The sequence below is a fragment of the Artemia sp. Qi Xiang Cuo genome, chromosome 18, assembly GCF_049724085.1.
Source record: "Artemia sp. Qi Xiang Cuo chromosome 18, ASM4972408v1, whole genome shotgun sequence".
Taxonomy (NCBI): Eukaryota; Metazoa; Arthropoda; class Branchiopoda; order Anostraca; family Artemiidae; genus Artemia; species Artemia sp. Qi Xiang Cuo.
Window position 1 is genome coordinate 11,883,499 of NC_142811.1, and position 412,380 is coordinate 12,295,878.

The 412,380-nt window shown below is 35.2% G+C and overlaps 1 protein-coding gene and 1 long non-coding RNA gene across 2 annotated transcripts; one reads left to right on the forward strand and one right to left on the reverse strand.

The window, feature by feature from the left end:
* Window positions 1-77,623: 77,623 nt before the first annotated feature.
* On the reverse strand, window positions 77,624-401,652 carry LOC148941207 (uncharacterized). The gene is made up of 9 exons (XM_089104013.1): window positions 401,460-401,652; window positions 348,027-348,313; window positions 324,151-324,343; window positions 283,353-283,526; window positions 262,574-262,732; window positions 201,066-201,132; window positions 138,260-138,481; window positions 89,375-89,474; window positions 77,624-78,698 (listed from the first exon to the last, which is right to left on the reverse strand). The coding sequence occupies exons 1-9, from the start codon at window positions 401,557-401,559 to the stop codon at window positions 78,606-78,608; spliced, it is 1,395 nt and encodes a 464-aa protein (XP_088960139.1). The 5' UTR covers window positions 401,560-401,652; the 3' UTR covers window positions 77,624-78,605.
* On the forward strand, window positions 138,393-159,846 carry LOC148941208 (uncharacterized). The gene is made up of 3 exons (XR_016143253.1): window positions 138,393-138,502; window positions 155,215-155,344; window positions 159,618-159,846. It is a non-coding gene; the product is annotated as an uncharacterized LOC148941208 (long non-coding RNA).
* Window positions 401,653-412,380: the final 10,728 nt, after the last annotated feature.

Here is a 412,380-nt window from a genome sequence, read left to right on the forward strand (position 1 = left end):
CAGTAATATAAATTGTTTATTGTTTGATATATATATATGCAGCCAAGCTACTAATAACCCACATGTAAAACAGTATTTGGTTCCCAAAATAAGGGTCACGACCCAGCAGTGGGTCGAGAGCAAATATTGAGTGGCTGGTGGTCATGAACATTAACATTAGTAATGCTTAAATTCCGTAGCGGCGAGTAATGGAACTTATTTGTTCTAATTTTAAAAAATAACAAGGGTTAGCAATATGAATGATAAAATAAGAAACATGACTTAAATTTATTTTTTAACTAAATAAATTTAATAAATCAAATAATATCAACATTTTTATTACTAAATAACAGTATATGTATATTAAACTGACAATGCACATTCATTTGTATTTTTTTTCAGTGAAGTGCAAATTATGTTCTGGCCTTGGAAAGGCATAGGGGTTTTGAGCCCAACTTATGTTACATATGGGCTCAACATAGGGATTTTGAGCCCAACTTATGTTTCTGTTCGTTTTATATTGTCATAGTCTTTTCAGGGAAGAAGAAAATAATACTTTAAATCTTTTCGTTTTTTAAAGACTTTATAGTTTGGTCTGCTATTTGTATGCTGCAGAAAAATTTTCAGCAATTTTTAACAGCATAAACCCTTTTAAAAATCTAGACACAAATAGAAGTGTTTAATTTCGTTCATACCTCCTCTAGTTGACCTGAAATGGAAAACTTGATACCATTCGCAAAAAATCTGCTTACTTTCTTTGATAGGTTGGATACACTTACGCTATTTTGACTCGGTTAAATTTTAAGAGCAGAAGTAGCCCCGAAAGTTTAAAAATAATACCCTCAGTCGTTCTTGGGATACTGCTGAGATGCCTTATTGGGAATTGGCATTAACACAGTGCATTTTGATTTAATATTAAGGCAAAATTTAGTTTTTAAACATAAAGGAAATTGGATGGGTGGGGGAGAGAGGGGGATTAGTTGCCCTCCAATCACTTTAGACTATAAAAAAGGGCATTATCCTTTTCTATTTTCAATCAAATGAGCCCTTTTCGAAGTTTTTACGACAACTCCTTCGATACGAAGTGCCCTGGTCTAAACAACAACAACAACACCAAAAAATACATTGTACCCACATCGATCTTTACTATAAAAATGTCAAGCCTTCCAATCACTTTCGACTATTAAAAAGAGCACTAGGCCCTTTTTATTTCCAATCGAATGAGCCCTTTTTGAGTTTCTACGACAATGCTTTCTATAAGCACCTTATATGCCCCCAGGGCATAAATTACAACCCTTACCCTAAGGGCTATGAGGGTGGTTGTCACCCTCCAATACATCATTTCCATAACTTTTAACTACGTTAAACAAAATGGCTAGTAGTATGTTCATATTGAATTTGCCAAGGCCCCTGTACGAGACAGGTTTCTGGTGGGTATAGTCTGGTTTGGTGGGTATAATCTGGTTTGGTGGGTACAATCTGGTTTGGTGGGTATAATCTGGTTTGGTAGGTACAATCTGGTTTGGTGGGTATAGTCTGGTTTGGTGGGTATAGTCTGGTTTGATGGGTATAGTCTGGATTGATGGGTATACTCTGGTTTGGTTTTTCAAACAGAGTGACTATCCCCATGCATATAGGTAATACTTCTACAGGGCATTACACCTTTTCAAAGAGAGTGAGAGCTATGCGTGTCAGAAAACCGGTGCGTCTTGTTTAGCAGCCAATATATTCAATTATTTTTTGTATATATTCAGGTTTCAGATTAGAATTTTTTACAGTTTGAATAGTTCATTCATTCTAGCAGTATCAAATATTTTTGCAAAAATTTACATTGATAGAGATATGGAATATTCTAAGCGCTTTCTGGTGAGTAAAATTTTCTCATTATTATAATAAAAAGAAATCTATTTTTTGTCTTGCTGTTAAGTTAAGGAAGAATTTCCTTACTTACGCTTTTTTTTCATTGTGTTGTTAGCTCTTTTAAAAAGCATTTCGCTAAATATTCAAAAAACAGGATCAGTCAGTTTCGCTATAATAAAAAGAAATCTTTTTTTTTTTTGTGTCGTCATTAAGTTAGGGAAGAATTTCCTTCCTTTGTTATGCTTTTTTTTCACCGTGTTGTTACCTCTTTTAAAAAAAGCATTTCGCTAAATATTCAAAACAGGGGTCAGTCAGTTTCGCTATAATAAAAAAGAAATCTATTTTTTTTGTCTCATCATTAAGTTAGGGAAGAATTTCCTTCCTTTCTTACGCTTTTTTTTTCACTGTGTTGTTAGCTCTTTTAAAAAGCATTTCGCTATATATTCAAAAAAACAGGGTCAGTCAGTTTCGCTATAATAAAAAGAAATCAATTTTTTTTTGTCTCGTTATTAAGTTAGTGAAGAATTTCCTTCCTTACTTACGCTTTTTTTTTCACCGTTTTGTTATCTCTTTTAAAAAGCATTTAGCTAAATATTCAAAACAGGGGTCAGTCAGTTTCGCTATAATAAAAAAGAAATCTATTTTTTTGTCTCATCATTCAGTTAGGGAAGAATTTCCTTCCTTTCTTACGCTTTTTTTCACTGTGTTGTTATCTCTTTTAAAAAGCATTTCGCTAAATATTCAAAAAACAGGGTCAGTCAGTTTCACTATAATAAAAAAAAAGAAAATCTATTTTTTGTCTCGTCATTAAGTGGTTTTTTTTTCAAAATTAAGTTATGAATTAACTTACGAACTATGCATGAACTGGGCACTTTAATTGTTACGAACTGGGCACTTTAATTGTTGATATGGAAGGAGAAAAAAATTGAATATGATTTATTTAGTCCAGGTTAACTGCTTGTGTCATTTTTTTTTTTTCAACTTTTGGGGGTTTAGTACTGTGATATTCATAATTTAGATATATAAGTTTTAAAAAGCTTTGCATAAAAAAAAAATATATATAATTGTCAACTTTTCGTGTTTGATACTATGGAATTGAAGGCCTAACTCCCTCCGTTAATATTCTGAATAAGTAAGAATTGAGCTAGCTAATTAAATTGCGTCATTTTGTGTGTGTGTGTGTGTGTGTGTGTGTGTGTGTATGTATGTGTGTGTGTGTGGTGCTCGGGGGTTGTGTGGGGGTGTGGGGTGGGGTCGGGGTGTGTGCGTGTGTGTGTGTGCATGCATGTGCACGTGTGTTATTAACAAAATTTGTAATTTATTATGCAGTGTTTTGTAAATAATGCTATAAGCAAAAATTTGTAACTTATTATGCATTTGTTTGATAAATTCAAATCCAATTAATAAAAACAAAATGTTTGATGAAAAAAAAAGTGTGCTATAATTGTGATAAAACTTTCGTCAAAGAAAAAAACCTTAATCCATTCATTTTCTAGTTTCAGGGGGGAGCTGTGAATACTTCTCCCTTCCCTGGTCCGGGATTTCAAAGTATCATGTGCAATTACCCCCTCTCACCGGATGATGATAATGAAGGTACGTTATTTGATATCCCCCTGGATTTTCAATTTACAGCTGAAGAAATGGACAGTCTTATGCAAATTGTTGGGCCTAATTTTTCCGGGGACATTTTCGATGACAGCTTTACTATTAGTGAATTGGGTCCTGTAAAAATAGGTGCAGGACATGAAAATAGTGCTATGTCCTCGGAATTACGTGCATTTTATTTGTTAGAGTCTGCTCTAAGTCACACACAAACATATAGGGTAGATTTTAACCCTCCCGAGGAAAACGCGATTGACGGGAGCATTATTTTAACTGACCCTGTGAATGTTCTCCATAGCTACATCGACAGAATTCTAGCAAAAATTGATATTCAGATTCAGAAATGGGGGGGGGGGGGAGTTAAAGCATCAGTGAATCAAAAATTGTATTTACAAATGGGAACATCCGGGGATATCTTTTATTTTCATTCTTCAACTGGCAACCAGACTTTTTACGCAGGTCTAAATAAATTTGAAGACAACTTTTTCAGCTGGGTAAATAAATTGATATCAACTTTGGACACGTTTAATGAGAGGGGAAGTGGGTCCACCATTTTATACATTGAACACATGGATCTGAATCTCAGTAGATTTAAAAAAAAACTTTATTTTAAGGGGAGGGCGGGGCAGAAGAATAAAATGCAACCAAGATTTGTCGGTTACGGGAGGGGTTCAGAGTTTTTATTTTGAGACGGGGCTGCAATGCTTTAAATATGCATTTTTAGGAGCAGGCCATACAACATTATATAATAAGTCAACAATAAAAAATCTCGACAGCCTTGCTCGTAACGGTGGAAAAAATTTCCCTCAAGCAATTTTTTAGTGTTTTGAGGGTAATTAGCGAGGTTCATTTAAGTAAATACCCATATACTAGAAAGAAAATGAAAATCTCGGGGGGACGGGGTTCTGTCTCCAGTATGACACGGACTTTTTGGATTGGGGAAAAAAAACAAATAGAAAACGAGTTTTGTATTCAGTTAGGACATCGATAATAGATAATGTATAAGATTTGATTTGAATTATTTACGAGCCTCCCAAAGATGTAAATTCCTATGGTCATTTTTTCCCCATTACAGCAATAAGTCGACTCCTATCCCAAAGCAAGAACAAAGGAGAATGTCTCTATTGCTCATGTGCCTTTCCTCATTTAGATCTGAGCGAACATTCTCAGATCACATGAGCAATTGCAAAATTCATGGCAATCAAAGAATTGAAATGCCGGCCGAAGGCAAAGATATTTTACAATTTAAAAATTTCCAAAATTCCCTGCTAGAAGTTGATAAAATATCTTTAGATTGTGAAACAAGACTGGTTGAGGTATCAGACCCATCAATGCCAAATATAGTCAAGGAACACAAACTAGTTGCATGTTCCTACGCACACGCCCGTCGCTATTACAACAATAAAATGCAATCGGAAGAGTTTTTTTGGCTATGGATGAGGAGGGCAGCATGTAAAAGTTATTGGTATCTTTAATAAAAACAGCAAACGGCGCAATTTCACGATTACGTCCCATCAATTACCCAATGAAATTGTCAGATAAAAAGCAACTGGCACTAAAAAAGGGGACGATTTGCTGGGTTTTTAGGGGTGCTCTTGCCCAAAAAGATGCGGTTTAGGATCATGATCGCCTTATTGACCCCAATTCAACGGGGAAAAGTAACTTTCGGGGGTGGGCTCACAATTCATGTAATTTAAAAATTAAACAGCAACTTTTTCTTCCGTTTTTTATGCATAACTCTAACTACGATCTGAAGTATGTCCTACCAGCATTGGCGCATCTTCAATGAAATAGAACAATGGATAATGCGTGGATGATGGACAGCGTTACCTAAAAAATCATAGCTAAATCATCGGAAATGCTGCTTGGTTTCGAATTTTCGTGGAAGTTTGTTGAAGCCAAAGTTGAGCGAATGAATAACATTAACTCCTTAGACTCCTAAAGTTTTTCCCCAAATCATTGATTAAATTAATTCAAGTGGAGAAAAATGATGACGATTGCAATGCTTTCCCCCTTCTCAATCAACAATTTCCAAATGATTTATATGATTTGTTGACGGTCAAGGGCATATATCCTTATGATTATTATTGTTCCATGTCGAGATTCGCCGAGGAAACTATTCCTCAAATTGAATCATTTTACGACAGTCTACACAATCGTAGTTGCACCCCTGATGAATACAGTTTTGCTAAAAAAGTTTATGGCAGAGGGAGGGTGTAAAAATGGGTTTGACTACTGCAAGCTGTATTTGTCGAGTGACGTGTTAACTCTGTTAGACATTATGTGTAAAAATACGTAAAAAATCTATGAGGAATTTAATCTTGATTTGGGCTATTATTTTTCATCTCTTCATCTAGTGATGGACCTCATCCTAAAAATTAGTGGGGAAAAAATTGGGCTAATCACAGACATTAATCAGCATCTGTTCTTCGAAAGATCAATGAGGGGGAGTTTTGTTTTTCACGGGGATTGTATCTTGGAAACTGATCCAACAGGAGAGAGGACGGGGACAAAATCGGATGCAATTTTCCATGATATGAATTCTCGCTACCCCTCGGCCATGTCCCATTATATACTACCTTGTGGTGACTATAAATGGTTCAATGACCCTAAAGCTCCTCCTTTCCCCAACATTGGCAACAGTGTTGAGAAGGCTGAATCGGTTGGATGTTTTTTTGATATTAATCGAGAGATACTAGTTCAGCTTGACGATTCAGTAAAGGATCTTGTTTTCCCTTGCATCAATAGACCTGTGACTGGGGGCTCTTTGAGTCCCCGCAATAGGCGTTTAGTCGAGGTGGACGGATTGCATTGATCACCTCCAAAACAAAAACTTATCGCTGACCTTCTGCCAAAAAAAAATATAGTCGTACATCACGCAATCTTAAAATGGATATGCAACAACAGTTTCAATGATATAAAGGTTCACAGACCACTTCTGATAAGTCAAAACCCATATCTGAAAACGTTTGTTGACATTTTTGTCAACAAACGTTCTGCAGCGCAGACGAAGGCCGAAAAAGAAATTTATAAACTCATTTTGAATTCGGCTTTCGGCAAAATGTGTGAGAGTGTTCGCAATAGGAATCGTTGTAACGTCGTGACCGATCCCTAACAATTTTCCTCGAATTATTGCCGATCCAAGTTACACTTCCTTCACAATCATTGGCCCGGACATGGTACTATTGAATAGGAAAAAAAGACACATTGTCTTGAATAAAAAATATTGCTGCAGGCAGTGCGATCTTGGAGATCTCTAAAAAGCTCTTGTTGGAATTCTACTACAATGTGGCTAGGGTGCAGTAGCCGGAAAAGGGTCAAGTAGAGGTCTGCTACTGGGATACGGATTCTCTACTGTTAAAAGTAAAAACCCCAAATCTAATTGATGATTTGGCGCATGGTGAAATTATCAGCTCACGGATGGACTACACCAATTGGAGTAGTCTTTACCCAGAGCTAGTGAAACGTTGGGCACCAAATCAGCTTTTATTTTTTAAATCTGAAACGGGAAGCGACATGATTTCCCGCGGTATGTTTGTAAGTCCGAAGGTGTACTTTATACAAACACGTGACGAGGAAATCAAGAAACGTTGAAAAGGAGTACCCACGCGCTATGTGGATAAGAATTTCGACATGGACATTTATAGGAATTGTTTTGTTGAAAATACAATTCCACGAGCAAAATTTCTGGCAATTCGTTCTCTAAACTACAGAAACTTTACTCTAAATGTAGAGAAAATTACCATGAGTACTATTTCCGAAAAGGTCTATGTTTGTCAAGATGGTGTGACCACTCTCCCCCTTGGACACTATTTAACTTCAGACAGGGCCGAATGTGTTCATAGGGAAAGTCTCGGCTTAAATAAAGTCCTGTAAATTATTTCCTAAAACCTTTGGGGGGGACCTCGCGGACTTTGGGGGGGGGGGGGGGGGCTCGTGGCCCGGGGGGGGGGGGCGCCAGCGGGGGCGCACCGCCACTATCAAAGTTATCTTTTTTTTTACTTAGAGCAGATTTTTTTTTGTAAATGTTTCATTCAAAAAACAAAGTGATATTTTTTTTCAAGTGCTTTAATCTAATGTTGTATTTTTTTTCTATAAAAAAAAGTGAATTTGTTTAAGTGTTTTTTCTCTGTGTGCCTACGTAAATGTTGTTTTTTTTTTATAAATAAATTTAAAAAAAAGTGTATTTTTTTCGTGTTTAATGTGCTTTTTTTCAATGTATTGTTACTTTTTTTTTATGCATATAATAAAAGAAAATATGATTCTTTATAAGTCTTCTTATTATTGAACAGAGTAGTAGTAGTAGGGAAATTATTTCGTCATTAGACAATTATGGTCTACAGTTAGTTGTCCAGGTGAACTTTTGAAGGGAACATGTATCAATTTAAAACACCATTCAGATCGTTTCTTTGTGGACCGTCAATGTCGGGCAAAACAACACTCTTAACTAAAATAATTAAAAATTGCGATAAAATGTTTGTGGAAAAGCCGAAAAAAATCTACTATTGTTACAGTATTTGGCAGGAGTCATACTATAAAATAAAAGCAATTGCTGCCACCACCATGGGATTGGTGCAGATACAATCCATACAGGGACTTGATATTTTCAGCATTATTGAACCAAACTCTTGGCTGATCATTGACGATCTGGCTGAATCTATTGAACAATGGTCCCAGCAAATGCTGCAATTGTTCACTGTTCGCTCTCATCATGAACACATTTCCATAACCCTAGTTCTACACAATCTCTTTCATCAAAGCAAATGTATGCGAACACTTGCTTTGAACTGCACCTACTATCTAATCTAAAGAGTTGTTCGTGATTCTCGCTCGCTAATAACCCTCAATAAACAAATCTATCCAGGTGCCCCTAAATTTCTGCTCTCAGCATACAATCAGGCAACTAATAAACCCTACAGTTATATCCTATTAGATCTGAATCAAAATACACCAGAGGATCTGCGTGTAGTCACAGCTATTTTCGACAATGAAATTACAGTACATCTCCATGTGAACACAAAAAGACTAATTAGTCACTATCCTGACACTGGAAAGAAAACATGAAAAATCATATCTGTTTTTAGTTCTAAGTACTTCAAAACTTTCGCTTAGGAAAGCAATACTCAAACATGGTATTGAAAATTATTTCATTAATCTAATATATGAACTTTGTTTAAATTTGACCGAGAGTAATGTTCAAGTGCCAGAAGTAGTTAATCAACAGGCAAAGCAACATCGTTCCATTGTACGTACATGTGCCTCTAAAAAGCAAGTACAGAATTCTAAAAGGAAACGACTTCTTCAGGCGGGCGGTAGCTTTTTCACACTTTTACTGCCAATAATTGCAGGACTTGTAAACAGTTTTCTTTAGAGAATGGCAAAACCCTATAAATTAATTCCAATAGAACTCGCTCTCTCACCCGTCGAACACTTTGAGAACAATCTGAGTAAATTCCTTGACAATGAAAATATTGAGGATGATAAAAAACTGCTTTTACTTCAACATGCACTTCGCCGAGTGGACAAACACAGGTCCTATCGATCGAAGCCCACTGCTGCTGGTATTGATCCCAAAAAAGAATCAGCTTCTCAAGAGTCTGCTGCCGGAACACAATTAAAGAAGGAGGAATTGGATTCAATTTTATTGAAATTTGTAAATAAAAGGCCCCACTAATATGTTTATAAAAGTACACGACTCCTAACCTATATCTTGGAAAGTGGTCATATTCAAGTTGAGAGCAATGGGAAAGGGATTAAAATTCAGGGCAAGAGCTATAATCTACTTGATTTAATCTATGACATGGTTACAAATCTTAAAGGACTATTATCATTTGACACTCATCTATACAACTTTCTAAATATATTAAACTTTCCCAAAAGTATTTTTAGCAATATACAAATTCTAAAAAAATTAAATGAACATGCATCATCATCATCATCAACAACAACATTGACACAATTAAAATATGGACTTGAAAAGAAGAAGAAGATTTCAAATCAATTTTGGAAATTACTAGCATACCACTGATAGCTAGACAAAAGAGAAGACGTATCAAGTCAACGTCACCACCACCACCACCAACAGCCAGTATACAAAAGGGTAGTGGACGTTACACAACGTGTTTACGTTCAAAATGGTTGAAGTTCTGAAAGGTGCTTATGAAATTATTGGTGATGCGGGGAGTTTATGTTCCCCACCACTATTTCCGAGGTCACTGCTGTTCCAAATAAAAGTGTAAGAGACTATCTACAAAATGAATCAAGTTACACTCTGCATAGAAATCATAGACTTCGTGTCAATCAATATCGAAAAACTAAAGCGTTTCACCCATTGCATATAATGTAAGCTGATGTTTTAACTCTATATGAGAATCAATGACGTCAAAAGACGCCGTACAAGTACATTATACTTGCAATCAGTGTTTATAGTCGCTTTACTGATACCATTCCATTACGAACAAAGAAAGGCCTTGAAGTTCCTCAAGCCCTTGAAAGTATTCTCAAAAAGGATTCGTATAAAAAATTCAAACGGATCGCGGTAGTGAATTTGTTAATCCTCATGTTGCAAAAGTACTAGAGAAATATAGTATACTGCTCTATCATAGTCACAGTCCTATAAAGGCTACTTGCAGGGCAAGTAGTACTTCCAAGCCGCAAGTTGAAGTACCTAGGTATCACATATGGAAGTGACCTCAGAAGCTCGCGTGCTCTTTTTGTTGACCAGGTTCTGTCGGGTTTTCGGTCTGGGTATGCTAAACTTGCAGCTCTGAAGTTTAAATTTAATAAGCATATCCTTGCTAGGTTGTATCGTGCCGTCGCTCTTCCCTTTGCTCACTACATCTCACCCGTTTGGCATTGGCTATCGAATTCGGATATGTTGCGAATCCGTTCAGGCCTTTGCAAATATTTAAAGTTTCTGCTTGGTCTGCCACTTTACCTCCGTAACACTGGTCTGCTAGAAAAGTATCATATACCTGATCCTGTTGAGTTCATGCCGAATTTTGAGAAACAAGCTCTTGTGAAACACAGGGCACTATTATTTGATTTCCCAGCGACTTTCTTGCTTGATAGTTGAAGTGTGATTTGTTTGTATTTAGTAGATTATTATGTTCAGTTGATTTGTTTTCGTCTTTATTTTCTCTTTTCTTTTGTTTTGCTCCGCTTCTTCATGCTTCTTTTTTATAAGCGGGTTTGTAATAAATTATTATTATTATTATTATTGATAAGAACTATTCGACTTTTAATTTCAAGATATTGTACATTGAAAAATACATCGGCTTTTATTCATGATCTAGATAAAATCATGTTGATTTATAATCAACGACCTCATCGATCATTGTCCAACTCTACGCCAACGGAAATTCATCATTCTGATCATGATACAATTGACACCTTTCTTAAACAGTATTCCGATGAAACGATTGTCAAGAAGAAAAATAAATTCAATGTTGGTGATACTGTTCGAATTAATAGAACAACTAATTTTTTTGAAAAGGGGAATTACTTGTGGTCCACTGAACTTTTAAAGTGGCAAAAATCCTAGACACTAAACCCATAACTTATCGCCTGCGTGATACTAAAGATGAATAGATTCTCTCCTGCCTATTATACTCTGAGTTACAAAAAGTTAAAATTGCACGGAAAATAAGCCATATTGTAATGGTATTAAAGGCATAAATTTACGACGATAAGGAAATGCAGATTTGATGCTGGATAGAATAAGACTCTAATGGTGAATTTTTGATTGGTGTTGAAGATCTTGACAATGCGTCATGATTTCTATGTAACTTTCATGTCCAACGTTTTTGATCCTCTCTACAATGACTTGAATACGACAAGTGATTTTTGGACAAAACTCTCCCCCGCCATCAAATTTGACGGTGCGTATGAAGTGGCTCTTGTCAACTGTATTCTAAAAAATACCAATGAAATCATGAAAAAGGGTCGAGTGTATGATATAAAAATTAGACCATTTAATTGTACTATCATCCGGTTGGTCTGTGTAGACTATGAATCGGTTGAAGCACTTAAACCTAGCGATTATCCACATGCCAAATTGAAATATATTGAATATGATAATATGACAGATTTGTGTCGTACAATCAATAGAAAAATCTTATATCGCAGAAATGATACATTCCATTTTAATTATTAATTGGAACGTGATAGTATTTGCATTAGCTCACCTGTTGACACTGAAACAATTATTCTCAATGATAATCTGAGAGATGTTCTTGGCTTTAAGCAGAATACGATCCATGGAGAAAATGCTGGCTCCGTTTACGGAATGGACAAAGATATTTTTGCTGATTTTCGAACCGATTTCACCTCGGACTCTTGAACATTTCTCTTTGCAACTTTTCTTTAAACATCAAGAGTCTGGAGATCGATTGTCCATCTCCTTCGTGTCTTTGAACTAAAAACATCTTATAAACTTGTTTGTCAGTTTAATATAAAGCACCTTCAGTATGTTTCTGTAAACACTTCGTATTTGGAACTCTGCCAGTTAACACTAAGAAGTGAATTGGGTGATCCTCTAGCAATAACAAAAGGCTTACCAGTGATTACATCTCATTTTCGACCCATTGTCAACGACGGTACAATCACCTAAAATAAACAATAGAAGAATTCCATTTATCTGTCCCAATATTGATTGCTATGTTGATGCTTTGAGTCCACGTCAAATAGGAAATGGATTGGGCTACTACAAGGGGCGTACTACAATGTCTGGCTATGGTCTTGGTAGCTGGTTTGCTAGGCTATTTCGTTCAGAACTACCCCTTGCCAGAAAATATCTTGTACCTGCTGCATCAAATTTTGCTGCCTCCATACTACAGGACTGGGGGTCGGGCAAGAATTTCAAGGAGAGTGTTAAGGAAAATGTTAGATCTTCAGCAAAAGCTACTGGAGAGGAATTAAAATCTCGTCAAAATGGAAAGGGATTGAAAAGGATGCGTTCGTGTCATTCACTCATCAGTCTCCACCCAGGCAGGAAGCAAAGGACATCAACAAGGACTTTGAGGAATAAAACAACGAAGGCCAATAAGAAGAAAAAGAAAAAGATCGTTTGATCAAAGAAGGATTTCTTCTCTTAAGATGACTTATCTCCCCCACAGGGAATCATATCCATCAATCAGTTCCTCATTGAATCTATTCAATGCTGACAATGTTGATGTTAGTATCAAGTATGGCTACTATGAATAATTTCACCCCCAACAACCCTTCTCGGAAAATACACACTTTCAAAAATTTTACAATGAAGACTATTTAATTGACTTGTCGTCAACATTTATTGATTTAAATAGTGTGGAGAAGAAAAAGTCAGATAATACAATTCCAAATGCTGGCGATGTTCTCTCCTATGAAAACTGTATTCTACCCAGCCTATTTAAACCAATTAATGTATTTATTAATGAAAAATTGGTGAGCACTAGCAATAATTTATCAAACTATGCAAGCTGCATACAATTTATGATGATGACGCCAAAAGCGGAAAAGGAGACAAGAGGACAATCACTCGGCTATGAATATCGATCAGCTGTTGATACTAATGGTGAGTTGACTACTGCAGTGACCCAGGAGCATCATCTAGTTGGAAAATTAAATCATGAGATATTCAATATATCCCAATAGCTACCCCCAATGTCAAGATTGACATAAAGCTACAGATGGCCCCATCGAATTTTATTTTGAGAAAAACACTTCCTGCAGCACCCGATGCAAATGTCATTATCACATCGGCAATTCTCCACGTACGAAAACAACAGGTTATGAGCTCTGTTGCAGTGGCAGTGGAAAAGCTAAGAGCCAACGGCAACAACAAGTCGATTCTTGTTCTTGAGAAGATTCTTAAAGAATGACAGATTGCCGCTGGCTTTCTTAGCTTAAGTAACTCGTCCTTTATCAATGAAAAAATCCCTTCAAAATATGCTTTTGCCTGTGTTAGGGCGGGTAGTGCTGCTGAATCCGGGACTAAATACCCCCGTGATTTTAATTTTTTCAGTCTATCTAGTCTTGTGTGCAAGGTGAATGGTATTCCACTGTACACTCTATGATTTGACAAAAAATACTATATAACTTTGTACGAGTTTACCATGCAATCCCTAGATCATGACTCTCAACTATTTGAAAATGGTATAACCGATTCAATGTTTTCAAAAAATCATGGGGTTATTGTTTTGGACTTGTCAGGCACACAGGATATGAGTATAGTACGAACTGGGAATGTACGTTTAGAGTGTACATTTGCCAATGCTCTGGCTGAGAGTATCGCGCTAATATCACTGAGCCAATTTGAAACCTATTGGGAAATCACACCCGACGGCAGTGTTCTACTAGACCTTGCACCATAAACACAAACCAAATAATCAATGTATTTAGTATGGATCCATACATGTCCCAGTACAAGTCCTATTGCATACCTTCGGACTTCATTGAAAAAATTCCAAGTGTTAACAATATCCTAATCATTGTTAACAGCAATCCATTGACTTTGAAGACAGGCTATTAGCTATGCATCTTTCAAACAGCGAATAATATTTAATTTTTTTATCTTCTTGGCCTATCATATAAATTTTCCCCTCCAGACATTAGCAACGTTATTGAGAACAGCGGGAAAACCATTATTCAATATCAACTAAGAGTACAGGATATAACGACTAAGACACGTGGCTTTCATGCACTACTCTTTTTCATGTTCAGATGCCATGGCTATACCTTCAAGCAGTTTCTCAACATCTACGTTGACTTACCTCGATTGAGTGACTTTCCAGTGGAGAATATACTTACAAGTTTATTTAATACTTATTTTAGTGCCCCACGAATAAAGAGTTCTAAAAATGTACGTTAAATTTTTTATTAATAAAAAAAAAATTTATATACATGATAAAACGACTTTTCTACTCTTTAGATTTCATCCACTACTAGGTATTTGTCGACAAAAACTATTGCAGGTATATTATCTGAATTCACAGTGTACTGATCCTGATGTACTGCAATGTCAGGGTCACATTTTCTACAGTAGAGTGTGACTTCATTCTTGTCATATCTCTTTGTATAGTCAATGATACTATTTTCATTCATTCTATAGAATTCACATGTTTCAATTTGCTTATTTAAAGCAATTTCACAAACAGTGTCCTCAAGTGTCGAATCACATTCCGTCACAGCCAAATAAAAATAAGTGGGCTTATAATCATAACACCCATTGTCTTCACAACGATGACGTAGAAACCATATTCTTTTGTTGTTCCAACAGTTAAATCGCTGACCCGGTTCCTCCTCCCATAATAATCTAAAATCAAGATGATACCAATCTCGTAGTAATAAACTAAAATCAAGGTTATGATTATTTCCAATCACACCGGGTTAGGAATTCCCCTACTGCTTACATCTATCATAGTGACAATTAGAACATAGGTGGCCTCTAGGATGAGAGTCACACACCTCTTCAATACAGGAATTACAATCTTTAATTTGTACAGCATATCCTCTATGCAATTTATACGGGTTGCATAATCTACACTTTTCATCATACTCATCAATCATTGTACAATTCTCACATGATGACCAACTGCCTAGTGTGTACATACATAACGGACATGTATGGAACATTTTGTCATGTGTTGACACTCTCACTGCCACAATGAAACTGAGCTAGCAACAACAAAAAATGTCTGAGATAGAGAGAGAGAGAGAGGAGTAAATCATCCTTGAGCACCATCTTTCTCATGAAAAAAAAGTCCAAAATTTCTAAACTAATGTTTAAAAGCATATCCACAGTATCATTTTGCTGTGTCGTGATCAATATATCAATAAATTGTGTAAATGAATTTGGACCACGACGTAGAAGCTTCATACAGTAGTCTAATGATGGAGAATCAGTTTTCATTATATCGACAAGCATTCCCCGAGAAAATATCTTCCTTTGAATAGACAACTCTAGAAAATTGTCATCTAGAATCAAATGTTTTTCCATAAGAACTAGATTCCCCATGATTCATACTTTCTCGAATCTATCCATTTTTTTAGAGTCCTAACTCTCTCACAACCAACTTCAGACTAAACAGAATTTTTTCTACTCTAAAAAAAATATACGCTAGTCTACTATAGAAAGAAAAAAAAAATACCATTGATTTAGAAACAATTTTATTGAACATAATTACAATAATAATCACTGATGCATTTTGTTCTCATCAATATATTTCGATAGGACATCTAATGTTGATTAAAATTTACTTATATGGAGAATATTTACTTTTCCAGCTAAACATAGCTGTTCCTCCTGCTTTAGTTTACTTATTGATTTCACGCATCTACCGTACATAGTGCGCCATTCACGACATCGTCTAAAACCTGCGGTTATTTCCACGGCCACATTGGGTACTCGTATATCGTTGCCACTGTTGTCGGCTCCGTCATTAATCTCCAATAATGTAAATGCACCACTCATTTTTCTCAACTAATATCTTCTCAAATAAACTATTCTTTTTGAATTCAAGTCTCATACCAATATGAGTTGTAAAGAAAAGTATTCCTTTTATTCAAATCTCAACCATCTATCAAGTTATATTCGTTCTCTTTGAATAGGTGTAATGCCCTGTAGAAGTAATACCTATATACATGGGGATAGTCACTCTCTTTGAAAAACTAAGCCAGATTATACCCATCAAACCAGACTATACCCATCAAACCAGACTGTACCCACCAAACCAGATTGTACCCACCAAACCAGATTATACCCACCAAACCAGATTATACCCACCAAACCAGATTGTACCCACCAAACCAGACTATACCCACCAGAAACCTGTCTGGTACAGGGGCGTTGGCAAATTCAATATGAACATACTACTATGGCTCTCTCAAAATTTTGATTGGATGTCCTTGGGAAAATGGTTAGTCGCTCTCCCATCACTTTCAACGATTAAAAAAGGCAGTAGCCCTTTCAATTTTCAATCAAATGAGACCTTTTGAAGACTCTATGACAACGCTTTCAATAAAAACCTTATATGCCGCCAGGGTATGAATTACAACCCTTGCCCTGAGGGCTGGAGGGGGGGTTGGTTGTCAACCTGAAAGACCTAATTTCCAGAACTTTCTACTAAGTTGAACACAATGGCTATCTGGAAATTTTCATTGGTTGTTTTTAGGGGAATGGTGCGCGGGAGAGGGTGGTTAGCTACGCTCCAATCACTTTCGACTATTAAAAAGGGTACTAGCCCTCTCAATTCCCAATTGAATGAGCCCCTTTTGAAGTTTTTACGACAACTCTAAATATAATTACCTTATATGAAACCACGGCATAACTTACAACCTTTGCCCTGGGGGCTCTGGGGGGTTTGTCATCCTTAAATACATAATTTCCAGAACTTTCAACTACGTTGAACAAAATGGCTATTTCTAAACTTTGATTCAATGTGTTTTGGAAAATGGTGGGCGTGAGAGGGGGGTCAATTACTCTCCACTCACTTTCGACTATTAAAAAGGGCAGTTTCAATTTCCAAACAAATGAGCCCTTTTTGAAATTTTTAAAACAACTTTCTATATAAACCTTATATTCCCCCAGGGCATAACTTACAACCCTTGCACTGAGGGCTCTGAGGGGGTTATCATCCTAAAAGACCTAATTTCCAGAATTTTCGACTACGTTGAACAAAATGGATATCTCAAAATTTTGATTGGATGTGTTTGGAGAACTGTTGGGCGTGAGAGGGGGTTGGTTGCCCATCAGTCACTTTCGATTATTAAAAGGGCACTAGTCCCTCCAATTTCCAATTAAATGAGCCCTTTTTAATGTTTTTACAACATCGCTTTCTATAAAACCTTACATGCCCCCAGGGCATAACTTACAACCCTTGCCCTGAGGGTTTTGGGGGGAGGGGTCATCCTTAAAGACCTTATTTCCAAAACTTTCAACTACGTTGAATAAAATGGTTATCTAAAAATGTTGATTGGATGTGTTTGGGGAAACAGTGGGTGTGAGAGTGGGGTTAGTTGCCCTCAAATCACTTTCGACTATTAAAAAGGAAATTTCCCTTTGATTCCCTTTGATTCCCAAACTCCCTTTGAGGGACTTTGAATATTCAATGTACTGAGCCCTTTTTCAAGTTTCTTCTACAAAGATTTCAATAAAAACCTTATATGTACCAAGGACATAACTTGTAACCCTTGCCCTGAAGACTGTGGGGGGAGTGTCCTGCTCAACGGTATAATTCTCTGAATTTTAAACTACGACAAGGTGGACGAGAAAGGGGGGGTTAGTTGCCCTCAAATTACTTTCGACTATTAAAAAGGGCACTATCCCTTTGACTTTCCAATCAAAAGATCTCTTTTTCAAGTTTCTATGACAAAGATTTCAATAAAAACTTATATGACCCCAGGGCGTAAGTTATAACCCTTGCCCTGAAGACTGTGGGGGGAGTGTCTTGCTCAAAGGTATAATTTCCTGAGCTTTAAACTGTGTTAAACAAAATGGCTATCTAGAAATTTTGATTGGATGTGTTTGGGGAAAGGGTGGGCGTGAGAGGGGGGTTAGTTGCCCTCAAACCACTTTCGACTATTAAAAATGGCACTAGCCATTTCAATTTCTTATCGAATGAGCCCTTTTTAAGTTTCTATGACAACGCGTGCTATAAAAACCTTATATGGCCCCAGGGCACAACTTACAACCCTTGCCCTGAGGGCTGTGGGGGAGCTTCCTCCGCAAAAAAATTATTTTTTTCTGGAAATCAACTACGTTGAATAAAATGGATATCTAAAAATTTTGATTGGATTTGTATGGAGAAAATGTGGGCGTGAGAGGGGGGTTAGTTGTCCTCAAATCACTTTCGACTATTAGAAAGGGGACTAAACTTTTGAATTTCCAATCTAGTGAGCCCTTTTTGAAGTTTCTACGACAAAGATTTCAATAAAAACTTATAAGCCCCCAGGGCATTACTTATAACCCTTGCCCGGAAGACTATGGGGTGTCCTGCTCAAATGTATAATTTCCTGAAGTTTAAACTGCGTGGAACAAAATGGCTATCTCAAAATTTTGATTGGATATGTTTGGGGAAATGGTGGATGTGGAAGGGGTGTTAGTTGCCTTCCAATCACTTTCGACTATTAAAAAGGGCACTAGCCATTTTAATTTCCAATCGAATGAGCCCTTATTGAAGTTTCTACGATATTGCGTTCTATAAAAACCTTATATGCCCCCAGGGCAGAACTTACAACCCTTGCCCTGAGGGTAGTGGGGGAGTGTCCTTGTCAAAGACCTAATTTCCAGAACTAAAAACTACGTTGAATAAAATGGCCATCTCAAAATTTTGATTGGATGTGTTTGGGGTTTGATGGACATGAGGGGGGGGGAAGTTGCACTCCAATCACTTTCGACTATTAAAAAGGGCCCTAGCCATTTGAATTTCCAATCGAATGAGCCCTTTTTGAAGTTTTTACGACAACGCCTTCTATAAATACCTTATGTGCCCCAAGGGCATTACTTACAACCCTTGCCCTGAAGGCTGTGGGGGAGTGTCCTCCTCAAAAACATAATTTCTATTTGAAAATCAACTACACTGAACAAAATGGCTATCTCAAAATTTTGATTTGATGTGTTTCGGGAAATGGTGGGCGAGGAAGGGGTGTTAGTTACCTTCCAATCACTTTTGACTATTAAAAAGGGCACAAGTCACTCCAATTTCCAATTGAATCAGCCCTTTTCGAAGTTTCTACGACAACTTCTTCGATACGAAGCACACTGCTCTAAAGGAAAAAAATAATAAATAATACATAGTGCCAACATCGCTCTGATATACCCTTAGGGCATAACTTAAAACCCTTGCCCTGAGAGTTGTGGGGGAGTGTCCTCCTCAAAAACATTTTTTCTATCTGGAAATGAACTATGCTGAACAAAATGGCTATCTCAAAATTTTGATTGGATGTGTTTGGGGTAATAATGGGCTTGGGGGGAGGGGTAGTTGCCCTCCAATCACTTTGGACTATTAAAAAGGGCACTAGCCACTCCAATTTTCAATCGAATGAGTCGTTTTCGAAGTTTCTACGACAACACCTTCGATACGAAGTGCCCGGGTATGGAGAAAATAATTAAATAAATAAATAATACATTGTGCCCACATCGTTCTTTACTTAGGCAGCGCTTTCGCGCTGCCTTTGAAAAACTTTTTTCAGTGATGTATCTTCTATAAATCAATGAGTTCTTCACTTGCTTTTGTTGACATTCTAGCTGATCGTCTTCATATGGGTTACGAATCAAACTTTTTCATCTCTTTTTCCCCAAAAATAATCGTCCAAATTATTTTTTAACAGAGATAAAGAATTGGAAATTTCAAACAGTACGTTCATCTTAGACTACACTTGGTTTTCAACAATAAAAAATTCAAGTGTTTCAAAACAATCATACTTGCCATAATAAATGCCACTTTTCTACAGCATAAGCTTTCTCATGAAAGGTCGAATTTTATCGTAAATTGCAAAAATGTCTGATCCGTTTGAGCCTCGCAAATACAAATTGGGTTTGTTTAAATTGAAAAAAAAATATCCACCAAAAAATGAGCTTGAGGATGAATTCGTCGTCCAGTAGATGTTTAATAAATTTAGTTTTTCCTTGCAAGTGAATTATAGCTTCATTATGCAATTTCACTAATCGTGTCAATACTTTACCCCTCGATAACCAGCGAATATTCTGTATGAAGAAGAAGAGATGCACTGTGACAGTCCACTTCTTCACAGTTTTTGGAATAGACAGGCTTATAAGGGTTTTAATTTAATATATATTACAATTTAATAGCTGTATCAAGTAGTGTTTTGAAAATTTTGAAATCATCAGGAAATGCTTTGAAAACATGTGCTTCTCTCTGAAGGCTACAGTTTGCAGGGTTGCCAACACGGTCGGTTCCTAGAATACTAAAATTACCCAAATTTGCGTGCTACACAGCAATTTTCGGTGCTATAGTAAAAAAAAATTGGAAATATTTTTCGCAGCTAGGGCCGCGACACGCGCATGGTCCGTTTAAGTGTCCGTGGATTAGTTTTAGGTGAGTGTTTTAGTCTTCTCATGATTGGCTATTTCAAATTTAGCGCCAATCTTTCTAAATGGAGACGGCAAAAAGGCGGTCCTGGTTGTACCAAACTTTGCGCCGATATTCCGAAACAAATATAGCAAAAATGTGTTATGCGCCTTTGTTAATTCCTCTGCCTTTTTCCCATATCCTCATTATTTCATTCAAGCAAAAAAGAAAAAACTGTAGCACAAGTTGTAGCTCGAAAGTGCTACAACTTGATCATTTAATGTAGCACGTGCTTTAGTGCTACACATGATGAAACAATGCTAAAATAGCACCTTCTTGCTGCAGGTGGCAACACTGACAGTGTGTCAACATATCACACTGACTTTGTTTAGGAAATTTTATAGCCACACTACTATTTGTCCCGCACATAGCCAGCGCACCGCCAGTGCGTATACCGACACAGTTCTTTCGCTGTTGTGCTTTTTCTTTTATATGGGAATCAATTGTATTGCAAACTATATCATTTAAAGCTTTGATGAGGAAACAAAACCCAAACTTTGGATTTTTTTTTTTATAGTCTACAGATTGTAAAGTCATTTTCCTACTATAAAAAAAAAATCAAAAAATTGGATTTTCTTTCTAAGATGGGTCCCAAGATTGGAAATTTCTGTTAGATGGGTCGGAGCCCAGTCAACTTCGGAAACCACTGCACTATAACATTATCAAGTCACACGTTTTGATGTCTAATTAGGCTAAACTGGGGAAAGGTGTAAGGATTCATAATCTTTACTTTAAAGGCATGAAATATAAATTAGATGACTGCTTCATAAATACATGCAATTATGCTATCAATTTGCCTCAGACAAGCTACTAACAATATCAGTATAACTATTTAATTTGTAATTAGACGGCACTGGAGAAAGTTCCAGGAAATTTCACGAAAGGATTCGTGAAAATAACTTTTGGCACATGAAATAAGCGATAGTGAATTCCCATAAATATTAAGTAATAGCTATAGTATTTAGCAATCATAATTTGATAAACACTCAATGCCCAAATACCCCTATGCTGCAAATAAGCCACAAACGAACCATTAATTATGTTAACTTATACATTTTGACGGTTAACTCGACTGCATGAGAGAAAGTTTTAAGGATTCAGGAAAAATATCTTGCTTTTTAGTCATAAAATAATAAATGGAGACGTCCTTGAATAGCTAGCAACAATCAAAATGCCTAGCGATACAATTTTGATAACTTTTTGATTGCCCCATACCAACAAGCTACAATACGGCTCTGTGTCAATGTCAAATTAAACAATTTTACGTCTAATTGGATTATTTAGAGAAAGATTCTAAGCATTCATGAAAAATGACGCGCTTTTGGGATATGAAATAACAAATACAAAAGTTTATTCAATTATTAGTAATAACTACAGTAATTACCAAAGCCATAACCAGGATTTTTTGGGGGGTGGATATAATAAAAAAAAATTTAAGCAACGTAACAAATATTTGTTTATATGCATTTTCGTTAAGTTTTTACGAGTCGGACAAAAAATTTGAGGTGGGGTTCAAACCCGCCATCCACTCCATCTAGATCCAGCCTTGGTAATTAGGAATATAATTTAAATAGCTGCCTGGTATTTACATTTCGCCAAGCCACGTAGAACCAAAGAAAATGCATAATATTTTCTGATTGGGGAGGGGGTGTTAAAATACTAATAAAACTGCATTTCCCTCTCATTATGTTTAGATTTTTGAGATTAGATTCATCAAACCTTTTCTTGAAGGCACCATCAGGCGAAAAAATTAACTTCACTTGTTATTTACTACAATCAAAAGTTTCAAAAACAATTTTTAATTACTTTATGCCTCGTGTTTTCACCTGATAATTCTTATCTTGAAAGTAATTTATTTCCTTGTAATTTAAAAAACACCTGGAGACCAGAGGAAGGCTTTTCATTCTGGCTTCCTTTGATTAAACTAATTTATGTTCCTTAAAAGAATCTGATTAGGTCTTGACAAGATTTGATTAGGATGGAAAAACAATATGCTGGCGTTTCAAGATTATCCCTGCATAATATAGGAACTGCACATGATTCTTGTCAAAATGACATCTTTTACATACTTCATTTTAAGTTGTAAACATATTAAAGTTTTCGAAATATTGATTTGATTTGGGTTGTTACATTCTTCAGGTCAAAAAGACCAATTTCAGATTCGAACTAGTTATTTCCGGAGGAATTGTTTAAGAACAGCTTAACAACCCTTTCGTCTGACATCAAATAATATGCTGTCAAATAATATGCAATAATAATATGCATTATTACGCCCTTTTTTCTCGAAAAAGGGCGTGCGCCAAGGAAATACACTTTCACCAAAATTATTTGCTATGTTTATTAATGATATTGTTCCTTATTTCCGACAAAGACGGGCTACCTACTCCGACTGGGAAATTTGAATATGTCAATGCTACTATTTGCAGACGACATAAGATTACTGGCAAAGACAAATAATGATTTACAAACTCTCTTGAATCTCCTTGGAAAATATTTGCAAGAGAAGAAACTAGAGGTGAATGTCACGAAATCCAAAGTTATGATTGTTAGCAAAAAACCCTTGGAATTAGCACCACAATTTTTGTTGGCTGAAAAAAGGCTGGAAGTGGTGGAAAAGACCAAATACTTAAGTTTCAACCTTTGTCAAAATGTAAAATGAATCGATCGTATTACAACAATGGAACAAAAAGGACGAAATGTATTATTTGGTATATACAGAAGCACACTAACAGCAAGAATAAGTTAACTAACCCTCGACAAACATATATTTAATACTAAAATTATGCCTATCTTTCATTACGGATCAGAAATATGGGGGTATCAGCCGGCAAAGCAACTAGAAACCCTTCAACTTCAATATCATAAACGAGTTTTTGGCCTACACAATACAACACATACGTTAGTTTTAAAAAGTGATCTGGGTATAGTTAACCTGAAATTGAAAAGATGTACCCAAATCATCAAATTTTGGTTAAGACTTCTAGAACTTCCCCAGACTAGACTTGCCCGAGCAGCATATGAAGATCTTCTCCTTCAGTGTAACAAAACATCACGGACAGCACATATCAAGAGGATATTAGATGAGAATGGATTTTCAAGTTCGTGGGAGAAGGGAAAAGGGCCAGAAGATCATGAAAAGTTCTTCAAGAAATTTAGTGCAAGACTTGAAGAGCAAGAAGTGCAACTATGGCAAGCAGCTGTGGACAAATCTCCGAGTCTTACTTTGTATAGAGAAGTAAAAGCGAATTTTGGTGAGGAGTTTTATTTCAAGCTGGGATTGCCCATTAAATATTTGAGAATTTTGATTCATATTCGAGCAAATTGTCTTCCAATTTATGCTATGGTTGTAAGGAAAATGAGGGAAGGTCCGGAGGGCTGGTGCAGTTGCTTGAGATGTGGGGAAAATGATTATGGGTTGGGCCATTTCCTCCTCCGGTGTAAGCAACTCTCTCATTTAAGGGAATTAATTATCCAGGAGAGGGAAGATAGGCTGCTTTGTGAGTTAATGAGGTCTAGGACTCCCCGTTATATTGTGGCAGTAGGAAATTTTGTATTGATGGGAAGGATGTCAAATGAAGTGTAATTTTTCTTTAGTATTTGTCTTTTTGTATATGGCTTTAATTGGATTTTAAATACAGATTATTATTATTATTATTATTATTATTATGTCAAGTAATAATATGATGTCATATGCTGTCAAATAAAATGACATCAAATAAAATGCTGTACGAAAATGTGTTCTGATTCTGAAACAACAAAAACAAGAAGAACAATAGGGAATTATTTTCGTAAAACAGTGAAGATAATATGAATGAAAATTTCTGCCCTGTGTCCAAGGGCCGTCCTCAGCAAAACAAAAATATATAAAAGAAGAAAGACTCAAAACACAATGCGACCAATAAAAGTAGAAAGTAGAATTTTTCAAAACAGTCCCAGCATCCTTATCTCATCGAAGTTCAACCAGGACTGACAAAAAGTAAGGTAAAACAAGGCGATTCCTTGAGATGAAAAAAAAAAAAATTAAAAACACGTTCTTATTGCTAATCCAGCCTTTTTGGCAGCTAACCTCAAAGGTCTTTTTGTGACCGGTTCTGGGTTAATGTCTATTGGTTTTTAAAAATATTTTGTAACATCTTTTTAAATTAAATTTTCGTCTTCGTCACTATTTTCACTATTTTTTGGTTTGATTCTACCCTCTAGGGTTAAAGGGAAATAAAGGTTAGGATTTTCATATTGTGTTTTACAAATAAAGGATGATTGGCTACCAAAAATCATGCTTTTTGTCAACCTAAAAAAAAATAAAGATGCATTGCAAAAGGATTAGGAAACTCACTGGATCTTCATATCATAACTTAGTTTTATGTTAATTGTGTTTTGCAAAATGTGTTATCTAGATAGGGGCTTGATACCTCTGCAATGGGGTTCAGTAGAGGGCTGAGTTTGATGTTATAATTTTCACCAAATCTCTCACCTTTTTCAGGTATTTTCCCCATTAAAAAAAAAAACTAAAGATTTGCTCAGGCTCGTAAATTTTTGATGGGAATCCTTTTAAATAATTTTTGACACCACACTGGCTAATCATGACAAAACGAAAAAAAACCGCAAAATAAAAAAAGAGATAAAAGTCTATAGGATACTATAAACTCACCGAAATGTTTTCACACTTCTCTTCAATTTTTCAATAGCTATTATTATCCTCGTTTCTCTCTCTTCTCTACAGGTTTTTCGTTTTGTGATGGGCAGCCTTAAATTTAATGACCCTACATATTTAGGGTCACCGCAAAAAGCCGTTTCTTTTGATGCGCATATTGTTAACAAAACCCCTTCTTTTAGAGTTTCAATTACTATTAGCACGAATGGCTCCTTACTTACAGGTAGTTAAAACGGAATGCTTGACTAAAAAAAGGAAAATGCTTTAACATTTCATTTTCCAAATCCTTCTTTTATTGGAGGGGGGGATCCAAATGGAGCAATATATTATCCAAATTAATAATAAGTAACTACCACGCATATTAGAATACATTTATAGGGGAAGGGGAGATTGAATTCAGGCAAATTATGTGAACTATATACCGGTAAGTAATGTCAAATATATTGAGGTATTACGGGGAGTAGGTCAAAGTAGGAGCAATCTCGGCTCCATTTCTGTAATTTTTGTAAAAGTTTTATTTTATAGGTATCACTTTTTTATTGGTTATCTTGGCTAATTGTATTAGAATCTCGGCTCAATCTTGTTCATTCTCGACAACATTGTTTTAGATCCACGTTGACAATATCAATAATGTTGGCTCCAATTTACGCAGTGTTTGGTGCTTGATTTTTGATCCCAGCAAGATTTTGCATTTTTGGGCGACCTTTTTATTTACGCTCCGGCCCCAAGTTGTCATTCTCGGCTCCGAACAGTGGAAGCAGTTGTGCATTGTCGATTCCCTTTTGTCCAAATTTGACCCAAAAGGATTGTTATATGACGCTTCTCCTTTTCTTTGCTTAAGAGCAGGGGTGTAGCTCCAGCACATTCATTAGGGGGCGAGAGGGGTCCATATCCGGATAGTTAAGAGGCATGGGCTATATAATATGTTGTTCTCTAAATTATTTTGGGGCAACTGTCCCCTTGCCCCCCAAAATGACGCCCCACTTAAAAGATAGACTACATCCTCAATGACTGATGTGCAATTTCAATTTAGGAGAAGTTAATTATCCAGATAGTTGAGTTTTTTTCTGGTATGAATTTTATATCCACTTAATTTAACAAGTGTGAGTTTTGATAGGATAAGTTTTGCATGGATCGAAGTTTCTATAAGTTGGATTTTTTCTAGGTTTGAGTAAATAACGTTTCTCTATTTGCCAGTTGCTAAGAAAAGCATTAAGTGTTTTAAAAACATTTATCATAATACTTATCGTATAAATTCTAAAAAGGAGGAACATATTTGAGTGTATTTTTGAAATTGTATTTTGCATATTTGAGGGTATTTTTCAAGCAATGTTCAATATTTTATTTGGTTGTCTTTTATTTACTTTCTGGCGTGCTGACGTTTTATGCTGAAATTTCGATGGCATGAAATTTTTTTTCTTCTTTTCTCAGTAACATTGTTTTGGTTTTTACTGGTTAAAAGTGCATTATTTTTATTTTAATTTGATTTTACCTGGTTGAGTTTTGCATGGCTGAATTGCTGGATTGAATCGTTCCTTGGGTTGAGTTTTGGTTAATTTGAGTTTCGTTTGAAGCTTTGTGCATCAAGCTTTTCTTGCTTCAGATTTACTGGTTTGAGTACTGCTGGGCTGATTTTTTTTGAATTGAGTTCTAAATGGCTATAATATTGCCATGTTTAATTCTGTGTACGTTAAATTTTCTTATAGATTCAATTTTATTTTTCGCAAGTGGATTTTACAAGTTTTATTATTATTAAATAAAAAAAAATTCAACTGAAAGTAAGGAGCAATATTAAAACTCAGAATTAAAAGAAACTATTCCGTATATGAAGGGGTTTCTAAAAACACCTTTCTATGGTTAGAAATACCTCCTAACCATAAAAAAAGTCGTGACTTTATTGATGCAGAGACGTTCAGCTTTTTTATTCGTTAGACTTAATTAGGTAAAGCTAAGCAGAATAAACTTTTTGAACCCTTGTTTCCGGCAAACTTTTGAATTCTTCTTATAAACTTTTCAAGAATAAAAGTTAAAGCTTAGCTTAAAACTAGAGCGGAAGCATTTTAGTTTAGGAGTTTTCTTTTTAAATCGTTCTTTGATGCAAATGTTTCTCTTGCTTCTTCCATCATGTAGACAGCTACTATCAAAAATTATATACTTTCTTCCAAGGGCGGATCCAGGATTTTTTTTTTCGGGGGGGGGGCTTACTAATTTTTGACTTAGTTTTCGACTAATTTTACTGATTTTTACCTAGGTTTTACTAATTTTCGACTTATTTTCGACTCGGTCAAAAATTCCGGGGGGGGGGTCAAACCGGGTAACCCCCCCCCCCTGGATACGGCCTTGCTTTCTTCACAATTCTACCACGATGAACATGCAGCTGTCTGTATTTCCATGGCTTTAAACAAAAAAAACTATTATTTTTCCTGCTGCTCAGAAGTAACTGCTGCACAGAAGTAACTGCTGCTCAGAAGTAACTGCTGCACAGAAGTAACTGCTGCTCAGAAGCAGATCAGAAGTAACTCCTGTCTTTTTACTCGTTATAAGGTCAATCTTTTCTTATCAAAGGTCAATCTTTTTATTTTCTTATATAAGGTCAAATCTTTTCTTATCGTTATAAGGTCAATCTTTTCTTATCAAAACAATTTCTTCAGGAAGCTCTATTTTGTTAGGATTTTGTATCCACTATCTAACTCTTTTGAATACTGAACGATTCGTAGCGTCGTTATACCCGAGTCGAACACAACTGATTACGCCTAAAATCCAACTGGGGTCGGAACTCCTTAATTGAAACCTTAATTAAGTTTTTATGAATTGAAACCTTAATTGATTAAAAGCATGAAAACATTAATTCCCTGTAAAAATTATAGGATCTCTTCACCCTCCATTCGGGGATATTCTACTGTTCGTTTGGCTTAAAAAAAAGTTACGATTTTTGCACCTTTTTCCATTGTACGTTGCCTAACGATCTTAACCCTTTTTTTATTATAGCCCTAGAAAGTAGATTGTAACCACGTAAACTTATTTTAAAGATCACTCAAAATATTTACGAAATATTTTTCGTACGAAATATATAATATATATTATATCGAAATATTACGAAATAAATATGCAAAGAAACTTCACAATTTATGGAATAGCATATGACTACTAAAGCAGAAGCATGATTTGAAGAATTTGAATTTTTGGAAAATATGTCACAGTAAAAATCGGATCGATCTTTTTGTGAAAAACTAAAAAAAAAACTAAATTCTCTAAGAAAAATGAGGGGGCAAATTCATTATATATAGGGATTTCCACGGTTCCAAAAGTGCTGCCATCAAACTTTACTAGTCTTTTACGTTTGTAATTTTAGTTGAGTTTTTTTATTTATTCAAGTTTTTAGGGTCAAGATAGACAAAACGTATCACATGGGCTCTTAAAATTAAGTAGTTATCTCATTAATAGGCAATTTCAGTTTTACCAAAACTGTGCCATTCTTACCAAGATTCAATCTATGCTCAGAAGAGACATTAAAAGCTGGCCCAATATTTCATCAGCGACTTCAAAATTTATTTTCCTAAAATTATTCTATTCATCTTCTACATTGTCAAATTGTAAACCCTCCATTTCAGTATTCAACTGTTCCTGAAATGTTTCACTCGGATTCTCATTCTGGAGTTTGTTAAAGTCACAGCTTCTTGGAAGATAGTTACACCTCGTGAATTGCAGCTTTAGATTAACCCTAGACACTATTAAATGGTAATCTTTACTTTGAACATCAATAACAGCACTCTTATATACTCTAGTATCTTGTATCGATAAATGAAAAATAAATGAAAAAAAAGAAGAAAATAAAAAAAAGAAACTTTGAGGAAATACAAGCAAAATAGCACTTACAGCTTTTGACACCAGCAGTTTCAAGACTAATAGAAAGGGTAAGTCTGGAATACAGGGTCATATTTTATACCAGGACACGAGGAAAACTTCCCCATGTTCGAATTCTACACCCACCTCAAGAAAACTTGTCTTTAGGCCCAAATACCGGGTTTTGTGGACTTTATTTTTTTTTATTTCCTTTGATTTTTTTTTTTTTTATTTCTTGATATGCTTTTTGTCTGAAATTGCTTTAATCATAGGCTATGTGCTGATACGAGTAGAATAGGAAACCAGATGGAAACACGACTTTAGATGGTTAGTTTGTTGGTTTTTTAAAGCGCATAGACTTCACTAAGCACATCTTTAATTTCCCTTGTTACTTTTACAATTCCTGTGTCCATCAATAAATGTATGGTCACCCAAATTATCGTGCATCTAAAGAGGGCTTAGAAATTGTCCTAACAAATGAAACTGAAAAAAAGATCGAGTTTCTTGGAATAAAAATTCTGAGCTTTTAGACCTTCTAGACATTTTTTGGCTTACTTTTTGGAAAGTTTCAATGACAGACTTGGTGGTAACCCTGGTCTTTAGTTAACGAACTGTAAGTAAGGAGCGACCCGGCTCAATGGTAACCGAAACTCTAGAAAACGGGTTTTTGATACCAATAGATACATCAAAAGAATCAGATTTCAATGCTGATTTCAAATATATAACTTTCATCAAGTTTAGTCCTACCCATCAAAATTTTTGCGCCTGAGGAAATTTGGCTGATTTTCGAAAAAAGGGGGAAAGACCTCCTAAAATTTATAAAGCCTTAATAAAAATCACGCCATCAGATTCAGCGTGTCAGAGAACCCCACTGTAGAGGTTTCAACCTTATATCTACAAAAATTTGGAATTTTCTATATTTTGTCAGAAGACAGATAACGGATACGTGTTTGTTTGTTTTTTTTTTGTTTTGTTTTTTTCCCAGGGGTGATCGTATCGACCCAGTAGCCCTAGAATATCGTGGATGGGCTCATTGAATCGGAAATGAAAAGTTCTAGTGCCCTTTTTAAGTGACCAAAAAAATGAGGGCAACTAGGCCCCCTCCCACGCTCATTTTTTTCCCAAAGTCACCTGATCAAAATTTTGAGATAGCCATTTTGTTCAGCATGATTCAAAATATGATAAATATGTCCTTTAGGATGACTTAATCCCCCAAAGTCCCCGGGGGGGGGGCTGAAAGTTATGAACTTTGCCCAATGTTAACATATAGTATTGGTTATTTGGAAGTATACAGACGTTTTCAAGGGGGATTTTTTCTGGTAGTAGGGGGGTGGTTGGGTTCGGGAATATGTGGGAGACTCTTTCCATCGAGGAAATTTTCATGGGGGAAGGGACATTGCTATGAAGGGGGCGCCGGATTTCCCAGCATTATTGAAAAAAAACGATCAGAAATGAAATAAAAAAAAACAAGTTTTCCAACTGAAAATAAGGTGTAACATCAAAACTTAAGACGGAAAGGAAATTATTACGTGTATAATTGGGTTCACCCCCTAGTTAGTAACTCGCTCTTTAAGCCAAAGATTTTTTAGTACTTTCACAAGAGCTATTTATTCTAAATGACGGTATTTGTGATTAAGGGGTCATTTTTAAAGAATTGGAACAAAATTCGAACATTAGCTTAAAGAGCGAGGTATTGACTAGTAGGCGAGCCCCTAATATACATATTAAGAAATATATGAATATAGAAGTTCGTTACGTAAGTTAATTCGTAAGTTACGTATATTTATTACTAATAAAAACGTTCGTAAATAAAATTAAACAAGTTTCGAGAAAGCTATTTAACCAAATAAAAGTAAAATTAATATGCAAATTTTGTTGTAATTATTCATGTACGGTGAGCCAAAATCAAAACCTGCATCAGTTCAAAAAAATTCAAAAATTAAATAAAAAAACAAGTTTTTTTAACTGAAAGTAAGGAACGACGTTAAAACTTAAAACGAACAGAAATTATTCCGTATATGAAAGGGGCTGCCCCTCCTCAACGCTTCGCTCTTTCCGCTAAAGTGTGACGTTCTCACAACTCTTATTTTTTTAAACAATAAAAAACTTTAGCGTAAAGAGCGAGGCGTTGAGGAGGGGACAGCCCCTTTCATATACGGAATTATTCTGTTCGTTTTAAGTTTTAACGTCGTTCCTTACTTTCAGTTAAAATAAAAATTGTTTTTTTTTATTTAATACAGACTCGGACCGTAGGGAAGACATTCACCCAGCTTTTTCAATGTTTTAATGAAGACATGGAAAAACAATAGACTTATTTCAGGGAAAGAGAAAATACTTGTAGCTATGTTATTGATTTTGTGCTGTATATTTGCGAATACTATTTGTGTTAAAAAGGATGGATCAAACTTAGCTTATTCACAACAAACGATTTGAGACACATTTCGACGTTTGATGTGACCTAACAGGAGTTGTCCTGTAAGGCCTATTTAGGAGTTATTGGAGATTAAGGTAAGCTATGAGATCACTGACTTTATTCTGCTGATCATAAAAGTGATTTCGTTTGGTGGAGCTTGCCTAGAGGCGAAGAGTAGAATTTCAAACTTTTAAATTCAAGTCACACTTCGCATACTGGATTGTAGTCATGAAAGGCTTTTCAGAGTGCTGGATACTACAACTAAAGCGGAGAATGTCGTAAAAAACACACATTATGATAGCAATTAACACATAAGAAATTGACTTTTTATGATAATCCCAACTACATAAAATTCATTAAGTTTAATATTACCATCAAAAGCTACTTGCCTGAATTTTTTATTTTGCGATTTTCGAAGAACTGGAGGAACACCCCCAAAATGTCAAGAGATCTTAATGAGAGTTACACCGTCAAATTTAGCATATCTGAAAACCCATTGTAGAGGTTTCAAGCTCATATCCACAATAACATGGGATTTTGTATATTTTGCCAGAAGAAAATTCACGTATCCGGATTGGGAGAGGGCTCTTTTAGACGGAAATTAAAAGTTGTAGTGCTCTTTTAAGTAACCGAAAATATTGTAGTGGGAAACTAGCACGTTGTTGAAAGATCCAATAATTATGCTTCTGTTGATGACATAAACCCTCACAGCTCCCGGAGAAAGAGCTTTTAAGTTACGCAATTTGCCCATGCACAAAGGTACACGGAGGGAATTGGCCAGAATTCATGCATGAACTTTTGTTTATTTGTCTTACTTTCTCTATGGCTACCCAATCTTACATGTGGAGAGTTTTAGTACCATCCCCCTAATGTGCAAATATATAGCCCAAATTTGTTTCTAAACTATTATGTATTCATCCTATTTTATTGTAATTTTAAAATTCATATTAGTTCAATCACTTACCATTCCACTCTAACACCTGTTTTAGTACCGGTTATCTGTCTCTCTCGTTTGATAACATCTCTCCCGTTCTGTCTCTCCTTGATAGAGTGTATAGCGGTGTGTACCATTAAGTAAAACAGTACCAAAATTATTAGCTGAAACAAAATTATTTGCAAAAGCGGTGCCCAATCTTGCATGTGGAGAGAATATATCTGTAGAATTTTCAGGGGGAAATTTTTCGCAGGAAGGAGATCGTGTAGATTGATTATCCGGTAGGTGGTAATTTCTGCGGGGGAAATTTTCTATGGGGGGTGGTCCATGGGGGGGTTTCCACAGGGGAACTTTCTATTGGAGGAGGAGATTTTCGTTGGAAAACTCTTCACAGAAGGGGGGGGATCCGGCATACTTTGAAAAATTATCAGAAGTTAAATGAAGAGCAAGTCTTTCTATCAAATGAAAATAGGCTAAGGAGAATTTTCCAGACGAGATTGTCCGCAAGAAATTTTCTGCAGGGAAGTTTCAGCGAAGGGGACCTTGCCCGGGGGGGGGAGGGTTCCAGGCGGGGATTTTGTGCGGGAGGAATTTTTCATGGGGGAATCTTCTGCTGGATGAATTTTTCGTGGAAGTCGAAGGGGAATTTTCCATGGATTTCCCGGCAATATTTGAAAAAAAAACCAGAAATTAAATAAAAAAAAACAAGTTTTTTCAACTGAAAGTATGAAGCATCAATAAAACTTAAAATGAACAAAAATTATTTCGCGTATGAGGAGCCTTCCTCCTCCTTAGTTCATCGCACTTTACTCTAAAATCTGACCATTTTGTCCTAATTACTTAAGAATGACTCCTGAAACACAAGGGCCTTTTTGATTGGAATAAGAATGTGTTTTTTTTTATACTAAAATGTTTTAGCGTAAGGAACGAGGTATTGACGTGTATGAAATCATGTATGAAATAATTTCTATTGTTTAAATTTTAAATTTGCTCCTTGCTTTCAGTTGAAAAATCTTGTTTTTTATTTAATAACGAAAAAGCCTCACTTGCCTTTAAGCTTCAAGTAACCGCTGCATGATATCCCTTGATAATTTTTAGAGATCAAGATTAGTAATTGTCTGGGGGCTGTGGACCCCACAGCCCCCAGATTTCGATTGTATTAAATCGGACATATTCACATCTGAAGATGGCTTACCAGTAGCCTATTTGGCTGCAACGTGACATCCGTTCTTGTATTAGATTTATACAATAATTGATTTTTATTGTTTTTTTATTGGTTATCCCAGACCTCTTTGTCGTTTATCCACGATTAAAAACAAGAAACTAGTACGAGTATATATTGAAATATATAGAGTATATGCACCCTATAAAATAGAGTATAGGCTATACTTGAAATATATTATGTTACTTGTGTAGAATCCGATAAATACGCAAGAAGTGAAATTTCAGTAAAGCAAATTAAATAAAACAAAATAGGATGAAAATTCAATAGTTTAGAAACAAATTTGGGCTATATATTTGCACATTAGGGGGGCGTGGGGGTAAAGCATAGCATAGCCTATATTAAATACGTAACCTAACATAAAAACTAACCTTTTTTGCCCCTAAAACGCCAAAAAACTAAAGTTTCAACATAGTTCCTGGAATGAGCAATACCTCACAAGCCAGCGGAAACCCAGCGGAAACCTGTTTTTTTCATTGGACCTTTTAAATTCTTTAGGAGTTTCTTCTTGCTTGTTTATCGGATTGCACACAAGTACCTATATTATTAAGTACAGACAAATTCCTAAATTATTTTACTTTTTAATAGCCTTTTGCCTTTTAAATTTGCCGTTTAAACTTTAATAAAGTTAAAATTAAATTTAGACAAAACTTATATTTTAAAAACCTAACAAGTTGGTATATATTCACTAGTCTAGTCTCCGAGCATGAAAGTTTACTTCTCATAGTTTACCTTATCGATTTTTCGCTGAAGGTCTATCAGCCATATTATTAAATTCTCTGATGACAACTTTCTGTTTGGCACGCCTTTCGCGGATCATTAAGCATTTAAGTCTACGGAAAGAGTGAGTAATTAATCTCTTCCAGTTCTCACATCTTCTGTAAGAACTTTGAACTTTTTCCGGGATTCCTCGAACCATCTGTATAATAGTTGTCATTCTCGGCCATTATTCTTATTGACAAGTCTGGTAAATGTAATTCTTAAATAAAAATAGATATACTGGAAGGCGTGGCTTATACGAGACCAGATAATAGCATACTGTTAAATGCTTACGGTATATACAATGAAATTTGAGTAAATCCGCATATCATAAACAAAAAATGAATAGCTCTCTACATTAAATATAAAGAAAATGAAAAAAAAAACAGGATGAAAAATTATTTCGACCGAAAAAAAATGGAAGCGTTTTTGTGTCTACACGTCCAGTAAGTGAAAACCAGTCCAAAAAAAACTGTTCCCGAACATCGATAAAACCAATCTTCAAATATTTTGTTTACAATGAAATGTACCTGGCCTTGCCTGAAGACCCAGGAAGCTATAAACCTTCAAAGCCGAACAAAAATTGACCCATTTTGGGTGTCAGGATTCGTTACAGCAAATGCTATATAATTTTTAAGCCGATCTGTGAGACCAAGTTTAAAACACCGTTTTTGAGCATGAAGACTCTTTTAGTCTTTTGGTCTGATATGATAAAAAAAAATTCGAAATGGGCCTAAAAGGATTATCAGGAACCCTGGTACTTTCGCTCCTTATTGGAAAGAAAATTTTGGATCCAGCTTTGGGTAAAACCAAGGCCGTACCCAGCGGGGGGTTAGGGGGTTTGAACCCCTCCCGAAATGTTTTTTTACTAGTAAAAACGTAACAAATATGGATATAAACAAATTTTTTATGCGCTTGTTTAGGTTTTTTTTGACCCCCCCCCCCCCCCAAAAAAAAATCTTTTAGTAAAACTCCCTCCCAAAAAGAATCTTGGGTAGGGCCTTGGGTAAAATATACTTGTTTCAAGTTACTTTGTGAGTATAAAGGTCCCCTTTACCTAAATTAATCTACGGACGCAAGGTTTGATCTTTTAAGAAAAACTGTCAGTCCTTTTTGGGTGGAGGAGGGATATTTAGGACACAAGAAAACTTTCGCACTTTTATATTGGAAGTCCCATGGCCCTCCCAAACTACTCCTCTGAAAGTTTTAATTTACCACCCAAGTTGTGCTTGAGACGTTACAGATACGTCATTTTCCCAGCAAGAAATGAATGTACTGTCTCTTCATTCACCTCACTACTTCACTGTAAATAGATTCAAACTTCAACTGGGGTTAAGGGTGCGAAAACTTTTTGTCAGACCGGAAATATATATTTTTTGGCCCCCATCCCCTCCCTCTAAGAAGAAAACATGAAGCAGCCTTCCCTTCTTAAACCCCCAGACTCAAAAAGTTTCGGCACGATCCCCACGCGTCGTTAATATTTTTTTTTTATTTACCTATGGCTCCCCCCCCCCTCCAAGTCCAAATTTGAGATCCAGTTGCCTACCAGTACCACCTGAAAGTTTAGATAATGTATTTTGATAACCTAAATGCAAATAATATCTTTTGGTCTACATTCCTTCTTCACTGGAAATAGATTCAAAACTAACAGGGGGTTATTATGCCATAAATTTTAAACCGATTAGATACCAAAAAATTTAGACCCTTCTCTCAGGTCGCTTTCCCCAAGTCAAGCTTCAAAACTGATTTTCCCTTCCACGACGTCCTAAGAGTTTCAATTCTCGCCGCTTCCAAGCCAAAGTTTCCAAAGTTTCAAAGCCGCTTCCAAGACGCTGCAGATATGCCATTTTGATCATCTGGCAAAACTTAGTTTTAATGTATTTAAAACTAGTTTAATATAATAGGTTTAATATAATATATATTTAGAATGCATGTTCCATGGTTTGTAGTTCAAAAACTTTTAAGTGGAATGAAAATAAAATAATCCCCCCCAATTCTGCCCCCTTATTTCAAATAACAATCTGAGGGTCTTATTCGTGAGTTCGCTTTACCCCTAAAAAGAGTTTGTTGTCGGTCAGAGACTAGGAAACCTGACCGCCCTTACAGACCTTGACTTCACTGATGATGTAGGTCTAATGCGTAGCTCGTTGGAGGAACTTCTAGGGATGGCTAATGATGGGTCCTGTACCTAAAAAAAAAGATGACTTCATTATCAGTAATTCAAAGACGAAGTCACGAAAGCAAACGCCCTAAACCACCCAGATATCCAAGAAGAGGGTTAAACCATCAAAACTATCGAAGAGTTCTATTACATCAGTTCTATCTTAACGCCGAATGGGGGTGCAAATGCTGACGTGAGAGTCCTAATAGAAAAGACATGGTCTGTATTCCTAAGCATGAAGAATTTTCTACGGAGCAGACATGAAATTAGCATAAAAACAAGGTGAACCTCTACGACGCTACTATTCGGTCGATCTTGTTGTACGCTTGGGAAACCTAGCCCTAAAAATCAGAAGAAACGCAATCTTGGAAAACATTTGGCCGTCCTGCATGGGGTATGTAAAGCGAGAATATAGTCTCATATCTCATATGTAAAAACTAAAGTTCGAAGAGGTTCTTGTCAAAAAGATCTCTTTCGACAGTAATAAGACAGCGACGATTGAAATTTTTGAGACACACATTACGATGGCCACTTGGAACTATGTCCCAATATGACCTCACCTGCGATCCCCTTGTAATAATGAAACAAAGACCGGGCGCTCAAAAAAGAATCTCTATTAGACATTAAAGTAAAACCTGGATTCTTGGGGTGACTTCCGCTTAAACGGTCGTCGTCGGGATAAGAATTGACTGAAGTTGCAGAAGAGTCTGCTTCTCATCGACTGGGTTGGACTACGCTAGTCATCCAGTCGTCCGTTGGTGCCGGGTGGAATAAATTATCGTTTAGCTCCTGCAAAAAATAATTAAAAGTAATTAATTCTATTTCCCCCTTTCACTCCCTGAATGTGTTTTCACTCCTGAATGTGTGTTTTCACTCCTGAATGGCTCACCGTACGTGAATAATTAAAAAAAAATTTACATATTAATTTTACTTTTATTTGGTTAAATGGCTTTCTCGAAAGTTGTTTAATTTTATTTACGAACGTTTTTATTAGTAATAAATATACGTAACTTACGAATTAACTTACGTAACGAACTTCTATATCCATACATTTTTAATACGTATATTAGGGGGTTCGCCCCCTAGTCAATACCTCGCTCTTTACGCTAAAGCTAGAATTTTGTTCCAATTCTTTCAAGATGACCCCTTAATCACAAAGGCCGTTAATTAGAATAAATAGCTCTTATGAAACTACTAAACAATCTTTGGCTTAAAGAGCGAGGTAATGAAAAGGGGGCGAACCCAATCATATACGTAATAATTTTTGTTCGTTTTAATGTTTGATGTTGCTCCTTACTTTCAGTTGAAAAACTTGTTTTTTTTTTTGTTTTTTTTTATTTAATTTTTTACCGTTTTTATTAATAATGCTGGTAAATCTGGCACCCCCTTCATAGTAATGTCCTTTCCCCCTTAAAAACTTCCGCTATGGAAATATCGTCCCACATAACCCCCGAACTACCCCCCCCCCCCTCTACCAGAAAAAAATCCCCCCCTGAAAACGTCTGTATACTTCCCAATAACCAATACTAGATGTAAACATTGGGTAAAGTTCATAACTTTCAGCCCTCCCCTCGGGGACTTTGGGTGATTAAGCCATCTTAAAAGACATAGTTATTATATTTTTGACCCTGCTGACTAAAGTGGCTATCTCAAAATTTCAATCGGGTGACTTTGGGAAAAAAATGAGCGGGGAAGGGGGCCTATTTAACCTCCATTTTTTTGGTCAGTTAAAAAGGGCACTAAAACTTTTAATTTCAGTTTGAATGAGCTCTCCCATGATATTCTAGGACCACTGGGTCGATACGATCACCCCTGGAAAAAAAAAACAAATAAACACGCGTCCGTGATCTTAGTTCTGGCAAAAAATGCAAAATTCCACATTTTTGCAGATAGGAGCTTGAAGCCTCTACAGTAGGGTTCTCTGACACGCTGAATCTGATGGTGTGACTTTCATTAAGGTTCTATTGCTCCTCCTTTTTCCTCCTTTTTTCGAAAATCAAGCAAATTTTCTCAGGGGTGTTACTTTTGATGGGTAGGAATAAACTTGATGAAATTTGAATATTTGAAATCAGTATTAAAATTTGATTCTTTTGATGTATCTATTGGTATCAAAATTCCGTTTTTTAGAGTTTAGGTTACTATTAAGCCGGGTCGCTCCTTACTTACAGTTCGTTACCACGAACTGTTTGATAGATTACAAGTTGCAAAGGAGCCTATACTGCAAAAATTTTTTGGTTGATCAGAGACAAAAATGTTTGTCCCTTTCCCTCTTCCAATACACAATTTGAAGTTCCCTTGCCCAACACTCCCTCCTTCTCTTTTTCCACAATACTTTAAAGTTTCAGCTCTATTCCCCATGCTGTTCTCTATATATTGTAGATACTCTATCTTCATGGCCTGGTAACACGTCGTGTATTTTGATTTACCTTGTTAACCATGAACATAATCTATGTTTCGTAACGACCTAAAGTTCAACAACGTTTACACTGAACAGAGAAAAACACATGTAGCTCCCCCTCAAGCATGAAATTTGAAGATTTCCTCACTTTTCTTTTCTTTCGTTAACACTGTTTGAAAGTTTCAATTCCTTCCTCCTGACCGTTCCAGAAATATTGTATATTGTATTTTGGAAATCTGGATTTACATTGTGTGATTTGATTTAACTCTACACATCCCCCAAGTTGTGATTCCCTACAAAATCTGAAGTTTCCCTGCCTTTACCCTGCCTTCGTTAACAATATCTGGAACTTTTAATTCCATCCTCAGAGCCATCTAGAAAAATTGCAGGTATGATATTTAGATAATATGGAGGCACATACTATCGTCTGATTTGGCCAACCCTCTTATCAAAGCGTTAATTCAACGATTACTTTCCGCTCCCTGTTTCAGCACTTCCTGAAGCTTTAAACTTAATACCTAAGTCAGATTCTGAGATATAGCTGATATATCATTTTGATAACATTGCAGCACATAGTGTCTTCTAATTTACCCTGCTATTTAACCGAGGATAGATTATGAATCCCATAGGAGCCCGTACTTCAAAAATGTTTTGATGGATCAAAGACAAAAAATTGTTGCCCCATCCCCTTTCCCTAGTATATAATTTGAATTTATGTTGTCCAATACTCCCCAGTTCCCTTGTCCAGCAGAATCATAACGCTTCAACTGGAACCCCAAAGCCGTTCCTGATATCTAGCAGATAAGTTGAAAATTCAGGCACAGATAGAATCTTTTAATTTTCTCCGGTACACACATGTATTTTGCCGCTAATTTGGCTTTTATGTCCAGCCCCGTATTGGGGGAAATCAATATTTTTTTATTTTTCTTCTATACGGGAGTTCCCGTAACCAAAAGGACTTACAGATGCAAGTCTTGAGCTGACCGAGAACATTTTTTTAACCCTTTGTGGGCCAGATTTGTTGGGGGAAAGGTGTGGGGTGGATTGTGTTCCAAAACATTTTTTTGGTGTATTAGTCCTTCCTGCCCGAAGACTTCATGCCGGGCTATGAGTTCCAAACTGATCAGTGACAAACAGTTTTTTGGCCTTGCTCAAGGCATCCTTAGCCCCCCCCCCCCACCAAAAAAGATATGCAATTTTTTGTATCCACTGAATAATTAGTGAAAGTGTCAAGCCACTGGACACCCATGGGGATATTTATAAAGCATATGTGAAAATAATTGGCAATGTGTATAATTTGCAACCCTTGCCCTAGTGGCTTTGGAGAACATGTCTTCCTTGGAGTCATATTTCACTATTTTGAACAAAATGATTATCTCAGAATTTGGTACCGATATTACGGAGAAATCTCCATCCCCAAGGAAATATCCTATAGACAATTCAATCCCGATGAAAAATTACGACGGACAATTACCCTTAACAACTCCACACGTAAAATTGAGGCTGAAAAGAGAAAGCAAGACATAAAAAGAATTTTGTATGACAATTCTGGCAAATTCCCCCAGTGTATAATTTCCCCTGACACGTTCAAACCCTGGAAACTTCCCTCCACATGGAAAATACCCCCAATGAATTAACCCTCAGCATAAAACTCATCCCCCCACCCAAAAATGTCAACATACTTCCCAATAACAAATACTATGCGTAAGCAATGAGGGAATTTTACAACTTAAAGACTTTTCCCCTGGGGCTATGGGGTGATTTTGTATCTAAAGGCGTAGTTATAGGGCTTTTTAACTATGATGAACAAAATGGCTATATGAAAATTATGATCTGACGATTTAGGAAAAAAGGTTTGGGGGAGGGGGCCTAGTTGCCGTCAAATCTTTTTGGTCACTTACAAAGGGCACTAGTACTTTTAAGTTCCGTTTGAATGAGCCCTCTCACGATATTCTAGGGCCGCTGGGTCGATACGATCACCCCTGCAGAAAAAAAACAAGCATCCGTGTTCTTTCTTCTGGCAAAAAAATAAAATTCCACATTTTTGCATATAGGAGCTTGAAACCTCTTCAAAAGGGTTTTCTGACACGCTGAATCAGATGGTGTGATTTTCATTGACATTTAGGGCGTGTTTTCCCCTTTTTTAGAATAAATCAAACATTCTCAGGCACGTAGTTTTCAATGGGTAAAACTAAAATTAATGAAACTTATATATTTGAAATCAGCATGATAAGCAAATTCTTTTGATGTATCTATTGGTATAAAAATTTAGTTTTTTAGAGTTTCGGTTACTATTGAGCCGGGTCACTTCTTACAGTTCGTTACCACGAACTGTTTGATTACCTTATCTTATGAAGTTATTACTATCGTAACATACCTTTGACTTCCTATATGTTTTATTCAGTGTCTAGAGTAAATAGATATATTGATGAAATGCTATCAAATTCTGTTTTATCCTAAAATTCTTTGGTATTCGACGTAAAATTATTTTAAAGCTCTCAGCTTTAATTGAGACTTCTGTTAGTCCATAGTCTTTGCTGTATATATTAGTATTAATTGTTTTATTTTATATTATTAATTATTCCTAGCTTGATTTTCTTTCCAGTCCTGACTGGAAAGAGATGAACATTTCTATGAAGGCATGACTTGAAAAGAGGTTGGACACACTTCCTACATAGACCTCAATTCCTCCTATACTTCCTTGTTATTATGTCAGAGCCCAGTAGACAAGAGTTAGCCTGATTTTTTAATATGCTATACAAACTTCAAACAGCGTAAAGAGAAATGTTTCTGCATGTCGACTAACATAAAATTACACTACGATTAAAAAAAAAAATTAAACTGACAAGAATAGCTACTTCAAACGGCAGTGTGAGATCAGGGGTGTAATTTACTATGGGACAGGGGGGTCAACTGACCCCCAGATCCGATTTTCACCCCCTGCTCATATTATCTTCAAAAATCTTCTTAAAACAAAGGTGGCCTAAATAACTCAAGCATCCACAGAGATAGATCAGTTTTCTTTAGTATACCTTTGCCTTTATGGTACTATAATACTCATTTTCTCGACTTAACTTGAAAAAATCAGCTTCAACTATGCCCCCCTCCTCCTTCCCCAGGATTTTGACAAAATTGCGCCAGTGTGTGAGATAAGTTAAGTTGGGTGATATCTATGGGGAATATTCGAGTGATTAGAGAAGTACTGTATGTAGTGTCATCTATTAAAAGTATAATCATAGAGAGCACTTGGCAAAAACAATTCCGCATCTTTTTAGGAGTCGAGCCAGAACAATCTTCGATGGTGAATTATTTTCTTTCTGGGAAAGGCCGTACCCAAGATTTTTTTTTTTCAGAGGGAGTTTTACTCAAAGATTTTTTTTCGAGGAGGTTTACGCAAAAAAACCTCAAAAAACACATACAGAATTTGTTTATATCCCTTTTGTTACATTTTTACGAGTCAAAAAACATTTCGGGAATGGTTCAACCCCCCCCCCCTAGCCCCCTTCTGGGTACGACCTTATATCTGGGTGTAATAAGGGTATATAAATATACAGTTTACAATGAGGAATACTCTGACGCTTAATAAATTTTAGCCTTAGGCTCAGATACTTTTTTTCTACTCAGAATTATAAAAGCTCTTAATGGCTTGAGGATCAACCTGGACTCGTCAGAAGAGGTAAAGGCACTCTTTGCGCTTAGCATCAATATTTGCAGCAATATTTTTGGATTATAGGGAAATATTAAAACATTTTATAATCAGGAGTAGTCATAATCATAATCACTGTGGGAATGTAGGATAGGGGTGCTATATTAGAATGGCTATTTGTAAGCCAAAACCTGCATATTGAGACTGTTATTTGTTGATCAAAAGTTACTTCCTGTAATCTTCTATATGGGTATTTTCGAGGATTGTCTTTGTTGAATTTTAATGCTAATGTACCTCAAAGTGAGATGAATGACAATTTTAATCGGAATATTTTCTTAAAAACTATTTCTGGACCCAATCAATTTCTTATAGATAGAGGGGGCAGTTGTCACCCAATAATTCGGAAAAAGCTATAATTTATTAAGTAGCTTTAAAACTGTTGCTCGTTTTAAGTGTCAAATTTGCTCTTTACTTTGAGCAGATATTTTTTTTTTAATTAAGCTATGCTCGTTTTAACACAAGGAACACAAGAAAAATAAGGGTACATTATACTTCATATGTTCCCTATTAATATCCAACCCTTTTTACGACAATTCTCATTATATTTTCCAAAATATACATTTTGTTGGGGAGGAGATAATTTAGAAGTTACCTCCCACCTCCTCTAAAGGTGGTTGCATATTCTTCAAACATTTACCTGATTGTTGTCTTTCTCCCTGCAGACAATAGGAGTTGCTTTTACAAAGATCCTAATAAATTGCTTATTAATGTGTATTTAATATTGCCAAGGAGCAAAATAAAGATCCTATTTCGCAATTACTTGGACTTTAATTCTTTTAATTTTTTGAATGCTATCTAGTGTTTTTTGCCGAATGGATGGAAGGAACAAAACATATGATATGATAACTAAAATACATGGAATTTTACGTGACTTTGAGACAACTTCTAGAAGACCAAAATAAAGGTTTATCCGAGTTAAGTACGTTTCAGTATCTTTGGGACATCTTTTAACACCTTATAATCCCTATCAATCACATAATTAAAGAATGCTAGCTTAACTCCGATTGTAGCATGGTGTACGCTACTATCTAATGAGCTCTGAATAAGACCCTGAAGCACCGGACGAACTAGCACAGAAGGTAAACACAAACCTGTCATGACAGACTTGGAGCTGTTTTGGTGCTTTTGATACCATGAGCCAACTAGAGATCCTCGCACAATACATTGTTGACCAAGCATTATGGCCCTCAGTATTCTTCCAAATCAGAGCACAAGAGAATGGTGAAGACCTCGTGTCCTGAGACAAGCACAAGTCAGGCTATGAGTTATTTACGTAATTTGGGGCCCTTACCTCTGGGATCACGCTTATCTTGTCAGTCCTGAAGGTATGTATTTTATCATTTTGACAATCAAGCATGAGTTAAAGCTATTCAGAATACGAAGAATCGGCAAAGAAGTAAATTGGAATGCAGTGAAGCATTGAACAATCTAGAAAATACAGGCCACTGACGTACTCTGATGTGGGTCTTAGGACATTCTGGAATGGACAGAGATGAGATGATAGATGAAACAGACAAATTTATGACATTACCGAGGAAGCATTGACCTGAACCTTTCGATCTTATTTCTCAGGGTTGCTGGGAAGCAGCAGTGAAGAGATGGAGCAATAGAATAAAAGTGGTATTGGAAGGTGGGATACAATAAGATAATGAAGTTCAATCCGATGCTGACCTAAAATATGCTACGATTAAAAAGGTCCGAGATAAGAACTGTAACTGAAGCCAGAACAAGAACTGGAAATGTTGGATAATACCTATCTCGGATTCGGAGGACTAATTCCCTTATATTCAAAAAGTGCAACATGAAAGTCGAAACAAGGAGACATCTTGTTGAAGATTGTCCAGCTAGGAGCTGACACCAGCTTGATTTTTGCTATCTTTTAATTATCAAGCTGGAGGATATTGTGGAGGAAGGAGGAGTTTGACAGCTGGAAAAGTATATGGCAATGATGGGCAAATCAAATTGATTTTTAGTTTCCCTTTCCAATAGTTAATCGTTTTTGTGTGTGTTTTTTTTTTTAGGAATGTGCGCGCAATGGGCAGTTGAGGCTTGAGCCTCAACCCTAAGTTTTTAATGAGTTTCGCCCAGCAAAAATACTACAAATTACGATCAGTTCTAATTAAAATAACCGTCATAAAATTTTGAGCCAATATCATGCAGGGTTTGAAGGGCACCCTAAGGTGCATGGGTCGCTGCTTGCGTGTTAGGTTTCCCTTTGAGCAACTTTCCTCGTAAAAAGAGCCCCAGAATATTTGATCAAATAAAAAGTTCTCTTGTTCCGAGGCTGACCTCATCCCTTGTTTATTTGATCGGGTTGAAAAAGAAAAAGGAATACTGAGATGAGAATTGCTTAAAAAAATCTCTGTTTGTTTCTATATGCATATTCTTGGATCTTGATCTACAGGTAATAGAATAAATTTGTTTTAAGTATTTTATTCCGCTCTTATTTCGGTCACTTGATAGCTATAGCTCACCAATATGGTGAGCTCTCCAATCAGGTGTCTCACCTGACACCTGACTGGTGAACTCACCAATCAGGTGTCTGTATGCAACCTATTTATCCCTGACCTTGGGCGGGGTGTTTCATTTAGTGTAGAATTTAACCCTTGAATCTGCTTCTGCTCAAGTTTAGAGCTAATTTGTAAAGATGTCCTTTGGCTTAGCCTTTGAACTTGTTATAGTCCAACAGTTTCAGATTCACGAAAAATTTTCTTGTTCATGAACAATTGAAAAAAACTTTGCAACCCTTATACTTTCATAAATTGGTATCACTATATGCCATTCACACTATTGACTATTGACCAATGGCAAAATATGAATATACCCCCATTTTATTGTAAGGGCGATTGCTATAATTTTGCTTATTCTATTCTTCTTCTCTCTACAAAGGTCACTTTATACAGGCTGTATTTACTATTAACTCCATACAATGGACAAAGGTAAAGCGTAAGATGAATGAGTGAATAAGATGTAACCTAAAATTGAAATTAGCAAAATCAACGTGAAACGTAAATGAACTTTGTGACAAACATATTATTTAAAGAGTGAAAATCCATGAGAAGCTACAATTCCAAAGACAACTCAATTCTTACGGGCTTCAAATGCCTTCAAGCATTAATTTCCAAGGTAGTTATTTGTTTTCAGGTATGGTTAATAGATGGTGGTGGTAAGAATGTTTCTAAGCATCAAGCTGCATTGATATTAGTATACGTATTCAAAAGACTGCCAAACACTGAGCATGATTTGGATATAATAATTGAAACTGAATGTGTTTTAAAATGTTCCTTTTTTAATGTAAATGACAATGAAAATTTTTAGTTTTAATTACGCACTGATTTTCATTCATATGAGAGATGGTGCTTTGACTTAAATATTTGTGCCTTAAATCACGCAAATAAGCTTTAATAATAAGAATATTTATTTGTAACCCACAAAATACAATGATACAACCGTGGAGTAAACAAAAAAAACAAAAACAGCATAAACGTATACAATATAAATAAATTAACGCAATTCAAAAAAAGGCCAAAGAGGGTAAAAAAAAATATAATTTGCTGAGTTTTAAAACATAGATCTGCAGATATTTGTTTCAGTCGCGAGGGCGCAACAATAATGTCAAATTTAGAAACAATTCTATGGTTCCGGTACCACCGAGGCAAACGCAGCAGATATTTACAGTACTTAAAATATTCTGAGCGTATATATTTTGTCTGAAAAGATTTAATTTGTACGATTTAATTAATAAGTGAATATTTAATTAATTAGTGAAAATGTATAAGACGCCATAAGGGCTTCCATCTTCAAGGGCAAAAAATGCCTACGAATGTGAACTTGCAAGCTGGTTATGTTTATTTTCTGATCAATTTAATAGATGGCGTCAGTAAGAATCCTTGAAAGTACCAAGCTGCCCATCATATCAGCCGAATACGAGGACTTGGGAGCTGTAAAGGGCTGGGCACACGTAGCTAATTTCGGGAACTGATTTCCAAATCAGCGCCGATTTGAAAAGAAATCGGCGTCGATTTTAGCTTGAAAAAATTTCTAGTTTTCGGCGCCGATTTACAAAATCAGGGCTGATTTTCATCATGATCATCACAAAAGAAATAGGGATACAAATAAATAGTCAGCCAGAGATGTCTGTGTTGAAAGACTCCGCTACTGAGTTGAGAAATAAACTGAGAACTAAGTTGAGATCAATCATGCAACTATTAATAAACTCCAGTTGAATATTTGTGTCCATGATTTTTTGTTTTGAAAATCTCGCTCAACAAATTTTTCTTTCGAAAATTTTTCTTACCGCTGTCGTTTGTCCACAGATGCTGAAATCGGTTCCCCAAATCAGCTACGTGTGCCTAGCCCTTAATGCCGGATTAATTAAGGAAGCAAATGAAAAGTGGCTATTAAAAGACTGTCTCTGTTTTTTTTTTTTCATATATACAAGCCGAGTTGCAAAATAAGCAATTCGTTGTCGAAAAATGGAGGTCATAACCATTTCACAAGTAAAAAAGACTGGAGCTAGAAGACATGCCTGATTTATTGGGAAAATTATAAGCTCAAACTTTTATACTTTGATCATTATTGTAGTCTTAGGTCTTAGTTCTATAAAACCTATGTAGCTAATGTAGAATAAGCTTTATCAATGTAAAATAAGCTTTGTCAAAATGAATGATACATTTCCTGAAAGTTTAGCTTTAATTGGCATTGAATTTATGATTTAAAGCCCCAATCTATAAAATACAGCATTCATAAATTTATCGCGATGGATGGGCATATATGCTTGTTTTTTCCCAGAGGTGAAACTACTAAACAATAGACGTCGAATAAAAGAACTTTCAATCGTTTGAATGGGAATTTCTAGCGCTCTACATAAGCACCAAAATATATTTTGCCACAAAAAATTACTTAGTTACTTAGACTTATGTCCCCCATTCCAAATAATGCATATGGCGATATATACCTCTCCATAATGATTTTCCCAGTGCTGCACACCAAATTCAGTCCATTGGCGATCTGAATAGCATAGCAGGGCATCGGCTTAGCGTTGCCCTTTGTCGTCTGCACTTTCTGATATCGGAAGGGATCCTCAACCAAACATTGTGATGGATTCGATCATGAGCCAGGGAGTCAAAATATCTGATTTCTTTTATTTTGTGTCACACAGAAGCAGTTTTGGCCCAAATATTGCTGACAGTCTATTGAGTGAAGATTTTGATGCAACCACTTGGCTTATAACTGTAGAAACGCTGTTTATGTAACCTGTTGGAGCCATAAGCCATGCTGCCCTGCAGATGTTTATTTTCTATTATATATGCATTCAGTCCATTCAAGATGAACGGTTATTATTCAAACTGTAATGCAAACAGTTATGAAGAATTGCAAGGCCGCCCAAATACAATCAGAGGCAACGCTGTAGCGTTGCCTATAGTAAAGGCTATACGGCTCCAATATTTTATTATTATTAATTAAAAAAAAACTGTCCGAAAAATAAGTTTTTCAAAGAAAAGTAAAGACCATTTCAAACCTAAGCTCAGGAGATACAAATACCTGTTAAAATTCAAACTCAAAACGACCAGAAATTACTATTAAAGAGTAAATGAAACCCAAAACTAACAGAAATTAAGTTAACAATCATAACAAAAAACATACAACAATTAATAATATAAATGAACAAATAGATCTTAAAGCGATTAATGCTTAGATTGAACATGAAAATCAAGCTTAAAACGAAAAAAAATATTTTGCTATTAAAGTATAAATGAAACTTAAAACGAACAGAAATTAAATAAACAATCAATACGAACAAACATACAATATATATTAATGTAAATGAATAAATAAATCTTAAAACGAGTGAAACTTAACCCTTTCAGTCACGAATTTTAGCCTGGAAGGTCAAAATTATGAGAGTAGCGAAAGTCAACCATGTGATGGATAAGTACTTACCAGGAATTTTTTCAGATTTTTTTCTGAACGTCTTCTTTCTTTTCCACCATGTACTTGAGCAAGGACAGTGTGACCAAATTTATTCAAATACAGTATAAAACCAATGAAAAACTGAGACTTCAAATATAGTACAAAAAACGAGAAACTGAATTGACAATGATCCTTTTACGTTTCTTTAGGTTTGTGAAACTGTGCGAAACAGTTTCGCGATTCTTCCAGGCAAAGTGGGACGTTGCACTTGGTACACATGAACCTAGTCTTCATGATACAGGGGGCATTTTTACACCTGTTTTGGGCGGCAAATTTTTCTGGCCAATGAGCAAAGGAATCTTTCTTCACGGCGGAGCAGGGCCTACGAAATTTGAGTTTTCGTTTCCTACGATTTTCGGCAACCGAGTCTTCTTCATCACTCTCCTCCTCTTCGCTTGAAGGAAGAGATCTGGGTCGGCCTCTTCTTCTAGGAGTGTCTTCAGACATAATGAGAGTCTCTGCTATGTCGAGTCGGAAGGTGAACGAATCGACAATGTTCTTTTGTCTCATATTCTGTGCCTTGCAAATCTCGACATATTCAAGCCAACTGTTGACTACAGCAAGATCGATCAAATGGAATACGAGTCTCAAAGTCCATTTTTTTGATCGAATGAGGGTCCTATAGTAGGATACCATCTGGTCAAGCTTATCAACCCCACCCATACTCAGGTTATAAGCCGCAATAGCTTCCGGCTGCGTCACTTGTACCTCTGTCTTCGTTTTCTTACACCCCTTCCTCACGTTTTTTACGTTGCCGCTTCCAATCATGTTAGAAGCGACTATCACCGATCTACAGTCCATCCACTTGATCAGACATACTTCTCCACTCACTAGCTCGTGGAACGCCCCCCGTCCTTTCTTTTTCAGAGACGTATCAGATTCCAACTTTGCGCCAAGAACTCTCTTCGCTCTGATCGTGCCGGTGCCATACATACTTTTCCGTTCAAGCTCTTCAAGGAGCGGACTACTCGTAAAAAAGTTGTCAAAGAATATTTTCGTATGCGGGCGAAGCTGGACGCGACCAGCAAGAGCTAGTACCATTCCAGGTCCCAGTCCGAACTGCTTCTGCTCTTCCGTCAGGATAGTTTTCTTACCCTGGTAAACATCAAAAGTGAGTATGATGCCGTTACTGTTACAAAGCATAAAGATTTTTATGCCCCACGGTGTTGGCTTCCCCCTGATATACTGTTTTATGTCCAATGCACCGGTGTACGGCACCATTTGCTCGTCGACTGATACATACTCAGAAGGTACGATGCTTTCTGTCTTTTTCAGGACCCGGTCTATAACCGGACGAACCTTCCATACGCGATCGGTGTTCTCCGGGTCTTTAGAGAGGATATCTACCAGATGAAACAAATTTCGGAGACGCGAAAACCTATTGAAGTTCATGGCGTCTGCTATTAGAGGTATCCGAGTCCGACTACCCCAGTACATGCGATACCTTGGGAATTTAAAAGCACTCATCGCTATATTAATACCTATGAACCTTCTTATTTCAGAGGCTGTTGTACCCAAACTTGAGCCGGTTTTCTGTACATAATAAAGATTGGTCATCTCGGCGGCTAACTCATAAAATTCACTATCAAAATATTCTTTGAAGTAGTCTATAGGCTCCTCGGGACCAAGTGGCGGCGGCGCCGGGTCGGCATTGTTGATAACTTTCGAGAAGATCGCATTCTTCCATACGAGTCTGCGTTTTCGATTTTTCGGAGGCGGGGGGAGGAGCGGCTCATCATCCTCAACTTCCGATAATGAATCTTCATCCGTATCGTGTGGCTGCGATAGATTTACTGACGCCCAATCTTCACCTTCGTCATCTGAGTTTGGTAGGTCCGATAACTCTGAAAGGTCTGAGTCGATCGCGTCCAAGACATTCAGTATGTCAGCGTGACGAACTCGACGTGGTCGATCATTGGATGGACCTGGAAAAGAAGATAGTGAGTCGCTTTTCCAGAATAGCGACTTGACAGGAAAAAGTTATCACTGATGTTTTCAAATAATACTACCAAAAGTATGTTACTCTGACTGTAACATATATGCTGCTATTGAACTAGAAAAGTTAGTATCAAGTCACACTGTCCTTACCCAAGAACACGCTACTTCGAAAAAATCTGCGGCATCTATCCAACGCACTAGCGAGGTAAACTTTTTTATAGATGGGGTAACTAACTGAAAAGGACAAATGAACCCCTTTTTTCGCGTATTTTCATGGTAAATCTGGTAAAAAAAATGCATGAAAACATACCTGGTAGATCCATTCTTTCGAGTACGGATGTGCAACAACTTCAAAATACTGCTAAAAATCAGAATTTAGCATCATCGGTTTGAAACTTCGCCAGTGTCTTTTCGCATTACTTATTATAATGGAGCGCATACTCGAGTATCGCTGCCACCTACAGGGTCCAAGAAGACCAAGCGAAGCTGTGATGTTCTCATGTGAGAACATGGTGACTGAAAGGGTTAAAATGAATATGCAAATCAAGTTTGAATCGAATAAAAATAACTACAAACAAGAGTTTGGGTGTCGCCTCACTGCAGAAGCCTAAAACCTACTGCGTCATTGGCACTTTACTGAAAAAAATTCTTTCATTAATTAAGATTTTAGGGAATAAATATCAGCATATGTATATTAAATTGACAATGCATATTTTTTTTCAGTAAACTCATTTGAATTTTTTTCAAGTAAAATGCATATTATATTCTGGCTTTTTAAAAACATAGGGGTTTTGAATCCTATTAATATTAATTTATGCTCGTTTTGAGTTTTAATCTAACATTTATTTTAGATTTGTTTCGGTCTGGGTTTAATTCATTTATTGATTCCGATTTAGGATAGCTGTATGATTAGGAGATTATATGATAGTCCGGACGCCAGGTGTTGAAAGTGTGAATCATACCACGACAGAATGGGGCTGCTACGAGAATTAGCCTACCCTCCACCCCCTAAATTGACCATGCAGATTCAAAAATACCAATGGCACAACCTAGTGAGAAGTGGAACACTTCGAAACTTGACATTTTTTTATATTTTGATGTTTCATGCAAGAAAATGCATGTTCTACAAAGTTTAAGGTGCAGTTTTCCACTCAAATAGAAATGCCTGGAAGCCCTAGAATGTTTTCATAACAAACCAACACGATTAGTTAGAAAATATGGCATAGCTAAAAAAAGGGCAAAACTATATGAGTCTTGAACAGTCTTGGAAAGTATAAACAAAATCAAATTGAATATTAGATATATAATGATATAAATTGTTGAAAGATCAATCAGTTCAATTTTTTTTTTCACTGTAATTTTATTTTCATTTTCAATGCTGTAAGAACTGGAAAATAATAAATTTGAAATATACGAGTAATTCATTTTCAGTGAAGCACCGATGACGCAGAAGGCTTTATGTTTTTACAGTTAAAGAAGGGGGGCAGTATCTAAATTTTGTTTGTAGTGAAACTATATTTGTCTTGACCAATCTTGAAAAGAACTAATAAGTTAAACTGAATATTAGATGCACAATTATATAAATTGCTAGAAGCTCATCAGTTCAAAATTTAGCTGTAATTTCAATATTTATTTTCAATATTAATCACAAAAGAAAACATTTGTAATATAATTTGTTTTCAGTAAAGCGACAATGACGCAGTAGGTTTTAGGCGTCTGCAGTGAGGCAGTTTGGGGAAATTATGGGCGTGGGGGGGGAGGGAGGGGGGCTAGTTACATTCCAATCACTTTCGACTATTAAAAAGGTCACTAGTTCTTTGACTTCCAGTCGAATGAGCATTATTTGAAGTTTTTAAAACAACTTATTGTATAAATACCTTATATAACCCCTTGTCATAAATTGAAATCCTTTGCCTTGAAAGTTGTGGGGTAGTAACTACCTCATAAATATAATTTCTATTAGAACATCAACTACGCAGAATAAAATGGCTATCTAAAAATTTTGATTGGAGGTATTTGGGAGAATGATGGGCGTGGGGGGGGGGCTAGTTGCCCTCCAGTCATTTTCGACTATTAAAAGGGCACTAGCCCTTTAATTTCCAATCGAATGAGCCTGTTTTGAATTTTCTACGACAACGCCTTCTATAAAAACCTTATATGCCCCCAGGGCACAACTTAAAACCCTTGCCCTGAGGGTTGTGGGGGAATGTCCTCCTCAAAAATATATTTTCTATTTGGGAATCAACTACGCTGAACAAAATGGCTATCTAAAATTTTGATTGGATGTGTATGGGAAAATAATGGGCGTGGAGGAGGGCTAGTTACACTCCAATCACTTTCGACTAATAAAAAGGACATTAGCTCTTTAATTTCCAATCGAATGAGCCTGTTTTGAAGCTTCTACGACAACGCCTTTATAAAAACCTTATATGCCCCCAGGGCATAACTTAAAACCCTTGCCCTGAGGGTTGTGGGGGAGTATCCTCCTCAAAAATATATTTTCTATCTGGAAATCAACTACGCTGAACAAAATGGCTATCTCAAAATTTTGATTGGATGTGTTTGGGGGAATGAGGGGCGTGGGGGGGGGGCTAGTTGCCATCCAATCAATTTCGACTATAAAAAAGGGCACTAGTCCTTTAATTTCCAATCAAATGAGCCTGTTTTGAAGTTTCTACACCAACTCCTTCTATAAAAACCTTATATGCCCCCAGGGCAAAACTTAATACCCTTGCCGTAGGGGTTGTGGGAGAGTGTCCTCTTCAAAATTATATTTTCTATCTTGAAATCACCTACGCTGAACAAAATGGCTATCTCAAAAATTTTAGTGGAGTTGTGTTTGGGGGAATGATGGGCGTGGGGGGGGGGCTAGTTACACTCAATCACTTTCGACTTTTAAAAAGGGCACTAGCTCTTTAATATCCAATCGAAAGAGCCTGTTTTGAAGTTTCTATGACAACAACTTCAATAAAAACCTTATAGCCCCCAGGGCATAACTTAAAACCCTTGCCCTGAGGGTTCTGGGGGAGGATCCCCCTCAAAAACATAATTTGTATATGGAAATCAACTACGCTAAACAAAATGGCAATCTCACAATTTTGATTGGATGTGTTCGTGGGAATGATGGGCATGGGGGGAGGGGCTAGTTGCCGTCCAATCATTTTTGACTATTAAAAAGGGCACTAAAACTCTTGATTTTAAATCGAACCAGCACCCTTTGAAGTTTCTACGACGACCCCTTCCATATAAAGTGCCTATGGGAAAAAAAATAATAATAAATCAGAGGCAATGCTGTAGCGTTGCCTATAGTAAAGGCCATACAGCTCCAATGTTTCATTATTTATTAATCTTTATTATTTTTCTTTTCTTTAGATGCGCTTCACGTGAAGGGAATCACAGTAGAAACTTAGAAGGGGGCTCTTTCAATGAGAAATCGGGAGTTCTACCGCTATTGTTCATACTTAAATTCTATCGGAGGGAAACTCGCCCCCCCCACGCCCATTATTTCCACAAGAACATCCAATCAAAATTTTGAGATAGCCATTTTGTTCAGGGTAACTAGCCCCTCTCCCCCCCCCCGACCCATCATTTCCCCAACACATCCACTCAAAATTTTCAGATAGCCATTTTGTTCTGCGTAGTTGATTTCCAGATAGAAAATTTATTTTTGAGGAGGACACTCCCCCACAACCCTCAGGGCAAGGGGTTTTAGGTTATGCCCTGGGGGCATATAAGGTTTTTATAGAAGGTGTTGTTGTAGAAACTTCAAAACAGGCTCATTCGATTGGAAATTCAAAGGGCTAGTGCCCTTTTTTAATAGTCGAAAGTTGATTGGAGGGCAACTAGCCCCCTCACACATCATTTCCCCAGGCTCATTCAATTAGGATATTAGATAGGGCATATTGCTCAGCGTAGTTAATTTCCAGATCCAAAATATATTTTTGAGGAGGATACACTAGCCCCCACCCACGCCCATCATTCCCCCGAACACATCCAATCAAAATTTTGAGATAGCCATTTTGTTCAGCGTAGTTGATTCCCAGATATAAAATATATTTTTGAGGAGGACACTCCCCCAGAACCATCAGGGCAAGCGTTTTAAGTTATGCCCTGGGGGCATATAAGGTTTTTATAGAAGGCGTTGTCGTAAAAAATTCCAAACATGCTCATTCGACTGGAAATTAAAGGGCTAGCGCCGTTTTTAATAGTCGAAAGTGATTGGAGTGTAACTAGCAACCCCCCCCCCACGCCCAACATTTCCCCAAACACATCCAATCAAAATTTTAGATAGCCATTTTATTCATCGTAGTTGATTCCCAGATAGAAAATATATTTTGAGGAGGACACTCCCCCACAACCCTCAGGTCAAGGGTTTTAAGTTTTGCCCTGGGGGCAAATATTGTTTTTATAGAAGGTATTGTCATAGAAAATTCAATACATGATCATTCGATTGGAAACTATAGGGCTCGTGGCCTGTTTAATGATAAAGAATGATTGGAGGGCCCCTCGCCCCCCCCCCCCCCCGCCAATCATTTCCCCAAACACATCCAATCAAAATTCTGAGATAGCCATTTTGTTCAGCGTAGTTGATTTCCAGATAGAAACTGTGTTTTGGAGGAGGACACTCCCTCGCAGCCCTCAGGGTAAGTGTTGTAAGTTATGCCAAGTGATCATATAAGCATTTCATAGAAGGCGTTGTAGTATAAACTTCTAAAAAGGCACACTCAATTGGAAATTCGAAGGGCTAGTGCCCTTTTTAATAGTCGAAAGTTGTTTGAGCGCAGCTAGCCCCCCCTTCCCCATCATTTCCCCAAACTTCTCCAGCCAACATTTTAAGAGAGCCATTTTGTTCAGCGTAGTTGATTTCCAGATGGAAAATATGTTTTTGAGGAGGACAATCCCCACAACCCTCAGGGCAAGGGTTTTAAGTTATGCCCTGGGGGTATATAAGGTTTTTATAGAAGGCGGTGGCGGTATTGGAAGTTCCTAGAGCTAGTGCCCTTTGTGATACTCGAAAGTGATTTGAGGGCAACTAACCCCCCTCTCACGCCCACCTTTTCCCCAAACACTTCCAATCAAAATTTTAAGACAGCCATTTTATTAAACGGAGTTTTAAGTTCTGGAAATTAGGTCTTTGAGGATTACAACTCCTCCAAAGCCCTCAGGCCAAGGGTTGTACTTTAAGAATTCTCCGAATCCTTCATATTATTTGTTATGGAAGGATGCTCGTATAAACTTTAGAGAGGGCTCGTTTGATTCTAAATTGAAAGTTCTTGTTCACCTCTTAAGAGTCAAAAAAAATTGAAGGGCAACTAACCTCTCTCCTTTCTCCGCACCCTCAATGCATCAGATAAAAATTGTTAGAGGGAAATTTTGTTAAATTAGTTCAAAGTTCTGATAACAAAAACTCCGGTGTCGACACAGCCCACCAGGGCCCAGGGGTAGGCGTTGTAAGTTACGCCCTGGGGCATAACTTATTAAGGGGGGTTTATAACTTATGGGAAGGGGTTTTGTATGGGAAGAACATATAGGAAATATATTATAATTTTCCAATTATAAGGTTAAAATATATACTCTTTGATAGATACGAAATTCCTTTGGCACACAAATTTCTATTAAGGTCAATTCCAAACAGCCGTGATCCATTTGTGTCAGCAAGTGAAATGGTCTAAACCCCCTTATTGAAGCTATTTTTTCAATCCATTCATTGTTGTCAATCGCTGTCCACAAGTTATGCAAGCTGTCTATTGTTCATATATAAGGTTTTTATCAAAAAGGTAATCGTATAGACTTTGATAAAAGCCTCATTCGATTTAAATTGAAAGTTCTAGATCCGTTTTTTAAAGTCAAGAATAATCGGACAGTAAGCACCCCCTCCATGCCAAAAAAACTTGAAACTTTTTGCAATCAAAAATGAACAAAAATTAATTAAAAAAAAACTTTCCGAAAAATAAGTTTTTCAAAGAAAAGTAAAGGCCATTTTAAACTTAAGCTCACGAGTTACAAATACCTTTTAAAATTCTAACTCAACATCAAAAACAGCTACTATTAATGAATAAATGAAACTCAGAGCGAACGGAAATTTAATAAGCAGTTACTACAAAAACATAAAAAAAGTAATAATTTAAACGAATGTATAGATCTAAGCCAACTAACGCTTACACTAATAATGAATATCAAGCTTAAAACGAAAAAAAATATTTTGTTATTAAAGAATAGCCGAAGCTTAAACCGAACAGAAATTAAATAAACAATCAATGCGAACAAAACATACAATATATATTATTATAAATGAATAAATAAATCTTAAAACGAGTGAAACTTAAATAGAATATGCAAATCAAGTTTGAATCGAACAAAAATAACTACCTTTAATAGTAATTTCTGGTCGTTTTGAGTTTGTATTTTAAAAGGTATTTGTATCTCCTGAGGTTAAGTTTACAATGGCCTTTACTTTTCTTTGAAAAACTTATTTTTTGTAAAGTTTTTTTTTAATTCATAATAATAAACATTGGAGCCGTATGGCCATTACTATAGGCAACGCTAAAGCGTTGCCTCTGATTTATTATTATTTTTTTTCCCCCAGAGGCACTTCATATGGAAGAGGTCGTCGTAGAAACTTCAAAGGGGGCTCATTAAATTGGAAATCGAGAGTTCTAGTGCCCTTTTTAATGGTCAAAAATGATTGGAGGGCAACTCGCCCCCCCCCCACGCCCATCATCCCTCTACAACCCATCCAATCAAAATTTTGAGATAACCATCTTGTTCAGCGTAGTTGATTTCGAGATAGTAAATATATTTTTGAGGAGGATACTCCCCCACAACCCTCAGGGCAAGAGTTTTAAGTTATGCCCAGGGGGCATATAAGGTTTTTATAGAAGGCGTTGTCGTAGAAACTTCAAAAAAGGCTCATTCGATTGGAAAATAAAGAGCTAGTGCCCTTTTTAATCGTCGAAAGTGATTGTACTGTAAGTAGCCCCCCCGCCCTTCATTCCCCCAAACACCTCAACTATAAATTTTGAGAGAGCCATTTTGTTCAGTGTAGTTGATTTCCAGATAGAAACAATATTTTTGAGGATGATAGTCCCCTAAAACCCTCAAAACGAGGGTTTTAAGGTATGCCCCGGGGGCATATAAGGTTTTTATAGAAGGTGTTGTCGTAGAAACTTCAAAACAGGCTCATTCGATTGGAAATTAAAGGGGTAGTGCCCCTTTTAATAGTCGAAAATGATTGGAGGGCAACTAGCCCCCCCCCTCCAAGCCCATCATTCCCTCAAACACATCCCATCAAAATTTCGAGATCGCTATTTTGTTCAGCTTAGTTGATTTCCAAATAGAAAATATATTTTTCAGGAGGATACTCCTCCACAACCCTCAGGGCAAGGGTTTTAAGTTATGTCCTGGGGGTATATAAGGTTTTTATAGAGGGAGTTGTCGTAGAAACTTCAAAACAGGCTCATTCGATTGGAAATTAAAGAGTCTAGAGCCGTTTTTAATAGTAGAAGGTGATTGGAGTGTAACTAGCCCCCTCCCCCCCCCACGCCCATCATTTCCCAAAACACATCCAATCAAAATTTTGAGATAGCCATTTTGTTCAGCGTAGTTGATTTCCAGATAGAAAATATATTTTTGAGGAGGATGCTCCGCCACAACCCTCAGGGCAAGGGTTTTAAGTTATGCCCTGGGGGCATATAAGGTTTTTATAGAAGGTGTTGTCGTAGAAACTTCAAAGCAGACACTATTCGATTGGAAATTAAAGGGTTAGTGTCCTTTTTAATAGTCGAAAGTGATTGGTGTAACTAGCCCCCCTCCCCCCACGCCGATCATTTCCCCAAACGCATCCAATCAAAATTTTGAGATAGCCATTTTGTTCAGCGTAGTTGATTTCCAGATAGAAAATATATTTTTGAGGAGAACACTCCCCCACAACCCTCAGGGCAAGGGTTTTAAGATATGTCCTGGGGACATATAAGGTTTTTATAGAAGGCGTTGTCGTAGAAACTTCAAAACAGGCTCATTCGATTGGAAATTAAAGGGCTAGTGCCCTTTTTAATAGTCGAAAATGATTGGAGTGCAACTAGTCCCCCCCCGACGCCCATCATTTCCCCAAACACATCCAATCAAAATTTTGAGATAGCCATTTTGTTCAGCGTAGTTGATTTCCAGATAAAAAATATATTTTTGAGGAGGAGAATCCCCAACAACCTTCAGGGCAAGGGTTTTAAGATATGACCTGGGGGGATATAAGGTTTTTATAGAAGGCGTTGTCGTAGAAACTTCAAAACAGGCTCATTCGATTGGAAATTAAAGGGCTAGTGCCCTTTTTAATAGTCGAAAACGATTGGAGGCCCCCTCCCTCGGGCATTTGGCCCCCCCACGCCCATCATTCCCTCAAACACATCCAATCAAAATTTTTAGAAAGCCATTTTGTTCAGCGTAGTTGATTTCCAGATAGAAAATATATTTTTGAGGAGGACACTCCTCCACAACCCTCAGGGCAGGGGATTTAAGTTAGGCCCTGTGGTCATATAAGGTTCTTATAGAAGGAGTTGTCGTACAAACCTCAAAACAGCCTCATTTGATTGAAAATTAAAGAACCAGTGCCATTTTCAAGGAGCGACAGTGATTGGATTGTAACTAGCCCCCCTCCCCCCACGCCCATAATACCCAAAAACACCTTCCAACAACATTTTGATAAGGTAATTTTGTACATCAGCGTTGATTTCCAGATAGAAACAGTGTTTTTGATGTTCTCAATCCCCCACAACCCTCCGAGCAAGGGTTTTAAGTTATGCCCTGGGGGCATATGAGGTTTTTATAGAAGGTGTTGTCGTAGAAACTTCAAAACAGGCTCATTCAATTGGAAATTAAAGGGGTAGTGCCCCTTTTAATAGTCAAAAATGACTGGAGGGCAACTAGCCACCCCCACGCCCATCATTCCCCCAAACACATCCAATCAAAATTTTGAGATATCCAGTTTGTTCAGCGTAGTTGATTTCCCTATAGAAAATATATTTTTGAGGAGGATACTCCCCCACAACCCTCAGGGCAAGGGTTTTAAGTTATGCCCCGGGGGCATATAAGGTGTTTATACAAGGCGTTGTCGTAGAAACTTCAAAACAGGCTCATTTGATTGGAAATTAAAGGGCTAGTGCCCTTTTTAATAGTCGAAAGTGATTGGAGTGTAACTAGCCCCCCCCCCACGCCGGTCATTTCTCCAAACACATCTAATCAAAATTTGGAGATATTCAGTTTGTTCAGCGTAGTTGATTTCCAGATAGAAAAAATATTTTTGAGGAGGATACTCCCCCACAACCCTCAGGGCAAGGGTTTTAAGTTATGCCCTGGGGGCATATAAGGTTTTTATAGAAGGTATTGCTGTGGAAACTTCAAAAAAGGCACATTCTATTTGAAATTAAACGGGCTATGGTCACTTTGATTAGTCTTAAGTTATTGGAGGGCATCTAGCCCCCCCCCCCCACGCCCATACTTTCCTCCATCCAATAAACTAAAAATTTTTAGATAGCCATTTTGTTCCGCGTAGTTGATTTCCAGATAGAAAATATATTTTTGAAGAGGAAAATCCGCCACACCCCTCAGGGCAAGGGTTTTAAGTTATGCCCTGGGGGCATATAAGGTTTTTATAGAAGGCGGTGTCGTAGAAACTTCAAAAAAGACTCATTCGATTGGAAATTCAAAGGGCTAGTACCTTTTTTAATAGTCAAAAGTGATTTGTGGGCAAACAAACCCCCTCTCACACCCACCTTTACCCCAAACACATCAAATCAAAATTTTGAGACAGCCATTTTATTAAACGTAGTTTTAAGCTCTCGAAATTAGGTCTTTGAGGATGACAACTCCCCCACAGCCCTCAGGGCAAGAGTTGTAATTTAAGGATTCTTCGAATCCTTCCCATTATTTCTTATGGAAGGGATGCTTGTATAAACTTTGGAGAGGCCTCATTTGACTGAAAATTGAAAGTTCTTGTTCACATTTTAAGAGTCAAAAGAGATTGAAGGGTGACTAGAACCCCCCCCCCCCCCGCCCTCCTACATGCTCTAAATGCATCAGATAAAAACTTTGAGATAGACATTTTGTAAAAATAGTTCAAAGTTCTAATAACAAAAAAAAGCCCACAAGCCCATCGACAAAGCCCACCAGGGCCCGGGGGTAGGCGTTGTAAGTTATGCCCTGGGGCATAACTTATTAAAGGGGCTTTTTAACTTATGGGAAGGGGTTTTATATGGGAAGAAAACATAGGAAATCTATTATAATTTTCCAATTATAAGGTTAAAAGATATACTCTGAGATAGATGTAAAATTGCTTTGGCACACAAAACAGTCAATTCAAAACAGTTGTGATCCCTTTGTGTCAGCAAGTGAAATGGTCTAAACCCCCTTATTGGAGCTATTTTTTCAATCCATTCATTGTTGTCAATCGCTGTCCACAAGTTATGCAAGCTGTCTATTGTTCATATATAAGGTTTTTATCAAAGAGGTTATCGTATAGACTTTGATAAGAGCCTCATTCGATATAAATTGAAAGTTCTAGATCCGTTTTTTAAAGTCAAGAATAATCGGACAGTAAGCACCCCCCCCACCCATGGCATAAAAACTTGAAACTTTTTGCATAAAAAAACGAACACAAATTAATTAAAAAACAACTCTCCGAAAAATAAGTTTTTCAAAGAAAAGTAAAGGCCATTTTAAACTTAAGCCCAGGATATACAAATACCTTTTAAAATTCAAACTCAAAACGACCAGAAATTACTATTAAAGCGTAAATGAAACCCAAAACAACCAGAAATTAAATAAACAATCATGGCAAAACACATAAAACAAGTAATAATATAAATGAATAAATAGATCTTAAAGCGAGTAATGCTTAGATTGAATATGAAAATCAAGCTTAAAACGAAAACAAATATTTTGCTATTAAAGTATAAATGAAACTCAAAACGAACAGAAATTAAATAACAATCAATGCGAATAAACATACAATATTTATTAATGTAAATGAATAAATAAATCTTTAAACGAGTGAAACTTAAATTGAATTTGCAAATCAAGTTTGAATCGAATAAAAATAACTACAAACAAGAGTTTGGGTATTGCCTCACTGCAGAAACCTAAAACCTACTGCGTCATTGGTGCTTTACTGAAAACGAATTATATTACAAATATTTTCTTTTGTACTTAATATTGAAAATAAATATTAAAATTACAGTAAAATTTTGAACTGATGAGCTATTAGCTCATCATAATATCAATTATAATTACATAATAATTAATATCATTATGCATCAAATATTCAGTTTAATTTATTAGTTCTTTCCAAGATTGGTCAAGACAACTATAGTTTCACTACAAACAAAATTTGGATACTGCCCCCTTCTTTAACTGTAAAAACCTAAAGCCTTCTGCGTCATTGGTGCTTCACTGAAAACGAATTACTCGTATATTACAAATTTATTATTTTCAGTTCTTACAGCATTTATTTTTTCCAGTTCTTACATGAAAACAAAATTACAGTGAAAAAAAGAATCTTGAACTGATGGATATTTCAAAAATTAATATCATTATATATCTAATATTCAATTTGATTTTGTTTATACTTTCCAAGACTGTTCAAGACTCATATAGTTTTGCCATTTCTTCTAACTAATCGTGTTGGTTTGTTATGAAAACATTCTATGGCTTCTAGGCATTTCTATTTGAGCGGAAAACTGCACCTCAAACTTTGTGGAACATGCATTTTCATGCATGAAACACCAAAATATAATAAAATGTTAAGTTTCAGAGTGTTCCATTACTCGCAAGCAAGTGCCATTGGTATTTTTGAATCCGCATGGTCAATTTATGGGGTGGAGGGTAGGCTAATTCTCGTAGCAGCCCCATTCCATCGTGGTATGACTCACACTTTCAACATCTGGCGTCCGGACTATCATATAATCTACGAAGCATACAACTACCCCAAATCAGTATCAATAAATAAATGAAACCCAAAACGAACAAATATTAAAATAAATATTAAAGTCAAACTCAAAACGAGCATAAATTAATATGAGTAGAGTTCAAAACCCCTATGCTTTCTAAAAGCCAGAATATAATTTGTACTTTACTGAAAAAAAATTCAAATGAGTTTACTGAAAAAAAAATGAGCATTGTCAATTTAATATACATATGCTAACATTTATTCCCTAAAATCTTAATTAATGAAAGAATTGTTTTCAGTAAAGCGTCAATGACGCAGTAGGTTTAGGCTTCTGCAGTGAAGCGATACCCAAACTCTTGTTTGTAGTTATTTTTATTCGATTCAAACTTGATTTGCATATTCAATTTAAGTTTCACTCGTTTTAAGATTTATTTATTCATTTACATTAATATATATTGTATGTTTGTTCGCATTGATTGTTATTTCATTTCTGTTCGTTTTGAGTTTAATTTATACTTTAATAGCAAAATATTTGTTTTCGTTTTAAGCTTGATTTTCATATTCAATCTAAGCATTACTCGCTTTAAGATCTATTTATTTATTTATATTATTACTTGTTGTATGTTTTTTGCAATGATTGTTTATTTAATTTCTGTACGTTTGATTTCATTTATTATTATTATTACTATTTATTGGAAAACCCGTCATACAAAAAAGGAAAAGACGGAGCAATAAGCAAAACAACAAAAAAAAAGCAATACACATAAACTTAGGAGTTATACATGTGGTTTGTAGTGACGAACGCTGGAGCTAAGATCTAAATCAGCACTTAGAACAAATTACACAAAACGAGAAAGAAAAACACAATTATACACTGCTCTGTAGGTACGCCACATGTTTCTTTTCTTTTTTTTTAGGGTCCTAAATACTGAACAAACATAAATAATATGGATATCATTGCATCAAGCCGTAATTGGTTAAAAAAAAAAAAAAAAAAAAAAAAAAAAAAAAAAAACCAACCAAACACTAATTACACTAAGCGCGAAAACAAACACTTAAAAAAATAAAAAAATAAAATAAAAAAAACACAACTAATACATCTTGACTAATGGGTTAATACTGACGACCAGGGATGATTCAACCTCATTAAACGGGAATTATAAGCAGGAATTTGCTTTTCCACGGCTATAATGGGGTCAGCAATGCTAAATTTTCTAATCAGATAAGAATTACGCGTCCAAGAGGGAAAACTTAAAAGATATTTTGCGAACCGGAAGAAAACTGAACGAATTTTTGACTTGTCAGAATTTGTGAGCATTTTCCAAAACGGCGATATGTACAAATAATGTGGTAGAGCGACAGAGTTAAAAAGTTTCGAGAGAAGATGGCGGTTGAACCGTAACTTATTAGTTACAAAAGAAGCATATGATAACCCAACTCTACGCTCAATGGGAGCAATTAATAGTTTTCGCGTGTGCATTACTGACGAACCAATGGGAAGACCGAGGGTGGTGATATGATCTACTGTCTTAATCCTACTATTTCCGAGAGGAATATCCCTAGGTGACGCTTGCTTCCAATTGAAGAATACAACTTCGGACTTTTCAGCATTGAACTGAAGACCTAGTTTTGCATACTCAGATTGTAGCGTTGCAAAAATCTCGCTTATGCGCTGGATAGTGCGGCTCACATTCAGAATGTCGTCTGCATGACATACGAGAGATGAATCAAGACCGGCAAAGATGAATGATGTGGGAACAGCTGATGTGGGAACAGCATCAAGAACTACATTATTGAAGAGTGAAGGGGAAGAAACAGCACCTTGACGGGTACCTTTTTCAACATTGACAAAAATAGTAGCGGTTGGTGCATAGACTTGAGAGCCGTCAACTTTAGCTAATGGGTGAAGTATTAGGCGAACTTTAAGACGATAATACAAGTCTCGAAGGGCTCTGATATATGAGGGACTCACTCCACATTTTGCTGCATGAAGTAGCATAGCGGCTTGAATGAGGGAGTCGAACACTTTACGAACGCCATGCCCAGCCAACACGAGAGTTTCACCTGATGCATCAGCATCGATAAATGCGATCGCAACAACCGACAAAGCGTGGGCACAACCGAGACGTGGCTGGAATCCAAATTGGTTAGGTGGAAAATAGCATTTTGTGTTCATTTGGTCAATGAACAGAAGTTCAAAAAGCTCACAGAAGGTAGTAGCAACTGTTATAGGGTGGAAGGACGAGCACTGGATTGCGAGTTTACCTTTTTTTGAAATCGGAGTAAGATCTCCGATTGAGAAAGACGACGGTACAACTCCTTGGGTAACAATCATCTGCATCAAAAGAGCAATATGCTTTACCAGCAGCTGGCTTCCATGTAGAATGTGAAGAGCGCTTATTTTATCGATGCCAGAAGATTTCTTACGCTTTAGGCGTTGGATTGCTCGCAGTACAGAATCAACTGAAATAACAAAATTGTCGGTTGGACAACTAGACAGAAATTTATCAAGCTTATCTTCATATTCTGACTGTAGGGCGGCATCTGGTGGGGAGAATTCAGCAGAGAAGTATGAATTCCGTTTGGAATCAGGAATAACTTGAGCAGATAGGTGGACGCTAGGAGGATCTTTTGATACATTTCTCCAGAAGGAAGGTTGGGACAGAGAAGCTTGCTGGGATGTCTCTTCAACTATCTGGTTCATGTGGATACATAGTTCTCTTGTAAACTTTCTTTTGGTAGAAAGACGAATGTTAGAAACTCAGCCAGAGCGAGGACGGTCGCACTGGAGCCACAAATGGTACCAAAATTTGGATTTTCTCCAAGCTTCAACTAGGCTCGGATTACTGGACCAGTGCTTTGTGACACCCCGACGTATACGTTTAAGAGGTATACTGGCTTTGTCTGCGCATTACAGAGCATGGCAAATTTGTGCAAAATATATATCTAGCAACATCCGTATTTCATTTGCATCAACTTGCGGATTTTCCATGAGCAGCTGGAACGGAACATGAATTTTATGAAGGACAGAATTAGTTACTGCAGCAAAAAGGTCATCATGGATGTTTTCCCAACCCCTGTAAAATTGGGCGTAGGGCTGATGTGGTTGTGTAGTGGGAGTAGACTGAGCAGAGGAACAATAAATAGATGCAGATATTGGAAGGTGGTCTGATAGTTGGAAATCAGTAACGACGTGAATAGGTGACACTTGGAGATTTATAGAAGAAACTCCATGGTCAAGGTTCGATACGTGACTTGAATGATGTGTGTAAGTGTAATCAAGATCTTTCGGCAATATCCTAAGCCAATCGTCAAAAATACCAGACAAAATAGAAGTACGCAATAACGAGGCGTCAGTTAAATTACAGTTAAAATCTCCTATAATAATACAACACTTACTTAACAGGCGAATCTTTGAAAGGCAAGACCCTAGTTTCTCACACGCAGACGTAAATAAAAATTCCGATCGGTCATTGCGATAATCTGTTGGGAGATAGACGTTTACAATAACATACTCTTTTACACGGACAGCAAGAAAAAAATCACATGAATCAAAAATACTCGACCGGCACGAGGTCCTAACAAGCATCGCAATACCACCCGTAGGGCGGCCACTAGAAGCGGATCGTTTACCAGGAACCAAATAGCTAGTAAAATTATTGTTAATCTTGAGAAGGCCTAGACTATGTCTTGTCAAGAAATGTTCTTGCAAGCACAATACGTCACAATTTGAAAACACACCTTTTAACACAGGGATTTTTACTAATAATCCACCATCAATATTCCACGAAAGTACAGCTTGCGTAGTAGTAGACACATCCATGTCATACCATGGGCTTTGCTAGTTGACTGTTGTTAATAGGACACTTTACACTTTAACAAGTCTGGCCGGTAACTTTACATTCTAGACATAAAATTTTTTCCGAACGCGGAGAGGCACTGTTTGAGGCGTGATTGCATGATCCACAGTGAGAGCAGAGGACCCATTTAGAGCACTGCGAGGCCAGATGCCCAGTTTTATGACATGAGAAACAATGTTTTGGGAGATGTACAAATGCTTGTGCAGAAAGCTTTTCGTAGCCAACTTTTACTGAAACTTTCAAGAACTGATCCAGGATTTGTTTTGACTCAAAGTAGACCTTGAACACTCGGGACTTTCCACACTGTGAAACTTTCATGCAATTTGGTACAAGAGATTTTACTTGATTCTCATCGTATTCAATCGGTACACCTTTCAGGATCCCTATAAACAGTGGGGATTTCACACTCACCGAGATGCCTGAGGTACTGTTTTTAGCACTCTCGGCAATTCTAGTGGCTGTACGCTTTGAATTAACAACAAGTTTCAATTCAGAATTTTTAAGTTCACTTATTTCACCTGCGGCCTCAGGGCAAAGTTTATCGACGAAGTCCTTACAAGCATTAGGTGAGGTCAGGTTTGCAGGACAGTTTTTTAGTATAACGGCAAACTTAGAAGCTGGGGCAGGGCTAATCGTTACGTTGGTATCAATTCTAGCTGGCCAAACAGGGCCTGAATGCGTCGCATTCTCTAAAAAGCCGTCAATTTTCCGAGAGAGTTCATTAACTTTAGAGCCTAAAGTAGCCGAGACTGCCTCCCCTAATGTTGGTGTTTCAGAAGGTGAAAATATAACAAAAGTCGGAACAGGCAAATTATTCTTTGCTGCCCGATTTAACTGTTTACAAATGTCAAATACATTATCTTCATCCTTTGTATTTTTCTCACACAGTCTCTGAATATTCAGCTCTTTATAAAGAAACTCTTTAGCACTGATAATAGTACCATGATGAAAAAAACTTACAGCTTTTCTGATAATCAGATCAATTTTCGCACCATCAAGCATAGATCTCGTGACAAAGTTCAGTAATGGGTTTAAAATAATTTTCCTATTTTGATCGGTCATTGCGCAATTTAATTATCATAGCAAGGGACAGTCGAGTAAATTTAAACAATAGAGAACAGTGTCCTGAAGACGTTTCTTTACTCTAGCATCAGATCTTCACTTTAATTGTAGGTAAATTTCACTATTCAAGGACTTTGTATATATGTATCATAATATGAATGCATATGAATCCGCTATTGAGAATTATTATAGATGACGCTATTTTGCTTCCAAAAAAAGAGCATAAATTAGTAACAATGTTATAAGGCAACACAAGCTAAATAAATCTATTCTTCAACACAAATTATGTGAGAAGAATTGAAAAACAACTATGTTATCTTACTATTCCTGGGATCACATAATCCAAATTGAGTACAATCTTGGTTAAAGAATCAAACTATTTCCATATAAATTTGACTTACTTCAAACTTAGTATTTCATTTGCTTCCACTGACTACAAATTTACTATACATCTGTAGTAAGTACTATGCATCTTATTCTTTAGTAGTAATTTCTGGTCGTTCTGAGTTTGAATTTTAACAGGTATTTGTATCTCCTGAGCTTAAGTTTTAAATGGCCTTTACTTTTCTTTGAAAAACTTATTTTTCGGAGAGTTCTTTTATAATTAATTACAGAAGAGGCTAGGGCATCGTTTTGTAGGGGCCGAAGTCTCAAAAGTGTATTTAAAGGTCTGAAGCTTTGAAATTCTTATGAAAACACTTTTAAATAAATTTGAAGAGTGGGAGAGTTCACTCTATTACTTTTCATCGTTTGAAAGAATATTTAGAAACTTCTGCGTATAGAGCGTTTCATGGTAGCGGCAGCCTCCCTCAAACTTTTTTATTAAACTCCTTCAAACTTTGCAAATGATTTTCTTTGATGGACTTGCTCAAGATTTGAAACGAGTCACATCAACTGATCACAGTAATTTTTTCATCGCCGGTAATTATCTTTACTCGTCTACCTCCAAAACCAAGAAATTGTTCGACATAGTTAAAATCACCGGATATTATCTTTACTCCTCTACCTCCAAAACCAAAAAATTGTTCGACATAGTTAAAATATAATAACAACGCTATGACAATAAACGATCAAGAAAGTAAAATAGTGGATTTTAAACGACATGTCCGAGCTTGTCCCTGCTTTCAGTACGGAAGTGAAGCCTTATCTTGGCTAACAGATATTAATCTTCTGTGTTAGCCTCTTGTTTACTTCTTCGCACGCTCCTCCTCCATCCCAATCTATTCAAAGCCTCCCTTTTTACACCCGCCCACGAAGTTCGCTTTAAATCTTTCTTTATGACGTCCTCCCATCCCAGAAGAGGACGACCTGCTTTCTGTTTAGCCCTAGACGATTGGCCGAAAAGAACGATCTTCGGCAATCTTTCATCCTTCATCCGCACAACGTGCCTTAGCCACCTCAACCTTTCTTTTATTATAGACCTAGAGAGATTCTTGCTAGTAAGCATTCATACAACTCAAATCCACTCTTTTGTCCTTGAGCAGTTAGCCTCATATCCTTGAGTTGTCCTCCTGCGTCAGTTCTTACGTTTAAGTTGATATACTATTTCCCTTGTACTGCACTGTCGTGCATCCGTATATCTCGTATTGTTGCTTGGTTTGGGTACCACCGACAGGTCACTATTACCCTCTCTCAGTCTCCCCAAAACAAAGAAGTCAAAGCAACATTTTGTCTTCTTGGACCTTACACTTTGGCTGATCCCAGCACAAATATAGGTATATCACCATACACTTTCAAAGCAAAGTTTTAGTTTTGTCTGCTTATAATACCTGCAAATCATTTCGCTTTATGTCCCATCTCTGTTTGACCTATCTTCATCACACATGTGCTTCTCTTGGTTACGTTATTCTTCTTAAAGGTTTATCTTACTCCAATTTTAATCAATGGCCGAACAAATCCCTGTCCAGCCAATTTCACATTGAAAGTCTATTCCAGTTGATTTTATTCTCTCCCATTCTTGTCAAAGTGCATTAAGGCATCTTATTAACTCTTATAAGCATTGCCCTTGATTAAAACTCTTTTTTGTGTGTTTTTTTTTCTTCAAACTTCATGTTTATTTTTCACATCTTTCTCCATTTTTGATTTCTTTGCTTCTGTTTTTGTGTTGTTGTTTTTTTTTGTATTTCTTTCCAGGGTATTTTTCCGTTAGTAGGGTATTTTAATTTTGTTTTTCCTTGTGTAGGCTATATCCTCTGCTTTCTTGTGTATTGTGTAATTTAGTGTACTATTTACTGTATTTGCAGTGTTTCATCATTGTATTGTTAGGGCTCCCTACAAGCCTATCTTTTGGGGCCAAACTACCGTTAGCGGTCCTTTTAAAATAATATTCTAGTTTGAAAAATTGAACAGACAGCTTAAAACAATCACAAATTAATGTAGGCATGAGTTAGGATTTCCGACACTATTTATGCTATTTTTTTTTTATTTCAAAGGTTCAAGACTGAATTCTCTGACCAAGAAACAACGCGACTGTTCTTTGCCCCAATATTTCTGGGATATAGGATTTCATATAGTTTTACTGGAATTAAACAATACGATTCGTTCAGGAAGACTCTAACAGTACAGAGCAGAAGATGGGGATAGACGCTCCTTAAAAATAGGATAACTCCTCTTCGTTTTAAGTTCTAACATGGGTGTTTAATTTCATTTGAAAAAAATAGTTTTTGCACTTTTTAATTTCATATTATGACAATAGTTTAGACCTAAAAGTATACTCATGACTATTCTTTAAATCTAGCCTATTTTCTGCACAGTAGACCAGCCTTCTATAATCCATTAAAGTAGCTGAAAGAATATATTTTTCTGAATCTTTCAAATTTTTTAGTTTTGTAGACTCTGCTATAATAATCTGGTAATAATTCAGCGTAATGTTCACTAAGAAAAATTCTTGGGGTCTATGAGCCCGCTTGGAAATGTTTTTTTCCAACTTGCTCAAATCGATAATTTTATTGCAGGGTAGGCTCCAAGCCTTAGAAAAAAATTTATTGCAGGGTAGGCTCCAAGCCTTAGAAATTTTTTTACTGCAGGGTAAGCTCCAAGCCTTAGAAAAAAATTTATTGCAGGGTAGGCTCCAAGCCTTAGAAAAAAATTTACTGCAGGGTAAGCTCCAAGCCTTAGACAAAAAATTAAAGTTCTTCAATCTAGTGTATTGCTTTATTTCTTCTGTAAGAAACATTTTTTCTTATACTTATAGTAATCATATCAATTTCAAAAGAAAATAGTGGCAAAAACTGCAAATATTTTTGAAACTATCTAAACCGATATTACTATTACTTTTAAAGCAATGAAAAAGGCACTCTTAAACTAAAGCATTTGCTACATCTTTCAGATCCTTGACTTTATTTACAAAAACAAGATTCTTTCTTTTTTAATAAGTTTCTTATTAAATACTTATTTTAAAACTTAACCATTGACTTTAAACAGTGGCATTAAAACTCAAAACAACAGAAATTCTCTAGGGCTGGTAATCCCTTGACTTCCATGTGAGTTTTACAAATGACTTGCAAAGGCTTTTTAAGATAGGCTTTTTTAAGAAAGGCTTTTAAGGCTTTTAAGGCTTTTTTTAGGCTTTTAAGAAAGGCCTTTTAAAGCTTTTAAATAGCTCGTCTTTTTAAGATCATAACAAGCAGCTGCGTTAGCAGCAGTTTTTCTCCAAGCTGTTTCTTCCTTGTTGTTGTTACTCAGCAGATATATTTTTTTATCCTCAATTTCATTTGCCACGTATTTTTTTTAGCTTGAATTTTTTGTTCTCTCTTTGCATTTTTTTTTGTATTTTTCTTATTCTTTTTGGCCCATTAAGTATCAGTCTCTCTCTGTGTATATTAGTAACTTAAAAAAATTCAAAAATTACCAGAATTAGAAACTTGTATATCGAAATTTTATTTTATTAAGGTTCATGTATATCGTGGTTTCTTATCAACGCAGATGTTCTTCTTTTGTTTTTAATTTTAGTATATTTGTATATTTGTTATACTTAAATATTTATTTTTTATTTTCTCTGTGTGTTTTTTTTATTTATATTATCATTTTTGGATAAATAGACAGATACATAAGTCTATCTTTTTAAAGATAGACCAAAACATACCCTTAAAAAAATATCAAAACTAATCTATATCCATATCTAGGTTTTATATCTCTATGTATATCTTTATCATTTATGTCTAAGTTTTATAGTATTGAGGTGCCTGTACACCGAGGTTCTTACATAATACAGATATTTCTCTTTTTCCCTCTATTTTATGTTTTCCACACATTTTAGTTAAGCATGAACACTTTTCTTGGATTTTCTCTTTGTCGATTTTGTTTCCCTTATTCTGTTAGGCTAAAAACATAAATATACCAGACTTTCTATTTACATATTAATGCCCTAAAAAAACTTCTATGTGTTTACGACCAAAAAAATTGTAAGAACTAACACCGCATATATCCGGGTATTGTTGTATCAAGGTCCCTTTGCGTTGGAAGTTTTTAATCAATACAGATATTTCTCTTTTTTCCTCTATTTTATGTTTTCCACGCATTTTAGTTAATCGTGAACACTTTTCTTGGATTTTCTCTTTGTCTTTTTTGTTTTCCTTATCCTTTTAGGCTAAAAACATAAATATACCAATCTTTTTATCTATAAATTAATGCCTTAAAAAAAAATTCTATATGTTAACGCCCAAAAAACATTATAAGAACTAACACCCCATATATCCAGGTATTGTTGTATCAAGGTCCCTTTGCGTTGAAAGTTTTTACTCAATACAGATATTTCTTTTTTTTCCTCTATTTTATGTTTTCCCCGCATTTTAGTTAATCGTGAACACTTTTCTTGGATTTTCTCTTTGTCTTTTTTGTTTTCCTTATTCTTTTAGGCTAAAAACATAAATATACCAATCTTTTTATCTATACATTAAGGCCCTATACAAACTTCTATATGATAACACCCAAAAAAAAATTATAAGAACTGACACCCGATATATCCAGGTATTGTTGTATCAAGGTCCCTTTGCGTTGAAAGTTTTTACTCAATACAGATATTTCTCTTTTTTCCTCTATTTTATGTTTTCCACGCATTTTAGTTAATCGTGAACACTTTTCTTGGATTTTCTCTTTGTATTTTTTGTTTTCCTTATCCTTTTAGGCTAAAAACATAAATATACCACTCTTTTTATCTATACATTAATGCCTTAAAAAAACTTCTATATGTTAACGCCCAAAAAAAATTATAAGAACTAACACCCGATATATCCAGGTATTGTTGTATCAAGGTCCCTTTGCGTTGAAAGTTTTTACTCAATACAGATATTTCTCTTTTTTCCTCTATTTTATGTTTTCCACGCATTTTAGCTAATCGTGAACACTTTTCTTGGATTTTCTCTTTGTCTTTTTTGTTTTCCTTATTCTTTTAGGCTAAAAACATAAATATACCAATCTTTTTATCTATACATTAATGCCCTAAAAAAACTTCTTTATGTTAACGCCCCAAAAAAATTGTAAGATCTAACGCCGCATATATCCAGGTATTGTTGTATCAAGGTCCCTTTGGGTTGAAAGTTTTTACTCAATACAGATATTTCTCTTTTCTCCTCTATTTTATGTTTTCCACGCATTTTAGTTAATCGTGAACACTTTTCTTGGATTTTCTCTTTGTCTTTTTTGTTTTCCTTATTCTTTTACGCTAAAAACATAAACATACCGATCTTTTTATCTATACATTAATGCCCTAAAAAAACTTCTATATGTTAACGCCCCAAAAAATTGTAAGATCTAACGCCGCATATATCCAGGTATTGTTGTATCAAGGTCTCTTTGCGTTGAAAGTTTTTGCTCAATACAGATATTTCTCTTTTTTCCTCTATTTTATGTTTTCCACTCATTTTAGCTAATCGTGAACAATTTTCTTGGATTTTCTCTTTGTCTTTTTTGTTTTCCTTATCATTTTAGGCTAAAAACATAAATATACCAATCTTTTTATCTATACATTAATGCCTTAAAAAAACTTCTATATGTTAACGCCCAAAAAAAATTATAAGAACTAACACCCCATATATCCAGGTATTGTTGTATCCATGTCCCTTTGCGTTGAAAGTTTTTACTCAATACAGATATTTCTCTTTTTTCCTCTATTTTATGTTTTCCACGCATTTTAGTTAATCGTGAACACTTTTTTGGATTTTCTCTTTGTCTTTTTTTCCTTATTCTGTTAGCTAAAAACATAAATATACCAATCTTTTTATCTCTACATTAATGCCCTAAAAAAACTTCTATATGTTAACGCCCCAAAAAAATTGTAAGAACTAACACCGCACATATCCAGGTATTGTTGTATCAAGGTCCCTTTGCGTTGAAAGTTTTTACTCAATACAGATATTTCTTTTTTTTTCCTCTATTTTATGTTTTCCACGCATTTTAGTTAATCGTGAACACTTTTCTTGGATTTTCTCTTTGTATTTTTTGTCTTCCTTATTCTTTTAGGCTAAAAACATAAATATACCAATCTTTTTATCTATACATTAATGCCCTGAAAAAACTTCTATATATTAACGCCCAAAAAAAATTATAAGAACTAACACCCCATATATCCGGGTATTGTTGTATCAAGGTCCCTTTGCGTTGAAAGTTTTTACTCAATACAGATATTTCTTTTTTTTCCTCTATTTTATGTTTTCCACGCATTTTAGTTAATCGTGAACACTTTTCTTGGATTTTCTCTTTGTCTTTTTTGTTTTCCTTATTCTTTTAGGCTAAAAACATAAATATACCACTCTTTTTATCTATACATTAATGCCCTAAAAAAACTTCTATATATTAACGCCCAAAAAAAATTATAAGAACTAACACCGGATATATCCAGGTATTGTTGTATCAAGGTCCCTTTGCGTTGAAAGTTTTTACTCAATACAGATATTTCTTTTTTTTTCCCTCTATTTTATGTTTTCCACGCATTTTAGTTAATCGTGAACACTTTTCTTGGATTTTCTCTTTGTCTTTTTTGTCTTCCTTATTCTTTTAGGCTAAAAACATAAATATACCAATCTTTTTATCTATACATTAATGCCCTAAAAAAACTTCTATATGTTAACGCCCCAAAAAAATTGTAAGAACTAACACCCCATATATCCAGGTATTGTTGTATCAAGGTCCCTTTGCGTTGAAAGTTTTTACTCAATACAGATATTTCTTTTTTTTTCCTCTATTTTATGTTTTCCACGCATTTTAGTTAATCGTGAACACTTTTTTGGATTTTCTCTTTGTCTTTTTTTCCTTATTCTGTTAGCTAAAAACATAAATATACCAATCTTTTTATCTCTACATTAATGCCCTAAAAAAACTTCTATATGTTAACGCCCAAAAAAAATTATAAGAACTAACACCGCATATATCCGGGTATTGTTGTATCAAGGTCCCTTTGCGTTGAAAGTTTTTACTCAATACAGATATTTCTCTTTTTTCCTCTATTTTATGTTTTCCATGCATTTTAGTTAATCGTGAACACTTTTCTTGGATTTTCTCTTTGTCTTTTTTGTCTTCCTTATTCTTTTAGGCTAAAAACATAAATATACCAATCTTTTTATCTATACATTAATGCCCATAAAAAAAACTTCTATATGTTAACGCCAAAAAAAAAAAAATATAAGAACTAACACCCGATATATCCAGGTATTGTTGTATCAAGGTCCCTTTGCGTTGATTAAATAAAAAAATAAGTCTTTTTTTAACTGAAAGTAAGGAACGACGTTAAAACTTAAAACGACCAGAAATTATTTCGTGTATGAAAGGGACTGTCCCCTCCTCAACGCCTCGCCCTTTACGCTAAAGTTTTCTATTGTTTAAAAAAAAATAGAGTTGTGAGAAAGTCAAACTTTAGCGTAAAGAGCGAGGCGTTGAGGAGGGGACAGCCCCCTTCATATACGGAATAATTTCTGGTCGTTTTAAGTTTTAACGTCGTTCCTTACTTTCAGTTAAAAAACAAACTTGTTTTTTTTTATTTAATTTTTGAACGTTTTTGAATTAATGCAGGTTTTGATTTTGAATCACCGTACATGAATAATTAAAACAAAATTTGCATATTAATTTTACTTTTACTTGGTTAAATGGCCTCCTCGAAAGTTGTTTAATTTTGTTTACGAACGTTTTTATTAGTAATAGAAATATACGTTACTTACGAATTAACTTGCGTAACGAACTTCTATATTCAAATATTTTTAATACGTATATTAGGGGGTTCGCCCCCTAGTCAATACCTTGCTCTTTAAGCTAAAGTTCGAATTTTGTTCCAATTCTTTAAAAATGACCCCTTAATCACAAAGGCCGTTAATTAGAATAAATAGCTCGAGTGGAAGTGCTAAAAATCTTTGGCTTAAAGAGCGAGGTATTGAATAAGGGATGAACCCAATCACATGCGTAATATTTCCTGTTTGTTTTAAGTTTCGATGTTGCTCATTACTTTCAGCTAAAAAACTTGTTTTTTTTTAATTTAATTTTTGATTTTTTTCTAAAATAATGCTGGGAAATCCGGCGACCCCTTCATAGCAAGGGGACGTCCCTTCCCCCATGAAAACTTACTTCATGTAAAGATCCTCCCACATAACCCCCGAACCACCCCCCACTACCAGAAAAAATCCCCCCTGAAAATGTCTGTATACTTCACCAATACTAATGTTAACATTGGGTAAAGCTCATAACTTTCAGCCCTCTCCCCGGGGGCTTCGGGGGATTAAGTCATCCTAAAAGACATAGTTATCACATTTTTGACCATACTGAACAAAATGGCTATCTCAAAGTTTTGATCGGGTGACTTTGGGAAAAAATGAGCGTGGGAGGGGGCCTAGTTGCCATCCATTTTTTTCAGTCACCTAAAAAGGGCACTGGAACTTTTAATTTCCGTTCCAATGAGCCCTCCTACGGTATTTTAGGACCACTGGGTCGTTTCGGTCACCCCTGGGGAAAAAAAACAAAAAAACAAATACACACGCATCCGTGATCTTTCTTCTGATAAAAAATACAAAATTCCACATTTTTGTAGATAGGAGATTGAAACCTCTACAATAGAGTTTTCTGTTATGCCGAATCTGATGGTGTAATTTCAATTAAGGTACTATAACTTTTAGGGGGTCTTTCGCCCTTTTTTCGAAAACCAGCCAAATTTTCTCAGGCGCGTAACTTTTGATGGGTAGGACTAAACTTCATAAAACTTATATATTTGAAATCAGCATTAAATCTGATTCTTTTGCTGTATATATTGGTATCAAAATCCCGTTTTCTAGAGTTTCGGTTACCATTGAGCCGGGTCGCTCCTTACTTACAGTTCGTTACCACGAACTGAATGTTTTTAAGCAATATAGATATTTCTCTTTTGTCCTCAATTTTATATTTGCCATGTATTTTCGTATAGCTTGAGTACTTTTTTCGGTCACTCCATTTGTATTTATTTAAATTATTTTATCTCTTCATAAATTAACAACGTAATTATCGGAATTATTCTCATGTATATCAATGTCGAGGATCCAGTATATCGACTTTTTAAATGAACACATATATTTTTCTTTTATCCTAAACTTTATGTTTTCCACCTTTTTGCATTATGCTTGTATGCTTATTAGTTTCCTTTCATTGTTTTTTATTTGTCTCATCCTTTTTTACTTTATATTTGCCACCTATTTGCATTATGCTTGAATGCTTATTAGTTTCCTCTCATTGTGTTTTTATTTGTCTGATCCTTTAATTCTATCAGAATTTCTCTTTATATATTAACGTCTAAAACGAAACTTAACAAACTTATCGATACTTCTATTCTGTATATGTTATCGAGGTATTCACTCAATACAAATGTTTCTGCTTTGTCAATTTATTTTTGTCCCTTATTTTCGTCATGCTCGATTACTTTGTTTGTATTTTTTGTTATATTTAAATGTTTTTATTGTTCTCTCTTTACCTTTTTTTATGTCTTATAGTTTTTGACTAGAAATATATTAGTCTATCTCTTTCTTTATAAGCGCCTTAAAAAGACCAACTTTGACAACTTAGTAAAACTGCTGTCATTTGCTATGCATCGAGATTTTATTGTATCGAGGCTCCCTTTATATCGGGGTTTTAGTTAATATAGAGGTTCTTTTTTTGTCTTCAATTTTATGTATGCCACGTATTTTCGTTATACTTGAATGCTTTTTTATTGTCTCTTTTTTTTAATCTTTTATTATTTTTTCACAAAATAGACAGTTATATAAAATATATTAACGCCCTAAAAAACTTTATAAACTTATCAAAACTACTATCCTGTATATCGAGGTTTTATTCATAAAGACAAATAGACTCTATAAGAATTGCAACATCTATTCTTTAATTATATTCTAGCAAATTACACTAACTCCAGATTAATATACCCTCAAACTCTTTGGTAAATACGATATGACGAACGAAACATGGTTAAAAGTGTCACAAAGAAAGTACCTAATCAAACGTTTTACCCCAGAAACCCCGGGAATTTTAAGTACTAAAGAACAATTTTTAAACATATACTATGAAAAATTAAAAGTGAAAACCGAATCATTCTTGATAAAGCTCATAGCGATAATATTACGATCACTTACTGAGCACAGTGTGATCTGTATAGTTTTTCACAACTGAATATAGTTGTCGAACTGACTGTGGAGTTACCATGGAGCAAATTGACAGTGGAGTCACCAGCCTCTGTTTGGTGCTATCTTAGTGAATGTTTGGCAAAAGTTGGGAATTAACTATAACATTTCAAAAAACACAGTAAACATATTATGGGAGAAGCTAAGCTTTAAATCTCTTGTTCAGCAACAAAATTAAGAATATTCAGTTATAACAAAATAAAAATATTTCCTTATTCAATTATTTTATTTGTCATTATCAATTTTAGAACTTCTGTGATCAATTATTATAATAATAAATTAGACATTTTTTGGGTAGAAAAACTTTTCAACAACTATTTGGTATTTTTATTTCGGCGTGTGTTTATGAAAAAATAGGAAACTATACAAAATATTTTAAAACACTAAAAAAAAATTATGAAAGAAACTTCGCATTCACGGGAAAATTTAAAATTTCCAGTTTTAACAGGACAATAAGAACCGAAGCTTAAAAAAACAGCTAATCATTATCTCAAAGCCAAAAAAAGAAGGCGATTTCGTACTGATTTTGTGACCGCATAAGGGACAAAACCTTATAAAAAGGCGCTTATAAGTCCCAACCTTACAAGTTTCTACGATTGATATTTTTATAATAATTTTTCAATTTGTATTTAAAAACTCTTCTTTGGATGTCGGCGTGGAGGGTACAGAATCATCCAAAAACATTGGGTTCTTCACTTCCATCTCTCCAGTCTGCAAAACAAAATATAGTTAAATAAAATTTTAATAATGTTTAAGTATGATTATTTATATAAATAAAAAGAAAATACATGGGTAAAGTTAAACCCCAATTTTTCAGTAACTCTCGGGATTATGACTTTCAAAGTAAAACCCTCTACGTAGGTCTCCATGGTTATGTTTATACGCATTGCGTATGCTTGTTCGCCCTACTATATCCAAAAACTACATTAACTATTCCTTATGTAGCCCTCCTCCCCCCCAAAAAAAAAAAAAAAATGCTTGTTCGCCCTATATCCAAAACTACATTAACTATTCCATGTAGCCCTCCCCCCCCCCCAAAAAAAAAATTGCGGAAAATTCTAAGGTAAGCGCATTTAGAGACAGTGGGGAAGTTCAGAGCATAAATTTAGACAAATAGGGAAAGAATTCTTAAGTTGTAGATTGGTGTCAAGTGGTAAATGTATGAAGCATATAAATTAAAAGTAAAAAGGGAAATGGGTAATAGGAATGTATCCAAAAACTGGCATAATAAAAAAGAGAACACAAATTATGTTATGGAAAATTTATTAGTTTCAAAAACACCACCTCCTGATTACATAAATTTCATCTGTCAACAGGTTTGTAGGCTGGACCTTCTTTATGCGACAGGTTTTTATAAATTTGAGTGAAAACTGTGTAAAATTAATCTCTATCCAAGCCCAGGAGAGTTTTTTTTTCGTTAGGGGGGATACTCCCCTTCGTATGTTTTTACTATCCTTTGCAAATATCCCTATCTCATGCAATATGAGACAGCCTTTACTGATATTAATAAAAGAAAACTTGTTGCACAGAATAAGTTTTTCAAAAAAGGCTAAGAACTCCATTAAACCAGAAATGAACAAAAATAGAATCAAATAATCTACCCAGCATAAAACTACCACAAGTCAGTATTAATAAATAAATAAACCCAAAACGAGCAGATATTAAAATAAGTCAAACTCAAAATGAGCAGAAATTAATCTGAGTAGGATTCTAAACCCTATGATTTCTAAGAGCCAGAATATAATTTAAACTTTACTGAAAAATATTCAATTAAAATTACTGAAAAAAATGTGCATTCTCAGTTTAATATACACATGCTGATATTTATTCCTTAAAATCTTAAGTAATTTTTGATTTCTTAAAGATAAAAGAGTGAAAACATTTAAAGGAATTTTTTTCAGTAAAGAACAAATTATATTCTGGCTCTTAGAAATCATAGGGTTTAGAACCCTACTCAGATTAATTTCTGCTCTTTTTGAGTTTGACTTATTTTAATATCTGTTGGTTTTGGGTTTCATTTATTTATTAATACTGAATTGTGGTAGTTGTATGCTTGGTGGACTATTTGATTCTAGTTTTGTTCATTTTTGGTTTAATGGAGTTCTTAACTTTTTTTGAAAAACTTATTCTGTGCAAAAAGTTTTTTTGAATAATTTCTATTCGTCTTATATTGACATAGTCTTTTTCAGGGAAAAGAGTGAGCCTCTTCTGAAGTCAAACAACCATCCCTCCCATAAAAACATTAATACACCCTGAGTCATAACTTACAACCCTTGCCCCTAGTCTCTGGGGTTTGTTTCAACCCCAAAAGACTTGTTATATCATATTTAGACTATTTTAAATAGAATGGCTATCTAAAAATTTCTATTAGACACATTTCGGGACAATATGACGTGTGTGTAGGGGGAGAGGGTAGCTGCCCTCTGATCACTTTGACTCGTAATAAGAGCACTAGATCGTCTGATTACCAATCCAATGAACCCCGTTTGAAGTTTATATGACCACAATTTTTATAAAAACCCTATGTGTCCCCAGGGCAAAATTTACATCCCTTGCCCTGAGGGCTGGGGGGATTTGTAATCCTCAAAGACATAATTTCCAGACTTTTGTGATAGGCTTAGCAAAATGGCTATATCGAAATTTTGATTGGGAGTGTGTGAGGAAATGATGGGTGTGGAGGGAGACATTTGCCCTTTGATCACTTTCTACTAATAAAAAGGGCACTAGTCCTGTCAATTTCCAATCAAATGAGCCCTTTTTGAAGCTTCTACGACAAAAACTTCTATAAAAACGTTAAATGCCCCAAAGGCATAACTTATGACCCTTGTCCTGAGGGCTATGGGGAGAGAGTTGTCATCCTCTAGGACCTAATTTCCAGAACCTTCAACTACGTTGAACAAAATGGCTATCTGAAAATTTTGATTGGATGTGTTTGGGGAAATGGTGAGAGTGAGACGGGGGTTAGTTACCCTCCAACCACTTTCGACTATTAAAAAGGCCACCAAGCCTCTCAATTTCAAACTGAATTATCCCCTTTTGAGGTTTCTACGACAACGCTATCTATAAAACCTTATATGCCCCCAGGGCACAACCTACAAATTTTGTCCTGGGGGCTTTCCGAGGTTTGTCATCCTCAAATACATAATTTCCAGAACTTTCAACTACGTTTAAAAGAAAATAACTATATCAAAATTTTGATCGTATATGTTAGAGGAAATGATGGGCATGAGAGGGGGGTTAGCTGCTTTCTATTCAGTTTCAACTATTATAAAGGGTACCATCTTTTACAAGTTCTAATGAACCGAGCCCTCTTTGAAGATTTTACAACGACAATTCTCGTAAAAACTATACATGTCTACAGGGTATAACGTAAAACTCTTGCCCTGAGGGTTGTGTGTGTGTGGGGGGGGTCCTAATTTCCAGAATTTTCAACTACGTTGAACAAAATGAATATCTCAAAATTTTCATTGGATGTGTTTGGGGAAATGGTGGGCGTGAGACGAGGGTTAGTTGCTTTCTATTCACTTTCGACTATTAAAAAGGGCACTAGCCCTTTCAATTTCCAATCAAATGAGCCATTTTTTGAAGTTTCTATGACAAAAGTTACAGTAAAAACCATATACGCCCCCAGGGCATAACTTACAGCCCTTGCCCTGAGGGTTGTGTGTGTGTGTGTGGGGGGGTCATCCTCAAAGACCTAATTTCCAAAACTTTCAACTACGTTGAAATAAATGAATATCTCAAAATTTTAATTGGATGTGTTTGGGGAAATGGTGGGTGTGAGAGGAGGGTTAATTGTTCTTCAATCACCTTCAACTATTAAAAAGGGCTCTAGGCTTTTCAATTTCCAATCGAATGAGCCCTTTTTGAAGTTTCTATGACAACTTCTTCTATAAAAAACTTTATATTCCCCAGGGAATAACTAACAACCCTAGCCCTGAGGGCTGTGGGAGGGTTGTCATCATCAAAGACCTAATTTCCAGAACTTTCAACTACGTTGAAAAAAATTGCTATCTCAAAATTTTTATTGTATGTGTTTGGGGAAATGGTGGGCCTGAGGGGGGTTAGTTGCCCTCCAATTACATTTGACTATTAAAAAGGACACTAGCCATTTCAATTTTGAATTGAATTAGCCCTTTTTGAAGTTTCTACGATAAGGCTTTCTATAAAAACCTTGTATGCCCCTAGGACATAACTTACAACCCTTGTCCTGGGAGATGTGGGGAGGGGGGTGTCATCCTTAAAGACCTAATATCTAAAACATTCAACTACATTGAATAAAATGGCTGTCTCAAAATTTTATTAGATGTGTTTGGGGAAAAGGTGGGCGTTAGAGGGGGGCTAGTTGCCCTCCAATCACTTTCAACTATTGAAATGAGCATTAGCCCTTTGAATTTCCAATCGAATGAGCCGTTTTTGAACTTTCAACAACAAAGCTTCCAATAAAAACCTTATATGCCTCCCGGGCATAACTTATAACCCTTGCCCTGAACACTGTGGGGAGATTTTCCTGCTCAAAGATATAATTTCCAGATTTCAACTGCATTGAACAAACTGGCTATCTCAAAATATTGATTGGATGTGTTTGGGGAGATGGTGGGCCTGAAAGGGGTGATAATTGCCTTCCAATAATTTTCGAATGTTAAAAAAGACATTAGACATTTCAATTTCTAATTAAATGAACCGTTTTTGAAATTTCTCCGACAACGCTTTCTATGAAAACCTTATATTCCCCCAGGGCATAACTTATAACCCTTGCTCTGAGGGCTGTCGGGGGGGGGGGGGGTTCATCCACATAGACCTAATTTTAACAAATTTAAACTACGCTGAACAAAATGGCTATCTCGAAATTTTGATTGGATATGTTTGGGGGAAAGGTGGGCGTGAGAGGGGGGTGAATTGCTCTCCAATCGCTTTCGACTATTAAAATGAGCATTAGCCCTTTGAATTTCCAATCAAATAAGCTCTTTTTGAACTTTATAGGACAACATTTTCTATAAAATCCTCAATGTCCCCAAAGCATAAATTACAACCCTTGCCCTGAGGGTTGTGGGGGAGTGTCTACTAAAAAACATAATTTCTATCTGGAAATCAACTACGCTGAACAAAATGAATGTCTCAAAATTTTGATTGGACATGTTTGGGGAAATGCTGAGCGTAGAAGGGGTGTTAGTTGCCCTCCAATCACTTTCGACTGTTAAAAAGAGCACAAGCCACTCCAGTTTCAATCGAATGAGCCGTTTTCGAAGTTTCTACGACAACTCATTTGATGCGAAGTGCCCTGGTCTAAAAAAAATTAACAAAATAATTAATACATTGTGCCAAAATCGTTCTTTACTTAAGCAGTGCTGATATAATAGGCAGCGCAATAGCTAAGTTTTAGAGGTTTTGCGAGTTCAGGGTGCTAGAATTGGTTTGAAAATTAATGTTAGGAAGACTAAGTCACTAAAGCCAGGAATAAGTGAAAATAAAAAGGTGACGTCGGGTAATAAAAATATTGATCAGGTGGGCAGCTTCACTTACCTTGGTGGTATTATTAGTAAAGATGGTGGGAGCAGCGATGATGTTAAAAACAGAATAGCAAAGGCTCAGGGTGTTTTCTCACAGTAAAAAAAAGTCTAGAAGAATAGAAAGATAAGTCTGCAAACTAGGATTTGACTATTAGTAGCTACAGTGAAGACAATGGTCAACAATTGCTCTGAAGCATCGGCACTCCGAAAAGCGGATGAGGATTTGCTAGATATTTTCCAGAGAAATTGCTTATGGATCGTTCTGGGTACACGGCTAACTGATCGTATTTCAAACAATAGACTATACGAAAAATGTGGTTCAATACCGCTCTCTAGGGCTATAATGAAAGAAAGGTTGAGGTGGCTAGGACACGTTGTGTTGATGAAGGATGACAGATCGCCGAATATTGTTCTTTTCGGCCAACCATCTAGGGCTAAACGGAAAGCCGGTCGTCCCCGTCTGGGGTAGGAGGACGTCATAAAGAAAGATTTAAAGGAAATAGGAACTTCGTGGGCGGGTGTAAAAAGGGAGGCTTTGAATAGATTGGGGTGGAGGAGGATCGTGCGTAGCTGTGTTGGCCACAGGTGGCTTGGTGCTGCTTTGAGTTGTTAGTAGTAGTAGTAGTAGTAGTATTTCCCCAAACACATCCAATCAAAATTTTGAGATAGCTATTTTGTTCAGCGCAGTTTATTTCCAGGTAGAAATTATGTTTTTGAGGATGACACTCCCCCACAGCCCTCGGGGCAAGGGCTGTAAGTTATGCCCCGGGGGCATATAACGTTCTTATAGCTTTATAGTTGAAACTTCAAAAAGGGCTCATTCGATTGGAAATTCAAAGGACTAGTGCCCTTTTTAATAGTCGAAAGTGATTGGAGGGCAACTAACCCCATTCTCACGCCCACCTTTTCCCGAACACATATAATCAAAATTTTGAGATAGCCATTTTGTTCCACGTAGTTGAAAGTTCTGAAAAATTAGGTCTTTGAGGACGACATGCCCCCTAGAGCCCTCAGGGCAAGGGTTTTAAGTTATGCCCTGGGAGCATATAAGGTTTTTTATAGAAAGCGTTGTCGTAGAAACTTCAAAAATAGCTCATTTGATTGGAAATTGAAATGGCTAGTGCCCTTTTTAATAGTCGAAAGCGAGTGGAGAGCAATTCACCCCCCTCTCACGCCCACCTTTCCCCCAAACATATCCAATCAAAATTTCGAGATAGCTGTTTTGTTCGAAGTAGTTGAAAGGTCCGGAAATTATATCTAAGAGGATGACACTCCCCCCACAGCCCTCAGAGTAAGGGTTGTAAGTTATGCCCTAGAGGTATATAAGGTCTTTATTGAAAGCTTTGTCTTAGAAACTTGAAAAAGGGCTCATTCGATTGGAGATTCAAAGGCCTAGTGCCCTTTTCAATAGTCGAAAGTCATTTGAGGGCAACAAACCCCCCTCTCACGCCCACCATTTCTCCAAACACATCCAATAGAAATTTTTTTTAGATAGTCAGTTTGTTCAACGTAGTTAAAAGGTCTGGAAATTATGTCTTTGAGGATGACAACCTTCTCACAGCCCTCAGGTCAAGGGTTGTAAGTTATGCTCTGGGGCATATAAAGGGTTTATAGAAAGCGTTGTCGTAGAAACTTCAAAAAGAGCTCATTCGGTTGGAAATTGAAAGGCCTAGTGCCCTTTTTAATAGTTGGAAGTGATTGGAGGTCAACTAACCCCCCTCTCACGCCCACCATTTCCCCAAACACACCCAATGACAATTTTGAGATAGAAATTTTCTTCAACGTAGTGGAAAGTTCTGGAAATCAGGTCTTTGAGGTTGACACCCCCCTCCCAGCCCTCAGGCCGAAGGTTGAAAGTTATGCCCTGCGGGTATATAAGGTTTTTATTGAACTTGCTGTCGTAGAAACTTCAAAAGGGCTCAATCGATTGGAAATTAAAAGGGCTAGTGCCTGTTTAAATAGTTGAAAGTGATAGAAGAGCAACTAACGCCCCTCTCACGCCCACCATTTCCCCAAATACATCCAATCAAAGTTTATGAGATAGCCATTTTGTTTAACGTAGTTGAAAGTTGTGGAAATTAGGTCTTTGAGGATGACAACCCCCTCCCAGCCCTTAGGGCAAGGGTTGTAATTTATGCCCTGGGGGCGAATGAGGTTTTTATAGAGAGTGTTTTCGTAGAAACTCAAAAAGGGCTCATTCGATTAGAAATTGAAAGGACTAGTGCCCTTTTTGATAGTCGAAAGTAATTGAAAGGCTTGACATTTTTATAGTAAAGATCGATGTGCGTACAATATATTATTATTTTTTCTTATTTTGGTTTTGACCAGGGCACTTCGTATCGAAGGAGTTGTCTTAGGAACTTCGAAAAGGGCTCATTCGATTGAAAATAGAAAGGGTTAATGCCCTTTTTAAAATTCAAAAGTGATTGGAGGGCAACTAGTCTCCCTCCCACACCCGCCCTCCCATTTGCCCATTATGTCTAAAAAACTAAATGTTGCCTTAAGGTTAGATCAAAATACACTGTGTTAATGCTAATTCACAATAAGGCATCTCAGCAGTATCCCAAGAACGACTGAGGATATTATGTTCAAGCTTTCGGGGCTACTTCTGCTCTTAAAATTTAACCAAATCAGAATCGCGTAAGTGTATCCAAGCTATCAAAGAAAGAAAAAAAAAATTTTTTGCGAATGGTATTAAGTTTTCTATTTCAGGTCAAGTAGAGGAGGTATGAAACTAAATTAAACACTACTATTCGTGTCCAAATTTTTAAAAGGGTGAATGTTGTTAAAAATTTCTGAAAAATTATGTCCAGCATACAAATAGCAGGCCAAACTATAAAGTCTTAAAAAAACGAAAAGATTTAAAGAATTATTTTCTTGTTCCCCGAAAAGACTATGTCAATACAAAACAAAAAGGAATTAATTAAAAAAAAACTTTAGCCACAAAATAAGTTTTTCAAAGAAAAGTAAAGAACTCCAATAAAGCAAAATGACAAAAATAAAATCAAATAATCTACCAAGCGTGAAACTACCACAAATCAGCATCGATAAATAAATGAAACCCAAAACGAACAGAAATTACAATAAATAACCGAGTCAAACTCAAAACGAGCAAAAATTAACATGAGTAGGGCTCTGAATCCCTATGCCTTCCCAAGGCCAGAAAATAGTTTGCACTTTACTGAAAAAAATACAAATGAATGTGTATTATCAGTTTAATATACATATACTGATATTTAGTAATCAAAATGTTAATATTATTTGATTTATTAAAGTTAAAAAAAATAAAAATTTTTATATTTTTTCATTAAGTGCAAGTTATGTTCTGGCCTTTGGAAGGCAAAGGGGTTTTGAGCCCTACTTGTGTTAATTTCTGCTCGTTTTGAGTTTGGCACGGCTATTTATTGTAATTTATGTTCGCTTTGGGTTTCATTTATTTATCGATGCTGATTTTTTTTAGTTTCACGCTTGGCAGATTATTTTATTTTGTTTTTGCTCATTTTTGGTTTAATGGAGTTCTTTACTTTTCTTTGAAAAACTTATATTTTGGGAAAAGTATTTTTAATTAATTATATTACAACAACTAGAATGCTTTTTCATCATCACTATGACTATGATATGTTTACTATGAGTTTACAACACAAAACTATGATATACGAATGCAACATTGAAAATGTAAAACCTGAAATAGGGCAACTTAGAGGTATTGAAGAAGCTAATGGGGGAATTTCGACAAGAGAGAAAGCCGTTTTACCTTCCATTATTTCTCGCCAGTAACAGTGAAAATTTTTCCATAACAGCAATATTTAATAAACCATGGAGAGGATATTAATAAATATAATTCTTATTACCGAGAAGACCGATATTCATTATTTTAAAGATAAATTTTGCATATAGTTTTCTAAAAAACAACACCAATAAACAGAGCTAAAAGTATAAATTTGATATTATCAATATGTCGGTCAGAAAACTTTTTTAAATTCGGTAAACTTCAAATTTTCTATTTTTTTCTTAACTGAGTGCATGGTTTCTTTTGTTTGAACTTTCAATGCAATTTCTGAGCTGCTTGCTTAAAGAGTTTAAACTAGCAACAAATTTCTCAATCAAATCCTCAAAAAGAGCAATAGTCGAATATATTTTTGATTTTTGCTCATAAATTTTCTCACAAAAATGTGAACGGGAAACAGTTCGAGCAAAAGGATTGTTACCAATCCATTTCATTACTTATTCTCTGTTGTATGTTTTATTGATGATCTTCCTCCCATCATAAGTACTTTAAATATAAGAAAATTTATTTATTGGACTTATTTGATAAATAAATTAAATCAATAAAATGAATTTATTCCGAAGAAAAAAAACTTTTTAAAACACTACAAGAATTTTGTGAAAAAAAATTTTTGTGAAAGTTTCTCATTCAGTTAAAAATTAAATATATTTTATTTTAACAGAAACACAGTAAAAATTATTTTTAAAAAATATACGACTAATCATTATTCCAAAACCAAAAAAAAGAATATGATTTTGTACTGATTTTGTGACCGAATACGGAACAAAACCCTTTGAAAAGTCGCTCATTTGTCTCAACCTTGCAAACTTTAACAAGAGATGTTTTCTTATTTCTTTTTCAATTTGCACTTAAAAACGTTGTTATATGGTGATATATTGAAAACAAATTACTACAGAAACCTCACAAAAGTGATTATAGAGCATAGATTTGCTTTTGCACTGAAATTGTGCTCAGAAAAATAGATTTTGTCTCAGGATTTTCACCCATCTAATTAAGGGCTTATCCTCTTTTATATCGTTTATTAACGCTATTTCTCACACCTTAAAACCTCTTCGAACATCTGAAAATTCATATGGACCACATGTTTATCAGCCAAAACCTCAAAAGGGAAATAATAAAACTATTTTTTTGTTTTTGCTCAGAAATTTTTTTTAAACATTGTAAATGGTATACTGCTCTAGTTTAAAGGTTTTTAAATTATTTTCATTTTTTTTCAGATTTATTTATGATATCCCATAGACCATAGACCATAGACCATTTATAAAATTATAAATCGTAATCGACTACAGATTTATCGGCTTCAACATAAAAAAGGCCATAATGGACTTTTTTTTCGCTCAGAAATTTTCTCAAAAATTGTGAATGGAAAACGGCTTTATTTGAAGGATTTAGGCAATCGAAATTATTGTTAAAAAAATAGAATTATTTAGAAGAGACAGTCTAAAAAATTCCTATCACAAAAAAGTGGCTTTTAAATCTGTTATATTATCTGCCGCTTAATTGTTTAGCTAATTGGAGTAAACTGGAAAGTAAAATAATTTAATCAGCTTTAAAAAAATAAGAAGCGTCTTGGTTACTTTTGAAAGGGTAGGAAACAGCTTTACGAGAAATTGTTGGAAGAAGAAAAGAAGGTTTTATTAAAAGAAATGAACACATTAACAAAAAAAACCGAAGTTTACAAACTTGTATAGGTAAACATCACCCTTTACAAAATCCTTCATAGTCATTACTACCATCCGTCCTTACACCCCCCCCCCCAACAAAAAAAAATGAAAGAAGACACAAAATAGAAAAATCCTTCATCTACTCTATTTCCTCGTCCCCCTCCTAAAAAAAATCACTATCACTCAAAGTTTATATCTAGAGAAACTGTGTCCTTTCAGTTCTTTGCGAAATTCATTAGCTCATGAAAATTGCTAGTTTTGATAGATTATAATACAGGCATTCAGATTTTTACTTTTTGTACAAGTTATCCGACAGTATCACATAGCGACGAATGGCTAATTATTTGGCCAAGAATAGTCAGTGTTAAGCCGTGATATATAAATAATTCCAGAAAGAGTAAAGTTCAATAAAAGAGATTTACTTACTGGTGCCAAGCCGGGGCATTCATAAACGGTGTAATCACCTTCTTCGTTATCATCATCACTTTCAACACCCGAAGCAGAGCCATGACGAGAATCTCCGTTCCTTCAAAAATTTAATATTAAATTTGTACTTTTCTCCTGAAGGAGCTACAATTCATTTCAGGAGATAATCCCCGTCTTTGTTTAATTTAGTAGGAAATAAATTAAATATGTTTATTTGCTTCAAAAGCTTTCAACTAATACAAGTATTACCATACACACAAAGCGGAATAGTTCTTATCCAGGATATCAATCGGGCGCGGTGCTTGGAGAGGGGGCAATTGTCAACTTAGACTATGGTAAATACCTTTTGTTGGTATTTCTATTGAAAAATTGGGAAAATATACCCCAGAATGCTTTTAAACATATCTTTTTAGTTTGTTTTTTTTACTGAAAAAATATTTTCTCCCTCTTCCTTTCGCAAATCGGAACCACTGTTCTCACTCTAATTTAATCTGGAACCTCCCCCCCTTTTTCGAACTGTTTTGTTAAATAATCTAGGGTTGCAAACCTTATTTTTCTCAAGGCTGAAAATCACTAATGAGGCACTATGATTCACAATACGAGAAGCAAAATTCTAGGCATATGTTTTTCGTTCATTTGAAGAATGATCTTCAATATTGAAGCACTATGCTTTTCAAACATTTCGGGGTAACGAACTGTAAGTAAGGAGCGACCCGGCTCAATAGTAATCGAAACTCTAAAAAAAGAATTTTAATACCAGTGGATACATCAAAAGAATCAGATTTTTATGCTGATTTTAACTGTATGAGTTTCATCAAGTTTAGTCTTACTGATCAAAAGTTAAGTGCCTGAGAAAATTTGCGTTATTTTCGAAAAATGGGGGAAGCACTCCCTAAAAGTCAAAGAACTTTAATGAAAATCACACCATCAGATTCAGCGCATCAGAGAACCCCACTTTAGAGGTTTAAAACTCCTATCTGCGAAAATGTGGAATTTTGTATTTTTTGCCAGAAGAAAGATCACGGATGCGTGTTTGTTTGTTTTTTGTCCCTAGGGGTGATCGTATCGATCCAGTGGTCCTAAAATGTCACGAGAGGGCTCATTCGAACGGGGGTTAAAAGTTATAGTGCCTTTTTTAAGTGACAAAAAAATGGAGATAAACTAGGCCCCCTCCCACGCTCATTTTTTCCAAAGTCATCCGATCAAAACTTTGAGATAGCCATTTTTTTCAGCATGGTTGAAAAATACAATAACCATGTCTTTGAGGATGACTTAATTGCCCACAGTCCCCGGGGTAAGATCTGCAAGTTATGAACTTTTCCCAATGTTTGCATATAGTATTGGTTATTGGGAAGTATACAGAAGTTTTCAGGGGGGGTTTTTTTGGTAGTAGGGGGGTGGTGGTAGGTCGCGGGTCACGTGGGAGGATCTTTCCATGGAGGAAGTTTTCATGAGGGAAGGGACATTGCTATGAAGGTCATTCTTGAAGAATTGGAACTTAGCGTAAAGAGCGAGGTATTGACTAGGGGCTGAACCTCCTAATATACGTAATAAAAATATACGAATATAGAAGTTCGTTACGTAACTTAATCTGTAAGTTACGTCAGAACAAAATTTCGAGAAAGCAATTTAGCCAAAAAAAAGTAAAATTAATATGGAAATTTCGTTTTAATTATTCATGTACGGTGAGCCAAAATAAAAGCTGCATTAACTCAAAAACGTTCTGAAATTAAATTTAAAAAAAAACAAGTTTTTTAACTAAAAGTCTGTCTCACAGCTTTGTTTTTTAAAACAATAAAAAACTTTTGCGTAAAGAGCGAGGGGTTAAGGAGGGGGCAGCCCCTTTCATATACGGAATAATTTCTGTTCGTTTTAAGTTTTAACGTCGCTCCTTACTTTCAGTTAAATAAACTTGTTTTTTTTTTATTTATCTTATACAACCACCACCTACATATACAGATAACCTTGAAGGAGGCTGAAGAACGAGGCGAAAAAAGGAAGCAGTGCTAGCCTTTCTCACATATAAGAGACCCTTGGAGTAAACAGTTTATGATAAAACTCTAAGTAAACAGTGACTCCTGTCAATACAAACCGAAACTCTAAAGAATGTAGTTTTAATTATAAAATGTAAAACAACAAAATCTATTATTTATGAAGATTCTATATATGCAACATGTGTCAATTTTAATGACGCTTTTCGTTACTAATAGCAATCAAATTTTGCGTAGTTTTAGAAATAAGAATTAACTCCCCCCCCCCAAAAAAGGTAGAGATCTTGATGGACATTATTAAAAATAATTTCAACATGCATAGATCCCCTAAAGTGACTATGTAAAGAAGACGAAATTACCAATTTTTCTTATGAACTAATGAATATTCAGATTTTGATGTATTTGAATAATCAGAAATCTGCACTATGCTTCAGTACATATTTTAGCACTTTTGTAGGCATATAGTCCTAATCTTTCTGGATGATGGTGCATGTCATTCACCAATGAGGCTCTATAACTTCATTAGATGAGTAGCATACTCATCTATGAGTAAGATGAGTAGGATATTCATAAGATGAGTAGCATTTTCTAGGCATACAGTTTTTGCAGATCTGGGGTGGCAAGTTCGCTATTGAAATCACTATGCCCCTCTATATTAGTAGAGCTAGTCTAGGCATACGGCCTGTGTTTATCTCGAGGATCAAATTAACTATTGAAGCAATGTGCTTCACTAGGTGAGTAGCACAATTGTAAGTGAATTAGTCGCAGTGATTCTAAGTGAGTCTTTTCAAGGTGAGAATGTTTACCAAATCTGTAGCACTATTGATATCTGTTCATGTGGAAATAAGTGTGTCACCTGCCATCCCTTATGATCTACACCTTTCCTAAAAATTAATTTTTTTGTAAATATTTTGCATATTTACCAATTGAATTTACCAAAATGTTGGTAACGATGTTGCATATTTACCAATTTTAAGTTTTGGATAAAATTTTGGAATGACTGTATTAGGATTTTCAGACCTTTCTTTGCAATTCTGTCTAGGAACTTTTCTCCCTTGTAAATTGTCTCCGATTGAATTTACATAAACTAATTTTATGATTTATGTTTGGTATATTACGAAACTGTAGATTTATTTAAATTAAAAAGCACACTTTAATTGTCAATGTTTGCTTTACAAAGTTACAATCACAAGCCCGAAGGGCCGAATTTGAATTTCGGGGACAAAAGACAACAAATAAGAAAAAACAAACATTAAATGAAATAGGAAACAAAATCAAGTAAAACTACTTAAATCAAAATAAAAAACATTTCCTTTAAATTTAAATAGTTCAATTAGAAACAAAAGAAAAAAATGAAGACAAACGATTATATAAAACAGTTCGTGATAATGAAGTGTAAGCAAGAAGCAACTCGGCTCAATAGGACCCGAAACTCTAAAAAACGGAATTTTGATATTAATGGATAGATCAAAATAATCAGCTTATTATGGAGATTGCAAATATATAATATTCATCGTGTTTAGTGTTACCTATGAAAAATATCAAGCCTGAGAATATTTACCTGATTTTTGAAATAGAAGGAGACACCCCTTAATATTCAAGGAATCTCAATGAAAATCACACTGTAATATCTGGAGTATCAAAGAAATCTACTCTAGAAGTTTCAAGCTCTTATATACAAAATGTGGAATCTCACTATTTTTGCCAGAAGGAAGATCACGGATGCGTTTTTATTTCTTTTATTTTTTTCCCCAGGGGTGATTGTATCGAAATAATTGTCCTAGATCAGGAGAGGGTGCATTCTAACGGAAACTAAAAGTTTTAGCGCCTTTTTTAAGTGACCAAAGAGATTGGAGGGTATTTCACTCCCCTCCGATGCCCCTTCTTTCCCCAATGTTTTCTGAACAAAATTTTGAGATAACCATTTTGTTCAGTATAGTTGAAATATTAAATAATTAGGTCTTTAGGTGTAAAATAACCCTCACAGTCTGTGGGGAGAAGCCTATAAGCTATGAAATTTGCCCATTGTTTATCTACGTATAGTATTTGTTATTGGAAAGTATACAGACATTTTTCGGAGGGAGGGGGAAATTTTGTGCGTAGGGTGTATTTCAACAGGGAGAATCTTCTTTGGAAGGAAAATTTCCAGGGGTGAATTTCCTAGGGGAAATTTCACACTATGGGGATTAGACAGAATTCCAATAATAAATTTTTTTAATTGTCTTACATTCTCTTTGCCAACTCAATTTGTCATGTGGAGATGTTCCGGGGGAATTATCAGGGGGCTATTTTCGGCGTGTTTTGATTCCCAGGAAAAATTGCCACAAAAGGGGGCACTTTCAGAGTGATTGAGAAACCGATTAGAAATTAAAGTTTTTTACAAATTAAAGTATGCTAAAAAGAATTTTTCAGGCTAAATCCTCCTCAAGAAATTTTGCGGGGGAGGGGGACTTTCAGTGAAGATGGAAATGGACGCGGAGGGAATTTGACGGAAGGGTGAGGTGCACTTTCCGTTTAATGAAATTTCCGCAGAGGAGTTTCCCGTGGAGGGGAGGGGGGGTATATTTCATGGAAGGTGAGCTAGATTTACCCACGTGTTTTGAAAAACGATCAGAAATTAAATAAAAAAAAATCGTCTTAACTGAAAGTTAGGTGGAACATAAAAACTCAATCGAACAGAAATTATTCTTTATATGAAGGGTTACCCCCTCCTCAGCACCCTGCTCTTTACGCTAAAGTTTGAATATGTGTCCTATTTTTTAAAGATCGGCTACTGAAACACAGGGGCTGTTTAATTAGAATAGGAATCTTTTTCAAAAGCGCTAATAGCTTTTGCGTAAAAAGCAAGGTATTGAGGGGCAACCCTTCATATACGGAATAATTTCTGTTCGTTTTGAGTTTTAATGTTACTCCTTTCAACGTTCTTTTATTTCCTATTACAATTATATCCTATTATTATTAATATATTTTGTTAAATATAAAATACAGATTGTCTTTCAATGGCACCCGCTTTTGGTGCCATTTCCAGAGTGGACAAGGTTGGAAAAAGCAACAATTAAACCATTGAAAACCCTTAAATGGAGGTTTATAGCAATAGCTCAAACCTAGTTATTTCCGAAACAAGGCCCACATTAAGTTATAAAAAATAGTTAAAAAAAACCTATCTAGAAAAAAAAATTCCACGGACGATAACGGTGAAGTTGTATCTATTCTGCGCGGATTCAACAATTAATCAATCAATCAATCAATTTCTTAATACTAAAAAAAAGCTATTACAAACATAAAGCGGTTATTAAGTCCGAGAAGCTTTTCTTGTAATGGGCCAGAACAATACTTTTCAATTATGTAAACAATTTTTTCCAAGTTTTGAAAAAAAAATCGTGATCCACTGTCCGTGATACTCCTCAAACATGACATGACCTCAAATCGAAATAACAGTGGACCATTGAAATTTCTATCTTTCTAAATCCGTTGACTAGATGTTTACTGTTGTTTAGTTTGAAAAGCTAAGATAATAGGATTTTTGCTTGGAAAGCATTGACATTTTCCTTTTTCCCCCTAGCCTTTAAATTCCTCAACTTTTTCAATTTTATACAAGGTTTGATGGTGACAGGTTAGATTAGGTTAGGTTGGGCAAGGTTAGGTTAGTTTATATTTTTTAACCCATTTCTGAGATTTATAACCTAATTTAACCCAACCTAACTTAACTTTAACTTTTACCATCAAAGCTTGCATAAGACTGAAAAAGCTGATTCGCAAAGCTAATTGAATCTAAGCAGATAAAAATGAATTTCGGACATTCACCGGTGAATGTCGACATTAACCAGATTTCGGACATTCAGAGTAACAAATATACGTCTTCAATTTCCAAAAAAAATTTATGTAAGTTCATATTTTAGTTGTTGGATTTGATTTCTTGTTTTGTCTTATTTCAATAAATTCAATTCAAAAAAGTCAGTTGTGTTTTCTACACCCACTGGTTAGATTTGGGAAGATACTTTGGGCAAGTTCTTGTTTTGAGGTGCCTTCATCTCCAAGACCCCAATACTAATTTTAAACCAAGATCATTTGACCACTAATAAAAATCAGTTTATTAGGAGCGAATACTTGCCCAATTTAATTTGTGAATAGTCTCACTTGTTTTTGCTCCGTTTTTGTTTGACTGAGTCATTGTTTCTTATGCTTTGTTAGAGTTCAGTACAAAATTTTAGTTTTGTAATTTTTCGAGTACTGAGAACCGCTTGGTGAAGATCCTTGCCGAAATTTCTGCTTTTGTCTTTTTCCTTTGTTGCGTCCACTGACTGTAAATTACCCTCGTTTACTTGGTTATTTCTAAATTATATTTTTTTTTTGTTTCGTGTCACTTATTTATCCTGTATCTAAGACACAAAATACTCTAAAATCCAATTATTTTACCAATTTGTTGCCAAATCTAATTTGACCTGTTTGTATGCCGGGAAAGTTTACTTTCTCATAAAGTACAAAGTAGCCCAGCTATCGGTTTTAGCTTTAATTTGACCTTTCTTATAAGCAAAATTAAACCTTTGCTCTTCTAACAAATATGAGGGAATGTTTTTCACCTGCAGCAATTTGTAACATTTTCCCAATTTTAGTTCTTATTATTTATGATATTAATTTCCGTAAAAGAAACTAGCTAGCACGAAAATCCATATATAGGCGTTTAAAATCAAAGCATGGAGAATAATCACGATAACCAAAATAAGTTTTTCATATTGAATTGTAAGAAAAATAGCTTACTCTTGTACAATATTTGTTCCTTCCTAACAAATATTTTATTCTCTTATTTTGTTTATGGTGTTTACCCTGGATTAACGGTCTTAAGGTGTTTACCGTGCATAGGTTGTTTATCTCCGTGTTAACGGAGATATCCACGGTGAAAAATTAAAGCAGAACGTTTGGAGGTGAATTTTTATGATGGAAGATTAGATTTCCCTATCACTCCTCACCCTAACTAATTTCTGGAGAGTCCAGCGGTTATTTTGAATTCTTGTGGGCCACTTGGGTAAATTATTATATGGATACAGTTTTGTTTAAATTTAAGATACACTTCACTACTGAGATACTATGCTTTAGCATATTAGATACACAACTTCAATCACAGGGTGTTTGTCCACCTTTAGAAAAGGTTTCAATATTGAAGAGCTTTATTTCTTCTATGTGAACAGCCTTTATATAGACGTATGGTTTTTACTTATGTCGAGGATAGACTTGACTGTTAAACCACAATACTTCTCTATAAGAATAGAAGTTTTCTAGGTATACAGTCTTTGCCGTTCTGGAGGAAAGACGATACGTTTCGTAGACGTAGATTATTATAGACATTCAACGTTTAACGTTTAACGGACGATATGTTTTATAGACGTAGATTATTATAGACGTTTAACCTTTGACGTTTAACGGAGAATAAGTTTTATAGACGTAGATTATTATAGACGTTTAGCATTTAACGTTTAAAAAACGATACGTTTCAAAGACGTTTCGTAGACGTAGAGTAGATTATCATTTGACCTATTGAATTTAAGCTGTAAATGTAATGAACTATGCAATTTAGCAGGATTTAAAAAGTTTGAGAATCGATGAAGATAAATTATTGCCTCAATAAAATTGTACCTCTGAATTAGTAGAAAGCTATCTTATACCCCCATGTGGCACCCCTGCTGCCACCTATAACTTTTTTGCACCCCAAATAAGGGCATAGCCTCCCTAGGGAGAATGATTACGTAATCGGTCAATGACCTCTTTATTTCAAGGTCGATTTATTTGATGTTTCTATGTGTAATAGCTCCGGGACGAAGGTTGCACATGCGCATTGAATTCTAACGGGAACAAAGTTATTGATCTAGGACTCGAGGGGGACGTGAATTTCCGAGAACTTGATTGCGTAATCGATGGCGAATGTCATGGTTTCCAGAAATAGTATTTGTTGTTGTTGCTCTCGAGCCAGATGTTATGAGTTCCCCGAAAACAGTTAGATCAAATGTTTCCTTCCCAGCCAATCGGTGAGTCGGATACATCCTCCTTCTCAGCCAATCAGAGGGCTTGTTACATATTAGTTACGGTGGGAATATAAGGAACGGGTTTTTTGCTTTAGTTTTATTAGTCTGTGAATAGAATTCAAAGGAGTGAGAAGAAGAACAGTTTTGACTTTACTCATTTGGATATATATTTGTGTTGATGGTGATGAGTGGAATGCTTACCCTATTAGAAGTTGATAGTGGAATTGATGATAATAATACAAGAGCGCCAAACATTGCGGTGGAAATTACGAGAGGATCGCGGCTTTGTCTGGAATGGAAAGCAGTATATGCAAGATATGTGATATCCTTGAGCAGATTTCAAATGGAAGATCAATTACGTTTCGCCGCTAAAGGTGATATAGCATATGTGAATAGACTTCAATGTGCTTTAAGTGCATTGGTGAAACATATTAAAGACAATAAACAGTCTCGTTAATTGTACATGCTCTGTATTATTGATGTTGTTGATGTAATTATTCAATAAAATTGCTTTGAAATCGAAAATGTACCCTTTCTTTTCTGGCTAGGGCTAACGAATCAGGGTCAGTCTAGAGTCAGCAGTCAGAGTGAAAGGATTGAAAAATGAATAAATTTGAGAAAGAGAGAATTAGATCGAATCTAGTGTTTATGGAAAAACATTTGATTTTGGATGATGATTTTCTCGAGTTATCTCTTAAACGCAGGATATTCTCTTGTCAGAGAACACTTGACAATATAATGAGGAGTGATTCTCCCCCATTGGACTATTGTATGAAACTTTTAAAATGTGATTCAAATGCTTATACTCAATTTATTGATATATTAAATGGAACCAGGCAGAATCATATTGTGGATATACTTTTGAAAACACTGCCAATGGATTCAATGTAGATGGCTCCCCCATCATTCGAAAGAGGTAGGGTCACAGAGTTACTCCTCTCTCCACCATTTCCCTCTCATTGAATTTATCGAACGAAGAGGATCAGTTTCGTTTTAGCTGTGAGTGAGTTGACATCGGAAACCGAAAAATGTTCTATATATGTCCATTGTGCGTGTACACTCTTTGCAGTTGGAATAAATGTGAGAATTGTAAAATTATTTATGAATATAGTGAAAAGTGTAAATTATGTAATCCTTGTAAATTACATAGAGGCTAGGCAATACAAATTAAAGGGTGTAATTCATGTCTTGAGGAGGTGTGTGACTGTCACCCTAGAGGGCACCTGTGCTCCAATTGTCACTATGATAAATGGGATCAGTGGGAGAATACTTACCCCGCTATGATTGGAAAGAATCCCAAACGTGATTTCAGTTTATTTCTACGAGATTGGTATCGTCGCGGATTTAAATTATTCTGGGAAGAGCAATCTGGTCTACGATTCAACTGTTGGGGTAACAAGACAATCTGGTTTCTACGTCATCGCTGTGATGACAATGCCTACTATGAATATAAACCAAGTGATTTTTATTTGGCAGTGAACGAATGTGATTCACCATTTGAAAACACTGTATGTGAAATTGCTTCAAATAGACAGATTGAAACTCTTGAATTTCATAATATGAATGCAAATAGTATCATTGACTATACAAAGAGATATGACAAGAGTGAAGTTACATTGTACTGTAGAAAATGTGACCCTGACTTTGCAGTCAATCAAGATCAATATACAGTGAATCCAAATGATTTACCAGCATTAGTGGTTCACGATAGTTGCCTATACATCGAAGATGAAGAAATCTAAAGTGAAGATTTAAAGACATTGTTGTATATATATACATTTTATTAATAAACAAATTCACATACATTTTTTAAGCACTTTACTCTTAGGGACACTGAAATCAATACTATATAGGTCTGAGAGGATATTTTCCACTAGAAAGTCGTTCAGACGGGGATTGTCACTATAAATGTGGAGAAACTGCTTGTAAGTATAGCCGCGACATCGGAACACAAAATATAGTAGTGCATGGAAGCCACAGCTATTAGTCGTTAGATCCTGCACCCTCTTCCGATTTTGAATAATAGTTTTCCCACTGCTCTCAATATAGTTGCTGATGTGAGGCGTGTAGAATGTATAGGGTAGCCCAAGAGGATCAAAAAATTCAATCGTCTTCATTGTTTGAAATATGCACAGCCAATGACCCGTCAGCACAGTCGTTGGACTGCTATTAACAATAATCAAGGTATTGTTGACACTTTGAATTTTTCCAAGAAAGTCCGATGGCAGACAATAGGATTTGTATTGGGACATGTAGGGGTCCATATTAAATACATTGATTATTTGACTGGTGTTCATGGTGCCAAGTCTAGTAGAACACTGCCTTCGGGAGTGATTTCCCAATAGGTTTCATATTGGTTTAGTGAGATTAGGGCAATACTCTCTGCCTCTGGGTCGGTAAATGTACACTCTAAACGTAGACTCCCTGTACGTACTATACTCATATCCTGTGTACACGACAAATCCAGTACAATGATACCATGTGTTTTAGAAAACATATCTTCGGTTATTCCCTTTTCAAATAGTTGCTAATCATGATATAGGGTTTGCATGGTCAGCTCGTTCAATGTTCTATAGGATTTATCAAAAGATAGATTGTAGAGTGGGATGCCATTTACTTTGCACACAAGAGATGAAAGTCCAAACATCTTGAATTTATGTGGACATTCAGTCCATGTTCCTATTGCACTGGCACTTTTTACAAAGGCCAACGCCAATGTCGAAGGGATTTCGCCATTGATAAAGGATGAATCGGTGAAGGTGCTTGAGCCCATGGCAATATGAAGTTGATTGGTGATTGTATGATGAACAAGCACTTTAACATTGTTGTCATTGGCTCTCAGTTTTTCCACGGCCAAAGCAACAGAACCCTTAACATGCTGTTTACGTACATGTAGTATTGCCGAGGTGATGGAGAGACTTACATCAGGATTGGCAGCAAGTTCGTTTCTCAATATGAAATTGGAGGGTGCAAGCGTCAATTTTATATCCACTTTAACATTGGGTGGCAGCCATTGGGGTATATTAAATATTTCATGATATATTTTTCCAACTAGATGTAACTCAGTAGTTGTAGCATTTTTAAGTGCATCTGTACTATCAGTATTAGTAATATATTCATATCCATTGGAGGCGCCTCTCAATTCCTTGTATGACTTGGGTGTCATCAGCATGAATTGCATAAAGCTTGCATAGTTGGAGAGATTGTTGCTTGTGCTCACCAGCGTGCCATTGATGTAGACACTAATTTGATGAAATAAATTATGTAGTATACAATTTTCATAGGATATTCCACCGGCCCGAAGTGGCATTGAATTATTGGATTTCCGAACTTTCACTTGCAAATCTATAAATTTGGACGTTAAACCTATGATCTAGTCTTCATTGGAATAAATTTGAAAGTGGATATTGTCGGAGAGGGGGTGTTGAGGATAAAATTGTTAATAGTAGCCATGCTTGACGTTTACATCAAAATTGCCAGCATTGAGTAGATTCAATGAAGCGATTATGGAAGGTTGAAAATCCTTATGTGGTAGGTAGGACATTTTAGGAGAAGAAATCCAGTTTTGTTCGAGCACTACTCTTCCTGGGCCTTCTGGTTACACTACATGTCGGCTTTTTCCTTCTTTTCTTTGAAAAAAGGGAAGTCTTACGTTTCAGTCCTGAGTAGAGACTGATGAGTGATGCGCTGTTTCTTGACCTTTTTAAACCTTTACCATTCTGTTTTAGTTTCTCACCAAGGCTTCGTGCACTGGACCGAAGATTATCCGAAGCACTTTTTTTTAAATCCTTACCAGAGCCCCAATCGTACAGTGTAGAGGATGCAAAATCTGTCGCAGCAGGTACAAGATATTTTCTAGCCAGTGGTAGTGAAGAGCGAAACAGCTTAGCAAACCAACTGCCAAGACCGTAGCCAGACATTGACGAGCGACCCTTGTAGTAGTCCATTCCATTGCCCTGTTGTCTTGGGCCAAGAGTATTAACATAGCAGTCAATATCAGGACAAGTGAATACCAATTTTTTATTAGACATCTTGCTGTTGAACGATGGGTCGAAAATAGGATGTAATCACAGCCAAACCTTTTGAAATTGCTATTGGATCACCCAATTCGGTTCTTAGTGTTAACTGACAGAGTTCCAAATAGGAAGTGTTTACGGGAATATACTGAAGATGCTTTATATTGTAGTGATGAATATGTTCTTGATTGGTTTTTCGTTCAAGAACTCGTAGGAGGGGAACATTTGAATTACAAACACGATATGTTTCCACAAATGAATCATAGAGAAATATACAAGTGTCCGTGGAGAAGACAGGCGGGTAGTAATCGAAAATGAAATTATCTTTTCCCGCACTTCTACCAGTGATTATATTGAGCTTAAAACCAAGAACATCCTGTAGATTATCATTGAGAATAACCTTTTCACTGGCAATAGGTGAACTAATGTAGATCTTGCCCTCCTCCTTTGAATAGTTGAAATGAAAAGCTCCTTTTTTATGAGCGGAAATTCTTTTATTGATAGTACGACATAAATCATTCATACAGGTGAGTTCCTCATAAGGTAATTCAATATAAGGATAATCCAACCAATTGATTTTTTGAATTTGTTCTTGATCACCTGTTGGTGGCGGCGGCCAATCATAGGGTCTAATTTTTATTTCATATTTACGATCCTTTCTCAGGATTTCATAGGTATTTTTGAGAATACAGTCGACAAGAGCCACTTCATACTTTCCGTCGAATTTGATGGTGGGGGAGAGTTTCGTCCAAAAATCACTTGTTCTATTCAAGTCATTGTAGAGAGGATCAGAAACATTGGACATGAAACTCACATAGAAATCATTGGGCATTGTTAATATCTTCAGCACTGACCCAAGAATCAAAATCCGAGTTGTATCCTAGCCATCAAACAAGCAACTGTTTCTTGCAATGACGTGTACGACTCTTTAATATCTTTTCAATTTGATAACTTTCACTAGTGTTTCTAAATTTTTGCAGTTCATATTCATAAAAACCGCCGAGAATCTCATCATCTTTGGTGTCTCGGAGTCGATAAGTTATGGGTATGGTGTTTAGGATTTTGGACACTTTAAAAAGTTCGGTGCTCCATAAATAATTCCCCTTTTCAAAAATATTGGTGGTTCTATTAACTCAAACAGTATCACCAACATTGAATTTCTTCTTCTTTTTCTCTTTTTCACCCTTGGAGTATTGCTTTAGAAAAGTATCAAATGTATTTTCACTATAGTGAACATCCGTTGGTGTAGAGTTGGACAGAGATCGATGGGGTCGATGGTTGTATATCTGTATGATTTTATCAAAATCATGAATAAAAGCCGGTGTATTTTTCAATGTGCAATATCTTGAAATTAATTGACGAATCGTTCTTATTAATCGTTCAGCCAATGCAGCCTTTATCGGACTGTGACTATGATAAAGTATTGTATTATATTTCAAAAGAACCTTTTGCACATGGGGATTAACAAATTCACTGCCACGATCCGATTGAATTTTTCTATATGAATCCTGTTCTAGAATACTTTCAATGGCCCGTGCAACTTCAATACCTCTCTATGATCGCAGTGGAATGGCATAGGCATAGCGACTAAAGATACTGATTGCTACTAGAATATATGTGTAAGGCACATTGTGACGCTATTGAACTGTGTCTAGAGTTAGAAGATCCGTTTGCATTATATGCAGAGGGAAAAAGGCTTTAGTTGGAAAATAGTGATTACTGCGAAGCCTATGATTCCGATGCAGTGTGTAACTTAGCTCACTTTCTAGATACTCTTTTACATTTTTCAATGTGGTGGTGCCGGAGACAGCTTTGGAAAGCGTTTTCGGAGAACTTAAACTCCCCGCCTCGCCAATATTTTCATAGACACCTTTCAAAACTTCATCCATTTTGAGCGTAAACATGTAGTGTAATGACCACTCCCTTTTTGCAAACTGGTGGGTGAATCAATTCGTCCTCGCTTTTGACTAGCACAGGTGTTGTAAAATCAGTGACCCTTCTAGTATCTTCAATTATTGAATCTTCTTCTTTTTTAAATGGTGTTGTTGGAGGACTATATTCTCTTAGTTTCTTTAGAATTTGCTTATTGCTAATAAGACTTTTGGGAAAGTTTGATACACACAGAAAGGTGTATAGATTATCGTCAAAGGATAAGAGTCCTTTACGATTCGTCACCATATCACAAATTAAATCAACTAGATTATAGCTTTTTCCATGAATTATAATTCGTTTCCCTGTGCTTTCGACCTGAACTTGATCGCCAGCTTCCAACATGAGATAAGATAACACTCTTTTACTCTGTTCTCGATAGGACAGAGGCAATAGGTTTCCAATTTTCATTACAATTGAATTCAATTCCTTCTCCTTTGATGCTGCTGCAGAATCTTGAGATGTTTCCTGTTTAGAGGGATCAATGGTGACGGTGACGGGTCTCTCACGATATGGTTTATGTTTGTCCACACGTCGCAATGCATCTTGAACTAAAATCAGTATTTTGTCGTCAGCAATATTCTCATCGTTAATGAATTTGCTTAGATTCAAAAGATTCGATGGGCGAGAGGACAAGTTCAAATGGTGTCAATTTATATGGTTTTGCCATTCTCTCTCTAGAGAAAACTGTTTACAAGTCCTGCAATTATCGGTAGTAAAAGTGTGAAAAAGCTACCACCCGCCTGAAGGAGCCATGTTATGTTAAAATTTTTTACCTTTTTTTTAAAAGCCAAGGCGCGTAAAGTGGTAAGATGTTGCTTTGTCTTTTGTCTAAAACCTTCTGGCAGTTGAACATTTCCCGCAGTTAAATTTAAACAAAGTTCAGATATTAGATTAATGAAATCATTGTCAAACCCATGTTTGAGTATAGTCTTCCTAAGTAGTGGTTTTGAAGTGCTTAAAACGGAAAACAGATGCCGTTGTTCTTATAGTTTCTTCAGTGTCATAATGGCGACTAATAGTCTTTTCTAATGTTCACCAGTAGATATACTGTAATTTCATTGTTGAAAATGTCGGTGACTACACGTAGATCCTCGGGCGTGCTGTGATTAAGATCCAACAAAATGTACCCTTCGGGATTGCTTGGCGCCTGTGTTTCCGCTGAAACAATAATTTTGGGAGCGCGGGGTTATATCTGATTTTTGTTAGTTTTTCGGGAGATATAACCCCGAACAACTCGATAGATAATATAGACGGTGCAATTCAATGCAAGGGTTCGCATGCATTTGCTTTGATGAAACAGATTGTGTAGAACCAGAGTAATAGAAATGTGTTCATGATGGGAGCGAACGGTGAACAGTTGTAGCATTTCCTATGAGAACTGTTCAATGGATTCAGCCAAATCGTCAATAATCAGCCACGAGTTCGGTTCAATACTATTGAAAAAATCAAGTCCTCGTATGAATTGTATTGGTATGGATGTGACAAGAGCTTTTATTTTATCATATGACTCCTGCCAAATACTATAGCAATAGTAGATTTTTTTTGGTTTTTCCAAAAAAATTTTATCGCAATTTTGAATTATTCTAGCTAAAAGCGTTGTTTTCCTCGACATTGAGGGACCAAAAAGAAACGATCTGAAGTGTGTTTTAAATTGATACATGCTGCTGCTGTTGGGGGCAACAGTCGGACTACACCTAACTCTAAATCATATGTGCTCAATGAATAAGTTGTAATTTTCCCCATAGATCTATCAATTCAAGAACCAACAAAAACAATATTTCATGGCAGCATTTATTTCGGCACAGCATTAAAACAAATATTTGCATTCAACATGCACAACAATAAAAATAATAACACTTGTTAAACAAGAACAGTTGGAAAAATTTCATGGTCAAAATTAAAACTCTATTTATTCAACATGAACAGCACAGGGAAATGATAACACTTTATTAATATGCACATTATAATATAACACTTATTGTTCTTAAAAACACTTTTCTGTACAACACTTTATGTACAATAAAAAACACTTTTTGTCCATCATCAACACTTTTCTGTACAACACTTTTTGTCAACTTAAACACTTTTCTATACAATAACACTTTCTATACAACAGAAAATACACACGGGAACTAGCAGCAGCACAGTTGAACTTGATTACGGTGAATTTAAAAATGGGATCCCCCCTCCCCCCGGGGGCCGCGGGGTCGAAGGCTAGCCATCCATGGGTAGGACCCCCCCACCCAACCGGGGCGGCCGCGGGAAGGGTCCCCCCCCCCCCCCGGGAGCAGCGGTGGAAAAACAATAGTTGTCGTCACTGCTACGGGTTAGTGGATGGGTTAAGCTAGTGAGAGTGGGATTAGTTAATTTATGAACAGGTTGGGGGTGGAGGTTAGTCAGATTAGGTTAATTTATCCAGACCAAGTTGATTGCGATAGTCAATGCATTCAACTCGATCCGAAATACGGTAGTGGCCGTGGGGTAGGACACTCACACCATTCTCGAGCACATAGACCTTGTCGGATATACACGACATTGCATTCTTTTCCACTCACAGTATAATTTCTATACTGTACAGAGCGAATTGCATACACTTGTGCTCTTGGCACTATGCTATTTTCTACACAGTTTCTATACACGCTCATGTTAAAATTGCTCTTTATAAAATGTGTAGGCACCCCTTTACACGCCTTCTTTTCTTCCCCACTATGAGTTTCCACGCAATAAACTTTGGGGCCCGGGAACACCCCCCTGGATATCAAATCACTCCCCGTCTCCGATTTTAATTTTAATAGTTGGTTGGGGGCTTGACGTTTCACCAGCTCGGGGTAGAGCGATGGATTCCAGTTGGTGAAATCCATCCGCGAGCTGATGTGCACCCCCTTTTCTAAATCACCCAATAAATCCAAATCAGCCCCATTTGCCTTTAACTGCAGAGAATCTGTATCACCATAGTAAACTTGAATCTCCCCCTCCCTTGGTCATTGCACCTTGCACACATTGTAAAAGAACGACAACATGAGCTTTTTTAAAATTTCTAGTACTGAACTGCCGCCTGCAATATTCTTGTTCAGTACTACATTTCGCTTTCGCCTGTGTAGAAGAACGATGCCGGCCTCTATGCTCGTGAACGATGTAAAATTGGGGTCGGCAATAATTCTTGCACACTCTAGAGGGTCAGTCACGACGTCGCAGCGAGATCTATTACGAACGCTTTCACACATTTTGCCAAGCGCTGAATTTAGGATAAGCTTATACAGTTCCTTCTCCACCTTTGAATTTGCCTTCGAGCGTTTATCGACAAAGGTGTCAATAAACGTTTTCAAGTAGGATCGCTGATTGAACTGTAGGACCTTGTGTATTTTTGTGATTTTGAAACCATTGCTCACCATCCAGTGCAAAAGCACATGGTGACCAACGACATTCTCTTTAGGGTCCAAATCAGCAATCAGTTTCTGTTTAGAGGGAGTCCAGTGCATCCCCATATCCTCAACCAAGGAACGATTGTAGGGGCTCAGCGAGTCCCTGCTCACAGGTCGATTGATACATGGAAAGACAAACTCATTGTCTGAGTCGTGAAGCACCAACGGAATGTGACCGTCAACTTCAAGGAACGATTCTTGTAGACCGGTGTCTTCGACTGTGTTCATATCGGGGACCTCACAGGGATTATCAAGCCATCTATATCTCCCACATGGCAAAGAGTAATATGACATTGCCGAGGGATACAATGAGTTCATGTCCAAGAAGACTGCATTTGACTTTGCACCGGTGCTTTGTTCGCTCGGATCGGTTGATAAGACGCGGTCCCCATGAAAAACATACCCTCCCCTCATTGAACGCTCCACAAAAAGGTGCTGATCTACGTCAGTGATTAGGCCTATTTCCTCCCTGCTAATTTTTTAAATTGAATCAATTACTAAATGGTGTGTGGAAAAATTAAATCCTATATATAAACAGAACTCTGAAGTGATTTGATCTGTAGTCTTACAGACTATATCAAACTGAGATAAAACGTCACTGGCTAAGTACAGTCTACAATAATCCCACCCATTTTTACAATCCCCCTTGGACCACACCTTCTTGGCAAACTCATACTCCTCGGCTGTGCATTCACTGTTGGTCAGTGAATTGTAAAAAGCTTCAATTGGAGGTAGTTTCTCCTCACTTAAGTGTGCGCCAGAACAGTAATAATCATACGCGTATATACCTTTGCAGGTCAACAGGTCATACATTTCACTGTCTGGAAAGTGCTGTTTAAGCAAGGGAAAACTATCAAAATTGTCGCTTTTTTGCACTTGAATCAATTGGATCAATGCCTTGGGAAAAAAACTAAAGGAATCTAAAAGCCTGATTTTATTCCAGTACATACGCCGATTATCCACTGCCTGCCATTTCAGCTCGAGAAGCAATAACTTCTCAGCTGATTTGGGAATAATGTTGTAGGTAAATGAACTATTTACCGATGGACACTCTACTTCCCTTCCCTCCCTATGCATACTTGCCAGTGCCGGTAAAATCAATTTTAAATCATAATTGGAATTATGAATAAAAACAGGGATAAAAAACTGCTGGCTAACATTTAAGTGACACGATTGATGCGCAACCCCTCCAAAATTACTATCCCTCCAGGATATGTCGTGCTACAAATGGTCATTGTCTCTGACTTTCCCCCTCCCCCCTCTTTTCCCTTTAGTCCCCTTATCTGCCTCTGCCAACACTCCCGTAGAACCCCCACTTATGTTGTGATTTTTAATCTCGATACAATCCTCCGCAGACAAACCCATTGGATATTGTGTATTTCTCAAACGAGAAATAGTACCAAGAGCCGTGCCAATTAGTTTAGTCAGTACCTTGATCATGCACTCTCGCTCATTCAATATCTCTACTATTTTTAACAAGTGCCTGGTATTAGAACTGACTCTTTTCGCTTGGGTGAAGGACACTGCAATAGCCAGATATTCTTTGACTCGGTTTTGATATTGTGGGTCATTCATTTCCACCAGCTTAGCTTCACAATCCAAAGATATTTTGTTGCACTGGAGAAGGGTGTTTTGAAAATTTTTGAATCGTAAAATGGCCCTATCCCCTGAAACCGTTTCCACTGTCTGGTAGCCGTGGCGGCTACAATGCCTCATGTGATTTTGTAACTTTAGTTCAGTCCAAATTCTAGAGAGGCATGTTGGACAGTAGAAACATACCCCCTTATGCTTACCGTCCCCCAGAACTCTACTAATATCAGTGATAGGGTTAAAATGACCGATTGTGTTCGGTTGACTAGGTGGCGTGTATAACATCCAAATCCAGTGTTTAACCAAATCAACTGACGGGCCACTTGCGGGAAAAACTACCCCCTTCGTTTTAGAGCGAATCACATCTTCAAATTCTGTGTCATGTTGCACCACAGTAACGCAGATATTTAAATGGGCATTATCCCTTTCAAAAATGTCAATAGAACGAAGTGTCACTGGGTATTTTCCTTCTAAACAAGAAAAATCTACAACTGGGAAATCGGACCCTTCCTTCTCATGTACAGCCCAAATGTCTAAATTCGTCTTGGTGGAGTCTCCAGCTAGAGGCTCGTATGCCGATATGAGGTAAGCATATCGGAAACTTTTGATCTGTTTCAAAACAGATCCACTGGACACCACGACAACCTACTAGATCTGGATTATAATTTAAAACAGTATCCCTTTCAGACCTAGCCCCCCCTCTTAAAATGAAATCTTTCTTAAATTTACATATATAAATACTTAAATTTTCAATAAATAAAACTACTGAACCACTACCGTTTTCATTAAAGTTCTCGAGATGCGTTATAATCTGATCGACCCAGTCTATGACAACACCCTCAAAATTTTCCAAATTTGAATAAACCAACTGCATCTCGGAATGTACAAAATGATAATACACTTCACTTTTTCCCTCATTTAAATAAAAAAACTTTACAACACATTAACCCTTCCTTGAATCCCTACCCCCCCCACAATTGAATTTGAGTCTCCAAACGTGCCAGACTTGTATCTACATCGACCTGCCCACGTTCTCTCGGCGTCAAAAAAATTTACCCCCCGACGGGTATTAATTGTATCCCCCCTCGGTGCCTTGAACACAACTATATTATTTAAAATTATATTCGACCATTGAAAATTGGGGAAAGATATACCCCCTCCCCCCAGTTGTTCAAAAATAACTGGCGAATGCTCCACTTCAGTTGTTCAAAGTGGAGTCGATATGGGATCGGAGGCTGGAGGGTTCCCGGTTAAGTTCCGGGTCAAATCGTCTAAACTGTGCAATGTATTTTGGCTCAAGTCCCCCTGTTCAACTGTGCTATTATCTAAATTAAAAAGAAAATCATCTAAAAACTCGTCAATATTAAAGGGTACTTCAATGTTATCATCCCATGTTAAATTGTTGGGGGACTCCACGTGTGCCTCATCTTCTTCCCCTTCTTCACTGGACGGCAACTATGGGACCAATAATCGTCCAATCTATAAATGAAAAAAATAGCTTATTTTCAAAGTGTTCAAATCACCCTTACTGTTAAAATTTGGATTATTATTGCTCAATAGCATTTGGTTAATTCTACTGAAGATAATCTAAGATATGACATGGAAGGCAACAACTTATTCTTTTATTTTCAGTGTTAAAAAAAAATTTTTTTTTTTAGGAGCGCCCCCCAACACGCCTCTGACTCGTGGCGCATCCCTTTGACCAGCCCATGACCCGGGGTGCTTCCCCCGGCGCTCCCGAAAACATGCCCCACAGCGTTTCCCGGCCCCCTTGGTGCAGTCCGGGCTCCACAGCTCCCAGCCCTTTACACCAAGTTCACTAAAAACCATATTGTTAGGCGGCTTAAGACCAAGTTTCTCTTTACGTCCAGTCGACAGGTTCGGTGAGCTCTTCATGATCTCACAATTATTGTAAGCCACCGCGATAGTGTTCTGATTTCAAGTCCTGAACTTCAGACATGGAAACAGTACAATTAAATGCTATAAACCGTTAACTCAGTACATCGTCAACAATTTTTCAACATCACTAAAGTATTGGAAAGGGTTTTTAAGATTGAAGGCTATTTTGAAATATCCTTGCGCAAATTACATGACCCATATGTGACAAATAGATAAATGTGAATAATCTCTCTCATTTCCTTCTCTTGAAACTTTGTGATATTCAATTTTGAAAAATAGGGAATTTTGAGTTTCAAATGGTGAGCACTAATTAACTATAAATTACACATGAAAAATATTCGATTATGAGATAGCGGCGAAGAGATAGGGGTGAATGCATAGAAAATAGCAAAGATTAGAAATAATAGCATTTTGAGTTTCAATGGCAGTGATTATTAATAGAAATTACCTAAAGATATTCGCTTATGAGATATCGGCGAAGAGATAGCAAAGATTAGAAAAGGGTGGTTTCTTTGCAAAAAATTATATTTAGATATGTAATATGGGGTTAATATCTCACAGAGATAAGTTTATATTGGGATTGAAAAGGACTGAAAATTGTAAGAAATAGAAAAGTAGGAAAAAATGCTTACATTTTTATATCCCAGCTGCACTTGGGTGCCAGATGGTCCGGGTAGTGCGTGTTGGAGGGTGGATGGGGCGGCGTCGCTATGCTCTTGCATGACTGGGCCGGCTATTTCACGATCTTGCATAGCTTCGGCAGGGTTCACCATATTATACGAAGCCGCCCACTCTCTCTTTAACTTTCTGCCAGGCTGCATTGGGGCTGGCACTGATGGGGCTGCCTCACCCTCTCTGGCTTTCTTGGAAGGAGGAGGCACGCATTATTCATAATTTGCCTGAAAAAGAAGAGAGAAAATTAGTATCAAAATAATTTGTCCCTTTTTTACAGAAAGAAAGTTAGTACCCTCAACCATATAATTTTGTTTAGACAAAGCATTAATCACTAAGAAAGCACAACGTAAAAATTTCGCGAGAAATATATTAGGCTTAGAAATCAAACGTTTTTATTAGACAATCAGTAGTCTATAGCCATAGGATAGGAATCATTGTTTCTATTTTTACCATTTAGAAAAATATTAAATTTTCTTGTCTATAGGCTTTAAATTAGATCGTTAACCCATCAACCTGTAGGCATATATTTTGCAAACATAGGTTAAAATGCTATTCTATTTATACATAATATTAGCTTCATGCAACTCACAAAGACTTTTCTAGCCCTGCTTGCTTAATTAGTGTTTTAATTTGACAGAAGAATAGTTCCTTTGACATGACCGCGTTTGTAAACAAAACCGGAAAAAGGGTGACTGCTAATTTTAACCACGCACTGGAGTCTTGTGTCAAAACAGAACGGCATTTTCACTTAAAATTGACAGAAGTCAGCGGTCACTTTAGCTGGAAATATAGAAGGAAGGATAATTATTTCTTTTTGCGAGAATTTGATTGTAAAACAATGGGGGGGGGGGATTGAGCTGGAAATAGAGAAGGAAGGAATTTATCAAAAAAGTATTTCTTTTTGCGAGAATTTGGGGTTGTAAGACAACGGGGGAGGGAAGGAGATATTGTTAGACCCTAATTCGAAAATAACTTGTTTCTCTACTTCCACACATGTCGTGTAGGCCTTAGCTTAATTATTGCATCATCGTGTTTTACTTTGACTAAAGAATAGTTCCGTTGACCGCGTTTGTAAGCCAGAAAGGATGATAGCTAATTATAGACCTCACATTGGAGTCTTGTGTCAAAACCAGAGCAGCATTTTCAATAAAAATTGACAGAAGTCAGTGATCGCTTTAGCTGTAAATATAGAAGGAAGGATAATTATTTCTTTTTGCGAGAATTTGGGATTGTAAAACAATGGGGGGGGGGGGGTTAGGGTAAATAGAATATATTTTTGTTTTCCATTGATTATAATGATGTTTGTATGGTTTGGGGGGGGGGGTTTGGGGTAAAGGAATATATTTACGTTTTAGCTGAATATACTGGAGGATGTGCAAGGAAAATAATTTTATTTGAAAATGTACTAAAACGGAACTTACATGGTAAATTGTAGTTGCCAAGGCTTCTAATTCATCAATATTATCCATTGTTATATCAACTATGTCAAAATACTTTCTGATAATTTAATCACATTGCATGTCCGTTATATACGAAATCTCAAGGGCGAATTGTTATGTAACGGGGAAATCATGTGTAAGCAGGCCTCTGATTGGTTGAGAAGGAGGATGTATCCGACTCGCTGATTGGCTGAGAAGGAAACACGTGATCTGACTGTTTTCGGGGAACTCATAACATTTGGCTCGAGAGCAACAACAACAAATACTATTTCTGGAAACCATGACATTCGCGATCGATTACGCAATCAAGTTCTCGGAAATTCACTTCCCCCTCGAGTCCTAGATCAATAACATTGTTCCCGCTAGAATTCAATGCGCATGTGCAACCTTCGTTCCGGAGTTATTACAAATAGAAACATCAAATAAATCGACCTTGGAAAAAAGAGGTCATTGACCGATTACGTAATCATTCTCCCTAGGGAGGCTATGCCCTTATTTGGGGTACAAAAAAGTTATAGGTGGCAGCAGGGGTGCCACATGGGGGTATAAGATAGCTTTCTACTTGAATTTAGTATGTCCAAGAGAATTATAATTAAAAGTCTTATTTCCCATAGAAAATAATGAAAGTGTCCCTTATACAGACAGCCATTACGTTGATACTAAACGTTTAAATAGTGCTCCCAGAAAATAAATTTTTCTGTCAGTACTGTTATGACTTGTGATCATTTTGCTGGTTGTATTAAAAATAGGATTCTACTCCAAAAGGAGCGCCTTAGCTCTGCCTAGAGTTCAACTGAGATAGACGCGTGCAATCGCCTAGATTGACCAAAAATAACACCAGTTGACGTTAGCTTTCACTTTGATTCAGACCAAATTAAATAATGAGTGATAGTGGGATAGTGATTTGATTATTGGACAATTTAGTTGATGGAGATTATGATTGTGAGAGGCGTGAAAGGCAATATAAAGCTCACTCGTGTCGCAGAATATTCTCAAGTGAGAGTGATAGTGATCAAACAACAAATAATGGCTCTCGGAGCGCTGATGCAAAGTTAGTGTTCTTGGGTGAGTCCCTGGAAGAAATAATACTTTTTCAAGAAATAAATTACATTAGCTTGATCACAATCAGCTGACCTATAATTCAGATTTCTCCTAGAACGTCATGTCAATCACTACGCCTGTCTCAGCCTTATTGTCCTGTGCGGAGAAAATTTGGTTGAACAGATATGCAGACAAATTGTTAAAAATAAATTATGGGTTGGGGTGGGAAAAATACATTGGATGGAAGAAAGGCCCAAGTAGCTCAGTTTGAAGTTTTCCAATATACAGTTTGAAAACCCTTGAATGACTGATTTCAACAAAGAATAATAAGTCCACCTTTCAATAAAAAAAGGGGGTACTTTTTGCTGGTCCTTCATCATTAAGACTATGCCAACATTGGGAATATGTTAAATAGACGATCAAAATCAATTTCTTAAGAGGGCTGAGCAAAAATGGGATGTAACTCGCTTTGGAATTTATATATTCCTCTATATCAGGCTGAGGCATTTGGAAGGGATGTGTTTATGTTAATTTTTTCGTTTTAGTAGTTGATATTAGATTGAAAAAATATCAACAATCTAGAGTTAATTAGCGTAAATCAATAAACTGTAACGTAGAGGCAAAGCTCGTTTTCCAATAAATATAATAAATTGGGATAAACTGGTATCTTAAATTTCTTAATACTTGAAAGTGCTGGAAAGAGGCAAATCAGGTTGCAGAGGGCAAAACAAGGTGTGGATGAGGTAGCCATGGGTGCCGGCAGGGGGGCAAGGGGGCACGACCCCCGGAAATTTGGGACTACAAATTAATTATAAAGAAACCAAAGGAAAGAGAGCAGAATAGGGGAAGACGATGGAAAAAGTGTGTGTTGCCCCATTGTTGGCAGCCTGTCGAAAGATTTTGACCATTAATAAGGAAAATAAAAGTTCTTGTTTATGTCTGAGTGACCCCTTTTGAGTTTTCCAAAAACATTTTTTCCATATTTTTTGGTTGAAGCAACAAAAAAAAAATCAAATTCTTCATCGTAATGAATGGTAAGTAAATAACGATCCTTGTCAACAACGAAATTATAAGAGCCTAACTATTGACAAGATTCAATCAAAGAACCAGGTTTTTATGCTAATCCTAAATATGTATTTGTTTATTAGTAATTAGTGCAGTTATTAGTACACAAAAAATTTCGTATAATTACAGAAAGCGCAAGGAAAACAACTTAATAAGGGGTAATTTCGGTAAAAATATGCTGCCAGCCTTTGCAAAAATTGCAAGAGTACCCATGGGCTGATATATGAAGCCACTGTATTCAGAAATGTTTCCCCTGAACGGAATGCTGGAAATTTCTATGTTTTCCCCCTGAACGGACACTTTTTTTTGTGTTTTATTATCATTTATTTCTTTTCCAGGAGTGATTGTATTTATCTATTTGTCACTTCGAAAAAGATTTAATTCTTTACAGTTATAAAGAATAAAGTTGTCAAATATATTAGTTTTTGGTATTCAAAATTAAATTAAAAATAATAACTTAAAAATTTTTATCTGATTTTTTAAATCTTAGTTTTAATGTTTTACGTTGAACAAACTATTTTGGAAATGCGTTGCTTTTTTAAACACTTAGTCTAAAACCCTTAAATATTTTGGTGTTTTATAACCAAGTTCAAAACTGTCAAAATTGTTAAAAAAGATATGCGTCCAACGCTTCGGCATTGCTCAACAGAACTGAATGCTGGGAGTTTATATCTTAGTTTTTGTAAGTAGGCTGTTGTTTTGTGTATTTTTTGTAATTACGTACTTTTTTCATTTGTATATACTTTTACTTTAATTTACATACTTTTTCCATTGCCTTTAGAAAAAAAATGTTAGTCTCTAAGCTTCATGAAATAAAGAAAACAAAACAAGTTTTTCAACTGAAAATAAGAACAACATTAAAACTTAAAAGAAAAGAAATTATTACGTATATGAGGGGGTTGCCCCCGTCTTCAACACTTCACTCTTCACGCTACAGTTTTTAGGTGCTTAAAAAAAAATATTAGCCTACTAATTTTTTTAATTAAACGACCCTGGTGTTTCAAAAGTCGTTTTGAAAAAAATTCGGAATTTAGAATTCAGAATACAAATTTAAACTTTAGCGTAAAGAGTGAAGTGTCGGGGGGGGGGGGGGGAGGGGTCCCCCTCATATGCGTAATAATTTTTGTTTTTTTTAAGTTTTAATGTTGTTCCTTACTTCCAGTTGAAAAACTCATTTTTTTTTAAATTTCTGATCGTTTTTTTAATAACGCCAGGGTACCTGGCTCCACATCCACAGAGAAATTCCCCTCTCCATAGAAATATCCTGTGGACAGTTCAATTCTGGCAAAAATTTACCCCGGATAATTACCCTTAATATCTCCACGCAAAAAATTGAATAGGTAAAGAGAAAGCACAACATATAAAGAAACTTCATATAAGAATTCTGGAAAATTCACCCAGTGTAAGATTTCCCCTGAAAATTTCACCCTTGGAAACTTCTCTCTCCATGGAAAATTCTCCCCTCCCACCCAAAAAATAGATGCATACTTCCCAAAAAAGTAAAATAATGGGCAAATTTTATAACTTAAAAACCTTTCCCCAGGGGCTTTAGGGGGGTCATTTATGTCCAAAGACATAGCTACTTGGCATGTCCACGATGCCCAACAAAAAGGCTATCTCAAGATTTTGATCGGACGTTTTTGGGAAAAAAGTGGCGTGGGAGGGGGTCTAGTTGCCCTCCAATTTTTTTGGTCACAAAAAAAGGACACAATGAACCATCTCCCGACGTTCTAGGCCCACTGTATCGATACGATCACTCCTGGGAAAAAACAAATATACACGGACCCGTAATTTTTCTTCTGGCAAAAATTACAAAATTCCACATTTTTCCAGATATGAGCTTGAAACCTCTACAGTAGGGTTCTTTGATAAGCTGAATCTGATGATGTGTTTTTCATTAAAATTATGTGAATTCTAGAGGGTCTTTCTCCCTTTTTTCAAAAATCAAAAAAATTTACCCAGGCCTCGTCAAGATATAATTTGAGGTACCGGTCCTTTGAAGCCTAAAGAATTGCTTTTAAAATGCGTAAATCAATAATTATATATTGATAAGCTGAATCTGATGATATATATATCATTATAATTATATGAATATATAGGGTCTATCTCCATATATCAAATATCAAATATATCATACCTACTAATATATATATGAGGTACCGGTACTATGAATACTAATTAATTGCTTTTAAAATGCGTAAATCAATAATTGTACATTGATTAGTACCGTCCTAATGGAATCAGCATAATAAGCCAATTCTTTTGATTTATCTATTGGTATCAAAATTCTGTTTTTTCTAGTTTCGGTTACTATCGAGCCGGGTCACTCCTTATTTACAGCTTGTTACCGCGAACTGTTTGATTATCCATCAAAATCCAAATAGAGATCATTGAAATATTGATAGTTTTTTCCGAGCTACCAAAAGTATTGTATTCATAAAACTTTAGAGTTTCATGAATGTAATTAAACAAATAGAAAAGGTTTTTCAACTAAAGTAAGAAGCAAGTTTAAAACTTAAAATAAATATAAATTACTCTGTATATAAAGGGAACAGCCCCCTTCTCAACATTTTGTTCATTAAACAAAAGTTTTTTAGAGCTTTGAATTTTTTTTTTCCAGTTGCATATTTTCTTTAAAATTTGGAAAAGAGCCAAACTTCACAGTAATGAGTAGGGAGATAAGGTGCAGACACTCCCCTTTATTCAAAGAATATTCTGTTCAATTAGGTTCCAAATCTGTTCCTTGCTTAGTTGAGAAGCTTTTTTTTAAAATTTAATATCTGATTATTTTCCAAATCATACCCAGGCCTAACCAAGATATAATTTGAGGTACCGGTCCTTTGAATCCCTAATTAATTTCTTTTAAAATGCGTAAATCAATAATTGTACATTGATTAGTACCGTCCTACGTTTAAATTTTGCATAAAATTTGAATATACTTAAAGAAAATTGGAGATGAATAGTAATTTTGGTGAAACGTCCTTGTTAATATTACTACTAAAGAATTTCGGTTGGATGAAAAGGAGTAGGCTATTACTGGAGTAGGCTATTACTGAATGGAAATTCTGTAGAGACTTTTGATCTTCTACATAACTGAAGCCATCACAACCTCTACAATAGGATTTTCTTATCGACAATACCTTACAAACATTCGTTTAAATACATTGAAGTACTTCACTACTTCATATAAATAGAAAAGAAAATATTACCATTTGAAATTGCTGAAAACTAAGTTCCTAGCAGTATTTTGCGACCCCAAAGAAATTTCCTGGCGGGGCTGAAGATGACCTTGCCTTGCCTTTTCCACCTATGGGCTTTTAGATATGGGAATGAAACATTTCCCTTCTTTATAGCTGATACGCATTTACAGATCACCAAACATAGCCTAATTTCATTACAAATAAAGCGAATCAACTTGGTTGAATCCAGTACTGCCACAGTTTAGCATTACTTCTCTTGCAACTGGGAAGCCTAAAATTTAGTTATTGATACTTTTAAACTAATTAGCTTCTCAGAATTTTAAATTGATTTCAAATTCGTCATCTTCGGGGTAAAGTCGTAGTTTGGTGCCCTAAACCATCTAAACTGTCACCTAACCACAACTGCTATTTTGGCGTTGGGCCCCCTTGGAAAATTTTCAAACGGCACCCTTGGAGGCAGCCGCCTTTTCCCCGTGCAAGTTTAAAGCCCAGCTTGTATTTAATATCTTATTCACTATTTGTTCTCTATGGGTATTACCATTTTTTACTAGTTTGAATTACATGCTATAAATAACAGAAAACAAAAGAATGAATTCGAATTTCTAAAAATGCTGAATCGTCAAGATAGAAGCATCCATCTTTAGAGATAAATACATGAAAGTCATTTTACTGTCAGCACGTTTTCAATTTACTATTAACATTAGCATTTTTATGTAAATAAACCGATGTTTTGTTGAAAAAGTTGCATTTTTATCTTAAATATGTGCCTGACATAACAATTCCCTGAACTTGGATTGTGCCCTGAATAAATGAAATATGGTTAATTTTGTTTTAAGGTGTCTTTTACGATGAGATTTATTCAACATTTCAATTTTTTCTCTAACAAACTCTAAGATTCACCGGTTTATCATAGGCAATTTAATAGCACTGCCTAAGTAAAGGGCGAAGTGGGAACAAAGTTCATTTTTCATTTATTTATTTTCACCAAGGCACTTCGTATATAAGGAGCTCATTTCCAAAGGAGCTCATTCGATTGTGCATTGAAAGTTATAGCGCCATTTTTGAGATTCAAAAGTGATTGGAGGACAGCCAGTCCCCCTCCCACGCTCATCAATTCCCCAAACACATCCAATCAAAATTTTGAGACACTCATTTTGTTCAATATAGTTAAAAAGGTCTAGTAAATATGTCAGTTAAAATGTCCACCCTCCACTACCCTCGGGGCAAGGGCTGTAAGTTATGCAATTTGTCCATTGTTTACATATTCATTATGTCCATTATTTAATAGGCGTAAAACAGGGAAGTACCCTATCACTTAAACTGTTCGGCCTTTTTCAAATATGATCTACTAGTATTTATGGAAAATAAGTGGGCCCCATCAGTGAAACTTGGACCATTATCAGTTTCACTTGTATTGTTTGCTGATGATATTATACTGGCCGCAAAATCAGCAGACTGTTTACAGATATTGTTAAATTTGGCGGAAGAATATCTTAAGACGGAAATATTAAAAGTCAATGCAACAAGAACACAAGTGTTAATATTCTAACGTCATCAAGACGTCATCAATAACGTCAGTCAAGAGGAGAAGAAATTTTACTTTAAAGGAGAAATGCTACCGGTAGGTAGCAAAGGCAAAATACTTGGGCTTTCACTTGCAGTTGAATGGAAGCTGGCAAAGGCACATCTCGGTTGCAATATCCAGAGGACAAGCGGCATTGTTTTCCCTTCACGAAAACTGGATTGGATATTGATGGGAACAAGGAGCCTTAGGATGCATAAACACCTGTTTAATACTAGAATTCTATCAATTCAGGTAAACCTTTCAGAGAAAGTTTAGGGGAGTTTTGAACTAAATCAAAACACGCTAAATGCATACGGGTTGTCAAACGAGCGTAGCTCAAGAATGACTGAGTGTATTTATTTGGAACTTTCAGGAAATAATGAGGAGGGTAATAAATTGACCAAAAAGGCAATATTTGCACGCTACTACTACTACTGCTACTATTACCACCACTAAAACTACAAATACTGCATGTGTAGCGAGTACTGCCAAGGCTGAGAATACTGAAGTGAAAATTTTAGGATACGTTGATGAGAAAATTGAACTGAATCAAAGCATACTATGTTCTTACAGATTACAAAAAAAACATATTTGCAGTTCAAGGTTAGGTTCAAGGTTTAATTTTAAAATATCTGTACAAAATAAACATAAATACAGGGTAAACGCCGGAGACACAAGGTCGAATGACAAAAACCCGGTACATTAATCGGAATAAACCTGTTTAACAACAAAATAATAAATAAGAGTTATTCCATGACTCACCAATAGACGGACACCCACCCCACAAACCCACCGACACCGGGCAAAGATCCACCGAAAATACCAACAACAAAAAATAAAAAATACCAACGGGCGAATAAGGGTAACCGATAACCGGCATCACACAGGGCAAAACACCCAACAAAACAATAATATCAAATGTACCCAGATTTTCAATATATTATTAATTCTTAAAATTATTTATAAGGATAGAATGAAGTTGCTTTTTTATATTTGGAAGAGATTTACTGCAATCAATAAATGGTAGATGAAGACACCATGAACCCGTGATTGAAAATAAGGCGAGAACCGTGATCTCTCTGTGCTTAATTCTAGGTGCTGAATGTTCCATTTATGTCGGGTTTCATAAGAATGGGCATGTTGCACAGGGAAAAAATTATTCGAACGAAAGTACGTAGGTAGTTCCGACCGGTCATATTTTACCTTAAATAAAAAAGAATTGAGGGTGAATATCTGTGAAACAGGCAAAATATTAGTTAAAAGATATAGAGTTTCAGTTTTACTCTTATTAGGATACGAAGACGGTGATGGTAAATAATTCTTTAAAATTAGAAGAGCCCGGTTTTGAAGAATTTGTATCGGTTTCACATGACATTTGAATGTTGCCAAATATATCAGAGGACAATACGTAAGATGGGAATGAACCAACGCAAAATAAATTAGACGTAGGATTTCATATGGAAAAAAATGCTGAAACCTTCGGATTATACCAACCCCCTGAACAACTTTAACCCGTAATCTATTACAATGTTCATTATATGACAGATTTTCATCAATAATAATACCCAGATACCGGAACGAAGTTACCCTTTAAATTTGAATATTTGTAGCATGATCAAATATAGTTAAAATTCCTTGAGCATTCTGCCCAATTCTACTATAAATGATAAATTTGGTTTTTGATGCATTTAGTGACAAACGATTAGCTTTTAGCCATACAAGAAGTTGTGAAAATACTATTTGCAGCTTCTCATTGAGATCCTCTTCCGAATATCCAGTAAGTGATGATCCGGCATCATCAGCAAAAAGAACATTCAGACCAAGGTTTTCTGTCGCTGATGGAAGGTCATTTATATATATTAAAAAAAGCAGTGGTCCCAGGATTTAGCCTTACGGGACACCAATATTTGACAACAGACATGGATCCGAAACTGTGTCGTTGATCATAGTCACTTGGGAGCGACGACTTAGGTAAGATGCGATAAAATCGTGCGCTGGTCCTCGTATTCCACCGTGGTTAAATCTTTAAATCGGCTTACCGCATCAAGCTGAGACTTTTAGAGCATCATGAGGGGGGTGTTCAACTGACCAAAAGGCAGCATGTATGAATACTGCTGCTATTATTGTTACCACTATTGCTAATACAGCACTATTACTGCTCCTTCTTCTCCCACAAGTCCACAACTGCTACGATACTAAGACTATTAGGGTTAAGGGTAAGAAAGCGAAATTTAAGAGACTATGGAGGGGAAATTTGAACTAAAATCCAAACACACTATGTGCAAGAATGAATGGATTAGGGTATTAAGTTTAAATTTCAGGGGATGCTTAAAGGGGAAGATCAATTGACCAAAAGGCAATATGTGCCCTACTACTACTATTACTATACCACTGCAACTATTACTGCTACGGCTACTCCGACTATTACTTTTAATTACAGCTGCTTCTGACGCTAAGAGTATTGAGATGAAAATTTCAGGAAGTGTAGACAGTGAAGTTGAACTAAATTAAAGCAAGCAACCAGGTTATCAAAACGGAATATCAGCAACATCATAGCAAAGTCTAATTGTATTAAATAAAAAAAAACAAGTTTTTTAAACTGATAGTAATCCCCTTTCATATACGGAATAAGTTCTGTTCGTTTTAAGTTTTAATGTCACTCATTACTTTCAGTTAAAAAACATACTTGTTTTTTTATTTAATTTCTGAACATCTTGAATTAATGCAGCTTTGATTTTGGCTAACCATACATGAATAATTAAAACGAGATTTGGATATTAATTTTATTTTTTTGTTTGGCTAAATGACTTTCTTGAAATTTTGATCTGACGTAACTTACGAATTCAATTACGTAACGAACTTCTATATTTGTATGTTTTTATTACGTATATTAGGGAGTTCCTAGTCAATACCTCACTCTTTACGCTAAAGTTTGAATTCTGTTCGAATCGCAAACCCCTGAATCACAAAGGCTGGTGAATTAGAATATATAGCTCTTTTGAAAGTACTAAAAAAAACTTTAGCTTAAAGAGCGAGGTATTGACTTGGGGTGAACCCCCTCATATACGTAATGATTCCTGTTCGTTTTAAGTTTTAATGTTGCTCCTTACTTTAAGTTGAAAAAAAACTTTTTCGTTTTTTTATTTAATTTCTGATCGTTTTTTAAATAATGCTAGAAAATCCGGCGGCCCCTTCATAGAAATCTCCCTTCCCACAAGGAAACATCCTCCATAGAAAGATCCTCCCCCCTTACCCTCTACTCCACCCCCCCCCCCAACAGAAAAAAATCCCTCCTGAAAACGTCTGTATACTTCCCATTAACCAATACTGTATGTAAAACATTGGCAAAGTTCATAACTTGCAGCCCTTCCCCCAGGAACTGTGAGGGATTAAGTTATCCTCAAAGACATATTTATTATATTTTCGACTATGCTTAACAAAATAACTATCTCAAAATTATGATTGGGTGACTTCAGGAAAAAATGAGCGTGGGAGGGGGCCAAGTTTCCCTCCAATTTTTTGGTCACTTAAAAAGGGCAATAGAACTTTTAATTTCCGTTCGAATGAGCCCTCTCACGATATTCAAGGAGTACTGGATCGATACGATCACCCCTGGGAAAAAAAAAAACGACAAATAAACACGCATCTGTGATCTTTCTTCTGGCAAAAATAGAAAATTCCACAGTTTTGCAGATAGGAGCTTGGAACGCTGAAGATAGATTATGCTGAATCTGATGGTGTCATTTTCATTCAAGCTCTATGACTTAGGGCTTGTTTCCCCCTTTTTTCAAAAATAAGGCAAATTTTCTCAGGCGCTTAACTTTTGATGGGTAAGACTAAACTTGATGAAACTTATATATTTGAAATCAACATAAATATCTAATTCTTTTGATGTATCTATTGGTATCAAAATGTCGTTTTTTAGAGTTTCGGTTACTATTGAGCCGGGTCGCTCCTTACTTACAGTTCGTTACCACGAAGATTAAGTGGAAACTTCCAGGACTTGACGAGAGGGATGTTCAACCGACTTGTAAAGCTGTATAGTGTTTAATGTTTGTATAGTGTTTGTTATTGGGAAAGAGAGTATGTTTGACATTTAGTGTTCAAAAAGATCAAGCACATTCAAGTGAATGATGCTTTCATAGAATATTGAGGGGTGTGCTGATCTAAATCAAACCATGTTATGTGCTTGCAGGTTGTCAAAAAGGAAAAACTCAGTAATGAAAGAGAGTATAAAACTGGCACTTTGAGGGAATGACGAGAGACATGATCAACTGACCAAGGGCATGCTGAAAAGGATGTTGAGCTAACCAAATAGCACTATGTGCATGTTACCACTATTGCTACCATTACGACTTCTACGACTGCTAATTCAACTGGGGTTAAGGATATTAAGGTTACACTTTCAGGGAACATTTAAGAGGGGAGTTGAATTAAATCAAAACATATTGCGTACACTCAGGTTGCCAAAAGGATATATGATAAATTTCTCAGGAATAGTTTAGAGCATTAAGTTGGAACTTTCAGGGCGATTTGAGAGGGACGTTGAACTAAACAAAAGGAATGCTGTACATACTGCTACTTCTACTACTATTGCTACGTTTGCTACTATTACTATTTTTGCAACGGCAACTACTAATGAGGCCAAGGGTAGGAACTTGAAACTTTCAGAGAATTTTTTGGGGGATGTTCAACTAAATAAAAAAAGAACTCTTTGTACAAGTAGTCTGTTATAGGGCGTGTCAGCAGTGTCACTGAAACAGTCTAGGGTTTTAAGTTGAAACTTCCAGGACATGTTAAAGAGGATTTTAAGGAGAAATGAAAAATGCATATACTACTACAAATACTAGCACTATTTCTGCTACTCAGGGCCGTTCAAAAGGGAGAGTGACCGAGGCATGGTAGCTGAAAGTCACCTTGGCTAGGGGGAGTAGTCATTGGGGCTTCTGGGCCTAAATTATACATGTTTGATTTGGGAGATAGCACTGTAATTAGTTTAGCTCCGGGCGCCACCAACCCTAGGATCCGCCTTGCTACTACTGCCATTACAACTACTACTAAAACTGCTACCACTACCAAGGCTGCTACTGCTATAACTATAACTACGACTACTGCTACTAATACTACATAGGCTACACTAAGGATATTATAGGTGAAACTTTGAGGGAATGATGAAGAGGATTGTGAACTAAATTGAAACTCACTATGTGGATGCAGGTTATTATAAAACATGCAACATCTATATTCCAGGGACAGCTTAAATTATTAAGTTGAAACTTTCAGTGCATTTTGAGGGAGATTTTGAATTAACCAAAAGGTACTGGATGCATACTACTCATTCTAAACCTACTACTACTAATAATAATACTAGTAAGGCTAAGGATATTAAGAAGACATTTTGAGGACATTGTTGAGGGTTATTGTGATCTAAATTGAGCCACACTGTGTGCATGATGGCTGTCAAAAGACCGTATCAGCAGTAGAGTATAAAGTATGTTCTGATCTTCAGAAGGCATGGTGTTGTCAGCCCTACTCATCTCAGTTTTTGCATGTTTTAAGCTTAACTTGATTGATTACTGTAGATTCTGTTCTTTTTGGGTTTCATTTACTTATTGATGATATTTTGTGGTACTTTTACGCTTGGAAAAACTAGCTAAAAAAGGTTCTGTAACCCAGATTGTATGTATCGCTGATTTTTTTCAAATCTTTAGGTCAATATCTTACTGCTTAAAAACATCCAACTTGGCACTCCAATCTTACGCTTTGCTTTGCTTCTTTTGCTAAATTAATAGTCAACTCCACCTGAATGGAAAATCTTAAACGCAGTTTTTCATCCGGTATTCTTCCAAGGCTTTACTACCAAAATTCATTTTCTTTCATCGATAACCCTTGTGGAAATTCAAAGGCCATGTTACATTCCAAATGCTAAAGAATTGTTCTAAAGAACATGTTTTAAAATTTGTACAGTATTGTCAAACATCTACTCTGATGAAAGCGTTTAGCTTTATAACAATGCCAAGAGTTCGCACTAAAGCTGAACCTCTGTTCAATTGAATGGTGTTTCTTGTGATCTATTAAATAAACAATAACAGGTTTTTTTTTATACTGAAAGTAAGGAGCGACATTAAAACTTAAAACCAACAGAAACTATTCCATATATGAAAGGGGCTTTCCCCTCCTTAACGCCTCACTCTTTACGCTAAATTTTTTAATTCTTTTAAAAAATAGAGTTGTGAGTGTGAGAAGGAGCCAAACTTAAGCGCAAACAGTGAGGCTTTGAGTAGGGGACAGCCCCTTTCATATACGGAATAATTTCTGATCGTTTTAAGTTTAGATGTCGCTCCTTACTTTCAGTTAAAAAAAAACTTGTTTTTTTTATTTAATTTCTGAACGTTTTTGAATTAATGCAGGTTTTGATTTTGGCTCACCGTGTATGAATAGTAGAAAAAGTACATGTTAGTTTTACATCCTGGGTAAAACGACTTTCTCAAAATTTTGATCTGACGATTTTGAGAAAAAAGGGGCGTAGGAGGGACCTAGTTGCCCTCCAATTTTTTGGTTAGTTTAAAAGGCCACTAGAAATTTTAATTTTTTTTACGAACGTTTTTATTAGTAATAAATATACGTAACTTAAAAACTAAATTACGTAACGAACTTCTGTATTTATATATTTTTATTATGTATATGAGGGGGTTCACCCCTTCGTAAATACCTCGCTCTTTACGCTAAATTTCGGATTTTGTTCCAATTCTTTAAGAATGAACCCTGAATCACAAAGGGTATAGTTAGAATAAATAGCTCTAATGAAAGTAGGCTACTAAACAAACTTTAGCGTAAAGAGAGAGGAATGGACGAGGGGGCGAACCACTTCATATACGTAATAATTTATGTTCGTTTTAAGTTTTAATGTTGCTCCTTACCTTCAGTTGAAAAAAACTTCTATACTTATTTAATTTCTGATCGTTTTTTAAATAATGCTGGGGGAAAATTGCCTTCCCCCATGGAAAACTCCTCGTGGAGAGATCCTCCTCGTGGTCCCCTCCCCTTATGCCCCCACCCCCACACGAAAAAATACCCCCTGAAAACGTCTGTATACTTCCCAATAACTAAAACCCCCTGAAAACGTCTGTATACTTCCCAATAACTAATTGTATATGTAACAATGGGCAAAGATCATAGCTTGAAGCCCTTCCCCCGGGGTCACTTAAAAAGGGCCCTAGAACTTTTAATTTCTATTCGAATGAGGTCTCTCGTAATATTCTAGGACCACTGGGTCGATACGATCACCCCTAGGAAAAAATAAATTAAAAAATAAACACTCATCCGTGATATTTCTGGAAAATATACAAAATTCCACATTTTTGCAGATAGGAGCTTGAAATCTCTACAGTAGGGTTCTCTGATATGATGGTGTGATTTTCATTAAGATTCTATGACTTTTAAAGGGTGTTTCACCATTTTTTCGAAAATAAAAAAAAGGAGAACAAGTTTTCGAAAAATGAAATTTTTTTTCGAAAAAGGGAAAAAATTCCATTTTCTAGAGTTTCGGTTACTATTGAGCCGGGTCGCTGCTTACTTACAGTTCATTACGACGAACTGTTTGAAAATCAGAGTAACAGGTTTTTGAGTCAGGAGCCCAAAGTCATCTAAAGTCAGGATAGCATGTCACTTATACTAGCACTGAATTAAAAAAACAACAAAAAAACAAGTTTTTCAACTGAAAGTAATGAGCAACATAAAAAATTAAAATGAACAGATATCTTCATGACTTTGAGGGGGTTTTCCTCCTCCTTAATACTTCGCTCTTTACGCTATACTTTTTGTTCCAATTATTTATGAATCACTCCTGAAACACAAGGGCCTTTTAATTAATTAATTAAAAACACTTTTTCCACAAAATAAGTTTTTCAAAGAAAAGTAAAGAACTCCATTAAACAAAAAATGAGCAAAAATAAAATCAAATAATTTACCTAACATGAAACTAACACAAATCAGAATCGATAAATAAATGAAACCCAAAATGAACAGAAATTACAATAAATAACCGAGTCAAACTCAAAACGAGCAGAAATTAACATAAGTTGAGCGCAAGACCCCGGTGCCTTCCCAAGGCCAGAACAAAATTTGAACTTTCCTGAAAAAAATATAAATGTTTTTACTTTTATAACTCTAAAAAATCAAATAATATTAACATTTGATTACTAAATATCAGTATATGTATATTAAACTGACAATGCACATTCATTTGCATTTTTTCAGCAAAGCACAAATTTTGTTCTGGCCTTGGGAAGGCATACGGGTGTTGCGCCCAACTTATGTTAATTTCTGCTCGTTTTTAGTTTGACTGGGTTATTTATTTTAATTTCTGTTTGTTTTGGATTTCATTTGTTTATCTATGTTGATTTGTGGTAATTCACGCTTGGTAGATTATTTGATTTTATTTTTGCTCATTTTTTGTTTAATGGAGTTCTTTACTTTTCTTTGAAAAACTTATTTTGTGGAAAAAGTTTTTTTAATTAATTTATGTTCGTTTTATATTGACATAGTTTTTTCAGGTAAAAAGAAAATAATACATTAAATCTTTTCGTTTTTTAAGACTTTATAGTTTGGCCAGCTATTTGTATGCTGGAGAAAAATTGTCAGGAATTTTTAAAAAGATACACCCTTTTAAAAATCTGGACACAAATAGTACTGTTTAATTTAGTTTCATACCTCCTCTAGTTGACCGGAAATAGAAAACTTGATACCATTCGCAAAAAAATCTGTTTACTTTCTTTGATAGCTCTGATACACTTACGCTATTTTGATTTGGTTAAATTTCAAGAGCAGAAGTAGCCCCGAAAGTTTGAACATAATGCCCTCAGTCTTTCTTGGGATACTGCTGAGACGCCTTAGATACTGCTGAGATGCTGAGATACTGCTGAAGAAGACCAGCGTCCAGCCAGCGACTCGCAAAGTTCCTACCTCATGAATAGGTAGAATATGTTGTAAATGAAAATTAGATTTGAGGAAAACTAAAGTCTATTCTATAAATCATATTCAACAAATTTTTATATAAGCCTGATATGCCCCCAGGGCAAAAGTAACAGCCCGTGCATTGATGGTTCTGAGGGGGTTATCATCCTAAGAGACATAATTTCCAAAACTTTCATTGTACGTTGAACAAAATGGATATCTCAAAATTTTGATTGGATGTGTTTGGGAAAATGGTGGGCGTGAGAGGGGCGTTAATGGCTATCCAATCACTTTCAATTATTAAAAAAGGCACTAGCCCTTTCAATTTCCAATTGAATGAGCCCTTTTGAAGTTTATATGCCCCCAGGGCATAAGTTACAACCCTGGCACTGAGAGCTTTGAGGGGGTTATCAACCTAAACGACAAAATTTCAGAACTTTCAACTGCGTTGAACAAAATGGATATCTCAAAACTTCAATTCAATGTGTTTGGGAAAATGGAGAGCATGAGAGGGGCGTTAGTCGCTATCCAATCACTTTTAACTATAAAAAAGGCACTAGCCCTTTTAATTTCCAATTGAATGAACCCTTTTGAAGTTTCTACGAAAACGCTTTCAATAAAAAAAATTATATGCCCCAAGGGCATGACTTACAACCCTTGCCCTGAGGGCTGTGGGGAGGGGGGGAGTTGTCATCTTTAAAGACCTAATTTACAAAACTTTCAAATGCGTTGAATAAAATGGCTATCTAAAAATTTTGATTGGATGTGTTTGGAGGAATGATAGGCGTGGGGGGGGGGCTAGTTGCCCTCCAATCAGTTTCGACTATTAAAAAGGGCACTATCCCTTTGAATTTCCAATCGAATGAGCCTGTTTTGACGTTTTTACGACAACGCCTTCTATAAAAACCTTATATGCCCCCAGGGCATAGCTTAAAACCCTTACCCAGAGGGCTGTGGGGGAGTGTCCTCCTCAAAAACATATTTTCTCTCTGGAAATCAACTACGCTCAACAAAATAGCTATCTCAAATTTTGATTGGATGTGTTTGGAGAAATGATGGGCGTTGGGGGGGGGGCTAGTTGCCCTCCAAACACTTTCAAATATTAAAAAGGGCACTAGCCCTTTTAATTTCCAATCCAATGAGTATTTTTTGAAGTTTCTACGACAACGCCTTCTATAAAAACCTTATATGCCCCAGGGCATAACTGAAAACTCTTACCCTGAGGGTTGTGGGAGAGTGTCCTCCTCAAAAACATATTATCTATATGGAAATTAGCTACGCCGAACAAAATGGCTATCTCAAAATTTTGATTGGATGTGTTTGGGAGAATGATGGGCGTGGGGGGGGGATAGTTGCCCTCCAATAAGTTTCGACCACTAAAAAGAGTACTAGCCCTTCGAATTTCCAATTGAATGAGCCTGTTTTGAAGTTTCTATGACAACGCCTTCTATAAAAACCTTATATGCCCCCAGCACATAACTTAAAACCCTTGCCCTGAGGGTTGTGGGGGAGTGCCCTCCTCAAAAACATATTTTCTATCTGAAAATCAACTACGCTGAACAAAATGGCTATCTCAAAATTTTGATTGGATGTGTTTGGGGGAATGATGGGCGAGAGAGGGGGTTAGTTGCCCTCAAATAACTTTCGACCATTAAAAAGGGCACTAGACCTTTGAATTTCCAATCGAATGAGCCCTTTTTTTAAGTTTCTACGACAAATATTTCAATAAAAACGTGTATGCCCCCAGGGCATAACTTATAAACCTTGCTCTGAAGACTGTGGGGGGAGTGTCCTGCTCAAAGGTATAATTTCCTGAACTTTAACTACGTAGAACAAAATGGCTATCTCAAAATTTTGATTGGATGTGTTTGGGGAAATGGTGGGTGTGGGAGGGGTGTTAGTTGCCTTCCAATTATTTTCGACTATTAAAAATGGCACAAGCCATTTCAATTTTTCATCCTATTAGCCCTTTTTGAAGTTTCTACGACAACGCGTTCTATGAAAACTTTATATGCCCCCAAGTCATAACTTACAACCCTTGTCCTGAGGGCTGTGAGGAGGTTGTCATCCTCAAAAACCTTCCAATCGAATGAGCCTTTTTTGAAGTTTCTACAACATTGCCTACTATAAAAACCTTATATTCCCCCAGGGCATATCTTACAACCCTTACCCCGAGGGTTGTGGGGGAGTGTTCTCCTCAAAAACATATTTTCTATCTGGAAATCAACTACGCTGAACAAAATGGCTATCTCAAAATTTTGATTGGATGTTTTTTGGGAAATGATGGGCGGGGGGGGGGGTCTAGTTGCCCACAAATCACTTTCGACTATTAAAAAGGGCACTAGCCCTTTGAATTTCCAATAGAATGAGCCTTTTTTGAAGTTTCTACGACAACGCCTTCTATAAAAACCTTATATGCCCCCAGGGCATAACTTAAAACCCTTGCCCCGAGGGCCGTAGGGGAGTGTCCTCCTCAAAAACATATTTTCTATCTGGAAATCAACTACGCTGAACAAAATGGCTATCTCAAAATTTTGATTGGATGTGTTTGGAGGAATTATGGGAGTGGGGGGGGGGCTAGTTGCCCTCTAATCACTTTCGACTACTAAAAAGGGCACTAGCACTTTGAATTTAGAATCGAATCAGCCTGTTTTGAATTTTTTACGACAACGCCTTCTATAAAAACATATTATGCCCCCAGGGCATAACTTAAAACCCTTGCCCCGAGGTTTGTGGGAGAGTGTCCTCCTCAAATACAAATTTTCTATCTGGAAATCATTTACGCTGAACAAAATGGCTATGTCAAAATTTTGATTGGATGTGTTTGGGGGAATGATGGCGTGGGGGGATAGTTGCCCTCCAATCACTTTCGACTATTAAAAAGGCCACTAGCCATTTGAATTTCCAATCGAATGAGCCTTTTTTGAAGTTTCTATGACAACGCCTTCTATAAAAACCTTATATGCCCCCAGGGCAAAACTTAAAACCCTTGCCCCGAGGGTTGTGGGGGAGTGTTCTCCTCAAAAAGATATTTTCTATTTGGAAATCAACTACGCTGAACAAAATGGCTATCTCAAAATTTTGATTGGATGTGTTTGGGGGAATGACGGGCGTAGGGGGGGGGGGATAGTTGCCCTCCCAATCACTTTCGACTATTAAAAAGGGCACTAGCGACTCCAATTTCCAATCGAATGAGCCCTTTTCGAAGTTTCTACGACAACTCCTTCGATACGAAGTGCCCGGGTATGGAGAAAAAATAACCCCACCAAAAACACATTGTGTCCACATCGTTCTTTACTTAGGAAGCGATAGATAAGGTTTAATAATGTTTTTGAAATATTAAAAAAAACTTTAATGTAAAGAGTAAGGTATTGAGGAGGGGATAGCCCCCCCATTTACCCTTGGGGAAAACTAATAAAAAAAAACAACAATAAACAAATGAAAACGCATCCGTGACCTTTCTTCTGACAAAAAATGAAAAATTCTCCATTTTTTGTATATAGGAGCTTGATACCTAATATGCTGAATCTGATGGTGCAGTTTTCGTCAAGATCACTTGAATTTTGGGGGGTGTTTCTCTCTTTTTTAAAAAATGAATAGATTTTCTCAGGATCGTAACTTTTGATGGGTAACATTAAACTTGATGAATTTTATATTTTTTGAACAAGCGTCAAAATTTGATTCTTTGATATATCTATTGTTTTCTATGCTCTGCTCCTTAGAGTTTCGGTTACTATTGAGTCGCATCGCTCCTTATTTACAGTTCGTTACCACGAACTGTTTGAAAACCAATAAATAAAAAGGTGGGATAATTATATTTTCTTTATACAAGGTAGGCAACCGCAGATTAGTAAAAATGGTATTTGTTAATTAAACGAATCACACCCAAGAAGTGAAGCTAGGTTAATCCTAATGAAATTTAACCTTCACATAACCTTTAATTTATATATTAATATAATTTAAGGCTATATATTCGCACATTAGGGGTTGGGATAAAGTCTTTGGACAATACCCCTAACCTAACCTAGCATAACCTAACCCAACCCACATTCCTCCCAAATGTGCAAACATGTAGCCCAAAGTATACAAGTCTATCACCCATCACTTGTCTTTGTGACTATGAAACCATTTTTCTGAGATAAAACCTAAGCGTAATTCTTGAGTGTTTAATTAATAAGTACCGTAGAAATAAATGTGTAATTCTTATAAATTTACATCTTTTTTCATTTGGGAGGAGGGAGATGAAGGTTGTGCATATCGAACAAGATAGTCCCCCGTTTTCTGATATCTATATTATGGACCTCTATCTTCTTATCGTAACAAATTTAGCAAGTGGTGGTCAAACTTATACCTTTTATACATATAAGGACTGTCGTGACATCTGCATTACTTTAATGGTACTTTCGAATACTGAAATTAGCAATCGACATCCCCGATTTTAAATATATTTAATTTTCTTGGGTACGAAAATTAGCAGGCTGCTACCACGACTTTAAATCCAAGGAGGTCCGACCCCGGTGCCAAAGAACCAATTTCAATTGTACCCTAAAATACATAGATCGAAATAGGTTAAATTCAACAAACTAAAACATAAAATTAAAGTACTTTCAATTTGACTTGCAGGAATAAGCTTAATACACCGCTCCCACCTAAATTTGCACATATATTTCATACAGATTATTTTCATATTTGATTTTTTTTTTATATCAGTACATTTGTCAAATATGCATTTAAATAAAATTGATTAAATTACAACAAAGTTTTATAATCAAAATTAAATTAAAAATATTAAATTAAAAACCAAACTTTTGCTATCAAGTTCTTCGAAATAAAATTTTGCATATTTGCATAATAAGGGCATATATAATTTCCGAAACGTACGCAAAAGAGATCCTCCTATCCAAAAGGTATATAATAGTTAACCATCTCGTACATTTTACCCCCCCCCCCCTCTTCATGAAATTAGACCCGACCCATAACAAATTTCCGTGTGGTAGGTAATTTCGAAGACCACACTGGTTTGCCTTGGCGATAAATAAAAGTTCGAATAGGAATAAATTCTTTTATTAGACAGTGATAATAATATTCACAAAAGATACTGAATATTTCGATCACATGTACAGTGACCGTCATCAGCAAAAATACTCGGTCACTATTCATGTGATCGAAATATCTAGTGTATTTTTTGAATGTTATTATCACTGCCTGATAAAATGGTTTATCCCTATTCGAACTTTTATTTTCTGTGTTGGGGCTTTAGGGGTTGAGTACTTACAATACAACCAAAAAACATTCTGTAATCCAAGATCTTATTCTACCCGTAATTTTCAATTTTAAGGGTTGAAATATTTTTGCTGAACAACATCCAACTTAAGATGCCAATATAATGCTTCACTTCTTTGGCCAAAGGAACAGTCAAAGACCTCAATCAGGACACAAAATCCCCTCCTTAAATGCTATCTCTTTTCTTTCAGTATTCTTCAAAGGATTTTCGAGAAATCATTTTCTTTCATTGATAATCCTCACGGAATTCCTATGGCTAAGATAAAACATATTAGATTCCAAGTTCTAAAGAACACCCGATCAATGTACATTCTGAAGGATAAAGATTTTGTTCCTTGACTGCCGCACCCTGGGATTTCCTTGGGATTTTAGTCCTGAACCTTGGATCTTAGGAACAGTGTACATATTTCACATTAAAACATTTTATAAAACCTCAAAGTGCCAGAGGCCATCCTGCTGCGTGGCAGTGAATCTGTCTCTAAAAATATTAAAGAAAAAAAAAGTTTTTTTCAACTCCTCAACACCTCCTTTTTCACGCTAAAGTTTTTCGGTATTAAAAAAAAAAGTTACTTATTGTTCTAATTAAACGATCCTTGCGTTTCATGAGTCGTTTTTAAAGACTTCGGACAAAATTTAAACTTTAGCGTAAGGAACGAGGTGTTGAGGAGGGGGCAATTCTCTTCGTATAGGTAATAATTTATGTTTGTTTTAAGTTTTAATATTTCTCCTTACTTTCAGTTGAAAAAAAACTTGTTTTTTATATAATTTTTGACTGTTTTTTTAAGAAATGCCAGGAAATGTGGCTCCACCTTCACGGAAAAATCCCCCTCCCCATGGAAATATCCTCTGGATAATTCAATCCTGGTGGAAATTTATTTCAATCAATCATCCTTAACACCACCACGCGCAAAATTCAGTCAGTAAATAGAAAGCAAGGCATATAAAGAAATTTCGTATAAGAATTCTGGCAAATTTCCCTAGTATACTATTTTCCGAAAAGTTCACCGCCTGAAAAATTCCCTCTCCATGGAAAATTCACTCCGTGCAAAGTCTCTCCAGCTAAAAATTCGTCCTTCCCTCGCCACCCGGAAAATGTATGCATACTTCTTAAAATACTAATGCTATACAAATACTATACATAAAAAATGGGCAAATTTTATAGTTTAAAAACCTTTACCCAGGCGCTGTTGGGGATCATGTTATCTCTATAGACATATTTATTAGGCCTTTCAACTATGCTGAACAAAATAGCAATATCAGAATTTGGATCGGACGATTTTGGGAAAAATGGCATGGGAGGGGGCTTAGTTACCCTCCAATTCTACGGTCACTTAAAAAGGGCACTAGAGCTTTTAATTTCCGTTGGAATGAGCCCACCCCCGATGTTTTAGGCTCACTGGGTCGATACGATCACCCCTGGAGAAAAAATTAATAATAATAAACACTCATCCGTGATCTTTCTTCTGACAGAAAGTACAAATTTCCATATTTTTGCAGATCGGAGCTTGAAACATCAACAGTAGGGTTCTCTGATACGCTGAATCTGATGGTGTGATTTTCATTAAGAATCTAATGATTTTGGGGGTTCTTTCCTCCTTTTTAAGATAATCAGGCAAATTTTCTCAGACTTGTAACTTTTGATCGGTATAACTAAAGTTGATGAAACTTACATATTTAAAATGAGCATAAAAATTCAAGTCTTTTGATATATCTATTGGTATCAAAATTCCGTTTTTTACAGTTTCGGTAACTATTGAGCCGGGTCGCTCCTTACTTACGGTTCGTTGCCACGAACTGTTTGATATACATTCCATGCAAAGTGGATGGTCAAAAAGATCGTTTTAAGGTGATAATAAAGTTTATTTTGTACTGTGTAGTTACACGCCAGCCATTAGAGGAGGATCGGTGGATCTTATTGAGGGGGGAGGGGTTTCCAAACCCATTTTCCATTCTAAGGAAATTTTTTTGATTTTTGTGAGACATCCCCCAGGTCAATACCATGGGGTTTTGAAAAAAGGGCCTAAGTTCACTTCTACTAATTTTAAAGGGGAGCAAAATAAAAATAATAATAATAATAATAACAATAATAATAATAATTTATTTGTAACCCACACTGAAAACGCACAATCAAATAATCTTTCTCACAAACCAGAATTTAAGAAGCTTGAAACTTCAAAGACAGATTCCTAGTTAATTTCTCAATCAAAATTCGCAAGAAATGTCCAAATTGCCGAATTGTTCGTTACTTAGAAGATAAGGGACTTAGCCCTTTCTTACGGCCTTTGGGAAAAATTTGTAACTCCCATTATATAAGCCTATTTTGAGTAGACCATTCGATAGATCTCTTCGAGTTCTTTCAAACCATATGCTTAAAACATATGCTTTCATTTTTGAAAAAAAGTGGACTTAAGCCTTTTTGCAAAACAGCACGGAATATTGAGTTGGGATATGCCCTCTAATCTTTTTCATTTGGAGAAATATATTTGGACTAAGCGTGGACTACTTGAATTATTATTGTTTAAAATCTTGGATTTTTTTTTGGAATTTTCGCTTTTTCTGTGAGTAAATCTAGGGATTTCTAGTGTAGCAGCCCTTTTTTTCCATATTCTTACGAAAAGTAAAATGATAAGCAAAAGGAAAAAATAATACGATTTAGAGGAAGTTATGAAAAAACTGACAAACAATTGGGATATAAAAATTCTATATGTTGAGGATTTTCAAAAATACTTTTCGAGAATGTAAATGTTTTTGGGAAAGAAAGATAGGTTTCTGTTTTGCACTAAAGTAGAAAACGAAAAATAAAATCAGATCTTTTTTAAAATTTTGCTTTTCCTTGATGTCTGGTATTTGACTCCGCGGATTGTTGCCATAAAGTCCGTTTTGTGGCTTTTCACAGAGCACGAAATACGAATTAACTGGAAGGTTATAAAATTAGGCAACAATTGGGATATAGAAATTAATGGAAGAAATTAAATCAGAGTGCTTGAAAATAGCCGATGGGATATTTTTTCAACGGCGAGTTATGATCAAAAGAAAACTAAAAAAGAAATAAAAACAAGAAAAAGAAACATTAGAAAACTTAAAGATACATTGGAATCGCGCGAAACCTGGTGAAAAAAAATGCAGATTTTTTGGCATGACCTGAAAACCCAAATATTTCTAGTCAATGTGCCACAATTTGAATTTGCACTAACTGTGTAAATTAAATAAATTCTAAGGCTATACTCTTTTTTCATCAATTATTAAATCGAGTGAAAATATTGAAGACAGGTTAAACTTTTAACAAGACAGTTACCTCTGGAAAATTTTTTTTGCGTAAAATAATATAACAACTTAATATTTCTGCTTCACATCTGGAAGCCTAACGGAATCACAAGAATGAGAGAAAAAAATTTGAAGAAAACTAGATTAGACAAACATAAAAAAAATCAACTGTTTTTATCGTTGCTTTTTTGTCTAGCGATTGTGTTTTTTGCCATATTAGTATGCATTTGCCATTTTGTTTTTTGTCTTGCTTTAGTAGCCTATAGCATACCATATTGTTATTATTTCAGTTTCACATCTGGAAGCCTTTATTAACGGAATCACAAAAAGGAGAAAAAATTAGAAGGAAGCTGGATTAAAGAAATAAAAACAATAAATTTTTTTATCGTTGCTTTTTTCGTCAAGCATTTGTATTTTCTGCCATATTTGCATGCATTTGTTATTTTGTTTTTTGTCTTGCTTCAGTAGCCTACAACGTCTTGTATTGTTATTTTTGCTTTTTCTTGTATTATTTCTGCAACTTCCAGCGTTTTTGACTGCTACAAGTAATCACTAACTGAAAAACGCATACAGAAATAACTCATTTCAGTAAATACTAATTAGTAACAGTGTTTCAAATCTCTGCATAAATTTTAAGTATAGTAAGCTACACAACACTATGAAAAAACATTATATAGTTTATGTAACGCTAGAGTAAAACAATTTATGTCAACACTGCTAGATTTTTGAACTTGGTGGTACTTAAAATAGTGATAAAATACTTCAATGTTAAAAGTGCCAATGGCCAGAGTGTTTTTTCCACAGATGAAATTCATTTGGAAGAATAGGAAGACAAGTCTGTGAACCGACATTAAAATATTGGCAGCTGCAGTGACGAGGTATGGTCTTGAAATGCGGGCGCTTCGGAAGACAGGAGATGATTTGTTAGATGTTTTCCCGAGGAATTGTCTACGGACTGCTTTGGGTACCCGTCTGACTGATCGTATTTCAAACTTTATGCTCTACGAAAAACGTGGTTATATCTTGCTTTCTTGGGCTGTGACGAGAGAAAGGTTGAGATGGCTAGAACATGTTTTGCGGATGAAGATTGTCAAAGATCACAGATTGTCACAGATTGTTTGAAGATTCACAGATTGTCAAAGATCGTCATTTTCAGCCATCCATCTAGTCCACATAAATAGTAGTTCTTCTCCGAATGGGAGTGGGGAGAGGTCGTAAGAAAGGGTTCAAAGAAAATTGGGACTTCTTGGGAGGGTGTAAAGAGGGAAACCTGAAGGTAAATTGGGATGGAGGAGGACTGTGTGCAGCTGTGTAAGTCTGAGGCGGGTTTGTGCTGCAGTGAGTTGTTAGTAGTAGAACTACTAGTAGTAGGCGAATATATAAAGTTATGGTGCCATTTTTAGTATTTCAGGTTATAGGTTTTATTTGCATGATATTGGCATTAAATTGAAATTTTGGGAAAATTTACATTCTTACCAGTCAAATTTTTATTTCGAAAAATTCTGCAATAAATATACAGCCAAAAAAGATACCTTTCCATTGCAAGTACTTGCTGTTTCTGATGTTGGTAGTGGAACATATGAGCACTTTGCGCCAGTTTTCTATCTCCTGATTTTGAAGAGTTAGTGGAAGCTCTAGACTCTGCAAAGGATCTATCGTGACTTCCAGGAGTAGTGACTGAAGAATTAGTGCTGCTCCCTCTATATGCAGCCGGATATTCAACATCTGCCGCAGCTTTGACACCACGTTGCAGCCTAAGAAAATATTATAGAAAGGTAAATTTGCAGCTGTTACTATTTTTGTTAAGAGTCAAAAACCAATTTCATCATATCTTCTTTATCATGTAAGCTTTTGTGAATAACAACTATTGCTCAATCGTAAAACTTCTAGAACAGTATACTAGACAGTGTAACTCTAAGTGGATCAATGACAAGGTGAATACAAGAAGTGGGCAATTAGACTTTTTAAGCATTTGACTCATATAGACTTGACTTCTTATATTTTAAGCTGTTTTGTCTTCATTCGTCTAATTTTTTTCCCTATATGAGCTTTGTCTGCTAGGTAAACCAATAACAATATGGATACAAGATGTTAACAACCAGGCTTTTTAAGTGTTTGAAACATTGGGACAGAACCTAATGTGTTGCGTTTCGGGCAGTTCTACCTTCATTACTATACACAATTTTGGAGTCCAAAATATAGTTGCTTTTGATGCCCATATTTAGTCTATAAATACAGCCAAATTAAGAAAAACTGTTGTTTTCCTTTTTCCTGAGCTGTTTTCCTGAGCATCACTGAAAACACTTAACTCACTGACTGACTTTACAACACTGATCTTAGAAACTGTATTCTTCCAAAAAACACCGAAAAATTATTTTAAATAAAAGCACAGATTGACATTAAAACTTAAAACGAACAAAAATTATTCCATATATGAGAACGATTGCCCCTCCACAATCGCATTCTGTTTATGCTAAGTTTTTATAGTTCTTTATTTCAAGTATTTAATAATGCAACAATACAACTAATGAATAACTGCAGTGTTTTATTTATCTATTGCCTTTTAAAATATTTGGATTGAAAACTTTATTGTTTAAAAAATACACTCCCAATCCAATTGCACATGTGTTTCAGCAATTTTTTAAAGCATATTTTTTATCAAAAAACAAACTTTAGCGTAAAGAGCAAGAAGCTGAGGAGGTGGCAATCCTCACATGATAGGAATTATTTCGGTTCGTTTACATATATAATTCCCCTCTTTGCATTGATTTGATTTTTTTTTACAATTTGATATATATTTGTTTTTGATAATATTCCCAGGATAAGATAAGAGGAGAACTACTATCCCTTAAATTCAACTTTTGGAAACAAGACATGACAAATCTGTACAAATAGGAAAATAAGCAATATTACCATTTAAATCAATCAGTTCGTAGTAACGAGCTACATGTGAGGGAGACCTTGGCTAATAGTAACCAAACACTAGAAAAAGGAGTTTTGATAGCAATATATATTTCAAATGAATTGGTCTTTATGATTATTCCAAATATATAAAATTCATTAAGTTTAGAGATAGCCCTCAAAACTAACGAGCCGGAGAAAATTTGCCTAATTTTCTAGAAGGGAGAAAAACGCATCCAAGAGGATAAGTGGTCTTTATAGAAATTCCACGAACATATTTGGCACATTAAAGAACACTATTACATATGTTTCAAGCTCTAATCCACCAAAACGTGGAATTTCCATATTTTGTTTTCGAGAAGGAAATTTCGCTTGTTTTTTTTTTCAGGGGTGATCGTATCAAACCAATTGTCCTAAACAATTGGGGGGTGATCATTCAAATGGAAACTGAAACTTTTAGTTCTATTTTTAAATAGCCAAACAGATTCTGGCACAGCGAAGTGGCGTTTTCAGCCTATTTTGGATCAAGGACCTAATTGGTATAGATTGAAAAATTATGAGATGGCCAATCGAAAATTCAAAAAAATTGTATTTTGAGCTTTCCTGTTTCAGTGGCAGTGATGCCTTGCTGTGGCACATTCGTTCTTAAGGAGTCAAGTAGTTGTCCTAAAATAGACAGTTAATACAGACGTTTATTTATATAAAGCTTCAATTAACTAAGCTGATTAACTTGATGTGTGATAAAATTATGCACACTAAAGTATATTTGTGCATCGGGTGGAGTATTTTGGAGGAAGGCTGGTTGGTCAGTGTGTATAGTTTTCTTACAGATATGTTAATAATTATGATGATTCCTTAATTTTGGCATACTTGGTTCATACCCTTGTGAGCCTCTTGTGAGCCTCTTGTTCCCCAAAAGCTCTCATACTTACTTCTAGTATATATAATATACTTTATTTGGAAGTCCAGTTTGTGAGAAAATTCGAAAGATAGAGAGAGAAAATATATGAAGAGGAGATATCTATGATAAACAGATAACTTAAAATGAAACTTAAACTACGCGTAAAGGTCTCAATTATATTTGGCAGTCCTATGCAATCATAAATATGCTAAAAACTAATATATCTATCCCTACTAAAAACTGATTCAGGATTACTTTAGGATGGCGAAATTTTTAGTTTTTCTGGAAAGTTTTCGTTAGGCTACGTTACCTTAATCGGTGCATATCTAGTCAATATATCACATACTAACATTCTTATATTAAATATTTACTTATAGACACAAAGTGATAAATTACCATAAGGTAAGAAAAATGGTTTAGGTAAGTTATGGTAAGTTAAGCTATGTTATGGTTATGGTAAGTAAGTTAAGTTAGTAATGGTAAGTTAAGGTAAGTTATGGTAAGTAAAATTACCATAAATTTTTATAGTCACTCTTCCGAAATTATCTGAACTTGGTAAAAGCAGTATTCCTTTGACCTAACTTTTGGTTTGAGGATTTTCAATCGATAATTAACTTTTCGTGTTTATCGAGCCGTTGAAATCCATTCTCAATAATGTTCCTTCTCAGGTCTTCCACACCATTTACCAAGGACTATTTATCTTTGGAAGTCTCTTTCTTGTTCATTGTGCAGAATTCTGGGAAGAAAAGCGAACATACTTGGAAATTATCAAAAAGACCAAGAAGTTATACGCATCCAATAGATTCCATTATATCCATGTTGTATTTTATAATTTCATTTTGAGATTCTTTTTAAAATTTTGTACTGCGCTATAACTGGTTAAACATAAATTATTAGTGATTCGTGTTTTTCTGGACACTTACAGAATATGTGCAGCAGTGTTGGCCTGGAATCCCTTCCTAATCAAACAGTTCGTGGCAATGCACTGTAAGTAAGGAGCGACCCGGCTCAATGGTAACCGAAACTCCAAAAAAGGAAATTTGATACCAATAACTACATCAAAAGAATCAGATTTTAATTCTGATTTCAAATATATAAATTTCATCAAGTTTAATCTTACCCAACAAAAGTTACGTGCCTGAGAAAATTTGGCTGATTTTCAAAAAAAAGGGGGAAAGACCCCCTAAAAGTTATAGAACCTTAGTGAAAATCACACCATCATATTCAGTGTATCAGAGAACCCCACTGTAGAGGTTTGAAGCTCCTATCTACAAAAATGTGGAATTTTCCATTTTTTGCCAGAAGAAAGATCACGGATGCGTGTTTATTTGTTTGTTTTTTTTCTTCTTTTTCCCAGGGGTGATCGTATCGACCCAGTGGTCCTAGAATATCGTGAGAGGGCTGATTGGAACGGAAATTTAAAGTTCTAGTGCCCTTTTTAAGTGACCAAAAAAATTGAGGGCAACTAGGCCCCCTCCCACGCTCATTTTTTTCCCAAAGTCACCCGATAAAAATTTTGAGATAGCCATTTTGTTCAGCATGGTCGAAAATATTATAACTATGTCTTTTAGGATGACTTAATCCCTCAAAGCCCCCAGGGGGAGGGCTGAAATTTATGAACTTTACCCAATGTTAACATATAGGCCTAGTATTGGTTATTGGGAAGTATACAGACGTTTTCAGGGGGAATTTTTTCTGGTAGTAGGGGGTGGGGGTGGGTCGGGGGGTAGATGGGAGGAACTTTTCATGAAGGAAGTATTCATGGGGGAAGGGACATTGCTATGAAGGACATTGCTATGCCGGTTTTCCCATCATTATTTTTAAGAAAAATCAGAAATTAAATATACAAAAACAAGTTTTTCAACTGAAAGTAAGGAGCAACATCAAAAGTTAAAAAGACCAAAAAAATATTAGCTGTATGAAGCGATTTAAATTCTAGTCAATGCCCTGCTTTTTAAGTCAAAGATGTTTTAGTACTTTCGTAAGAGCTATTCATTCTAATTAACGGCGTGCGTGAGTCAGGGGTACTTTTTAAACAATCTTAAAAAAATTCAAACTCAATAGTAATCGGAACTTTTAAAAATAAAATTTTGATTTCAATAAATGTATCAAAAGAATGGGCTTATAATTCTGATTCTAAATATATAGATTTCATTAAGTTTAGTATTACTCATCAAAGGCTACGAGCCTGAGAAAATGTACCTGGTTTTTTAAAGAGGGGGAAACATCCCCTACAAGTGAAAGAATTATAATGAAAATCACACCGTCAGATTCAGCCTATCAGAAAACCCTATTACATAGGTTTCAAGCTCATATCTGCAAAATTCTGAAACTTTGTATTTTTTGCCAGAAGAAAAATATACGAATATAGAAGTTCGTTACGTAAGTTAATTTGTAAATTACGTCAGAACCAAATTTAGAGACAGCCATTTAGCAAAAGAAAAGTACAATTTTTATGCAAATTTTGTCTACTTATTCAATGACGGTAAGCCAAAATAAAAGCTGCATTAACTAAAAAACGATCAGAAATTAAATAAAAAAACAAGTTTTTTAAACTGAAAGTAAGGAACGACATTAAAACTTAAAACGAACAGAAATTATTCCGTATATAAAAGGGGCTGTCTCCTCCTCAACGCCTCGCTCTTTACGCTAAAGTTTGACTCTGTCTCAAAACTTTATTTTTTTAAACAATAAAAAACTTTAGCATGAAGAGCGAGGCGGTGAGGAGGGGACCGCCCCTTTCATATACAGAATAATTTCTGTTCGTTTTAAGTTTTAATGTCGTTCCTTACTTTCAGTTTAAAAAACTTGTTTTTTTTTATTTGATTGCTGTAATAAGAGCCATAAGGATTCTACACCTTTTAAAGCTCGTGGAGAACGAATTTTACCATGTCTTGCAATTAGTTTAAATAAGACCATTTGAAGAAACTCTGTCTTGTTTCAATGCATTATTCTCTTTATTAGTAAGGAAGACTAGAAAAGGTCACACCTTCTGAACTAATAGTGATTCTGACTTTGTAACTGGCTATCAATACTAAGACGAATAAGAAAAATATAACGGTGTTATATTTCGGCGTTTATAGTCTAATTTACGTTACTGCTATAGGATCTTAATTAATGTTATTTGCCAATTAAAACAAGCTATCAGGCATCCTGCTGCTGTAAAGAGCTCTCAGTAGCAGCAGAATGTCGTTGACACACACAAAAAAAAAACAATTTTCAAAAGTTCATGACCAGCTAGGCTGTAAGCGTCTTTGGCCATCATAGGGGCCGAGGCGATCTAAGTTAGCTACAATCATGAATATGATTTTTTGCGTCGCTCCCTCTGTTGTTTGCTTCCAAGAGGTTTATGCCCACTTCCAAAATATGCCTTTAGAGAAGACCTTCTTGAATTACAATTTCCTTGGAATGGAATAAAACATTCTTTTCTTTCTCAAGATAAAAATGAGGTCTAATTTTTAACAGACATTGCTCTTGTCAGGCCATAAGGAACAAGATTTAGAACCAAAAGAGAAAAATAGGGAATTTTCTCCAGGTCTGGATGTTTAAGTCATCCGGCCAAAAGACCACCTTTAAATTATGCAAACCGATTATAGACCCTGAAGGAACAGCCCCAGGTCTCTTCTGTAATTCAACAGGGTTGCTCCCGTTCCCTCGTGATTTTGCGTATGTAAGGGACTGAATTTATTGGATATACGATTTCGATGGAAGTCATCAGTTGAATAAAAGTAAGACTCTTGTAATGATATTTTTCAGCGGTAGTGAGCTTCACTGCCAATCTAAATGAAGAATTTTAGCACAAACAACTGAGCCCTGAAATGGAGTGAAATATGTGGGTATGAGACAGTCAATAAGGATTAAAAATCAAGGCATGTAGGCCTACAACAATTTCAGTGCAATGTCAGCCCGAATAATGAGAGTCAATTATGACGATCTAGAATAAGGGTAGACAACCTATGACCAACGGGTCATTGAGTAACCTATTTACATTCAAGTGACCCACTTTAGCCCTGAAAGTCAGTATAATATATAAAAATATTATAAGACATTAATGTTTGAGAGAAAGTCTGGATACATCAAAGCAGATAACAAATTGATATGTAGTTTATATAGATATGTAATTACCTCAAAGACTTAAAATAATGAGCGACACTTTTCTTTGTAAATTTAAGATGTGAAATAATAGATGAGGATGAATCTGATTCCATTGCTGAACTTTTAAGAAATTTAGGAGAACAAAACAAATTCTCAAAGAATTCTATAATCAGCTATGACCACACTGCGTCTGCCAGCTAGAAAAGTTCACTGCATTGAAGATACGGCCAAAGATACTGACCAACAGTTCAGAAATGATTTGTTACTTAGTGACATAACTAGTATTGCAGTTATTAAAAGTACATTCACTAAAAGACTTTTATCTCACCCAAACGTCCCCTCTGATATCTGTATTATGGCTGATTTTGACCCGCAGTCAAAAAAGGTTGCCGATTCCTGCTCTAAAGGATATTAGAAAGTTAAAGTAATTGGGAAGCCCTAATGACTAGGAACAAAGCCCAGAAATAGAAATCATAAAATTTACCGCTTGTGCTGGTAATGCTTTTGATAAACTTAAAAGGGAAATGGAATAGTACAGTATAATCACGAATCCCTAATCATTGAATCTCAAATAAAATTTTAAGATTAATATCGATGCGTACAAAATGCTATAGAATGAAGACACGTAGACTTCGAGATTCACTCGTGCAGGCGTATTTAGAGAGGCCACTGTCTGATGAAATTGCGAAAACTACTATGCGTAATCAAGCAAAGTAACTGTCTATCTTAGTTAACACAATAGCTTTAACTTCGTAAAGAGTGTTGCGTCTTCTATGGATTGCTTTTTTTCTCAGGCTTCATCATACACAACTGGGGATCGTATAAGTTCAGGAAGGGCTCGTTTAAACGTACATTAAAGGCTTGAGTGGTAATTAAAGGGCCAACACTAATTGTACAGCAGCAAACTACCCTTTATTTTCCAAGATGCCCTGTAGCCACTAGACATTAGGTAAGAATTTCATGATATCCGTATAAATTAAAATGGTCAAATATAATAAAAACTGTGCCTGTAGAAACGAAATGATTTTTGCAGCATTAGAAGCAAGGGCCCCAAATAATACAAAGGGTCCATTTTAAATAAAAGCTACATACACACATATAAAATTCAAAAGCTGACATTTTTTATGATAGAGGGATCCCGGGTGGGACCCTTGGGCCCATGGCAACTCCGATACCAAAATAATTAAACACAATAAGTCTTTGATTCTCTGAAGATTTTGATATTCTTTAGTTCTCATCACTTCACGAGGGTCTTTGATTTCACCAAGTTGTTGTTTTGATAGTTTAGGTTACAAGTTACGTGTGTATTAGGCTCGTTCGTGTGTGTTAGCCTTACGTGTGTGAACGTTCTAAAAGTACGCCAAATTCATAAAATTACGCACAGAATGCATCTCAAGCACTGCAGTCGTGCATAACTGTTTTTTTATATTGGAAATGTGACTATTATCTGGATCGGGCAGTAAAGGCGTATCTTTACTACTGCTTTATCAGTTGAAGTAAACCATGCTTCTTTACTTGTTCTGGCAGCTTTAGTTTCTATTGGTGCTCCTTAAGGCTCAAAGGCAAATCAGGCCCGTCTTAAGTGCCTTTTCCGATAAAAGCCATATTTGGCGAGCCAAAGCTGTATCTAATCACCCGACATCGCCTAAATAAGCCATAGTAAAGATACGGTGTAAGCAAGTCTTCAGCAGGGTTGAATAACAATCAAGTTTTAGCCATTAATAAAACCTCACGTAAGGTAACCATCATCTAAGTAAAGCATCATTGTAAAAAAGGGAGAAAATCTTGGAAAGGATATGAAAGTCAGGGGAGAATATAATCTTGTCCTCATTATTGCTTTTCAGCCAGCTTCCTTTCCGAACTGGCTAATGACTTTTTTCTGCATCGTTAATCGCCCTATTCTCTTGACATCCACAACTTGTATGAAGACAGATGGAATATTCCTTAATAGTTAGGTAGATGAATAGAAAAATAATTGAATTTTAAACTATATTTTTGCAGACAAATATCTAGGGTAACCAGTTATTTTACAGGAATTTTGGAATAAGTTAACCTGAATAAATCTTGGCGGAAAGCCAACTACAAGTAGTGAGCTCATAATGGGTTAGTAACGGTATCAAATACAGGGACAGAAGAAGCGAAATTTATCTTTAAAATATAGGTGCGGGGGCTATTTTGAGTTTTTCTTCAGCTTTTCAATGAAAATACCCAAAAAGGGGCATTTTATTATTAGAATACCCCAAAAAAGGTATTTTTTTAATCTAGGGGAGGAAAAAGTCCAGGGAGAAGAAGTATTTCCTCCTTCCAATTGATGGCCCTGGTGAACTTACTAACTTCGTGTTACTTAAGTGGGAAGCGTCTCTTATGTATTATTTATTCATTCTTTTTTCCCAGCCACTTTGTATGGAATGTGCTTTTATTTAGTGAGTATGTTATTTCTTAGCGATTTTTTTCCCTCAAGTGATCTTTTATTTAATTTTTTTTTCCTTCTTCTTTTGAGGTTTGTAGTGCGAGATAGGTAATCATGAGAAGCCTTTTTTTTCTGTGTGGTGCTTTCAATTATCAAAGTTTAGGGCACAGAATGGGAACAAAAATCTAGGGTTGGGGGAATCCTCCCTCCCCCAATTTTCAGCCCAGATCAATGTGGTGGTTCTGAGTTAGCAAAGTGCGAGGTGTCTCCTCTGTACTGCTTTTTTTCTCTTATATTCCCGGCCACTTCGTATGGAATGTGTTTTAGTGAGTATATTATTTCCTTGCAATGTTTTTTCCTCTCGTGTGATCTATCATTCTTTTATTTATTTTGCTTGTTTATTTTTATATCTTGTAAGTGTTCTTTAGAATTTTTGATTCAAAACTCTATTGTTTTGGAAATAAGGCATTAGGAAGTTTAATGTTCTGGAAACCAAGTTGCTAATATAAACATTACATGTTCCTAACCAAGTTCAAAGACCTCTTCAAAACGGCTACAAACTTACAAGTGATCCAAGGCAAACTAAGAAACAAATTTTAAATGGAGCAGACAAAAATGTTTTTGAACAATATAAATTTTATTATAACAACTGGCTTTCTTCCTAACAAAAGAATCAAATGGTCACAGGATATCATTGGCAGCGCGCTAGCGCTGCCTAAGTAAAGATCGATGTTGGCACAATGTGTTGTTTTTTGGTTCTCCATACTCGGGCACTTCGTATCGTAGGAGTTGTCGTAGAAACTTCAAAAAGGGCTTATTCGATTGGAAATTGGAGTGGCTAGTGCCCTTTTTATTAGTCGAAAGTGATTGGAGGGCAACTAGCCCCCCATGCCCATCATTCTTCACACACATCCAATCAAAATTTTGAGATAGCCATTTTGTTCACCGTAGTTGTTTCCAGATAGAAAATATGTTTTTGAGGAGGACACTCCCCCACAGCCCTCTGGGCAAGGGTTTTAAGTTATGCCCTGGGGGCATATAATGTTTTTAGAGAAGGCGTTGTCTTAGAAAATTCAAAACAAGCTAATTCGATTGTAAATTCAAAGAGATAGTACTCCTTTTAACAGTTAAAAGTGATGGGAGGGCAACTAGCCCCCACCCCAGGCCCATCCTTACCCCAAAACCATCCAAAAAAAATTTTTAGATAGCCATTTTTTTCAGCGTAATTGATTTCCAAATAGAAAATATGTTTTTGAGGAGGACACTCCCCCACAACCCTCGGGCCAAGGGTTGTAAGCTATGCCCTGGGGGCATATAAGGTTTTTATAGAAGGCGGTGTCATAGAAACTTCAAAAAAGGCTCATTTGATTGGAAATTCAAAGGGCTAGTGCCCTTTTTCATAGTCGAAAGTGATTGGATGGTTACTCACCCCTCTCTCGCGCCCACCATTTCCCCTAACACACCCAATCAAAATTTTGAGATAGCCATTTTGTTTAATGTAGTTTAAAGCTCCTGAAATTAGGTCTTTGAGGATAACAACCCCCTCAAAACCTTTAAGGCAAGAGTTGTAAATTACTCCAGGGGGGCATGCGCGGTTTTTATAGACAGCTTTGTTGCGGAAACTTCTAAGAGAACTCGTTCAGTTAAAAGTTGAATGGCTCGTGCTCTTTTTAATAGGTAGAAATGATTGGAAGGCAACTCTTCCACGCCCACCATTTCCCCAAACACATCCAATTAAAATTTTGAAGTAGCCATTTTGTTCCACGCAGTTAAAGTTCAGGAAATTATACTTTTGAGCAGGACACTCCGGTCAAAGTCTTCAGAGCAAGGGTTATAAGTTATGCCCTGGGGGCATATAAGTTTTTATTGAAATCTTGAAGTCGTAGAAACTTGAAAAAGGGCTCGCTCAATTGGAAATTCAAAGGTCTTTACAAAGGTTTTTACTGAACGCGTCGTCGTAGAAACTTCAAAAAGGGCTGATACGATTGGAAATTGAAATGGCTAGTACCCTTTTTAATAGTCGAGTGATTGGAAGGCAACTAAAACCCCTTCAAATCCCTCCATTTCCCCCAACACATTCAATCAAAAGATTTAGATGGTCATTTTGTTCCACGTAGTTTAAAGTTCAGGAAATTATACCTTTGAACAGGACACTCCCCACACAGTCTTCAGGGCAAGGTTTATAAGTTATGCCCCGGGGGAATATAGGTTTTTATTGAAATGTTTGTCGTAGAAACTTGAAAAAGGGCTCATTCGATTGGAAATTGAAAGGTTGTAAGTTATGCCCTGGGGACATATAAGGTTTTTAATGATAGAGTTGTCGTAAAAACTTCAAAAGGGGCTCATTCAATTGGAAAATGAGAGGGCTAGTGCCCTTTTTAATAGTTGAAAGTGATTGGACAGTAACTAACCCCTCTCTCACGCCCACCATTCCCCCTAACACATCCAATCAAAATTTTCAGATAGCCATTTTGTTCAACGTAGTAGAAAGTTCTGTAAATTAGGTCTGTGAGGATGACAACCCTCCCAGCCCTCAGGGCGAGGGTTGTAAATTATCCCCTGGGGGCATATAAGGTTTTGATTGAAAGCGTCGTCGTAGAAACTTCAAAAGTGCTCATTTGATTGGAAACTGAAAGGGCTAGTGCCTTTTTTAATAGTTCAAAGTGATTGGAAAAAGACTAACGCCCACCATTTTCCCAGACACATTCCTCTCACGCCCACCATTTTCCCAGACACATCCAATCAAAATTTTGGGATAGCCATTTTGTTTAATGTAGTTGAAAGTTCTGGAAATCATTTTTCGGAGGACGACAACCGCCCTCACAGTCCTGTGGGTAAGGCTTGTAATTTGTGCCCTGGGGGTATACAAGGTGTTTACAGAACATTCTGTTGTAGAAACTCAAAAAGGGCTCATTTTACTGGAAATCGAAAGACTTTGGGCCCTTTTTAATAGTCAAAAGTGATTGGAAGGCTTGAAATTTTTTGGAAAAGATCGATATGGGTATAATGTATTATTTTTTGTTGTTGTTGTTGTTTAGACCAGGGCCCTTTGTATCGAAGGAGTTGTCGTAGGAACTTAAAAAGGGCTTATCCGATTGAAAATAGAAAGGGCTCATGCTCTTTTTAATAGTCAAAAGTGATTGGAGGGAAACTAATCCCCCTCCCTCGCCCACCCTGCCTTTTCATGTTATGTTTAATAACTAAAAGTTGGTATAAGATTAAATCAAAATACTCTGTGTTAATGCTAATTCCCAATAAGGTATCTCAGCAGTATCCCAAGAACGACTGAGGGTTTTATGTTCAAACTTTTGGGACTGCTTCTGCTCTTAAAATTTAACCAAATAAAAATAGCGAAAGTGTATCCAAGCTATCAAAGAAAGTAAACTGATTTTTTTGCAGATGGTATCAAGTTTTCCATTTCAGGTCAACTAGACGAGGTATGAAACTAAATTGAACACTTCTATTTGTGTACAGATTTTTAAGAGGGTTTATATGGTTAAAAATTACTGAAATTTTTTCTCCGGCATACAAATAGCAGGCCAAAAATTCTTAAAAAAACGAAAATATTTAAAGTATTATTTTCTTTTTCTCTGAAAAGACTATGTCAATATAAAACGAACAGAAATTAATTAAAAAAAAATTTTCCACAAAATAAATTTTTCAAGGAAAAGTAAAGAACTCCATTAAACAAAAAATGAGCCAAAATCAAATCAAATAATCTACCAAGCGTGACACTACCACTAATCAACATCGAATAATAAATGAAACTCAAAACGAATAGAAATTACAATAAATAACCGAGTCAAACTCAAAACGAGCAGAAATTAACATAAGTTGGGCTAAAAAACCCTATACCTTTCCAAAGCCAGAACATAATTTGCAATTTACTGAAAAAAAATATAAATGTTTTTACTTTTATAACTTTAATTAACCAAATAATATTAGCATTTTGATTACAAAATATCATTATATGTATACTAAACTGACAATGCACATTCATTTGTATTTTTTCAGTAAAGTGCAAATTTTGTTGTGGCCTTGGGAAGGCATAGGGGTTTTGAACCCAACTTATGTTAATTTCTGCTCGTTTTGAGTTTGACTCGGTTACTTATTGTAATTTCTGTTCCTTTTTGGGTTTCATTTATTTATCGATGCTGATTTGTGCTAGTTTCACGCTTGGTACATTATTAGATTTTATTTTTGCTCATTACTTGTTTAATGGAGTTCTTTACTTTTCTTCGAAAAACTTATTTTGCGGAAAAAGGTTTTTTTAATTAATAGTAAAAAAACCTAACATGTTAATAAATACGATTTTTTTTAAACAATTGCCAAATTTTTTTTTTCAAGAAGGATTATCAGTTACTATAAACTATACGTTTATTGCAAAGACAAAGACAATAAATAGGCAATGACAAACTTTATTTCTATAGAATGCAGAACATGCATTGAATTAAGAACAATGTTAAATAGGTTTTTATTTTTTCTAGTTTTAGTTCGACCCCCTCCTATACCAAATAACAACTGTGTACGTTAGGGTTAAAATTTTGGCAAGAATGATTTTTATTATATCTTCGTTTAGTTATTTTTTATTATTTTCTTAGATTTTGTTATATTTATAACTATATTTTAGTTAATTATTTTTGCACTATGTAATAAATTCAAAATTTTGTAAGACTGAATACGTGAATATTCAAATAAATAAAAAAAAAACGATCACTTACAAGTAATCAGAATTGACCGATCAAGCTATAGCATCTTTTTTTATCCTTTTATGTAAGAAAATAGACCGTGTCTACTTTCGTTTCGTGTCTATTTTTCGTTTCGGTATGGAACAGTCTTCCGGAAAGCACTAGGATGGCTGAGAGTGTGTCGTCTTTTAAAATAGGTTAAAGAATTTCTTAATGAATAAGGATGGGTGAAGGAGGGGGGGGGCTGTGTTCTGTCTTCTATCTTGTGTAAGTATTGGTTCGCGGTTCCCATGAGGTTTATTTCTTATTTATTTATATGACTGTATTTTTTTCTTTCAATATAGCCTATATGTAGTAAGTGAGTAAAATATTGAGTCTTGCCACAAACAAATCTGTATAGATTTTCACGTGGTAGGTCTGTTTGATATTTTTTTTTTTTTGTGAATATTGGTCTTTAATAAAAATGAATTTCTCTCTCTCTGTCCAAACAGGTAAATTCCTATAGGTTTTTGGTAAATATTCCTATAGGTAAATTCCTATAGGTTTTTACCTGTTTGTTAAATTCCAAACAGGTAAATTAGAATCCACTGGTTAGGAAGCCTTCCCCTTTTTATTTTTTGCTAGTATTTGTTAACCTTCAAAGACGGAACTTGTAGCAAAATGTCTTCCTGTTTAGGAAAGGTGCATGAAAATTTTTTCCTCATTTTCTTACCTAGAGTAATAATTTAAACAAGCACTGAATTCTAATAAGAAAAATTAAAATAAATCAAGTTTAAAGGGACTTTGTAGCCTCGACGTTTGCGAATTTTTAGCTAAGACCAAAAAAAAACACCCGTTGAAACCTCACATAAAATAAAGAAAAAATACAAAAATCATAAAAAAAATCATTTAAGAAAAATAGCTGTTTTAATTGCTAGATTTCCGAATTTCCAACTTTTGAAACTTTAGTTTAAACTCCCCGAGAAATTAATAATAGCAAACGACTTAATCACAATGATTTTTTTGGCAAAATATTTTGCCAAAAAATCATAAATGGCTAGGCAAAATATTTTGTTAAGATTCAAGCTGTCTCATGAAAAGCTAGGCAAAATATTTTTTCATTATTCAAGCCGTCTTATGTCTTATGGTTATGTCTTATAGTTATGTCTTATGTCTTACCGACTTATGAAAGGGTAATCTTTAATTCATGCTTCTTTACAACTATCCATATAACCAAAATCGTGGTTAAATATAATTCTAATTTCTACTTTTGATTCTGGTTCTTTATATCTATTAGGTTCATTTTTCTAAAAGAAATATCTTTATTTTAGAACATTAGTAGAGTCACCCTCCTTGAATATTTCATGGTAATAGTTACAGCCCGTTGGAGGAGGAAAATTACCTCTGGATATGTTTTTTCCTGATATTTGTTTTGTTATTTTCTCCGTTTAGTTTATACAGTGAGAAAACAATCCAAATAAGTAAGGACTTTTTCAAGACATTAATGAACTAAGGAATATACAGAAATATTTAAAATAATAGTAAATAATCGTTCTTTAAAAAATAAAATAAAAATAATTATAAACAATAAATATAATTTACAGTAAACAGTAAAAGTCAAATAAAAACTAAAAGCCAACATTCGCTGGAAAGGCAGTTAGTTGTTTTTAGTTACAGAAGTTGTTCCAAGGAGAAGAGAACGTGACTGGAAATTTCATTATGAAATATTCAGTAGCAAGACATTCACTATTATTCTCTATGACCACACAGCCTTTTCTATGACGAAATCAATAAGAATTCCAAATAAGGATAGGTCCTTTTATTAGACAGTGAAATGAAAATATAAAACATTTCATTTGCTATTAAAAGAATAAAATGATAAGTTTAGCACCTGTAAATTCAGTATTATTTCATTTTTAATTAGAAGAATATTCAACGCAGTATTACAAGATTCAAGAACAGTTAGTGAACTTTCTAAGTCATTGTACCGGTAACCTGCTTTGACCTGTAAACAAAATAATCACTTCCGGGTCAAAGCAAGTTACCGGTCCATTGAGTTAAAAAGTTCACTAACTGCTCTTGAATTTTTTAATACTGCGTTGAGTAAAGGTGGTACAAGTTTCTTCGAAATTGCAGGTCTTTCTTTTATATTTTCGTTTTACTGTCTAATAAAAGGACCTATCCCTATTTGGAATTCTTATTGATTTCGTCATAGAAAAGGCTGTGTGGTCATAGAGAATAATAGTAACGTCGTATATGGGGATGACAGACCAACTTCAGAATCAGCAACATTTCATTTGCTATTAGAAGAATAAAATGATAAATTTAGCACCTGTAAATTCAGCATTATTTCATTTTTAATTAGAAGAATATTCAACGCAGTATTACAAGATTCAAGAACAGTTAGTGAACTTTCTAATTCATTGTACCGGTAACCTGCTTTGACCTGCAATTTCGATGAAACTTGTACCACCTTTACTCAACGCAGTATTAACAAAATTCAAGAACAGTAAGTGAACTTTTTAAGTCAATGGACCTGTAACTTGCTTTGACCCGGAAGCGAATATTTTGTTTAGCATAAAAGTAGTTTGTTTTAATTTTGATACGTTAGTAATTCTACTGATGATAATGACCGACTGTGTCATCGAAATATTTAGAGTCTTTGTTTTATATTTTCATTTCACTGTCTAATAAAAGGACCTATCCCTATTTGGAATTCTTATTGATTTCGCAAGACATTCAAAATTCCAGTCCAAAGAAATAAAGTACACATTTTTAGTTTCTACTAAAAACAGAAAAAACATGAAAATAGAGCCTGACAACATTAAGACATTGAATGAACCTTCAAATTTATTCTATCTTGAAAATTTCTAAATTAAGTACCATTGCACAAATCAGGTGGTTCAGTTCATGTGGCTTTGCAGGGTGAGTTTTTGACAAAGTATTTCTAATACAAAAAACTATTTCTATGCAAATTTCTTCAGTGGATCGGTTGGTGCAGTCACATTTTTTCTTGCCCCAAAAGTAGAGCTGAAATTCGCATTTCAAATTTCCGTCCCAAAAATAAGGAACTCACTTTCATAATTGAATATATTACAAAAACTCAGTTCTATGTTGAACAATTAACTTCCAAACAGTTTCAGGGAGTGAGGGAGTCATGATTGAATTTTTTTTGGCTGTCTTAGCAATCAAATGTCTTAGACAGAAAGTACGCATTTGTATTTATTTTTTACCTTTAATTGGGGAGGTGGTAGGGTGTAAAAATCTCAAAGCCCCCTAAGTGTGGCCGTGAATACGGACTATCAACTACATTCAATTTGAATCATTCGATTGCAAGCAAATTTTGTTTTTCAATCCAGTGATACTATTAGACTGCATAACATTCTAGATTGTTTTTCTGATTGTAGACACTATTTCAGATTTCTATTCCCTCTCAATTAATCTCACTTCTTTTGGCTTATTTTCAAAGGCTTCTTAATTCCTAGCTAAACATTTACCAGAATCCTATTGCAGGCCAGGCAAATTTTATTCGAGATAATAAGATTCTGAGTTTTTCCAGAATTCCAACTTCTTCGATGGTATGCTTGTTTCTCAAGAAAATTGCTTTGGAGAATATTTTATAACATTAGATTGCTGTTCAGAGGTAAAAGTTTGGTTATCTAGTTATTTTCATTCGTAAAAATATGACTTAAACTTAAGTCTAGCTGTAGTACAATTAAAATATTTAGCAGAACAAAATCGAGAAGACTCTACCTAGGGTTTGCAGTGAGGGGTGCCAAATTGGGGTGAAGGAGAAAGAGAAGCAGGGTACGTCTTGAAAATTTAAGCTACGTCTTGAAAAATAAGTTTTGTCTGTATTTTGAAAAAAAAGAAGAAAAAAGCCCAATTGCCACCGCCCCCTAGGGTTGGGGAAATATATTTTTTGTATTTTCATTAAAAAATACTTATTCCCTCCTGCAGAATTTAAGAGCGAAAAAACGGGTGTAATTTAAATAAAACATCCTCTTACAGTTTTGGACTTGATGCCCCTTTCTACGATTATTAATGAATTTTGAGCCGGACATGGGTATTACCCTAAGACGGTTCAACCCGCAAATTTTTGGCCAATTGATCCTCTTAGGCCTTTTTCAGGTCTTTGCGCTTTTTTCATTTGAAAAAATGTCTTTATTTACATCACCATTTTTAAACAGAACAAGCTTTAGTTTGAACATGTAATATTTACAAAATTTGGCGGTAGAACGAGATAATGATGGCAGGGGAAGGTGATGGTAGTGAGGATCGAAGTAGCCGGTTTGGATTCAGATACCATTTGTCTTGCCCTCTTTATTGCCCTCTAAAACGGTGCCATATTCTTCATCTGTTTCGAAATGAAAAGACAGTATTGTTTAAGATTAAGATTCTAGATACACACACTTTTTCAATGGTCATTTCTGGCCAATTTTGCCTGAATATAGATTTTAGAACACAAAAATGTTTTTATCCTTAAAAAGATCAAATTTCTGTTAAAATTCATCCAGATGATGAAAAAATTTTGTTTGATAGACAGTTCTGCATTTTGAGTAGAAAATTAAAGGCAAAATAAAGATGGAGAGGCATTGTCTTTTATTGATTTTTCCTACCTTAATATCGATACTTTTATTTTACTATTCTGCCCAAGCATTTCCCCCTTTTGCTAATGTAAAAAGCAGTTTCTTTAGCCCATTTGGAATAGTTACACAGTTTTATTAGTCTTTTTACTCTATTTTAATTGTTATTTTTCAATTCTTCTCCTAGACCAAGCCACATAGGTGGATTAGCCAAAAAATTTTAACTTTCATTGTTCCCTATTTATCATCAATGTTTTTGACTGTGGAAATACATAATTAAGTATAGCATTTGAAATTATATTTGTAAGTCAATTTTAGCATGTATGGGAAGAAGAGTTAATGAGTAATTAATTTTAATTTAAAAATTTTTGGCTCTGTGATTAATTTAATAATTTTGGCAATGTTTATACGAGCTATTTTTGGAAATATGTCTTTTTGTTAAATCAAATAACACGTTTTACGTTTTATTTGTATTGTAAGTAGCACACAGATATAATTTTTTCCCTGGGTGGTAGAATTAAATCTTTCTTATTGTTTTTGTTTTGAGAATCATTTTTACTTTAGGAAAGGAGTAGTTTCATCCTTATTAGTGACAGTTAAAACAATTCAAAAGATGTCGTATCTGGGGAAAAACCAAATCTTTTTATCTCATTTTGTTTCAAAAATTTTGTAAGTTGTAGTAGTATTTGAAAGAAACTTTGTTCAGTCCTTTTGGCTAATGAGTATTTAAAAGAAATATGTAAGCAATACTGTAATGGTAATATTATGAGTTTGAAATTTCTCATTTAAATAAATCAGGTGTGACCGAGTGTACAATTATTGAGAAAATAATATCATAGCAAGTGGGTAGTAGCCATGACTATAGTTGGGTTTGTCACCTAATAATTACTATATAATTTTTGCCGCAGAACCAAGGGTGTTCGATAATTGTCTTTCCTGAAATCCAGGAGATTTAAAAACTTTGAGACTCAATTATAAAATGTTTTTGGGGAATAGACTAAGTTTGCAAGAAGGAGCTTTGAATTAAGGCTTAAACTATATAGATGGGTGCTCAATTCCTTTTGTTTTAAGACCTTAAGCCCACTTATTTCAGAGGGGGTAACTAATGAATTTTTCTGGGGTGAATGGTGTGACATGCCAATTGGGTGTATGGTTAAAAAAACACGTTTTGAACAAGTGTTTTCAAGAAGAAAGTCCCTTCAGTAAATCTTAGGTGAAGTCCTTTTCTAGGATACTCTTTCTTCTTTTCATTCCTTTTCTTTCTTCCAAATAATTGTTTCAATCTTTATAATATAATTATATAGGAGTGACCGTTTTTAAATTAATTAGGTTAGCCCAATTAAAATATTAATCAAAGTTAATTCTAAAACAAATAAGAAAAAATTAATATTGAAGGTCAAAGTTTCTTGAAGTATTTTGTTTGAGATCCCAAAAGCCCCAGAAACCTTGGTAAGAGCCCTTTTTCTAAATGAATATCACAAGAATCAATATTAGGAAAAAGGAACTCCCAGAGTTGCTAAAAATAGATATAAATCACTTCTTGTAAAGTGCAAACAAGGTCAAATCTCTTCATAGCTTTCCTCTCAATCTCATAATTTAGAAAATCTTAATAAAAGTCCAGTATCCTGACGAATAGGAGTGCCTCAATGTCAAATAAAAGAGCAAGTCTTTTTAATGTTGGATAAAACAGAAAAAGACGTTTTCCACATTTGTGAAGGCGAGAAACTACATTAGAGACTAGTTATATAACATGGGAAAGGTATTGGATCGTGACAACTTGGATGAGATAAATATGTGGTAAAATTTGAGATATGCCTGATTGCATTCATTTGCAGAGGGAATAAGAGAACAGAAAGAAATTTTGAAGATAAAAAGGAGACGGAATCTTTAAAATTTTTAAATATTTAATCTTTAAATATTTTTAAATATTTAAAATCTTTAAATATTTAATCAGGTCTCTTGATTTATATAGTTCTGACAATCTGATTTACAACAAGATAACATTCTGTCATATATGACTTAAAGAAGAAAAGGCTTAAGTGTAGGATTTTCTGTATAGTAAATATTTTATTATATAGTATAAGAGGATAGTGGAATTTATGCGGGATTGGAAACCAGGAGCTAGTTTTATGTTTTTTGATATTAATGAAAACATAAAAAGATAAACGATGTTGCAACACCTACCAACAACTAGTTCATCAATTCACTAGTCTAAGTAAGGGCACCACAGCCACACAAGCTCCTCTTCTGCCCTTTACTTAAGCCCTTTCAACACAAAGAATCACCATTTATTCTATTTAGTGGATCTCCAGATTTAATTCATTTGAACAGATAAATGACACGGGTATTATGTTTCAGATATTAATAAAACAGAGAAAAAAGATAAAAAAATTTGCATCATATACTAACTACTGACAACCCACCACGGCATAAAGCTACTAAAGGACAACACAGCTGCACAACCATCTCTTCTGCCCTTTACTTCAGCAATTCCAGCCCAAAGCTTTACCTTTGCTGTGTTTCGTAAAGCTCTGGATTTAGGATATCATACATGAATTTGAACAGAAAATGATGCTGCTGTTTTCGGATAACAATGAAAAAAGAAACAATAAGCCAAACAATTTCATAAAACCTACTAGCTACTAATAACTCACCACAGCATTCAACAAAGTAAGGACAGCTGCACAGCTGCACAACCTCCTCTTTTCCCCTTTACTTAAGCCCTTTCAACACAAAGCTTCACCATTTATTCTATTTCGTGGAGTTCCAGATTTAAATTGAGTTATATCCATTTGAACAGCTAAGTGACGCTGATGTTATTAGATATCAATGGAAAGAGAAAAAAAGATAAACGATTTTACAATACCTATTAACTACTAACAATTTATCACATTACTTTTTTACCTTAGTCTTTTCAGCACAAGGCTCCATTCTTTACTCCGTCTAGGAGTAAAGGGGTGGTTGTTTCAAACAGCTAACTGACCACCTCTTATGCCTAGACAGTTAGTTCTCTCCTCCTTCCTTTTCCCCCCTCTATCCTTCCTTTTCAATTTATTGAATTAATTTATTTGAATGGGCATGGTAGTTTTTGGTGTTGTTTAGTTTTTTTTCTTTTTTTCTTCTTATCCTTCTGTTTGATTTTAGTGCTATTGTTTAATGTTATGTTTAGTCTCCCACTCTCACAGGCCAAAGAGCCTTTGTGAGGGTCTAAATTTCTGTAATTTTTTCTGTGTTTCTTTTAAATAAATTGCTTGATTGATAGGTGAGCTCCAGATTTAGACTGAGCTATATCCATTTGAACAGACAAATGACGTTGTATTATTTTTTCAGCGATTAATGAAAATAGAGAAAAGTGAAAAATGGTGTTACAGCGTCTTTAAAATACAAACATCTCATCACGGCACCAAGCTGCGTGAGGACAACAGCACAGGCACAGGCTCCTCTTCAACTATGTATCACAGGCTCCTCTTCTGCCGTTTACTCCAATCTTGTATTCTCACTATTTACCCTTTGCTCCATTTAGTGAAGCTTCGAATTTAAATAAATGTGATATTTTCATTTTAACAGCTAAATATTTGGTATTTTGTCTTCAGATACCAATGAAAGCAGAATAAAAAGAAAAACGACGTTACAACGCCTACTAGCTAAAAACTAATCATCGCAAAACTAAGCTGCTTATGGAATACAAAACTGCAAAAGCTCTACTTTTTCCCTTTACTTCGACCATTTGTACCCAAAGCTTCGCCCTTTGTTCTGTGTAGTGAAATTCCAGACATGGAATAGCATATATCCACCGGAAGAGATAAATGAATCTGATATTACGTTTTCACTAATCAATGAAAACTGAAAAACAGTAAACGATGTTGCATCATCTAGTAACAACTAACAGCACATCACAGCCCTAAGCTAAGTAAGGACAACATAGCTGCAGAAGGTCCTATTTGGCCCTTTGCTTTAGCTCTTTTAACTCAAAAACTCGTTCTTAAATCCGTCTAGTGAAGCTCTGTGCTTTGAATTAAATTTTTCGTTTTCGATAAACAGCTGACGCTTATACAATGCTTTCAAGTGTCAGTGAAAACAGAACAAAAAGATAGACAATGTCACAACACTTGCTAACAATTAACAACTCATGACAGCACTATAATATATGAGGAAACTGCATAAGCTCTGCTTCGCTGCTTCCTCTCAACCCAAAGCCACATCTTTTACTCTGTCGAGTGAAGCTCCCATTTCCTTAGGTAATTTCTAATCATATCTCCCCACCAACTTCGACCCTCCCCTGTTTTTCATTTGGCTCCACTTAGATGGTAAAAGCCACCATTTTTAGCAGCATTTAAATCTTTTTCTATAGAGCAAGACCAAAGATTTTAGAACACTTTGAATAAAAAATAATGCTACATTTATGCCTTTTCCTGTTTGAGCTTAAAAAAAGGAAAACAACAAAATAAGGCTAAAACATTCTGACATCGAGCGACTTAAAGTATCTCAATTTTCTCAAAGTAATTTTTAGGATGTTTAGAGTCTAATAATTATACTAAGGGATTAGACTATATTTACCCCTAAACTTTTTTTTACAATGAATTATAATTTTGTTAATATCTTTTACAGTATCTTAATAATATGTTTTCTAATATCCCTTGTAATAATACAAGACAATCTTTATAAGAAATTACATATAATGTAACGCAGCCATGAAAGATAAATAAAAAGTTCAAATAGAGATAAATCAAACAGTTCGTGGTAACGAACTGTAAGTAAGGAGCGACCCGGCTCTATGGTAACCGAAACTCTAGAAAACGGGCTTTTGATACCAATAGATACATCAAAACAATCACATTTCAATGCTGATTTCAAATATATATTTTTTATTAAGTTTAGTGCTACCCATCAAAAGTTACGGGCCTGAGAAAATTTGGCTGATTTTCAAAAAAAGGGGGAAAGACCCCTAAAAGCTATAGAAACTTAATGAAAAACCCACCAACATATTCAGCGTATCCGAGAACCCTGCTGTAGAGGTTTCAAGCTCCTATTTACAAAATTGGGGAATTTTCCATTTTTTGCCAGAAGAAAGATCACGGATGCGTGTTTTTTTTTTTTTTTTTTTTTTTTTTTTTTTTCCAGGCGTGATCGTATTGAACCAGTGGTCTTAGAATATCGTGGGAGGGATCAATGGAACTGAAATTAAAAGTTCTTGTGCCCTGTTATGTTGGAGGATCTGTCCATGAAGGAAGTTTTCATGGGGGAAGGGAAATTGCCATGAAGGGGGCGCCGGACTTGCCAGAATTATTTATTGGTTATGGGAAGTATACAGACATTTTCAGGAAGGATTTTTTTTCTGGAGGGGGGGCCTAGAGGAGAAGGTTACTCTGGAGAATCTTTCCGTGGAGGATGTTTCTTTGGGGTAAGGGACATTTCTATGAAGGGGGCGCCGGATTTCTAAGCATTATTTAAAAAACGATCAGAAATTAAATAAAAAAAAAACAAATTTTTTCAACTGAAAGTAAGAAGCAACATTAGAACTTAAAACAAACAGAAATTATAACATATGTGAGGGGTTCTACCCCAAGTCAATACCTCGCTCTTTACGCTACAGTTTTTTAGTTTCTTTCAAAATAGCTATCTATTCTAATTAAATGGCCTTTGTGATTCAGGGGTTTGTGAATTAAATTTTTTTTTAACTTTTAACGTAAAGAGCGTGGTATTGACTAAGGGGAGAACCCCCTCATATACGTAATACGAAACACATACGTAACACATACGTAATAAAAGAAACCAATAAAAAAAAAACAAGCGATACCGCTCAATAGTAATCGAAACTTTAAAAAACGGAATCTAAAGAATGTGTTTATAATGCTGATTCTAAATAAATAAATTTTATTAAGTTTAGTATTACTCATCAAAGGCTACGAGCCTGAGAAAATTTACCCGATTTTTTAAAAGGGGGGAAACATCCCCTACAAGTGAAAGAATTTTAATGAAAATCACAACGTCAGATTTAGCGTATCAGAAGACACTATTACATAGGTTTCAAGCTCATATCTGCAAAAATCTCCGACTTTGTATTTTTTGCCAGAAGAAAAATATACGAATATAGAAGTTAGTTAGGTAAGTTAATTTGTATATTACGTCATAACCAAATTTAGAGACATCCATTTAGCAAAAGAAAAGTAAATTTTTATGCAAATTTTGTTTACTTATTCAACGGCATTCCAAAAAGTATATCAATAAAGTACGGTCGCCTGCTGGCATTGGCGAAAAGAAAAGATAGATCACTCCCAATCATCCAAAAATGGCAATTATCTTTGTTTTTCAAAAGGGGGGGGGTAACCCCAGCTTAGGGTTCTCGACCACGGCAATCTCAATACCAATGATACATTTTTTTTCTAATCTGCCACCATTGTGGGGGATTTTCAAGTTCTTTCTCAAACTTCTTGAAATGAGTTTTTGCAATTAAATTTTACTGCTAAGACAGCCTATATAATAGTTAAATACTTGTGCATTATAACTAAACCAGCGCTATACACGAAAGAAGTCAAGTTTGGTTAATACTAGTGAAATAAAATAAAATAGGATGAATATATAATAGTTTAGAAACAAATTTGGGCTATATATTTACACATTAAGGGGGGGGGGGTAAGCATAGCATATACTAAATACGTAACCTAACCTAACCTAGTTCCCTTCCCCTCCCCTAAACCCCAAAAAATAACATTTTAATTATTGTAAACTCAATGAGAAACCACGCTTTGCGATCAATTTATCTATTGCAAATACCCATTTGACATGTTTCCATTAGTGTTTCCTTGTACAGTCTATAGCGCTGGTTTAGTTTTAATGTACAAGTACGAATAATTATTATTCATGGGTAACCTGTGAATGAAAGATTTTCTCACTAGACAGTTTTTTTTTCAAAACGCATTTTAAACTCTTGGTTACTATAAACTGTGGCTTGCACTTTACTAAGCTGCAGGCAATGATTTAACCACGATAAATTAACACTAATTAAGAACCATACGCAAATAAATAGTTGAATAGATACTTACTCAAAACCACTAAGCCTTCTATTAAGGCCACCGTAGTACTCTTGTGGCCTTGAAAAGAAATGACGAATAATAAGTGGCTCTTCGAATCCTGAATCTGACGAATTTACACTTGCTGATCGTTGCATATTTTAGTCAAGGCACAGATTGATACGTCTAATTTATGTTATTGCTTGTATCTTCAATCCAATATAACGTTTAGTTCATTAGGTGTACTAAGATTACAGTGTTAATGGCTAGATACATTCAAGCTGAGAGGAAGTATTGAATAACAATAGCTTAATTTATGACCCCAGACCACCTATCACAATCCCAAAACTAATGTTTTTCAAATTTGATCAAAAATCTCAATATTCCATGTAGGTTCTCCCTATCTGCTGTAAAGTCGGAATAGGATAAAAAATATGTGTCATAGAACCATTTAACGATTGAATTTATTCCCAAATACCTAACACTTAAACCCAAAATCAATATTCGCCAAAATTCCTCAAAAGGCTTATTTGTGCCACCTGAAAAACCCTAAGTGGTATGGTTAGGTTAGAATCTCTAATATTATGGATATTTGGCTTATCGTGCTGCATAATTGGACAAAAAAAAGGATCACACAAAATCTGAAGACTTGGGCTTGTCTAACTTTAGAAAATCAGAATTCAACTTTTTTGCGCAAAAAAACCTGGAATAGATAGTTTTCCCCTTAAAAAGGGGGAATAAAACGCAAATATTAAAGGAAAAAGTAGCATAATTCCCACAATCTCTTAGATACCATTCTTCCTATGTTTGAATTTTCAACTTCAACTTCCATTTACACTGGATATCCACCGTGGAGGGTCAGTGCATCTTTCTCTGGATGTGGTAAGGGGGAGGGTTGTTTTGAAGCACCAAAAATTGGATATCTATACCTAAATGTTCTTAGAAGGAGAGGGGGGTACCCCTGAACATTTCTTCGTTCTACGCAATTTTTGGCTTGAGCCTGTAATATGGTGCCGCGAGTTGACAGCTTCTTTAAAAAAGAGGCTGCACATATGGGCTGCATCTCATATAACGGATATTTCTTTGAACGAATTCCCTTGAAAATCATGAAAACACAGACTATACAAAAATTTTGTATATTCCTCCTCCAACCATTGGGTATGGATGGAAAGAGTACACCTTATCTGGGATGAACCGGTCAAGGATGATCAAACCATGTGTTTAGAACATTAAACGTGAATTTAAGAAACACGGGTCGAGATGGAAGGGTAACTAAGACCTAAAAGAAAGTGCTTTTTAGACCCATGTTTTTGAGAATATTCCATGAAAGGTGAAGCAGATGAATTGGATAAACATACAGATGAATATGGGTTTAACCTATCCTCGCTTTATTGGGCATATAGTGTATAGTGGACGGATATAAACTGAAGCGAACAGTTTGTGCGCAAACAAGAGGGCGAAAGAAGAACCTCTGACAAAAAGTTCTGGAAGATCTAGAGCCTTGGCGGGGATACTTTTTTGAAGATGGGATAAAGACTGGGTGAATATTGCAGGTGAAAATGAAGCCAGTAGATCAAAGCGGTCGTTGGAAGTCATTTTAAGATCTTTTGTTGTCGGATGGGACAGTACATCTTCTGATTCCCGTCAAAAATTAGCAAATAAACAAGTATAAGAGATCCCCTCTTATTGCAGAAACAATAACTTATATGGGAAAATTCAATATTATTTAAAAAAGCAAAAACACTATATCTAGTTTGGTTAAACGAAAATAGTTTTCTTCAATCTTCACAAGAGAGTAAGCTCTTCATTTTTTATACCCTTGGTCCCACAGGCTCTGCTGTTAGCTAAAGGATAGTAAATTTGTCGTATTATCTAATCTACTAAGATTGAGGATGATAACTATGTCTGCAAGATATTCGGCTTTTGAGGAACTTTCCTCTTTTTTTAAGAAGTGTGGATTGCTTACATATTATAATTTCTCTTGTAACTAGAATTATCCTTTTTCCTTTAAAGAATGAAAAATAAAGACGCCGATTACTGTTTAGGATTTTCTGTTCTTAAAATGGGTCGATTAACCCAATTTTGAGGTGATATGCCCTTCCTATTTCCCCTCTTTAGTACATTTATGATTAACTGTATATATGGCCATAAGCTTCTAAGGTTCAAAAATACAAAAAATTTGTGTAAAAAAAGGAAAATTTGAATTTTTAATAAAGTAAGACTTTTCAAGTAAAGGAATAAGGCAAGAATAGATGTGGATTTGCTTCAAATCATGAAATTTTCAAATTAAATGTTTTGAAGTATAAATCATGGAATGAAGGAAATCGATAAGAAAAAATCATGCAATTACCAACTAGCCACATTTGTTTCATTCAAAATTCACTAATAAATCTCTATCATAAAGGACGAATTAAATTGATTTTAATTTCATTGATTATATTAAAACAGAAAATTCCATTGCCGTATAACTAGAAAAACATAACTAAACTTTTAAAATTTTATGAGTATATTATCATTTAAAAAAAATGATAATAGCTTCTAAGCCCCATTCACGACATTATGTATCACCTAGGTTTCTCCTTTGTCGATTTTTGCTAGCAAATTATGAATGTGTTTACCTACATAAGCTGATTTGAAGGGATTATAAAAGTTGAAAGTATCTTGCTTATTCAGATAAAGTATTTAGCACAAACAACTGCTTTCAACGTCCTTTTCAACACGACTGAGTAAGTCAACTGTCATCACTTCACTGAAGAAATAGAACACCCTATCCGAAGCTTTACACGAAAGCAACTGAATCGGATTCAGCTATCAACAAGGTTTTTCCTTAAGAGAAAAAGCTATATAAAGCGGACAGGGATTGAAAGAAAGGGGATTTCCTAAAGGAACTTATTTGACCCACCGCTAACGGCATTCTTTGGTACAAAGAGAATGAATTCCTATTTCTAGTCACGAATTACCAACGAAAGTCAATACTAAAGTAAGATCCTTAAACGATTGTCATGTTGAGATAATTCTAATTCATATTTATCAGATAATGATCATAACGAGTAGATAATAAGATATAATATATAAGATGGAAGATAATAAGAGTAATAAGATGGAATGGAAAACAGGAAGCAAATTTAACTCGAAAGGCAATGTGCTTTGTGTCACAGTTGTGTACAGCTTCATCCCTTTGATAGCATCTCCACGATAGCAACAAAACCCTGATTTTACGAATTAAAGGAAATCCTAGAATATTTAAGAAGGCTCCAAATAAATGATGTATTTTATAACTTTAATGAAAGAGTTAATTATATATCTAGAAGTAAAAATCTTAGGGACTCATAGCTCTAATCTACCCTCCAAAATGAGTTCCGCCATATGGAAGTGTTTTTATCCAATTAAACAGACGCTGATTTGAATATTGTGGAACGGCTAGTTTTCAAGTTAAAACTTAATTAAGATTGTCATTTACCTTGTTTGGTCTAATTGGCAAAATTATGTCTGAAAGCACTCTTTTATTCACATTAGCTGAGCTGCCAGCCGATGAAAAAAATCACTAGATTTTAATGATTTTTTGGTTGATGTAGTGATTTTCTTCAATAATCTAGTGATTTATGGAATTTTTTAGGCAATATAAAAAATCACTCGAAATAGTGATAAATCACTAGGCCTGTCCATTAGTCTTCAGTAAATCTGAAATTGGGTTATGTCACTTTCTCGTTAACTTTTATGGTACTTGTCTATTATACAAAACACACTCGAGAAGTGAAGTTTGGTTAATGCTAATGAAAAAAAAAGAAACAGAATACTTTATTAGCAAAATAGTGAAAACTACAACTTGGAAATATGCTCCCAGAACGTAGAAATGTCCTGAATGTAAATGATGGCGGGATGTACCTCGGTGCCGTTTGTTCCTTCACTTTGTGGAACCCCACATGCGGAACCCTAGTGTTACACTTCCAAAAATGTTGCTTCTTGTAAGAGTTCAAAGTCATTGTGTGTCCACTGACTCACTCTTTTGTTTTTGGCAACGACCCCTTATCCTGGAAAAATCTAATTGCCTGTTCTTCGGTCCTTTACAAATCCAAAATCCTAATTTGAACATCCATGCTGAGACACTATATTCTATCACTAGTCAAAGCAAACTAACTCGTGTCCTCAAGAATCGCGTTAATAATGAACTAAAATGAGCTAGGTCAAGAATCGCATTAATAATGAACTTTTCTTTGTCTTTGAGATGGTCAGCCAACACCAAAGCTCCCAATTTAATAATTCACAAATGACCTTCACAATTTAGCTAATAAAGTATTCCATTTTCATCATATTTAATTGTCAGAGAAGGTTACTTTTCGAGTGTGTTTTATATAATAGACAAGTACAACTTTTATTACAAAGCTTTTGAATAACAATTTCAAGGAGAGTGTAGAGCTCTCTCCCCTTTCGTTGATCCCTAAAACAACATTTATGCAAACATCATCAAAATTTCAGGCATTTGATATTACTGCTAAACCTCTTACTTTATTGCAATTAAAAGGGGATTAGACTCATTGACTTGAGGATAGGCTTAAACTCTTTGATTAAAAACATCATCCTATCAACATAAAAGTGTTCATGTGGAGAGATACATAGATGTACCCCCCTGCTTCTTAGAGACCAGAGTGTACAAAAATATAAAAAATATAAAGCATTTGAACTAAATTTGAGCTTCTCTGGAAAACCAAACCCTCCCTCCTTCTCCCCCTGGAAAATTTTTAAAGGCCCATCCTCCCTCGCAAGACTTTTTGTGGGCGTATTTGCGTGAATATTTACATTTTAATATACAATCCTAATTTAAGGCTTTCTCCTTTTTATCATTCTCTACCCCCCCCTCCTCGATCCATTCCACAACAATGCTGCAAAATTCTTTTGCTCGAATACAGCTTGTATATGTAGTTTCAGGACTAGGATTGTTGCTGTACTGAGTCGGAACTTTGCTCGTTTTTTACTGAATTAGGACTTATTAATTGGAGAATATTAATCAGGTCTTGTAAGACACTTTGTTGTATTATTGCACATCCTTTTCATCTTTGGCATTCAAGTAATAGTACTCTTAAGATTATTAATAAATAAATACATCAAACCAATCAATTAGTCAAATCAACCTATAATAGCTGATTACAGAGATGGAGGTATATGTGATCAAATTAAATGGCATATTTTGTATTCTTTCTCTGCTTGGTGTTAAGGCTTTTCGTTCAGACACTGGATTTCTATTTCTAGTACATCTTCAGTTTAGGGGCTTTTCACTATCTCGGAGGTTTGTTGAGCTAGATTAATAGAACTTTCAGAAATGGACCTAGAGTCCAATTAAAAACTCAGTAAGGTGTTTTTGACATCCACTGTCTAGTAGTTTTCCAGTCTAGGGTACCAAATTTTTAGAAATTTGGTAAAACAGAGTTAGGTAAATAAAACCACAGAGAAATACATTGACTGCTTGCAAGGGATTTTGTGACTCCGAAGCTTTTATTCTTTATTGGCTTAAAATTTCCAACGAATAACCAATCAAATGAAATTTAGATTTTAGCTATTTTTGTTGACTTAAAATTTCGGATAAGAGGCATTAAAATCAATCAAGTTGTAAAAAGGCAGGCTTATTCTGTCTTCGCTGAAATAAGGTATAATGTGACAAGTATTACATTACTACAAATAACGGACGTTTTGATACTGCGTATTTAGGAAAAACGCTCTTTTCATCCGGAAGCAAATGCAAAGTTCGCTCAAGGTCCTTGAGAGCCCATTTACCCAGATAACTTCTCATTTAAGAAGTACAAGTGACGATGAACCCCTCAAAGGTATAGCAATGTCATGAAATAAATTCCATAAGGGAACATTTTTCAAAAAATAAATGCTATTTTATAATGTTTTCCATAGGTCTTCCCCCTCCATCTTTGGAAACTACTTTGGTCCTTTCTTTTTCATCTGTGCTAGGAGAATTCTCGGTCCTCTTCCGTAGTGGAGTCTTTGATTTCTTGTCTTTGATTGATTTTCAACAGAAGAAAATTCCTCTTCTTTCCAGTTTATATGTTAATATGACAAAACAATAACGGGACAGGATTAATATTCTTCGACGACTTGACAAAGGATCCTCTTTATTAGCCCTGTATACAAAATCAATTCTTTAGAGAAGAATAACTACAGAGCCGTCAGAAAAAACAAGGATATTGACTTATCAAGATTAATACCAGTATCTTGTGGAATATAAAAAGAAGTTAACTAACTCCGTGTTTCGATTAGAAAATATGAAAAGGTTTCAATATTTGGGTCAGGCTAAAGAAGGACCATGAAATACTTAAATCCCCCGACTCTAAATTAAATGGCTATTTACAGAGCTCAGGGAAGTCCATGCCAGTAATTCATTACACTAAGTAAGAGAGAAAACTATCACTGCATTCTTAGGAGATAAAGCCGAAAGTGGGGGAGAGTGAGACCTTCAAAATTTTTCCAGGGGGAGAGAGAGGGTTTATTTATTTTTCAAGAAAACTTGAAATTTGTTCTACACTATTTTGTTTTGGTCTTCAGGGAGACAGGCAACAACCGTCCGTCCTTCTCGTTCGATCCTCCGCTCGTGATGATGCTTAGATTTGAAGAGTTTCAGCTCGTTCTTGTGGCTCTGTGGGTTAAAATCTTCTTGTGGGTTAAAATTGTTTCAATATAATAATCCTCTCTTAATGGTTAACCTCCTTTTGAGAAACATATTGAGCCTAACGTAATGAGAAATACGCATAAATGAAGTTTTCCCACTTTTCAAAAGAAATTAATAATTGGGCAATAAACCAAATGTACGAATGAAGAAATTCACCAAGTATTTTCATATTTGGATATTAATGATGAAAAGTAACTTCCTAAGTCATAATAAACATCCAAAAGTTCTTTTCATGCGAATACTTTGGCATAAAAACACTTCAAACATACTAATATTTGGACATTAAAGCCCAAAAGTACACTTTTTTAGTAACCCTTAAACAAAAATCTAAAGCAAAACCGACCAGCAATTAAAAGCTTCAAATGTCGTTTTATTTTAGTTTTTTTGCTTTAATTTCTAGACCGGATAGAAATGAATCTTATTATTCACTAGCTTTTACTTTACTTTGGGTAATTTCTTGATTGTAAAAGAGACTTTATTGCTTCTTGGTTGAGGTTTTTTCCCTTCGTTTGTGCTGGGAATGTCTTGTTGATTGTAGAATTATGATATGTTTTCTTCTGTAAATTCCAGTAGCCTTCCTAAAATTTTCTCTTAGGAATGCGTAACAGTCTCTTCCTTGTAGTTTATTTCTAAATTTTTGGTAATTTTATTTTACCTTGATATGCTTTATTCCTTATTAGTCGACATTGTATTAGACTTTCTTTGCCCTCATTTAAGGGCTGGGCACACGTAGCTGATTCGGGAACTGATTTCCAAATCAGCGCCGATTTCAAAAGAAATCGGCGTCGATTTGAGCTTGAAAAATTGTCTAGTTTTCGGCGCCGATTTACAAAATAAGCGCTTATTTTTATCATGATCATCACTAAAAATAGGGATACAAGTAAATAGTCAGCCAGAGGTATCTGTGGTGAAAGCCCCCACTACTGAGCTGAGAACTGAGAACTATGCTGAGATCAATCAAACAATTATTGATAAACTCCAGTTGACTATTTGTGTCCATGATTTTTTGTCTTAAAACTTTTGTGCAATAAATTTTTATTTAAACAAATTTTTCTTACCGCTATCGTTTGTCCACAGATGCTGAAATCGGTTCTCAGCTACATGTGCCTAGCCCTTTATGTTTTGTTTTCCTCGTTTGGGCTGAAGATGCCCTGTTGATTGTTAAATTATGATATGTTTTTCTTCTGTAAATTCCAGTAGCCTTAAGTTTTCTCTTGCTAACGCGTAACAGTCTCTTCCTTATAGTTTATAGATCACACATCACAAGTTCTAATTGGGTGTCTATAATTAACAGTGCAAGTGACTTTTCATACTTCTTATAGAAAAAAAGTAACAGTTCAAATAGGGATGCATTATTTTATTAGACACTGGAAAAAAAAGTTACTGGATACTTCCATCATATATACAATGACCGTTATCAGCAGATATACTCTGTATATATCTGCTAGTATACACTGCATATTTGCTGATGGGGGTCACTGTATATGCATTATCAAAATATCCAGTAATCTTCAATTATTTTTTTTTTCACCGTCTACTCTAAGGAGTTAATCCCTATTGGAACTTTTATTTATCGTCATGGAAAGGAAGTGTGGTCTTCAAAAATACCTAATTCCTATATTAAAAAGATATTCGTATGTTTCAATAGCAACCGAAATTACTTAAACCTTTAATTTCAACTGTTATTGTTAAACTTCTCCTTCTTGACATCGATATTCAGTGTAAACAGAACAGATGCCAAATAAGAATCGAAACACGCATTTGAGAAATTTTTCACTGTCATTGTTGTTAACGATTTTCCTTGTAGGAAAGTGTTTGTCAAAAAGTACATTTTCCAGTTAATTTGCAATAAACTCTTTTGGTAAATCGATTTAATGGCAAAGTAACACTTCAAAGGGATTTTAGATTAAGATACGAGCAGAACCTGACTAAGTGAAATATGGGATAAACGGGATATAGCAACAGGAACAAAATAGAAAACAAAGAAGTTTCTCAGCGACTTAATAACAGGAGAAAGTGCAAACATTTGGGGAAAGACAACAGCCAAAAAAAGATTAAAAACTGCCACAGCTTTTTTCACTACCATATGAAAGTTTGTACTATCTTACCTATGCATTTGTGCGAGGAAGGGGGCATTTTTGCCTATGTCTCTAAATATATTTACATTATCTATACAATACATCGATCTTTGTATTCAGGACAATCCAAAAAACATGGTGGATGACAGGTATAAACAGTAGGGGATGCAATGCATTTTAAAAAATTCTTGTGTGTATTTTTTTTTTTTTTGCTTTGCTTTTTCAATTTAAATGTTCAAAACGGTGTTTTCAGTGAAAATACCAAAACAAAATCTTTTGAAATGCAGAGGGGAATTATGAAGGGTTGAAATTGCCCCGATCCCCGACAATCACCCCCTAGTTGGTGCCACTGGCAGTGCACATTTTTTGCAAGGACCAGAGAAAATGGGTTCCCTCTCTTATGAAACAAAAGTTTACCCCCCCCCCCCCGAAAGAAAATCCTGAAAGATTCAAGTTAATCCCCTAGGCGTGAGTAAAACAGGGTTTACTTAACATGCTATATATTAATTTCGTGATTGCCTTTAGCCAGCAGGCATTAAAAAAAACTCTATAAAGTATATATTTATCCCCCCTTTATATGCCAAACCCCATTCCCCCTAAATTAATTCTAGTATACAGGCCAGATCGAAAAATTTCGTTGGTGTGAAGCAAAAGCCAAGCTTCTTAGACATACATAGTATATGATTATAAGCAATTTAGTAATTTGTTAAGACTACAGAAAGTATAAGAAAAAAAATTCTATCTCTTCAATGAACCTTTTTGGAGAGACTTTTTACTATTTTTATTTATTTTTTATTAGATAATTTTGTATTGTAAGTTATTTTTATAGTTTATTTGGTTATTTCTTTTCAGGTGAGGGTAATTGCCGGTGAAATAGCCAGTACATTTGTAGAAAAAATTGAGAATCTTGATGAAAAAAAGTCGTTATTTGTTAGAGTTATATACAAATGATGAAAATGCAGTGTGCTATTGATTATATAAGGATCCTTAGGTCTGCTTAGCAGTAAAATAATCGTATTTGGATCTCGACCAAGGAAATTATGTGTGCAGGGCCCTCCCCATTAAGGTACACTACTTCAGTCAAATACTGCCTGTCATCGGCAAAGGTATTGAGTATTGGTAGAACATATTTCAAAATTAGTGACCCCTTCATTTCCCAAGAGGATTACAAAAAAAAAGTCCCAAGAGGATTACAGCACTAAAGTAAATAAGTAAACATCTCACAAAAGTTGAAGAGAAAAAAAATAGCTATTTAAATTTATTTGGTTTAACGTGTCTCAAAAATTGGGCTTAAAATTAGTTTTTTGAATAAACGCTTCTTGCAAGGGCGGGTTCATATTTGAATCACGTCAAATATGCAGCGAAAGGGACCAATAAGGTCCCAAAAAAGCGAGTACCAGTTTAAGAGCTTCCAGATGTATCCCTCAATAGATGGACAGAAAGAATTAAGAGCCAACTTTTTCTTCCCAAAAGTAAATTAAAGAAGATGACTTGGCTGAATGCCAAAGAAACGGTCCTACACTTTCCATTATTGTAGTTTTTGGAAAGTAATTAAGGGCACAGCTGAGCTTTTAGTATATTTATCCAGAATGCCTTAGACTAAAATTAATCAACTTAATTGATAGATATGAAATACTTAAAAAAGAAAATCATTACAAAAATGCTTCTTTTGCGAAGGAGATTATGGTGAATGATAATTTATAGCTCTCTGGCTCTATTAGGCTTGTTACATATAGGAATAAAAATATTTTAGAAACAATTCTTTTTGGAAGGAGAATAAAATTAGATATCTTAGGGTACAGTATTTCAGTCACAAACTGCTTCTCATGGAAGAAGGCAATGAGTATTGGAACAACATTTCAAAATTGGAGAAGGGGAACATAATTAATAGTGGCGGTAGGGTCTTCTTGTTTTTTAGTGTTATTTCTGTTCTTACTTTTCTTTATTCATTACTCGATCGTTTATTCATACTCGATCCGAAGTTGCTGTTGTGCGGTGGTGTCAGCTCTATACCACTGAGAATGTTCTTTACAGGCCAGACCTACCTTGTGGCCACTGCTACCGAGTGGGCTCAAATTGCATATCTCCAGCAGACCTCTCCGATGGTGTGTCACTGGGCCCGAACACAGTGACGAATTTTTGCCATCATTGACCTAGAGCACAACAGATCCAGTATGGACCTTAATTTGCTCCGAAGTGCGAATTAAGGCAATTAATTAATTATGGTAATTAGATAAATATATTTTATCAATAAACAGGGAAGAAAAACTTTTGATGAATAAAAAAAACATATTTGAAAGTGCTGATAATACGATGATTAAGATTAAAGTTGAAATGTATCCTACTATTCTGTATCAAACATATAAATAACCTTCCTAAAATAATAGTATATTTTGAGTATTTTCGAATGCTCTATTATGGGTCTGAAATGCGAGCTCTTCGATAAGTTGAGGAAAATGTCCTAAATATTTTCCACTCGAATCGTCGAAGGATAATTTAAGGTACTTTTTTAAATGGCCGTATTTCAAATAATGAAATATGAAAAAATAAAATTTTAAAAGAATAATGTGGTTCGATCCAACTATCTAGGGCTATAATGAATTTAGAATTAAGATAGCTTAACCCTGTTTTACAGATGAAGGATATTATATTGCGAAAAACTGCACTTTTTGACCCGCAATCTGGGACTGAATAAAAAACAAGTTTTGCCAAACGGGATAGGAGGAGATTATAAGGAAGGATTTAAAAGAAATACGAGCTTCATAAGAAGGAGTAAAGAGTGGAGCTTTCTACGAATTACAGTGGAAGAGCAGTGTGACCAGCTCCTGGATCCGCCCCTGCAGTCAACCTTAGTCAATTAAACTTAAGTTCTAACAGGGTGCACTCATAATGTAGATGAAGTTTTAATACAAGAGGAGACAAGAACAGTTTCTGTATGCTTAGTCAGAGAGATATACAGTGTGTCTATTCAGAATCTGTAGGGTGAGAGATGAAGTACATTTAAAATTTAGTGATGGGTCATTTTTTCCAATGAAATTCCATAAAAATGATGATTCAGTAAAATACCAAAATAGGCATTTCCCAAAAAATTATGGAGGAGATAGCAAAACAAATATAAGGGGGGCCTCACTCATTATTCCCCAGATCGACACCCATGGAGAGGTTGATAACCGACCTGCCAGCTTTTGTCCTAATTCTAATGTTGATCAACTATTTTCATCCATTTGAACTCATTTTGATCGCCATTTTGTTCAACTATGTTGAACAAAATGACTATCTCAAAATTTTGATCCGGTGACTTTGGGAAAAAATGAGCGTGGGAGGGGGCCTAGTTGCCCTCCAATTTTTTGGTCACTTATAAAGCCCATAGAAATTTTAATTTCTGTTCGAATAAACCCTCTCCCGAGACTCTAGGTCCACTGGTTCGATACGGTTGCCCCTAAAAAAAAACAAAACAAGAAAACAAAAAACATGCATTCGTGATCATTCTTCTGGGAAAAAAAAACAAAATTCCCCATTTTTGTAGATAGGAGCTTGAAACCTCTACAATAGGGCTCTCTGATACGCTGAATCTGATGGTGACATTTTCATTAGAAAGTCCATAGAACTTTTAATTTCTGTTCAAATGGACCCTCTCCCGAGACTCTAGGTCCACTGGTTCGATACGATTGCCCCTGAAAAAAAAAACAACAAGAAAAACAAAAAACACGCATTTGTGATCATTCTTCGGGCAAAAAAAAAAAACAACACAAAATTCCACATTTTTGTAGATAGGAGCTTGAAACCTCTACTATAGGGTTCTCTGATGCGCTGAATCTGATGGTGAAATTTTCATAAGGATTCTATGACATTTAGAGGGTATTACCCCTTTTTTTCAAAAATAGGGAACATTTTCCCAGGCTTTTAACTTTTGATGGGTAAAACTAAACTTGATGAAGCTTATATATTTAAAATCAGCATAAAGATACAGTTCTTTTGATGTATCTACTGGTATCGAAACTGTGTTTTTAAGAGTTTCAGTTACTATTGAGCCAGGTCGCTCCTTACTTACAGTTTGTTACCACGAACTGTTTGATAATTAAAAATCAAGTGCATTTGTCTAACATATGAATCTAATCAAGTACTTTCCATAAGTATTTGCATAAAAAAATTTGCACTTTACTGAAAAAATATAATTTTTTTACTTTTATATCTTTAATAAATCAAATAATATTAACATTTTGATTACTAAATATCAGTATATGTTTATTAAACTGACAATGCACATTCATTTGTATTTTTTTTAGTAAAGTTAAAATTATGTTCTGGTCTTGGGAAGGCATAGGGGTTTTGAGGCCAACTTATGTTAATTTCTGCTCGTTTTGAGTTTGACTTGATTATTTATTGCAATTTCTGTTCTTTTTGGGTTTTATTTATTAATTGATGCTGATTTGTGGTAGTTTCACGCTTGTTGATTATTTGATTTTATTTTTGCTCATTTTTGGTTTAATGGAGTTCTTTACTTTTCTTTGAAAAACTTATTTCGTGGAAAATTTTTTTTTAAAATTAATTTCTGTTCTTTTTATATTGAAATAGTCTTTTCAGGGAAAAAGTAAATAATACTTTAAATCTTTTCGTTTATTTAAGACTTTATAGTTTGGCCTGCTATTTGTATGCTGGAGAAAATTTTCAGCAATTTTTAACAACATACACCCTTTTAAAAATCTGGACAAAAATAGTAGTGTTTAATTTAATTTCAATACCTCCTCTAGTTGACCTGAAATGGAAAAATTGATACCATTCGCAAAAAAATCTGTTTAATTTCTTTGATAGCTTGGAAACGCTTACGCCATTTTGATTTGGTTATATATTAAGAGCAGAATTTGCCCCGAAAGTTTGAACATAATAGCCTCAGTGGTTCTTGGGATACTGCTGAGACGCCTTATTTGGAATTAGTGTTAACAGAGTGAATTTTGATTTAAGGCAACATTTAGTTTTTAAACATAAAGGGAAAAGGGGGGGGTGGACGTGGGATGGTGATTAGTTGCCCTACAATCACTTTCGACTATTAAAAAGAGCATCAGCCCTTTTTATTTTCTATCGAATGAACCCTTTTCAAAGTTCCTACGAAAACTGCTTTGTTACGAAGTGCCCTAGTCTAAACAAAAAAAAAAAAAAAAAAATAATAATAATAATACATTGTACCCACATCGATCTTTTAAACAGTTCGTGGTAACGAACTGTAAGTAAGGAGCGACCCAGATCAATGGTAACCGAAACTCTAGAAACGGGATACCAATAGATACATCAAAAGAATCATATTTTAATGCTGATTTCAAATATATAACTTTCATCAAGTTTAGTCCTACCCATCAAAAGTTATGCGCCTGAGAAAATTTGGCTGATTTTTGAAAAAAGGGGGAAAGACCCTCTAAAAGTTATAGAACCTTAATGAAAATCACAACATCATATTCAGCGTATCAGAGAACCTTACTGTAGAGGTTTCAAGCTCCTATCTACAAAAATGTGGAATTTTGAATTTTTTGCCACAAGAAAGATCACGGATGCGTGTTTATTTTTTTATTTGTTTTTCCAGGGGTGATCGTATCGACCCAGTGATCCAAGAATATCGTGAGAGGACTCATTGGAATGGAAGTTAAAAGTTCTAGTGCCCTTTGTAAGTGACCAAAAAAAATGGAGGGCAACTAGGCCACCTCCCACGCTCATTTTTTTCCCAAAGTCCCCTGATCAAAATTTTGAGATAACCATTTTGTTTAGCATATTTGAAAATATGATAGCTATGTCCTTTAGGATGACTTAATCCCCCGAAGTCCCCCGGGAGGAGGGCTAAAAGTTATGAACTTTACCCAATGTTAACATATAGTATTGGTTATTGGGAAGTATACAGACGTTTTCAGGGGGGATTTTTTCTGGTAATTGGGGGTGGGTGGTCCGGGGGTTATGTGGGAGGATCTTTCCATGAAAGAAGTTTTCATAGGGAAAGGGACATTGCTATGACAGGGGCGCCGGATTTCCCAGCATTATTTGAAAAAAAAATCCGAAATTAAATATAAAAAAAAAGTTTTCCAACTGAAAATGAGGAGCAACATCAAAACTTAAAAACGAACAAAAAATATTACGTGTATGATTAGGTTCACCCCCTAGTCAATACCTCGCTCTTTAGGCCAAAGATATTCTAAATAACGGCCATTGTGATTAAGAGGTCATTTTTAAAGAATTGGAACAAAATTCGAACTTTAGCTTAAAGTGCGAGGCATTGAATAGGGGGGTCGAGCCCCCTAATATACGTATTAAAAATATATGAATATAGAAGTTTGTTACGTAAGTTAATTCGTAAGTTACGTATATTTATTACTAATAAAAACGTTCGTAAATACAATTGCACGACTTTCGAGGGATCCATTTAACCAAAAAAATGTAACATTACATTGCAAATTTTGTTGTAATTATTCATGTACGGTGAGCCAAAATCAAAACCTGTATTAATTTAAAAACATTCAACAATTAAATAAAAAAAAACAAGTTTTTTTAAAGTGAAAGTATGGAACGACGTTAAAACTTAAAACGAACAGAAATTATTCCGTATATGAAAGGGGCTACCCATCAAAATTTATGCGCCTGAGAAAATTTGGCTGATTTTCGAAAATAGGGGAAAAGACCCTTTAAAAGTTATAGAACCTTAATGAAAATCACACCATCAAATTCAGCGTATCAGAGAACCATACTGTAGAGGTTTCAAACTCCTATCTACAAAAATGTGGAATTTTGCATTTTTTGCCAGAAGAAAGATCACAGATGCGTGTTTATTTATTGTTTTTTTTTCCCCAGGGGTGATCTTAACGACCCAGCGGTCAAAGAATATCGTAGGAGGACTGATTGGAATGGAATTTAAAAGTTCTAGTGCCCGTTTTAAGTGACCAAAAAAATGGAGGGCAGCTAGGCCCCCTCCCACGCTCATTTTTTCCAAAGTCCCCTGATCAAAATTTTGAGATAGCAATTTTGTTCAGCATGGTTGAAAATATGATAGCTATGTCCATTAGGATGACTTAATCCGCTGAAGTCCCCAGGGGAGGGCTGAAAATTATGAACTTTACCCAATGTTAACATATAGTATTGGTTATTGGGAAGTATACAGACGTTTTCAGGGGGGATTTTTTCTGGTAGTTAGGGGGTGGGTGGGTCGGGGGTTATGCGGGAGGATCCTTCCATGAAGTAATATTTAATGGGGGAAGGGACATTGCTATGAAGGGGGCGCCGGATTTCCCAGCATTATTTAAAAAAAAATCAGAAATTAAATATAAAAAAAACAAGTTTTCCAACTGAAAATAAGGAGCAACATCAAAACTTAAAACCAACAGAAAATATTACGTGTATGATTGGGTTCTCCCTCTAGTCAATACCTCGCTCTTTAAGTCAAAGATATTCTAAATAACTGCCTATGTGATTAAGGTGTCATTTTTAATGAATTGGAACAAAATTCAAACTTTAGCTTAAAGAGCGAGGTATTGAATAGGGGTCAAGCCCCCTAATATACGTATTAAAAATATATGAATATAGAAGGTCGTTACGTAAGTTAATTCGTAAGTTACGGATATTTATTACTAATAAAAACGTTCGTAAATAAAATTAAACAAGTTTCGAGAAAGCCATTTAACCATATAAAAGTAAAATTAATATGCAAATTTTGTTTTAATTATCCCTGTTCGGTGAGCCAAAATCAAAACCTGCATTAATTAAAAAACGTTCAAAAATTAAATAAAAAAAAACAAATTTTTTTAACTGAAAGTAAGGAACGACGTTAAAACTTAAAACGAACAGAAATTATTCCGTATATGAAAAGGTCTGTACCCTGCTCAACGCCTCGCTCTTACGCTAAATTTTGACTTCTCACAACTCTATTTTTTCAAACAATAAAAAACTTCAGCGTAAAGAGCGAGGCGTTGAGGAGGGGACAGCCCCTTTAATATACGGAATAATTTCCGTTCGTTTTAATTTTTAACGTCGTTCCTTACTTTCTGTTAAAAAAAAACTTGTTTTTTTTATTTAATACTATAAAAATGTCAAGCCTTCCGATCACTTTCGAATATTAAAAAGGGCACTAGGCCTTTCGATTTCCAATCGAATGATCCCTTTTTGAGTTTCTACGACAACGCTTTCTATAATCACCTTATATGCCCCCAGGGCATAAATTAAACCTTTACCCTAAGGGCTGGAAGGGGGGTTGTCATCCTCAAAGACCTAATTTCAAGAACTTTTAACTACGTTAAACAAAATGGCTATCTGAAAATTTTCATGGGATATGTTTGGGGAAATGGTGGGTTTAAGAGGGGCGTTAGTTGCTCACCAATCTCTTTCGACAATTAAAAAGGCACTAGCCCTTTTAATTTCCAATTAAATGAGCCCCTTGTGAAGTTTCTACAACAACGCTATCTATACAAATCTTATATGCCCCCAGTGCAAAACCTACAACCTTTGCCCTGGGGGCTCTTGGGGTTTGTCATCCTCAAAGACATAATTTTCAGACCTCTCAACTACGTTTAACAAAATGGCTATCTCTAAACGTTGATTGAATGTGTTTGGGGAAATGGTGGGCGTGAGAGGGGGGTTAATTACTCTCCACTCACTTTCGACTATTAAAAAGAGCACTAGCCCATTCAATTTCCAATCAAATACGCCCTTTTCAAAATTTCTACAACAACTTACTATATAAACCTTATATGCCCCCAGGGCATATCTTACATCCCTTGCACTAAGGACTCTGAGGCGGTTATCATCCTAAAACACCTAATTTCCAGAATTTTCAACTACGTTGAACAAATTGGATATCTCAAAATTCTGACTGGATGTGTTTGGGGAAATGGTGGGCGTGAGAGGGGGGTTAGTTGCCCTTCAGTCACTTTCGACTATTAAAAAGGGCACTAGCCCTTTCAATTTCCAATTGAATGAGCCGTTTTTGAAGTTTCTAAAACATCGCTTTCTATAAAACCTTATGTGCCCCCAGGGCATAAATTACAACCCTTGCTCTGAGGGCTTTAAGGGGGAGGGGTTGTCATCGGTAAAAACATAATTCCCAAGACTTTCAACTACGTTGAATAACATGGCTGTCTAAAAATTTTGATTGGATGTGTTTTGGGGAAAGGTGGACGCAAAAGGCGGGTTAGTTGCCCTCAAATCACTTTTGACTATTAAAAAGGGCACTAGCCCTTTGAATTTCCAGTCAAATGAGCCTCTTTTGAAGTTTCTACGGCATCGCTTTTTATAAAAACCGTATATGCCCCCAGGGCATAACCAGGGCATAACTCACTCTACACTTTGCACAACAAAGAAGAATGTTTTTTTCATAGGGAGCACTGATGTATCTATTTTTTTTTCTTTTGATTTTACTTCGCCAATAGTGAGGAACTGAAAAATTATAGAGCTTTTTAAGGGCTCGTTTGAAAGTTGATTTTTGTATCTGCATAATTTTGATGAAATCCAATTGATAAAACCATCATAAAGAGTAACATGGCATCTAAAAAGTGTACTCCAGGTCCCATTGCCAAAAAATGTGACTATAAAAATGTCAAGCCTTCCGATCACTTTCGAATATTAAAAAGGGCACTAGGCCTTTCGATTTCCAATCGAATGATCCCTTTTTGAGTTTCTACGACAACGCTTTCTATAATCACCTTATATGCCCCCAGGGCATAAATTAAACCTTTACCCTAAGGGCTGGAAGGGGGTTGTCATCCTCAAAGACCTAATTTCAAGAACTTTTAACTACGTTAAACAAAATGGCTATCTGAAAATTTTCATTGGATATGTTTGGGGAAATGGTGGGTTTAAGAGGGGCGTTAGTTGCTCACCAATCTCTTTCGACAATTAAAAAGGCACTAGCCCTTTTAATTTCCAATTAAATGAGACCCTTGTGAAGTTTTTACGACTACGCTATCTATAAAAACCTTAGATGCCCCCAGGGCATAACTTACAACCTTTGCCCTGGGGCCTCTGGGGAGTGTGTCATCTTCAAATACTTAATTTTCAGAACTGTCAACTATGTTGAACAAAATGGCTATCTCAAAACTTCGATTGGATGTGTTTGGGGAAATGCTGTGTGTGAGAGGGTGGTTAATTACTCTCCACTCACTTTCGACTATTAAAAAGGGCACTAGCCCTTTCAATTTCCAATCAAATACGCCCTTTTTAAAATTTCTACAACAACTTACTATATAAACCTTATATGCCCCCAGGGCATATCTTACATCCCTTGCACTCAGGACTCTGAGGCGGTTATCATCCTAAAACACCTAATTTCCAGAATTTTCAACTACGTTGAACAAAATGGATATCTAAAAATTCTGACTGGATGTGTTTGGGGAAATGGTGGGCGTGAGAGGGGTGTTAGTTGCCCTTCAGTCACTTTCGACTGTTAAAAAGGGTACTAGCCCTTTCAATTTCCAATCGAATGAGCCGTTTTTGAAGTTTCTAAAACATCGCTTTCTATAAAACCTTATGTGCCCCCAGGGCATAAATTACAACCCTTGCTCTGAGGGCTTTAAGGGGGAGGGGTTGTCATCGGTAAAAACATAATTCCCAAGACTTTCAACTACGTTGAATAACATGGCTGTCTAAAAATTTTGATTGGATGTGTTTTGGGGAAAGGTGGACGCAAAAGGCGGGTTAGTTGCCCTCAAATCACTTTTGACTATTAAAAAGGGCACTAGCCCTTTGAATTTCCAGTCAAATGAGCCTCTTTTGAAGTTTCTACGGCATCGCTTTTTATAAAAACCGTATATGCCCCCAGGGCATAACCAGGGCATAACTCACTCTACACTTTGCACAACAAAGAAGAATGTTTTTTTTCATAGGGAGCACTGATGTATCTATTTTTTTTTCTTTTGATTTTACTTCGCCAATAGTGAGGAACTGAAAAATTATAGAGCTTTTTAAGGGCTCGTTTGAAAGTTGATTTTTGTATCTGCATAATTTTGATGAAATCCAATTGATAAAACCATCATAAAGAGTAACATGGCATCTAAAAAGTGTACTCCAGGTCCCATTGCCAAAGTGGAAAAGAGTAAAATCATAATTTTCATGGTTGCAATCCCCCTCCTTTTTATTCCCCTCCCAGGCCCCTTATTAAGTATTATCAATTGTCTGCTGACTCATAGAACTAGCAGGCTACAATTCAAAGCTCTTGAGCATATCAAAATACTTTTTTGTAAATTTATATTGAAAAAGAGCACATCGAGTTGCGATAAAACTTCGAACTCTATTTTTTGTTATAAATTTCAAGCACCTAAGAAAAAGGACACAAAGGTTTGGTTGTTAGGACCTTGTGTTTCAGCCGTGGTAAACCAGCCTCGAATCCTTGCTATGACATTTTTTTTTATTGTGGTAGTTTGTGGTAAAAATTTGGATTGGATGTGTTTGGGGAAATGGTGGGAAAGAGGGGGGGTAGTTGCCCTTCATTCGCTTTCCACTATTAAAAAAAATAATAGTCCTTTTTTAATGTTCAAATAAATGAGTCCGTTTTCAAGTTTCAACGACAATGACTTAAATAAAAACCTTATATGCCTCCAGGGCATAACTTACAATCCTAGCTCTGAGGGTTGTGGGGAGATTGTCCTCCTCAAAAATATATTTTGTATCTGGAAATTAACTACGCTGAACAAAATGGCTATCTCAAAATTTTTAGTGGATGTGTTTGGGGAAAAGGTGGGCGTGAGAGGCGGGACAGTTGCCTCCCAATCACTTTCGACTATTAAAAAGGGTGCTATGCCTTTGAATTTCAAATCGAATGAGCCCTTGTTCAAGTTTCTACGACAAAGATTTCAATAAAAACCTTATATGCCTCCAGGGCGTAACTTATAATCCTTGCCCAGAGGGTTGTGGGGGAGTGTCCTTCTCTAAAATATATTTTCTATCTGGAAATCAACTACACTAAACAAAATTGCTATCTCAAAATTTTGAGTGGATGTGTTGGGGGGAATGATGGGCATGGGGGGGCTAGTTGCCCTCCAATCACTTTAGACTATTAAAAAGGGCACTAGCCCTTTGAATTTCCAATCGAAAGGGCTTTTTCAGAAGTTTCTACGATAACGCCTTGTTTAAAAACCTTATATGCCCCCAGGGCAAAACTTAAAACCCCTGCCCTGTGGGCTGTGGGGGAGTGTCCTCCTCAAAAACATATTTTCTATCTGGATATCAACTACGCGAAACAAAATGGCTATCTCAAAATCTTGATTGGATGTGTTTGGGGATATGATGGGCACGGGGGGGAATAGTTTCCCTCCAATCACTTTCGACTATTAAAAAGGGCACTAGCCCTTTGAATTCCCCATCAAATGAGCCTTTTTTGAAGTTTTTACGACAACGCCTTCTATGAAAACCTTATATGGCCCGAGGGCATAACTTAAAACCCTTGCCCTGAGGGTAGTTGGGGAGTGTCCTCCTCAAAAACGTATTTTCTATCTGGAAATCAACTACGCTGAACAAAATCGCTATCTTAAAATTTTTATTGAATATGTTTGGGGAAAAGATGGGCTGAGAGAGGGGTTAGTTGCTCTCTAATCACTTTCGACTATTGAAAAGGGTGCTATCCCTTTGAATTTCAAATCGAATGAGCCCTTTTTTAAGTTTCTACGAAAAAGATTTCAATAAAAAACTTATATGCCTCCAGGGCATAACTTATAATCCTTGCCCTGAGGGTTGTGAGGGAGTGTCCTCCTCAAAATAATATTTTCTATATGAAAATTAACTACGCTGAACATCATGGTTATCTCAAAATTTTGCTTGGATGTGTTTTGGGGACTGATGGGCGGGGGGGGGGGGGCTAGTTGCCCTCCAATCACATTAGACTATTAAAAAGGGAATTTACCCTTTGAATTTCCAATTGAATGAGCTTTTTTAGAAGTTTCTACGACAACGCCTTCTTCAAAAACCTTATATGCCCCCAGGGCATAACTTAAAACCCTCGCCCTGAGGACTGTGGGGGAGTGTCCTCGTCAAAAACATATTTTCTATGTGGAAATCAACTACGCTGAAGAAAATGGCTGTCTCAAAATTTTGATTGGATGTGTTCGGGGAAATAATGGGCGTGGCTGGAGGGGTTGGAGGAGGCTAGTCGCCTTCCAATCACTTTCGACTATTAAAAAGGGCACTATCCCTTTCAATTTTCAATTGAAAGAGCCTTTTTTGAAGTTTCTACGTAAGCGCCTTCTGTAAGAAAATTATATGCCCCCAGGGCATGACTTACAACCCTTGCCCTGAGGGTTGCGGGGAGTGTCCTCCTCGAAAACTTGTTTTCTATCTGGAAATCAACTGCGCTGAACAAAATGGCTATCTCAAAATTTTGATTGGATTTGTTTGGGGGAATGATGGGCGTGGGGGGGCTAGTTCCCCTCCAATCACTTTCGACTAATAAAAAGGGTACTCGATGAGCCAATCGAATGAGCCTGTTATGAATTTTCTACGACAACGCCTTCTATAAAACCTTATATGCCCCCAGGACATAGCTTAAAACCCCTGCCCTGAGGGTTTTGGGGGAGTGTCCTTCTGAAAAACATATTGTCTATCTGGAAATCAACTACGCTGAACAAAATGACTATTAAAAAGGGCACTAGAACTCTCAATTTCCAATCGAATGAGCCCCTTTTGAAGTTTCTACGATGACTACTTCCATATGAAGTGCCCTTCTCTAAAGGAAAAAAATAGTACATTGTGCCAACTTTGTTCTTATATGCCCTCAGGGCATGACTTAAAACCCTTTCCCCAAGGATTGCGGGGGAGTATCCTCCTGAAAAATATACTTTCTATCTGGAAATCAACTACGTTGAACAAAATGGCTATCTCGAAATTTTGATTGGATGTGTTTGGGGAAATGATGGGCGTGGCGGGGGGGCTACTTGCCCTCCAATCACTTTTGACTCTTAAAAATGACACTAGCCACACTAGTTTCCAATCAAATGAGCCCTTTTTGAAGTTTCTAAGACAACGTCTTCTATAATAACCTTATATGACCCCAAGGCATTACATAAAACCCTTGCCCTCAGGGTTTTGGGGGAGTTTCCTCCTCAAAAACATATTTTCTATGTGGTAATCAACTCCGCTGAACAAACTGGTTATCTCAAAATTTGATTGCACGTGTTTGGGGGAATGATGGGCGTGGAGGGGGGGTCAGTTGCCCTCCAATCACTTTCGACTATTGAAAAGGGTACTAGCCCTTTGAATTTCCTATCGAATGAGCCTGTTTTGAAGTTTCTATGACAACGCCTTTTATAAAAACCTTATATGCCCCCAGGGAATAACTTAAAATCCTTGCCCTGAGGGTTGGGGGGGAGTTTCCTCCCCAAAAACATAATTTTTTATCTGGAAATCAACTACGCTGAACAAAATGGCTATCTAAAAATTTTGATTGGATGTGTTTGGGGGAATGATGGGCCTGGGGGGGCTAGTTTCCCTCCAATCACTTTTGACTATTAAAAAGGGCACTAGCCACTCCAATTTCCAATCGAATGAGCTCTTTTCGAAGTTTTTACGAACACTCCATCGATACGAAGTGCCCGGCCATGGGAAAAAAACACACACTGTGCCCACATCGTTCTTTACTTAGGCAGCGCTAGCGCGCTGCCTATGATTTAATTGAAAACCTTGCGATTTATCTTGATCAAAATTATTTTTTGGTTTTTGAGAGACGTTTCGTGGAAATGACCATTACTTATGAAAGCAACTAATATTAGAAATTTATTAATTTTTGACTAAAATATAATTATTTTAAAGTTTTTGACTAAAATGTCGAAAAACAACAAAACATGTTTCCAGAGCAAGCACCACTCCTACACCCTACCTGGAACCAGGTTCAAAAGTCATGAAAAATTCTACAGAATCTGTCTTAATATTATTGTAATTTTTTCCGCCGCAATGCTGCGAAGAATTTTAACTTGTCATAAGAAAGTACACATTAATTAGTTTTTGATCTTTGACTTAACATTTTAGGAGACCTGATCACCAGAATTAAAAATTGCACAATTAAAATCGCCATTATCGAAACCCTATACTGAATAATTACAGTCTCCTGTAATTAGAGGTGTTTCTGTGAACAACAAGAAACACCTCTTTTTGTATGGGAGGTACTGATGTGTCTCCCTCTTTTGCTGTTTTTCGTCGTCGCTAGTGGGGTGCTAAAAATTGAATACACTATTGTATTGGGTGGGGGGGGGGCTAGTTGCCCTCCAATCACTTTCGGCTATTGAAAAGGGGACTAGCCCTTTGAATTTCAAATCGAATGAGCTTTTTTGAAGTTTCTACGACGACGCCTTCTTTAGAAACCTTCTATGCCCCCAGGGTATAACTCAAAATTCTTGCCCTGAGGGCTGTAGGGGATTGTTCTCCTCAAAAACATATTTTCTATCTGGAAATCAACTACGCTGAACAAAATAGCTATCTCAAAATTTTGATTGGATGTTTTGGGTTTCATTTATTTATCGATGCTGATTAGTGGTAGTTTCAGGCTTGATAGAAAAGAACGATTTGGGCACAATTTGTTTTTTGTTTTTTCTCCATGCCTGGGCACTTCGTATCGAAGGAGTTGTCGTAGAAACTTCTAAAAGGCCTCATTTGATTGGAAATTGGAGTGGCTAGTGCCCTTTTTAATAGTCAAAAGTGATTTGAGGGCAACTAGCCCCCCACACCCATCATTCCCCCAAACACATCCAATCAAAATTTTGAGATAGCCATTTGGTTCAGCGTAGTTGATTTCTTGATAGAAAATATGTGTTTGGGGAGGATACTCCCCCACAACCCTCAGGGCAAGGGTTTTAATTTATGCCCTGGGGGCATATAAGGTTTTAACGAAGGCGTTGTCGTAGAAACTTCAAAAAAAATATCATTCGATTGGAATTTCAAAGGGCTAGTGCCCTTTTTAATAGTCGAAAGTGATTGGAGGGCAACTAGCCCCCCCCCATGCCCATAATTTCCCCAAACACATCCAATCAAAATTTTGAGATAGCCATTTTGTTCAGCGTAATTGATTTCCAGATAGAAAATATGTTTTTGACGAGGACACTCCCCCACAGCCCTCAGGGCGAGGGTTTTAATTTATGCCCTGGGGGCATATAAGGCTTTTAAAGAAGGCGTTGTCGTAGAAACTTCAAAAAAATCTCATTCGATTGGAATTTCAAAGGGCTAGTGCCCTTTTTAATAGTCGAAAGTGATTTGAGGGCAACAAACCCCCCCCACACACACCTATCATTCCCCCAAACACATCCAATACATATTTTGAGATAGCCATTTGTTCAGCGTTCAGGGTGTAGGAGTGGTGCTTGCTCTGGAAACATATTTTGTTGTTTTTCGACATTTTAGTCAAAAACTTTAAAATAATTATATTTTAGTCAAAAACGAATAAATTTTTAATATTAGTCGATTTCATAAGTCATAGTCATTTCCACGAAACGTCTCTCAAAAACACATAAATAATTTTGATCACGATAAATCGTAAGGTTTTCAGTTAAAAACATAAGAAAGCACACATTTTTTAGAAGATATATTTATTAATCCTCCTTTAATTCAAAATGCAGAATTTTTTATGACTTTTTAACTTGGTACCCAGGAGGGTGTAGGAGTGGTGCTTGCTCTGGAAAAATGTTTTGTTGTTTTTCGACATTTTAGTCAAAAACTTTAAAATATTTATATTTTAATCAAAAACTAATAAATTTTTAATATTAGTTGCTTTCGTAAGTCATGATCGTTTCAACGAAACGTCTTTCAAAAACGCAAAAATAATTTTGATCAAGATAAATCGCAAGGTGTTCAGTTAAAAATCATATGAAAGCACACATTTTTTTGAAGATGTATTTATTAATCCTCCTTTAATTTAAAATGCAGAATTTTTCATGACTTTTGAACCTGGTTCCAGGAAGGGTGTAGGAGTGGTGCTTGCTCTGGAAACATGTTTTGTTGTCTTTCGACATTTTAGTCAAAAACTTTGAAATATTTATATTTTAGTCAAAAAAGTAATAAATTTTTAATATTAGTTGCTTTCATAAATAATGGTCATTTCCACGAAACGTCTCTCAAAAACACAAAAATAATTTTAATCAAGATAAATCGCAAGGTTTTCAGTTAAATATCATATGAAAGCACACATTTTTTTGAAGATATATTTATTAATCCTCCTTCGATTCAAAATGCAGAATTTTTCATGACTTTTGACCTCTTGACTTGCTCTGGAAACATGACTTGCTCTGGAAACATGTTTTGTTGTTTTTCGACATTTTAGTCAAACACTTTAAAATATTTATATTTTAGTCAAAAACTAATAAATTTTGATGTTGGTTGCTTTCATAAGTCATGGTCGTTTCCACGAAACGTCTCTCAAAAACACGAAAAAAATTTGATCACGATAAATAGTAAGGTTTTCAGTTAAAAACCATATGAAAGCACACATTTTTTTAAGATATATTTATTAATCCTTCTTTAATTCAAAATGCAGAATTTTTCATAACTTTTGACCTTGGTTCCAGGGAGGGTGTAGATGTGGTGCTTGCTCTGGAAACATATTTTGTTGTTTCTTGACATTTTAGTCCAAAACTTTAAAATATTTATATTTTAGTCAAACAATAATAAATTTTTAATATTAGTTGTTTTCGTAAGTAATGGTCATTTCCACGAAACGTCTCTGAAAAACAAAAAAATAATTTTGATCAAAATAAATCGCAAGGTTTTCAGTTAAATATCATATGAAAGCACACATTTTTTTGAAGATATTATTATTATTATTATTTATTTCTAATCCACACTGTACAGAGGTACAATACGTGGAGTATCACGAGGAAAAACACATAAAATGCAACACAAATCAATATATAAATCAAAGATTACTAGTTACAGAGAAACACATAATAATTTAAAAGAAACAAAAACAGAAAAGAAATAACATGAAAGGAGGAGGAAAAGAAGAAGAGAAAAAAAAACTCACAACTTGCAGAATCTAATAAGCAGTAATATGCAGAAATATAGACACAAGCTGTCATTATTATTATTATTATTTAATTTTTATTCACTCTTTATAATACTAAAAAATGTAGAATGACCAAACAGAGAAAAACAACTAAACAAATAAAAGAAAAATAAGTTACGACTGAAAAAACCTGATAAGGTGATAGTGCGGAAAAAACGGATACAAGCAGTATTTGAAAGTCTTCTGTGTAGTGCTTCCAGTTTTTCAGCAATATTAGGAACAAGAAATTTATTAATATCTACCCGGTTTTTGGTCCAAGGTGGAAGAAACAACAAAAATTTTAAAAATCTAAAATAATTAATCCAGATTCTTTTTAACTCATTTTTCTTAAGATGGAGAAAAATTCCAGAAGCAAAAAGAATTGAATGGTCACAAAAAGTTGAGTAGAGCTTGGTCAACGCGAGTTTATTATATTTACCTCTATTGGCAACAATCTTAGCATATCCTAATTTAATATTCATATTACTATCTGAGACTGTGCGCTGGCGCAAGCTCGGAAGACTATTAGTAACAGAAATACCGAGCCATTGAAAGAGAATCTACGAGAGGGATAGTAAAGCCACTACAGCGAAGGGAAGTACTAGAAATGTGTTTTAAAAGAAAGAAATTTACATTTATCTACATTAAGAGAAAGGCCTCTGTCTGAAAAAGAAGTGGCAACACAAGAAACCATGTTAGGTAAATCAGTTTTAGTACGGCTTATAAGAAGCAGATCATCAGCGTAAGCCAGGTAGGAAACATCAGAAAAACAGCCGATATTTTTGCCAGAACTCCTGAAATACACAAATTAAGAAGGATCAGAGGTAAAACTCCACCTCACCTTAAATCTCTTCTCAATTTAATAATAGATGCTGGCACAGATTTCAGCCGAAGAAAAGAATTAGAGTACTAGCACCGAAGAATCAAAATAACCGATAGATTGACACCGCAACCACGAAGAGCAGAAAGAAGCTGACTATGACATACACTATCAAAAGCTTTTGATAGATCTAAAGTACAAAAAAATATACTCCTTCCCTTAGAAGAATTTTCAAGGAGCAAAGATGATAATACACAATATGTGTGTTGACAACCTACTCCCGGCTTAAATCCAAACTGGTTATCTCTCTCAAGCATATTATTAGTCACAAAAGGTAGTAATACATGCTCAAGAACTTTACTAAAAGTGCAAGAGACATTAATAGGTCGGTAAGAAGAGCAAATAAAAGGAGAATTTCTCTTCTTTAAAATTGAAGAAACAGTACCACACAAAAAACTCTCCGGTACACTAGAAGTGCAAATGCACATCTGGAGAAGTAGGTGTGTATGGTCAATAAGGGGGGGGGGAGGGGAGCAATCTAATAAAAGGTGAAATCTAAATATACCATCATTATCAACATTATTTGATTTAAATTTCTTAATTGCTTCAACTACGGATGAAAGAGAAATGGGAACACAAAGACACTGAGATAGAGGGGTACTAAAAATAGCAGAAAGAGAATGAGTATACAAAGAATGCACATGGTAATTAACATTAGAAAAAATAGACGAGTAATGGCCATGCCAAGCAGATGCAGAAAGACAATCGCTACTTGGCACATCACTTCTAATCGACTCAGAATTAATAACTTTTCGCCGTTCTCTCTTTGACACTGGAAAATCCATACCACGATAACGCATTGACTTAAGATATTTTTATGTTCACTGCGCGTCTTACGCTTAATGTCAGATACAATTCGACAAGGCGGTTTATCACAATCATTCCAGACTATTAACCAAAACTTAGCTTTATTTTTCTAAGTTTTTAAATTAGGATCTAAAGACCAAATAGGTTTTTGCGTAACACATTCAACACGTTGCAGCGGCACTGCAACTGCCTCGGCATCTTTTAGACATTTAATTATTTGATTATAATAGCAATCCAGGTCCTTTTTGCAATTCACTTGTATAGAGCTCTGAAGCAGATGATAGGGAACTCGTATAGCAGGCAGCAGGCTTGTTAGTGTAAACGCATAGAGAGGAACATCAGCTTTCTTCCAATTACTTTTTTCAAACCATTTTGAATACCGGGGTTCTTTACAAAAACTTGCAGGGTTTAAATTCAGCGTAAGAGTAAGTGAGACAGGGAGATGGTCTAAGTCTTTTTCTTCAGCATGTAAAAACACTATTGATGTAGTAATACTAGGTGAGCAAATAATGTGATCAATATTGCTCTTACTGCCTGAATGGTGAACATAAGAATACGGATGAGTTTTTGGTATAATATGATAAGATGGCAGGCAATCCAACAACAAATCACTTCTCACTGACGAGTTATTTATATCCGTATTGAAATCACCAATGATCATATAATCTAGAGAAATAGACAGAATTTTTTCCACTAAAAACTTCAACGTGTTACATGCTTTAGTATATCTAGTCATCGCTCTGGCAGAACGATAATCATAAGGCAGATAGGAATTTATGAAAACTATAGTGCCCCTACGAACAGCCAAAAAAACCCATCCGAGTAGTAAAAATCACCAGCGAAACCAGACTAGGATTACGCTTAAAAACACAAGCTAGCCCGCCGGAGGGACGGCCTCTTGTGGCTCTGGCAGTAGTAAAAAATACATTATGATGAAGGCTCCGACGCAAAACGTTAATGCTAAAGTCTGTAAGAAGATGCTCCTGTAAACAGACCAAATCAAAATCATTATAGAGCTCATCAATAACGAAGTCCTTATCCTTTGTACCATTAATATTAAACGATATTATTGAAAACTCCAAAGTCATTGCAAAAAGTGGGAGCGCGACATTAGTTCCTTAGATACAGGGCAGGACAGGCTATAAGAAGTATGATTTTTACCACAGTTAGCGCACTTGGGAGCAGCACTACAAGGACTATCCTTAGTAGAAAGATGTGGCCCAGCACATCTGACACATTTCGGGACATTGCTGGTGCATGCACTTTGAAAGTGATCGTATGACCGGCATTTGAAGCAGCATTTAGGTATTTCCTTAAATTCGTGAATTTGAAAAAATTCATATACAACTTTAATTCCCTCTTTGAAAAAAGCGGACTGAGTGAAGGAGTCTTCACATTCAAGCGTGACTGACATAGTCTGACCTAGTCGATTTGCACTTATTATACCTTGCAGTCTATTAATAACTGAAAGGTCAACATCAAGTGGGAAACCTCTGAGAATCCCTAAAAAGCGCTTGGATCGTACTTTAACTGTTGCTCCGGTAATAAAGTTCTGAACCGTTGTACAAAAATCTTCAGTTGCAGATTTATCGATATCGACATACCATCTGTCTTTAACAGGTTTCACACTACAAACTAATTCATGCCCAGCTATTTGATCGAGAACAGATTTGCGTTTAATCGGATCAAACAGATCTGAAGGCATTTTAGAGACAATAACTGTCATATGAGTGTCAATTGCTGGGGTAGGTTTCGGAAGTTGAGGAAAATTCAACTGATAATTGTCAAGTTTCCCTGACATTTCAACAACCACTTGTTGTAGCTCATTAAACTTAGAGAGTAAAGAAGTATAAGCATTTGCAGGGAAACATGGCACCTCTGTAGGTCGCTTTATCACAAACATAGGTGAAAAAGTGTCGTCAAGAGATCTTAACAGAGAAATAATGTCACTAAAATGATTAGAAAGTGCATTGTTCCCCTTACGTACTGGGCAATCCGATTCAGGTGCAATTATTTGCCACAGTAAACTTTTAGCTTCTTTGACTCTATTCACGTCAAAAAACTCTCTACCATGTCTTTTGATAATATCCTCCTCAGGTCTATTTAGAAAATAGCTTTGAATAAAATTCAGAATCGGAGAAGATCTATGTTTAGGTATCTTGTTAGGGCTTTTCCTGGCTATCGCAATCACCACAAAAATAAAAAAGCCTCAATATAAATGCAAGAAGAGATACTAAGTTAATAAATATCGAAATATAGGTCAAACTAAAAGCAAAGTAGATTCCATTTTATAATCCTTTTAAAGTTAACTCGGGTCACCAACTCACTTGGAATAAATTATGACCTCACCAAAATAAATCCAGACAGGAACAATATCCAATTCAATTATTGGTGTTACCTCACTGAACACTGAAACGAAACTGAATATAAACGAAAATGAATAAACAAATATATTTATTAATCCTCCTTTAATTCAAAATGCAGAATTTTTCATTACTTTTGACCCTGGTTCCAGGGAGGGTGTAGGAGTGGTGCTTGCTCTGGAAACATGTTTTGTTGTTTTTCGACATTTTAGCCAAAAACTTTAAAATATTTAAATTTTAGTCAAAAACTAATACATTTTGATATTAGTTGCTTTCATAGGTCATGGTCGTTTCAACGAAACGTCTCTCAAAAACACAAAAATAATTTTGATCAAGATAAATCGCAAGGTTTTCAGTTAAAAATTATATGAAAGCACACATTCTTTTGAAGATATTTATTAATCCTCCTTTAATATAAAATGCACCATTTTTCATGACTTTTTACCCTAATTCCAGGTAGGGTACAGGAGAGGTCCTTGCTCTGGAAACATGTTTTGTTGTTTTTCGACATTTTAGTCAAAAACTATAAAATATTTATATTTTAGTCAAAAATTAACAAGTTTTAATATTAGTCGCTTTCATAAGTAATGGTCATTTCCAGGAAACGTCTCTCAAAAACACAAAAATAATTTTGATCAAGATAAATCGCAAGGTTTTCAGTTAAATATCATATGAAAGCACACATTTTTTTGAAGATATATTTATTAATCATACTTTAATTCAAAATGCAGTATTTTTCATGACTTTTTACCCTAATTCCAGGTAGGGTACAGGAGAGGTCCTTGCTCTGGAAACATGTTTTGTTGTTTTTCGACATTTTAGTCAAAAACTATAAAATATTTATATTTTAGTCAAAAATTAACAAGTTTTAATATTAGTCGCTTTCATAAGTAATGGTCATTTCCAGGAAACGTCTCTCAAAAACACAAAAATAATTTTGATCAAGATAAATCGCAAGGTTTTCAGTTAAATATCATATGAAAGCACACATTTTTTTGAAGATATATTTATTAATCATACTTTAATTCAAAATGCAGTATTTTTCATGACTTTTGACCCTGGTTCCAGGGAGGGTGCAGGAGTGGTTTTCGCTCTGGAGACATGTTTTGTTTCATTTCGACATTTTGACTAAAATACTTTCCTTGGAATTTTGCCAACAAATTTCGTCGTGAAGAGCCCAAGGGTAAAAAGAGCAATGAATTGAGTGTAGCTACCCTCCAATAACTTGATGTTCTTATAGCTCACGGTTTGTTATGTTTGAATAATATCTTTCCAAATTTTTAGCCCCACCAGTCTTATTGGTTTCTGGTGGTAAAAAAAAATCAGACAAACGCGCTACTGTGAAGCCAAAAAAGTAGGATTTTCGTATTTTCCAATTTAAAGGAATTTAAATTAAAAATTCACAGAAATTAAAAGTTCTGTGAAAAGGCTCTTGAACTCCCAGATTTTATTGTGTCATATTCAACGTCACCAGTCTTATTGGTTTCTGGTGGTAAAAAAATTCAGACAAACGCGCTACTGTGAAGCCAAAAAAGTAGGATTTTCGTATTTTCCAATTTAAAGGAATTTAAATTGAAAGTTCACAGAAATTGAAAGTTCTGTGAAAAGGCTTTTGAACTCCCAGATTTTATTGTGTCATATTCAACGTCATATGACAGGTAACTATTGTCATATGACATAGTTGACATATATGTCATATGACATAGTTACCTGATTTCAACGAAATCACGTAACTATTGGAAAGTTTATCTTCCCCGTATCTGAAACTATGCTATTTTACCTATGGAAATAAGATTTAATAGATCTCTTTAGACTTGTTAGCTTTTGCGCATTTTTAATCAGAATAAAATGGAAATTATTTTGATATAGGCTACGTAAACTGAAAATATTCCTTATTATTATTTAAGAAGTTTTTATTTTTAAAAATAGAATAGAAGTAAATTTTAAGTAAATTTTAAAGTAAATAGAAGTAAATTTTGAATTAAACTTATAATATCATAGTCTTCAATACCATCCTTTTATTGAAAAGAATTTAATTCAATTATATTCAAATCAGAATTCAATCAGAAAGAATCAGATTCAAAATCTGACATTTGATTCAACAGGCAGACAGGGTCAGATTTACCATGTTATACCCTGTTTGCCATTAGACTCAGAATCGTTAGTGCTCAGGAACCTGTTGAAGCTAAACTGATATTCTATGTGATATAAATGATGATATAAGAATATTGGGCACTTACGTATTATAGCGACCACACCCAAGAAGTGAAGATAGGTTAATCCTAATGAAATGTACCCAAATATAATGAAAATGTAATACTGTTGTAGCAAAATTATGGGAAATACAACAGAAAATTATGGAAAGCAGGCTGCCCAGAACGCATTATATTAAATACCACCCTAACCAATTTTATGTATTTAATATTTAATTACAATATACCTGCATAGTGCTTTATCTCACTTGTGGCTAAGTTGATTATCTCCGATTAGATACAGAAAACTGGTTTCATTACAGATCAAGATCAAAGTGTGGTTTCTATAACACGTAAATACTTAATATTGAAAGCTGCCGTAATGACAATGGTCAAGTATGGTTATGGAACATTGGTTCGTTGGGTAGAAGAGGAAGACTGGTTAAATTTTTTCTAGAGGAATCGTCCAAGGATAGTATTAGGCACCCGCTTGACTGGCAGCGTTTAAAACAATGAGCTTTACGAAAAATTGGCTTAATCTCACTTCCCAGAGCTATAATGAAAGAAATGTTGAGACGGTTAGGACACGGTTTACGGATGAAGAATGGTAGATTGGGTTTTTCGACCATCTATCAGGCACCGAACAAAAGCAGGTCGTCCCCAAATGGAGAAGAGAGAGGTCATAGATAAGGATCTAAGAGTCGGAGCCTCGTTGGAGTGGTTAAAGAGTGGAGCTTTAAATATAGATTAGGAAAAACAAAGGTACTCATGTATTATAGCGGCCACACTGTTGTTCTTGATTTTTTGTAAAACCGGTTTCTCTGTGTGCGCTCAAAAATACTTAGCTTAACCGGAGTGAGATTAACTATTATGTAGGTATATTTTAATTAAATCTTTAATATGTAGAGTTGGTTAAGTTAGATTAGGGTAGGTATCTAATATAATGCGCTCTGGACGGCCTGCTTTCCATAATTCTTTATTGTAGTTTCCACAATTTTGTCACTAAAGTATTATATTTTCATAATATTTTGATGTGTATCATTAGGATTAAAGTAACTTCACTTTGTGGTCGCTATAAAACGTAAGTACCAAATCAAAGTTTTTCTGATAGATGTAAACAACGAAGTTGAAACTTAAAAAAGCAAACATTACTGTTTGGCATTTTATGCAACATATTTGTAAAAAATGTTTAAAACTTAAATAAAATGGCTGGCAATATTTTCCTATTTTTGAAGAATTTCAAAAAGCTAGCGCTTCCCTGAAACCAAAAAATCAACGCGACAAAACATAATTTGCAACAGATTAATAATGAAGTGGCCTGAAGGAAATAAATGACTTCTTTAAAGCTCTCAAAAGTCTTTTGCCGGCCACAAATTTAATGAATTTTATTATACAGCTTCAATTCTCTATAATAATTTAGAAAGCTTATTTCTCAGTAAAATGCCAGTTTTTCATAGCTTAAAAATATAGGAAAATGTAATAAGTCAGTTTATTTGAATATTTTTCAAAATTATGCTGCATAGATTATGAAGCAGTAATGTTTGCTCGTTTTCAATTGTAACGTCATTTTAAAATCACCAGGAAAACTTTTCTTTTAATTAATTTTTTGTTCATTTTTAGCTCTAAAAAATATTCACAATAAAACTTTCAAAAATATTTTGTCCAGCTTAGGCGAAGAAACTAGAGAATTCAACATTGTTTTTTTTTTTCAAATAAATCATTAAATATAGGGGGGGGGGGGTGCGAGGTTTGAAGCTGTCTCAAAATTTTTGTTCGAATCGTAAAAACGTAACAAAAATGCATACAAAGAAGTTTAATGCATTTTTTAAAGTTTTCTTTGTGAAACCCCCATAGAAAAATTTCCCCCGGACAAAAATCTTGGATACGCCCTTGAGACTTTAGTTAGCATCACTCATAAGCCTTGCCTTTAAAAGATCTGCAAAATAGTCACATAAGGAGTCAATGGGGTGTATAATTTATGGCATCACAGTGCAGATAAAAAATTAAATTACTAATGAAATGCTTTCTTATATGAAATATATGTGGATTTTAGGAAGCTTAAGGACACTAAAAGAATTTAAGATATCTAGTTGATATAATTTACAGAATCTGTGTTTTAACCAAAGAGTTTATTGCTAAATTTTAGCAAAAAGTTTTACATGATTTACCATAAGGTTTTAATTTTTTGTTTTACATGCGTCAAGAACCAAAGGGTTTATTGCTAAGCTTCAGCATAAAGTTATAAATGATTTACCATAAAGTTTTACCATAAAGTTTTAATTTTTTGTTATGCATACGTCTAGAACCAAAGGGTTTATTACTAAACTTTAGCATAAAGTTTTGCATACTTTGCCATAAAGTTTTATTATTCGAATCGTAAAAACGTAAGAAAAATGCATACAAAAAAGTTTAATGCATTTTTTAAAGTTTTCTTTGTGAAAACCCCATAGAAAAATTTCCCCCGGACAAAAATCTTGGATACGCTATTGAGACTTCAGTCAGCATCGCTCATAAGCTTTGCCTTTAAAAGATCTGCAAAATTGTCACATAAGGAGTCATTGGGTGTATTATTTATGGCATCACAGTGCAGATAAAAAATTAAATTACTAATGAAATGTTTTCCTATATGAAATATATGTAGATTTTAGGAAGCCTAAGGACACTAAAAGAATTTATGATATCTATTTGATATAATTTACAGAATCTGTGTTTTAACCAAAGGGGTTATTGCTAAATTTTAGCAAAAAGTTTTACATGCTTTACCATAAAGTTTTAATTTTTGTTTTACATGCGTCTAGAACCAAAGGGTTTATTGCTAAGCTTTAGCATAAAGTTATACATGCTTTACCATAAAGTTTTACCATAAAGTTTTAATTTTTTGTTATGCATACGTCTAGAACCAAAGAGTTTATTGCTAAACTTTAGCATAAAGTTTTACATACTTTACCATAAAGTTTTAATTTTTTGTTTTAAGTGCGTCTAGAACCGAAGGATTTATTACTAAACTTAAACATAAAGTTTTATATGCTTTACCATAAATTTTTACCATAAAGTTTAAATTTTTTGTATTACATGCGTCTAGAACCAAGGGTTTATTGCTAAATTTTAGCATAAAGTTTTACATGCTTTACCTAAAATTTAAAGTTTTTGTTTTACATGCGTCTAGAACCCAAGGGTTTATTTCTAGACTTTAGCATAAAGTTATAAATGCTTTATCATAAAGTTACCATAAAGTTTAAATTTTTTGTTTTACATGCTAAACTTTAGCATAAAGTTTTAAATACTTTGCCATAAATTTTTAATTTTTTGTTTGACATGCATCTAGAACCAACGGGTTTATTGCTAAGCTTTAGTATAAAGTTTTACATGCTTTACCATAAAGTTTCACTATAAAATTTTAATTTTTGGTTTTATATGCGTCTTGAACCAAAGGGTTGCTAAACTTTAGCATAAGGTTTTACATGCTTTACCATAAAGTTTTACCATAAAGTTTATTTTTCGGGTGCTTTTACATACGTCTAGAATCAAAGGGTTTATTGCTAAACTTTAGCATAAATTTTATCATGCTTTACCATAAAGTTTTAATTTTTGTTTTTAATGCGTCTAGAGCCAAAGAGATTGTTGCTAAGCTTTAGCATAAAGGTTTACATGCTTTACCATAAAGTTTAATTTTTTGTTTTATATGCGTATAAAACCAAAGGGTTTATTGCTAAGCTTTAGCATAAGGTTTTACATGCTTTACCATAACGTTTATTTTTTGGGTTGTTTTACATACGTCTAGAACCAAAGGGTTTATTGCTTAACTTTAGCATAAATTTTAACATGCTTTACCATAAAGTTTTAATTTTTTGTTCTAAATGCGTCTAGAACCAAAGAGATTGTTGCTAAGCTTTAGCATAAAGGCTTACATGCTTTACCATAAAGTTTTAATTTTTTGTTTTACATGCGTCTAGAACCAAAGGGTTTATTGCTAAACGCTAGCATAAAGTCTTACAGGCTTTACCGTAAAGTCTTAATTTTTATTTTACGTACGTCTAGAACCAAAGGGCTTATTCCTAAACTTTAGCATAAATTTTTGCATGCTTTACCATAAAGTTTTAATTTTTCGTTTTACATGCGTCTAGAACCCAAAAGGTATATTGCTAAACTTTACCATAAGGTTTTGCATGCTTTACCATGAGGTTTCACTATAAAGTTTTAATTTTCTTTTACACGTGTATAGAACCAAAGGGTTTATTGTTAAACTTTAGCATAAAGTCTCCATCATATATAGGATAAGTTCTGTTCGATTGAAGTTTTAATGCTACTATTTAATTTCGTTTGGGAAACTTTTATTGCTTTCTTTTTATCATTAATATTTTTTTCTGACTTCTAGTCAAATTTGGATTTACAGTCAATACTTCTGAATAAACCCCGTGATACCTAGGAATCTCTTCTGCTAGTAACGGGACATCACCAAGTACATGCACTAAATTGTATATGACTTCAATCCGTCTGATCTAGGTTGGTCCCACCTGATCAGCACACGTCAAGCTGGGTGGAAAAAAAGCCTCAAATATATTTTCAGCTTGGTTAAATTTGCAACATACGAGGCAACTTTATTAGCAGACAATCTATCCATCTGAAGAAACAGATTTACCAACCTGTATGACCTCTACCACCTGGTAGCAGCTGTAAGTCAAGCAATTTTTCCGCTTAATACCGAATTTACTTTTCAAGTAAGCTATCGCCTTGTTCCGTAAAAATTATCTATTTCGGTCGTTATTTACAATAAAACTAAATACAATTGCTATGAACTTACCTAACCCAACACATTCCAGCTGCAATCAATGCTGCAACTAACGCAGCAGTACACCCAGCTACCAGAACTGAAAATATAAACAACATAAGAAATTGATGAAAAATCGTTTTTATATATATAAGATACAATATCACTAACATTATGCCCAGGGTCAGAAATTGGGGGGGGAGCTCTGTAAAATAAGATAATATTTATTTTCAAAATCCTATCACTAGCTCTAATAGAGCCGAATGCGCTTCATATGTCTAAAAGAAAAGAAAAAGCAAAACAAAGAAACAAATAATACAGCAAGGCAAAAGTAAAAGAAACACCAATTAAGCATAAAAATGGTCAATGGAAATCTAACGCAAAAGAAAAATAAAAATAAAAAATTCAAAGTCCAAGAACAAAAATAAACTTTGTGTGAATAATGTCAAAAACAGAAACAGAAAGGGCGGGGAATAAAACAAAATCACAGGCAAGAAGAAAAACATTGCCGAATTCGTATTCAAAGTCAAATACTGTAAAATAAAAAAATAAAAACACTTAAAATCAAGCCAAATTAACTGTCAAAATGAAATATTTACAATTAAAGAAAGGACTGTGCCGAAGACAAGTTCAAAAATGAAATATAGCATAAATAAATATCACAATAGGGCAAAATAAAAGCGGCACATGATTATTGTGAGCATACACCAACAACTAAAATAAGGGACAGAGGATTTAATTTTGGTGCAGGGTATAGTTCAGGAATTATTTAGGCGCTCCAGAGGGGATAAAAACAATCTTGCCAAGGAAGCAAAGCGGGGGAGTTGGGGTCTAACGGGGTCGTGAAAATCGGGAAATATGTCTTCAGTACGAGGATTAGACATTGCGGATATAGCAAAACGCAAACAAATTTGTTCTCTCCTTTCTTTTAACGTGGTAATGCTTGCGGAGTTAAGGAGGAAGGAATATGGAATTGTGCTCTCTTTGGAGATGATCCTGAGCGTACACTGTTGGACCGACCCAATTTTGTCGCTAAGTTGGCTTGAAAGGTGTGAATGCCAGACGGCATGCATATTCCAATAGCGGCCTGATAAATGATAAATAAACACAGAGGCAATGCATCTTAGGGAAATTAAATTTGTTTCAAAGTTTTAACATAGATAATGAAAAATTTGCTTGTTTAATAATATTTGAAACATGCATGTCCCACTTAAGATTATTTGAAATTGTGACACCAAGGAGTTTAACATGTTTCACAAGAATTTCGAGTGAGATAGGGTCAAGGAAAACGGGTAGTGGATTACAAAAAATTTATCGTCATTATATTTGATCTTCTGAAATTTACTTTCGTATTTAGGTTCTTAGCTTCCTCCGAAATATGGGTTAGGATTTCGAGGGGGCCACTTTTGATAGTCCTGTGACATATTTCAAGGATCGACATGTCATCTACGTATTTCCAATTTTGGGGGAATTTCTAACCAATATCGTTAATCATAACTAGAAATAATACTGGTCCTAATAAGGTTCCTTGAGGAATTCCACAAAAACTGTGGGACACTTGCCTCCTTGATCCACAATTGATCTTGAAAAATAACTTTTCCTGGTGGGCATTTCCATTGAAAAGTGACTTTTTTCGTATTTTCATTCAAAAAATTGGGAAAACAGCAGAATTACCCTCCATTAAATTTAATAAATATACTTCGCACCCCCCCCCTGCTTCTCAAACGTTCGTAAATTGCATAGCTACAGTTTTAACCAAATTGATTATGTCAAGGCAGTTTAGGCACATTAATCTTTGCATTAATCGTTTCCTGGGTAAGTAATATTGTAACAGCGTTGATAAAATGCGTCCAATACCATAGTTATATTTGTTTCTTTTGAGCGATTTTTACCCGTGCCCCAGCCATTTAAACATTTGCCTCTCAATTACTTGGACTATCTATCTTGGCTTTTCTCTGTTTACAATTAGCCATGTCTTGATGCAACTTATGTATGCAACCTACTGCAAAATACTTGATAACTTCAATTCAAAATCAACGGATTTGTATAATTAAGTAGAATGGTTATCATATCACCGAGTGGAGAGTAGGTGAGAGTAATTAAAAAGCACCTGGTAAGGGTCTATTTACACAAAAAAAAACACTCAAAAAACGAATAAAAAATTTGTTTATATCCATTTTTTTACGTTTTTACGAGTCGGACATCAGATTTAAATATAATTGACAGTATACGAGACTCATTCAAAACTTTCTGAAATGTTCCACATTTTTGACCCTAATGCCGTTATCATCTGGCAGTTGAAGAGCTTGAATATTTTGAAGAATTTGAAAAATGGCAATTTCTAGACTGATTACAATCTAGAAATGCCTGAAATCTCCTTAAAAAAAATCATTTCAAGATTAAGAATAGCATTTGAAGCTCTTTCCATGTCTCGTATTTATCAGTCCGTCGCAAGCAAATCACCCATCCTCCCCCTTATAGCCCTAGTATATTTGCATAACTATGAAATCACTAGAAATTATGTTATCACTTAATAGTAATGGTCTTTCTATTTTCATCCATGGTTTTGGATCTGTTTTTAAAAATGTATCTATATTTAAATCATCTAATAGTTTTTTTTACAAAACCATTATGAATATTCCATTTGATGCTTTTGATCAGACGCAACACTATAGCGTAGCCTATCGTAAAGATTATACGGCTTCAATGTTGTATTATTTATTATTATTATGAAAAATTAAGAAAAGTAGCTTCTGATTATTATGATAGTAACATGGGCGCCAATATAGGGGGGCAGGGGGGGCTCCTGCCCCCCTCCTGGCTGAATGATGCTGCCTTATTTTTATATTTTTGTTTTGAGATTTCTATTATATAGCATTAAAAGTGCCAATTAGACAAAGTTTGCCCCCCCTGGAATTCAGCTTATGGGCGCCTATGGATTAGTAAGATCAAAGATCTGTATTCTAACAAGCCCAAGCAATGGTACTGAAAAATTAAAGACATATGTGGAAAAATATGCATAGTTACAGTTTTTCATTGGCTGAAACATTCCCTGTGTTGCTTTTCTTCTTTTTTTTCAACGCCGTGGTCTATTATTTATATCTGCTAATATTTTCGTGGTTGACTTCGCACGTCCAGAAGCTCGTCCCTCCCCCCTCCCCCTAAAAAATGCAATAACTGTACTGTTTTTACTGCAGTATCTTACAGTTCGTCCAAATTTTGGGAGTATGGATCTTTTAAGCTAGCAAGTATTGATCGTTATTGCGAAATGTCGGACGTACCTTATTATAAGTTGTATTTTAGATACTTAATGATACATATTTTGCAAGTGGGAGGGGTCTCCGGACCTGTACCTTTTAATTTTAATATTTTATCGAGTTCCCAATACTTTGGAGAATTTGCCCTCCCTGGAACAGTTTCCTGGACACGAGCTTGTTTCAAGTTTATACACGGAACACGCAATGCTAAACATCAACTTTGAGGCTTGCCGCAAAATTTTGAAATATTAACTGGTTAATATTTCCATGCTCGCTAATAAAGCGAGCATGGAAATAACTGGTTATTGACATGATCATGAAAGGGATGATTAGGAACCGAATTAATTAAAAACGTTTTTGTAAAATACGAACGGCTAGCCTTAAAAAATGCAGATGCCACATGCATAGTAAGCTCATAGGCGAAGCTATAAAGTGATTTTGTTTAATCTTTCACCAGATCATAACCAGTTTAAGAAGTAATACTGGGGTATAAAAATCATGATTAGACCCTGAGTATTTATCAACTGGAGCTTCTCATTAATGTGGGAATTTAATTAAAAAATTCTATATTATTGCTAGTCATGGTGAAATTTTAAGTTTTTTTTCATATAAACGTTGATTGTGAAATTAATAATCGGATTATGGAATTCTTATGTTCCTATTTTAGGAATGTACGTTGTTTATTTATTTAAGAAAAACATGCGTCAATGACAATACCCAGCGGCTATAATAATTGAATAATAACTGGAATTTCTATGACACTTATATAACTGGCGTTTTTTGGATATTCAAAATGACCTATCTCAGTACAAAGAAAAAATTATTACATTTAATCACCAAATTACTAGCTACTAAATTTTTTCATTAATGGTAAAAAAGGATTTTTAAGGAATTGTCAATTCTTTACAAGAATTATCATTATGAAAAATGAAAAATTAGCAATTTCTAGAGTTTAAACTATGAATTTGGTGGTCATTATAAGGATGATCATCCATAATCGGCCGAAATTTCGCCCGAAATTTCATTTCGGCCGACTATCGGTTTACTGACATTTGGGTCACAAATTACAACCTATATGGGAAGAATGCAACAATACGAGATTGCATTAAACTAAAATGGAAATCCAGATAAAATAAAAAAAAAGCCTTTAATTCCTCCAATTTATATGATACGCAGAAGATTGGGAGTAGCTAAATATAGTTTGATAACCTACTTATAAGTTTGGTTAAAGTCCAGCCTAAAACCGTGGAAACACGGCTATTCAGGTTTTCTCATTATTCTATTCCATATTCCAAAAATCATTTATCCTGAGTAGCCTATCCGGGCTAATTTTACTGTTTTTTTTATCAAGCTAATTTCGACTAAATATTTCATTTAATCATGCTAATTGCTTCTATTTCATAAAACCATTCATAAATTTATTCCTGCTTCTTAATAAGGTAATTTAGATCAGTTTTTCTTCAAATGGAGTACCTAGAGTATCCACTAGTACCTAGAGTATCCACTAAGTGCCTAATCATCTGAAGTCGTCTTGTAATAACCCTAAACGTTGCTCCCGCTGTGCAGAAGAGCATGAATCGTCGCGCGATTCCCCGTGCCAGGCTACCCCTAAATTTGCTAAGTGTCAGGGCAATCATGTTTCATTTTCTCTAAAATGCCCAATCCTTCTTAATGCTGTAGCTAAACGTTCTAGTCAGTTAAGGAAATGACTATTAAAATTAAATTTTCTATATGCTCATTCAACATTAACGGAACGAAGGATAAGGATGATTCTTTGAACCAGAAACTATCTAATTTCAACATTTTGTTTCTGAAAGAACATCTTTTGCCTTTGGTGATTTTGAACTCCCTTCGCAGGAGTAAAGAACACTTGGTTTTCACTAGAAGTGCCCAAAAAACTTCTGGGAGACCTTCAGGCGGGCTGGCCTGCATATTAAAACATAAACTACTCCCGCTATCCCCTGTGTGTTATCGTGAATGTGATTATTTCCTTGCAATCCGTCTTGCTAACATAGGTCCTATTAATGTATACCTCTCTTGTGACCAAAGATAATGTTCCTCTCTAGCAAAGTATGCTGAAGCATGTGTTTCACTAAATTCACTTCTTGTTAGTGGTGAAAGTAATAGACTGAACTGGATCCTTTTAAGCGATTTGAACTGTTATATAAATTCTACCTCAACACGGCCTGATTTATTTATAGATTTACTACCTAATGGCTCGTGGTTTTTGGATAAAGATTCATCACATTCATACATACATAATAGCGATTCAATGTCTGATATTGATCACTGTGTTGTTTCTTCTTGTATTTCTATTAGTGATATTCACATTGACCAGGATGAACGTGATTATGACCATCTGCCCCTTTCAGCCACTGTCACCATCAATACGACTCGGGCTGAACAGAACTTATGTACTAATTACAAAAAGTGGATAACCAAAAGAGACTGGAAAAAAGCGGACTGGGATCTATATCTATCTACCCTTGCTCTTCTTCTGTCTACAATTAAAGTTCCATTTAATTTACTCTGTACCAGTGTTATATCCCCACAAGCTCGAGTTCAGCTGAATATATATTACAGCCAGATTGTTTCCTGTCTGAAAAAAGCTGAAGAAGCGGCTGTCCCGCTTTGTCGTTTTAAGCTTAAGACTAGAGGCTCAATATAGAAATCTGACTCTCACTTAAAAACTGCGAAAAATCATGCAAAAGTTTGACTTCAAATTTAGGTAGCGTGTAGCCGCATTTTAAGGGGTCAAATTTTTTACATTAAACAGAAAATGACATTAGAGTTTAAATATTATCTTTATACAGTAAGGTACAATGGTGTAGAATTTTTGAAGACCTCTAGTCAGTGGAAACAAGTGATTAATGTAGCGAAATTTGATTCACCTCCTAATGCCGATCGGATCCCTAATGCCTCTTGGATTAATCATTATAATAAGATTTTTAATGTTATGAATTATGCGGTTCACTCTCAATTTGTTAACCTCTGTTCTTATGTATTACCTGCGAAAATTTACCAAGGTCATGTGCCTCCCGTTTCTGCTGACCGTGTGATTCGTTGTGTTAAGAATTTAAAATCTAAATCATGTGATATTGATGGTATTAGTGTTTTTCACCTTCATATTGATTTGAAAAAATTGATTTATCATTTGCAGTTATTATTTCAAATTTGTCTATGTACGTCTTTGGTCCCTGATTCTTTTTTGTGCGGGAGTCTCACTTCGATTCTTAAACGTGGGAAAGATCCGACTAATTGCGCATCATATAGACAGACCTATTACGGTAGCTTGTTCGCTGAGCAAAGTTTTTGAATATGTCCTGCTTCCTGAAATTCTTCCAAATGTTGATTATGTGTCCAATCAATTTGGGTTTAAACCAAATATTGGATGCCAACATGCACATCGAATTCTTACTTCTTTTTTAATTCAAGCACAAAAAGACAGATCTGAAGTTCATTTATGTGCGTTAGATATTTCAAAAGCTTTTGATTCGGTTTGTCACAGCCAACTATGGTATTCTCTTACCCAGCTTGGAGTGAATTCATCTGTTATATGTGTCCTTCGTTTTTGGTATGCAAATTCATATGTTCGACTTCGGTCAGGAGAGATCTTTTTGGTAATATTCCAATTCGGTCTGGACTTAGGCAGGGAGGGGTTCTGTCACCATACCTTTTTAATGCTTGTTTATACCCTGTGCTTTCTCGTATTTTTCCATCGTGTTTTACGGGTCTAACCAATTTATCTTATATTGCTTATGCAGATGATTTATTACTTATTACCGTTCAAAATTCACCCTAGCTAAGTCTACCCAGTTTGTTTCTAAACTTTTGGAAAAAATTGGCCTCGTGCTTAATGCTGAAAAATGTGAATATTTAGTTTTCAATGCTAAAAACCCAAGTAGTGATTTGAGTTGTAGTTCTTTTTCAGTTAAGCTGGCTCCTGCGTTGCGTTGGCTCGGGATTAGTATCTGCTCTTCTATTTCAGCTATCCGTGCTAGTGCACTTGCAGATATTAAGAATAAGCTTAAAGCAGGTTACGCTAAAATTGTTCCAAATCGTGACCGACATTCTCGTAAGGCATTGGCTAAACTATATTCTACGTATTGTGACCATTCCATTCTTTTTCTATCAGGTTTGCGCCCATTTTTTAATACTAGTGATATGCAGAATATTAGATTTTTGTATTTTCTTTATTTTAAATATATTTTATATTTGTCTCGTTGGTATAGAAAACGTAAGATTATTTGAATATTTAATGCAACTGATATATTGACGTCATATAATAAGTTGGACTCCAAGTTAAAAGATGAGGCCTGCAAGCGGTTGGGTCCTTTTCATCCTCTTGTGCGATTGTTTTGATTTGCATTTTTTATATTGATATTATTTTGCATGTGTTTTGTTTTTGTATGTCTTTACCTTTTATTTTCTTTTGTTACTCCACTTTCTTATAATTGTTAGTGGGTCAAAAATAAATTATTAATTATTATTATTATTTAAAAAAGCTTTCCGAGAAAGAAATTTTCAAAGAAAAGTAAATGCCATATTAGACTTAGGATAAGCAGAAACAAATATCTGTTAAAATTCAAACTAGAAACGAAAGAAATTACTATTAAAGAATAAGTGAAACCCAAAACAAACAGAAATTAAATAAACAATCATAGCAAAAAAAACATACAACAAGTGCTAATATAAATGAATAAATTACAAGAAATTACTATTAAAGAATAAATGAAACCCAAAACGAACAGACATTAAATAAACAAATATAGCAAACAAACATACAGTAGGTGCTAATATAAATCAATTAACAAATCTTAAAACTAGTGAAACTTAAATTGAACATGCAAATCAAGCTTGAAACGAACAAATATCACTACACACAAAAGTTTGGGTTTTACCTCCTTTCTCTGGCGAATTCGTGAAAACGAATTATATTACAACATTTTGTTTTGTACTTACCACAACATTAAAAACAAACATAAACATTAGAGCAGAGTTAAATTTTGAAGTGATGAGCTTTCAGCAATTATTATCATTATATATCAAATATTTATTCTAGTTTGTTTATTTATTTCCAAGACTATTCAAGACAAATATAGTTTCACTGCAAACAAGAGTTTGGATACTGCCCCCTTCCTTGGCTGTAAAAGACTAAAGCCTACTCCGTCAATGGCGCTTCACTGAAAACGAATTATATACGTCTTGCTTTATAATTGGAAGAATGACCCTCCTATTAATATCACATTAGGTGATTGCTCAGTCAAACCAGTTGATAAAATAGTATATCTGGGGCTGCCAATAGGTTCCTCATTACAGCATACCCGTTCCCTCCTGATCTCACATCTTGAACGGCGAATATCCAGCTCCTATGCGTTGATCGTTAAATCCACTCTGAGATTTAACCGTTCACTACTGGCAAGTATTTACAACGCTACCGCTCTGCCACATATATTATATGTGACCCCTTTCTGGAAATTATTGACAAACTGTGAAAAGACTAAAATCAGCTCTTTGTTTTTCCGTTTTGCCAAGTACCTACTAAAATTGCCACCATGGAGGACAAAATATAGTTTTCTGATTCGGCGCTACAACCTAGCGGACCCAAATCTAGGTGTTGAGACACTTATTAGCCGGCAAAAAACAAAACCAGCAATTCTAAAGCATGAGTGGGCAAGTTTGCTTGTTTAATTTTCCCTCTTGTTTCCCTTTTTATTTTATTTTTTTTTTCTCTCTCCTTTCAAAAGTCGTTGTCTTTGTTGCTATTTTCGAAGAAGTTGTTGTTTCTGTTGTAATGTTTGAGTATGTTATCTTTCAGTTTCCACTTTTCGTACTATTTTGTATGCTATTTAAGAAGTTGTTGCTTTTGTCGTTATTATTATTATTTTTTTTTCTTTAGTATATTATCGTTTTGTTTCCTCTTTTCGCATTTTTGTATACTCTGTCATTGTACATTTATTGTATACGACGGGTTTTACATATATTATATTATATTATATATTATATTATTACAAATATTTTTTTCCAGTTATTACAGCAATGAAAATAAAAATGAAAATTACAGAGAAATAAAATGTTGAACTGATTATCTCAACAATTGATATAATTGTTATAATTAAATATCAAATGTTCAATTTGATTTTATTTGTATTTTCCAAGACTGTTCCACACACATATGGTTTTTGGTAAAGCGCCAATGACGCAGTAGGTTTTCGACTTTTACAATGAGAGAAGGAGGCAAGACCCAAACTCTTGTTTTATTTATTCATTTATATTAGTACCTATTGTATGTTTGTTCGCTATGATTGTTTATTTAATTCCTGTTCGTTTTGGGTTTCATTTATTCTTTAATAGTAATTTCTTGTAATTTATTCATTTATATTAGTACTTTTCGTATTTTATTTTTCTATGATTGTTTTTGTTGCTATGGTTGTTTTTTTAATTTCTGTTCGTTTTGGGTTTCATTTATTCTTTAATAGTAATTTCTTGTCGTTTCTAGTTTGAATTTTAACAAGCATTTGTATCTGCCGATCTTAAGTTTAATTGAATAAAAAAAAACAAGTTTTTTAAACTGAAAGTAAGGAGCGACATTAAAACTTAAAACGAACAGAAATTAGTCCGTATATGAAAGGGGCTGTCCCCTCCTCAACGCTTCGCTCTTTACGCTAAAGTTTTTTATTGTTTTAAAAAACAAAGTTGTGAGACAGAGTCAAACTTTAGCGTAAAGAGCGAGGCGCTGAGGAGGGGACAGCCCCTTTCATATACGAACTAATTTCTGTTCGTTTTAAGTTTTAATGTCGCTCCTTACTTTCAGTTTAAAAAACTTGTTTTTTTTATTAAATTTCTGATTGTTTTTTAGTTAATGCAGCTTTTATTTTGGCTCACCGTCATTGAATAAGTAAACAAAATTTGCATAAAAATTTCACTTTTCTTTTTCTAAATGGATGTCTCTAAATTTCGTTATGACGTAATTTACAGATTAACTTACGTAACTAACTTCTATATTCGTATATTTTTTTTCTGGCAAAAAATACAAAGTTGCAGATTTTTGCAGATATGAGCTTGAAACCTATGTAATAGGGTTTTCTGATACGCTGAATCCGACGGTGTGATTTTCATTAAAAATCTTTTCCTTGTTGGGGATGTTTCCCCCTCTTTACAAAAGCAGGTAAATTTTCTCAGGCTCGTAGCCTTTGATGAGTAATACTAAACTTAATAAAATTTATATATTTTTTAGAACCAGCATTATAAACACATTCTTTTGATACATTTATTGTTATCAAAATTCCGTTTTTAAAAGTTTCGATTACTATTGAGCCGTATCGCTTGTTTTTTAGTGTTTTTTTATTACGTATATGTTATTAAGTATATGAGGGGGTTCGCCCCCTAGCCAATACCACGCTCTTTACGTTAAAAGTTAAAAAAAAAATTTATTAACAAACCCCTGAATCACAAAGGCCGTTTAATTAGAATAGATAGCTCTTTTGAAAGCACTAAAAAAAACTGTAGCGTAAAGAGCGAGGCATTGACTTTGGGGAGAGCCCCCTCACATACGTTATAATTTCTGTTCGTTTTAAGTTCTTATGTTGCTTCTTACTTTCAGTTGAAAAAACTTGTTTTTTTTATTTAATTTTTGATCGTTTTTTAAATAATGCTTAGAAATCCGGCGCCCTCTTCATAGAAATGTCCCTTACCCCAAAGAAACATCCTCCACGGAAAGATTCTCCAGAGTAACCCCATCCTCTAGCCCCCCCCCTTCCAGAAAAAAATCCTTCCTGAAAATGTCTGTATACTTCCCAATAACCAATAAATAATGCTGGCAAGTCCGACGCCCCCTTCATGGCAATTTCCCTTCCCCCATGAAAACTTCATTCATGGACAGATCCTCCAACATAACAAAATACCCAACCCCCCCCCCACTACCAGAAAAAACCCTCCCGAAAACTTCTGTATAGGCCTACTTCCCAATAACCAATACTATATGTTAACATTGGGTAAAGTTCATAACTTTTAGCCCTCCCCCTGGGAGCTTCGGGGGATTAAGTCATCCTAAAAGACATATTTATCATATTTTCGACCATGCTGAACAAAATGGCTATCTCAAAATTTTGATCGTATGACTTTGGGAAAAAAATAAGCGTGGGAGGGGGCCTAGTTGCCCTCCATTTTTTTGGTCACTTAAAAAGGGCACTAGAACTTTTAATTTCCGTTCCAATGAGAAAAAAACCCCTGGGGAAAAAAAACAAAAAAACAAATAAACACGTATCCGTGATCTTTCTTCTGGCAAAAAATACAAAATTCTACATTCTTGTAGATAGGAACTTGAAACCTCTACAGTAGGGTTTTCTGATACGCTGAATATGATGGTGTGATTTTCATTCAGGTTCTATAACTTTTAGGGGGTCTTTCCCCCTTTTTTTGAAAATCAGCCAAATTTTGTCAGGCGCGTAACTTTTGATGGGTAGCACTAAACTTAATGAAAGTTATATATTTGAAATCAGCATTGACATCTGATTCTTTTGATATATCTATTGGTTTAAAAAACCCGTTTTCGAGAGTTTCGGTTACCATTGAACTGGGTCGCTCCTTACTTACAGTTCGTTACCACGAACTGTTTGATATAGCCTTTTTTTCTTTGGAGAACTTCTCTTTCGGAAAGTTTTTTTTAATTATTTTTTGTTCGTTTTTGATTGCAAAAAGTTTGGGATGCCGATTCAATATTGTATTTTATTCAGTTACCTTTTCACTGTTGCATTGAAAGGGTCGTCATATTTTAGCTCTTTTGCTTGTTTTAAGGTTTGATTTTTTATATTATCCTTGGATGTTTATTAGTAATTTTTATTTAATTATCGGGCACTGAGGAGGGTCAAACGGAGGTCTTGACCAAAATATTTGCATTATAGTCTACGTTTTTCCCTGGCTCGTATTATCCTCGTTTCTCTCTTCTTTACTGTTTTTTTTTCGTTTTTTCATGATTAGCCAGTGTGGTCTCAGAATAAAGTGGGGCGTGGGCTAATTGCCCATTGATCACTTTAGACTCTTAAAATAAGTACTAGAAGTTTCAATTTCTGATCAAATGAGCCCCTTCTGAAGTTAATACGACCATCCCTTCCACAGAAAACTTATGTTCTAATAACGGGCATTTTACATAAGTCACTATCCTTTCCCTGGGGGCTGTGGAAGATTTCTCAACCCCTAAGTTATACCAGTTCAAATTTAGGACTATTTTGAACAAAACGGCTATTTTAAAATTTTATAAGATGAAATATTTGGGGGCGCCCACCCGCCCAGAGTCTCGGGCAAGTGACCCAAAAATTTGAAAAATTTGTGAAAAATTAAAAATTTTTTCAGAATGTAGAGCTGAGCTTAAGCAACCAATAGGTACTATTTGAAAGATAAAGATGGCATTAAACGATTGTTTGCCTGTTATTTCAAGCAAATTTATGGTCCTATGTGAATTATAAATTCTTGGTCAACCTTTTTGAGACCATAGGCAACCGTGTCTTGCTTGCATCTCAGTACAGGCAATCTGATGGTGTTATGTCAATTTTAAATTCTTGGTTAGCCTGACTGAGACTCTAGGCAGACAAAAATAGCAAACCTGTATGTCTCCAATAAGAGAGTCATGCATACTCTTGCCATATATCCGTGCCTCAGCCATTTCAAAATTTGGCTCTCAAACACTTAGACTATCTGTCTTGAGTTTTATCTGTCTACAATTAACCGTTTTTTGAAGCAACCTATTCAACCTACTGCAAAATACTTGATAACTTTAATTCAAAATTTGGGAAAAAGAGGCGCAAGGGGAGGGGGGGGGCGAGCCTAGTTACCTTTTGATAATTTTTGATTCTAAAAAAAGGGCACAATTAATTTTGACTTCCGATCGAATGAACTTCCTACAAAATTTATACGACCACGCCTTCCATAGAAGCTTAATATTTTAACGATGGGTGGCTAGTATAACTTACAGCCGTTTTCCCCAGGGCTGAGGAGGGGGGATTCAAACTCGTAGCCATAGCTATTTGACATTTGGACGATTTTGAACAAAATTGCTAACTCAAAATTTTGATTGAAAGAATTTATAAAAAAAGGCGTGGGGACGGGGGAGGGGTGCCTACAGTCTGGTTGCTCTTGACTTTTAAAAATGGAGCTATAACTTTCAATTTAAATCAAATGAGGCTTTTCCAAAATCTATGCGGTTACCACTTCGATAAAAACCTATATATGAACAATGGAAAGCTTGCATAACTTACAGGTCTTGTCCTGGGGGTAGTGGAAAGTTTTGTCAACCCCCGAGGAATAATTATTTTAATTACTTCACCTCTTGACTATTCCGGACATAATGGCCATACCAAAATTTGGATTGGACGCGTTGGGCAGGGGGGAGGGGCTTGATGCCCTCCAATCACGTTTGACTCTTAAAAAGGGCACTAGAAATCATTATTTCCAATTTAAAAATGAGCCTCTTCCAAAGTATATAACAATACCCATTGCATAAAAAGTGCCCTGGAGAAAAAATGGAGCCTCATGAGCTTGGGGTTGGCGAGGGGAGACTAGTTTCCATTGGATCAGTTTTGACTCTTATAGAGTTTTCAATTTCTAATCATTTGAGTCCCTCCGAAGTTTACACGACCACCTTTTCCATAAAAACTTTATATGCCCCCGGGGCATAAGTAACAACCCTTCCCCCGAGTGACGGAGGTTATGTGGATCCCAAGGTTTTGTCATCAGATCGTTGGAACATTTGAAACAAAAGGGGCATCTCAAAATTTTGATCGGATGCATTTGGAATAAAAAAGCGGGTGGGGGGGGGCAGTATGACCGTCGATCACTTTTGATTACTTTTAAAAAGGTAAATAGAAATTTCAATTTCTAATCAAATGAGCTACCTCTGATTTTTATGTGACTACCCCTTATAAAAAACCTTAAATGTCCCCGGGGCATAGCTTACAACACTTCCCCCGAGTCCTGGGGGGCTGGGTTGACCCTTTACTTTTTGTTAGTTGATCTTTAACCTATTTTGAACAAAATGGCTATCTCAAAATTTTGATTGCCCTAGTTGCCCTAGGATCACTTTTGACTCTTTAAAAGGGCACTAGAAATTCCAATTTATAATCGAATGAGCCACCTCCTAAGTGTATTCTACCATCCCTTCCATAAAAACCTTATATGCCCCCACACTTGTCCCACACTTGGTCTTGGCAGGCTGTGTTATCCCTGGAATCTTTGTTATATGATCTTCTGTCTATTTTAAACAAAAAGGCTATAAAAAAATTTAATCGGATGGCATTTTGGGAAAAGAAGGTTGGCGGGGGGGAGTAGTTGCAATCGGATCGCTTTTGACTCTTTAAAAGGGAATTAGATCGTTCAATTTTTAATCATTTGATTCCCTTCCGAGGTTTATACGATCACTTTTACCGTAAAAACTTTATATGCCCCCAAGGCATAAGTTACAACCCTTCATCCGGGCTCTAGGGGGGTTATGTCGACTTCAAAGTTTGAATCTCAAAATTTTGATCGGATACGTTTACGTAGAAGAGGGTGTGTCTGGGGAGGGGGGTAGATACCCTCCGATCCCTTTTGATTCCTAAAAAGATAACTATAACTTTCAAATTCCAATCAAATGAGCCACATCTGATGTTTATACGACCGCCTTTTACATAAAAACCTTATATGCCCTCGGGGCATAACTTAAAACACTTGCCCCGGGCTCCGGGGGATTTTGTCGACTCCGGAGTTTTTATTATCTGATTTTTGGACTATTTTTAACAGAATGGCTATCAAAAATTTCTATTGGATGGGTTTGGGGGAAAAAGGCGTGGGGAGGAGGGCTATTTTCCCCTCGATCTCTTTTGATTCTTTAATAGTAAACTAGAACTTTTAATTTCCAATCAAATGAGCCCTCTCTAAAGTTTATACGAGGATCCCTTCTACGTATAAGAAATATATTTACCCCCAGGGCACAACTTATAACTCCTGTCCCCGGGCCCTGTTGGGCTGTGTCGACCCTGGCGTTCTTATTATCTGATGTTTGAAATATTTTAAAAAAATGGCTATCTTAAAATTTTATCGGTAATATTTGGAGAAAAAGGAGCGTGGGGGTGCTAGTTATCCTCTGATCTCTCTTGACCTTTAAAAAGAGCACTAGAACTTCCGATTTGCAATCAAATGAGCCCCCTCGGAGGTTTTTACGACGACCCCTTCCATATGAAGTTCCTGTGGGAAAAAAATAATAAATAAATAAATAATAAACCACTGGAGCCGCATGGCCTTTACTATAGGCAACGCTGTAGCGTTGCTTCTGAAAAGTCTAGATTAAAATCCAATATAACCAATTCCGTAAAAAAAAAACACTTAATATATTTTGATTTTAGTTCTCTGGTTATCATAAAAACAAAGGACAGGATCCAAAACAGCATAAAAATATTATAAGCAGGGATAGAAATTAAAGAGACGCGGAGAGGATTACCCCCTCCTAGAACTTACCAATACCTTTTTGGTATTTACGTAAATAAAATTGAGAAAAAAATGTCCCCCTCCTAGATTCTAAAAAATTCTTTTCTTTGTATCTTTAAATGAAATTGGAAAAAATCCTTGTCTTCTCTCCTTATATTTTCTTGAGTTGACACTTCTGACAACAAGGACATTTCTAAACACTATTAATTCTTGTAAAACTTAAAAAAAAAGAGTTGGATTCCTGGTAGCATCACAAATGACAAAGTGACAAAGTGTTGATAATTTTTTTAAAGAAAGTAACAAAAATTTAGTTAAGCTAAATCAATCTGGTTGCAGCTTCTAGAGCCAAACTGAAAAGTCACTAACGGTTTATTTCTGGGCGCCGGCTTGAGTTCTTGGTCTTGTGATTTTCTTATAGATGCTGGATGCAACAGTTTATGGTAAACAACAATAAACAAGGATAGACCAGTGCCAATAAACCTCCCGGGACCGGCCGTCCAACCTGTTGGACGTTCGCTTCATAACTTTTTTCATCCAAGCTAAGCGAAGTTTGGTCTCATCGATAGCTTAGCTCATAAAAAGACATTTCAAGAGCCATCTGTGTTTTTTGTCAGTTCTGAAAGTATTGCCGGAAAACTTGCAAGCAAACTCCCGTGTTAAGTTTGGAAGTCGAAGAAGGGATCCAGGTAAGAAAATTTAGAACAAATATTTTAGTACGTATTTAGGGATTGCAAAAAATCTGGCAAGTACAACAAAGACTAGGATACTGCTCTAGGCTAAGAACATTGATAACGTTCACATGCAACCCCATCTACTGGTCGATGCTTTTGCTTGTCCAACTGACTGAACATTTGGACTGAACGCAGAAGTCTAACCGGTTGGACTGTTTCGTTTTTTTAAGACGTTTGAGGTTCCTGCTGATCAAAATGAAGGGCTGTAAGACCAAGGCAGGGTCCTTAACTCATAGGCACCGCAATAGGATTGCAGTAGTCCTTTTTAGCCTACTAATAACCGCGTCAACGTCCAAAACCTTCACGTGAGTAATTAACAACAGCCAATCAGAGTCGACGTAACCGGATGACGTATTTACTCAAAGTATGGGTGCGCGTGCAAAAGTAGTTAAAACGCCACCTTTAGAGATCTATTTTTGGTGGCTTTTGTATGTTGACAGGGTGGATGTTTTTAATTTAGCTGAACCACGTTTTGCTCATTTTGTTCTTGCTGATAAGTAATCTGAATCTAGTTTTCTATCACCTAAATTTGGCTTTTTTTTGGCAGTTTTTGGTTAAAGAAGCACTGTCATTACTTGATGCAAGTGACCTCAGTGACTTAGAACACAGCGAAACTTCCTTGGCATTTACTCAAAGCATGGGTGGGTGCATGCGCAAATGTAGTTCCAATTAAAACGCTGCCATGAGAGGTCTATTTTTCGTGGCTTTTGTATGTTGACAGGGTGGATGGATGTAACTTCAATGAACCAGGTTTTGTTCTTTCTGTTCTTGCTTATAAGTAATCCAAATCCAGTTTTTACTTGAAGGTTGTCATTTCTTGATGACAATGACCTCAACTACTTAGAAGAAAGTGAAGACGAGAATCTGATCCTACCTTGAGTGTACCGTTCACTGCTACGACGCTGAGTAGCTAATAGATATTGAAGAAGAGCCAGTACTTAAAGGTTAGAGCATCAGGAAGTTCGATGTTTTTTTATGATAAAGAGGAAGATCCTTCAGCTTCCAGCGTTCAAGATGAACCAGGTATTCCGAATAGTGGTGCAGGAGAGATTAGTACGTCTGGCAAAGTACGTCGTCCACTTAGAAAATGGACACAATCGTCCTCACTTAACCACCCCCTCAAGTATTTGCCAATGACTAATGATGGTGTTTCTCCAAGGACTAGACTGAAACCGCACCAATATTTCCTTGAGTACTTTCCGATAAGTGTGTTTGATAAAATTACATTTGTCATGAACTACCATTTCCTGAAAGAAAATCTGGGTAAGTTCCTTTCGGTATTGCCTTCTGAACTGAAGGTTTTTTTGTATCTGTCAATTATTATGAGTAATCCGAAGTTCCAGAGAATACGTATTAACTGGGGCCAGAAGTTCAAAGTACCTGTTGTCTACCAAAACATGTCTCGAGACACATTTTTCAAATATGACGGAATTTAAAGTTCCTCGTTTATGACGATATTGAATCGGAAAAAAAGACAACAGATCGCTTGTGAAAAGTCAGGCCTCTATTAGAAGCAGTTAGCCAACAGTGTTTGAAAGTAAAACGAGAGCAGTTTCTTAGTATAGATGAGCAGATGATCCAGTTTACGGGAAGGTGCAATCTGAAACACTATGCTCCTAACAATCCTAATCCCCTTGGACTGAGGAATTTCGTGTTGGCTGGATCCTCGGGCTTGGTGTACGATTTTACGGTCTACCAGGGAAAACCCAATTTCCCCGCAGACCTGCAAAGTAAGGAAATAGGAACTACAGCTGTTTTTCACCTTTCAAAGGAGGTGAGAGAGGGCTCTTTCCTCTATTTTGACATTTCACCCGCATCCGGCTTAGAAGAGCTCACGGCTGCCAAAGTAAATGCAACCGGGACACTTATGAAGAACCGTCTGGAAGGTGCCCCAGTAAAAAGTGAAAGGGATCTAAGTGCCTAGGGAGAGGCACGTTGTTTAGCTTAGTCAGAGAAGATAACTTCATTGCAATAGCTCAGTCGTTTGATAATAAACCGATCTTTCTTGCCTCGAATTGTTACGCAGTAGAATCTGAAGTACCAGTGTTGAGGTATGACAAAACCCTACGAGAATACATTGAGGTGCCAAGCCCTCAAGTTGTCCGCGAACATAACAAGTACATGGAAGTGCGGATATGGGTGATAGAATGATCAGCTATTACCGCTTTAGTAGCCGTACATGAAAATGGAGAGTCCACGTCCTACATCATTTTATTGATCTTGCACTGTCTAACGCTTTGTTCCTGTATAGGAAAGATGCAATAGCAGCCAAGGACAAGTATGAATAGTTACTGTGCTTCATATTTCATATTGGAGAATACTTGGCTTTCAAAGCAGATCGTGTGGTGTGGAATAGCTTCGTGGAGACGGACTACGAGAATGACTTTGAAGATGAGGAGGATGAAGTAAGATCCAGTAAGAGGAGACGGCGATGTTCACTTCCCCTACGCCATAAAAGAACAATTTGTGCCAATCATTTGCCAAGATTTGACGTTACTCTAAAAATTCGGCAAAGGTCGCTTACCGGGTTGCGAGAAAAAAAAACACGAATTTTCTGTGTGCAGTGCCAGCTATTCTTGTATTTCACATTGGAAAAGACGTACGCGAGTGTTTTACTCTGTTCCAAAAGTAAAAAGAATATAACAGCCGAATAGTCTTACTTTTTTTTCTTGTATCTTGTAACCGACGATTTTGAAGTAAAAACATGCAACTGACATCCATTGTCCAACCAAACTGACAACCCCCCCCCCGGAAACCAATTTTTTTATTGGTCTTACCTTAATGTACGATTTTTTTTTTTTTGGTAAATATTCGGATTTCGTGAAGATTGAACATCGGAAAGTACTTCAGCACTCAGGATAATAATCGAAACTCTCAAGCTAAAATCAGTTTTTATTTCAAAATTCTACTGATTACAATAGGTCGATATTAATTGAGCTAGTTTTTTTTGCTATCAAACAGTTTGTGGTAACGAACTGTAAGTAAGGAACAATGCGGGTCAATAGTAATCGAAACTCTAAGAAACTAAGTCTTGATAATAATACATATGAAGAAGAATCACATTTTGATGATTATTAAAAATTTATAAAATTTACCAAGTTTAATGTTACCCACCAAAAATTATGAGCCTGAGAAAATTTGCCCAATTTACGAAAAAGGGGCAAAACACCCCCAAAACATCAAGTGATCTTACGTATCTAGTGAACCCTACTGTAGAGGTTTCAACTTTCAAGGTCCTATACACAAAATGTGGAATTTAGCATTTTTTGCTACGGGTTTGTGTTTATTTCTGTTTTTTTTTTTTTTTGTCTGTTTTCCCAAGGGGTGATCGTATCAAACCTGTGATCCTAAAGGATCAGAAGAGGTCTGATTTGATCGGAAATCAAAAGTTCTTGGCCCTCTTTTAAGTGGACCAAAATATTATAGGACAGGTAGCCCCTCTCCCACGCCCCTTTTCTCCCCAAAGTCACCCGATCAAAATTTTGAGATAAACATTTAGTTCAGCGTAGTAAAAATATCTAATAAATATTGCTTTAAGGATGCCTTGACCCCTCACAGTCTTGGAGGGAAGGGCTGCAAGCCATGAGCTTTGCCCATTGTTTACATATAGTATTGGTTATTTCGAAGTATCCACATATTTTTTTTGGGGGGGGGGATATTTTCTGGTGGTAGCCATTTACATGGCAGTTACCTATGTCTTTGAGGATGATTTGACCCCCTTCAGTCCCCGGGAAAAGGGATGCAAGCTATGAACTTTGTCCATTTATAGTATTGGTTATAGGTAAACATGCAGACATTTTCAGGAGGATTTCTCTGGTGGAGGGAGGGGGGTACGTGGGAGGATCTTTTCATGAAGGAAATTTTTCGTGGGGGAAGGGAATTTTCTATAGAGGGGCTGCCGGAATTCATGGCACTATTTAAAAAACGATCATAAATTAATTTTTTTTTAAACAAGCTTTTTGACTGAGAGCAAGGAGCAACATTCAAACTTAAAACGAAGAGAAATTATTACGTATGGTAGCAAGTTTTCCCCCTCCTCAGTGCCTTGCTCTTTACGCTAAAGTCTTTCTTAGAACTTTGAAAAATGCTTATTATTCTAATTAAACGGCTTAGCCCTTGGGTTTCAGGAGACAATCTTATATAATTGGAACAAAAAGTCAAACTGTAGCGTAAAGAGCAAGTATTTAGGAGGGGAAGGACCCCCTCATATTCGTAATAATTTCTCATTTTAAGTTTTAATGCTGCTCATTACTTTTAGTTGAAAAGGCTTGTTTTTTCATTTAATTATTATACCAGAATAAGCAGCAGAATGCAACGGAATATAAGTAGCGTATTAAAAATTGAATTGATTCAGAATCTCCAATATCCAAAAAGAGAATTCCATATCCTGACAAATTAATTATCCAGGACTAACCACAAGCTATTCGCTCTTCTAGGTTTAAGAGATAATACGTACTTACAGGCCAAACTAGACGTAGTTTTAAGCGTTCAAACGATAAATCAGCGTCTGTTGGTTTTCTAAGTAAATAAAAATCAGTATCTTGTGCTTTAAACGTTCTAAGTATTTCTTAGGAATTATTAATAAGCAGTTATAAGTATTCTTAATGATCCAAAAAACAAAAAGAAAAATAGCAGATTTTCAAATAAATATAAAAAGAATCCCCAACATTAGAAAAAAATTCCAAACTCTGATAGACTCATTATCCTGCTTAACCGCAATCTAGGTTTAAGTTTTAATTTGCATAGGTATGCGTTTTTCATAAGACAAATCAGCATATTTCACTGCATTCTTAACTTTTTAAGTATGGACACTCAAAAAGTTTCTTGTGATGTATTAGTGACATACAACATTTTCAATATAACTTTCCGTTAAGTGTCTCAGATTGCATTGAACGAGTTTATGCTTTACATAAAGTTTTTAACCTGAGTTAAAAACTTTTCCTGCAAGTACTATTCTAGACTCACTGTTAGAAGCATTCAATTTTAATAAATGAATTTTTCTTAATAGAAAAAAAGTCTGGGAAATCAACATTCAGCACAAGATTTTACCAGAAACAGACTTCCTAGTTCAAAAGCAGGTCCCATATAAACAGGAAAAAATCTTGGAATTGGATTTAGAACAATTGGAAAATATGAGAAACCCCGTGCAAACCAAAATAGAGAGTTGGATGGGATATCTGACAAAGTATCCGAAAGTTCGAAAAATAAAAAAAGCTAGTGAAATCAGTGAACACTGATTGAGATGTCCCAGAAACAGTTCAGATGAGCTGGATGAAAGGGTGGCAGCAAGGATGTACCCAGGATTTTTTTTGGAGGGGGTTATACTGAAAAAAAATCGGGGGGGGGGGTACACAAAGAAAAACAAAAACACATACAAAATTTATTTATATCCATTTTTTTAAGTTTTTACGAGTCAGACAAACATTTCGGGGAGGGTTCAAAACCCCTAACCCCCCACCCCTCCTCTGGGTACGGCCATGAGGGGCGAGCAGAATGAAGCTAATCAAAAATTTCCAAGATGTTCTGCAAGCAGTGGATTTTGTCCTTAGGTATAGTCCGTGAAATTTCAATAATAATAAAAAAGCAGAAAATGTACATAGAATAGATTATATTTCATTAAAAAAAAAAAAAAAAAAAAAAAAAAAAAAAAAAAAAAAAACAGAAAAAAACAACAGGAAAAACAGAGATGATCTACTAAACATTTGATCGTGAAAATAGAAAAAGTGTCAACTAAAGACGAGGAGTATAAATATTTAAAAGATGTCATAAATATAATTTTAAGAAAAAAAATAAGATTGGAGGAGAGCCCTTGTAATAGTTCCTATAAAGAAGCTCCAATTCTCTTTTTTATTCATTGAGTTTATTTACTGAATATTTCCTAAATATTAAGACAAATAAATTAATGCAATACAGTATATTTTTATATGCTGTTTTTTATCTACAGTATTTTTGGGATATTCAAGCAGTGATCTCTATTCCATTTTTCGAAAATTGGGCAAAGGTTTCTTTAAATTGTTAGTTTTGGTAGACATTTTATTTGTCCTTTTTTTTCTTTTTTTTCCCCAGGGGTGATCATATGGAACCTATTATTCTAGAAGATTGGGTGAAGGTTTATTTGATCGGAAATCAAAAGTTCTATTGCCCTTGTTAAGTGGCCAAAAGATTAGGAGACAGCTAGCCCCCTCCCATGTCCCATTTTCTGTAAAGTCGTCCAATTAAAACTTTTAGATAGCCATTTTGTTCAGCATAGTTTAAAAGTTCAATAGCTTTGCCTTTGGGGATAATATGACCCCTCATCGCCCCCGGGGACGGGGCTGTGACTTAAAAAAATCACCCATTGTTTACAAATAATATTTTCAGCGAGGATTGAATAGTCCAGAGGAAATTTTACGGGGAGGGGTATTTTGTGTAGGAGGAACTTTTTACAGAGGAATATCCCGTAAGGAGAGGGAATTTTCATGAAGGAGGGTGATTTACCGGCATTATTTGAAAAACAATCAGAAATTAAATAAAAATAACTTTTTTCAACTGAAAGTGAAGAGACTCAAAACGAACAGAAATTATTCGAACAGAACAGAACACAAGTGAACAGAATTATAGAGATTATTAAAAGTAATGACCCCCTCCTAAATACCCTGCTCTTCACGCTAAAGTTTGACTGTTTATCCCAATTTCTTAAGAATGACTCCTGAAACACAAGGACAGTTCAATTAGAATAAGAATCTTTTAAAAGCACTAAAACAATAGTTTGAAGAGCAAGGTATTTAGGAGAGGGGCTGACCTTTCATATACAGAATAATTTCTGTTCGTTTTAAATTTTAATGTTGCTTCTTACTCGTATGACTGTTATCAAACAGTTCGTGGTAACGAACTGTAAGTAAAGAGCGACCCGGCTCAATAGTAACCGAAACTCTAAAAAACGGAATCGTGATACCAATAGATACATCAAAAGAATCAGATTTTTATGCTTATTTCAAATATATAAGTTTCATCAAGTTTAGTCTTACTAATCAAAGTGACGCGCCTGAGAAAATTTGCCTTATTTTCGTTTTCGTACCGACACTATAAAACAGTACGTGGTAACGAACTGTAAGGAAGGAGCGACCCAGCTCAATAGTAACCGAAACTCTAAAAAACGGAATTGTAATACCAATAGATACATCAAAAGAATCAGATTTTTGTGCTTATTTCAAATATTTTAAATTTCTTCAAGTTTAATCCTACTAATCAAAAGTTAAGCGCCCGAGAAAATTTACCATATTTTCCAAGAAAGCGGGAAACAACCATTAAAAGCCATAGAACCTTAATGAAAAACACACCATCAGAGTCAGCGTATCAGAGAACCCTACTATAGAAGTTTCAAGCTGCTATCTGCAAAAATGTGGAATTTTGTAATTTTTGCCATAAGAAAGATCACGGATGCGTGTTTATTGTTTTTTTTGTTTTTTTTTTTTTTTTTTTTTTTTTGCTTTCCTAGGGGTGATTGTACCGATACAGTAGTCCCAGAATATCGCGAGAGGGCTCATTCGAGCCGAAATTAAAAGTTCTAGTGCCCTTTTTAAGTTTCCTCAAAAATTGGAGGGCAACTGGGCCCACTCCCACGCCCATTTTTCCCGAAGTTTGCCAATCAAAATTCCGAGATAGCCATTTTGTTCAACATAGTCGAAAATCTAATTAATATGTCTTTGAGGAGGACTTAGTCCCCCACAGTTTCCAGGGGAAGGGCTGTCAGTTATAAACTTTGCCCTTTGTTTACATATAGTATTGGTTATTGGGAAGTATACAGGCGTTTTCAGGAGGAATGTTCCTCCTAAAACAGGAGGAGGAAATGGGCTGTCCCCTCTTCAACGCCTCGCTCTTTACGCTAAAGTTTGACTCTGTCTCACAACTTTATTTTTTAAAACAATAAAAAAATTTTAGCGTAACGAGCGAGGCGTTTGAGGAGGGGACAGCCCCTTTCATATACGGAATAATTTCTGTTATTTTTTAGTTTTAATATCGCTCCTTACTTTCAGTTAAAAAAAAACTTGTTTTTTTGTTTAATCTTTTCCCAGAGGCTCTTCATATGGAAGGATTGGTGTTATAAAATTCGGAAGGGGGCTTATTCAAATGGAAATTAAAAGCTCTAGTACCCATTTCAACAGGCAAAATTGGTTGTAGGGCAACAAACCCCTCCCCCCTCCACCCTTTTTCAACAAATGCATCTGATCAAAATTGTGTAATAGCCATTTTGTCCAAAATGGTCCAAAGGTCAAAACCTATACCTATGAAGTTGACAACCCCCCCTCCACAGCCCAAAGGGCAAGAACTGTAAACAATGCAACTTGCCAATAGTTGACGTTTAAGGTTTTTATGGAAGAGGTGATCGACTAAAATTGGGAGGAGGTTCATTTGATTGAAAACTCTTAGTTACCTTTTTAAGAGTCAAAAGTGATCGGAGGGAAACCAGCCTCCCTCGCCACATAAGCCCTTTTTTCCCCAAATACATCCAATCAAAATATTGTGATAGCCATATTGTTCAAATAGTCCAAAGGTCAAGTAACTATCCCTCTGGGGTTGACAACCCCCCAACCCTCGAGGCAAATTATGTAAGTTTTAAAAGTTGTTTATTGTTAACATATTTGGTTTTTTTATTGGAAAAGAGGGCGTGTTTGATCATGGGTTCAAAAAAGTCTTAGGGCATAAAGGTGAAACCTTAAGGAGATGTTGAGAGGGATACCAAGCAAAATCTAAACACAATATGTGCTTACTGGTTCTGAAAAGAAAATATCAACAATGTCTAAGGAACGGCTGAGGTAATTAAGTTAAAACTTCACAGGTGTGTTGAGGAAATGTTAAAAAGATATTGAAGGGCAATTTCACCCTCCTTGCCCTCTTAGGTGTCCCCTCTGCTCAACACTGATCGAAATTTTGAAATTACAATTTTTCATACTAGTCAAAAGGTGTAGACAAAAACTAAGAAAATTAAAAAGTAAATTATAACTTGTACAATTAAATTGATTTAATTTAAATTTTCCATTTAACCTTTTTAATGAAATCACATCTACTGGTAAGTTCCCAATTGACTGGAAATTAGATTTTACCATTCCCGTGAAACAGAAAGGTAGCAAGCAAGATTTTGATGGTATCCATCCCAGCTTACTCTCTTTTCGACTTTTTAGCTGAGTTGTTGAAAGTATAGATAATACCAAATATTGACCACAGGTAATTCAGAAAAGTACACTCTACATCCACCACCTACCGTCTTGTCCACCTTATGAACACAATATTTGACACACTTGAATAAGTAAATACCCAGCTCTATGTTATATCAGTAGACAAGCAAAATGCTTTTAAAGTATTCAGCCACAACATAGGCCTACAGGTAGAAAAACTTGCCAATGGATTTCAAGTTGACATCTATCTAATTAGAATAATTGAATCATTCCCCTCTAATAGAAGACAAGTTGTTAAATACCTATATACACATTTGGATCCCCTCCCAATTTACAATGATGTGCCCTAAGGAGCCCCTTAAGGTTAATTTTATTTCTTGCCATGATGAACGACCTTGGGGTCGAAATCTCGGCTAAATAGAAATTTGTTGATGATATAACTGTTTTATTCACATGCTTCAGGAATTTAAAAGGTAGCCCAATGGATATCCTGGAACAGATATAACTATATTATATCTGTCTTATAGACATGCTTCAGGAATTTAAAAGGTAACCCAATGGATATCCTGGAACAGATATAACTATATTATAACTGTCTTATAGACATGCTTCAGAAATTGAAAAAGTAACTCAATAGGTATTCTGGAACAGATATTAGTTGAAATCGCTACTAATTTTATAACTGTTAACCTATTAAAGTCAACAATTTTAACAGTTAATTTCCTTAAGATTCTCCCTTCATTCCCTTGCCCAATGATATCTTAAATGATATCTTAAAACGGGCAAATTCCACATTTTTATTCCTTAAATTCCTTTAAAAATTTATGTCGTAAAGCCCATTTTTTAAGTACTTTCTCACAGTCGTACGCCCAATTTTCGAGTGCACATATCCTGTCTGGTATCCTGGTAATTCTGATGAATTGTCGGAAAGAATGGAGGTGGTCCATAACAAGTGATTATGAATTATGTTCAATGAGGGTATAGTCTCTTATATCTATCTCCCTTCTTTGGATAGCCAATATGGTTACCCTGGAGGAAAGGGAAATAAAGAATCTCATTAAGTTTCGGCAACAATTCCCTCCATAGCCCCGAATTAATTTTACCCCTCCAACCTTGCCTTCCTTGTTCCACTTAAAAACATAATCCCCATTCTTACACGAATACTGGTCCACTGAAAGATATATAAGAACTTCTTTGATTGATACTTTGTTGATACATTGTTGATACATTGTTGATACTTTAATTCGATACCTTAAAAACCATTTTTCAAGCCTCAGTGTTGGCTGATTGTCTCAAAGACAAAAAAACATTATTGAATTTTTTCAGCACATCACGGAACTCCCAAGGCTGTGAAATCACTCAAATGGTATACACTTTGAGCCGATTTTAACATTTTACTAGTAGGTATGCTAGAGTATTTTCAGAGACTGCTCTTTCCTGAGCTTAAAAAGAAAATTATGCTCCTTTTAATGAAAAAAAAACGAAATTTATACCTTATAATGATGTAAGTTTATTAAATATCTATCTTCGAAATAAAACATAGAGAAGTTAGATGTTGTTTTCCAAGATTTCCGGAAAAGTAGGTTTTGGCTTTCAGTTTTCTGTCATTTAGTCCAATTTTTATCCAGTCTTTACAAGTTATGGCAAGACCGCCAGATCATTTGTAGATTTTGCACTTGCATTTTATTTGGTTTATTTTTTCCAATTTTGCAAGTTTTAATTGTTTTCAAAATTTTTAAACATTTTTTACAACAAAACATTTTTGTCTGTTTAAAAATTGTTTTTTTTTAAATAAAAAAATTTAACTTCTTTTTTTCCTAAATATTCCAATTATATTGGCTTCTATTTTTTTGTGTGTTTGTGTAAGTGTTGAAGCAAATGTGCGAATTCGGCCCATCTGGACTGGTGATGGATTTTTTTTCAGAAATAAATATTATCAATATATATTTATGTGTTTGTCATAATATACAGGAAAACAGTCAATCTTTCACAAAAGATTACAATCTTAACTTAAATTTATCACTTATCAGAAGAAAAGTCTGTGTAAAACGAAGTTTGCATATTAACTTTACTTTTTTTTAAACTAATAATAATCTTATAATAATAACCTAATTTTAATATTTGTTCCAGTTGTTTAATAATGACTCCTGAATCACAAAGGCTGTTTAATTAGAAAAATAACATCTTTTAAAGGTTAAAAAAGAGAGTTTAGCGCAAGAGCGAGCTGTTTAGGAGAGGCAAGTAGAGTCCTAGGTTCAATTTTGCGTAGATATATAGGAATCTCCATGCTATTTGCAGAGACGTATAGGAATCTCCATGTTATTCTATAGAAGCTCTACACCTTTTCAAAGAGAGTGAGTATCCTCTCACATGGCATTATACTTTGGGTAGACTATGTTCCTTCCTGTGCTATTTGGGATTACATAATATGTTATGAAGGACGGGTTTCTGACATAATTTATGTAGGTCAGATTTCTACTGCTTAAAGGTATCTGAGATCTCGCCCCAGTATCGCATACACTATTAGAGATATAAAAATGATATCTCATTTGCATTAAGCTAACTTAATTTGCGAAAAGCTATTCCATTTGCACAACTCTGCTCTAATTGAATTGTCGTCAACAATGGGTCGAAAACGACATGTAACCACTGCTAAGCCTTTTGTTGTTGCTAGTGGATTACCCAACTCACTTCTTAGTGTTAACCGACAGAATTCCAAATACGAACATTTTGAAAAGCAGACCGGTTTTTTTTGTTATTAATAAGAATTTCATAAGAATGTACGTTAGGACACCACAATCAGAATTGTTTGATTGACAGTTAAAAAGGGGTAATGAGATTTGCGAATTGGAGGGTAGGATTTGCGAATTTGACCCTATTAAGGATTGACTTGAAATAAAAAATTTTAACAAGAAATGACTGGAAAGTGTTTTGGAGTAGATGGGGTGATTATGTACTGTATAATACACAAGTGATGTTTTGGACAGTGTTGTAAATTTAAAATAGTTTAGAAATAAAAAAAATTAACAAGGAATGGCTGAAAAGTGTTTTGAGGGAGATGGGTTGACTGTGTACTGTATAATACACAAGTGACGTTTGGACAGTGTTGTTGCTTGCCTGTATAGGAATTCCCATGTTATTTGCTTGCCTGTATAAGACCATGCTATTCTACGACCAAATTACCCTTTCTTCACGATCATTGACCCGGATATTTAATCCTTTTATCCAAGCCTGAATTGGTGATTGGGATTTGAATAAAAACCGGAAGACATTTCTACCGGTCCTAAACATTCCAAACGAGCGGGGATTCCCTACCTGTTCCTAAACATTGCAAAAAAGATATCAATTGCACATGGAACTATACAAAACCTACCAGACAGCTTTCTTGGCCAACCAAACAGGTTTTTTGGCCAACCAAACAGGTTTATGGGGCAATCAGACAGGTTTCTGGACTAATAGGTGCATTTTTTTTTCCATGCCTGTATAGGGATTCTCATGTTATTTGCTTGCAGCTATAAGACCATGCTATTTGCTTGCCTGTATAGGAATTCCCATGTTATTTCCCAGCCTTTATAAGACCATGTTATTCTAGAAGACGGAAATACTTTGATTGAAGCTATAGGAATCCCCGTACTACTCTACAAGACATAACGCATGGTGGGATGAATATTGTAGCTATGGAATCCGGTTAATAGCCCGTAGCATAAAGGTATCTGAGATCTCGTCCAGTATCGCATACACTATTAGAGATATCAAAATGATATCTCATTTGCATTAAGCTAACTCAATTTGCGAAAAGGTATTCCATTTGCACAACTCTGCTCTGAATGTTCTTAATGAGGATTTGAATAATAGAGATAAAACCAAAATGAGATTAACAGGTGATGTCAAGGTTGATTGATTTGTCACGAAAGGGGAATTAATTTGTTGTTTCTAAGGGGAATTATTGATTCACGAAAGGGGAATTAATTTGTTGTTTCCAAGGAGAATTGTTTCCGGGTGAAGTTTGCAAATGTGCATGAACAGTGGTGAAGCGATATTTTGATCTTAGAGGTGAAGAGATTAGTTTGGGAAAGGGATTTTTAAGAATTCAACTGTGACAGCACAGGGATGCCAAAACAAAGGGAACACGCAGAAATTACGTTTGGGGGTTATTTGGGCGAAACCGTTTTTAGACATTTTAGGGAATTATTTCGGCGAAACAGTTAGAGAAATTTTAAAAGATGATTTTAGAAGATGTTTTAGAAGAAGATTTGAGGGTGAAACTCTGTGGTCGTTATAATACACAAGTTGTTTTTGAACAGTGTCGTGAGGTCCCCTACCCCAACCCGAAAGGGTCCTCCTACCCCAACCCCAAAGCCCCCCCTCCCCCGACTTTTTTGTCCCCCTTTTTAAATTGCGCATTTTGAGACAAAAGGACCCCCCCCCAAACTTATGGCTCCCCCTCCCACCATTAGTGTTTTGTCATGGTTTACCTTGTCACAGTTACATTCTCTTAATTTTTCAAAGTTCATTTTGGATTTCTTTCGATGAAACGCAAGAGTTGGAATATTTCAGTAGTGTTTTGATGTGGTTTACCTTGTCACAGTTACATTTTCTTGATTTTTCAAAGTTCATTTTGAATTTCTTTCGTTGAAATGTAAGAGTTGGAATACTTCAGTAGTGTTTTGTCATGGTTTACCTTGTCACACTTACATTCTCTTAATTTTTCAAAGTTCATTTTGGATTTCTTTCATTAAAATGCAAGAATTGGAATATTTCAGTAGTGTTTTGTTGTGGTTTAGCTTGTCACAGTTACATTCTCTTAATTTTTCCAAGTTCATTTTGAATTTCTTTCATTGAAATGCGAGAATTGGAATATTTCAGTAGTGTTTTGTCATGGTTTACTTTGTCACACATATATTCTCTCGATCTTTTAAAGTTCAATTCGAATTTATTTCATTGACATGCAAGAGGTCGAATATTTCAGTAGTGTTCTGTAGTGGTTTACCTTGTCACAGTTACATTTTCTTGATCTTTTAAAGTTCACTTTGATTTTATTTCATTGAAATGCAAGAATTGGAGTATTTCAGTTTTGTTTTGTCGTGGTTTACTTTGTCACAGATACATTCTCTAGATTTTTAAAAAGTTCTTTTGGAATTTATTTCATTGAAATGAAAGAGTTGTAATATTTCAGTAATGTTTTGTTGGGCTTTACCTTGTCACAGTTACATTCTCTTGATCTTTCAAAGTTCACTTTGGTTTTATTTTATTGAAATGCAAGAGTTGGAATATTTCAGTAGTGTTCTGTCGTGGTTTACCTTGTCACAGTTACATTCTCTTAATTTGTCAAAGTTCATTTTGAATTTCTATCATTGAAATGCAAGAGTTGGAATATTTCGGTAGTGTTTTGTCATGGTTTACCTTGTGACAGTTACATTCTCCTGATTTTTTAAAGTTCATTTCGAATTTCTTTCATTGAAATGCAAGAGTTGCAATATTTCAGTAGTGTTTTGTCGTGGTTTAGCTTGTTACAGTTACATTCTCTTGATCTTTCAAAGTTCACTTTGGTTTTATTTCATTGAAATGCAAGAGTTGGAATATTTCAGTAGTGTTCTGTGATTGTTTACCATTTCACAGTTACATTCTTTTGATTTTTCAAAGATCATTTTGGATTTCTTTCTTTGAAATGCAAGAAATGGAATATTTCAGAAGTGTTTTATCGATGTTTACCCTGTCACAGTTACATTCTCTTAATTTTTCAAAGTTCATTTTGAATTTCTATCGTTGAAATGCAAGAGTTGGAATATTTCAGTAGTGTTTTTTCGTGGTTTACCTTGTCATAGATAAATTCTCTCGATTTTTCAAAGTTCATTTCGAATTTCTTTCATTGAAATGTAAGAGTTGGATTATTTCAGTAGTGTTTTGTTGTGCTTTACCTTGTCACAGTTACATTCTGTTGATCTTTCAAAGTTCACTTTGGTTTTATTTCATTGAAATGCATGAGTTGGAATATTTCAATAGTGTTCTGTCGTGGTTTACCTTGTCACAGAATGGTTTACCATGCCACAGTTACATTCTCTTGATTTTTCAAAGTTCATTTTGAATTTCTTTCGTTGAAATGCAAGAGTTGGAATATTTCAGTAGTGTTTTGTTGCGGTTTACCGTGTCACAGTTACATTCTCTTGATTTTTCAAAGTTCATTTCAAATTTCTTTCATTGAAATGCAAGAGTTGGAATATTTCAGTAGTGTTTGTTGTGCTTTACCTTGTACAGTTACAGTCTCTTGATTTCGAATGCAAGAGTTGGAATATTTCAGTAGTGTTCTTTCGTGGTTTACCTTGTCACAGAATGGTTTACCATGTCACAGTTACATTCTCTTGATTATCCAAAGTTCATTTTGAATTTATTTCGTTGAAATTCAAGAGTTGGAATATTTCAGTAATGTTTTGTTGTGGTTTACCTTGTCACAGTTACATTCTCATCATTTTTCAAAGTTTATTTTGTATTTCTATCATTGAAATGCAGGAGTTGGAATGTTTCGGTAGTGTTTTGTCATGGTTTACCTTGTCACAGTTACATTCTCTTAACTTTTCAAAGTTCATTTTGAATTTCTTTCCTGGAAATGCAAGAGTTGGAATATTTCAATAGTGTTTTGTCATGGTTTACCTTGTCACAGTTACATTTTCTTGATTTTTCAAATTTCATTTCGAGTTTCTTTCATTGAAATGCAAGAGTTGGAATATTTCAGTAGTGTTCTGTCGTGGTTTACCTTGTCACAGTTACTTTCTCTTGATCTTTCAAAGTTCACTTTGGTTTTATTTCATTGAAATGCAATAGTTGGACTATTTCAGTAATGTTTTGTCGTGGTTTACCTAGTCAAAGTTAAATTCTCTCAATTTTTCAAAGTTCATTTTGGATTTCTTTTGGTGAAATGCAAGAGTTGGAATATTTCAGTAGTGTTTTGATGTGGTTTACCTTGTCACAGTTACATTTTATTGATTTTTCCAAGTTCAATTTGAATTTCTTTCGTTGAAATGCAAGAGTTAGAATATTTTAGTAGTCTTTTTTCGTGTTATACTTTTTGACAGTTAAATTTTCTTGGTTTTTCAAAGCTCATTTGAATTCCTTTTTTTGAAAAGCAGGATGATGAACGTTACATTGGTGATTTGTCGTAGTTTACCATGCCACTGTTACTGTCTTGATTTTTCTATGTTTATTTTGAATTTCTTGCGTTGAAATGCAAGAGTTGGAATATTTCAGTAGTGTTTTGTTGTGGTTTACCTTGTCATAGTTACATTCTCTTGATTTTTCGAAGTTCATTTTGAATTTCTTGCGTTGAAATGCAAGAGTTGTAATATTTTAGTAGTGTTTTGTTGTGGATTACCTTGTCATAGTTACATTCTCTTGATTTTTCAAAGTTCATTTTGAATTTCTGTCGTTGAAATGCAAGAGTTGGAATATTTCAGTAGTGTTTTATCATAGTTTACCGTGTCAGAGATAAATTCTCTAGATTTTTCAAAGTTCATATGAATTTCTTTCATTGAAATGCAAGAGTTGGAATATTTCAGTAGTGTTTTGTTGCGGTTTACCTTGTCACAGTTACATCCTCTTAATTTTTCAAAGTTCATTTTGAATTTTTATCATTGAAATGCAAGAGTTGGAATATTTCAGTAATGTTTTTTCATGGTTTACTTTGTCACAGTTACATTCTCTTGATTTTTCAAAGTTCATTTCAAATTTCTTTCATTGAAATGCAAGAGTTGGAATATTTCAGTAGTGTTTTGTTGTGCTTTACCTTGTCACAGTTACATTCTCTTGATCTTTCAAAGTCCACTTTGGTTTTATTTCATTGAAATGCAAGAGTTGGAATATTTCAGTAGTGTTCTTTCGAGGTTTACCATGTCACAGAATGGTTTACCATGCCACAGTTACATTCTCTTGATTTTTCAAAGTTCATTTTGAATTTCTTTCGTTGAAATGCAAGAGTTGGAATATTTCAGTAGTGTTTTGTTGCAGTTTACCTTGTCACAGATACATTCTCTCGATTTTTCAAAGTTCATTTCAAATTTCTTTCGTTGAAATGCAAGAGTTGGAATATTTCAGTAGTGTTTTGTTGTGCTTTACCTTGTCACAGTTACATTCTCTTGATCTTTCAAAGTTCACTTTGGTTTTATTTCATTGAAATGCAAGAGTTGGAATATTTCAGTAGTGTTCTTTCGTGGTTTACCTTGTCACAGAATGGTTTACCATGCCACAGTTACATTCTCTTGATTTTTCAAAGTTCATTTTGAATTTCTTTCGTTGAAATGCAAGAGTTGGAATATTTCAGTAATGTTTTGTTGCGGTTTACCTTGTCACAGTTACATTCTCTTAATTTTACAAAGTTCATTTTGAATTTCTATCATTGAAATGCAAGTTGGAATGTTTCAGTAATGTTTTGTCTTGGTTTACCTTGTCACACTTACATTCTCTTAATTTTTCAAAGTTCATTTTGAATTTCTTTCCTGGAAATGCAAGAGTTGGAATATTACAATAGTGTTTTGTCATAGTTTACCTTGTCACAGTTACATTTTCTTGATTTTTCAAAGTTCATTTTGAATTTCTTTCATTGAAATGCAAGAGTTGGAATATTTCAGTAGTGTTTTGTTATGAGTTACCTTGTCAGAGTTACATTTTCTTGATTTTTCAAATTTCATTTCGAGTTTCTTTCATTGAAATGCAAGAGTTGGAATATTTCAGTAGTGTTCTGTCGTGGTTTACCTTGTCACAGTTACTTTCTCTTGATCTTTCAAAGTTCACTTTGGTTTTATTTCATTGAAATGCAATAGTTGGAATATTTCAGTAGTGTTTTGTCGTGGTTTACCTAGTCACAGTTACATTCTCTTAATTTTTCAAAGTTCATTTTGGATTTCTTTTGGTGAAATGCAAGAGTTTGAATATTTCAGTAGTGTTTTATTGTGGTTTACCTTGTCACAGTTACATTCTGTTGATTTTTCCAAGTTCTTTTTGAATTTCTTTCGTTGAAATGCAATAGTAGGAATATTTCAGTAGTGTTTTGTCGTGGTTTACCTTGTCCTGGTTACATTCTCTTAATTTTTCAAAGTTCATTTTGAATTTCTTTCATTGAAATGCAAGAGCTGGAATATTCCAGTAGTGTTTTGTCGTAGTTTACCATGTCACAGTTACATTCTCTTGATTTTTCAAAATTAATTTTGGATTTCTTTCGATGAAATGCAAGAGTTGGAATATTTCAGTAGTGTTTTGTTATGGTTTACCTTGTCACAGTTACATTCTCTTAATTTTTCAAAGTTCATTTTGAATTTCTTTCTTTGAAATGCAAGAGTTGTAATATTTCAGTAGTGTTTTGTTGTGGTTTACATTTTCACAGTTACATTCTCTTGATTTTTCAAAGTTCATTTTGAATTTCTTTCTATGAAATTCAAGAGTTGGAATATTTTAGTAGTGTTTTTTTTTGGTTTACCTTATCATAATTACATTCCCTTGATTTTTCAAAGTTCATTTTTAATTTCTGTCGTTGAAATGCAAGAGTTGGAATTTTTCAGTAGTGTTTTTTCATGGTTTACCGTGTCACAGTTACATTGCCTTTATTTTTTAAAGTATATATGAATTTCTTTCGTTGAAATGCTAGATATGGATTATTTAAATAGTATTTTGTTGTAGATTACCTGGTCAAAACTACATTCTCTTAGTTTATCAAAGTTCATTTTTAATTTCTTTAATTGAAATGCAAGAGTTGGAATATTTCAGTAGTGTTTTGTCGTGGTTTACCTTATCACAGTTACATTCTCTTAATTTTTCAAAGTTAATTTTGAATTTCTTTCCTGGAAATGCAAGAGTTGGAATATTTCAATAGTGTTTTATCGTGGTTTACCTTGTCACAGTTACATTTTTTTAATTTTTCAAAGTTCATTTTGAATTTATTTCATTGAAATGCAAGAATTGGAATATTTCAGTAGTGTTTTGTTGTGGTTTACCTTAACACAACTACATTATATTAATTTTTCAAAGTTCATTTTGAATTTCTATTTTTGAAATGCAAGAGTTGGAATCTTTCAGTAGTGTTTTGTTGTGGTTTACCATTTCACAGTTACATTTTCTTGATTTTTCAAAGTTCATTTTGAATTTAATTCGTTGAAATGCAAGAGTTGGACTATTTCAGTAGTGTTTTGTTGTGGTTTACCTTGTCACAGTTACATTCTCTTGATTTTTCAAAGTTCATTTTGAATTTTTATCATTGAAATGCAAGGGTTGGAATATTTCAGCAGTGTTTTGTCGTGGTTTACCTTGTCACAGTTACATTCTCTTAATTTTTCAAAGTTCATTTTGAATTTCTTTCGATGAAATGCAAGAGTTGGAATATTTCAATAGTGTTTTGTCGTGGTTTACCTTGTCACAGTTACATTTTCTTGATTTTTTTTCAAAGTTCATTTTGAATTTCTTTCATTGAAATGCAAGAGTTGGAATATTTCAGTAGTGTTTTGTTGTGGTTTACCTTGTCAGAGTTACATTCTCTTGATTGTTCAAAGTTCATTTCGAATTTCTTTCATTGAAATGCAAGAGTTGGAATATTTCAGTAGTGTTCTGTCGTGGTTTACCTTGTCACAGTTACATTCTCTTGATTTTTCAAAGTTCACTTCTATTTTATTTCGGTGAAATGCAAGAGTTGGAATATTTCAGTAGTGTTTTGTTGTGGTTTACCTTGTCACACTTACATTCTCTTAATTTTTCAAAGTTCATTTTGAATTTCTTTCATTGAAATGCAAGAGCTGGAATATTCCAGTAGTGTTTTGTCGTAGTTTACCATGTCACAGTTACATTCTCTTGATTTTTCAAAATTAATTTTGGATTTCTTTCGATGAAATGCAAGAGTTGGAATATTTCAGTAGTGTTTTGTTATGGTTTACCTTGTCACAGTTACATTCTCTTAATTTTTCAAAGTTCATTTTGAATTTCTTTCTTTGAAATGCAAGAGTTGAAATATTTCAGTAGTGTTTTGTTGTGGTTTACCTTGTCACAGTTACATTTTCTTGATTTTTAAAAGTTCTTTTTTGATTTCTTTCTTTGAAATGCAAGAGTTGGAATATTTCTGTAGTGTTTTGTTGTGGTTTACCTTGTCATAATTACATTCTTTTGATTTTTTTAAAGTTAATTTTGAATTTCTGTCGTTGAAATGACAGAGTTGGAATATTTCAGAAGTGTTTGATCTTAGTTTACCGTGTCAGAGTTAAATACTCTATATTTTTAAAAGTTCATATGAATGTCTTTCATTGAAATTCAATAATTGGATTATTTAAGTATTGTTTTGTTATGGTTTACCTTATCACAGCTAAATTCTATTAGTTTTTAAAAGTTCATTTTGAATTTATTTATTTGAAATGCAAGAGTTGGAATATTTCAATAGTGTTTTGTCGTGGTTTACCTTATCACAGTTACATTCTCTTAATTTTTCAAAGTTAATTTTGAATTTCTTTCCTGGAAATGCAAGAGTTGGAATATTTCAATAGTGTTTTATCGTGGTTTACCTTGTCACAGTTACATTTTCTTAATTTTTCAAAGTTCATTTTGAATTTCTTTCATTGAAATGCAAGAATTGGAATATTTCAGTAGTGTTTTGTTGTGGTTTAACTTAACACAGTAACATTCTATTAATTTTTCAAAGTTCATTTTGAATTTCTATCGTTGAAATGCAAGAGTTGGAATATTTCAGTAGTGTTTTGTTGTGGGTCACCATTTCACAGTTACATTTTCTTGATTTTTCAAAGTTCATTTTGAATTTAGTTCGTGAAATGCAAGAGTTTGAATATTTGAGTAGTGTTTTGTTGTGGTTTATCTTGTCACAGTTATATTCTCTTTATTTTTCAAAGTTCATTTTGAATTTTTATCATTGAATTGCAAGGGTTGGAATATTTCAGCAGTGTTTTGTCATGATTTACCTTGTCACAGTTACATTTTCTTAATTTTTAAAAGTTAATTTTGAATTTTATTCGATGAAATACAAGATTTGGAATATTTCATTGGTTTTTTATCGTGGTTTACATTGTCATAATTAGATTTTCTTGATTTTTTTTTCAAATCTTATTCTGAATTTATTTCATTTAAATGCAAGATTTTGAATATTTCAGTAGTGTTTTGTTGTGGTTTACCATGTCAGAGTTACATTCTCTTGATTGTTAAAAGTTCATTTCAAATTTCTTTCATTGAAATGCAAGAGTTGGAATATTTCAGTAGTGTTCTGTCGTGGTTTACCTTGTCACAGTTACATTCTCTTGATTTTTCAAAGTTCACTTCTATTTTATTTCGGTGAAATGCAAGAGTTGGAATATTTCAGTAGTGTTTTGTTGTGGTTTACCTTGTCACACTTACATTCTCTTAATTTTTCAAAGTTCATTTTGGATTTCTTTCGATGAAATGCATGGGTTGGAATATTTCAATAGTGTTTTGTCGTGGTTTACCTAGTCACAGTTACATTTTCTTGATTTTTCAAATTTCACTTTGGTTTTATTTCGGTGAGATGCAAGAGACCTACAATAATGTCGTGAAATCAACACGCAAAGTCGACATAGCTTTATTTCATTTTTTAAGGTTAATTTAGACGAGGTTACGTGCGCGCACGTACCCTCGTCTAAATTAACCTTAAAAAATGAAATAAAGCTATTTCGTCTTTGCATGTTGATTTCACAACATTATTTTAGGTCTCTTGCATTTCACCGAAATAAAACCAAAGTGAACTTTGAAAAATCAAGAGAATGTAACTGTGACTAGGTAAACCACGACAAAACACTATTGAAATATTCCAACTCATGCATTTCATCGAAAGAAATCCAAAATGAACATTGAAAATTATTAAGAGAATATAACTGTGATAAGATAAACCACAACAAGACACTACTGGAATATTCCAACTCTTGGATTTCACCGAAATAAAACCAAAGTGAACTTTGAAAAATTAAGAGAGGACATATGTGACAAGGTAAAACATGACTAAACACTACTGAAATATTCCAACTCTTTCATTTCAATGAAAGAAATTCGAAATGAACTTTGAACAATCAAGAGAATGTAACTCTGACATGGTAAACCACAACAAAACACTACTGAAATATTCCAACTCTTGCATTTCAATGAAAGAAATTCAAAATGAACTTTGAAAAAAAAATCAAGAGAATGTAACTGTGACAAGGTAAACCACGACAAAACACTACTGAAATATTCCAACTCTTGCATTTCGACGAAATAAAACCAAAGTGAACTTTGAAAAATCAAGAGAATGTAACTGTGACAAGGTAAACCACGACAGAACACTACTGAAATATTCCAACTCTTGCATTTCAATGAAATAAATTCGAAATGAACTTTGAACGATCAAGAGAATGTAACTCTGAAATGGTAAACCACAACAAAACACCTCTGAAATATTCCAACTCTTGCATTTCAATGAAAGAAATTCAAAATGAACTTCGAAAAAACAATCAAGAAAATGTAACTATCACAAGGTAAACCATAACAAAACACTATTGAAATATTCCAACTGTTTCATTTCATCGAAAGAAATTCATAATGAACTTTGAAAAATTAAGAGAATGTAACTCTGACGAGGTAAACCACGACAAAACACTACTGAAATATTCCAACTCTTGCAATTCAATGATAGAAATTCAAAATGAACTTTGAAAAATCAAGAGAATGTAACTGTGTCAAGGTAAACCACAACAAAACACTACTGAAATATTCCAACTCTTGCATTTCAATGAAAGAAATTAAAATGAACTTTGAACAATCAAGAGAATGTAACTCTGACATGGTAAACCACAACAAAACACTACTGAAATATTCCAACTCTTGCATTTAAATGAAAGAAATTCAAAATGAACTTTGAAAAAAAAATCAAGAAAATGTAACTCTGACAAGGTAAACCACGACAAAACACTACTGAAATATTCCAACTCTTGCATTTCACCGAAATAAAACCAAAGTGAACTTTGAAAAATCAAGAGAGTGTATATGTTACAAGGTAAACCAGGACTGAACACATCTGAAATATTCCAACTCTTGCATTTCAATGAAAGAAATTCGAAATGAACTTTGAACAATCAAGAGAATGTAACTCTGACATGGTAAACCACAACAAAACACATGCATTTCAATGAAAGAAATTCAAAATGAACTTTGAAAAAACAATCAAGAGAATGTAACTGTGACAAGGTAAACCACGACGAAACACTACTGAAATATTCTAACTCTTGCATTTCATCGAAAGAAATTCAAAATGAACAAGGTAAACCACGACAAAACACTACTGAAATATTCCAACTCTTGCATTTCACCGAAATAAAACCAAAGTGAACTTTGAAAAATCAAGAGAATGTAACTGTGACAAGGTAAACCACGACAAAACACTGCTGAAATATTCCAACTCTTGCATTTTAATGATAGAAATTCAAAATTAACTTTAATAAATTAAGAGAATGTAACTTTGACATGGTAAACCACAACAAAACACTACTGAAATATTCCAACTCTTGCATTTCAATGAAAGAAATTCAAAATGAACTTTGAAAAAAAAAATCAAGAAAATGTAACTCTGACAAGGTAAACCACGACAAAACACTACTGAAATATTCCAACTCTTGCATTTCGACGAAATAAAACCAAAGTGAACTTTGAAAAATCAAGAGAATGTAACTGTGACAAGGTAAACCACGACAGAACACTACTGAAATATTCCAACTCTTTCATTTCAATGAAACAAATTCGAAATGAACTTTGAACGATCGAGAGAATTTAACTCTGAAATGGTAAACCACAACAAAACACTACTGAAATATTCCAACTCTTGCATTTCAATTAAAGAAATTCCAAATGAACTTTGAAAAAACAATCAAGAAAATGTAACTATGACAAGGAAAACCACAAAAAAACACTATTGAAATATTCCAAATCTTTCATTTCATCGAAAGAAATTCAAAATTAACTTTGAAAAATTAAGAGAATGTAACTGTGACAAGGTAAACCACGACAAAACACTACTGAAATATTTCAACTCTTGCAATTCAATGATAGAAATTCAAAATGAACTTTGAAAAATCAAGAGAATGTAACTGTGTCAAGGTAAACCACAACAAAACACTACTGAAATATTCCAACTCTTGCATTTCAATGAAAGAAATTAAAATGAACTTTGAAAAATCAAGATAATGTAACTCTGACATGGTAAACCACAACAAAACACTACTGAAATATTCCAACTCTTTCATTTCAATGAAAGAAATTCAAAATGAACTTTGAAAAAAAAATCAAGAAAATGTAACTGTGACAAGGTAAACCACGACGAAACACTAATGAAATATTCCAACTCTTGCATTTCACCGAAATAAAACCAAAGTGAACTTTGAAAAATCAAGAGAATGTATATGTGACAAGGTAAACCATGACTGAGCACTACTGAAATATTCCAACTCTTGCATTTCAATGAAAGAAATTCGAAATGAACTTTGAACAATCAAGAGAATGTAACTATGACATGGTAAACCACAACAAAACACATGCATTTCAATGAAAGAAATTCAAAATGAACTTTGAAAAAACAATCAAGAAAATGTAACTGTGACAAGGTAAACCACGACAAAACACTATTGAAATATTCCAACTCTTGCATTTCATCGAAAGAAATTCAAAATGAACAAGGTAAACCACAACAAAACACTACTAAAATATTCCATCTCTTGCATTTCACCGAAATAAAACCAAAGTGAACTTTGAAAAATCAAGAGAGTGTAACTGCGACAAGGTAAACCACGACTGAACACTACTGAAATATTCCAACTCTTTCATTTCAATGAAAGAAATTCGAAATGAACTTTGCACGATCAAGAAAATTTAACTCTGAAATGGTAAACCACAACAAAACACCGCTGAAATATTCCAACTCTTGCATTTCAATGAAAGAAATTCAAAATGAACTTTGAAAAAACAATCAAGAGAATGTAACTGTGACAAGGTAAACCACGACAAAACACTGCTGAAATATTCCAACTCTTGCATTTCAATGATAGAAATTCAAAATGAACTTTAAAAAATCAAGAGAATGTAACTGTGACAAGGTAAACCACAACAAAACAATAGTGAAATATTCCAACTCTTGCATTTCAATGAAAGAAATTCAAAATGAACTTTGAAAAATCAAGAAAATGTAACTCTGAAATGGTAAACCACAACAAAACACTACTGAAATATTCCAACTCTTGCATTTCAACGACAGAAATTCAAAATGAACTTTGAAAAATTAATAGAATGTTACTATGTTAAATTAGACCACAACAAAACACTACTGAAATATTCCAATTCTTGCATTTCAATCAAATAAATTCAAAATGAACTTTGAAAAATAAAAAAAATGTAACAGTGACAAGGTACACCACTAAAAAACACTTTTGAAGGATTCCAACTCTTGGATTTTCTTGATAGAAATTCAAAATAAACTGTGAAGAAACGATAAAGTGTAACTGTGATAAGGTAAAGCACGATAAAACACTATTGAAATATTCCAACTCTTGCATTTCAATGATAGAAATTCAAAATGAACTTTCAAAAATTAAGAGAATGTAACTGTGACAAGGTAAACCACAACAAAAAACTACTGAAATAATCCAACTCTTGCCTTTCAATGAAAGAAATTCATATGAACTTTGAAGAATCAATAGAATGTAACTGTGACAAGGTAAACCACGACAAAACACTACTGAAATATTCCAACTCTTGCATTTCAATGAAAGAAATTCGAAATGAACTTTGAACAATCAAGAGAATGTAACTGTGACATGGTAAACTACGACAAAACACTAATGGAATATTCCAAATCTTGCTTTTCAATGAAAGAAATTCAAATGAACTTTGAAAAATCAAGAGAATGTAACTGTGATAAGGTAAACTGCGACAAAAGACAACTGGAATATTCAAACCCTCGCATTTCAACGAAAGAAATCCAAATTTAACTATGGAAAATTAAGAGAATGTAAATGTGACTAGGTAAACCACGAGAAAAAACTACTAAAATATTCCAACTCTTACATCTCAACGAAAAAAATTCAAAATGAACTTGGAAAAATCAAGAAAATGTAACTGTGACAAGGTAAACCACAACAAAATACTACTGAAATATTCCAACTCTTGCATTTCAAAGAAATAAATTCAAAATGAACTTTGAAAAATTAAGAAAATGTAACTCTGACATGGTAAACCATGACAAAACACTACTGAATTATTCCAACTCTTGCATTTCATCGAAAGAAATTCGAAATGAACATTGAACAATCAAGAGAATGTAACTCTGACATGGTAAACTACGACAAAACACTACTGGAATATTCCAAATCTTGCATTTCAATGAAAGAAATTCAAAATGAACTTAGAAAAAATCAAGAAAATGTAACTGTGATAAGGTAAACTGCAACAAAACACTACTGAAATATTGCAACTCTTGCATTTCAACGAAAGAAATCCAAAATGAACTTTGAAAAATTAAGAGAATGTAACTGTGACTAGGTAAACCACGACAAAACACTACTGAAATATTCCAACTCTTGCATCTCAATTAAATAAAACCAAAGTGAACTTTGAAAGATCAAGAGAATGTAACTGTGACAAGGTAAACCACGACATAACACTAATGAAATATTCCAACTCTTGCATTTCAATGAAAGAAATTCAAAATGAACTTTGAAAAATCAAGACAATGTAACTGTGACACGGTAAACCATGACAAAACACTATTGAAATATTCCAACTCTTGCATTTCCAGGATAGAAATTCAAAATAAACTTTGAAAAATTAAGAGAATGTAACTGTGACAAGGTAAACCACGAAAAAACGCTACTCAAATATTCCAACTCTTGCATTTCAATGATAGAAATTCAAAATAACTTTTGAAAAATTAAGAGAATGTAATTGTGACAAGATAAACCGCAACAAAAAACTACTGAACTGTTCAAACTCTTGTATTTCAGTGAAAGAAATTCAAAATGAACTTTGAAAAAACAAGATATTGTAACTGTGGTACGGCAAAGCATTCTGTGACAAGTTAAACCATGAAAGAACACTATTGAAATATTCTAAATCATGTTTTTCAATGAAGTAAAATCAAAGTGAACTTCAAAAGAACAAGAGACTGTAACTGTGACAAGGTATAGCATGACAAAATACTACTGAAATATTCCAACTCTTGCATTTCAATGAAAGAAATTCGAAATGAACTTTGAAAAATCAAGAGAATGTATCTGTGACACGATAAACCACGACAGAACACAACTGAAATATTCCAACTCTTGCATTTCAATGAAATAAAACCAAAGGGAACTTTGAAAGATCAATAGAATGTAACTCTGACAAGCTAAACCACGAAAAAATAATACTGAAATAATCCAACTCTTGCGTGTCAATGAAAGAAATTCTAAATAAAATCTGAAAAATCAAGAGAATTTAACTGTGACAAGATAAACCATGACAAAATACTACCGAAATATTCCAACTCTTGCATTTCAATCATCGAAATTCAAAATGAACTTTGAAAAATTAAGAGATTGTAACTGTGACAAGGTAAACCGCAACAAAACACTACTGAAATATTCCAACTCTTACATTTCAACGAAAGAAATTCAAAATGAACTTTGAAAAATCAAAAGAATGTATCTGTGACATGGTAAACCATTCTGTGACAAGGTAAACCACGACAGAACACTACTGGAACATTCCAACTCTTGCATTTCAATGAAATAAAACCAAAGTGAACTTTGAAAGATCAAGAGAATGTAACTGTGAAAAGGTAAAGCATGACAAAACACTACTGAAATATTCCAACTCTTGCATTTCAATGAAATAAATTCGAAATGAACTTTTTAAAAATCAAGAGAATGTATCTGTGACAAGGTAAACCACGACAGAACACTACTGAAATACTCCAATTCTTGCATTTCAATGAAATAAAACCAAAGTGAACTTTGAAAAATCAAGAGATTGTAACTGGGACAAGGTAAACCACGACAAAACACTACTGAAATATTCCAACTCTTGCATTTCAATGAAAGAAATTCGAAATGAACTTTGAAAAATCAAGAGAATGTAACTGTGACAAGGTTAACCATGACACAACACTACCGAAATATTCCAACTCTTGCATTTCAACGAAATAAATTCAAAATTAACTTTAAAAAATCAAGAAAATGTAACTCTGACAAGCTAATCCACAACAAAACACTACTGAAATATTCCAACTCTTGCATTTCAACGAAAGGAATCCAAAATGAACTTTGAAAAATTAAGAGAATGTAAGTGTGACAAGGTAAACCGTGACAAAATACTTCCGAAATATTCCAACTCTTGCATTTCAACGAAAGAAATTCAAAATGAACGTTGGAAAATCAAGAGAACGTAACAGTGACAAGGTAAACCACATCAAAACACTACTGAAATATTCCAACTCTTGCATTTCATCGAAAGAAATCCAAAATGAACTTTGAAAAATTAAAAGAATGTAACTGTGACAAGGTAAACCATGACAAAACACTAATGGTGGGAGGGGGAGCCATAAGTTGGGGGGGGGGGGAGGTGAGGTCCTTTTGTCTCAAAATGCGCAAATTAAAAAGGGGGGCAAAAAAGTTGGGTGAGGGGGGGGGCTTTGGGGTTGGGGTAAGAGGACCCTTTGGGGTTGGGGACCTCACGACACTGTTAAAATACAACTTGTATATTATAATGACCACAAAGTTTCACCCTCAAATCCTCTTCTAAAACATCTTCTAAAATCTTCTTTTAAAATGTCTCTAACTGTTTCGCCGAAATGATTCCCTAAAATGTCTAAAAACGGTTTCGCCCAAATAACCCCTAAACGTAATTTCTGCGTGTTCCCTTTGTTTTGGCATCCCTGTGGTGTCACAGTTGAATTCCTAAGAAACCCTTTCCCGCATTAATCTCTTCATCTCTAAGATCAAAATATCTCTTCCCCACCGTTAATGCGCATGTGCAAACTTCACCCGGAAACAATTCTCCTTGGAAACAACAAATTAATTCCCCTTTCGTAAATCAATAATTCCCCTTAGAAACAGCACATTAATTCCCCTTTCTTGAATCAATAATTCCCCTTAAAAACAACGAATTATTTCCCTTTCGTGAAAAATCAATTAACCTTGACATCACCTGTTAATCTCATCTTGGTTTTATCTCTACTATTCAAATCCTCATTAAGAACATTCAGAGCAGAGCTGTGCAAATAGAATACCTTTTCGCAAATTGAGTTAGCTTAATACAAATGAGATATCATTTTGATATCTCTAATAGTGTATGCGATACTGGACGAGATCTCAGATACCTTTAAGCTACAGGTTATTAACCGGATTCCATAGCTACAATATTCATCCCACCATACGTTATGTCTTGTAGAATAGCACGGGGATTCTTATAGCTTCAAGCAAAGTATTTCCGTCTTGTAGAATAACATGGTCTTATATAGGCTGGCAAATTACATGGGAATTCTTATAGAGACAAGCAATTAGCTTGGTCCTATAGCTGCAAGCAAATAACATGATAATTTCTATACAGGCATGGAAAAAACAATGCACCTATTAGTCCAAAGACCTGTCTGATTGCCTCATAAACCTGTCTGGTTGGCCCAGAAACTTGTTCGGTTGGCCAAGAAAGCTGTCTGGTAGGTTTTGTATAATTCAATGTGCAATTGATATCTTTTTTGCAGTGTTTAGGAACAGGTAGGGAATCCCCGCTCGTTTGGAATTGTTAGGACCGGTAGAAATATCTTCCAGTTTTTATTCAAATCCCAATCGCTAATTCAGGCTTGGATAAAAGGATTAAATGTCTGGGTCAATGATCGTGAAGAAAGGGTAATTTGTTCGTAGAATAGCATGGTCTTATACAGGCAAGCAAATAACATGGGAATTCCTATACAGGCAAGCAACAACACTGTCCAAACGTCACTTTTGTATTATACAGTACACAATCAACCCATCTCCCTCAAAACACTTTTCAGCCATTCCTTGTTAATTTTTTTTATTTCTAAACTATTTTAAATTTACAACACTGTCCAAAACATCACTTGTGTATTATACAGTACACAATCACCCCATCTACTCCAAAACACTTTTCAGCCATTTCTTGTTAAAACTGTTTATTTCAAGTCAATCCTTAATAGAATCAAATTCGCAAATCCTACACTCCAATTCGCAAATCTCATTACCCCTTTTTAACTGTCAATCAAACAATTCTGATTGTGGTGTCCCAACGTACATTCTTATGAAATTCTTATTAATAACAAAAAAAAACCTGTCTGCTTTTCAAAATGTTCGTATTTGGAACTCTATCAGTCAACACTAAGAAGTGAATTGGGTAATCCTCTATCAATAAAAAAAGGCTTGGCAGTGATTACATGTCATTTTCGACCCATTGTCGGCGACAATTCAATCAGAGCAGAGTTGCGCAAATGGAATACCTTTTTGCAAATTGAGTTAGTTCAATGCAAATGAGATATCATTTTGATATCTCTAATAGTGTATGCGATACTGCGGCGAGATCTCAGATACCTTTAAGCAGTAGAAATCTGGCCTACATAAATTATGTCAGAAACCCGTCCTTCATAACATATTATGTAATCCCAAATAGCACAGGAAGGAACATAGTCTACCCAAAGTATAATGCCATGTGAGAGGATACTCACTCTTTTTGAAAAGGTGTAGAGCTTCTATAGAATAACATGGAGATTGTTATACGTCTCTGCAAATAGCATGGAGATTCCTATATGTCTACGCAAAATGGAACCTAGGACTCTACTGAGGCAAACCATCTCATGTACGTTATATTTCTCCAATCCAGCTCCCCCTCCATGGAAAGTTCCCTTCCCCTAAGAAAATTTCCCTATGGAAAGATTTTCCCAAGTAACTTAAGTTAGCAATATTTATGGAACCAATTTTGCAAAACATAGTAACAAAACAGCCAAAGAGGTCTAAACTATTTTTACGAAAATGAAAGTCACGAGTTAGCAATTCTCAACGGACTGAAATGAATGAAAGAGATGATCTTTAACAGAAATACGTAATAATTTATGTTCGTTTCAAGTTTTAGTGTTATTCCTTACTTTCAGTTCAAAAAAAACTTGTTTTTTTTTTATTTAATAACAACCACAAGCCGAAGATATACAATATCTTTGGTTTATTATTACATAAAAATCATAGTTATGAAGCTGCTTAAGGTAAAATTAAATGCTAAGATTAGCCGGAAAATAACACAAACAGATTATTGTTTATATCGGCCATCATTTAACAAAATTCGAACTTTAGTGTAAAGAGCGACGTACTGACAAAGGGGCCAACTTCCCCATATACGTTATATGGGGGGCTCGCCTTCTTGTTCGATACGCTAAAGTTTGAATTTTGTTCCATTTCTTTAAGAATGACCCCTGAATCACAAAGGCTGTTTAATTAGAATAGATAGCTCCTTTGAAATTTCTAAAAACACTTTAGAGTAAAGAGCGAGGTATTGACGAGGGGATGAGCCCCCCTCTAAATTCTGTTCGTTGTAAGTTTTAATATTACTCCTTACTTTCAGTTGGAAAAAACTTGTTTTTTTATTTAATTTGTGATCGTTTTTTAAATAATGCTGGGAAATCCGGCACTTCCTTCATGGAAATTCTCTTCCCCGTGAATAATTCCTCCATGGAAAGATCATCCCACGTAGCCAATCCCTCCGACCCTCCCCCTCTCCCACCAGAAAAAAAATCCAGCCTGAAAACGTCTGTATACTTACCAATAATCAATTCTATATGTAAACAATGGGCAAAATTCATAACTTGCAGCCCTTCCCCAATGACTGGTTGGAATATCCAAGACAGAGTTATTAGAGATTTTGAGTATGCTGAACAACAAGGCTATCTAAAAATTTTGATCCAGTGATCTTGGGAAAAAATGAGCGTGGGAGGGGTCTAGACGCCCTCCCATTTCGGTCATTTAAAAGAGCAGTAGAACTTTAAATTTTCGTTCGAATGAGCCCTCTCGTGACATTCTAGGACTACTGGGTGGATACAATGACCACTGGGAAAAACATTAACACAAAAAAAACGCACCCATGATCTTTCTTGTGGCAAAAATTACAAAATTCCACATTTTTACAGATGGATGCTTGAAGTTTCTACAACAAGGCTCTCGAATACGCTGAATCTGAAGGTGTGATTTTGATTAAGATTCTATGACTTTTAGGGGGTGTTTCCCTCTTTTTTCGAATATAAGGCAAATTTCCTCAGGCTTTTAATTTTTGATGGACAAAACTAAACTTGATGAAACTTATATATTTAAAATCAGCATAAAAATCCGATTCTTTGGATGTATCTATTGGTATCACAATCCCGTTTTTTAGAGTTTCAGTTACTATTGAGCCGGGTCGCTCCTTCCTTACAGTTCGTTACCACGTACTGTTTGATAGTGTTGGTACGAAAACACTTCAATCGAAAGCCTACCTATTTCTACGTAGTCTTAGATCAAAGGCGTAAGACTAAATGTCAAGCAGGGCAAGCTCAGGTGGTGAAGTGTTTGACTCCCAATCTTGGGGGTACGGTTTTCACCAAGACATTAGTCTCGGTGAGTTCTTTTTTGGCAAAAATTGTAGAAAAAACGAATATTCGACTAAATTACAAATAAAGATGGATAATCATTTTTCTAGGTACACGAGCGTGCTGTATCCAGGATTTTTGTTCAATTTTTCTTTTTTTTTGGGGGGGGGGGGGTCACAAAAAAACTGTTTAAAATGTTTAGAACAAATTGTACGCATTTTTGTTACGTTAGTACTAGTCAAGCAAATGTTTTAGGGGGGTTCAAACAACCTAACCCTCTCCCCAGATACAACCTTGTGCATGAGTACCAGTCGTTTTATTTACAAACTTACAGCAATCTAAAGATAATACGCTTCCATTCATTACAATCAAACACTTCGTGGTAACGAACTGTAAGTAAGGAGCGACCCGGCTCAATGGTAACCGAAACTCTAGAAAACGGTATTTTGATACAAATAGATACATCAAAAGAATTAGATTTTAATGCTCATTTCAAATATATAACTTTCATCAAGTTTAGTGCTACTCATCAAAAGTTAAGCGCCTGAGAAAATTTGGCTGATTTTCGAAAAAAGGGGAAAAGACCCCCTAAAAGTTATAGAACCTTAATGAAAATCATCCCATCATATTCAGCGTATCAGAGAACCCTACTGTAGAGGTTTCCAGCTCTTATCTACGAAAATGTGGAATTTTGCATTTTTTGCCAGAAGAAAGATCACGGGTGCGTGTTTATTTGTTTGTTTGTTTGTTTTTTTCTTTTTCCCAGGGGTGATCGTATCGACCCAGTGGTCGTAGAATATTGTGGGAGGGCTCATCGGAATGGAAATTAAAAGTACTAGTGCCCTTTTTAAGTGACCAAAAAAATGGAGGGCAACCAGGCCCCCTCCCACGCTCATTTTTTTCCAAAGTCACCCGATCACAATTTTGAGATATCCATTTTGTTCAGCATGTTCGAAAATATTATAAGTATGTCTTTTAGGATGACTTAATACCCCGAAGTTCCCAGGGGGGAGGACTGAAAGTTATGAACTTTACCCAATGTTAACATATAGTATTGGTTATTGGGAAGCATACAGACGTTATCAGGAGATATTTTTTCTGGTAGTTGGGGGGGGGGCGGTTGGTCGGGAGTTATGTGGGAGGATCTTTCCATGAAGAAGGTTTTCATGGGGGAAGGGACATTGCTATGGAAGGGACATGATTTAAAGTACTATTTTCTTTTTCCCTGAAAAGACTATGTCAATATAAAACGAACAGAAATTAATTTAAAAAACTTTTTCTACAAAAAAAATTTTTCAAAGAAAAGTAAAGAACTCCATTAAACAAAAAATTAGCAAAAATAAAATCAAATAATCTACCAAGCGTGAAACTGCCACAAATCAGCATCCATAAATAAATGAAAACCAAAACGAACAGAAATTATAATAATTAACCGAGTCAAACTCAAAGCAAGTAGAAATTATCATACGTTGGGCGCAAAACCCCTATGCCTTCCGAAGGGCAGAACAAAATTTGCACTTTACTGAAAAAATAGAAATTTTTTACTTTTATAACTTTGATAAATCAAATAATATTAACATTTTGATTACTAAATATCAGTATATGTATATTAAACTGACAATGCACATTCATTTGTATTTTTTCAGTAAAGTGCAAATTTTGTTCTGGCCTTGGGAAGGCATACGGGTTATGCGCCCAACTTATGTTAATTTCTGCTCGTTAATAGTTTGCATCGGTTAATTATTGTTATTTTTGTTCGTTTTGGGTTTCATTTATTTTTCGATGCTGATTTGTGATAGTTTCACGCTTGGTAGATAGTTCGATTTTATTTTGTAATTTTTTGTTTAATGGAGTTCTTTACTTTTGTTTGAAAAACTTATTTTATGGAAAAAGTTTTTTAAATTAATTTCTGTTCGTTTTATATTGGCATAGTCTTTGCAAGGAAAAAGAAAATAATACTTTAAATCTTTTCGTTTTTTAAGACTTTATAGTTTGGCCTGCAAAATTTTGATTGGATGTGTTTAGGAAAATGATGAGCGTGAGAGGGGCGTTAGTCGCTATCCAATCACTTTCAACTATTAAAAAAGGCATTAGCCCTTTCAATTTCCAATTGAATGAGCCCTTTTGAAGTTTCTACGACAACGCTTACAATAAAAACTTTATATGCCCCAGGGCATAACTCAAAACCCTTGCCCTTAGAGTTTTGGGGGGAGGGGTTGTCATCCCCAAAGATGTAATGTACAAAACTTTCAACTACTTTGAATACAATGACTCGCTAAAAATTTTTATTGGAAAGGTTTGGGAAAAAGGTCTGGATAAAAGGGGGGTTAGTTGCTTTCAAATAACTTTCAACTATTAAAAAGGGTACTATTCCTTTGAATTTCAAATCGAATGAGCCCTTTTCAAGTTTCTATGACAAAGATTTCAATAAAGACCTTATATGCATCCAGGGCATAACTTATAATCCTTGCCCTGAGGGTTATGGGGGATTGTCCTCCTCAAAAATACATTTTCTATCTGGATATAAACTACGCTGAACAAAATGGCTCTCTCAAAATTTTGATTGGATGTGCTTGGGGGAATAATGGGCGTGGGGGAGGGGGCTAGTTGCTCTCCAATCACTTGCGACTATGACAAAGGGCACTAGCCCTTTGAATTTCCAATCGAATGAGCTTTTTAGAAGTTTCTACGACAACGCCTTCTTTAAAAACCTTATGTAGCCCCAGGGCATAACTTAAAACCTTTTCCGTGAGGGCTGTGGGGGAGTGTCCTCCTCAAAAACATATTTTCTATCTGGAAATCAACTACGCTGATCAAAATGGCTATCTCAAAATTTTGATTGGATGTGTTTGGGGAAATGACGGGCGTTGGGGGGCTAGTTGCCCTCCAATCACTTTCGAAAATTAAAGAGGGCACTAGCCCTTTAAATTTCCAATCGAATGAGCCTTTTTTTATGTTTCTACGACAGCGCCTTTTTTAAAATCCTTAGATGCTCCCAGGGCATATGATGGGCGTGGGGGGGGCTATTTGCCCTCCAATAACTTTTGACTACTAGAAAGGGCACTAGCCCTTTGAATTTCCAATCGAATGAGCCTTTTTTGAAGTTTCTACGACAACGTCTTCTATAAAAACCTTATATGGCCCCAGGGCATAACTTAAAACCTTTTCCGTGAGGGCTGTGGGGGAGTTTCCTCTTCAAAAACGTATTTTCTATCTGGAAATCAACTACGCTGAACAAAATGGCTATCTCAAAAATTTTGATTGGATGTGTTTGGGGGAATGATGGGCTTGGGAGGGACTTGTTGCCCTCCAATCACTATCGACTTTTAAAAAGAGCACTAGAACTCTCAATTTCCAATCGAATGAGCCCCTTTTAAAGTTTCTACGACGACCCCTTCCATATGAAGTGCCCTTCTCTATAGGAAAAGAATAATACATAGTACATTGTGCCAACATCGTTCTTATATGCCCTAAGGGCATAAATTAAAACCCTCGCCCTGATGATTGTGGGGGAATGTCCTCCTCAAAAACATATTTTCTATCTGGAAATTAAATACGCTGAACAAAATGGCTCTCTCAAAATTTTGATTGGATGTGTTTGGGGGAATGATGGGCATGGGAGAGGGGGCTAGTTGCCCTCCAATCGCTTTCGACTATGACAAAGGGCACTAGCCCTTTGAATTTCCAATCGAATGAGCTTTTTAGAAGTTTCTATGACAACACATTCTTTAAAAACCTTATGTGCCCCCAGGGCATAACTTAAAATCTTTTCCGTGAGGGCTTTGGGGGAGTGTCCTCCTCAAAAACATATTTTCTATCTGGAAATTAACTACGCTGATCAAAATGGCTATCTCAAAATTTTGATTGGATGTGTTTGGGGAAATGACGGGCGTGGGGGTGGCTAGTTGCCCTCCAATCACTTTTGACAAATAAAAAGGGCACTAGCCCTTTGAATTTCCAATCGAATGAGCCTTTTTGAAGTTTCTACGACAACACCTTATATATAACCTTATATATCCCAAGGGCATAACTTAAAACCCTTGCACTGAGGGTAGTGGGGGAGTGTCCTCCTCAAAAACATATTTTCTAACTGTAAATCAACTACGCTGAACAAAATGGCTATCTCAAAATTTTGATTGGATGTGTTTGGGGGAATGATGTGCGTGGGGGGGGGGCTAGTTGCCTTTCAATCACTTTCGACTATTAAAAAGGGCACTAACCCTTTGAATTTCTAATCGAATGAGCTTTTTTAGAAGTTTCTACGACAACGCCTTTTTTAAAATCCTTATATGCTCCCAGGGCATATGATGGGCGTAGGGGGGGGGGGCTAGCTGCCCTCCAATCACTTCCTACTATTTAAAAGGGGACTAGCTATTTGTATTTCTATTCGTCAGTCTTTTGGCAGAAGTGTCAATAAACAAACCTCATTTAAAACCTTCTAAGCCCCAAGGGTATAACTTAAACCCTTGACCTCATGGGAATGGGGGATTGTCATTTTGAGGAATATAATTTCTAGCCAGGCGTTCTCCCAGCTAACCAAAATGGCTATCTCAAGATTTTTATTGGATTTGTTTGGGGGAATGATGGGCTTGGGGGGCTCGTTACCCTCCAATCACTATCGACTTTTAAAAAGAGCACTAGAACTCTCAATTTCCAATCGAATGAGCCCCTTTTAAAGTTTCTACGACGACCCCTTCCATATGAAGTGCCCTTCTCTAAAGGAAAAGAATAATACATAGTACATTGTGCCAACATCGTTCTTATATGCCCTAAGGGCATAACTTAAAACCCTCGCCCCGAGGATTGTGGGGGAATTTTCTATCCGAAAATCAACTACGCTGAACACAATGGCTATTTCAAAATTTTGATTGGATGTTTTTGGGGGAATGATGGGCGTGGGGGGGGGCTAGTTTCCCTCCAATCACTTTCGACTATTAAAAAGGGTACCAGCCCTTCGAATTTCCAATCGAATGAGCCTGTTTTGAAGTTTCTACGACACCACCTTCTATAAAAACCTTATATGGCCCCAGGGCATAACTTAAAACCCTTGCCCTGAGGGTTGTGGGGGAGTATCCTCCTCAAAACCGCATTTTCTATCTGGAAATCAACTACGCTGAACAAAATGGCTATCTCAAAATTTTGATTGGATGTGTTTGGGGGAATAATAGGCGTGGGGGGGGCTAGTTGCCCTCTAGTCACTTTCAACTATTAAAAAGGGGACTAGCCACTCCAATTTCCAATCGAATGAGCCGTTTTTGAAGTTTCTACAACAACTCGTTCGATACGAAGTGCAGGGGTAGGGAGAAAAAATAAACCAAAAACACATTGTGCCCACATCGTTCCTTACTTAGGCAGCGCTAGCGCGCTGCCTATGATTGATTGGATGTGTTTGGAGAAAAGATGGGCGTGAGAGGGGGTTTAGTTGCCTTCAAATCACTTTCGACTATTAAAAAGGGCACTAGCCCTTTGAATTTCGATTCGAATGAGCCTGTTTTTAAGTTTCTATGACAACGCCTTCTATAAAAACCTTATATACCCCCAGGGCATAACTTAAAACCTTTGCCCTCAAGGTTGTGGGGGAGTGTCCTCCTCAAAAACATATTTTCTGTCTGGAAATCAACTACGCTGAACAAAATGGCTATCTAAAATATTGATTGGATGTGTTTGGAAAAAAGATGGGCGTGAGAGGGGGGTTAGTTGCCTTATATAACCCAAGGGCCTAACTTATGACCCTTGCCCTGAAGACTCTGGGGGGAGTTTCCAGCTCAAAGCTATAATTTCCTGAACTTTGAACTGCGTGGAACAAAATGGCTATCTCAAAATCTTTATTGGATGTGTTTGGGGAAATGGTGGGCGTAAAAGGGGTGTTAGTTGCTTTCCAATTACTTTCGACTATTTAAAAGGGCACTAGACATTTCAATTTACAATCGAATGAGTCCTTTTTTAAGTTTCTATGACAACGCGTTATACAGAAACCTTATATGCCCCCTGGGCATAATTTACAACCCTTGCCCTGAGTGTCATCCTCAAAGACCTAATTTCCAGAACTTAAAACTACGTTGAATAAAATGGCTATCTCAAAGTTTTGATCAGATGTGTTTGGGGAAAAGGTGGGCGTGAGACGTGGGTTAGTTGCCATCTAATCAATTTCGACTGTTTAAAAGGGCGCTAGCCCTTCGAATTTCCAATCGAATGAGTCATTTTAAAAGTTTCTACGACGAAGCCTTCTATAAGAGACCCTTATATACCCCCAAGGCATAACTTACAACCCTTGCCCTAAGGGTGCCTGTCCTCAAAAACTTAATTTCTATCTGGAAATCAACTACACTGAACAAAATGGCTATCTCAAAATTTTGATTTAATGTGTTTTGGGAAATGGTGGGGCGTGGAAGGGGTGTTAGTCAACTTCCAATCACTTTCGACTATGAAAAGGGCACAAGCCACTCCAATTTCCAATTTAATGAGCGCTTTTCGAAGTTTCTACGACAACTTCGATACGAAGCACCCTGCTCTAAAGGAAAAAACTTAATAAATAATAGATTGTGACAACATCGTTCTTATATGCCCCCAGGGCATAACTTACAACTCTTGCCCTGAGGATTAGGGGAGTGTCCTCCTCTTTACTTAGTCCCCGTTTCTTGTCTCGTTCTCGAGTGTTCCCGTTCTTTACTTAGGCAGCGCGATCGTGCTGACTATGATTTATGCAACAACTTTCTATATAAACCTTATATGCCCCCAGGGCATACCTTACAACCCTTGCACTGAGGGCTCTGAGGGGGTTATCATCCTAAAAGACCTAATTTCCAGAATGTTCAACTATCTTGAATAAAATGGATATCTCAAAATTTTAATTTGATGTGTTTGGGAAAATGGTGGGCGTGTGAGGGGCGTTAATCGCTGTCCAATCACTTTCAACTACTAAAAAAGGCACTAGCCATTTCAATTTCCAATTGAATGAGCCCTTTTGAAGTTTCTACGACAATGCTTTCAATAAAAACTATATAATCCCCCAGGACATAACTTACAACCCCTGCCCTGAGGGCTGTGGGGGGAGGGGTTGTCGTCTTTAAAGACCTAATTTTCAAAATTTTCAACTTCGTCGAATAAAATGGCTATCTAAAAATTTTGATTGGATATGTTTGGGGAAGAGGTGGGCGTGAGAGGGGGATTAGTTGCCCACAAATCACTTTCGACTATTAAAATGGGTACTAGCCCTTTGGATTTTAAATCGAATGAGCCCTTTTTCAAGTTTGTACGACAAAGTTTTCAATAAATACCTTATATGCCCACAGGGAATAACTTATTACCCTTGCCCTGAGGGTTGTGGGGGAGTGTCCTTCTCAAAAATATGTTTTCTATCTGGAAATCAACTACGCTTAACAAATTTGCTATCTCAATTTTTTTATTGGATGTGTTTGGGGGAATGATGGGTGCGTAGGGGGCTAGTTACCCTCCAATCACTTTCGACTATGAAAAAGGGCACAAGCCCTTTGAATTTCCAATCGAATGAGCTTTTATTGAAGTTTCTACGACAACGTCTTGTTTATAAACCTTATATGCCCCCAAGGCATAACTTAAAACCCTTGTCCTGAGGATTGTGGGGGAGTGTCCTCCTCAAAAACATATTTTCTATCTGGAAATCAACTACGCTGAACAAAATGGCTATCTCAAAATTTTGATTGGATGCGTTTGGGTAAATGATGGGGGTTGGCTAGATGCTCTCCAATCACTTTCGACTATTAAAAAGGCCACTAGCCACTCCAATTTCCAACCGAATGAGCCATTTTCGAAGCTTCTACGACAAGTCCTTCGATACGAAGTGCCCAGGTATGGAGAACCAAAAAAAAACACATTGTGCCCACATCGTTCTTTACTACGCTAGCCTGAAAGCGGTTTTGCCGAAAATAACAATTTTTAGCGTAACTGAGTCACAAACGTTATCTCGTGTAAAAAAACAAAAAACTTTCGACTGGTCTAATTGGCATTGTTGTAAGACCTCTCTAATTTCCTGTATTTTGCAGTTCTCCTTTGCAGACTCGCATATTTTTCGAATTCTTTAAAGCGGTTTTGCCAAATCGCATACGGGATTATAGCATGGTCCGTTTTGCCAAAAGTTGCTGATTTGCTGAACCCGACCTTGGATAGGCAGAAGACGATCTTTCTTATCTTAGTGAACAAGATGAACTTAGTGATGCGATGTTTGTGAAGAAAAAACGATGGCTGAAAAAATGGTACTGAATTATCTGAGGAGGTCAAAACCTCTCCTGCAAAACATGTGAAAGGAAAACTAGAAATCAAAGGAAAAGGGGTAAGGACAGGACTTCTGATGACCCCGTATTGTTTTTTGATATGGAAAACGTTTTTCTTTACCAGAAGAGGATGTTTCATCCTTTTGTGCAAAAGGAAGATCACTTGCTTTAACTTAAACTGCTATTCTTATCTTTCGCAGACAGACAGGAGAGCTAATCAAGAAAGTTCATTGTTGTTTGTCGTCAGAATGTCTTGCTGGTAGAAGTGGAAATGATATAGCCAGTGGTCTTTGTGCTATCCTTGATAAGGTTTTTACTACCTATCCTGTCATCAGAAATTTGGTCACATGGTCAGATTCATGTCTGTCTCAAAATCGTAATCAAATAATGAGCGACATGGTGCAAGACACCCTGAAGAACCATTCACACGTCCAGAGTATAACGATGAAGTATTCTGAGCCTGGCCATACTATGATTCAGGAGGTCGATGCTGTTCACAGCGTCATTGAGAGGTCTTTGAAAGGCAAGAAAGTCTTTTTGGTATTTGACTTAACAAAAAAGCTTTTGACTGTTCAGCCCAGTGACCCGTTTATCACTATTTAAATAACCAAGCAGAAGTTTTGTTGATTACGCCAAAACGTCCAAATACTATAAGTATAGCTTAATACCATTTTCAAAGTTGAAATTATTACATTTTAAACAAGGACTATGCAAAAGAGTTTTCTACAAAACTTCGTTTGCGGATACTACTCCTTCTGTAGCGCTAATTGCACCAAAGGCTAGCCTAAGGAGGCCATTGCCCAATGTGTCAGCAGTGAATGTTGTGGAAAGGCTGCTGTTTCCTCTACTTTCAAGTACAGTAGTTGAGTTGCCAACAGCAATAATAAAAGACTTAGAATCGCTTTAAAGTTTCATGCCAGCCGTAGATGTGGCACATATGAAAAGTCTTATCAAACAGTTCTTGGTAACGAACTGTAAGTAAGGAGCGACCCGGCTCAATGGTAACCGAAACTCTAAAAAACGGTATTTTCATACAAATAGATATAGAAAAAGAATCAGATTTTAATGCTGATTTCAAATATATAAGTTTTATCAAGTTTGGTTCTACTTATCAAAAGTTACGCGCCTGAGAAAATTTAGATGATTTTCGAAAAAAGGGGGTAAAACCACCTAAAAATTATAGAACCTTAATGAAAATCACAAACATCATATTCCACGTATCAGAGAACCCTACTGTAGAGGTTTCAAGCTCCTATCTACAAAAATGTGGAATTTTGCATTTTTCGCCAGAAGAAAGATCACGGGTGCGTGTTTATTTGTTTTTTTTTCCCAGGGGTGATCGTATCGACCCAGTGGTCCTAGAATATCGTGGGAGGGCTCATTGGAATGGAAATTAAAAGTTCTAGTGCCCTTTTGAAAGTGACCAAAAAAATGGACGGCAACTAGGCCCCCTCCCACGCTCATTTTTTCCCAAAGTCGCCTGATCAACATTTTGAGATAGCCATTTTGTTCAGCATGGTCGAAAATATTATAAGTATATCTTTTAGGATGACTTAATCCTCCGAAGTTCTTGGGAGGAGGGCTGAAATTTATGAACTTTACCCAATGTTAACATATAGTATTGGTTATTGGGAAGTATACAGACGTTTTCAGGGGAGGTTTTTCCTGGTAGTGGGGGGGGGGGTCGGTCGGGGGTTATGTGAGAGGATCTTTCCATGAAGGAAGTTTTCATGGGGGAAGGGATATTGCTATGAAGGGGACGCCGGACTTCCCAGCATTATTAAAAAAAGATCAGAAATTAAATATAAAAAAAACAAGTTTTTTAACTGCAACAGCAGCAACATCACAACTTTAAACGAACAGAAAATATTATATATATGATTGGGCTCACCCCCTAGTCAATACATCGCTCTTTAAGCCAAAGATTTTTTAGTACTTTCATAAGAGCTATTTATTCTAATTAACAGCCTTTGGGATTAAGCGGTCATTTTTAAAGAATTGGAAAAAAATTCGAAATTTCACTTAAAGAGCCATGTATTGACTAGGGGGCGAACCCCCTAATATACATATTGAAAATATATGAATAAAGATGTTCGTTACGTAAGTTACGTATATTTATTACTAATAAAAACGTTCGTAAATAAAATTAAACAAGTTTCGAGAAAGCCATTTAACCAAATAAAAGTAAATTAATATGGAAATTTTGTTTTAATTATTCATTTACGGTGAGCCAAGATCAAAACCTGCATTTATTCAAAAACGCTCAAAAATTAAATAAAAAAAACAATTTTTTTTAACTGAAAGTAAGGAGCGACATTAAAACTTAAAACGAACATAAATTATTCCGTATATGAAAGGGGCTGTCCCCTCCTAAACGCCTCGCTCTTTACGCTAAAGTTTGACTTTCTCACAACTCTATTTTTTTTTAAACAATGAAAAACTTTAGCGTAAAGAGCGAGGCGTTGAGGAGGGGACAGCCCCTTTCATATACGGAATAATTTCTGTTCGTCTTAAGTTTTAGTGTCGCTCCTTACTTTCAGTTATAAAAACTTGTTTTTTTTTATTTAATTAGAAGTTGTAACAGAGCTGAGGTGCGTAATGCTTAGGTTTAAATTACAGCGTGTCCCAAAGCAGCATCTGCCGTTAGTGCTCTGAACATTAAAACCAGAAATCGTCTATCGTCCAGTTAATTGTCAAAATAAAAATATGTGTTTCAGATGAAATACTTTTTGCCAAAAGTCGTATTTCTAATTCATGCTGAGCCAATTCTTACCTATGTTTTGCCATATCTTACCTATGTTTGCCAGTTTTGCCATATCTTACCTATGTTTCATGAATTTTAAGGTGGTATTGCCGTAACTAATATTAATTCCGTTGTATCTCAGGAAAAGCTCACCTTAGGCCAACAAGAACAAGCACAACGATATAAGCGGTTTTTCTTCTAAATTTTGAAACAAAAATCAACGCTCTAGCTATAGCCGATTCTGAGATACAAATGTCAAAATTTTCAGACTCGTTTTTCTCCCGTTTTTGGAAAAACAGATTCGGCAAAGCCGCTTTCAGGTGACTTCTTAATTCCAATTACAAAAAACAACTTGCTGAAGCCTTCGTCTCTATAAAACTATTTGACCTAATTGGTTTTGTAACTAATTAAAAAATTAGTGACCTAAAATTAATTAAATTTGGCAACGCTTTCTTTTATAAAATTGAAGCTATAACAACTTGTCAATCCCCAAAGCAAATACACTTTCATGGAAGGACGCTTCAACGATTTTTTTAGAGGGGGGGGGGTACAACGAAATTTTTAAAAACTTATCAAAAATTTGTTTGTATTTTTTTTGTTACGTTTTTACGAGTCGGACAAAAACTAGGGGAGGAAGGGTCCAAACCTCCTACCACCACACTTTAGTTACGGCCTTGCCTTCAAGGGAAAGCAATACCTTCTTAGGCTGCTTGGTTGCAATTTTTAGCTTTTTTTGCTGATTTTTCACCTAGATTTCTTTTTTTATTAAAAATTGAAATCCTGATTTTCACCAAACACAGCGAAAGTGTTTGGTGTATCAGCTTCCATATTCTGGGATTGACCCAAATAACACCTTCCATTCCCTCCTCTCGGTAAAACTTAACATATGATTCTTGTATATAATATGTCTCTTATAAACATTGGCCCCCCACACCAAAGAAAAATCGTAGCCCAGCATGTAATAAATTAAATGCCCATCGGTCAGTAGCAAATGCAAATATCTGAACCCAATGTCTAATTTTGCCCAACAGTTTTGGAGCCCTCAGCATATATCAAGGATGGATTCAAGACTTTTCTTAGGGGAGGGGGGTGCAAAATAGGTTGATCCGATAGAAATGCGTTAGGAGCAAGTTAACTTAGCACAAACTTGCGTTAATTAAGGAAAATACACAACTTTAGACTACGTTAGGGGAGGCACGCCCTCCTACCCCCCCCCCCCCACCCCCTGGATCCACCACTGGCATATATGAATTACAAACATCCACAAATACATAAATTGCTCAGCTATAATAAGTTTTTAACATGGTTTTGAGAGGTGAGACCTGATTAAAATGAATTTATGGGAACTTACTTGTAAAATAAAAGTCATAAAGAGGGTTTTTTGTAGCCTCACTGTCCACTTGAACGTGAGGATGAGCAACTGGCTCACCAGTGTGAGATGTGTTGGTCGAATTTTCCTGTTCATTCATTTTTAGCAAGAGTGGTGGTTCACTCGGAATACCATTAGGACCTAAAAGAAATCATTGAATTTGGCTATATTCTTTCATTTGGGTGTTTCATTAGCACTTCAATATTCTAGTCTCACATGGTATATACATAATTTCTCAAAACTAGTTAGCTGCACTTGAAAACAAAAAATTGACTAAACTAGGAAGAATGCTTACACCATACTTCAATAACTTTTAAATTGGTATGAGAACATATGACAGGCCAATTTTAATGTTGTTAGGCGTCAAAAACCACCCGAGTCCAGCAGCGTCAACTCACTTAAATGTATAGAAGTCAAAAATATATATATATTTTTTTTGGTGCTTGTCTGTTAGACGAAACACGCCCCAGAATTGAACTTAGGTTAATCTTAATGAAATTGCCAAAACAAGATGATAATATAATTCTTTAGAAACAAAATTATAGAAACTACGACAAAGAATTAGGGAAAGCAGTCCGCACAGAATGCATTACATTAAATACCTAACCTAACCCCTAGGCCCCTTTATATTTTAAATATTTAATTAAAATATAACTACATCGTAGTTTCTCTCATTCAAAATTAACAAATTTTAACCGATTCTGATGAAGCAAACCAGTTATTATTAGATCTTAAACAGCGTAATTCTTGAGTGTGATTTACGCACACCTCTTCTCTATCCCTCTCTATTCAAAGTCTCCCTCTTTACGCTCTCCACGGAAGTTCCAATTTCTATTACTCCTACCCCATTCAGGGATGGCCTTTTTTGGCTTTACCTTAGATTATTGGCTAACAAGGACAAACTTCCATTACTCCTACTCCATTCAGAGACGGCCTGCTTTTTGTTTGGCCCTAGATGATTGGCTGACAAGGATAAACTTTAACAGTCCGCTATCCTTCATCTGCAGAACGTGTCCTAGCCGTCTCAACCAATCTCTAATCATAGTCCAAGAAAGCGGGATTGAACCACATTTTTCGTAGTGCTTACTGTTTTTAATATGGTCAGTCAGACAGGTACTCGAAGACGTCTGTAGAAAGTTTCTTCGGAAAACTTCTAATAAAACTTCCTCCATCTTTCGGAGAAACTACACTTCGGAACGATGCTTGACCAGAGTCATCACTGTAGCTTCAACTACTGTAATCTTGGTTCGCAGACTTATCTCCCTATTCTTCCGACCTTTTTATCTTAAGAAATATTTTTGTGGGCATGAAATGTTCTGCCCAAGTCATACCACAGTCAAAATTGTCAATAAAAAGCCGAGCTTTATAAAGAACATTGTAGAACATTCTTCTTCCTCTTCTTCTTCATCGTGGAACATTGTTTTTCTTGATTTTACCGTCAAAATTGTATCACATAAGCAGAAAATTAAAATGGCACGAAATTGGCTTGAATAATAATCCATTCCAGACTATTATTTACTCAAGTTGTTACATCCAGTTTTGATTAGATACGTTTGAGAATAATGTGAGAAAGTAGTTTCCCGGGTATAGAGCAGGGTTGCCAACTTGCACACTTTCCGTGTGAAATGCACTCTTTTTTTCGTTGCATTCTTTCACACCACGGACCGGATTTGCACTCTTTTTGCCCATTATTTGCTGCTTGCACTCTTTTCTGCACACTTTTATGATATGATGATAGAAAAAGTATTAAGCGATATAAAAAATGAAAATTAAATTATTTAAGTGCAAAAGATAGAACAGCTAGCTGGTATGAGCTCTGTTATCTATGCTTGGGCCGTCCCCCCGGCATCTTTCTCGTTTTTCGGCCATTTACCAAGAAGTAGATCAAAGCACAGAAAACCAGTGAAAACGTTGTAAATTCAAATCAAGTTTTATAGAAGGAAGTTGAAAGTTGTTGGGCACAACTGTTCTTCATGGAAATGGAAAAGGAGTATGAAACATGAAGTAATGCGATGTAGAAGCAACAACCAAAATAAGCCTACTAAAGTTTGATCTCAAACTGATAAAATTCTGTAAAAACTTTCGGCCTGTGCACCATTTTAAAGCGTGAGTGACCCTATATCATCTTGTGATAGACATTTTTTCTGAAACCCATACTATCAAAATGATATAAAAGGGTAAATTAGGAAAATATGGGGTTGCCTAAAATTATAATTTAAACTTTACACACTTCTTGATATCTCGGAAAGCAGTTGTCAGGCGAATGACACTTTCAGAAATAAATCCAGGGCCAAAAATATTCAAGCCAGTTGAAAATGACAATGAAAAATGGGCAAATATTGAGCAGTACATATTTTTGACCTATGAATAAAGTGAAAATACCACTCGGTGCCTTTTCTTATGTTCTTTCCGAATATAATAATCGTTTTAGGCGTAAATTCACTTCGCCCCACCCAAATATATCAATTCAGGGTGTATATTTGCACATTGGGGTGGGGGTAGAGTTCAAACTTACCTCTAGAGTCATAATTGAATCCTGAATCTAAATTTAACATTTCTTGGCGTCAGAAATGACCTTTACAAGCCCCCCCCCCCCAAAGAGTAAATATATACCCAAGGGGTTGGAAGTAAAATGAATTTACGCCAAAGCAATTAGTATATTTGGAAAGAACATAATAAAAGGCATCGAGTGGTATGTTTACTTTATTCATAGGTCAATAATATGAACTGCTCAATATTTACAAAAAAATGAGCAATATAGTACCAAAAAGACAGGTATACTAAAAAAAATAATACTTTTCTGTGGATGCTTGAGTTATGCGGGCCTATCTTAGGTTTGATAAGATTTTAGAAGACCCAAATTTCAGTTCGGGGAAGGGGCAAACTGTGATCATATTAAAACTTAAAACGAACAGAAATTACCACGTATTTGAAGAGGGCTGCCTGTTCCTCAACACCTCGCTCTTCACGCTAAAGTTTATTAGTCCTTTTAAAAGAGCTTCTTATTGTTCTAATTAAACGACCCTTGTGTTTCAGGAGTCTTTTTTAAGAATTGAGACAAAATTCAAACTTTAGCGTAAAGAGTGAGGTGCTGAGGAACAGGAAACCCCCTTCGCATATGTTATAATTTTGTTCGGTTGAAGTTTTAATTTTGTTCCTTACTTTCAATTGAAATATTTTTTTTTAATTTCTGGCCGTTTTTAAATGATACCGGGACTTAGCTTACTGTAAAGTGTGTTAAAAAGACATAATCGGATGTGTGGCAAACGTGAGGCGCCATCTTAGAACGAACTTGAACAAGAGCAAGAACAAGAGCAGGGTTCAGAACAGTCAGACATCAATGCTGGAGTATGAAGACCTTCCCCAAAAATACATGCTGAGTCTATAATTTAAGCCAGCTTGAAGCTTACGTCGTGGTTCGTCTTGATAGACATTCCCATTACGAAAACGGACACTTTAATCTCAGTCCTGAAAAATGTTTTTGGAGACTCAGAACTTTGTAAAAGCTTCAGTCAGGGCAGAAACAAAAATAGTGGGATAATTAGACACTTCATTGCCCCTGTAGAAAGAGATATGTTTTCTTGTGAACTGAAGAAAGCTCAAAGCTCTTTAATAGTTGACGAATATACCGTTAAATATTTTCAGAAGGCAAAGCACAAAGCAAAGCACAAAGACTCCAAAGATATAGCCCGAGAAGACTTTCTGGGGCTTTTGCCAGTAAGTGATGACAGTTCAGAATGATGAGCAAAAAACGTCTAATTATTTGGACATTTGGAAAGCTAGGAATACCTTTACAAATTAGAGGGCGATTGCCTTTGACATTGCCAGACTTAACACTGGACATCAAAAAGGCCTTGGTGTGCCGTTAAAAGAATATGTGCCAGATTTGCTTTTGCTAGGCTGCACTAGCCGTTCCCTTGTTTTCTGTTCTGTATATGCAGCGAAGGAGGTGCCAGACGGAATTGAAATTTTTATTCGTGGCGTAGTTGAATATGTGGCAAATACCCCAAAATGACAGGATGAACTAAAGATCTACCAAAATTTCCGTCATGTGGAAAACCATAAGCTTTTGCAGACTTCAAGTACGCGATGGCTCACCCTTGAAGCTTCCTTTGAACGGATCCTTGAGCAGTGAGACTCACTTCTTTTACTCTTTACCAGCCATGGAGGAGGTGATTCCGCTGGAGATAGAGGAGCCAAAGAAAAGGCTAATAAGATTCTTGCTTTTATGCGTGATTCATCTGTGAAAGTTACTTAGTATTTTCTTTCATTTGTCTTACAAAAGATCAATGCATTAAACAAAGGGTTTCAAGATGAGGGAACACGGATTCACAGGCTTTAAGAAATTTTGCGACAGATGTATCTGTGGCTCCTCAAGTACTTTGTCAAAATGAAGAAATAGGGCGCGTACAAGATCTATTTGAAGTTAGGTTGAGCCCAGCTGATTTTTTTCCACTTGATTGTATAAAGTTGGAACCAAATGCACTCTTCCTAATGAGAAGCCTACAAAACTCTGGTTTATTGAGTGCTCATCAGGTTCACAGAATCCAGATGAGCTGTCTGAATTTTTTTTTGGAATTGTGCTCACAGATCAGCAAACGGATTGACTACAATGACCTAACGTTGGAAAGTCTCGAATGCTTTATATGGAAGCAGTAAAAAAACGCATTTATCATCCTTCAAAACAGCACACAAAATTGCGTGTTTATTGCATTTTAGCACGTTGTGCCTCAGTGTCACCCAGAAAATTCAGAAACCATTGAAGTAGATGCACAAGAGTGTCCACATCCCCAGATGTTGCCATTTCTGAAGATGCGGACACTCGTGTGCCTCTTCTTCAACGGTTTCGGAAACCGTTGAAGAAGAGACACAAGAGTGTCAATATCTCCAGATTTTGCCTTATCTGGAGACGAGGACACTCTTGTGCTTCTTCTTCAACGGTTTCCGAATTTACTGGGTGACCCTGTGGCACAACATAATAAAATGCAAATAAAAATGCACTAAAAACGCAATTTTGTGTGTTGTTTTGAAGGATAATAAATCCATTTTGTTCCTGCTTCCATATTTTTACGCAGTGCTAGGGTTCGGTACTTGACTTGACTGCAGTGAAGTCAGTTATAGTTCATTGACTAGTTACTTGGACCTCTTATATTCCTCTTATATTCAAAACGTTTGAATAAAATGGAGAAAAAACTTTAACTAAACATTGGATGCTGTCAACTATAGTTCAGTGAAAGATCTAAGCAATCAAAATAAACACCTGCAAATTTCATGCAGAGCATTACCTTTTAAGCTAAAAAACAAGAATGATAATCATTACCTAACTTATCATTTAGAGGTTGATTTCTTAACTTTTTTAAATTCAAATGTAAAATTTAAAGATAATATGTTTATCGATCGAAGGATAACTGATAATTATGTATAAATGGCGGAAGAATGGACATAACAGTGAAAGGGGCTGCGCTTGCGGCGGAAGCCACGCTCGCGCAAAGTTTTTGACTTGCCCGCGCTTTTAACAACATGCACTCATTTTTGGCCTTTATTGGCCAACTTTTTTGACGTCGGTAATTTGAAGCCCTGGTATAGAGAGCAGGCTTATCCCGCGCCAAATGTCGCATTCAGATGCATCACCTCTTTTGGAGAGTCTAATCATCGTACTACGTGTCGACAAAAGGGCCCTTCCCGGAGGACAATATAGTTGCAAAGAGAGCAGCCCATTTCCACCTCAAAGATGAAACGGAGCATTTGGTCATTTCACCTGTGATTCTATCTTCACCGGATGTTTATTCTTCTTCAATTTGACGAAAAATTCTAAAATTTCTTCAGCTGTATGTGGATCAGAGCTACTGTCAAGCAAGGACAGTGGTTCTGTCGGAATCCTAAGTTCTTTAGGTAAACGATGGCAGCAAGATATCGAGAAGACTGGAGACTCCTTGTCGATGCTCTAGGCATCTCTGGAGGTAAAGGAGAGTCTCAGTTAAAATAAAGATTATTTGCTAATACGTCTTATTCTTTTGTCAGGTTTCCTTACAGATAGAAAAATGGTATTCAAAGCTTCCACGCTTCTAGCTAAAAAAAAATTTCTTAGATTTTAATTCTCATTGGATGATCAAGAATTTTATTCTTGAAATTTGAAGAATGTTCAACTCGGGAAATTACGAACAGCGTCCATATTTAGCGCAGTAGTCATGCGCAATTTCGATTTTATAAAAATAAACCTGTAATGTGGCATGTGCATTAAGCCCAATCCATTAAGTCGTCAAACCCAAACGAAAACCAAGAACCTGTGCAATAGAGTCTCTGAACGATTTGTATGTTAATTCCAACTACTGTTTACTTTCCTAAACTATCCCACAATCGATCAAATGACAATGCTAATGACTAATGACTATTAACTAATGACTAACTAATTAACTAACATATTAACTAACATATTAACTATTACATATTAACTAACATATTAACATATTAACATATTAACTAACATATTAACATATTAACTAACATATTAACTAACATATTGACTAACATATTAACTAACATATTAACATATTAACATATTAACTAACATATTAACTAACATATTAACTAACATATTAACTAACATATTAACTATTACATATTAACTAACATATTGACATATTAACTAACATATTAACATATTAACTAACATATTGACTAACATATTAACTAATGACTAATGACAATTGCTAATGACTAATGACAATAGGGACTCATTGAACTTGATCTACCTCAGTTAAATTTATTGAGTTGATTTTAAAACGCTCGTGTTCCACAAGAGATTCAGATTTTTGAATAATATCTTTAGATTTATTAAAAACAAAAACTGCAATGCAAAAGTATTAGATGATTTTTTCTTTTACTGTAATTTCTTTTTTTGAGCATGGTATCAAGTTTTAGATACGTAGAAGAGCAACCATAAATCCATACTTATTGATTTCAAAATTTATTTTAACAGTTGATTTAATTTAGATAAATTATTTAAAATCAATTTAAATATAAGTGGTATTCTGCCTCATGAAACAACATGTGATGTGAGAGCCTTTTTTAAACTAGGGAAAGTAGTAGTCAAATTTCATACCTCATGACGCCCGAAAAAAATAAATAAAAAACGCCTTTGTCCAGGAATTTTCCGCTGGCATTTCCCCCTTTAACTCCTATGCGTACAAGCATATAAATTTAAGGTTCTATACTTAAACATAAAATATTCCTAAAATAAAAGATAGATGTCAGCTATAGTACTCTTGTTAATGAAATAGTCGAGAGATATTGCTCAAGATGAACGGAAATTAGGGGATTAAATTTGATGGAAAGCACTCGGTTTGTTTTGTCTTTCAGATCATTATTAAGAAAATTATCCTCCTTGACAAACCAATTTATTTTTAATTTAAATTGAAACTTCCTATCTATGCATTGAAAATGTTGAAAACAAGGCCAAGGTATATCAAAAGCATTTAATTCTTCCTAGGTAAGAACAGAAAGGCATCTTCTTAATAAATTATGAATTTATAGTTATAAAATTATAATTTACGAATTTCATTTTTGATAAGGGAAAACAGCTGAAATTCATAAAATAATTCCGTTTGTTTTTTTTTCAGCAAAAATTATCTTATCAATATGAAGCCCAGCAATAGAATTTCAAAAAAGGGGAAACCGAACATCTTATGCTAATAATTTTTAATTTAAGTGTTAGTCTTAAATTTGCTTCTAACTGCTTCTTTTTCTTATCAGCATGCTCCAAATCAATGTCAGTTGAAAGAATTTTTCTAGGGTCTTAAATACTTAGGTCGGGTAAATATTTAAAAAAATTATCTTTCCTGTTGAAAATAAATACATTATACTTTGAAATTTAGTTATGATTATTCTACATGGATTATATATGATATATTCTATGTAGATTATATCTATACGATTTCCAGCTTCAAAATTAATTCGAAGATATGTCTCCGAGAAAGATAAAATTATCTTTCATGTTGAAAATAAATACATTATACTTTGACATTTATGTATGATTATTCTATATGGATTACATATTATATATTCTATGTAGATAATATCTATACGATTTCCATCTACAAAATTAATTCAAGATATGTGCCCAAGAAAGATAAAATTATCTTTCCTATTGAAAATAAATACATAATACTTTGAAATTTATGCATGATTATTCTATATGGATTATATATGATAGTTCTATGCAGATTATATCTATACGATTTCCAGATTCAAAATTAATTCAAGATATGTGCCCAAGAAAGATAAAATTATCTTTCCTATTGAAAATAAATACATTATACATTGACATTTATTTATGATAATTCTATATTGATTATATATTATAGTTCTATGCAGATTATATATATACGATTTCAAGATTCAAAATTGATTATAAGATATTTCGACGAGAAAAATAAAATTATCTTTCATATTTAAAATAAATACATTATACTTTGACATTTATGTATGATTATTATATATGGATTATATATGATAGTTCTATGCAGATTATATATATACGATTTCCAGCTTCAAAATTAATTCGAAGATATGTCTCCGAGAAAGATAAAATTATCTTTCATGTTGAAAATAAATACATTATACTTTGACATTTATGTATGATTATTCTATATGGATTACATATTATATATTCTATGTAGATTATATCTATACGATTTCCAGCTTCAAAATTAATTCAAGATATGTGCCCAAGAAAGATAAAATTATCTTTCCTATTGAAAATAAATACATAATACTTTGAAATTTATGCATGATTATTCTATATGGATTATATATGATAGTTCTATGCAGATTATATCTATACGATTTCCAGTTTCAAAATTAATTCAAGATATGTGCCCAAGAAAGATAAAATTATCTTTCCTATTGAAAATAAATACATAATACTTTGACATTTATGTATGATTATTCTATATTGATTATATATGATAGTTCTATGCAGATTAAATCTATACGATTTCCAGCTTCAAAATTAATTCTAAGATATTTCGCCGAGAAAGATAAAATTATCTTTCATGTTGAAAATGAATACATTATAATTTGACATTTATGTATGATAATTATATATGGATTATATATGATAGTTCTATGCAGATTATATATATACGATTTACATCTTCAAAATTAATTCGAAGATATTTCGCCGAGAAAGATAAAATTATCTTTCATGTTGAAAATAAATACATTATACTTTGACATTTATGTATGATTATTCTATATGGATTATATATGATAGTTCTATGCAGATTATATCTATACGATTTCCAGCTTCAAAATTAATTCGAAGATATGTCTCCGAGAAAGATAAAATTATCTTTCCTGTTGAAAATAAATACATTATACTTTGACAGTTATGTATGATTATTATATCTGGATTATATATTATAGTTCTATGCAGATTATATCTATACGATTTCCAGCTTCAAAATTAATTCGAAGATATGTCGCCGAGAAAGATAAAATTATCTTTCCTGTTGAAAATAAATACATTATACTTTGACATTTATGTATGATTATTCTATATGGATTATATATGATAGTTCTATGCAGATTATATCTATACGATTTCCAGCTTCAAAATTAATTCGAAGATATGTCTCCGAGAAAGATAAAATTATCTTTCATGTTGAAAATAAATACATTATACTTTGACATTTATGTATGATTATTCTATATGGATTTCATATTATATATTCTATGCAGATTATATCTATACGATTTCCAGTTTCAAAATTAATTCAAGATATGTGCCCAAGAAAGATAAAATTATCTTTCCTATTGAAAATAAATACATAATACTTTGACATTTATGAATGATTATTCTATATGGATTATATATGATAGTTCTATGGAGATTATATCTATACGATTTCCAGTTTCAAAATTAATTCAAGATATGTGCCCAAGAAAGATAAAATTATCTTTACTGTTGAAAATAAATACATAATACTTTGAAATTTATACATGATTATTCTATATGGATTATATATGATAGTTCTATGCAGATTATATCTATACGATTTCCAGCTTCAAAATTAATTCGAAGATATGTCTCCGAGAAAGATAAAATTATCTTTCATGTTGAAAATAAATACATTATACTTTGACATTTATGTATGATTATTCTATATGGATTACATATTATATATTCTATGTAGATTATATCTATACGATTTCCAGCTTCAAAATTAATTCAAGATATGTGCCCAAGAAAGATAAAATTATCTTTCCTATTGAAAATAAATACATAATACTTTGAAATTTATGCATGATTATTCTATATGGATTATATATGATATGTTCTATGCAGATTATATCTATACGATTTCCAGCTTCAAAATTAATTCGAAGATATGTGCGCCGAGAAAGATAAAATTATCTTTCCTATTGAAAATAAATACATTATACTTTGAAATTTATGTATGATTATTCTATATGGATTATATATGATAGTTCTATGCAGATTATATCTATACGATTTCCAGCTTCAAAATTAATTCGAAGATATGTCGCCGAGAAAGATAAAATTATCTTTCCTGTTGAAAATAAATACATTATACTTTGATATTTATGTATGATTATTCTATATGGATTATATATGATAGTTATATGCAGATTAAATATATACGATTTCAAGCTTAAAAATTAATTAGAAGATATTTCTACGAGAAAGATAAAATTATCTTTCATGTTGAAAATAAATACATTATACTTTGATATTTATGTATGATTATTATATATGGATTAAATATGATAGTTCTATGCAGATTAAATCTATACGATTTCCAGCTTCAAAATTAATTCGAAGATATGTCGCCGAGAAAGATAAAATTATCTTTCCTGTTGAAAATAAATACATTATACTTTGACATTTATGTATGATTATTCTATATGGATTATATATGATAGTTCTATGCAGATTATATCTATACGATTTCCAGCTTCAAAATTAATTCGAAGATATGTCGCCGAGAAAGATAAAATTATCTTTCCTGTTGAAAATAAATACATTATACTTTGATATTTATGTATGATTATTCTATATGGATTATATATGATAGTTCTATGCAGATTATATCTATACGATTTCCAGCTTCAAAATTAATTCGAAGATATGTCTCCGAGAAAGATAAAATTATCTTTCATGTTGAAAATAAATACATTATACTTTGACATTTATGTATGATTATTCTATATGGATTACATATGATATATTCTATGTAGATTATATCTATACGATTTCCAGCTTCAAAATTAATTCGAAGATATGTCTCCGAGAAAGATAAAATTATCTTTCATGTTGAAAATAAATACATTATACTTTGAAATTTATGTATGATTATTCTATATGGATTATATATGATATATTCTATGCAGATTATATCTATACGATTTCCAGCTTCAAAATTAATTCGAAGATATGTCTCCGAGAAAGATAAAATTATCTTTCCTGTTGAAAATAAATACATTATACTTTGAAATTTATGTATGATTATTCTATATGGATTATATATTATATATTCTATGTAGATTATATCTATACGATTTCCAGCTTCAAAATTAATTCGAAGATATGTCGCCGAGAAAGATAAAATTATCTTTCCTGTTGAAAATAAATACATTATACTTTGACATTTATGTATGATTATTCTATATGGATTATATATTATATATTCTATGTAGATTATATCTATACGATTTCCAGCTTCAAAATTAATTCGAAGATATGTCGCCGAGAAAGATAAAATTATCTTTCCTGTTGAAAATAAATACATTATACTTTGAAATTTATGTATGATTATTCTATATGGATTATATATGATATATTCTATGCAGATTATATCTATACGATTTCCAGCTTCAAAATTAATTCGAAGATATGTCTCCGAGAAAGATAAAATTATCTTTCATGTTGAAAATAAATACATTATACTTTGACATTTATGTATGATTATTCTATATGGATTACATATTATATATTCTATGTAGATTATATCTATACGATTTCCAGCTTCAAAATTAATTCGAAGATATGTCGCCGAGAAAGATAAAATTATCTTTCCTGTTGAAAATAAATACATTATACTTTGAAATTTATGTATGATTATTCTACATGGATTATATATGATATATTCTATGTAGATTATATCTATAAGATTTCCAGCTTCAAAACTAATTCGAAGATATGTCTCCGAGAAAGATAAAATTATCTTTCCTGTTGAAAATAAATACATTATACTTTGAAATTTATGTATGATTATTCTACATGGATTATATATGATATATTCTATGTAGATTATATCTATAAGATTTCCAGCTTCAAAATTAATTCGAAGATATGTCGTCCGAGAAAGATAAAATTATCTTTCCTGTTGAAAATAAATACATTATACTTTGAAATTTATGTATGATTATTCTACATGGATTATATATGATATATTCTATGTAGATTATATCTATAAGATTTCCAGCTTCAAAATTAATTCGAAGATATGTGCCCAAGAAAGATAAAATTATCTTTCCTATTGAAAATAAATACATAATACTTTGAAATATATGATTATTCTATATGGATTATATATGATAGTTCTATGCAGATTATATCTATACGATTTCCAGCTTCAAAATTAATTCGAAGATATGTCTCCAAGAAAGATAAAATTATCTTTCCTGTTGAAAATAAATACATTATACTTTGAAATTTATGTATGATTATTCTACATGGATTATATATGATATATTCTATGTAGATTATATCTATAAGATTTCCAGCTTCAAAATTAATTCGAAGATATGTCTCCGAGAAAGATAAAATTATCTTTCATGTTGAAAATAAATACATTATACTTTGACATTTATGTATGATTATTCTATATGGATTATATATGATATATTCTATGTAGATTATATCTATAAGATTTCCAGCTTCAAAATTAATTTGAAGATATGTCTCCAAGAAAGATAAAATTATCTTCCCTGTTGAAAATTAATACATTATACTTTGAAATTTATGTATGATTATTCTACATGGATTATATATGATATATTCCATGTAGATTATATCTATAAGATTTCCAGCTTCAAAATTAATGCGAAGATATGTCGCCGAGAAAGATAAAATTATCTTTTATGTTGAAAATAAATACATTATACTTTGAAATTTATGTATGATTATTCTACATGGATTATATATGATATATTCTATGTAGATTATATCTATAAGATTTCCAGCTTCAAAATTAATTCGAAGATATGTCACCGAGAAAGATAAAATTATCTTTCATGTTGAAAATAAATACATTATACTTTGAAATTTATGTATGATTATTCTACATGGATTATATATGATATATTCTATGTAGATTATATCTATAAGATTTCCAGCTTCAAAATTAATTCGAAGATATGTCTCCAAGAAAGATAAAATTATCTTTCCTGTTGAAAATAAATACATTGTACTTTGAAATTTATGTATGATTATTCTACATGAATTATATATGATATATTCTATATAGATTATATCTATAAGATTTCCAGCTTCAAAATTAATTCGAAGATATGTCGCCGAGAAAGATAAAATTATCTTTTATGTTGAAAATAAATACATTATACTTTGAAATTTATGTATGATTATTCTACATGGATTATATATGATATATTCTATGTAGATTATATCTATAAGATTTCCAGCTTCAAAATTAATTTGAAGATATGTCTCCAAGAAAGATAAAATTATCTTTCCTGTTGAAAATAAATACATTATACTTTGAAATTTATGTATGATTATTCTACATGGATTATATATGATATATTCTATGTAGATTATATCTATAAGATTTCCAGCTTCAAAATTAATTTGAAGATATGTCTCCGAGAAAGATAAAATTATCTTTCCTGTTGAAAATAAATACATTATACTTTGAAATTTATGTATGATTATTCTACATGGATTATATATGATATATTCTATGTAGATTATATCTATAAGATTTCCAGCTTCAAAATTAATTCGAAGATATGTCGCCGAGAAAGATAAAATTATCTTTCCTGTTGAAAATAAATACATTATACTTTGAAATTTATGTATGATTATTCTACATGGATTATATATGATATATTCTATGTAGATTATATCTATAAGATTTCCAGCTTCAAAATTAATTCAAAGATATGTCGCCGAGAAAGATAAAATTATCTTTTATGTTGAAAATAAATACATTATACTTTGAAATTTATGTATGATTATTCTACATGGATTATATATGATATATTCTATGTAGATTATATCTATAAGATTTCCAGCTTCAAAATTAATTCGAAGATATGTCACCGAGAAAGATAAAATTATCTTTCCTGTTGAAAATAAATACATTATACTTTGAAATTTATGTATGATTATTCTATATGGATTACATATTATATATTCTATGTAGATTATATCTATAAGATTTCCAGCTTCAAAATTAATTTGAAGATATGTCTCCAAGAAAGATAAAATTATCTTCCCTGTTGAAAATTAATACATTATACTTTGAAATTTATGTATGATTATTCTACATGGATTATATATGTTATATTTTATGTAGATTATATCTATAAGATTTCCAGCTTCAAAATTAATGCGAAGATATGTCGCCGAGAAAGATAAAATTATCTTTCCTGTTGAAAATAAATACAGTATACTTTGAAATTTATGTATGATTATTCTACATGGATTATATATGATATATTCTATGTAGATTATATCTATAAGATTTCCAGCTTCAAAATTAATTCGAAGATATGTCGCCGAGAAAGATAAAATTATCTTTCCTGTTGAAAATAAATACATTATACTTTGAAATTTATGTATGATTATTCTACATGGATTATATATGATATATTCTATGTAGATTATATCTATAAGATATCCAGCTTCAAAATTAATTCGAAGATATGTCGCCGAGAACGATAAAATTATCTTTTATGTTGAAAATAAATACATTATACTTTGAAATTTATGTATGATTATTCTACATGGATTACATATTATATATTCTATGTAGATTATATCTATAAGATTTCCAGCTTCAAAATTAATTCGAAGATATGTCGCCGAGAAAGATAAAATTATCTTTCCTGTTGAAAATAAATACATTATACTTTGAAATTTATGTATGATTATTCTACGTGGATTATATATGATATATTCTATGTAGATTATATCTATAAGATTTCCAGCTTCAAAATTAATTCGAAGATATGTCGCCGAGAAAGATAAAATTATCTTTTATGTTGAAAATAAATACATTGTACTTTGAAATTTATGTATGATTATTCTACATGAATTATATATGATATATTCTATGTAGATTATATCTATAAGATTTCCAGCTTCAAAATTAATTCGAAGATATGTCTCCGAGAAAGATAAAATTATCTTTCCTGTTGAAAATAAATACATTATACTTTGAAATTTATGTATGATTATTCTACATGGATTACATATTATATATTCTATGTAGATTATATCTATAAGATTTCCAGCTTCAAAATTAATTCGAAGATATGTCTCCAGGAAAGATAAAATTATCTTTCCTGTTGAAAATAAATACATTATACTTTGAAATTTATGTATGATTATTCTACATGGATTATATATGATATATTCTATGTAGATTATATCTATAAGATTTCCAGCTTCAAAATTAATTTGAAGATATGTCTCCAAGAAAGATAAAATTATCTTCCCTGTTGAAAATTAATACATTATACTTTGAAATTTATATATGATTATTCTATATGGATTATATATGATATATTCCATGTAGATTATATCTATAAGATATCCAGCTTCAAAATTAAAGCGAAGATATGTCGCCGAGAAAGATAAAATTATCTTTCCTGTTGAAAATAAATACATTATACTTTGAAATTTATGTATGATTATTCTACATGGATTATATATGATATATTCTATGTAGATTATATCTATAAGATTTCCAGCTTCAAAATTAATTCAAAGATATGTCGCCGAGAAAGATAAAATTATCTTTTATGTTGAAAATAAATACATTATACTTTGAAATTTATATATGATTATTCTATATGGATTATATATGATATATTTTATGTAGATTATATCTATAAGATTTCCAGCTTCAAAATTAATTCGAAGATATGTCGCCGAGAAAGATAAAATTATCTTTCCTGTTGAAAATAAATACATTATACTTTGAAATTTATTTATGATTATTATACATGGATTATATATGATATATTCTATGTAGATTATATCTATAAGATATCCAGCTTCAAAATTAATTCGAAGATATGTCTCCGAGAAAGATAAAATTATCTTTCCTGTTGAAAATAAATACATTATACTTTGAAATTTATGTATGATTATTCTACATGGATTATATATGATATATTTTATGTAGATTATATCTATAAGATTTCCAGCTTCAAAATTAATGCGAAGATATGTCTCCGAGAAAGATAAAATTATCTTTTATGTTGAAAATAAATACATTATACTTTGAAATTTATGTATGATTATTCTACATGGATTATATATGATATATTCTATGTAGATTATATCTATAAGATTTCCAGGTTCAAAATTAATTCGAAGATATGTCGCCGAGAAAGATAAAATTATCTTTTATGTTGAAAATAAATACATTATACTTTGAAATTTATGTATGATTATTCTACATGGATTATATATGATATATTCTATGTAGATTATATCTATAAGATTTCCAGCTTCAAAATTAATTCGAAGATATGTCGCCGAGAAAGATAAAATTATCTTTTATGTTGAAAATAAATACATTATACTTTGAAATTTATGTATGATTATTCTATATGGATTACATATTATATATTCTATGTAGATTATATCTATAAGATTTCCAGCTTCAAAATTAATTTGAAGATATGTCGCCAAGAAAGATAAAATTATCTTCCCTGTTGAAAATTAATACATTATACTTTGAAATTTATGTATGATTATTCTACATGGATTATATATGATATATTCTATGTAGATTATATCTATAAGATTTCCAGCTTCAAAATTAATTCGAAGATATGTCGCCGAGAAAGATAAAATTATCTTTTATGTTGAAAATAAATACATTATACTTTGAAATTTATGTATGATTATTCTACATGGATTATATATGATATATTCTATGTAGATTATATCTATAAGATTTCCAGCTTCAAAATTAATTCGAAGATATGTCTCCAAGAAAGATAAAATTATCTTTTATGTTGAAAATAAATACATTATACTTTGAAATTTATGTATGATTATTCTACATGGATTATATATGATATATTCTATGTAGATTATATCTATAAGATTTCCAGCTTCAAAATTAAATCGAAGATATGTCGCCGAGAAGGATAAAATTATCTTTTATGTTGAAAATAAATACATTATACTTTGAAATTTATGTATGATTATTCTATATGGATTATATATGATATATTCTATGTAGATTATATCTATAAGATTTCCAGCTTCAAAATTAATTCGAAGATATGTCGCCGAGAAAGATAAAATTATCTTTCATGTTGAAAATAAATACATTATACTTTGAAATTTATGTATGATTATTCTACATGGATTATATATGATATATTCTATGTAGATTATATCTATAAGATTTCCAGCTTCAAAATTAATTCGAAGATATGTCGCCGAGAAAGATAAAATTATCTTTCCTGTTGAAAAAAAGTACATTATACTTTGAAATTTATGTATGATTATTCTATATGGATTACATATTATATATTCTATGTAGATTATATCTATAGGATTTCCAGCTTCAAAATTAATTCGAAGATATGTCTCCGAGAAAGATGAAATTATCTTTTATGTTGAAAATAAATACATTATACTTTGAAATTTATGTATGATTATTCTACATGGATTATATATGATATATTCTATGTAGATTATATCTATAAGATTTCCAGCTTCAAAATTAATTCGAAGATATGTCGCCGAGAAAGATAAAATTATCTTTTATGTTGAAAATAAATACATTATACTTTGAAATTTATGTATGATTATTCTATATGGATTATATATGATATATTCTATGTAGATTATATCTATAAGATTTCCAGCTTCAAAATTAATTCGAAAAGGTTTTGTGACTTCAAAATAATCGGTTAGTAAATTTCAGAAAGAAGATGTTCACGACAACTGGGTAGTCTGAATTCACAATTCACGTATTCTGAGAGGCAATACTTCATTTTTGTTCATTTTAAGTTTCAACTTCGCTCTTTATTTTTATAAGACAAAAATTTGTTTTTTGAAACTGATTAAAGAAAACACCATGAAAATTTTAATCTTTTTAATAAATAAGTCATACGCTGTGCTAGAAAAGCGTCAAACCGGTTAAAATAATCGGTTCGAAAGCCACGATTCCAAAAGGTTTTTGACTTCAAAATAAACGGTTCGAAAACTTCAGAAAGAAGGTCTTCACGACAACTCGTTAGTCTGAATTCACATTTCACATATCCTGAGAGGCGATAATTCATTTTCGTTCATTTTAAGTTTCAACTTCGCTCTTTACTTTTATAAGAATTTTTTTTTTTAACTGATTAAAGAAAACATCATGAAAAATTTGATCTTTTTTATAAATAAGTATTACGCTGTGCTAGAAAAGTGTCATAACCGATTAAAATAACCGGTTCGAAAGCCACGATTCCAAAAGGTTTGTGACTTCAAAATAACCGGTTCGAAAACTTCAGAAAGAAGGTCTTCGCGACAACTCGGTAGTCTGAATTCACAATTCACATATTCTGAGAGGCAATACTTCATTTTTGTTCATTTTAAGTTTCAACTTCGCTTTTTACTTTTATAAAAAAAATTTGTTTTTTGAAAATGATTAAATAAAACACCATGAAAATTTTAATGTTTTTGATAAATAAGTCTTACGCTGTGCTACAAAAGCGTCAAACCGGTTAAAATAACCGGTTCGAAAGTCACGATTCCAAAAAGTCTGTGACTTCAAAATACACGGTTCGAAAACCTCAGAAAGAAGGTATTCACGACAATTCGTTAGTCTGAATTCACAATTCACATATTCTGAGAGGCGATAATTCATTTTTGTTCATTTTAAGTTTCAACTTCGCTCTTTACTTTTATAAGAATTTTTTTTGAAACTGATTAAAGAAAACATCATGAAAAATTTAATCTTTTTTATAAATAAGTCTTACGCTGTGCTAGAAAAGCGTCATAACCGGTTAAAATAACCGGTTTGAAAATTTCAGAAAGAGGGTCGTCACGACAACTCGGTAGTCTGAATTCACAATTCAAATATTCTGAGAGGCGATAATTCATTTTTGTTCATTTTAAGTTTCAACTTCGCTCTTTATTTTTATAAGAAAAAATTTGTTTTTTTAAACAGATTAAACAAAACATCAGGAAAATCTTAATCTTTTCTATAAATAAGTCTTAAGCTGTGCTAGAAAAGCGTCATAACCGGTTAAAATAACCGGTTCGAAAGCCACGATTCCAAAAGTCTTGCTACTTCAAAATAACTGGTTCGAGAACTTTAGAAACAAGGTCTTCACGACAAGTCGGTAGTCTGAATTCACAATTCACATATTCTGAGATGCGATAATTCATTTTTGTTCATTTTAAGTTTCAACTTCGCTCTTTACTTTTATGAGAAAATTTTTTTTTGAAACTGATTAAAGAAAACATCATGAAAAATTTAATCTTTTTTATAAATAAGTCTTACGCTGTGCTAGAAAAGCGTCATAACCGGTTAAAATAACCGGTTCGAAAACCACGATTCCAAAAAGTTTGTGACTTCAAAATAACCGGTTCGAAAACTTCAGAAAGAAGATCTTCACGACAACTCGATATTCTGAATTCACAATTCACATATTCTGAGAGGCAATACTTCATTTTTATTCATTTTAAGTTTCAACTTCGCTCTTTACTTTTATACAAAAACTTGTTTTTTTTAAACTGACTGAAGAAAACATCATGAAAAATTTAATCTTTTTTTATAAATAAATCTTACTCTGTATATTGTGCTTTTGGAAGTAACCCTCAGCAGTTTCATCAGGGTTGCCACCCGGTGAAAGAAAAATCACTAGATTTTATTGATCTTTTGGTTGATTTAGTGATTTATGCGTTGATTCGGTGATTCATGTTTTTCGGCAATATGAAAAATCACTAGAAATAGTAAAAAGAACAGTCAAAAATCACAAAAAGGTACCTACGTTATGTTACGTATTTAATATATGCTATGCGTATCGAAACATCCAAAAACATAAACATGGGTTAGGAAATGAAATATTTACTGTTGTAAATGGTAACAAACTGATTAAAGAAAACATCATAAAAATTTAATCTTTTTTATAAATAAGTCTTACGCTGTGCTAGAAAAGCGCCATAACCGGTTATAATAACCGGTTCGAAAGCCACGATCCGTATCGACCGTATCGAAAACATCATGAAAAATTTAAGCTTTTTTATAAATAAATCTTACTCTGTGTATTGTGCTTTTGGAAGTAACCCTCGGCAGTTTCATCAGGGTTGCCACCTGGTGAAAGTACTCTGTATATTCCGCTTTTGGAAGTAACCCTCAGCAATTTCATCAGGGTTGCCACCCGGTGAAAGCAATTTCATCAGGTTTGCCAAGTGAAACTGATTAAAGAAAACATCATGAAAAATTTAAGCTTTTTTATATATAAATCTTACTCTGTATATTGTGCTTTTGGAAGTAACCCTCAGCAATTTCATCGTTTTCTGGTTTCTTAACCTTGTTTATCCTCCTCTCTGTAGTTGGATCCACTACCATCTTAGTGTTTTCTGTAGCTGCAAGCGAGGTTTCACTCTTATTGATAGGTTTGGACGGTATCGAATTATCTTTGTCTATAATTTAGAGAAAGAATTTAAATTAGGCACAGACAAATATTGATTTTGAACAGAACGGAGTCAAAACCCTAATATGCATAAAGAAGAAGAAGAAGAAGAAGAAGAAGAAGAAGAAAAAGAAGAAGAAGAAGAAGAAAAAGAAGAAGAAGAAGAAGAAGAAGAAGAAGAAGTAGAAGTAGAAGAAGAATAATAAGAAGAAGTAGAATAAGAAGAAGAATAAGAAGAAGAAGAAGAAGAAGAAGAAGAAGAAGAAGAAGAAGAAGAAGAAGAAGAAGAAGAAAAAGAAGAAGAAGAGTAAGAAAAAGAATAAGAAGAAGAGGAAGAAGAAGAAGAAGAAGAAGAAGAAGAAGAAGAAGAAGAAGAAGAAGAATAAAAAGAAGAAGAATAAGAAGAAGAAGAAGAAGAAGAAGAAGAAGAATAAAATGAAGAAGAAGAAGAAGAAGAATAAGAAGAAGAAGAAGAAGAAGAAGCAGAAGAAGAAGAAAATGGAGAAGAAGAATCAGTTGACAGGTTTTTTTGGATTACTCATATGCAATTTAAAAAATAAACTATTTTGCTAATTGAGGCCGAATTTGTACTTTTATTACATTTATTACAACTGATTTTATTTTTCAGCCAAACTCAATTTTTAACAGCCCAATAGGCAAAACATGGGCAACTTAATATCAGTGTGTGTTTTTCAGAACTTAAAATATTTGTATGCATTTCAGCAACTTGACTGCGAGCAAAGTTTAGTCAAACAGTCTATTAAGAATTCTTAAGCCAAAAAATTAGTTAGGCACTTTCCAAATTAGAGTAATAAAGGTTCGAGCAACCAAATGGTTAGGCTGGGCACTAATAAAAAGGGTTCAAGGAACCAAGTGGTTAAGTTGGGCACTATCCAAAAAGGGTTCGAGCAACCAAATTCAGTTAAACAATTTCTGGTAGATATTTCCGTATTGACTTTGCAAAGACAACTTGCCTTTGCAAGGACAGCTTACCTTTGCAAGTTCATTGGCAGGCTCGAAGAATTAGTTGAAAGATTTTCTTTCTCATGTATTAAATACATTGCATGTATTTTGTTAAGTCTTATGCTTATTAATAAACTTAACTTAACTAACTTAACCGAGCCAAGCTTTGTAGTTGTCGAACATGCCAATATACTTTTAATGTATTAATACTTATTAGGTTATATATTTTTCAAAGGGGACATAGTCAATAAATTTTAGAAAATCGGGTTTCGATCAGGAGAGTATCTCATTTTTCGTACAGTTTTCGAGGAAAATCGGTCAGCTTTTACCTTTTTCTGTCCTGACACTAAGAAAAATAAAATAAAAACTGTTTTAACCTTATTAAGCGGTTTCTATGACGTGTATAAATAAGATCAAGACAACATTTTTCTCTTTCACATAAAACCTTGATTTTACGTTTGTTCCCCTGTGCGGAAGTTACTGATATCTCTGCAATCTAAATACAAAATTGTATTTTTAGAACTCATACTGAGGTCCTTCCCGGATATTTTATAATGTTTATTACTTTAAATCCTTATGAATGGCTGTCATACTTATACTATTGCTATAAGTTTATATTAGATTGTTCGTTTAAAGAAAGCAAACCAAAATAGAAGTATCCAAGTTATATTTTGAGTATCTTAATCAAATGACTTAGAGGCTGTGTAAAAAAGGAAGTCCCTTATAGAAGTCCTTATAATCCCTACCGGTGGCAGTGATCTCTTATTCATGGCCCCTCAGCTAGGAAGTGCAAATGGGTTGTTGGGGGAAGCTAACCTCTGCTTTTCGCACCCTCCCTGTTTAGCTTCCGAGATTTCTCCAAGAAACCATTTAGAGATGGGTCGACTCTAGCTGAGCTTACAGAGCCACGCTATCAATTCCAGTTTCAACAAAATAGTTCCAATTCCAATTCCAGTTCCAGCAAATCCTTGTCCTCACGGACAAAGGCTGTGTCTAATAAACTAAATCTTTGGAAGCCAAAAATATTATAGCGGGCATTCAGAAAATTATAGAAAATTTTCCAACACTCATGGAGATATTATGATTAACTATTATGATTAACTAAAGATAGCAGATATTATGATTAGATATTATGATATCATAATGATTGTAATAAGATATTATGGTTAACTACAGACAGCAGTTATTCCGCCTAGTCTTCCGTGCCACCTCCTTTTTGGAGATGGCCACAACTTTCGTTCATGCTAAGATTTTTTTATAATAATATCATAATGATAAGATATTATGATTAACTACAGACAGCAGTTATTCCGCCTAGTCTTCCATGCCATATCCTTTTTGGAGATGGCCACAACTTTCTTCCATGGCAAGATTTTTTTATAATGATAAAATATTATGATCAACTACAGACAGCAGTTATTCCACCTAGTCTTCCATGCCACCCCCTTTTTGGAGACGGCCACAACTTTCTTCCACGCCAAGAATTTCTTCTTCCACCACACTAGAAAACGTCTCCTGAGGTTTCCTTTCATAACAAAATCAGTTGTTAATACGCAAAAATGTTTTGAGATTATATTGGCTGACAAAAAACTATCATTAAAAAATAACCAAGAAAATGAGGCTAATTTCAGACAGTGAAGCGTTAAGGCAAAAACAAATTTTTCGGCAAGAACCTCCGCCGAGATGTCTTCAGTGGCAAAAAGAAAAAAAAATGAAAGCTAGCCTTATAAAGTGAACTCTAACAGAAAAAATGAAACACTTAATCAAACAAACAAAAAACCAAGCCAGAAAAAATGAAAGACTATTCACAAATTGAATTGGGCATTAATTCTCTACTTACGATTAACTTAGCTTGCCAACTGACCTGATTTTTAGTGTTTGTGCAGTCAGATAATCTTGGCTTAAAACTAAAAAAATATTATTTTATTCTCTTAATAATAAATTATTATAAACTGGATTTCTAGGAATATCTCCAGTATTTATTTTTTTTTTCAAGGTCTCTAAATTGCCTTTGTTTTGTTGGTTAGTTTTTAATTATATCTTTTTATTTTATTCTATTTTTTGTCAAATCGGTTGTTACTTCTGATTATCTGAAGTGGTTGAGTCTTAGGCATTGTTATAACTCTCCTGTTGACTATTTACAATGTTTTCGTATATTAATTACGCTCTTGTTTAATTAATACACGATGTTTTTATCAATTAATTGATTTCGTAATGTTTTCTTCTTAGATAATAGAGCTGTTCAAAAAACGTGAAGACAATGGGACATCTAGGAAACTATAAATATAGCAATCAATGTTCAAACTTAGATGGCAGTATTTTCGCTTTCTTCCGTCTCTGGTGTTGTCATTGGTTTTGTCAAAGTTCTACTTTGTGGTGGTTTGAATAGTGCTTTTGATAGAGAGCATAATTTTCGTAAACAATTTACCAAAGAGAATAAAAAGCTTAGGAGTTGTGTCTTTAATGATTAAGCATTGAAATTAAAAAATAAAGACCAGATAAAGCTCATTTTATATTGAGATTATTTTATAATTTAACAATACCAAAATGATAGTATTTGGTTTAAATGCTACAAATCCACTTTACAAACATCCAACCAGGACCGTCACTTATGGGGAGGGGAGGGGGACTCCCTCCCCCAAGTTCTTGGTCGGTAGGTAAAAAAAATAATTTGGTTAAATCGTGTCGCTTTGCACCCAGATTTTTCCGACGCCGTTAAAATTCTTTGTTCGGTTTAATAAAGACGACGAAAATACTGACATTTCATCTACAGAAATTTTGAACCTGGTCGGTAAACGCAGCAGTTTTACTGACTCCTGTAATGGAGTCAGTCATACTATTTTATGACTCCTGCCATAAAATAGTGACATGATATGTACCGAAATCTAAATCTCAGTTGATAAATGCAGCGGTTTTACCGACCTGTGCAGTGACTTTACGTATTGTGTTCAAAATGGACATTATGCTGATTATTGACAAAAAAAAGTCGGTTTTTGCTCCCCCCCCCCTCCAAGCATTTTGGCTAGTAACGACACTGGTTACAACCCTCCCAGTAACTTTTGTAGCGAGAGTGGGGGGGATAAGCAACTGTTTAAGTAACCATAATTTACTCTAAATCATTCTCAGAAATTTCATAGTCCCAGCAAAGAGCTTTTATCTTTGATTACCGCCCTCTCCAGGGATTTTTTTTCTTATAAAAACCAATTTAGCAAACCAGGTTAATAGCCAATTTGAAATAAAGAATTACAGTGTATGGTTGTCATAAAACAACAAATAACTCAGAGACTGGAAACTCGTGCCTATTACTACTTCTAGCAATAATAGTTCCATGCAGCCCCAAGCTGCCTCAGGCCAACACAGCTACTCATGCTCCTCCTCTATCGCGATCCATTCAAAGCCATCCTATTAACACCCTCCCAAGAAGTTCCAATCTCCCTTATATCCTTCCTTACGGCCTCCTCCACCTTATTCGCGGACGCCAAACATTTTGTCTGGCCTTAGATGAATTGCCGAAAAGAAAAATCTTTGGCTACTCTCATTCTTCATCGGCAGAACGTGTGATAGCCGTCTCGGCTTGTCTTTTATTATAGCCCTAGAAAGCGTGATAGAACCAAATTTTAGTACAGCTTACTGTCTGAAACATGATCAGTAATACGGGTTCCCAAAAGAACCGTTGGACATTTCCTCAGGAAAACATCGAACAAATCCTCATTCGTTCTTGGCAGTGCCCATGTTTCAAAACCATACTAGACCACTGTCATTTACTTTAGATTGCACTATTCTAATCTTGATTCGTAGACATATCTCCATTTTTCAACTGTGAAAAAAAAACCAGGGCCTTGGCTATTCTACTTCCAATGTCTTTACTGCATCCACCACCTTTACCAATGATACCTGCTTAAGTAAGTGAAGCTATCCACTTGATCGATCTTATCGTTACTCAACATTACCCCTTCGCCTTGGCGAATTCCCAGTTTAAGCGACTTATGCACGTGCCACATCAGAGTCACATCTCGATAAATAAAAGTTCAAATAGGGATAAAATCCTTTTAATAGACAGAGATGATGATAACAGTGATAGAAATTCACAAAAATACCAGATATTTCGGTCACATATACAGTGACCGTCATCAGTAGTAAAACTAAACCGTCATCAGTAGTAGAAATATCTGGTATTTTTGTGAATTTTTATCACTGTTATCATCATCACTGTCTATTAAAAGGATTTTATCCCTATTTGAACTTTTATTTATTGTCATGGAAAGGCAGTGTGGTCTCCGAAATTATCTAGTCACATCTATCGATAAAGAAAGCTAAATATCATGAATAACAATGAAATTTTCTTGATTTTAGAGTCACAATTGTATTTAAAAAGAAAAAATTAAAATTGCAAGAAATTGGTTTAAAGAATTTGCACCAACAGTAATTTTTGTCCAACTGTTCTTTGCTAATACTAAAACATCTTAATTTTTGTCAGATTCCTCTCCCATATAGGAAAACCGCTGTTTTAAGTTTTCATCTGTTTTAGTTTCAAAAATTATGCTTTAAACCTTGACTCTGATCGGTCAGTCAAGAAATTACGCAAAACCTTTAAAAGTTCACTTATTTTTCTAATGTTTTCGCATAGGATACTTAAATCGCTAGCATAATCTAAGTCTTAGGCAATCTGAAATATGCTATTAACCTCATATCCTACCTTAACCAAAGAAACGTTATTCTTCTAAAAAAAGTCTTAATCAGTTTAATGTATTCATCTGGTATATCATAAAATGTTAGCATATTCAGTAAAGCTCTTATATCGGCTGAATTAAACACTCGCTAATGATCTATAACACTGAGAACTAAAGGGTATGATGACTCAGCCACTTTTCGATGATCAATCTATGAATGAAAATTTTGACAGCGCATCCTCTATTCTTTCTAAAGCCACAAGCCTCTCTAAGTCTAAAATTATCATCACACTAAGTAATTTGCTTCCTACCGAAACTAAGTTAATCCCTCTATAATTACTCCACTCACTCTTATCACCTTTCTTATGGAGGGATTTAATTAAAGATTGCCTAAAATCTAATAATGGGAATTTATTAAAAGGGGAAGAGCGATTTCGGTAAAGCCGATTATTTATCGATTGTCAAAACTTTGCTTACATACAGCCTTATTGAGCTGTTTTATCTCAGTAAGCTTTTTTTCTGATATTTAATAACAGATTTCATTGTGATGGCATTATAGGATATGACATAGATTGGATATTCCTATCTAAGAATAAAAACCTCTTAAAAAGGGATTCCTCTTAAAACAAAACTCCTTAAAACCTCTTAAAACACATTGCCAGATAATTACTAAAAACTTTACTAACAAGTAAATTTTCGAATGGGGATAAATCCATTTATTTAGACAGTGAAAAAAAACAGGTACAGAAGTCCAGATATTTCGATCACATATACAGGGACCGTCATCAGTAGCATTATAAATGGATTTATCCCCTTTTGAAAATTTATTTGCTTGTCAGAGAACGGCGGTGTGGCCTAAGAAAAGGTTACTTAGTTTAAGGTGTTACGTCGAAAAAAACTACTAGAATTTCTCATTTCAGCAAGATTTATTACTGATATTTAGAAGCAAAGTTTAATATGTCAAACAGTTCTTGGTAACAAACCCAGCAAAATCTATGTGCCAGAGGAAATTTGACTGTCAAAAAAGGGGGAAACATTGCAAAATCAAGAAATCTTAATGAAAGTCGCGCATTAAGTTTCAGCATGTCAGAAAGCCATATTGCAGAGGTTTCAAGCTCCCAACTGCAAAAATGTGGAAATTTGCTTTTGTGCCAGAAGAAAAAATCTGAATGCGCGTTTTTTAGTTTTGTTTTTTGTGTTTTCCACCAGGGTGATCGTATCAAACCAATGGTCTTAGAACGATCAAGAGAGGGTTCACTCGAACGGAAATTAAAAGTTCTAATGCCCTTTTTGAGTAACCGAAAAGAATAGAGGGCAACTAGTCTCACTCCCACGCCTCTTTCTTCCCTAAAGTCATCTGATCAAAATTTTTAAAAATGAAAATTTTGTTTAGCACAATTGAAATGTCCGATAATCATGCCTGTGAGGATGACATGACCCCCCCCCCCTGAACCCTAATTCCTGGGATAAGGATTGTAAGTTATATAATTTGCCTATTGTTTACATATCAATTAAAAAAAACTTTCCGAAAAATAAGTTTTTCGAAGAAAAACTGTTTCTTTGAAACAGTTTGTGTTTTTACAGTTAAAGAAGGGGGCAGTATCCAAATTTTGCTTGTAGTGAAACTATATTTGTCTTGACCAATATTGAAAAGAACTAATAAATTAAACTGAATATTTGATGCATATTGATGTTAATTGCTAAAAGCTCATCAGTTCAAAATTTTACTGTAATTTTAATCTTTATTTTCAATATTAAGTACAAAAGAAAACATTTGTAATATAATTCGTTTTCAGTAAAGCGCCAATGACGCAGTAGGTTTTAGGCTTCTGCAGTGAGGCGATACCCAAACTTTTGTTTGTAGTTATTTTTATTCGATTCAAACTTAATTTGCATATTCAATTTAAGTTTCACTTGTTTTAAAATTTATTTATTCATTTACAATAATATATATTGTATGTTTTGTTCGCATTGATTGTTTATTTAATTTCTGTTCGTTTCAAGTTTCATTTATACTTTAATAGCAAAATATTTATTTTCGTTTTAAGCTAGATTTTCATATTCAATCTAAGCATTACTCTCTTTAAGATCTATTTATTCATTTGTATAATTACTTGTTGTATGTTTTTTGCTATCATTATTTGTTTAATTTATGTTCGTTTTTGGTTTCATTTATTCTTTAATAGTAATTTTTGGTCATTTTGAGTTTGAATTTTAACTAGCATTTGTACCTTCCGAGCTTAAGTTTAAAATGGCCTTTACTTTTCTTTGAAAAACTTATTTTTGGAATGTTTTTTTAATTAATTTTTGTTTGTTTTTCATTCCAAAAAGTTTCAATTTTTTTTGGCATGGGGGGGGTGCTTACGGTCCGATTATTCTTAACTTTAAAAAACGGATCTAGAACTTTCAATTTAAATTGAAAGAGGGTTTTATCAGAGTCTGTACGATTACCTCTTTTAAAAAAATCTTATGTATGACAAATGGACAGCTTGCAGAACTTATGGACAGCTATTGGCAACAATGAATGGATTGAAGAAATAACTCCAATAAGGGTGTTTAGACCATTTCACTTGCTGACACAAAGGGATCCCGGCTGTTTGGAATTGACCTTAATAGGAATTTGTGTGCCAAAGCAATTTTGGATCTATCACAGATTATGTATTTTAACCTTATAATTGGATAATTATAATAGATTTCCTATGTGTTCTTCCCATACAAAACCCCTTCCTATAAGTTATAAACCCCCCTTAATAAGTTATACCCCAGGGCATAACTTACAACGCCTACCCCTGGGCCCTGGTGGGCTGTGTCGACACCGGAGTTTTTGTTATCAAAAGTTTGAACTATTTTCACAAAATGTCTATCTCAAAATTTTTATTTGATGGATTGAGGGCGTGGAGGAGGGAGAGTGGTTAGTTGCCCTCCAATCTCTTTTGACTCTTAAAAAGTGAACAAGAACTTTCAATTTCCAATCAAACGAGCCCTCTCTAAAGTTTATACGAGCATCCTTCCCTTAGAAATAATATGAAGGATTCGGAGAATCCTTAAATTACAACTCTTGCCCTGAGGGCTTTGGGGGAGTTGTAATCCTCAAAGACCTAATTTGCAGAACATAAAACTATGTTTAAAAAAATGGTTGTCTTAAAATTTTGATTGGATGTGTTTGGGGAAAAGGTGGGCGTGAGAGGGGAGTTAGTTGCCCTTAAAAGACTTTCGACTATTACAAAGGGCACTAACCCTCGGAATTTTCAATCGAATGAGCCTTTTTTGAAGTTTCTACGACACCGCCTTCTATAAAAACCTTATAGACCCCCAGGGAATAACTTAAAACCCTTGCCCTGAGGGTTGTGGGGGATTGTCCTCCTCAAAAAATTACTTTCTATCTGGAAATCAACTACGCTGAACAAAATGGCTATCTCAAAATTTTGATTGGATGTGTTTGGGAGAATGATGGGTGTGGGGGGGGGGGCTAGTTGCCCTTCAATCACTTTCGACTATTAAAAAGGGCATTAGCCCTTTGAATTTCCAATTAAATGTGCCTGTTTTGAAGTTTCTACGACAAAGCCTTCTATAAAAAGCTTATATGCCCCCAGGGCATAACTTAAAATTCTTGCCGAGGGTTGTGGGGGCGTGTCCTCCTCAAAAACATCTTTCCATCTGGAAATCAGCTACACTGAACAAAATTGCTATCTCAAAATTTTGATTGGATATGTTTGGGGAAATCATGGGCGTAGGGGGGGGGCTAGTGGCCCACCAATCAATTTTGACTATTGAAAACGACACTATCCCTTTGAATTTCCAATTGAATGAACCTTTTTTGAAGTTTCTACGACAACGCCTTCTATAAAAACCTTATATGCCCCCAGGACATATCTTAAAACCCTTGCCCTGAAGGTTCTAGGGAGTGTCCTCCTCAAAAACATATTTTCTATCTGGAAATCAGCTACACTGAACAAAATGGCTATCACAAAAGTTGGGTTGGATGTGTTTGGGCAAATGATGGGCGTCGGGGGGGGGGCTAGTTTCCCTCCAATCACTTTCGACTATTAAAAATGTCACTACTCCTTCAATTTCCAATCGAATGAGCCTGTTTTGAAGTTTCTACGACAAAGCCTTTTATAAAAACCTTAAATGCTCCCAGGGCATAATTTAAAACCTTTGCCCTGAGGGCTGTTGGGCAGTGTCCTCCTTAAAAATATATTTTCAATCGGGAAATCAACTACGCTGAACAAAAATGGCTATCTAAAAATTTTGATTGGATGTGTATTGGGGAATGATGGGAGTGGGGAGGGGGGCTAGTTGCCCTCCAATCACTTTCGACTATTAAAAAGGGCACTAGCCCTTTGAATTTCCAATCGAATGAACCTTTTTTGAAGTTTCTACGACAACGCCTTCTATAAAAACCTTATATCCCCCCTGGGCATAACATACAGCCCTTGCCCTGAGGGTTGGGGGGGGGGGTATCCTCCTCAAAAATATATTTTCTATCTGGAAATCAACTACGCTGAACAAAATGGCTATCTCAATATTTTGTTTGGATGTGTTTGGGGAAATGATGGGCGTGGGGGGGAAGGGGGGCTAGTTACACTCCAATCACTTTTGACTATTAAAAAGGGCACTAGCTCTATAATTTCCAATTGAATGAGGCTTTTTTGAAGTTTCTACGACAACGCCTTCTATAAAAACCTTATATGCCCCCAGGGCATAACTTAAAACCCTTGCCCTGAGGGTTGTGGGGGGGGGGGGTATCCTCCTCAAAAATATATTTTCTATCTGAAAATCAACTACGCTGAACAAAATGGCTATCTCAAATTTTTGATTTGTTGTGTTTGGGGGAACGATGGGCTTGGGGGGGGGGCTACTTGCCCTCCAATAGTTTTCGACTATTAAAAAGGGCACTAGAACTCTCAATTTCCAATCGAATGAGTCCCCTTTGAAGCTCCTATGACAACCCCTTCCATATGAAATGCCACTGGAAAAAAAAATCATAATAATAAAACATTGGAGCTGTATGGCCTTTACTATAGGCAACGCTACAGCGTTGACTCTGATAGTGTTTGTTATTGGGAAGTAAACAAACATTTTAAGGGGAGGGAAATTTCCTTGGGAAGATTTTCCAAAGGGAGAGTTTTTCCGTGGAGATGAAAGTTTTCGGGGATAAACTTTCCTGGGAATTTTACGGGGGGGGGGGGAATTTCCCAGAATTCCTATATGAAATTAATTTTTTTTTGTCTTGCTTTCTCTTTGGTGACTCAATTTTACACGTGGAGAAGTTCCAGGGTAATATTCGAGGGAAATTTTCAAAGGGTTGTGGGATTTGTTTGCGGAAGGCAAGGATGTTGGCGGGAGAAACTCTCTCAAATAGCGACGAAGACCACACTGCCTTTCCATCATAAACAAATAAGTAGAACAACAGGAAAATGTGTATACAAGACAGTGGAACGCAACTTTAAATGAATATTTCGACCCTATATCCAAGGGCCGTCCTCAGCAAAACAGACGAAGAGAATAAAAACACTATAAAAGAAACTTACATTAAAATTCAATCATTAAAACTGTTAAAAAAAAATGTTTTAAAACAGCCCTAATATCATTACTTCAAGGAAGTTCAACCAGGACTGGTACTCCAAACGAAATGGACAGAGAATATTAAACTTAAAACATCACTAAATATAAAACTTAGTATCAGAAAAAATAGAAACCTACAATAACTTAAACTCAAAACGACCAGAAATTACTATTAAAGAATAAATGACACCCAAAACGAACAGAAATTAAATAAACAATCACAGAAAAAAATATAACAGGTAAAAATATAAACGAATAAATAAATAAATCTTAAAACGAGTAAAACTTAAAACGAAATTAAATAAACAGTCATAGCAAACAAACATACAATAGGGACTAATATAAATCAGTAAATATAGCTTAAACGAGTGAAACTTAAATAGAATGGGCAAATCAAGCTTGAAATGAACAAAAATCACTACAAACAAGAGTTTGGGTTCTGCCTCCTTCTCTCACTATAAAAGTCTAAAACCTAATGCGTCCTTGGCGCTTTACTGAAGCAAATTATATTAAAAATATTTTCTTTTGTACTTGTTATATATTAAAGATAAATATAAAAATAACAGTAAATGTAAATTTTGAACTGATGACCTTTCAGCAATTAATATCATTTTATATTAAATATTCAGTTTAATTTTATTTTAGTTCTTTTCAAGACTGTTCAAGACAAATGTAGTTTCGCTACAAACAAGAATTTGGATGCTGCCCCTTTCCCTAACTGAAAAGCCTGCGGCCTGCTGCGTCATTGAAGCTTCATTGAAAATGAATTATATGACAAATATTATTTTTCCAGTTATTACACCATTGAAAATCAAAATAGAATTACACTGAAATAAAATCTTGAATTGATGATCTTTGAACAATTAATATCATTACGTATCAAATTTTCTGTTTGATTTCATTAGTACTTTCCAATACTGTTCAAGAAACAAATAGTTTTCAGTAAAGCGCCAATGACGCATAGGTTTTAGACTTTTACAGTGAGAAAAAAGGCAAAATCTAAACTCTTGTTTGTAGTGATTTTTGTTCGTTTCACGCTTGATTTTCATGTTCAATTTAAATTTGGCTCGTTTTAAGATTCTTTTATTCATATATATTTTAACCTTTGTGTGTTAGTTTGCTATGATTGTTTGTTTAATTTCTATTCGTTTTGAAGTTTCATTTATACTTCAATAGCAAAATATTTTTGTTCGTTTTAAGCTTGATTTGCATGTTCACTTTAAGCTTTACTCGTTTTAATATTTTTTTATTCATTTATATAAGTACCTGTTGTAGCTTTTTTTGCTCTGATTGTTCATTTAATTTCTGTTCGTTTGGGCTTCATTTATTCTTTAATAGTAATTTCTGGTCATTTTGAGTTGGAGTTATTGTAGGTTTGTATTCATTCTGATCTTAAGTTTAATATAGCCTTTATTTTTCTTTAAAAAACTTCTTTTTCGGAAAGTTTTTTTTAATTAATTTACGGAAAATGCCAAAAAGGGGCAAAGGATAAAACCAAAAACAAGCGTGTAGAATTAATGTTAATAAACAAACCAATAAAAACCAATGAAAAAACAAAATAAAAGGTAAATAAAATTCAATTAAAGCCAAAATAGAAGAACTAAAATGAAATACCTAACAGCCAAAAAAGATTCTTCTTTATATTATGTCACGCCAATGTGGTTTCAGAAATTATCTTTGGTTTTACACAGAATGTTGGAGCTTTACTTACAGCCTTACTGAGATTAAATTGGGTTTTATGCAATTCGCAGCCATTGTTTTATTGTACGTTTGCGCTCTGAGTTGTATTTTCTCACAAGTCAGTTGCAAAAAGCTTTTAGAGATTTAATACTTTCAAACAGCTTCAAAGAAAATGATACTGAAGTCCTTAAAGCGTTCACGTCAATTTCTTTTGCTTGAGCACCAGTTCCTTCATAAAATCTAATTCGATAAAGTTTTGTTAAATGCCAAATGAAAAGGCAAAATAATACGAGGTAAAACAATCGTTTTTACTGTTTAGTAAGTATACTTTTATATATGCTTGACGGGCTGGACCAACGTCAGAAGGACGAAGTCGCCTTTATTCATGAATGTGAAGTAAAACTGCTTGAAATCCAAGGGTCAGCCACAACGAAATGCCTCATCCCTCCAAATATCGTCCAGGGTTAACTTTTCTTCTTGCTCACTATCTTCTTCACTGGTCTCGGAATAAACTTGTTTTGGATGTGTCATTTTTACTGGTTGGCAAACCATTTTTTTCGTTGTTTTAGGTTATGATAACTGAATTTGTTTTTTAGAGTATCAGTTGTAATCCTCACTTTTAATCTTTTGCTAGCTGCTCGGCCAGGAGCTGCTGTAGACTGACCTCGAGGGTAAAGTCTAAGTTGATCAGGTGTCAAACTTGGTGTTACTGATGGCTTAATAAGCAAGCATCCAGATTTATGATCAGCTGAACATCCAGCTTAGTCTGCTTCTGGCTGGACAATTGATACTGTAAGCTCCATATTAGTCACATTAGATGCCAAAACTCTAGCTCGAAGAAGGTAACTCCGTTAAAGGGCCAGATCAAAGCGCTTCAAAATCCTATAGTCACATTTACAGGATTCAATTTTTTGCGATAGCTGAGCTCCACGACTTCATAGATTAAAATTCTCTGTCCAGGGTGGAGACCAGGCCATCCACATTAAATTTTGGCTTAAGTCCAATTGTAAATGGTCTGTAAAGCAACACATTTAGCAGTTGAAGTCTGTGAGAGCAGTGGGGCGGGAATGTGAGCAATGCTACTTGGTTGTCTTTGCAATAGATGATAATGATGATATCAAGGTGACTCTGGTGATTGATGAGAAGAAGCATAACCGGATATTCCATATTATGCTGTGTTTTTTTGAGGAAGTGCTTAAGTATTTGAAAAAAGGTTCCACCATTCACTCAACCACTTTTATGTTCACTTTCTATTTGTTACAAAGTACCATTCTACCACTGAAATAGCTGATGGAGATCGAACAAATTTATTTGGAAACATTTAGATTTCAGATTCAACTTGAGCAACTACAAAAGGGCAACATAGGCTAATTTTCAAGGCCCAAAGCACCTTAGAAACAAGGATTCTAGGTATCAACACAATTGGAATTTCTCAATATCAGCTATTCTTGCTGGCACTAAAATCCCTCATTGAGACATAGCAAGTCGCTCTGGAGAATTTTGGCTTTGATATTCAGCAACGATTCAACTCAAGAAACAAAAATATTTAACAATTTTGAGGGGTTAATTCCAACACTTAAAAACTGTCCGAATCAACCCAATTGCAGCTGTCCGAGCCAACCCCACCCAGACTTAAATAGCAGGATGACGTACCAATACTAAACCAAATGCTCTATCTAAAATATATTAAACAGGCTATATACTCCAGGTAGCAAGACGTTTACTAGTCTTCTTTATCCGTCTTATTGTCGGGGTAAAGCTTCCTATCCTACGGCTGAAAATAACATTTTACCCTTAAAAAAACAGTTTTACACTACTTGTCAAGACAAGAAAAAAGAAGGACCATTAAAACTTTGGTACAAAGTTTGGTCACTAGATGGCGAGCCATGTCATTTTTTCAGACTTTAGCGGTAACTTCGAATATTCATCCCGTGGGTGTCCAGTCCAACCCCTTTTCCGAACCTACTTCAAGCTCCCCTAGAGACTTCAAAAATCCTTGATGAAAATCAAAACCCGCTTTTAAAACAATTATTTACTGTGTTTTATTTGGAATTCAATATTCACCTTCTGATGAAAAAGCTCATAAGGCCAAAAATTTAGGAAGCTTTTCTAAAAAAAAATGTGGATTAAATCATGTATCTTATTCCAGAAAGCTCAAATTGTAATCTAAGTCCTTTATTTTCAGTATCAAGTTTTAACCTGTATTTCAACACGCCTACATACGAGCTCATGTGAGATGAACACGAGAACTGGGCTGCCTTATATGAGATGGCTAAGGGCCCCTTCTGCGGATGAAGGATGACAGATTGCCAAAGATTGTCCTTTCCGGCCAACCGTCTAGAGATAAATGGAAAGCAAGTCGTCTTCGGTCGAGGGGTGGGGGATGTGGTAAGAAAAGATTTAAGGGAAATGGAAGCTTCCTGGGTGGGTGTAAAGAGGGAGGCTTTGAATGGATAAGGAAAGAGGAGGATCGTTTGTACTTGTGTTATCAGGCAGCTTGGTGATGCAGTGAATTTTTAGTAGTAGTAGAAGTACATACAAGCTCATATGACCTTTCGGTTTAGGATAATTGCCTGAACACTTAAGGAAATTTCTTTGAATTGTCACTGAATGATAACGAGAAGAGACCGGTTCACCATATTTGTAATTGTATATAATCAACCACATGTAGCTAAAACTATAGTTTTAGTCCATATTTTTAATTAAACAAAAATTACAACTGGAAATCCAATTGATAAGGATTTGTTTTAATGTAATCAGGTAAGAATTTTGTTAGAAATTGATACGATATTGACCCTTGTTTGTCTTCGCCACAAGTTCTCCTCGTATTTTAAATTCCGAAAAAAAATTTTCCTTCAAATCATGGGCCTATCCATGGGTATTGTCTTGTCTCCTTATTTGGCCAGTGATTTACATGGATTTCATAGAATATTCTGCTCTGAATAGTTTCCACTTAAAACACTCTATCTGGTTTCGTTTCGTTGATGATATCCTTTCTGTTTTGGAACATGGACATTGAACTCTTTTGAATCGAATCTCCAGTTCACAATGGAACTCGAAGATTCAGGTAACCTGCCTTTCTTGGGTGTTTTGATTATAAAAACTGCTCATATCCTTGAATTTTCTCTATATAGTAAGCCGACTCATAACGATCGATATCTACATTTCTCTTAGTCGACAGAGTTTTAAAAATCTGTTCCCGTAATAATATAAATTCTGAATTAAACTATGTCAAGGATATTCTTTTCTGCAATGGTTACCCAATGAAACTTATTGAAAATATCATAGATAGACGATTAAAAAAGATAAAACAAGAAAATACGGAGCCCGTTCCCCTTGATTCAGTTATCCCGGAAATTGAAAAAAAAAATTTCATCACTTTACCATACATCCCAAAACTTGGCGATATACTTGGATATTTAAAAAAATATAATCTTTCTGTTTCTTTCAAAACTGAATAAAAAGTTGAAAACTTTTTTCAACTCAGGTAAGAATAAAACTGACCCTGTACTGGGTAGTGGTGCTACAGAATCCTGTATTCATGAGGAAAATTTTACATTGGTAGGACCCATCAACAACTAGGTGAACGTTAGCATGAACACAAAATTTCAATAGATAAGTCCCTGAGATTAAAAAATAACAATGTCAACTTTGATTTGGCACTGGCTTCACATATTTTCGTAAATCCGACCCATCTGGTTCTTTTTGCCGATGCAACCTTAATATCTACTGTAAATGGCCTACCACAAACTTTTAAAGAGGTAATTGAGATAAAAAAATACATGAACCGAAATTTAGCAATAAATAGAGATACTGGAGATATTTCATTAAGCCCAATTTACGACAGTTTAATTTTGAAGGACTCAATCAATATTTTCACCCGGTATAACTTGAGAGAACCTATTTGCACATAAAGTGATGAACGAATTTGTAGACCAGCCAAAGCTATGGAAAGACAAAGGATTATTGCCCAATCAGCTCGGTAGATTTCTTTTTCATTGATTCCAACTTGGTTCTAATTTAGTTTCTTTTCTGTCGTTGGCAAGTAAACTTCGAAAGGTTCGATTTTCGTTGGTTTCGTTTTGTTTTTCTTCTTTTTTGTTTAGCACTGAGGACGACTTGGCGGAGGTCCTTGTCAAAATATTTGCTTATTTCTTCTTCTTCATATTTCACCACTGGATGACAAAATCCTCGTTTTTTCACCTTTTTTGATTATATTTTTCTTTTTGTTATTTTCTTTCCTCTCTGAATTTTAAAAGCATATTGAAACGTCAGGCATCTATAGTTCAAAAACCTCTAATATCTGATAAATATTTTAAACACTTTATCTAATGTTAGCTTTAGATTTTTATTTGAATCTACGGTATATGAAACGTATTGTCTAGTAAAAGATCAGAACATATGTCAGATTCCAAAAACTTGTTCAGGTGTCAATACTATCCTCAGGATAGTATTTTAGTAAGACGCTTCATGAAAGTCAATAGACTAAAAAAAAAAAAAATTCTCCAACTCAGGGGTCGTCTCCTTTTCAATCCTTAACTCTTTTTGCTAAATTTCTTTATTAGCCTGCAGAAAAAAAGCTTCTTATGAAAATTACACGTAGCTTGTGGTTCATGGGTAATTCTTAAGGAATTGGGACACAAGTCGAATTTTAGCGTAAAGGCTGAGGTATTGGGGAGGGATAACCTCCTCATATATGGAATAATTTTTGTTCGTTTTAAGTTTAAATGTTACTCCTTACTTTCAGTTGAAATAAAAATTGTTTTTTCACTTAATATGCAGGAGTAAGAATAGGCAAAACTTTTTCGCCTTTTAACAGTACTAGCAGTATTAATCAAATAGTACCTTTTAGTTAGTTCAACATCCCCTGAAAACTTCAAATTTGTACTTTAAGCCTTTTGTTCAGTGTCTGTTAGTTAATCAACAGATCCCTCAACATGCCCTGAAAGTGCCAACTTAATTTTCTAAACTGATATACTTCCTTTTGACAGCCTGCTCACATGGTGTGTTTTGATTTAGTTCAACATTCCCCTCAATGTTTCCAAAAAAAATCATCTTAGTAGCCTTATCCTTAGTAGAAGTAGTGGAATAGCAGCAAAAGTAGTACTAGCAGCATACATACAGTGGCCTTTAGCTAGCTCAACACCCCCTCAAATGTCCTGAAGTTTCAACTTAGTACTCAAAACTGTTCCTAATATATTGCTGATCAAAACTTTTGGAATAGTGCATGCACGTAGTTAGGTTTGATTTAGGTCAAAGTCCCTCCAAATATTCCTGAAAGATCCACCTTACTACCATTAAGATTCAGTAGTAGCAGCAATCATAGTAGCCGCAACAGCAGTAATTGTAGAACTATTAATATCATGCACGTAGTACCTTTTGATTAGTTCAACACCTCCTTCCCCCAGCAGTAGCGGTATTCACACTGCGTCTTTTAGTTTTGCAACACTCCCCTCGACATACCCTGAAAGTGTCAATTTAATGCCCTAAGCAGTTCCTGGGACATTACTAATACGCCCTTTTGTTAACATACATGCTAGTATGGTATATTGATTTAGCTCAGCAGACCCTTCAATATTCCCAGGAATTTCCATATTAGTACCCTTAACTCTAGTACGTAGTAGTTGTAGTAGGTAATAATAGCCGTTTAAATTTTGATGTGATTAGACAAATAATTTTATAAAAAATACACGTCTGTGGGCAACATTAGAACAAGGTCCCACCGAATTTTATTTTGACGTTTCAATACCATGGTAAAATTTAACTGAGCAACCCTCCAGAAAGGAGTGTGGAATAAAAGAACTCGGTAAAACTATCAATAAATTCAGTAGTACATTTTTCATATCTAAAGCTTCATCTAAATCAGGTATTTTTTAGTAAAGCAAAAACCTTTCGTAAATCCAAATTATACATTACTTTAACGTAAAAATTTCCCTCCCTAGGAAAGAGCCCTGAGGAAGAGTCCCGTAAGTCTCCTATGGAAGAAATGAAATTCTAACATTTTCTCCCTTGGGGTTGGAAATTTTCAACAATATGTGTAAAAAGGTATCTCTCAAAAATGGTGAATGCTACCTAGAATTTTGAATGCTACCTGGACGGCCTAGAATACTTCTTAGAATTCTGAATTTGGAAACTAAATTTAATGACTCATTAGTGAAATTAAATTACAAAAGTCCATCATTCCCCTCAGCCCACTCCCCTTACTGTATGCTAAACTTCAGCTAGTATTTTAATAGAAGCTTCTTCGCTATGTTTAGATCAATAACGGATTACCTTTTATTTTTTATTTCTTTGAGTTCATGCTGTATCAAACTTAACTTTTAATATCTATCAACAGAATGTAAATCTGTTTTCTTGTATCCATAAAAAGATCATAAAATTTGAGCGTTGGCTAACAGCTGCAGATTTATTTTGTCTCGTTTAAATTTTCCTTCAAAAATTAGTTGAGAATCCGTTTAAAAAAATAAAGGAAAGTTATTGACAATAAATGCTTCCCATAGTTTTTGTTGTGGGTTTTAAGATTTTTTCTTATAAATTTTTTTTTCTGAAATCTTTCTTTTTTTGATCCACTAAAAACATAGGAACGTTGAACGTTTACTAAGAGCTGCAAATTTCTTTTGCCTCTTTTAGGTTTTTCCTTCAAAAAAATAGTTGAGATTCTGTTTAAAAAATAAAAGAAAGTTATTGACGATAAATGCTTCCCAAAGTTTTTGTTGTGGGTTTTAAGATTTTTTCTTATAAAAGATTTTTTCTAAAGTCTTTCTTTTCCTTGATGCACTAAAATACATAGGTAATGCTGGAATTTAAAGTCACAACTTGGGATGTATATGAATATATCACAAATCTTGAACGTTTACTAACAGCTGCAGATTCATTTTGCCTCTTTTAGGTTTTTCCTTCAAAAAATTAGTTTAGATTCTGTTTAAAAAAATAAAGGAAAGTTATTGACGATAAATGCTTCCAATAGTTTTTGTTGTGGGTTTTAAGATTTTTTCTTATAAAAGTTTTTTTTCTAAAGTCTTTCTTTTCTTGATCCACTAAAAAACATAGGTAATGCTGGAATTTAAAGTCATAACTTAAGATGTATATGAAAAGATCACAAATTTTGAACGTTGACTAACAGCTGCAGATTTATTTTGCCTCTTTTAGGTTTTTCCTTCGGAAAATTACTTAAGAATCTGTTTAAAACATAAAGGAAAGTTATTGACGATAAATGCTTCTCATAGTTTTTGTTGTGGGTTTTCAGATTTCTTCTTATAAAAGTTTTTTTTCTAAAGTCTTTCTTTTCTTGATCCACTAAAAAAAAGAGGTAATGCTGGAATTTATAGTCATTACTAGAGATGTATATGAAAAGATCACAAATTTTGAACGTTGACTAACAGCTGCAGATTTATTTTGCCTCTTTTAGGTTTTTCCTTTGAAAAATTACTTAAGAATCTGTTTAAAACATAAAGGAAAGTTATTGACGATAAATGCTTCTCATAGTTTTTGTTGTGGGTTTTAAGATTTTTTCTTATAAAAGTTTTTTTTTCTAAAGTCTTTCTTTTCTTGATCCACTAAAAAACATAGGTAATGCTGGAATTTATAGTCATAACTTGAGATGTATATGAAAAGATCACAAATTTTGAACGTTTACTAACAGCTGCAGATTTATTTTGCCTCTTTTAGGTTTTTCCTTCGAAAAATTACTTAAGAATCTGTTTAAAACATAAAGGAAAGTTATTGACGATAAATGCTTCTCATAGTTTTTGTTGTGGGTTTTAAGATTTTTTCTTATAAAAGTTTTTTTCTAAAGTCTTTCTTTTCTTGATCCACTAAAAAACATAGGTAATGCTGGAATTTAAAGTCATAACTTGAGATGTATATGAAAAGATCACAAATTTTGAACGTTGACTAACAGCTGCAAATTTATTTTGCCTCTTTTAGGTTTTTCCTTCGGAAAATTACTTAAGAATCTGTTTAAAACATAAAGGAAAGTTATTGACGATAAATGCTTCTCATAGTTTTTGTTGTGGGTTTTAAGATTTTTTCTTATAAAAGTTTTTTTCTAAAGTCTTTCTTTTCTTGATCCACTAAAAAACATAGGTAATGCTGGAATTTAAAGTCATAACTTGAGATGTATATGAAAAGATCACAAATTTTGAACGTTTACTAACAGCTGCAGATTTATTTTGCCTCTTTTAGGTTTTTCCTTCGAAAAATTACTTAAGAATCTGTTTAAAACATAAAGGAAAGTTATTGACGATAAATGCTTCTCATAGTTTTTGTTGTGGGTTTTAAGATTTTTTCTTATAAAAGTTTTTTTCTAAAGTCTTTCTTTTCTTGATCCACTAAAAAACATAGGTAATGCTGGAATTTAAAGTCATAACTTGAGATGTATATGAAAAGATCACAAATTTTGAACGTTTACTAACAGCTGCAGATTTATTTTGCCTCTTTTAGGTTTTTCCTTCGGAAAATTACTTAAGAATCTGTTTAAAACATAAAGGAAAGTTATTGACGATAAATGCTTCTCATAGTTTTTTTTGTGGGTTTTCAGATTTCTTGTTATAAAAGTTTTTTTTTCTAAAGTCTTTATTTTCTTGATCCACTAAAAAAAATAGGTAATGCTGGAATATATATTCATTACTAGAGATGTATATGAAAAGATCACAAATTTTGAACGTTTACTAACAGCTGCAGATTTATTTTGCCTCTTTTAGGTTTTTCCTTTGAAAAATTACTTAAGAATCTGTTTAAAACATAAAGGAAAGTTATTGACGATAAATGCTTCTCATAGTTTTTGTTGTGGGTTTTAAGATTTTTTCTTATAAAAGTTTTTTTTCTAAAGTCTTTCTTTTTCTTGATCCACTAAAAAACATAGGTAATGCTGGAATTTAAAGTCATAACTTGAGATGTATATGAAAAGATCACAAATTTTGAACGTTTACTAACAGCTGCAGATTTATTTTGCCTCTTTTAGGTTTTTCCTTCGAAAAATTACTTAAGAATCTGTTTAAAACATAAAGGAAAGTTATTGACGATAAATGCTTCTCATAGTTTTTGTTGTGGGTTTTAAGATTTTTTCTTATAAAATTTTTTTTTCTAAAGTCTTTCTTTTCTTGATCCACTAAAAAACATAGGTAATGCTGGAATTTAAAGTCATAACTTGAGATGTATATGAAAAGATCACAAATTTTGAACGTTGACTAACAGCTGCAGATTTGTTTTGCCTCTTTTAGGTTTTTCCTTCGAAAAATTACTTAAGAATCTGTTTAAAACATAAAGGAAAGTTATTGACGATAAATGCTTCTCATAGTTTTGTTGTGGGTTTTAAGATTTTTTCTTATAAAAGATTTTTTCTAAAGTCCTTCTTTTTCTTGATGCACTAAAATACATAGGTAATGCTGGAATTTAAAGTCATAACTTGAGATGTATATGAATAGATCACAAATCTGATGCTTCTAAAAAGTTTCTTAAAAATTTTTAGGTCTATTCATACCTGAAAACCAAAAATTTTTTGATTTTCCATATGATTATTACAAAATTATTAAGATTACAGGCTTTGTGCAACGTTTCACCATTTTGACCACTTAGAACAATAATTCTAAACTAATTCTGTCAATTTGACTTTGTTTTCCGTCCATAATAATTCAAACATAAGCAATCTGTTGATTTCCAGTGTATTTATCACACGTTAAATCAACATTATCTCTAGACGTTATATCAAATAGCGACGAAGACCATACCGACTTTCCATAATAAACAATAAGCAGAACGATGGTGGATTTTTTATACATGATAACTAAACTCAACTTTTAAATTAACATTTTAACCCTATAACCTTGGTCCATCTTCAGCAAAGGAAATAAAGAAAAAAATAATATGAAAGGAGTACACATTAAAATTCGATAATTAAGACTGAAAGGCTTTTAAAAAAAAATGTTTTAAAAGAGCCCTAATATCATTACTTCAAAGGAGTTCAACCAGGACTGGTACTCCAAACGAAGTGGACAGAGAATAATTCATTCAAATAGAATTAAAATACTTACAGACATGCTTTTAAAGCTAATCTCGCCTTCTTGGCAGCCAGCCTAGATGGTCTATTTGTAACAGGTTGAGTGGAGTTATTTACTGGTTTTTTAATATAATTAGTTAAATCATTTTTAATTAAATTTGTGTATAGGGCATTAAGCGAATATTCTCCCAAATCTCTATTTAAAGAAATATTACTATTTATTTTTATTTTAATTTCAATTGCCTCTCAAACAACCTGTTTTATGCCTAAATCATTTCTAATAAGGCAAGTTTCTTCAAAAAGTATTTTATGACTAGGGTTATCATATATGTGACTGCTTAAAGCAGAATCAAAGGAAATATTTGTACTATTAGAATTTAAAGCTTTAGTTATGTCATCTTTGTGTTGTTTGTAGGCGTTTTTCTAAATTTTGATAGGTTCTACCAACATAAAAATGGCCACAGTCAAATGGTATTTGATAAACCCCTCTTTGGCGAGTAACTGGGGTTATATCTTTACCAGAATTTAAGAAAATCATGATTTTAAAATTATTTGTAAATACGACATAAAAATTATTTTGTGTGCAAACTTTTTTTAAACGTGTAGTGAATTTTGGAATATATGGAAGGTAAATTATATTTGAGGGCTTGGCGGGATCTTCACATTGTAAAAGACCCTTGATTTTACGGGAGTGTCTTGCCAATCTTTGGCTAATTGTATTGTTAATAAAGACAATAGGATAACCGTTTCCAAAAATTATGTCTCTGATAAAATTTAGTTCATCTGTGATGTAATATTCAGAGCAAATGTTTAGGGCACGGTCAGCAAGAGATGGAACAACGCCTCTTTTAACTTGTGGGGGGTGATTGGATTTTAAAAAATCCAGTTTATCAATGTTACGAATAATTAAAGCATCCAGAAACGGTAATTTATTTGCATTTTCAATTTCTAAGGTAAATTGTAAATTTCTGTCATATGTATTAAGGTGATCTAGAAAGCCCCTAAGTTCATTTCCTCCATAATTCCAGAGTGATACTACATCAGCCATGTAACGCCCCCAATAGATATGTTTTAAAAATATGAATTTAAAGCCCAATTTTCAAAGTTCTATAAACAAATGTTTGCTAATAACCCGGATAGCGGTGCACCCATAGGGAGACCCATTTTTGTTGATAAAATGAATTACGAAACTGAAAATAAATTGAGTACTTATTACACATTTTAACTAAGAACATTAAAACCTCACAATCTATTCATGTTGTTGATTCTTCAATTAAATGATAATTTTCTTCTATTTTATTTTTTAATAACTGCTCAGATATTGGTAGATCATTATTTGTGTACATATAAACTATGTCAAAACTACTTACTATTGTATTTTCTGAAGTGCTTGCAAGAAACTATGTCAAAACTACTTATTATTATATTTTCTGAAGTGCTTGCACTTTTAAGTTTTTCTACTAAATCTACCGAATTACATATGTACGATTTTTGGGAATAAAGTAAAGGTTTGAAGGCTATACATAATCACTTTCCAATATTGGAAGCAGGGGCTTTCGTACATGCTACAATTGGCCTTAAGGGAATACCTTGCTTGTGTAATTTCGGTAAACCGTAAAACCATTTTGTTTTAGATTCTTTAATTCGGTTATAATTTTATTCGCAAATTTATCAGTATGGTCGTGAGTTTTGGAAGTATATATATATATATATATATATATATATATATATATATATATATATATATATATATATATATATATATATATATATATATATATATATATATATATATATATACATATATATATACGAAGGCAATTCAGAAACTAACCTCCAATTGGCTACAGTGCGTGTAGTGGGGGGGAGTAGCGTGACATCTGTGTATTCACGCGCTCAGCATGTCAGTGGCCATCAAGCCGTAGTCGAGTGAACATCGTACCTACGCTAGTTTAGGTATTGTGGTAGTTTGAAATGTGTGCTGCAATATAAAATCCCGCCAAATGTGAAGTGCGTGCTGTTATAAGGTTTTTTACAGCCAAAGGATACTCTGCAGCAGCTATTCATTGTGAGCTTTGTGCCGTGTACAGACCAAAAGTTATGAGTGAAGGAGTTGTCCGTGAATGGGTACGCTTATTTAAAAGTGGACGAAAAAACGTTCATGATGAAGAGAGGAGTGGTAGACCATCCTTGGTGACTGACGAACTCGTTCAGACAGTTGATGCAAAAGTTCGTGAAAATCGACGTTCCACAATGGCGGAGTTGTCTACTGATTTTCCACAGATTTCTAAGACTCTTTTGTACGAGATAATGACAGCAAGATTGGGTTACCGTAAGTTCTGTGCACGATGGGTGCCCAAAATTCATACCGACCACCACAAAACTCAAAGAATGGCCTCTGCATTAGACTTTCTGTCACATTATGAGGATGAAGGAGAACCATTGTTGAACAGAATCGTGACCGGTGACGAAACCTGGATTAAGTATGTGAACCCTGAGACAAAAGAACAGTCAAAGATGTGGGCACATTCAGATTCGCCTACCAAACCAAAAAAGCCCGGCAAGATTTTTCTGCCAGAAAACTGATGGCAACGGTGTTTTGGGATGCCAAAGGGGTGTTGTTGGTTGAATTCATGGAACGTGGGACGACCATTAATCAAGATGTGTACTGTGAAACACTAAAAACATTACGACGGACTATACAGAACAAACGCCGTGGTATGCTGACTTCTGGTATCGTTTTTTCCACGATAACGCCCGTCCTCACTCTGCTCGCAGAACAACAGCCCTTCTTGAGTCCTTCAAGTGGGACGTTTTCAACCATCCACCTTACAGCCCAGATCTGGCGCCAAGCGATTATCACCTCTTCATGCATATGAAGAAATGGATCGGGTCCCAGCGGTTTGATGACGACGAAGAGCTCAAAGATGCGGTCACAGGCTGGCTGCATTTTTATGCAGAAGCAATTTCAAAGCTTGTGAAGAGATACGATAAGTGCCTCAATCGTTATGGAGACTATGTCGAAAAATAGTGCAAAGATGTAGTTGTAAGATGTATATACTAAAATATTTTTACTTAACTTGGTGTATTTTTTTCAATCAACCGGAGGTTAGTTTCTGAATTGCCCTCGTATATATATATATATAAATATATATATATATATATATATATATGTATATATATATATACATATATACATATATATATATATATATATATATATATATATATATATTCAGGCACTTATGCACTATGCAATACCCACCGCTACATACTGTATAAGGAAGCTAGAAATAGAGACCCGTCAAACGGGTATTTGCTGTCTAAATTGATTGCAAAGCGTGGTTTCTTATCGAGAATACAATATTTCAACGATTGTTTTTGGGGGTTTAGGGGGTAAAAAGCTACTTAGGTTAGGTTACGTATTTAATATATGCTATGCTTTATCCCCCCCCCCCCAATGTGCAAACACATAGCCCAAATTTGTTTCTAAAGTATTATATATTCATCCTATTTCATTTCATTAGCATCAATCAAGCTTGACGTGTTTCGTGGGTACCGTATTTATGCATAAGTACCTATATAATTGAGCTATACCACCTAACATTAAATTTTTACTAACTTAAATTTCTCTCAGCTCTTTTCCCGTGATGAAAACTTTCAAACTGAAAGTATTTACCACGAGTGTTTGACAACTTGGCTTTTGTTTTCATTTGAGACCATCAACAATCAAAAGTATTCATTTTGTTAACTCTTCATTGAGGTTATTGTCTGACGTTCGGAAGCCGGAAGTAAGTTTGTATGAAAAAGGCAATCGGTAAGTCACGCATTCAGTTCGGACCATGAATATAGGAATCTTGCTAGGAGTGCTATTCATTGTTTAAAGTTTGAATTTATTGCACATTATTAACTACCAGATTTTAACCGTTTTCTGCTCGTTGTTTGCTTGCATAAAATGAGTGAAATACCTATTCTAGACCCTACTGATAGTGGGTATAATAAAGCAATTGCTCTCTTATTTTTGAGGGAAGTTAAAACTAAAGGCATTAATGTCCCGGAAAATTTTGACTCTGAAAGTGAAGACTATGAGCCTGGTCTAGCTGTAAAATTTTTAATGGAAGTTGGAAACCTTTTGGTCAAACAAAAAACCGATAATGAGGGAGGGACTTCTGAGCAGGGTGCAATAAATGGATTATTGAGAAATGAGTGGATTATTAGTAATCGGTTGACCTATTTTTTAGAGAAGTTTAAATTGTTGAATAATAATCAGTTCGGTTTCAGAAAAGATAGGAAGACAGAGGATGCATTGATATTTTTGACTAGTATAATTAACATAGCTTTAGATAAAGGTTTTAAGGTTGGTGCAGTGTTTCTAGACTTACAGAAGTCTTTTGATACAGTTGACCATGGCCTACTCCTGGAAAAATGTGAGGTCTATGAGATCCGAGGTAAAGCTCTTGACTTTATACGGAGTTTCCTTAGTAACCGGTACCAGTTTGTAGAGATGACTTGTATACAATCAGGCGCCCGCCCAGTGACTAGTGGTGTCCCGCAGGGGTCATTTCTTGGTCCGATTCTTTTTTTATTGTATATTAATGATATGCCTGATTGTATCCCAGGTTGTTGTTTTAATGTTAGTGACATGGTCAAAAATCACAGGAATGAGACGGTGTCATTATTTGCTGATGACACAGTTGCTGCTAGTACCGCGAAGACAGAAGAATTACTTCAAACATCGATGAAAGATGCTATTGATAGGTTATATTCCTGGTTGAGGGTAAATGGATTAAAGGTTAATATGGGTAAGACTAATTTTGTTATTTTTTCCCGTTCACCAGATTTTTATCCATGGTTTCAGGATATTGCAACACAGTATGGAGATTTAAAGCGGGTGTGTTCTTATAAGTACCTGGGGGTTTATATTGATGATGTTTTATCATTCAAGCGCCATGTACATTATGTTTGTAAAACCGTGTCTTGTAACCTGGGTATAATGAGAAAACTTAAGAATTTTTTTCCTCCTTTTGTTATGCGCCTTCTTTATTATTCCCTTATCCATCCATATATATTGTATTGTAGTAGCGTTTGGCTTGGATCATTTCCTTCTATTGTTCGGCCAATACGAGTTCTACAAAACAACGCTGTTCGGCTGTTAGATGGCCTACAACCCCGGGACTCGGTACGAAACGTGTATGAGCGTGTAAAGATACTGCCAGCTTCTGGATTAAGGGAGTTGTATACACTTCTATTCCTTTTTAGGATTCAGAGGGGTATAAACCTCCCGTGTTTTAATAGCTTGGCTAACCTGAGATCTTCTTTCCATGATTATGATACTAGGTCATCTGCAGAGATTAATATTCCACTGGTAGTTTCGGCCCGATCGATGTTTTCTTTGCTTCACAGGGGGATCAGAAGTTGGAACCATCTTGATCAAAATATAAAAAATATAGGTGATATTTCTTCGTTTAAGATAGTAATTAAAGGGATGCTTTTTAGTAAGTATGAATTCTAGGTTTTTTTTTTTTTTTTTTTTTTTGTTTTTTTAATAATGATATTGGTAAATTTTTATGGCTCCTGGGGGTGATGATTATGAATATGATAGCAAATTTAATGAAAATGTTAAGGTTTAAGGTTTGTGGTGCTGTTTGGGGACTGTGATATAGATAGGTTATTATTTTTTTCGTTTTTTTTTATTGTTGTTTGTTATGTTAGTGTATTTTCGCCACCCCCTTGCACAAGTTTTTACTTCTTGGGGTGGCCACTAAACTTATGTTAAATTGATTGTTTGTTTAAAATAAATCTCTCTCTCTCTCTCAATGAGGGTCATGTTTACAGTTAAGGTCGGGGTGCAATTAGACCTATTATGGACCCCTTAGCAAATATTCCAGCTTTAGATAATTGAAAGTATATTAAGTCATTTTTCAGCCAATTGAAAAGGGTGAAAACGTTGATCAATTGGTCTGATAGTCAAATGATCAATGCAATTCCGTTGAGGGTCAGAGGACCGCTGTTGAATTTTTTTGAGGACAGGGACTTTATGAATATTGTAAGTCTAGAAGAATTGGAAAGAGAATTGACTGAGGCGTATTTGCCGAGAAAAAAACTGCAGGAAAAAAAATTAGGAATTAGCTGAGCTCAAGCAGTCAGCTAATGAAACAGAATATCAGTTTTATATGAGAGTTGAGGGTGCAGCGAAAGCTTACGGGTTTGAATTTGGAACTCCAGCTGTTTTTTCCGAAGGGACAGCTTTGAATTGTTTTGTTGAGGGCTCAAGGGTGAATATAAAGAGGTATCAAACAGTTCGTGGTAACGAACTGTAAGTAAGGAGCGACCCGGCTCAATGGTAACCGAAACTCTAAAAAACAGAATTTTGATAACAATATATACATCAAAGGAATCAGATTTTAATGCTGATTTCAAATATATAAGTTGCATTAAGTTCAGTATTACACATCAAAAGTTACGCGCCTGAGAAAATTTAGATGATTTTCGAAAAAAGAAGGAAAGACCCCCTAAAAAATATAGATCCTTAATGAAAATCACACCATCATATTCAGCGTATAAGAGAACCCTACTGTAGAGGTTTCGAGCACCTATCTACAAAAATGTGGAATTTTGCATTTTTTGCCAGAAGAAAGATCACGGATGCGTGTTTATTTCTTTGTTTTTATTTTTTCCCAGGGGGGATCGAATCGACCCAGTGGTTCTAGAATATCGTGGGAGGGCTCATTGGAACGGAAATTTAAAGTTCTAGTGCCCTTTTTAAGTAAAAAAAAATGGAGGGCAACAAGGCCCCCTCCGAAGCTCTTTTTTTCCTCAGTTACCCGATCAAAATTTTGAGATAGCCATTTTGTTCAGCAGGGTCGAAAATATGATAAAAATGTCTGTGAGGATGACTTGATCCCCCAAAGTCCCCAGGGGGAGGGCTGAAAGTCATGAACTTTACTCAATGTTAACATATAGTATTGGTTATTGAGAAGTATACAGACTTTTTCAGAGGAGATTTTTTCTGGTAGGTTGGGGAAGGAGAGGGTCGGGGGCTATATGGAAGGATCTTTCCATGAAGGAAGTTTTCATGGAGGAAGGGACATTGCTATGAAGGGGGCGCCGGATTTCCCAGCATTATTAAAGAAAAAGATCAGGAATTAAATAAAAAAAAAGTTTTTCAACTGATCAACTGATTGTGATTAAGAGGTCATTTTTAAAGAACTGGAAAAAAAATTCGAACTATAGTTTAAAGAGCAGGGTATTGACTAGGGGGCGAACCCCCTAATATACGTGTTAAAAATTTATGAATATAGAAGTTCGTTACGTAAGTTAATTCTAAGTTACGTATATTTATTACTAATAAAAACGTTCGTAAATAAAATTAAACAAGTTTCGAGAAAGCCATTTAACCAAATATGATATGCAAATTTTGTTTTAATTATTCATGTACGGTGAGCCAAAATCAAAACCTCAATTAATTCAAAAACGTTCAAAAATTAAATAAAAAAAACAAGTTTTTTTAACTGAAAGTAAGGAACGACGTTAAAACTTAAAACGAACAGAAATTATTCCGTATATGAAGGGAGCTGTCCCCTCCTCAACGCCTCGCTCTTTACGCTAAAGTTTGACTTTCTCACAACTCTATTTTTTTAAACAATAAAAAAATCTTAGCGTAAAGAGCGAGGCGTTGAGGAGGGGACAGCTCCCTTCATATACGGAGTAATTTCTGTTCGTTTTAAGTTTTAACGTCGTTCCTTACTTTCAGTTAAAAAAACTTGTTTTTTTTATTTAATTTCTATTAGAGCATGAGGAGGAGTATAGTACTTCGAAAGAAGCGTATAAGGTTGCAGATTCCCTTTTCTTTGATTTCCAGTAATTTACTCAGGTCACAATTTGCTGATGTAGGCGCTTAGTTTATGGTAACGGTAAACGGCAGAATGGAGAACGGCGACAGCAACAAACGACAATGACGACAAATCGCAACGGCAACGGTGACAATAGCAAATCCTAGTTGTAGATTGGAGAATAAATTGCTCGCTTCAGAAACAAAGTCACTTAAGCCAGATGGCTTTCGGCGGAAATGGGCCACGCCGATGGCGGAATTGTCTCTTCGCCACTGACCCAACACAAGTAAGCAGGCTTAGCTTTCAGGCAGTGAAGATGAAAAACAGGCGCAAAATTGTGGCGCTAGTGACGGTAGAAATTGCTTGAATACAGCAGACGTATTTAGCACAAAAGTTGAAATAACTTCACAGACAGTGTAAGGGGTACAGGCACAGGCGCAAAGGTAAGATGCGAAACTCACCAAATTTCAAGTCCGATAAAGTTCAGGTACAGTCCACAAATCACTAGCTGTATGTTCACTGCTAGCACTGCTGACAAATCCTCCCCCACGGAAAGCCGATGCCACCACTTTGTAAACCTTTGCTTCTTCTGACAAAGAGTTTACTTTGATAAGCGTTTTGGTAACATAGCCGAATCATTCAGTTATGGGTTCTCGTGGAGGATATAGAAGAGTCTCTTCCACTATAAACTATGTGTTTATTATACAAGGCAAATACTATACATGAGTTTGACAGCATCAAGACAAGACAGGAATTCACTCTAAACGCTTCAGAAATTCAATATATAATCACTTCCAAGGTTCGTTGAATTGCACATCAACAAATCAAAAACCCCAGATCTGTAAATTTTGGAACTGGGCGTTTCCGGGTTGAAACCCATAATTCAAATTCCAAATATTACTTTATCAAAAGTCCATTTCCTAGTCAAATCCCATTTCCTAGATAACTATATATTCTGAATATTCTGTCAAAAGTCCATTTCCTAGTCAAATCCCATTTCCTTGATAAATATATTAATTCTGAATGTTTGCTGTAATTCCTAAGAGTTTACACTTCTTTCTTTTTTTTAATTGTTTTTTCACCTTTTCAATATATCTGAATTTTATGACGTGAAGACTATTGATAAATTTAAAGCCAGGCTTCGCCTCGCCACCAGAATTTACAGAATACAGATTTTTGTTTGACGTCTTACATACACTTCATCTGGAATATAAAGCCTATCCAATAGTGCATTCACGTAATCTGAAAAATGGGATTTTCAATCATACTATGACAGAAGAAGTAAAAAAAAATCTGGGAACTAGAAATTTAGTGATTTTAGGAGAGTTAGTAAAGAAAAATTTCCGATATATTACTTGTGGCTAAAAATTCAGCATAATAGGTATATAACGCATATTGTGGAAAAATGGATGCCCAATCGAGGAGTTGAAGCATACATGGAAATACTAATTAAGTATTACGCAAGGTTGTTTGCTTAGGATCTATTGTTCGAAAATAGAACCTGATCAAATAAACGAAAGACAGGAGACCTTTAATTGCTGCAAAAAAGCTTCAGTTTTAAATTTCATTTGTATTCTAGTTCTTCTTCTGTAAATAATGAATCATAATCCAAACTAAATGAATTTTCTCAATAAAATAAATGCAAACAAGTGTGGACATATCCAATATATCCATAACATAAATGGTGGCGTCCTGAATAAACTTACCTTGCTTGAAAGTAGTAGACGTGATCCCTATTTTAATTCAAGAATCATGGGCGTAGGCAGAAAATTGTCTAGGGGGGGGGGGGGGGCAGTCGATAGTGTGATGAAGGGGGAGATGAAGTTATGTCGGCATGGGCGTACGTATCTTCTTGCCTAGGGGAGGGGGCAGATGCCCCCAAACCATTATTTATGTATTTCTATAATTGCCTTTATATATAAATGTAGAGGCAATGTGGCCTATGGAGTTATTAGCCTGAATGAAGGCATTTGTGAGGTCGAAAATATCATATAGATCGAAATATTGATTCTACTTCTGCAAGTAAAGTGAAGGTCTAGGGGGGGGCAGCTGCCCCCCCCTCCCTACGCCCATGTCAAGAATATAGTTTTAATCAAAGAAAAGAAAGAAATTGTTTTTGGCACTCTTTTTACTTAATGGATGGAGGGCTTAGGCCCAACATTTAAGTTGGTCAAACTGCTTCAAAATATACAGATTACTTGACAATTATCTATATTCATTTACAAAATTTTATTTGGGCATCAATTTTCTGTATTTGTGAGCGGAATAGGATCCGAAAGATAATTTTTGACGAAAAAGTGTCCTTTTAAAATTGTAAAATTAAATTGAAAATTAAAAATTTGACGAGTCTAAGAAATGTTTATTTTTCTGTAATATGGATCACTATCACGGTTTCTTTTTTATTGCTGTTGCTGTTTTGGCAAATAACGCTCAATCCTTCCTAGACGAGGATTGGTAGCCTCACTCTTATTTTCGGCAGCTCTTAATTGTAAACCAAGATTAGCTATATAATATTATTTAGTTGTGCTGTCCTTAATGTAATTATCAATAAAAATATAGCTCCTCTTACTGCCTACCCAGTGTTTGCATTTTTATGCCCAAAAAATTAAAATTGGCCACCTTCTAGAATGACGCTCACACATTTTACATTAGGACTCAGATTCAGGAACCCTAGAATGCAAAATAGGTTTTTTCTCAAAAACACAATTACCCAGATCCTTAGTACTAACTGTACAAGTTGCTATGAATCATATTGCTATTGAATTGTGATTATTATTGATCTCCCTTTTTGTAAAAACGATCTTTATACGGTTATACAAACGATGTATAACCCAATTTGACTGCTCGATATTCAAGAAGCTATGTGAATCTCATTGAGCCATACGAATCTTGAACTCTCATATACTCATGAACTCATCCATGATTGAACTCTCCCCCCCCCCACCCCCGAAATGTTTGTCCGAGTCGTAAAAACGTAACAAAAATGTATATAAATAGATTTGTGGATTATTTCTTTTCTAAGCCCTCACCCCCCCCTGCATTATCAGAATAACAAATATTATATTTCGAAAGAGGGTCAATTTCGGAATCAAACAGCACTATCGTTTTATCATTGTATCTCCAAAGGCACAGTTATTGGACCTTTAAACTATGACGAAACAAATACTATTACTAGTAACAACTCACCGCAGCACCAAGCCGCCTGAGACCAACAGAGCTACGCACGCTTTTCCTCCACCCCAATCTATTCAAAGCCTCCCTTTTTACACCCGCCCACGAAGTTCCCATTTCCTTTAAATCTTTCTTTATTACGTCCTCCCACCCCAGACGGGGAGGACCTGCTTTTCGTTTAGCCCTAGATGGATGGCTGAAAAGAACAATCTTCGGCAATCTGTCATCCTTCATCCGCACAACGTACCCTAGCCACCTCAACCTTTCTTTCATTACAGCCCTAGAGAGCGGTATTGAACCACATTTTTGGTATAGCCTATTGTTTGAAATACGGTCATTCAGCCGGGTACCCAGAACAATTATTAAGCAATTTCTCTGGAAAACATCTAGCAAATCTTCATCGGCTTTTTGGAGCGTCCATGCTTCAGAGCCATATTTGACCACTGTCACCACTGTAGCTTCTAATATTCTAATCTTGGTTTGCAGACTTATCTTCCTATTCTTCCAGTCTTTTTTTTAACTGTTAAAAAAACCTGAGCCTTGGCTATTCTATATTTATTATCTTCACTGCTCCCACCATCTTTACTGATAATACTACCAAGGTAAGTGAAGCTGCCCACCTGATCTATTATTTCATTACCCAACGTCACCTTTTCATCTTCACTTATTCCTAGCCTTAGTGACTTAGTCTTCCTATGGCTATCTAAAATTTTTAATCGGGTGTCTTTTGGGAAAAAAGGGGCGTGAAAGAGGGGCTAGTTACCCTCTGATCTTTTTGGCTACTTAAAAAGGGCACTAGAGCTATTGATTTCTGATCGAACGAGTCATCCTAGTCTCAAAATTAAATTTACGCAATATTTTCTGGATTGAATGATTGTTTTCTGTTAGTCCAAGATGGGGCAGACCAAAAATGACATCAGAGTTAATACCAAATAATCACCTTCAATTACTTTTTCCCCACTTCCACCCAAGCAAGGTCAGACTTTAATTGTACTTGTGGCGAGGCACCGGCTGTTCGGCCCAATTCGGCACCGAGGATATGATGGACCATATTCTGCCACTAATGGAAATGGCTTTAAAATATCAGTTTTATTGAAATAACCCCAAGTTTAAAACTCAATCACTCCTAAACTAGCCCCATGACTGCAGGGGTGCAGCTTGGATTTTGAGGAGGGGGGATATAAGAAATTTGCCGACAGAATCGTCCAGTGTACTGACAAATGCTGACATATCAGCTAAATCAAACTAAAAACGTAAGCTAATTTCCAAGGTGTCTGCGCCTGCCGCTGGAATTTATGTTGGTATTTAGAAATCGGCATTTAATCCAGTGGTGCAAAAATTTTAGGGATAATTTTTTTAAAGAAAAAAATCCAGGTTAAAAAAAATCTTGGTAAAAAAAACCCATCAAGATATTACTCTGGGAATGGGGAAATTCTTTTTTTCAAATTCTAAAAAAAATTCAGATAAGCACCATTTTCTCTCACTTATCTCCCAAGTAATTATATTTTCATGGGGCAGGATTTACTCAAATATTTTTTTCGGGGGGGGGACACAAAAAACAGATAAAAGATTTGTTTATATCCATTTTTGTAATGTTTTTACGAGTCACCCCCCCCCCCCCCTGAAATGTTTTGTCCGACTCGTAAAAAGAGAACAAAAATAAATATAAACAAATTTTTGATGCGTTTTTAAAGTTTTTCTGACCCCCCCCCCAAAAAAAAACCTTTTGTAAAATCCTCACTGAATAAAAAACCTGGACTTTGACCCCCCCCCCCTAAATGTTTTGTCCGACTCGTAAAAAAACATAATAAAAATGAATATAGAAAATTTTTTGATGCGTTTTTGAAGCTTTTTCTGTAACCCAACGAAAAAAATCTTTTTGTTAAATCCTCACCTAAAAAAAAACTGGATACGACCCTGTTCAGACTGTTGATAATTGTTATATTATCCTTAATGAGCAAGTTGTCGAGAAGGGGGCAGTCCCCCTTATATAAAGAGTGATTTATATTTGTTTTAAGTTTAAAACTTGCTCCTTACTTTAGTTGAGAAACCTTTTTATTTGTTTAATTACATTTCAGGAAACTGGGAAGTTTTATGAATACAATAGTTTTGGTAACGCAAAAAAATGATCAATATTTCAATGATCTCTTTTTGGATTTTGATGGGTAGTCAAATAGCTTGTGTTTTTTAACCAGGGGTGATCGTATAGACCCAGTAGGCCTAGAACATCGGAAGAGGGCTCATTCTGACAGAAATGAAATGTTCTAGTGCCCTTTTTAAGTGACCAAAGAAATTGGAGGGCAACTAGGCCCCTTCCCATGCCAATTTTTTCCCAAAATCGTCCGAACAAAATTTTTAGATTGCTTTTTTGTTAAGCATAGTTGAAAGGCCCAATAATTATGTCTTTGGAGATAAAATGACCCCCTACAGCCCCTGGGGAAAGGTTTTAAAATTCGCCCATTGTTTTATTTCTTACTGGGAAGTATGCATACATTTTCGGTTAGGGAGGGGAGGACAAGTTTTCTGCTGGGAGAATTTTCAAAAGAAAGGATAGTTTCCAGGTGGATGAAGTTTACAGAGGAAATTCTACGCTTGGGGAATTTCCCAGAATTCATATACGAAATTTCTTTATATGTCTTGCTTTCACTTTACCGATTCAATTTTACGCGTGGAGATGTTAATGGTAATTTTTCGGGACAACTTTTTGCCAGGATTTGAATTGCCCAGAGGATATTTCTATGGGGAGGGAGATATTTAAGTGGAGGTGGAGTGAGGTATCCTGGCTTTATTTAAAAAACGATCAAAAAATACAAGTTTTTACAACTGAAAGTAAGGAGCAACATCAACACTTAGAATGAACAGAAATTATTACGTAAGTGAGGGAGGTTGCTCCCTCCTAAACATCTTATCTTTACCCTAAAGTTTAAATTTTGTCCCGATTTCTTAAAAACGACTCCTGAAACACAAGGGTAGTTTAATTAGAACAATAAGTAACTTTTTTTTAAAGTGCCAAAAAACGGTAGTGTGATGAGTGAGGTGTTTAGGAGGGGGCAACCCCCGTCATATACGTAATAAATTTAAATTCGTTTTTAGTTTTAATGCTGCTCCTTGCTTTCAGTTTAAAAAAAAACTTGTTATTTTTTTTATTTAATGAAGCTTAGAGACAATTAATTTTCTATAGGCAATAGAAAAAGTATGTCAATGAAATTAAAAATATATAAAAATGAAAAAAGTAAGTGATTACAAAAAATACACAAAACAATAGCCTACTTAAAAAAAACAAAGATTATTTATAAACTCCCCATTTAGTTCTGTTGAGCAATGCCGGAGCGTTGGACGGATATTTTTTAACAATATCGACAGTTTTAAACTTGGTTATCAAACACCAAAATATTTAATGCCTTTAGACTCAGTGTTTATAAAAAGTAACGCATTATCAAAGGAGTTTGCTCAAAGTAAAACATTAAAACTAAGATTAAGAAAATCAAATCAACATTTTTAATTCAATATTTTTAATTTAATTTTGAATATCAAAGGCCAGTATATTTGACACCTTTTACACTTCATAACTGTAAAAAATATTTTTTTTCGAAGTGACAACTAAATAAATACCATCACTGCTGGAAAAAAATGATAATCAAACAGTTCGTGGTAACGAACTGTAAGTAAGGAGCGACCCGGCTCAATGGTATCCAAAACAGTAAATAACGGAATTTTAATGCCAATAGGTGCATCAAAAGAATTAAATTTCAATGCTGATTTCAAATACAGAGTTTTCATCAAGTTTAGTTATAATCGCCAAAATCTACATGCCTGAGAAAATTTGGCGGATTTTTAAAAAAAGGGGGAAAGGTCCCCTAAAAGTTATAGAACCTTAATGAAAATCACACCATTATATTCAGCGTAAAAGAGAACCCTACTGCAGAGGTTTCAAGCTCCTATCTACAAAAATGTGGAATTTTGCATTTTCTGCCAGAAGAAAGATCACGGATGCGTTTTTATTATTTTTTTTTCCCAGGGGTGATCGTATCAACCCAGTGGTCCTAGAATATCGTGGGATGGCTCAATCGAAGGGAAATTAAAAGTTCTAGCGCCCTTTAAGTGACCAAAATGGAGGGAAACTAGGCCCCCTCCCACGCTCATTTTTTTCCCAAAGTCACTCGGTCAAAATTTTGAGATAGCCATTTTGTTCAGCATGGTCGAAAATATGATAACTATGTCTTTTAGGATGATTTAATCCCCCGAAGTCCCTGGGGGGAGGGCTGAAAGTTATGAACTTCACCCAATGGTTATTGGGTAAATAGGATATATAGTATTGGTTATTGGGAAGTATACAGACATTTTCAGGGGGGATTTTTTCTGGTAGTTGGGGTGGGTTGGTGAGTCTGGGGTTAGGTGGGAGGATCTTTCCATGGAGGAAGTGTTCATGGGGGAAGGGACATTGGTATGAAGGGGGCACCGGATTTCCCAGCATTATTTAAAAAAAGATCAGAAATTATATATATAAAAAACAAGTTTTTCAACTGAAAGTAAGGAGCAACATCAAAACTTAAAATGACAGAAAACATTTTGTATATGATTGGGTTCACCCCTTAGTCAATACCTCGCTCTTAAAACCAAAAATTATTTAGTACTTTCATAAGAGCTATTTATTCTAATTAACGGCATTTGTGATTAAAGGGCCATTTTTAAAGAATTGGAACAAAATTCGAACTTTAGCTTAAAGGGCAAGGTATTGAATAGGGGACGAACCCTCCAATATACGTATTAAAAATATATGAATATAGAAGTTCGTTGCGTAAGTTAATTCGTAAGTTAAGTATATTTATTACTAATAAAAACGTTCGTAAATAAAATTAAAAAAGTTTCGAGAAAGAAATCTAACCAAATAAAAGTAAAATTAATATGCAAATTTTGTTTTAATTATTCATGTACGGTGAGCCAAAATCAAAACCTGCATTAATTCAAAAACGTTCAAAAATTAAATAAAAAAACAGGTTTTTTAATTGAAAGTAAGGAACGACGTTAAAACTGAAAACGAACAGAAATTATTCCGTGTATGAAAGGGGCTGTCCCCTCCTCAACGCCTCGCTCTTTACGCTAAAGTTTGACTTTCTCACAACTCTGTTTTTTTTAAACAATGAAAAACTTTAGAGTAAAGAGCGAGGCGTTGAGGAAGGGACAGTCCCTTTCATATACGGAATAATTTCTGTTCGTATTAAGTTTGTATATGTTCGTATATATGTTCGTATATGTTCGTATTAAAACATTTTTTTTTTAAAAACCTTTCAGTTTTAATGATTGAATTTTAATGTAAGTTTCTTTTATATTGTTTTTTCTCTTCGTTTGTTTTGCTGAGGACGGCCCTTGGATATAGGGTCGAAATATTCATTTAGAGTTGCGTTCCACTGTCTTGCATAAAAAAAATTTCCCTGTTGTTCTACTTATTGTTTATGACGCTATATCAACATAAGTATTAATCAGACGTTATATTCAAACATAAGCAATCTGTTGATTCCCAGTGTATTAATCAAACGTTATATTCAACATTATATCAAGACGTTATATCAACATGTGTATTAATCAGACGTTATTCAAACATAAGCAATCTATTGATTTCCAGTGTATTAATCAGGCGTTATATCCTACTCGCTTAATATTGGCTGGATCCAATTTCTTGTTCTATTATCAAGGGATGGAGACAAATGGGCTAATATTCCCAAGACTTGCAGTTATACTTCTATAAATGCTATTATGATACTGAAATTATATAAAGTCCGAGAGATTTTCATCATTCCGCCTGGAGCAAAAAATTAAACTTAATATTTCTGGTATAAACAATAAGAAATTAAGCAATAAAAAAGATATTTTCAGAGTCGGAAGGAAATAAGGATTCTTTCGATATGTGATTAAAAATGAAATACTAATGACATAAATATAACAAAAAGGATAATCTGTCTTTCTTAAACATGTTTTTGTAGGCAAGTCAATTATCTAATAAATTGAATTGCTTGATCTTGAGTAATTTTTATAATACTCAAATTGATCCATAGCTTTGATTTGTAGCTAATCAATGATATATACATTTCTTTTCAATTCCTGTTTGATAACAAGATATTAGGGTTAAATTCTTGTTTTATTTTACTCATTTAATCATTTTTTTTACCCTGTTTAGCTTTTGGCTTTTGGTACAGCAATAGGAGTGTTTGGCTTTTGGTACAGCAATCAGAAGAGTTACACTTCCTAGAGGTCCATGATCATATATGTTTTTGGTAATTTTCTTGATTTTTCATACACGCTCCATATTTTCAAACTTTACTCCCACTAAGTGTTAAGACAACACAACTGCATATACAGATGTCTTCCATTAAAAATTTAGTTCTGGGTTACTAATCTCCTTGGTACTTTGAGGCTTTAGGCTCCCTCAACCCACTTAAAGAATGTACAACTCTCTCTACCCCTAATAAAAGACTAATAGAAAGCCCTCCCTGCTTCAGAGATAGGGAGTTTTTCATCACAGTGCTTATTATTCTACATTGCAAATATCTAGATATACAATATTTACATCTATAACTATTGCATATTCTTTCCACTTATGAATATTTTACTGGCGTCATTTAATTACAAGTTATTTGTTATTGTAAGTGAATCTCCATTTCACTTGATTATGATTTTCTATTATTTAAATAAAACAAAAACAAACAAATATGCGCAAGAGTTTTATATCATAAGAATTCAGAAATGTAAACTTACCATTTGCAAGTCTTTTCATGCCATCTACTCTTTCTTTTGATCCACCCCTGTCCGGTTCTGAAAATTGAGGATCACTGGGCAAATAACCAAATTTCTCTTGATTTTTTACCTTAGGTCCAGAAACAATTTGAACATCAACAGAAGTCAAATGCATTCTTGATGGTATATTTTCATTTTCAACCCGTCGAAGATCCTAGGAAAATTAATTATTTGATTAATCTTGACCGAAAAATAAATCAAAATTAAGGTATATCTTTAATTGGAAAATTGAATAGTCGAAATCTGTGGCACAGAGTAAATATATCAAAATAAAATTCTTTGTATTTCTGTTTAAGTATAAATAAATATAATTCTTCTTAAAATACATACACAGTCATACCGCATAGCAAGAAGTAAATTTTGTTAGGTAGCGTTCTCGAGTAATTATCTTTTGTATCCACTGATCTATGTCACTGATTTTAATTAGAAGCAGCAAATTACCTAAAGTTGTCTTAATCTAAATTAGGATTCTACACCTTAGGCAGATAGAACGCACAGAGAAAATTTAGTTTTTTTCTAAAATCATGTATAAGAGGATAAACTGAAGCAACACATTCCTTTCAGTTTTTCATTTTCTATTCGCATATTTAAGAAAATTAGAAAAAATCCGACCTTCCTCTTTTTCTAAGCCAATGGACATTCCAAACCTGCAATCGGTAAAAAGATAAATAAGAAAAACAATAGTGTTCAAATTAACGTTACTAACCTTATCATTCTTGTTTGCGTTATCAGAGGCAACGTTATAGCGTTACCTATTGTGAAGGCCATACGCTTTCAATGTTTTATTATTATTATTTCTAGAGGCACTTATATGGAAGAGGCCATCGTATAAAATTCAGATGGGGGCTCATTTGATTGGAAATTGGAAGTCCTAGTGCCATTTTTAAGAGTCAAAAGTGATTGGAGAGCAATTAGCCCCCCCCCCATATCCTTTCCCCCAAAATACATAATATAAAATTTTGAGATAGGCATTTTGTTAAAAATATCCTAAAGATCATATAACAAAAATTCCGGGGTCGACAAAACCCCCCAGGGCCCGGGGGCAGGTGTTGTAAGGTGGAACTTGGAAGTTCTAGTGCCATTTTTAATAATCAAAAGTGATTAGAGAGCAATTAGCCCCCCCCCCATATCCTTTCCCCCTAAATACATCCGACAAAATTTTGAAATAGCCATTTTTTAAAAAATATCCTAAAGATCATATAACAAAAATTCCAGGGTTGACAAATACCCCTAGGGCCCGGGGGCAGGTGTTGTAAGGTATGCCCTAGGGGCATGAATGATTCTTATTGAAGGGATACACGTATACACCTCAAAGAGGGCTTATTTGATTGGAAATTGAAAGTTCTAGTTAAATTTTTAAGATTCAAAAGAGATAAGAGGGCAAATAGCCCCCCAAACCCTTTTTCCCCAAACCCATACAATAAAATTTTGAGATGACCATTTTGTTAAAAATAGTTCAAACATTAGATAATAAAAAACTTCACGGACGACAGAAACTCCAGAGAGAAATTATGTTTTTGAGGAGAATACTCCCCCAAAGCCCTCAGGGCAAGGGTTGTGAGTTATGGCCTGGGGATATATGAGGTTTTTTATAGAACGTGTTGTTGTAGAAACTTCAAAAAGGGCTCCTTCGATTGGAAATTGAAATGGCTAGTGCCCTTTTTAATAGTCGAAAGTGATTGGAAGGTAACTAACACCCTTTCCACGCCCACCATGTCTCCAAACATATCCAATCCAAATTTTTGAGATAACCATTTTTTTCCACGCAGTTTAAATTTCAGGAAATTATATCTTTGAGCAGTACACTCCCCCCAAAGTCTTCAGGGCAACGGTTATAAGTTATGCCCTGGGGGCAAATAAGGTTTTTATTGAAATCTTTGTCGTAGAAACTTGAAAAAGGACTCATTCAAATGGGAAGTAAAAGGGCTAGTGCCCTTTTTAATAGTCAAAAGTTATTTGAGGGCAACTAACCCCCCTCTAACACCCACCTTTTCCCCAAACACATCCAATCAACATTTTTAGATAGCCTTTTTATTCAACGTAGTCGAAAGTTTAGGAAATTAGGTCTTTAAGGATGACAACCCGTCCCCCCCCCCCACCACCCTCAGGGCAAGGGGTGTAAGTTAAGCCCTGGGAGCATGTAAGGTTTTTTATAGAAACCGAAGTTGTAAAAACATCAAAAAGGGCTCATTCAATTGAAAATGAAAGGGCTAGTGCCCATTTAATAGTTGAAAGTGACCGAAGGGCAAATAACCCCCTCTCATGCCCACCATTTCCCCAAACACATCCAATCAAAATTTTTAGATATCCATTTTGTACAACGTAGTCGAAAATTCTGGAAATTATGTATTTTGGGGTGATAAATCCTTCAGAGCCCTCAGTGTAAGGGTTGTAAGCTATGCCCTGGGTGCATATAAGGGTTATATAGAAAGTTGTTGTAAAAATTTCAAAAAGGGCTCATTTGTTTGGAAATTGAAATGACCCTTTTTAATAGTCGAAAGTGAGTAGAGAGTAATTGACCCCCCCCCCTCTCAAGCCCAACATTTCCCCAAACGCATTCAATCAAAGTTTAGAGATAACCATTTTATTCGGCGTAGTTGAAAGTTCTGAAAATTATGTATTTAAGGATGGCAAACCACCCAGAGTCCCCAGGGCAAAGGTTTTAAGTTAAGATTAAATCAAAATGCACTGCGTTAACGCTAATTCTCAATAAGGCATCTCAGCAGTGTCCCAAGAACGACTGAGGGTATTATATTCAAACGTTTGGGGCTATTTCTGCTCTTAAAATTTAACCAAATCAAAATAGCGTAAGTGTATGCAAGCTATCAAAGAAAGTAAACAGATTTTTTTGCGAATGGTATCAAGTTTACTATTTCAGGTCAACTAGAGGAGGTATGAAACTAAATTAAACACCACTATTTGTGTCTAGATTTTTAAAAGGATGCATGTTGTTAAAAATTTCTGAAAAGTTTTCTTCAGCATACATATAGCGGGCCAAACTATAAAGTCTTAAAAAAAGAAAAGATTTAAACTATTATTTTATTTTTCCCTGAAAAAACTATGTCATTTTAAAACGAACAGAAATTAATAAAAAAAACTTTTTCCACAAAATGAGTTTTTCATAGAAAAGTAAAGAACTCAATTAAACCAAAAATGAGCAAAAATAAAATCAATTAATCTACCAAGCGTGAAACTACCTCAAATCAGCATCGATAAATAAATGAAACCAAAAAACGAACAGAAATTACAATAAATAACCGAGTCAAACCCGAAACGAGCAGAAATTTACATGAGTATGGCTCAAAACCCTTATACCTTCCCAAGGCCAGAACATAATTTGCACTTTACTGAAAAAAGTGCAAATGGAATGTGCATTGTTAGTTTAATATACATATACTGATATTTTTTAATCAAAATGTTAATATTATATGATTTATTAAAGTTATAAAAGTAAACACATTTATATTTTTTTTCAGTAAAGTGCAAATCATGTTCTGGGCTTGGGAAGGCATGGGGGTTTTGAGCCCTATTCCTGTTAATTTCTGCTCGTTTTGAGTTTGACTCGGTTATTTATTGTAATTTCTGTTCTTTTCGGGTTTCATTTATTTATCGATGCTGATTTGTGGTAGTTCAACGCTTGGTAGATTATTTGATTTTGTTTTTCCTCATTTTTGGTTTAATGGAGTTCTTTACTTTTCTTTGAAAAACTTATTTTGTGGAAAAAGTTTTTTTGATTAATATATCAAAAACTCCGGGGTCAAGTCGACACTACCCCCTAGGCCTGGAAGCGGACAATGTAAATTATGTCCTTGGTGCATATATGATAATTATAGAATGGATGCTCATATAAACTTCATAGAGGACTCATTTAATTGGAAATTGTAAATTCTAGTTCACTTTTTAAGAGTCAAAGAGATCAGAAGGCAAAAAGCCCTCCCACCCACATACCTTTTTTCCCCAAACCCATCCGATACAAATTTTGAGATTACCGTTATGTTAAAATAGTTAAAAAATCATATAATAAAAACTCTGGGGCTGAAAAAAAAACCCAGAGCCTGGGAGCAGGTGTTGTAAGCTACGCCCTGGGGGCATATGTGGGTTTTAAAGAAGGGATGCTCGTATAAACTTCAGAGAGGGCTCATTTGATTTGAAGTTGAAACTTCTAGTTCACTTTTTAAGAGTCAAAGAGATCAGAGAGCAAATATACCTCCCACCCACATACCTTTTTTCCCCAAACCCATCCGATAAAAACTTTGAGATTGCCATTTGGTTAAAATAGTTCAGAAATCACATAATAAAAACACCGGGGTTGACAAAATCCCAGGGCCCAGGGGCAGGCATTGTAAGCTACGCCTTGGGGGCATATGTGGGTCTTATAAATGGTATGCTTTTATAGACTTTAGTGAGGGCTCATCTGATTGGAAGTTGAAAGTTCTAGTTCAATTTTTAAGAGTCAAAAGAGATCAGATGTTATTTAGCCTCCCCCCCCACACCCTTTTCTTCCCAAATACACCTGATAAAAACTTTGAGATAGCTATTTTGTTCAAAATAGTTCTAAGATCATATATCAAAACCCCGGGGTTGACAAAACCCTCCAGGGCCAAGGGTCAGGCGTTGTCAGTTATGACCTGAGAGCTTATATGGTTCTTATAGACGAGATGCTTGTATACATTTCAGAGAGGGCCCAATTGATTGGAAATTGAAAACTTCAGTTGACTTTTTAAGAGTCAAAAGAGATAGGAGAGCAACTAGCCCCCCCCCCACGCCCTTTTTTCACTAAATCCATAAGATAAAAATTTTGAGATTACCATTTCGTTAAAAATAGATCAATCGTCAAATAATAGAAACTCCAGGGTCGAAACAACCCCTCAGGGCCTTGGGGCAGGCGTTGCGAGTTATGCCCTGGGGGTATTAGGGGCTCGTACAGAAGGGATGGTTGTACAGACTTCAGAGAAGGCTCATTTGACTGGAAATTGAAAGTACTAGTTCACTTTTTAAGAGTCAAAAGACACCAAAGGGTAACTAGCCCCCCCCCAACGCATTTTTTCCCCAAGTATGTCCGATAAAATTTTTGAGATAAGCATTTTGTTGAAATTAGTTTGAAGATCATCATAGGCAGCTTGATAGCGCTGTCAAGGAGGCACACTTGTGCCTCTATAAAGAGGCGACCCATCACAATGTTAAGCGATTTCAGGTCCTAGAGGTTGCAGAGAGACGGCAGGAATCGCATTTTGTAGCCCAAGCTCAAACTAAGAAACTTACAAAATTTCATCCTCCTCCGACTTTATCTTCATGGGGTAAACTGGGCCGGAAGTTTCGACCCTCCCACCACAGCCCCCCTTTAACGTTGTCCGATTGGGCTGAAATTTAGAGGTTAAGCTTTCCTAGGGCCCGGGAGCTTATCCTCGAAATTTCAGCTCAATCCGATCACTCCTTCAAAAAACTCCTGTTTTCAAAAAACCAAATATAGCCACTTAAAATTCATTTCTCTTTTTTTTCTTATCCACGCCTACAGGCCACAGTTGGCAACTGATCCGGGTGAATAAGGACTCATTCGAAGCAGAATACGACCTGTTAGGGCCTTTTGATATTTTCAGACTGAAAAAATTATCCCCCCAATTTACATTTACGAAAAACCTCGTTTTCCTATAATAGCCCATTTTAATTTTTCCCACCACAAACCCCCTTTAACGTTGTCTGATCGGGCTGAAATTTAGAGGATAAGCTTTCCTGGGGCCCGGGAGCTTATCTTCGAAATTTCAGCTCAATCTGATCACTCCTTCCAAAACCACTTGTTTTCCAAAAACCAAATATCAAGTTTTGTGTGGATTTGCTTGCGTCAAAAATAGATTCCCATTACTAAAAAACAATTACTATTGTGTCTCTTTAGTGCAGCGGTCGAGACTCCTGACTGTCAGGTGGAAAACCTGGGTTCGGTTCACCGTTAGAGGAAATTTTTTATATACTGAATTTAAATTTTAAAAAAGAAACTCAGTTTCTTTTTTAAATTATTTGAAAAAATTACGTTTTCTAAAGAGTTAAAGAGGCTGAGTTACAAGGTCGACCCTTAAAACGTACAGGGATTAGGAGGCACAGTTGGGGGGCTGTTAAAGAGGCTGAGTCACAAGTTTGAACCTTAAAACGTACAGGGATAAGGAGGTGTAGTTGGGGGGCTGCCACCCCCCCATACCCCCGCTTCTGTATATGAAAGGGGCTGTTCCCTCCTCTACGCCTCGATATTTACGATAAAGTTTTACTTTCTCACAATTATTTTTTTTAAACATTAAAAAATTTATCGTAAAGAGCTAGGAGTTGAGTTTATATTGAATTTAAAGTTTGTACGTTTTAAGGTTCGACCTTGTAACTCAGCCTCTTTAACTCTTTAGAAAACGTAGTTTCTTTCAAATAATAGACTCCTACCGCTGCAGTACAACTACCAAAGCAGAGATCAGCAATCATTGTGCGAATTTTGGTTCACCTATTCCAACAGCTCGACGCAGAAAATCGATCCAATGACGTGAGTGCCTTGCGATCTCTCTACCAATACAAAATCCATCGATTCAGTGTATGTAGCACATGTCACTGGTCTAGAACCTCAGTACATCTCGAAGGCACTCCCGACTGTCCCTTCCCAATCACAGGTGTACTCAATCCAAACGAGCCCGCAATCAACGAAGTAATCGACAACAGCGATATATCTTTCAATTCGGTTCTAATCCCGGAATAGCCTGGTGAAACATGTCCCAACGATCACGTCACCAAACTGAGAAAATTTTTCACTGAAACTCAGGAATTTTTAGCTCTAAATTTGGACAGGCGAACACTCAGACACAAGATCACGCGCCGCGTTGTTGACTTTGATCCAGAAAAAATTATTCTGCATCGAACAGAAGACGTGGACCTCACGCATGGCAACATCTACAACCTCGGTACAATGTCGTCAATACATTATCGTGCAATCGCCGTTGCTATTCATTCCGGCTCCAGCTTTGGAAATCAAGGCCACTACTATGTGTACCGCATATCACTGGAAGGCGCATGGTGTAAATGCAACGACTCTGAAGATCGAGTCATCAAAAATGCTTCAGAAATAGACTTTTCAGGTATGACATTCATGGTACTCCAAAAATTATAGTTCAGTAATTAACAACACTTTTAGTCTCGTTTCAGGCTCTAATTGTCTCCAAAAGCAACAAACTTGTAAAACAATCTGTTTTTCTGAAAACAATTGCCCACATTTGTTTTTCTAAAGCCAACAAAAACAATCGTCCATGATCTGCCGCGGTTAGGCAGGGAGACTACAATTTCTTCCCCGTATTCTGTTGTCTGTCGTCGGTCATATCTTCCATATTTAAAAACCAGACTCAACCCAGAAAGAGCAGTAAGCCAAAAAACGGTCCAAACACACAACAGAGTACAAACAGTGGCGCCTCAACGTGGCGGAGAAGTGGCAACGGGTTGCAATTGCGCTAAATATAATCGTAAATGCAAGCCGGCTAACATCACTGTTTCCACATTCCTTTCCTAGTTTTACAGATTGGTAAGACACACCCAGATAAGGGACATCTTGCGTGTTGCACTTGAAACTGATTGTGCACCACATTTTGGAAGTCTTCTCTTCATGCATAAATTATTTGAAAATAAATAAGTTTTCTAGAGAGTTAAAGAGGCTGAGTTACAAGGTCGACCCTTAAAACGTACAGGGATTAGGAGGCACAGTTGGGGGGCTGTTAAAGAGGCTGAGTCACAAGTTCGAACCTTAAAACGTACAGGGATTAGGAGGCACCCTGTATGACGTGATTTAAGTATTCAGGAATTAAAAGCCTTAACACAAGAATGCTCAAGAGCAGGGGGTTTGGGGGGCCCCACCCCCCCAACTTTAACTCCTGACACGATCAGCTAACAGTTAGTCAAGCAATAATAAGTAATAAACTGTATAAAAACGTGGATAAATTATTTGAAAAAAAAACTACGTTTTCTAAAGAGTTAAAGAGGCTGAGTTACAAGGTTGAACCTTAAAACATACAGGGATTAAGAAGCACAGTTGGGGGCTGCCACCCCCAAACCCCCGCTTTCGCAGCCTTTAAATAAAAAAAAGTTTTTTAAACTGAAAGTAAGGAGCGACATTAAATCTTAAAACGAACAGAAATTATTCCGTATATGAAAGAGGCTGTGCCCTCCTCAACGCCTCGCTCTTTACGCTAAAGTTTGACTTTCTCACAAATCTTTTTTTAAACAATAAAAACTTTAGCGTAAAGAGCGAGGCGTTGAGAAGGGCACAGCCCCTTTCATATACGGAATAATTTCTGTTCGTTTTAAGATTTAATGTCGTTCCTTACTTTCAGTTTAAAAAACTTTTTTTATTTAAAGGCTGCGAAAGCGGGGGTTTGGGGGTGGCAGCCCCCAACTGTGCCTCCTATTCCCTGTACGTTTTAAGGTTCGACCTTGTAACTCAGCCTCTTTAACTCTTTAGAAAACGTAGTTTTTTTCAAATAATCTAAGTAAAGAACGATCTGGGCACAATGTATTATTTTTTTCCCCTCCATACCCGGGCACTTCGTATCGAAAGAGTTGTCGTAGACACTTCGAAAACGGCTCATTCAATTGGAAATTGAAGTGGCTAGTGCCCTTTTTAAAAGTCGAAAATGATTGGAGGGCAACTAGCCTCCCCCCGCCCATCATTCTCCCAAACACATCCAATCAAAATTTTGAGATAGCCAATTTGTTCAGCGTAGTTGATTTCCAGATAGAAAATATATTTTTCAGAAGGGCACTCCCCCACAACCCTCGGGGCAAGGGTTTTAAGTTATGCCCTGAGGGTATATAAGAACGATGTTGGCTCAATGTATCATTTTTTTCCTTTGGAGCAGGGCATTTCGTATCGAAGAAGTTGTCGTAGAAACTTCGAAAAGGGCTCATTCAATTAGAAATTGGAGTGGCTTGTGCCCTTTTTAATAGTCGAAGGTGACTGTAAGGCAACTTCCACGCCCACCATTTCCCGAAACAAATCCAATTAAAATTTTGAAATAGCCATTTTGTTCAGCGTAGTTGATTTCCAGATAGAAATTATGTTTTGAGGAGGACACTCCCCCACAACCTTCAGGGCAAGGGTTGTAAGTTATGTCCTGGGGGTATATAAGGTTTTTATTTAAGGCGTTGTCATAGAAACTTCAAAAAAGGCTCATTCGATGGGAAATTTAAAGGAATAGTGCCCTTTTTAATATTTGAAAGTGATTGGAGGGCAACTAGACCCCCCCTCCCCTACGCCCATTATTCCCCCAAACACATCCAAACAAAATTTTGAGATAGCCATTTTGTTCAGCGTAGTTGATTTCCATATAGAAAATATGTTTTTGAGGAGGACACTCCCCACAACCCTAAGGGCAAGGGTTTTAAGTTATGCCCTGAGAGCATATAAGAACGATGTTGGCACAATGTATTATTTACTATTTTTTTCCTTTAGAGCAGAGCACTTCGTATCGAAGAAGTTGTCGTAGAAACTTCAAAAAGGGCTCATTCGATAGGAAATTGGAATGGCTAGTGCCATTTTTCGTAGGAAGTGATTGGAAGGCAACTAACACCGCTTCCACGCCCACCATTTCCCGAAACAAATCCAATCAAAATTTTAGGATAGCCATTATGTTCAGCGTACTTGATTTCCAGATAGAAATTATGTTTCTGAGGAGGACACTCCCCCACAGCCTTCAGGGCAACGGTTGTAAGTTATGCCCTGGGGGCATATAAGGTTTTTATAGAAGGGGTTGTCATAGAAACTTCAAAAAGGTTCATTAAATTGGAAATTCAAAGGGCTAGTGCCCTTTTTAATAGTCGAAAGTGATTGGAGGGCAACTGACCCCACTCTCGTGCCCATCTTTTCCCCAAACACATTAAATCAAAATTTTGAGATAGCCATTTTATTCAACGTAGTTTTAAGTTCTGTAAATTAGGTTTTTGAGGATGACAACCCCCTCACAGCCCTCAAGGTAAGTGTTGTAAATTATGCCCCGGGGGCATATAAGATTTTTATAGAACGCGTTGTCATAGAAACTTCAAAAAGGGCTCATTCGATTAGAAATTGAAATGGCTAGTGCCCTTTTTAATATTCAAAAGTAATTGGAAAGCGACTAACACCCCTTCCAAGCCCACCATTTCCCCCCAAAAAATCCAATCAAAATTTTGAGATAGCCATTTTGCTCCACGCAGTTTAAAGTTCAGAAAATTAGATCTTTTAGCAGGACACTCCCCCAAATGTCTTTAGGGCAAGGGTTATAAGTTATGACCTGGGGTCATATAAGTTTTTATTGAAATCTTTGTCGTAGAAGCTTGAAAAATGGCTTATTCAATTGGAAATTCAAAGGTCTAATAGTCTTTTTAATAGTCGAAAGGGATTTGAGGACAACTAACCGCGCTTTCTCGCCCACATTTTCCCCAAACACATCCAATCAAAACTTTTAGATAGCCATTTTGTTCAGTGTTGTTGATTTCCAGAGAGAAATTATGTTTTTGAGGAGGACGCTCCCCCACAGCCCTCAGGGCAAGGGTTGGAAGTTATGCCCTGGGGGCATATGCGGTTTTTATAGAACACGTTGTCGTATAAACTTTAAAAAGAGGTCATTCGATTGGAAATTGAAATGGCTAGTGCCCTTTTTAATAGTCAAAAGTGATTGGAAGTCAACTAACACCCTTTCCAAGCCCACTATTTTCCCAAACATATCCAATCAAAATTTTTGAGATAGCCATTTTGTTCCACACAGTTTAAAGTTCAGGAAATTATACCTTTGAGCAGGACACTCCCCCCAAAGTCTTCAGAGCAACAGTTATAAGTTATGCCCAGGGGGGTACATAAGGTTTTTATTGAAATCTTTGTCGTAAAAACTTGAAAAATGGCTTATTCGATTGGAAATTAAAAGGGTTAGTGCCCTTTTCAATAGTCAAAAGTGATTTAAGGGCAACTAACCCCCCTCTCACGCCCAGCTTTTCCCCAAACACATCCTATCAACATTTTTATATAGCCGTTTTATATAATGTAGTTAAAAGTTTTGGAAATTAGTTGCTTAAGGATTACAACCCATGCCCCCCACAACCCTCAGGGCAAGGGTTGTAAGTTATGCCCTGGGACCATGTAAGGTTTTTATAGAAAGCGATGTTGTAAAAACATCAAAAAGGGCTCATTCACTTGAAAATTGAAAGGGCTGGTGCCCTTTTAATAGTTGGAAGTGACCAAAGGGCAAATAACCCCCTATCATGCCCACCATTTTCCCAAACACATCCAATCAAAATTTTGAGGTATCCATTTTGTTCAACGTAGTCAAAAGTTCTGGAAATTAGATCTTTTAGGATGATAAACCCCTCAGAACTCTCAGCGCACGGGTTGTAAGTTATGCCTTGGGGGCCTGTAAGGGTTGTACGGAGAGTTGTTGTAAAATTTTAGAAAATGCTCATTTGTTTGGAAATTGAAATGGACCTTTTTAATAGTCGAAAGTGAGTAGAGAGTAATGTGGTGAAGCCTTCTAATTAAGTCAATTTGGAATTTAGTAAGAATATTAAGACGCAAATACAAAAGTTTAGAAATACCAATTTTTATTAAGATAAGGAACATGTCCTGGCAAGTTTCTGCTTAACAGGAAATTGAGAAATTACCACTTCCTAGTTAATTGCCTCGGTTGGGTCCAGGAAGGTGTGGTTGATAAAAATGCATAAAAGATAAATTTTCTGGGAGGGGGTAAACTGATACTAACTTTATGCCGGACTGACCTCTGGTCCGTTGATTTAGAAAAACCTTGGAATAATGTCGGATTATTGTAAGTGTCTAAGCATCTTATTATATATTATTATAGTTCTCTGAGACTTGTGGTCTACTTGGGACAACCCGTCTCAGTAGAATATATATCTATTATCAAACCTTGTATCAGTATATGTTAACTGAATAAAAGTATTGTGTTATAGCCAACCTCTCTTCAATCTGGATTTAGTCCCTCAAAAATACCCAGCTGGTACGCCTCATTAGTCCTGTCATAGCCTAATGCACGCTATCAAAGTTTAATTGCTTAGGGCCATAGTTTATCTCCCCTATAAAGGGAGAATAAAGGTATCCACCAATACATCACCCTAAATACCATAAGAACCATGTTACCACAACTGGTGGCCGTAGGAAAAACTGGGTCGAGAGGGCTAGATAAAAAATAGTATATTGAAATAAAATGGCTTTACCAGAGGAAAAAAAGACTTCCCTATCAACGGTACTTGAAATTGCAAAAAATTACATCCGAATACGCGGGAATTTTAGATGTAGATGAGTTTATCGAAAAATTAAAAATTTTCGACGAACTAACTGAATCGTTGGAGGATAAGGTCAAACAGCAATGCGTTGCAGCCAGATTAAAGGGAAGCGCTCTTAAACTTTTTGAGGCAATTAAGGAAAAAGAGCCCAATGACATCAGTACTCAAATTGAATCTTTTAAAACAAGATTCGTAGAGACAAGCATCTCCGAGAGGCTAAGAACAGAGTTAGTGACATTCAATACCTCACCTAGTATCAGGGAATATGCTGAAAAAATTTGTAGATCTGTATGCTAACAGTTAGAGAAAGGCGGAAATGACGAGACAGTACAGAAAGTACAATTACATATGTTTACCCAAGGGTTGCCTAAAAACCTATTAAGACTAATATTATCACGGAAACTTGAGAATCTAGAGCAGGCCATAATCCTAGTCGAAACAGAGGTAAAAATTTTCGAGGCTATTAAAAAGTTTGATCAGATGTCAACAAATAACACAAGAGCCCAAAAAAGTATAAAATATGAAATGGGACAGAAGCCGGTGAACTTTTAGGAGCCAAATCGTGAACCAAAAAGGCTCCACAACCTTGAGAGATCAGCAACTAATAACTATAGAAAATATGGGCATCCTCCCCCACCAAAGACAAATAGCTGGGGAACCAACAATGACAGATCAAAAATATTTAGAAGCAACCAGGGAACAAACAAACAATTTAAGAGAAAATTTTATTGCTATTATTTTAGCAAACCAAACCACTATGCAGCAGATTGCTTGCATAGAATACGCAAAGAAGGCCAGACGTACAAGACAAGACACTAGTTCAGAACGCAGGGGGGGGATTTAGGAAGGCAGGGAACCAATAATACTTGGCAAACAACAGATAAGGAGAGTGAGTATTAGAAGTATAACCAAAAAATAAGCGGAAAAGTCGCAATACAAGGGGGAACAACAGCTCGAATTCTACCGACATTATATACAAAAGAAGGAAAGGTTAAAACAATGGATGCCATGATAGGAGGATACACCCTAAAAGAATACCCCACGATTTTCGTGGAAAATCAAGTTATTATAATTGAAAATGGTATCACATATTTAAAACTATGCAATTTAAGTAATAATAAAGTAAAACTGAACCAAATAGAACTTGGGTCAGTGGAAAAGATTTCAAATTCAGAAATAAAATCTCTAAACAGTCCAGAATTAAGCGTAAATTTCACTAGCCACGAACAAATATCCTCATCAAAACCGCAACCACAAGAAAAATATGAAATGTCGAAAACTGATTTTTTGCAACAATTTAATTTGAAAAATTTAGGGGAAAACATAATAACCCGGGTGTAAAATTTTCTTTGGGATTTTAGATGGACTTTTGCAAGACACAAAGCGGATTACGGATTAACTCACTTATTCACGCACAAAATATCAACAGAGGGCCGACCAATTAAATAGTTTCCCCAAAAAACCCCTTATCATTTAAACCCCTGGCTGAACGACCAACCAAAGGAAATGGACCAGCACGGAATAATTAAAAAAAGTGTTAGCAATTGGTGTTTTCAGCTAGAAGTATTCAGAAAAAAGATAACACCTGGAGGTTATGTATAGATTTTAGAGGGCTAAAGGCCGTCACGGTAAAAGACGTGATGGAGTTACCAAGAATTGATACGATATTAGATACGCTAGGAGGTACAAAATACTACACTAGTTTTGACTTAATAGCAGGATATTGGCAAATAGCTTTAGATCAAGAAACAAAGCTTAAAGCAACAGTAAACATAGACGATGGAAGAACGTTCACATTTGAACGTATGCCTTTTGGCTTATCATTTAGTCCAAATTGTTCTATTCGACTAATGAATTTGGTGTTAAAAGATAACGAACCAGGAAGGAAAAAAGATACCTTGGCTTATTTAGATGATGTAATTTTGTTTAATGAAAAGCTGGAAAACCCCTTGGTCAGACTTAGAAAAATACTGGAAAAGTTTGAAAAAGCAGGCTTAAAATTAAAACCAGAAAAGTTAAAAATAGTAGTGCCAAAACTAGTTTCTCTTGGACACCTGATAAACCATGGTACCGATCAGTTTGTGGTTTGTTAAGCTATTTCAGACGATATTAATTATGCAACAATTGCACAACCTTTAACAACCTTTTAAAAAAAATCAGGTAAATTCGAGTGTCCAACGGACGCAAAACAAGCGCTGGATGAGATAAAAAGGCAATTATTACAGGTGCCAATACTTAAACTACCAGATTTGTCACAAGACTTCTGTTTAAAAACAGATGCTTCGAGGTACGGTATTGGAGCCATACTATTAAACATAAATTCAAAAGGAGTAGAATAGATAGTCCAATACGCCAGCAGGTCACTGACGGAGGCAGAAAAAAAATATTCGACGGTTGAAAGAGAATCCCTAGCAGTTGGAATTTTTACAGAATATTTTCGAAAATTTTTACTTGGAAAGAAATTCATTTTACGCGTAGACCAAAAATCATTAATTTGGCTACATACAATGCAAAATACTTCAGCCCGCCTGACACGGTGGATACTACGTCTGCAAACATATCAATATACCCCAATATATATAAAGGGCCGTACAAACATTTTACCAGACTATTTGTCACGAAATCCTGATACGGAAGGAAAGTTGATAACAACCATCCAGAACGAACTGGAAGGGATAGAAATACTATCTAATGAAAATATTTCAAATCATCAGGATAAAGATGATTTTTGTTTAGTAATGAAATCCTTTTTATCAAAAGGAACGGAACTGCCAGAGCACTTTATACATTTTTTGAAGGACTTGGATAATTTTGATCTTGATGAAAGTAAAAATCTTTTGGTAAGATATTACCGACCATCGCAAGAATATAGAAAAAATGACTTAAAAATGATTCCAGTAATTCTAAAATCACTGGAAGGAGAAATTTAACAGATGGCACACGCAACGATTGGCTGTCACATGGCAGAAGCGAAAACTATTGGTAGAATAAAAGGGAATTTTTATTTTCCAAAACTGTACTCAAAAGTAAAAACTTTCATACAAAGCTGCCAAGACTGCGCCAAACAAAAGTCGCCACCAAAGACCCCTAGGGCCGAATCAGGTCTCTACCCCACCCCTTCAGGGGTAGGAGAATTAATGTCTAGAGACATTTGGGGAACAGGAGGAGGAAGTTTACCAGTTTTCAAGAAAGGAAACAGGTGTGTACTAACCTTAGTTGACCATTTTAACTCATACTTATACGGTTTTCCAATTAAAGACGAAAAGACAAAAACCATTGTGAAAGTTTTAGTCAACCACCTCTTTTTGGAACAAGGAATTTTTCCTAGAGTTTTACTTAGTGACAATGGGCAATGTTGTCGAGCCAAAATATTAGAAGAAATTACGGAATATCTGGGGGTGAAACCTTGGTTTACCTCGTCTTATATGGCATCAGCAATGGAAAGGTTGAACGCAAACACAGGGAATTAGCTTACATGGTGGGGATACATGCAAGAGAAGAAAATGAAAATTGGGATGAACATTTACCATTCGTAGTCTTTGCAATGACATAAAGGAAACGCCATTTTTTACAACATCTAAGAGATCCCAGAATTTATGTAGATGAAATACAAAATGATAGGATATATTACAACCTAGACCAATATAAGCAAGAAATGGTGTTGCGAATGAAAAAAGCCATGGAACAAGTTAAAGACAATTTGGAAGATACGAAAACAGAACAAAAAGAAAAATATGACAGAAAAAGCAAAAATAAGACAAATTATGGTTTATGAGATTTCGTCTACATACACAAAACCAACCTGGAAGGGACAAAAAAGTTAAAACCAAAATGGGATGGGCCCGGCAGGAGGGTAAAAATTCCACCAAATAGATTAACAATGTTCTAAAGCATCAGTATTATGAAATAAAAGAAGTAGTACACGATAATATAATGAAAAAAGGATTTTTTTCAAAACCTTGGAAATCAGAGCCTATTCCTTCAGACGAAGAAATAGAGGAATCAGTTTCACCAGTATATATCAGATGACCATATGAATTTTATGACCTTTTTAACGACCGCAAATGTTGGCAAGAGTGGAAAGAGTATTTAACCCAGTCTTGGCTACAAACTCTCCACAGCAAACAAGAGAAAAAGGGAAATATTTGATGCTCGTCGGATACTAGCGATGAAGAGCCTCAAACACAACCTAATGGTTTAAAACGTTATAAACACAAGGTGAAATCCAAAGAGGAAGAAAAATTGGGAGGAACCAATGAATTATCTGATTTTCATACATTAGACTCACCTACAGTCTTAACACAAAAATGGCTTTTTGAACAAACGCCATCTACCAGACGCGAACTAACAGAATGTGACACCGATAAGTCTTCTACAGAAACAGATATAACTAAACCTGGGCCATCGTTAAGAAAACCCTCCTTAAGAGAGAAATTATGGAGAAAAATAAAGAAACCCGATGGACAGCAACAAGCTCTTTTGTCAGCAGCAGAAGTAGCTAAATCACTTATGAAAAAGGCCAAACATCATGAAAAACAAAGATTAAAGATATGTGACGAGGCAACAAAACCGCGCTCGAATTCAAAGCCTTGTAAACCATACTATAGAGACCACGGAAAAACTTGCAAATATTATAAAGAAGAGAAACAAAAATTTTTCTGAATTTAGGCCCAGGAGGCGAACGGTTAACAGAACCCAAGGTCAAAGTAGCAACGCTGAAGACAACTGGGATAACCCGAGAAACTTTTGGCCAAAAAATGGGCATTTAAACGGAGAAACCAGCCTGTAAGGGTCGAAAGAGCTATTTCCTTACAAAGACCCCTATATAGTTTGTATGCAAGCAGCTACCATTCCCTTGTATTCTAGGAGTAGATGCTATCAGGAAATATGGGATCGTATGGGAACCCATATCTGATACAATAACCATAAACCAGACAAATGAAACTAATAGGTAAATTTGCATAACAACAGATAAGGAGAGTGACGATTCGAATTATAACCTAAAAATAATCGGAAAAATTAAAATACAAGGGGGAACAACCGTTCAAGTTCCAGCAAAATTAAATACAAAAGAACGAAAGTTTAAAAGGACGGATTCAATAATAGAGGGATACATCCTCAAAGAATATCCCACTATCTTCATGCAGAATTTAGTTATTATAATTGAAAGTGGTATCACATACTTGAAATTATGAAATATAAGTAATAACAAAGTAAAACTGAACCAAATAGAACTTGGGTAAGTGAAAAGATTTCAAGCTCGGATACAAAATCTCTTAACAGCCCAGAATTAGGCGTAAATTTCATTAGCAACGAACAAACTTCATCATCAAAACTAAAACCACAACAAGGACATGAAATGACAGAAACTGATTATTTGCAATGACTCGATTTAAAAAAGTTACCGGAAAACGTAAAACCCGGGTGGAAAATATTCTTTGGGGTTTTAGATGGACTTTTGCAAGACACAAAGCGGATTACGGATTTTCTCACTTAATCACGCACAAAATATCAACAGAGGGCCCTCCAATTAAAAAGTCACCGTATAAAACACCTTATCATTTAAAACCATGGCTGGACGACCAAATAAAGGAAATGGAACAACAGGGTATAATTAAAGAAAGTGTTAAATTATTACAGGCGCCAATACTTAAACTACTAGATTTGTCACAAGACTTCTGTTTATAAAACAGTTGCTTCGGGGTACGGTATAGGAAATTGAAATTTCTATTTACCTTTTTAAGAGTCATCAAAACATATTCGTGGTTATATGCACCTCTCCTCCGCCCTCTTAAAAGTTCAAGCTGACTTTTAAAGAATCAAAAGAGACTACTCCCTACGCCCCTTTTCCCCAAAACCATCCGACGAAAATTTCGAGATAACCATTTTGTAAGTTTTCATTTTTAAAAGTCAATAGTAATGAAACGAAAGGCACCCCCCCCCCCGTCTCGTTTTAAATGCTTTCGATCAAAATTTTTAGTTCACCATTTTGTTCAAAATCGTCCAAAAGGCGGATAGCTAATGTTCCAAGTTTGACCCCCCCCCAGCTCTGGGGAAAGGCTGTAAGTTACACTAGCAGCCCATCGTTGACAGGCCATCAGAGGCAACGCTATAGCGCTGCCAATTGTAAAGGGCATAGGGCTCCAACAATCGGAAATTGAAAGTTCTACTTCAAGCCCATCCGATAAAAATCTGAAATAGCCATTTTGTTAAAAATAGTTCAAACATCCAGGGTTCAAAATAGTTCAAACATCAATTAAAACTCCAGGGTAAAAACAAACCCTAAGAGCCAAGGGGCAGGCGTTGTAAGTTATACCGTGGGGCATATATGGTTCTTATTGAAGGCATGCTCGTATCAACATTAGAGAAGACTTATTTGTTTGGAAATTAAAAGTTCTAGTTCCCTTTTTAAGATTCAAAAGTTGGCGGGTTGCAACTACCCCCCCCCCACCCCCGCCAACAACAATGCCTCCGATTGAATTTTGTATATAGCTATTTTGTTGAAAATATTCAGAATAAACCAAAGATCTTGTAACAAATACTTCAGGGATAACACAGCCCACCAAAACCTGGGGAAAGTCTTTTAAATTACGCCCCAGGCGCATATAAGGTTTATGGAAGGAATATAAGGACCATTCCTATATAGTTTATAGTGTATGGAAGGACCCCTATATAGTTTAGAATGTTGTGATACAAATGCAAATAATAGTCTACCTATTTTACTTTGTTTTAAAATTGAGTGTTTTCAAACTTTACCATGTTTACTAGATACGGGTGCATCTAAATCGTTAATTCGAGAGGAAGTTTTTAAGAGGTTTCCTTCTAGTGTCAAAAATCACGTAAGCAGATGCCGGAATACCCTGACATCAGTAACAGGGCACCAGCTGACAATTTTGGGGGGATGTCCATTAAAATTTAGCACAGGGGATAAAGAAATAACAGTAACGGTGATAATATGTAAACAGCTACCATTTCCTTGTATTCTAGGAGTAGATTCTATCAGGAAATATGGGATCGTATGGGAACCCATATCTGATACAATAACCATAAGCCAGGCAAATGAAACTAATAGGCAAATTTGCGTAACAACAGATAAGGAGAGTGACGATTCGAATTATAACCTAAAAATAATCGGAAAAGTCACAATACAAGGGGGAACAACAGCTCAAATTCTACCGACATTGAATACAAAAGAAGGAAAGGTTAAAATAATGGAGGCCATGATAGGAGGATACACCCTAAAAGAATACCCCACGATTTTCGTGGAAAATCAAGTTATTAAAATTGAAAATGGTATCACATATTTAAAACTAACAAATTTAAGTAATAATAAAGTAAATTTGAACCAAATAGAACTTGGGTCAGTGGAAAAGATTTCAAATTCAGAAATCAAATCTCTAAACAGTCCAGAATTAAGCGTAAATTTCACTAGCCACGAACAAATATTCTCATTAAAACCGCAACCACAAGAGAAGTATGGAATGTCGAAAACTGATTTTTTGCAACAATTTGATTTAGAACATTTACCGGAAACGTAAGAACCCGGGTGGAAAATATTCTTTGGGATTTTAGATGGACTTTTGCAAGACACAAAGCGGATTACGGATTAACTCACTTAATCACGCACAAAATATCAACAGAGGGCCCTCCAATTAAAAACTCACCGTATAAACACCTTATCATTTAAAACCATGGCTGGACGACCAAATAAAGGAAATGGACCAACAGGGTATAATTAAAGAAAGTGTTAAATTATTACAGGCGCCAATACTTAAACTACTAGATTTGTCACAAGACTTCTGTTTACAAACAGATGCTTCGGGGTACGGTATAGGAACTTGAAATTTCTATTTACATTTTTAAGCGTCATCAAAACTGATTCGTTGGTATATGCACCTCTCCTCCGCCCTCTTAAAAGTTCAAGCTGACTTTTAAAGAATCAAAAGAGACTACTCCCTACGCCCCTTTTCCCCAAACCCATCCGACGAAAATTTCGAGATAACCATTTTGTAAGTTTTCATTTTTAAAAGTCAATAGTAATGAAACGATAGGCACCCCCCCCCCCTCCGTCTTGTTGTAAATACTGTCGATCAAAATTTTCAGTTCGCCATTTTGTTCAAAATCGTCCAAAAGGGGGATAGCTAATGTTCCGAGTTTGACCCCCCCCCCAGCTCTGGGGAAAGGCTGTAAGTTGCACTAGCAGCCCATCGTTGACAGGTCATCAGAGGCAACGCTATAGCGCTGCCAATTGTAAAGGGCATAGGACTCCAACGATCGGAAATTGAAAGTTCTACTTCACTTTTTAAGAGACGAAAGTGATGAGAGGACAGCTAGCCCCCCATGCCCTTTTTCCCTAAGCCCATCCGATAAAAATCTGAAATAGCCATTTTGTTAAAAATAGTTCAAACATCCAGGGTTTAAAATAGTTCAAACATCAATTAAAACTCCAGGGTCAAAACAGGCCCTAATAGCCAAGGGGCAGGCGTTGTAAGTTATACCCCGGGGCATATATGGTTCTTATTGAAGGCATGCTCGTATCAACATTAGAGAAGGCTTATTTGTTTGGAAATTAAAAGTTCTAGTTCCCTTTTAAAGAGACAAAGGAGACCGAAGGGCATCTACCTCCCCCACACCCTCTTTTCCCCAAACCCATCCAATTAAAATTTTGAGATATCCAATTTTTTAAAATAGTTAAAAAATCAGATAAAAAAACACTAGAGTCGACATGAACCCCCCGAGCCCCGGGACAAGTGTTTTAAGCTATGCCAAGAGGACATATAAGGTGAGGTCAGTTTTACGAAGGGGAGGTCGTATAAATTTCAGAGGTGGTTCATTTGGTTGGAAATTTAAAGTTCTAGTTACCTTTATTATGAGTCAAAAGGGATCGGAGGGTATATAACACCATCTCCAACACACACACGCACCCTCTTTTCCTCTAATGCATCCGATCAAAATTTTGAGCTTGCTAGTTTTGTTTGAAATACTCCAATGATCAGATAAAAGAAACTTGGGGGTCAAAATAACCTCCCTCGTAGAGCCAGGGGAAGGGTTGTAACTTATGCCTATAAAGTTCCTATGGAAGAAGTGGTCGTATAAACCTCGAATGGGACTCAAATTATTAGAAATTGAAAGTTCTAATTCCCTTTTTAAGATTCAAAAGTTGGCAGGTTGCAAATACCCCCCCCCCCCACCCCCGCCAGCAACAATGCTTCCGATTGAATTTTGTATATAGCTGTTTTGTTTAAAATATTCAAGACCAAAGATCTTGTAACAAATACTTCAGGGATAACACAGCCCACCAAAACCTGGGGAAAGTCTTTTAAATTACACCCCAGGCGCATATAAGGTTTATGGACGGAATGGTAGTGTAAACCTTGGAGAGGGCTCTTTCGATCGTAAATACAAGTTTCTAGTGCCTTTTTTAACAGTCAAAAGTGAACGGAGGGCAATAAGTCCCCCCCCCAAGGTCCTTTTTTCCAAATGCATCTGATCAGAATTTTGAGATAGCTATTTTATTCAAATAGTTTAAAGATCAAATAACATAAAGTCATGGTTCAACACAGTTCTCCAGAGCCGGGGTGAAGTGTTGTAAGTTACGCCCCGGGGGCAGATAAGGTTTTTTTTTGCAATGAATGGTTGTATAAACATCAGAGTTGGCTCATTTGATTGTAAATTGAAATTTATATTTACCTTTTTAAGAGTCGTCAAAAGTGATCAGCGGGCATATACACTCCCCCTACCTTCTTTCCCCCAAATGTATCGAATCAAAATTGGGATATTTTTGAATTATTGAATTTTTTAATGTCCCAATGATTAGATGACATAATTTTGGGGAGTAAGTTTTGTCAGGGAGTAGTAGGTGCTCCTCCTACTGCTCCTAGGTAAGCGCTGTAAGTTTTGCAAGCTGTCCATTGTTCATATACAGGATTTTTGTCGAAGGGATAATCGTATAGAATTCGAAAAACACTCATTCGATTTAAATTGAAAATTCTAGCTCCATTTTTAAGAGTCAAGAGTATTCAGACGGTAGGCAACCCCCATCCACGCGCCTTTTTGTAAATGGTCTCGATCAAAATTTTGAGTTAGCCATTTTGTTCAAAATAGTTCAAAGGCCAGATAAATTTTCTTCCAGGTTTGAACCCCCCCCCCCCCCCAACCCAGCCCCGGAGAAATGGTTCTGAGCTACGGAACATGCTTATTGTACCTTGTTTAATTAGATACTTTCTTTACTTTGATACTTTGGTACTTTGATACTAGTTTTTATACTTTGATGAAAGTTTGATGTTGAAAAAATTGATTTCGAAACAAGGCATTTTCTATAAATTTGAAGTTTTTTGATCAAAAACGAACAAAATTTAATTTAAATAAACTTTCCGAAAAAGAAGTTTTCAAAGAAAAGTAAAGGCCGTATTAAACTTAAGATCAGCAGATACAAATACCTGTCAAACTTCAAACTAGAAACGACAAGAAATTACTATTAAAAAATAAATGAAAGCCAAAACGAACAGAAATTAAATAAACAATCATAGCAACAAAAAAAAACAAAAACAAGTACTAATATAAATGAATAAATTACTATAAAATTACTATACAAGAATAAATGAAACCCAAAACGAACAGAAATTAAATAAAGTCATAGCAAAAAAACATACAATAGGTGCTAATATAAATAAATGAATAGATATTAAAATGAGTGAAACTTAAATTGAATGCGCAAATAAAGCTTGAAACGACCAAAAATCACTACAAACAAGAGTTTGGGTTTTGCCTCCTTCTCTCACTGTAGACGTCTAAAACCTACTGCGTTATTGTTTAAAACCTACTTTCTATTGATAAATTGTAAATCTTGTTTTGTCAGGGCTGCTTTCACCTAGATGTACAAATTTTTTCAACAGACAAGGTGAAATTCGGTACTAAAGATTGAATTTGACTCCTCCTAAAATCTAGTATTACAACTTTATTTTAAATGCTATTAATTTATTTATAATGATATTTATTTTAAATGCTATTTATTTTAAATGCTTTATTTTTAATGCTATTAAAATGTAAGAAGAGTATTTCAATGAATTTTGCGGAAATGACTTGAATTTCTAATGGGAAAACTGTATTTTCTTTGTATAGCACATAAGAACAGAGGGACAAATTAAAGACAGTGTTAACATGTAAAGGACTTTGGGACTCTAACAGTTTTTATTCTTTCCATTAGCTTAGAATTTCACACAGCAGAACGAACCAGGTGGATCTCAACTTTTCAGTCTTTTTTGCCTTTATGGAAGGAAATTGTACATAAGAGACTGGATCAGGCTTTAAAGAGGCGTGGTTGTTTGTCTCTAACCAAATTTTATTTCCTTGAGGATTATTTAGGAATAGTCATCAAATTAAGAAAATAAAAAAGAAATTTTATTTCCTTTGACTTTAGAAAATACGTCTTAGACGATAACCAATGAAAATGAAGCAAAATTCTTGCCAGCGAATGACAGAATTATAAGAAAGCAAATTCCTTTTTTCTTTAGGAATAAAATCTTGAGTATAACCCTCAAATAAAAAATAGATCTTACATGATTAGGATCCATAACTCTGTGCCTAGAAGCGTCTAAGTCCTGGACCTTAACAACATCCCTTAATAGTAGCTTATCAAATGGTGCTGCCAGTTGGTCTATTAAGTCATCTTCACTTTCCAGTTCTTCGACCAGCCTTGAATGTGGTCTAAGGTAGATCTGGGGTATTGAATTTTTAAAAGCTGCATTTCCTTGTCTGTACCAGGGACCTTCTTCTCGAGAAGGTGGCCGAAAATGCCTATTTGGGCTTAGGTATTTTGGGAGTTGATCTACATAGTAGTCTTCATCTGAAAAATAATAAAATTCTGAATAATATCCACTGCTAGTCCTACTTATTTATTTGCTATTAAGAAAGATCAAGGGATCGTTAAATCGCACAAGATCCATGGTAAGTTAAATCGCTTTTGGAAAACATTAATTAAAAAAAACTTTTTCCACAAAATAAGTTTTTCAGAAAAAAGTAAAGAGCTCTATTAAACCAAAAATGAACAAAAATAGAATCAAATATTCTACCAAGCATACAACTACCACAAATCAGATCAGTATCAATAATAAATGAGGCCCCCCCCCAAAAAAAAACAACAGAAATTAAAATAAATAACAGAGTCAAACTCAAAACGAGCAGAAATTAATATGAGTAGGCTCTAAACCCAATGCTTTCTAAAAACCAGAATATAATTTGCACTTTGCTGAAACAATTCGAATTAATTTACTGAAATAAATTTTCATTGTCAGTTTAATATACATATGCTGATATTTTTTCCTTAAAATCTTAATTAATTTTTGATTTCTTAAAGTTATAAAATTGAAAACATTTAAAAGAATTTTTTAAAAAGAACAAAATGGCTTTCTCAAAATTTTGATTGTAAGTGATTGGGGAAATTATGGGCATGGGGGGGGGGGGTATTTGCCCTTTGATCATTTTGACTAATAAAAAAGGCACTAGTCCTCTCAATTTTCAATCGAATTAGCCCTTTTTGAAGCCTCTACGACAAAACTTTCTATAAAAACCTTATATTCCCCAGGGGTACAAACTAGGGCTCTGTCCTGAGGGCTATGGGGGGAGGGTTCTCATTCTCAAAGACGTAATTTCCAGACCTTTCAACTAAGTTGAAAAAAATGACCATATCAAAATGTTTATCGGAAATATTTTAAGAAATGATGGGCATGGCGCAGGGGTGATTACTTACCCTCCGATTACTTTCGACTATTAAAAAGGACAACAGCCCTCTCAATTTCCAGTACAATGACCCCTTTTTGAAGTTTCTACGACAATGCTTTCTATAAAAGTATTATATGCCCCCAGGGCATAACTTACAATCTTAGCCCTGGGGGTCGTAGGGGGGCTGTCATACTCAAAAACATAATTTGCGGACCTTTCAACTATGCTATATCAAAATGTTGATCGGAAGTGTTTGGGGAAATGATTGGCGTGGGGGTGGGCATTCACCCTCCGAGCGCTTTTGACTATTAATAAGGGTACTATCCATCTCAATTCAGAATTGAATGAGCCCTTCTTGAAGTTTCTACGACAACGCAGTCTATAAAAACCTTATATTTCCCCAGGGCATAACTTAAACCTTATCCCTGAGGGCTGTGGAGGGGGGGGGGGGGTTCAAACTCAAAAACATCATTTCTGGGCCCTTGAATTACGTTCAACAAAATGGCTACATCAAAATGATGATCGGAAGTGTTTGGAGAAATAATGGGTGTGGGGAGGGGGAGGAATTCGCCCTCCAATCACTTTTGACTATTAATAAGGGTATTATCCCTCTCAATTCTCAATTGAAAGAGTCCCTTTTGAAGTTTCTACGACAACGCTTTCTATAAAAACCTTATATGCCCCCAGGGCATAATTTATAACCTTTGCCCTAGGGGCTGTGGGGGGTTAGTCATTTTCAAAGATATAGTTTCTGGACCTTTGAAGTATGTCGAAAAAAATGGCTATCTCAAGATTTTGATTGAATGTGTTCGGGAAAATGGTGGGCGCGAGAGGGGATTAGTTGTCCTCAAATCACTTTTGACTATTAAAAAGGGCACTAGCCCTTCCAATTTCCAATAGAATGAGCAAATTTTGAAGTTTCTACGACAACACTTTCTATAAGAACCTTACATGTCCCCAGGGAATAACTTACAACCCTTGCCCTGCGGGTTGGGGGGGGCGGGAGGGGGGTTGTCATCCTCAAAGACCTAATTTCAAGAATTTCAAACTACGTTGAACAAAGTGGTTATCTCAAAATTTTGATTGGATGTGTTTGGGAAAATGGTGGACGAGAGGGGGGTGGGGTCTGTTGCCCTTCAATCACTTTTGACTATTAAAAAAAGCAAAACCTCTCTCGGTTTCCAATCGAATCCTTATATGCCCCATGGTATAATTTACAACACACTACCGGAGGACTATGGGGGGTTGTCATCCTTAAAGACCTAATTTCTTTAACTCTCAATTACATATAAAAAAATGGCTATTTAAAAATTTTGATTGGATGTGATTGGGGAAATAATGGCCGTACGTGGGGGGTTAGTTGCCCTCCAATCATTTTCTACTATTAAAAAGGACACTAGCTCTTTCAATTTCTAATCGAATTTGCACTTTTTGACGTTTCTGCGACAATGCTTCCCATAAAAACCTTATATTCCCCAGGGCATAGCTAACACCTCTTGGCCTGAAGGACGTGGGAGGGGGGTCATCATCCTCAACCTCAAAGACATAATTCCCATAAGTTTCAACCGCATTGAACAGAATGGGTATTTCAAAATTATGATTGCATGTATTTGGGTAAATGGTGGGCGTGAGGGGCAGGGTGGGGGGGTTGTTGCCCTCAAGTCACTTTTGACCATTAAAAGTCGCACTAGCCCATTCAATTTCTAATTGAACAAGCCCTTTTTGAAGTTTCTACGACAACGCTTTCTATAATAACCTTATATGCCCAAAAGGCATAACTTACAACCCTTGCCCTGAGGGCGGTGGGGGGGTATGTGATCCTCCAAGACCTAATTTCCTGAAATTTCAAATACGTTGAACAGATTGGCTATCTGAAAATTTTGTTGGATGTGTTTGGGAAAATGTTGGGCGGGAGAGGGGGTTAGCTGCCCTCCAATCACTTTCGACTATTAAAAAGGGCACTAGCCCTTTCAAATTCCAATCAAATGAACCCTTTTTAAGTTTCTACGACAAAACTTTCCATAAAAACCTTATATGCCCCCAGGGTATAACTTACAACCCTTGCCCTGAGGGCTCTGAGGGGGTTGTCATCCTCAAAGATCGAAAAACTTTTAACTCTGTTGAACGAAATTGATAGCTCAAAATTTTGATTGTATTGTTTAGGGAAATGGTGGGCGTGAGAGGGGGGTTAGTTGCCCTCCAATCACTTTAGACTACTAAAACGGGCACTAGCCATTTCAATTTCCAATTGAATGAGCTTTTTTTGAAGTTTTTACGACAACGCTTTCTATAAGAATCTTATAGGCCCCCAGGACATAAATTAAAACCCTCACCCTGAGGGCTGTGGGGGGTTTGTTATCCTCAAAGACCAAATTCCAGAGCTTTCAACTACGTTGAACAAAATGGCTCAAAACTTTGATTGGATGTGTTTTGGGAAATGGTGGGCGTGAGAGGGGGTTTGGTTGCCCTCCAATCACTTTTGACTATTAGAAGGGGCACTAGCCCTTTGAATTTCCAATCGAATGAGCCCTTTTTGAAGTTTCTATGACAACTCTTTCAGTAAAAACCATATATACCCCAGGGTAGAAATTACAAACCTTGCCCTGATGACTGTGGGGGGAATGTCCTCATCAAAAACATAATTTATAGATCTTTCAACTATGTTGAACAAAATGGCTATCTTAAAATTTTGATTGTATGTGTTTGGTGAAACTGTCGTTGTCGAAGGGGTGTTAGTTGCCTTCCAATCACTTACAACTATTAAAAATAGCAGAAGCCCCTCCAATTTCTAATCGAACGAGCCCTTTTTTAAGTTTCTATTACAACTCCTTCGATACGATGTGCCCTGGTCTAAAACCAAGAAACCCAAAAAATAATAATACATTATGCCAATTTTAATCTTTACTTAGGCAGCGCTATTGCGCTGCCTATGATTATGGAAATACAAGGATGTGGGGGAGAGGGGGATATCCCATCTTCGATCACTCTCAATCTGAAAAAGGACACTAGAACTTTTGATTATCAATCCAATGAGCCCCCCTTCGAAGTACATACAATCAGTACTTCTATCTGGCCCCTGGGCATAACTTACAGCCCTTGCCTCGATCCCATCTTCGATCACTCTCAATCTGAAAAAGGACACTAGAACTTCTGATTACCAATCCAATGAGCCCCTTTTCGAAGTATATACGATCAGTCTTTCTATCTGGCCCCTGGGCATAACTTACAGTCCTTGCCCTGTGGGCTGTTCCGGGGGGGGGGAGATGTCATCCTCAAACACATAATTTATGAACCTTTCACTTACTTTGAACAAAATGCATATCTAAAAATTTTGATTGGATGTGTTTGGGGGAAAGGTGTGTGTGGGAGGGGGGTTAGTTGCCCTCCGAACACTTTCGACTATTGAAAAGGGCACTAGCCCCTTCAATTTCTAATCGAATGAGCTTTTTTACGAATGACCTCTTTTAATGCGTTGAGCAAAATGGCTATCTCAAATTTTGATTGGAAGTGCTTGGCGAACTGATGGGTGTGGGGGGGGGCACCCTCTGATTACTTGATCACCCTCTGGCCACCCGCTGATCACTTTCAATTAGTAAAAAAGACACTAGTTCTCTCAATTTCCAATCGAATGAGCCCTGTTTATTTGAAGCTTCTACGACAAAACTTTCTATTAAAACCGTATATGCCCCAAGGTCATGGCTTACGACCCTTGTCCTAAGGTATATCGGGGGGGGGGGGTATCATCCTCAAATTTCCAGACCTTTCAATTACTTTGAACAGCATGAATATATTAAAATGTTGATCGAAAATGTTAGGGGAAATGATCGGCGTGGGGGTGGGGGGGGGAGGTGATTCTCTCTCCGATTACTTTCGACTATTAGAAGGCGCAATAGGCCTCTCAGTTTCCCAAACAAATTAGCTCTTTTTGAAGTTTTTACGACACCGCTTTCTATAAAAACCTTTTATGGCCCCAGGGCATAACTTACAACCTTAGCACTGAGGGCTGTGGAGGGACGTTATGCTCAAAGACATAATTTTCAGACCCATCAACTACCTTCACAAAATTGGTTATATCAAAATGTTGATCGAAAGTGTTTGGTGAAATGATTGGCGTCAGGGGGGGGGGGGTATTCGTCCTCCGATCGCTGTTGACTATTAATAATAGCACTACTCCTCTTTATTTCCAATCGACTGACCCCTTTTTGAAGTTTATGTGACAACGCTTTCTATAAAAACCGTATATGCCCCAGGGCATAACTTACAATCCTTGCCCTGAGGGTTGGTTGGGAGGGGGGGGTGTTATCCTCAAAGACCTAATTTCCAGAACTTTCAACTACGTTGAACAAAATGCCTATCTCAAACTTTTTCTTGGATGTGTTTGGGGAAATGGTGGGCGTGAGAGAGGGGTTAGTTGCCCTCCAATCACTTTCGACTATTAAAAAGAGCACTAGCCCTTTCAATTTCCAATCCACTAACCCCTTTTTGAAGTTTATACGACAACGATTTCTATACAAACCTTATATGCCCCCAGGGCACAACTTACAACCCTTGTCCTGAGGGCTCTGAGGGAGCATCATCCTCAAAGACCGAATTTCCAGAACTTTCAACTACGTTGAACAAAATGCCTATCTCAAAATTGTGACTGGATGTGTTTGGGGAAATGGTGGGCGTGTGAGGGGGGTTAGCTGCCCTCCAGTCACTTTCAAGTATTAAAAAGGGCATTAGCCCTTTCAATTTCCAATCAAATGAGTTTTTCGAAGTTTCTATGACAATACTATCTGTAAAAACCTTATATGCCCCAAGGGCATAACTAACAAACCTTGCCCTGAGGGCTCTGAGGGGGTTATCATCCTCAAAGAAAAAACTTCCGGACCTTTTAACTACATTCAAAAAATGTCTATCTCACAGTTTTAATTGGACGTGTTTGGGGAAATGGTGGGGGTGAGAGGGGGGTTAGTTGACCTCCAATTACTTTTAAGTATTAAAAAGGGCACTATCTCTTTCAATTTGTAATCGAGTGAACTCTTTTTGAAGTTTTTACAACGCTTTCTATAAAAACCTTATATTCCCCAAGGGCATATATGGTTTTTAATGGTATAGAAAAACCTTGGTAGTGAAAGGTAGGAGAAATAATGGGTGTGATAGGGGGGTTAGTTGCCCTCTAATTTTTTTTGACTATCAAAAAGGCCACTCGCCCTTTGAATTTCCAATCAAATGGGCCCTTTTGAAATTTCTACGACAACATTTTCCATAAAAACCTTATATGACCCCAGGGCTTAACTTACAACCCTTGCCCTGAGGGCTGTGGGGGAAGTGTCCTCCTCAAAAACGTCATTTATATCCGGAAATCAACTACGTTGAACAAAATGGCTATCAAAAAATTTTGATGGAATGTGTTTGGGAAATGGTGGGCGTGGAAGGGGTGTTGTCTTCCAATCACTTTCGGCTATTAAACAGGGCACTAGCCATTCCAATGTCCATTCCAATGAGCTCTTTTTGAAGTTTCTACGACAACTCCTTCGATACGAAGTCCCCTTGTCTAAAGAACAAAAAATAATACATTGTGCTAACATTGTTCTTTACTTATGCAGCGCTATTGCGCTGCCTATGATACCACAACTTCTAAATCTACAGTCTTAGTACTTAGTACTACGAATTAGTAATACTGTCATCTTAACATTAGTGCTGTAAGTGTATCAATGACAGTTTTCTGACTGAAGGTGGAATCACTCTTTGTATATGAGAGGCAACGCTATAGCGTTGCCTATAGTAAAGGCCATACGGCTCCAATGTTCTATTATTATTTATTTATTTTTCCCAGAGGCAGTTCATATGAAAAGGGTCGTCGTAGAAACTTCAAAGGGGGCCCATTCGATTGGAAATCCAGAGTTCTAGTACCCTTTTTAATAGTCGAAAGTGATTGGAGGTTAACTAGCCCCCCCCCCGCCCATTATTCCCCCAAACACATTCAATCAAAATTTTAAGATAGCCATTCGGTTCAGCGTAGTTGATTTCCTGATAGAAAATATGTTTTTGAGGAGAACACTCCCCCACAACCCTCAGGGCAAGGGGTTTAAGTAATGCCCTGGGGGCATTTAAGGCTTTTAAAGAAGGCGTTGTCGTAGAAACTTCAAAAAGGACTCATTCAATTGGAAATTCAAAGGTCTAGTACCTATTTTAATAGTCGAAAGTGATTGGAGGGCAACTAGCCCCCCACGCCCATTATTCAGGGTTTTAAGTAATGCCCTGGGGGCATATGAGGTTTTTTTTTATAGAAGGCGTTGTCGTAGATACTTCAAAAAAGGCTCATTCGATTGGAAATTCAAAGTGCTAGTGCCTTTTTTAATAGTCGAAAGTGATTGGAGGGCAACTAACCCCCCTCTGACGCCCACCTTTTCCCCAAACACATCCAATCAAAATTTTGAGATAGCCATTTTATTAAACATAGTTTAAGTTCTTGAAATTAGGTCTTTGAGGATGACAACTCCCCACAGCCCTCAGGGCAAGGGTTGTAAGTTATGCCCTGGGGGGCCTATAAGGTTTTTATAGACAACGTTGTCGTAGAAACTTCAGAAGGGCTTATTCAACTGGAAATTTAAATGGCTAGTTCCCTTTTTAATGGTCGAAAGTGATTCTAAGGCAACTGACACCCCTTCCACACCCACTATTTCCCCAAACACATGCAATCAAAATTTCGAGATAGCCATTTTGTTCAACGTAGTTGAAAATTCTGGAAATTATGTTTTTGAACAGGACACTCCCCCCAGAGTCTTCAGGGGCAGGGGTTATAAGTTATGCCCTGGGAGCATATATGGTTCTTATGGAAGGAATGCTCGTATAAACTTCAAAGAGGGCTAATTTGATTGGAAATTAAAAGCTATTGTTAACCTTTTAAGCGTCAAAAGATATTGGAAAGTACCCAGCTCCCCCCCCCCCCCCGAAGTCTTTTTTCCCAAATGCATCCAATAAAAATTTTAAGATAGCTATTTTGTTAAAATTAGTTCAAAGATCATAAAACGAAAATTCTGGTGTTGACACGACCCCCAGGGCCCAGGGACTGGCGCTGTAAGTTATGCCCTGGGGGCATATAGGGGTCTCATGAAAGGGATGCTCGTATTAACTTCAAAGAAGGCTCATTTGATTGGAAATTGAAAGTTCTAGTTCACTTTTTAGGAGTCAAAAAAGATTGGAGGGCACCTAGCCCCCCTAAGCCCCTCCACGCCCTTTTTTACTCAAACACATCCGATAAGAATTTTGAAATATTTTTTTTTTAAATAGTTCTAATACCATATAACGAAAACTAAGGGGTCAACACAGCCCCCCAGGGCCCGAGGACAGGTGTTGTAAGTTATAGGGAAATATATGGTTCTTATTGAAGGGATGCTCGTAAAAAAATCAGAGATGGCTCGTTTGATTTGAAATTGAAAGTTCTAGTTCAGTTGTTTAGAGTCAAAATAGATTGGATGGCAACTAGCCCTCCCCCATGCCCCTTTTTCCCCAACTGCATCGAATGGAAATTTTGAGGTAGCCATTAAGTTAAAAATTGCTCGAAAGTCAGATAACAAAAACTCAGGTGTCGTCATAACCCCCAGGGCCCGGGGGCAGGTGTTGTAAGTTATGTCCTGGGGCATATATTGTTCGTATGAAAGGAATGCTCGTATAAACTTCAGAGAGGGCTCATTTGATTGGATATTGAAAGTTTAAGCTCATTTTTAATAGTCAAAAGAGATTCAAGGGCAGTGTGGTTCTTGTGAAAGGGATGTTCGTAAAAACTTCATAGAGTTGGAACAAGCGTCCAGGAGCCACAACAGCAGGAAAATGTTCAAACTCCTGGAAGAAGTGACAAGAAAAGCTCCTGTAACGGTTGAGACACCGAAAGATAAGTCCGGGGAACTCATCCAAACAGAAGAAGGACGCATGGAACACTGGCGAGAGCATTTTTCTGAGCTACTGAACCCTGTCAAACCCCCGTGCAATCTACCTGCCTTCTCGAGTGCTGCTAGAGAGCCCTACGCAATAAACCTCGATCCACCAAGTATTGCGGACGTACAAAAAGTGCTGAAGTGCATGTAAAACAATAAAACTCCTGGAGAGGATAGGATCCCTTTTGGAATGTTCACGTCATCACCAACTCTACTATGCCAACTAACCAACCTTTTTGTCCAGGTTTGGACGACGAAGACCTTCCCAAAAGACTGGAAAGTATCAGTCTTCGTTCCGCTATACAAAAAAGGAGATAAGGCCATTTGCAGAAACTATAGAGGTATCTCCCTGATCGACCATGCCATGAAGATCTTCTGCGTCATTCTTTTGAATCGATTCAAAGACGCACGTGACAAGTTAACCCGTCCTGAAAAAGCATGCTTCAGACCAGGAAAAGGCTGTCCAGAACAGATATTGACGATTCACCTCATCCTTCAGCAATACAGCAGGTTTCACCTACCCCTTCTCATCGCCTTTATTGACTTTGCAGCTGCCTTTGACTCTCTCATCAGAGAGGAGCAATGGAGAATTATGGCTGAAGACGGTGCGCCACAGGAGCTCATTGAGATATTCCGAAGTGCGTATAAGGACGCTGAGACTTGCGTCCGTGTTTCCGGCCATGACACCCCTAAGTTTCCAGTGGAGTTTGGGTAAAGCAGGGATGTCCGCTTTCGCCTATATTTTTCAACTACGCGACAGACTGGACCATGTATAATGCAATGAGAAACCACAGCGGAATAGTCTTTGGACAAATAGCTGGTTTCCTCCAGCCCCTGACAGATCTGGACTTCGCAGACGACGTTGCTGAGCTGGGAACTACCCCAGACAGCCTACAAGGCATGATCAACAATACCTATGAGGTCTCAAAGCGTATCGGACTGGCCATCAGCAGCGCAAAGACTAAAGTATTGGCTCTCAACCAACCTGCTCCTTGCCAAGTTACCCTCGACGGTGAGCCAATGGAAAGCGTTGAGGAATTCAAGTATCTTGGCTCTATCATAACACCAGGCGGAGCTGAAAAGGATATCTCTGCCCGCATAGCAAAAGCCTGGGGAGTCTTTACTAGTCTGAAAAAAGCATTATGGACCAGACGGGAGATCTCAACCAAAACAAAAGTCAGAATCTATGGTGCAGCTGTTCGAGCAGTACTACTGTATGCTTGCGAGACATGGCCGATCAAGGCTGAAGACGCGAGAACTTTGGACGTGTTTGACCACCGCTGCCTTCGTTACATCCTCCGCATTAAGAGATGGGAAAGGATTTCCAATAGTGAAGTAAGGAGTCGCTGTGGCCAATCAGGAGAGCTATCGCTTATCATTAAAAGACGTCGCCTGAAGCTCCTCGGCCACACATTGCGCCGTCCTGAAGGCACGATATGTCAAGCCGTCCTTGTCTGCGAACCAGCCCCCTCCAGGAAACGTAAACCAGGAGGACAAAAGAAGAACCTGTGGCAAAAATTCAAGGAGGACCTGGAACAGTGGGGAGGATTCAGGAGACACAGTCGGAGATGGGACAAAGACTGGCTGAAGATCGCCGGAGAAGCTGCAGCCGACAGGTCCAAGTGGGCGTCGGAAGTCATCCCAAGATCCTTTGGTGCCGGGCAGGACATTTCATCGTCTGGTTCCCGCCGAAAGTAAAGTAAAGTAAGTAAACCCATCCGATACAAATTTTGAGATATCAATTTTGTTAAAAATAGTTCAAACGTCAGTTAATAAAAACTCCGAAGCTGACTCAAACCCATTTTTTTACTTTGATATTGTTACTTTGATATCAGTTTTGATACTTTGATGAATATTTGTTTTTTTTTAAGTTTGATTTTGAAATAATGAATTAAAAAAAAAAATTTAAGCCAAAAAAATTTTTTGCAATCAAAAACACACAAAAATTAATTAAAAAAAACTTTCCGAAAATTAAGTTTTTCAAAGAAAAATAAAGGCCATTTTAAACTTAAGCTCAGCAGATACAAATATTTTTTAAATTCAAACTCAAAACAACCAGAAATTACTATTAAAGAATAAATCAAACCCAAAACGAGCAGAAATTAAATAAACAATCATAGCAAAAGCATACAACAAGTAATAATATAAATGAATGAATAGATCTTAAAGCGAGTAATGCATAGATTGAATATGAAAATCAAGCTTAAGACGAAAAAAATGTTTTCTATTGAAGTACAAATGAAACTTAAAACGAACAGAAATTAAATAAACAATCAATGCAAACAAAAATAAAATAGATTATAGATTAATGCAAATTAATAGATAAGTCTTAGAACGAGTGAAACTTAAATTGAATATGCAAATCAAGCTTGAAAAGAACAAAAATTACCACAAACAAGAGTTTGGGTATGACCTCCTTCTCTCACTGTAAAAGTCTAAAACCTACTGCGTCATTGGCGTTTAAAGCACTTAAAGCATAAAAAATAAACTTTTTTCACGGTGGTTTTCATTTAAAATTAGGTTTTCGTGAATACTTTTGCATCTAGACTTTTGAGGAGGCCAGACACAGCGAGAAAATGGTATGCCAGACTGAACAATATAAAAACTTCCATGAAAATACTGATTTCTAGATACACTTAAAATTAATTCGATTAGTTTTTTCTCCCACCAGCTGGGAAAACTAAAATTTGTTTTCCCAGAATGAAAGTGTAGGTCTGTTATGATATCTAAAGTCGCTCTTGGTTGTTCATTAAAAAAAACAATTTTTTTCAACTGAAAGTAAGGAGTAACATTAAAACTTAAAACGAACAAAAATTATTATGTATATGAGGAGGATCGCCCCCTCGTCAGTACCTCCCTCTTTACACTAAGTTTGAATTTTGTCCCAATCCCTTAAGGGTGACTCCTGAATTACAGAGGCCGTTTATATAGAATAAAAATCTGTTTTAAAACTACTAAAAAAAACTTTACCGCAAGGAGCGAAGTATTGACGAGGGAGGGGACAACCCATCTCATATACGTAATAATTTTTGTTCGTCTTTAGTTTTATGTTACTCCTTACTTTTAGTTGAAAAAACTTGTTTTTATTTAATTTCTGAAAGTTTTTTTAAATAATGCTGGGAAATCTGGCTCCCCCTCCAAGGAAAATTCTTTTCCCCCATGAAATTTCACTCCATGTGAAAGTCCTCCCACGTAACTCCACCATAAAAATCCCAAATGAGAACGCATGTATGCTTCCCAATATCCAATGCTATATGTAAACAATGGTCAAAGCTCATAACATGCAGACTTTCCCCCCTAGGACTGTGGGGGGGGGGGTTTAGTCATCCTCGAAGACAAAATTTAATGATTTTTCTCAAAATTTTGGTTGGGTGACTTTGGAAAAAATGAGCGTGGGAGGGGTTTATCTTCCCTCCAATATTTTTGGTCGCTTAAAAAGGGCACTAGTACTGTTTATTTCCGATCATTTGAGTCTCCTTCCGGTCTTCTCTGGTCACTGGTAAGATATGATTATCCTTGGAAATAAAAAAAATAAATAAATAAACATGCAACCGTGATCACACATTCTGAAGAAAAGTGCAAAATTTCACATTTTTGTACATAGGAGCTTGACAAATTTTACGTTTTTTAATAAGCATCAAATTTCGATTCTTTTGATGTGTCTATTGTTAACAAGACTGTGTTTTTTAGATTTTCACTTGCTATTGAGCAACCTCGCTCCTTACCTATAGTTCGTTACCACAAACTGTTTGATAAAACGTTTCATGAATGCTCATTTGTTTCACTTTTAATTTTAAGAAACTAATTTATTAAATAAAACTTTAAAGGAGTTTAATAAACAATATACTGTTCAAAGCCAAGTGATGAAATACTTAGAACAATAATAGCACCTGTAGTAAACGCAGGTGCATTCTGGATTGTAAAAAATTTATTTTGGCAGTTTTCAGATGGCTAAAATATCTTTTTCTTTTGTTTTTAAACATTTTCTTCAAAAGAAAAACACAAAATCAGAAACATAAAGGGTCGAAATTGGAAAGATAGAGAGGTGAGAGAGATAGAGAGAGAAAGAGGAAGATAGAATGCGAGAAAGAAAGGGAGGGAGAAAGAAAGAGATTAAGAGTGATAGAAGGAAACTTTAAAATAGATCAATGGTATGGTTTTTCAGACCAAAAACTGCTTTATAGGCTGGGAGACGGTTTTGTTCCTCATGCTTCAATTTATCCTTTTCCAGGACTGCAAATACGACCTCAAAAACATATATTTTCGAAAAAAAAGCGAACTTTTTTCATATGAAATTAGTACATTCTTTTAAGTCTCATTAAAGCTATTGTAGTTCTTCCTATTTTTAATGAATACGGCCATGGCTAGCGCTGTATGCATGGATAAAGTCTTTGTAGAGCTTCCAAAATCAATTCTTGTTAGCAGACTCATATAATAACTAAATTACAAGAAAAATAACGAATATCTTTGTTGTGAATGCATACCATACAAAATGGCTAAATATTACTTGTGTTTGATTAGATGACAATTTCACATGGAGGCTGCTCATCGTCTATTGTTGATTTACAAGGGTTTATCCAGAAATCTGGATATGGGAGAGCGCCACTACAATCACACAAATACCCATTTTTAAAGCTGTTAAACTTGCAGTTCTTTGACGTTTCTTTTTTTTCAAAAAATCAATAAACGCAATTGTAATTGACAAAACATAAATGCTTTCTCTAATGCTTGTAACATATTTTTTACTATTATTATTCAATAGGAGGGGAGCTTGAGCTTATAACTCTCCCCTCGCCCCTTCCTAGACTATGCCTTTGTAGAAGCGCATTTACCCCTGTGCCTGTCTGTTTTTGGTTTCGTCATAAATTTCACCTTACCTTGGTGTACAGAAATTGAACTATTGAGTAGCGCTGCGGCTCCCTGGGAATTACTCCTTAAATAAAAAAAAAACAAGTTTTTTAAGCTGAAAGTAAGGAGCGACATTAAAACTTAAAACGAACAGAAATTATTCCGTATATGAAAGCGGCTGTCCCCTCCTCAACGCCTCGCTCTTTACGCTAAATTTTTTTATTGTTTTAAAAAATAAAGTTGTGAGACAGAGTCAAACTTTAGCGTAAAGAGCGAGGCGTTGAGGAGGGACAGTCCCTTTCATATAGGGAATAATTTCTGTTCGTTTTAAGTTTTAATGTCGCTCCTTACTTTCAGTTTAAAAAACTTGTTTTTTTTATATTTAATTTCTGATCGTTTTTAGTTAATGCAGCTTTTATTTGCATAAAAATTTTACTTTTCTTTTGCTAAATGGATGTCTTTACAAATTATCTTACGTAACTAACTTCTATTTTCGTATATTTTTCTTCTGGCAAAAAATACAAAGTTGCAGATTTTTGCAGATATGAGCTTGAAACCTATGTAATAAAGTTTTCTGATACGCTGAATCTGACGGTGTGATTTTCATTAAAATTCTTTCACTTGTAGGGGATGTTTCCCCCCTCTTTATAAAATCGAGTAAATTTTCTCAGGCTCGTAGCCTTTGATGAGTAATACTAAATTAATAAAATTTATATATTTAGAATCAGCATTATAAACACATTCTTTTGATACATTTATTGACATCAAAATTCCGTTTTTAAAAGTTTCGATTACTATTGAGCCGTATCGCTTGTTTTTTTATTGTTTTTTTTTATTACGTATATGTTATTACATATATGAGGGGGTTCTCCCCTTATTCAATACCAAGCTCTTTACGTTAAAATTAAAAAAAAAAATTTTTTAACAAAACGCTGAATCACAAAGGCCTTTTAATTAGAATAGATAGCTCTTTTGAAAGCACTAAAAAAAAACTGTAGCATAAAGAGTGAGGTATTGACTTGGGGGAGAACCCCCTCACATACGTTATAATTTCTGTTCGTTTTAAGTTCTAATATTCCTTCTTACATTTCAGTTGAAAAAACTTTTTTTTTTATTTAATTTCTGATCGTTTTTTAAATAATGCTTGGAAATCCGGCGCCCCCTTCAGAAACCTTTCCCTTCCCCCAAAGACACATCCTCTACGGAACTCTTCTCTAGAGTAACCCCCTCCTATAGCCCCCCCCCACCAGAATAAATCCTTCCTGAAAATGGTTGTATACTTCCCAATAACCAATAAATAATGCTGGCAAGTCCGGCGCCCCCTTCATGGCAATTTCCCTTCCCCCATGAAAACTTCCTTCATGAACAGATCCTCCAACATAACCCCCGAGCCCCCCATCCCACCCCCAAACAGAAAAAAAAACCACCAGAAAACATATGTATACTTCCGAATAACCAAAACTATATGTTAACATTGGGTAAAGTTCATAACTTTTAGCCCTCCCTCTGGGTACTTCGGGGGATTAAGTCATCCTAAAAGACATATTTATCATATTTTCGACCATGCTGAACAAAATGGCTATCTCAAAATTTTGATCGGGTGACTTTGGGAAAAAAATAACCGTGGGAGGGGGCCTAGTTGCCCTCCATTTTTTTGGTCACTTAAAAAGGGAACTAGAACTTTTAATTTCCGTTCCAATGAGCTCTCCCACGATATTCTAGGACCACTGGGTCGATAAGATCACCCCTGGAAAAAAACAAAAAATAAACACGCATCCGTGATCTTTCTTCTGGCAAAAAATGCAAAATTCCACATTTTTGTAGATAGGTGCTTGAAACTTCTGTAGCAGGGTTCTCTGATATGCTGAATATGATGTTATGATTTTCATTAAGGTTCTATAGCTTTTACGAGGTCTTCCCCATTTTTTTGAAAATCAGCAAATTTTCTCAGGCGCGTAACTTTTGATAAGTAGCACTAAACTTGATGAAAGTTATATATTTGAAATCAGCATTGAAATCTGATTCTTTTGATATATCTATTGGTATCAAAAACTCGTTTTCTAGAGTTTCGGTTACCATTGAGCCGGGTCGCTCGTTACTTACAGTTCGTTACCACGAACTATTTGAAACATAGCCGTACTAAATTAGTGCGGATGTTTTTTCGGCCACTTTCGACAAAAGATATTTTTTTTAAGAATAAAGCCATTTTTTCTACATTAGCTTTTCTATAATATTAATCAAAAAAACTTTTTGCGCAAAATAAGTTGTCAAAAAAAAGTAAAGAACTCCATTAAACCAAAAATGAACACAAATAGAATCAAATAATATACCAAGCATACAACTACCACAAATCAGTATCAATAAATAAATGAAACCCAAAACAAACAGAAAATAAAACCAGTCAAACTCAAAACGAGCAGAAATTAATCTGAGTAGAGTTTAAAACCCTATGCTTTCTTAAAGCTAGGATATAATTTTTACTTTACTGAAAAAAATTCAGATGAATTTACTGGAAAATATGTGAATTGTCAGTTTAATGTATATATTCTGACATATATTACTTAAAATCTTAATTGATATTTGTGTTCTTAAATTTATACGTGAAACCATTTAAAAAAATTTTTTTTCAGTAAAGTACAAATTATATTCTGGCTTTTACAAAGCATAGGGCTTAGAACCCTACTCAGATTAATTTTTGCTCGTTTTGAGTTTTACTTATTTTAATTTCTGTTTGTTTTGGGTTTCATTTATTTATTGATATTGATTTATGGTAATTGTATGCTTGGTAGATTATTTGACTCTATTTTTGATCATTTTTGGTTAAAAAAAGGCACTAGTCCTCTCAATTTCCAATCGAATGAGCCTTTTTGAAGCTTCTACGACAAAAATTCCTATAGAAACGTTATATGCCCCAAGGGCATAACTCACAACCCTTCTCATGAGGGCTATGGGGATATGGTTGTCATCCTTAAATACATAATTTCCAGACCTTTCAACTACGTTGAAAAAAATGGCCATATAAAAATGTTGATCGGATACGTTTTGGGAAATGATGGGCGTTGGGGGGGGGGGCAAATCTCCCTCTGATTAATTTTGACTATTCAAAAGGGCAATAGCCCTCTCTATTTCCAAACGAAAGAGCCCTTTTTGAAGTTTTTACGACAACGCTTTCTATATGACATTATTTGTCCCTAGGCCATAACTTACAACCTTAGCCCTGAGGGCTGTTGGGGGCGGGGTTTTCAAACTCAATAACATAATTTCCGGACCCTTCAACTACGTTCAACAAAATTGCTATATCAAAATATTCATCGGAAGTGTTTGGGGAAATGATGTATATGGGGGGGGGTATTTACCCTCCAATCGCTTTTGACTATTAATAAGGGCACTAGCCCTCTCAATTCCTAATTGAATGAGTCCTTTTTGAAGTTTCAACGACAACGCTGGCAAAGACCTAATTTCCAGAACTTTCAACTACGTTGAACAAAATGTCTATCTCAAAATTTTGATTGGATGTGCTTGGGGAAATGGTAGGCTTGAGAGGGGTGTTAGCTGCCCTGCAATCACTTTTGACTATTAAATAGGGTACTAGCGATTTCAATTTTCAATCGAATGAATCCTTTTTGAAGTGTCTACGACAACGCTTATAAAACCATATGTGCCCCCTGGGCATAACTTACAACCCTTGCGCTGAGGGCTGTGGGGGAGTGTCATCCCCAAAGACATAATTTAAAACCTTTTCAACTACGTTGAACAAAATGGCTATCTCAAAATTTTTATTGGATATTTTTGGGGAAATGGTGGGCATGGGAGGGTTGTTAGATTTCCCCCAATTACTTTTGACTAATAAAAAAGGGCACTAGCCCTTCAAAGTTTTTGAAATTTCTATTACAACGCTTTATAAATAACCCTAGATGCCCCCAGGGTAAAACTTACAACCAGGATAAAACTTACTTGCCCTTAGGGGTGTGGTGGATTTGGCATCCTCTAAAACTTTATATCCTAAACTTTCAACTACGTTGAATAAAATGGCTATCTCAAAATTTTGATTGGATATGTTTGGGGAAAAGGTGGGCTTAAGAGATGTGATAACTGCCCTCCAATCACTTTCGACTATTAAAAAGGGCACTAGGCCTTAAAACTTCCATTCAAATTAGCCCTTTTGGAAGTTTCTACGACAATACTTTCTATAAAAATCTTCTACGTCCCCAGGGCATAACTTACAACCCTTACCCTGAGGGCTGTTGGGGATTTTCCTCCTCAAAAACATAATTTCTATCTGGAAATCAGGTACGCTGAACTAATTGACTATCTCAAAATTTTGATTGAATGTGTTTGGGGAAATGGTGGGCGTGAAAGGGGCGTTAGTGGCCTTCCAATCACTTTCGACTATTTAAAAGGGCCATACCCACTCCAGTTTCCAATCAAATGACCTTTTTTCGAAGTTTCTACGACAACTCCTTCGATACGAAGTTTCCTGGTCTAGAACCGAAAAAATAAATAATACATTGTTCCAGCATCGTTCTTTACTTAGGCAGCGCGATTGAGCTGTCTATGATTTTCATTTAAATTAGTCAAATCTAACTTTCTTCAAACCTAAATTTTATGGACGAAACATCAACTGATTACTTAAGTATGAGTGTTTTAATAAATAAAACCGAATATTTTTAACACTAGGCTAGTATAGATATTTTGTATAAAGGTTTAAACTCGTCAAATTTCACTTAGCATACTTAGTGCTAACTTCATATGACTTCTTCTTCGGCTGTCCATACTCTACAAAATAAATGTAATAATAAAGAAAATTCGGTTTTTTCTTAGAAAATCTAACATATTGCTTGTTCGTTACCTGCTAGTACAAAACGTACCTCTGATCTATCATTTGCATCGGTTCATTTCCTACGACAAAATGACATTGCAATATTTTCTTTTCCTTTTTCAAATTACGAATGAAGTGAAGGCCTAGCATTTGATGTCTTTTTTTAATAGAATTATTTACAAGAATTGTAAATCAAGTATTGGATAGACGGGGTTCTAAACACTTAGCCAACCAGCCAATTTTCAATTATTGAAATACACAAGTTAACAGCAAGATATTAGGGGGGCTTATGAGGCCGGCAGCTCAAATCCTAATTTGGTTAGGCCTTGGTGTGATTTTAAAAATGATCAGAAATTAAACAAAAAAAAACAAACAAGCTTTTAGCTGATAACAAGGAGCAGCATTAAAACTCAAAACAAGCAGAAGTTATTGCATATAAGCCGTGCTGTTCACCCCTCATCTTCTTGCTCTTTTTGTTTAAGTTTGACATTTTGTCCCAATTTTTAAAGAACGAATCCTGAAACAGGGTCTAGAAAATTTCCCCCTCAGAAAATCCCCCCAGGAGATTCCCCCGGTAATTCCCCCCGGAAATTCCTCCCCCCCCCCCCAAAAAAAAAAAAAATTCCCCCCGTAGGAGATTTCCCCCCAGAAATTACACCCCGTAGGAGATTCACCCAGGAAATTTTCCCCCGCAGGGGATTTCCCCTACCCTCCTTTCTTGGAAATTTCCCCCTGTAGAAGATTCCGACCCTCCTAGCTCCACAAGGTCCGTGAGACTTTGAGACTAAAATTGTCTCATAAACCTTCCTGACTGCTATAGGCGTCTTGACAGTATCAGTTCAGCTCCTCGATTCGTCTTCTCACTGGTTTGTCGACGGAACGTTCAAGACCATGCCCGGGTTGTTCTACCACCTTTACGTTGTGCACTGCCTGTACGAGGATCGGGTGTTCCATGCGTTTACGGGCTGCTGCCTAGCAAGTCAGAGGACACGTATACGAAAGTTCTTACCCAAATAAAGTCTCATTTGATGAATGGAGGTCCAACAACTGCATTGTCTGATTTTGATTTGGGCGTGCATAATTAGTTCAGGAAAGGCTTTCCAGCCACCAAACTGAAGGGCTGTTTTATTCCATTTAAGCCAGCGTATCTGCAGGAAAGTACAAAACCTTGGCCTTCAGACGAGGTAAAGAGACGATGATGAATTTGCAGTCTCCGTCCATATGCTAGCTGCTCTTGCATTCGGGCTCATTTCCGAAGTATATTCTGAATGCAGAGCTGTCATAGCAAAACTTACTGACAATGTGTTTGGGCTGATCATCACCTACTTTGAAGATAACTACATCGGTTGAATGCGTGGAAGTAGGAGAGTACCTTGCAACTTTCCTCTCCAAGTGTCTGGAATATGTTCGACAGAGCGAAAGATGAACTCCCCAGGACAAACAACAATGTTGAGGGTTATCATAGAAGATTGCAGTCTTCAGTTTCGGCCCATCACCCTAGCCTTTGGAAGTTCTTGGACATCCTCAAGCGCGAACAAGCACTTAACAGGGCGGTTGTGATTCAAGCAAATGTGGGACAATCCAGTGAACCAATTAAGAAAAAGTGTGTGGATTTAAATGCCAGAATTCTACGACAGATGAGAAACTATTGGAACGTCGGGACGCTGGAGTACCTGAGGCTTATTGCAAGAAATGTTAGTTTTAAAGTGTAGCGTTTTAACCGTGTATGTTTTACCGTGTATAACCAACTAGTTTCTTGGCAATTAAAAAGTGTTCTCCACTCGCTCTTATATTTTAGGCCACCGATAAAGAAAAGAATTTTGCAATAATTTTTGAGCTATGGGTGACATCCGATACATATAAGTCTGAGTCAATGGTAGTCTCCGGTGGTGATTGTTTCCGAGAGAGGGGGGGGAGAATTTTCAGCGGGAGGAAATGACGGGGGGAGGACATCTCCTAGGGGAGAAAATCTTCCAGGGGGAATCTCCTACGGGGGGAAAATTTCCGGGGGGGAATCTCCGGGGGGGGATTTTCTCGGGGGGAAATCACCAAAACCCCCTGAAACACAAGGACCTTTGAATTGGCATAACAATGTTTTTGAAAGTGCTACAAAATTCGGGGTAATGATCGCCTTCTCATACGGGACAGCCTTCTCATATGCGGGACATTTTTTGTTCGTTTAAAGTTTTAATGTTGCTCCTTATTGTCAGTTGAAAAAAATTAATTTGTCTTATATGATGTATTTTACATTTTATTTCTTTTAATTCTTTTTTTCGTGTTTTTGGGAGTTTGGGGTTGAGTTATCATAGTAGGATAAGAAAAAGGTTAGATAGATAAATTTAATTGCTTATTTGAAAAAAGTTGTTCTGTGAATCTTAAATTTTACTGATTCTAACTTGGAGTCCGACTTGATGTTATTGAATTTAAATTTTAAAAAACACAAAAAAATCCTTCAAAGGTACTTCAAATGGGGAAATTTTTGATATACGTCTAGTGGCCGATATTCAGCACTTTTTTTGTGAACAGGGTTTTATGACTTTTTGAAAAATTTCTTTACTTAAACTATCGTTTGCTTTTTCAAATACTTATTTGGTTCTGTCAATATTAAAATTGCTTAGATAAATTGCTTAGATTAGATACGACAAAACCCCTATGCCTTCCCAAGGCCAGAACATAATTTGCACTTTACTGAAAAAAAATATGAATGTTTTTAATTTTATAACTTTAATAAATCTGACAATAGCTTTTTATAGCTTTTATATTAAACTGACAATGCACATTCATTTGTATTTTTTTCAGTAACGTGCAAATTATGTTCTGGCCTTGGGAAGGCATAGGGGGTTTTTGAGCCCAACTTATGTTAATTTCTGCTCGTTTTGAGTTTGACTCAATTATTTATTGTAATTTCTGTTCGTTTTGGGTTTCATTTATTTATCGATGCTGATTTGTGGTAGTTTCACGCTGGGTAGACTATTTGATTTTATGTTTGCTTATTTTTTGTTTAATGGAGTTCTTTACTTTTCTTTGAAAAACTTATTTTGTGGAAAAAGGTTTTTTAATTAATTTCTGTTCGTTTTATATTGACATAGTCTTATCAGAGAAAAAGAAAATAATACTTTAAATCTTTTTGTTTTTTTAAGAAATTATAGTTTGGTCTGCAATTTGTATGCCGGAGAAAAATTTTCGGAAATTTTTAACAACATATACCCTCTTAGAAATCTGGACAAAAATAGTAGTGTTTAATTTAGTTTCATACCTCCTCTAGTTGACCTGAAATGGAAAACTTGATACCATTCGCAAAAAATCTGTTTACTTTCTTTGATAGCTTGGATACACTTACGCTATTTTGATTTGGTTAAATTTTAGGAACAGAAGCAGCCCCAAAAGTTTGGAAACCCTCAGTCGTTCTTGGGATACTGCTGAGATTCCTTATTGGGAACTAGCATTAACACAGTGCATGTTGATTTAATCTTATGGCAACATTTAGTGTTTGAACACAAAGTCAAATGGGAGGGTGGGCGTGGGAGGAGGACTATTTCCCCTCCAATCACTTTTGACTATTAAAAGGGAACTAGGCTTATCGATTTCCATTTAGATGAGCCCTTTTTGAAGTTCTACGACAACACTTACTATAAACATCTCATATGCCCCCAGAGGGTATATTACAACCCTTACCCTAAGGGCTGTTGGTTGTCATCCTCTAACACCTAATTTACAGTTCTTTCAACTACGTTAAACAAAATGGTTATATCAAAATTTTGATTGGGTGTGTCTGGGAAAATGGTGGGCGTGAGAGGGGCGTTAATCTTTCTCCAATCACTGTCAAATATTAAAAAGGCACTAGCCCTTTCAATTTCCAATCAAATGAGCCCTTTTGAAGTTTCTACGACAACGCTTTCAATAAAAACCTTATATGCCCCTATGGAATAACTTACAACCCTCGCCCTGAGGGCTGAGGGGGGGGGGTTGTCATCTTCACAGACCTAATTTCCAGAACTTTCTACTACGTTGAACAAAATGGTTATCTTAAAATTTTGATTGGATGGGTTTGGGGGAATCGTGGGCGTGAGAGGGGGGTTAGTTACCGTCCAATCACTTTCAACTATTAAAAAGGGCATTAACCCTCTCAATTTCCAATTTAATGAGCCCCTTTTGAAATTTTTACAACAACTCTATCATTAAAAACATTATCTGTCCCCAGGGCATAACTTACAACCTTTGCCCTGGGGGACTCTGGGGGGGGGGGGTTGTCATCCTTATATACACAATTTCCAGAACTTTCAACTGCGTTGAACAAAATGGAATGTGTTTGGGGAAATTGTGGGCGTGAGAGGGGGGTTAATTACACTCCATTCACTTTCGACTATTAAAAAGAGCAATTTCAATTTACAATCAAATTAAAAAGGGCAATTTAAATTAGACTGCGGGGAACAAAATGGCTATCTAAAAATTTTGATTGGATATGTCTTGAGAAATGGTGGGCGTGAAAGGGGTGTTATATACCTTCCAATCACTTTTGACTATTAAAAAGGGAACTAACCATTTCAATTTCCAATCGAATGAGCCCTTTTTGAAGTTTCTACGACGATGCGTTCTATAAAAACTTTATATGCCCCCAGGGCGTAACTTACAACTCTTGCCCTGAGGGCTGTGGGGGAGTGTCCTCCTCTAAAACATAGTTTCTATCTGGAAATCCACAACACTGAAAAAAATGGCAATCTAAAAATGTTGATTGGATGTGTTATGGGAAAAGGTGGGCGAGATAGGGGGGCTAGTTACCCTCAAATCACTTTCGACTATTAAAAAGGACACTAGACCTTTGAATTTCAAATTGAATGAGCCCTTTTTCAAGTTTCTATGACAAAGATTTAAAAAAAAAACTTATATGCCCCCAGGGCATAACTTATAACCCTTACTCTGAAGACTGTGGGGGGAGTGTCCTGCTCAAAGGTATAATTTCCTGAACTTTAACTGCGTGGTTTTGTTTGGGGAAATGGTGTGCGTGGAAGGGGTGTTATATGCCTTCCAGTTACTTTCGACTATTAAAAAGGGCACAAGCCATTTCAATTTTGAATCGAATGAGCCCTTTTTGAAGTTCCTACGAAAACTCCTTCGACAAAAAGTGCCTTGGTCTGAACAACAACAACAAAATAATACTTTATATCCACATCGATCTTTACTATAAAAATGTCAAGCCTTTCAATCACTTTCGACTATTAAAAATGGCACTAAGCCTTTCTATTTCCAATTGAATGAGCCCTTTTTGAGTTTCTACGACAACACTTCCTATAAACACCTTATATACCCCCAGGGCATAAATTAAAACTCTTACCCTAAGGGCTGGTGGTTGTCATCCTCTAAGACCTAATTTTCAGTTCTTTCAACTACGTTAAACAAAATGGCTATCTCAAAATTTTAATTGGATGTGTCTGGGAAAATGGTGGGCGTGAGAGGGGCGTTAGTGTTTCTCCAATCACTTTCAACTATTAAAAAAGGCACTAGCCCTTTCAATTTCCAATCTAATGAGCCCTTTTGAAGTTTCTATAACAATGCTTTCAATAAAAACCTTATATGCCCCCATGGGATAACTTACAACCCTCGCCCTGAGGGCTGGGGAGGAGAGGTTTTTATCTTCACAGACCTAATTTCCAGAACTTTCTACTACGTTGAACCAAATGGCTATCTGAAAATTTTGATTGGACGTGTTTGGGGAATGGTGGGCGTGAGAGGGGGGCTAGTTACCGTTCAATCACTTTCAACTATTAAAAAGGGCATTAACCTTCTCAATTTCCAATTGAATGAGCCCCTTTTGAAGTTTTTACGACAACTCTATCATTCAAAACCTTATATGCCCCCAGGGCATAACTTACAACCTTTGCCTTGGGGACTCTGGGGGTATTGTCATCCTTAAATACATAATTTCCTGAACTTTCAACTGTGTTGAACAAAATGGAATGTGTTTGTGGAAATTGTGGGCGTGAGAGGGGGGTTAATTTCACTCCACTCACTATCGACTATTAAGAAGGGCAATTTAAATTTCCAATCAAATTAGGCCCTTTTGAAATTTCTACAACAACTTTCTATATAAACCTTATATGCCCCCCGGGCATAACTTACAACCCTTGCACTGAGGGCTGTGATGGGGTTATCACCATAAAAGACCTAATTTCCAGAACTTTCGACTACGTTGAACAAATGGATACCTCAAAATTTTGATTGGAGGCGTTCGGGAAATGGTGGGCGTGAGAAGGGGGTTAGTTGCTCTTCAATCACTTTTGACTATTAAAAGGGCACTAGCCCTTTCAATTTTCAATTGAATGAGCCCTTTTTGATGTTTTTACAACATCACTTTATATAAAAACCTTACATGCTCTTGCCCTTGCCCTGAGTTTTGTGGGGGGATGAGTTGTCATCCTTAAAGACCTAATTTCCAAAACTTTCAACTGCCTTGAATAAAATGACTATCTAAAAATTTGATTGGATGTGTTTGGGGAAATGGTGGGCGTGAGAGGGGGGCTAGTTACTCTCAAATCACTTTTGACTATTAAAAAGGGCATTAGCCCTTTGAATTTTCAATCGAATGAGCCCTTTTCCGAGTTTCTACGACAAAGATTTCAATAAAAACTTATATGCCCCCAGGGCATAACTTATAACCCTTGCCCTGAAGACTGTGGGGTGAGTGTCCTGCTCAAAGGTATAATATCCTGAACTTTGAACTGCGTGGAACAAAACGGCTATCTAAAAATTTTTACTGGATATGTTTGGAGAAATGGTGGGCGTGGAAGGGGCGTTAGTTGCGTTCCAATCAATTTCGACTATTAAAAAGGGCATTAGCCGTTTCAATTTCCGATCCAATGAGCCGTTTTTGAAGTTTCTACGACGACGTGTTCTATAAAAACCTTATATGCCCCCAGGGCATAACTTACAACCCTTGCCCTGAGGGCTGTGGGAGAGTGTCCTCCTCATAAACATAATTTATATCTGGAAATCCAGAACACTGAACAATATGGCTATCTAAAAATTTTGATTGGATGTGTTTTGGAAAATGGTGGGCGAGAGAGGGGGGCTAGTTGCACTCAAATCACTTTCGACTATTAAAAAGTGCACTAGACCTTTGAATTTCAAATCGAATGAGCCCTTTTTCAAGTTTCTATGACAAAGATTTCAATAAAAGCTTATATGCCCCCAGGGCATAACTTATAGCCCTTACTCTGAAGACTGTGGGGGGAGTGTCCTCCTCAAAGGTATAATTTCCTGAACTTTAACTGCGTGGAACAAAATGGCTATCTCAAAATTTTGATTGGATGTGTTTGGGGGAATGGTGGGCGTGGAAGGGATGTTAGTTGCCTTCCAATTACTTTCGAATATTAAAAAGGGCACAAGCCATTTCAATTTCTAATTGAATGATCCCTTTTTGAAATTTCTACGACAACGCGTTCTATAAGAACCTTATATGCTCCAAAGGCATAACTTACAACCCTTGTCCTGAGGGCTGCGAGGGGGATGTCATCCTCAAAGACCTAATTTCCAGAACTTAAAACTACGTGGAACAAAATGGCTATCTCAAAATTTTGATTGGATGTGCTTGGGGAAAAGGTGGGCGTGAGAGGGGGCTTAGTTACCGTCCAGTCACTTTCAACTATTAAAAAGGGCACTAGCCCTTTGAATGTCCAATCGAACCCTTGCCCCGAGGGTTTTGGGGGAGTGTTCTCCTCAAAAACATATTTTCTACCTGGAAATCAACTGCGCTGAACAAAATAGCTATATCAAAATTTTGACTGGGTGGGTTTGGGGGAATGGTGCATGGGCGGAGGGGCTAGTTACCCTCCAATAACTTTCTACTATTGAACAGGGCAGTAGCCCTTTGAATTTCCAATTTAATGAGCCTTTTTTGAAGTTTCTACGACAATGCCTTTTATAAAAACCTGATATGCCACCAAGGCATAACTTAAACCCCTTGCCCCGAGGGCTGTATTGGAGTGGCCTCCTCAAAAACCTCTTTTTTATCTGGAAATCAACTACGCTGAACAAAAAGGCTATCTCAAAATTTTGATTGGATGTTTTTGGGGGAATTATGGGCGTGGGGGGGCTTGCTGCCCTCCAATCACTTTCAACTATTAAAAAGGGCACTAGCTCTATGAATTTCCAATCGAATGAGCCTTTTTTTTTTATTTCTACGACGACACGTTCTTTAAAAACCTTATATGCCCCCAGGGCATAACTTACAACACTTACCTTGAGGGCTCTGGGGGAGTGTCCTCCTCTAAAACATAATTTCTATCTGGAAATCCACAACACTGAAAAAAATGGCAATCTAAAAATGTTGATTGGATGTGTTATGGGAAAAGGTGGGCGAGATAGGGGGGCTAGTTACCCTCAAATCACTTTCGACTATTAAAAAGGACACTAGACCTTTGAATTTCAAATTGAATGAGCCCTTTTTCAAGTTTCTATGACAAAGATTTAAAAAAAAAACTTATATGCCCCCAGGGCATAACTTATAACCCTTGCTCTGAAGACTTTGGGGGGAGTGTCCTGCTCTAAGGTATAATTTTCAGAACTCCAACTGTGTGGAACAAAATGGCTATCTAAAAATTTTGATTGGATGTGTTTGGAGAAATGATGGGCTTGGAAGGGGTGTTAGTTGCCTTCCAATTACTTTTGACGGTTAAAAAGGGTACAAGCCATTTCAATTTCTAATCGAATGAGCCCTTTTTGAAGTTTCTACGACAACGCGTTCTATAAGAACCTTATATGCTCCCAGGGCATAACTTACAACCCTTGTCCTGAGGGCTGCGAGGGGGCTGTCTCCTCAAAGACTTAATTTGCAGAACTTAAAACTACGTTGAACGAAATGGCTATCTCAAAATTTTGATTGGATGTGTTTTGGGAAAAGATGGGCGTGAGAGGGTGGTTAGTTACCTTCCAATCACTTTCAACTATTAAAAAGGGCACTAGCCCTTTGAATTCCCAATCGAATGAGCATTTTTTGAAGTTTCTACGACAACGCCTTCTGTAAAAACCTTATATGCCCCCAGGGCATAACTTACAACCCTTGCCCCGGGGTTGTGGGAGAGTATCCTCCTCAAAACACATTTTCTACCTGGAAATCAACTACGCTGAACAAAATGGAAATCTCAAAATTTCGATTGGATGTGTTTAGAGGAATGATGGGCAAGGGGGGGGTAGAATAGTTGCCCTACAATCACTTTCGACTATGGAAAAGGGCACTAGTCCTTTGAATTTCCAATTGAATGAGCCTTTTTTTAAGTTTCTACAACAACACCTTCTATAAAAACCTGATATTCCATCAGGGCATAACTTAAAACCCTTGCCCCGAGGGCTAAAGGGGAGTATCCTCCTCAAAAACACATTTTTATCGGGAAATCGACTACGCTGAACAAAATGGCTGTCTCAAAATTTTGATTTGATGTGTTTGGGGGAATTATGGCGTCTGGGGGGCTACTTGCCCTCCAATCTCTTTCGACTATTAAAAAGGGCACTAGCCCTTTGAATTTTCAATCGAATGAGCCTTTTGTGCAGTTTCTATGACAACGCCTTCTATAGAAACCTTATATGCCCCAAGGGCATAACTTAAAACCCTTGCCCTGAGTGTTGTGGCGGTGTCCTCCTCAAAAAGATATTTTGTATCTGTAAATCAACTACGCTCAACAAAATGGCTATCTCAAAATTTTGATTGGATGTGTTTGGGGGAATTATGGGCGGGGGGAGGGCTTGTTGCCCTCCAATCACTTTCGACTATTAAAAAGGGCACTAGCCACTCCAATTTCCAATCGAATGAGCTCTTTTCGAAGTTTCTACGACAACTCCTTTGATACGAAGTGCCCGGGCATGGAGAAGAAAAAATAAATCATACATTGTGCCCACATCGTTCTTTACTTAGGCAGCACTATCGCGCTGCCAATAATTTTATGCAGTAGAATCGTGCCAAATGGTTTTCTAGTTGGCCATTTGCCCACTCTATTTCTTGACTGTGTGGAGATAACGTATCTCGCGTAGGCTGACGATGTATTACTGATTAGTTGAACGCGCGTAACTCTTCAATCGAACCTTGATAGACTCTTGCATGGCTTTTCTAGTATTGGTTTGGAAATTTATAGGTCTAAGCGTGAATTTTTAGCATTTAACTGTAGTTACCCAGTTTCTGTTTTTATCGGTACTTCCGCTATTTCTTGCTTTGATTCCTTTGTGCATCTAAGAGCACGGTTCGCTTTTACGTTACGTTAGACAAGAGGTAAATAACGACGAAGACCACACTGCCTTTCCATCACAACATCAAAAGCAAGAAGAACAATAGGGAATTCCTTTCGTAAGACAGTGAAGATAATTTGAATGAATATTTCGGCCCTATGTCCAAGTGCCGTCCTCAGTAAAACAAAAATATATAAAGGAAGAAAGACTTACAACAATGTGCTGCCAATAACTTCGCTGGAGTAAGGATGCCAGGACTGTTTTAACAAATTTTGCATTTCCGTTTTATTGTTCCCACGTTGTTGTGAGTCTTTGTTCTTTTATGTATTTTGGTTTTGCTGAGGATGGCCCTTGGACATAGGGCCAAAATATTCATTCAAATTATCTTCACTGTTTTACGAAAAGAATTCCATATTGTTTTTCTTGTTTTTTATGTTTGTCAGACAAGAAAGGCAACATGTTGTCAAATAGTGGAAAGCTTCCGGTCTAGTTATGTTCTGATTGTACCAAATTCGGGTAGATTTTGCCGGAAAGATCTTGGAAAGAATTTTTCATCTTGTGTTGCGCCCCACGTTACGTTTTTGTCGGGAATACTCTTCCCGACAGGAAGAGATACGTCACGTCTTAGAAAAAATTACTTTAAATTTATAAATACTTCCTATACCTTCTTTCTAGGCACAGTAATTCAAAAATAATTCAGAATTTTCAGGTCCGTGATCCTTTCCATCATTAAGTTACCATTGAACTCCGTGCTAAGTGTAAATCGGCATCAGCAATGTCGTGCCTCATACCTCTTTTTTGTGAATAGTGTTTAAAGTGATTTCTATTATCTAATATTTTTCCTTATTTCTTATGCACTCCACTTTTTCCTTTGTGTTGATATAGTGGGTCTGTAAATAAGAAAAAAAAATCTAATTTTATGTCGTAAACTTAACTAAACCAATGACCGAGCTGATGAAAACTCACAGCCAGCTGATCAGAAATAGGAAGAAGTAGTCATCGTCTCGGATTATTTACAACAGAGCGATAGAATAAAAAAGGAGAGTAATTCATCCTGACTTCCTTTTGAAATGCCAATAATGTCTCATAAACTCATGCTGTTTTCAGATGAGCTAATGTATTATTGACAAACTGTAAACAGCTACCTATGAACACATGTCCCTTCCGCCTTGAAAAATTGACAGATAACAGCCTAAAAGTGCACTAATAGAGAGTCATACCCCCTCTAATATTCTTTTCATCACCTAAACCCATCCCTGATTAGTAGATATGTGTGCAACTATGACGAATGATAAAAAAAAACTTCAGATCTCTTCAGGATCTCTTCAAAAACTTCAGGATCTCTTTCAAATTTCCCTTATGTATAAAACCGTTGACTTGCGGCACACGAAAATTTGCTTAGAAATTGACCACTCTAATATATAAGAGCAATTTGATCTATAGAATTAACTAAACAAAAAAAGCTTTTTTTCAGTTGAAACTAAGGAGCAACATCAAAGCTTAAAACGAACAGAAATTATTACCTATATGTTATCCCTTCCTCATCACCCCGCTCTTCCCACTAGAGTTTTTTAGAACTTTTAAAAAAGCTTATTATGCTAATTAAACGGTCCATGTGTTCCAGGAGTTGTTCTTAAGGAATTAGGACAAAAATTCAAATTTTAGCGTAAAGAGCAAGGTATTGAGGAGGGGGGAACTCCCCCTCATTTAAGTAATAATTGTTATTTGTTTTAAGTTTTGATATTGCTCCTTACTTTCAGTTGAAAAAAATTGTTTTTTTTTATTTAATTTCTGATCACTTTTAAATGATGCCGGGAAATCCAGCTTCCCCTCCATGGAAAATTTCTTTCAGAGCGGAAAATATTTCCAAGGAAAGTTCTTCCCACGTAAAATACCCCTGCCCATAAACTTCCCCCAGACAATTCCATTCTAGCTGATAATTCCTCCCGGAAAATTTCTTGCGGATGATTCCGGGTGAAAAAATTTCGTAGCGCAGTTTCATTTGAGAAACAATTTAATTTATTTTTTTTACAAATCTCAGGAAATCCCCTCCTCCGTGGAAACGTTTTCCCGCAAATACCCTGCCCCCTAGTAGAAATTTGGTCCCGCAGAAAATTCTTTCTGGAGAATTATCCCGTAGAAAACTCCCCCACGGAGAATTATTCCTGTGAAAAATCCCCCTCCCTAATATGGAAACCTATTCTAGACAACTCCAACCCGGTAAAATTTCCCTCCGGCGCAATCCCATCTCGGCATGTAAAAATGAGTTGGTAAAGAGGAAGTAAGACTGATACAAAGACATTCGTATAGAAATTCTGACAAATTCCCCCAGTGTAAAATTTACCCTCTAAACTCCACCCCTGGAACTTCCCTGCCCGTGGAAAATACCCCAAGTAGATAATTCACTCCCTCCCCACACACGAAAAATGTATGCATATTTTTTAATAACCAATACTATACGTGAAAACGGGCAAATTCTTTAATTTAAAGAACTTTCCTTAGGGGCTTTGGGGGGGGGAGGTCATGTTATCTCCAAAGGCATAATTATTGGTCATTTTAACTATGCTGAACAAAATGGCTATCTCAAGATTTTGATAAGACGGCTTTGATGAAAAAAAGGCTGTGGGAGGGGTCTAGTTGCCCTACAATCTTGTCGGTCACTTAAAAAGGACACTAAATTTTAATTTTCGTTCTAATGAGCCCTTTCCCGATATTCTAGGACTACTGGTTTGATACGATAACCCCTAGGTAAAACATACAAATTAACACGCATCCGTGATCCGTGATCTTCTGGCGAAAAATGCAGAATTCCATATTTTTGCAGATGGGAGCTTAAAACTTCAACAATAGGGCTCTCGAAAACGCTGAATCTGATGGTGTGATTTTCGTTAAGATTCCTCGACTTTTAGGGGGTATTTTCCCCCTTTTTCAAAAATGAGGCAAATTTTTTCAGGCTCGTAGATTTTGATGGGTAACACTAAACTTAATGAATCTTACGTATAAGGAATTAAACAGTTCGTGGTAACGAACTGAAAGAAAGGAGCGACCCGGCTCAATGGTAACCGAAACTGTAGAAAACGGAATTTTGATATCAATAGATACATCAAAAGAATCAGATTTTAATGCTAATTTCAAATATATAAGTTTCACAAAATTTAATCCTACCTATCAAAAGTTAAGCGCCTGAGAAAATTTGGATAATTTTCGAAAAAAGGGGGAAAGCCCCCTTAAAAATTATAGAACCTTGATGAAAATCACACCATCAGATTCAGCATATCAGAAAACCCTATTGCAGAGGTTTCAAGCTCCTATCTGCAAAAATGTGGAATTTCCCATTTTTTGCCAGAAGAAAGATCACGGATGCGTGTTTATTATTTATTTATTTTTTTTTGTTTTTTTGTTGTTTTTTTCCCCAGGGGTGATCGTATCGACCCAGTAGTCCTAGAATATCGTAAGAGGGCTCATTTGAACGGAAATAAAAGTTCTAGTGGCCTTTTTAAGTGACCAAAAAATGGAGGGCAACTAGGCCCCCTCCTACGCTCATTTTTTTCTCAAAGTCACCCGATCAAAATTTTGAGCTTGTCATTTTGTTCAATAGGGTGAAAAATATGATACCTATGTCTTTTAAACTGGTTTAATCCCCCGCAGTGACCGGAGGGACGGCTGAAAGTTATGAGTTTTAACCAATGTTAACATATAGTATTGATTATCGGGAAATATACAGACGTTTTCAGGGGGAATTTTTTCTGGTAGTGGGTGGGGGGAGTGGCTCAGAGGTTATGTGGAAGGATCTTTCCATGAAGTTTTCATGGGGGAAGGAACACTGCTATGAAGAGGGCGCCGGATTTCCCAGCATTATTTAAAAAAAAGATCATAAATTATATATATAAAAAAAACAAGTTTTTCAACTGAAAGTAAGGAGCAACATCAAAACTTAAAAATGACCGAAAACATTACGTATATGATTGTGTTCACCTCCTAGTCAATACCTCGCTCTTTAAGCCAAAGGTTGTTTAGTACTTTCGTAAGAGCTATTTATTCTAATTAACGGCATTTGTGATTAAGAGGTCATTTTTAAAGAATTATAACAAAATTCGAACTTTTGCTTAAAGAGCAAGGTATTGACTAGGGGGCGAACCCTCTAATATACGTATTAAAAATATATGAATATAGAAGTTCTTTACAAAAATGTGGAATTTCCATTTTTTGCCAGAAGAAAGATCACGGATCCGTGTTTATTTGTTTTTTTTTGTGTTTTTTTCCCAGGGGTAATCGTATTGACCCAGTGGTCCTAATATCATAGGAGGTCTCATTGGAACGGAAATTAAAAGTTCTAGTGCCCTTTTTAAGTGACCAAAAAAATGGAGGGCAACTAGGCCCCCTCCCGCGCTCATTTTTTTCCCAAAATCACCCGATCAAAATTTTAAGATAGCCATTTTATTCATCATAGTCGAAAATTTAATAAATATGTCTTTTAGGATGACTTAATCCCCCATAGTTCCCAGAAGAAGGGCTGCAAGTTATGAACTTTGCCCATTGCTTACATATTATATTGGTTATTGGGAAGTATACAGACATTTTCAGGACGGATTTTTTTTGGTGGGGGGGGGGCTGGAGGAGGGGGTTACTCGGGAGAATCTGTCCGTGGAGGATGTTTCTTTGGGGTAAGGGACATTTTTATGAAGGGGGTGCCGGACTTCCAAGTATTATTTTAAAAACGATCAGAAATTAAATTTTAAAAAACTAGTTTTTTCAACTGAAAGTAAGAAGCAACATTAGAACTTAAAACGAACAGAAATTATCACGTATATGAGGGGGTTCGCCCCCAAGTCAATACCTCGCTTTTTACGCTACAGTTTTTTTTAGTGCTTTCAAAAGAGCTATCTATTGTGATTAAACGGCCTTTGTGATTCAGGAGTTTGTGAATTAAACAAAATTTTAACTTTTAACGTAAAGAGCGTGGTATTGCCTAAGGGGAAAACCCTCTCATATACGTAATAACATATACATAATAAAAAAAAAACAATAAAAAAAACAAGCGATATGGCTCAATAGTAATCAAAACTTTTAAAAACGGAATTTTGATGTCAATAAATGTATCAAAAGAAGAAGCTTATAATGCTGATTCTAAATATATAAATTTCATTAAGTTTAGTATTACTCATCAAAGGCTATGAGCCTGAGAAAATTTACCTGGTTTTTTAAAGAGGGGGGAAACATCCCCTACAAGTGAAAGAATTTTAATGAAAATCACACCGTCAGATTCAGCCTATCAGAAAACCCTATTACATAAGTTTCAAGCTCATATCTGCAAAAATCTGCAACTTTGTATCTTTTTGCCAGAAGAAAAATATACGAATATAGAAGTTCGTTACGCAAGTTAATTTGTAAATTACGTCAGAACCAAATTTAGAGACAGCCATTTAGCAAAAGAAAGTAAAATTTTTATGCAAATTTTGTTTACTTATTCAATGACGGTGAGCCAAAATAAAAGCTTCATTAACTAAAAAACGATCAGAAATTAAATAAAAAAAAACAAGTTTTTTAAACTGAAAGTAAGGAGCAACATTAAAACTTAAAATGAACAGAAACTATTCCGTATATGAAAGGGGCTGTCCCCTCCTCAACGCCTCGCTCTTTACGCTAAAGTTTGACTTTCTCACAACTATATTTTTGTTAAACAATAAAAAAATTTAGCGTAAAGAGCGTGGCGGTGAGGAGGGAACAGCCCCTGTCATATACGGACTAATTTCTGGTCGTTTTGAGTTTTAATGTCGCTCCTTACTTTCAGTTTAAAAAACTTTTTTTTTGTTTGGGGTTTTTTAGCAAAAAAAACCACCTATTACTTCGTTGCATTATCGTAAATGTCTCGATTACGACTAAAATTTTAAAAGCATGACCTTAAAAATGTGCGGTTTGACTTCCTCATATTAAATGATGTGAATTATCCCCCATGGGCTATCACGGGATTCATAGGCTTCATGGGCTATCCCCCATGAAGACTCTGTCTCAGAAGTTTCACCATCCCCCAATCCAGCTAAAAAGTTGATGGCCTTTCGTGTATATGTTTACCAACAAATCGTCGCCTGAAATCAGTTTTGTCAAAAATGATAATTTTTGTCGAAAGTGAGTTACAAACACTATTTTGTGTAAAAAAATTCTCTTTCGAATCGTGTAATTGACATTGCTGTAAGACGTCTCTAACTGCCTATATTTGCAGATTTCGTTTGCTAACTCAAATATTCTTTAAAGCGGTTTTGCCGAATCAAACAGTTCGTGGTAACGAACTGTAAGTAAGGAGCGACCCGGCTCAATGGTAACCGAAACTCTAGAAAACGGGTTTTTGATATAAATAGATATATCAAAAAAATCAGATTTCAATGCTGATTTCAAATATATAACTTTCATCAAGTTTATTGCTACCCATCAAAAGTTACGTGCCTGAGAAAATTTGGCTGATTTTCAAAAAAGGGGGAAAGACCCCCTAAAAGTTATAGAACCTTAATGAAAATCACACCATCATATTCAGTGTATCAGAGAACCCTACTGTAGAGTTTTCAAGCTCCTCTCTACAAAAATGTGGAATTTTACATTTTTTGCCCGAAGAAAGATCACGGATGCGTTTTTATTTATTTGTTTGTTTGTTTGTTTGTTTGTTTTTTTTTTTTCCCCAGGGGTAATCGTATCGACCCAGTGGTCCTATAATATCGTGGGAGGGCTCATTGGAACGGAAATTAAAAGTTCTATTTCCATTTTTAAGTGACCAAAAAAAAATGGAGGGCAACTAGGCCCCCTCCCACGCTTATTTTTTCTCAAAGTCACCCGATCAAAATTTTTAGATAGCCATTTTGTTCAACATGGTTGAAAATATGATAAATATGTCTTTTAGGATGACTTAATCCCCCGAAGTTCCCAGAGGGAGGGCTAGAAGTTATGAACTTTACCCAATGTTAACATATAGTATTGGTTATTGGGAAGTATACAGAAGTTTTCAGGAGGTTTTTTTTCTGGTTGTGGGTGGGAAGGGTGGGTCGGTGGTTATGTTGGAGGATCAGTTCATGAAGGAAGTTTTCGTGGGGGAAGGGAAATTGCCATGAAGGGGGCGCCGGACTTGCCAGCATTATTTATTGGTTATTGAGAAGTATACAACCATTTTCAGGAAGGATTTTTTCTGGAGGGGGGAGGGCTAGAGGAGGGGGTTACTCTGGAGAATATTTCTGTGGAGGATGTTTGTTTGGGGGAAGGGACATTTCTATGAAGGGGGAGCCGGATTTCCAAGAATTATTTAAAAAACGATCATAAGTTAAATAAAAAAAAAACAAGTTTTTTCAACTGAAATGTAAGAAGGAATATTAGAACTTAAAACGAACAGAAATTATAACGTATGTGAGGGGGTTCTCCCCCAAGTCAATACCTCGCTCTTTACGCTACAGTTTTTTTTAGTGCTTTCAAAAGAGCTATCTATTCTAATTAAACAGACTTTGTGATTCAGGGTTTAGTGAATTAAAATTTTTTTTAGCTTTTAACGTAAAGAGCGTGGTATTGACTAAGGGGAGAACCCCTTCATATACGTAATAACATATACGTAATAAAAAAAAACAATAAAAAAACAAGCGATACGGCTCAATAGTAATCAAAACTTTTAAAAACGGTATTTTGATGTCAAGAAATGTATCAAAAGAATGTGTTTATAATGCTGATCCTAAATATATAAATTTTATTAAGTTTAGTATTACTCATCAAAGGCTACGAGCCTGAGAAAATTTACTCGATTTTTTAAAGATGTGGGAAACATCCCCTACAAGTGAAAGAATTTTAATTAAAATCACACCGTCAGATTCAGCGTATCAGAAAACCCTATTACATAGGTTTCAAGCTCATATCTGCAAAAATTTGCAACTTTGTATTTTTTGCCAGAAGAAAAATATACGAATGTAGAAGTTAGTTACGTAAGTTAATTTGTAAAGACATCCATTTAGCAAAAGAAAAGTAAAATTTTTATGCAAATAAAAGCTGCATTAACTATAAAACGATCAGAAATTAAATAAAAAAAAACAAGTTTTTTAAACTGAAAGTAAGGAGCGACATTAAAACTTAAAACGAACAGAAATTATTACGTATATTAAAGGGGCTATCCCCTCCTCAATGCCTCGATCTTTGCGCTAAAGTTCGAATCTTTCTCCCAGCTCTATTTTTTAAAACCATAAAAAGCTTTAGCGTAAAGAGCGAGGCATTGAGGAGGGGACAGCCCCTTTCATATCAAACAGTTCGTGGTAAGGAGGGACCTGGCTCAATAGTAACCGAAACTCTAAAGAATGGAATATTGATGCCAACAGATGCATCAAAAGAATCAAATTTTTATGCTGATTTCAAATATATAAGTTTCATCAAGTTTAATATTACCCATCAAAAGTTACGTGCCTGAGAAAATTTGGCTGATTTTCGAAAAAAGGGGAAAAGACCCCCTAAAAGTTATAGAGCCTTAATGAAAATCACACCATCATATTCAGCGTATCAGAGAACCCTACTGTAGAGGTTTCAAGCTCCTATCTACAAAAATTTGGAATTTTCCATTTTTTGCCAGAACAAATAACACGGTGGCGTGTTTATTTGTTTGTTTGTTTTTTTTTTTTTTTTTTTTTTTTTACCCAGGGGTTTTCGTATATACCCATTGGGCCAATAAAATAGATGGAGGGCGAATTTGAACGGAAAATAAAATTTATATTTCCCTTTTTAATTTACAAAAAAAAATGGAGGGCAACTAGGCCCCCTCCCACGCTCATTTTTTTCCCAAAGTCACCCGATCAAAATTTTGAGAGTGCCATTTTGTTCAGCATGGTCGAAAATATGATAAAAATGTCTTTTAGGATGACTTGATCCCCCAAAGTCCCCAGGGGGAGGGCTGAAAGTTATGAACTTTACTCAATGTTAACATATAGTATTGGTTATTGGGAAGTATACAGACTTTTTCAGAGGAGATTTTTTCTGGTAGGTGGGGGAAGGAGAGGGTGGGGGGCTATATGGAATGATCTTTCAATGACGGACGTTTTCATGGGGGAAGGGACAGTGCAAGGAAGGGGGCGCCGGATTTCCCAGCATTATTAAAGAGAAACATCAGGAATTAAATAAAAAAAAACAAGTTTTTCAACTGATCAACTGATTGTGATTAAGAGGTCATTTTTAAAGAACTGGAAAAAAAAATTCGAACTATAGTTTAAAGAGTAGGGTATTGACTAGGGGGTGAACCCCCTAATATACGTGTTAAAAATTTATGAATATAGAAAATAATGCAAATAATGTGATATTTGCACATCAGGGGAATGGAGTAAAGCATAGCATATATTAAATACGTAACCTAACTTAACCGAGGTACCTTGTCCCCCTAAACCCCCAAAAAATAAAGTTCTAAAATTTATAATGTTATGACGTGTCGATATTATGACTGTCAACGTTGTGACGGATTTTCGTCATGAAAATTTTGTTAGATGTTATGAATGTTGACATTTTGACGGTCAGTGGTTCTGACAGAATTTAGTTGGTAGAAAAAATGTTAATGGTATGACTGTCGACGTTCTGACAGGTAGTGACTGTGACTGTCGATGAACTAACGTGTCGATGCTCTGATGGGTAGCGATTGTGACTGTCGATTTACTGACGTGTCAATTTTCTGACGGTAGTGGTCCCGACGTGTAGATGTCCTGGCACCTTCCCTAAATTATCCGACGGAATATACGGAATAATTTCTGTTCGGCTTGATATACGTATATGAAGGGGTTCCCCCCTGATCTATTTACGCTAAAATCACACAGGCCGTTTAATTAGAATAAAAAGATCTTTTGAAAGTACTAAGAAAAACTTTACCGTAAAGAGCGAGGTATTGACGATAGGGTGAGCCCCATAATATATTTAATAATTTCTGTTAGCATAAGTTTTTCATGTTCTTCCTTACTTTCAGTTGCAGAAACGTTTTTTTTTTTTTAATTTATAGTCAGCCATTTATCAAAATAAAAGTAAAATTTTTATTCAAAATTTTTTTAATTATTAAATTACGGGGAGCCAAAACAAAAGCTGCATTAACTAAAAAACGATCAGAAATTAAATAAAAAAACAAGTTTTTTAAACTGAAAGTAAGGAGCGACATTAAAACTTAAAACGAACAGAAATTATTCCGTATATGAAAGGGGCTGTCCCCTCCTCAACGCCTCGCTCTTTACGCTAAAGTTTTTTATTGTTTTAAAAAATAAAGTTGTGAGACAGAGTCAAACTTTAGCGTAAAGAGCGAGGCGTTGAGGAGGGGACAGCCCCTTTCATATACGGAATAATTTCTGTTCGTTTTAAGTTTTAATGTCGCTCCTTACTTTCAGTTTAAAAAACTTGTTTTTTTTATTTATACGTAATAAGGAGCGTCCCGGCTCAATGGTAACCGAAACTCTAGAAAACGGGTTTTTGATATAAATAGATATATCAAAAAAATCAGATTTCAATGCTGATTTCAAATATATAACTTTCATCAAGTTTAGTGCTACCCATCAAAAGTTACGCGCCTGAGAAAATTTGGCTGATTTTCAAAAAAAGGGGGAAAGACCCCTAAAAATTACAAAACCTTAATCAAATTCACACGATCAGACTTAGTGTATCAGAGAACCCTACTATACTGGTTTCAAGCTCTGTTGTGCAGAAATGTGGAATTATGCATTTTTTGCAAGGTGAAAGATCACAGATGTCTGTTTATTTGTTTGTTTGTTTGTTTTTTTTCTTTTGTTTTTTCCCCAGGGGTGATCGTATCGACCCAGTGGTCCTAGAATATCTTGGGAGGGCTCATTCGAACGGAAATTAAAAGTTCTAGTGCCCTTTTTAAATGACAAAAAAAAATGGAGGGCAACTAGGCCCCCTCCCACGCTTATTTTTTCCCACAGCCAACAAATCAAAATTTTGATTGCCATTTCGTTCAACATGGTTGAAAATAGGATAAATATTTGTTTTAGGATGACTTAATCCCCCGAAGTACCCAGAGGGAAGGATAAGAGTTGTGCGTTTCAGCCACAGTTCGTATATAGTATTGGTTATTCGGAAGTATACAGAAGTTTTCAGGAGGTTTTTTTTATGGTAGTGGGAGGGATGGGTGGGTCGGTGGTTATGTTGGAGGATCAGTTCATGAAGGAAGTTTTCATGGGGGAAGGGAAATTGCCATGAAGGGGGCGCCGGACTTGCAAGCATTATTTATTGGTTATTGAGAAGTATACAACCATTTTCAGGAAGGATTTTTTCTGGAGGGGGGAGGGCTAGAGGAGGGGGTTACTCTGGAGAATATTTCCGTGGAGGATGTTTCTTTGGGGTAAGGGACATTTCTATGAAGGGGGCGCCGGATTTCCAAGAATTATTTAAAAAACTATCAGAAATTAAATATAAATAAAAACAAGTTTTTTCAACTGAAATGTTAGAAGGAATATTAGAACTTAAAACGAACAGAAATTATAACGTATGTGAGGGGGTTCTCCCCCATGTCAATACCTCGCTCTTTACGCTACAGTTTTTTTTAGTGCTTTCAAAAGAGCTATCTATTCTAATTAAACCGCCTTTGTGATTCAGGGGTTTGTGAATCAAAATTTTTTTTAACTTTTAACGTAAAGAGCGTGGTATTGACTAAGGGAGAACCCCTTCATATACGTAATAACATATACGTAATAAAAAAAACAATAAAAAAACAAGCGATACGGCTCAATAGTAATCAAAACTTTTAAAAACGGTATTTTGATGTCAAGAAATGTATCAAAAGAATGTGTTTATAATGCTGATCCTAAATATATAAATTTTATTAAGTTTAGTATTACTCATCAAAGGCTACGAGCCTGAGAAAATTTACTCGATTTTTTAAAGAGGAGGGAAACATCCCCTACAAGTGAAAGAATTTTAATGAAAATCACACCGTCAGATTCAGCGTATCAGAAAACCCTATTACATAGGTTTCAAGCTCATATCTGCAAAAATTTGCAACTTTGTATTTTTTGCCAGAAGAAAAATATACGCTAAAGTTTGACTCTGTCTCACAACTTTATTTTTTAAAACAATAAAAAACTTTAGCGTAAAGAGCGAGGCGTTGAGGAGGGGACAGCCCCTTTCATATACGTAATAACGTATCCCCCTCATCCCCACATCCCCCTCACATACGTAAAGACATCCATTTAGCAAAAGAAAAGTAAAATTTTTATGCAAATAAAAGCTGCATTAACTATAAAACGATCAGAAATTAAATAAAAAAAACAAGTTTTTTAAACTGAAAGTAAGGAGCGACATTAAAACTTAAAACGAACAGAAATTATTACGTATATGAAAGGGGCTGTCCCCTCCTCAACGCCTCGCTCTTTACGCTAAAGTTTGACTCTTTCTTAAAACTCTATTTTTTAAAACAAAAAAAAAATTTAGCGTAAAGAGCGAGGCGTTGCGGAGGGGACAGCCCCTTTCATATACGTAATAATTTCTGTTCTTGTTAAGTTTTAATGTCGCTCCTTACTTTCAGTTTAAAAAACTTGTTTTTTTTATTTAATCACATACAGCGGGGTTCGTTTTGCCGAAAACTGCTGATTTGCTTAACAAAAGTTGTTTAAGTGGTCACAAAATCAACGCTCTAGATATAGCCAAGTGTCAAAATTTTTTCCTCGGATTTTTTGGAAATTTTTTCCTCGGATTTTTTTCCTCGGATTTTTTTGGCTAGTTTTCCTCGGATTTTTGGAAGAATGGATTTGGCAAAACCACTTTCAGGCGACAAAATATATGCATAACTATAAAATCGTAATTTCGTTTGAATTAAAAAAAAATGAATTCAGAAGAATGATGGCTCTATCGCCGTTCAGCCAGGGTTGGATTTATCAAAGTATAACTTCTAGTCCTGATGTGGCCCGACTCTTTTGGTATTTGACACAGGATCTCAGGATTTTCTCTGTAGGAAGGATCAAAAATATGCCTGCAAATGTTATTATCCCCCAATCTTTCTATTTTCCTGGGGGAATCGTTAGAATTACCCCAAGCTTTCCGTTCTATCAAACAGTTCGTGGTAACGAACTGTAAGTAAGGAGCGACCCGGCTCAATGGTAACCGAAACTCTAAAAAACGGGAGTTTGATACCAATAGATACATCAAAAGGATCAGATTTTAATTCTGATTTCAAATATATAAGTTTCATTAAGTTTAATCTTACCCATCAAAAGTTACGTGCCTGAGAAAATTTGGCTGATTTTCGAAAAAAGAGGGAAAGACCCCCTATAAATTATAGAACCTTAATGAAAATCACACCATCATATTCAGCGTATCAGAGAACCCTACTGTAGAGGTTTCAAGCTCCTATCTACAAAATTGTGGAATTTTGCATTTTTGCCAGAAGAAAGATCACGGATGCGTGTTTATTTGTTTGTTTTTTTTTTTTTTTTTTTTCTTTTTAACCATGGGTTGTCGTAACAACCCCTTTGTAATATAAAATAGTTTGAGGGCTAATTTGAAAGGAAATTAAAAGTTATAGTTCCATTTTTAATTTACCAAAAAAAATTGATTGCAACTAGGCCCCCTCCCACGCTTACTTTTTTACCAAAGTCACCCGATCAAAATTTTGAGATAGCCATTTTGTTCAGCATGGTCGAAAATATGATAAATATGTCTTTTGGGATGACTTAATCCCCCGAAGTACCCAGAGGGAGGGCTAAAAGATATGAACTTTACCCAATGTTAACATATAGTATTGGTTATTCGGAAGTATACAGAAGTTTTCAGGAGTTTTTTTACTGCTACTGGGAGGGACGGGTGGGTCGGGAGGTATGTTGGAGGATCTGTTCATGAAGGAATTTTTCATGGGGGAAGGGAACTCGCCAGGAAGGGGGCGCCGGACGGGCCAGCATTATTTCTGGGGTATGGGGAAGTATACAACCATTTTCAGGAAGGATTTTTTCTGGAGGGGGGGCTAGAGGAGGGAGTTACTCGGGAGAATATTTCCGTGGAGGATGTTTCTTTGGGGTAAGGGACATTTCTATGAAGGGGGCGCCGGATTTCCAAGCATTATTTAAAAAACGATCAGAAATTAAATAAAAAAAAACCAAGTTTTTTCAACTGAAATGTAAGAAGGAATATTAGAACTTAAAACGAACAGAAATTATAACGTATGTGAGGGGGTTCTCCCCCAAGTCAATACCTCGCTCTTTACGCTACAGTTTTTTTTAGTGCTTTCAAAAGAGCTATTTATTCTAATTAAACGGCCTTTGTGATTCAGGGGTTTGTGAATCAATTTTTTTTTAACTTTTAACGTAAAGAGCGTGGTATTGACTAAGGGCAGAACCCCCTCATATACGTAATAACATATACGTAATAAAAAACAATAAAAAAACAAGCGATACGGCTCAATAGTAATCGAAACTTTTAGAAACGGAATTTTGATGTCAATAAATGTATCAAAAGAATGTGTTTATAATGCTGATTCTAAATATATAAATTTTATAAAGTTTAGTATTACTCATCAAAGGCAACAAGCCTGAGGAAATTTACTCGATTTTTTAAAGAGGGGGAAACATCCCCTACAAGTGAAAGAATTTTAATGAAAATCACAACGTCAGATTCAGCGTATCAGAAAACCCTATTACATAGGTTTCAAGCTCATATCTGCAAAAATCTGCAACTTTGAATTTTTGCCAGAAGAAAAATATACGAATATAGAAGTTAGTTACGTAAGTTAATTTGTAAAGACATTCATTTAGCAAAAGAAAAGTAAAATTTTTATGCAAATAAAAGCTGCATTAACTAAAAAACGATCAGAAATTAAATAAAAAAAACAAGTTTTTTAAACTGAAAGTAAGGAGCGACATTAAAACTTAAAACGAACAGAAATTATTCCGTATATGAAAGGGCTGTCCCTCCTCAACGCCTCGCTCTTTATTCCGTATATGAAAGGGGCTGTCCCCTCTAAACGCCTCGCTCTTTACGCTAAAGTTTTTTATTGTTTTAAAAAAAAATTGTGAGACAGAGTCAAACTTTAGCGTAAAGAGCGAGGCGTTGAGGAGGGGACAGCCCCTTTCATATACGGAATAAAGAGCGAGGCGTTGAGGAGGGGACAGCCCTTTCATATACGGAATAATTTCTGTTCGTTTTAAGTTTTAATGTCGCTCCTTACTTTCAGTTTAAAAAACTTGTTTTTTTTATTTAATTCTTACAAAAATTCAATTTTTCCTATTAACAAGAACAAAATTACTTTTTTATTTTTTGTGCACCTAGAGAAGAAACTTTTTTTTAGATATTTTTATCATAGCATTCAGGCACCACTATCCCCCCCCCCACAGAAAGAACACGCAATGTTTAATGTGTAGCTATGCAATATTGTTCTTAAGAAAATGATTTCTCGACTCAGTTAAAGATTTAAAGATTTATTTCAAATTATTATGTAGGTTGCTATCAGTAGAAAAATGGAAGACGGTTACGAAAAAAGAAAAAAAATGTTGCGTATTCACTTTTGTAAGGACAGAAGAACAAAATGTCTTGCCCTCTTCCACCCGACAGGAAATTTTTAGCACAATTACCCTTTTTATTATTTTTTACCCTAGAACTTACCCTTTTTAAGATTTACCTTTTTTAAATCTAGAATTTACCTGCTAAAAGATTAACCTAGACCTCCAATAGAAGCAGGATATAAACAAATCACTGGAAAGGTGTAGAGTAGCGGATCTCCAGAAGAATTAACTTAATGAAATAAAAACTAGTACCCTCAGATTCCTTATTGTATACTCCTCATAAACATAATAATCGCTACCCTGCAAATCTCCCTTCTGATGGACCCCCACATAGCCGTAATAATATCTTTTATGGTTGCTGTTTCCATTTTTTGACCCGCTGTGTAAAGGGTGGTAAAATTCTAGTTTATGGATGTTTGATTAAAACGACATAGGGAGTAATGGTGTCTGAATCCTAAAATTGTAAAATCTAAGATATTAAAAAAAGCTTTCTTCTCGAATGACAATTATAGGCTTAAAATTGCAAAAACGACATGTATATGGACCTGTAGAGTTACTATTTTAGTCGAAACGATTAATTTGGAAAAAAAATGCGGGTTGTCCAACAATTTAACTATAAGGGTACTTTAAGCAAATTCCGTGGTATTCATAAGCTCAGGCTACCCTCCCTTTGTGTCAAAAATATTTTTCAACATTAGTATTATACCCTCTTTTCGGTTTTCCGTTAGAGATGTACGATAGATTCGTTGTTAAGAAAATTGTAATATATATTCCGTTTTAAAAGAGATGTTGCTGAATACGCGTCAATAAAAAAAAAAAAAAAAAAAAAAAAAAAAAAAAAAAAAAAAACGGGCGATGAATAAATTATTTTACTTGATCTTCGTGATCTGAAGTTCCAACAAGACTTAAGTTTTGTCCGTCTCAATTAACCAATTATCCGCCTTCAAAGCAAGATAGAGCAAGCCACGGAAAAGCACCTTTGACTTTTCTAAGGTTTTTCTATGATTGAAAACCACTGATTTTATGGGCCGTTTCGATTACTGGTGACCAAATGAATAGTTGAGATTTATGCTCAAGTCATATAATGTCACACTTGCAAATATAATCAAAATTATGTACTAGTACAGTTTCAATAATGCGTCTCTTTCGTAATCATAGGCAGCGCAATAGCGCTATCTAAGTAAAGAACAATGTTGGCACAATGTGTTATTTATTTTTTTCCTTTTCACCAGGGCACTTCGTATCGAAGGAGCTGTCGTAGAAACTTCGAAAAGGGCTCCGAAATCAAACGTCAACAGAATCCAGTAATAAGTGAGAATTTACTACCAATTTAATTACTGAAAAGTTAATTTAAATCAGTACTTTTCAATGCTTAAGATGTATTAAATAAAAAAAACAAGTTTTTTTAACTGAAAGTAAGGAGCGACATTAAAACTTAAAACGAACAGAAATTATTCCGTATACGAAAGGGGCTTTCCCCTCCTCAACGCCTCGTTCTTTGCGCTAAAGTTTGACTCTGTCTCACAACTTTAATTTTTAAAACAATAAAAACTTTAGCGTAAAGAGCGAGGCGTTGAGGAGGGGAAAGATCTTTCGTATAAAAAAAAGAGTGAGGCTTAAAGAGTGAGGTATTGACTAGGGGGTGAACCCAATCATATATGTAATATTTTCTGTTTGTTTAAAGTTTTGATGTTGCTGCTGTTGCAGTTGAAAAACTTGTTTTTTTTATATTTAATATCTGATCTTTTTTTAAATAATGCTGGGAAGTCCGGCGTCCCCTTCATAGCAATATCCCTTCCCCCATGAAAACTTCCTTCATGGAAAGATCCTCCTACATAACCCCCGACACCAGGCACGTACGCAGGAATTTGTTTCGGGGAGCGGGGACAAATACTTCAAATCCCTTATTCTGTGAGAAATATCAGAAAATTATGGGAAAATCAAAAAATGGTGAGATTTCCGGGGGGCGGCCGAGCGGGAGGCCCCCTCCCTGCGTACGTCCCTGCCCGACCCCCCCCTCACTACCAGGAAAAATATCCCCTGAAAACGTCCGTACTGTATACTTCCCAATAACCAATACTATATGTTAACATTGGGTAAAGTTCATAACTTTCAACCCTCCTCCCGGGAACTTCGGGGGATTAAGTCATCCTGAAAGACATACTTATAATATTTTCGAACATGCTGAACAAAATGGCTATCTACAAATTTTGATCGGGTGACTTTGGGAAAACAATGAGCGTGGGAGGGGCCTAGTTGCCCTCCATTTTTTTGGTCACTTAAAAAGGGCAGTAGAAATTTTAATTTTCGTTCCAACGATCCCTCCCAAGATATTCTAGGACCACGGGGTCGATAAGATCAACTCCGGGAAAAAAAAAATAAACACGCACCCGTGATCTTTCTTCTGGCGAAAAATGCAAAATTCCACATTTTTGTAGATAGGAGCTTGAAACCTCTACAGTAGGGTTCTCTGATACGCGGAATATGATGGTGTGATTTTCATTAAGGTTCTATAACTTTTAGGGGGTCTTTCCCCCTTTTTTTCCAAAATCAGCCAAATTTCCTCAGGCGCGTAACTTTTGATGGGTAGGATTAAACTTAATGAAACTTATATATTTGAAATCAGCATTAACATCCAATTCTTTTGATATATCTATTTGTATCAAAATAACCGTTTTCTAGAGTTTCGGTTACCATTGAGCCGGGTCCCAATAACCAATACTAGATGTTAACATTGGGCAAAGTTCATAACTTTCAGCCCTCCTCCTGGGGGCTTCGAGGGATTAAGTCATCCTAAAAGACATATTTATAATATTTTCGACCATGCTGAACAAAATAGCTATCTCAAAATTTTGATCGGGTGACTTTGGGGAAAAAATGAGCGTGGGGGGCCTAGTTGCCCTCCATTTTTTTGGTCACTTAAAAAGGGCACTAGAACTTTTAATTTCCGCTACAATGAGCCCTCCCAAGATATTCTAGGACCACTGGGTCGATACGATCACCCCTGGGAAAAAGAAAAAAAATAAAAATAAACACGCATCCGTGATCTTTACTCTGGCAAAAAATGTAAAATTCCACATTTTTGTATTTAGGACCTTGAAACCTCTAAAGTAGGGCTCTCTGATAAGCTGAATATGATGGTGTGATTTTCATTAAGGTTCTATAATTTTTAGGGGGTCTTTCCCCCTTTTTTCGAAAATCAGCCAAATTTTCTCAGGCACGTAACTTTTGATAGGTAAGGTTAAACTTGATGAAATATATATATTTGAAATCAAAATTAAAATCAGATTATTTTGATGTATCTATTGGTATCAAAACTCTGATTTTTTAGAGTTTCGGTTACCATTGAGCCGGGTCGCTGCTTACTAACAGTTCGTTACCACAAACTATTTGACTAAGAAAAACTTTAGTGTAAAGAGCGAGGTATTGACGACAGGGCGAACCCGCTAATATATGTAATAATTTCTGTTAGTAAAGCTTTTCATGTTCTTCCTTAGTTTCAGTTGAAGAAACATTTTTTTTTTAAATTTAATTTCTGATCGTTTTTTAAATAATGCTGGGAAATCCGGCACCCCCTTTATGAAAACTTCCCTTCCCCATGAAAAATTCCTCTATGGAAAGATCCTCCCACGTGAAACAACTCCCCCATCCCCCCCCCTACCAGAAAAAATCCCCCCGGGAAATATCTGTATACTTCGCAATAACCTATACTATATGTAAACAATGGGCAAAGTTCGAAACTTGCAGCCCTTCCACTTGGGACTGTGGGGGGTTAAGTCATCCTTAGAGACATAGTTTTTACATTTTACATAGTTTTACATTTACAGTAGGCTGAACCAAAAGGCTATCTCAAAATTTCAATCTAGTGACTTTGTTAAAAAAAAAATGAAGGGGGTCTAGCTGCCCTCCAGTTTTTTGGTCACTTAAAAAGGGCACTAGAACTTTTAATTTAAAGTTGAATGAGCCCTCTCACAATATTCTATGACCACTGGGTCGAAAAGATCACAAACACGCATCGAAAGGTCATAAACACGCATCGTGATCTTTCTTCCAGCAAAAAATGCAAATTTCCACCTTTTTGCAGATAGGAGCGTGAAACTTTTTTAATAGGGTTATCTGATAAGCTGAATGTGATGGTGTAATTTTCGTTAAAGTTAATTAAAAATGCAAAATTCTGCATTTTTGCAGATAGGAGCTTGAAGCTTCTTTAATAATGTTCGTTGATAAGCTGAATCTGATGTTGTGAATTTCGTTAAAGTTAATTTAAAAAGTTTGCAATTAAAACAAAATTTTATTGTTTAAAAAAAATTGAGTTGTTAGAAAGTCAAACTTTAGCACAAAGAGCGAGGCGTTGAGGAGGGGACAGCCCCTTTCATATACGGAATAATTTCTGTTCGTTTTAAGTTTTAATGTCGTTCCATACTTACAGTTTAAAAAAACTTGTTTTTTTTTATTTCAGTTGTGAACGTTTTCTAATTAATGCAGGTTTTGATTTCGGCTCACCGTGCATGAATAATTAAAATGAAATTTGCATATTAATTTTACTTTTATTTGGTTAAATGGCTTTCTCGAAACTTGTTGAATTTTATTTACGAACAATTTTATTAATAATAAATATACGTAACTTACGAATTAACTTACGTAACGAACTTCTATATTCATATATTTTTAATACGTATATTAGGGGGTTTGCCCCTTAGTCCATACCTTGCTCTTTAAGCTAAAGTTCAAATTTTGCTCCAATTCTTTAAAAATGACCCCTTAATCACAAAGGCCGTTAATTAGAATAGATAGCTCTTTTGAAAGCACTAAAAAAACTATAGCGTAAAGAGCGAGGTATTGACTTGGAAGAGAACCACCTCATATACGTAATAATTTCTGTTCATTTTAAGTTCTACTGTTGCTTCTTACTTTCAGTTGAAAAAACTTGTTTTTTTAAATTTAATTTCTGATTGTATTTTAAATAATGCTTGGAAATCCGGCGCCCCCTTCATAGAAATGTCTCTTACCCCAAAGAAACATCCTCCACTGAAAGATTCTCCCGAGTAACCCCCTCGTTCAGCCCCCCTACCAGAAAAAATTCTTCCTGAAAACGTCTGTATACTTCCCAATAACCAATACAATATATAAGCAATGGGCAAAGTTCATAACTTGCAGCCCTTCCCCTGGGAACTGTGGGGGATTAAGTCATCCTAAGAGACTTATTTATTAGATTTTCGACTATGCTGAACAAAATGGCTATCTCAAAATTTTAATTAGGTGACTTGGGGAAAAAATGAGCGTGGGAGGGGGCCTAGTTGCCCTCCATTTTTTTGGTCACTTAAAAAGGGCACTAGAACTTTTAATTTCCGTTCCAATGAGCCCTCTTACAATATTCTAGGACCACTGGGTCATTACGATCACCCCTGGGTAAAAGAAAAAAAACAACAAGCAAATAAACACGCACCCCTGATCTTTCTTCTTGCAAAAAATACAAAATTCCACATTTTTGTAGATAGGAGCTTGAAACCTCTACAGTAGGGTTCTCTGATACACTGAATATGATGGTGTGATTTTATTAAGTTTCTATAACTTTTAGGGGGTCTTTCCCCCTTTTCTCGAAATTCAGCCAAATTTTCTCAGGCCCGTAACTTTTTATGGGTAGGACTAAACTTGATAAAACTTATATATTTGAAATCAACATAAAATCTGATTCTTTTGATGTATCTATTGGTATCAAAATTCCGTTTTTTAGAGTTTCGGTTACTATTGAGCCGGGTCGCTCCTTACTTACAGTTCGTTACCACGAACTGTTTGATAAGCAAATGCCTTATAGCCTAAACATTCATTAAGCTAATGTAAAATATTAAGAAAATGTAAAGTGTTGTGTTTAAAGAAATCTGTGGCTACATGAAAAAAAATTGTTATATATTGACTATCCAAGGTATTACTAACCCCAGGAAGATAAATATTAAATCACCCACATTATCCTAAAATTAAATTATTAATGAGAATTAAATTTAAACTCAAATCAATCATATAGTTTCAAATATAACTTTAAATCTCATTTAAATAAAAACACTAATATAAATACCAAAGCCATTGTGGGTCAAACTAAAATAGAAGATGCATGTTACCAAAGGGTGTGAAAAGAGAAATTTATCGTCATCATATTTTGAGATTGATTGGGCACTAATGCATTTGCCGGGCGAACCTTTGCCCGTTTAATTCCTTGTTAGAAATACATTGGATTATGTTCAAACATCGTAAGTGTTTAAGTGTCTTATTATCATAGTAGTCTTATAATTGTTGAATCTCTGGGACAATTAGTCCCAGCGGTTTTGTATTACAAGACGTTGTATCGTGTGTTGCATTAATAAAAGTATTGTGTTACAGCCAACCTCTCTAAAATATTATTTTAGTCCCTCTAATATTACCAGCTGGTACGCCAAATTAGTCACTTCAAAGCCTAATGCACGGTACCGAAGGATAACTACCTTAGGACCGTAACTATGCCCCCTTTAAAAAACAATAAGGTGTCTACCATAACTTCCCTTTAGAACCATTAAACTCACGTTACCATATTATAAATTATACCTTTGGGGCATATAAGGTTTTTATTGAAAGCATTGTCGTAGAAACTTCAAAAAGAGCTCATTCGATTGGAAGTTGAAATGGCTAGTGCCGTGTTTAATAATCGGAAGTGATTGGAAGGCAACTAACAGCCCTTCAAAGCCAACCATTTCCCAAAACACATCCAAATCAAAGTTTTGAGATAGCCATTTTGTTCAACGTAGTTGAGAGTTCTGTAAACTGTGTATTTGATGATGACCAACCCCCCAGAGCCCCCAGGGCAAAGGTTGTAAGTTATGCCCTGAGGGCATATAAAGTTTTTATAGATATTGTTGTCGTAGAAACTTCAAAAGGGGCTTATTCAATTGGAAATTGAGAGGACTAACGCCCTTTTTAATAGTCAAAAGTGATTGGAGGGTAAATAACCCCCTTCTCATGCCCACCATTTCCCAAAACAAATTCAATCAAAATTTTTAGATAGCCATTTTGTTTAACGTAGATGAAAGTTATGAAAGTTATGTCTTTGAGGATGACAACCCCCCACAGCCCTCAGGGCCAAGGTTGCAAGTAATGCCTTGAGGGCATATAATATTTTTATAGAAAGTGTTGTCGTAAAAATTTAAAAAAGAGCTCATTCGACTGGAAATTGAAAGGGTTATTGCCCTTTTTAATAGTCGAAAATATTCGGGGGGAGAATCCCCCCATGCCCATCATTTCCCCATACACTTCCAATCAACATTTTGATATGGCCATTTTGTTCAACGTAGTTGAAAGGTCTGGAAATTATGTCTTTGAGGATGACAATCCTCCCCCCATGTCCCTCAGGACAAAGGTCGTAAGTTATGCCCTTGGGGCATAAAAGGTTCGTATAGAAAGTTTTGTCGTAGAAGCTTCAAAAAAGGACTCATTTGACTGGAAATTGAGAAGACTAGTGCCTTTTTTATTAGTAAAAAGTGATCAAAGGGCAAATGCCCCCCACGCCCATACTTTCTCCAAACACTTCCAATCAAAATTTTGAGATAGCCATTTTGTTCAGCCTATGAAAACTGTCTGGAAATTATGTCTTTGAGGATAACAAAACCTCCATCCCTCAGGGTAAGGGTTTTAAGTTATGCCCTGGGGACATAAGGTTTCTATAGAAAGCATGGTCATATAAACTTAGGAGGGGGCTCATTGTATTGGTAATTAGACGCTCTAGTGTTCTTTTTAAGAGTCAAAGTGATCAGAAGGCAGCTGCACCCCCCCCCCCATACACACACACTTACGTCGTATTGTCCAGAAATGCGTCTAATAGAAATTTTGAGATAGCTATTCTGTTCAAAATGATCTAAATATCATATAACAAGGCCTTAGGGGTTGAAACAATCCCCAGAGAATAGGGGCAAGGGTTTTAAGCTATGCCCAGGGGGTATTTAAGGTTTTAAAGGAAAGGATGGTTATTTAACTTTAGAAGAGGTTCAGTCTTTCTCCCTGAAAAAGACTATCTTAAAATAAAGAGAACAGAAATTAATTAAAAAAAAACTTTTTCATCAAAATAATTTTTTTTTAAAAAGTAAAGAACTCCGTTAAATTCAAAATGAACAAAAATAGAATCAAATAATCTACAAGAATACAACTACCACAATTCAGAATCAATAAATAAATGAAACCCAAAACAAACAGAAATTAAAATAAATAAAAGCCAAACTCAAATAATCTACAAGAATACAACTACCACAATTCAGAATCAATAAATAAATGAAACCCAAAATAAACAGAAATTAAAATAAATAAAAGTCAAACTCAAAGCGAGCAGAAATTAATATGAGTTGGGTTCTAAACCCCAAGCTTTCTAAAAGCCAGAATATAATTTGTACTTTACTGGAAAAAATTCTTTCAAATTTTTTCACTTTTCTAACTTTTAGAAATCAAAGATCAATTAAGATTTTAAGGAATAAATATCAGCATATATACATTAAACTGACAATGCAGATTTTTTTCAGTAAATTCATTTGAATTTTTTTCAGTTAAGTACAATATTATACTTCGCTTTACTGAAAAAAAATTGGCAGCTGTTTCTGGAAAAAAACAGAAGTGCTCCCATTCCCCTGAAAAATAATATTCAAGCACATCCTTCCTAAAAGTTAGCGCAATCCCCCTAACCCCTGCAAATACATTCGATCAAATTTGGGCAATATAAAGCCCTGTGATGGCAACGCTGCTTCCAGGGAGGGCGGGGAGTCACTGGGTTTGCCGTTTCCCCCTAAAATGTTTGTCCGGCATGTAAAAAGTAACAAAAATCTATATAAAAAAAATTCTTGTTGTGTTTTGTGTTTTTTTTTTTTTGTATCCCCTCTGAACAAAATCTTGGATACACCCTTGGCTGCAAGGCTTAGAAATGCATTGTCTCAAAACAATCAAAAAATAAGAAGAAGAATGACCAATACAAATACTTACCCTCAAAAGTTTGCCCTGACTTGAAGCCTATCCCGTATCTATCATTGCAAACAACGTAAGTAATCAAAGTATGTATAGTTCCAAGCCACAAATAATACATCTATATTTCTAAGCTATTTCTAAATATATTGTCACATTTCCATTTACAAAAACATAGCAATATTTTTGAGTTGATTCCCAACGCTTAGCTTACTAACAGAGGAAGTGTTCTATCTCTAGGCTCTGACGTCACTGATCGATAGAATATCCTTGGAGGTGACCAATAGGAAAAATTGTGGCTATCTCTTCAAGTAAGCCGTAGCTCCATTTGATTGAAAAAAAAATTGTGTTGCCAAAGAAACACTAAAAATCAGGAATTGGCTCTCGAGAGTTGGAGATTAGTTAGATCAATGAGATCTATTTAGAGCTAAAGTTGGGATCTTTGAGGTAATATGAGCAAAAGGATGGGGGGAGATAAATATAAACTAAAATTTCTAACTTTGTTTATTCTAAAGATTTTATACTGGAATATATTTCGGAGGTTAAAACATTTTTAGGGGGAAGAGGGACAAAAACTGCCGAAAAATTGGCAAATTATAATGGTAATATTAGAAATTGTAGAAAAAATCGTAAAATTCTAGAATTTCGGGGAGGACTCAGGGCTGAAGGTGACCTTACCTATCTGTCTGAATCTATTTATTTTCTTTTTTGTATTTCTACTCCCTCAAAAAAAAAACAATTATGTAAGCCTTTACATACTCTTGACAGACCCGATAAGAGTGAGATCAGATTTTCTTTTGCCTTCAGTGGTTTTTAAATAAAACAAAGCTGTATACTTTTTGCAAAATACAATTCCATGGGATTGCAAGTCCATAATCAGAGAAGAAGAACTACCAGGACTGAACCTCCTCCTACCCCCAAAAGTTTTGTTCGACTCGTAAAAACGTAACAAAAATACATGAAAATGAATTTTGATGTGTTTTGTAAAAAAAAAATCAACCCGCTCCCTCCTAAGAAAAATCTTGGATACTACCTCGTATGATTGATATACGAGTATTTTGGCTATCAATAGAACTTAAAGAGGAGAGTTCTTGCTACAAGGAGGTTCATTGCCACTTAAAGGACGTAAAGGAGTCTAGCCGACTCAGTCTGCCACCAAAGTCCCTGATGTGGGTTTCATTGATTCCAAGGCCATAGAATATCGGATGAATGCTCACCTACGGGAATTGGAACGATGCCAATTTTATATAGCATGGGATAACACCAAATAAAAAAAATTGTTTTTGTTGATTTTGTGTCGTAAAGGATTATTTTCGCATAAATAGGGCCAAATAAAGCCTGGCAGAAATATAGACCTAATATAGCCAAACAGTTTGATGTTATCTTACAGTGCATTTTACCCTAAACAGAAACCAGAATATGTACAATTTCGATACAAAACGAACAACTAAAATAGACAATTAAAAAGTATATGTTTGTAATAGAAAAATAAAGAATAAATTTAAAAATCAATATGAGCGGTAATTAAGCTTAGAGAGACTCTAAGAGGACTAAGTCCCTCTTAGAGGGACTCCAGTCCCTCTAAGAGGGACTAGAGATGAAGATTAATAGGTTTATTTATGTCCAAAGATGAATAAACCAGCAGCGTCTCTATTGTGTTCTAATTTGATAAAACAAATTAATTTCATTAAATACAGCTTAGGTAAAAAACCACGCCTGATAGGTTACTTTTGATAACAGTACTGAATTGATGATATAAAAATGTACTGGATATACTATTTACGTTCCTTGTGAAAAAATCATGGAGGCCAGTGATAATAGTTATTTTAACATTTGGAATGAGTGGAATTGAAAGGGAAAACATCGATGAGAAACCATCAAATACCCATTCGGAGGGAAATAAAACGCCATTTGACAAAGATCCATTTGGTAGGTTCGGGTTTTGGATACAACCATACACCATACAACCAACCATTTATACCAACCATACCAACCAACAACCAGCAATACAGCCATAACGACACTTAACGGTTAGTATTGAATCATTTACAACAACTCCTGGAATCCCCCGTGAACGATCATGCATCGGAAAGGCCAAGACGCACCTCTACATATGTAAAGCTACAATAATAATAATAAAGCTATATATAATAAAGCTATAATAATAATAATATGATATATAATACGAGTAATAATAATAATAATATAATATAATAATAATAAAGCTATAATAACAATAATAAAATATAATAATTATAATAATAATAATAATAAACTATAACAATAATGAAGATTATTGTGAGACTCTGTCTTTACATGTAACATGTTCATCTTTCTACTTGCATCGTATCTTGAAAGTGTCTTCTATTAAATAAGCCATTCTCATAAATTTTGCTAAACCAACAGCACGGAGGAGGGTAGTTCGAGATTATATTCAAGGTTACAATTCGTATACTACGAAATAAAAATCAATATTACAGCTATATGATTACTTACTTGCACACGGAGGGATGGGGAATTCCTCCAAATTTTAATTTAAAAAAACCTATCCCCTTGAAAACTTATAAAGTGTCCACCTGAAATTTAGTTTTAGGCGGTTAAGGCTCCCTTCCCACCGGAAATTTTTCGGGGGGGGGGTGTCCTATTTTTAATCAGTTCATCGAGCCAATGGCGACAGAAAAAAGCTCCTTTATATCAATTTTTGTAAATCCTATGGTCCCATTTAAAGAGCCATAAAAAAACATATTCCAAAAATCTACTACTTCCTGAAATTTTGGGTCACAGAACATATTTCGGCCCAAATCCAACCAACATGTAACAAAACCTATTAACCATGATACATTCATAATGCTAAACTAATTGCATTAAACCGGTCTCACAATTACACAATTAGTTAAACCAATTCTGAAGATTTAGCCATTGACTCGGTCACACGCTTATGTAGTGGAGCACTTACTGTGCATTCTTTAATTATGCACTAATTCGTAATTAAACGATATGTCTAAAAGAAAACTTGAACAGAAAAACTAGTTATTTCCAATGTTGTTGAAATTTTTGTACTTAAAAGCAAATTCACTTCATTCAGCCGAGTAACTCTTAGGCCTAAGAACAGTACAATGTACAATTGTAAATTAAAAACATGGATTTATCTTTTTTTCAAACTTTTTTTCATAGAAAAGTAAAGAGCTCCATTAAGCCAAAAATGAGCAGAAATAAAGTCAAATAACCTCCCAATAATAAAACTACCGCAACTCATCATCTAAAAATAAATGAAGCTCGACACTAACAGAAATTACAATAAATAACCGAGTCGAACTAAAAAAGAGCAAAAATTAACATGAGTAGGGCTGACAACCTCCATTCCTTCTCAAGACCAAAATATAACTTATATTTTTTACTGAAAAAAAGCAAATGACCGCGTATTGTCAGTTTAATATACATATTCTGATGTTTATTCCTTAAAGCTTTAATAATTATTTATTCATTAAAGTAAAAAAAAGTAAAAACATAAAAAGTAAAAAGTAAAAAAGTAAAAAAGTAAATGTTTTTTAAGTGAAGTGCAAATTAAATTTTGGTCTTGAGAAGGGTTGAGAAGGCTTGAAAAGGCATGGGGGTTGTCAGCCTTGCTCATGTTAATGTTGCTCGTTTTGAGTTTGACACGTCAAATGTGAGTTTCACATTTCTTTGAAAAACTTGTTTTGTGAAGTTTTTTTTTATTAATTTCTGTTCCTTTTTATTTACATGCGTAAATAAACTGTAAGTTAGGAGCGACGCGGCCCAATAGTAACCGAAACTAAAAAAAAACAGAAGGATAGGTATATCAAAAGAATTGGCTTATTATGCTGATTCCAAATATACAAGTTTCACTAAGTTTAGTATCAAAGGCTACGAGCCTGAGAAAATTTCCTTGATTTTGAAAAAGGGGGAAAACGTACCCCAAAAGTAGAAAAATCCTTATGAAAAGTCAAATCATCAGATTTCAGCTTATCAGAGAACCTTATTTCAGAGATTTTAACCTCCTATTTGCAAAAATGTGGAATTTTCTATTTTGTTTTGCCCGAAGAAAGATGTGGATGCGTGTTTATTTGTTTGTTTTTCCCTCCCCAGGGGTGATCATATCAACCCAGTGATCTTATAATATCGGAAGAGGGCTCATTAGAACGGAAATTAAAAGTCCTCGTGCCCTTTTTGAGTGACCAACAAGATTGGAGGGCAGCTAGGGCCCATTCCCCGCCCCTTTTTCCCAAAATTGTCTGATCAAAATATTGAGAGAGCCATTTTTTCATCATAGTTGAAGGGCCGAATAACTATGTCTCTGGATATAACAGACCTTCCCCCCACAGCCCCAGGGGGAGATCTTTAAGTTACATAATTTGCCTCTTGTTTACGAATAGTAATTGTTATTAGGATGTGTGCATATATCTTCGGGTGCAGGGGGGATTAAAGGGGGGAATTTTACACGGGGAGGATAGTTTCCAGGGGTGAACATTTTAAGGAAATTTTACATTGGGGAAATTTGCCAAAATTCCTATACAATTTTTTTGTATGTCTTGCTCTCTCTTTAGTAGATTGCTAACTACCATTTTGCGCAGACATATAGCCAAACAGGTTTTTTTCTGGTAGTTAATTCTACAGGTCACTACCATATTGCGCAGACATATAGCAAATACCATACATTGTGCGCAGACATATAGCAAATACCATACATTTTGCGCAGACATATAGCAGATATCATGTTATTCTAACAGACATATAGCAAATATCATGTTATTCTACAACGCCCTCGTAGAAACAGGCTCTTCTAGTAGTCCTATTCTACAGGAGCATTACACTCTTTGCCAGGGGAATGACACAATTTCAAAGTTCAATGTCTTTTTAGTGATAAACCCAAACCAGCACGTCTTGTTTCGTTGTTATGCAATTATTTTTTGTATATGTTCAACTTTCATATTTGATTCTCAATTAGTTTTCAATAGTTTGTCTTCGAGATAGCATTACATGCATTTTTTGTAAAAATCATTTACATAGAAAAAATGGATAATTCTATGAAATTTCTGATGAGTAAAAAATATTATCATTATTATATTAAAAAGAAATTTTCTTGTATTAATTGTTACAAAACCTACATTTTTATCAAGATCAATTACCAATTTTTTTAGTGTTGTTTTTGAAAATACTACCAGCCCTTTCTGCAAAAAAAAAAAAAAAAAAAAAAAAGTGTTGTGATTAATTTAATGTAGAAATTATTTACTTACACTGTGTGGTTACCTATTTTTAAAATGTATTACTTGTTACATGCTTTTCATCTTTGGTATTATTTGATTCATTGACTGTTTGATCAATGACAGTAACGTTTGATAGATTTTTTTACATGAAATACTCTAGTTTCTTTTCTTAGTTTTGAAAACATTTTGGAAGAAACTAAATTTCAGTTGGGGTGGGGGGGGAGGGCAAAATGAGGTCTGAGGTGAAAATTTGGTCTGAGAGAGGCAGTTGTCCCCTCTGTCCCATAGGAAATTACGCTCCTCAACCCAGCCCCGGGCCACTGACTGGCAGGGGCGAATCAAGGGAGAGGGTGCGCGCGCCAACCAATATGCCTTCCCAAGACCAGAACAGAATTTAATGTGCATTTTCAGTTTAATATACATATACTGATATTTAGTAATCAAAATGTTAATATCATTTGATATGTGTCTTATGTCACCCCAAAATTTTTAAGATAACAATTATTGGACAGGGTCAATATGCTTTTCATCTTTGGTATTATTTGATTAATTGACTGTTTTATCAATGACAATAACGTTTGATAGATTTTTTTATGTGAAATAATCTAGTTTCTTTTATTAGTTTTGAAAACATTTTGAAAGAAACTAAATTTCAGTTGGGGTGGAGGGGGGCAAAATGCGGTCTGGGGTGAAAATTTGGTCTGAGAGAGGCAGTTGTCCCCTCTGTCCCATAGGAAATTACGCTCCTCAATCCAGCCCCTTGCCACTTACTGACAGGGAGCGAATCCAGGGAGAGGGTGCGCGCGCCAACCCATATGCCTTCCCAAGACCAGAGCAGAATTTAAAGTGCATTTTCAGTTTAATATACATATACTGATATTTAGTAATCAAAATGTTAATATCATTTGATATGTGTCTTATGTCACCCCAAAATTTTTAAGATAACAATTATTGGACAGGGTCAATATGCTTTTCATCTTTGGTATTATTTGATTCATTGACTGTTTGATCAATGACAGTAACGTTTGATAGATTTTTTTACGTGAAATACTCTAGTTTCTTTTCTTAGTTTTGAAAACATTTTGGAAGAAACTAAATTTCAGTTGGGGTGGGGGGGGCAAAACGAGGTCTGGGGTGAAAATTTGGTCTGAGAGAGGCAGTTGTCCCCTCTGTCCCATAGGAAATTACGCTCCTCAACCCAGCCCCTTGCCACTTACTGACAGGGGCGAATCCAGGGAGAGGGTTAAAAGTTCTAGTGCCCTGTTCTTTTAATTTGTACTTTACTTTTAGGCTTTGGTAATGGCTCACACACACACACACACACACACACACAAACACACACACACACACACACACACACACACACACACACACACACACACACACACACACACACACACACACACACACACACACACACACACACACACACACACACACACACACACACACACACACACACACACACACACACACACACACACACACACACACACACACACACACACACACACACACACACACACACACACACACACACACACACACACACACACACACACACACACACACACACACACACACACACACACACACACACACACACACACACACACACACACACACACACACACACACACACACACACACACACACACACACACACACACACACACACACACACACACACACACACACACACACACACACACACACACACACACACACACACACACACACACAACACACAGACATACACACACATACACACACACACATATACAAACAAATACAAATACACAGACACACAAATAAACATACAAACATACACACAAACACAAAAACAGAAACACAAACAGACACACACACAAACACACACACACACACACATGACTGACATAGTTATTAGATATTTCAACTATGCCGAACAAAATGGCTTTATAAAAATTTGTATTTTTTAAATTTGGGTAAATTTAACATTTTATGGAGCATATTTACCCTTTCAGTTTTTTTTTTTTTTTTTTTTGGTCCATTAGAATAAAAACAATTTATAATATATTCTGCTTACGGGGTTTGAATTAGCATCTGTTCTTCATATTATGAAATACGGAAGTACTTGACTGTCACATGCAATTCTTCTCCATATTGTTTTATAAGGAACGCAAATACTGCTTTTTAAGTTTGAATTTACAAATACCGTCCCGGACGCATGGACGTAGGGGGAGGGGGGGGGCAGTGTATAAAAAACCCACCAAACCACAATAAAAACCTCAGATTTTTAAATCAAGATAGCGGTTTTGTTTTCATACAACAAAACTATTTTAAACTCTACATAAATATATTAATTTTTAACCTAATTGCGTTTAGTTTAAATAATTCTAGGAGGATGAAGTATTTTTCTACTTAACAACTACATTAATAACTTCGAAGATGATAGGACAATATGACACAGAATTTATCAGTTACCGAGAGTTCAATAACTCCCCTCGCAATGACTTCCAAGGGTCTTATGACTCCTCCCCACAATGAAGTTGAAACTCTGCATAAATATCTTAATTTTTAGCCTAATTGCGTAGGTACTAAAGGAACATTGAAATATCTTCATTTTTAGCCTAATTGCGTAGCTACTAACGGAACATTTGTGTTGTATCTATTGTTATCAATATTCCGGTTTTTTTAGAATTTCGGTTACTATTGAGCCTTACGTGCCTGAAATCATGAATTAGAATATTTAATTAGCGGTTTGGGTTTTCAGACACCATAGCTAGTTGAAACTCTACATAAATATCTTCATTTTTAACCTAATTGCGTATAGTTTAAATAATTCTAGGAGGATGAAGTATTTTTCTACTTAACAACTACATTAATAGCTTCCAAGATGATAGGACAGTATGACACAGAATTTATCAGTTACCGAGAGTTCAATAACTCCCCTCGCAATGACTTCCAAGGGTTTTATGACTCCTCCCCACAATGAATTCAGATGGTTTTAAGACTCATCTCACTAGTCATAACTCCATTCAACCTTGAGCGAAGATATAAAAGTTTGATGAAGTATTTCTCTGCTTAACAACTACATTAATAGCCTCCAAGATGATAGGACTGTTTGACACCGAATTTATCAGTTTGAAAAAATCATCTTCCGGTGTTATATTCGAATGTGCTTTTTTATTATTGTCTATGGATCTCGAAGAAATTGACTGTTATCATTGGTTAGTGAACTGTAATCTGTTTTAATATGATAAAAGCTTGTGGAGTACTATATTACGTTATATAAACAGACTGGGAGTACACGATAGAGTGAGGACATCCATTAATAACACTAGTAATGAACTGAGAAAGGGCCAGGAGGAGGTCGGTAGAATTTGTAACTTTTTTGGAGTTGACGCACTCAACGTAAAGGGCAATTTGCCTGCAGATAAAGTTATAATTCAAAAGTGTGACCCTAGGATTTCACTTTTCAATCTAGAAGAGTTTACGTGTCCTAAATTTGAGGGGGGCTATCACCGTCCTGAAGACGAGGTTAGGTTCTTCACACAGTGGATACCTAAGAACATACCTGATCGTGATAAATCCATAAGACATGCTAAAAACTATTCAATATCATGGGACCATAGTTGGTGTATGTTTAAGAGTTAACTCTAATTGCTATTTTTTATTTAAAAATTTGTTGTTGTTTTTTTTTTTTTTTAAAAAAAAATCTTTTAATACATTTAAGCAATAAATATCTTTAAGCTTAACCCCTTCATGTTCTTTAGAATAGTTCTATTGTAAGCAAGTAACAAACTCTTTCGTGAAGTCACCTCTTGTATACACAATACAGAAATCATACTATACCTTAAATACATTCAGATATTTTCTTGATAAAACATAGTCGTGACTACATCAGATGGTTTTGTGATGAAGTGATTTGTTACTAGTATTAGCACTTTCGTGTTTTTTTTTTGCAGGCCATTCATAATATAACTTAAAAGCATTAATATATTTTCTTGATAAAACAAATGCATGACTAAAAAAGAAGGTTTTTTAGTGCAGTGAGTTGTTAATAGTAGTAGTAGTACTTTTTTTTTTTTAAAGCCATTCATAAAATAACTTAAATGCATTCAGATATTTTATTTATAAAAAATATCCGTGACTAAATCATTTGGTTTTGTAGTGCTGTGAGTTGCTAATATTATTTTTACTTTAATTTTTTTTTTTTGCAAACCAATAAATAAATAAAATAAATTCATTCTTATATTTTATTTATAAAAAAAATAAAATAAAACAAAATAATTGTTTTTATTGAAGTGTTCTTTTAATATTCTTGTGAGTTTAGTTTTTTTTGCAAGAAATTCATAATATACCTTAAATGATTCCAATATATTATGTATGTAAATCATTTTCCTACATCTCCGATGTTTTAATAGACATTCTAAATTTTCGATATGATAGCCTACTCTAAAAATAATGAACACATAACAATGTAATTTATAATATATTTTTAATGAAATAATGTCATGTAGAATTTAACAACTTTGGACATTTTGAATCTGTTCCATAAAATGCTTCACCATGAACTCTCTTGATAGTGTAGCTATTGTCTTCTCTTAGTTCGTAATCAGTAGAATAACCATTATTCAATTTTGACTCATACACTATTTTAATAGGTGTGTCATCAACAGGGTCAATATGCTTTTCGTCGTTGGTAGTATTTGTATTCATTGACTGTTTGATCAATGGCAGTAACGTTTGCTGGTACTTTGTTTTTCATTGATTCATCTTTATAGTCCTTGGTGATATTTTCTGCCAATGCCCTTTTTATTTTTCTAGAAATTTCACTGTCTATTATCACACTATTTTTACACAGGTAACAGTTCCAACACGTAGACAGGATATGGTTTATGATATTAGTAGAAGAGTAGGCCTTTCTTTTCGTCTTTGCTTTCGATTGAATGCTAATACTCAAAAGCTGACGATGTGGTTTAACACCGGGTAACATGTTACCACGAGCACTAGCAAGAAGATGCCCCTCTTTATCAACTATTATTTTTCTATTGGCATTCTCTTTGAGTGTAATCATCTCCGGAGATCTCAATCTAGCATATCCACCATCATAAGAGTTGAATTTTTTTGTTCTTCCCAACATCATCAATTCCTTACTGTCATGACAACACAAGCATCCGTATCCGATAGTACTACCACCTGTACTTATTTCATCGTTTACATACTTCTCCTTGTCAGCATTCAATGCTACAATAACACTATCATGTGAACACACTTTCTTAAAATGCTTTATCTTAACTTTTTCCGAGATATTAGTTATGTGTTTATCGTTCAACTGTGTAAAAAATACTGATTTAATATTTGCAATAAACTAGGTAGTGTCGATAACTGGCCATAGAGCAATAGTGGGAAAGCCACATCGTGTTTCAGGGACAAGCATAGAGTACAATTCATTCAAGAAATTATGAAAATATTTGTAAGCAAGTAATAAACACGTTTTGAAACTACATACTATTTGCATGCCTTTCCTTGGCACCTTTCCAAAAATGAGCGGGGATCCCCCACTGGTTCCTGCACATTGCAAAAAGTGAGCAGTACTAAAAACTTGAAACCTTTCCAAACGAGCGGGGATTCCCCACTGATTCCTACACATTGCAAAAAGTGAGCACTACGAAAACTCCACGTTTTCAACCAGACTGGTTTTTTAGGGACCAATCAGGAGAGATATGCAA

Bases quoted from the DNA above. Each gene is read 5' to 3' on its own strand.
- LOC148941207 (XM_089104013.1), bottom strand. From the start codon at position 401,559: ATGTATTATTTGTGGCTTGGAACTATACATACTTTGATTACTTACGTT. The intron at 262,733-283,352 runs GTAAGATTTATA...GATTTCTTTTAG, and splicing joins CCAAAAGCACAATATACAGA to GTCCTAATGGTATTCCGAGT. The intron at 78,699-89,374 runs GTAAGTAAATCT...TTTGTTTTGCAG, and splicing joins AATGCCCCGGCTTGGCACCA to ACTGGAGAGATGGAAGTGAA.